We start from the raw sequence: 507,581 nt of genomic DNA on the forward strand, positions 1-507,581 counted from the left end.
GGTAGTGATTTTTGTATTGCACTCCAACCTTGTGAACGAGTTGTTAGACAACTGTTGGGCATTGACCACGAGTCAAGTTTTACTACAAAACTTACCTCCTTGGGGTGACAATGTTGTGATTTGGCCTTGAATGTAAATAGTTCTTCAAAAAAGAAAACTTCATTAAAATCTTTGCAGCTGTATGAGTGTTGCATGGAGATCACCAGGTGTTTGGCATAGAGAGGGCTTCTGTGCCTATTTCTAGACCTAGAAAATAAAATTATACTTTCATCTTGGTAATGGGAATGTTTAACTGCTGGCCAAAGGAATCTTCTTTTTTTTTTTTTTTTGATGGTGTTCAGTGATACTACGTGACCTTCTGATAAGTTCCACAGGAGACACTCAGACAAACATTAGATAGCACTACTAAGCCTTTTTTTTTCCTTTAGTTTGAGAGCTGTAAATTGGATTAACTTGTGTGTTGTTTGCACTGAATATGCTCACCCTTGGAATGAGTGACAGCTCAGAGACTAATCTAAAGAGGTTCACATGTACACTCACACCAAAAAGCAACACCCTGCAAAGCAACTTCTGAAGGGAGTGAACTATAGCTACTGCTTGAGCTTTTAGACTACACTTGAGATTTGTGTATATAAGTTCTTTGGTCTGTGGTTCACTTTTCCAGCATCAAAGTAAAATCCAGACTATTCCAACATCACTCTTCAAAATGCTCTAGAACTGTGTTCTGCACTGGCTGGTACTGTTCTTAAGTTACTCTTAGTCCAGAAGTCTTAACTACAAGAACTAGATTGTACCATACTCCTTGTAGGCCCTAATATTTTTGTCGAACTTATTTTTCCACAAACTTTGTCAGATTGGTGTGAAGGATATTGAAATGTTTGATTAGTGCAGAAAGAATCTGTGCAGTTGTAATGAAAAAGCAGCAGTAGCAGGTAACGGGATAGAGTGTCTGACTCCCAACATCCTGATCTAGCAATACTTAGAAGTAATTATTTAAGTAGTATGGAGCATGGCATGTAACTACCAGATGAATAAAGCCTGTCTACCTAAGGTGTAAAGTGATCTCAATTAACATTATAAGTTTACTTTTGAGTGTTAATTAGGAACAGATCTGCTGTAGGCTGACAGAAGTCCTAATTCACTTTGTTTTTGCCAGTGTTAATAGTTTCTCTTGGCAGCTGCTGTTGTTTTCTCCTTTTTCACATGTTTCTGTATTTATTGTTCGTATTCCATGCATTGTTCTGGATTCCTTGGACCAGTGTTTTTCTGCTTCTTTACTTGGATGTCTTGGGCAGTAAAGCTACCAGTGTCTTTCCGCAGATGCTAGGGAGAGGGAATCTGTGGTGATAATGTTTTTAACCTTGTATTTCTTCTATTTGAAGGAGAGACCCTAAAAATACTTATATTGTATTTGCACATTCTGTACAGATCTTTATATACTAGTTCAGGTACAGAGGGAAGATGGTTTGGGAGAGTTGTGTTTACAGATCATTGAGAATGAAAAAAGGGTATTTAAAAAGGCCCTGTATTATTTGTATACAGGTAAAACAATATTGTTTTGATTTTTACCTATCTTACATTCAGTCTGATTTTCATTTACCTTCATTATCTAGTACTGGGAGAGCTACTCCCATATGAGGATCTTTATTGTGCTTTCTCTCACTTGGTTACAATTGTGCCTCTGTTCACCTCCACTGCATACCTTTTACAGAGATGTGGGGTTTTGTTCATTGTTGTTGGTTCTTACAGTGTGATTTGGGTTTACTAACCATACAGGAGGTTTATCTAAAGCAATAGATTGGTAATAAATCTTGTGAACCAGTGTGTGTTTCAGTCATTGTGCGGTTAAGGTTCCCTGGGTTGCTGTAGGTTATTATGATTTTTAATTTATTAGTTCTCACTCTCTTTTGGAAGTCAGACCCAAGTATCACTCCTGCTTTAATGTGTGCAATTTAAACGAGTTCATGTCCTATGAGAACAACCATCAATTCTCATCTTCAGTCTACAAGTCTACAAGTTTATAGGATGCTTATGAATGTTCTCAAAATTCTACTAAACCCACTTTTGTATTCTCGCTGAATAATGTTTTTGAAAGACCATTAAAAATGTACTTACTAGAGAACAGTAAAATTACTGGCAAGTTGTTTGTTAGTGGTGATACGCTGTTTTGGGCTGGGGGAGGGATGGTGAGCTCTGTGCGATCGAACCAGGAAATGTTTAGATTCAGAGGCTTGCAGTTGATTGAACTGTAGGTCACAGATGGGTCGAGTGTTGGAAGCAGAATGGCGAGCTTCATTTTTCCTGTTCCATAGAAAGGGGAGATGATAGTACTGAAGAAGAATCTTTTTGTCTCTAGGTTCTGATGAAGACCAACTTGACACAGAAAAATCCCCAACAGAAATGTTGATAGCATCCTTTGAAATCATCTCTTCTAATTAGAACAACTGCTTCTCAGATCTTCTTTAAGTGCTACTAATGGGAGCAAAAGGGATCCCTTGTGATACCTGTGCACATTTTAAGTACTATGTAGTATAGTTGGTGATGGTGTCATTTGTTCATGCTTGCTGATAAAATAATGAAATGTAGATATACACCTTCTTTTATCATTGTAGGGATGCTAATTCAAGCAGAAGTAAAGTTGTTGCTTCATGTTTTGTTACCTGTTTTCTTAGTCTGCTAGGAAATCACAAGCTTTGGATATGAAGTTGACTGCCAGAAGTGTCTGCAGATAGCTAAAATTGCACACAGTTTGCTAACGGATGATCTGAAGACTGAAACAATTCTTAAGCATCCATTCTGAAGAGCTTTATTTTTATCTTGAGAGAAATTCAAGATAAATTTACCAATAAACATGGGATGCCTCTACTGAGAAGAGGAGAGAGAATTTCAGGAGAAGCCTGATTTTTAAATGCAGTTGGGCACTCACAAGATAAAATACACTTGTTCTGCAATGTTTTGAAGATAAATAAACCCTAACATTACAGTCTTTGCTTTCAGTGCAGTGATATACAGAAATGCAAAGAAACTGCTTTTCCAGCCCAGTATCTACCGTACTGTGTAGTACCACACAAGAGCTTTACAGCTGTTGCTGGTTGTTTTTCAGTGGTATTTTGTTTGATTTTTGCCTGCTGATTGACTCTGAGCCTGAATTCCTTACCTAGTACTGACTTGTTCGTGTTATAGATGTTAGTCCTTGTGCTTTTATTAATTTTCTTAAATTCTGATCTAGTGACTGACACTAATGACAGGAAATGATTAATGAATGGGACCTAACTGAGAATGTGTCACCAGCTCCACACAAACAGGAGAACGTGACATACTGTGTTACTGGTTTTCATAATTTTAGGCCATTTTCTAATTGTTGAAACACTGAAATTTGTTTTTTGATCTTCTGCTTCAGTTTAAGCTCTTGAATAAAAGCCTCTAGACAAGCCAGTTAGCATCTGTTAATCACAGAATCACATAGAATACTAGGGGTTGAAAGGGACCTCTGGAGATTTGAGTCCAACCCCACAGCCAGAGCAGGTTCACATGAGCAGGTTGCACAGGATGGCATACAGGCAGATTGTGAATGACTCCACAGATGAAAGACTCCACAACCTCTCTGGGCATGTTCCACCGCTCTGTCACCCTCAAAGAAGCTCCACCTCATGTTTAGATGGAACTTGCTATGTTCAGGTTCAATTTCTTATATTAAGGTAATAAACTAATGACTTGCTATAAATCAATTTATTACTGAAGTATTTTTTTTTCAAGGCAGAGTAGACTTGTAAAAAATCTGCCTTATCTGTTGTACAAATTTTTAAAGAACCTTTGGTGTAAGAAGCAAGAGTCTGCTACATGGAAATGAGAATAAAGGGAAATTTGTGCAGGCTGCTCAGTAAAAGGTTGGGCAGTGGTGGTCAATATTTTCTGAGGCATCCTAATGCAGACCAAATTGCATCTCTGTGCAGGTGTCCCTGAAACTTCTCTCAAGTCAATGACAAATTCAGTTCTGCTTCACGCTTGTAAGATGGGAATTTCTTTATAACTGGTTTTCTTAGGGCGTGCCAAAACTCTGGAAAGGGTTTAACACGGCCCAAATTCTAGATCAGGTCGCTAGAACTCTCCCAGTCTAGACTGGAAATTTTCAGGTCGTGGCTTAATCACTGAGCGTGCTTCCTCCTACCCGGGGCTTCCCTGTTTGGTGCTGCTTTGCTGCCCTTGTCTTTCATCAGTATTCGGCAAACCTGCCAGCGAGGCTGTGAACTGCGTTTTGTTTGGCAAGCGCCGGCTCCACCTCCGCTTCTCGCCGTTGGAGCGCAGCCCGGCCCTGCGCGAAACTTCGCGGGCAGGCCGTGGCCAGCAGCCGGCCGTGGCACTGCACTTTCCGCCTTGCCCTGTCAGATTTTCTGCGGAGACGAAGGAACGTTTTTCCCATGTTCCATGAGGTGCTGCGGGTCCCATTCCCACCCAGGGCGCTGCCTCTTCTGGCAGCTGTGCTTTTCCAAAGGAAGGAGAGGAAAGAAACTGGGCTTTATCGCTGGCGGGTAAGACAAACTGTAGCGCTGCCTTTGAGACCGCATGCCTTAGTCGCTGCCTTCGGCACTGACGGGATTCCTGTGACTCCCCGTGTGGGAAGCCAGGACGTCCTGCGCTTCTGCAGGAATTCATCAAAAGGCTTAGTATTAAGGGGTAAGTTTGGGTAACAATAATGCTAATGGAGAATCCAGGTTTTTGTTAAATTCACAACCTGCATGTGGCAATACAGAGCAGGTCTCTTGTTTCCTTAGGTTTCAGGGAACAGAATTAAGAAAATGCCAAGAACTTTGGGGAGAGTCCAGGATATTATGCTTCTCATCAGCAAAGACAAAATAGTGCTTATGTTTTCTTCAAAAATATCCTTGATTACAGTTCTCTTCCTTTCTGCTTTCTACCTCATCCCACAGAGCTTAACAACTTAAAGCAGACAAAGATTAATGATGGCTTCACCCCCTTTTCATAATGCAGCACTACCACAGTGGATAAAGTGGTTTCACTGGCTTTGTCTTTTAATCGTTCGATTGTATAGGAGGATCTGGCCGATAACCTCAACTTTGAATGACACTTAATGGTTTTGAAGGAGCTTTTGCTAGGAGATCTGATTTGTCATCTGATGACTTGTTGCGTCTCCCTCCCCAAATCTAAAAGTTACAATTGAGGTGATTGTTAAGTATCACAGGATGGCTTGCTGCCTCTATGCCTCTCCACACTTTTGCTTGCTTTGTGATTAAAAACTATCTAACAAGATAATTTTTTAATGTTTTTATTTGGTACTTGGGGAAGTTGGAGTAGAAAAGCCTGCTGTGATTGCCCATTAACCCATAAACCACTGGATGTGAAGTTTCCCCTCAGGTGTTCACTATATAAAAGACAAAAATTCAACACAAATTGGAGTGAAGTCATGCTGAATGATAGGGAGAGATTTTTGCATTGACTAGTTAATAGTAGTTGAGCAAGAGGTGGGGCTGCAGGTCATCCTCTTTGCTTTGTAGGTGAATTCAGGATTGATCAGATCTCTTTTATTTTTTAAAGTTTAGCCTTAATTTCATGCATTTAAAGACAAATGTCAGTAAACTGCAGTGTACTGGGTATCGTAGGTGCATGTTTTTGGGGGGAGGAGAGAAAGTGCAAGGGGTGCCTATGAAAGCCAGGAGTTTGCTTTTGGGTATATAAGCAAACTTTTGATATTTTGGTCCCAAGGATGAGAGCTATAGGCACCAGTGTTTGCTTGGGAGCAGGAACAAGATGGGGAGAAGGTGCTCCCTTGGTAAATTGGACATTTGAGCTGCCTGATTTGCCTACTGTGAACACAGAAGAGAATATGGCTTAGAAGTTAAAACTTTTCTTGGGTATTTACAATATTTGCAATGAAACTGGCATGGTTATGGTGAGTCCTCCTCATCTGCCCAGAGATACGGAGTGAATCCCACTGTCTACAGGTAGGTGTTCAGAGCTGGATGGGTGTAAAGACTACTGGACTCTGTAGCTGGCATAACCTGTTCTGCAGTTGCTTGCTGTTGCATCAGCATCTTCAGTTTAGACGAAAGATACTGGCAGGAATGAGGGTTGAGCATGTGGAAATTCAATCTTGTACACTCACTTAAGGATTTCAAGTTCAGTGGGTAGGTTGGTTTGGTTTTAGTTCAGATGTGCTCTCCTGAGCCCTAGTAAAAAAGTATGAAAACTGATTAAAGTACAAATTAGTTGCTTGCATGTGTTGGTATGCTGTCACATGTCCATGTAGAAAGGCCAGTCCTTACTTGTTGTTCACTTCCTATATGGATTTCTTGCCCACCTTTTCCTGATGTGTTCAGGGAAAGCATATCTGATGCTCTCATGCTTCATTACTTTGCAAGTTCACCTTGGAATGTGTTATGACCTTGCTGTGCCTTGGCTAAAAGATAAGTAGAAAAGACACATGGAAGGTTCTGGCGTAATTGCCAGCGCAGACTTTGGGAGCACAGCAAAATGTCTGTTGCATTCTATAGCCTTAAATTACGGTCTAGGTGTGGAAAATGTATCCTCAGCTGTTTTAATAATTAACTGCAAACCAAATATTGTTGAAGACCTTTCAAAAGGGCTTTCTTTTGAGTACATAACCATATGCTGACATATGGCTTATGGTGAAAGAAGGATATGTTATCTTCAGGGTGTTCTGTGCTTCCTCTGCTAATAGTGTATGTGAGTGCTTAGCAACATAGAATCAGAACTCTTTTGGTTAGAGGAGATCTTTAACATCAAGTCCATAGTAGAATGCCATTTATCAGATAAGGAATAGTTAGGGAAGTTTGACACTGAGGTTCATTGGTTTTATTGAGATCCTACTTGGTGATACGTAGTGTTTGTATAGTATTTGGCTTTCTGCAGCATTTTCTTGTAAGCAAAGATCTTTTTGAATTCAGTTGTAGATGAATACTTAGGGTTTGCTTTCAGATGCACTTGTCTCAAGACAACCATATAAAAAATGATGAATGTGAAGTAGTGAACAGCATTTTGAAATGGGATTTAAAGAGACTTTAGCTGGCCAGGATTGTGTCATAACTGATGGAAAAGAGGCAGAATCCCATTTTGTGTGCAGTCTCTGCACTAAATCCCTTCAAACTGTTTCTCTTTACTTTCCCTGCCCTCCCCCCACTTCTCCTTCACGATCTAGGATTCAGCTAGGTTTTTTTTTACCCCTTGTCACATCTGGGCTCTTAGATACTGAGAATACTTTCCAGAAATAGCCTCCCAGAAGCTTTCAAGAGCAAGAATCCTAGTAAAGCGGCATGCTGTTACCATAGAATCATAGAAATCATTAAGGTTGGAAAAGACCCTTGACACCTTCAAGTGCAATCATTAACAGTCCAGAATGAAAAGAACTTTAGGGTTTGACTTTTCTTGCTCAAACTGTCATAAAGTATGTGTTGCTACAAGAAAGTGTTGGGTTGTCATTCCTCATTGTAAACAGCATGCTTTCTGTGTTTTTAGACCATGCAATTAAGATTCTTGCTGTGTCTGCTATTGCTCAAACACGCATATGCCCTTGGCAAGTAGTCTTAAACCAGCCAAGTCATGATTAAAATTATTTGAGCAGCTTCAGTATCTGTTTATCCTTTGGCAGGAATGAACTAATGAAGCAATTCAGGATTGACCTTTAATTAGAGGAAACTTTATTTAGGGGACTTACTTTCTGGAGTTGTGAGGAGTTACCCTATGACATCACTCATTGCAGTGCTGAAAGGGAATTGAGTTTCCTTCTGGACTCCTTTAGGCTTCCTCCTGGACAGTGAAGGTGCTGTGTTATGTTCCCAAATGGATTAAATAATAATTGCTTTGGGGGTGGCTGGTCTGATCCATTTCTCTAAACTGATACTACTGTGGTTACAGAACAAGCATTACAAGTGAGTTGCATACTGAGCTTGTTCCTCTCTTTTCAGTGGGAGAAGCACCCTTACTACAACCTAACAGTAAAAGTCCTCCGAGCCAGAAACATTAAGGGTACAGATCTGTGTAAGTATTTAGTCAAGGTACTATGAAAACAAATGGTTTGTTCAGTGCATACCTGTAACATAGGTAGCATTGTTATGGGCACTTCTTACGTACACACAGCGTATTGCCCTTATCTCTGAACAAAGACTTCTCTTACAAACCATTATGTATGTTTTAAAAGCTTGATGTTGAGTCCAAACTGCAAATTAACCTGGCTACTTTGCAGAACAAGAGTGGGTAAGTTCTGGTAATGTTTTGCTTTTCTAGTCCTTTATATGTCCTGCAGTGACCCAGTCTGTGTTCCTTTATCTCAATTCAGCTCTCTGGTCATGACAAATTTCACCCTTGCTCCTGCTGAACAGTTATGTTGTACCTGAAATTAGCAGTCCTCAGTTCTAGCTTCCAAATGATTATTTTCTGACTTGTAGTGGTGCTGTCTTCAATGTGCCTGATACTTTATGTCATTGAAGTTTTTTAAGGAGGTAGGTGGTAGACTGATTCCAAAACAAACTGCTTTTCACCTGTTCCTGGTTTTGATAGCATGGGGTATATTGCCTTCCTCTTATGCATGTGTGTGGAGCAAAACTCCCAGGGCTGTTTTGGGGAATTTGGATCTTTAAAAATAATTTGAGATTTCATTCCTTCCTACTGAAGAGACTCTAGTGAGGGATCCCTAAGCCTGGAGCATCTCACATGAGAAAAGACAGAGATATGGGACTGCTTAGCCTGCAGAATGAAAGGCTCAGAGGCGTCTTATTGATATGTACAAGCAAAGTGTTAAGAAGTTGGAGCCAAACTTTCAGTGGTTCCCAGTGACAGGACAAGAAGCCATGGGCCTGAGATCCACAATAATCTTTTTTAAAAAGTTGATCTTCCTCATTTTGAATAGTAGGCCTCTTTTATGAAGGGCTTTATGGGTTGGATGAATGGAAAAAAAAAGGAATGCAAATTCCTAATGTTTAGTTTGCTGCTGTTTACTTCTTTAAAGGCTTTTGCTTTACAAGTCCAGTCTTAAATTTGCACATCACTATGATGCAATGAGGTCTAGAAAATGAGGAGCTCATGGGAGAAAGTGTGTTTGGTTAAAGTTGTCCTGATGTCTGTCTCTGCACTTTCTACTGTAGTGTCCAAGGCAGACTGCTACGTGGAAATAAAACTGCCCACTGCATCTCCCATAGTCTCCCGAACTCGAGTTGTTGACAACTCAGATAACCCAGAATGGAATCAGACTTTCCAGTATCGAATCCATAGTGCTGTCAAGGTAAGGAGTGCATTTTATGGAGCTGGTTGGGCTATGGTGCATTTGTGTACTGGCAGGGGACCTTTGTTACTCTCAAAACCAATGTCAGTAGTAAGGTGTCAGTCTTCTTCAGCGGTACTGTACTATGTATGTCCAGTGTTAACCACAGCAGGTTGTAACTCTGCTCTTGTGTAGGATTTTCCATGGATGTCCTTGTGATTCAATTCTGGAAAAGGAAGGAAATCGAGGAAATTCCTTGATAACACAGGTTTTTGTTTGAGGATTGCTTCTGCTTTCACAGAGAAGCTGCTTGCCTTCTTGTAACTCTTACTTGCCTTACCCAGTCAAGGGTTGAGTGAGGATAATGGGAACTAAATTTCAAATAGCTTGGGCACTTAATTCAGTCAAATTTTGCTATCAATACTTGCGATGAAGAAAAGCAAAATTCAAACACTTAAAGACAGTGTCTCTGTCAGTGCAAGACCTAACAGAGTATGGAGCAAAGTCTTCAGCCTGTCAGTGTCTGTTCTCAAAGGAGACACTGATGGTAGAGGGATTAGTTTTAGTACGGCACTGTTGCTTTGAAGGACGTCACAGGCTTTGGAACGAGGTGCTTATTAACAAGAAAGTATCCCTCTCACTAGAGCACCTTTCCATAAGTGACAAAGGTGGAATGGTAATTGACTTAAATGGCAAGAAAACTGCACGCTAAGCTTTAGAGTGTGTGAGCTTTTTCTTTCCCTGCAGGCTGGTGAGGCCTCAGGCTGGCTACTGCTGGGAGGCTGTGCCAGCATAATTCGAAGTTCAGTCTTGTCTCTATGAAAACTAGTTGCTGCAGGGATGCTTCTTTTGGTTGATATGTACTCATTGTGTCTATTTCAATCAGTCTCTGCTGGACTTAGTGCTGAGCAGGAAGTGATAGGTCCTTAAAACATCCTGGACTAGGAGTGCTGAAATAGAGGAAATTGCTGTTGCTTTCTCAGGGTAACCTGTGCCTGCAGCTGCACTGCCACTTGTGTTCAGCTGGGCTCTCTCTCTAGTTTGGAAGCTCAGGAAGTCTTTTAGCTAAACACTGTCAACTAGGAGCTTTTTGCTTAATTATGCTCTAGGTCCTGCTGGATATAGTGAATTCTGCTGAGGAGTGGGGAAAGGGAAAGTTATGGTTTAATTCCTGAAGTGTCTATTGTATAGACGTACTTGGGATTATGGAAATGTTTCTGTCTATTCATCTGGGTCTGTTTGCTTCTGTTTGGTTTTAGAACATTCTGGAGCTGACACTCTATGATAAGGATGTCCTCGCCAGTGATGAGCTCACATCTATTGTCTTTGATGTAGGGGGTATGAAGCCAGGTCAGCCCCTGCTGCGCACTTTCAAATTGAACCCTGAGGTTAGTCCCTGGCTTCTTTCCAAGTCAGCTGTGAATAACTGCAGCTCACCATTACAGCAATCCAGCAGGGCATGCTGGTTGATTTATCTGTCTTGCAGAAGCCAGAAGGGGAAATCATATCAGTAAATGATGACAGCATATATGGGTTTACTGTAATTTCAGAGGTTTCTAAAATCCCTTGTAATTTCTTTTTTTCGTTTGGTTTGGGTTTTTGTGTAGTGAATTCCACAGTTTTTGAGTTGCCCAAATAATGAAACTTGGGATGATTGCTGTCTTTCAGAAAATATTAGAACGCCTATAAAGGGAATTGATTTTTCAGGAGACTAGAGGGGCGGCAGGCTTGAAATGAAAACCATTTGCAGTCAGCGCTGGTTGTGGGGACTGCGGATTGTCTTATTTAGTTAATCATCATCATTCTGCAGTAAAGAATTTTATTGCTGCAAAGGTTCTCTCTAATAAGTTGAGAGCCTAAGAAAATCTTATTTTTTCTGAGCTATGTTCAGTTAATTTAATCTCTGCTTCATGCAAGTGATATTGGGCATATCAGCTGCTTTCAATCCCTTGCACCTGTTTATGGACTTGCAACAAGGCAGCTTGCTTTCACAGGATGATAGGGGTTGGAAGGGACCGTTGGAAATCATCTAGTTCAACCCCCTGCTAAAGCATGCTCACCTAGAGCAGGCTGCACAAGATCATGTCCAGACCATGATCTCCTTCCAGAGAAGGAGACTCTGCAGCCTCTTTTGACAGCTGTTTCAGTGCTTTGTCACCCTCATATAATGAAGTTTTTCCTCTTGTTCAGATGGAACCTCCTGTGTTCCAGTTTGTGGAACATTGCACTCTGTCCTATTGTTAGGCACCTCTGAAAAGAGTCTTAAGAGTCTGCCCCCTATCCTCTTGACACTTGCCCTTTAAGTATTGATAAGCATTGATAAGCTCATAGGATCGTAGGGTGTTAGGGGTTGGAAGGGATCTTTGAAGATCATCGAGTCCAACCCCCCCGCCAGAGCAGGACCATAGAATCCAGCACAGGTTGCACAGGAACACATCCAGATGGGTCTTGAAAGCCTCCGGAGAGGGAGACTCCACAGCCTCTCTGGGCAGCCTGTTCCAGTGCTCTGTGACCCTCACAGTGATGAAGTTCCTCCTCATGTTGAGGTGGAACCTCCTGTGCTGTAGTTTATATCCATTACCCCTGGTCCTATTGCAGGGTGCAACAGAGAAGAGCCTGTCCCCTCCCTCTTGACACCCAGCCCTCAGATATGTATAAACATTTATTAAATCCCCTCTCAGTCCTCTCCAGGCTAAACAGCCCCAGGTGTCTCAGTCTTTCCTTATAAGAGAGATGCTTCAGTCCCCTTATCTTTGTAGCCCTCCTCTGGACTCTCTCCAGTAGCTTCTTGACACTCTGGGGAGCCCAGAAATTTATATGATACTCCAGATGGTTGCCTCACCAGGGCAAAGTAGAGGGGGAGGAAGAACCTCAAGCTGCCACATTACCAGTCTGATCTTTTTTGTCTAAACGCCTCAAATATGTTGCTACAATAGGTCTGGGTGGAGGTGAGCTGATGATGTGTTTTGTGGAGAAATTAAGCGTCAGGGCTGCTGGTGTGGTCAGAAGCAGACTAGCTGGTATGTAGTTAGCAGGGAGGTGTTGGCTGGTGTCACAGGCACTCAAAAATTTTTTGTGATCGCAGAAAGAGGCTTTAGTAATTCTTTGTTCCCACTAATTCTATCCTAGTTTCTGAATGCTTATGTCATCTCGATCTGTGATTATGAAACTGGAAACTTTGACTGCAGTCAATTTGCCCAAATTTTGTCTTCTACTTGGTTATTTTAAAAGCTGTAGAGGTCTGGTATCAAGTGTTTACTGTATGCTGTGGTAGGGGAAGAGGTGGCTGGATCAAAGGCTGTACAAGGCCAAGACAGCAATGAGCTAAGAGTGCAATCATCTGAAACATTAAATGAAGGGAAGCACAAAGCCTCATGAAGAAGCTATTTGCAGAGAAGGTGCTGCAGTGGTACTCAAGTCAGAAGAGGTTTCTTCACATTAGTGGAGTAATGGATCTGAGAACCAACTCTTCCTTATGTGTACTCATGTCTTCAGCATAGATATGTCTGGTCATAGAGGGTAAGTCCAGGAGGAGAGCAATGTTTGAAGAACAACAAAAGTTAGAAATTTAAACCTTCCAAAATTCAACTGGAGCCTTTGTAAAAGCAGGAAGACAGGAAGAGAGCTTACCCTCTTATAAACTTCCTACAAAATTATACTCAAGATCAAATCTCATCTGTATCACTTTTTTTTTTTTTCCCCCCAAAAGGCTAATGAAGAGCTGGATGTAGAGTTTTATTTGGAGAAATGGTGAGTCTTACCAGGAGAGCTGAATGAAGTTGTGCTCTGCAGATGTGTTGTCTTAGTTGTTCTTTCTGTACAGGAACAGTCTTGCTTGCTTGAGTTGATTCGCTGTTGGCTGATTGCAAATATCCTTAAAAGCTTCAGTCACCAAACCTTTTGGGGTACCAAAAAGGGAAAAAGATTTTGCTGGACTTCATGGTAATGGCAGAGCTGCAAAAGCAGTACGGATGAGCTATTCAGGAGTGGAAAGCTTTCACAGTTAACTTTGCAGTGTAAACAATTGATACTTTGTCTTTTATAGACTCTGAGGTCAGCTTTTCTCTGGGTTATCAGAATTAAATGAGATGGGAAGACCTTGTAGCACATGCTTACAGATGCAGGCAAACCTTTTTCTTCAGCAATTTCCCCATGTTGGTCTGTGAAGGAAAACAGCCTTGGTGGTGTTCAAGCTTGTGTAGACCTTTCACACCAGGAGACCCTTATGGCCTATCCAGGCAGTTAGTTTGTAAGGTAGGATGAAGCAAATTGAAAACAAAAATAATTTGTGTTAAATCTCTTTCTTTCACAGCTCGGATGCCCCTACAGAGGTACTGACAAATGGAGTCCTTGTGGTGAGTACAAGGAAGTCAGTTGCATATACGTTGGGATTTACTCCTGAAGGTAGTGGGTTTTTTAGTAGCAAGAGGACAAGAATTGTCAAGAATTCTTTTTTTTTCTAATTTGCTGTTTTGAAAGGCTTCCACAGTTTTACAAAAAAGTTGATAAACACTCACAGAAGTGTGTTTTGTGGTTTTGGAGAGTATGTTTTAAAAGATGTAAACAAATATTTTTTTTTAAGAGGTTAGTGAGTCTTGCAGATTGTACTGAGTGTTCTAACCTAGATGCTGTCCAGATATAACCCCCGTTCTTACCTTAATATCTATTATTGCTAAACTTTTCTCAGTGCCATTAGTAAGCAGATGATGCCTCCCACTCTCAGACTCAAGTTTTCATCTTGAGGGATTTGTCTATTCTCTTGGAGCAATCAGTCTAAGTAAATCAGTGTGTTATACATTCAAAATACAGATGCTACCACCTCTTCTCTCCCTCCAAAGGAAAGGGACTGGAGTGATGGTTTTAGTAATGAGAAAAGGATGGGTAAGAGTTCATCATTATTGAAAGTAGAGTTTTAACATTTTTTTTTCCAGGAAAAATCATTGGCATTTAACAGCACAGTTCTGCAAACTATTTCACAGTTGAGAGTCCTTTGTGTTTGTATTTCCTTTAGCAAATCAAATAGTTTCTTAACATTTACAGCAATTATGGCCAACTAAGTATCTCATCTGCTGTCCTAGAAGAGAGGATAGACTGGTGTGAGAAAATACATTTCGTGAGGACATGGATAATCCAGGATAGAAAATCAGGGCAGAATTTATGAAGTGTTTGCTTGGATGTGAGCAGGTTCTGAAATAGGTACCCACATGTGTTTTTGAATGTAAAATGACAGAAAAACCTCAGGTGTTGAGAACAAGAAAACTCCAGTAACTGGAACAGGAAGGGTGATTTTGCTTTTGGAACAAGAGCAAATAATCCTCTCCTGCTGAAACAAAACTTCACCTTTATTTGAAAGGTCAAAATAACCCTTAATGTTTTTTTGATAGCTTCAGATGTAAACTGACACTTAATACAGTAGGTGAATTAAGCTTTAACAAAGATATGGACTAAAATCTCATAACCAGAGCTGTTTTTCTTCTATTCACAGGTTCATCCTTGCTTGTGTCTGCAAGGCACTATCAACAAAGAGGAAAAAACAAAAGCAAAACAGCGAGGTAGGGCTGCCTGCAGAGCTGAAGTTGGGTCTGCTTTTCACTATGCTTATTCCCCAGGAGAGAGGGGAGATTTGATTCTCTTCCTGTGCAGTGCATTTTTATTTACTGACTACAAAACTGACTTTTAATTTTGCGTTTGTTTTTAGTACTAAATAATACTGGGTCACTTCCACTGGGTGGAAGAGAGTTTTTGCTTGTGTTTTTGTAGTCTCACCTGCACTTTACAAGTATCTGATTTTTAACATGTAATTAAATGGCTCCTGTGGTCTTATTCTTCTTATTCTCATGCACAGGGAGCTGTGAGGTCAAGGTGTCTGTTCCAGGGTCTTATGAGAGGCAGTTGAGTATTCCTTGGAGGCCAGACAATGAGAAGGATTATGAAACCTCATTTGTCTTTCACATGGATAAAGAAATGTGTCCAGAACTCCAAGTGGAGCTGGAGCAAACCATATCTGTCCTACAGGTAAGCAGCTGTGCTGATAGCTACAAAGCTTATAGCCCGTTTTTGAGTAAGTTCACTCTGAAACCAATGCCTTTTGGTCCATAAAAGTGTCCTTAAACATAAACTGAACAGCCTTAATATGATCGTAAGAAGGCCAGGGACTTGTTCAGATATTCAGGAATGTCAATTTTGTGTATATTATTCAGGTTCCTGGGTTGGGATCAAGTTCCTTTTGCAGTACTGTGTGTATGTGGTGCTAGGGTTAAGTAAGTTACTGCCATATACACCTTTTTGATCAAACTTAACTCTGTAATGTTGTAACTGATCAGATCAAAGCTTTCTGGACTAGAAGCCTGTTTTGAGCAGTTGTATTATTTTTCTGGTTGTATATAAGGAATATAAGGGGAGAGTGAAGTTTTTCTCTCTGATTGCTTTTTACACACTACTATTTTTTTATATTAAAAATTGAAGCAAAATGTTGGACTTTGTATTGGATTTTGACATTGTGTAAGGAGGTGAATTTGTCTTAAAATCTTGGAGAGGGTGTATTATAAAAATGTCTTCAAACCTGATTATTAAAAAAATCTGAAACTGCACATGCTTGCTACGTGAAGGTATCTTCCAGCTATTGAGATTCAAACACAAGGATGGAGGTAAACTTTTAATGGAATTAAGTTTAGCCACAGGCATCAAATCATAGAATTATTTTGGGTTGGGAGAGACCTTAAAGATCATCTAGTTCCAGTCTGCGGCCGTGGGAAGGACAACTTCCACTAGAACAGGTGGCTCAAAGCCCCATCCAATCTGTCCTTGAACACTTCAAGGGATGGGGCATCTGCAAATTCTCTGTTCCAGTGTCTCACCACCCTGAAAATAAAGAACTTCTTCCTAATACCTTTCATTTTAAAACTGTTAACTCTCATCCTATCACTACATTCTGTGATAAAGACCCCCACTCTGAGGTCTCCCTGGAGGCATCTCTTCTCCAGGCTGAACAGACACAAATCTCTCAAGCCTGTCCTCATAGGAGAGGTGTTCCAGCCCTGCATCATTTTTGTTGCCCTCCTCTGGACCCACTCCAACAAGTCCATGTCCTTCCTGTGCTGAGTACTCCAGAGCTGGATGCAGTACTCCAGGTGAGGTCTTACCAGAGCAGGGTAAAGGAGGAGAATCATCTCCATTGACCTGCTGGCCATACTTTTTTTTTAATGCAGGCCAGGATGTGACTGGCTTTGTGAGCTGTGAACACATGTTGCTGGCTCATGTTCAGTTTTTCATGCACTGGTACCCCCAAGTCCTTCTCTGCAGGGCTGCTCTCAATCATTGCCCAGCCTGTATTTGTGCAGGGGATTGTCCCAGACCAGGTGCAGGACCTCATACTTGGTCTTGTTGAACTTTGAGGTTTGAAGAGATGGCATCCATAGGGACCTTAAGAGGTTTGAGAGATGAGCCCTTGCAAGTCTCATCAAGTGCAGTGAGGCCAGGTGAAAGGTCCTGTCAGAACACAACTACTTTTAGGGGAAATTTTCTATTTGGAGATAAAGATTTTTTTTTTTGGTGACAGACAACTGTGTTAAAACCCAAATCTAAGAAAAAAACACCAACAAAACAACAAAAGCTGTTTGATGACAGAAGCAATCCCAGCAAAGATCTGTCAAGCAGAGAGCAGGATGATCTTGAAAAGCCTTAGACTTTAGGGAAAGGTTTAGTTATAATGATTTTAGGGATTGTTTGCTGGTTTAGTATGTGAAAGTCATATCATTAACTTCTGGAGAGCTCAAATGACGTTCTGCTTTTTATTAGGATGGTGTGAACCCTGATATTGAAAAGCATACTACAGTTCTGGGACTGGGGACTGTACCAGTTAATTCTCTTCCTGCTGGACAAAAAGTTGATAGAGTCATTTCTCTGGGAGAGGTAATGTCAGCATTTTGCACTTGTTTTAACATGCTTGTGATAACTTTTTCCCCCTTATTGTCTATAGGCATTTGGAAAATCCAGTTGCACATGATTCCTAGGAGTGCTGTTTTCTTGCCTGCCTAGAATGAAACACTGAGATTAGTCAGTGCAGTTCTTCTAAAAATGTTTCCATGGTTGGGTCTTGCAAAGTGTCTATAGTTCACTGTTTTCCAAAGCAAATGTCTGTTAGGATGTGAAAGAAAAAATGTTGGAGGAGGAGAAAGGCAAGAAGCTTGCAGAAGAAATAAGTTGTTTTTTTTTTTTTCACCCTGCTCTTTTAGTACATGTTTTACTTTGAGGATGCTATTGAAAATGTCCAAAATAGGTGGCAGGGAAAGGTGTTCCAGAGATGTAGTGTTGTGGGTGAGAGTGGTCTTCTAATTAGTATGTAGTGACCCCACTGATGCCATAACCTCTAGTTAGTAGTTCCACCTATGTAGTTGCAATCAATTGCAAGATGTGGTCTCTCTTTTCACAGGGACAGAATTTGAATATGAGTTTTAAAACTGAAGAGAGGTGAGTGGGACCCTCAAAGATGTCTAAAAGTCAAGAAAGACCTTTATTCTCATAGTGAAGGAGCTGAGTGACTTTCCTTGCTCTTCTGGGGATGTCTGTTGTCTCCATTGGTCTCTTGGGATTGGTTAAAGAGAAATATCTTTTGTTATGTTTTTGTTAGGGACATACACTAAAACTTAAGAGTTTGAGACGGTGATTCTGATCAGCACCCTGACTGTGTGTTCACAGAAATTGCTTTTCCCTGGGAGTTGCAAATCATCAAAAACGTTTTTGTCTTTTTTTTTTTTTTTTTGGGGGGGGGGGGGGTATGTCTGTCTTAATTTCTATTTCAGCACTTGGGATCTTGATGTACGTCTGGGTTTCGACCTCTGTAAAGAGGAGAGAGAATTTTTGGACAAAAGGAAGAAAATTGTTTCTGAAGTGCTGAGGAAGACTCTTCAGTTAAAGGAATCCCCTCCAAAAGATGAGGTATTGAGCACAGCGTTGTTGTGAGATTTATGAAGTCGTTTGTGCTTGGTCGCTAATTAGGTGCTGTAGGTTTCCATGCCTGTAACCAGCAGAAGAAAACATGGTTTGCATTCACCATGGTGCTGAGATAGGTCCCTGTGACATTTCAGTCCTTAAGTCTCAAATGTCATTGTGTCTCTAAAATTTTGAGGAATGTGTGCTCTGGAACACACACACACACGCAAATAGACATTTCAGAATGTGTGTACTTTCTTTAGCTGAACTCTTGTATCTTGGGATTTGAGGTTGGAATTGTGATGGGAAGTCTGTTTCACAATGGTTAAATTGAAGTTTGGACTGCAGGAAGAGCTTCCTAATTGTTGATCTGAGGACACTTGCATAGCCTGATACCTTGCTTTGTGATCTTCGAGTGCTGTTATAAAAATTATGCCTTTTTTTTTACTTCTTATATGTATGTTGCATGGCATGCATATAAATGTGTGATAACATAAAGAACAATTTCAGTAAGGGACTGTTCCCAAGATGGCACTGCTGTATTTTATAGTAAACAATTCAATTACTAAGAAAGGAGTTCTGGTTGAAATTAGGTCTGTATTTACTTGAAATAGAGATTTTGTCTCTTACTGTTTAAAAAAAAAAGAGACTTAAATGGGAGTATTTCTGTAATTTATTGGCAATTCAAAAGTCTGTGATTGTGACTCCTGAGTTTGCTGTCTGCAGGTTCCAGTGGTGGCAGTACTGGGCTCTGGAGGTGGGATGCGAGCCTTGACATCATTCTATGGCAGTCTTGCCGGGCTCCAGGAGCTGGGCCTTTTGGATGCTACAGTGTACCTGTGTGGCATTTCTGGCTCTACTTGGTAAGTTAAATTGCAGAATTGCAGAATGGTTTAGGTTAGAAGGGACCTTAAAGGTCATCTAGTTCCAAGTCCCCTGATGCAGTGTCGATTCCAGAAACTTCCAGGTGAATATGAAGAGTTCATGAAAAATAAGGGAAATGATGCATTTGTGCCATCTGTAAGCAGGCAATAAAGTAAAATATTTTATCAGCCCTTACCTGTGAGTTCTGATGGGGATCCTACTGAGTCGAAGAGATTCATTGTCACTTCTAACCCATACAGCTACTGACTACTGTTAGGCATCTGCTGCTTTTGAAAACCTGTCAGTCAAATACTGAAGTGTACTGCGTGAATAAAACTTCAGAGCCTTGACTTCAGAAATCTTTCCCCATTTCCTTGCTATTGCCAAGAAGATTTCAGAGGTGATGCAAGCCACTGGAAACGTGTCCACATGGACCACTGTGGCACCACCTTCCAAAAAAAGGTCTGTGTGGCTGACTAGAGGAATAGCACTGGCTTACCCTTTGGTGGACTGCAGCAATGTGCTGAAATGTTAGGTGTGGCTAGACTGTCTCAGTAGCTCAGGTCTTGGAGTTTGTGGTGAAATCATCCCTCATCAGTACACATTGTTATTGTGAAATAATTTCACTGTGGAGCTGTGCAACCTGACAGTGTAGTCTTCCCTTGCAGAGCTTTTTGTGTTGAATTAACTCCTATGTACCTATAGTGTTCTTCCACTTATCGTGGGATCTGGTCTGCCCCTTCTGATTCAGAGAGAGACTTTCAAACAAATGTAGGTATCTGCTCATGTGGGTAGTCAATGCCCAAATGAGTTTCTTGTTAATCAGACCTGTATTCTGATGAAATCTATGGCCTCTATTGCTGAACACAGCACCTGTGCTGTCAGCCAGTCTCTAAGGGTTGTAATGGCCTGGAGTTAACTCCTATTTTTGAACTGGTTCATGTGTGCCAGTGTGTGGTGCTTGGAAGATCCTTGAAAGGAAGGTTAGCAATCAGGATGAAGTTGTCCTTGCAGGTGACAGAATTTTCAGCACGTTTTAGGAGTTCAGAGCTCTGTTGTTATGGCCTCTTTTCGCAATCTTGTATCTTTTTAGCTAAACTTCTCATGCTTTTCATTCAGTGCTGCTGCAGCACTAATTATAGCTAACTGAAATTACTGTTTACATGAAGGTCATTATTAGTGATGGCATTAATATGAGCATTTTCAGGTGTTTATCGACGTTGTATCAAGACCCTGATTGGTCACAGAAAGACCTTCAAGAGGCAATCAGCAGAGCTCAGGTTACTGTGTCCAGCAGCAAAGCAGGGGCGTTTTCCCCAGAACGACTGAAATACTATTTCCAGGAGCTGAATGCAATGGAGATCAGTGGACGGAAAGTTTCCTTCACAGATTTGTGGGGCCTTATTGTGGAATATTTCCTACAACAGAAGGTAAAAGAATTCACATGTGGATGTGTTTTTGCTGGTTGTCTTCCAGGTGTTGTGTGTCAAGAAACCAATTAGTCTCTGCCTTTGTGAGCTGAGATGGTGTTGTGGAATAACTGTAGGGACTTCTCATCTCTCTCTGCCCTGGATTTCCCAGCATCCTCCTTTAGCAAAGAAGTTTCAAGTCGCATAAATCAGCCTGTTGTGGGTTTTTTTTGGAATGACTACTACTAAATTGATAGCTTTTCCTTTATTGAGCAGGTTAAGCCTGAGAGAATGACTTTTTTTTTTTTTTTTTTAAACATGCAATATTTACTACAGTAATTGAAATCAGAAATCAGTGGGCAAAATAATAACACTATGTGGTCTAAACATGCAACTGCAGAAACATACTGGCAAATTCTAACCATATGCATGAGCAGAGGGAGGAAAAAGAACTTAATAATCTTGTTAGTCAGAAATGCTAAGCAACAGCTTCAGCACATGGTACTGAACTTATCTGACTAAGTATGCTTCTCCTTCTTTGCCTGTGACCAGGAAGATCCATCAAAGCTGTCTGATCAGCAAGCAGCTGTGAAATGGGCCCAGAACCCCTATCCTATCTATGCAGCTGTCAATGTGAGACCTAGTATTAGCAGTGTTGACTTTGCAGGTATGAACATGGCAAATTTATTTTTGTTTGCTAAAATCTGTAATTTCCTTTCACCTGTCCCATTCCCTGGGTGGTGAGTAGCTGACAACAGGAAATGCAGCTCAAGCAGCAGGTGGTAGTGCAAGAGGCAGTGGGATTGGCAGAATATTGTCTTGATCACAAATGTCTTCATGGCTGTAACAAAGTGAGATGCAACTCTGCTGGGCACTCCATGTTTTGCTAGGCAGTACCTGGAATTTTCAGGAGATGGGAGGGAAGATTCTTAAAATACATGAGTCTGTCTCTGAACTGCAGAATTGAAGTCCTTGGAAATTAGGTGACCTACTTTCTTCTATGGTTTCAGATAATCAGTTTGTGGAGGGTTCAAGGAAAATTACTGATTGGCAACCTTGTAGCATGCATCATCAAAACTGATATTTATCAGCCTGGATTCTCGCTGGTTGTACAGTTACAGTAAAAAATGAAGAGCAGACCTGTTCCAGGTCACTTGAAACTTTAAATATGATGCAACAAGTGAGGATAGCTACAGAGAAATACAAACATTTGTGTCCACCTGTGTGCCACTATAGGACTTTTGGTTTGGTTTGTTCTGAAGGAGTGTGTGCATTTGACAATCAATTTGATTCATAAATATTTATGAAAAGCTTTCAAGTATGAGTGACTCTGATAAGCAGACAGTGAAGTCTGACCCAGTGGGTCAATTGAGTTTTCAAATCAATACTTTTAACAGTTGTTGAGATATGGTTATTACTGTGAAGAAAGGCTGAGAGAAGGGAAGTAGCTTTCCTTTGTGTTGGAAAAGGGAACAGTCAGAATGGTTTAAAGTGGAAGTAAAATAGGCAGGTTATTTCTGCAGTAACAAAGTCAAGATGGAGCAAGATGGGAAGCCAGGAGAAAAGGAGGTTGTAAAAGCTATAGAAGAGCTTTTATTAATCATGTATAAGACAGAGGCTCACTGAGAAGAATGGCAGGGAAATCTATAGTGATGGTGAAAAGTGAGGGGGGACTCCCTTCCGTCTCTCTTGTGTGAGTAGAAATCAAATTAGTCTTTTCACCTGTGTTTGCTCTGAGATGAGTACATGTGCTGCTGGCTTGTTCTTAGAATGGTGTGAGTTCACTCCCTATGAAGTTGGATTTCGCAAATACGGAGCTTTTGTCCGAACAGAGGACTTTGACAGTGAGTTCTTCATGGGGAGGCTTGTCCAGAAACACCCAGAGCCTAGGATTTGTTTCCTACAAGGTATGGTCTTACAGGAATAAATAAAATGGGGAGGTGGAAAGGAGCAATGCTGATCATCAACCCATGCCTTTTAATCCCTTCCTAAAGATTTGAAGAAGGGAAAAATGTCAGATCTCTCTTCAGAGGTTTAGCTGTGCAGTCTGAAGTCCCAAGCCTACAAGAGGATTCTGTTAGCTGCATGTCAAAAAATTCTGCTTTAGATCTTCCCATTCTCTTCCCATCTTTCCCTTGCTGATAGAAGAGCTTTTCTGCTGGAGGTGTTTCTGCATTATAATATTACAACAGAATTTGTCATGTAATTAACTTAAAGGTTTAAACTTAAACATCACTTTTTAGAATAGTTGGGGCCAAGTGCCAACTCTCTCCCATGACAAATGGCACCTGAATTACTGGCCTTGTGGTTATGCTGTGACAAGCCTTTTGAGTATTAAATTCTTCCACATTTCTCCTGCAGGAATGTGGGGCAGTGCCTTTGCTGCAAGCTTGGATGACATCTGCCTGAAGGTGGTTGGTATAGGGCTGAGCTTTCTAGATTCCTTCAAAGATGTTATCAAAGTTGTAGGTAAGAACATACGTTATGATAGTAGGGATTTTTGAAAGCCTGCTGGGTAGAATTAGCATACAAATTACATGACTCAAAAATCTGCTGTGTGGTTTTCAAGATGAGCATAAAGGATGGATTTGGGTAGATCTCTCTTGTATTGTACATTATTCCCTTCCATCACACACACAGTGAAGAGAGTAATTACAGTTTTCCAATACACTTTCTCTTCCTCCTTTTTTAGAGTATTTTGTATCGACTGACTATAAATTTGAGCTAGTTCTGGGTTTGAGAAGAGGAAGAGCAGAAGCTGGACTGCTAAGCCATAAGTGGAAAATAGGTTTTGAGTTCCCTCCTTGGCCTGATTTTTGCAGTGTTGGATAAGCTGGTGGAGTGTTTATGCATTTGTACAATGCCTCCCTAACAGTGAAAAGGAAGTGTATTGAAGAGTGGGAGTGGCTCAGGTGCAGGGTTATAGCCTTATAGTAAGTAGCAGGGGGAGATATTTGTTCTATTCTGCTTGTGCAGCACTAGTTTTTTCTCCACATGCTTCTTGTGCTGCAGTTATATAAGTGTGTAGATGACTGTTGTTGTCATACAGGACAGAAGTGGTCAGCATTTGATAACAAGGGCCTTGCATGTGGGTTTGAAATTAATCTGGACAATTATTTATGACTAATTTTATTCCCTTTAAACAGGGTGGGTAAATTTCAAACTGTAGATTATGCAACTCATTCAAGTTTCATTGCAATACTTTTTTTTTTTTTGTTGTTGTTAGAGGACAAATTTAACCTTAGGACAACTGCTTAAATATTGTATAAAAAGCCTGATTGGAGCTGAAAAAGCATTTTTCTCTGTGTTCTGCCTCCTGTGGCTTCTGCAGATGACTGCCGAAGATTCCATTTCCGAGATCCAACACGACTGAAGACTCGCTTGGTTATACCTGGGGGACCCTTGCTACAAATTTTTCAGGATTTCTTCAAGTCCAGAGTCACATGTGGAGAAACCTTCAACTTCATGCAGGGATTGTATCTTCATAAAGATTATGTTAATGTCAAGAAATTTGTGGCCTGGAGAGGTAAATGAGTCTGTATGTATCTGGGATATAAAATAGTGTGTTAGTATTCTCTAACAGTTAATTCTACAGAGTATGACTGAGCTTGACTTTGTTCCACTGAAGTCAGGGAATTGAATACTTCTTACATTATGGCAAAAAACCCCCAACTTTACACAAGATCACAGGATGTTAGGGGTTGGAACGGACTTCCAGAGCTTGAGTCCAACCCCGCTCCTGCCGGAGCAGGACCATAGAATCTAGTGCAGGTCACGCAGGAACACATGCAGATGGGTCTTGAAAGTCTCCAGTGAAGGAGACTCCACAGCCTCTCTGGGGAACCTGTTCCAGTGCTCCATGACCCTTACGGTAAAGAAGTTCTTCCTCATGTTGAAGATCTAGTATGTTGTGGTGGGTTGAAAGTTTCCCCTAAAACTACCACATATGTATGTTCTGTCATGGAAGTCAGGCTCACCATCAGAATATACAGGCTCAGCCTCGGATGAAGATGCAGATTGGAATGTCTTTTTGGCTTCTTATAGCTCCAGCATAAACTTTGTTTGTACTGAGAGGTGTGTAATGAATTGTTATAGTAACTTGTGTTACTTGGAGTGTCTTCTAGGCACTCATCTGGATGCATTTCCCAACCAGCTGACCCCCATGGAAGAAAGCTTGTATTTAGTGGATGGTGGCTTTTCTATCAACTCTCCCTTTCCTTTGGTACTTCAACCAGAGAGGGATGTGGATGTTATCTTGTCATTCAACTATTCCTGGGAGGCTCCATTTGAGGTGAGAAATGCCAAGCATTATTACATGGAGATAGAAGCACAGAATCATTCATAGTGGCAGCAGATCAGTTGATATTGAATAAAAAAATTAATGGAAGAATGCATAAAATAAATTCTTTACCTCTTTCAAATATTGTTGTACTGCACTTTTTACTGCGAATGTCATGAGGAGATGGAAGGTGACAACTGTAATAAGATTCAAAACTAAATACCTAAAATAAGGGTATTTGCTTAGCTCATGTGATCCTTGGTACTTAGATGTACCCTTCTAAGGGAAAAGTGGTTTTCTTCCTGCAAAAAAGTTATTCTCTGTATAAACAAGTATTTCTTTTTAAGTGCAGAAAAGTCAAGGTGAGTAACAGGACAAAAAGTTTCATCTGCAAACTGCTGATGTTCAGAAGCAGTGCTTGGTATTGCTGTTCATCCTTTTGTCAGTATCAGAGTCAGAGAAATTGTTTCTGCCAGTTTGAAATTGGATTTATTTTTTTTTATTAATCTAATTTTTAAATTATTACTATTACTGCCTTTTCTGAAAGTCTCTCTCTCTCTTTGAGAATTACAGTTAGATTTTTTTCTAGAGGTGTTGATGGTATTCTCTTGAAATTATTTTTGTTCTTTGACAACAGGTTCTAGAGCTGACTCAGAAATACTGCGAGGAGCAGGAAATTCCTTTTCCAAAAATCAAAATAAGTGAGGAAGATGAAAAGAAACCAAAGGAGTGTTACATGTTTGTGGATGATAATAATCCAAAAGCTCCAATTGTGCTCCACTTCCCACTGGTGAATGACACCTTCCAGAAATACAAAGCTCCAGGTAAGGGAGCCATGTCTTAGAAAGCTATTTTACAATCATTTGGATGTGCTGACAGAAAATTCAGTGGGGTCAGTGTCTCTCCTTTCATTCTTTTTGGTATAACCCTGTAGTTATTACATAATTGTTTTCATTTAAGGCAGAATTAGCTTCCACTAGTGTTTTTTTGAAGGAAGAGTAGGAGAAGGGACTGATAATTAAAAAAAAAAGTCTAAAGGCTGGCAGAATCAAAATTAGGCAATAATTATGCTTCTTTCTGAGTCTTTCTGCCCTGATAGTTGACTTTGTGTCTTCTAGTTACTCTGGGTATATAAAAAAGCACTATAAATCACATTAAATAAAAATTTTGGTTTTTTATTGGATATGAAGAAGCTACTAAGCAGCAGTGTTGGTGACTAGTCTGCATGTCAGATCATGTAACTCAGTGCTAAATGGTCTGTGACCTTGTAGCGTGAGGGGAAGCCACAAATGATGCTTTCTTTATTTAATGTGATTAATGCAAATGGTAAGACCTATCTCAGCCTCCCAAGCAAGAGCACTGGGATGAAACACAGAACTCTGACAAAATTCTATGTCCTATTTCTCACCTGCTGGAAGGAAGCAGCATCCTAAAGAAAACCTTTGGAATGCATAGAAAAGAACGTGCAGGACTGTTGCAGGCAAGGGAGGTGCAAGGCACTCTCTTAATGCTATCTGTATTAATACTTAATGCTTGCCAGGCCCTGGCTGAATTTCCTCATCAATGATGAAGAGTTTTAAAGTATTGGGCTCAAATATGGCTCAGGACTCCTATTGCTTTAATAGCAACAAGTAAAAGATTTTATAGCAAATTTGATGTTCATCTTTTAATGTTCATCTTCATTAATCTTCATCTGGTTTTAAATTTAAGTGGCAGGGTGCTAAAAATGTGAGTTTCCATATTTTGCAGAGTATATACTAACCTCCTAAGACTGAACTCCTGGTGTTAGTGTCTTTTATTTTAGTGTAGAACAGCATTTCCAGGAAGATTTGTATTTTCTATTTTGAACATAGCAACCATGGATACACTTAAGCAATTTATCACAATGAAAATGTATTTTAGTCCTGTGGTTTGGAATTTAGTGGAAGTAGAAAGGGTAGTAAAGCTTTACCTTCAGCTTTTTTTCCAAGCATTTTGGATTCTGAAGGAACTGAGGAGCTTTGGGGGAAAAAAAAGTTCAACAGAATTATTTGTGATATTCTCCTTGCAGAATCCAATTAAAATGAGTCTGCCATTTTGAATTCACTTTTTTTCTTGTGCAGGAGTTAAACGTCAGTCAGAAGAAGAGAAATCCTTTGGTGACTTTGACATTGAGTCAAAAGATTCTCCTTACCGTACACTAAATTTCACCTTTGAGCCATATGATTTCAGCAGGTTAGTGGAAGTGAATCGCTACAATGTTCTGAACAGCAAGGAGACTCTCTTCAGAACCCTAAACTTGGCTCTGCAAAGGAGAAAGTTGAAGAAAGTTATCAATATGTCCAATACATGAGCAGCTTCCATAGCTGAGGATCCATGCAGGCTGCAGCATAGGAAGGCTTGTGTGGCTCAAGACAGAAGACTGGAAGCTAACAGCTAGAAACTGTTGTCTTGGGAAGGGAGTGGCACATGCCACACTGAAAATTCATTCCAGGTAACAGATGCTGCTGTGAAAACTCAAGGGATGTACAGTAGATGCAATAGGGATGTTACGTTATCATGTAGGGAGGAACAGGGAATTATCTATCCAAGTACCTCATCTTACAGTGGCTGATACCGCATGACTATGGAACAAAGACTTCAAGCATCTGGAGAACAATCTTCAAAACTCCACTGAGTGGAGCACCTCTTTTTGTCAAAGGTGTGCTGGTGTTCAAGGAAGCACTGAATTTCTTCTGTACATTTATCCTTCTTGCTTTTTGAACCTCTCTCCCATGAACTTGTACAATTTATATTGTCTGCCAAGGACCCCCACAGATGGTAAATGCTCCCTGAGAGAGGAAATGTGTCCTTTTGCTTTCAACTTGCTGCTGGCTGATGCCCATTTACTATCAACACTGAACAGTCCTTACCTGATTTACATTTGCTGTTCATAGTTTCAAAGATCTTTGATACTTCCTTAGTACTGGTCTCAAGAAGCGTAAGGGGTTTTAGTCTCTCGGAAGTTCAGCACAGAGTACTGTCATGGGTTCATGTGTTAAACTAGAACAAGTACCTTATTTTGGTAACCATTTGTTTTTGAGGAGATAGTAGTTCTTTTTTTCTACTTTAAAATGAAGGACACATCATGGGATTGTGTTGCTTCTTCCTACAGTTTGATCATCACAAGCTGATGAAATCTTAAACATGCTTTCAGTCTCAACTTTCTGTGTAAGAGGAAAGAAGGCTCCTTTGAAAAGTCTGAATTAGATACTTTTTCCTTTACACTTGGGCTTGCAATTCTGCCAGATCTTTGTTCGAGGAATTTTTTTGTGAGTCCATGTATTTTAGAAACCTCAGTATTCAAGATGGCACCTTATAAATGTGAATGAATAAAGTCATGTCAGATACTGCTGTGCTGTGGGGTGGAACTGACCTAATTTTGCAGAAAGACCAGAGAAAAGTACTGAATTAAGTAGTTAGAAATATCTAATACAAAAGGAGGGGCAGACAGAGAGTGTTAACTTCTGTGGCTTTGGCATTGAACTGAACATACTGGTTCTGTATTTGAAAACTGGAGAGAGGAGATTGTCTTTTCTGAAATGATGTGAAGAAATTGATTCTTGATACATCTTAAAATCTTTCTATTTTAATAAACATTGGTTTTGCTAATGTGCTTTCAACATTTTTTCTTGTGAACACTTGATATATATATATTTTTTCCTTATTCCAATAAAAAGTAAATAAGAGAGTCAATGTCATATTACATTGCTTAGTTTCTTTTATTGCATCAGGATATCCAACAGGGGAAAAGTGCCATATCAAGACTTATCTCAGACTGGTGCTGCACTACAGTAGAAAGCTCTTCACTGTGAGACTTCTCTTTGAGGAAGCATGACTCAAACCTGAATTTTTCAGGTGTACTTCAACCACTAACTTCATCTGGGTGATTAATTTCCTTTACTTGGAAGAACACATCTTTTATGTCCTTGGCATTTATTTACTTAACATTGTGTTTGCTGGTTTTGTTTCAGCTTATCGTTTTTCTTTCTAATTGGTGTGACACAGCTACCTGCTTTGTAGGATTTGGACACCTCTTAGTATTTGGTGAATGACTTTTGTATATTTTTCCACATGAAATTTTAAAGTATTCATATTTCATCTGCATTTCAGTCTGCCTTTCTATGTTTGTAGTAGGATGGTAAGTTTTTTTGTTCCTTCTCAGTTGTTCCCTGTCTTTTTTTTTTCCCCTGATGTGAATCTGAGGCAAACTGGTTTGATTTACTTCTGCTTTTGTGTTTTTTGAGGTCCTCTTCTAACCAGAGATGTTTGGAAGCTGTAGAGATGCAGGTATTTAGATGCCAGCATTTGGATGGGAAGGTGGAATGTTTTTCTCCAAAACATGTATCTATCAAAATTTGTTAGGCATATAAAATGGAGTCTTTTAAAGCACAGCTTTTTTTGCAGGTTCTTTCACAGTGGCAAGACTTCTTTGTTGGAACAAGGTACGGGGCCCTAATTGTTACTGCTAAAATACTTCTTGCCTTGTAGGAGAAATGTGGCTTGGATTGTGCTAATTCTTCCTAGAAGTTCAGCATGAATGATCTGTGTGAGTGGTATTTAAATGAACCTGGATTTACACACTTGAAGTAGCTTAATTTATGTGCTTTCCAGGATTGCTCTTTCCTCTCTTCCAGGAAAGGGCCGTTTTTGTAGCTTTCTATAAAATAATTTCTGAAGTAAGGAGAACAAAGAAAGAACAAGGGAGTATAGTTACATTTTTATATGAAAATCCATGATGAACTTGGTAAAATATGGCAGGAAGTTAGTAGTTAAATTGTGGAGTACTAAACTACAGCTTACTGTGTAGGAAATCACAGGTGATGGTTTTGCAGAAGAATAAGGCTTGGCAGCCATTCATAGGATAATGAGCTTCCAAAGGTTAAGGGAGGAACAAAGGGATGATCTGGCTGGAAACATCACAGGTTAGTAAATATAGCTTGTAGAACTTCTTCACACAATCCTTAATAATGGGGAAAAAATAGCCTGATTGCACAAAGCTGTCTTTGAAAAATAGTGATGGGAGAGCTTGTGGGTGGAAACTAGAGGCTGAGCCAATAAAGGAAACCTTACAGTTGGTGTTTGCTACAGGCCACCCAGTCAAGGGGAAGGTGAGAAGATAATACCAGAGTCATTTCCTAAAGAGCCTTAATGTGGAAATCCCCTTTTCACTGACAAAACTGTCAAGGTAAAGAACTGAAATTTTGATTGTTAGTAAGAATTAGAAGCAGTACCAGTGAATTAAATTGACTTGCACTTGTGCCTTTCTTTGCTCTCCCTACAGCTGAATCACTTTAAAAACAGTTTAAAACCACCCCACCTTTTGGTTTGGATTTGAACCAAGTGGATTAACCTTGTACTTTGGACTCTGGCACCTGTGATCACCATTCATTAAGCTGTGTTCCATGGTTGCAAGTATTTTAGTTTTGTGATAAGAGCTCAACAACTGGTAGGAAGAAAAGCTATCAGGTAGGCTGATAGGTCCCTAGACTCTATATAAGCAAAGGAAGCTTATATTGTTTTCTCCATAAAATAAAACTGTTGGAGGAGCTGAAGGAGGTCACAGTTGCCCAACATGAATTCTCAGGGGAGAAGTGCTTTTATTGCTGTATAAAAATAAAAAAAAAAAAACAGGCACAGTGGCTATAGATGTCTGGGGACCTGGAGGATGAGATTATATTCAGACCAGGTCTACGCCTTCCTACATAGTATTGTACATTTAGAAAATTAGATGTTTCACCACACCAGTTTCTTTGTGGTCTTCCTTCTCAGACAGTGTACCTACTAGGATTTCTAGCCTCCACTGGGGTAGGTGGGCTTTGAAATGAAGTCAGTGGAAGCTTGGACATTGGCTTGGGCAGTTGCAATTACAATGAGCTTCTAGGCCTAAATATTTCATAGTGGTAGAGGTAATGATGTTTTACTTTAGGGCAAGTCTCCACTTGCTGCAAAGTTTGTTCAAGAATTTAAATAAATGTTTATTCACAGAAGTTAAGGCACAAACTTTGTTGCTCCAGCATTATTTTGTTCACATGGCCAAGAGGACACTGCAGGCTTTCTGGTGGTGTGAAGACAACTCTCGTTCTTCTTTCAGTCTCTTCCAGCTTTGTCCTGTTTAAGAATTATAACCATTGTAATTTGGTGTATATGCTGCTGATGCAGCCAGATAAGCCTTGAGAGAATCTGTGCTGCACCTGGAGTATTAGATGAGGATAATCTCAGGAGTGCTGTCTTTACAATCAGCTGAGTGTGGTTTTTTTTGGTGAAGGTATTGTGTTCTGAATGAAGGTGAGGAAACCAACTGCGACTTTGTTATCTAGTAATAGTCTAGGCTCTTGATGCAACAGGTTGAGGCATGGTGGGAACCAAAACATGGATGAAAAATCAAATGTCTTCTGTGTCTGTCGCCAACAGATGGCTAGAGCAAGTATAAAAACATATTTGGGCAGTTGCTGTCTGGAAAATCCCTGAGAATAGGAACTGTATATTGAGGTCATCTCTGTATGTCTCTGAAGGGAAAAAAGAAATCCAAGAACTGGATGTGGAGTTTTTCTTGGGTGAAAGGTGGAGAGCCTGCCAAGTCCAGTTGAATGTAAATTTAATTATGGTTTATCTTCTTGCAATCCAAGGCCGTCCTATTAAGCTTGCTTGCTGTCCAAAGGAATGTGGTCATGCATATCCCTCTGCTGCTCCCTCTGAAGTGTAAAAATATAATTAAGGTGCTGGTGTGAGCAATTGTGGTTCTTCTTGTCTAAAGAGCAAATTAGTGCACTTGAAAATGTCTCTTTACCTATTCTAATATTTATGTAGAATATATCTAACAATTCTTCCTTTTCTGACTCCTGGTGAAACAGCAGCAGAGCATGGTGAAATTGTGCAAAAGCATGAGATTCTCCTCTAAGCCATAAAAACATTGTTTATTTCACAAAGGAACTTTAACTCTTTCTCAGTGAGACTGTAGCTTCTGATCCTGCTTTTCCCAAATACCAGGCTGGGGAACATGGGGAAAGATTGCAGCAATGCTATCACATCTCACCTCTGTTGACTCTTCATTTTCACCACTGATGTTCTGGTGGTGAAACTTTGTGCTGAAAGTGACTGGATTGTACAGCCTGTGCTTTAGCACTCACACATTCCTGCATGCTCCTTCACACCCATCACATTTTTCAGATGCCTTTAAGGGTGATGGTGCCTTCTTATATGACAGTGCAATCACTCTCCACCCACTCCTCAACAGGGCTTTGTCTGCTGTATTTATAATCTTAAAATACCATAAGACATTGAGCTACAGGAATAGTAACTTCATTAAGTTGTTGCATTACTAGGCTGTTGAATGTAGTGGACATGTCATAAAATTGTATTTATTACTATCCTATTTTCTGCAAATGTTTGAGCAATTAGCTCTGAAATTAACTATCTGACAGAAAGACCTTTCAATTTCAGGGCAAAATATGTGTCCTGGGTTAACACAGCTTGGTCTCACAAGCCTTCCTCGCCCCGCATGGGAGAGAAGAGCAGCACAAAAAAGCCCTTGGGTTGAGATAAGGAATTTACTGAGATAATGCAATGCATAATTAGCTTAGCCTATTTGCAGAGAAGCACAGCAAAATGCAGAAGCAGCAGCAGAAGCTGGTGACCTTCCCCCTGACCCCCAACCTGCCCAGTCGAAAAGACCAATATCCCAAACCTGGAAAGAAGCAGCAGCATCCAGAACAAGAGGCCTCTTACGTTACAATCTGAACTTCAAGCACCCTGATACACCCAGCCAGCACTTTCATTATGAAACTGGCATGATGACAGCACAGTATTGAATACACATCAGGAGATTCTAACTGCCATGGGTTGACTTGAATTTGGGTTAATAATACAGGAGAAAGCTGGGAAACAATCTGTTACTAACAATAAGCTTTGTAAATTGCTAACTGCAAACTTTGTCACAGACCCCATCTTCCTCACTGTAGTTTTGTGGGTATGTAATCATTATTTTGACTATTGCAACTTTATCCATGGTTGCAGTTAAGCTCAGCAGTGCTATTGGTGTGTGAGGGGGTTTTTTTGGTTGTGGTTGTTTTCGTTTTTTATAGTTGGTTATTGGTTAGTTGTTTTGTGAACTGGTTATTGACCATCACAGTTAAGTCAGCCTAGGTCTGCTAAAAGTTATAGGATATCCTACAAACCAGAAATTGTGATGAGAATTCCACAAAAACTGTGATTCATGCCTCATGTAGTTTCATCCAAGGGTGTTGATGTAAATAACAGGCAGAGTTTACCATTAAGGGTAAACGTGGGGAGTTGAAAAGCTCGATTAACTGGGCGTGATAACTCAGAGGAGAATAAAAGCGGCTCATAAAATTATGGATGCAAGTTCAAATCCTTTTCTCTTAAAAAGAAAACAAACAAACAAACAAAAACCCCGAACAAAGTATTGCAATATCATGGGTAATTAATTTTTCCATGCGACCTTCAGCTTCAAAAATGAACCAAAAATATCATTATGTAACCCCAATGGGGAAACGAAAGTACCTTTATAAAAGGCTAATTATGGTTACTGGCTATGCTAAACCTTGACACCACAAATATTTCCTTCTGCTTTGTGGAAATTAAAGCAGGTTTCTGCAGCATTGCTGTGAGGTTAGCCAGTCTCTGTACCTTTGCAGTACATCCTTCTCCATCTCCAGGGCTAAGAGTTTCTATTGCAAAGCAGCTAGACAAATCTAAACCTAAACTCTAATGCAGCCATTGTACAACTGTAGTACTGTTATGCCCTCATCAGAGTAGTTAGACTGTTTGCAGGCACATCCATGTTTTATATGAAGGGAGTGGGCGTATTTTTCTTTTAGCATTCTACCATGCAAGCCAGTCAGTAACAATGCAGAGCAGTGGAGCTTCTCTGCTGTTAAGATGCTTTCCCAGCTCACCAGAGATTTTTTCCCCCTTTTCTTTTTTAACTAATGGCAAATCAATGAAGTTGAAAAACAGAGTTTGATTTGAGAAGTATGACAGGGGAGTAACATTGCACTGTATGGGACAATATTTTACAAGTGCTTTGTCTGCAGCAGTTAGCCTGCATTTTGCAATGACATGTTCTAGAAAATGACATCCGCATTCATCACTCTGTTGTGAAATAGACAAGTTTAAGCCTGTTCTATCTGCAAAATTCACCTAGGCCTTTACTGGGAACCCATTAGTGGCATGTGCATGATGAAAAGGAAAATACTGCACCATAGGTTCATTTAAAATGTGTCAAAAGGCATTAAAACAGTGTGCCAGGAAGAAATGAGGGAGTGAGAAATCAGAGAAACATGTACTCTGGTTGAACTGATGCCAGATGGCACATATCTGGGGACACCTGCAGAGACCCCTGTCCTGTAGAGTTCACAGTACACATCAAGTCATGGAAGTTAGCTCCATTAAATTAGCAGCTAATTCAGGCTTTTGCTCAGTTGTACTATGTGTTTATGATCTGACAGTTACAGGAGTCTTATTTTCTGGTCAGGTGTTGGTGGCAAAATCCCCTATGTCTCAACTGTCAGAACTAGGTATCTCTTGCTGGTTGAAATGCAATTATTCTGGAGGCATAGTTGTGTTTTGCTTTCATAGATGTGTGTTTCCTGCTTTCAACAGGGGGTGTGTTTTCAGTGGCATCCTGTTCCAATGCTTGACAACTCTTCAGTGAAGAAGTTTTTCTTAATGTCAGTCTAAACCTCCCCTGGTGCAACTTGAGGCCATTTCCTCTTGTCCTATTGCTTGTTAATTGGGAGAATAGACCACCCCTCTCTTTGCTACATCTCCTTTCAGGTGTTGTAGAGGGCGATGAAGTCTCCCCACAGTTCTCTTTTCTCCCAGCTAAACAAACCCAGTTCCCTCTGTCACTCCTCATAAGACTTGTTCTTCAGACCCTTCACCAGCTTCATTCCCTTTCTCTGACCCACTTCAGCACCTCTGTGTCATTCTGGAGTGAGGGGACCAAAACTGAACACAGTATTCAACGTGTGGCCTCACCAGGGCTTGAGTGCTGGGAAACCGTCTCTTCCCTCCTTCTGGCCTCACTCTTTACCGTACTGCCCAGGATGCTGTTGGCCTTTCTCACCACCTGGGGACACTGCTGGCTGTGCATGAATCAGTGTCCAGACAAAGTACATGAGAGTTAGGTCATTGCTAGTGGACTTCTATATGCTCATAGAATCATCTAGATGCAACCCCCCTGCCATGGGCAGGGGCACCTTTCATTAGACCACGTTGCTCAAAGCCTCATCCATCCTGGTCTTGAACACCTTCAGGAATGGGGCATCCATGACCTCCCTGGGCAACCTGTCCCAGTGTCTCACCACCATCATAATAAATACTTCATAAATCCTTCATCACTGCTGCTGCTGCACAACTACTAAATGCCTTCCTTTGCTGTACTGTGTTTTCCAAAATAAAAACAGAGGAAGGAAACAAGCTTCTAGCTGTAGGTAAGTAACTAAAGTGTCATGTAGTGTAGAGTGATAATCACAGTCACCAGATAGAGTGGGGCACTGCTGAAGAACAGTTCAGCCCTTAGGCTCTGCCAGAGAATGTTTTAACCTGTTTCTTTTCATTAACTAGTGATGGTGCCTCAGCTGCGATTATAAACTCATACTCAATATTTCCTTCTGCCCTCCCATGTCTTCGTAGGAAAAGCCCACAGCTGTAGTCAGAAAAGTAACAAAAGTGAGCGTCAGTAAAGAAGTGACACTCAAGCACTGAAGATATCTTCAGGTCTTTTCTTCTTTTGTTTTAGGAGTGTGATAAATTTCAGTGCCCTGTTAGCCCACATACACAATCACAGGTTTGACTGGTAGTGTAGATCCCACTTTACAGCCTCTAGTGTGGGACCACCCTGTCTTCTATGAGTTAGTGATAAAAAGGTGGTGTCTTCTGGTCTGAGCTGAAGATGCAGGTGGATCCTGAATGCTGTGATTTAGCATTCCCTCAGCCATAAATGAGGTGACTCCCAACAGAGCTGTTTGAGAGTAAGGTACTCTTGAGTAATTCAATCCTTGGCAGCTGTCTCCTCGGCAGCAGCACAAACTGTGCATCTGTTGTCATTGCCACCTGTGTCAACTCACCTCAGGTTGTGTTGAAGTATTAACGAAATAACCTGAGAAAATGGATGCAACTCGCTTGTAAAGAAGGCCCAAACTGCCAGTATGAGTGTAAATATTTTTTTTCTGGTTATACTGAATTGTGTTAGATAAGAACTTTAATTCTGACAGGATATGAGCACACTTGTGCAATTATGTGCCACAGACGATATTAAACAGGTTATTCATTATTGTCCCACAAGAATGTTGTTTCCTGTGGTCTCTGTATTATCAAAGCAGGAAACGCAGATTAATGTCTCTTGTTCTTCACTTCACCCAAGTGCTTTAAACAGATGCTTTGAAAAATTGCATGGAGACTTAATTTCTTATGGATTTCAATCACTATCGCTTCATACTTTGTCAAAATCTAGGTCAGCAAAGGATTATGAGTGATTGAGTTTTAGGATGTTTTATTTGTGTCATGTAAATTAAGGCTGATATTTAAAGATGGTGCTCAACAGCTTTTGATTATGGGCTTATTAAGAAGAAAAAAATTAGTACTTTTAGAAATAAAGTTGGACTTTGTGGCTGTATTAGTGTATCAAGATCAGACTGAGGGGTCTTTGACTATTTATCACAGCAGCTTTCTGTCAGAAGTTAGCAGTAGTTAGCAGTTTTGCAAGGCTTGTGAACCAGATTGTGAGGACTTTTTCTTCTATGCCTTACCTTAGATGTCAAATAAAAGCCCTGCAAGAATTTGGAGATATCCCAGATAATCAGTCTCAGATTTCTTGGAGATGAAAGTGATTCTGGGTTTGTGTCAAAACTGATCTAGGTGAGCTTGGTGGCAAATGGGAGTCTGCAGCTTTTGCAGCTGGGGGCTGCAGAGCCTATGCTGGTGCTACTGCAAGTGATCTGCTCCTTTGCCACTTCAGGCACCTGTGGTGCAAGTTATGTGGCCCAGTTTAAGTGTCTGTGTGCCTCCAGGTCTCATGTCACCCTAAACTAGCAGTTCTTAAAGCTTCTGCTGTTATAATGGTATTGGTGAAATACTGTCTTGTCTTCTGGCCTGTGACTGCCTGACGGCTGACTCACCTGTACCACTGTCCATGTGCCAAGGCTTAGGACTGGGCTGGTCACTAGATGAATGACAGACCTCAAATGCATTATCATATAATCAAAGTGAAATAGATCTCTATCATAATAAAACTGCTCCACAAAAAAAAAAAAAAAAAAAAAAAAAAGACAACCCAAAAAACCCAAAACCCCAACAAACAACCTACCAAAAACTCTGCAGCTTGGAACTCACCACACTTTTTATAATAAATGCTATTGCAGCCTAAAGCAGAAACTGTTCTGTATTCAATGTCCAAGCCTATAAAAGACCAGACTAATTATAATGATCATTATAAACTCTTTCCAAGGCTGCTCTCCTCCACAGAACAGTTTGAATTATTTGATTCTTTAATTATTCAAGATTTCATTACTCTTCGGTTCAAGAGAGACAGGGATCTACTGCAGAAAGTCCAACAGAGAGCTATGGGGATGGTTGAGGACCTTGAACATCTCTCCTATGAAAAAAGGCTGAGAGCCTTGAGGCTGTTTAGTCTTGAGAAGAGAAGGCTGAGAGGGGCTCTTATTAATGTCTATAAATATTTGAGGGGTGGGTGTCAAGATGAAGGTGGTGGTCTCTTTTTGGTGGCAGCCAGTGATAGGACAAGGAACAATGAGTATAAGCTGAAACACAGGAGGAAACCTCAATATGAGGAGACACTTCTCTAAAGTGAGGGTGATAGAGCACTGGAACAGGCTGCCCAGAGAGGTTGTGGAGTCTCCTTTGGAGACTTTCAAAACCCACTTGAATGTGTTCCTGTGCAGCCTGCCCTAGGTGATCCTGCTTTGGCAGGGGTGTTGGACTCAATGGTCTCTAGAGGTCCCTTCCAAGCCCTAACATTCTGTGATTGGAAATGATTGAAAGTCAGATTTATCTTTTTCATAAGAAGTCCTGCTGATTCAAAAACCAGGTTTCCTGTCTGACTTAAAAACATGGGAGTTCTAAAAGCTAAACAGGTTTTTAAAAAACTCATTTCAACCATAATTTCTCACTATTGAATATATGGTTTTGGTGACTTTTAGTAGTAGCTGGTTCTAGTAATTAAAAAAAAATATATAATGCAATAGCTGTCTTCTGTCATATTTGTCACTTTGTAGTATTTTTGTAATGGTACTAGGTACTTTTGTTCTTATGTATTGAGTGGTATTACAGGAAAATAACAGTTGCAGTGGCATATTAGCTGGGTGATGTGTGGATTGAGAGCAACCCTAGAGAGAAGGGCTTAGAAGTACTGTTGGATCAAAAACAGTATGAGCCAGCATGGTGTGCTCACAGCCCAGAATGCCAGCCACAACCTGAGCTGCATCAAGAGAAGTGTGGCCATCAGGTTGAGGGAGGTGACTCTGCCTCTCTATTCCACTCTTGCAAGACCCCACCTGGAGTGCTACATTCAGCTCTGGAGTCCTTGGCACAAGAAAGACATGGACCTCTTGAGCTCATCCAGAGGAGGCCCATGGAAGATGATCAGGGAGCTGGAACACCTCTACTGTGGCAATAGACTGAGAGAGTTGGAGTCATTCAGCCTGAAGAGGAGAAGGGCCCAGGGAGACCTTATAGTACCCTTAAGCTATTTAAACAGGGCTACAAGAAAGGTAAGGAAGGGACTCTATCAGAGAGTGTAGTGACAGAATGAGGGATAACAGATTCAAAATCAAAGAGAGTAGATTTAGATGAGCTATTAGGGAAAAAGATCTTCACTGTGAGGTTGGTGAGACACTGGAACAGGTTGCCCAGAGACACTGTGAGTGTCACCTCCCTGGAAATGTTGAGGGTCAGGTCAGATGGGGTTTTGAGCAACCTGATCTAGTGAATGGATGCCCCTGCCCATGCCAAGCAGATTTGGAGCTAGATGATTTTTCAAGTCCCTTCCAACTCAAACCATTTTATGATTCTATGATTAAGTCTTCTGTAATCTGTGAGGGCTGCAACTGCCCCAGGATATCCTCCTGTGTGTGGTTATTCAAACCTCATAGTAATAGGTAACTATTTTGTTTTGTGATTAGCCTATGAATAAATGTTTGAGCTATCTCCTCTTCTCCCATAAATGACTCTGGTGTTAAAAAAAAAAAAAATCTTCATGTGGCACAGAACAAGATCATAATTTGTGCTTTTGAAACCAGTGGGAGGTGGAGCTCTGAATCAATCTATACAGCTCTTCTGCCCTGCCTCAGCTGTTTGGAAGACAGCACGGTCCAGGAGCACCTGCCAGCTGTGAGACATACAGACAAGACCATTATAGTGTTGCCTTTTATGAAATAGAGATACTAATGGGATCATCAGCCTATTCACCCCTGGTAAGAGAAAACCAGCAGTGGGGCAGGAGGATCTGTTTGACTATCATGGTTGAGATTCATTAAAAGAAGCAGCTTGGGAAATTTTGATCCTTAAATGTCAAACAGGTCTGTAGTGGCAGATGTGTTAGTAAGAGAGATTATTTTGGTGGTATGGGAATATGTCTCATCATGAGGAGGAGAACTGGTAGGACACCCTGCTATTGCCATGGTGGATCTGAGTAGAAACTGAAACCTAGGAATTTGTGACTGATGGTTTTCATCACTGACCTCTCTTCTTGGCTCTGTGTCCCCAGGATCGGTTTGTCCGAGCAAACCCATATAGGAAGACTGGAATAAGGAGGAAGAAGCACGAAAGACTGCACAGTGCTGAAGATGAGGTATTGTCCAGGGAGCAGCTTCTGGGTTGCAGAGAGAGGGCTATAAAATGTGAGCAATGGCTCTGTGACCTTCAGTCTTCCACCAGCTGTTCTCATTACTCCTTAAGCTTAACTGTTATTATGAGGGGGATATTTTTTAACGGTCAGTTAAGGGAATATTCTTTTCTTCTCTGAGTGTGCTCTCTAGAGTATAAAACATTTGCTATGATTTAGGGGTTGGGAAGGTGAGGAAGGTGATGAACTTGTGGTTTGGATGCTGGGCAAGGAACTGGGAGAGCTGGATTTTAATCTTGATTTTACTGTGACATCACTATATGATGGTAGTCATATCTCATAAAACCCAAGGCTCAGTCTTCAGATTGTTTTGCCTTTGCTTTTAGGAGGCAGATCCGCAGATAAAATGGATTATTCAGAGTCTGACACTTAAAATTATTCTGAATGCTAATTATTATGAAAGTAAACTGGTAACAAGTGTTGGAAGACACTGAGTCTAGCACACACTGGATATGTAACAAATTATTCCATTTTCTGATTAATGACTACTTGATACTAAACAAGAACTTAAAGAAAATAAATCACTAATTGCATGATATGTATTTGAGTTTTTCTCCCAAATTTCCTGAGTCTGTTCCCTAGCTGTACTCAGCAACGAAGTATGAGCCTAACTCTTTGCTAGATGTGAGAGAGCAGTGAGCTCACTACTTGCTAACACTGTGGAATAATAATAATTAGTTTTGTGTCTGCATGTTTTCATAATACTTCAGCCCATCTCGTAGGTAAGTTTTCTCCAGACTCCTAAATAAATATGAATGGTACTAAAGCTGAGGATGAAATATTAATTCTCTGTGTTTTGGATTAAATTTGGATCATTTACTCCTGTCATTCTCTCTATCACCATAAACATTGCTGCCAAAAATTCTGCTGAGGTTGATGGATCTCTCCCAAACCTGCTGGTTTTGTTCCAGTGCCACTTTCTGTGGAAAAAAACTATTGGGTTGACCATTTTTCCAGGTTGTAAATTACACCTAGCCTGGTGACTTGCTGCTTTTTACCTAGTTAATCTGCTCCTGTGGACACAATGGTGTATCAAAATAAGAGCTACACAAGGGGGTACTGAAGAGACAGTTTCTCACGAATCTTGATGCTTTGAGGATTTAATTGTTCCTTTCAATGTAATTAATGGAGCTACTGCTTCTGTATGTCATATTTTACTTCAAGATTGTCTTGTTTTTCTTGTAGCCAAGTATAGGGTTGTGTGTAGCTGTGATGGGGAGCAGAAGGAGAAAACAGAAAAAAGTTGGAGAGGGTAGTAGAGCCTTCGAGCTATTTCTTATAGGGTCCTGCACCATGGGATGTTACTATATTTCTGTATCTTACTGCTTCTCCATGATATATCAGTCAGGTCAGCCTAGTGCTTATCCAAGCAAACATATTTCTGAATAAGTTTATTATACAAAAGTCAACTTGTCCTTTTGGGTGAGAATTATTTCGTGATCTTTTCTACCTCTCCCTGCATTAAAACTTCACCTCCAAACCTTGTATCTTTAGAACACTTAAACACAGCAGGTTGTGTTTCGTGGAGCAGGAATCTGTCCTTTTTTATTTTTTTCTGGTGTCCAATCAGAAAAATTAGTTTATTCTCAGAAATTGTCTTAAAAAATTAAAATGAAAACATATCCAATATTAATGGGAGAATGGCCTTTGCTGTGCTATAGGGTAGGGTGTGTTAGTTCTATCTGTGCTATAGGATAGGGTGTGTTGATTATATCTGAGTTACTTGCTTTTAATTAAGGTATTTTCTGATTGTTCTGCAGCCAGAAGTGCCTCAGTTGTGCTGGCTTGCTGTAAAAATTATAGGCATGAGAAATCTCCGTAAAGCAGATCTGTGTAAGTACCCCTGGTGGCAAGAAAATCACTGTCACCTGAATTTAATGCTCCTGTACACCTGTTGCTTAGATGCCAGTGATGCATCATCAGGTTTTTTTTTTTTTTGTCTGAGGAAGCTGTATTGTTTTTGTTTAAACTCAAAATAATTTAGAAAAGAGGTAACAATAGAAATTAAGTAGAATGGAAATTCTGTGTTGGGAAAGAAGTTATCCTTCCCTCCACCAGCTGCTCTGGGATATTTCCCTTTCCCCTAATGCTTCAGGGCTCCTTTTATCCACAGGATGCCCATTTCCCTTCTCTTAAAGGGCACCTCTGGAAAAGACACAGGAAAATTTTGTAGTAGTGTTGGGTGCTGCTCTTATGTGCTTACATCGCTGTATCACTGTGGGGTGATTTGTGTGTTACAATTAGAATCAGGTCAAAAAAATCCCTCAAACTAAATTCTTCTTCTTTTTAAATTTTATTTTTAATCAGTGAGGTTTCAGATAGTGAAGTTTTATGAGTTTGCTCGGAGCCTGGCAAATATTTGAAAATAGAAGCTAAAAAATCAAAAGAGTTGGAATAATTCAGTACTGTTGCAACTGAATAGTTTGGGTTTTTATTATTAAGTAGAATTAGTGGTTTATAGTTGCCTTTTGTTTGGAATTGCCATAAATATAGATAACTGTAGGTAAGCTAAAGAACTGTGAGTTCAGAATGTTTTCCTTTAAATTTAATGAAATATTTAGGACTCCTCAAAGGTTACTCTTTCTTCCCCCAACTGTGCAAAGGAAATGATAAGTACTGCTGTACTAACCATGCTGCTTTTTGTTAACACAGTGAGCCACACTGATTGCTATGTCAAGCTCTGGATGCCAACAGCTTCGTGTCAGGAAGCCCAAACAAAAACTGTTAACAACTGCAGAAACCCTGTCTGGAACGAAACTTTCCACTTCATCATACAAAGAGAAGTGAAGGTAGGATCTGTGCCTCTGATAGTGAGCACATACTTTCTAAGGGAACATCACCTACTGCATGCAGACTCTTCATGAAAGCCTCGAGGCTCACATAAAGGCTTGCACACTGCCATACTGAGGAACAGGATGGTAATAGAAAGATGCAAAAGCTTCAGAGACAGCATGAGAGGTGGTGTTTTGTACAGGCAAGTAAATAGTCAAGCTTTGGTATAGGTTCACTGGTGTCCTGATTGGTCTCTCTCACCTTCTAAGCATTAGAACCCCAAGAACTGAGTGGCAGGTTTTATAAATTCTTTAGAGGATTAGTTCTGTTTTCTTATATGCAGCTGTAAAGGCATTTTTTGCTGTGTTGCCATGGGCTTATAATACCTGCTTTACACAGTGACAGCGATGCCATTTGTAAATAAGAGGTACCATTGCTTATTGATGACTTTTGAAAACATGAAAGTATCTTTTGATACTAACCATTCCATCATTAAATAGGCTTATTTTCAAAGGCTGTAAGAAAGCAAACTGAACATCCAGCTTACAGACCTACAATGACACCTTCAAATGGGTGTAAACTCACAGGGTTATGGATCTTCTGAAATAAAGCTGAAAGCTGCTTTCTGTCCCAGAGCAGTTGTAGAAAACTGTTAAAATGTTTGTAGAGGTAGCAGAAATAGACTAGCAGTCAGAGTGGGAGACACACAAGGTCTAGACATGGGGCCACTTCATATGACCTCATGGTCATACAGTTAAATACAAGCTCGAGGCTACCAGCATGTATCAGGACATCTGATAGTCTCCAGCTTGTATTTAACTGGCTGATTCTTGCCTGATGCACCCCAAAAAAGATAAATAATGTGGTCTTTGCAGATTTTTTGGCCGATCTGATAGTGCCAGTTTATGTAAAATTGTTTCATGAGGGTGGTGAGGCACTGGAACAGGTTGCCCAGTGAAGTGGTAGAAGCCCCATCCCTGGAGGTTTTTAAGGCCAGGCTGGATGTGGCTCTGGGCAACATGATCTAGTGTGAGGTGTCCCTGCCCAAGGCCGGTGGGTTGGAACTGGCTGATCCTTGAGGTCCTTTCCAACCCTGATAATTCTATGATTCTATGATTCTGTGGTGCTCCGTCACCTCTTGCTGCTATGGGTTATCTGAGCACTGAGGAATAGCAAAGGAACCACTACAATTTAAATCTTATTTTAAAAGTTTGTTAATGTTTATTACCTTCCATTTGTGAAGAATTTGCCCTCTGTTATTATGTTCTGCTTCTATGCCAACATTTCTCAAGATAGAAAGTTTGAGTCCACAAAGGCTTTGATGAGCAGTGTGTGTTACCTCATTCTGTCCAGGGCATATTACTAGCATGCATGCCACTTATTCTGCCTTTCATCTGAGCTCTTGTTCGTTGCCAAATCTGATGATTTATCTCTTCTAGGCTTAGCCCCTGTGGTAGTTTAGGGCTATGCCTTTAAAAATTTTCACAGATCTTGAGCAGAAAGTAGTAAAAATGTAAATAGATCACTGTTGGGTGTAAAAAAGGAAAATTATGATTATTCTAAACAATTCCATTGGAGGGACAACTCCCATAAGATTTGGTTCACAGAACAATCTTTAGTTCTTCTCTTCTTGCTTCTTCACCAGGAAGATACTATCAGGCTTTGCTGACCTTGACTGCATTGTTTTGACTGCTATTAACCTTTTCTGCTTCTCTCTTTTCCCTTTTGTACAGGGGGTGATGGGGGAGGCAGTGAGGCAGCTGCCCCTGGTCTTTTGGCCAGGGAGGGGTTCTTGTGCTGTTTTGTCAATTGTAAACACTGTATATTTGTACATATTTGTTGCATTCCATTGTAGATCATAGTTTTGCCTGTAAATACAGCTTCCATTTGCTTCCACTGAGTTAGTCTGGCAAAAGTTAATTTTGGGGGGGGGAATTTTCAACCCACCACAGCTCCTGATTTTGCAGTCTGAGCCACAGGGGCTGTGTACTGAGCTCCAGGCTGCTGCAGGACTTGCTCTGCATTGGACAACGCAGGGGCTACATGCTGATTCTTGCTAGGCCTTCCCCTTGGGCTCAGTGATCCATGAATATGGCATTTACATCCTTCCCTGCCTCTCTCCACAGAACATCCTGGAGCTGACAATCTGTGACAAGGATACTTGTACATCAGATGATCAGCTTTTGACTGTTCGCTTTGATGTAGCTAAAATCCAACCTGGAGAAAAAGTTTGCCTGAATTTTGAGTTGAATCCAGAGGTGAGAAATGAAAAGACAAGATCAGAATTTTTTCCCAAGTTACTACTTATAATCAACATCAGATTTCTTCTCGCATGCAGACTTTGTTGAAAGGACTTTATTAAAGCACAGATGCTCAGTGTTTAGGGAAGGTCAGAAACAGTCACTCCTCTGTTGTGATTACAACAATTGGATGCAAAATGGCTTTCCTATTCTGATTTCTTATTTTTTTAGATTAGAAAGATGTCTTTTGCAAAACAAAACAAAACAAACCCCACCAAAAAAAAACCCAAAACCAACAAACCCAACAAAACAACACCAGCAAAAACCCACTAACAAACAAACAAAACAAACCCCAAACCACAGCATGAGTCAAAAAATGAAGAAGCTGATGGTTAGAGATCTCACTGTGGTGGAAAACTGACAGAGCAGGGGTGGAAATAAACTTGTTCCCTTTCCTGGTAGCTGCCCTGGTTCTTTGGCTAGCAGTTCACCAGGGCTCCTTCCTCTCAGATTCACCAGTTTTGTCTCTGTGCTTTCAGGCAATATGCTTGGTAAATGTTTATCTATCCTCATGAAAATCTTTCAGGCTATTTTTATTCTCCTGATAAAGAGCAGCTTTAAAAAAAGTCTCAGCAAGTCTGTTTATGATCTTTTGCTATAGGGTTACAAAGGACATTTAGGGGAGCTGAGTCAGCACAGAATTGAGAGAGATTGATGAATGAGAATATCCCCAGGATTTTATTCTTTTCTTCTAGGTCAGTGTGTGACCTAGGAGTTTTATTAGCTGCATGTGTCTCAAGGAATATTGTGTGTGTGTTTGTGTTAAAGAGGGCATAAAGAGTTTCTTAGGAAATGCTTAGAGGGTGAAGCTGATGAGAGGACAGGTAGAGAAATCACATCCATCTTTTAAGAGAGCAAAATATGTACTCGAATTACTTCCCACAAACCATAACCCCTTCAGTGCTTGGAGGCTGGATAATAACACTTCAGGGCTTTTTCACATTTCTGACATTGTGAACTGTAAATACAGAGTTTACAGTTCCTAGGAAATATGTGCTCTGTTGATTTCTAAACCACTGTGTCAGACAGGCTATCCAGAAAATGCTCTTGCCTGGGTTTTGTGTTACTGTTGCCTTGAAGAGTTTTTAACTACTCTCCTAGAAAGCCAGTCCTTACTAAGGATTTCAGTGCATCTGCTGAAGCTGACTATGGCCTCATGTGACTGAGATCAGTTAAGGTGTGATTCAAGCTGTGACTTTGCTTGGAGGCGTGTGCAGAGTTGGCTTAACTCGTTGGCTTAGCAAGGTGGAAGTTGAGGAGATAAGACAAGGTGAGATGTATCTCAGGAATGTCTTGATCAAGCAGTCGTTATTTGAATCATGACTCCTACTCAGGAACCCATGAGGCATCACAGATTGTAGTCTGTATGTAGATGTTCAGAACAATTAAGGTTTTTTTTTAATTTTTTTTTAAAAGTGAGGTCAAATTCATCTGAAGTATGTTCTCCTACGTCATTCCCCTGTTATACCTCCCTTCCTTGACATTGGTTAACCCATGTCTCATCCTACTAAATTAATAATGGGACCTTCACTCCCCATTCCATGACACTTTCTTCTTCCTTTTGAGGAGACACTGGGTTTTTAAACAAAAGAGTGGTGGAGAGACATGAAATGAAATGGTGGCCAAAGAAATCTCCATTCATTTACATTGTGATGCAGAGGGTGTAGCAATAGTAAAACCTTGCGAGGCAGGGTTAGAGAAAAATCATCAAAGGAAAAGTTTTATTCTTCCATTTTCTTTAATTGAAAAACCAATCTCATTTTCAGAGTCAGGAAGAACTAGAAGTGGAATTTCTGCTGGAAAACATGTGAGTAAAGCAGAAATGTCGCAGAATTTGTCATCAGAAAACTTTGCATTTTGGAGAAAGCAGCACTGGGGAAGTGGATCCATCTACCTGTGCTAAGACATCCCATATCAGCATCTTCTCCATGGTTGCTTTTCTCTCTTCAATCTGGTAAAACACCTTCTTGAATGACAGTCTCACTATAGCTGAGGGTGGGTGTTTCGTTTGTAATTTGGCTTAAGGAGAGATGATGCTGATCAGAGGAGGTCAAAAAAGAGAGTGTCCCTAGGAGCTATGGGATTATGACCTGGCAGTGGTATGAGACAGAGGTGAAAACAGTTCTGATGGCACTTGACAGCTAGAAAAACTGAGCTCAGAGAACTATTGCATTTAAGAGATTGTTGCTCATATACCTGCTCTTAAATAAACCTTTTCCTTTTTTGCTTTTCAGTCCAGGTGTATCTGAGAACATCATTACTAATGGTGTACTAGTGGTAATTGTTTTCTCTCTTTCAATGTTTATGTTCTTAGGGGAGGGTGGACCCGAAGGTTGTAGCTGGAAGAAATATGCACTTAGGCATAGCCTTTACTCTTTTTCAGAAGACACATAGGTGTGGTTGTAAAGTTTTGAATGCCAACATGCTGTAGTGTGTTCTGTGTGGGGAGAAGTTTGGACCAGTGCTCTGCCAGAGTGCAGATGGCATGAATAGTACAGGTCCCCAGCTGTCTTAGCTCCCCTGACCACATGATTTGTAGAAGAGTATCAGTCTCTGCAATTTCTTCATGTGCACAGGATGCCATGGCCAAGCCCAGTGTTTCTATGGGACCCCTAGATCCCCAGTGAGGATCCTGAACTGTTTCTGTGACTGGTGATTTTATTGCTTATCTCTTGCAGTCTCGTGAAGTTTCCTCTTTGGAAGTACATGTGAACGAAACAAATATGAAGAGCCCTTACACAAGTGAGGTTATTGATGCAAAATTGATGCTGCTTTTTCTGCTGTGGGGAGATGTAGCTGAATCTTTTCTGTTTTAGTCTCTGTATCAGGACTGCTTTGGGATTGAGCTATTTCATGAATTACCTACTTGCTAATAGTGAGAGTCCTCTGGCTATGGTGTGTCTGTGTAGCTTAAGGGAAACTGTGGAGGTGACTAAGATACTCTGAAACGTCTCTGCAGTGTGATGGAACCAAAATGCCCATCGTGAGATCAGGAAGTAAAAGAGGGGCAACACAACTACCAGTGATGGAAACTCAGAGTTGTGATTGCTGCTGGTGACATCCACTGGTCTAACACGTATTCTCTGTCATTTGGCAAGGGAGAAGTTGCACTGGCTGCACTGTCTTTTTGCTACTTATTCAGTCTGGCCCGTTGTTATACTGATTTTGGGGGAGGAAAAACGTTGTGGTTGAAATTAATGTTGACTGCACTAAGGTGGATACTTTATTTGTGGGGGGGGTTTCTTATTTTTTAGTTTTTCAGGGCTAGGTGCAGTTAACATTCCTCTGTGATTTTCTTCTTGTTCTTAGGGAGAGATTTCACATTCACGGTGAAAGGATCCTATGAAGAAACCCAAGATGTTTCCATAGACTGCAGACAGGGAAGCAGTGAAACTGCCAGGTTCCACTACGTCAAGCACAGTCAACCCAGACTGCACATGACGCTGCCGAAGGAGTGTTCTTTCTGTGGTGTATGTTTTGCTTGCTGATGGTGGTAACAGTAACTTTTGGGGAGAATTAGCCCTTCTGTGGTAGATTTGTACCTATGGGGTTTAAATAATTATATCTTTATAACAAAATTTCCCTCCCCCCCCTTTAATTCAGCATCATTCTGCTAGGAGGCAAATGGACCTAAGCAGTCCCCTGGCTGTGTCTCTCCATTCTCTGGATCTGAGCAAGAAAGTGACAGTGATGAGAGTGAGTAATTTTTGACAGTGTTTGAATTATTTCAAGAAGTGTAAGCTGTACCTATCTGATACCTAGTCCATTATTCATTTTGTTATTAAAAATGCACTGTCTCAGTTATATGAGTACTCATCTCTGCATACATTTGGAAGTCTAACTATTACTGATGGAAAAAGCATCATATTCAGAAATGCTCATTGTTTTAGAAGTATTTTAAAAACAAGATCCTACTGACACTTGTGTGCAGAAAGCCTGAGAAGGGACCAATGATTTACCATTAGACTTCGTATCTGAATAATTGCTAATACTGTAAAAATTGCTTTTGCAGACTTTCAGTTCTATTTAATATTTATGGTGTTTTTGTTCTTGATTCTCAGGGTGAATCTTATGAGGTGTCTGTGAAGGAAGAAGATGGGTAAATCTTTTCTTTCTTTTGAATCATTGCTTGGACTCTTTCCTATCCTTTTACATTATCATCTTTAGATGAAGGTACAGCTTAAGTTCACCTTGAAAGCAGAATTAGAGATTGTAATTGCTAGACTAAAAATATAATTGCTAGACTAAAATATAATTGCTAGACTAAAATATGGGGAAAGGTTAATAAAATGATACACAGTTTTAAATTTGTTGGTAAGAGTTCAGCATAGGATAGGTGGTAGGTAATCATGGAGTATAAACAGTCACCACGTTTCTCCTAATGTTGAGGCTTCCTAATTCTGATACTTAAGAATCCCACTGTCTTGTAACCTTTACCATTAATAAGTGCACATTTATACGTAGCACATGCTCATAACACTGTTATGCATTTACCAGTCTTCTGCAGGTAATTTTTCAACGAAACAAGCAGGCAGTAATTAGAATCATAGAATTGTTAGGGTTGGAAGGGACCTCAAGGATCAGCCAGTTCCAACCCGCCGGCCATGGGCAGGGACACCTCACCAGGTTGCTCAGAGCCCCATCCAGTCTGGCCTTACAAACCTCCAGGGATGGGGCTTCTACTACCTCCCTGGGCAACCTGTTCCAGTCTCTCACCACTCTCATGGTGAAAACTTAATTTCATAGCCTGGCTTGCTGTGATTTTCTGCAGGGCAACATTGCCCTCTGCTGATTCATTAGCTGCATTGCAAGCACTAACTGCAGACATGATAAACCACAGATTTCTGCTGAGTGTAGTTATGAGTCGCAGAAAGGACAAAAACACATTTTGGCTGACAAAAACATGAAAAAAACATGAAACACTAGCCCTCTGAAAATAGAATTTGTAGCATTAATGGCATACATGATGTTCAGAATCATGTACAGATATGGAGGCTTACGCTGAAGTGACATCTTCTGACTCGCATATTTACAATACAAATTCTTAGTGCAGCCAAACACACTATTGGGGTCATTTTGCCTAAGGTGTGTTAAGTTTAAGTAACTGTTTAGGCTCCTCCTGCTCTTCAGGAAACACCTACATAGCAAAAGAATGTGAAGAGATATCCAATTTCCAGTTCTCAATGTGAAACATCTTGAATTCGCTACATTTCTTATTTTTAATCAGGGTGAAGTAGTTCAGGACATGGTTCTGGTCTAAATCTCAACAGGAAGGCAGGAATACAGGGTCTGTGACATCCATATACTTGCTTTCATTTGCACAGGGGAGCCTACATGTGCATGGAAGCAGCCTTTATTTATATTGAAATGGGTTAACTGTTAGTTTTGTGTCATGTCTCAAGCAGTAGCTCTGGAAATGGCTTGCAGGTAACGTCTTGTTCTCCTCTTGTGCTCTAGTTGTCAGAATTTAGATTTGCGGTTGGGGTTTGATCTGTGTGCAGAGGAGCAGGATTTCATCTCTAAAAGAAAGAAGGTGGTTGCTGCTGCTCTGAAAAGAGTTCTTCATCTAGATGAAGACCTACAGGAAGATGAGGTGTGTGGCACAGCATCTTAGAAACTTGGAAGTATTCTGTCACACTTTGAACAAAGTGGCTGTGATGTACTTGCATGACTACTCATATAGCTCTTCCACACCTTCCAGACTAAAATGTATAGATCAGATTGTTGATTGCACCTAAGACCATATCCAAGAATTTTTTTGGCACAGAGGATGAAAGAGGTCAGGAGATCAGTCAGAATTCCTTTATTCTCTGCCAACCTCCATCCTCGCTCAGGGACACCCAAACAGAGTATTTATTGATATAAATGTATGTATAGCCAAGACAGTGAAATTTGGTTGCTTGGACTGAGACAGTTTTTCCTCAGTTTGACACCTCTGCCCTTCTCTGCTGTTACATAAGGCTCAGGGGGGAAGGCTGTGACTCTCCCTTAGCACACTGGTACAGCAGCATCTGTCTCGTGTGTTTCGGTGTGTTACCTCTTGCTTTCTCCTTTCCTGGGCTTCCCTGGACTCAGCTGCTCTATTACTGGAGGACAGCAATGAACCTGTTACAAGGCTGTGGTGTTTGGAGTAAGAGAGACACTCTTCTGCAACTGGGAGAATGTGTCTGTGTAGGATTTCCTCACTGCTCTTTTCAGCTCCCAGCACACCTATCCCTTAGTGTTGTGTGCAGCACAGCACTTTGCAAACAAGTCAAAGTGCTAATGAACTTAAATAACAGGTAGAATAGGATTTGTTATTATTTAACGAGAATAAAGGGTTATTGAGTCATAGTAATTAAAAAACAAAAAGCAAAAAAGTAAAACACAATTTAAAAAAGATTAAAAGTAATGGCAAAATGTGTTCCTAGTAGAATAACTGCATTGTGAGAAACATAATGCCAAATTGCATACAGCAGTGATATCAGGGGTAGGAGAGGTAATCAAAGATAAAGAGGATGTTAAAATCAATCTGTAAAACTTGGTACTATCTGCCTGGAGAATAGCAAATGCCATATATAAACATAGAAGAATGAAAAACAATGTAGGCAGCTTTTGCTCTGCTCCTCTGACCTCCATTATACCCAGGATTTAAAAATGTGTTTTGAGGGAAAGACATGGGGAAAAGTGAAAACATCTAGAGAAGACTCCTAACAAACCTGAAAATAGGTTTAGCTTTACAAGAGCCATGCTTACAGCTCCTGACTTACCAAGGCATCACTGACCAGGAAGATGTTTTCAGCATACACAAAGTCTCACCGAAGTTTATGCACAACTCAAACACAAGTGCTGCCACAGAGAGGGTGAATTGAATCAAAGCCTGCCTGAATCAAGTTATGTTTTCTGCATGCCCATCACTTCTCTGGTTTGTCTGGTGATGAATGACTCTCTGCCCTTGTGTGTTGAGCAGGTGCCGGTAGTAGCAGTCATGACCACAGCAGGGGGTGTGCGGTCCATGACGGCTATGTGTGGCAGTCTTCTGGCTCTCCAGGAGTTAGGTATTCTGGACTGTGTCTCATACATGACTGGTTTATCTGCCACAACATGGTAAGGAGAGTTGGGCTTGTGCTTGCTCTTTGTATTAGAGTAATAACCTAATGAACCATATGGCCTCGCTAGTGAATTTTACTCAGTGTGATGCTGGGACTTGCCTTCCTTCTGGTGTTTGCCCCTTTCATGGGACTGATAGTGCTGTGGTTCTTATTTCTTCTAGCTGCAAGAAACAATTTGAGTGTGAACTACTGTATTTCTTTAATTGCACTGAAGTGTTTACTGAAACTAGAAAGATCACACACCAAGATGATTTACCAGTATCTCCCTGCAATTCAGTGTAGATGACAAACCTACCCACAGATGTTCTGTGCCTGTTCTGACTTTCAGTCATTTCTAATCACGGAATAATATCAGTCGGGAGGCTCCTCTAGAGACCATCAAATCCAACACCCCTGCCAAAGCAGGATCACCTGGGGCAGGCTGCACAGGAATGCATTCAAGTGGGTTTTGAAAGTTTCCAGAGAAGGAGACTCCACAATCTCTCTGTGCAGCCTGCTCCAGTGCTCCATCACCCTCACCATAAAGACGTGTCTCCTTGTGTTGAGGTGGAACCTCCTGTGTTCTGTGTACCGTTGTTCTTTGTCCTGTCTCTGGGCACCATCAAAAAGAGACCATCACCTTCATCTTGACACCCACTCTTCAGATATTTATAGATATTAATAAGATCCTCTCTCAGCCTTCTCTTCTCCAGACTAAACAGCTCCAATTCTCAGTCTTTCTTCATAGGAGAGATGTTCAAGTCCTGCAATCATCCTTGTAGCTCTCTGTTGGATTCTTTCCAGCAGATCCTTAATTGTCTTGAATTGGGGAGCCCAAAACTGGACACAGTATTCCAGGTGTAGTCTTATCAGGACAGAGTAAAGAGGGAGGAGAACCTCCTTAGACCTTCTGGACACACTTTTCTTAATGCACCCCCAGGATGCTGTTGGCATTCTTGGCCACAAGAGCACATTGCTGTCCCATGGATAACTTGCTGACTCCAGGGTTAAAGGACTCCATGGAACTCCTTTCCAGCAGGATGACCCCTAGTCTGTGCTGGTGCCTGGTGTTATTCTTCCTCAGATTCAGAACTCTGCACTTGTCTTTGTTGAACTTTATAAGCTTCATCTTCACCCAGCTCTCCAGCCTGTCCAGATCTCATTGGATGGCAGCACAGCCTGATGGTCTATCAGCCATCTCCCTGGTTTCATATCATCAGTGAACTTGCTGAGGGTACATTCAATCATTGATAACTAATCCCGAAGCATGCTTGAGAGCAATGAGGAAATGGAAGTAGGGAAATACCATTTTCCTTTCCTGTGTGTATCTCTTGGGTTATCTAATTGCATGTAATGCTTCTGAAATCCTCTTGTAATATTTGTCTGTCTCAACTCCTGTATGGATTTGAAAAGGAAAATTTAAAAGAGAAGCCTGGAGAAACATGGAGTGTCATGCACATGATGGTGATTGCCTTGCGTGGCTGACAAGGCTCTAGGGCTTTAAAACATTTGCCTCAGAAGGGCTGCTCTAGAAAGATGCATGAGACAGAACTAGAAAAAGTGAGGTGGGCTTGAGGATGGATGACTGGAATCTGCCTGAACTCTGGGAACTGAAATTTCAAGCAGACAGGCCAAGAGTGGCCTGTCTGATGGGCCAAGAGTATGAGGTGTGACCTGCTTGCTGCATGCCCAAGGAGAGGAGCTCTTGCTCACGTACAGAGCACCATGTCTGAAACTGCTGGGGGAGCTGGCTTCAGACAGAAGCTGTGGTGCAAACCTGGGCAATCAAAAGGTAAGTCTAGTAAAAATTTGTGTTAAGTTATGGGCTATTACTCTTGATTCTGAGAAGAAATGTTAGGATGATTTCCAATGTATCCTTGCAGCAAAAATATCATTGTATAATCTAAATTCTTCCTGAGCTTTGAACTGCTCTTCCAAGGTATAAGTTGGGGGGATGAGAGCCTTGTGTATCCTGAAACAAGACACTTGTGTGGTGAAAGCCTGTGACTCATCATGTAGCCAGAGATGAACCACAGTGTGTTTCTTTTTGCCAGGACCATGGCCAAGTTGTATGAAGATCCATATTGGTCACAAAACGATCTCAGAGGGCCACTTGGTGATATCAAAGAACATGTGACCAAGAGCAAGCTGCACTGTTTCTCACTGGATCATATGAAGTACTATGAAAAGGAGCTTTGTGAAAGAAAGCAAGAAGGGCACAAGCTGTCCTTTACAGATTTATGGGGACTTTTCATTGATTGTATGCTACATCATCAGGTATTATATATCCATCCCGTATTCTAGAGGACTTCTAACTTTTCATGCCTAAATTTCTGGATTCAGTTATGGGAAAGGCTCTCAAAACTCCTGAGGAGCTTTTCTTTGACTCTTTAGAAGAAACAAAATAACACAGTAAGCCTAAAATGTAAGCATCTAGAGGAAATACCTGGGCATGTAAAAAGTCAAGTGTCATCTTTAATTTCAGATCAAATGAGCATTCTAGTAACATACAGAGAAGAGGTGGCTCTGACAGAGCTATATGTAGCCATACCAGCAAAGCTGTATTGAATGAAATGGACCCTGGTTGACTTTTATCTGCAGCACTTCCAAGGTAGCCAAGTAGTTTTCTCTTTTCTTGAAGCAAAACACAGGCTAGTGACAAGTTGACAAGTTGTGACAGCTGACAAGTTTCTTACACTTTCAGACTATCTTCCATTCCAAAATTCCCAGAAACATCAGTGATAATGCTTTGATGAAGGATGATGACAGATAATACACAAATACATTTGTGTGGTCACACATCTGAAGTACATGGAACAAAATCTGCTGAGGTTTAGGAGATATTTCATTGACATTCCAGGCTTAGATGCCCTATTGAGTCCATGCATCATGCTCATCTTTTACAATGACTGTGTTCCTTAAAAACAGGGAAGTACTCACAAACTCTCTGATCAACAACTGGCAGTAAACCAGGGGCAGAATCCGCTGCCCATGTACCTGTGTCTCAATGTCAAGGATGACTTCAGCACTCTGGATTTTAAAGGTAATGATTATTATAGACACTTCCATAAGTCTAAGGAGTTTCCTTTTAATGCTTTTAATGTCAAAAGCTTTTACTGTAAGTCCATGCTGATAAACCCTTTAAACGACTTCTTTTCTCCCTGTCTTCACATATGGGTTCTGACCTGGATGAAAAACATCCTAATACTGTGGTAGGGAGATGCCTGTGCAAAGATGCTGCCCTCTGATGGGGAGATGCCTTCTGCTCACAGCCTTGAAAAGCGCCACTGCTGCTCTTTCTCTCTTTCATCCCCACCTACTCCTCACAGCCTCTTTCAGCTGATGGGGTTCCTGCCCAGAGAAAGCAGGAATCCAAAAGAAGCGTGAAGAGCTGGGGGAAGATGGCAAGGAAGGGGGGAGAAGGGAAGATGTGGGTGTTAGAGTGGGAGGCAGCTCCCAGCAGCGAGGGAGGGATTTGGGGAGAGGTAGTGCTCTATGTCCTGATCAGTATGTCCTGATCAGTGATGATGATTACCATTTCCATGGTGTTTCCTGGCCCAAATGAAGCAGGAGGTTCTAGGCACATGGTCATCTGCCTCTAGGCTCAATCTGCAGTCCCAGTGTGTTCAGCCAAGATTTGGGTGGGTTTCAGTCAGAGATTTTTTAGCTTCACAAGGCAGTGATTATTGGAGTCTGAGAATGAAGTGTAGCTGGTGTTATTGCTGACTCAGAAGAACTAAAACCACCACATCCTGTGCAGAGACTTAGCAACTGGTGGACTTCCAGACCTGATTTTTGCTTCCTAATACAGAAATGCACCTAAACCCCAAGCTGAATGGTTTTTCATAGTGCTAGTGGAGAATGCTTTGGTATTCACCAATCTAACAGGCAATACATTGAAAGGCATTTGTTTGTTTTAATACATCTTGGCTTGAATTGTCTGTCACCAACATGCTGAAGCTATAGGCCTTGTTCTTCCAGCTTTTGATTTGCTAACCTGTTATTTTTTACTTGTGTTCAGAGACTGTAACAAGCCCTTCTTAATCCCTGTTTGCAGAATGGGTGGAGTTCACACCCTATGAAGTGGGTTTCTTGAAATACGGGGCCTTTGTTCGTTCTGAGGACTTTGGCAGTGAGTTCTTCATGGGTCATCTGATGAAGAAGATCCCAGAGTCTCACATCTGCTTCTTGGAAGGTGATTTACTCACTTAGCAAAAATTTATAACCATGTAGCTGGCTAGACAGGGGTGACATCTAATAGCAGCAAGCAGCAATGCTAGTATAGTATATGCCAGATAGTATATCTGATGCAATTTAAATCTCAAATGAACCAGCCAAAAGTGACAAAAGAGGAATCAAATCCTTGAGACAAACGCAATTTATTTGCTGAATTTCTTAGGTTAGACCAAACCAGAACACACACACACACACACACATGAATGGATCTTTTGGCGTATTTAAAGTCACAGCAAAGTTTCCTAAATGACCTAGTCGTAAGCCAAACATTAAGTGGAATGGCATTTTGTATTCACACTAAAATTCATCATAGTTCATAACTGAATTGGTGCTGACTTAAACTACAGCAGCAGAATCCAAGTAGGCTGCCATAGCTACGCTCTAAAAATTTGAATTAGTAGGAAGTATGGCTTGCTCTTTTTCCCTTTTTTAAAAAAAATATTTTATTTGTTTTTAAAAACACACTTTCAAGGCACATGGAGCAATATATTTTCCCAGAATTTTATGGATGCTGTCTACCTCACGGGTCATTCAGAAGACTTCTGGCACAGATGGACCCGAGGCACTGAGCATGACATTGGTTAGTTATTTGGATTCCTTTCACTTGCATCTGCATTGTCTTCAACACCTCTCTGCCCTGTGAAACCTGGCATTTGGTAAAGGGTTTGATTTTTGTGTCCTCTTTCTGGGTTAGTGGGAATGAAGGAAGAACAGGAGAGAAACAGTTGGGCTGGAAAACAGGAAAAAAAAAATCACACTGCCCACTGTGCATCATCCCTGGGGAGTTTTGTTAATCACAAGAAGGTTGCCATGGGTATTCTGGGGAGGAAGAGGCAAGGCAGAGAACAACAAGGTGATGCTGGGATATTATAACCCCCCTCTGCCCAGAACAGTCTGTGTGCAGCCTGTCAGAGATGGAGCAGTGGTGATTTCACTGCTCACGCTCTTCTTTTTTGTTAGTATCAGAGAAAGAAATGTAGACACATTCCCTCTTCTCAATCTCCCTGCAGAGGAACACCCTGCTCTGCCCAAGAAGCCTCACGAACAGACAACTTGCTTATCCATTCCCAGAGGTTGCCTTTCCAATACTCTTCGAGAAATGCTGACCGAACGGCCAGTGGTTTCAACTTACCATAATTTCCTCAAAGGCTTGCAGCTACACAACAAGTATTTAGAGAATGAGAGCTTCTGCATGTGGAAAGGTAACAGCAAATTGGTTTAGATGCATCTTTGAGGATGATTTGAGTGCTGTGAATTCTTGAGGCCAAACACTTGATGAGTCTTAGCATAAAGGCAAATTTTGATTGATATTATTTGTGAAATTGTTTTTACTGAGCCACAGATGGTTTACTGCTGGTTTTGTTTCTTTCTTGGAGAAATCACAGCAGGCTTTCTTGATTTCTGTTCTTCCTAGGAAATGCTGCTTCCACTGAAGCAAAACATTCACCAACTTGCACCAGTCATAAAAGCAGCTTAATATATCACTTTGGATGAGTCTCAGAACTGGTACCTTTTACTGAGCTCAGTTATCAGTGTTTCAATGGTGTCAACGACTAAAATTTAACTACAGTCTTTGTGTCAAAGACTAATGAAAACATGGGCTGTCTTTTCTCTCTTTTCTTGTTACACTGATTTTGAAAAAAAAAAAAAAGGCCTTTCTACCACAGTAATGAATAGTTAATAGGAGTTTTTGGCTTTCAGACACGGTGCTGGATTCTTCTCCCAACCAGCTGAATGAAATGGGTGACTACCTCAAACTGATAGATACGGCGTTTTTCATCAACACCAGCTGCCCACCCATTGTGAGGCCAGAGAGGAAAGTGGATGTCATTTTACATTTAAATTACAGTGGAGGATCACAGACTCTGGTGAGGTTTTGAAGCAGTGATTCTTTATCTTAGGTCTCCAGCAGCTGAATTAGCACATTTTTCCTCTATTTATTTAAGAACTTCTTCCGAAGATCCAGTCTGAACCTACTCTCCCTCAGGTTAAAACCGTTCCCTCTTGTCCAATTGCTAGACACCCTCATGAAAAGTCCCTCTTTAGCCTTCCTGTAGGATCCTTTCAGGTACTGGAAGGCAGCTGTAAGGTCCCCCTGGAGTCTTCTCTAGGCTGAACAACCTTGGCTCCCTCAGCCTATCCTCATAGCAGAGATACAGATCAATCACAGATTGTCTAGTGCATCAAAATACCAGTTATGAGGTATAGTAACCTTATTTCAATCTCTCTCTGTGTGGCAACTCTCTTCTTCATTAAACCCAGCCACTGGACCTCTTCTCAGATTATTGTTTGGAGCATGGCATCCCATTTCCCAGCACAGAGCTGAGCCAGGAAGACCGGGAACACCTAAAGGAGTGCTATGTGTTTGAGGACAGCTTAGAGGCACCTATCCTGGCCTATTTCCCACTGGTGTGTGATACCTTCCAAAAATACAAGGCACCAAGTAAGTTAACAGTATCAATCAATGTTTTTTTGAGATTGCTGTATCCAGTTATCCATTGAAGTGGTTCCTCTTCTAAAATAAGAGACTGGCAAGTTTCTCAGTTGGCTAAGTTGTTATACTCCCAATCCTGTTATGATGAATATAGTGTTGCTCAACTAATCAGGGACTGAATTAAAAAGCTTAAAAATTAAAAGCATGAATAGGCATAGTTTGAGAGAAACACTCTTACCTGGCACCTGGGGCAGTTTACATTCTGTTGATAATAAAGGACAGGAGGTGGATGCTAACTTCTACCCCCTGGTAGCTGACACTGTCACTTAACAGTCTTGTAATGAGATACTACGTTTACTTTGTTAAGAAAGCTAGAATCCTCTTGGTGCTTCATTTCCATATAAAAACCCTAAGAATCCTAAGTGCTGAAAATATGTAATGAAACAAAAGATTTGCCAGGATAACAAGTTGCTTTGATATCTGCCACTTTTGAAAGGTTGCCAGATTGTTTTCTCTGGATCAGCAATAGAATAACTAATGATTTGTTTATCTCACTTGGCAAATTCAGTTTCAGTTTACAAATACTTTTGCATGCATTAGCTCAAATTTTGTGGTTGCTAATTTAGTATGATCTGGGAAACCTGCCTTAAAAACTGAACAAAAATTCGTGTACCAGCTTAATGGAAAAGACATCATCCTATTTGTCCTGCTGTGTGTGCTTAAGATCTCAGCCACCTGAAAAGCAAAATTCCCAATCCAGGAACTTCCTGATGTCATTTTCTACCATTTGGTTGATAAGGAGCTGTCGTCTCAGTACCCAATGGAAAAATTAAAAGTACAGAATTCTGAATTTTCTGAAGTGAAATACTCTGATGGAAAACTTTACCTTAGAGAGGAAAGCATTTTACATGGAAAAGGTGTTTGCCAGTACATTCTGGATCAGCTGTGGCCGTAGTCATGGAGCAAAGTAGTGGATTTTATTAGTGCAGTGGATGTAGTACCTAGACAGTAATTAAATATCAAATAATTTTCCTTAGAACATTCAGTTTGCTGTGACTGTTAGTGTGTATTTTGCATTGCCTGGCAGGAGTATTCCACCTCAGTAACATTCTGTGTTGAACTTTGTTATGTTCTTACTTCAGATGTGAAGCGTGGTCCCACAGAGATGGAGCAAGGAAGAGTAGATGTGTCCAACTGTGTCGGTCCTTACAGCACTGCTCTGCTTACATATAGTGAAGAGAATTTCAACAAGTTGCTGAACCTGTGCCACTACAACATCCTGAATAATAAAAATCTAATTCTTCAGGCTTTGAGAACTGCAGTGCAACGAAAGAAGCGATCTAAAAACTGTTCGTCAGCTCAGTCCTCTAAGTGCTCTTAAAGTATATTTTAATGAACCTTATCAGAAGGAGATATAGAAATGTTTTGGTGATGAACTAATAAGTATTCAGGGAACATGAATCTATAAAGAATGAAATTCCATTTTAGTTTTTTTAAGGAAAGAAAATTATGTATTTTAGTCAATACTGCATGTGAGAACTAACACCCATTCTGCCATTTGGGTCACTGGTAAATTGCCATTACTTTAGAAAATTCTCTTTGCTGTTTTAGGGGAAAGGCAGTTGTTGAGCTATAAGGTTCTATCTGGATATATAGCCATGTAAGAATGAGATTTCAGCCTCATGAAAGTCTGTGTCAGATTTGGATGTAAATCTTGGTGGCATGTGTTATTTGAACCAGAGACCAAAGCAAAGATCAAACAGAGCCTTGCCTTTCTCACATCTTCACTTGTGACACTGCAGAGTAAACTAGGTACCAGAAATGTTTCCATCAGGAAAAGAGAGTCTGATACAGAACTGCACATATGTCTTCTGTCAGTATCCATCTGATAGGCAGAAATCTAAGCTTCAGTGAATTTTCCTGCCTGTCAATGCACTGAATTGACATGGACTACCCCAGAGTGACTAAAATATAACAACCTGATTTTTCTGCCACCGGTCTGATAAGAGTCATCTGGCGGTATCCATTTTTGCTGAATTTCTCTCTATTTTCTGCTAAATAGATTTAGAGGCTGAGGAGAGCAGTCGAGATTTCAAATTCTGCACTTTGGTAACCCACTTTGGTTGGGTTTGGTAGAACAATTTTAACAGCCTAGCCTTTGTCTTCATTTACTAATCTGGTGTGAGGTTGCGATGGCAACAATTTGCAATCCAAACTCCCTTGACTTCTTTTTGTGGTTTAATGAGTGGACAGATTGCTCCACGGCTCCAACAGGGGCAAAAGAATAATGCTCACAGAAATGGAAGGGATTGGGTAGTAATGGAAAGCTACAGTGTTACAGTTATGTAGTGGTGAGCATAGCAAAGCATGTAAAAGACGAAGAAATCCTTAGCAAGCCAAAGCTTCACACACAGCTCCCCTTACACCAGGCCAACCAAACCAGGCTTTCATGCCCCCTCCTTACCAAGACCTCTGTGCCCTGCATACCACAAAGGCCTCGTGATGCAGCACGAAATTCAGCTTGGCAACTCCAGGCCCCAGTTAAGCTGCCCAGGCGTAACTGGTAGCATTGCCAAGGCCGGCAACCAAGCCTCGCTCCTCCACAGGAGATAAGAACTTGGATGTCTTCCCAGGAGGAGAGGAGGGGGGAAAAGGGGAAAAGAATGACTTTGCAGCCAGTTTTATAGGGATGCAGGATTTATGGGAATAAATACACTATTTCCTGTGTCCACCCACTGGGTTTGACAGTCTGGACACTAGAGGTCTCAACTCTGTGACTTCTTTTCAAAGACACATCGCCTCGAACAGCCACACTTCGGCAATGTTATGATGGTTGTTGCGTAGCTGCTGCTACAGCTTTATTCCCACTGCCATCTGAAACGCTGACAGGGGACTCTTCATGAGACTTTCTTACACATTTTAGAGAAATGGTTGTTTAAGAAAATATATTTAACCGATTGTTCTTAGGTCTTATTTTCTATCACATATGGCAATATAGTTATGGTGTAATAGCTACCTTTCAAAGTACCTATGCATGATCTTATTAAAAGTAAGAGCCTTGCAGATTCAATGGTTGAAGTATGTGATTTATTTTTAATTAGATTCCATGGGCTCAGCCCAGCTAGGGATTTGATCTGGGAAAAGGCACTTCTTGCTTCTGGTACCAAGAAATCAAATATCGAGGGAACGAAGGCATCCATGAGCTTTGCTAGTGACTTTTGAGAAAGGATGAATGAAAAACTTCCACTTCAACAGTGGAAGATGAGAACTGGAAGGAATCACTGCTTTTAAGAGTGCGGATGACTGGGCATGATAATGTGAGGTTTGCAAGCACAAAAGTATTTATTCAGTAATGCAGAGTGCAGCACTTGGCTAGTCCTGCAAATGTGTTGCTATTTTCATCAGTCTTTTCCCCTTTGCAGTTATCTCATTCACTATGCTGCTGTGAATGTAAAAACAGAAACAAAACCCAACTAAGTGTGTATGCTGACAGCATGCCTGCATTACCCTGGGAGCATGGCATCTTGAGTCTCCTCCTCATGTGCCATGGTCAGAAGGTTCTGTCATTCAGTCTTACAGATCTCTGTTTATTAAGCAGGACATAACATCATACTTTTTTACCTCTATGTCCTTTTTCTGTGCATCAGTTCAACTGACAGGAAATAACATTAGCAGGAATCTACTGTCAGACTTGGCTGCAACATGAATCAAACTAATAGTCTCCCTTCATAAGTGGAAACTGTTAGCAGTGACCTATCTACTTTTCATAGATCTAAGTTGATCAAATCCAGCAATTTTTTTCTTTTTCACAGTTACTTAGAAATATTTTTTTCCCCGACTCTGCCCTCTTAATCCTCTTCACCATCTTTTCTTGCCCTTGGTTAGCATAATTTGGTGGTACTTCCTGCTTAGTAAGATGGTAATAATTTCCTGTGGGCAAAGTAGTAAAGGAAGATGTTACTCTTGACAGCTCAGTTTTCTTCATAATATTTTTTAAACAATAATGAAATGGAGTTTTTAAGGCTTGATTGATTTTTTTTTTTCCCCTAAGTATCTTACAAGTATTTTAAAGATTTTCAAGATTTACTTCTACCTCTCCAGGAGGATGTAACAGAGGCAGTGCAGGTTGTGCCTGGTGTATTTCGCCAATTGTTTTTTGGTGGTTGCAACATTTGGCAGTGGGCCTTCTGCTTTACTCACCCAAGGTGTGGTGATGATGTGTTCTTTTTGGCAGCAGACCCAGAAAATTAGGATGATGTAGAATGAGCTGGGGAAAGGGAGTCCGTTTCAAGAAATATGGGCCTGTTGAGCAAGCCACTGAAAAATATCAGGCTGTTCAAGTTGCTTAGCTTCACATCTTGATATTTTGAATTGAAGGAACATCAGACAAATGCTGGTGCTTGTGTTGGGACCTGGCTCCAAGAATCTAATGCTCCATGAGATGGACACTTTCCCTGGACTTACCAAGCTCTGGTGGCCTTATCTTGGTGCCTTTGAAGCTTTCTCCATAATGGATTAATTTGGTTTCTTGTCTGGGGAAGGAAAGAGTTTTTTCCTGCCCTGTTAAAACATTTTCATGTTCATGTTGCAGCAATGCCTCAGAATCCTGTGATGTGATGTGATGGTGGAAGGCAGTGTAAAAGGGCAGAGGTTTGTTTGGGTGGCTTGCCAGACGTGAATCACAAGTACCAAACAAGAGACATTCAGTGTTACTGGTGATATTTTTTAGAGAAGGAGCTGAGACTCAGTGACATATCAGCTGGATTTTTTCAAAGTGATTCAGCACTGGCTTAGTTGTTCTAAGATCCAGGTAGGTCAACAACAATGTTGGGGTTTTTTTGTTGTTGTTTATTTTTTTTTCCCTGAAACACCCATTTGTGACCTGTCACACAAGCTCTGCTAAATGTAGTGGCACAATCATGTTTGCAATTAGCTGTGAATCTTTGTAGTCTGTGTTAGGACTCAAACATCTCTCAGGCTGATGGTAGTTAACTCTCTTAATTAGCTGGTGACATGAGATGACTACCTGATATTCTGAGGATTGGTTCAGATACAAATTGCCTCTAGATGTCCCTGTAAAGGTCCTGGTGTATGTGTTTTGCCACATTTATGCCAAAGGAATTATTGGCTGCTTATCTGACACAGGCTAGTGCTGGCATTCCTTGTGCCTGCGGTCTGATGGGATTAGTAAAGACAAAAGCAGTGTCTGAAGTGTTGAATGTACTTGGAAAGGTCAGGTGACTTCAAACTACCTGCCAAGGTTGAGAATTGCTTCTGGATGCTCAGATCTACAGAGCACAGAGAATGACAGAGATAAAGATTGTGAGCTACTTCTTGTGGAGATAAGGGTTGCATATGAAATTATGTTGCCACAAAACTGAAAGGAGAATTGCATATATTGGGAGCAGTTGGGCTAATACTTTACTGATGAGTTGTGAATGGCAGAACTACCCAGTTGCTTCAGGTGAGTGAGCAGGAGGAGTGAGATTTTATCTCTCCAAAACATATCAAAGGCATGTGGAATCTTTTTAATCAAGTTTCTCAACAGTCTTTTGAAGGCAGATGTCCTCCTTCATATATGTCATAATCAGAATGGAGTGTTAAGCAAAAACGTAATCCCCCTTGCCCTGATCAGCTTGAGTGACCTCCCTCTCCAATGACTGATATTGCAACACTCATTCTCAGGAGTTTAAGTTCAGATTCAGATTGAAGGTCTCTCTGGCTTACAGATGAATGATCCAAAAATGTTCAGACTTTTGTCTTTAACCTGTGTCCACTCCTCCAAGAATGCTTTCTCAGGGAAACATCACATAAGTTTTGCGGGAGGGCAAGTAAGTGATTGCCAGCTGTGACTGCTCCACCTAAATTTGTTTATAAGTCTTTAAGACAGGTGTAAAGTAATAAAGACAAAAGGAAGATACTTTATGTTTGGAGTAGAGATTATTTTTCTGCATCTTAAGCAATTTTTTTAACCTTATGTGATACAAAAAAAAAATCAGGATATTGTATGGCACTGAAGGACAGGTATATTGAAGGTATTGCATGTATAAACATGAAAACCAAATGCCAGCATAATGAAAATTATATATATAAAAAAATGTATATCTATATAATTATATATAATAATATATATTATTATAATATATAAAAAATATATAATATGTATATTATCTATATTATTATATATAATATATATATAAAAATTATATATATACACAGGCTATATTTATTTTATTTTAATTTATGTTTTTCTCAATGCCAGATGGCTGCTTTTACTTAGTGGCAGGCTAAAAGGCATCTAACAAATGATGACCTTTCCAGTGACTGAAATCTGATTGCATGGGGAAGGAAACAATACCTTTCATCCATGGTAAATCTTCTTCTGTGCAGAGATTATTGAGTTTAGGTCCATGGTGTAACTGGAATTTGTTTTGGTCTGCTTCCTGTCATGTTTGATCTACAGGATGACATCTCTGCAGGCTTTGAAGTTTATGGAATTATTAAAAAAAAAATAGAAATAAAGAATGACTGAAAGGCTAGAGCCAGGAAAATCCCCAATTATAGACCTGACACTACATTTGTGTGTTAGTTAATTTGCTTTACTTGTTAATTCTAAGTATTTATGTTCTAATGTGACGTGTGGCTGTCATTTTGTAATGCCTCTAGCACGTTTTAGGATAGTTACCTTTCTTGTTATGTTCAAGGTGTTTAAATGATGACCATCTCCCATTGTCATCCAAAAGGTGGTACAAGAATATTTTTCTCTTGTAGTAATATGAAATCCCCCATTAGTCAGACAATTCTGCAGTCTTGGATTATCAGAAGGTGACAAACTGCTGTGTAAGGTCATTGTGGCATACCAGATACAACAGTTACTGTAACCCACAACCTATTGCACTTAGATATAGCATTAGCTGATTGTCAAGCTGAGGAAACTAGAATTTCCAAGTTAATTTTGACTGCCTCAGATCAGCAAGGTACTTATATTTGCTCTGTTTAGCCTTAATCAAGACACAGACACAAAATCATGTATATGTAAATACTCACTATGAAATAGATGGAGAGTAGAGGAAAATTATAGCTTCCTTTTTACTTTCCCTGTAAGCTCAGCACTTCAAATAGTCTGCTGTGTGTTCCTTCATCAGGAATCAGTCTCTCTAGTCTTTAAGAAGTGAAGTGTGTAGGTAGTATGCATATGACGATCCTTGAAGGACAAAGTCAATTATTCACTCTGGAAGTGTGATTGCTGAGAAAAGCCTGTATATGGCTGTTTAGACTTTGAGTAACTTCACCCACAAGTTTACTTATTGCATGCTCAATTGTTGTCTTTGAAATTCTCCTCGAATTGTGGAAGAACTAAGGCAAAAATCCCCACCTGCTACTTAACCTTTGGAATAGTAGTCTTTTTAAAATCATTATCCTAGGGACATGTTTCTACTTCTGAAATGCTAGTGAGACAAAGTAAAAAAAAAAATCACAAATTATTTTGTTTTGAAGCAGAAAGTGTAGTCCTCAGACTAGTGAATGAAGCATCAACAGTTAAAAATTTCTTAATGATGACAAGGACAGGTTATCACTCGCTAGCAGCTGCAGTTGTTGTGAGCTCTTAGCTCTATCATGAATTTACTGCATGAATGAAAATCTGTTAAAATTGTAATTCCTTACTTGCAGAAATCCTTCAAAGATACTATACTCCAAAGCCTTCTTGGGTGTCTTGGACAAGCAGTGGGTAAGGGAAGACAATGTCAGCTACAAAACCTGGTGGCAGTCATAAGCAGGAAAGGAAGGAATATTTGGGAGCATGTTTTGGGTATGGCAATGATGGCATTATTTTGAGAAAGGGAAAACAATCTGAACATCAGGAAATTATTCAGTGTGCAAGACATGCTGAGTCTGGAATAATGTTCTAAATTGCAAAGTGGTATCTCACGTATGGATCTTGGAAGTGTTGTCAGGGAGTCTGTTATTGACTGTGAAACAGCTGGGACGGTGTCAGTGTGTATAAATCTGCTGCTGGGACAGTTGCTGCATAACCTGCCCTCTTTCCTTTTGTAGACATTGTACAGACATTTAAAATGAAAGTAGATTCCCACTTTACATTTTAATATTGGAATTTTCCAAGGGAAGCATTCTTCTTTCAAAAGCTGGAAAGACTAGTTTGCAAAAGTACAAGTGATTCTCAACTGTGACTGCTCCACCTGTATTTGTTCAGAAGTACGACAGGTGTAAAGTAATAAAGAAAGAGGTTAAGAGAGAGGTTTTGTGTTTGGAGTAGAGATGCTCTATGTATGTTGGAAATATCTTTCTGGCATTTTTTTCCCAGGAGCATTTCAGATGCTGCAGGTTCATGTTTATGAGCCATTTTCCTTTGATTCCCTATCTATGGAGAAGTCTGTGCAAAGTGTGACTAAGGAGTGAGCAGCAGGCTATCAAATGCTTTTAGATGGAAACCCTCACATTATACCACTGCATATTTTGGATAAGACCATCCCAGCAGTCATCACGCAGACATCAACATAAGAGGAGGTGACATGTATAAAAGAGGATTTTATACTAGCAATGTTTCTTGGACAAACCTTCTCTCTTTCTCTGGGCAAAATTACTTTGATGCTGACCTCCGTGGCATATTTAGGTGGCATCCATTGCAGCTTGCAAGGTTACTTTCTTTGCCTACATGAATTGAGTTATTCATCAGTAAGAATGGGATTGATTTAAAAATAATCCCCTTGGATCTTGTGGTGATGCAAGAGTATTAGCCACCTCCTGTCATCAAGCAGAGAGGCTGGAAAAAGCGTGGCAGAGCCAGAGTCTGGTCTTGCATGCTCCAAAACCTACTAGCCTCACATAAATGCTAATTTGTTTCTACCTTAATGCTGTTCTTACAGTGACTCATGGCATACCAGCATGAAGAGGAATTGGGAAGGCTTTTGTGCCCCAGTGTTTCCTGCAGGATGCCTGCCTGGGATCGCTCTGAGAATGAGCACACGCAAGAAGATACTTTTGAAGTAAGCTCGGAGGATGGGTGAACTGCTCTGCTCCCAAGGCCCACGCAGAGGAGCACAACCCTCTCTCCTGCCTCACCCTTCCACCCCCAAGTTCCATCTACCACTTGTAGCTCCTCCCTTCCCTCTCATTGAACTTGCACTACAGGATTTCTGGATGTGGATTATGGATTCACTTTTTGGTTTTTTTTTACCTAGATGTATGCTAAATATTGGGCAAAGAATGCCAAGCATATAGCAAGGTCACTGTGTGGCACAGCAATGCCCAAAGTACCTCCAGGGAAACATGGGTCCTGTGATCACTTACTTGTGTCACTGCAGTGGCATCATTTACCCTGCTGAACTGTGTGCTGCTGTGGGAAGACAGCTACAGGTATTTAGCTCACGGTTTGGAAAGAAGCTGTTGGGATCCCTTTCGGTACCCTGCAGTGTGGTAGGGCAGTGCAGAGGCTCCTCAGAGAGCTGTCCCTCAAAAGCTTGTTACTTGGGTGTTGGAGCTGTTGCACAAATTCAAACCATTTTATTAGCAGCAGTATTTGCCATATAGAGCAATCTCTGGGCAGGAAGGGGTGCCAGTGCCCCCCATAAACATCAAAGCAGGTAAAAAAGAAATCGCTCTTCATTCTGCTGACTCAGTAGAGGTGCTCTAATAGGCTGCAGGAGGCAGGGAGGGGATTGCCTAATGACTGGAAACAACAAAGGGGTGGGGCAGGAGAGACTGGTCATAAAATCCCTATTCCTCCACCTCTAATCTGCATGAGGAGTGCCTGCCAGGTGTACGACTGGGTAGCTTTTAACATTGGACTTTCATGCAACTGGGGCTGCAATGGGATCAAATTTAAGTTCAAATGAGGTAAGAAAAAGGCACCAATAACAAGCATAAAGTGGGTAAAATTGTCTGATATTCCAGTTAAGCTGATGACAGAGAAGAGCAGCTGTTTGAGGTGTATGAGCAAGCCGTGGAAAGCAAGTTTGCTGTTCCTCAGATCTCGTAGTTGCAAGGATGGTTTTCCTAGTCTAGCCTTTTATGGAACCTTGTGGCATGTCTGCATTTTCAAGCTATATTTCAGGGCTAACAACATTGCTTATTGTGCTTCCTTTAAAAGACATATAGCTTCCTGTCAAGGAAGTAAGAACCTGGCACAGAGTTGTGATGGGCTCGGGGGTCAGTAAAGCACCTAATGAATGTCTTTAATGAGTATGCTCTCAGTATGGCTTTGAATGTGAGATGTTTTTAAATGTCAGACTAAAATAAGAGTTTAGCAGGTAGCTTAGTTTGCTTAACTTTGCCTTGTGTTGTTTTTCCTAGACTTTTACGGGCACCTCAGCACCAGCAGTGAATACGGTAGGTGGTAATTAGCTGGCCCTTCATTAAATGCTGTCCAGTGCTGAATGTAGAACAGCAGAAAAAAATGTTAGGAATTCAATGGCTTGGGGGAAAATCATCCTGCAATATTTACTGATCACTGAGAAGCTGAGCTGCAACTTCATCTCTGTAGATGAAATATTGCCCTGGCTTTCAGTAAACGCTCACTTCTCTTGGTGTCTGATGCTCGTGATGCTGTGAGTTATATGTTGCGTTACATCTGGGCTGGTTTGTACTTGACCTACATCGATCTTTAAATTCCTCCCATTTTATGTGTTTTGATTTCTTTGGATAAAATGCTCTCCTGTCTTATACGTTATTCTTCATAAGAAGACTCCATTTAAGTGGGTCTTTGAGTTGTTCTTAGTGCTCTGGTATTCCTTGTAGTCTTTCTTTGCACTGTAATGACCTGTCTGAGAGCTTAAGGGACTGGAACATCTCTCTCATGAGGAAAGGCTGAGAGACAACTGGGGCTGTTTAGTCTGGAGAAGAGAAGACTGAGGGGGGGATCTGATTAATGTTTACAAGTATCTGAAAGGTGCGTGTGAAGGAGAAGGTGACAGTCGCTTTTCAGTGGTGTCCTGTGATAGGATAAGGGGCAATGGACATAAACTGGAATGCAGGAAATTTCACCTCAGCATGAAGAAAAATTTCTTTACTGTAAGGGTGATGGAGCACTGGAACAAGCTGCCTCTGGGGAGGTTATGGAGTCTCCTTCTTTAGAGACTTTTCAAGGCCTGTCTAAATGTGTTCCTGTGTCACCTGCTTTGGCAGGGAGTTGGACTCAATGATCTCCAAAAGCCCCTTACACACCCTACCATTCATAATTTAACAGGCAAAACTGTGAAATAAATGTGTTGTGTTCAGCCTCCCAAGAAGCCCAATCTCATCAGTCCTGTAGGAGTGGAAGCAGTGGCCAAACTTTCCTGACTGTGAGAAAAGAGCAACAGGGTGTTTTTTAATGGCTGAATTGAAGATGAATTCTGTGCATGAGCAACTGAAAACTCCCTGGGCAATTAGCAGATGTTTATGTTAACATGTATTAGCATAAAGGAAAACCTAACTGCTACAAGCCAGTGAATGTTAACAGCAGGAGTGGCAACAACAGTATGGGGCTGTCTTCAGACACTTGCAATGGGTTTGGGGCTACCAGTATCAGCTGCAGCTCTGGGGATCTGTAGTCAGAAAGATGGACTCTTGTCTTTGCTTCAGTGATGTGGGGGTTTCCCATCCTGGTTTGTTTTGGGCTGTGATTCCATATGGGGCATTGCAGTGGAACAGATTCTCCCAGATGATGGTAAATTTGGTCTGCCCCATGAAGACTTGCTCTTATTGTCAGTGTATGATGCCTGATCATGCCCAAGAGCCACCATTTTCTCTGTTCAAAGTGAAATGCTGGGCTGAAACAAAGACGTTGCAGAGTTTCTTCAGACAGTAGCATTTGAAATGATGTTTAAGCCTCTGCGTATAGTTGGCAGCCCTAAGGAAGTATGTTGGGATCACAAAAGTTGTTATTTCTAATCCTGTAAACTTTGGCTCTCTTTAGGGGTTCAAGCTCCTTTTTTACCCTTAGTGCTTTCTACATTGTTAGTAGGTTAATAGGTTTGAGACCTGTACAGTGAAGTAGCTCCAGATTGTGCCTCTTGTGTTTGGGGTGTTGAGGATGGCAGAACTGACCCAAATACAGCACGTGCAGTTTAGAGTAGGACCCAGAGCCCCTTCCATATGCCCTGACTCTTCAAGGCTCACAGATGCAAAAATCAGGAAGGACCTGAGTTTTGGGGTTTATGTTGTTGTTTTTCTCTTTTTCTTTTGCTTTTTTTCCCCCCATGAAAGTTGTTTTTTATGATGACAAATATATAAGCATAGTATATCTGAGTTGGTTTTTCTTACTTAGTGACTCAGTTAAGAAAATCAGCTTTCATTATCAGAATCAGTTTCAAGACAACCTTCAGGGCACATGGGACATGTGTGAATTAAATAGCAGTGGATATTGAAATTAAAAGGAATCTGTAAAATATTTGGTGGGAAAATGTTGGCAGTGCCCTTAAGCTGTAATATTTTCTATATTGCTCATTTTACTGTATTGTATCAAAATAATATAGGCTAACGTGGTCTTGAGAAAAAGCCATGCTGAGCCATGGAAATATCTGATGTGGTTTCTCTTCTATGCTTTGTATTTATTCTAACATGGAGCCCCAGCTATGGAGCTATAAACAGGAAGAGAAGAAAAATCACATGAAAATGGCAGTTTGAAACCATGGTAGTTTTATACAGCTTTTGGAAAGAAACAGGCCTTGCATCACTGATGCTCCATTTGCTTTTATTCCCAAACAATTCCAGTGATCTCTACTGACTTAATACGAGCCAGCTGTAAGGTATTTTTAAATGAATGAAATAAATACAAAACATGTAGTACAAAGTAGAGCATGTCTTATGCATTTGACCTTGCTTGACATGGTAGAAATTGTAATGTCATGAAATCCTGCCTGCCCTTGAGGCTCCGAAACTCTTTGAACTTGAAAGGTGCTACATACCTGAGCCAGATCCAGAAGTAAGGCAATGATCTGTCTTTTAAGATCTTGCCACTCTTCTGACAGGAATGAATGATTTGTTTGTTTGTTTGTTTGCTGTTTTTCATAGTCTTTAAAGTAGTGCTGTGACTTCTCCTTTTTGAAGAGAATGCTAAGCAAAGTGAGGTCTGCTCTGACTAGAGCTGGCACGCTGTTTCACTTTGGCAACTGTCTCTTCTCTCATGATGTAACTTGGCAATGTTGTGTTTCACACTAGTCCTCCCAAGGGAAAAAAAAAATTATAAAATACTTTTAAGACTGGAATTTTACTGAAATAGAGCAGTATTAGAGTCCAGTTATGTAACTCTTACTCATATAGGTGAGCACTCTCATATGTGATTGCTGTATTGGCTTCCCTGGGACAAGCTATGTGAGGATTGCACAAGTGTGCCACAGGATCTAATTGGCCTGTGATGTGACGTAGGATAGTGTGACCAAGTCCTGCATTTGCAATCCCATATATTTAAGTAGTTTCAACAGTGACTATTAAAATTCCTGGCTTGTGTTTCCGGTTTATGAGGTAACAATCATGTCTCAGACAAAATAAATACAGAAGTTGAAAGTCAAAGTGTGTGTAATGACTGGCATGGGAGGCTGGCCTCAGAACTTACCCAGCCCTGTGATATGGCCATCAGCATGGTAAGGGCAAGGATGTGGAAGTCATTGCCTATTAGCAGCTGATTATCCAGTTTAAAATATGCCCTCCAATAGCTTTTCTGTGTGACTAAGTTGCTGACAGCTAAAATTGACAAAACATTCAAGTTCCTAAAAGTTAGGATTTATAAGGTCTGACTGCCGAGTTTCTGATATGGGAAAGGGCTCTATGGCCTAGAGTGAAGCGTTGAGAATTGATTCAATATGTTTGGAGAGTTAGTTGCATCAAAATGGGAATTGTAACAGCTGAGCTCTGTAAATAGGTATATCCAGCTTACAAGGACAAGTGAGCACAGAAACACCTTTCTTAGATTCTATCTCTGTGTGCCACTTAGGGTTGCAGGCAGATACCACTATCCCCTTGAGATGCACAAAGCAGAGGTCTAGATGTTCATTTTCAAAGAGCTGAGCAGAAGTTATTCCTATAAAATGGTATCCAGCCTCATGGGTTCAGCACTTCCCTGGGATGGGGATCTTCTGCTAAGATCGGTTGTTTTCTATTCAAAGGATGAAAGTCTCCTTAAGTAAAGATATGCTCCACCTCTTTTGCTGAAATAGCACTACTGGGGACACAAACATTTTGAATTTATTGGGTGGAAAAGGAGGGACCAAGCATAAACATAGCAAACGTGTGGGTAGTTTTGGCAGGGGTAGACAAGCCTTGCCTGTTGGTCCCCATGTCTAGGAGTGTTTCTGTGTTCTACTCAGTTCTTCTGAATGCATATAAAAAGGTAGTTCTGGCAGTGCAGCTGCATATTCTGGGTATGATGTCTTTTGGTTGCCTTTGATTGGAGCCTATAATCTTTATTTTTCCTCTACAGAACTAGGTTTGTTTGTTTGTTTTCCTCTTTCAAGATGTGTCTGTCTAAATTCTACTTCGTGGCCATGTTTGGGATAATAGATCAGGTAGGAATGTGATATACTCTAAGAAACTGAAATATCCCACAGCTGACAATTCAAATGCTTGCAAACACTCTAGCCCTGTGCTGGAGTCTGGACAGGTTAAGATAATGGAGAACAAATGTGCCCAGGTCTGCGACATGCTCTGACCCTTCTGCTGCTCTCTCATTGACCTTCAACTCTGCATCTTCAGGCCCCTTCCCAACCCAAAGAGGACATGTCAGGGATTACCCTGACTGTTTCTTGGAGGCTGTTCTTCATTTATGCTGTGTTTATAGTGGTGCAGAGCTTTTTGTGGGTGAGAACGTGAAGCTGCTTTGTTACATTGTGCTAATGTCCAATGTCACATCATGGTCCTAGTTGCTTAACACTTTGTCAAAGCATTGTGAAACCCTTCCTGATAAACCTTGTGCTAGAGCTGGAAAGACAAATCATCTGGCAAAATGTAAAGCATGTATGAAAGAAGTAGTAGCCAGCTATATTTTATCAGTTAAGATCAGTACATTTTCACTTCAGCTACTTATGATTGGTACAGACACTACTGTTAAGTAGTTATCTCCAAGGTGAAACGGGGAAAGAGTTAATTTATAGCCTGTGGAATATGAAGACATTAGTATGAGCCATGGAAGTTATGAGCTATTACAGAATTAGTACGTTTGAGCCCAGGGTGTCTGGTATCTAAGAGAGTTATGAGTTAATTCCCAAGATCATAGCTGGAAGGAGTTTCGCAGCTTTATACTGGGGATCAGGTCTGAAAACTCAGAGGGATGAGTCTTCATGAGAAGTATCTCGTCACTGTCAACTGCATTTCTGGCCTTTTGGACTGTGAGCATGAACATGTGCTGGTGCAGGAGCTTTTGCTGGTGCTTGGTGGTTGCTTAGCTCTATCCACACAGCTGCTGGGACAGAGTTTGATGTCCCAGAGACAGCCTGTAATATTGCAAGCTGTGGTAAGAGGCGTAGGACACCCACCTGTGTGCTGTAGGGGTGTTTATTGTGATAATAATGGTGTTAGAAAGAATTGATATTTATCAAACAAAACTCTCAGCACCTATTCGCAGCTCATATGTGGTTTTGAAATCTGTTGCTTCTATTTCAGAGCTGAAAAGGGTTTTGTGACAAAAAATTTAATAAATCTTCCAACTGCTCCAGCTGGTTTGGTGAATGATATCGGCTTGGCCTTAAAATCTTTATTCTATCTATGTCCTTAGAAATTTAGGGTCACAGGATAGTCTGTGACTATAGACTATAATATTAATCTTAATGTTGTGTTTTTTTTTTTTTTTCTTAATTGTTGTGCAGAGACCAGTGTCTCCCTTCAACTTGCTCACTGTAAAAATACTAAGAGTGAGGAATGTCCGGAAGGCAGACTTGCGTGAGTACTTCTACGGTTGTTGGATGTTTCTTAGAATTCTTTAAAGTAAAAAAAAAAAAAATTAAAAAAAAGGGTCAGTGTTGTTGCTCTTAAACTCTGTAGGAAGAGATATGCTGCTCCAAGTTTGCAAGAATTATTTTTGTTGTGACACTGAAGCATTGCTTTCTGTTCTTAAGTGTAAAGAGGCTTACTCAAGCAAGGTGATTCATTTCATCTCTTGCTTTCATACCTCACTGTATGAGATCTATTTCCCACCCTTGTGACATCAGACAATCATTCTTGTACAGAAACCTGAGTATTCCTCACAGAATTGCTGGGCAGGAAAAAGGAGAGGACTGGTGAAGCAAATGCAAAAGCAGTAGTAGTAGGAAAGCCTATGGAAATAACAAAAATACAAGCAAAATGATTCCATCTTCTAAATAAGCAGGAAGATATTATAAAATGTAGTGTGTCTGGGAATCTATTTAACCTAGAGAATGGAGCAATTAAAAAGTCAGAAAAAATTACACAAATCACTACTGAGAGAGTATTGAAGGGGTTTAAGTGAGAGATAGTGAGGGAAAGTGAGAAAAAGATATTTAGAATAGAGACTACAAGAGAAAAATGTCATAAGCAGATCACAGAACATAGTTAATATGCAAAGAGCCCAAGACAGAAGAAATCTCTGCAGCAGGGATATCCAACTGTGGAAGCCCTGAGATGATTCACCTGTTCTGCCTCTACAGACTAGTGGCCATTGGCTTGTTGAACCAGAGTGTGGCAGCACATTTGAAAAGGAAATTCTCAGTGGGAGAATGAGACTTGCAAGAATGGCAAGAATGTCTTGTTCACTGTCCAGATGTGGCACTGACTCACCCAGGGGAGGGACTGTTTTAATTCTGAATTTTCCAATTAATTAAGGAATTCCCTCACAGTTTCTGTTCCACAGATAGGGGTCCTCAATAACCCCACTCCTTGGGTGCACTGAGGCTTTTCCAGGTGCTTTTCAAAACACATTATGCCACTGAGTCACTTTGATGGGAAAATGTGAATGGTTAACCATCTGTTTAAAGTGGTGGGAAAGGCGTGCAAGAACAAGGTGAAACAAAGACAAAGTGAATAAGAAAATTAAAATCTAAATACCACAAGAATAGAATGGAAAGATGTCAACCAAAGGAAAATTCCACAATATGTTGGGTTTGATGTCCTAAGACGTCGTTAAGGGTCCATGCCCAAGTGCCACAACAATGTGTTCCCCAAAATCTTGCTGAACATGGCTCAAGATTAATTTTCTGTTGGTACACTCAGAGTTTCGTGCAGCACACCATAGTTTCTAAAGAAACCAGATGTAAATTATAGTTAATCTACTATAGATTTTGAGATTTTAGTTAATGTAATGGGTCAAGAGTAGAGGGAATATTTATGTGATCTTTGATTTGGTGGTTTCTGGCAGGAAGGATGCGGTTGGAACCTGTGGAAGTTGTGCTTAACAGCAACAATGCTTTTGAATGAATGAGTGCTTCAAGAGGAAAAAAACCCTTGTGCTGCATGCACTTGTATTGTTCTGGGTTGCTTATTGTTGCCTATTTCATATAATAACACCACTGTGCTTATTTATATTTTTTATTTTTATTTTCCAGCTGTAAATAACTGCTGTGATTTACCAAATGTCTCCTGTACTGCTTATGTCTTAGTATTTTTTACTTTAGAAATGGCAGATGACCAAACTGCTTTGTTTTATGATATTTATCTTCTCATCCTGAAAAAGGGATTTAGTTCATTAGATGAAGCGAGAGCATCTTATAAAATGTCAAGTTCTGGGTGTCTTAGAGATTAAAAATGTATTTTTATGTACAGGAGCAGACACTGTGGGTTTATAATTGTATGCACAACTTTTTATTTACCAAAATCCAGATGGTCAAATGCCTAACTGGTGATTTGCACCAACCAAATATGTGATCTGACCAGGAAGCCACTGCAATTGTGTCTGAAAAACTGTGTGCACTGTTTTGTGTGCATCTGTGTAGTCCAGCAGGCATCTGCTTATGCTTCAGTTCATTTTGTTTGTCTTTCTCAGGAACAGTTTGCTCACAGACACTCCTTACCATAGTGAAACACCCTGAATTGAAGATTTAGGTATCCTAAGGATTTATTTAAAGTGTATCTGGCACAGAGGCTTGAAAGCTTTTCAACAGAACTATTTTCTCAGAAGAAATGTAATCTTCTAAAGAAACTCAAATTATTGTGGAAAATCTGTTCTTTTTTTTTTCTTCATCTGCAGTTGGAAGGATATTTCAGGCAGTCTTTCCATTTTCTAAGGCATTGAAAAGGCAAACATTTTATTTAGTTTTCCTCAAATTCTCAGTATTTTTAACTATGGGAAAATATCCCTTTTCTGTTTATAATGGTAACACTATGCTGCTTGTTACAATTCTGAGTTACCACTCATTTTCTCTATTTTTTAGCTTTTCTGATTTTCTGATTAAACCTCAGTGTTCCCCATGTTCCCCATGTTGGAGGTTTTTTCCTCTACTTTCATGTTAGTGAAGTGTTTGCCCTTAATTTATTGAAGCAAATATTTCTTCTTGGTCTTTTTTTTTCTCACGTTCCTATTTACTTCACCAGCAAAAAATAAATATGCTTCTTAATGTACTTATTTGTTTCATCCTTACGTTGCCACAGTGAAGCAATCCATCAGTGTGTCTCAAGCCCTTTGAAAATGGAAGCTGGAGCATTAATTAGCATTAAACATTGACATGTTCATCTGCCTACGCATGTGCCTCTGATGAACACCTGATAAGTCATTTTCCTCTGATTGGTTTGGCTAAGGCTGCTTTCTGGAAATATCTTCCTTCTCACTGTTAGTGTCAAGGATTTGCTGATTGTGATAACATGGATAAATACATGATAAAGGCAAAGATATGGCTGGCAGAAAAAAACCTAAATCTGGAGTAGTTACTGGAAGATAAAGAAAAAATACACAAAGAAAATTGTGCTTAATATGATGTAATAACACTGTTACAGGTAGTGAGCATGATGCAGGGATTGACTGTGGGTTGAATTATTGGACCATTTCTGACTCACAAGGTTGCTGTAAGAACCAAATGACTGGCTGAACATTGTTAATGTGAAATAGGAATAATGAACATGAACCAGATGACTGGTTGAACATTGTTAATGTGAAGTAGGAGTAATGAACATGAACCAGATGACTGGTTGAACATTGTTAATGTGAAGTAGGAGTAATGAACATGAACCAGATGACTGGTTGAACATTGTTAATGTATTGCTTTATGGGTATGAGAGGAAAGCCTTGAGGACCTATATCAAATTTCTTTAAGTCATGCTCCTTTGTGGTTCTCTCTCCAAACATGGAAAGAACTGATGTTTTTGGTGGCACTTACGGCTTTTTTCCCAAGGATGTAAGTGACAGCATGATTTTTCTAGTCTTCACATAGAATAGTAGGAAGAAATAGAATGAGAAGTGTTTAAACTGTGGTGCTGAAACTGATCTTTGTTTTCAAAAGCTTGATGAGAAAACCACAGCTTCTAAAAGCTTTGTCAAATATAAGAATGAATATGAAATTGGCACACTCTGATTTGTGATAAGGAAATCAAACTTCTCAGTTTTGGTGTGCTATCACTTTACTTTTTGACAAAAAATACCTCTTGTTCTTCATATAAAGCGGAACTTCAATAAAATAAACTTTGATAATTAGTTAAGGAACCAAATCTGGGGACGAATTCCTCAACAAGAAGTCTCTCTGCAGCTTAGGTTGAATGTTGTGAGGTGTGTTGCTTGAGTGACAGAGCAGCCATCCTAGACCTGGTATGAGTGCATGTGGCAGTGGGCACATACCAGTAGATATTCTTGTGTTTTGGCAAAGTTGGCAGGGCCCCAGTTACTTGGATAACCATTGATAGAAAGCTAAATGCAGCATGAATAGGTGTGCATGTACTACATGTGTGGAGTACATTGCTATGTCAAATATGAAGTAATGTTTTAAAAGCAAAATAAGTCTCACTAAAAGTGAAAAGGTGAGAATTAGTATGGCAAATGTGTGAGGATGTTTTGTTGGCCTGTGAGTGTATTTGCATTTCTTCCTAACATATCCAGGATGAGATCCCATACAGTGTTCTCTTTGTCTTGTTAGGGTTAAATGTGCACACTGCAGTAATTCTTTCTCTGGGTACATTATCTTTATGCTCTTCTTGTTGTACAGTCACTCTTTCAGATTGTTATGTGACACTGTGGCTGCCTACTGCCTCAAATGAGAAGGTTCGGACCAGAACCATCAGGAACAGCAAAAACCCTGTCTGGAACGAAGCTTTTTGCTATAAGGTTGACCGTCGAGTCAAGGTAGTGAAAAGAAAAGTTTTTCACCATTTGCTGCCTGCAAATAGTCAGCAGATTATGCAAAAGTGCAATATGACAATAAGTATTTAACTAGTTTCCAAACATTGGAGGTATTAGAGTCCTCAGAAACAAACCCAGCCCTCTGTTGCTTACATCCTCCTTGGTTTTGCTGTGCTCCAGCTCTTTGTTAGTTAAACTCCTGCTGTACTGAAGCAGTGAAAAGCAGTTAAAATGCCCTGCAGAGTATAGCCTTCCTGTCCTTGTCCACATCTTGACACATACAAATGAACCCTGAGATAAAGATCACATACAAATAACAGTAAGATCAGTTAGTTCTAGGTATGACCAAAAGGAAATCTTTTAAACATAGTTTATGTATTTAGAACCAAAGGCCATAAAATAAGTGTAGAAAGATTTAATACAGTTATTGATCACAAATTCACGAATGTTCTGAATGATCTGCTTGTCTTGTTTCATTTCTTCAGGCAGACAAGCCTTCTGCTTTGTGTGTGTGCATTTATCAGTAATATGGATTCTAATACTCCCAAGGTTCTTTCCTTTTTCTGCTTCTCATTTTTTTCCCTTCTTCTCCTAAAACTGGAGGGGGGAGGGAGGACAACCTAGTCTTGAGATTTTCCTCTCTTATGGAGCTCTTAGATATCACAAAATTATTTGGGTTGGAAGGGAGTATTAAGGTCATCTAGTCCAACCCCCTGCAGTGAGCAGGGACATCTTCAACCAGATCAGATTGCTCTGAGCCCCATCGATAGATATAGAAAGACATAGAAATGAGATACAGAAATAACTCTGTGATATTGTGATACTCTTAAACTCTTGCAGAATGTGCTAGAACTGAAGGTCTGTGATGAAGACACAGTCACCAGGGATGATGAACTCTGCACAGTTCTCTTTGACATAGATAAACTCACTGTGGGACGGACTGTTCGAGTGAAGTTTCAGCTGAATCCACAGGTGAGAAATGGAATTGCTGAGAACAAAAGCAAACCTTCCTTTCATCTAAATAGATCCTTTGACAGTATTTAATTGAAGGAAAAATCTACTTGAACAGTATTTTGCTGCTGTTATGAGAAAGACTTAAATTCCCTGTATGAGTGCTCCATGCTAGTTTTTATTAAGAACAAATCTGTGCTAAAAAACTAGGCTGGAACCAGCTAGAACTAATTTCCCAGTACCTTAATTTTGATAATTTGTGGCATGTTTATTGGCCTTTGGTATTGTTTCTGAATTTTCAGCCACTTTAAACTGTAATTAAAACAGCTGATTCTTTTTGTGTTGGGAATTAAAATCTGAGAAATGGCTGGTTTAGCAGAATAACAGTTTCTATGTCTGCATGCTTACATGGTGTTTAGAGATAAAAAAAAAAAAACAAACCTCTAGCTTTCACAACCTGCTTTCTTTCAATATCTTAAAATTCATTATCTTCACGTGGAACCCATGGGGCTTTTGTGTCCCATGAATTTGTTCAAAATAGATCTTTTACAAATCATGTGTAACAGGTTTGATGAAAGCTATGAAGAAAAATAAGTAATATGTCTTTCTTGCTTCCTGCCCCTGCCTCTTTAGGCACGTGAAGAGCTGGAGGTGGAGTTCACATTGCAGAACACGTGAGTAGAGTTCTAAATTCTATATAAACTATATAGAATTCTATATAAACTATGTAAAATATATATTCAAATAATATATATTCAAGTATGAAAGTAATCTAGAAAGCTGGTTCGTATGTGACTGCTTCTTGAACCTACAGTCTCTGAAAGCCACATCTGTATGTTTTCATTCAAGTCTAGTAAATTGGAATTTCAAATTATATAGTTTTAGATTAAAAATACCTGAAAATGTCATTTTTGCTGCCTTCTGGGCACCAACTTCCTCTTGTTCTCTTCATGTCTCTGCATCAATACACAAGGAACTCTGAGAACAATTACAATATTCAGGAAAGGTTGACCCTTAGAAAAAGGGGTGCCAAGCATAACTGTCTTCTGTCTCCTCTTCTTTGGAAATCTGGCTTTTCAAATCCACAGCACTATAAAGTGCTCTTCTGTAGCTTGATCTATTCAATTCATCTGGCTACACATGGGAAGCTCTGGTGGACTTGAATATCACCTACAGCAGGGAGGGGAACTAAATACTCTGCCTAAAGTAAGGTGCAAAGATCACTGTGGGAGGCTGAGGACTAAGGAACCAGGAAAACTGGAGGAGCATCACTGGCTTCACTTAGCAGGCTTGAAAGCTCTTGGTATAGTTTGTTTAGAGGATGTGTCTGCTTCAGATAATTCATGGTGTGGAGAAATCTGGGAGCTTGTCACTCTAACTGGAAAGTGAGTCTGGTGCAGGATCACAAGTATTCCAGCCTGTCTTCATCATGTGCTGTATGAACCTACAGAAGTTACTTGAAAGGATTTTTGTTATTAACCTGATCCATGCTATTGGGCTGAAAGTGTTATTATGACAACCTTAGAGGAGGGATGGTATTACTGGGACTTTCTCAAGGCATTCAGAGCACTTCAGGAAATCTAGCAGGATAATATGTTGGTGGAGCCTTTGAGTAACACGTTTATTCTTGACAGAAAGGGGTAACTGGGACTTTTTGGAGAAACAGCAGTAGCTCAATGGCATCAGTGGAGAAGGAAAGGTCTCCTAGTGCTCAAAACCAAAAAACCCATCAGAGACAAAGCAATCTTAGAATCTCCTATTACAACTCACACTCACTAAGGAGGAGTGTTTGTTTTTTATTGTGTGTCAAAACTGTCACAGCTCAGGAGTATCATGGCAGCAGTAATGGCAATGGGGAAAGAAGCTCCAGTAGATATTTCAAATAGCCTGTCTGGGGTCTTCTTTCCTTTGCAGGTTAGAGGATGACTTATGGAGTTGGTACATAGACTAATACTCTTAATCTTGTCTTTTGATGAGGGAGGTCCAAATAGGTTGCCTGGTTGGATGTTGTTGGTTGCCATATGGAGGCTGGAAGTTCTTTCGGAGCACCAGCTCTGTGTTAAACTCTTCTCTTGGACTTTGAAGCCAATTGGATTTTCCTGGAAAAAACAGTCAGAAATTTGGCAATTTCTACAGGTGCTGCTTGAGTAGGAATTCTACTGGATGGAAGATGATGCTTGGGGCTGTACAAATAAAAAGGACTCTTGGCAGTCCTGAGGAAGAGGCTTTAAAAAGAATCACAGTTATGGCTCAGTTGCTACAGCAAGAGTATATCTGATGCCCTTTCTTCGTTCATAGTGTAGTACCTAGGTGACCAATGTAATAGTTGTGGTCTCCACACTCAAAGGGAAGGAATTGCTGCATTTATGTCAGGGAATGCTCATCTGAGGGACTGAGAAAGGACAAGAGTCTTCTCTGGGAATGTGGAAGGTGGATAAACATTTCCCCTGCTATCCTTCATTTGCATTTCTTGCATGTGCTTCATGGGGTCGATGATGTTCTGCCCATCAGCTGAGTCTGCAATAAAAGTGTAAGCACATCTGAAATAATGGAATATTATGGTCTTGGTAGGATATTGAGAGGGGATTTTTCCTCCCTCAGTGTAATGTCAGGAGTAACTAATGAAAGTAATTGTTCACTAGAATTGGAAACAAGAGATTGCATTACCCTTTATAAATTAAAGAGCCCTGCTGATAACCTCTAACAGACTGAAGTAGCTGAGATGGGCCACCAGAAAGCTATGGACCAAACTGGCCTCTCCTCTGTTAAATAAGCTTATCAGGGTTTGACAAAGATTTTTGGCATTGTTGGGTGGGAGAAGTGTTGACAGAGATTAATGTACAGAAGGGGAGAATCAATCATAGAGCTCAGAAGAAGTACAGCTAACCATCACTTTTTGTCTGGCACTACCTATCTGAACTAATTTCTCATTTCTTCTGCATCTTCATTTCAGACTTCACCAGTTGTAAAATTTACTGTATGAGCCTGTTCTTTCTTTCCAGCCTTTCAGATGAATACACCTACAAGGGTGGCTTTGTCACTCCTATTTTTGTTTGCTTGTTGGCCTCACGGCAAAAATTTCTTTGCGTTACTGCTACCAAAAACCATTGTAAACACTCTCTCATGGTACACTGGTAGGCTGCATGAAAGGGGTTCCTGCATTCTTTCACCTTACCTTTTATTTAAAATGGAAGAAACCCTTCATTTTGGTAGCTTGGTTTCCACAACTGCAAGATGTGTACCCCCTCTAGTTTTGACTCACCCATACGCCACTCCTGCAGTACCTTCAAATACTCCACCTCTCTGCTGCCACTGCTCATGGCAGGCACTGAGAGCCAGATGCTTGATCCTAAGGACACAGAGAGGAAGGCATGCTCCTTCCTCCAAGTGCCTTTTCACCAGCAACAGAGCCAAGGGATTGCAAACGTCCGCCCAGTGTTTTATGGGCCCGTAGCACACGCCCAGATGGCTTGAAAGCTGCTGCCCTCAAGCAGCAATGACAGAAAAGGTAAGGTCATTGTACACAGGCTGCTGATTTGCAAACTTTAGTGCCTTTTGTGTTGTTTTCTGGTGATTATCAAAGGTAACGTGGACTCTCCTTTGTGTTTCCAATGGTAGTGTCCAGAATCATCATGAGCCTCTACGAACTGCTACAGGGACTGGCTCCCGCTTGACTAGGTGGCTTCGCTCACTCAACATCCCCCTCCCCTCTGACCTCTTCTGAAGCCAAGATCTGGTATTGGTGGGCCACAAAGAGACTTCTGATGAACTAATAGGTACTTCTAGTTTCCCAGAAGAGGTCTGAGGTCACCAGGATATTTGTCTGGTCTACTGATCTTCTTTTTGGCCTTTTTCTGTTTTTCAGATACCCCTAGTTGAATGAGGCGAATCTCAACCTACTCTTAGAAGAATGAAGGACCTCTATTACACAACCTTTCATCTCAGCTTCCTTTCCCTTTTCTTTTTTTTCAACTGTGAAAGACTATGTTCAAAACAAAGCCCACTTAACGCAAATAAATGTAAATAGGTGTACAAAAAGTTGTATAAAAGTTAAATATTACTTACTGAAAATATGGCATGGTTTTTAAAAAAAATAAAAGTCTTTTTTTCTTTCTGTAGTTCTGCTATGTTATTTTGAGAAATTTACCCCCTCTGTGGGGGGACCAGCAGATCATGCCAGCTATGTGTTTTGGGCACTGCTGAGGAAACTCTCAGAGCAGGCTAAGTCCCCATCTGTCAGAGGCCAAATGTCCTGTTTGTCTTCGTGGCAGGAGTTCACAGAGCCTCAAGGGACACTGAAGGCCAAAGTTTTAGGTTAAGAAACATGACAAACAAGTAATCTATGAGGTGAACACAATTTTCTTTACTAAAATAATGCCCACTCTCATGCTTCTTTGGGTAGTCAGAAAGCTCAGCAAAGCATCTTTCACTGTGTGGAGGTTAAAAGGAGAAGCTGGATCTGATATGAAAGAACTAAAATTTTGAAGATAAGTATCAAAAAATCCAGAATCTCTGTTGAAATGCACAGGAGAGTATTCTAAATGTGAAATGCAATATGAGTTTTGAATGTCTGTAACTTCCCATACAATATTGCCCAGTTCATTAAGAGTCAGGCATGGTTTAAAAAGGAGAAGGCAGGAGTCTGAGGTGTACCAAGTGTTAGGAAGTGATCCCTGGGCTCACAGAGTCTGTTGCAGTCCCATTAGACACTTAGATGTCCCCATACCCATTTAGAGCAGAAGGATGCCTAGGATCCCTGTTCTGCCTTCTCCTGCCACAGGTCACAATATGCCCCCAGTTCTCATAGTAAACCTGAAGCCTGCCTTAAAAGAAGGCCACAAATCACAACCTGTGATGAAGGAGAAGACAGCAGTGTTGGTATGTGTAACAAGGGCTGTCTAAGAGCAGGTTGGTTGTTAAGGAAATTACCAACTAATCCTGAGAAGCTGATGTTATTCAGTGCTCCAAAGATAGGGAAAATATTCAAAGGACCCTTCCAACCTGGATGGTAAGAGCTCTTCTCAGCTGTATTTCTAGTCACAGCTGATCTCTAAAGCTCTGAAGAAAGGTGAGTCCCCTTGTTCTTTGTGAAACAAGCCTGTAGACCACCAGTCTAAAAATAACAATAATAAAAAAGATTAGAAGCATCTTTCTTAGAAGCCTTGAAATGTGGGCTATAAAGGTTGTAAGTGCAGTGTGGAAAGTTGCAGACGTGACACCCCAAAAGGGACATTTCACATGTCAGTGCTTAACACCTGTGGTGTCCTGGTTCTTCCCAGGAGCCTTCCAAGCCATTCTGTCTAACACAGAAGGTTCTTCCACCCTATTTGAAGGCCATGCCTTGGACCTCCTAAGTCTAACTTGCAGATACCCATATCTCAAATAGTACTACAGTCTACTGTGAAGGAATTGGTTTAGGGACCAGCACCCCAGACACATATATATATATATACCTCTGTGATGCATACATTTACCTCTGTGAAGATACATCTTTTCCAATCTTTCTGCTTTCCTCTCACCAGGCTATGCAAGCTGAGGTCTTTTAATATTTACCATGATTTTTCTCTGCTTTCCTTAATTTTTAAAATAAAATGTTTGAGGATAGTGACACCATATGTCATGTAATGTTACAACTATTTGACTAGAAAATAATAATTAAGTGCCAAAGTTTGTGTCTGAAACAAAACCTGAGAGGTGCTTAAACCCATTTGCCTGAGTGTATGTAGAAACAGAGAGTAGTTTTTCCCATTCCTGACTAATATTCCTCAAATTCTTTTGAAATGCACTTAAAAAAATTAAAAATCCTATTAAATTCTGAAGCAAAACTACCTTTTCTGGTGTACAACTGTTTTCTAGCAGTGTTGGTGTTGTTTTGGGGTTTTTTTTGGCGGTAGTGGTTCAGTTTGTTTCACTTGAAAGTTTTTCCTGAGTGTTCTGCACTGTATTTAGCCAATTCATGTTTTCTTCTTAAAGAATAATACTGATCTGGAAATGAAATTTTAAGCTGTTTATGAGCTTTGAAGTTTTGGGTGAATTCTTTGTCACAGGAAATTTTACAAAGCTATTTTCATGGTCTTTTATACTGAAATATAGCAGTTGTGATAAACATTCACTTAAAATGGATTATAGTAATGTAATTAGTCTGGTTTTAAAGTCAGCTTTTATGCCTGGTTTCAGCTGGGATGAAATAGATATCTCAACTATGAAAGTATGTGACACTACAGAGTGTATAATCCATAACTTGTAAAGTCAGAATAAACAGCTCATACTCTCTGAGGCAGGCTGGGGACTTGGTGCTCAATCCTTATTATTTTATGTGTGTGTGTATCTGTGTATTCCCTTTGGACCTACTTGGGCTGTTGAGATACTGCATGAATTTACATCTCCAGTGTAATAAAATAGTAAATTTTAAGATATCCTTAATGCATTGGCTGATTTAGCTGAAAGAAAGAGATGCTAAAATGCAAAAATTGGCTTCTGCTGTGTATGAATCCACTTCTACCTCTAGATGAAAAAGTGGAAACACATCTACACAGACAGTCATCTATTACAGTCTCATGTGTGTTTTGCAAACCCTTTACAAGGGTGAGTACGATTTCTTCCACTGCTAAAGTACTATTTTGAAAACTTTTGATATCTGGACAAGTATATAAGTGTTTCAGCTAAAAATGCTTGTGTCTTCAAACTATCAAAACAATCAAGATGGATGTAACAGCCTCCAGCCTCAGTATGTCACATTTCAGAATTCATTACATGGTTTACTAAAGCAAGCGTAAAGACCCACAGGAGTAAAAGCCCAGTTTTGTGTTCTGGCATGAGTGGATGGGACTTGCTATTTAGCCTGTCACCTTGAACTATGCTTGCTAAAAACTTCCAAGTGCTTTTGAGTGAGAATTTTGAAGTCAGAAATGTCGAAGCTGATGGGGGTAAAACGAGTCATGTGCTAACTCACAGACTTAAATATTTCTTCAAGTTATCCCACCCATGACTTTATATTTTCTGTTTTATTTTCCAGGCTGGACTATCCTGATGCTATTATTACTAATGGAGTACTAGTGGTAATGTATATTTCTTACAATTTTTCCTGTGACTCTGCAACAACTGTTCATATTTTTAACCCTGGAAACCTTGAGCTGTCTCAAAGCAAGCACTACCAGGCACACTGTCTTGCTGAGAGCAAGGATTTCTTGTGTCACTAAGGATCTCTGTTTTACCATCACTTCAGTGCAATGCCACCTTCTGCAAAGACATGCTGTGAGGTTGCTCTCAGCATTCATTTGCCACCTATTTTCTTCTATAAGGTTGAATTACCTACCTATTATTCCCACATTATACCCAGAACAGTCAGAGGTTAATGAAGAAAGTGATAAAAAGCTTATAAGAGTCCAATATGCCTGTTATTTTGAATAGCACCCACCTTGGGGATCTTATCAATATCTAAAGGGCAGGTATCAAGAGGATAGGGCCAGATTCTTTTTGGTGATACTCAGTGACTGGATAGGGAGCAATGGGCACAAACTGGAACACAGGAAATTACATATGAACATGAGGAAAAACTTCTTTATTTTTAAGGTGACAGGAGCACTGGACCACGTCTCCCAGAGAGGTTGTGGAGTCTCCTTCTATGGAGAAATTCAAAACCTTGTGCAACTCACTCTAGGTGAATCTATCTCAGCAGAGGGTTGGACTAGATGATCTCCATATCCAAACCCTACCACTCTGGGATTCTGTTATTCTTTACTTGACTGTCTCTTAATTTCAAGCAACATATGAAGTGTTCCTCTTCACTTTCAAACTTAGAAAATATATCATGTTGCTATTGTCCTCATGTTATCTGAAGACATAGTATTAGACAACAATTGTGTTGCTCATTGATCGTCTGGAGGGGTTGGTTGGGAACAGTATGTACCACTAACAATGACATTTACACTTCTCTCAATCATCATTCATCCTCTCTTGCTACAGGCACGTGAGGTTTCCTGTTTGGAGGTCAGAGTGGATGCGGGGAAGCTGAAGCAGCAATCCACAAGTGAGGTTATTGCTTCATTAACCTATTGTTCTCATGCTGTGATTCAGTTGTTATAACAGATGTTGAAAAACTGATAATCCGTTGTGCATGTGACTCTAGTTGTGTCACATAATGCTTGGTTTCACCATGCCCCACCTTGCAGAAAGATTGTATGTCAAAATTCAGGCTAGTCAGGTATTTAGTTCCAAGGCAAGTCTTAAACCAAGGCAAAATGTAGCCACAGATAATAGAATTAAAACTGGGGTGGGGGGGATAGGGGGGGAAAGAAAGGCAACATTAGTTGGTTTTGTTTATTGCTTGTTCAAAATGAAAATGTTTAACTAAGTTGGACCTTCTCTTAAAATTATCTTATAATTGATACATAGAAATCTTACCCTGTGTGTTTAAGCTGGGCTTGAGCATATAAAAGGTTTCTTCATATTCAGGGTGCTGAAGGAGATTTTGCTTTTTGTCATTACTGTTGTTGCTGAAGGAAAAATTACAAACTTAAGCTCCTAAATTTATATGTAAAAAGGTATCAGAGCAAACCACCATCAAATCAGGACTTTGCCTGTAAATGTAACAGGACTCTTCTTTAGTCTTTAAGTTCATTGAAATAGCCAGTAGCTTATGTGAAGCTGCTCTTCAGGGGGAAAAAAAAAATCTCAATAATTTTGGCTGTTTTGAAATAATGAATAAATGGAAAACTGACCTTTCTGAAGGAAAATTATAGCAGTGGCTTGAGCTTTGTTATAGAAAGTTTCAGCTTGAAGTGTAACGTGGGGAGGAAAGGTTAGCGACCTAAAATTATATGCCTCTTGGCCCTGATCTTACAAGAGAACAGGATATGATCTCTCTTGCTTTACAATACAAGGAACAGAGTCTTTGGGTTGACAGGTTGTTTCAGTGTTGGTGACACGAGGGTACATGTCAAGTAATCTGCTTGAGTGTTGGGTTTGAATCATTTCACTGTTGTAGCAGACACAACATACAACAAAATGTAAATGACATCAAACGAATGCTTCTCTCATTTAACGTGAACAATCTGAAATGCCTTTAAAAACGAATCTTGGTTTTGTTTTATTCATAGAAAGCACCTACAAAATAGCAAGCAACATTATTTTTTTTTTTAAATGTGGTTTCTGTATATTAATATTTACAGAGATCCACCAAGGTGCTTTTATGTCAGTTTTCAAGCTGTTTCAGTCACCCATTGTGTGAAGAAAATCAGAGTAGAAGACGCAGAGTGGAAGCAGGTTTGATTCATCAGTTTTGTGTGTTTGCTTGGAATAGTTGAAATTCTCTTTGTTCTCTCTGTTTAGACCTGGAGCTTACATTTACAGTGAAAGGATCCCATGAAGGAAGCCAGAAGATTTCACTGGACCCTGATGCCAGCCTTAGGATCATCACATTTCACTGCGTCATCAATGACCAGACAAGACTGGATATCACATTACCAGAAGAGGTGCATTCTCATTCTGTATGTTATCATTAACTTCAATGAAATTAGAAGAAGCAATTAATGTAACCAGCAAACCAGCCCTAGTAAGTAGGAGAACATTTAGAGATGACAAATCTTTCATATGCACTTCCCTGCCACTTTTTACACTGTTTCAGGTGGCAGAGAGGAACGAAAGAGAAAAATCTGGGGTCCTCTCATTCCCATTGAAATCACTCCCTTTGCAGAAGGAAATAATAGTAGAAGAGGTAAGTGCTGTGAACTGTTTGGAATAAGTATTTTCAAAACATGCTTAATGTTGTCCTGCTGGAAACAAAGCTGCCAAGCGAAGGACGCCACTGTGTGAAATTGTATGCTGATACAGGCTGGGCAGGGACTGGCTTGAGAGCAGCCCAGAGAAAAGGAACTGGGGGTGCTGGTGGATGAGAAGCTCAACATGAGCCACCAATGTGCACATGCAGCCCAGAAAGTCAGTCACATCCTGGGCTACATCAAGAGCAGCGTGGCCAGCAGGTCGAGGGAGGTGATTCTGCCCCTCTACTCCATTATGGTGAGACCCCACCTGGAGTACCCTGTCCAGTTCTGGAGTCCCTATTACAAGAAAGGTCTGGATGTGCTGCAACATGTCCAGAGAAGGGTCACAAGGATGATCAGAGGGCTGGAGCACCTCTCCTATGAAGATAGACCGAGAGAGTTGGGCGTATTCAGACTGGAGAGGAGAAGGCTCTGAGGAGGCATTCCACTATCTTAAGGGGACCTGCAAGAAAGCTGGGGAGGGACTTTTCAGGGTGTCAGGTAGTGATAGGACTAAGGGGAATGGAGCAAAACTAGAAGTGGGTAGATTCAGATTGGATGTTAGGAAAAAGTTCTTCACCATGAGGGTGGTGAGACACTGGAACAGGTTGCCCAGGGAGGTGGTGGAAGCCACATCCCTGGAGGTTTTTAAGGCCAGGCTGGATGTGGCTCTGAGCAACCTGATCTAGTGTGAGGTGTCCCTGCCCATGGCAGGGGGGTTGGAACTGGACGATCCTTGAGGACCCTTCTAACCCTAACAATTCTATGATTCTATGATTCCATGGTTATTGAAAACATTTTAAAAAATGAAAACCATCATATTCACTTTTAAGGAAGTAGGTATGCCAACAATAATTACATAAAAAACATTGCAAGCCTGAAATCCAAAATAGGAATGAAGTGGTTTCAAGCAACAAAAATGACTGCCATGGGCACATCGTTCAAGGATTTAATTTTTTTGTGTGTGTATTAATAGAATTCCAGAATGGCTAGTAATTAAATACCCAGAATACAAGCTTAATTTAGATCTTAACTTGTCTAGGTATTGATATTGAGAATGCTTTTGTGTGTGTGATTTTTTTTCATCTCTTTTTTCCCCTTTTTCTTTTCTTTTTAATAGGGGAACTTGTCTCATTCTTGTTCCTCTCACATGTACTTGCTGTGAGCTGGTGTAACATGCAAACTTGTGGCACACCAACAGCCCAAGATAGGCTTGTTAGATAACAGAATTTGATTCCAGAGCAGGGAGTGAGACTTAGGTTAATTGTACAAAAATTGTGTCCTTAGCCATGTGAATTCTTACTTAAGAACCTCTTGTCTTACTGAGAGAACACGGCCTGAGTTTGGAGGAAAGAAAGGTTTTAAAATTTGGTGATAATTATCTTTATTTTCTGGATTTCTAGGATGATTCCTTTCACTTGTGCCTGACAGCACGGAAATGGTAAGATAGCCTCTTTTTGTCCTATCATCCAGGATTACTGTAACTAGCTGTCTAGGGGTTTTTCTGTCGTAGGTAGAGAGATGAACACATGCCACGTGAGTGCTTTGTCCTCTACTCATGTGGTGTCTGAGGTAAGTGTGAGTCTACTGTGGTTAGAGGATCATGCAGTTGAAGATGAGTTTATGAACCTTGGTAGGTTTCTTCAGGGTAAATCAGCCTATTTTATGAATACTGTTCCCAGACGTGAGCAAAGCTGCTCATTTATACCACAGTCAGGTCTACATAATGACTGAAATAAAGTCTATCCCTCTTCAGCTTCTCAAAGACACCAAAGCAAACGTAGGGCAGCCTGGCTTCTGCCCTCTCCTGCTTCACTGAGCAGAATGTGGGCTGAGACCTGGCCAGTTCCACCTCCACCAACCCATGCTCAAGAGCAGAATTGCACCAATTATAGGACCTGCAGCTGGCCTGGGGCAATCTTCAGAAGGGCCTGGTGTTACTGGTGGATGAAAAGCTGGATGTGAGCTGGCAATGCCTGCTCCCAGCCCAGAAGGCCAATTGTACGCTGGGCTGCATCAAAAGCAGCATGGCCAGCAGGTTGAGAGAGGTGATTCTCCCCTTCTGCTCCACTCTGATGAGACCCCCCCCATCAGGGTTGGAACACCTCTGGTGTAAAGAAAAGCTGAGGGAATTGGGGCTGTCCAGCCTGGAGAAGATGAAGGTATAGGGATACCTTATTGTGGCATTTCATGAATTAATAGGGGGCCCATATGAAAGATGGGGGCAATCTTTTTAATAAGGCCTGTTGGGACAGGACAAGGCAGGAGTAGTTTTAAACTAAGAGGGTAGGTTTAGATGAGATATAAGAAGAAACTTTTACAATGAAGTTGGTTGAAACACAGGCACAGGTTGTTCAGAGAGATGTTAGCTGCTCTATCCCTTGGAAACACTCAAGGTCAGGTTGGACTGGGCTCTGAGCAACCTGATTTTGGTGAAGACATCCCTGCTCACTGAAGGGGGGTTGAATTAGGTGACCCTTATAGGTCCCTTCCAACTGAAACCATTCCATGATTCTATAAAAATTATGGTACAGCTGAAAACTTTGTAGGGTTTACAGCATTCTTATTGTTGGGTGGTATACAGAATGGAAGCAAGGTTGGTTTTCAGAGCATGTTTCTGTAGGTGAAATTCAGAGCATAGGAAGAAGAGCTACCTATTCAATCTTGGCCCTTAACAAACTAAGTTAAAATGTAAATCTGACAAATAGAGGTCTATAGAGAGAGCAAGAGAGATTTTAAAGTATCACTAAGAAGTTGTTTGTTTTTGTAAGGTGGAACAGTTGACCTTATTCTGTGTTTAAAATTACACTGTGATATACTGAATTTGCTGGAGGACAGAGCTTATTAACAGTAACACTTGAAACTTCCTTATTTGTGAAATACCAGTGAAAGTTCAGGATAGAATCTGCAGCCACCAGAGGGTGATGTGACCCAGATTTGGTCAATATTGAGTGTTCTGCTCAGTAACAAGCATATTTGTGCTGTTAAAGGCACAAAACATTAGCTACCATGTGATTCACTTTGTACCTGCTGTTTTTTTGTGATTCTTTTTGGCTTGTTCTTCACATTTCTCAAGGGAGAAAATTCAGTGTGTCCATCCATGTGGGAAAAATGATGGACGTTCTCATATATTTCAGGATGAAGCTTGTGAATGCTTAACTAGAAATCTGTTCAGCACACAGGTGAAAGTTGGATTTCACAGGACAGGGGCTGAGCAGGGGGAGATCCTTGCCCTGCAGTCCAAGCTCCATCACCGAGATCGTTTAAACACAGTCAGTGATCTGTCAAAACCTGAGAACAGGTGATGGTGACATCACTTGAGGTTTCCAGGATGTCATGGTGATGAAAAGGAATGAGTAGAGAAAAGTTACTCCCTTTTGGTGGTCTTTCCCTGGCTGATGTGTCTTGTCGTTGTACTCATGTTCACAAGAAATTTAAGGCACCTTGAAAAACTTCCTTTCATCCTCACTACTGCTCCTCACTGGCAATAGACATGCTGCTTTTTCTTCTGTTCCTCCCTCTCTCTGTATATATATATACTTGTAAATATCTTAGTTTACAGGTGATTTGTGGAGTTTACTGACTACATGCCATAAAGGTCTTGATATCAGCTGTAAATGACATGTACATTGATTTGTCTCATTGTCTGTTCCAGCTCAGGAAACCTGGATGTGCGCTTGGGATTTGGCCTGTGTGCAGAAGAGAGAGAATTCTTGTGGAAAAGGAAGAAACGTGTTGCTGCTGCTCTGAAAAAGATTCTGAATCTGGAGGAGGATCTGAAAGAGCACGAGGCAAGCCAATATACTCCTTGGTACAACTTTTTTTCTGGGGATCTGGGCCTGGATTGCGATTTGAAACCACAAATGAAAAAAAAAAAAAGAACAACTTACTGAATCTTGCAGTTGTGGGGCAGGCCTGGCCATCTAGGGCAGGAGATGAACAAGGCAAGCAGCAGATGTTTCACACAGCAGAGCATGATAGGCAGGATAATGCCTTTGCAGACCCAAAACCTTCTCAACAGCTCCTCAGTTTAACCCATTCCTGTTTATCCTTTATGTTGCTCAGGAGTCTCAGGAGGAAAACTTTTAGTGTGCAAACATGGAACAGCTGGAGGATGATGTCTGGGCAATAGTGTGCCTTAGCTCAGTAAGGAAGACAAGGTGCTGGTCATGGTATTTGTCGTGGTCATGGATTTTGAGGGGAGGAGACAAAAAATTCCACACAGACATCTGAATAAAAACACTGTGGGTGGTTTCTGCAGCAGAAAAGGTGTGCTGTTGGGAAAACTGACCACTAGAACAAAACCATCCAGCTGGAAGAGAAGAATCTAACAGCATCAGGGAGTTCTATAGATGAAACAGCTGATTTAAAGTGTCACTTTATCACTGTAGCCCCTGCTTCTGCCTTCATAATTCATAATTTGTAACTACTTATGCCTAGTTAGGTTGTTGCAAATGGGAAAAGTACAAGCATACCAACAGGAAGAATCCTCTTTAGCTGACAATGAACAGAAACAGTGCTGTGTAAAATGTACAGATTTTTTTGTTGTGTTGTTTTGTTTTATTTAATCATGTTTCGGATTTCAGAGCAGAGAATAATAGAGAAATAAAAGTTCTTGAGAAATCAGGAATGTTTTTCGTATGTCAAAGAGTAGTTGAGGTGGCAGGACTACAATGATAATTCCAAAGCTGTTTTTTGAAAAGTCTAATGACTCTGACTCTCCTCTACATGCATTTAACTTCAAAACTGTGGCCAAAAAAAAAGTACTAAAAAATTGCTGCTTCCTTGTCAACTGCCTTACATTCGAACTTTTTTTTAAAAAAAATAATAATTATAAGTGGAATTTTAATTCATAATGAAAAATTCAGAAAATGTAAAAATCAAGATGTATTGTAAAAGATATTATTCGAATTTTAGTTAAGATGATTGGATTTTTTTCTCATTATTGTTTTACATTTCCTAGATTTTAAGTTCCTGTTGAGACTAGAGTAGGAAGAACTTCTCTCTAGTGTTTTTTTTTTTTTCCCCTTTTATTTCATAGAATGGGATAAACATTTTCTTTGACCTCTATTCATTGATTTTAGGACAAGAATTGCTTGATGAGATCAGAAGCTAATGCTTGAAAGGTATAAATAGACATTTTTCCAGAAGGCCTGTAAACATCCACACAAGTTGTGATGCTAACGGAAGCAAAGGGTGTACTAGATCAGGAAAAGATTAAGAGAAGAATAGTCTGTCTCTTCAATTACACTTAGACCTTGGAGGGGGGAAGCCCTGTTGATGGTTGTGCTTCAGGACACAAGTAATTAGTGGCCTGAGGCCAGGAAGGCTTTGGCTATTGTGCGGTCTGGCTGATTACAGGGTGCTGTGCATTCTTCTGAGACTCTGGTCATTGTTAGAGGCAGAATCACGGATCCCTAATCTGCTGTGGCACGGCAAATCCTGCATTTTCTGTGAGAGCTTCTAATAATACACTTTGGGAAGAATTCCAGGGTGATGAGGTTGATTTCCAGTTGTGTATTAAGTAAACAACCTGCCACCCACTCAATTTGAGTGGGTAAGACATAAGCCTTCCCTCTCTCATCAGTCAGGTTGAGGTAACAGAAGCATTTTGCAACAATCACATCCTTCTTGCACAAAGTGACGTCACTGCTTGTATCAGTTCCTGTAACCTGTTATCTGATATCTGCATTAAGAAGGATTGCTTGTCTCTAAGATGTGCATGGCTTTTGCTCCTTACTGTTGAACAGGTGCCGGTGGTGGCTATCACAACAACTGGGGGAGGGACGAGATCGCTGACAGCGATGTATGGCAGCCTGCTGGGTCTCCAAAAACTCAATCTGTTGGACTGCATTACCTACATTGGTGGTTTATCGGGTACCACATGGTGAGAATGATCCAAACAAGGTTTATGCTTGTACTCTCAGCTCAGTACTGTTGACTATTCGTGCAGCACCATCAGCTTATATGTCAATTAGCAAAGCAAAAGTGTTCCCATTTTCCCCACAAGCTCCTCTATGTCCACCTAGAGCAAAGAAACAAAGCATGCTGCGTAAAAGACTGTCACATTCAACATCTGTTTTTGTCACTACACTGACACAGTCCATGCCTGATATTTTCATGAAAATGCTCTATTACCTTCTCATATTTTATCAATTATACCTTAGACTGAATGCAACGAATTTGTCTTTAGACTGGAAATTGAAGAAAGATGGGAAGAAGATTTTATGCCTGCCATTTGCTGGTTATTCTCACTTCCATTTTGGAGTTAGAATGCATCTCCCTCTGGTAAAAGATGTACTTGGGGCTAGTGGAATTAATGCTGTGACAGACTGTTCAACAAATGACACGAGGTTACTGACACTGGAGAGACTGCAGCTATGGTTGCTTGTCATAAAGTGCTTTCTTCTTCCAGTGCGCATACAGCAGATGATATCATACTTAAAACAAGTATTTAATCAAATGGGTTCTAGCTAGCTTTACTCCTCTGCACCTGATTGGATGTGGGGAGCTAATCACACTGAATTGTGTGTCAGTCCTTTATATAAATCCAAACTTGAATGGCACATTTGTCTAAGTATTTGCTAAAATTCTTTTAACTTCTCGGTATGTATGTGGAGATCTGAGTGTGCCTGTCTGTGTTACGATTTCAAGAAGACAAATAAGAATGGCCATACTAGGACGTGCCCAAGAGCTGCTGCCCAGTTCCCTCACTGACAAGAGCTGTTACCAGATATTTGGGAACAAATGTAGAACTTCATCAAACTAGTAGTGACTGCTCCCTGGAATATTCCCTACATTTCAAGAAATAGATTTTCTGAGGACTTGTAGAGTCTTTGTATTTAATAGCTTGGACATTTTTTTTTTTTTCCACTTCAGTTTCTCAAATAATTTTTGACCCTACATAAACTTTTATTGCCAAAATCTGAAAAGCTTGGAAGTTTTGTTTGCTCTTGAAATAAGAGTATTTTAGGCGTGTTTATTGCTTAGTTTTGAACCCTGTAAGAATTAAGAAACTGGCAAACAGGAAGCCAAACCACAGCATTATACCTCTCTCACTGTTTTCTTATGATATTTGTTCAGGACAATGGCAAACCTGTATGAAGATGCCAACTGGTCAGAAAAATATCTGGAGGATGCAATAAAGGAGGCTCGCAAGCAAGTAACCAAATCCAAGACCTGCTGTTTCACTTTGGATTGTCTGAAGTACTATTATAATGACCTGATGGAGAGGACTAAAGAAGGACATAACACTTCTTTCATAGATCTCTGGGGGCTTGTCATTGAATCCATGCTACATGATAAGGTATACTCTTTATTTTTTTCCCCCAGATTGTGATGAAATTCTATAGCTATAAAGGAGAAGAAAATAAATCCATTCAGTATTACTAATGTAAATAATTTCTTTTGTGGTTGATTAGATTCTGTCTATTCAGATCCACTGTTAGAACAGTACTCTTTCTTAAAGTAAGGTTGACCTTGAAATGAAGAAGCCGTGGCATTGTACTCAAAGGTATTCTTTCTTCTTAAAGAAAAATCCTGTGAAAAGAATTATTTTGAAATGTAAACTAATCAATTTGCGCATTGGTAACTCTGACTAGAAAAGACACTTAAAAATCTGAAATAATTTAGTTCACTAGCTTAAATTCATGCATGTATGAAGAGAACTGTTTACAGACTGCATAAGGAAATGATTCAAATAGGCTATCAGATTTTAGGAGAGAGAATATGGTACTTCAAAACCAGTGTAATTTCAATAGTTTCCTTCTGGTTTATGCTTATATGAGGAAATTTTAAATTGTCATGTGCAATAGGATATAATTTTACATATGAATATACTTGGAGAACACCTTAAAATATGGTCAGCTCTGCTCACTGAGATCCAGCCAAGGGAAGTACCTTAACTTTCACATAGCCACATAGTTCTTCCTGTGATTTTTTTTTTTTTTTTTTTGTCCTTGTTGAATTTACAGTTGACCTCTCTGCATATCTCAAAATCTGAGAACCCACTCAGGGTGTAGCTGCTTCCTCTGGGATACTTGCCAAGTTTGGAATATCTCATGGCAGATATTTCTGAAAAAATCCAGTGAGCTGAATAGGGGAAGGAGACCCTGGATAGAGCTGATAATTCATATTATATTATTTCATGTGCAAGTTGTTTTTCATCTCTTTCCATAAACCATTTTTAATCAAACCCAGAAAGATGAACATAGACTTTCGGACCAACGGCAGGCAGTGGACAATGGTCAGAACCCGTTGCCCATCTATGTGGCCATCAACCTCAAGTCCAGCTACAGTGCTCAGGCATTCAGAGGTAATGGTTCTGATTTAGATTTCCTAACAACTTTATAATCTGAGTAACCTGAAAAGAAAATCTAAATGCATGTAATCAGCTTTAATAATACAATAGTCCTTCTAGTTCTTCAATCTGAGGGTGGTGGGATGCTGGAATAGGTTTTCCAAGCAGGTTGTGGATGCCTCCTTCCTGGGGATGTTCAAGGCCGGGCTGGATGAGGCCTTGAGCAGCTGAGTCTGGCTGGGAGGTGTCCCTGTGCATGGCAGGGAGGTTTGGAGTCGATGATCTCTAAGGTCTGTTCCAGCCTAGGTCGTTCTATGATTCTTTCATTCTAACAGCAAAAAACCCACCCCTTTTAAAATTCCAGGCAATACTGAGAAATCCTTGAAAACAAAAAAAATCCAGACATGTTTAGTCTTTAGAATTTGATTTCTCTATATTGCTAGAAACAAAAATATAGCCGACACAGAAGATGGCAAACTCACAATTTATCCTAGTCACCAAAACTTTGTAATGAAACTGATTCTTATGTTTCCACGTGGTCTTGTTTTGAACAGTTCAAGAGAAAACACTGAATTTTGGGTTCATTGGCAGGAAGATCACAATTTTGTCTAGGGTTGATTTTTCCCAGTATTTGTTTAATATGAGCAGCCGAGTACAGGCCACTAAGTGAATGCTAAGTTCTCTGTCACTGGTACCCTAAAGGGAGCAAGTCACAGATGAGCAATATGTACTTTTGGGTAAGATTAACTGCAGGGAACTCTTCTGGTTTTATTCAGACCAGGGCATATCTGCTGGAGATTGCTATATTATGGCCTGGTACCACCCTCCCTTGATGTGAAAAGACCTTATGGCGTTAGTACTGCAGTACTGCAGCATAGATACAGATATAGCTGGTGAGCAGCATGTTACCAACTAGCCAGTGTTTTTTGCATGATTTGGTCCTGTTCTGTTCAGCAATAGTTGACATATTTTTGCCTTTTCATGATCTGGTTGCTGTTGCTGTAGAGTGGCTGGAGTTCACTCCTTATGAAGTCAGTCTCCTGAAATACGGAGCATCTATTCGTGCAGAACATTTTGGAAGCGAATTCTTTATGGGAAGGATGGTGAAGAGGCTCTCAGAGACTCGGATCTGCTATATGCAAGGTGACTATTGCCTAGAGGGAAAGGTGGCCTACTCAGGAGGAAGCTGGTGTGAGTGAGCACATGGGCTGTGGTGGACAGCACTGGGGAGACACCAGCAAACAGGTTGAGCAGGTCTGAGTTTGCATTTGCAAGGACATTCTTAGGAAGTATGCCCACAAATAAATCCATTCAGACAGAAAGGAAGTATCCAAGGGGAAGGACTGAATGTATGTACCAATTAAAATTCTTCCAAGACTACTCCATCAATCAATTTCTGTTCTCTCTTTCACACTACAGGCATGTGGAGTAGTATATTTTCCATAGATGCGATGTATGTCTGGAATTTGGCAGTTGATTCAGAAGATTTCTGGTGTAGATGGACCAGAGATAGAGTAAAAGATATTGGTGAGATTATTGGGATTTTTTGTTTTGTTTTGTGGGGCTTTGTTTATTTGTTTTGTTTTGTTATCACTAGTATGTGTTGCTTATATCCAGTGCAGAGATCCAATGCCTAAAGAGATACTGTCAAAGTCAGAGAGAGGCAAAGGAAACGAAAGCAGAGGCGTTAGCTAAGCAATGTTTCTGCTTGATTTAGAGAAATACAGACATAAAAAGAGTCTCCAGCAACATGTAGAAATCATGTTATATTAAGAGCACATCATAAGATTAAGTTAGATATGGTCCTCCTTGGCCACTAATATGACCAGTAGAGAAAACAGCCCTTGCACAGGGCTCTTTTCTCCACTGAACTGCCCATGGAGAAAGCTTTCTTTTGCTGTTAAATTGCACAAGGAACCTGAAGTGACTGGTCTCCTAACTTAGCTCATGTTTGCAGCTGGGTGATATTTCTGAAGGTGTCCTTTTCAAAGGCTAGTATTGTCCTCCTGTACATTTTGGGACTCAGCTCTCACCTCTACCACATGCCACAATAGAGATGGACGTCATCTGAGGAAGCCTAGAAAGGGAGGTGCTGCTTACAGCCTTGCAGCGTGCTGCCTGCAGGTAGCTGTCCTTTAATTCACTGTCTAATGCTGAGTTCTACTCAGTAGCATGGGCCTTAATGGCTTACAAGTATGTTTGATTTACTTTTGGGGTGGGGGCTGCTGACAGCTGTGGTTATTAGTTATTCTATGTTTTAAAATATTGCTCATTTCAGAAAACTGTCCCAAACTCCAAATTTCTTCTTTCCTTCTTGCAGAGGAAGAACCTTTCCTATCAATGAATCCCTATGAGGTGGACACATGTCTTCTCACTCCTTCAAGCGCCCTCTCTTCCACACTGCGAGACGTCTTAACAGGACGCCCGACCATTGCACAGTATCCCAATTTTATCAGAGGCTTCCAGATGCATAACAAGTACCTGGAGAGTGAAGGATTTTCTACCTGGAAAGGCACAGCATGTTTTTCTGTAACATTTTTGGGAAGTTTAGGTTTGAGAATTCATTTAGGATTTCCAACAAGAAGGAGGAGGCATGACTGATTTCTTATGAAATTCTACTTCTCCCTTCCACAAATGGAACAAGTGGAAGCCAGATTTGAAAAGCCTTTATTTTTTTGAGGGGTGAAATTTAATTTGGTTGTCTGGGGATTGTATTCCAGTGGACAAGGTGAATTCAGCCAAGAGGAGGCAGAAAGGATCTCTCCTTTAGGGCCAAAACTACTTGAGGTGTCCAGGAAGGAAGGAAGGAAAAAGCTGTGGTGTGTCTCTCCTGTAAGTCAGTACCATTAGTGATTCAGAGGCAGACAAGGAAAACGGGAGGGGAACTCTCCATTCTTCCCTCCTTAATTTTCTGCAAATGAACAATCTTTGTTTTTATTTGTTGTAATGATAACTGTTTGTTTCAGACACAGTGATAGACTCCTTCCCAAATAAACTGCTGGAAACAGCAAACGATGAGCTCTCCCTGGTTGACACTGGTTTTTTCATCAATACCAGCTACCCACCACTTCTGAGATCGAACAGGGAGGTGGATGTCATCCTGCACTTAAATTACAGTGGAGGATCACAGACACTGGTAAGACAAGTCACAATATCTGAGATGTTTCCCCTTCATGGTCTTTTGGTTGTGGCCTTTGTTAGAGAAACAAACATACTTTCCAGTACTGGAATGGGAACTAGATTAATACTATCTGATTTATTATTTAGATTTCTCAGTAACTAAGAAGGATGTTAGAAGACAGTGACGGATGCAGGCATTTTAAAACAGTCAAGGTGTTCACTGCAGTGGATCTAAGAGTTTTTGAAGAACTGACTGAGGAATGTTCTGGAGCTCTGATCAGGTTTTGGTAAATCAAGTTTGTAAAAAAGTTACAGAGACAATGGAAAATCCTGACAATACTGAAGAGATTAAATGGGAAATCCTATGTGTCTCTGGGCCTTTTTATCTTATATTAGTCTTAGAGATATTTTACATATCACCTAAGGGTGATGTTGGACTTGATTAATATTGAAAAATACTATAATATTTATTATATTATGTTGCATATGTAGTGAGAATAATATACAAATAAACATAGGCTTGTAGGAAATATATCTATTAAAGTGGTTTTTTTCCTGAGGTCATAAGGTATGTTGATAAACGTCTTTGTTAATAGGGAGTGGTTACTAATCATATACAGAAGACAGAAATATTGGGAAAGTGATAAACAATGAAGTCAAGACAACGACACAGAATAATCTGGACTGCTGTGTTCTCTCTTCATTCTTGCATTTTCTTTGTTTTCCTCTTCTGAACCTCTTTCATTTGAATTATAAAATTGGTCCTGTTGCTTTTGGCTCAAAAACGTCACTGCTTTCTTGTTTTGCCTAAAGTGATGCATAAAGTAAGGAAAACTGCAGTATCTGTTGTGGTTATGGCTGTTTTCATCTGAAACATAATATCTTCCCAGAGGAAGAGTCAAGCCTTAGAACATTCATGTTAGCTGCTGGAGTTTAAAGAATCCAGGTCTCTGGAACTTTTTTTGAGTTTTGATCCTTTGTGTTAATTTTATTTTATTCATTTTTCTAGCCTCTGGATCAGATTGCGAAGTACATCTCAGGGCAAGGAATTCCATTTCCCAGAATTGAGATAAGTGAGGAAGACAGGGAAAACTTGAAGGAGTGCTATGTTTTCGAGGATGCTGACAGTCCAAAGGCTCCAACAGTGCTTTTCTTCCCACTAGTAAATGACACTTTCAAGAAATACAAAGCTCCTGGTAAGTCAAGTGTGGCTACCACTTTCAATAAAAAGTCACTTGCCATGTGTGTCCTCTTCATTTCACTTCTCATGTCTCACTGTCATCTCTGACCTTCCTTCCAATGCCAGCATTCAGTCTCATCACTGACAAAGATAAGTGGTCTCTGTCAGTGTATCTGAACTGTGAGAACTCCAGAAGCCTTCCTAATGCATTTGAGATGAAAGCAGGCATTTATTCCACAGGACTTAGTAGCGATTAGCGCAAAGGTAAAACTGTGTGGGTACTAGGTCCTTAATACAAGCTGTTTTACCCTACAAACATGGACTTGTAATGCATTGCTGCTGCAAACAAAGATGGAGGCAAAACCTTGCGGGTTTTTGGTGGTAGCCCATTCATCTCAGTTCTGCTGATATATTTAAAAGTAATCTCCCAGAGTGAGAACTGAACTGGACAAAGATCTTTGGTTTTAATATGAGTCATGTCCTTTGTCTGAGTGCCAGCATTTCTTTCAGTGAGAGCGTTGTTATTTCAACCAGTACAAGACTATTCTTTTCTTTTCCTTTTGCTAGCACTTTTCTAGTTTGAGTAACACAGTGATAAGACAAGGAACAATGGGTTCAAACTTGAACATAGAAGCTTTTATCTCAACATGAGGAGAAACTTCTTTACAGTGAGGGTGACAGAGCACTGGAACAGGCTGCCCAGGGGGGTTGTGGAGTCTCCTTCTCTGGAGACTTTCAAAACCCACCTGGATGCTTTCCTGTGCAGACTACCCTAAGTGATCCTTCTCTGGCAGGGGGGTTGGACCTGATGATCTCTTGAGGTCCCTTCCAACCTCTGATATAACAGATACTGTGACACTTCATATTGCCCAAGGAACGGCCTACAAGTGCTGTTGATAATCAACGTTGCTTTCATTCCCAGATGTTTGGATGTACATAATTTTTGGACAGTCTGAAGACTACAGTGTTACTAGACTTATTTTGCTTCCCTCTGGCAGATCATATCTTTCTCTCCAAGTGTTGCTTTTTTGCCTGTAATAGCTTAAATGACTCGTACGGGCCATATACAGTAATAAAATCTCATAGGTGCATCTCCTTGTGGTTTGTCCCTCAGGTGTAGAAAGGAGTCCTGAAGAGATGTCAGAAGGCAAAGTTGATGTCTCCAGCATCCTCTCCCCATTTACAACAAGGGAGGTGTGTTTCAGCGAACAGAATTTTGACAAACTGGTGAAACTGACTGACTACAATGTCCTAAACAATGAGAAGTTGATTATTCGAGCCCTGCGCTTGGCAGTGGCACGGAGGAAGCAGCGCAATTATTAGCCACTACTCACCAGCTTCAGCCTTCCAGATATTTCTTAAATTGTCTATTTCCTGGTGAAATCAAGATTTTAGATGCTTGCCAGTGATACTTGCAATAGAAATAACATCATCCTGAGGATGTGCTGGACACCAATTCATTTTATTTATATGACTGTTCAACAACGCAGATTGGAAATTATCAGTGTCTTAATCCAGATCAAACTTAAAAGCAGCAAATTTGTGTTTACTTTTGTTACCTTGTTACTTTACCAATTGATATATATATGTATTCCATACAGATTAGTATAGTGTTCTGTAAGATAATGGTGGAATATGTAGCACATCAAAATGTGAATCAAACCAGTATTTATATGTTATTTTTCTGTCTGGCAGAACAGCAATCCCTTGAACTTCTTTGTTGAGATCAAGCACTGTGTTGGTCTTGCTTCCCTTAATTATTGATTGTTGCCATTTCTGATTTGATTGTTGCCATTTCTGATTGGGTTTTATGTCCACTATGAAGTTTGTTTTTCTTTTTAACTGGTTTCCTTCACTAGCCTTTAAAAACAGATTTCTTAAGTTACTATCAGTGTTGTAAAGAACTCTGCAGTTTTCACCATCAATAAAAACATATCCCTGTATTTGGTCATCTTTGGTCATCATCTGCGTCCTCTGAGCTGCTCTTCACAGAACCACATATATTCAGCCCAAGCAGTAGTCCTGTTTCCTTCCAACTTTCCTTTCATTTTCTCTTGGATGTGCCACTGACTGTCCTGTCTTACTCATCCTCACCCTTTTTGACTGCTGTTGAAAGATGGCCTTGCAGTTTTCCCCGGTGTTCCATGACATGGGAAGTGGCTTCTACATATTTGCATAGAATAGGGCAATGCAAGAGGGCCTTCTGCGATGTCTTCCAGACATTCTCTTGCAACTGTTAAGCACTTTCCTGCAAATGGTCTTTTGCAGGAATTGCCCTGGGAGAGTAGTTTCTCATCATCGAAAATCCTAGAGGTCTTCTGGGAGGGAGAAGGTATCTGACAAAAGCTCCTTTCTTGCAGCTCTGCCATAGGCAGATCACAAGCTCAGGCTTTCACAACAGAAGCTCTGCACTGTAGAGCTATGATGCATGAAGAGACTGGCCACAGCAGCTCAGAAAATGCTAGATTATCTTCCAAGTTGATAATAAAAGGCTTCTGCTGTTGCAGTGATCTTCAGACTGAGTCACCAGGGCACAATTGTTGTTGAGATCAGGGGAGTGTTGGTTATGCTCAGAAGTTCCAAATTTGTTTCTACAGAATAAAGTTCTAGGAAATGAATGGTAGAAAATGATTCTCACCTATGGAAAAAAAAAACCAGCTGGTGGTGCATCTCAGACCGGTTTGGGTGCTAGAAGAAGAGGATTGGGTAATATTTTGCTGTATGAGCATGTTCATAGTGTTCATGCACCTGAAACACTTGAAAGGGCACAGTATCACCCTGTTTTCAGATACAGCATTGGATGTTTAAACCTAGATATTAGCCATCTAGGTGTGAGGCAGCTGTAGCTGTGACTCAGCTACAGATCATCTCATGGGATCCCTCTTTTTCAGGGACATTTTTTTGTTGTATTCCCATGGTTTTGAAGACATTTTTGTTGGAAATGAAAAAGAGCAGGATGAAAAAAATCTTTCAGTCTGCTTTACAAGGGAAACTTACTCAAGAGCAGGACAGAAAAAAGCCAGATAGGTGCGTGACAGCCTGAGCCTGACTAACCCTGCTTTTCATCAGGGCAAATTAGCCCATCTTGTAACCATGACTAATTACTCTACTGACATAGGTGTGCTGCATCCCAAGTCAGCCTTGGGGTATCTGCATTGTGTCCCGTTTGATGACATGAAACCCACCTTTCCCTCTCTGATGGAGTTCCTCCTACTCTTGAGATAATTCTTCAGCTCTTTCTTCATCTTCCTCAATATTTGAACATTCTCCTTTTGAAACAGGGCACTAATAGTGACTTTTATTTTTAAATTGCCAGATCATTGACAAAAAAACATTTAATAGGCTTATAAATGAGCTGCTTGCAATCTCTCTGGGAGCATTTTCTTTTGGGCTTACCTTCCTTTGACTACTGATTTTATGATTTTTCTAGTCATCCATCCTTTCTATGTTTAAAGTTTGTCTGGGTGACACTTGTTTGGTCTGGTTGTTAAATTAGGCTTAAAATGCTTTATGACATTCAAATCATATAATTTATGTGAAGTTACTTTTGTCAACTCAATTTGGTGCAAAGTGAAATGATATAACTTAGAATTCAATTTTTCTGTGAAATTTCAAAATAGCAAGGATGATGCCTTTTAAAAAAGAAAATATTCCTTTTTTTTTTTTTTTGCTTATTGTGTACTCCTTCACTGAGACAGGGACCACTGCACGTGATGCGCAGTGCCCGTCACAGTGAATCCTTATAAACGTGAGAACTTAGAGAATATGTGTGAACAAAATAATTAACATTAATTTCAATGTTAATTTCACCCTCCCAAATGTATCTTCTTGGAAATTATTCACTGAAGCACCTTAATTAAAATGCACAAAGTAACAACATTTTTGAGAAAGTGAGTGAGCCTTCAAAGCTTTGCCTTTACAAGGGGAGCTCTCTATCACTTCCAGCAGGTGAGCTGGGAATGGTTTCATGCATTACTTGTCTCAGCAATAGCTGCTTGACTGAAGGACAACTTACTGCCTGAGCTGAGCAAAAATGGAAGGTGAGATGGGGGATGAAAAAGACTTTCAGATGTGTCTTTAGGCAGACCCACCTCCTCCCTATAAGCAATAAAAACCTACAAATCTTTTGTATGCACATCTGTTTCTTCAATGCCTTTGGCCAAAGAAGTCTTTGTTGCCCACTCCTGGGCAGCCAGACGGACCCTGGCTGGTGTAAGTCACCTCTACACAAGTGACTGAAGTTTGACAGTTCTCCAATATGCTAAAGCAGATGGGACCTCCTCAAGAAGAGGGAGAGATGCTTAAAAATATAGAACATTTGCTCAGTGCTTATAACTGTGAAGGCAAGATCTCTTTTAGGTCTGAATATCCCTCTAACTACAGATGCAAAGACCATCCTCCTACCGCGCCCAGAACTGGGTCTGTGCCTCAATACAGGTGTGCAGCATGCACTCACCTGCTGGGCATCGAGGAGGAGGAGGAGCTGGGGATTGCTCAAGTGGAGGTGGAGAGGTGAGGCAGCACTGAGTCAGGCACCAACACACCAGCCTGCCTGCTCCTGGCAGCTTAAAGCACGAGAACCTGCCTGATTGAGACTTTTTCATAACCATCCACTGCTATATCTTGTACCTGGCTTGGACGTGGAAAACATCACAATGGGGCTGTTCTACAGTAAGAGCCAGGTAAGAAAAGGAAAGAGAAAGTTCTGTGAGGAGCTGTGCAGGCAGCTCCTTGGTGGCAGAGGGGACCTGCTGCAAGAAAAGTCATTCCATATCTTCAGCTCTGAGATTTCTTCTTTAACACCATGGTTGAGAGCAAAGCAGGGTTGCTGCCTGCTTAGTGACTGCTTAGTGCCTGCTTTGTGCTTTGGCCTTCAGGAATGAAAGGATTTTAATATTGCAATAATTTAACTATTCTGATAATCCCCAATTAAAAAAAAAAAAAAAGAATACTTTTGGACTTTGCTGTTGTTCTTTACTTGACTAGACTAGACAAAACATCCCACTGAGGAAGAATAAGGAGGTATCACCAATGTCAATGAGTGCATGGAAACTAATATTAGGTGAGGTGTTAAACATAGCTCTCTCTGAAATTGGTGAGGTTTTTGGTCCTAAGGGAATGAATGGTGACACATTGTTATATACTGATCTATGAAGTTGTAGCAGTGATATTCCCTGCTCTACAGGTAGTGTGCATGAACTGCCTTTTCTGTGTTTTTTGCATCACTGCATAGTTTTAAGCTTTCATTTTTGGTCTTCTTGTTGTTTAGTTGAGCTATTTTTGGTTTTATTTTTGTTTGTGGATGTTTCTTTTTGGTTTTGCTGGGGTTTTGGCATTTTTTTTTCAATAATTTCAAGGTTTTTGGTGATTTATTGGTTGCTTTTGGTGGTTTCTTTGTGGTTGCTTTTTTCGTTTGTGTTTTTGTCCATTTGTGTTTCATTTAGAGCAGTAAATGTGCTCGATAAAAGAAAAGGCAATTATCTAGGGAAAAAAGTACCTCACCTGCAGGCCCCATACTTTTGATCAAGTACTATGTATGTCTGATCCTTGCTTAGAATGAGAGAGGATGACAAAATCAAATCAGTTTCCTGGTAGGTTTATTAAATTTCTTTTGATAATGTCAGGAGTTTTTTCATGATTTCCATTGGTACTTTCCTGTGAAATTGCTTAAAGGAAGATTGGATGAGCACAGTTTTTCAGAGGGAAATAATTACAGAGTTGTTGCTTTCATTCTGCCTTTTTGGGAGTATGTCAGACTTAGCAATGGAGTTTATAGCTATAAAGCAGCTGATGAGCAGTGTTGTTACACCATGATATCGTTACTAGTTCCTGCCCTGCTAGATTGTCTGCTGCACGTTGTGAAATGTAGTGGATATAGATGACATCCTTTGAATTTGCAAAGGCCAAGATGTGTGTCAGCACTATTAGTAATGCAGCAGGGCTCCCTATCATGTGTTTCTCTGTGACTGGGTTGTGTCAGACACACCAAGCTGAGGGCTACCACAAGTTTCCTCGTGATGGAAAATGGAGGACATCAGAGATTCAGTCTGTGATAAGAATGTACAAACCTCACTGAAAACCTTCTGGGAAGAAGGAGAAGACAATGTGCAAGGAAGACCCTCAGCTCAGAAATGTTTTGGATGGTTGGAATTGAAATGCTTAATTCAGTGCTGTCTCTGACTGTGCTTCTGTTCTTCCTCTCTGCATGCTCATCTCACGCATTTTGTATGTTGCTCAACAGACAGAACCATCTCCATGCAACTTGCTCACCGTAAAAATCATACGGATGAAAAATGCCAGGAAAGCAGACTTGTGTGAGTATCTGCTGGGCCCCTGGAGCATCCACAGGCATGTAGAACTACTTGGAATACAATCAAGTGTCACAAACACTACAGAGTATTTATAAAAGGAGAGAGAGAGAGAAGATGTGTGACTGTGGTATGCTGAAGATAAGGTAACACAGTTAGAGGGTGTTATTTATTCTTTTATCTTTGCCAGCATAATGCTGAAGTCTAGGCTCTGGTTATAGTTCAGAAGATGATTGCACAGAATGCATAAAATGTTTCACATTGGAATCTGCAAAGAAAGGATTTTATTCACAAGGAAGCCTGCCATAAGAAGTTTAGATGGGACACTTCTTTCTGTGATTCCTTCTTTGCTAGTGTCCACCAGGTGCATCCTTAGGCTTACCATAGAATATTTTACATGGGCTCAGGACTGCATACTTGGCATCTCTCATGGGCTGTCAAATTTGATTCAGCTAGAGGAACAGCCATGTTTCAAAACTTATTTGAGGGCTCACAGTGTTTATGTTCTCTGCTCTTCATTATTTTTACAAAATGTCCTGCAATCATAGATATGTAGAAGTTTATTAATGCTCCATAAATACCTGAACTGCAAAACACTAGAATACAAGGTGTGGATGACAATTATCTCCAGTCTGAAGAGATGGCTGATTGTCTTGCATTCATTCATTCATTCATTTATACAAATAAGAAGGTCTAAATACAGGAAGTTTCTGTAGGAACCAGACCAAACTAATTTGTTCAATGAAAATGATACAAGACAAGGCATTTATTTGAGCCCTTCCAAAATTATTTGTTTTGAGTTCTACTATAGTTTCTCTAGAGACCAAATGAATATGAAGAAGATTTTTAATGAAGAGAAGTAAGATGCTGTTTTGTTGGGGAAGAAGAATCTATGAACCTTCCCACTGGACTAATTCTAAAATGCAGAAAGGAGGTTTGAAGCTCAGTTGATGTCTGGAGAGAAATCCCATGCTACAGCTAAAACCTGTTCAAGGGTACAAACGTGCATTCTCAGCTGAAAGAAAGATGTGAGGAAAACTACAGCCCTTAAATACCTCCTCACATAATCTTCTTCTATTAAACCATCTTCAACATCAAGAGCTCACCAAACTTCCTCTCCACCCTTTTCTCATCTAGATCAATGCTTTTTCTTTTTGTCTTGAAACTACTTTTATCCTGAAGGGAGTTTCCTAAGTTTTGATGCTGTCCTTCCCAATACTAGAAAGTTTCTAGAGCAAAGGAGAGGTATTGAAATGCTTAGGCATTTCTGTTTCCCAGTCCTAGACACATTCTAGCAGCCTGAGAAGCTTCTTAAAGGAGCTTGAATGGCAAAGGTGCTTTTGAAGTGTGACACAGGATTTGGACACTGATAAATCCACATGGGCTTTCCAAGTTGAGGCTGTTTTGCCCTTTGCTGTGAAATATTTGCTGGATGTTGCCTGCAAAATAGAATGAGACATTCACCACCAAGCTATCATGTCTGAAACAGTAGTATTAGTCAAAACATTGAGGGGAAAAAATATGCACAAACTAAACAAAAACAGTACATGAAAAAGGTGAATGTGTTGCTTAGTGGGTACTGCTGTAGAAAAACCAAATCATGCCAGTTATGGCACTGCCTTGCTTATGCATGTTGTTGAACTGGGCTTTGTTTAACAGCTGCTGAATTAGAGCAACATTTGGTTTTGCTGAGCATAGATTTGTCAGTTGTGATTATCAGAAAGCTTGTTGCTAACTGCACGTGACTTTCACTGACGAGCAGTAAAATGGGAGGCTTAGTATAAAAAGATGTGCCACTTGTACAAAACTTTGCTGGTTTGTGTGTAAAACTGGGGCATGGGGGGATATTGTTAAGTTTTTTCAGTCATCTTTACAGTTCCTTAGAAATTAGCTTGATGCTGCCTTAGGAAAACCAGAAGCATGTGGACCTCCATCACCCGCAACAGAGTTCTTTACAGTACCATTTTCCTAACACTGATTATGTTTTCCTCTTTCTTCTTTTTCCCACATCTGTTTTTAGCACTTTCCTTTTCCTATAAGCATTTCTAAATAGAATGAGGTGATAAGTAGCAACTCTTTTTCAGTCATCTTACAGATTTTTAACATTTTAAATCAGCCGCTTCTATCTTGGCAATGGCAGCCATCCTTCTGTTTCCAAAGTGAATCCCATTTTATTCTTTTCTCCTCTCAAGATCCCTTCTTGCACTAGGTTTCTGTGAACTGTTTGAATCACCCTATTTAATATTCATCTGGGGTTTAGAAGTTCTCCCAACCTGGTGCTGTGGGTTAGTTTAATTATTGATGTGTTCTGTTTTTCAAGTAATGGAGATGACAAAATTAATCCGTAACAACAGGCTCAAAACCACACTAACATCTCCTACAGAATAGATAAGACCTTTAATGGATGTTCAGTGCATGAGATAGGTTTTTTTTTTTTAGCTAATTTAAATTGTTCCATGTTGCTTTTTAAACCCTGAATCTTTTTTAATGAACCCTGGACTGTTCTTTCTCTTATTCCCACTGATCCAGCAAGTGTGTAAATGATAACATTAATTTCCATACATGTGTATTGAGGCATAGCTGTTATCATTGATGCCACCTGTGAATTTAGTGCCTTGTTTGCGTTCTCCACATTCCCCCTTCCCACTGAGCACACCCATGTTCCCATCAGGCTCGTTGGGGCTCTTGATATTCCTGGACCTGTGAACACTTGCCAGTTCCCAGATTTGGGTGTGTGTCCCATCTGCAGCCCAATTCCCTAATGGAGTGAGACTTGGATGTGCACCAGTCCAACCCACCCTTAAAAACACAGCTTTCTCTGCACAGATTTTCAAATTTCAAGATCAGCCTCTCACAATCCTTGGTCAACCACTACAGCTCCAGAACTGGGAGAGCTTGGGAGCTCTCCACTGAAGGAGATCACAGATGCCAAAAATTTCTGTTGGCTTCAGATGGGGACTGGACAAGTTCATAGAAGAAAAACCCAGTGAAGGCTGGCTTAGGAAGTCTCTAAGTCTTCAGTTGTGATGGGTGAGAGAGCATTTTATGATGCTTCTCTTTTATACACTTCGCCCACTAAACGTGAGGCATATTATTCTCTGGCACGGATGTCCATCCCCAGAAGACCAATGGAAAAGAGAAAAAGAGAATAAAGAAAAAGGTACTGTAGAGAAATGAAATAATCAAATGGAATTAACAAATGGAAAAGAAAACAAAATAGAGTGTTCTGTAAACTAAAAATAGGCAGCTGGATGGGGACACTGAGATGACTAATTTTAAGCCACCATTCCCTGTTCCCTGAAAACATCCAAGACCCCTTAGTGGACCCTTGTTGTGGCCCTTGGTCTAAGTGGGTGTTAACTACTGTAGAGTTAAAAATATCCTTCAGCATTTTCTTAGTAAGACAATTGTATTTTTGGGCAAGTTTTATGGAATATTATTTCTTTCTTTAAATTAGGCTTGTTAATTTTGGAAACTTCCAAGTTTGGAACTTTTTAAATATAAAACTTATATACTTTTGGATACAATATTTTATAAAATTGTTAAGTATGTTTTAAATTTTTTTATCTAAACCCATGTTTTATGGCATTGCAGTAGCTGTTCTGCCACATGAAAGATCAATCCATGGAAAGGCTCTTGAGACTGTGAATAAAAATACCGTCCATGAGATAATTGTTTGAGGAACTATGGTCCCTTGTGAGACTTACTGCAGGAATCTGCAGTCTTGCTCCAGTGTTTTCACAGAATCATAGAATGGTCTGGGTTGCAAGAGACCTTCAAAGGTCATCTAGTCCCACCTCTTCTGTGGTAAGCAGGGGCATCTTTAACTACATCAGGTTGTCCAGAGCCCTGTTGAGCCTCACCTTGCATATCTCCAGAGTTGGGGCCCCAACCACCTTCCTGGGCAACCTGTTCCAGTGTTCCACTGCCCTCATAGTAAAGAACCTGTTCCTAATATCCAATCTAAATGTGTTCTTTTCTAGTTTGAAGCCATTGCCCCTCATCCTATCACTGCAAGCCTTTGCAAACAGTCTCTCTCCATCCTTCTTGCAGGCCCCCTTCAGGTACTGGAAGGTCACTATAAGGTCTCCCTGGAGCTTCCTCTTTTGTTCTTGCACTGCTGTGATTGTTTCATTGTTATTTATTACTTACTTCATGGTTTAGGCAGTGGCAATTATACACCAACAGCTTATTGTTCTAGGTGCTGCTTGAAATCTTGTTAATACAATGAGGGGATATGGACTGATAAAGCCCCACAAGGGAGAAAAACGGGGGGAAAATAAGGTTATTTAGCAACATCTCAGCAAAGGTGTGTTTTAAGGAGGGGTTTAAGTGAGGCTAGTGATACTGCCGTAGGAATACTTGTAGAATGCTCCATCCAGTGTGAGGAGCTGGGTGAGATAAATGTGAAAGCTTTTTATTGAAGTTTAGCTATTAGGAGATTATTGCTGAATGCTCCTTGGAAGCAGGACCTGGTCTCCCAAGAGTGAATGAATTTTGATAGTCTGACTTTGAAGGGACCTGAAAAGGAAGATGTTAACTTCCACAGAAGTAACCCACATTCCTATTTAAAAAAGAAGGTAAGAAGTTCCAATGATCTAAACTACCTATTGTTCTGCAGTCTAGAAAACAGCAGTGCCTACTTGCCTACCCACTCTCAGCCAGGTCTCTTCTCTGCTTCACAGTGTGGTGAGAGTTCATATTTCATGACATGGGTGTGTCCAAATGTAGGGAGCCATGATCAAGGAGATGATCTGGGCAGACAAAGTTTGAGACCACATTCTTCGTTCAGATCCTTTTAGCACAATAAGAAAAACTACACCTTAACAGTCATGCAAAAATCTAGCCCCTATAAACAGCCTCAATGTGAGCACTAAAAGGCTGGCCAAGAGGAGGAGGATGCCCAGGTCTCTGCCCAGGTTACGGGTGGGCTGGAGCTTGTGTCTGTTAGCATCAAAAAGGGATGCAGAATTACTTTAAATTTTTTTTGGCTTAGCTCTATTTTAATTTGAGCTATGAGGTGGATGGGAATTTAGCCCAAGTCAGAACAGCTGGTGCCATACCATTTGGGATGCAGCATGGTGCTGGGACGACGGTGTTTTTCAGCATGGGTCATGTTCCTGTAATGTTTTCTAATAGTAGAGCACAATTAAAATCTGGTCTTGCTATTAGCCTGGAAGATAATTAGCAACTAGTGTAATAACTGGGGGAAGAGACTATGCTTTCATAAACACCTGCTGCCACACCTGCTTTTGGTAGGATATTGCCCCACAGTGATACCACAGCTGCCACCTCAAGCAGGTTTGCTGGCTGCTCACGTGTGGTGGTGCCGGGGAGGGACACAGCAGGTGGCTGCTGTGAAGCTCTGCTGCGTGTACCATGTGCGAGTGTGGTCGCCATGGTTAGGTGGTGCTAGGCTTCCCTGCCAGGGTAATGATGATTGGCTTGCATGTGGCTGTCAATGGCAGCCTCGTGAAGAGGTGCAAGGCACAAGGCAATAGGATATCGTGCTGTGGCAGACCAGCTTGGGCACAGGCTATGCTGTGCAGTTCCAGTTCTCTTCTCTGCTTGTGCCTCTAGAAGGTCAGGCAGAATGCAGGCCTGAGGTGTCTGAGACGTGTAAAAGAGGTTCCTGGGTGTTGTAAGTGCCTGTCCTATAACACCTGGAAAATACTTCATGAACAAGAGAACACCCCTGAAGTACAAAGGGCATCATCAAACACATTTTGCAGATGGGAAGAGGGAGCTGTTTGTTTAACAGCTGTGTCAGAAGCCCCTCAGAGAAAGTCAGGGATGTGAAATGAGAAGCCAGACCTCTGCTGTTTGATGAGTAGTTATTTGTTAAAGGTGTATCATACAGTGCAGTAGCAGACAGTGAGGACTTGCAGAAAAGAAAAAAAAAATAGTGGACTTTTCAACTGATACATTGTTCTTCACAAACAGACCTAGTCAGAACATGTATTGCTGTTTGGGAAGTGTCAATGAAATAAACTTTGGATTGTTCACAAATTTATGGACTTGGGTCCTCCTGATCTCCTAATAGGGGCGAGAGTTAATGGCAATCTGTGCTGATAACAATCTGGACTTCCTGAAAGCCAAACCCAGGATTTTCACACGGAAATTTCCTGTATACACACAGAAATTTTGGAGTAATTAGGACTGATAGAAGCTCAGGTGGTTCCTGTGTGTTTTGATTAAAAAAAAAAAAAATTCCTGGTATATACCACAACCACCCTCATCAGTCAGTGTCTTTGTTTGTTTGTTCATTTGCTTGGGTTTTCTTGTTCAGTTACTCAAACAAAGATGACTTAAATCTCAAGAGAATCAGCAGAATTAAATAAAAGCTGGTTTTGTTGATTTTTCAGCTCTACATAGAGTGTGATTAAAGGGCCAAGACAAATTTTTCTGTGTTTCCCAGGTCTGCAGATAACACTAAGTGGGACAAGACTAAGTTTAGTCAGATGAAGATGTCTGCTGTGTGATGACAGGAATGCTTGAGTAGGTGGTGTTACAAATAGAAGAAATATAATGTTAATGATGGGATTGGCATGTACGTGCAATCGCCCCATGCTATCTTTGGCACTTGTGTGGGTTGCTGTCCATAACTAACAGATCTTGTTCTGTAGGGTGATCATCTATGACTTCTGAGTGTGGGTCCACAGGATTGTCCATCTCATGATTCACGTTTGCCTTTTATTTCTTAAGAACTATGACAAGACATATTTGCAGGCAGATTATTCTGACCTCAGAACAAAAGTGCTTGTTGATGGTGCAAGCACTGCAGATGGCTGCTGACCACTGTTTCATACTGAGGCTTTGCTCCTGAATGTCTTTCATCTACAGCAGAGCTTAAGTGGGAATCCAAATTTTACAACTGGCCTCTTCATCTGGGAAAGAACAATGAAACTACTAAAGCTGTCCTCCCTACATCTGGAGATACTAATATTCATAGCTGACCTTTAGGACCTAAATAGACCTCTAATTGAAACATCAAAGCTAAGTCAAGGGAATCTTGTGCAAAGAAGCCACGTCACCTTGCTCTGTGCTGGGAAGCACAGACAAGCTTTCACCTGCCCATCAAGTGTTGCAAGTACCCTTGTCCCTCTCTGACTGAGGAACACAGATGCAGGTGAAAATAGTGACATTAAGCAATGTTTTTTATGCAACTTTACCAGTAAAAACTCTCCCTCAGGACATCTGCTTCTCAAATCTAATGTTACACCATTAGAATGTTCAACATTTCGACACTTTTCTTACATGTGCTCATTTTAATTCACTTCCCAGAGGATTAAATGCAATTCATCTTCTCCACAGGTTATTCTTTCTCTTGATTTTTTTTTTTCTTAAAAAAATCTGTTCTTGAGCAATATGGTATGTGTGTGTGTTCCCTTCTTCAGCTTTCCAAAAGGGAGGAAGGCAGACTGAGATCAAGTGTCTTGGTGGAAAACCTGCCTTCTGTGACAGCGGTGAAGCCTTCATGGGAACGTTCAGTGCAATGAGATCCTGTCCCCACCATTGTGTTAGCATCCAGATGTGCTGGAGAAAATAAAGGACGTTCCAAAGAGTAGCTAGAGCTACCATGGAAACATTAAGACATGCCCATGACTACCTTTGGAAGCCCAACATGTATGAACTGGGCTCTGTGTGTCCAGCAGTGACCATCACAGTTGTTAATGTTATCTGCTTTGTCTTCCTGACAGGCAGCTGAACCTTCCGTGGTGCCAAGCCCTGTGAGACACTCATGTGTGTGCCTGGCCCTGTGCATATGGGTGGCTCATCAGTGTTAAAACCTTTGAAGTCCTATATAGATGGGTAGTCTGGCTATGTATGCCTTGTCATAGGAATGCAATGTAACTGCATGTTTTGAATGTTTCTTGAGTTTTTCTAGCAATTAAAAGAAGTAGTTCTCAAGAAGAGCCAACTGAGAGGCTTCCAGAAAGGGTAGAGCAAGCTGGTTGTCCAGCACTAGCTCTATGGGTCTGTGTTCTCTGTGTTTTCCTGTGTACAGAGCTTAAAAATTCATGTTGTGCAACACCTTACAGGGTATTAGATGTGTTTCATTGGTCTCTTGGTTTTATACCTTCCCTGTCTTCAACAGTGACCCAGTCAGACTGCTATGTGAGCCTCAGTCTGCCAACAGCTTCAGTGCAGCAGTTCCGCACTAAGACAGTCCAGAACAGCAAGAACCCGACATGGAACGAAACCTTCCACTTCACCATTCAGAGCCAGGTTAAGGTAGGAACAGCAGATATTCCCAACAGAGAGCAGACTTACTCTGTAGCCCTTCTACACCAGGGATCTCTCTGAGCTCACCTGCTAAATATTCACACCCTCTCATTTGAGGGCTTCAGCTTTCAATGGCTGGACAAGACCTGGATAGTCAATTGTCTGTAGAGTGCAACTGCAAATTTTCTATTTTACTTTTGTCTTTACTTTTATTCTTAAGCTTCTTTACCAAATTCCTTTAGCTAAACCAAAGTACCTGTGGCGTCTGACGAATGTTACACAATCTATAATTTTGTTTTGTGTGTGTTTTTGATTTCAGAATATTCTGGAGCTGAAAGTTTGTGATGAGGACAGAGTAACTGAAGATGACCATCTCCTCACTGTGTTCTTTGATGTTTCCAAAATCCAGCTTGGAGAAAACATTCAGCTGAGTTTCCAGCTGAATCCACAGGTATGAATAAATTTCAAGGGGGGAAATAAGGAGATATGATCAGGTGAGAATGTGGTTATCTCATCTTTTCTCTCACAAGTCCCATCACATATAAGCCTTCCTCACTGATCATTTAGCTGTTTGATTATGTCCATCTCTTTCAGAGGTTGATACCCAGTGTTGCTTCTGTAGATTTTGGGTGATGCTTCTACAGAGAGACTGAGCGTTGTTGGACTTGATTGGCTAATTGGTGGAATGTCAAATTATTGGCAGTTTATCCCAGTGGTTTTGGGTGTCCCTTTGGACCTTGAGCTGGTGGTTCCAAACTGTGCATTATGTTCTGCTAACGTAAAAATACTGATCTGCAGTTGTAAGCTGCAGATCCAATTCTCCTAAGTGAGTTTTCTAGCAGGTCTTGGTTTCATAAGGCTGGGACAACTTTATACTGAAGCTTTAAGGGCAGTGTTTAGGCCTAGAAATACTTTACTGATTCGATAACTCTTTTGGACTGACTGGGTTTCCATGCTGCCTTTTCCTTACTGCTCATACTAGAGACTGACAATGTAAAGGGAACTGCACCAAAAACCTGTGAGGGAGAAAGCTAAGACCAGGGTGAGGAAATTACAAAAGGCAAAGATGAGCACTGAGCATACAACAATGCATGCAAACTCCACCAAAACCAAGTACATCCTCCAGAACACCCTGGACTTTATATGCCTAAGTGTTCCACCATATTAACATGACACTAGGCTCATCTGCACAGCCTGTGGATGAGGGTTGAGATAGGGGCAGGATGATTTGCTTGCACCAGAGAAATCCAGCCTCACTCATGCTGAGGATCAGTGGGGAGCTTTGAAAGTTTGTGGGAGAGGAGGGAAAAGGGGAATTTCAGGTGGCCTGTGAAACAACAAGATGTGACTCTATGGTTGGAGAAAATGGGAGCAGCCACCAAGAGGCCCTGCAGCATGAATGGCATTTGGCCTGCAAGGTCTAAAGCAGGAGTCTGCTAAAATAATGGATATGATGTTACAAGAATATGACACTAGAAGTATAGTGGATAGGATATGAAGAAAATCAAATCTGTTGCATGTGCAGTAACAAAAGATGGGCACTGCCTTATAGAGTCCCCTGAAAAACAGATTCCTGTAGGTATCTCTCTTCACAGGAGAACCAGACTGCAGTGACTGCATTCATTTTCTTTTGCAGGGAAAGGAGGAGCTAGAAGTTGAATTCACAATGGAAAGCAGGTGTGTAAGGTCCAATAGACATGTAAGCCAGAGACAAAATGTTACTGACACAAAACATCAGTGTAGGCTTGCAGCCCCCCAACAGTGAATCAGAATAACACAGAGGGGGAATGTTGGGTGTTTGGGAAATGCTTGTATAAAGCATTTAACAGAGACAGGGTGCATCACAGGGCATGATGTGCATCCATCTACACCAAACATCCAGACACACAGAGAATCTGGCACAGATGCTGATGGGAGCACAGAGATGTCCCTGATGGCTGCTGCTCACCAGGCTGCAAGGGGCTTTTCTCACAAGAGGAAGTTTTAAGGTTCAAATCCCTCTTGCTCCTTATTGTGACATCCCAGATGCTTTGCTTTTTCATAAGAATGTGAGAAAATGATGCTTGGAATTTGTCTGAGTTATGGGAATAGATTAAAAAGTTTTTTTTAACTGTGTTTCTATGCTGACTGAACAGTTAATGGAGAGAATGAGCATGTAAATCAGTCCTAGCACTGCTGTTGATTTTTAAGGTAAATAGTAACATTTTGTCTTTTGTTGTTGTTGTTGTTGTTACGGCGTGTTGGATGAATTCAGCATCTTTTCAGCACTGATTCCTCACTTCTGAACTGAGCAATATGGGGCAATAGTGTAATTTAGTGTAAAGTAAAAACAGTGTGAAGTACATCCCTGTTTAGCTTTGCTTCAGTGGTCAGAAAACAATCCTGCCTGATCCAGTAAGGAGCTCCTCCATCCAGTAATAAATAGTATAAAGTTCAAACTCAAGCCTGTGAAGGGCAAATTGGACTGAATGTCCAAACAGCATTTCTGATGCTGTTTGCTCCTGCTGCCTGTCCAAAGATGGACTTTCAATGATAAAAATAATGAAATAATAATTAAAGAAAAGTTTTTTTAAAACCAACCAAACAGAACAGTGCTGGTTTTGAATCTATTGTTTTCTGTTTGTCTTTCAGCCCAGATCCTCCTGAAAACATTGTTACTAATGGAGTTTTAGTGGTAATTTTTATTTCATAAATGCTCTCCCTGCTACATAGCGATGGTTATTGCGAAGCTGGTGTTAAAGGTACCAGGAAGTTGCTCCATGTGATGGCACAAGGGCATGGGCTGAGAGGCAGGCTAAAGCTGGTCTTGGTGTTGGCTTTCCCACACAGTCCCCACTAGTGACTCATGCTGGGAGAGGCTGAAGCTGGGAAAGCTGTGAGCTGCCACCAGCACTCACCTCTGCGCAAACCAAGCTGGGCCCAGGCAGACTTCCCCTGTGGCTGATCCTCCATCAGGCTCTTGTGGGGCTGCTTCTCCAGAAGGGAGTAAGCAGATTGCTTCTCTTTCCTTCTCTCTACTCAATCTGTTATTTCCCACGTGGAAGCCATCTCCCTAGACCTGGGAGGGACATTACAGGCTGGCACCTTTTCTCCCTCGAGGGGCACAGCCCGAGACCCCACACATGCCTGAGACACCAGCTGGGGCAGAGTACTGCTGACAGCAAGCAGCTATTTTTATTTTCCTGGTTGTTTCTTGCAGTCCCGTGAAGTTTCCTGTTTGGAGGTGCAGGTGAATGGTGGGAGGCTGAAGAAGGACAGTACGGGTGAGCCTTTCACTGATGTACAGAGCAAATCTGGATGCCACTCAATGGCAAAAGTGCTCAGTGTTTCACACTTGAATGTTCTGAAATTATTTAAGCTGCTATGCAAAATCTCAGTGGTGCCAGTGGCCTGCGGAGAGGGGGTTGCAGTTGGTCAAAAATGCACTGATTATTACAGAGTGTGGTGTGAGGAGTATGTGGTCTGGCTTTACCACAAAATACTCTATGATAGCATCTTGTCAGACACTGATAATTTTCCCAAGTATTTGTGCAGGGATTTTTTTTTTTTTTGAGTCCTAAACTGGAGCTAACTCCTGCTGTTTCTAGATGCAGAGATAAAGAAAATGGGCAGAATGAGGACTGGGCCTCTTTTATCATTTAACTTCTTAAAATTTCTTTAGGTATAATGTAAAAAACATGCTGCTGGGTGGAACACAAGGCACACAATATAATTCCACATGTGTAAACTGTTGCACATTGTAAACTGCTTCTCTACCATGTCGAATTCATGCTTGTGGACCTGTGTATCTCCTATGCAGCTTTTGAAACTTCTCACTCTGACATCTCTGATGTCCCCAGTCCAGCAAACTGCTTAAGCATGTGGTTGATCCAGCTGAGCTCAGTTGTCACAGCAAAGAAGTTTGCTAGATGTAGCTGAAAATGTTTGAGTGGGATAACTCTTCTGAAGGCTGATTACATACTTTTGATTTACGGAGTATATTTTCCCCTGAACCAAGGCTGGCTTCATTCTGTATAAAGATCTTTTATCAGTTACTTGAAGAGACATATCTGGGACTTATTAAATGAAGGTCCAAACCCAGACATTATTTTTTGTAAGTGCTAGAAATTATTTCAAAAGGAATATTACAGGTTGAAGTAAAGGAGAACATGATAGTAGGACCGAGATTTTACTGATTCTGAAATGTCTTCTGCTAAAAAACTAAAGAAGTTTCTCCCAGAAGTCTGAAAATCTCAAATTACCTTATGCACCAGAATAATATTTTTGTAATACAAACTATCTTATCACTGTCGTACTTGGAAAATTTCAGACTTTCAGGAGAGAGTGCTTTTTTACCCCCAACCTGTTACCAGCTGTGAATCATGTCACAAACAGAGTGGTAGTCTCAGCAATCACAGTGCTGTGGTACTATAGGAACAGTTACTATATGACATATTCTGCACATGAGCTCTAAAGCTGAAAGTCAAAGGCTCAGACAAGTGAGTCTATTTATTTATCCTACAATTTGGGTACAAAAAAGCAATTGCTTAAGAAAGCTGTGTATTCTATTATTGTACAAACAAGTTCCCCACATTTTTTGGAAGAACTTAAGTTTGAAACTCCTTTGCTTCAGAGAGAAAGTTTGCACTGACTGTGGACGGGTCATATGAAGGAACCAAGACCCACACGCTGAGCTCCTGCCTTTGCCCGACCTCCCCAGCCAGGTTCCACTACATCAAGTACAATCAGTCGGCGCTCACCGTGTCTCTGCCACGGCGGAGGCGGCTCAGCAGGGTACGTGGTCACCCCTAACGTGTAGCTGGCTCTTTGCTCTGCGTTTTCTGGGGAACCTCTGAGTGCTGAGCATGTGTGTAGGTCACAGAATCACAGGATCAGCCAGATTGGAAGAGACCTCCAAGATCATCAACTCCAACTGATCACCCAACCCTAACTAATCAACTAGAGCATAGAACTAAGTGCCTCATCCATTCCTTTCTTAAACACCTCAAGTGATATTGACCCCACCAGCTCCCTGGGCAGCCCGTTCCAATGGGAAGTCTCTCTTTCTGTGAAGAACTTCTTTCTAAGGTCAAGCCTAAACTTTCCCCTGTGCAGCTTGAGACTGTGTCCTCTTGTTCTGTTGCTGGTTGCCTGGAAGAAGAGACCAACCTGCACCTGGTACAACCACCTTCAGGTAGTTGTAGGCAGCAATAAGGTCTCCCCTGAGCCTCCTTTTCTCCAGGCTAAGCAACTCCAGCTCCCTCAGCTGCTCCTCACAGGGCTTGTGCTCCAGAACCCTCACCAGCTTTGTTGTCCTTCTCTGGACATGTTTGAGCAACTCAACATCTTGCTTGAACTGAGGGGCCCAGAACTGGTCACAATACTCAAGGTGTGGTCTAGCCAGTGCTGAGTACAAGGGCAGAATGACCTCCCTGCTCCTGCTGGCCACACTATTCCTGATGCAGGCCAGGATGCCATTGGCCTTCTTGGCCACCTGGGCACACTGCTGGCTCATGTTCAGCCTACTGTCAACCAGTACCCCCAGGTCCCTTTCTTCCAGGCTGCTCTCCAGCCTCTCCGACCCCAGCCTGTAGTGCTGCATGGGGTTGTTGTGGCTGATGTGTAGAACCCAGCACTTAGACTTGTTCAATCTCATGCCATTAGACTCTGCCCATCTATCCAGCCTGTCAAGGTCCCTCTGCAGAGCCCTCCTACCCTCTAACAGATCTAACAGGTCTGTGTATGCAGGGAACTGGGAAGTGGACATATGTGAGGCACAGGAGAGTGCTTTTATCTCATTCCTTACCCCAATTTTTGTATAATAGCTAACTTTTGTGCTTTTTTACTCTCTTTTCCAGTCTATATCAAGTCAAAATGAAAGGAATATGAATGAGTCTGTGACTCTAGCTCTGAACTCCCTTCCTATACAGGAGAAGATAACAATAGCAGAGGTGAGAACAAGCCTTTCTTAACACAAACCAGCCAAACACACATTCAGTTTGGTGGGTGATGAATCTTACAGTTCAGTGATTCAGCTCCCATCAGACATGTGTGCTACAGCATAAGGTTTGAATGACAGTCACTCTGCACCTATGCAATATTTATTTTGTTCCTTTTGTTCTGCACATAGTTCCAGGTATGCCATTCAACCCTGTTCTGAGTTTAAACTCATTTCCTCAGGACATATCTAATGTGTTCATCTACATGGTATGGGAGCTAACAGTTGTGGATATGACAATCAGGACGTTTGCAAAGGGCGAACCTGAAGCAAAAGATAAACCAGAAAACATCCCTATGCCTGTTGCTCAGATGCCCAGCTTTCAGTGACATTCCCAGAAAACAAAGGTTAAACTAAGTGTTCAGCTATGAAAAGATGAAGGGCCCTGAGCTGCCCACCTGGCTTGTGTGAGTGGCCTACCTCTAGTGAGCACAGACTGGAGGCCATTGTCTTTCACACAACCCAGACTGCCTGCAAAGATAAAGAAACAGCCTGTAGATGGAGTGGGGGAGGAAGGCACGGATGAATGACCTGAGCATGCTTACACTGTTTGTATTGTGGTTTTCAGGACAGGACAATTGACCTGTACACAACGTCAAAGGAGTGGTAAGTGAGTCTCCAGGAAGATCTGATCCTCTCACTGAGAGGTGTTTGCACCTATGCGTAGCTCGTTTGAAATCAGCAGGGATCCATGCAGGCTCAGTTGTAAGCAGAGGTGTTCTCATCTTCAGGCTGCAGTCTTTTGTTTACCAGGTTCTCCTTTTTCAGTGATGGAGAATTAAATCATGGGCCCCTTTCCCTCCAAGTTTGCAAGCTATTAGTGCATCTCAGTAAGTAGATTTTGATTTGTGAGCACTATTATGCCCACAGATGGAGAGAGCACCTCCACACAGAAATCATATTTCTGTATTGTACAAATGAAATCACACCAAAGCCTGGTAGCTGTTTTCCTGATCAACTGCAGTGCCTGTTGGCAGCAGTTACCTCATTACAAGTACATATGGCAGGCACTACTGTGACTTGGAAAGTTAATTATACAAGAAAATAAACCCAGAAGTGTGTTGTAGGAGCTTTGTTAGCATAGCAGGACACTACGTCATGTTCTGCTCTGCCTTCCCATTTGCGTTCTTGTTAGCAGCTACAGCAATTAGCAGAGGTCTGTCTGTGGTGATGCTCTTTCTCATTTGTTATGCTATATTGTCCACAAACAGGTCTGTAAACACACACAAACATAACCAGAGTTGATCATGGCAAGCAATAATGTAATAATGTTTGTGCCCTGGTCGCAGGACTCAGGGTCTGTGTTTCAGGCCAAGAAACCTAGACGCCCGCCTGGGGTTTGACCTGTGTGCTGATGAACAGAATTTCCTGCAAAACAGGAGAAAGGTGGTTGCTGCTGCTCTGAAGGAAGTTCTTCATCTGGAGGAAGATCTGCAAGAGCACGAGGTAATCAGGAAAGGCACTGCTAGGTGGTTTTTCTCATTTGTTTCCCTCGTGCCTGCAGATGAGAAGTGATTTCTCACTGCTATCCAGATGGGGAGTGAAGACCTCTGTCAGCAGCTCCTCCTCATGTTTGCAGCCATGGTGATCACAGCTGGAGAGGTCAACTGTCTGTCCAGATGTTTACAAAGGCCTGTAGTGAGGTGTAAGAGTTTCAAACTAGAGAAAAGTAGATTTAGATTGGATGTTAGGAATAAGTTCTTTACCGTGAGGGTAGTGGAACACTGGAACACGTTGCCCAGGGAGGTAGTTGGGGCTCTATCCCTGGAGATATTCCAGGTGAGGCTCGACAGGGCTCTGGGCAACCTGATCTAGTTGAGGATGCCCCTGCTGACTGCAGAGCGAGTTGGACTAGGTGACCTTTGGAGGTCGCTTCCAACCCAGACCATTCTATGATTTCATTAGCAAAGTCTCCATTTCCATTTGACTTTCAAGTGAATTATTTGAAGGAGGCTCAAAACAATGAGTTTGGTCCATGATTCTTAAAAATCCTTCCTGAATTGCAAAGATCTTGTAGCATAGCCTGCAGGGAGGTACAGGAACATATATCAATCACAACTCATAGAGCAATGTTGCTTTATTGATAATTGTTATATTTTACTTGTGTCCGGATATTATTTTTGTATGTCTGTCATACTTTGTCATGGCTGTGCCTTAATATCACTTTTCCACTTTACACTTTTGTGTTGAACAGGTGCCCATAGTGGCTGTGACCACAGCAGGATGTGGGATAAGAGCACTCACTGCCATGTATGGCAGCATTTTGGGACTTCAAAAGCTGCGTGTTCTGGACTGTGTTTCGTACATCAGTGGCTCATCTGGCACAACATGGTGAGGAGTCATTTGGATGACGTTGTTTGGATCTTGTGTTAAGCAAAGCCCATGCTTTGCATGGTTTTGTATCTCTACATGGGTAAAAGGGTTCTATTTTGCTTACATTTTAAGTCTAGGAATGCCAGGGTCACCTGCGAAAGGGCTCTTGTGCATCACATTTTGGTATCACTAAAGAAACTTGCCCCTAACCAGTAAAGAGACTTTACTGGAAATGCAGAAATCCTAAATCTTATGCAAATGAACATTTATGGTTATTCACCATTGGAAAGAAACAGCATAGACAGATGATGTAGCTGCCTGTGTGGGATCCCAGAACAAGTGATTTTTGACTGATTGTCTTAGGCTTGCATTTCTGATTAAAGTAAGCTCGAGGAGAAGAATAACCAAAAGATAAAAGAGTAAGTGCTCATAGCCCTGCAAAGCACATCCTCTGACTTTCAGAAGCATCTGAAGCATCAGATGTTCAGAAGCATCACTTCTTTCTGCTTTCCATCATGTTTCCTGCTTGCAGGACAATGACTAAACTGTATGAAGATGCTGACTGGTCACGTAAAGATCTTGGTGAAATAATTATTGAAGCTCGGAAGCAAGCAGCCAAGTGCAAGATGGGGGCTTTTTGCTTGAGAAGTCTGAGGAACTATTACAGAGAGCTGAGCCAGAGGACCCAAGCAGGACATAAAACATCTTTTATTGATCTGTGGGGGCTCATGATTGAATCCATGTTAAATGATGGGGTAAAGTCTATACATCTTTCTTTTCATAAAGTTGACGACTTGATCTTTATGACCATTACAAGAAATTAAATACCTGGGAAGAGACACCTGGGTGATAAAACTGTGTTTGCTGTGTAGGCAGAACACCACTTATTAAGTATCTTGGAGATGTAGCAGATGTCTACATTGGAGCCTAAATTGTGACTGAATATAGAAATGCTCAGATTAGCTCTGGTACTAGCATGATAATTAATGTTGTAGCTGTCCCATATTTTTTGAGGTTCTTAAGTGTTTAGTTTGGTTGGTTTTTTATGGCCCCATGCTTTTATGTCTTCACTGCTGCAGTACTTACACAAGCTGCAGTCACGGCTTGAGTGCACTGCAGGTGTACACCATATGTTGTTATGCACTTTGAGATTTAGTGCTGAGAAAGTGTATAGATCCAGATCTCCTGAGACAGCTACAGGAACTGTGATTTTTGCAGGTTCCTTTCAGCTACTTTGCATTTGATCTCTCAGGACCTCCCATTCCTAATTTTGTTGTAATGACACAGGCAAAACTTTCCACGTGAACCAGAAGACTGATGACAGCTGGAGAAAAAGCTGTTTGATGTTTTAAATCTTGTAAATTTGGTTTATATTTTATCTAGGTGAAACAAATGCAATGAAATACTCTCATTTCATATCACATTTTACACTGAATTTCTGGCCTCAGTGCTGCATAGCAAAATTTGCAAGAATTTAATTTGGCTGAAATAGACTCAGTCTTCACTTAAAGTATAAATTTTGAGTATTGGACTGCTCAAGGATTTCTCCTCTGTGGATGTTAACTTTCAAAATTAAAAAAAAAAAATTAAAAATTGACTAGAAGGGTCATTAACATGCTGCCTTGAAGAACTCATATGCTTAACAGATAAAGTGTGTGATAACATCTAGCTTACCCTAATCTGCCCTATTTTTTCCGCTTACATTTACCAGTCCAAGGTTAGAATAGCATGTAAAGCAACTCATAACTGATGTTGTATACTGAATGTAGAATGTGGCTAGTTATCGTAACAACATCTATTTCTGTTCCCATGACTTTCTTGCACGCTGTTATTCACACATGAACATGAATTTAGGAGGAAATTCAAGAAACTATAGCCCATATTCAGACTTCATAAACTGACATCTTTAAGGAACTGATTGGGGTTTTTTTGTTGTTGTTTTTTCTTTCTTTTTCCCTAATGCAGAAATGCCACCACAAACTTTCTGATCAACGCCACGCAGTGAATCAGGGTCAGAACCCACTGCCCATCTACCTTGCTCTTAATGTCAAGGACAAAGTTGCCACTAAAGATTTTAGAGGTAATGTTTCAGTTCTGGGAAAGACTTTTTATCTGGGAGAGGGGAGGTGGGAGGAGGGAAGGACACATGGGGCATGACAGGCTGGACACACAGAGAGTGGGGAAACTAAATAATAATGAATTAGTTTAAATTCTCACTTCAAGCCAGGAGAAGTCCTGTTCAGAGATGTAAAGTGTAACTGGGCAGCCACAGGATAGACAGCAACAGTTCAGTATTCTGTATCATCTCCTGGCATCTAAGAGTAATATTCAGACATTAACTTCAGACTAATAACACAGCATAGATCTGTGACACTGTGTCAGAAATGCTATGAATTCCTGAAGTGATTCACAAAAGCTGTGAGTTTGCTTAATGCCTGTTTATCGTGGTTGGCTAAAGGCAATATAGCAACTGAAGTCAATCCATGTTCTGGTCTACCTTTCACGAGAAAACTTCTCCCTTGCTAGATAAAAAGAAAGAACAATTTACATTTTCCCTTAGCCATGGAGTTGCTCTTTCACAAACCCATAGAGAGTGTGGTAGCAAGTACAGTGGTGGCTGTCAGCAGGCTCTGCTCAGGGCATGTGCTTAGCCAGCTTGCCTGTGAAGGCTGACACCTGGCAGGTTTATTCCACACCTGGCAGCCTGACAGTTTGTAGAAGCAGAGCTAAGCTTGTTGGTCTGTGTGTTGGCAGAGTGGGTGGAGTTCACACCTTACGAGGTGGGCTTCCTCAAGTACGGCGCCTTCATTCGTGCCGAGGATTTTGGCAGCGAGTTCTTCATGGGTCGCCTGATGAAGAAGCTTCCTGAGTCCCGGATCTGCTTCATGCAAGGTGACTCACAAGCCTGGGGAGGGTGACAAAATTTTAATACAAATGCTAGTGATTGTGGAAATTAGTTCCCAGAAACCTGTTCTGTGTGTGACTGTAGAGGTGCTGTGTCAGTCACCTGGAATTCAGTATGCCTCCTGAGACTCACTCAACTGCCCTTGCTAGCAAAGGTGGTTTTATCAGCTGGACTAAGATAAAATGAAACTAAACCTTCAACTAAGTTGTTACCTACCCTCAGGACTGCTTTTGAAGCATTGCGATTTCCCATAGTTTTCATTTGAAGCATTGCAATTTTCCATAGTCTCTCAGTGAGACTTTGTTGAAGTTGAGGGAAATGTTGAGAAGAAATAAGCAGGGCAAGAAAGGGGGGAGTCAGGGAAGGAGCTGGCTGAAAAATATTTCTTTATCAAAGGAAAAACGAAATGAAAATAGGAAAACGACAATGTAAAATTTCTAAAAAAGAAAAAGAAGTTCTAGGTAAAGCATGACAGAAGGGAAAAGACCTTGAAATTTCTTCTAAAATGTTTTCATTCTGAGTTAGCTCTACCTCTGAAATACTTTTCTGGACTTAAGCAAAACTGGCTAGAAATATGACAAAGTTGAAGAAGAGCTGTGGAAGTATCAGAAGAGAGTTTTTCAAAGAACTTCCTTGTGTTTACCTCAGCACTGCTTATTATATTATACCTCTCCCCACTTCCTAGGAATGTGGAGTAGCATCTTCTCCAAAAACCTCTTGGATGCCTGGCATGCAGCTGACAATTCAGAGGACTTCTGGCACAGGTGGACCCAAGACAAAGTCACTGAAATAGGTGAATCTTAAGCACATTTTCACTCTGGCTTCCCTCCTCCAGACCTCACTGCTAGGGTAACTGCATTCGTGTTCCTCATTTTCTGAGTTTTTCTGTCATCTTGCTGCTCCCAGCCTTGGGGTTTGGAAGGCACCAGGAGAACCAAATTATTTGATTTTACTTATTAGTCAGTGCTTTGCTTAAATAGTGAGATTGTTATTAGCAGAAAAGGCATCATCAGACTTTAACACAAATGAGATAGGGATAGATAGATAAGGTGGTCCTGACATCCACCTTATGTTTTGAAAGGCCTGGAAAGACAAACTGCTGTCAAAACCTCCTGTCAACTATTTGTTGGTCAGAGAGAAGCCTGAGTGTTTCCTTTCCAATATCTATTTGTCCTGCACAGTACAGCCCTCACTCAACATCTGAAGTGAAATATTTAATAGAGGTTGAGGGAAGTCAGAGTAGTGCAGCTCTGTTATGTGAGCTGACAAGGCCATTCCTTGAAAATACTCACAGAATGACAGAATGACAGAGTCAATAAGGTTGGAAAAGACCTCAAGGATCATCAAAGTCCAGCCTGTCACCCAAGGCCTCATGACTACTAAACCATGCCACCAGGTGGGTTGGAAAAGACCTCTAGAGTGATTCATCAAGTCCAACCCTCCTGCTAAAGCAGATTCACCTGGAGCAGGTTGCACAGGATCATGTCCTGATGGATTTCGAACATGTCTAAATGTACAAGCAAAATGATTTTCTGGGTTTTGTTTGGTTGGAAAAGTGAAATAAAGATGCTTTATGAGAAAAACATTCCTTTGGCCAGATGTTGCCAAACAAGGTTTAGAAAAACAAAAGTAAGTTTATATTTTTGTCAAGAAATTAACCATAACGCTCAGCAGACCATAAGGAAAAAGAACACAATGCTGAGAGCTGTGAACACAACTGCTATTGGTACAGAAGAGTCTGTGAATTCTTCTCCTATTTGTACCTAGCCTCCTCTTAACTGTGGCTATAATTCAGTTGCATGCCATTTATGCTATGTATCTCTAGAGGAGCAGCCAGACTTGCCTGAGAAGCCCTATGAGATGGCTACATGCATGTTCACTCCTACGAGCGGCCTCTCCACCGCTCTCAGGGATATCCTGACTGACCGCCCAGCTGTCTCCAAGTACCACAACTTCCTCAGGGGCTTCCAGATGCACAACGAGTACATCCAGCAGGAGCATTTCACAAGATGGAAAGGTGAGGACAGCACTCCTGCCTCTCTGGTCATTGGCACAGCAGCTGGGAATCAGTGAGGGGTGTTTGTATGTCCTGAAGAGAATTTAGTGAGTTTTGTGATTAGCTGTTGCTGACAGGTAAGGATGGAGAATGAAGTAGCTCCTCACATATTTCACTTCCAGTAACACAAAAGTTCAGTTTTTGGTTTGCTCCATCCCATCACTGGGCTGGGGCTTTGCATATTCTGCCTATATGGTGCAGTTTGTGGGTTTGAACACACCAGCAAAACATGAAGGGAGCTTTAAGATCACCACACGCAATTCTAAAGCAAAGGGAAAACCCTGAATGGGAGAGACACCTTCCTTTTGCTTTCTCTCTTGACAGATTGCTTTCTTCCTTTGATAAATATCTCTGAATCTCTTACTGTTTTAGACACTTTGCTAGACAGCTCTCCTAATGACCTGAGAAACAACTCGGAGCACCTGGAGTTGGTGGATGCAGCTTTCTTCTTTGAAACCAGCTGCCCACCCCTTCTGAGACCAGAGCGGAAAGTGGACGTCATCATACACTTAAATTACACTGGTGGATCACAAACCTTGGTGAGAAGTCTCAAAACTTTGTTTACTGATTCCTTTACTTTCCACAACTGTCAGGCAGGTGTCTGTAAAACACAGAACTTGGTGGAATTTAGTAGCACGATGTTTCCAAAACTTAGAAGAGGAATGAAAATTCCCAGAGAGAAAAATGCCCCTGTTTTCCTCAAACTACTTTTTGGAATAGTTCTAAGTGCTTCACCAGTGAAATACAGTAGCACAGCAAAGCTATGAAAGTTGAGCTGCAACTTCAGTTACAACTATATATATAGCATTTAACAGCACAAATACAGCCAGGAAAACTTTGTCTGTGGTAAAAAATGCTAAATTTAATCCACATTTTCGTTAAGCATATAAGATTTTCTCTTTTTATTTTAATATGTGATATAACCTAGTAAGAGAAACACAGAATCACAGAGTGTTAGAGGTTGGAAGGGACCTGAGAGATCATCAAGTCCAACACCCCTGCCAAAACCAGAATCACTTAGAGTAGTCTGCACAGGAATGCATCCAGGTGGGTTTTGAAAGTCTCCAGAGAAGGAGATTCCACAACCCCCCTGCACAGCCTGTTCCAGTACTCTGTCATCCTCACTGTAAAGAAGTTTCTCATGTTGAGGTGAAGCTTTCTGTGTTCAAGTTTGTATCCATTGTTTCTTGTCTTATTACTGTGTACCACTGAAAAGAGATTGGCACCATCTGTTTGGCACCCAGCCCTCAGATTTTTGTAGACTTTGATCAGATCCCCTCTCAGTCTTCTCTTCTCAAGACTAAACAGCCCCAGGTCTCTCAGTCTTTCTTCATAGGGTAGATGCCCAAGTCCCCTAATCATCCTTGTGGCTCTCCATTGGCCTTTCTCTAGCAGAAGAATTTCTTCTTTTTATCTTTCAAAATAAATAACAGTTTTTCAGCTTGAATAGTGAGCTTGAAGCAAGATATTAAATGCATTTGCTGTTTTTGCAGAAGACACGAAGTTCAATGCTTAAGATTCCATCATCTTTTTTCAAGTGGAAGATACTTTAATGTTGCTCTTACACTGTGGTGCCACATGAAAAATATTTACCTCTCTACTGCAGCTGAAAAAGACCACATGTCATAACTTGCACTTTCTTCTACCCTGAAGTCTTTTAGAAATAATTCAAACAAACAAAGGTGGTACTGGAGTGTTTTGTTAGATAATTTAACAAAGCCAGTCATCACAAATGAGCTTTCTGATGAATGTTTTGATTGCTGTATTTTGTGGTCTAAAATATGCCAGCTTGAAATCTCATGTTATTTTTAAAATGGAAAGTTACAGAAATGGGCAAGTTGGTCTCAAAACCCTGCAAAAAGCCTGTCGAGGTTAACTTGCAACTTACCCTACCATATAAAGAGATAATGTGACTGAATCTTACTGTCTTGGACCACAAATTAAGGTTTCTTTTAATTCTACATCTTTCTGACTTAGTTCTCATTTAATTAATGATGCTCTATGAGATGCTTTGAACTAACCTGTTCTGTTCTTAGATAGTATTTCCATTTTAGAGACATGCTTTGGTGCATAATTAAACCCTGTTTACCATTTTGATATTAGGTATTTTCCTGTAAGACATTTTGCAAATAGTTCCTCAGGCAAGATGAAAACAATCCCTGGGTCTGCAGGTGCTTGTGTTATTGCTGGCTGTCCAGCAATATCACTCTCTTTTGTGCAACTTGGGATGAATTACTGGTCTTTGGCAGCATCCTGACCTCGAATATCTTTTCCATTCCTTATACTGCTGCTGTTGGGCCATGACCAGCCCCTGAAGCAGACTTGCAGATACTTCTCGGAGCAGGGAATTCCATTTCCCAACATTGGGCTGAAGGATGATGAGAAGAACATGAAAGAATGCTACATGTTTGATGGTGCAGACACCCCAGGAGCTCCTTTGCTGCTTTATTTTCCATTAGTGAATGACACCTTCCAAAGATATGTAGCACCTGGTAAGTTAATAGCACCAAGCTAATTTTATCGATGCAATGAACTTTCTCAATCTCTGGGTGTTTTGGTTTTTTTTTTCTCACCCCCAAACAAAAATCCCTTGTTAGTTTGCTCGTTCCTGCTAGTGAATACATTGCAAAATGGGATGACACAAACCGTTTGCAAAATCAGGTGCAATCTTGTGCATAATTTTAGACAAAGTCTTGGTGCAATTCAGTGAAAGAAGAGATGTGTTCCTCAGGTAGAGGAATGGGAACTGGTTGCTTCTTGTGATCTCCAAAGGTTTACTTTAGCATATAGAACAAAGCATGCTTTTCAGATTATGCATTTTTATGACAGTCAGATCCAAGGGAGAATTGCCTGTGCAGTATAAAATGGTTCTATGGAACGCCCTGTGTTTTCTATCTGGACTGTTTAATGGTGTTGGGTGTATATGCTGGAAAATCAAAGCAATAGTACATAAACTAATACAATCACTGTGTCCTTTTGGGCTAGTACTTGAGAGGCAGGCTTTAGTTTTATGATGATTTCCAAGGCTACTAATATTCTGCTTTCTCCTGTCCTATATGTCTCTTTATTCCTTTTACTTTTGCTATGTATTCTACTCAAGAATCCACAGGAAAATACTTGAGAGCTTGTGACCACATAAAATGCTGTGCCAGGAGCTGGCCAGTAGAAGGTGCTGGTTGCAATGCAATAATGTTTAGTCACACAATTTCTTTCTTTTTTTTTTTTTTTACTCCAATAGACTTTGTTCTGATGTTTGTATTTTGGAGATCATAGTACTGCACTTGTCTTCATAGCAATTGCATCCACATTCTTGGTATAGAGTATCAGAGTACTGTAATTCCTTGTGACTATAAAACACCTTCCTTTTTGGCCCTTGACAGGCATGGCACGCAGTGCTTCTGAAATGGAACAGGGCAAGGTTGACATCTCCAGTTTCTCCTCCCCATACTCAACGAGGGAGGTCTCACTGAAAGCAGAAGATTTCAACAAGCTCCTGAAGCTGACCAATTACAACATCATGAACAACGAGAACATGATTCTTCAGGCTTTGCGCACTGCTGTGGCACGGAAGAAGCAAGCTCCAAGCCAGCCAGCATCACAAGCACAGCCCTCTCCCTGAAGAGATTTTTCCCCTCCCTTATTAAGTGTTTGCCATGACAGCAGTACGCAGTAGCTGCTTCACTGTCCTTAGCAGTGCCATCTCTTTCTAACTAAGTCACCTTCTTGTAAAAGAAAGCTTGAAGTATTTGTTACAAAGCCACATGGTTCAGGTTATTAAGCAGTTGTTGGTCTTTGATCTGGAGATGGGATATCAAACACTTTGTTAACACCACCTTGCTGTGATGCTCAAGAGGCAAAGACTCAGTTGTATGTGATAATGAATAGTTTTAACTCTTTCTCTCTGCAATCTTTTATTGTGTTGTTGGCTAGATAGCATTTTTCCATATGCAAAACATTCTGGCATTTCCTTGAGACCACTGACAGCAAATCTGTAAAGCCCTTGTCAGATGCAAAAGGTAGTGACCATACAGTATCAGTTTAAGTAATTTTATCTGGATTGAATAACTTGAATTAAATGGTGTTCTATCTTTTAGGACTAGATTGTTGTGAAATACCTATATAGATCTGATGAAGGATATTTGATTTTTTTAAAATAGTGTTCAATAATGGATGCACGGATGAGTGGCCTTTTAGATCTTTGATGACATCTATCCTTATTAATTAAAACAAACTTACAAATTTGTTTTGAAGGCCCATGGCCATTTCCTCTCACAATCAACTGTGTTGTGCCTCAGCTCATGTGTGTGTGTTGCAGTTGTCTCCCTGAAACACAATCTTGCTTCAGCGTCATCTGGAGGTAGTTCAGCGCAGTGAATTGAAATATTACGGAAAGCGAGAGCATATGAGGGGGATTGCAGGATGTGTGGTAATCCCCCATGCAGAATCACTCTGGAGAAATGGAGTAAGATACTTATATTCTGTTCACTGCATCATAGTTTTTAAACAAGCATAAAATGTAAAATAGAGCTGCTCGATATGGCAGTACAAATTCAGCTGTTATGATTGCCACAGGCTGACTAGCTTTTTGACAAGGAACTTGGAAGCGCTGTGGCTGAGGGGAAAAAGGCTGACTGATACACACATAGCACTCAATTGTAACGGCTCTCAAACACCAGCACAGTTACCAAAGAACAGCAGGAGAAATGCCCATCCTAGGAATGCACTAAAGGATGCAGGTTGCCCAGAGAGGTGGTGGATGCCTCATCCCTGGAAACATTCACGGTCAGGTTGCACGGGGCTCTGAGCAACCTTATCCAGTTGAAGATGTTCCTGCTCACTGCAAGGAGGCTGAACTGGATGACCTTTAAAAGTCCCTTCCAACCCAAAGCATTCTATGTTTCTATGCTTGCACACATCTGATGAAGGACGTCATTCTCAAGAAGCAAAAATCTTTTCCACCAAAACGTGGATCAACCATTACTAAATACATGAATGTGGATATATAACAGAATAAGCATCTTACATTTTTCCCTCTTCAGATAATGAGACATTTCATGTGTAAATTTTCTGTTATGTAAAAATATTAACTGCTATGATAAAAAAAAAAAGAGAAAAAAACCCCAAGGTTTTGAGAAGGGAATCTACTCAAACATGCTAAAGGCTGAGAAAAGCCCAGCAGAGAGAGAGAGGTGGCTTCTGTTGCTACTGTAAATTCTTCCACAGAGGTGAGTTACTGGAGACAGACTTTTCTAGAAGTGGAGCTGGTTAAGGAGCTGGGTTTTGCTGTCTTCTTGGTCATAATCTCACAGAAGCATTACAAAAGATGGCAGCTGGGAGGGTGTCAAAGACCATCCAGGATGAGATGTCCAGGGGTCCCTCACCTACTTGTGTAGCCTAGCCTAAAAGAAGCAGGCCAGAACTATAGTAGCGTCTCTCCTCTCCACAAATATCCCAACAAGGTACATAGACAATGTCAGTCTTACCTTCTAAAATCCTGCTGTTATGAATGTATGGTTATTATTAATATTTAATAGGCAGAACAATTAATAAACATATTAATAATTTTATTAATAATAAAAAAACCCACGGAAAATGTTAATAATACCTATTTACTGCTTCAAAATATTCAGTTGTGGAACAGATACTTCACTAGCAGGAACCCGTAACAATTTAAACAATGTTAGCAAAAACCCAGAAACAACAAACAAAAATTTAAACTGTAAAGAAAAAAGAACATCAGCAACATGCTGGCTTTGCCCACAAAGGGGGGGGGGGAGGGGGGCAACTCTAGAGTTCTCTTGGGCAACAGACCTTTTAACAGGTGCTTATATAAATCAAATTTCATAGATTACTCACTGCAAATCACTTTAGTCCAGTACATTCGGTCGCAGTGTTTATAATCCACAGATCACGGCAGCATGTGGCATGCACGGGGATTTAAACACCACCACAATGGCATCAAACAGGTGAAAGCCACAGGAATACAGTTTCACTTTCTGCTGGCTTCTGCACCTTGTTGCTGTAGCCCATACAGGGTTTATCTCTGAAGGCTTTATAGCTGAAAGCTTTGTAGAGAAGTGGTTGCTGCCAAGGCTCGCAGGGCTTGGCGGCTTTGTAGCTCTGCCTGTTTTGGAGAGGTTCTTCCAGCTGCAATCTTTGCAGTGGTTCTTGTTGCTTCTTCCAATAAAACAAAATTGTCCCGGGGGTCTTGGCTTCTCCAGGGCCTTGTTCTCTCAGCCCAGCAAGATACTGTCTGCTCCTGGGCTTTACAATGCATTACTGCGAGGGGCACTTGCAGTCTTTCTGGATAAAGTGAAGCACAGCTTGGATTCCAAATTGTAAGGTGGGTAAGGCTTGGCTTCTTGGGCTTGCAGGGTTAAGGCTCGTGGCTTCTCCCAGATCTTGGGCAAGGCAAGGCAAGACACTCACTCTTTGGGCTAGTATTTATACATTTCCCGAGACAATGATGGCCAGTGACAACAAAGTTTAAGAGAGAGAATCCTGACACTTTAACCTATAGAACCAGTTTTCTCCAAAGGTGGCCAGAGGCACACACACCTGGCCCACTTGGACCCCAGGGCATGTTCAGACAAGCCTGGACAACGTGGGCAATCTCCCCCAAAAAACAGACCTCCTGGCTCCTGCTCCATTGTCTGATTTAGGGCATTTTTGAGGCTTTTGTCCCTTTAGGACACCTGTCCACTGTTTTATGCCAATGATGAACTCAAAATAAGGTACCCAAACTATCAAAATGGGTATTGTGACTGAATCCTTAATGCCTTCCAGAGAGGGTGTCATCATATTTGTCACAGTCCTGCTGCTGCTGCAAACCTGAGGTACTCTGCCTCAGTCTCATTTTTCAGCTGTTGTCAATTGTGGGGGATTTTTCTGTCAGGATTACTGGGTTTGTGTGGTTAAGGTTTTAATAGTGAGGGTGAGGTTATAGGGGTGGCTTCTGTGAGAAGCTGCTAGAAGTTTCCCCTATGTTTGAAAGAGCCAATGCCACCTGGCTCCAAGGTGTGCTCACCACTGGCCAAGGCTAAGCCCATGAGTACAGCAATAACACCTCTGGGATGATATATATAACAAAGGGGAGGAAAAACTTGCTGCATAATTGCAGCTGGACTGTGCAGATGACAAAGTCAGTGAAGAAGGAGGGAGAGAGATGTTCAAAGATCCAGAGCAGAGAGTCCCCTATAGCCTGTGGTGAATACCATGGTGAATTAGACTGTCCCTTGTTAATCCATGGAGTTTAACAGTGGGATAGGTACCATCTGCAGCCCATCAAGGACCCCATGCCAGTGTAGGTGGATGCTCCAAAGAGGCTGTGACTCCATGGGAAGCCTGTGCTGGACTTAGGCTCCTGACGGATCCTGGGTACCTATTAAGAGAGGAACCTATGCTGGAGCAGGTTTACATCCAGGACTTGTGATCCTATGGAAAGGACCCATGATGGAGCATTTTGTGAAGAACTGTAGCCTGTGGGAAGGATTCATGCTGGAGAGGTTTGTGGAGAACTGTTTCCTGTGGGAGAAAGTCCATGCTGGAACAGGGGAAGAAGGAAGGAGCAGCAGAGATGACATGTAATGAACTGACCACAATCCTCATTTCCAAACCCCCTGCACTGCTGAGGGGAAGGAGGCAGGGAAATTGGGAGTAAAGTTAAGCCTGGGAATGAAGGGAGGGATGAAGAGAAGGTATTTCAATATGTAGTTTTTATTTTTCTTTATTCTGCTTCGCTTCGATCTATGATAAATTAAACTAACTTTCTCAAGTTGATACTTTTTTGTCCATGACAGAAACTGGTGAGTGATCTCTCCCTCTCCTCATCTCATCCCACGAGCATGTCATTGTATTTTCTCTCCCCTGTCTGGTTGAGAAGGGGGAGTGATAGAGTGGCTTGGTGAGCACCTGCTATCCAGCCAAGGTCAAACCACCATACCACCTCACTGTTGTTTAGTTAGAGCTGTCTTTCGGTTTGAGGTTGGTTTTGGTTTTATGGTTGGTTTTTGTTTTGGTTGGTTTATTTTTGTTTTGGTTTGGTTTTTTGTTAGGTTTTTGTTTTGGTTTGGGAGGTTTTTGTTGTTTTTGCTTGGGTTTTTGTTTGTTGTTTTGGTTTGTGTTTGTTTTGGTTTTTTTTTAAACCAGTGGACAGATATCATCTTACATATTCTGTGCTGCTGCCATAGCTCTACATCTCCAACTCAGATTTTCCCAGATGAATGGCTCAGGAAACATCCATTCAGCTGCTGCAGAAGCTAACAAAACAGTCCAGGTTTAGCCACTTTCAGAACAGTTTTCTCTGCTTTGGGATAAATAGGCAAGGGTGCTTGTCTGATTGAGTGTCTTTTTTTGCCAGATACAATGTTAATGGGAATGTTATTTTCTGGCATTTCATGCCTCTTTAATTGGAAGGGTATTGAGGGTGGATTCCTAATCCTAAAATGGTTGATGACTAAAGCAATTTTCACTCAGTGAAAAGTTGCAAGGCCAGAATTGCCTCTCTTTATTATTTGTTTTCCTGATGCATGTATGTAGAAGGGGAAGATGGGTTGCAGGTAGTGTGAGTGTGTAGTATCAACTCCTCAAGCTCTCAAGTGGTCATTTCATATCAGACATCTCTGCATCTTAGTAGCTGGACCTGTGCAAGGGCTGTTCACCTGTGTATCTCCTCGTGTGGTTTTCTGCCAGAAAACTGAGCCGTTGTGTGTCATTTTTATATCATAATTTGATGATCCTGCATCATGTTTAAAGTATTTAGATGCTAGCATTTAAGATGAATCCATGTATGACTTAATTTGGAGGAGAATTTGCTTTTTTTTGACTTGATTTACTCAGAAGTTTTGTGTTTGTGGGAGGGTTCTGAAAGCAGGAAAATGTATATCCACCTGACCACTATATGAATGAACTTGGAGAAACATCTACCAGGAAGCAACTCAACCCCCTCTACCTCTAAGAAAACGAAAAGAAATAAAATTTGTTGAAACAGAAGGTCTTTTAAAGTCATTTCATCTACAATGCTTCTGGTTGTTGACTGGGGTGCTGTAGAGCTCTGTTTTCCTCCAGCCTACAGGTAGCTGCTGTTATCTTCTCTGATTTGTGCATTGCTTAGGCTGCCAGGTCATAGTTATCTATGCTTAACTGTGGTGCATTATCACTCCCTTATCTTCAATTACTAATAACTCTTGGCACCTTGGTGTGAAAAGCCTTCCCCCAACACACATGTGTGGTGTTTAGCTATCAAATAAACTCAGCAAATTCCCTCCCCTTCTCTCTTCATACTTTCCCTTTCACGCAATGAGGAAGGTGGAGCATGGATAAGCCACTTGTTCCTCAGCAGGTACCTCTTAAAGTTTGTAAAGATACTTTGTGAGTCACTGCTAGCTGCTGCCTCTAACAGTGAAGTGATATCTCTACTGTCTTGTATGCAGCTGGGAGCACAATGGGATCATACTGGAGTGTTTATGAGGTAAGAGTGCACAAATTCAACCCATAATTCATTAGAAGCTGAAGGTGGCCTGAAGTGGATTTGTGACTGGGATACCGATGACTAGAAGAGGACTTGGGAGCTCTTAGTCTAAATTCATGTATGTATTTACTTATTTATGTCAGGATGACTGATAGATTTGCTGATCTTGGCTGCCCTATGGAAGCATTTTTGGTAGTGGAGGGAAGTTTAGCCACAGGAGGTAATCCACTTGGAGGCTGGGAAGCAGTCTGAGGTACCTGACAGGAGCTTGCTGTGGATTTGGGCAGAATCTGTGGTTTGATGGAAGCATTATGTAAGCTGGTGTTCTTCCATAACACAGCATCTACCAGCTATGAACGTAGCCATATGCTTGGTCAGGTAATTATGTTAGCAGCCACCTGCTAGGGGTGTATGCAGGAAGGTTGCTGACTAAAGACAATGATTAATCATGGTCGTAACTTGGTATTTGTGCATGACTGACACCAAAGAAAATCTTCATCTGCCTTTGTCCATAATATCTGAGAATGGTTTTTATTATTACTTTTTTTTTTTTTTTTTTTGAGACATAACCAGGAGGGAAAGTCCTAAAACTGCCTTTTGAGATCTAGGGAGTCAACATATTCTGTCCTCTTTGCTCTGAAATTAACCTGCTGTTTGACTATGAACAAGGTATTGAATCATTGAGTCTCTGAGACATAAGAACTAAAAAGCATAAATGTATAACTGAACAGGGTAAAGAAACACTACAGATCTTTTTGAAAAGAGAGCAACGAACTGAATCTGGCAATGGTCTTCGTGTGAAAAGTATGTGTACAAAGCAAGAAATGGGCCTGTCCTATCTGCTCTTCCCTCAGCCCTTAACCACTGAGGCAGCCACATAAGTAAAAGCAGAGGCTTCTTAGTGAGTGCAGGTCAGGGGAATTATTCCATCAAGAAACTGAATCCAAAAGAAGACGCTAAAGCATGCCTTTCTGTTTTGGAGTGAGACATAAAATATGGACTAAGGTCAGTTTATCACAATTCAAGAGTGATAGGGGAGTTTGTATCCAACTTCTCAGCTGGGTCAGTTCCTAACTGGAAAACAAAGAGGAGTTACATAATCCCCTAGGGGGATTGAGTGGTGTCATTGTACTGGCAGAAAGTGAGAGAGGGATTAGGTAATAACTTCCAGTGAAGCAACAGCTGAAGTTTCAGGTGCTAAAATCTGCAAGAATTAATAATTTGTTTGGTTTGTGTCTAGTTATTAGCCTTTCTTTCTGTGCTTGGCATTTCAGCTAATGATACTTTTTACAAATAATCCAGTATCAGGTTTGGGTGGGGAAGTTTAATTAACATCTCTGTCCAAGCTATTTACTCTTGTGCAGGTTCTGGTGGTGCCTTTCTGAACTCTTATTTTCCTCTGGGATCGTGATGCTTTTGAACATAGCTAAGACTATGACATCTACAGCATGGTGGTTACACCTTTTACCATGGGTTGTTTCTGTTTCCTAGCAGTTCTTTCTATCCCCTCATTGTCCTCTTCCTGATCACAGCGGCTAAGCACCTCACAATCTTTCATGTATTTGCTCTTCACCATTTCAGGGAAAAGTTCCTGACAAAGATTTTCAATAGAAAGTTGGAATTTTTGTTGAATAAATTGATCTGAAGAAAACATCTGCTTTCTGTGTGAAATTTCAGCTGTTTAAGAGAATTAAATTAATTTTATCTTTGCCTGCAGATGTTTAACAGAGATGTTTCTCACACGTGCTCATTCTTTGCTGGCTTATTTTTCCAGATTGTTAATCAAGGTTTCTTTTAAAATAAAGCATCCTGTCATATAATGCAAATATTAATTTTATTTAAAACTATTTTACTGTGTTATCCATTTAGCTGTCATTTTCTTCCATCAATGATGTATATACACAGAGGAGTATTTCTGCCTCTTTTTTGACTCTACATAGATATGGCTTTAAGTTTCAAAGCAGTATAAGTAGTTCATCATCCAATTTTGCTGCCCAGCTTTGGAAATTGCAACAGACATTTATGGGATATTTTATGAAGCATAAACCATTTAATAATAACTTTGTTATTTTTTCTGCAGAGTGAAGAATGCCCATGCTGCTTACTCTCTGTGAAAATCATAGGAATGAGAAATGTGAGAAAGGCAGATCTCTGTGAGTATAGCTCAGCCTTTCCTTGCAATTCCCAGTAGCTCAGTTCTGAAAGCAGAGAACATAAACAAGCAGTGCAACTTCTGTCTGTGTATGAAGCATCACCATGGTTTCAAATATTGATGCATATTTGAATTTGGGCTATTCTTAGAATGCAGCTTTGTCTAAACAATAACTTCTTGTTTACAGAATGTTACTATTAGTGGAAATATCAAAGGTCTGCTGCGGTGTACTGTGAAGTGTTTTACCAAAGCCAGTTCTGTTGAACCAAGTCAGCTGTTGATTCTCAGTTGTAGTTTTTGATGCATTAAGATGCAGGCTGCACCTCTGCTTCTTGACGAAAATGCCAGCAGTGATGTTGTGTGGCTGCCAGAGCCTGTGGGGTAACATGGGATCTTTGCCAGTATCTTCTGTACCTGTCTGCTTTTTGCAAACAGCAAAAGACACACAGGCACCTCTGAATTGTTAGTTGCCTAAAACAACCAACCAACCAACCAAAATCCTATTACTTTTTTTTTTTTTTTGGTTAAAAGTTTACTGAAATGTACTTGAAATACCAGACTTTCAAGACAAGAATAGTATCATTGAAATATTTCTGGGACTTGATGGAATGGGTTGAAGTGGAAGTGAAGACATAAAGTTCTCAGCAGTTATTCAGGTAGGAGAAAGTGACCTAAAGGTCACCTCAAATACTTGCCTCAGAGAGAAAGAACAAGGTAGGGATGCAAGGGAAAGGAAGTGACCACCGACCTTTGCATATGAAGTAAAACCAAGTGAACTCAGCAAGAGTATTTGCCTCCATGGAGTTTACTGTTCAATTCTGGCTCTTTTGCTGTTGAACCTAGCATAAGAATGTTGCCTTTTCCTGAGGATTCCTATTCTATGTATTTCATTGCAGATCAATGCAGTAGCTCAAATGTGGCAAAAATGATTGAAGAAGAAAGGAAGGATAACTAGTTAGATCTACATATCTGTATTTCTGTACATGTTTACTTTCCCAGGATTAGCCTTTGCTCTAAAGTGATTATTTTAATGTTTTTTTGGTGAAAACTCATTTGTCATGTAATTCAATGTATTTAATTTTAAATATTTGCAAGTATTTGAAATATATTGACTCAAAAGATACTCTAAGATCATATTTCTCACTCCCATTTATTTGTTTTAATCACGATTTCTGTACAATTTTAATTGGTAATGAGAGACAGAGACAAGGAAAGAGAATTCAATGATGGCACAGAAGTAATTCAAACTGCCAAGAGCCATTGGTGCTTTGCTGGTGTCAGTCTGATTAAACCAAGCTGTGGTTTTTAGAAGACTGCCTGGCAAAGACGAGGCACTTTGCTTTTCTCCAGCTGTGGCACTGTGCAGCTAAAGTGTGTTCCTTGGCAGAGGGACTGCTACCCACAACCCACAGTGTTCATGGCTCCTTAGATCTTCTGCATGCCAGATAATATAGGACTTGGGTTTTTATTACAGGATAGCTGTGGCATCTATAATCATGATCTCCTGACATCTTCCCTTTGTGTCAGACAACAGGTTGTATTTGTACATATGGTGTGAGCATAATAACAAGCATTAGGCTACTACTGTGTGTTGAAATCTGATAGGAATAAGGCTTACTCATGAATCTGAAGGGTTTACTTCCTTGTGGGGGAAACATCAGGCCCAGTTCAGGATGAAGTTCTTTGGGGAGGTCTATATATACTTGCATTGTTAATGAAATACTTACAGACATTTCTATTCTTCTCTTCTTTGTCTTGAATGGGCAACAGAAATACCTGCTTGAGAAAAACTTGTCTTTTTCAGGCTGGCCTGAAAAGCCTTTCCTGCAGATCACTTAGGGTCAGCTCTTATATAAAGACAACTGCCCCTTGTATTTATAACAGAAAATGGCAGAAAACTTACTGTGAACAGCTGAATGACCTCAACACTCTCTTGCCCTAAAACTATGAAAGCTTTGTGGCTGTCCAGACCTTTGTAAATGTACCCATAATTTCTACAAGCTCTGGATTCGCTGCCTGAATGGTGCTATTTCTCTGCAACTATATAGGATAGTATTGGGAGATTTTGAATAGAAGTGTGTTTTGGAGGGAATTGCTCATGGTGTGAACATCAATCGTCCATCTGGGCTAGCTTGAGGCACTATCAAAATAGAGAGCTGTTGGTAGCAGGAGCAGGATTCACAAGCTGAGGTACTTGGGCTCTCCACAATCCCCTCACAGGACCCCAAGAATTATTGTGCTGGATCAGACCAAAGTTCTCTCTTCTGCCCCATATTTGAGAGTGGCAAGAGGCAGGTGGCTGGGGGAAAGTATGACAGAAGAGTGTAACTATATAACTTTCTTTGCAGGATGTGTTCTCCCAGGCTTTGGTCAAGAGTTAGTAACTTCCCAGACAAAAGGCGGTTTTCTGTGAATGCAGCAACACTACCAGTCTGCTCTTGAACCTACATAAACTCTGTGCATCAATAACAGTCTTTGTCCAGACCTTGGTTTCCATGTCACAAAAGCCTTTGCAGTAATCCCAATGTCTCATCCTTGTAGTGGCAGCAAGCAGTTTTGCCTTCACTGCTGAAAGGCTTTAAAATTGTCCTGTCATCCAGTGATTTCCCCTGCTGGCCTTTCAGAAGGATTCCCATGTGTGAGAAGAGATTGGTTGTTACGAAAGTCTCGTTTTCCAAGAGCTGGTCCCCCAGCTAAGACCACTGGAAGAGGGCATAGCTTTCATCTTCAGGCCCCCCCTCCTATGTACTCATAGAAGGCTTGGAAGTCCTCTTGAAGCCACTGTTATGCAAGGCTCTGTGTTTTCATCATTTAACCATGGGACTGTTTCTTTCTGGAGAGACTTCTCTACTGGTCAGGTACCACTGCATTTCATCCCCTGTGTGCCAACTGTAACAAAAACTAGACCCATGCTGTGTAAATTCCCCCAAGTAGATCTTGTTTTCCACATAGCAGTGTGTCAGCCCTTGCTGTGCATGGTCCCATGGGAGCACACCCAGCGCTTGCTGTTCCGAGAGGCTGCCCCTGCAGTCACTGCAGGTCACGAGCTGCCTTGCACAGCTGGCAAAGCTGGTTTAGCATGGCCCTGTTCTCGGTGGCAGCATTCACTGATCTTCCAGGAGGGAAAATAAACACCTTCTACACTGCAAACTGATGCCTATGGCAGAGAAACCTGTTTGTTTCTTAGGCTACAAGAAGCAACATCTTCTACCTATATGTATATCACAGAAATATTCCCTTCAGGAGGCAAAAAATATCTTTAAAAATGTGGGCTTACCCTGCTTGGTATTTAGCAAAGTCCAAGTGTGATGGTTCAAAACTGTCTTTTTAATTTTTCTTTGCAAAGTTCAAGCAGAGAAAGTGAAACAGTGTAAATAAGTCACTATTGGGTGTAAGAAAGCAAAATAATGATTGTTCTAAACACTTCCATTGGATAGATAGAAGTGTTTAAGAACTACTGCTCAAAACAGAGTAGGGGCAGTCGGAGTCTGAGCTCTCGGCTTACTTCCTGGGCTGTCTGGCTGCTGCTTCTTTTTCTCTTCTGGCTGAAGATTACACACTGACCTTGGCAAGCTAAGTCTTTCTGCTTTTAACTAACTCTGCTTTCTGCCAGGGAGGTCTGGGGAGAGGAGGCCCCTGGGAGAGAGGCCCCTCGGGAAAGGTCCCCTTTGGGAGGGAAGCAAAGGGAGCTTGGTTGTGCTTTTCTGTTGATTGTACATATTTGTGAATGTTGTGAATTTTGTATATATGTACATATTCATTGCATTTCATCATAGATTGTAGATCTGCTTGTAAATACAGCTTTCATTTGCTTCCAGACTGAGCTAGCCTGGCTATTGTCGGTGTGGGGGGATTTCTGCTCTCACACTGATACACCAAGGCTACAGAAAGCTTTCACAGAATCACAGAATGCTAGGGATTGGAAGGGATCCTGAAAGATCATCCAGTCCAACCCCCCTACCAGAGCAGGATCTCCTATACCAGGTCACTCTGGAACACATCCAGGAGGGTCTTGAATATCTCCAGATATTTCCCTGGAATGGCCTACAGCTAGGCTTTCTCTTGTTTTGTTTTGTTGTGTTTTGGTTTGATTTGGTTTGTTTTTTTTTTCCTCCTTTAATATGACAAACTAATCTCAGTCAGCATGTCGTTGGACAAAACCTTAGGCTTGTGTTTAACTCTAGTGTCAAATCTGGTTCTTGCTAAACACGGGCCTTGTTGCCATGTAAGTTCCTAGTAAACTGGCAGTACGCTGCCCTTTGGCTGCAGTACCACTGATGCTTTTCCTCCTGTCACCTAAACCCTGTGGAACAGCATCACCGTGCTGGACTCGCTTTCATTGCTGCCTCCTCCAAAGGAAACGATTGTGTGTGAAAGGACTGGCTGAAGGCAAGCTCTCAATGTGCTATGCATGCCTCTTCTTACCTTATTCTCTGACTGTAGCACTGGTGTGAGGGCTGACCAGTACTAAGGGCACACTCACTTTATGGTGACATTGCTTCCCTGGCAAAATGCCCATGGTCACTGACTTTCACCGTCCTTGAGGGAAATCCTGCTTACACGGTCCTATGATAAACAGCATTAGTGCCTTCTCAGGGCACCGAGGTGACCTTATTGTGGCCTTTCAGTATCTGAAGGGAGTCTACAAGAAAGCTGGAGAGGGACTTTTTAGGATATCAGGTAGTGACAGGACTAGGGGGAGTGGAACAAAGCTGGAAGTGGGTGGATTCAGACTGGATAGGAGGAAGAAGTTCTTCACCTTGAGAGCAGTGAGACCCTGGAATGGGTTGTCCAGGGAGGTGGTTCAGACCCCATCCCTGGAGGTGTTTAGACCAGGCTGGATAAGGCTCTGGCCAGCCTGATCTAGTGTGAGGTGTCCCTGCCCATGGCAGGGGGGTTGGAACTAGATGATCCTTGTGGTCCCTTCCAACCCTGACTGATTCTATGATGCTGCCCCTGACGCTGTTGGCTGCTCAAACAAGCTGTCTTTCTTTTAATGGAGAGAAATCCTAAAAGCAGCCCAGGACAAATGCTTGGCAATAGGAATCTGCACAGGGACACAGAACTGGTTATGTGGATAGATGCCAGGTTGCAGCAAGGCCTGTAAACAAGCATTTCCTAACTGGTTAAGAAACTGAAACAAACAGGTATAAAAGCAAATGTTAATCAGCAGAAGCTCCTCCCTGTGATATAATATCCTGAAGTGGGGCTTCTCTTACTGTAATTGCAAACTGATTAGAGCGATATCTGATTGTATAACCAGTAAGGTACCTTCCAAAATGGAACTTAAGTACTGACTGCTGTTTGTAATGACAAAGTCATCACTGCAGTTAATAACTTGAGTAACAAATTAATGTATAATCTCAGTGAGGATTATGTGAATCAGCTTTGCAGCTGCAGTTCTTAACAACCTTGGTTCCTTTCTATTCAGTCTTTATTTTGGTTTCATCTATTAAATTTATCCAAGTCTAATTCCATTCTTCCTTGCTTCACTGCTATCATCTAAACACGTGTAAAAATCTAGTTCCCCTCAGGTTACCTATTTTTTGTTCTCTAGTCTAAGAGATAGTTTCCACATTTTCCCCTTTCTCAGGTCATTGATGGCCCTGATGAAGAGTAATATATAGAGCATGGTTTATATTGTGTTGTATGCAATTGTATTGCATATATGGTAAGAAGTGAGAGGACAAAAAGCCTGCTCTGTGCCTTGATAGCAGGGCAAGCAAGCTGCCACTAAAAAGGACAGCACTATATATAATCAAGGAGCTCATTAATATCTTATTTGGAGTTCTTGGTCAGGGCACTTCCTTACAGCTATGGAAAAAAATGCATCTATAATGCTAGGTATCAATGTATGTAGGTGCACATTCATCTACTTGGAGCTGTGCTGGCTTTTGTGTACTTCTGTGTGCTAGTACAAAAAACTGCTTTGGAAGTTAAAGGTATTGAGTGTGATGTCCTCCCCTTGACTTCATTCAGATTCTTGGTGTAACCTTGGAGAAGATGAGTTTCCTCAAAATGTCAGTTCCTTGTCTCTAAAGCAGAGATTAGGAGGATGAACTGATTGCTGATTGAAGGACTGGTAAAAGAAGTAACCTTAGGTAAATGCTAGGCTCATCTTTGTCTCAAAGATGAAGGTGAGAGCAGCTACCATGCTCTAATATGGTACCAGCGCAGAGGTGATCTTTAAAACCTTTAGTGATAGTACTACGTGTTCCTAATAGATTTGATTATTCTCTTGTTTAGAGGAGGCTTCTAGTTAACAAGTGATTGAGAAAGATTCTGAAGTGTTTTATATGTCTCAAAAATGCCAAGGCCTGTTTTAAAACAGGTTTGAAAAGGGTGGAGGCAATGGAAATGAACATGGGAGAAGCTTGGGTGGAGAAAAGAAGCTGGAATGAATAGGTGACGATGGCAGCAATGCAGAGCCACACAGTGCTTTGAGAGGACACAGATCCACGCAGTGATTCACCTGCCCTCCACCATTTGGCTTGCAGAGTTAAAAGGCAGTGGGAGACTGCTCAGGATTGAACTTCCTAGTTTGCACTCAGAAAGCTCCCACAGACCCGGGTGGATGTTTATGAAACAATGTGGTAATAAACAACACAGCACAAGACTAGCACACGTTTTCTTTCAAATGTGTGTAAGCAACTTCAGCAGCTGTCAACAGGTGAGGATGAAGTGTGTGCTTTGACTTCTGAAGAGGCTTTCTATATTTACAAGTTTGCCTGGGCTGAGCTGTGTAACACCTTCTTATTGCTTAGGAAAGTAGGAATGCCTTTTCCCACTCTTACAGCCTCCCACATCTTCTTAAAAATTATTGTACCTTGGAAGTTTTGATCATCCTTGATAAAGATCATATTTTACTCTTTATGGTTGCTTAACTATGCACTGAGTTTCAGACCAAGGTATCCTCTGCTCGACCATGAACAGTAACCAAAAGCTGAATCATCAGATCTGTGTTTAGAGTAATATTACCTGTTATCTGGACAGTCAAAGAAGTTTGTAAACAATGCAAAGATTGTTAACAGACATTTGCTTATTTCAGGAATTGCTTCGGGACTTTTGAAGTATTCCTTTGATGAAAAGAAGGTACAACTTCTTGTCTTTGGTATTTTACTGTGGAAAATACCTTCAAGTGCATTTCTGTTCGTGGATTTTCAATAGATTTTCTTATAGAGTGTTAAAAAACCTGCAGAATTTGTTCTAGTTTTGTCCTGATTTTTTTTTTTTTTTTTTTGTTTCATCATGACCAAGTGTGGTCACCAAACTACTTTCCATCCGTTATCAGCTGTCCTGGCTAATCAGGGAAGCCCAGTTAACTGGAAATTGGCAAATGTGATGCCCACCTGCAAGAAAAGCTGAAAGCAGGATTATGGGAGCTAGAGACCTGTCAGTCTGACCTTGGTGACAGGGAAGGTCATGGAGTGCCATTACGCAGCATGTGCAGGGCAACCAGGTGATCAGGCCCAGGTGATCAGCATGGGTTCATGAAGGGCAGGTTCTGCTTGATGAATCTGATCTTGTATGACAGGGTGACCCCCTCAGTGGGTGAGAGAGGCTGTGGATGTTGTTTACATGGACTTTATTAAACAATTTAATACTGTCTACCACAGCATTCTCCTGGAGATAGTGGCTGCTTATGGCTTGAATGGGTAGATGCTTCACGGGATAAAAGACTGACTGGATGGTCAGGCCCAGTATTACACTCTCAGAGAAGAGTGGTTGTAAAACTGTCCAGTAGAGGAAGACCTAAGGGTATTGATCCAACAGCAGGCTGAATACAAGCAAACAGGGTGCTTAGGTGTCCAAGAAGTCCAACAGCATCCTGGCCTGTATCAGGAACAGTGTGATGAGCAGGACTATGGTAGTGATTTTCACAGTACTGGTAAGGCTGCACCTTGAGTACTGTGCTTAGTTTTGGAGCCCACACTACAAGAAAGATATTGAGGTGCTGGAGAGTGTCTAGAGAAGCACAGTGAAGCTGGTGAAGGGTCTGGTTGTTTACTTTGGAGAGAAGGAGGCTGACCTTATCACTCTTTACCTGAAAGGTGGGTGTTGGTATCTTCTCACTAGTAACGTGATAGAATGAGAGGAAACAACTTCAAGGTGCACCAGGGGACTTTAGATTGGATATTAGAAGAAACTTCTTCACTGAAAGGGTTGTCAAACACTGGAACAGATTCCCTAGGGAGGTGCTTGAATCACCATCCCTGGAGGTGTTTAAAAGATGCATAGATATGATGCCAGGGGACATGGTTTAGCACCAGACATAGTGCAGTTAGATAATGGTTGGGCTTGATGTTCTTAAAGACCTTTTCCAAACAAAATGATTCTATGATTCTAAGACAGCAGTACCTGTAGTTCATTCAGTTGCATGCAGCATTAAACAGCATGTCTGATGCCTGTAATCAGTAATTCATTCTTTCACATACCCTCTCAGCAGAGCCCTGTTTTGCTTTATGCATCTGTGCTCTCTTAGTGTTCCTTTACACACTATGTCCTAGTCTCTGTGGAGGTTTATTCTGAATGCTCAGAGCAGCGTTGGGGAAAGTCTTACCCACAGGTAAGATCACAGAGCTTGAGGACCTTTATCAGTGATTGCCTCCAGAGAGGAGCTTCAGGCAAACTTTTTGCTGATCTGAGGACATGGATTAATTTGTAGATAAGGACCAACAACATAGATGTGATTTGTTATTATGTGGGAAACCAATGTTTAACATGCCTGTGATAGTCCACATTGCTGAAAAGACACATGGCAGTGTCCACATAAGACTGTGGCTTTTCTCCTGGGCACTGTATCCCCAACAGGAGCCAATGAAGTGGTGCTGCAGAAGTAGCCATTGAAGGTTAGAAGTAAGATTCACCCACAAATGTTGCTGCTGGTACTTGCATTGTATTCTTCTATCAAATTGGAAATCTTTTTTGAATGCCTGCACAGCAAAGGTATTAATCTTTTCCCATTTGTTCAGAACAGTCTTGACAACCTCATTTTAAAGAATTCTATTCCAGTTCAACAATGAAAACTAGACAAAAACGGTCTTGGGTATAAATGTTTCTTGTTAGTCAGATATATCAATTCTTAATGCTTTCATTCATTCCTACTCACAGAGAAGTTGTTGACTCCTAGATAATTTGGAAATCTGGGAGGGCTCCAGCCAGAATATGAGCTCAGTTAATTTCACATCTGAAAATAGGATTAGTTGTAGTCTTCTGATAAAAGATAGTCTGGAGGCTATGTGTTTGTAGCTTTGATGTGAAAGAAACTGCTGGTGACACATTTGTAGAAAAGTTGTCTGAAATGTGAAGGCTGGGCTGCCAAGTGCAAAGTGTGTGTTGGCAACACATCCAAGTGGTAGAATTTATGTCAGGATGAGCCATTGTTGCAATGCAAGCTTTTAATCCAGGCTGAATGAACTCTCTCCTTAACAAATAAACCCAAATAATCAAACTGTAATCTTTACCTCTGCGTTGTGCCCTGTAGGTGCAAAATTTAATTCACAAAATGACATTTACAGACTTCAGGCTGTTTCCTTTGCCAAAAGAGAGCACATATAAGGATGATGTACAAATCTTGCAAGAACAGCTACACATCACATACCCAAAGTGCCACTCAGGAAATACCACCCTGTTGCTTCATGGAGGAGTTGGAACGGGTGGGAGAAGTTGTAGCACAGCTTTCTGTGGGCTTCTTTGCATCACACTGTCTTGCTTTTTGTGTTGGTTTTTTTTTTTTTTTTGACAGCAGATAGAGGCTCTAGGTGTGGGTTTGGGCCTTGTTACTTGGAGACTGTAGTGTTTGGAAGGAAAAGGTGGCAACTTTTCCAATGAACTCACAGTTTAACTTTATACGTGTCAAAGAAGGTTTGGAGTTGTTTTGAAGACAGTGCCCAGATATCTGGGAATCAATCTCTTGGGCTGGTGTACAATATAAGGATGTCCTATCACTTCCTTCCCAGACAGTCAAGCTGGCAGGGAGACTGGTTAGTTGGTTTCCATGGAATATAATTGTCATGACATGATTATCCTGTTTATTGCCTTCCAGCATAAACATGGCTAGCATGTGGCAATAATTCCAAATGACAACTCATAGGTTCACCTGGGTTGGTCTTTTCCTCAAGGAGGATCAAGTTTACCATATCTGTCACCCTTCAATATATATCTGGGTATCAACACCCTCTGAAGTTAGTTGCCTAGATAATTTATAAAATCTCTAGAGTTATCTCTTTTAGAGCTGTACCAGTTGTCTTAATACTTTTGCTGATTTCCTTCTGGCGACACAGAGCCACAGATTATTCACCTCCTTGGACATTACAGAACTGCCCATGTTATTTGACAGTTGACTTTGTTGTTGTTTTTGCATTAGCAAACTCCATTCTTTCAGCCCTTTCTCACAGGCCAGCCTGTCCAAGTCAATTCTCTTCAGTCTGGACATTTTTAACTTTAGTTGCTGATTAAAACTTTTTACAGTGGAGGGAGGAACAGAGTGGAATAGAACAACAACATGGAAGACACTGAGCATTCACTTGTCCCTGTCCAAGACTGGGAGTGTATGCAAAGAACTCTCAATGCTAAATCTCAACACCTGCACTTATATTTAACATTGTGTATTTGGGATCTGATCCAATATTTATCTAAATCTGTGTTTTATATATATGAGTTAGCAAATAAGTCCTGCAAAATTATAGTTGGGGGTGGGGGGGTGGGGGTGTGTGTCCTCTAAATCAGGATTCATAGCTAGTATGCACAGCCCACAGGTATCCCAGACCATAAATTAACAAATTTACTAAGACACACATGTATTAGTAGTCAATAACTGGCAGATATAGTTGCTAAAGAAGCAGGTATTCTCACTCTTATCTGCTTCTCTGGTATTAGTAACTATGCAAAGTTAATACTGTCTTTTTTAAATGTTAGAAATCAATGGGAAAACTGTGGAAAAGATTGTGTGTGGGGGTGTAAGCTAAAGAATTTTTTTATCACTTCCTTTACTGGGAAACTGTTGTCTACAGGTCCATTACACAGATTCTGTATTTTAAAATTGCAGTAATCAGTCTAAAAATATCCTAATATTACTTATGAGAACTGTAGGCATCTACATTTGTGATATTAATTTCTTCCCTGATATGGACAGTAAAGGAGAAACTATCAAATGCATGCAGAAAAACTGGAAGATGTTTCATGTTCAGGCAGTATCTCTGAGAAGACTTGAAAGATAAATCATACACGACCTGGTTGTGCAAATTGAGTTAAGCAACACCTGTTCATTGCCACACGGGTTATACTACAACTTTAAAAGAAAGTGTGGAATGAGAACCAGGAGACTGGTAGAGAAAGAGTAATGCAGTTACTGAGAAGGCAGCCTCTTCTTGTGGATTATGTAGAAATATTTAAAACAGTAGTTATTTTTTGTATAATGCTTTTTAATCACGGGGTGTCAAAGCAGATTACAAAAGAGGAAAGGATCATTATCACTGCTTTATTGACAGTGATATTGCAGATAGAGAAGCAAGATAAATTTAAATTGAAGCAATTGCTCAGAGTGACTTAGCAGCTTGGAGCAGATGTAGGACTGGAGCCAGAGTGTCATGAGACCTTTTCCAGCAGGTTTCTCCACTTAGTCATGCTGCCTCTCAGCATGTATCCCACTGTACCAAATTCCTTGTTACACCCAAATCTGACTGTTACTGTCATTACAAAACAAGGTTTTAGAGCTGCAAACACCAGAGACAGTTATAGTTGCCCAGCAGAAAAAGTAAACGTCAGTTGTCTAAAAATAGGTGTGAAGAGCCTATAGAACTGACAGACAAACAGCAGTTTTGCTCCAAATAGGAGAGTCAGAAAAGATGAACAGCATTGCAGAAAGACTAAGTCCCACTTCCCTTCACTGTATTATCAGAGTTTCAGTTTCTTATCATAGGCTCATGAAACATCAATTCTTCTATGTACATGGGAGCAGATGCCCAGCACTGCTTCCTGCTAAAAATCCCGTCATCGTCTTATCAGTATCAGAAGCCTAACCAGCAAAAACTCTGTACATAGGATTAGCACACAAAAGGAAAGTTAGCTGTGCAGACATACATGTACCAAACCTGCCTCTCACCTCAAACTCTGGCAATCCCCAAGATACAACTCATCAACTCCCTGCAACAATGCCCAGCGTAGCTGTTTGCCCCAGCTTGAGTCTGGGGGCAGTTTGTGGGAGCTCACCATGAAGCAGCCTCCACACATTATAAAGATTTAATGCCGTACTTGTAGTTAACTGTGCAACCTTGTGTTGCATTGATGTCTTTCTCAAAAATCAGCGGTTTCTTCAGTACCAAGGCTGAAAGTTTCAGTCAGTTTTTGCTAATTTTTTGATGGTGAAAGGATGTGCTCATGTGTTGGGTGAGAAAGTTGGCTCATGGCATGGATTGGTTACAGCTTTAGTTCTTCTGTTCACTTCTCAAGAGTGAAGAATAAAGTTACATGCTTGTCTAAATGCTCAAGGAGTTCAGTAAGTATTTTACCCTTTAAAAAGATTCTCTTAAAATCATAGAATGGCTTAGACTGGAAAGGACTTTATAGATCATATACCCCAACCTCGCTGCCACAGGCAGGAAAGCCTTTCAACTTTTTTTTCCTCTGTCATAGAAATCTGTTGATTTGCAACAAACAGGACATACTAAGGATGGGTTTTGTTAACTGTTGACAACTGTTGACAACTGTTGTTGTTGTTATTATGACAGCTTCTTTGAATCTCTGTTAATGACCAGAGTTCCCACCTGCAGGAGGAAACAAATAGTAGTGAGTGCTATTGAATGATGACATTCAAGAAACTAGAAACTGTATCTCCTTTTTGCAGCTTGTTGTCTGCACAGGGCTATAGGGCTAGGCTCCAAGATATTTATGGTGATTTGTTTGTTACAATATCTCTTTTCAAATACAGTCAGTCAAACTGATTGCTATGTAAGCCTGTCCTTGCCCTCTGCTTCCCCTGAGACTGTCCGGACCAAAACCATCAAGAACTGCAAAGATCCAGTATGGAATGAAACGTTTTCCTTCAGGATCCAGAGCCAAGTAAAAGTAAGATGCAGAGTTCATTTGGGGCTTTTTGTTGTTTTGGGTTTTTTGGTCTGTGTGTTAGTTTGGTTGGGGGGTGTGTGTGTGTGTGTGTGTGTTGTTTGTTTGATTTTGGTTTCTTTTCTTTTTCTTTTAGGGCAAAGAGCTCATTGTGTTATTGATATGTAGGATACCACAAAAATAAATATATATGAGAGATGACTAGGCTATGGGTAAAGAGGATTTTCAGCAGCAAAGCCAAATTTTATTTTCTGATATATAAAATATAGACAAGATAATTCACAACTATTCCTATGCTGTTCTATCACTTTTCACTTCTTCTTTTTCCTTCTTTAAAATCACTGCTTTCCAAGAGTAAGATGAGAATTTCAGAATGAATTGAACAGCATGAAAGACACGCATGAGCTAAGTAGTAGAAGCATCACTGTGTTGTACTTTTTACCATTGCTTTGGAACTACCTGCAATTAAAAACAAAATAAATCAGAAAGCATCAGTTAAAGTTTGTGAAAGAAGACTAGCTGGGCTTTTACCATGATGATAATGTTAGAGCTTAAGAAGATTTGGAAGTCCCACTGTCTGCTCCCTCCAAAAGATATCATCAGCGTTAGAATCTAGGAGTCCATGAAGATGAGTGAAAGGCCAAGTAAGCCAAGCTTACTTCACACCTGGGGCAATCAAAGTCTGCTTTACTACTTGAGCCCTTAATTTGCTGGTGCTATGGCAGAGCAGGACAAGAGCATTTTGCCACTTGCAGAATCAGTAGGCCAGTCTCCTGGTTCTCGTGAGCATGATTGAAATCCTCTAAATGAGCACTCAGAATAACTCAAACTGATCCTGCACTACAGGATGTCTATTCAGCAAACACTCTTGACTTTATCTACACAAGTTGCTCATGATACAAGTTCTCAGTTTTCCTTCCACAGAGTTAGGTGGTACTGACCCTGTTTGGTATTGCTCTTGGCTTTAACGTGTCTGCCAATTTGTGGCCTACATCCAGTGCTTTCCTTACAGACATGAAAAAATTCTGGATTCTTTCAAAATACCAGTGAGGCACAGTTTCATTGAGCCCTGTAGATTTATCAGGGAGGCAAAAGACAAGGGACAAGGCAAAAGAGAAGGGACAGGCATTGCAGCATGGGAACAAGCACCCACTGATCTGCCACTCTTGCACTGAAACATCTGATATTTGCAGTGGTTCATGACTGATAGGTCTGTCAAAACTGCAACACCACATATAACAGCTGAAAAAAATACCTTGGCCACAGGAAGCTGCTTGAACTAGTCCTTCACAGAATAATATTTAGGAACCCTTACATTTATTGTGCAGTAAGTTTGCAGCAGGAGACAGGACACGTGGCATTAGCCCAAATGATTTTCAGCGTGTGGGAACAGCAGCATGGTGGTTACTGTGGTTTCAGCAGGGGTTCCACAAAATGTATCCTGAAGATCTGGGACAACCAAAGCATTCTGGCATGTTTGTGTCTCAACAGACTAAGCTAAGGCTCTCAGAGGTATCTCTGCATATACTGCAACTGCTCAGCTCATTACCCTCTGGGTAGAGACAGTCTGCTGATCTGATGATTTTTTTTTTTTTTACCTTGTCTGTCTTATGTATCATTGAAGTATTCATCTTTCTAAAACATGGGAGCCAGAGCTCTGTAGAATTGTATAATACACTATCACCATGGAAGAGAAAAGCTCTTCTGGGTATGTTGGGCTGGTTCCCATCAGGAACAGAAGCATTTACTGAAAGGCATTTGTTTTGCTAAATGTCTGACAACGGTTTGTGAGGGAAGCTTTCCTGTGCTGGTGCTGTGGGTAGAGCTCCCCTAGTTCCAACAGAGCCACACTGCCTGGAGCTGGTGCACACAGCCCCACTGAGGGTTGGCTCTGCTCAGCACCTGGCTCCCAGCAATGCTACCTTCATATCCTCTGTCAGCAGCAGATAGAAATGGTGAACTGCCCAGAGAGCCCCAGCTGCTTCCCACACATTCAGCCCACAGAGAACCTCCTTAGCCAGCCTGCACCCTGTTCATGCTCCTCCTGGCTAGCCAGGTGTAACTGAGGGATGTCAGTCAGTCAGTAAGGAAATAAGTCAGCCATTTTAGCCAAATAAAGACAGTCTGTTGCTGTATCACAGCTAGGAAAGCTGATCTTCTCTTCAGTGTAAGCCTGCCTTCTACAAACTGACCTACAGCTTTTGCTTTTAAGCATATGCCCTCCTTCACCTTCTGTAACCCTTCACAGGATATTTATGACTGGCATGTAAACTAGGCCACTGCCTCTTTACAGTTACACTGTTTCTCTTAACAAGAATGGTGGGCAGGAGCTCACTGCTGACCATCTCAGCCTCAAACAGAATTGTGGTTTTTTTTTTGTCTGAAACAGAGTGTGATGCATTTACCTATATGGCCTTAAAGGGCAGCAGGCCTACTCTATTCTGATAGCAAACTGCAAACTCCAGTTCCCTACAGCTTGCCATCTCTCACTTGCTGGTTTCTTATAGATCTCAAAATGAAATATTTGGATTCAGGATCATCTTAGTTTCTGTATATTTGTATATTCAATCACTTCACCAGGTCTTCTGGACCTTTCTGTGACTCATTGTGAACTTTTAAGGCAACAAAGCTCACGTGCTCACTCTTTTTGTGCAGGAGTTTTTGTGTGAGACCATGTACCTACCTGTGCATCTTTAATAAGCATCATTTAAACCTCTTAGCAAGTTTCACTTAAAGCTGATGGACAAGTAAGAATCTCTGAGAAAAGAGATCCCTGTAACTTACATGAGAATGAGCTACTGAGTATATGGAGAGAGGTCTGAACTATTTCCCCAGTGAGAAAAGAGTTGTTGATGTTAATTTGCTCAGCATTCTGGAAGGCTCCTCTGAGCAAATCAGAACAGGGGCCATTATCCCTCAAGTCCATTCAAAGAAGCAGGTGATGGAGGAGGGAGAGGTGGAGATTTGTGCTGTGGGAGGAAGGAAAAGGAGATTTGGAGGTATAGGATACAGTCTGATGGAAATATGCCTTTGTTCTGCTGCTTTCTGTGCTTTTTTTCCCACCAATTTAACAAAAGCTGTTTATGTAGATTCCATGGTAATTATCTCTATGTGATCTGTTTAACAATTTACAGGATATAATTATGCAACCATGCAGTAATTACATGATGCTTCCTTAACATGTTTTAGTCATTGCTTATATCTAAAGAGTATTTTTTCTTCACCAATAACACCACTAGATGGTTTCCTACAGTTCAGGGAAAAATGGTCACCTCAAACCAAATTAGAGGTCAAACATGTTTTTCAATATGGGAGATACATATTCAATGCTTCTCCTAGACTTTGACATTCAAATTACTCTGCTGGGGAAAAAAAATCAGCAATAAACCCACCTGTGTTACATTCAGAGTACTTTTCTTCAGCTCTGTGTGGATGAAAAGGCTGTGAGTGCTCTCTCACTTCTCCCCATCCTTTCTCTGTCTTCCTTAATGTGCTGAGCATGTCATCTTGTACCTTCATAAGGTGTCAACATAGAGGTGTTCCTAATCCTGCACCTCTGTTCACAGAATATTCTTGAGTTGAAAGTCTATGATGAAAACGAAATCACAGAAGATGACCTCCTCTTCACTGTCCTCTTTGATGTTGCTAAAATCCAGCTTGGAGAAACAGTTCACTTGACTTTTCAGCTAAATCAAAAGGTGAGGAATAAACCTGCTGTGTCAGTGTGAGCTGAAATTCTCCCCCCCCCCCCCCCCTGCCCCGACAATTCCCCCCCCTTCCTTGGCCACAGGAAGGAAATAAATTTCTGATATTCCCTCCTAAATAACATCTTGTAAAAAAAAAAAATGTAGGTGGGAGGGTTTCTTTCTTATTGGCTTGCACTTTTTGTATGTTGTAAAATACCCTCCAAACATTGTTCAGCGAAGTCGACAAGATTTACCTCTCTGCCCTTGATACAATCCTGAAAATTTTTACCAGCTCCTCAAATCTCTTTGGGTTTTCATGACACTAAAGTTCCTTTTTTTTTTTCTTTTAAAATGTTTTTCTTAACTCTGTTGCTCAAATAGCTTTTGTTTGCTGAGGTGCTAAACCCCACTGAGGGACAATTGCTGTAACTGTCTCGTTACTTCAATGTGTGTGAATAGATGCATGGTGACTTCAGCATGGGATCTGGGTGTTCCATTTGGATAATTTTATAGATTTTTCTGGTTTAGTGGCTTTTCTTATAGGGTTTGTGCTAGTGTTCAGCTCTACAATGATATTGTCAGGCAGTCTATATTAACTTGTCTGGTGACTGGTCACTGTGTTGTCCATGTTATAGGAGTTCTTTTGATCAGAAGAATTGAGAATGCATTTTGTTAGCCCACAGTATCAGTCTTCTGATAATGTTACCCAGAAAAAAACAAGGCTTTAGATAGTTTTAAGCCAGCATTTATTGCAGGCTTTTGACTGGGGGTTGTTTATGTGACCATTTAACTTCTGCCTCACCACAGAATGGACAAACGCAGTCAGCCTGGGGACTGATGGTTAATAAAGGAAGGAGAATACTTCCAAATATCACTTTAACTTGATTGATTTCACTTATGTGAGCATACCCTACAGAGGGAAGGAAATTTGATTTTAAGATCTGTTTCAGGAACCAGACTAATAATTGACAACCATAGCCAGTGAGAAATGAAATTAAATGAATCAAAATGCTTACGACGAATGAATCTTTTACAGACACAAGAGATGCTGGAGGTTGAGTTTACATCGGAAAGCATGTGAGTAAAATCCCCAAAGAACTACCCCTTGCAAAAGGAAGCAGTCAAACATATGTTAGCATTGATTGTAATAGAGTTTTAAATTCTCAGCATCACAGGCATAGTTGGTATTTATCAAGTTAGCTGTATATTGGCTAAAGCAATGTTTGATAACTACTAATTTGTTTATTTGCTGGAAGAGGGAGAGAAGGATACTAAAAAAGGCACCCACTGTGCTTATTTATAATTGTTTACCATTATCATTAAAAAAATAAGGAAGACACATTTCAGATGTCTCCTATGCTTATTACCGTTGTTTACTGTTATCATTAAAAAAAGAAGAAAGGCACATTTCATATGTCTCCCAAAATTAAAAATCAGTAACATGTTTGAGACTATGCTGGACAAGGCAACCTGTAAGGAAGGTGTTAGTCCTTGGTGCTCATTTAAAGATGTATTTAGGTCATTTAAATTCAGATTGCAATTTTTTTCCCTGTCTTTCAGACCAGTCCCTCCTGAGAAGCTTGTCACTAATGGTGTATTAGTGGTAATGTTGCACTATTTCTCTCCTATGTTCGTTTTCATGCTAGTGATAGGAGTGGTGAATCTGGCAGGTGCCTTAACACCTCACTGTGGGCAGGGCTGAAGAGGAGGGAGATGTGGGGTCTGACAGTGCATTGAAGAGACTCAGATATAACATGTTTTGTGTAATTAATTCTCTCATCTTTCATCCCTGCTACAGTCTCGTGAAATGTCCTGCTTGGAAGTCCTGGTGGACAATAAATGGACAAAGAAAGAACCTTCAGGTTAGACTTTGAAGTAGAAAACAAAAACCTTATTTCATGATAAATTGAAAATTTCTCAATTTTTTGGGGTCATTTTCTTATCTGGTAGTTTTCCTGCTTTATTCTTAAAACTAGGGCACAGGAACCAGGTAGTTAGGAGTATAGTCAGGGTCAACACTTAACAACAGTATGTCTGTGCTGACTAACTACAAAAATGGGACTGAAATTAGAGTGAAGGACAGGAGTGATAATGAATCTTGTTAGTGATGTAAAATAGATTGTAAGTTATTGAGATAAAAATATATATTTACATTTTGCTACTGCTGTTTTATTAGCTCTTTGTTTTATTTTATTTTTATTCATTTATTTTTTAATCCTCCTTACTCTAATGTTTTAGAGTTGGTTGGATAAGCAGAATCTGTGAGCTTTTAGGCATTGTTGAATGTTTTGTATATAAAAATGACAGTGTTGAATGACTGTTGAATGTTCTCTTTCTGAGAACAAAGACATTAACTTCTCTATGTTTTTTATTAATGTTTTAAATTTATTTATTTATTTATTTATTTTAGAAAAAGACTTCTTATTTTCAGTGAAGGGATCCTATGAAGAGAGCCAGACCCTCTCTCTGGGCTCATCCAGGCAACCCACGCTGTCACTGGACTTCCATTACATCAAGTACAGCCTGTCAGAGCTGCGTGTGGCTCTGGCAGAGAAGAAGCCTTGTTTCTGCTTGGTATGTGATTGGCAGCATGAGTAAACACAGTAAACTCATGGATTTCCATACCTGACTGAGGCACATGAAAAGAACTTGTATTTTGTGATTTCTGCTATGGAAGAGCACTGTACACTTTAAGATCCCTAAATATTAGATGTCAGCTTGGAAGCTGTTGCATAGTGACACCGTTCGAAAAAAATAAGTTGGTGATAGCACATTTTGTAGTGTATACATGAAATATTTTTCTACATACTGTTTTGTTTTTCAGTGTACCTCAAGTGAAGAGAGAAAAGACTCCCATGCATCTCTCACTATTCCTCTGGATTCACTTCCCTTCAAGGAGAAAGTAGCAGTGGCAAAGGTGATTGGTACCAGCTTTTTAGAATAAATATGAAGCTATGGACCAAAGATCAATAGGCAGGAGTTACTCAGGTCATTGTGAAGAAGGCATTTGGGTATGCAACTGCTGGTGCCCTTACATTCTTAGCAGAGAGGGTTATGGACCTGTAGAACCAAAAACCACAGCCAAATGTTTGACAAAGTAATTTCTGTGACCAGCTTGGGCACTCATGTAAATTAGAGCAAACACAAATAATGAGGCAAGATGGGGCACACTGGCAGAGCTGGTGATAGTTTTTATTGTATACTACTCTTTGCATCCTCAGTATAAAACAATTTAAAGAAAACAAAGAGGATTTGGAGTCTTAAAAATCAAATGGATTTTCTGACTGTTATGGCTTTGTGGCTCCAACATGGCTCTTAGGAGAAGTGAAAGGCTTCAGAGCTGACAGGACATAAAATCATCTCCAGTGCTTCTATTGTGGTTTGTTGGTTTTGTTTTGTTTTGGTTTGTTTCTTTTTTTCCTAGGATGAAACAATCAATTTACATGTGAAGTCAAATGACTGGTAAGAAATTCTCTCTTTGAGTTTTGTGGTTGTGAAAAAAAGATGCTGCTCAGCGTTTTGATTTCTTACCTTCTTCTGAAACAGAGACAGGAGGTATTCATTCAGTGATTGTATTTATCCCTGTCTACTCTGTGTTAGTTACCCATGTCCAGAAAGAGAACTGTTAACTGTGCTGGATGAAATTTCCTCTTATACTACTGTCCAGTTTGCACAGGGAGATTAATCTTTCCTGCCAGCAAAATCCATGGAGCTATGAGTTTATACCTTACTTTCCTTACTTGTAAAGGATTCAGAGTATTTGTATTTATAAAACTTTCAGGCAACAAATCCTAAATATCTCACTGTTTATAGTATCTATATATGGATTTATGTTAGACATTTATTAAAAATTAGTGTGGCAATAAACAATATTTCTGGTTTGGGGATTATTCAGGGCCTTTTTGTTTTTATTTTTATTCTCTGTAAGAATTAAACTCTCTTGGCCTTTTCTCCACCTTGTCTATACTGCCTGTGATGTGCTTTTTTGGGGCCTTTTGCTAAGCCTATTAGTACAGTCTGTAACGTGTGAGCATGGGTCCAGACATGGGTTGTAAGTGATTGTGCACATCCTATTTAACCCTGGACTTTGTTTGAGGTCAAGAAACTTAGATGTTCGCTTGGATTTTGATCTGTGTATGGAGGAGAAAAATTTCCTGCAGAAAAGGAGGAAGTTTGTGGCTTCTGCTCTGAAAAAAGCCCTTCATTTAGAGCAAGACCTACAAGACCATGAGGTATGGAGATCACCATGCACCATGCTGTGTAACAGAAACGTGTTTGCTTGTAGCCTTTTGCGTATTGTTCTTTAACCAGCCCTGATGTATTCAGTGCCCCATGTAAAGCACTGAGAAAAGTTTAGATGAAACCATGTGAGAGCATTGGTAGTATCAAACCCAGCTGGCATGCATGTTTGCTCAGAAAACAGGATGTCATAAATCAGAAGATTTTCCCTATCTTTTTTTTTTCTTTTTCATTTGTGAATTATAGATCTGGCTAGTCCTGCTCTCTTAGCTGAACATTCAGTCACCAAGGCCTTACCAGGTATTTTACATTATCAGATTTTGGAAGGGGAAAACCTAACACTAAGTGGCACGTAACACTGATGAGAATGTTTCTTATCACAGACTGCCTCCTCTGGTGCCTATCATCTCAGCTCTGTTGTCAGTCTGACAGCACAAAGGCATTACACATATTTGTTTTCTCATTTGTCTGCCTGGGTTAGGGTTTTGTTTTCTTCATGTCCATACTGGTGTGTGGGGATGATTGGTGCTTTAGGGGGGAAACATGGGCTGTGATCAGGTACTTCAGAAATGAAGTTTTCATTTTGAGAGGTTATTTTTTTTTTTTTTTTCATTTGGGCAGGACAGATGGACCAAAGACATGTGAAACAGTATATGGCAGAATGGTTCTAGGTGTTATAAATGATGTCCCTGCTCACAAACTGATCACATCAGTACATCATTTCTCATTAACACGTCAGTTTCAGTGGGAAAAAAAGCAGTTTCTTAAGTACAAGATTTTTTAGAATTAGTGCTTCTGATGACTAATTTCAGGTTTTTGATTCCAGCAGAATGTTGTTTTTTTTTTTTTTCAGTCACATAAACCCAAATCAGAATATTTTGCTTTGGTGTGAAATCCTTTATTTGAATCAGGCCACTACTGATTTTTTTTCCCTTGATGCAGTTATCTGGAAGTATATATGGGAAATGTCGTCTGGATCCTCTGCTCTCAGTGGTTTTTTTTTCAGAATTTTGTCTTGTAACACAATTTCCATGCAATCAAGCTTTGTTGTTCACTGCAATTATATACTCTAAGTACTTTACAGGAAATGTAATCTAGTCATTATACTTACAAAAGAGGATGAGCTCTGCTTGCTCTTGGAATAGATCTCTTACACAACGATGTTCCGCTAAAGAAAATGCAGTCTGATATTGAAATGCCTGGAAAGAGCAACTTTTGAACTGTTCTGGTAAGGCAGTGTGTAACAACTTGGAATCAAAATTGTTTGATTTTGATCAAAAAAAGGTCAAAATTAGCTAATGACCAAAATTTTTTTCCCCTTTTGAAAACCATCACAACCATTTTTTCCATCTTTTTTTTTTTCCCCATACTTGGGGAAATGGAGAAATGCTGGAATTTCTCGTGGGACAGAATTGCAGCAACTCGCTCAGCTCTGATCACATGTGCATGTAAACTAAGTTGTTGCTTACCACTGCTGTGTTGGTATTTAAACAGGTACCAGTCATAGCAGTCATGACAACAGGAGGTGGCACCCGGGCACTGACATCTTTGTTAGGCAACCTGTTGGGTCTTCAGAAGCTGGATCTCTTAGATGCTATTTCATACATCACTGGATCATCTGGTTCAACATGGTAAGGAGATCCTGAACAAAGGCATTATTTGTCACCTCCATAGTCTGCTGTGTGAGAGATGTATTCATTTTGTTTTGGTAAAGGAAGATGTACTACTTCAGTCTCAAGTTTTTTATGGTTGCATTGGGAGCATATTGCCTGAACCAGTGCACGGCCTAGGCACTGCTTACACAGAATCACAGACTGTTAGGAGCTAGAAGGGACCTCAAAAAATTATTCAGTTGAATGCCCCTGCCAGAGCAGGATCACCTGTACCAGATCACACAGGAATGCATCTAGATGGGTCTTGAATATCTCCAGAGAAGGAGACTCCACAATGCCCCTGGGCAGCCTGTTCTAATGTTCTATTGCCCTCACAGTGAAAAAATTCTTCTTCATGTTCACATGGAACTTCCTATGCCCCTTGTCCTGTCATTAGACATCACCGAGAAGAGCCTGGCTCCATCCTCTTGGCACTTACCCTTTGCATATTTATAAACATTAATGAGGTTACCCCTTACAGGGAACAACATTTTCTTTAAGGCTTTGTTTCACCTCTAGGATCTTTTCTAATGAATGACTCTGATCACAGTTTTGTGCATAAACCTACCTAGCACAGAGAGGGGTTTGCAAGTCTTCAGGTTTCTCCAGTGATTTGAGGGGTTCCTTTTTTCTTTTCTTTTTTTTTTTTTCCCTTCCTTTTCAATAATAACCAAAACCCAAAAGATGTTTTTAACTAACATCAGGATAATTTTATGTGGTCTTTAAATCCAAGTCTAAAGAGTGAAAGCACCTCAAGTATCTGACAATATACTTCCTTTATTTTTTTCCCCAGGACTTTGTCCCATTTGTATCAGAGCCCTGACTGGTCACGCAAAGATCTATCCAAACCAATTAGTGAAGTCCGCAGACATATGACTAAGTGCAAACTGAGCTGCTTTTCCCTGGAGAGCTTGAAGTACTATGACAAGGAGCTAAAACTGCGGAAACAAGAGGGATACCAGATCTCCAGCATTGATTTTTGGGGGCTTCTGCTGGAAAAAGCCTTAAGTGATGGGGTAGTGTGTCTCTGTTTTACCTAACAGCTACTGAATACTGTTGTATGGCAAATGAAGCTCCAGGGATAGATGCTAGCCTAAGAGCATACTACCATAATCCAGCAGATAGTTTCTGCTGGCTACAAAGCGAAGGATTTGTACCCACATGTCTCTCAACACAATATTATCAGCCCAAGGGCTATTCTGTAGAGCAGAAAACCTTCTACCAGTATGAGTATCTGAGCACCTAACAGCAGAGTCCTGCCCTTGGCTTCTTTTGCTCTGTTCCTCCCTGTGAGAACTTAAATAATCCACATAAAGTATATGCATATACTGAGAAGAGTGAGAGACCATTGTCCCACAGTTTACTTGCAATTAATTAAGCTTAAGTGTATGTGTAAATGTTTAGATCATTCCTCGGTTAAAAAAAAATGTCTGGGCACGAAATGAGTGGAGAGAATAAGAAAATTAAGATGGAAGCAGGTTGTTATTTTGTTGTAGTCTTGTAAACCCACACACTATGCCAAGAAGGTCCTTTGGTTTTGCTCTTTTTCTGTTTCTGGTCAATTCACAGAAGAACAACCACAAACTCTCAGATGAGCAACAGGCACTGAGTCAGGGTCAGAACCCCTTACCTATCTACATGGTCCTCAACATCAAACAAGACTACAGCCTTTCAGAGTTCAAAGGTGATGGCAAAACTGAGCTCTATCTGGACTTGGTTGGTGTTCAAATGATCTGCATTATCAGTTTCTGGCATGTCCTGCAATCACTTGCACTTGCTGTGCAAGAGATTCATAAACAGTTCCTTTTTCTCCTTAACTTCCTCTTACATTTCTAGACTGCCTAGGCTCTGGAAGGAGCTCATCTTCCATGGGGCAGGAGAAATCCAGGGGAGGTACTTAAGGACAGCCAAGGTATTCACAACTCAAAGCCTTGGCTCTACATGTAGGGTAACTTAGGCTAACTCCTTTTGGTATAAAGTTCACTTATGTCTTATCTGCAGAGGCTCATTGGACTGTTCTGATTGAACAGGTTTGGGAAGCATTACTGACTGAGCAGCTGAAACCAGCTGAATGATAGCTCCCTACCCTGAGGAAGTCGATTCTGTATTTACCTTGCTGTTGGGGTTTCTCCTGCATCTGCTTTTGTCTCATTTCAGAGCCCTTCCTGCAGGGAGGTAAGGATAGGACTGATGTTTAAAAGTTCCTTTTGTCTTTCTGCAGAATGGGTGGAGTTCACTCCTTATGAGGTTGGGTTCTTAAAATACGGCGCCTCCATTCGTGCTGAGGATTTTGGCAGCGAGTTCTTCATGGGTCGCCTGATGAAGAAGCTTCCTGAGTCCCGCATCTGCTTCATGAAAGGTGAAGTCCTCAATGTGGAAATTATATTACATGAAAACGTCATTTATTTTCAGTGTGTACAGACCCTGCATATTGCAACCAGTGCCCTGCAACATTCATGACTGAAGCAAAGCATACATCGTATTGTTTGCATCTCCGACTGAGCTCCTTAGCTGCTGAAGTTGGGCTAAAAAGTACTTTAAAGGAAGTTTTGTGATGACAGTGGTGTATTGTGTTCATACTCAAGGTGGCCAGGCAGCAAGCACACCCAAAACATCCAGGCTGGGCTGAGCTCTGTGTTCTCAGCTTCAACATCTGAATGAGGCTTGTGACCCTGCAGCCGTAAGCGCACCTTTTGGAAGGATAGAGGGGTGAAGCGATGTTGCCATCTAGTGATACAATGTGCAATGCCCTCCTGGGTTGCAATTAAAATGTACTATTAGTTATAGTGTGATAGCTGAAGAATAGAAGAACGGTGCCATTTGCAGGGCGTGGTAAGGCCTTTTCTCAGAGCATTGACTACAGCTGCAAAGATTGGATAAGCTTATGGGGACGCAAGACACTGAAGGTTCCAGAAGAAAGGCGAGGGTGCATGAAAGCTTGGCTGCTATCTTTCGCTCTGTTTAGTAAGAGATGCAAATACAGGTGCCATGAAAGTTCAGTGCAAGAGGTTAGAGAAACATTGCTATGTAATGAAGACCAAGTTTTGGTGGGACAACAGGCTTTGAAAGGCATTAAAATGCACAAGCAGCTCGTGAATCCTGGGACTCAGAAAACAGAGAAGGGTTACGAAGTGATAAGACACCAAGTGAAGACAGGAGAAACCAGAGGAGATGCCTTGTCACAGCAGGCCTGGACAGAAGCTTCTAAAGCTTCAGTGAGATGAGGATGTGTTGATGGAAACTGGCCATCTGCAAATGAACTCTGGTTGCTGGCTAAGTGTGAGCCAGAGAACCCATGTCTGATTCCTTCATTATGTACTTCTAATATTTCTCAAGTGAGTTCCATTCCTATGGGGACTTCCTGTGAAGCAGAAGACCCTTGGCTTCTTGTCTCACACCACGAAGAAGCCAGGTTTAAAAGGGAATTGTATTTCTGTTACTAACTTATGGAATGCCTAATTGTTGTATCATGCGGTTCAAACTATTGCATCTTTTGTACAGCTTTTGCAGAGCTTTCATTGGTAGGGATCTTAAAGACAAAACTCAGCGCTGCCTTCTCTGGCAGAGTTTCTCTCAGGAAGATCCAAAAGGCTTTTGGAGACTTCTGCACTGGGGAGACATTTTTCCATATTCTTTTAAGTGGGAGGATGAAACTGGAAGAAGGACTATGGGGATGAGAGTAACAAGGAGAGGGAGAGGAGTCTGACTCACAAGAACTTGTGGCGAGAGAAATCTTACAAAGGACAGTGTAAGTGAGGATGTCTTGTATTAGACAACTGCTTTGCAGACTATCCCAGACTCTGCTCTAGCAGCTTCCAAACAACTGAGTATATGGTTGTATATGACACACTTGGTAGACCAAATCCTTATTTCATGGGAAATGGCATGGTTTTACTCTCTGATGATAGTTGCTTATAGGACAGATAATGTTGGTTCACAGCATATTGGCAATAGCACATGGCAACGAATTACAGTGACCCAGGGTCCAAAAGAGTGTTTAAAACAGTAGGTTCCTCTTTGAGGACAGAGTGAGTTGCCACAAAAGAACTTCATACAGCTTTTGTGAGAGTTTGGAATTACTAAGGCTTTCTGATACCCCTTGCAAAGACTAAAGTTTTGTGGTTTGTTTATTTATTTATTATTTATAGATATTTGCAATTAAAATATTTCCAAAGCAATTTCACCTGTTCTCTACCATTGTACAGGCATGTGGAGCAATGTCTTTTCCTACAACCTCTTGGATATCTGGCATTCCTCAGATCCTACTCAAAGGCGCTCACTGAGGTGTACCCAACCCAGGACTGTTGATGTTGGTTGGTTACTTTTCTGTTTCTACTTTACCCACTGCCTTATGAATCTTGTTATGAATGTTACATTTAAATGTGTCTAGAGGGAAATTTTTTAGGCTTTTTACATCTTCAAATTGAAACCAATGCTGCTCACTGGTTTTTTTTTTTTTTTTTTCTTTTCCCCTGAGGTCTCATGTTGCTATGAATATGTAATTAGTTTCCCCCTCTGAATTTATTAATAGCAATATTACTTTTATTAGTCTCCCTTGGGTTGAATTTATACAAGGGATGATTTCCCACCAGATATAAAACTACTGGGTTTTTTAGCAGATCATCTTTGTCAGAGTCCTTTCTGTGAAACTGCATGTTGTAACAAGCATCTCGGTGCTCTCTTCTCTCTCTGCCTTGAGTGATGGTACATTTTATATGTTGTTGTTGACAATTCAGATATACCCATTAAATGGAAATCCATTTCAGTTGTCTTTGATCCTGTTGTAAACTTGTGTTCTCCTTAAAGGTGTTAGCTGTATTCAGATGTGGTTAGTACGTTTTGATTTATGGGATTTTCATCACTTTCTCCATCTCACAACACTGAGATCAATAAATACTTGTGATAGAAAGTCATTAAGTCTCATTGGGTACCATTTGAGACAACTCTTTTTCTCTGCTCATTTCTATCTATATCTCCTGACAGTTCTGTTGTGTTTTCTTTTATTTTTATTTGTTTGTTTGTTTCCAAAGCTGTTTTGAAAGAAACTGGTCCAGATTTTCAGCCTACCTGACCTTCACACAGGGAATCTACCTGTAGCTTCTATCAAGCAGTAGATTGTTTTGTGGTTTTACTGGTTGGTGTGGGTGGGTTTTGTTGTTATTTGTTTGTATGTGTGGGTTTTTTTTTTTTTTTCAATTTTAGGAAGCTTGTTACTGCTCTGTCTTTGTTTTTTATACAATATGCTTTATTGACAATTGATTTTTCTCCTTCCTGCTTTAATTTGATTTTATGTTGCAATTAGGATCTTCTATCTCAGCTGTGTTTTGTCTGGCTAATATTAGGTGCCTTTTAGTGTTTTAAGTATTGCAAAGAACTATATGAAAAAAACCCCAACTTGTTCATTTCCTCTACCCTTCAGAAGGAGATGAGCCTTCCCCACCAGTCAGGAGCAATGAGTTAGACACCTACTTAGTCACCCCTGAATGTGGCATCATGGGCATCATTCGGCAGATCCTGACTGAGCGGGTGATGGTTTCAAAGTTCTACAACTTCCTAAAGGGGTTCCAGATGCACAATGAATACCTTCAGAGCAAAAGCTTCCATATATGGAAAGGTAAACATCCTTGAATTATCACTTTTTGTCTGCTTAGATAGTCGGTATTTTCATTGGTGAAGGCAGAGGATGAACAGGCTTTATTCCTCACTTTGGAAACAAAAATGTCAAGACAGCTAGGCAAATTTTATCCAGTCAGATCAGCTCCAAGAAGTCCCTTGATTCCAGGGGAGGGCAATGACTACTCATCAGAGACAGAAGAGAGGCAGCATAAGAAGTGAAGAAGCTTGGTCTTCTTACCATGGACAGGCTTTTAGTGTCAAGGGCTGAGTTTCCATAATGTGGCAGAGACTAGGAAAGCAAAAGTAGTGGGGAAACAAGAGGTACTTTTCCCTCCCTGATTAGCCAAGCAAAAGATATATTACTTCTCTAGTGAATCACTCATCATAACAAATATTTCCTTTTAGATACTGTACTAGAGAATTTCCCCAGCCAGCTGACAGAAACAGCAGAGTTCATGTGTCTGGCAGACACAGCAGGATACATCGACATCAGCTACCCACCACTCATGAGGCCGCAGAGAAAAGTGGATGTTGTCCTACACTTAAACTACTCTTCTGGATCACAGACATCGGTGCGATGACCACGCTGTGTGCTTTGAAAATGTCTGCTGCCTTTTAGCCTTTTTAGTCCTCTCCACCTCCTCAGGAGTCAGAATAATTTACATAGAAGAAACAGATTCTGGAAGAAATTTTATGTCTCTCAGAGGTGTTGCTAAATATCACGGTAAATCCTCTAAGGAGAAGACAATCTTTTATTAACCTTCTGATAGGTAAACTCCTGGACCTGTGTGTTTCTGGAATCTCAATATGGCTGTTGAGGCTACACTGCATATGGAATATTTCTCTGGAACTAGTACCACTATGCATGAACTCATTTGTCTTGTGATACCCATCTAAAGATATCCAGGTGCAGTTGTATTATAAGTAGCTTATCCAGCTGTCTTTAGAACAGTATGTTCTAAATTTTGGAAGGGAATTGCCCTTTGGCACCCTACCTGGTATTTCAAATAGCAGCTAATAACTTGATCTACAATTCTTGTGACTAGATATGCATAAGACAGAAGTTCTTGAAGACTAAAATTTTCATAGGCACCAACCAGATCCAGGTACCAAAATCTTATTTTCAAAAATTACTTACACACGTAAAAGATTAAATTAAAAGTTGAGTCAAGATCCTATTTGCTCCCAGATGCCTGCATCACATTTCATAATAATTTAAGGCATCTAAGACAGGAGCTTTTAAATATTTCATACCAAGTCAACGAAACGTTTGTACCTCTGTAAACTCATATTTAAAACCTGGTACCTTCTCAGATTCCTGTTCATTCTGCTCATTTCAGGATTTTCTCCAGTAAGGGGCATGTTCCTGTGTCCTATGCAATAAGCCCACCCTTGCCTGCAGCCAGGAACATCTTATTTATCTTGCAGATAAAGACTGAGGAGGAGGAGGTGAAACAAGAATCAGGAGTGAAAGTTGGGGCCTGGGTCATAAATTGTTCTGTTAATAACTAGTACTTAATATCTCACGAAAGACACAAAGGCCAGAAGAAATACTGGCAGTGAATGCTGGCCCCAGAGCTTTGTGAAGAGTCTTCGATGGATGCATTGTGCATTAGAAAAAGGTGGAGGGGGAATGTGGCAGAATTTCTGACCTTTTCTGTTTTTTCTGAACACAGCCTTTGGAAGAAGCCTCCAAATACTTCCTAAAGCAAGGAATCCCATTTCCCAAAATTAACCTGAGTGAAGAAGAAAAGAAAAATCTAAAAGAGTGCTATGTCTTTGAAGACAGAGAAACCCCAGAGGCACCAACTGTGGTGTTTTTCCCACTGGTGAATGACACCTTCAGAAAATACAAAGAACCTGGTAAGCTGTGGGACAGAGATGGTCTTTTCACCACTTGGCTGCCTCTTGGCTGTGTCAGGATGGGAGACATGGTCTAATATGCTCCATTCCATCCTCTGCTGTGGCTTCCATGGGAGAGAAATATGCATGTCTGCATAGTGAGGAGCAACATTGGGCCCCATATTGCGTCATGTGGAAAGTGAGATGTAGGAACAAGTCTGAACCTCATCAATATCCTTTCTTTATTTGGCAGGTGTGGAGCGCAGCCCTTCTGAGATGGCGCAGGGCAATGTGGATGTTTCCAGCGTTTTTTCCCCATACTGCTTACACAGCTTTACCTACACAGGGGAGGAATTCGACAAGCTGGTAGAACTGACCAGCTACAACATTCAGAACAACAAACATCTCATCCTTCAAGCTTTGAATTCAGCCATAGAACAGAAACGACAGCACAAAAAATAAACTACATCCTGAGTTTCAGAAAGATATCCACGTCACTTATTTTCTCCCTGGAGAAGAACCAAGACCTTTCTGGAATTGAACACAATGGACTTGGGAAAGTTCAAAGACTTGTCTCAGCCTGTGGTTCCTCTCCACCACGTGGCAATCAGAGATAAACTGATCAAACAAAATAGCCATTAGTCTTGTGCTTTATATATGTTGGATTTCACTGTGAGTGAACATTTTCCCCATGTACATACATGTGGATATAGTAAATCAAAGGTTAGGAGATATGGGGCTTAATACTGACTTTTTTAAAATGCAGGAATATGAGACAGCAATAAAATTTCTTTCAAAATTTACTACACTAGTAGAAGTTATATGTGAAATGAAGGTAAATGAGTTACAGATATTTAATTTATTGCAAAACTAGTGCAACAGAAAAAAATACATAAAAAATAAAGTGAACAATTTTCAAGAAAAAAAGAGAAACCTTTATTTTCCTACAATGTTAGCAAGAAATTTGGATAAAAATAACATGCAAAACTAAATACAAATGATACAGAAAATCTGAGATTTCACATGGAAAATGCAAATTTTCTATACTTCTGAATTTACAAGTTTTATTATACTGCTGATATTTAAGTTTGGAAAATCCTTGGAGGTGACCATTTCAAACCTTCTTGCAAGACAGAATCAGCTTTTCTGCTGCATGCTTAAGTACCTAACCTAGGGCTGTACCTTTCGCTTGAACACTCATTTATATAGAAGATCCAGCTCAGCATCCAAGTCTCATTAATTTTGACACGTTTAATAGTGTTTCCTGTTATTATAGGATGGGATGCTGTGAGAATAAAAATATTAGAGACTGAGAGACATTCAGATTTGTGTGGTAATAAGGCAAGCCTAGTCCTTTTCCATGATATCCATGGGTAATTCATGGGTAATTACATAACTTTGTCAGTCCCTTGACCACATATAGACAACACAGGCTCTAGGCAACTGCTATCACTAGCACAAAGCAATTTGTTCAAACTGCTTGTTTTTGAAATGAAGACCAAGATAATTATTTGCTTTATGAAAGATTTCAATAATGGAAATACTCTGTAAACCTGTTTCATTATGAAGATACTAATAAAAAAAAAAAAGATATTATTCTTCAGTCAGTATCAGCTGCCCTTAATTACTTCAAACGTAAATGAAATGCAGTAACTTGCCTGTTATGGAGAAATATGTATTGGCAAACAGAGCTATGAAAACGAATCATAATCAAAAGAGAAAATAAATCCCTAATTCAAAACGAAATGTGAACCTCTAAAAGACTGAAAACTTCTCTTCCCTCTTGCTATCATCTGTCTTGCTCCCTTCCTTCAAGCATTCTTTTATGCCTTGTCTTCCTCTAGCCTTTGTCATCTTGAGTCTCCCACACTCACCTCCTCTGACCTCAGCCCCCTTAGGGATGGTGTGTCCTTGCCCAACTGCTTTTCCAGGCCCTCACACCTCCATCCAATTTGCAGTCCTGATTCAAACCTCCAGTGTGCTGAAATGGCTGTTTATTTACTGGTGCTCATCAAGGGCTCCTCTCTTTGTGATCTCTGCTACTGAGTCATGCAGTCCCCTTTGGCATTGCCTCTCTTCTGCCCCAGCACTAGATTCCTCTTGGGCTTCTCTGTTTATCATTATGGCGAACCCATTTGGGGTGACACACATATTTGCTACTTCTCCCACCCACCCATTTTCCAGCTGGGGTTTTGGGCACCTTCAAGAGTTGTAAATGGACTTGTTCCCACCCCTGCCACCCAAGTCCTTTGATGAATCAAATGTCAAGAATTCTGCCTTTCTCTTGCTATCCCTGCTTTTAACCATGCATCTTTGCTTCCCTTGCTCTCTTTTGGGTTGTAGCCTTACCAGAAGTAAGCCCTATTTATTCCCAGCTTGTCACTAAGTCATGTTCTGTTTTACCTTCTGGGGCTGAACCCATCCCATCCCACCTCCCAGCAATTTGGTCAGGCCCACATGATAGCTCCTAGTGGTCCTTTCAGTATGGGTAAAGCTCTTGGACAAGAACTGGATCTTCTTGTCAGTTCTCCCCTTGCAATCCTCAAACTTCCATGACTTTTTTTTTCTTCAGGCACACCCACAGACACAATCCCACAGCAAGGTCTTTGCTGTGACACTGACAATACCTCAGTGTAAGTGTTCTGCACTGTTGAGGATGCTGAAAAAGGCCTGGCTTAAGCTTGCATACAGCCATCCTTTTCCTGGGGCACTGGGGGCATTTGCCAAGATATATGTATCAGCCCCATAGGTAATAAATGTTCCTGGGTTGAGGGGAGGGACAACAGGCCCATGCCGTCTGCAGCTGTTTTCTTCCTTTCTGAGGTAACACTGCGGTGTCTCCAGGTGACTGCTCCTCAGCCTGTTCTCTTGAATCCTCTCTAGCCAGTGCTCCTGGTCCATGCTTAATAGAGGTGCTTTGTTTGTGACTTAGGGGGTTGGTTAATTAATTTGGCTCATCTTATTTTTTATCATTGCATTTATTAATTAACTGTGCAGAACACGTTGCAGAAGGTCATTGGTTCTTGCAGGCCAGTGTGGAGGCTCCCTGTGGCCTTGTCTCCTGGCATTTTTTTTTCTGGTTCTGCTGCTACTGGGGCTTGTTCCCTGTCCTCAGCCTCTGGGCTCTACTGAGGCATTGGAAGAATGCAGGTAACAGCTGCATCTGTGGGCATTTAAAACCTCTTTTGATTTCACAGGTTGGGAGTGTCCCTTTTCACAGGAAATAGGAGTAATTTCGTGGAGTTATCCCTTCAAGGGAGGAAACAAACCCAGCAGGGGAGGAAAGGGAAGCTCTATGGAAAGCCAGGACCGTATTGGATCACACTGTGCGAGCACCCTCAGGAGCTAGCACGGCTTTTTTTATCAAGTATTTAAAAGACACAACTCTTGGTAGCTCTGGTAATAGGAACTACAGACACTAGCATGATGACCTCCTTAATTGTAATTAATATGTTCTGCACCTTTTCTGTGTCTGCCTTTTCTTTCTTACCTATTCATTATCCGTCGGTATGTGAAGGGATTAACGTGCAATTGCGCCTTTGCCCCAGCCCTTCTGATTATCACAAAGGTGCATCCCAGAACTGCTCAGTGAGGTGAGTCAGCCCACAGGAACCTAAGGAAAGCAGCAGTGGGGTTTTTTTAATCCCTCACGAGACACGTGAACACTCAGACAGTCCTGAGTGCAGCTGAGGAACGAGAAGCTGATGAAATGGTTGGCAGCACCGTTTTAAGCTGTTCTGTAGCCCAAAGAGTGGACAAGCAAAAGACTATTGTAAACAGTCTGAAGTGAGCAGTTAGTTTGTGAGACTACGGGTTGTACCACGTGAATGACAGGAAATACATCTGCCACTGCAGAGACAGGAGAACATGGGTGGTAGGGCAGGACTTTTTTCTGAGAAATTGTTTCAGAATCTGTTCATGTGTATAGCTCTGATGTGCATGTGCAACATCCCACCGTCCCCTCTTACCGGGGGATAGTGCTGCAGAGAAGGTCCTTAAGGGGCCTTATAGCAACCTTCCAGTATTTCAAAGGGGCCTATGAGAAAGCTGGAGAGTGATTTTTTTATTGGGAAGTGTAGTGACAGGACAAGGAATAATGGCTTTAAAATGAAAGAGGGTAGACTGTGATTAGATATAAGGAAGAAATTCTTCACTATGAGGATGGCAAGGCAGTGGAAGAGCTCAGAGAAGTAGCAAATGCTCCATCCATAGAACTATTCAAGGACATCTTAGATGGGGCTTTAAGTAACTTGGTCTAGTGGAAGGTGTTCCTGACTATGCAAGAGGTTGGAACTAGGTGATCTTTAGGTCCCTTCTAACCCAAACCATTCTATAATTCACTGATTTGTTTCCAGCAGGGCTGGTTTCCTCATGCCCAGGTCACGGTATGCTGGTAGCAATGGGTGAGAGCTGTGTGTCTTTCATGCCACTGAACTTCCGTACCTTTGAATTCATGCTGAGAACCTGTACTTTGCAGGATTCCCAGTGAAGACCAGCAGATCTGCAGCATTCACAAAACACTTCCCCAGCACTCCTCCCACACCTCCAGCTCTTCACATCGAAACTCTGGGGTGCCCTGTCATATCTCCAGTTTCTCCCTCTTTGAGGGAGTCCTGAGTTCTCCTTTGCATGCCCTTCAACTCACTATTGCTTATCCCCTTTTCTCCATACAGCTGGGTATCTCACTCAGATGTCATGGCCTGATTCCAGATGCCCTGATGGCTTATAGTAATCATGCTTGTTCCAAATATGACCAAACCTCTATTATTCAGACTTGAAGATTCTGGAGATGCTATTCCAGTAGGGAGGAGACATATGAGACAAAGGGGGAAGAATAAGAGAACAAATGATATAAGAAATAAGGTAAAGAAAAGTGAAAAGGGGAATTATAGATATGTGGTACAGAGATTAACAAAAGAAGGAAAAGGGTATTTTGGAAATCAAAGGAATCAATGGGAAGGAAGGAAGAAAAGGAAGAGGAAATTAGAAACAAAAAGGTGTTGGAGATAAACATTTAAAATGGAGATAAAGGTAAATCCCTCCCTATTTTTTTCAAAGTGGTCTTGGTAGGCTCTTCCATTAAAAAGTATGGCACCTATAAAACCCTAATCTGGAACACGTGGTGGCCTTAAATCCTACTGATGAGATTTTTGACTGCTCTGGGTTTACACACACCTGATATGCATAATGTAAGTGCTTAGTATCTCCCAGCTCACTCTTCCTTTCTCTGCCCTTAAACACTGAGAAAAGAGCCCCTCCACTCCCAGCAGTAGAGCTTCTCCTGCCAGCTTCTTCTTATTGCACCCTTTTTTTAGCTCAGCTAATAATCTATAAACTAGTTGTAAATATATGAAATGTTTGCTTCTCTTCTCTTTCCTTTCTTCTGCTGAGGTAATGGAGCATCCTTAGAGGCTGATAATTATCAAGTAAGGAGCTGCAAGTTTCTACATATATTAATAATGCACTTTTAAGTCTTGAGCAATTGGTAGTTGTTTCTTTAATTTTGCAATTTCTGTTTCTTAGCTGGCTGACATCCAAAATTGTTCCAGCCAGTCTCAAAAGCAAGATGTGATCCAAATTTCTCCTTGAACTGTGGTAGTTTTGGTTTGGTATCTACTCCATAAACATATTATGTAGCTTATTTTTGAGATTTAACAGATGATATTATATCCTTGAATTTGTTACAGACTAAATTTTTGGTCCTATGTGCAGATGTATATTCAGAAAATCCTTTGTAAATCTTTAACAAATATCTTCTCTGGTCACTCTTAAGATCTGATCCATGGCTGCTGCTGGTGCAGGAGTTGGTGGTCTGTAACTCAAAGCTGGTTTGGGGCAAGAGAGGAAACACTGTAGTGGTCCTACTGCCCTTGTGCTGGTTTCCACCTCATGAGGAGGTGTTTAATGTGTCTGTAGTCTGCAGGTATGTGGAAACTGAACAGTGATTCAGAAACCTTTGGGAACTGCTCTTCTAGTTTACTGTACTTCTGGGAAACCTTCCCCAGGTACAGAAAGTGTCCCAGACAGCTCCAGGCACAGAGGACTTTCTCAGTGTACAGGTAACCATTCACTGGGATGTAAATCTCCAGTTGAGCTGCTCTGTGACTGATACAGACTAAATGATCTCTGGAGGTCCATTCCAACTATTCTGTGGCTTTCCTCTCCTGCTTCCCATTTCCTTCCTTCACTAGCTGCACAAATGATGGTTTAAGGACATTGCTCCTCCTGTGGGAAGAGGACATAACTAAGCCAGAATGCTCATCTGAGCATGTAGCTGAGCCAGAATTCCTACCTGACTCTCATCTCCAATGCTGGTTTTTGTATAGAAGTATCTGCATGTCACAAAGCAGTGAGGTGGCCATAGTAAGTCCTGGTTGTGTTTCCAGCTTGCCACAATAAACTCAGGTTGATTTTTGCCAGGCCTGTTTGAAGGCTAGGCAAGCACATACTATTGCATGGCATTTAGGGGGACACTGGCTATCAGCAGTTTTGACCCTGTCCAAGACTGTGAAAAAAAACCCCAAACAACAACAAGAAGCATCCCCAAAGGCTCTATTTAAAAAAAGAAAAAAAAATAAGGTTTTTCATGGAACTCCATTTCTCCACATCTGTGCCATCAGATGTAGTACAGATACCTTTGCCAAGTGATTGTGCTTCTTCAAACTGGACTGCAGTGTGAATAAGAAACCTAAGTTTTAGAGGTAGTATGAGGTATAGCAAGTATTAAAGGATGAAACTACTGTACTATTTGCTGCCAAGGCAACTACAGTTAGCTTTTTAGGCAGATAGGTTATTTTGCTTCATCTGTCTTTAAATGGCCTAAATATGAAATTTAAATAAATAAAATCTTTCCTCTTGGAGGCTGTCATTTATGTTGTAAAAATTGAGACCACCCAGCTTTGTACATTTGATTTTAAATTAGATAACACTAGTCCAGTTGTTTAATGAGAGCCTTGGAATTTTCTTTGTGGCATTCAGATGGAAGCAGAATGCTTTGATTTAGCTGAAGGCTATACAGATCATTCCAGATGGGGGATTAAATCTGCAGGTGTGGAAGTCTGTACACATAATCCACTTGTTCTTCTCCCTGAGTTTCCTTGAAGACAGGGAATATCGATTTTCTTAGGATTCATCACTTTAGAGGGGTTTCCAAAATCCATGCTAATGGTTCTCAGAACTAATCAGCCTGGGCAAGCTGGTCTGTCTACTAATGAATATATTGATATATTACTGGTAGGTCTTCTAAGGTCAGGTAGGCCTTCTTTTCTGGTGAGGCTAAAAATGATTGTTCTCTAAATTAAGCTGCAAGAGGAATTCTCCAGGATGCAGCTCAGAGTGTCCACGACCTGAAGACAAGAGATGCTCTTGTACTTCAAGTGTGGTCAGAGCTACTTTTCATGCTGGAAATGCAGATGCTATGACACAGCCTACTGTTACTGGAGCTGCTAGTTTGTTATTCATTTGTTTTTCTGTGTTTGAAGATGGTAATTTCCACTGAGTATGCCTGGAGATGTTCATCTGTTCTTTTGTTCATGCTCTTTGGTTGGACAAAATCTCTGTAAAATAAAACTAGTAAAACTAAACTACTGGATGCCATATTCCATTCATCTCAATAGGAGTTCCCTACAGCTGCCATGTAAAGTTCAATTGTCCTTCTGTGGAAAATGTGTCAAAACATAACCTCTGCCTGTTTGCACAGTTATTATATATTTCCTCAATATATTTTGTTGATTTTAAGGTACTGCTATGTGCAGTAGTAGTCCTAGGTAGTGCTTGTAGCCATAGATATTAACCTCAAGATCTCTGCTAATCCTTGCAAATATCCACTTCCTCTTTCTCTGCTGTCCTAAAGCACAAAATCAGGTACTACTGCTCCATGTCCTTCACTCACCTCCCTTGCCTGCAGCTTATCTCTGCAAACCAAAGACCCAGCCCCATGCCTTGGCCATGCTCCCTTCAGAAGAGGAAATGGGAGCAGCCCAGGAAGAGCTTGGAGCTGCTGGTCCCTGCTGTAACCTGTCAGGTGGTGGGGTGGTTGTTTCCAGGGGAGTTACTGTGTGGGTAGTTCACTTGTAGTTATTTACACGCAGAGGCTTTTTACAGGGCTTAATTTCTCCCACACAGGATCTGCCATCGTTCTTTGCTCACGGTAGTCGTGCTGCAGGTGGGGAAGAGCTGGGTTTGAAGGAGCTGGCTTCAGTGGTGGTGTGTTCTGTGGCTTGAAAGGACGGCCCAGGATCCTGCTCGCTGCAGAGAAAGAGTGACAGCAGCACAGGTGCCAAGCATCAAGGGCAGTCTGGGAGAGGTTCTGCATCCCTTTTGGCTGTTGTAGCTGCCTGGTAAGATCCTTCCCTGGAGCAGTCATCCTTGGTGCTCCACTGTCTTCAGCAATGGGAGGGAAGTCCTTTACTTATAGAGATGAGATGGGTGGAGCCTTAGGTCATTTTATAAAATAACTTGTCGTTGACTCCTACAGGAGTAAGTCCTACAAACATGTCTGAGGAACTGCTGCCTGTGAAGGTATCACTGACTCCTACAGGGGTAAATCCTGAAAACATGTCTGAGGAACTGCTGCCTGTGGTAGTGTCATTGACTCCTGAAAACATGTCTGAGGAACTGCTGCCCGTGGTAGTGTCATTGACTCCTGAAAACATGTCTGAGGAACTGCTGCCCGTGGTGGTGTCATTGACTCCTGAAAACATGTCTGAGGAACTGCTGCCTGTGAAGGTATCATTGACTCCTACAGGAGTAAATCCTGCAGACTTCTCTGAGGAACTGCTGCCCGTGGAGGTGTCACTGACTCCTACAGGAGTAAATCCTGCAGACTTCTCTGAGGAACTGCTGCCCGTGGAGGTGTCACTGACTCCTACAGAAGTAAATTCTGCAGATATATCTCAGGAAGTGCTGCCTGTGGAGGTGCCAGAAATACTCTATTACTTAAAGTCAGGGAAGGGCACAATCCCATCAGGTGCAGGAAGACTACAGGTAAGAAAAAGGCTTTAAAATGTTGCTTAAGGTTGACAGCATTTGACAGAAAGCAAAATCCTGCTTTGTAAGTGTGTTTATAAACAAACTACTGTACAATTGTCTGTCTGATGGGACTAGGTGGCAAAGTCTCTGTCTGAAGGAGTTTAAGGTTCTCTTCACAGCTATCAGTGGCAAAAGTCCTACTGTTTCCATTGCAGCCAAAGATCTCAGCTTCATAGGCAAAATGAGAGAAGTCAGCATATCAAGGGGACAGGAAAACCAGAGAATGTGGAAAAAATTAGCAGGGAAGGAAACAGTTTTTAGAGGACTGAAATAACAGCATGAATCCAGATTTCTGTATCAATAAAGCATTGAAAGGGCGACCTTACTTTTTGCTTTTGAAAAGGGGTAAGGACAGGATAGAGGACAGGGATAAGGAACTGAATTTTATTCTAATTTTTTGTTCTGAATTTTCTGTTTTGCTTTGCATTCTTGAGGTCGTTTCAAGATTTTCATTTCATTTTAACTGATGTATTATACATCGTTCTGTGTGGTCTTTGGCTGGCAGAAGGCACATAAATCACTTCAGGAATTTCTCTGGAAACAGTGGTTTTAAATTTTTTTTTTTTTTATATAGGAACTATCCTTTAATAGTGTTTTCCTACAAAGCATTTCAGAAAGGGACCTTGCACTGTAAAAGTATTTTGGAGCTTCTGTTTCCTGAAGACATTGAAACGTTAGGCTTAAAATTTTGCAGTTGCAGTGTGTTTCATTCTCTGGGTTCATACTAAGGGAAGAGATTCTGAGATATTCTAAATTGAGATTTAATACCCTTGAAAGCAGGACCAGCTTGCCAAAAGATCATACCTGAAATAAAAAGCAATCCTTTATTCACAGAAGACCCTTTTATGTGTCTGACAGCTGACTTTGCTCTTTGACTAGTTGGAAGGATACCCTTGACATGGGTTTTGCACCAGTGTGTGCTGAACCACATGGTGATGTGTTCGTTCTGCTGAGCACTGTAACACAGCTGGGTGTAACCAACAGCTGTTCTAGCTGGGGTTTCAGCATGGGTTATTGCAAGTAGGAATGAATTATCTACGCTGATAATGCTGCTGTTCTTGTTTTAACGTTATCATTTATCATTTCCTCAGGATGGAGACTCAAACATTGATTCTTTGGGAGATGGTGAAGACAATGAAGGAAGAAACGCTCCAGGCGGTGGTGATTTTAAGGTATAATGAGAGAATTTTGAACCCAAGAGCTCTGAGTGTTTTGCTTTGCTCTAAAGGGGAGAAAGCTCAGGTAGATAAATAATGATGGCAGCAGTTTGAGTATTACAATGAAAAACCCCTTAGGTTTATTGTTTGGATCGTTTTGTTCCACTTATGTTGATGATTTTTGGAATTGCTTGCTGCATTTCTCTGTTATTTTTTATTTGGGGCATGCTGAGTATTTACCGTTTTAATCCCTCGCTTACTTGTAAAAGCACCCCATTGGTGATCTTTCTGTTCCATAATGCTTCTCATAACTAAAAGACCAAAAGTAACAGTGATGGATGTTCCATTGCAACATCTTCAACAGTGTCACCTATATCCTAGCAATTTCTGGGAGACTCGTGGATTATTAAATCCTGATTGAGTCTCCACCAATTCTGTGCTTCATTGGAAAAACCAAACCAAACAAAAACCCTACAATGAATGGGATTCTGTGAAAGAAGAGATGATTGAATGTGCTAGAGCTATTTCTTGTGTTTGAAGATCAGTCATAGGTTTGTTTTTGTTAGCTTTAACTGATTTTGATGAACTACTCTGTTATCTGTGCACTAAGTACAGGCATTGTTTCCTGTCTGTCAGGATTAGAGACGTTTAAATGTGACTCACATACCAATGTTGTCTCAAGAACTGTCTGTTTCTGAGACAGATAATTCTATGGAAATTTGTGTTATATACCATGCAGACAAGTTTTACTGATCAAAAAATGAAGTTAAAAAGGAGCTTTATTTGGAAGTTGAAGTGGTACTGTAACCAGGCAGAGGGGTTAGTTTTATGGTAAGGTAGTTTAGTCCTGGTACAATTTACACCCTGAGAAATTAAAACAAATTCTTCACACTTGCAGTGTTTTTACTTTTCCACATACACTTTTCAGACTTCAGCTTTTGTGTTTGCCTACTATTAGGATTTTATTTTAAAAGTAAATAAATCAGTGGCATTAAAATATTATACTGTATTTTCTCAGAGTGTATTCTAGCAGTGGTGAGCCTTTGTGACATTTCACCTTGCAGATATTTAGCTTGCGATGTTTGGTATCTCCAGCCTGTGGAGGTGTTGAAATTCTGGACCAGGTATAGGCTGAAGAATTTTGTAGGTAGTAAAAACAGGCTGAAAACTGATGAACTGATCAGTCTTCGGTGTTACTTCTGCTCCTTAAAAGGCATAAGGAACCTCAAATCATGTTGAGAGAAAGCAAGAGATTTAAACTCTTGGGTTATAATTACCTATGATAATTATACACATGACAGGTAACTTCTTGTCTCCATTTCTTAATCCCACATAGTGATGTGTTTGTTTTTGCATTATCTGCTTGGGATATAGGCTTAGATCAAAAACATTCAAGGGTCATGAGATTTTGAGCTGGCAGGTGTGACAGTAGTGGACCGAAAGAATCATCTTGTGTGTATGGGACCATAACCCTCCTCTAGGCTACTGTATTGCCTCTGTCTCACTGAAGGATTAATTTTCATATTTCAAAATTCCAAAAAATTCATGACAATGCATTGATGATGGAGTGACTTTTGGTTTTGTGTCTGGTTATGTTGTCAATGTTTCTTCTCCTATGATCTGAACATAGCAGTCTGTTCTATGTACTTGCATGATCCCAAGTCGGTTACTGCAGTGTATCATGTGTTTACATGAAGATACAAACATGCTCTAATCTTCTGCTCAGTTTTTCTCAAATGTAAATTCTTCAGTGCTGAAACTACCAGAAAACTTAAATATAAGGGTCTCTGCCTGCTAAGAGAGATCATCTGTTAGACCCATACCACAGCATATCATAGCACCTGTGTGTGCCTTTATGCCAAGATGCTGTTTATCTGCATTAAGAAATCTATATTATGCAGGCCTTGGCTGGTACTTTGCCTTGTGCTAAGGCAACAGGACGAGTCAGCTCTGGTATTTCAGACATCAGTGCTTATGCTAAAATATTTAAGGATTGCAGTAGGTCTCATCCAATAATTAAAGTAAGGGAAGGGGAGGAGAAAATTGGATGCATAGTTCTGAATTCAACATGACCCATGTCTTTAACATGGGTAAGATGCCTCATACCTCAGGTCAAGCAGTATCTCATTTCCTTTCCAGGAAAGGGCTCCTTCTTTCAGGGTTTGTTGAGCTGGGAGAACAGCAGCCCTTTAACAGAAGAGGGATAGGTTAAACCCTTACCCTTGTGCAAAGCAAGAATCCTGGCTTCCACTGGATGTGGGAAGTCAGAAGCAGCTCCTGAGATCGTGGGAATAGTGGGGAGCTGCCACACTGCATGGCAAGGTTAGGAGGAGGTTGCAGCTGCTGCCTCTGTTACAGGTTGCTTTAGATGACATGAACCAGGAGCTGATGCAGAGAGGAGGAGTAGGTCCCCAGCAGTGCCAGAGGTGGGGTCTCTGTCTCCTGAAAAGGCAAGAGCCTGCTGTTAGGAGCATCTCCAGCCCCAGGCTCTGCAGCGACTAGGAAGGCAGGAGGCAACAATTCCTGAGCCAGTCCTGTGATGCCTGTAGGAGCATGACACCTGCAGTGGCTCTGCTCGCCTGCACAAGCTGTTCATAACTCAGGTGCCTCCTCTGCCACCCTGAGTGGTGGTAATGGGGTGCCTAAAACACAGATGGCTGAAGTGATACACTCCATCATGGTTTGCCTTATCTGCATGTGACATAAAAAATATTAAACATCTGTGTCTGAGATAGACCTCTAGATTCCCTTGAGAATCAGTCTGATGCCTGTTGTAATGTCTACCCTAGGATGTGTCTCCAGAAATGCCTAACAGCTGTCAGATGTAAACACCTATTTTACAGCTATTTGGAATTAGGTGTGATGAGGCTCAGTCCCAGATGGTTAATGCTCAGCCTAGTTTATTTCTCCCTAATTTGTTCTGCTTTAAAAGGATAAAGCGTTATAAAAGAAGGCTCAGTCTTTTCACAGATGGACTATCCTGGCTAGATTTCTTCATAAGGAAATAATTTTGAACATGCAGTTGAATACTTTGTATTTTCAGATAGACCTATTTTTCAAAAATCAGAAAAAATCCCAACTGTTAAACATCTGAAAATACTAAAAGATGGGGAACAATATTAACACTACTGCAAGGGTTAGGCAACTAGCCTGAGTTATCAGCCAAATAATAAATCTCTCCCTGTGTTGGGATCACTGTGCACTGAGGGTATCCATGATGTGTTGACCAATATCTTGAAGTTCTACTTTCTGGAAATATGTTTCAAGCATAGTATCATGTGCACAATCTAGGCCTTGCATATACTTCCCATCCTGCTGTGGACAAAGACAAGTTACCCCTGAAAGCAGAGTTACCGTGGCCATATGCATGAAGAGTATTCCCATCTCAGGATGGGCACTTCTGCACACAACCACCAACTCTAGATACATGTCAGCAGCAAAATATTTCAGTTCTTTTGATTTGGTCCCTGGCTACTGTCCAGTTAAATTAACACCTGGGGATGGAGTGCCCTGGTGACATCCTGTGAGTGATTCCATCTCAGCAGAATGCCTCTCCAGGCCAGGAATGCAGAGGAACCTTAGTCAATGTGGGGAAGCTATCCTTGCCAGGAAAGGCTTCTCTGCCAGTAGATGACATAGAAATGGATAGAGGCATTATTATTGGGTGACTGCAGGAAAAATGTGTGGGTGGAGAAGAAGCTCTTTTCAGTGGTTTCATAGATAACACATTTTTTTCCCAGGTTGGTCTGTAGAAATGGCCTTTTTCAACAACAACAGCAACAAAAAAAATGAAAACCATTTACATCTTGTCTGAACTTTGCAAGATAGTTTGTGGAGTATCACACAGTGCAGTTCCACTGAAGTAGATAATGGTACCAGCATGCTGTGGCATACAATTTTCTCTGCTTCCTCGCTACAATTTTTCATCCAGCATGACAAAGGTCACCTCCTCCCAAGACTGGATGGAAGGTACTCCCCATTTAATGTAGAAAAGCAACAGCTGAGCACTTGCTTGGATGACAGCTGCTTTTCAGTGGTGATATAGAATCATAGAATGGTCCAGGCCAGAAGGGACCTACAAAGGTTATGTACTCTGACTTCCCTGCAGTCAGCAGGGACATCTTCAACTAGACCAGGGTGCCCAGGGCCTCGTTGAGGCTTACCTTAAATATCTCCAGGGAAGGGACCTCAGCCAGCTCCCTGGGCAATCTGTTCCAGCGTTCCACCACCCTCATAGTGAAGAACTTCTTCCTGATATCCAATCTAAACCTGCCCTTTTCTAGTTTGAAGCCATTGCCTCTTGTCCTGTCACCTCAGGCCTTTGTAAACAGTCTCTCCCTGTCCTTCCTGTAGGCTCTCTTCAGGTACTGGAATGCTGCTATTAGGTCTCCCCGGAGCCTCCTCTTCTCCAGGCTGAACAACCCCAGCTCCCCCAGCCTGTCCTCATAGCAGAGGTGTTCTAGCCCCCTGATACAGATTTCATCACACACACTGAAGATGAATTTCAGGATCTCTGCATTATTTGTCTCTTAGTTTATGATTGCTTTGGAATAAATACCAATCTATAAAGGGCAACAATCAAGGCTGAGAATGTGTTGGTTGCCCCTGGAGATTCGAGAGTAAATTTTCCCCTCTGGATTAGTGTTTTTGGTTGACCACTCTGTTTTGGGAAGGCATCCGCAGTATTCTGCTACCTGATCAAACATCTGTGGTGAAACAAGGAACTAACATTGAATGCTAAAGTATTGGCCTTGAGCCAGCACACATTTGACAGTACTTTTGTGGAACTGCAAGACTGAGGTAGTCTACAGTAGGCATAACAGAGTGGTGTATGTCTGCATCGTTGATAGGGCAAGCTGGGAAGGCGCTGCTAGCTAGATGACGCTAGCTAGTCCATGATGGAGGAGTTTGTCCAGCTTAGAAGCCTAAAGGCTGAAGAAAGATACTGAGAGGAAACCAAGTGAAAAAGGTAAAGAAGAACAGCCATCCTCAGATCTCATGGGCCCTTTCTCATTAAGGACTACCAGCATTTTGGAGCTCCACTGCCTCTCGTGATGTGACAGCACTTATTACAGAGTTAAACTAGAGGAGTAATTTACAACAGTGCTTCTCAGATGGTGCATGCCACACATACCTACATCTGAATATGCATGACTTCAAAGAGGGCTGGAAGAGACCTACAGAGGCACGAATCTGCCAGAAATGCAGCCAGCCTGCATGGCCAGAATGCTCTGCACTGAGAAACTCTGCTTACAGTTCTTACTCACTTGGAATCATTCACGTGACAGAGGAATCCTTTATATCCACCAGCACAGTAACATAGTGCCAAGTATCATATCATTTTATTCCTTTTTATGGGAAGTGGTGCAGAACTGGAAGAAGAAACAATGTAGTCTGCTCTACATTGATGGAGTTGTTGTTTGGAAAATCACAGTGAAGCTTCATTTCCCCAGGAATACAGAGGAACCAGCATTGTACAGCCTGCTCGTGTACTGGCATTGCAGTGTGCTATATTGCATGCAGCTGTGCCATACACGTGCACATAAAGCACATATAAGCACAATCTGGGAAGCACTGAAGACAAGCGGACAGACTGACAGTCAGTGAAACAGTTACAGTCTTGGGTTCAGCAAAAGCAAAGCTACAATGTGACTAAATGTTTATTGTAGTATGCCTTTGTTAGCCAGGGGGGTGGGACACTGCTTACGGTAGAATCACAGGATGGTTTGGATTGGAAGGGATCTTTAAAGGTCTTCTAGTCCAACCTCTCTCAGTAAGGAGGGAAATCTTCAACTAGATCAGATTGCTCTGAGCCCCATCCAACCTGACCTTGAACGTTTCCAGGGATGGGGGCCTCTACCTTTGGGCAACCTGTTCCATTGTTTCACCACCCTCACTGTAAACAATTTCTTCCTTATATCTAATCTAAATCTCCCCTCTTTTAGTTTAAAAAGTCACCTCCTGTCCTGTCAACAGGCCCTTCTAAAAAGATTGTCCCTGTCTTTTTTATAGGCCCCTTTAAGTACTTAAAGTCTTTCTGGAGCCTTCTCCAGGCTGAACTGGGCACTCCAAGTAGAAACCTCTCTGTATGCAGAATTATCATGACATAGTAACAACTGTTTTTATGCTAAAGAGATCATAATAAGCATTAAGTAAACAGAATAACAGAACTACCCTTTGACTTATGCATGCAGAGCTGCTATTTTCTTTGTGTAACTAGACCCTAATACATCATGTTACAGTTGTCACAGCTGCCATTTAAATAGATTTCTTTTGTTTAATATGTTACTGGAATTAATTAAAATAGCAGATCCTCCTGGGAGCAGTAGAACTAGTGAGGCCTGATCTTCAGGTGATTTTTGCTCTCCCTGTTGCCTTTGTTATCCCCACTGGCAGGTGCCAGAGCTGCCAGGATGGCCAACGCCTGGCTGCTGCCTCTTGCTCTGGTAACTAGCTGGTGGCATCTGCTTCTCCCTAAGTGCAAGTGCAGCCTCTGATTTCTGTAGCTTTTGTGAAGTCACTGATTTTTTTTTTTTTTTTTTGTAAAAGTTGAGTAAGCCTTTATGCGACAGCCACATCTCTGAGCACTGATTTCCTTGTGCCAGATGCGGAAATTTGGCTAGCACCTGAGAAAGTCATTACGTGGGAAACAGGAGATGGCTGATCAGATGGCAGAAACCACATAGTCATAATAATAACAATTTAAAACCCCCAGCCCACTGCACTTCCTTAATATATCCTATCTAAGAATCTCAAGCTGCTTTGCAGATATTGAATCCGTGGGTTCTCATTCAAGCGATGCCATTTGCCTGAGGAAGTGTAGTTGGAGCTGATCCAGGAGCTGGCAGCACCTTGTGCAATCTCCAGAGATAAATGGTTGCAAGAATTGCCCTGTGCTTATGTGAATCCTACTGAGCAATAAGTTTCTACCTTCTAGGGCATATGCTGAGGTGGCTAAGCTCATTCCTAACATGTGAGTGTGGTGATCCACCTTTGCTAATTACCCAGATGAGAAGGGTTAATTAACTGGGTGGAGAACTGTATTAATATATCTGTACTGTTTCTGAGATGGGAACCAATGTCCTTGCATGGGGTAGCTCAGAGGACATACCCCTCTATCAGCAGTTGTTTCCAAGTTTTGCAGCTTCTTTTAGGCTTTTTCTCCTTTGAGAACACTTGAAATAGAAGATGGGTGGATTGTTGAGGGTGAATTTAGTGATGAACTAAGAAAAGGAAGAAAACTTATTCCTAAGGCAGATACAGGAAGGGGGAAAGCAGGAACCCTTCTTAAGGTCTCAGCAAAAATATTTTAACATAACATGGTGTGTAAAGAGAGAGAAAAGAGGATTTTAAATGCACATTGCAAAAGTATTTTTTTGTGACAAAGGAGTCCTAATTGTCTTCCTATCTGAAAACAAGGTCCTCTTTGCTATGTTCTCTTGAAAAAAAAAAATTAAAAAATTAGAAATTGGCAGCATTGCATGTATTGTTTTAAGTAAGGTTCTTCCAGCTTCTCTTTATCTGTCTTAACATCTATTTTGTCTGTTTATAGTCATTCTAGGAAGTCTCTGAAGTGCTATAAAAAATAGAAGGATGCTCCTAAATGAGAGGAAATCAGTTGATAAAATTAGCAGTTGTCAAAAAGAATGATTTGGAGGGCTCTGTTCTAACCACTTAGGTAGGTGGAAATGTTCCTAGGAGTGTGAGGAAATGACCACGTGTTACAGCCACAGGAAATGCTGATTTATTTATTGGCTTTGTCAGAGCAGCCTTTTGCAGATAGAACTGAGCCAGAGACAGCTTTATGGAGTGAGCCAGGAGGAAATCGCCTTCCTTAGAAGAAGGAAATCACATTATCCTCTAATAATAAATAGGAAGAGGACCCTGCAGTCACAAAATCTGGAGAGACTTGTTTTATGGAAGGTTAGGGCTGAGACACTCAAAGGGACCAAAGAAAGTCAAGCACTTTCAGTCTTAAGGTTTAACTGGAGGAGGGTATTGGTCTTTATTGTCCCCCAGAGGCAACCCATACCTAATTCATAGAATGGTTTGGGTTGGAAGGAACTTTAAATTTAATCTAACTCCCCCCCACCCCCCCACCCCCCTCCCCTGCCATGGGCAGGGAAACCTTCCACTAGACCAGGTTGCTCAAGTCCTTGTCCAACCTGTCCTTGAAGATCTCCAGGGAAGCAGGCATCCACAACCTTGCTGGACAACTTTTTCCAGTGCCACACCACCCTTATTGTAAAGAATTTGCTTCTCCAGCCCAAATCTATTCCTACTTCTCCTATCACAGCAAGCCTTTGTAAAAAGTTCCTCCCCAGTTTTGTTGTAGACCCCTTCAAGTGCTGGAAGGCTACTAGAAGGTCTCTCCAGAGCCTTCTCTTCTCCAGGCTGAACAACCCCAAGTCTTGCAGTCTGTCCCCATAAGGGACGTTCTCCAGCCCTCTGATTATCTTTGTGGCCCTTCGCTGGCCCTGCTCCAACAATTCAATGTCTTTGAATTCCTTACCCCCTAAATCCTCTGGAAACAATTTTCAGCTTTTAGCTTATCTCATAGCTGTTATTTACTAAAGCTCAGGTTATTGCTCCTAGTTTTCCCATGCAATTGAAAAGAGAAAAAAAGAGAGAAACCTATGTTTTGGCAGCAGAAGGTGAGAACACCTATGAAAGTAGTATTCTGAGTTTATCTCATGAGAGCCAGCAACCACAGATATTCCTCATGGTACTCTTTCCAACATGATGGGACCCCATGGGTGGTTGCTGAGGGGATTGACTGTAACTTAGAGTAAGACTACTGGTATTTTGACTACTCCACCATGGTGCTCACCAGTGCATTCACTCTGTTCAAGAGACTTAATGTAGCTACATTGCAGAGCTAATCCTTGCAATTTCAGAGCAAGGGGGTTTGCAAGAGTCTCAAAAACGGTATCAGCTGACAGGGATTTATGCCTGTCTTTTCCTCTGTGATGAACAATCCTGACCTAGAGTAACACAGCAAAAAGACACTGAAATATATAAAACATTAAAACGAGACTATTTTAATAGCAGAAGCTTATGCTGCAGATGCTCAACTGTGAAGTAGTGAGATGGTTGACTTGATTTTTATCAGCTGTATTATTAAACTTGGTCAGTTTGTACATTTGATTTTTTTTTCCCACTGAAGACTTATTCATACCTTGTTTTTTTTTTGGTACCATTCTTCTCCAGATAGAATCCTCTCCCTGCTACTTACTGACTGTAAGGATCATTCGGATGAGAAATCTCCAGCGAGTGGATGCCTGTAAGTAGCCCCATTCTTAGTGGCGTCTTAGAGAACAGGCCCCAAATTTCCTTTTATAGTTTTATTGTCACCTTTCCCAAGTATATCTGAAATAACCCTGTGTTCATACAAGCTCATTGTTATAAGCCAGGTCAGTTCTTGCTGCTTGCTGCTGTTTCATTGAACACAGTTCCTGTGCCTTCTGATGGGTTTTAAGATTTGAATGTGGTTTTGGGGAGAAATGCTTTCTCCCAGAGAAAGGGGAGTTTCTGACACAGATGGATGAAAAAGATTGTGCCCTGTGTTTTCAAAAGCAAGCGGTGATTTTGCTGTTGGGTGGTAGAAGTTTTGCGAACCACACCTGGGAAGAGAAAGTCTTTTCACCGAGCCAATTTTGGTTTTGGACAGAAGAGAGAAACAGGAAAAAACTTTCTAAAATCATTACTGCCAGGTTAAGACCGTTATTAATTACCCTGAAATGACTCCAAAACCACACTGAATGCCTTGCCCCTTCTAGTGCCCACATAGCAGTCTTGAGTTGTGCAAGGACTTGAGTCACACAGCAGGAAAATGGTGGGAAGAGAATGAGCAGGAAAGGCAAATACTGCTGTTTACTTAAAGGACAAGGAAGGGAAATGGTGTCACCTTGCCATGTCTCTTGCTTCTCCTGTTTCACTGTCAGTGCCAACAGTCAGCACTATCATCTCTTGCAGAGTATGAGGCAGGGAAGATGCTCAAGGCCTGTGTTTACCATGCAGTACCATTTCCATCTTACCCTGTGGCTGTTCACATGTTTTTTCTGGAAGGTGTATCAGTAGACTTGCCTGTGTCACAGCTCTTAGTGAGGGATGTACTAACCATATCATTGGGCCATATCATGGGTCGCACTCTCTGCACCTGCACCTCCCTCCTGGTCCATGGCTGTGACACACATGTGGTGATGCAATAAACCAGAAAGGTTTCATAAAGGACTCCTCTCAGATCTCCTGCGTGTCAGGCAGCAAGGCAAAATCACAAACAAGTAGGTTGTAAAAAGAGATTGTGAAAGCAGAACTTAGGCAATATTTTGCATTAAATACAGAGCTGACTAGTTTGCCTGCATCTGCTTGTATAATTAAGGATAGTTTGATATGCTTTGTATCTCAAAGTACAGTTAAGATATAAAAATGACATCATCAGGACGGAGTACTTTGCCAGTCAAACAGCCAACAGTCATTTATCTCCAGTAATAAACCTGAAGTCATGCAGTAGTCATACAGAAATATTTATAAAACGTTCTAAAATCAGTATCATTACTTGTAGGATCTCCAAATATATTTGAATACCTATTTTTGCGGTTTCAAAATTCTTCAAAGCATTATTATTTGAAAAGAATTTCAGAAGGAAAAAAAAGAGAAAAAATAAAATAATAGAAAAGAAAAATAAAAGAACAAAGGAAAGAAAAAAGGAAAGAAAAGAGAAAAAAGAAAAAAGTAAAGTAAAAAAAGAAAAAGAAAAGAAAAAAGAAAAGAAAGAAGAAAATAAAAAAGAAAAGGAAGAAAGTCATTCAGAATCAAAAGCAACTGTAGAAAGGCAGCAACGAAGAGGGCAGATCTGAAACAACAGCTGCATCCAGAGGGAATAATAGTCTGCATGTCTTAAGAGTGGAGGGGAAATTATTGAGGAAGACATGGAAGCTGTCTCTGTAAAATGGAACAGGAGGGAGAAGGTGAATAGAAAGTTTAAAATTAATAAAAGGAGTAAACAAGTAAACTGTGGAGCTCATTGTCATGGAAATATATGGATCTGAAAATGCATTTGTCCAGAAAGAAATTATTTATGGAGCATAAATCTAGCAATGCAAACTCTGGTTTGGGAAATCCTTCTACTCTGGAAAAGGTGTAGAAGGACTATTTCCTGGCACTGAAATGATCAAGAATTTATTTTTTGTGTGTGAAAAAGCCTCATATTTTTCCTTCTGTCTCATCCTTGGAAAAACACTTCTCCAGATAAGACTTTCCTGAAATGTCCAGTCCAAGACAGACATGCTTCCTGGAAAAATACAGACTGAATGCTGGAATTTGGCAAGCAATGTGCAATTAGAAGTGGTGCCTTAAGACAGAAGGAAGGCAGTCTTCGGTCTAGTTCTTAAATAAACTCTGCTATAAATGAAATAAACAGAGGCAACTTCCCTTGAAAAAGGTGATGCTTCATTCCTCTTTCAGAGAGATACTGATGTACCAAATTAAGGCAAGTCTTTCAGAGTTCTGAAGTATTCTGCATAACCTTCATGAAGAAACATTGAATTCCTCCAGCACACAATATATTGCAGTTTTAGCTGTAGCCCTTTGAGATATGCTTTAATTTAGGTGCCTCTGAGAAAACAAATGCAATATCCTTCCCTAACTTTCTGCTAGTGCATATCTGGAGAGATACATGGTCCCTGTCTTCCTGAAGGTGCCAATTAGCTAAGATCCAATGTCTAATTCAATGAACTTCTGGAGGAACCCTCTGCCATCTCCTACAACAGGAGCAGTTCCACAGCTGCTCTCCTAAACTCTTACTGAAGTAATCATTGAAGGCAAGGCAGAGATGGAGACAGTTCTCAAAAAATGAAGGCAGCTCCCAGGTCCCTCTTATCAAACAGCAGCTGAGGGTTAATGTGTCTGTCTATGGACAAGTGAGCACAAGAAAACTTGTTGGTTGAGAAACTGAAGAAAGTGGTTGATAAGAAGGGGAAATTCTCACCCTCTTGTACACAACATCACTGTTGTCTGCAATTCACACAAAGAAGAACAGCAACCTCCATTTCTAGGTCATCTTACAGTGTGTATCTCTCTCAGAAGGATATCTTGAAAAGAGTGACATTATATCAGTCATTTCTCCTTTTAAATAACTCATACTTGCTGTTGGTACCATGCAATAACTCTTCTATTGTCATGCAGCACCACTGGCTTTGCCACATGAACAATTGTTTTGCCTTTTTCCCTACCCAGTAAGTGAGGCCGATTGCTACGTGACGCTGTGGCTGCCGACGGCCACATGCGAAAAGTCCCGCACTAAAACTGTGAGAAACTCCAACAATCCCGTGTGGAATGAAACCTTCTACTTCAGGATCCAGAGTAAGGTCAAGGTAAGGAACCAAAGTTATCTGCTTGAAGCAGCCTCAAGAATTTGTGTGTGTATAATCCTATCCCATGAACCGTTCCCATGACAAGGGAAGTTCAAGTCATTTAACAGTAGAGATGACAGAGTTCCCTTACCTGTTGGATGGTGGTGGTCAGGAGGGCCAGAAACTGAGCTCGGTATTGAAGTTTTAAGGAAATAAGAGGCTCAATGCAAGATGGATTCAGGATGTGGGAGTTAACTAAGCTGTTGTGTAGGTTTAGCCAATGTTTTACTCATGTCACAACAATTAAACTGAACTAGGAGGAATGAATATTCAATTAAGAGTGTATTTTTCCAAAGGGGATTGATACTTCATTCCTCCACTTTTTTTTCTTAAGCACATCCCCAAATCTTCTTCCCTAGAGCTGATGATATTCAGCCTATACAAGCTACTAACCCCCCTTCTCCCTTCTGTTTCCAGAATGTGCTGGAGCTGACAGTGTATGATGAGGATTTTGCTACTCCAGATGACCATCTCCTCTGTGCACTCTTTGATACAGCTAAACTGCCAATTGACAGAACAGTGATCCTGTATTTTAAGCCCAGCTCAGAGGTGAGAACAAAAAAATTAAAGCAACTAAGAAACCAGCAGAGAGTTAGGGAGCACTTCAGAAATCATGGGGTGAGCTTTCTGAAACTGTTGTGGATGACTTATTCCAGTAATGGTTACATGAATTGCCATTCAAAATATAAACACAAAAAAGTGGTAAAAAATCTGGATTGGAGAGCCTGAGTCCCTTTTCCCAGTATTTAGAGCATATGACTGAAGCAGCATGGTAGGCAGGGGAGGGATCTGACTGTGAGCTCTCTCTGAGTAGCACCAAGGCTGCACAGCTCTTGCAGGGTGAGCAATCTCCAAGTTTTTTCCCCATGCAATTCATAACCACTACTCCCTGCTCCCTTGAGGTTACCTACTTTTACCCTGAAAGCAAATCCAGAGTAGTCCCTGTGTGCATGCCAGCACTGTCCTCTGCAGTGATACCTCATCTAGGGCTGAGCCTGCTGACTTGTCTCTCAGAATTAGTGTGGTTTTAGAGTCCTGGATGACTGTTTCTCAGTTTCCCAACTATAAATTGGGGAGAAAAAAAGTCTTGATTCCCTTTCAGACATATAGATGAGATCAGTGAAATATCCCATGTGCAACTTCTTGCTGCCACAGGAAGATTGTTTCTGGCATGCAAACTAGGTCACTTACAACCATCTCGTGCACATCAACACTGCCTTACAGGGGGTTGCATAACTCTAACTCTGAATCACTTGATAATACCACTCTCTGGTTATTATGTTAAAGTGGTGGGTGGAAAGTATCTTTAACTTTCCAGCTAATAGCAAGGATGGTAAGTCATGGCAGGACAGTGCCAGGAATGGTTAGGGGGAAAAGGTAGAATTCAGAAGACAAAGCAAGTTGCAAATTGTCCTTCTGCAGCAGCTTCACACTAAGAGGTGAAAGTACAGGCTGTTATGATGGTACCTTGAAGAAGGAAGGAGGTGAGGAAGGAATCCTTAAACTCCCCAGTCGCAAATGTCGTTTCACACCTCCCAGTCTGAAATATTTATCCTAGGCTGTGACTGGTAACCAATTATTTCCATGCTGCATACCAGGGACCTAGGCTTTAGAAAAGGGAGAAAACATTATGTAGCTACTTCATTTAATCTTTTTTTGCTCTTGCTTTCAGTCCAAGGAGGAGCTAGAGGTCGAATTCAAATTGGAGGCTGCGTAAGTGATATGCAGATTATTTTTAAAATGCAAAAGTTATTAAATGCTAAACCAAAGAAATAGCATTAGAACTCGCACTTTGTGGGATTTATGTAAAACAAACAAAAAAACAAAACAAACAAATAAACAAACAACTCCCCCCCCCCCCAAACTGCCAGACGACTTCCCCTACATTATTACTGCAGTCTCAGATGCTCAGCTGATCCCTGAAGTCATCTTGTTCAGTAGATTAGTTGCTTTCAAAAACTCGCTTCCCAGCATTGTCTCTTCTACCCACAATGTTGGATTTGTCTTCCTGGGAACATGTCAGAAGACCTTCTGAGTGTGTGTCCATGAGCTTCTGCGTGCATGCATGCCTATTAATCTGTTTCATCGTGTGCACTAGACACATTTCTAATGCTGAGCCATCCTGGTTAGGATGGCTGGTAGGTTTCCAGTGCACATCTAACTTGTTCAATCTTCCCTTGCAGCACGGTTTTGGTTACAGTAATTCTGTTTCCTTTCTGACCAGCACAATGAAAGTTTGTTGGAAGTTCTAGCACAGGTCAGCCTGCCATCCAATATTTTTGTCTCTGTGTTGCCATATGGCACAACAGAAATAAGATGACCAGCATAAGGTCAGCTTTCATACTAGTGGGGAGCCAAGACCAGAATTCAAGTAATTCTGCAACATCTAAGTTCAACTGAACGATCTAGAAATCTTTTTTTTTTTTTTTTGCCTCCCTCCCCCCCCCCCACTGAATGGTACCCATTGTTCTGTGCCCCTTTGATTGTATTTGCATAGCAGCAAATACACAGAACTGGGCTTCCCAACAGGTATATACTGGTGTATTAGCATTTTACTACTGGAGTACATGTACTTTAGGTGTTATAGTAAGGGGAGGAATATGACTGCCTAACCTTATCTTAGGTGCATTGCATCAAAAATAAGTAAATATGATGCACACCTCTCAGGTCTGGTACAGAGGCCAGTCCCCTCAGAGCAATGCTCAAGCCAAGTAAGCAAGGAAATGGGCTTGTTACATACCTGCTGGAGTCCCTCTGGCCATCATTCTTCTAAATGGGGAGAAAGGACAATAGCCTGGGCAAGGATGAGTGCCATACATTTAATTTTAAAAATCCATGTTGTTTTATTTTTGTTTTCCAGTTCTGGTCCTCATGAATCCATTGCTACCAATGGAGTCCTGGTGGTATGTGTCCTTTCCCCCAAACTTTTCTCTGTTTCATTAATATAAAGGGTAAAGGAGAGTGGGAGTTATAAAAGCCAGTAGACCTGTTCTTTCTCTTTCTTCTCTCTTTTCTATCAAGATACTTTTAGAATGGGATATTTTATTGCCATACTCATTGGTGATATCCCACTCTTTCCCATTTTCCCTATATTCTGACACACCACACACAGAGAGCTTTTGTCTGGTACTCCTTCAAATGATGTATTGCTCTTTATCAAAGCATGGTATTAAAAGCCACTTGCTGATAATCCTCCCCCATGAGATGAGCCATGGTTGGTGGGTAAGCTCAGCACTACGTATTTACATATCATAATTACATTATGTGACAGAAGAGTCAGTGCCATAAAGAAACTCCTTTGGAAATACTCCTGATTTTCTTCCTTTATTTATAGCTTTTTCTTGCTATGCCCAATTGTATGCCCTTGTCACTGGAGAGTCCTCTACAACTTCCTCCAATGCTTTTCCTGTTCCTTAGTCAGTGGCTTACTGCATAAAAGCCCAGAATGCCAGGGAATTAGGCACTTCAGGGAACTAGACATGTCCAAAACTGGGTGATTCGTAGTTCCCCGTAATGAGGTTGGGATGTGACAAACTTTCTGATGGGTTCTTATTCTCTGTCTTTTACAGTGCCGTGAACTTTGCTGCTTGGAAGTTGAAGTGGAAGAGAAGAAGCAGCAAAAATCAAGTAAGGTTATTGCTTTGTTATCTGTTTAGTAATAAGTGCAACCTTACTGATGAGAGGATGCCCCTTTCATATAGTGTGTTAGTGGAATAAACAGTATTTACAGTATTCAGTGCAGTTAACATCTGGTTAACAAATTAGGTTGCTATAGACTTCAATGATTGTGTCTCACACTCTAGATATATGTGAATAAAGTCTAATAGACCTGTATTAAAGTTGAAACTCCAGTTCTGTGTAACAGTGAGCACATTCAGAGTCCCCTTACTATGAAAACTGCACCCACTTTGCTCCTTTCCCATTGCTGCCAGTGCTCCCTTCAGAGTGCCTTCTACCAGACAAACCTGTGGTCTAAACTCTACAGCTCTGTTACCTGCACCCCACCTTTAATCAAGCCACCACAATTTTCAGGTTAAATCGTGGTGACGTTTCTCACAATGTTTGTTTTGGTTTCTTTAGAGAAAGAGCTTTCCCTCACTGTGAAGGGCTCCTTTGAGGGGACTCAGGATATCACGCTGGGCCCCAATGGAGTGGCTAGCCCAGCAGGTCCCACCAAGTTCCACTATATTAAGTACGCAGAGCCAACGCTGGATGTCATGCTGCCGAAGAAGAGGCGCTATCACCCTGTACGTTGGAAGTGGCCTCCATGATGAACTGACCATGAGTGCCCCTTTAGAAAGTGGGAGGAGAGGGAAGAGGGCAAACCCATTACTGATTTTTCTCCAAATCATGTTCTTTTCCCAGTGGTCCTGTAAGTACAGTACAGAGACGGGTTCCCCAGTTGTGATGCTGAATTCGCTGCCCATGGGAAGGAAAACAACCATTGCAGAGGTGAGCATCCCTTCCACCTGTTACAAATAAAAGGTCATTCAAGTGGAAAGTATTCTCCATAGTATTGCCCCAGGGGTATGCTAGGAGCTTCAGAAGTATTCTGATTTTTTTCCTCAGACCTTGAACAAACAGCAACTTTGTTTCTCTACAGAAGCGAGTTGCCTTGTGTTAGTTGCCATTATGTGCCGGTAATGCACACAGAGACTAACAAGGATGTCAGAAAAGGTGGTTCCTTCAGTACATCTCTCCCTGTTTACCCAAAGCACTGACCCCTCCTTTGCTTGGGGTCCAAACTGAATGTTGCTCCTTGGATGCAAGCTAGGAAAAAGTAAATAAAGTAGCCCTTAGTAAACCATGTATTTCAAAGGACAATGTATGAAAATATGTTGAAAACATTAGACATAACACATGGATTTTGAAGAACATAATGTGAATATTGCTTGAAGTAGGTGTATGAGCTGTATAATATTGAATCAAGTTAACAGAAGAAAAAGATTCTTACTATAAAAAGCCTGTTTCTGCTAAGAAACATCTTCAGATGTCCAGATTATTAAGGACAATCTTGTTCAAATATTAGTTATGTTGAGAAGAAAGAGGAGAACATGAGATTTCAGGGCCATAAAAACATCCTTTCAGAACAGAGGACTTTTTGCAGTTAATATGAAGGTTGCAATAATAATTTAAAGACAGGATGAAGTCCTGGCAGAAGCAAACATAGACTCACAGCCTTTTCACTGTGAGACTGTGGCCAGGATGTCAAAGATCTGCTGTGTGTTAGAGCATAAAGAACGGGAAACATCCAGAAAGTGGTTATTTCAGGATGCTGCAGAAAGCTTATGACTAACACAGGAAATGAAACCTGCTGCATGAGTCTCAAGAACCTCCCTTCCCAAGATTGTTAATGGTTTCTGCAGCCTGGAAGCATTTGGGATATGTGCATAGGGATGTTCCACTAAGGATAAATGAATGCTTTTGGAAATACACGCCAAGATCTCAGATATTTAACTTTGCAATTGTCAGGCCGTGCTGGGGTTTAAATCAAGCTTTGGCAGCAAGACAGAAAAGGAAAATAAGAAAATTTAAACTGAGAAAAAAAAGTTATAGTATACATTCTTGTTTTCCAGGAGAAAAGATTTGACTTGAATGTGACAGCACAAAGCTGGTAAGAGATCTCCTTCTGTTCTTAAAGACCTAGGTTATTGATTTTGATATTGTTTAAGCCACATGGAACTGACACAAGCAGGCATATTCAGTCTGAAAATTAGAATGTTTTTAATATAACATGAAATGCATGTACAGTGTATTATGCATCATTAACCTTCAGAAGACTCAGCTTTAATCAAGAAATAAACATAAATGTCTATTTATTTCAGCATGATCCCTTCCATCATGATCACAGAATATAATTTTTGACCTATGTCAGTTCTGAAATTCACAAAAAGAACAGAGCTGACTAAAACCCTTGAATAGACAGGATTAAACATTAGAGTTGATCAGAAACTGTGAACATTTATATTTTTCTTAACTCTCAGTGTTCAGCAGAGATAACCCTTGAATTCTGTTAAACACAATTATACTGCACATTGAGTAGAAATTAAGGTAGACAGTGTGGCTAGTGATTCAGTATCTACAGAGGTGCTTATTAATACTCATCACTAGACATTAAGCTGTTTTGTGTTATCCATATCTATACATAACACACAGAACTGGGGGAACTGTGTCTGTGTGTGTCTGGTAAGGAAATAAAAAACAACTTAATTCTGAATTCAAACAAAGTTTTCTATCATTCATTTTATAAAGGCAAGTAATCAGTGAAAATAGGAAACCAGCATTATTCCAGGACAGGAAAAACTGTTCCCACTTACAAATTTTGGTTTCAGAGAACTTTAAAAGCAGTTTGTTGTATTTTTATTTAGAGTAGAAATTGGCTTTTGCAGCTCCACCTAACTCAATTCCTCTTGTGTGTCTTCATTTACAAATACAGCTGTAATCATTTGGCCGATTTTATCCAAATCTGATGACAGAGAAGTCTCACAAATAAATTTAATTACCAGTTTCATTGAAATTATTGACTCAGTAGAATAGAGAGGTTCTGCCACTGAAAGATAAAGCAAAACCCTGCCATTTTGCAATGCCTGGCAGGGCTAGCTGGCCAGCCAAGGAGTTCATGGGTAGCTCTGGCCAGAAGACATGATGCCAGATATCTTGCTTCTTGATATCTTGTAGGCACAGGGCAGGAAAAGACAGGAGAGAGGTTACTGAGCGGAGAAACACAAATGCCCAGGGAAATATGCTACAACACTGGAGTTTTAAGGACTGACTTACTACTTTTCAAAATTGTACAAATGAAATCTTCCTTTGAGGAATATTATGCTTTACGATTCTGCGGTCAAGGCTGACATGAAATACAACCACCAGCGTTGATGTGGAGACAGCCTGTGCGGTGTGCGGGCAGATCAGAGCAGTGGGGTGAAATCCTGCCCAGCTAAACTGAGTGATCCGTCTTCTTCCATCCGAGGGATGGATGTCTCCGGCGCCATTCCTCCAGTTAAGAGGGTCGTAGAGCCAAGCGTGCCTGTCAGGAGGGTGGATGGGTTCCTCCCCAGGAGATGCACGCCACTAGAGGGAGGTGCGCTCCCACTCCTAGTCCTCCAAACGAATCTTTTCCCTCGTGCTGGAAAGACCGTTTGAAAATTGGGTTTTATTTTGGATTTAGAATGAGGAAAAAAGAAATCCCGTGAAACGGGAACCAATATACTCACTTTTAATCGTTCAGAGGAATTTTCTGAACTTGCGATTCTTTTAGTTTTAGAATATTCATTTAAATCTTTTGTTCCTTTGTAAATGCTGTGCATTTTTTTCTTCATCAATTAGTAACAGAAATGTAGGATATCCTGAACTGGAATGGACCCACAAGGATCATGAGGATCTTCAAGTGCAGCTCCTGACTCCATAGACAGCAACCTAACAGTTAAACCAGATACCTGAGAGTCATCCAAATATGTCTTGAACAGTAAAGAGTTTGGGCCCATGACCGTTTCCCTGGGGAGCTTGTTCCAGTGTCTGACCTCCCTTACAGTGAAGAGCTCTTTCCCAGTATCTGAAACTTCCCTGACACAGCTTTAAGCCTTCCCCTTGCCTCCCATCACCAGACACCAGGGGTATAATAGCACTGGTTAAGTTTACTAATTTCAGGAAGTTCTCTTGCTTTTAAAAATAGAATGTTCTCTCATGCTCCTGTCACATTGCATCACCTTATCTGAAGGGAAAGGTGCTGTAGACTATCTTTAACTGAAGCTCTAATATTGATATGGGTGTGTTGATATGTAAAATATGTGCTTGTTTTCATCTTAGTAATTGCTCATGCCAACGAGACCTGGACATGCGCTTTGGGTTTGACTTATGTTCCGAGGAGATGAATTTCCTGGGGAAAAGAAGGAAATACGTAGCAAGTGCCCTGAAAAATGTTTTTCACCTACAACAGGATCTGCAGGATTTTGAAGTACGTGTGAGTTGGCGGGGGTTGAACTTGAATTTCTCGTGCCTTCATGTACTCTCCCAGATGACTGGTCAACAAAATGGGCCCCATGCTTCTTGTATGAGTACCAGCTCAGAGTCCATGTCTCTTATGTACATTTGCTTCTGCTGCCAAGGTTTGTTATTGCAAGAAACACCAGTGGCAGTAATTGCATCCTTCATGACAGTCAATTTGGAATTTATCACATTTGAGATGTTATTGCAAGAAACACCAGTGGCAGTAATTGCATCCTTCATGACAGTCAATTTGGAATTTATCACATTTATCATTTAACACATTATAGCATCCTGTGCTATAACTGCTTTGGTTCAGAAATACTGTGTGCCTATTAAATATATTAGCAAACATTTCTTCCCTTGTTCAAATTTTGTAACTTTATGAAAGTTTAGGATAAATGTCTCTGAGTGCTTCTTGTAATAACTTCCCCTCCTTGCAATTTTAAAATTACTTAAAATAAGTACAATTTAATTGTATATTAGTGTTAATTATTAGTAACATGCTTTATACATTAATATTTCTCATTAGTATTATTATATATTAAAAACCCCAACTTATTTTAAAGTCACTTCATGATACTGAAGAATAACATCATTAATGAGGGTAACTTAAGAACACTGGTGTGAGCTGAGTGTTTTTCTTCATGGGGATGGCACATGGATTTACATACAGTATTAGCAGATGTGTGAAATAAGGAAAAAGTGGCAAAGCAGTGAGAAATGTAGAGAAAAAACATCATTGTCTCCAAGAAGGGTTTCTTCTTGTTCATCCATGTCTCAGTTTCTCTTAGAGATGGGCAAGAACTCAGGTTCATCTCTGAACCCATGTTTATCCAAAAGGAAACAGAAGTAGCAGTCATGGCTTGGTTTTGGAGCCTTTCCTTCCAAAAAGGGACCTGGACTCTGAGACCACGATCTGGGTGTTGTAGCTCAACCCCATTGCTCTCTGGGGTGCAATGTTGAGTACTGTTGGTGTGAATGTCCCACCCTGCTTTGCCCCAACAGGTCCCCGTTGTGGCTATCATCACAACAGGAGGAGGACTGAAGTCAATGACAGGACTATATGGCAGCCTCAAGGGACTCAAGAAACTAAACCTTCTGGACTGCATAACATACATCAGTGGGCTGTCTGGCACCACGTGGTAAGCCATCTTGTGCAGGAGGCTTGTCTGCTCCTTTTGAGGGTGATGCTCCTGCAGAGAGGAGCTTCTGAAAGCAGTCAAGGTCAGGAGATTACCTTCAACAGGAGAAATAAACTGTCTCAGCAACAGGACATCAAATATTAGCTTGATCTGGTGTGTCCACATTTGCAGCAGTTTGATATGTGTAGGATAATTACACTTGTCAAAATGAGTTCTAAGTGGTTACTGGATGTAAATGTGGATGCCCATAGCATCATCATTCCTTCTTTCTCCATGGATGTCCTAGTTGTTTTGCTTCCCAGTAACTTCTGAGGCTGGCTCTGCTTTCTAACTGGTCACACAGAGAAAAGTGCAGAACAATGCACACTTACTCCTGCACCCTGTCAGTTTGGGAAAGGACTGAATTTCTCTGGGCAGTGTTTATTCCCTGCTTACAGGACCTACAACTACCCAGCACTGATGTAAGGAAGGTTGGTAAAATAGAGGATGGCATTAAAAGAAAGTGCAGTAAGATTAACACTAACTGATACAAAGCCAAGAGACAGCAGCTGGTGTGAACTGATTCATAGTTCTACAAAACAAGCAAGGAAAATTTATTATAATTTTCTGCCTAATTTGTGCTTCATAAATATACCTCTGTTCACACCTGGAAATTTTATCCCTTAAGCTGCTGCCAGTTCTGCTGTTTTGGATTTCTTTAAAGTCAAGAACATTAAAAAAGTACCTTGTCCTTCAGGGCCATCTTTGGAACACTCATAGAAACTCTGGAGTGCTTGTTCTGCTGGCTGGCAGAGCAAAACCAGAGTATGTAAGAACAGAAGTGAATCTAAGGCATAGCATTTAAAGTGGCTTTTTGCTCCTTTTGACATTTTTTTTCCTGTCTATATTATCTTTCTCAGGACTATGGCAAATTTATACAGAGATGCCTACTGGTCACAGAAGGATCTAGACACTCATATTGGTGAAGCCCAGAAACAAGCAACCAAATGCAAGATGAGCTGTTTCTCTATGGATCGCATGAAGTACTACAACAAGCAGCTCTGTCAGCGGAAAGAAGAGGGATACAGGACATCATTTATAGATCTCTGGGGGCTCATGATTGAGTACTTACTAAATGATGGGGTATGATGTATATTCTGTTTCTTAGAGTGCAATGTATTTTCCTCTTAGTGAATAGAGAGGAAACTAGCCCATAGTTCCAGAGAACTTACCTCAAAATAGGCTGGACTTCTCCATGTTAACAAACTCTTAGTTTTTCACATTTTCTTCAACAGTCTGCCTAGGAGGGGCATGCTATACCTTAACCTATAAGGTTATGGATGCAGCCATCTGAACTCTGGATGTTATTTAAATAGAAGTAGAGGTCATCTTGGGTAGTCTACCTAAAATGCTGATTATGCACGCAAAGAGAGTTCAAGACGCAAAGCAGAGTAATCTCCACAGTGTGAGAACAATCCAAAACAAGCATGAAACAGCTAGAATGTTTGCATCCACTGGCAGGTAACCTGATCTGCAAGTACGCTGGAGGCAAATGCATGTTTGAATTTTGCTGGGAAGGACTGCTCAGATAGTAGCTGGCTTAAGTTATGTATATTTTTACAAGTAATAACAAATTTGCTTTTTTTTTTTTTTTTTGAACTGGCTTCTGTCTTTACGATACAGCAGTCCACTCCTCCTTCTCTCCAGCTGGACCACAGTTCAAGGATGCGTGCTTTGACACTTGGGAAGTGGGCAGGGATGAATGGTAGAGGATTGAACAGAAGTGTCCTTCAGTGTGGGTAGAAATGCTGCAGGCATTTGGGTTTAGTTATTTATTTTATATTATATATATAGTCTTATATCTGTGTAAATAAAAAATAAACACATGAGGGAGAAATACTGTATATTAAACCAAGATATAAGATGAACAACTACCTTTCTTTTAACCTTAGCTGGATGAGGTCCTCCTCACAATCTAGCCAAGCATCTTTCCCTTTGTGCAGTGCTTTCTATTACTATCTAATGATTGAGCTCTCTCTAATCCACAAGAACTACCTGCCCTGGAGCAGCTCATAAGATTTTGTTTTCTTACAGATGTCTTCAATGAGAATATCCTTTTCCAGAAAAGAAGCTGTGTGGGATGCAAATATTTTGCTGCCAAATTCCAGTTCCCTTGTTTGGCCGGACTGTGATAGCTGTCATGTACTAACAAAAGAAACTCAATGCCAACGGGCTCAAGGGCTTCCTGCCATGATTCTTTTGGTAGATGCCCCGTCCTGGAAGCATTAAAGGGCAGACTGGATAGGGCTCTGAGCAACTTGATCTAGTTAAAGATGTCCCTGCCCATGGCAGAAGGGTTGAACTAGATGACCTTTAAACGTCCCTTCCAACACAAACTATTCTGTGATTCAGCCCCAGGAGAGCAAGGATTGGTCACGACACTACTTATCCTAAGAGGTAGCTTACTTCACCTGCTTGCCAGGGCAGTACTTTCCAGTATGTAGAAGTAATTTTCCCCTCTTCTTGTCTTTATGTGCACAAACTCTGGCCAGACCCTGGGAGACTGCTCTGTCACCAGCTGGGGGGTGTCTGCAGTGCTCTCTGCAATGGAGCCGCCATGACACCACCTGCATTTTGGTGGAGCCTTCTGGCTCCTCTAGCACTGCGGTCATCAAAGTCACCATGTCCCATTTCCATCTGTTCTCACATAACTGTTTTTCTTCAAAACCAGAAAGACTCCCACAAGCTTTCAGACCAGCAAGAAGCACTGTGCGACGGCCAGAACCCACTGCCCGTCTACGTATCGGTCAGCGTCCGGGACAAATATAGCACCGACGATTTCAAAGGTAAGGATGAGGTTTCAGATCCTGTAGGGCTAAAAAAGCTTTTGGAAATCAGCATTTCAGTGTCTAGACAGATGCAGACAAAATCCTGCCAGAAAGGCCATTTTTGAAATATTATCTGATCCATCTAGAAGTATTGGAATTGCCTGAGAATGAAATATCGTTCAATCTATCAATGCCCAGTTTTATTTTCAATATGAAGAAACACCATGTAGTTCCAATAAAGCTTGGGACAGCATCCAGTCTACTCTCAGCTGAATCTTTGCTTTGCTCATTGTTTTGGTTATTCTTTTCAACAAGGAGAAACAGCTGGAGGAGGCAGAGAAGAAATTCAGACAAATTGTTTAATGATTGAGGTGAAAAAAGGAACCAATTCTGAATGAAAAGGAGATTATGATCCATGACCTTTCTGTCTCAATCCTTACTCACACTTCAGTTACATCAGAGAATTGCATGTATTTGAGGAAGTCAAGGACCTGGAGAGTTGGGTGGAGGGGAACCTACTGAAGTTCATCTAGGGCAAGTGTAGGGTTTTGCAACTAGGAAAGAATAACCTCATGTGCCAGCACAGGTTATGAGTTGACTTACTGGAAAACAGGTCTGTGGGGAAGGATCTGGGAGTTGTGGTGGACAAGCTCACCTTGAGCCAGTAATGTGCCCTTGTGGCCAAAAAGGACATGGGGTACATTAAGAAGAGTGTGTCCAGCAGGTCAAGGGAGATTGTCTTCCCCCTCTGTTTTGTCCTGATGAGGCCACATCGTGAGTATCGTGTCCAGTTCTGGGATCATCACTTCAAGACAGACAAAGAACTACTGGAAGGAGTCCAGTGGGGGCTATAAAGATGCTGAAAGCACTGGAGCATCTCTTGTATGAGAAAAGGTTGAGAGGCCTGAGGCTGCCCAAGAGAAGACTGAGAGGGGATCTTATCAATGCTTTAGATATCAATAGGTTTCAATATCTAAAGGGCAGGTGTCAAGAGAATGGAGACAGAATCTTTTCAGTGGTGCCTAATGACAGGATAAGGGACAGTGGGCACAAACTGGAACACAGGAGGTTCCATCTAAACATGAGGAGGAACTTCTTTATGTTGAGGGTGGTGGAGCACTGGAAAAGGCTGTCCAGAGAGGCTGTCAAGTCTCCTTCTCTGGAAACTTTCAAAACTCACCTGGACATGTTCCTGTGCAACCTGCTTTAGCAGTGGGGTTGGACTAGATATCTCCAGAGGTCCCTTACACCCCCTGCCATTCTGTGATTCTGTGACTAGTTCTGACTTCCTTAGTACCACATATAAAGAGCCTAATTTGCCTCTTACAAAAACCTCATGTCTGAAGAACCGAGTACATAACTGTATTATTCAGGGGGAGTTAAATTAGCTGTATTGATAACACTGGAAGTACCTTCACCTAGATACAGCATATGCAGGGACAGAGTGAAACCTCATGCACAGTGGAGAACCCTGGACTGGTGCATGCCCATAGGGTGTGTAAGAACTGGGGCCTTACCATGCTCCTGGCCACTGCCTTGTGCAGATGTAGTACCATTACGAGTGGCATAACTGCTCCTGCAGCCCCACCCTGACAGCATCTGAGCTCAGCTGCCTGAGCAAGGCTTTGCAAAGGCAGCATAGCAAACAGAAGTCAGACCAACCTATGCCTATTCTCTCTCCACACCTGGCTGAGAGCCCTCTGAGTGTCCTGTTGTGGCTGTGTTGCAGAGTGGGTGGAGTTCACCCCCTTCGAGGTGGGACTGCTGAAGTACGGTGTGTTCATCCGCACAGAGAACTTTGGAAGTGAGTTCTTCATGGGTCGCTTGTTAAAAAAGCTCCCTGAATCCCGGATCTGCTACCTTCAAGGTGATGTATCCAGTTGTTCTGGTGCTTTGGAAGGGTGCAACACTGTTAACCAGAGGGTAGATGTTTCTGATGTAACATACTGAATGCTGCTGTGATACCACCTGCCAGAAAATAAGGGGGGGGTGGGGTGGTATATTGTCCAAAAGAATACAGAAAAAATCCTGCATATTTTCCCAGTTTCTTGTCACTATCTTGGTGTGCCCAAATCTGTTTTAACATAGTGTGTTGTAGATGGAACAGATAAAGCTCCCTAATTTTTTCATTGTAAGAATAGCTCCCACTTCTTCGGTTATTCTTCTGATTCCTCTTTGAATGCACTCCATCTTACGAAAACTTTGTAAGAGCAGGAAACCTGCAGCTGTATTGTGTGTAAAGTAATAATATCCCTTTGCTGAGGAATCAGAATCACTGGCAGATGGACACAGAACAGTGAAAGTCTGGTTCCAGTCATCTCTTCTTACACTTGTGTTGCTTAGAAGCTCCTTGTTTTCAGCAGACATGCTGTGATATTAAACAGTCCATAATCCCAAAGAGTATCTTTAAAATGTTACCACTTGGACTGGCCCTTTTCACCTGGTCTACTGATGACAAATTAATTTTCTACACACTGTGATGCTGTGCAGGTTTCTGTGCCCCACTGATTAAGAAGTCCAATTAGAAGACATATTTAAGTTTGCCACACCAGATGAAATGGTTGCATTGTGCTTTGTAAACAAAGCCACCAGTGCTTCTCTGGGGAGGCAGGGAAGGGCAATCCTGGATGGAACAAAGAGTGAACAGTGGAACAGGACCCCACTGCCTCTATGATCTTTTGCATGCTGTGGTGTGAGATGATCTCTTACAAACCAATGGCTGAAGAGCAAGTTCATCTTGCTGTGAAACATTTCAGGGTGTCTGAAAGCTGACCAGAGCAGGAAAAGATAGGTTGGAGTAAGCAAGGCAGGGATGGAAAGGATGTTTTGGTGATGTCTGTGTTATCTGGGCTCTTATTTCACTTCTCAAGTGAGCATTTTTTCTTCTTTACTTCCCTTTCATTCTCTTCTCCCTTTACTGTGTGGCAGAGCCATGCAGTACTGCAGGTGCAGAACTGACAACAGTTCTGCAACAACCTGAACCAATGCCATAGGAAGTTAAGGGAAATTTAACAGCCCAGAAGTTTAGAAATATTTTAATTAAGCTCATTCAATAATTAATCCATGAGGTCAAAACCGAAGGAAAACAGCAATCCCATGTTAGAACATGTCTTTGTGTTCACTAATTCCTTTTACAGGCATGTGGAGCAGTATATTTTCTGTGAATCTATTACAAATATGGGGACTGTCCCACAGTTCAGAGGATTTCTGGAAGAGATGGACACAAGACAGAATAGAAGAAGTTGGTGAGAAATTATTAAGCCTTTCATTTATGGTCATTTATTCTTCTAGATAACTTTCAGCATCATGTTGTCAAACATGTTGAAACTAGCATCAGAGTATCCCATGGCAGGGGGGTTGGAACTAGATGAAACTTGAGGACCCTTCCAAACCTAACAATTCTATGATTCTGTGATCTTCCTAAGAAGTAGAGACTTCCCTGCCCATTGTAAAGACAAAGAGGAGGAGAGTAATTAGGGGTTTAATCACACATTTCTCTGGAAGTGTTTTGGTTTTGCCTATTCTTACTCAGCCACACAGAACCAAGAACCAATGACAGGGAATAAAGTTATTTTTACTGACTGTACAGAGAATAGACCTGAATATCAATTGGTTAATCAATATATCCTGATGTTTTACTTTATTACTGAGCACAGTAATTACTGCATTGGATTCATCCTGACATAAAGACAAACAAGACCCAGAGGGTATTTTCTGAAGCAATACAGAAATCATGAGTTTATTGCTAAACCACCTAGTAAGATAGTAACTATAATTGCAGTCATCCTGAAAATAAAGAAATGCATCTGTGCAATCATGGAAACCACCAAGTCTCTGCTGCTGTACTGTCAGCTACTTGGTCCAGCAAAGCAGGTTGTGATTTCAGGAAACCACACCTTGTGCCATTTTCACTGCCATGTGCTGCCATGTAGCCACTCTGAAAGTAACTGTGGCCAGCCTGTAGTTTCCAAATATGAATGTATGTATGCCCCAGGTTTTCCTGGGATGCTCTTGTTCTACTGATTAATCATATACTTATGTAACCATGAGTGATTACCAGGTAGAAACTGCCACTGTTGCAGTAGACCCCATGATGCCATGTTGTTGTCCATCTGACTGAATGGGAGCATAGGTTTCCACCCCATTTTCTACATCTTTGCCTGTAATTCATGGTATCTTCCTGTGAGGATATGTAACTTTCTTCCTGGTGGGACATTCTCCAAATTGCTTGGTTCCTTTAAGGTGTCTTCTCTCCAAGACCAAAGACTGCTTCTGGTCTTAGGGCCAAAGCTTAAGACCATCAACTTTGTCAAGCAACCACTCCCATCTCTCAGAACAGGATTTGTGCATTTAGTGAATCATCCCAGAACAACCCTTGAAGATCTCCTGTACATGAGGACAAGCAGAAACAAACATCAACTAATAAACACCAATGTTCACCAATGTTTCATTCCTCTTCTAGATGAAGACCCTGTGCTGCCTACAAGACCCCATGAGCTGAAGACTCGGATGTACACTCCTCCTGGCCCCCTGTCCAATGCCCTTCGGGGAGCACTGACTGACCGCTTCTCCGTAGCCCAGCACCACAATTTCCTGAAAGGCTACCAGCTGCATAACAACTACATGGAGAATGACCACTTCTGTCGATGGAAAGGTGCTGGGGAGTAATACTTTAACAAGCAGCGTTTTCAAGTGGTTTTAGGGTGGGGAATTTAGGAAAGAACCCTGTCAGGGGAAAGGAAAGAACCCTTGGCAGGGGAAAAAAAAATATCTCCTGAAGGAACATTTCTTTTCTGAGTGGAGAGAGGAGACTAAGGTTTCAGTGCTGCCAGTTACTTAAGACTGGTTTTAAATGCAAATACGGGTTTATGTGCTTTAGCTGAGATCGATGGGGTCCAGACTAAAAGGGTAGCTGGGTAGCAGGCAGAAATAAATTAAAAGCATCAAAGAACAGAGAGAACATGGGAGAAAGCTTAATTTGTCAAGATTGTGCTGTCAACTTCAGATGCAACTGCAATATCCCAGACAATAAGACACATAAGAGAAAGCTGGAGAAGAATGGCAGCCTGCAGTGCAGAGGGGACTGAGGGGAGGCATAGATCCAGATGTAAAAAGCGATGGGAGTATTTTGTTCTCCAGGTCAATGATGGACAAAAGGTGAAGCAACAATTGAAAGAGAGCAAGGCAGATTCAAACTAAATATTAGAAATAGCTTACTGATGCTGCTGAGCATAACAAGTAACTGGAATACGTTGCCTGGAATCGCAACCCAGAAGAATTTTCAGAATGGAAACTTAGATTTTGAAGTCTCTCCCACACATATTTGACAATCCAGTCGTGTGGCAATTATGTTAAACCAAGCCTCCGGGATAGTTAGTTCCACCTTGCATTTCTTTTCCCAATACTTACGGAGCTTTTCTTATTCCAAGAAATATTTTTCCTTTCAGACACTGTGTTAGACTCACGTCCCAACCAGCTGATGCAAAACTCTGATCACCTGGGCATGATAGATGCTGGATTTTTCATCAATACCAGCAGTGCACCACTTTTAAGACCACAGAGGAAAGTGGATGTCATCATATATTTAAGTTATACTACTGGATCACACACATTGGTGAGGAGAATCTTGTTACCTTGTGTTGCCTCTACGTTTGCTTGTAAATGTCCAGCCTGTAACACCTAAAACCAACTATTTCAGCTGTTCAGTTTTTAACTACTGCATTCCCCTACGTTTTTCACTGTAATGATTAATACTATTCCTATTTCTTCCTGCTACTCCTGGAATCTCTCTTACTTCTTTACAAACATGTTGAATTATTCAAGAGGACATTAACATGGTCTCTTCCAGAATGATGGGAAGAGCCTCTTCTGCTTTATGCTGAATCAAGCAGGTTTCCCTACCCTGCACAGGAATATGCATAAAGATGAGGAAGCAATCTCTCCCAGCTTAAGATAGAATATAAAAGGGGTTAAGTGGATAGTCAGATGTAGATAAATTCTGGGCTGATAAATAAGATGCTACCAGGAAACTTCAATGACAAGCATCTTCCTGCAGAAACTGCAGTTTCATAAAGTGAATTAATTGCCTATAAAGCCTTGTAGAGGAGAAGTTTGGGTCTTTATATCTCAGAAACTGCGGTTAGTTTGAAACTCACTATTAAGCATCTTGGCTTGTTAAGTTGGGATCATTTTTTTGTGACTGAGAAGAGCTGTGCTATTGTTAATAAGCTGTGTGCTGCATGAGACATACATGTAATGAAGTTTCATATTAGCCTCAAAGATTGTCTAATTTAATGAAGAATACCTGCTGCAGTTTTAAGCACTGTAGTAGAAACTGTTTCCTATTTGTTAGTGTGCACTGTTAGATGGTGTAGAGTAAATAACACAATACCTAGTAGGACATGATATAGCATTAAATATTCCAGGGAAAAGGTACAGCATAGCCTAGTGCTTCAGACCTTCAGAGTAAAATATCAATCTCAGTTAACATCGTGCCATAATGCCTGCACAGGCAGAGACATCATTGCCCAGTCAGACTTAATTTTCTTAACTCTTGGCTTCCAAGCATGGAATAAGTTACCTTAAATGTTTTTTAAACCATGATTTTCTTTTGTGAATAATTTTATACAATATATTAAACACAGGTTCTTTCATTTACTAAAACTACACCCTTTACCCTAAACTTCTGCAAATTGCTTTCATGCCTTTTCTAAAAAGCAGCATCCTGGATGAATTCTCTTACTCTGAGATTGTGTTCACAGCTTGTGATGAGAATTCCAGTTCCTACGTATGGTAGTTATGTGTAGAGTAACCTTTGATAAGAAGGAACTCACCCTATGGATCTGAGTCACTGAAGGTTAATAGTAGATAACAGTCTGGGGGCTCTAAGACAACCAAGTTAAATTCCAATGCTGACCATTTCTGTGATACTCCAGACTCTAGATAAGGCGTGCAAATACTACTCAGAGCAGAAAATCCCATTTCCCAAAATTTCTTTGACTGATGAAGATAAGAAAAACCTGAAGGAATGCTACGTCTTCCAAGATTCAGATATACCAGGATGTCCAATTGTGATTTTTCTTCCCCTTGTGAATGACACCTTCCAAGAGTACAAAGCACCTGGTAAGTTACAAGTCGTGGTAAAACATTAAACAAAAGACCCCACTACCTGTTTCCCTTACTCAGACAGACCCTTTTTCTCTGTTGCTGGTTGTCTTTGCCAGCTGGGTTCATAGAAGAGCACTTCAGCTAATTAAACTTCTTTTCCCCATCACTGCCAAAGCTACTACATTCATTCATGTCATCCTTGTGGCACTAAGGGGACAGACATGGCCTTTGTCCTCTGGATGGTGCTTACCTTCATCTCACTCCCATTTGTAGCACAAAGTGTTGCTAGTTAATTGTAAAAGCTATTTCCTGGGAAAAGTATAGCTCTCACAGATTATTTTCCCCTGCATATATTGTCTGTCGTCCAGGGATTTCGTTTTGTGCTTGAGGAGGCGTAGTGCCATGTATGAATGATGGTGAAGCAAGAACCTAGCTTACAGGATCAACTTCTGCAATGTCAAGATCAGTGCATCTTCTTTTGGTACAGCATCAGCCCAGGAGTTGTTTTGGTCACTGTGCTCTGCTCAGGGCCTGTCATGCTTTTTTCTGCCATGTGGACCTGTTTTGTGTTTCTCTCCTTTACTGCCAGTTGCTAAGATGCATTTGCTTTGCTCCTTGGTAGCAGACCTGCAGTGTACTGGCAGTGACTATTAGAGTGACCTTTCAAGCTGATGTCTTTCACTGATTCATGGCATTAATGAGGCAGATGTTGATGAACAAGCTGTAGATGAGCATTACACCATCCCTCACTTCTTTCTACTTCAGGCACACAATGTTCTCTTGAGTAGGGACGGGGATATATGACCTGCAATATTTGTGCATTTAAACCCTAAGAATTTTCTTCTGAAGCAAAGTGCCTCTTTGGGCTGTTGTGGACAGCTTGTTATCAACTCAGATATATACCAGGTTACAGCATCAACTTCTCTTCTTCTCCAGGTGTCAAGCGTTGCTGCTCAGAGATGGAGGGAGGACAACTCGACCTGACCAGTCGCTGTTCCCCATACTGCATGTTTGCGGTCAGGTACACGGATGAGAACTACCAGCGGCTGCTCAACCTCAGTGAATACAACATCCTGAACAACTCACAGATGATTATGCAGGCTTTGCAGACAGCAATCCAAAGGAGAAGGCAAAACATGTGCTAATCAGGTGCTCAGCTGCACCTATCTTCTCAGAGGAGTTTTTCAAGCTCTAGGATGCATAAGGGACACAGCTTTTGAACACTGGCCATTCTGCACTACAGAAAGAAGCAACCCCAGATTGCTCAGTGTTTGTTGGTTTGTTTTCCATTCACAAGAAGTGGCCTCTACAGGCAAAAACATTGCCTGGGAATTTTTTACCTATATTTGGTTTCCTAAATTAAGGTTGTCTGTAGAAGACTTTTTACCTAAAATCCTTATTAGATTTTAAAAATAGAGTTGTTTTAAACTTAACTTATTCTTATATACGACAGATAGGAAAATAACTTTTTACTACCATAATGCTGCAGTAATACATCCCAAGTAACATAACTTCAGGCCATAAAAAGGGAGTAAAACCTTCTGCTCCCTACAATTCTTCTTTGTGGATGTGGTACATCTAGCCCTGGAAAAAGAAGAAAACCTGAGGCACAAGTGGAAGCTGACATTGGATCCCTGGGTCAACTCTGTTTTGCAAGTGTCCTGAAGAGCAGCTGCAGAGGATGGAAATGTAAGAGGGGAAAGTGTATGCACACAGCCAGCCCCATCAATCTCATCCACCTCCTGGGCTCTCTTGGGCTGTGAATGAATCATCCTTACATGGGAAGGAGCCGCTTAGAAGGAAGTGGCGTAAAATATTTCACCTAATAAAGTCTTCTAAAGTGAAAGGTGTAATTTGGACACATATAAATTTCCTTTGAATTTATGTCACTTTTGATTGTATTGTGTTGAGACAGTATATAAACAACCCAACATTTTATTTTAAGATTTCAAACTAAAACACCCTGAAATTTTTATTCCCCAGATCTCACATTAAATTCTGCTTCTCAAAAATAAAAAAATGCTTGCAATGAAAATATTTTGCTTTCTCGAGAGAATGAAAAAGTCATTGTTTTACTCAGTGCAACTTGTTTAAATAGTTTAGGACATAAGCTCCTCACCAGAAATGATTATTTCAAGGTCAGGTTGGACAGGGTTCTGAGCAATCTAATCTAGTTAAAGATGTCACTGCCTCTGGCAGGGGGGTTGGACTAGGTGGCCTTTAAGGGTCCCTTCCAACCCAAACCATTCCATGATTTGTTTAGTTCTGCCTGTTCAAACCATGCAGATTAGCAGGAGTTAGTAGAAGGCAACAACTAAGACCATCTTAAAGCAATCCGAACAGATCCTTCATGGGATCTAGCACAAAACCACCAATAACGTATGTGTTTGTTTTCTTTTCAGAAAAACAAAAAGAAAGCAAAACAAAAGAAAAAAAACCCTATCAACTAGATATCATAATCTGGGGCTAAAATAAACCAGGGAAAATGGTTGGGCAAGTTGAAACATTTCATGTTAGTATTTTACCAAATGTCTTTGCTTTGAAACATAGCTAATTTTTAACAGACTGCCTACCTCGTCGGCCCAGGGAACCCCACCTGAAAAAACAGGTTTCATTCACAGCCAAACAACCTGTTTGCCTTGATGCAAAATGACACTCTGAAGATTTCCATTTTGGCAAGAAACAACAACAAATTACCTTTACAAATTGATCCACAGTGACATTTTTTGCCAACACTTTGGTCGTTTAATGATGTCAAACCAAATGTTACTTTTTTTTTTAAGTACGACTGTAGCCAAATTTTGAAGCCTAGAGATCAGAGCATAAATATTAGCATTTGAAACTTTGAAGGTTTTTAAGTAGTATGAACTTCCGCTAGTTTTTTTTTTTAATTTTCTATAGTAGGTTCACTAGTCATAATCAGAAATATGGTGCTATGTGCTCTGCATATAACCCCTGGGTATTGCCTCCATTTGAACCTGAAATCCCTGGTGTGAAAGATGAAACAGTTTTTGACCATAAACTCATGCCACCTCCAGCTCCGGAGAAATGTTATTTACATGCAAATATTTCATGTGTAAAAAAAAAATAGACAATAAAGGCTTGTTCACAAAATAGAAATTCTGCCTTTCTCCACATCTTCAGGCATTTCAGTAACATATTCACAGTGTGCTCTTTGTTCCAGGAAAACAAAACTATCGTTATCTTTGCAAAGAGTGTAACAGAGATTTGCTGTGAGCATCATGGATAGAGGAAGGTCTCAGAGAAATGCAGGGGTACAAAGTTGGCCATGGTCCCTCTCTCAAGGGCTGTCTCTAATGTGGGCTGTAAATGTAATTCATGAAAATGAGAGCTTTTTGATCACTGGCACTGTGGGAGTGACAGCCTCAGAGCTCCAGTCCTGGTGGACAGCCTGATTTATAACTTAACCTTTCAAGGAGATGTTGCAATAAAGTATTGCCTTTAACCCTGACTGAAAGGTGCTGATGTTGCCAAGGGCTGTGACCTAATGAAAAGTGCATTTCATCAAGCTACAGTACTGCAGCTGGCACATGGAGGAAGAATGCCATGTGTGTAGACACAACCCTTCACAGAGTTGTGAAATAACATAGCTTATGGCAAAAATTTATTCTACCAAGTTGACCATGGTGACTGTTGATATTATTTTGCACAGGAATGCACAAAGGGTAACTGTGCTGGCTGGTAGCAGTATTGGATGAGTATGATTTCTTGAGGGAATGGGTAATTTTTGCTTATAGACAATGTACCAGAAGAGCAAGAAGGCCAAAGGATTCCCTTCCCTCAGAGATTTTGATGTGTTATGATCTGCTGAAGCTACAGCAGTTTGTGGCTGCCCTTTCTAATCTGTTCAAGTGAGCTGGGATCTGTACCATTTTCAATGGCATAGGGGGCAGCTGGGTGCTTGCAGGGGCAGGTATCCTGCTGTGGCTTCACAGGTCTGCCAAGATCAGTGCAGAAGGAGATGCGTGGTTGGTGCTGAGCTTTGCCTCTGGCTGGAAGGGATCAGACACTAGTCCTTAAATAGATCTAGATTACAGCCAGTCAGTCTGAGCTGGAAAGCGGTGTGGGAATACTCGTGGAGGGTGGAGCTAAGGAAAGTCATGTCTGCAGAATTCTTCATCTAAATGAAAATAATAATGATGAGCGATAGGAAAAGAGGGGAAAAGAATACAATTACTTGAGGAGAGACCCAGCCCTCTGGGACCAAAGCTGTGCAGACACAAACCACAGTAGGAGCGTGTCTGCTCTACACACCAAGACCTAGGATGGCAGGAACGTGGTACAGAAAGCCTTAAAATGATTTGGCAGGAATTGGTGTAGCCTGAGAACAATACTTTTGTCCCTCTTTGATTTTCATCAGCTGCTTTCTCCTGTCTGCTTACTGTCACAGATAACCTAAATCCAGTTAATGTCCTGTCACTGCACCTTATTGCAGAGTATGTATTTCTGCAGGGTTTGAGGTCTTGCTCTGTGAAAAGTTGAGTGCTCAGATAAAAGGGCATCCTTCTCTTTCCATTAGTTATAAACCTGCCTTTGGCCACTATATAGAAAAGTGACTCAAACAGCATACTTCCACCTATAGGCAAAGGTATTTTTTCCTCCTTACTGGACCACAGGATTCAGCTTCCTACTGTAAGAAAATGGGAGGGGAATAGCTGGGTTTAATCAGGCAGAGGTGGGGCTCTGAGTCAGTTTATAAAATACTTGCTCACCTGTATACGAGACATTTAAACTATTGGTGTCTGTGGAAGCTGGGAGATGTGAAATTGCATTGCTGCAGGTAACACTGGACTTCTACATGACAGTGACAGCAATGGAGCAAGGTGGCATTTTATCTCAGGTAAGAAGTCTAGGATCTCAGCTGATTTTGCTGCACATAGTGCAAAGATGATTCTACTTTTCTGACCTACCACTGACTATAAACGACTGCACAGGATGAAGAAGTCAGAGCTTCAAGAGCTCATTATTGAGATTTAAAAAATTATAGCAAACTATAGGAAAGAGGTGAAAACTACTTGGGGAGTAGGAATTTATTTACAAAGGCAACACGTGGTGTATTTTGGCGTTTCTTCATTTTAGAGACAGAACATATGCAACCTCAAACTAAGTATTAAATCATACGGAGGTGTGCTTCAAGTGGATGGTTAATGACAGGGTGTTGTTTACAGGAGACAGGTTTGCTATTCCTTTAACAGCCAGGGCTAGGACCTGCCTTCCCTCCCTGTGTGTCATGCAAAGGGTGGGCCTTACCTGGCTGCTGTGCCTGTGCTCAGGTTTACTGGGGCAAGCACAAGACGGGCAGCAGCACTGGGCACAGCTGGAAACACCTAAACCTGCCACAGCTCCATGGAGGGCACTGACCACAGGCTGCCCTACACAGCTGCTCTGCAGTTCTCAGCTCCTGACGAGGGCTGCTTGTGAGAGACAGGATGTTTCCTCCAGTGGTAACGCTGGCCCTTCTTGTTGCAGGAGCTGATTCCTCAAACCACTCAGCCAGGAGAAGGAATTATGCTGCTGAATCCTGATGGGGAAGAGTGGACTCCTACTACAAAGGTACTGCAAAGGAAAATTTAAAAAGAGAACTGTAAAAGGGACCTTCCTACTGGGTGGAGCCTGGGTGAGGACAGATAGGGTTCAGCATCTGGCAAACAGCCTAATTAGATGCCGTAACCCATCCAGCTCCTTTCCTGAAACATTGCCCTGCTTATCATTTTGATCACTTCACTTACACAGTCTTGCTTCATGGTGAAGTCCTGGTACTGTGTTTTGTCCTTGGCACATGAGAAGTTAATCCTGTTTTAACAAGACTAACATGTTTAAAAGGACGAGTATTAACAGGCTTTCTACCACACATCTCTTGCTAAAACATAAGGGCAAATTTACTGCCAGTGTAGGTAGTAATAGCTGTGAAATTGTGCCACTTACTCCTACAAAGAGTATGACACAATCTTGAAGAGGATTTTCAACACTTGATTTCCTGGATTAGTCCTCTGGCCTCTCCAAAAAACTAACAGTTTTCCAGGAGACTTCAGATACATTGTATGAAACCTTTCTTACAGGAAACAAGAGAACAAGGTATGCAGAAAAAGTGTTTTGTCTTATTTTGTTTTTATTTTGTTCTCTCTAGTTTGAGGCTATTTAACAATAATTAGGAACTTTCCATTGTTCTATTTCAAGCTAAATTAAGCTGTTGAACAAGTGTTGTGATTACAGTTTAAGGAATAGCCAACCCTTTCTGTTGAATAGTTGAACAGAAAACCCAAATATGAGGAAATATGCCCTAAGATGCAACTCTCTGTACTGCAAAGGTCCTGGCAAATTCAAAAGCAAAACACAAACCTCTTAAATTTTTTAGGCAGGACTCACATGGCTGATGGGATTTTGGCCATTTGTAATTTATCTCTCTATGATGTCTAAGCCAAGGCTCCCTAGTTATGGCAGGGCATATCTTCATGCCTGACTACTTTGTTCAGTCTGCACTCTTCCTTTGGTGTTTTGGCATTGCCAGAAGACATGAAGGTGGCTCCAGGGGACCAATCCCTGAAACTGAGTTGAGCCCTTCCAGGGAAGCCTAGCACCAGTTATTGGCTCTGTAATTGATGACCACTTTCTACCTCTACCTGCCTCATTTATGTGTCTTAGGAGTTAGGTTTTAGACATGAATACAAGTGCCTTTGATGGATAAGATATCCTTCACTGCCCTTTGAACTCTAGCTGTGTTTGACATCCTTGGTTTGCACATCCAGTCACCTGCTGAACAGGTGTTGTAGTGCCTTTTCCTAGAACAGGGTGATTTGCTTACTGGGAGGCTAATTTTACCTGCTTCTTCATTAACCTGCTTGCTAATTGCCCCAAATATCAACAATATACATTCATGAACCCTAGCTACACTGGGCTGCACTCAAGTTAAACACTATCAGATGTCACACAGATGTATATTCCTTTTAAATTGTATATTTGCTTTTTATGGAGGGTAAGCACAGCACATTATTAACAAGGAACATTCCAAATTGTTTTGCTCAGACAGGCCAAGCAGAGCAGAAGTCCTGCTCTCCTTTCCCACAGTACCTATGTCACACATCCAATTGATGAGGTCAGTGCCATGCTAATGCCACTTCAGGACTGGCAAAGATCTCTTTATAATAATTTTTCAGTATAGGTAGAGTGAGCAGATGCCATCACTACCTGCCCCTGTCCCTGTAGCTGCACTAAATTTCTTTTGTATTTTAGAACAAAATATTCCTGCTGATTTATATTCAAATGTATTTTGTCTTTTTCCCCTTCCCATGACTGTAGAAATTAAAGGCCAGGTGGAAATTGAGATTAAAGTATTTATTCCTTTATTTAATTTTAAAAGTAGAAGGGATATGGACTCATGTTTAAGTTCTGATGTGAGACCAGAAGAGCGATATCACAGAATCGATAAGGTTGGAAAAGGACCTCAGGGATCATCAAAGTCCAAATCAAGTCAAGCATGAGGCCAAAGGAAAGACAAAGGGGACAAATAAGAGCTTTCTGAACATCTTATGTAAAACAGTGCAAAGATAATCCAGAGATGAAGAGTTTACATGGTTGAAAACTGGAGAAAAACTTCTCACAAGAAAATGCCAGTGGCATGCTCAGCTCGAGGGGGTCAGTTAGGTCCCTGCAAATGAAAACCACACACAGAGTGAGCGGTGTGGTGGCAGGGCAGGGCAGTGATCTCTCCCTCTGGTATTAAAAGCACTGTGGGGATCAGGCCAGCAGTTAACTCAGAAGAGTACTGTACATTTAAAAGAGCAGGAATATGAGAAAATCATATCCCATAGCCCAGGAAACTAAACATGTGCAATGACTGGAGGTGCTTCCTGGAACAGTACTTTTGTCACTTGCAAAAAGCCTAAGGCAGCTTTCCATTTTTGCCTTGGAAATTTAACAAGTAAATCTGCTCCCAAGGTGAGTTTCAATCTTACTGCTTTGTGCAGCTAGAGTTTAGTTAGACAGCAAATAAATTATCTGTGATAGTACAAATGCACATACTGTGCTATAAAAGTAGGGAAGACTTTCAGTCTAGTATTTGATTTGGGTACTAGAAGGAGACTATTCTATTGTCCATTTCATATCCAAATAGAAAAACTCAGCTAAGTTGTTAATGATTTGTATGTTTCTCTGTCTTGATCATTTCTATCTACCTTTACTATTCATCCCTGTCTTCTATGGTTTTTTTTGCATGTCCTGCAGACAGAGTCATCTCTGTGTTACTTACTGACTGTAAGAGTCATAAGAGCAAGAAATATTCACCAGGCAGATGTCTGTAAGTATCTGTAGTGCTCTGTATGGTCCTCTTAACTTTTCATGGGGTTCTAGGTATCCCTGCTCCAAGAAAATAGCTCTCTAGAATTCTTCTGTGAATGAACAAAGTCCTCTCACTGGCTTCGTGGTTCCAGCAATGAACATCATACAGTGCTCCTCTTTGCATTAGCCCTGCTCTGTGCAGAAGTAACTCTATAAGGTCGCAGCTGTACCTGTTGCAAATATTTCTCTACATCTCCCAAGGGAATATGGAGAGCTGCTGTAGTCTGTTGAAAACAAGAAATGCAGACAGATGTCCTGTGTTCTCCTCTGGAGTATATTTATATAAAAAGGACATGGACTGGTTGGGGTACTGGTGCAAATATCACAGAATCACAGAATGCTAGGGGTTGGAAAGGACCTCCAGAGATCAAGTCCAACCCCCCTGCCAAGCAGGACCACTTAGGGTAGGTCACACAGGAATGTGTCCAGGTGGGCTTTGAAGATCTCTAGAGAAGGAGACTCTACAACCTCTTTGGGAAGCCTGTCCCAGTGCTCCAAATATCAAAAAAGGAGTAGCCATGTCTCAGATTTATCTTATGCTCAAAGCTTTCTCAAGGCTAAGTAATCCAAACAATCACATTCAATCAGAGAAAAATCGTGTCCCTCTTCTTTCTCCTTAGTGCCTACTTACTTAACTGTAATGCTTTTGTTAGACTAAACTGTCATTGTGTATCACAGTGTCTGTAAGCAAAGCTTCATGTTCAATTCATTCTTCTAGAGCAAATCCTCATTTTGACGTGTTTGTGTTTCTTAATGTGCAGTAAGCCAGACTGACTGCTACGTGAGCCTGTGGCTTCCAACTGCTTCAGCTGACAGATTTCAGACTAAAACCATCAAGAACTGCAAAGATCCAGTCTGGAATGAAACTTTCTACTTCAGGATCCAGAGTCAGGTTAAGGTACTGAATTGGAACTTCCCTGTTAATGATAGCTTTGGCAACAAATGCCAGGATTTTTCCTTTGGCAAAGAGGACATAAGTAGTTTTTGTCAAGAAGCAGGGAAAGATGAAGAAAGATGTGGGAAATAACACATATCCTTAAGAAGGTTTTTCATGCCATGAAAGACAAATGTATCTTTCAGCCATGTAGAATATGACCTTTGAGATGTTTGAGATTTTCTCTCATTCCTTCTTGTAGGCAGATAACTACACAGAGCTGATTTTCCCTCCACCTCCTTCCCTTCTTGCTCTTATTCTTTATGTCCTCCCACTTCTCACAACAGCTGACGGAAACAGTTGTCCCCCAGGCTGCCCTGCTTTGAATGAAACCTGACACATTCCTAAAGTCCTTTCTTTCCCTTCCCAGAATGTCCTGGAGCTGGCACTCTATGATAAAGACGTGGTTACTCAAGATGACCATCTCTTTACAGTGTACTTTGATATAGCCAAACTTTCCCTGGGAGAGCAAGTCTTCATGCACTTCAAGTGCGATTCACAGGTGAGCTCTGAAATAAGAAAGGGAAGAATGCGTTTGTCTGCTTGTCTAAAACGTTACCTGCAAAGTCTTTCCTCTTTTCCCCCTAGCCTAGCCTCATAAAAGGGTTTTGTCTTTCGCTCTGACTTGGAGAACCCTCTTCACACTAGGATCTGTAGGCATACTGATGGTTTTGGTGTTGGCAATAGAGGCTTCAGATGACTTTAGGTCACATTGCTAAGCCTGCCCCCCTCAAGGATCAAGAAGTGTGTCCAAGCCAGTACCTGATGCTTTTTGTCATAACTTGTTACTAAACCTAGCAATTAGGAAGTAATCGTTTTTAATCAGAACCAAGTATCAGACCAAACTAGTTGCTAATGATGGATTGTGGCACAGGTGTTTAAATAAGGTGTCTAAGTCATGCCACTCTGCTTGGCAACAAAAAATATTCTTGTTTTGAATCCTAAAATCATAGAATGGTTTCTAGATAATCACAGAAGATTATCTAGTTCGAACCCCCCTGCCATGGGGAGGGACAAATGTCCAGGAAGGCTCTGTTAGTTATACATGCCACCACTTGCTATATCCTGTCTGTCCCTGTCCTTTCCAAGTTACCTACCAATCTCTAGCACATCACTGCACCATTCAGTTGATTAATTACCTTATCTACACATGCCTAAACTCCATTCTGCAGTTCTCTATCTTGCAATGCCTTATTTGAACACTTCCTTCTCTGCAAAATACCAGAGGAGCAGTGTGTAGACTTCCTCCGGCCCTTGGTAAAGTAGAGATACTTGGCTAGTTGTAAGCCAGCTCATTACTGTCTGGGTGCTTACAGGTGCCATATCCAAGCCTTTCATCATGGCATTTGCACAGCTACAGTAGTTAGAGCTCATACTCCCCTGACCTTTGTAATCGGTTTTTATCCTATCTTAACAACTTTTTAGTATCTTTAATGGAATAGGTAATTGGAGCAACTAAGCAGCATGCAGCACAGTCTCACTTCTCTGTTCATCACCCTTTTTGTCCTCACCTTTTTCTCTTTCCTATGCTTTCTTCCTCCTATGGATTATACTCTCCTCCACCTCTCAGACCAGGTTTTAAAGCCAGATTTTCCTCTACCCCGGTGCCCTCAACACGTTGCCAAGAAAAGCTGTTGAGCTCTTCCACAGCTGCTTTCCCCTCATTATGTCACCATTTCCTCTCCTTACACCAGCAAGCTTGGGCTGCTCCTCTCAGCAGACCTTCTTTCTCTTTTCAGGCAGACTTGGTATGAAACAGCACCTCTGTCTGGGTCTGTCCCTTGTGTCCTAGCAGGAGCAGACAGCTACTTTCTGTGTTAAAAACTGCTATTGCAGCCATCCAGAATCTTCCTATCCATAAAGGAATCTTGAGGCACAGATGTGAGGTGGGGGATGCTTCTATTTCAAATGCTCTGCCAGTCACAAGTAGTCCATGTCTATATCTATTGTGGGGAGTGAGAACTTGCATTATGAGAACTGACAACAGACTAGTGCCAAAAACCATTTATCTTTTATTATCTTCCAGAGACAAGAGGAGCTAGAGATGGGATTTTCATTGGATAATATGTGAGTAAACACGAAATGCAACATAATCTGCAGCAAAAAGAAACTGCAGTTCAGAGGCATGAAATAAACTAATTGCCAGAGTGAATCATTCCTTGATGATACCAGTGGTATCATCATATGAGATGTGTAACAAAGTGGTTCATGCCAGAATGGCCTCCCATGAACTTCAGGCAGACAGGAAGAACAGCCTAAAACCTTTTCTTTGTGTAAAGAATACTATTTAAGATCAGAATACTGTGACTGCTCTTTGTTATGCACTTCCCTCTAAAGCCAAACATGGAACAGCACATTGGATTTCTGATCTAGAGCCATTTTTGCAGTTTGAAAACCAACCAAACAAAAAAGATTCTGTGCAACCATCTGCAGCCTCAGCTTAGGGCTCAATACAAAATCACTGCACTGTTTTGCCCCACAGTACCTTTTTTTTTTTGTCTGCTAAGCCTCAGGACCAGACAAGCCAGTCGGATGACAATTGCACCTTGTACAGTGAGAAAATTTCTACTGTGTGTCTCCTGGGACTTTTCTTTCAAATTCAATACACAGCTAAAAATAAGCAAGACAAAACAATCAAAAGAAGGATGTGGCTCATTAATCATACTGTAATTACACTGAGTTATTTAAAATGTATTTTTCTTTCTGTTTCCTAGTTCAGGCCCTCCTGAAACCATCATTACTAATGGAGTGCTAGTGGTGAGTGTTATGTTCTGTCATCTGTCTTGTCCTGTTCCCAGACTTGCTTCACTTGACTCACAGTCATCAGGCAGACATACCCTCTGACTGGGCAAAACCAGCACTGAAACACGGAGATTTCCCACTTCACCATTTGCCTCATGATGAGGCTGGCACTGGAGCAGTGGGGAGATCCCCATGCTAGTGTCTATCAGGTGTTGCAAAGACAACACATGGGTGTGGTTTAGGTCTGAGTAATCAGCAGTGAAGTCTCCCTTGGACATTACTCCTCTTGAATTCCTGTACTGCCAAAGTGATAGAGTTTGTTTTGTCCCTGGTCCTCACCATTCCATCTGTTCATAGCTATACTTTTTACACAGGGACTTACTGACCATGCCATTTGCTGTTTTATTAGCTTTAGTTCCTCCTTATTTCTGTTTAAATCATAGAATGGTTTGGGTCGGGAGGAACCTTAAAGATCATCTACTTCCACCCTTGCTCCACCATGGACAGGGACCTCCCACTAGACCAGGATGCTCAAGACCTCATCCAACCTGGCCTTGAACATCTCCAGCAAGGGGGTGTCCATGATCCTCCCTGGGCAACATGTTCCAGTGTCTCATTAGCCTTATTGTAAAGAATTTCTTTCTGATATCTAGTCTAAATCTACCTTCCTCAAACTAAATCCATTCCCTCTTGTCCTGTCACTACAAGCCCTTGTAAAAAGTCCCTTCTCAGCTTTCCTGTAGGCCCTCTTCAGGTACTGGAAGGTCCCTAGAAAGTCTCCTTGGAGTCTTCTCCAGGCTGAACAATCAGTCCTCTGCATCTCTGTCAGGATCCTGGGAGAGCTGTTTTTCACTTTAGCCTCTATTTTCACCCTTCTGCAAGCCCTGCTCATCTGCACTGCACACCCAGCCTTGCCCTAGGTGCATTCAGTTTCTCAGAGAGTCCTATTGTCCCAGCCAGTATCTGAAATTGAGGTCGTGGTTGAGAGAAAACATTTTCATTAGGACAAAGTGCACTGCCTGTATGGAATTCACATCAGCATCAGTAGGAGCTTTGACTAGGAAACTGAATCTCAGACTGGCAAACTCCCTTCCATGAGATAGTTCATCATTTGTGTCTCTCACAGTCTCGCAAAATCTGCTGCTTGGAAGTCCAGGTGGTTGAGAAGAAGAAGAAAAAGGAGAAGAAATCTTTTTCAAGTAAGGTTATTTCTCCATCAGCTGTTTTAAAACCATGATGTGCTAATATTATGAAGGCAATTAGCTTAATGTAAGAATGAAAAAAAACAACAACAACAACAAAAAAACCACAAACCAACAAATACAAAACATGACTAGAGCTTATGATAAACTCTGTAAGAACCTTTGTTTTCAATTTTGATAAGGAAACTGTGTCTGATTTTGTGTCGCTTCCTTAGAGAAAGGATTCTCCTTTAAAGTGCAAGGCTCCTATGAGGGCACCCAAGATGTTATGCTGGGTTCTGACCTGATCTTCAACTCCTCCTCTGCTAAATTCCACTATGCCAGATACAAGCAGCCAGTGCTGGACGTCACACTACCAGGGAAGAAACAGCCTTCCTCCTTTGTACGTAATGGCATGTAAAGTAGCATGGGCCAGATACAGTAGCATACATTTGCATTGTGGAAGCAGAGTAACAGTCCTTTCAACATATTTGTATTTTTTCAGCACTCCCATATGCATGATGCAGGCTCTCCAAATGTAGAACTTCATTCCCTACCAAGTGGAAAAAACATGATCTTAGCAGAGGTGAGTACCTGCTCTTTGGTGGGTGAGGTTGAGAAACCTGAGTGTGAAAGTCTGTAATCCCTTGGTGATTACCAGGGTGCTTTCTAATGACAAAAGCCTGCAGGCACAGTATAACAGTGGCAGGTCTTTAGGTGATAAAGCCAGGCTGGGCCTTATTCTGTTTGAATAGGTAAGGAAATTTGGGGATCTTATTACTCCATCCTGATCCTACTTCATGGAAGCTCTCCCTTTCTCCTTCTCACACACCTGTGGGTCACCTACTAACTGAGATAGCACCAGTCTCTTGCTGATGCTGAGCATGCTTTGCAAAACAATACAACAATAGCATATAGTATGAAAGGATCATGGCTGTTGTGAGACCTAAGCTACAGAAAGGGAGAAGCAAATGCTGCTGTGTAGCATAATAGTTTGGCTGCAGACTGGCTGGTTGCCTGAGGGAGATGAGTAAAGTACACATTATCACTTTCCTGTGTAAACAGCAGTTGTCCTCAGACATTGCACTCACAAGAAAAATTTGGGAATTACTGAACAAGCTCCCTGACAATAAACCACTGCAATTAAGTTCCATTCACTTCTGGATTATTCATTGCTCCTGATTTGTACTCACATTGCTAGGATGGCACAAGCTAAAATTCCCCCCTGGGGCTGCAGGTGAGGAGGAGAGCTAAAACAGGTTGCTATGATAGCAGTGTTTGTGTTCTTGCTTTCCAGGATAAAGGATTTGATTTATACGCAAAGGCAGAAGACTGGTAAGAGACTTACCCATTCTTGGAGACTAACTCATCCTTAGCTGAACTCATCTCACCCTCTTTACTGGAGAGGAGACACTCTCAGTAGACAGTAGGTTGTGTGGCCAAGTGATGTGGAATTCACATGAGCTGGAAGCCAACTATGTGTGTAAAACTAGCAGCATGCATAGATAATTCATATGGAGACAGGAACAATAAGAAAGATGCACAAAAAAAAAAAAGAAATAATGTTACAAGTCAGTTACAGTAGTTAGTGTTATGCTCTGCACAGTCTTTAACCCTTTCTCTCACACCGTGTAAGAGCGCAGCTGATCACCTAGTGCTGCTGTCATGAAGTAGGTGAGCTTGCTGCCTACTTCAGGACAAATGTGGGAAGCTTTTCCCACAGCTCTCAGTGCAGGCTAAAGTAGGAGAGAAAGGCTTAAAAATTATCTGCAGGAGTGTCTTCACCATACATTTTCTTCTGATAATTCCTTAAAAAGTCAGCAGTCCCTCTTTCTATCATTCTTTCCTAGAATCATAGAATCATTTTGGTTATCACTAAACCTTGTCCCTAAGTGCTGCAACTACACATCCTTTAAATACCTCCAGGAATGCTGACTCCACCACTTTGCTGGGAAGCCTGCTCCAGAGCTAGACAACCCTTTCTGTGAAGAAATTTTTCCTACTATCCAAACTAAACGAGCCCTAGCACAGCTCAAGGCCATTTCCTCTTGTCCTATCTGTTGTTACAATGTCATGCAGCATTGTAACAACCTGCTGGGTGTGCAGCAAAAGGTCCTCCTGTAAATGCAGTGCTTTGTGGATCTGTTTTTTTCTTTGTATTGGAAACTCTGGGCTTGTCTATCAATAGTGAAATAGAATATTCTTTTGTCCTGATCTCTGTTCCAGCCCAGACCACCTTGATGTGCGTTTAGGGTTTGACCTCTGCAGGCAGGAGCAAGATTTTCTGCACAAAAGACAGAAGTATGTTGCTCCTGCTCTGAAGAAGGTACTGCAGCTGGACCAGGATCTGCTGGAAAATGAGGTTGGTAGGGCAAACACTCAAAAGCATCTAATGAGTTTGCAACAGTGGGGGCATAACAGCATAATATGAGCTCTCTTTTTCTTCATGGTTAATTTTTCTTCTGGTCTTTCCTTTATCTTTAAAATTATGTACACTTCCAACACTGCCCCGTAGCTCTAATCTCACCCTGCCATTTGTGTCCTTTGCAGCTGCTCTTCTGAGTTTTGACTTTTCTCCTGTTGCACTTTCATTGCTAACCAGGCTAGATATTCCTTATATAGAACTGGTTTCTACCAGAGTCTTTACCCTATGATTTTATTATCCTTGTTGATAAATCTTTACCTTTTCTTTGAGATGTGAGATTTCGTTTTAATTCCTGCCTTTAAAACTGATTGTTTCTCTCTTGGTTTGTCTCTTTTGGTTTGAATTAACAGTTTTTATTTTTTTTCCCCCATTTGTGTGGAACACATTGGAGACTGGTGCCAGTTACCTAAGCAAAAACTGTCATTACTTTTATTTCTAATCTCCTTTAAAAACTATAATGGTAGTTATGTTCCAGCAGAAATCATTTGGAAAGAAGTTTGTGTCCTGGCACATGTCGTGGTGTCAGGCTTTGTCTAGCAGGAAGTCTCTGCTGAGAGCCCCAGTCAGCTGCAATACACTGTCTGACGCCAGCTCTTTCTGTCCTGCATTGCACAGACCCCAGTGGTGGCCATCATGACTACAGGAGGAGGAATGAGATCTTTGACTGCGCTGTATGGCAGTCTGCAGGGGCTCAAGAAACTCAATGTCTTGGACTGTGCCATGTACCTGACTGGCTTGTCTGGTACTACATGGTAGGTTGGACTGGGCAGCTCTTGAGTAGAGTCTTCCTGATGACACCTGTGTGCAGAGTAGGCTGGGCCTGACATGTGGTAGCGTATCTATGATAGCTTCTCAGCAGTCCAGTTTTTTTTGATCTTTTCTCAAAACTGATTGTCTTTTCATGAGGAAAAGTCATGTAATTTGCAACAACACGGGACAGCAATGTGTCCTTGTGGCTAAGAGGGCAAATGGTATCCTGGAATGCATTAAGAGGTGTGTCCAGCAGATCAAGAAAGGTTCTCCTCCCCCTCTACTCTGACCTGGAGTATTGGATCCAGTTTTAGGCTCCCCAGTTCAAGATGGACAGGGATCTACTGGAGAGAGTCCAATGGAGGACTACCAGGATGATTAAGGGACTGAAGCACTGCCTTATGAGGAGAGGCTGAGACACCTGGGGCTTCTTAGTCTGGAGAAGTCTAAGAAGAGAAGAGAGGGGATTTAATAAATGTTTATAAATATCTGGGGGCTGAGTGTCAAGAGGGAGGGGACAGGCTCTGCTCAGTTGCACCCAGTGACAGGACAAGGGGTAATGGATATAAACTACAGCACAGGAGATTCCACCTCAACATGAGGAGGAACTTCGCTGTGAGGGTCACAGAGCACTGGAACAGGCTGCCCAGAGAGGCTGTGGAGTCTTCTTCTCTGGAGACTTTCAAGCCCCATCTGGATGCATTCCTGTGCAACCTGCACTAGATTCTATGGTCTTGTTCTGGCTGGGGTGTTGCACTCGATCTTCAGAGGTCCCTTCCAACACCTAACATCCTCTGATCCTGTGATTCCATGAACATGAAAACAAGTGTTTCTCTAAGAAGAGCTCATGCAAAATCACTCAAGCCATTTTGACAGGGAGAATGTCTGTAACTTCAAAGGGAATGTGATGATTCCTTAGGGAACTGATGGCACAAAACTTTCACTTAATTTCAAATAAAGTTTAAATAGAAGCATGAAACATATCTATTGCTGACTTCAAGCCTTGGTGTGTTTTTTTTTTTTTTTTCCCTCTTCAATATATATTTCTTCTTCCTAGGACCATGTCAAACTTGTACAGAGATGCTGACTGGTCACTAAAGGATCTCGACAAGCAAATCAGTGAGGCTCGAAAACATATGACAAAATGCAAAATAAATTCCCTTTCCTTGGATTATTTGAAGTACTACAAAAAGCAGCTGTGCCAACGGAAAAGAGAGGGCCGCAAAACATCTTTTATAGATCTCTGGGGGCTTGTCCTGGAATCTTTGTTGCATGATGGGGTACAGTATGTCATAAAGCAGCAGCACTTACAGTGGTTTAAAATGTTCTGAAAATTAATTCCTGGAAAATATTTTCCTTTTTGTTCTGAGAAGAAGTAGTTTGTTACCAGATTGTGTGTATGCAACAAACAGCTGTTCCCCAAACGTTTCATGGCAGACTTTTGGATATCCAACCATGGTGGAAAACAGCATTTTTGCTTGTGAGATTTGGGATACCTTTCTCTGAGAAAATTCCAAAATTAACATTTGGGGGCGGGGGAGGGGGGGGAAGAATTAAGATGTCTTTTATTTAGGAATAGCAAAATTACAGACATTATCTTAATGCCCATCAGAGTCCACAAACAAACCTGCAGACTTCTGAAATATGTGAGAGGTCTTACATAAGCTTGCAGCAGAATGCATTAAGCTGGGTTGTACCAGCAGTTTGCTTTCTGCTGTTCATCATTTCCTTTCATTTTCATCCTACTGGGTCAACAAATAATCTGGCATCAGATTGGCTGCCTGCAGATATTTCAGTAACAAAATGATTACAGGAATTTTGGAAAATATGGAACATTAAAGGCAGAAATTTTTTTGCCCTACAAGCTTAGAGAAAATGTGCTTGTGTTACTTTTCATCTCAGTGTAACCATATTTCTGGAATTACAGAAAGACAACCATAGACTTTCTGATCAGCAACAGGCCATTGATCGTGGTCAGAACCCATTGCCTATCTATACTGCAGTCAATGTCAAGAACAACTACAGCACTCTGGATTTCAAAGGTAATTATGAGACTTCTGGGACTCACTTGTCTTTATATTGAAGTTGGTAGATCCTGGGACAGACTTTTCAGATAATCTAAAACAGGCCCTCATTTAAAGACCAGAACCTCAGCTGATATGTGTTCAGATATTGTCCTTGTGGTCAGGTAAGTGTTTAAATATCTGTGCAATAGATTCAGAAATCTTCCAAAGGCTTCTCATATTCATGGGTTTTCATTTGTACCATGCTTATGGCTTGTTACCACTGGTATGAAATATTAGACTTCACTGCAGGAATTATCTTAATTGTTAACTCCTTTCACGCCCCTGATAGCAACATCATTTGTATCTATAGCTAAGGGGTCGTAGTAAAACATTGTTCTCTTCTCTGTATTCCTTTTCACAGAATGGGTGGAGTTCACCCCTTATGAGGTGGGATTGCAAAAATATGGAGTTTTTGTTCGTGCTGAGGATTTTGGCAGTGAGTTCTTCATGGGTCGGTTGATGAAGAAGATCCCTGAATCTCGGATCTGCTTCTTAGAAGGTAAACTCTTAAAGCCATTTGAATGGTATTTGGAATCATAGAATGGTGGGAAAGGTCCTTAAAGATCATCTATTTCCAACCCCCCTGCCATGGGCAGGGGCACATTCTACTAGACTAGGGTGCTCAAGGACCCACCCAACCTGGTTTTGAGCACTTCCAGGGTTGGAATCCTCCCAACTTCTATTATCTCTGATATCAAACAGAACAGCTCTAAAATGAATCTTTATTTAAGTGTGAGCTGTATAAACTAAGCACTAATAAAGCACTGGTGCATGAGTGACAGGGCATTTTCACTAGGAGAGGATAAATATCTCATTGCTGAATGAATGTTCCTACAATGGATTCAGCTTACTGTAAAATAGAAAATTCATAGCGACAGACAAATAGTCACTTTTATTTTAAAAGCTAATTTTGAATAAAATAAAGTATTGCTTCCAGTCTAACAATAAAATTCAGATCCCTGGGAATACACGTTTCTGCTTGGTTTACTCCAGTGTGGTGAACTGCAGAGCCTCTTGCCCCTTTCACAGCTACTCACTAATTTGTGTGCTTCCTACAGAAAACTTACACAAGCCTTCATGCTGATTCTCCACTGCATTGGCATGTGTTTGAGCATGCCAGGTGCCCCCTGACCCAAAGAGTCTGGTTTTGGCCACACACCACTGATTCCAGTTTCTGCAGTGCTTGGACAAGCCTGGTGATGGAACAGTTCAGTCATGTCCAGAAGCATTTTCAAATGGCCACTTCTCTTCAAGTGAGGGAGACACTATTGTAGCCTAAGCCCCTGCTGGGTGTGCATGCATTGGCACATGCTGAACCAAAAAGCAGTGGGAACTTGTGCCCTAAGGGATAACCAAAAAATTGTTTCTCAGACTCATAAATGGAAGGTCAAAACTGATCCCCTGGTGTCCTAACAGGCTTTTTCTCAAGAAGGGAAGCCTGCAAAGGCAGAGGGTGTGAGACTCTGTCATAGCTACATCCTTATCAATATAATTTCCCATCAAATCTCTCATATTACTAACGTTCATCCTTTCTTTATATACAAGCCTTCTGTTACTTGTGGGGATTTTTCTTGCTGAAATCCCAAGCTCCTTAAATCATATTAATTCACACAAATCTCACCATTCGTTAATATATATATATATAAATGGATATATATATATAAATTGCACATATATATATATATATATATATATACACCCCAAGTCCCAAGCACTGTAAGACAAAAACTGGATGCCAAAATAAGGGTTAAAAACCAGCAGCCAACTGAAAATGGCACATCACCAACTGTTTAAACAATCTAAGGAGAAGCATAAACCTCACAAAGTTAATCTAGTAGCAACAGTTTAGCAGTTCATGAAGTGTGTATATCTGAGGTAGAAAGCTCTTTCCTTTTGCAGGCATATGGAGTAGTTTATTTTCATTGAATGTGTTGTACCTCTGGAATTTGTCTCATTCATCAGAAGATTTTTGGCACAGGTGGACCCGGGACAAGATTGACAACATAGGTAAATGATCATGCTTCTTCCTTACTGTGTATTAATTGTTAGATTGAGTTCATTTTATCTAAAACATCCCCACCATTTGCTATGTAAAATGTGCACACTGTATCTGGCATTTTGTTGAGCCACATTGCTTTTCTTGGAAGGAACTGGAATCAAAGCCTTGTACCACAAAGCATTAACTGATAATTGAAAAATCTCCAGTCCTGTGATCCGTGTTCAACTCTGATGTCAGCAGATGATTAAAATTTTCAGTAATAATAGGATTTTGATTGTGTTAAGTCAGAGCTACTGTAATACAAATAAGTAAAGCTATCGCTTTCCAAAGCTTGCATTTTATGTGTTCTGCAAGTATATGTATGTTTGGTGCAGACTTTTATTGTTGCCTGATGCTGGGTCTTGATTTTTATCCAAGTCTGCACTGTGTAAAGAGATGTTATTTGGCTGGTAAGAGTAGAATTTTATTCTCTTCTTCATTTGGTCACTTGTGCTCCTTGAATCTTTTCATTTGATCCCTTTTACATAAAGGGAACACAGAATTGTATTACTTAGCCTTGCCACCTTTAGAGACGACTTTGTTCTAGGCAGGTGGAATTTAATATCCTTTACCTGTGCAGAGGAGGAACCTGTGCTACCACTGAAGCCACATGAGCTAAGGACTCGCCTGTCCACCCCTCCTGGCCCACTCAGTAGTGCTCTTCGTGGTGCTCTCACCGACCGCCTCTGCATTGCCCAGGAGCACAACTTCCTAAAGGGCTTACAGCTGCATAATGACTACCTGGAGAACAAGCACTTCTGCAGATGGAAAGGTAGAGGAAGATTGTTTGCTTGGGTGGGGAGAATAAACAAGCAGAACAAAGAGAAACCCCAGATTTAATAGTGAACCCGTTCTCCAAGGTTAGAGGCCATGTTTGGGCAGAATGGCTCTTAGGTTGATCATTTGTGGCACGCAAAGGAGATGTAGAATGGCACAGGATTGAGGAGAATGTAGGATTGAGCTCTGTGCCAACGCTTCACTGGTGGCACACACCTCCTTATGCAAGAACACCAGGTTCTAGTGGTGGATCTCCCTTTCTCTGTTAGAGAATCAGTGGGGAGGCACAAGTAACCCCCTTCATGAGTGTTAACACTGCAGGCCCAAAACTGCATATGGCTGGAGATGGGAGAGCAGAGGAGAAGAGATACAGTGAATCTTCCCATTCCACATATGGTAACCAGTTAAGGCTCTGTGGTCATGGTGTAAGAGTGGAAAACAAGCTAAACAGTTTTGCACTGTTGTACTTAGAGAAAAAAAAAAATCTTTCCTTTCAGATACTGTGTTAGACACGTTTCCCAACCAGCTGACACAGTCAGATGAATTCCTGTCCCTAGTAGATACTGGATTTTTCATCAACACAAGCATCATGCCACTTTTGAAGCCAGAAAGAAAGGTGGACGTCATCCTGCATTTAAATTACAGTGCAGGATCCCAGACACAGGTGAGAGGAACTGAAGCAGTCTCTATTTCTTTTTCAACAGCTGCATGCCTGGAAGTTTTTAACACTTGGGTGTTTTCTAGATTGGTCCTACTAAAAGTCTTAACCACTAGCATTTTGAGCTTAATGCTACAGTGTGATTCTTCATTTACAGGCTGTACATATTCTCATTGGTTCTTCTTGTTTGATACAGCAGTTCTGTGTGAAGAACTCAGGCAAAACAAAAGCCTTCTCTCCAGTGATGCAGTGTTTTTCAATAGGGCTTTCAGAACTTTCACAGCTAGTTTGGGAAATGACCCATTTGTTACTGGATGCCAAGAAATCTTGAGATTTGAAACTCAATTCAAGTCTTTGTACTGCTCTGTCCATTGATCCAGGCTCTGGACCAAACCTGCAAGTACTGCTCGGAGCAGGGAATCCTTTTTCCCAAGGTGGACTTGAGTGAAGAAGACAGGAAAAACCTGAAGGAGTGTTACCTCTTTGATGGTGCTGAGACTCCAGGGGCACCAGTGCTGCTGTTTTTCCCATTAATTAACGATACCTTCCAAAAATACAAAGCACCAGGTAAGTAATCAAACATGTTAAAAAAAGTTTGACATCATGGCCATCCTGTTAACTCCTGTGCTTCATTGTTGGTTTACTTCAATACATCCAAAGCTCTCTGTTGCTTAAAGTACCAATTTTTACCACATCAGGTTTGATGCCATGGCTGTGGTGTTTAGTTAGTTTGTAAGATAACTTTGATGAATCTACACGAGCTGCAGATACAGCTCAGAACTGCAGTATAGATCCATGTAAGACTGTCTTCCTCCCTGATCATGTGAAGCAGCTGATATCCCCCTGAGCCAGGGACTGAGGCGTCAATTTGAAAAAAGAGTTATTTGTTTAAAAAAAAAAAAATTAAACTCACAAGAGTAATTCAGGTTATGAACTCTCTGTGGAGAGGCATCTCCTTTCCCTACTCCATTAAGAGCTGCTTATGACCAGAGTAACTCCCATCTCTCAGCAGTGACTTGTTGCCCCCTCCTCCTAGGTCTGAAGCGCTCAGAGTCAGAGATGGAAGATGGCAAAGTTGATCTCTATGGCTGCTGTTCCCCCTACTCAACATACTCAATTCAGTACTCTGAGAAGGCATATGACCGCCTGGTTCAGCTGGGTGAATACAACATCCTGAATAATGAAGACCTCATCATGCAGGCCTTGCGCACAGCTGTGGCACGGAAAAGGCAAAAGAAATAATGGCGGACAAGGGAGGAGGCTTTTGTCTCCCTTAACCTGCTGAGAGATAGAAGGTCCCTTACAATCAACAAGCAGGATTCGAAGGATTCCAGCTCAACCCCACCAAATGGCAGTCTCAGATGAACAAAGAAGGGACTGAAGATAAACTTTTTTCTCCAAAGAATTTCACTGCAGCAGTTTGTTGCAATTCAACTACAACAGTGGAGTACAAGTCATTGTATGGTTCAAGGATGAGCAGCTCCAAAGAAGAAGGTGCTAAGATAATAATGAGCATGGTGCTAGTTGCCTTGAGAAACAGTTTGAAATATTTGTCTAACGTGCTCAGGGCAGACCATATTAAAAGCATATTTTATTAACTCTGCTTGTGTTTTATGTTTGCAAACTGGTGGTCAGGCAAGGTGTGGCCTGTGGGACAGGTTTGTGACTGGGATCATGGCATATTTTAGGCAAGTGTTTCAAGAAAGAAAGGTATCCTGAGGACACAAATCACCTTCAAAGAAGGCTTTGGACAGAGGCAGAGGAGGCACAGGCCATGGGTATGAGATCAACTGAGAAAGCAAGATTGTTGATAAAATTCTTCACTGCTTGTCTGCCAAGATCCTCTATATGTTTCTTGGCTACTCATCCCTCTTCCTAGTCATGGTGTGAGTGGTAATAGTGTAGTAACAAGAAATATAAGCTGAACACTGCTGGCTTTAAACCCTCTGAAAAGAAGAACAAGGATGTGCAGGTCCTGGCATTTGGCAGCTCTGCCTGCCCTTGCTGTTGGCTGGGTCTTGCAAGAGCTTGCCGCCTGCAGAATTAGGAGGCAACCATACACAGGTGAAAGGGTTTTATATGGTCTCAGTGCACAAAGAAAGATTTTGTGTTTTGCAGTAGGGCATCTAAGGAGGACATTGTGCCCGATGAATGTAATTTTTCCCTCTTCAGATAGCGGAAATTTATTTTAACTATACTGTTGCTGTGAGCCTTGTGCCAGCTGTGAAGAAGACATGAAAGGTGCTGCCTATAGAGAGCCCTGGAAGCTTTGAGAAAGTTTACTATGGCAAGATGCTGCCTATAGAGAGTCTTGGAAGCTTTGGGAACGTTTACTATGGCGAGATGCTGCCTATAGAGAGCCCTGGAAGCTCTGGGAACGTTTGCTATGGCAAGCACATCCTTCTACAGGGCATGCTGTGAATGGAAGGTCTGTGCCTTCTGGGCTCTAATTTCTTAAATACAGATGGGCTTGGAACACTGACCACCTCTTTAGGAAGCACATTCCAGTGTTTGACCAGCCTCTCAGTAAAGAAATGCTTGCAGTGTCCAGTCTGAACCTCCCCTGCTGCAGCTTTGGACTGTTCCCACACATCCTATCACTGGATTCCAGCATCTCCCTTTCCATTTCACTTCCTTGAGAAGCTGTAGAAAGTGATGAGGTCACCCCTCAGCCTCCTTTCCTCCAAACCTGCATTCAAGGACCTTCACATCCAGGGGTCCCAGAAGGCACACAGCACTCGAGGTGAGGCTGCCCCAATGCTGAATGCAGGGATCATCACCTCTTCTGACTGGCTGGTCGTGCTGTTTGATGCACCCCAGAATGGAGTTTGCCCTTTTGGCCGCCAGGGCAGAAACTGCTGACTCCTATTGAGTGGTTGCAGAGCAGCATTCCCAGATCCCTTCCTGCAGTGCTGCTCTCCAGCCACTGCTCTCCCAGTTTATACATTTGCTCGGTATACAGGATTCTGCACTGGGTTTATGTGGCAAGGTTTTGGTAGGAGGGTAGGGTGCTGCTGGGGTGGCCTCTATGGATTGCAGCCACATTTCAAGGCTTATGCATAGGATTTTATTTCTGCTTTCCAGATGGGTAGGTAAAGGTATCTACAGTGTGCTTGGATGAGTCATGCCACTCTGAAGCTTTAAATAGCATCGTCAGAGCCTGGTAGAGGGAGCAGGACACAAGGTTTCTGTAATGACATGCCAGACAAGGACACAAATGCTCTGTGCAGCAATATGTTTTAAAATACAGGGCAGAAGGAGTGTCAGTGGCTGAGAGGAGTGCCTGTGAAATGTCTGCCTTGCTCCTCTACAGTAGCCCTCTGGATATAGTCATGCTTCTATTTCTCTGCTGCTGAGAAGTTGTACCTTTAACAGTGTGGTTTATCCAGGGTAGAGTCTCAGAAGATATTTATTGTGGATTAAGGGCAGGTTCCAGCTCTCATCTCTTCTTCGTTTTGTATTTATCCTTCCAGAATGAAACTCTGAAAGTTGGTCTTCTTGTAGTCAGCCTTGACTGATTTTCTCCTGACCAGTTAGTTTTCTTTGCACAGTCAGTGTGAACCTCTCAAGGGATGGCTCTTATACCTAGGAACAAGTCAGATGTAATTTCCTCACAGAGCATCATTATTGCTTCTATTAAGGTTGCACCACAGTCTTCTTTATGTCTAACCAGTAGATTCAGCCCTTCAAGTTCTCATTATAAAAAAAACCCAACCCTTTATTTGTTATATCCAGCTGGATCTCTGTTCTTTGCTCTCCCTCCAACTCTTCATTGTCCATCTATCAACTGCAGTCCCCTTCCCACTACTGCTATACACCAAGATGAATGTTGTCTTGTTAATCTTCTGACTTCCTAGTTTCTCTCTGCAGAATCCAGTTGTCCTCATTTGACATTAGTCTTCTGCTGTGATTTTTATCATAAGCTGGTGAGTTAGTGTTTTCCACAATATGCTTCCTTGTCGTAAGGGGGAGTAAATGGCCCCACACATTTGTCATTCCTTTAATCACAGCTTCACAGTTCAGTGTGTTAGAATTAACTGTGGTTAATTGGGCCAGTTTATCAAGCAGGTCAGATTGTTCTGTACAGTTGACATGTCCTCAGTATTACTCAGCACTTGACCAATCTTCTACTGCAAATCTGTCCAGCCAGGATGTCATGGGTATTTCCAAATCACTCACAAAAATGTTGACTAGAGTTTGAGATTGGTAGACTCTTAAAAATTCATCAGAAAAAAACTTTATCCAGTGCTGTGTCTCATTGAGGACTAATTCTGAAATCAGTTAGCTAACAAATTCTTAACCTTAATAATTTACACTTATTTTCAAACTTTCATAACAAAATCTTACTGTTTTTGCACAATGGACTTTAATTAAAAAACCCCAACAAACAAAACCCAACAAACCAAACAAAACCCCAAACAAAACCAAACAAACCAACAAACAAAAGACCCAAGCCAAAACAAAACAAAAAGTAAAAAACAAACCCAAAACCTGCAGTTGCAGGATAGAGCAAAATTCTTCTTATTACAAAGCCCCACTGTTTTATGGTGACTGGCTTCCAGAAAGTAGCTCAGGGTTTATTGAAAACTGTGCATCACCTTATGGGGGGAACCTCTGGCTAATGCTAACCCTAGGGAGATTGCTTTTCCAGGCATCCTTTTTGCATCACCTTTTTGCTATCCTGTGTACCTCCTGTGCATGTGAGTGCTTTGACAGCCTTTACAGTTTTATTGCACTATGGTCACCAAAAGACAGCTCCAGTACCTTGCTTTGCAAGATCAGTGCATCCACAGGAAAAAGCACAATTTGGTTTTGGCCATACAGTTGGCATCACCTTTAGTACATATCTAATTTAAGAAAATCAAAAAAAGAATAATCCAAATATAAGTAAGGTTTTTGTAAAGCTTAAAATAAACAGATTAAAAGATTTTTTTTTAATTGCACAATTATATCTACCTTTATTAAGATAAGCTTCCAACAGCTTTGTCATCTTTTTATTTCCCAGCTACATAGTTCTTAAGCTCTTTACTGAACACAAAAATGATCAGGGGGTTGGAGCACTTCTGCTATAAGGACAGGCTGAGAAAACTGGGGTTGTTGATCCTGGAGAAGAGGATGCACTGGGGAGACCTAATAGCAGCCTTCCAGTACTTGAAGGGGGCCTACAAGGATGGAGAGAGACTGCTTACAAAGGCCTGTGGGGATAGGGCAAGGGGTAATGGCTTCAAACTGGAGAAGAGCAGATTTAGACTGGATGTTAGGAACAGGTTCTTTACTATGAGGGTGGTGGAACACTGGAACAGGTTGCCCAGGGAGGTGATTGGGACCCCATCCCTACAGATATTCAAGGTGAGGCTTGACAGGGCTCTGGGCAGCCTGATCTAGTTGAAGATGCCTCTGCTTACTGGAGAGGTCTAGATGCAGTTGGACTAGATGACCTTCAGAGGTCCCATCCAACCCAGACCATGAATTTGGCTAAGCAGTTCATGTGCAAATCAGGTGAGTCTCTTATTTCTGCCTTCATGGAAAGGGTTTCAGACATCATTTTTGCTCCAGCTCTCCCTGGGTGTTTATGTTTTTATATGTGTATCTAGAGAGTGAGAGAGAGAGAGAGAGATACACACACATACATCTGGAATTTGACTGGGTGGAACCATCTACTGTCCCCACAGTAAACTGTAGTAGTTAATGACCATTCTAAGGCTAACTAATTACACATCAGCAATGTTTTTTTGGGGAGAGAAAACACTCCCTTGTGTGCTGGAGTGTGATTTTCAGTGCAGAGTTGCTTTGCATGCTGAAACTTTAATATAAGCAAGCACTGATTAACAAAGACTGTAGAAAACACATGAGACATAAATGAGAAGAACGTATGGAACATGAAACTAACCCTTGACTTAAAACAGGTGTTGCTACTAGTTGCTTCAGGAATGATGGAACTTTTGGGGTGTATGACTACCAGCCCACATTTTGAGGAATCAACAGTGGTAATAGATGGTAAATGATTTTTAATTACTTAGATATTGAGCCTGCTACTGCAATGGCAGCCAGGATAACCAATCTATCGGCACCCTACCACACCCCTCTGGTTGAAAACTGGCACACCCCTGCTTTTGAAAATTGGCACTATTTTCACTTTCTTTCAGCTTTCTGCGCTCCTGCAGTATCCCAAGAATTAAAGTAGCTGAACCACAGACTGTCAAGAATCCTCCTAGACTATGCTTTTGAATTGATTGGCAAGAGAAGATCTCTCTTCTGCCTTAGTATGTCTCATATGGCTATTGCAGCAAAGCAGTTTGTAACTTTTGTTGATGAATCACATGAAGTTTCTTCTTTGCCAGCATAGAAGACAAGCATTTACTAGCACTCCTGCTTCAGCTGCATCATTAGTAATTACTTTGCTATCTTTGTTAAGTAGTAAGTACAGACCTTTTTAAGGATTTTCCTTTCTCCTCATATGCTTTTCCTTTATCTTTGCATACATACATGTGGTAGGTTGAAAATTCCCCCCAACATTAACTTTGCCAGACCAGATCAGTTGGAAGCAAATGAAAGCTGTATTTACAAGCAAAACTACAATCTACAATGAAATGCAATGAATATGTACAAAATAGACAGTATTCACAAGATTTACAGGTATTTACAAGATTTACAGGTATTTACAATCAATAAACAGCACAAGGACCCCCCTGGTCAAAGACCAGGGGAGCTGCTAATAGATTCTCTCCCCCTGCCTCCCCTTTACCCCCCTGTACAAAAAAAGGACAAGAGAAAGGAGCAGAGAGATGTTAGACAGCCAAAACAATGCAGCCAAGGGCAAGCAGAAGCACAAAGTTGGTATCTCCCAGAGCGAAGAGGAGAGAAGAGAGATTATTTACCAGACTAATTCTTATGGTAGACATCTCTCCAATGGGATTGTTTAGAACTGTCATTCCTTTCCTTTTTACACCCAATGGTGATTTATTTACATTTTACCACTTTCTGCTCAAGATCTGTGAAAAATTTTAAAGGCATAACTTAAAACTACCACAGTACACGTGTATATATGTTTCCTATTGTTGTTCTTGGAAATAATGTGGGTTTTTTTCCCTCCATTCCGTGAGTTTTGATTCATGCTGCAAGTTTTGTGTTTCCCGTTCCCCATGTACTGTGCAATGTTGCTTCTCATCACGCCACTGTCTTTCTTCTCACCTCTGAAAGAGGTAGGGCTTTCAACCAAAACTGTGAAATTGGGATAGTTCATATCACATCACTGAGATTTCCTCAACTGCAGCAGGAGCAATGTTATCTCTCCAGAGGCATCTTTAATCCCACCCTGACCTTTCCTGCTGGTGTTTAGCATGAAGCTGCACTGTTGAGCTTCCAAAGCAATAGGGATTTTTTCTTTGTCAATGACACAAGTTTTTACATCAACATCTTGTCTGACCTTATCATTGCCTTGGACTTGTGGAAATATAGGGAATAACGAACTTTCCTTTTACGTCATATCTCTGCAATGTGGTCTAATTGAGTAGGTTTTAGTCCTTACATCGCATAGGATCAAAACTATGTGAGATTAGCATGCAATAGCTGTTTAGGCAGATCTCCACATGCTTTAGCAACATCTGGCTACCTTACCTTTATCATAATGGATGTTCAGCAATGTTTGCCAGTGCAAATTTGTCTTTCTTTAATCTGTGTGTTCTTGACCTGACCTGAGCGTCATGCTCGTCTTTGATGCCTGTGAGTTTTAGCAGAGTATCGTGTTGCAATGGTGATTTAATTCCACATGTAATAGGATGTACTGACACAGCTGTCTATCTTGATCTCCTGGGGAATGTTTCTTTCCTTACGCATTTCTGGAACACTTCCTTAAGAGGTTTTGCAATTGTTTCTTTAATGTCTTTCCACTTGGAGCTGTTAATATGGCTTAATCTTTGTGATGAGCCCTTTTATGAGTAAGTGGCCACACTAGATTCCTGCAACAGCTTGTATTTTGTTCAGTGGGAGCAGAGACTCTTTCACCTACCAGTCCCAAATTCTTTTACCTACCAGTCCAAAATTTTCCCACGTTTGGCCCCCCTAGACAACTGAAAAGCTTCTTTGGGGCTCCCTGAGAAATGGCTTTGTTTTGTTAGCAGCTGTGTGGAGTCACACACATAACATCACTGCGACTGCATCCCATGGGAAGCTGGCAGGAGGCATGGATTGCAGCTCCATCTCAGATGGCACAAAATGCAGGTGTGTGGGGTGTCCATGTAACTCCAAACACAGGCTGGGTTTGTTGAGCACTGGCTTACATGACCTACCAGGTGCCCTGGAAAGGCTGTCACACTCCATCCTCCCAGTGACAACACACTGTATATAGGGCAAGATATACTACCATGCACACCTTCAGATTGCACAATGGATTACAAGGCTTAAAGTCAAAATGGCAATGGGAACATTGTCTGCTCATGAAGAAAGATACTAGATGAAAGACCTGCAGCAGCTGGGCCTTTCTCACACAAGAAAGGGGCACCAGGAATTTAAGCACTGCAAGATTAGCTGGAGTTGAGTGTATTACCTAACCTTGTACTTCCTCTTCCTCTTCATCCTGCAAGTGGGATGGGAAATGCCCACAGTGCCTGACAGTCTTTCCTTGGATGAGTATGCCTTTCTAAGCATGTCCTTTCTTATAGCTTATGTTTTCTTACCAGGGCACTCATATTGGACTCAGCCACCAGCCCCAGGTTGTGGAAGAGAAGAGAGATCTGTCCTGTAGAGCATAATCTCTTGGCTTTTTCTGTCCCATTCTTGGCTCTTTCTGTCCCTCTCAGTTAATTAGGATGGAAAAACTTCATTCTCTTGCAGAACTGCATTAAATGTGGGCTCTGGTCTCACAATGCACTCTCCTATCCTCATCTGTAACACACAAAATATCACAGAAAAGTTAGACATTTCATCATACCAAAACCTGAGCCATTGCCATGCTGAGAAAAGCAGTCTCCTCACGCCTCCTGAAACACTCTGGCTATGCTGCTCTTAGATGACAAGGCAATGTGCTCAGAAAGGTGTCATGCTCAGAAAGGTGTCATGCTCACCTTTGCACCAAGGAAGTAAAAGGAATTCTGCTTAGCATTGGAGAACTCCCAACATCAGTGACAAACCTGTTACCTACACTGAGCTCCCCTGACTCTGTCTGCAACTCTCAAACAGCAGTCCTCACAGGAACCCATGTATCTCTGTAGTCACCAAACACACTTTAGTGACCCACAGTTTTATGCAGATTCTTGTAATGTACTTTATCCCTTGGAGCTAACTGCAATGAACACTGGAAAAGGAAAGCTGAAGATAGCATACTATGTCCAATATGTCAGACAAGAAAAGGAAACTCAAAGGCATACCTCACCAGCACTTGCCAGTTTGAAGACACCAAGGTACTGTTACTAGAGTTGTAAGGGTTGTAAAGGTTTAGGAGCCAGCTATTTCAGGATAAGCTGCTTTAGCAGTCCCAGTGTCTTTTAGTGTTAATGGGCACTAAGGTGATGCTGGTAAGAATCAGGATCCTACCTAGGGCATTGCCTTGCAGAAAGAAAGACTGATTTAAGGGCTTTATATAAAAGCTCAGTAATAAAAAGATATTGCTCTTATGCACATGCTCAGATGCCCTAACCATGTGTTATTACTTTTCATATGCCAGAAGCATCAAACTGCTATGAGTCACATTATCTTCATCCCTGGGGAGTAGAAGGTGGCTGTTTCTAGTAAAGACACTAATCTGGAGTAAACCAGAAGGGCTTTTAGGAAAGCTGGACCCTCCCTTTCTCTCATGTTAAAACAGGCGATCTGGGAAATCTGAGGGGAAGATGTGCTGAATGAAGCAAGAGGGGCTGATGACTTGCTAGGGCATGTAAGGAAAAATAGTCCAGTCTAGAAGTTCGTCTTCACCATGGAGATAGAGGAGTCCTGTAAAACTTTATTTGAATAATGGGAGAGTCCATGAGGCAGATCCCTGTAGGGTCTCTCAATTTGCTGGAAGATGCAGTTTCCCTTTTATCCTAATTTCCCAGATGCAAATTTCCCTCTCCCTTTCCTCATTGGCTGAGGTACTTGGAATTTGCAGTCTTCCCAGTATGCCTACTACATGTCCCTCTTTACATGTAGCCCCCTGCATCATACAGCGTACGTTCATTTAAATTGGATTCTTCACTTTTCTGGGTGGAGAAGTTAATATTCAGTAGCCTATTAAGCCTGCTCTCTGTCTTAAAAGTTCAGAAGTTCAGGCTGTGTTCAGTGTCTGCTATCTTCAGACAGCACCCTGCTGATTTACAGGAAGACCCCAGGTGAGGTACATAGCAGAGGACCTTTGTGATTTACATATAACATAGATAAAGGTGGACTATTTACATATAACATAGGTAAAGGTGGACTGTCTGGTTCTTTCTTTGATATTTCAATTCTCTCTACCCAACTATTCTTAGTTGTAGAGACACCACCCACCTTAATCCTATCAGGATTAAGCCCACAGCATAGGGATGAGACATAACAGGCTGCAGAGGCACAGGAAAGAATGGGAAAGAGGCTGAAGAGGGTCATCAGTGAAAAGGACTGAGGCAAGTCCAGAGAAAGCACACAGGCTAGATGATATTTGTCTTGTCCTGAGCTGTAACTTAAGAAATCTTTGAATAATTAACTCTGATCCAATCAGAAATTAATGTTAAAACTGGCCTAGCTTAGTCACTGGTTGTAGTTTTAGATCATATTGATAGAGAAAAAAAATGTTGCAGAAAAAACCTCAAATGACAAGCAGTCAAGGGCAGAACAACTTTGGCTGATCTGCATCTCAGCAGTAGCTCATTGGCTGACAGACAGAACCCAAAACCGCATTAAGTGTGGGTATCTAAGGGTGGCCTGGCCATAGTTCTTCTGCCTCTTGAGCTGCACTAAATGTATCATTTGATCTTTGGGGCTCTGCCTCACAAGTTGAGGAGTGCATTACTCTGTGCTTCCCTCTGACATTCCTCATTTGTCCCAAACATGCCTTAAATGCTTTATGAATCACAGAATAATTTTGGTTGGAAGAGACCTTTAAGGTCATCAAGTCCAACTGTTAACCTAGCACTGCTATGCCAAGAAGCAACTGCTGAGCTTCCACAGATTATAAAACCTAAATTTCTCCCTTAATACACCTGGGTATGAGCTGCCACTGCACATTCTGTACTTTATGAACTGCAGTCCCAAGTCAAGCTGTCTTGTTCAGGATCACAGGGGCCTTACATGATCCTGAACTGGAATATTCAGGAAGTTTTGACTGCTACTGGTACATGCAGCATCGTATTTTGTGTTCTTTCCTCCCTGATCGTTTCAAACCCTCTTCTTTGTTACTTGAATGGATCCATGAGAGGGTTTTTAATTTGTATGCTAACAGAACTTTTGCCCGAGGGTGTTTTGCAGCTTCGTGTTTGGGCAGGGTGAATCACGTGTTAACAACACGAGCAAGTTCCTCAATGGCAGGTTCCCTCAGCATCAGTAACTTTGGAAACAAGTGATTAAAGAGGATATACTGATTACTCAGGGTGGGATTCACCTCACCTGTCTTCACCCATTCAGAAGTTAGGTGTCAAGTATGACCTGGACATTTTGGCTTCTCCAGAAGAATCCAGCACAGAGGGGCTTAGTCACCACCTGCAATTGCTGTGCTTGCTTTTTCTCTTCCGCTCAAAACACGGAATGCAGGCAACTGGCTTCAACTACAATGTTACAGCTGCTACAGTTTTTAGATCACAGAATCATAGGATGGCTTGAGTTGGAAGGCACCTTAAAGATCATCTACTTCCACCCATGGGCAGGGACACTTCCCGCTAGACCAGGTTCTCAAAGCCTTATCCAGCCTGGTCTTAAACACTTTCAGGGGTGAGGTGTCCACAACTTCCTGGGGGAAACTGTTTCAGTGCTTCACCACCCTCAGAGTGAAGAACTCCTTCATAGTGTCTAATCTAAATCTACCCTGCTCTAGTTTAAAAACATTGCCCTTTGTCCTATAAATAGTCCTTCTCCAGCTTTCCTATAGGCCCCCTTCTGGTGCTGGAAGGCCACTATAAGGTGTCCCCAGTGCCTTCTTTCCAGGCTGAACAGACCCAACTCCCTCAGCTTATCCTTGTGAGAGATGTGATCCAGCTCTCCTCTGGACCCTTTCCAACAGATCCAAGTCCTTCTTGTGTTAGGAGCTCTAGAGTATGCAGTATTCCAAGTGGGGTCTCCCGAGAGGGGCAGAATCACCTTCCTTGACTTGCTGGCCACACAGGATGACCTAATTTAGGTGAGGTCAAGCCTATCCTAAGCGTGTGCCTTATGAAAAGGCCATGTTTGCCTCAAAAAGAATAGTGTTTCACAGTTAAAAGCAATTTGAACTTTGAACTACTTTAGGAAATCCAATACCAGTGCCAGCTTTGAGTCAAAGGCACCTTTAGCTGCCTCTGACTTGAGCTTAAGGGAAGTCTTGAGTCAGGATAGAAGAGTTAGTTGTTAGGCAACAAGGAACTCTTTGTCATCTTCCTAAGGGATGCTGGAGGCTTCTTCCCCCACCCCATTTCCTTTTGTCTTGAAACCAAAGGTACAATATGACCCATGCAACAGCAAAACAGGTCTCATGCAAAATCTTCACACCCATTAGCGTCCAAACATTGCACAAACAAGGCCTCCAGCTGATAACTTTTGTGGTTATGATTACAAAGACGTTGGAGATAACATTCTCATTCTCCTGTTCTGGTACCTCACTTCTTCTAGGTACTTCAGTCAAGGAGGCAGATAGGCTGTAGCAGAAGAAATAAAAAATATACATGCTTTTGTGTGTACAGTCACTTTTCTCTAGACTGTTTCTGGTCATCATTTTTACAGAAAACCAAAGGCAAGTTTGGGTTGGTTTTATATCAGAAGTACAAGTGCTCATACTCAGGAAAGCATCAGCCAAAGTGTGGGATAAGCTTGTGACTGTCCTTTGGATATTGCTGAAGCTTATCTAATTCTGGTTTCATTTAAGCAGTTCTGTTCCATCAAAAAGTTTAAATACTATGAAGGTGGAAAAGGCAAATCACAGCAGAATTTCCCTTTGCATGACATGATAAAATGAATGTGCTTAGTTGTGATGGTTTGAAACTGTCTTTTTATTTTTTCTTTGCAAAGTTCAAGCAGAGAAAGCAAAAGAGTGTAAATAAGTCACTATTGGGTGTAAGAAAGCAAAATAATGATTGCTCTAAGCACTTCCATTGGAGAGAGAGAAATGTTTAAGAACCACTACTCAGAACAGAGTTGGGGCAGTCAAGATCTGAGTTCGCAACTTGCTGGGCTGTCTGGCTGCTTCTTCTCTTCTGGCTGAAGATTACACACTGACCTTGGCCAGCTAAGTTAACAGCCTCTCTGCTTCTTAACTTCTCTGCTTTCAGCCAGGGGGGTCTGGGGGAGGAGGCCCCTGGGAGAGATGCCCCTTGGGAAAGGTCCCCTTTGGGGGGAATCAAAGGGAGCTTGGTTGTGCTTTTCTGTGGATTGTATATATTTGTAAATGTTGTGAATTATGTATATTTGTACATATTCATTGCGTTTCATCACAGATTGTAGATCTGCTTGTAAACTCAGCTTTCATTTGCTTTCCAGACTGACCTAGCCTGGTTATTGTCGGTGTGGGGGGATTTCAGCTCTCACACTGACACATTAGTTAATTGCAAACATCTCAGCAATCAGAAGATGCAGGTTTGAAGTTAAACCTCAGAAATCAAACTTTTGCAAGAATGGAATACTGCAGGTAAGATGCTCAAACTGTCTTAACTGGTTCTCCTTGTAACACCAGCATTTCACATTGATTCCTCTCTTCATATCAGAAAAATGTGTAATGAGACTGCTAGAAGTCATTGGGTTTGTGTCTAGTTTCTGTCAGTCAGGATCCTTGTACAACACTCATTGCCAGTCACCGTAGCTGTGGTTTCATACTTAAGCAGGTCTCTACTAGGAAGCATCATGCCTTGTCACCCTGTTTGTCTCAGGACCTTTCATAAGCACTGCTTTTAATCATTTTGACTTTCAATACAATTGTCTGCATGCCTAATAAAGCTTGCATAATGGATTAGAAAATTTAATCACCGAACTTCCTAGAGGTGTGCCGAATGCAGACAGAGCCTCATTAGTCTTAAAAAAAAATTAAAAAAATTAAATGCACAGAATCAGCCTGTTAAATTCCAACTATCTGCTACTAATGCCCAGCTGGTTGGTGATTTGAATAAAGTTGCTCAGAAATCTGAGTGGTTTTGGTATCATAAAATGACACAGCTGAGCTGGGGGGGTGGGGAAGAGGAAAGAAAAAAAAAGTCGTGATTTTTTCAAGGTGAAATGTTTGAATATCATTTAAATTTGTTAAAAAGCATCCTGTGTTAAATGTAAAGCCCAGAAATAAGTAAAACATTTCAAATGGGAAAGTGACACGTTGTGGTACAGGGAACACAGCAATGCTGGGTTTTAAATTTCTCCCTTTATTCCTTCTTTTTGAAGTAGAACACTACAATAAACAAACTTATGCACAAATCATGACCCAACAGTGATCTTCAGGGAAAATAATCCTTCAGAAGAATTCTTCATATTTTCATACATAAATGCCTTCCTTGTAATGATCATCCTTATCTCTTATTTACAAATGATTTTTTATTGTGGAGGTAATAGTGCATGGAATTCAGAGCGTTTTCATGGAAACAATAGGTACTTGAGTCTATTAGGCTATCATTATCATCACTTTTATTAGATTATTGCTAGATTATTACCTCTCATAGACCATCTCTATCAGATCATTGATCAGGTTATCACTGCTATTTCCACAAGCTTCCAGGTGGGAACAATTGATTTCAGCAAGCTCTGCTCAGTCAGAAAATCTGCAAATATCCATGTTCACACCTTACAACAGACATGTTCTTTGGACAAGTAATGTGGGTGGGAAATTTTCCTGTTTCAGAAATCATGGAGGGGTGGAGCTGTGACTCAATGTCATAAAACACCTGCTCAGCAGCTTCTGACAGTCTTCAAGGATGTAAATTTGTTTCAGGAGGCACTGGCAACTGTGGAGTCTTATACTCAGGTGCTATTGACAGCACCTGCCTTTAATGCAGCAGCGATCTTGATGGCATCAGCCTCTGCCTTCTCCCAGGTGAGTGGAAAAATTGAAAAACCCTGGCAGGAGTGTCTGAGTATTTGATTCAGATTTGTCCATGGACTCTAAACAAGTCAGGTTCACTGTTGCCTGCAGGACATAAATCTCTAGAAAAAAAAGACTGTCCTTCCTTGGCTGTTAGCAGCTACCAGAACCTGCAGTCAGTATCTTTCCATGTAGCACAGAAACAGCTGCCACTTCCTGGCACTTTCATTTTATCCATCACAAGCAACGAGGAGCTGTGAATTGCCCATTCCACACTGCAATTTCACATTGAAGAGTTGAAGTAAATAGAAAATTTGGTCTTTGCTCTCTCTTTAAATCCCTCATTCTCCCTTCCTCAATAGCATTCAAGCAACAAGTCAAGTCACTTGGAAAATGAAGAAAGAAAATGGATGACAGACTACATAGCCCTGAGCAACGTTGATGCTAAGGTACCAACTTCAGCAAACTAAAATTAGGTGAAAGTAAACAAATATAATTTTTGAGAAGGGTATGAGTTTATTTATCTTTTTTTCTGAATGTGGTCATTAAAGTTTCATGTGCTTATGTAGAAATAGAAACATTTATTGAAAGACAATTTTCTTTGAGTGAAACTTCTGCATGCCATTATGGGTTTTTTTATGCCATTCCTTTATCTATAGCATAGTGTGTTGTTTTCATGGTTTTATTCCTTAAGGAAAACGGTCTCAATTTACTGTTAAAATGGGACTGACCTTGGCCTTCTTTTAGTGCTATCTCTATTGACTTTAATGGAGTTCTGACCCAGCATGGAAAAGATTTCCAGTGTTGGAAAATCAGAGTATGGTTCTCGGTGATCCTTTAGGTTTTGGTCATTGATGCCATCTTCCAGAATAAATGCCCACTCTTACCACTGTGCAGCTCTTCACAAAAGATCATCTCTGACAACCTTTGCAGAGACTGTTACAGAGATGTATTTGCATCAAACATGTACCAGCTATATCAGTGATGATTTTTATCTTCACTCTCAGTTATCTTGCAGCTGACTGTGCACTGTGTCAAGCTGCCTCAAAGTAAAGCTGGGGGGCTCCAAACACTATGATAACTTATTTTTGATGATGACTCAACTGTGATTCAGGTGTTTATAGCCCATAGGAAACCTGTCTGTTTAATTTCTTGTTTGTGAAACCAGACATCCAAACCAATAGAAAACTCATAACATCATTTTGCTTATGGATGTCACAACCTTATCAAACCGATCTCTTGGTAGCAGCATTCTGGCAGCTCCTAGAGATGGAAATTAGTGTACAGAAAGGATGACAAACTTACAAATGGAGTATGAAACTTGATGTGAATGGCAAAGTAGCATAACCAAAGCAGGCATTGCATTCAGGCATTCACAATTGGCTGTGTGTGTGTATGTGTGTTAAAGCTCAGCGAGGAAACGTATTAAAGCAGGAAAATCAGCTACCAGGGAGTGCAGTGGGCCAGTCTCTGTAGTGTTTTTGTAGTGATTTACTGTATTTATCCTGAAACCATGTTGTGGTTTGAAATACCCATGGTTGAAAGCATTCAAGCCTTCTTTAGCACCAAGGTAGTTACATGTATATAAAGATTGTTAGAATCCAGCACACGGTTGGACTCGATGACCTTAGAGATCTTTTCTAACCCAAACAGTTCTATGATTCTATAATATGCAAAAATCCAGTGGCCGTGCACCCCTGCACATAGGGGCTATGGGACCCTTGCCACAGCTTTAATTTGTTGTTCTTGTCATGATTTCTCCTTATCAAATGAACCTCTGAAAGCTCTGGTTGCTATCCACAGATGTTCAACAACCAGGACGTTCTCAGATGCTCTTTATTTACCTCCTGTCTTTTGACTATGTCCTCTCCTCTCTGTAATAAAGCTTGACATTAAAGGCACAGACTTGTGCAAGCTGGCACCAGGCTTCCTTGGCAGCTTTCAGTAATCCCCTTGTTTTTTTGCAAGCCTTAGCTTGCTGTCTCAACAGGAGGATCATCTCTAGTCTCAGAGAGATGTTATAAAGAAAAACATGCTTATAACAGATCTTGAATAAAGTGGTGCAAATCTTTCTTTAATGATGATGCTCAAATACTTGCCCCAGTCCTTGCTTCAGTTTGAGAGCACTCTGCATAGCTGTGTGATAAACTGAATGGTTTAAATAAACATGCCCAGGGGCAGCACATGACATTTAGACTGCCTACAGTGCAAAGCCAAATATGCACCACTGTTCAATTTTCAGGAAAACATAATCTTGTGAAGCCTCCTTCGTATTTTAAAATGGATAGGAGCATTAAGAAAGCATATTTTTAGCTGTTTCAGGAAGTCCTGAGCTAACAGTACCTTCTAGCACCTCTCATGTAAATACAGGAAAGATGAAATATTGTAAAGGAAGATCATAAACAGTTGTAAGTCAGATAGTCCATAATTACAATGCAAGAGGTTTTGCTCAGCTGTGTAATGTGGATTCTCAAATTTTGGTAATTCCCCATTCTAGCTAGCAGGAACTGCTCCTGGCTTAATATGGAATGCAAATTTTCTGATTAAAATGGTTGTTTATGATAATCAGTCACTCATGGATAGCTGATTACATTGCCATTGCCAGCTCCCTGAACTAACCAGTTTTCTAGTGTAACACAAATGACAGTCAGCAGCAGCAACACATTTGCTTTTTTATTGGTGGTGTTCAGAGTATTACTACAATGAAATGATGACTACAGGGAAAAGATGCTTATAGTTGCATGACTTCCATTGATGGCACCAGGGGCCTGAGCTTCAGTTAAAAGATGCTGTTTTGCTTTATGAATTTTCTGGAGTAGTTTTTCATGTCTGGCATGTGGCCATCAACAAAGTATTATATGAAGTAAATTTCCTTTAGCTGCCTTCTCTAAGGAGAGTAAGTCCTGCTTTCATTTGTCTCAGAGATTTTCTGTGTAGTTAATAGTCTGCTTAATATTTAGCAGTTCTCTTCAAAGGCATTGGTGACTCCAGTTATCATTATGATGATAATCACTCGATGTTGTTCCTCCTTTGCCCTAAGGAAGGGATAAAAGCGTTTTCTAGAACAGATTTGGTTTGGTTTTCTGTGTATTACATTGAGAGAAAACAAAAAAGGGTTCAGAGTATGAACTGGTTCTGAGTGCTTTGAGAACCTTTTTCTAGCTGGCAAAAATGTTGAGACTACAGAGATAAAAATAATATTTTCATTATTCCTTCAAATTTAAAGTAATCTTTGTTCTAGGGAGCAGGCTAACACCAGGCTAGTACTACGGTTTATTTCGCTATTAACTGTGCCAACCCTGTGAATAGACCCAGGGGGCAAGACAGGCTGAGGAAAGCTCATCCATGACTTGCTTGGCTGCATGCTCTCTGACATCAAACACACAAATCTCTCAGGTTTACATCAATAGCTTGCACTCTGTTGTTGATTCCTTGAGACTCTTTTCCATTCTTTCTCTTGTGGTCTTCATTCCATGACTGAATGCTGGGTGTAGATGTGGCGCTGAGATGGACACGGTTTAGTGATCTTTAGTGGACTTAGTGATGCTGGCTTAACAGTTGGTCTTGATGAACTTAAAGGTTTTCTTCCAATCTAAATGATTCTGTGATCTGTGTGCTTTGGCTGACATAGCCTGGATCTTGCTGTCTCGCAGGACTCAGATTTCTCAGGTAATGCAGTGAGATTTTCTCCTGGTAGGCAGAGTTTCTGTGCACATCTCACAGACTTTTCTCTTACACAGCCCCTACTGGGAGCTCTCCTCTCCTGGAGGAAATAAATAATTCTTGCTTCTCATTCAAATTTCTGATCTGTGCTTCAAGGCTGATCAGGCACTCTGCTCTACTGTTCCCCTGTCAAGCTCTTCAAATTTAAATAAACTCCTCCACCTTGCCTCAAGTTATCATCCTGAGACCCCAAATATCCTCATCAACTTTTTCACCACAATTCCACATGGAATTAGGTGTTTGAACCCTTGACGTTATCTAATCTGTGTAGCATCTTAATGTTCTTCATGGAAACACTGGGTGTGTTCTATTGTTCTGGGGCAGGTTTTTCCCTCCCTAATAACACCCTCCCATACTCTCTTATCAATTTGTCTTCTTTCACATGCAAAGTATGAGGTTCTTGTGATGCATTCTTCACATAACCTCTAGTCTGCTGAATGGCACTCAGGAATGAGCACACCGCTGGGGCTTGGTGTAAATGCAGCTTGCAGGAGCCGAGCTTGTTTCTGTCTCTGTCATTCTACTTCTTAAAAAGTCCTGGAAGCTCATTCGTCTCTCTGACAATTTGAAAATACACGTTCCAAAACGCTGAGTGAAGGACTGGTGCCATTGAAGAAGTCTTAGAGAGCACCAACATGAAATGCAATCCCTTTTATCTCCTCTCCTGAGATAGGTCTCTGAAGCGTTTATGTATTTTCCTAATTTGAGCAACCTTTTTGAGGTTAGTATAGAAACAAATGGACAAGCCCAATGAGTGCCTTTTTTAAGACCAAACCAGGCTGAGGTAAGAAGACAAAGTTATTCCTTCCTGACAGAAAGAAAGGAATAGTCTAACAATGGTTGAAACAACAGCATGGAGCTAGTTCACCCTGTATTCTGATAATGTTGGAACCTTACCTCCCTTGTTTAGAGCAAACAACCCTATAAAAGCTCCTGTGTCCTACATGCCACTTGAAGCAACAGTGATTAATTTCTTATTCAGTTTTGGATGACACTCACTCAGAAGCTAAGATCTACTTCTTGTATCCTGATAATGAGAAAGCCTTTTTTTTTTTTCCCAGCACTTGTTGTTTTGTGCTTCTGAACCTCACAGCAAAAAACATTAGTGTTGTAATGAGTCGAGTTATTGAATATATTCTGACATTTTGATTCCTGGTTATAAGCTCAAACCAGTGGGCAAAGGTCATTTTAGGCGCTGGTTAACTTTTATTTAATATGCCTTTAAATTACCCAGCGTTTTCTCAAACATTCATTCTTGCCATCTCATTGGATCACTTCACAGCTTGCGAATTGCTGTCTTTTTTTTTTTTTTTTTTTTTTTTTGCAAATTCCTTTTGTGACCTTCATCTTTTTCAACCTCATAGAGGTGGAAATTATTTGGGAGGCTAAGCTAGATTTTGCCTTGATGAATTCCCTGTGGTCTGATACTTTACACACTTCACTGATGTACTGTCTTGTCTCACTGATTTTGTACACTTTGACCTTTTTGTCAATCTTTGACTTTTGTCACAGTAGCAGCACCTGTGAATGTACTTTCTCTTATTTCACTAGAGAGTTTCTTTCTGTTATTTTAATAGAAGTTTCTCAGAAAAATAGATAACATCGAATTATTTCATCATCTTCCAATAGCACTCCTCCATTTTCACTCCAGATAATCTTTTCAAACTTTTCTTCATTAACTTTCACAACAGCTTCTTTCTGTGGCTACATTTTGTTGTTGTTTCATGAGGTGGCTTTAAAAAGAATTACTGATCTGTTTGCCTTCTGCCATTAACTCCTTCAGCTCTTCCTGAATATGAGTGACTACATTCAGATCTCCATGGCTCTGAAGTGGCCACCTATTGCTTGACCCCAATACATACTCTGCCTTCAGTATTCTTTGTCTGAATCTCTTTCTGCAGATCTTCAAGTGTCATCATAATCAGTTTGGTCATTTTATAACTCTTCATAGACCCTTGCTATTACAAGTGCAAACTAACACTTCCCTGTTCCCAAATCTGCCTCATTTTAATACTACATCATTTTGGTTTTGTTGATGTTTTAGTCAGAATTCCTCACAAAACTTATTATTGTTCCATAAACTGATTCTCTCATGGTCACTTTCTAATATATATGTTATGCTTTTTATATCTTCTCATCTTACTGGAGATAAGCAAGCCAGAATCTGCTGATAACACATCTGTATGCAGTCAGCATACAGACTTTGAAAGAGGATTTTCTTTCCTGTGCAGACTTCTATTCTCTAGCACTCACTGCAGTCTTACTGTGCTATCCCAGTTAGCAAACAAGACCTGTTCCTATTGTAATCATACATCAGCTTGGGAATTTATTACTCGATGTAGTCTGAAATTTCTGAAATTCCTCCTTTTTTTTTTCCTGCTTCTGTTCCTGAACTATGATTTAGGTAGCCATCCTTGATGCTGATTCAGCCTTTTCATTCAGTCTGTTATATACAACCATGGTGCAACTCTCTTCCCTTTCTCTAAACTTCAGCTTTTTTGACAATTTTTTCACAAGTGTTTCCACAGCCAGGGAATGCACAGCCACTTCTGCTGCAGCCATTGTAAGCTTTGCACATTTTCTGCATCTCTGCTGATACTCCAGCTGCTCTAGTTGCTTTGGCTGGACATAGATGCATAGAACACTTTGGGTTGGAAGGGACCTCTAAAGGTTATGCCCATCTTGGACATGTTCTCTGAAGATGTGAAATCCCTAAAGCACATGTGATTGGCACAACTTGAGGAGAAACTTCTTTACAGTGAGGGTGATGGAGCACTGGAACAGGATGCCCAGAGAGGTTGTAGAGTCTTCTTCTCTGGAGACTTTCAAAACCCACCTGGATGCATTTCTGCACAGACTACCCTAAATGATCCTGCTTTGGCAGGGGGGTTGGACCTGATGATCTCTTGAGGTCCCTTCCAATGTCTAATATAGTGTGATACTGTGAACTTCTATAGACTCAGTTGGTCAGGCCTGACATTTTCAACAGGGAGTTGGAGATAGCTTTCTTTGAGAGGGATTATAGTCAAACCCATGTAACTTTGTTGTACCACTCCATGTTTATCCATCAGATAACCACACTTCCTAGGGAAAATCTGTGTTCCCACAAGGGAAGCCTGGAGTGTTTTTCCAAAGCTGTGCATTGCCCTGGTGGCCTGAGACATTCCCTGAAGTGCTAAAGTTAATCCTTTGCCACCTCTCTATCATGAAAATTATTCTTTTAAAAACGAGTAAGAGAACCTAAAAGGATCCCTCCATTTTTTTCAACCAAAATTGGAGCATTTCAGATCTGTGATTCACTGAATTTTGTGCTGCTGCCCACATGCCTGATTTAATGCAGCTGGCTAACTGAGCTTTCTCTGCTTATTTACCTCCTCTATCTCTTTTTTTCTGTTCATCCTCTCCTTCTACAATTTCTGTTGGTATGCTTAGGCAACTTCAGACTGTAGAGGCTGATGAAGCTGGTGGAGAAAGTGCATTTTGTTGCTTATTGTATTTTTGCTGCAAGACCAGCTGGAAGCAATGGCTTCAGCAGAACCCGGATTCCTCTCAGTGTTTGGTTATCATTACAATAAATATATGTGCCCAAACTTTAAAGCACATCTCCTTTGTTATTTTTTTCAGCAGGAAGAAATGTCACCTTACTCCCTGCTCACTGTACGAATCATAAAGTTGAGAAATGCTCATCAGGCAGATTTTTGTAAGTACCAGATTTTCTTACTGACATTATGCAGCTTTGAGTTTACTGGGTCAGCCCCTGCTGTGCCAGTCACTGCACACATAGAAAACCAGAGAAATCACACCGGCTAAGCAATTGCAGTCAAAGCCAATTTCTGCCACAAGAGATCTATTTACAATTTCAGAGGTTTTTTTTTTTTTTTTTTTTTTGTTTGGGTTTTAGAATTCAGTAACAGGTCAATGCCAGGTAGGGTATCAACTAAATCTTTAGACTTTAAGACTTTCATCAGGCAGCAAAACACAGACAAGTTGGCTATTTAAGAGGTGTGGAAATATCCTAACCCCAGTTTCAATACCCAGGTGTTCATATCCCATGTCCATAACAAACACACAGAATACAGGGCTGAAATCTTCACACACCTGTGTTGCTCACGTTTCTTTGCTCTAAGGAGCTCCACCACATCTCAGAAGTTCAGTGAGGTACATGTGCATGTGTGATGTGTAAGGTGTGCCTGTCCTGAGTAGCCATATTGTTATGGATGTCTCTGAGTTGCACCCCACTGAAAGATGTATAAGAGAAGCCCTTTGGGGACTGCAGTACACTACAGATTTCATGCAAAGTGTTCTGAAAATGTGTGGTATTTGGCCAGGTTTTACCTGGTGCTACGCTTCCACAGAGGTTTTTCTCTTGAGAATTTTCTTCTGTCATTCCTACATGTGCCTCATGAACATGGCAGGTCAAGAATAACTATAGTTTTTCATATTCCTTTAACATAATGCTTTTCTTCCCTTTTCTGTTCAGTTTCTGTCTGTTTGGGGAGATTGTGCTGAAGTTCACTACCACCACAGCCTCTCCACTGCACAATGTATCACATAACATGTTACTTCACTCTTCTGTATTCCCACTTTTTAATATTTTTAGTACAGCTAGAGGATCCATCAAGGTGAAAAGTCATTTACTGTTTGAACAGACCAAGGGTCAATTCTTTAGCTGTGGTACTCCAAAATGTGGTGGTTTCAGTGCAGTTACCAAAGCTATCAGAGGAAGTGGCTGTACACCACATGTCAAGGACTCTCAGGTTGTCTTGATATATTCCCTGAAGTTAGAAAGTTGAACAATATCTATGACAGGCACAACTTCTCCAAAGAAATAAGGTGAGGCATCCTGTGTTGCCAGTAAACCAGAAGCTCTGCTCCAGACTACTTTGGCCTGAAAACCCCAACAGGTTTTGCTTCAGAAAACTGCTTTGCACTAGTCTCTTTACTAGCTGGCAGGCTAGTTCCATCTTTGCATGAGGCATCAAGTCATCAGCTTCAGGAAGGCCAAGGGCATGGCCGAATGCCTCTTTGTTTTCTCCCAGTGAGCATTACTTGACTTCCACTAAATAATTTGGAGATGACCACATTTTCTCCCTGTTTGTTTTTATTTTCATCTTCTGATAGAGCAATATTCAGCAAAGAAAACTTCTCACCATCTCATTGTATTCCACTCACCTTGGTGTTTCAAGAACAAGGATGTCTACTCTTGTTGATTTTGCAACCGAATGGAGTGAAGTGTCCAGTTCACATGTTCTGGAATAGTAACTGGATTGAAGAGAATAGAAGTATTGTAGGATAGTAAAGAAGGTCAAATTAAATTCTACTATTTTTCATAGCTGTGAAACACTGCACATACCTACAAGACCTCACCTTCATTCCTTCTGAAGTGCTGATTTAATTTCTTTCAGTGTTACCTTTGATCTACAATGGAAATTAAACGACAAGATTAGAACCATGATTCACCTGCTTATGCAAAGGGATTGCACAAAGGAAAATGATGCTGCATTCTCAGAAAATGGTGTTGCTGTTCTGACCTTGTCCTCCCTCCTGAGGACAGTGGGATTTCAGAAGTTTTGCATAATTAGATGCAGACATTTGGGAAGGTCCCGTTGTTACCGAAAGGTACACCTCTGGGGTAGGGATCAAGATACCTGGGCTCAGTTTTTAGCTCTGCCAACAGGCTTGTTGCATAAATGTAGGCAAATCATCCAAAGCCCTATTAATCATGGGTGACAGAATACCTTCTCCCACAAATTTTCTCTCTCTTCTCTGTTTAGGTGATGTGCTCATTTTGAAGGAGGTTATTTCTTATTATGTGTAGAGGGATCCTGATTTAAGATATGAGGTCAGTTCTAGAAGCAGTGAGAAGTATCTCCAGATGCTTTTGTTAATTACCAGTAAACAAGAGTTGGGGACCAGCAGGTGAAGAAAAGGAGGTCTTTCTCTTTTCTGTCAGCAATTGCCCAGGTACTTTGTGACTTTGGGCCTGTTTCTTAAGGATGTCATACCCAAGGGAGTGCTGTAAATGAGCATTGAACAAGAGAGATAAACAACTATTAAGTGGCTCTTTGTTGACTAAGCAGCACCCTGCCTGTGCTCTCAAAGAAGCTGGAATCTCCCAGGAAAAATGGTGTGGTACCATGTGATTTGAATACTTCAGCACAATGCAAAAAGAAACCTTGTAGTTTTTCGGTGCTTGGTTTTGCACTGATAATGATGTCGTTTTCAGCTTAAGGTTTTGGGTTTGACATTTGAAAGTACTTGACCGCAGGTTAATGTGTGCTGATGAGAATTAGAAAATGCTGTTTACCCAGGCTTGTCTCAGCAATGTGATCTCTTGCCCTGGAAAATGGGTTATGAGCAGCTGATACAGGTTCTACCTGACTGTGAGGCATCAGGGGAAGGCTTACAGTTTTGGTGATAACATGTTTCAGATTTCCCTAGATTTTTCTTCTTACAACATCAAATCCAGGAACAAGCTACAACCAACTGCAGCAGCTTCTATGACTTGCTTTTTCTGCCTGTGTGCTGGCTTTCCAAGCTCATGCATCTTTCCAAGCACATGCAGTTATCTGCTTGTTTGAGTTTCTGTCCACCTCCACCTGGCTAAAACCTGCCCGTTTCCCTGTTTTTCTCTGTTGCAAGTGTGGACAGCCAGGTCCTTTGGCCATTCGAGGCTTTATATTTATCCCTTGACTAACTTGTCAAATCCTGGCTTCAGAGAGCACCAATTTCTATGTAGTTCCACTCACATTCCTCACTGCCATGTGCACCCAACTTGGTCGTGGGTGTTTTTCAAAGGTGCACCTCCAGACCTGTGTGCTGTTTGTTTCACAAGCCTGGGATGGAGTCCCAGCTTATTCTGAAATCTGAGGTTACACCTTTGCCTGTAGGCAGCACGTGCTGGTGGAGCTTGGCAAGGATTGCATCTGTTTTCACAAAGAAAAAAACAAACCCAAGACCAAAAGAAAAGCTCTGGGCTCCTCCTCAATGGATCAATTAACCCTTTTCATATGCCTGAAGTCACTCCACCACTTCTATGGGCTCCTCTATACTTAGGTTCAGCTGATTTCTGTCTTATCTTATCATGCAAATGCTCCTGACAGACCTGAGCTAATTAGTTTTCACTATGTTCCTAACTGACTTTTATGCTAGTTTGTAATCATAGTTCAGATTCAAACACATATTTCTTACTGTGGGCACTAGAGAGGTGGGTGCCCAGACAAGATCACTTACACTCCTCCTGAAATCATCAAGCTTTGATGCTCACATGAACTTAGGCTGGGGAGGTGGTGGGCATGCTAGAAAGAAAGCAGTTCTGCTGAAGTTTTGGGACTCTACAGTCTGGCACCTGCTTTGCAGTGGCATTCTCCTCCTCAATCCAAAACCGAAGACAGCTTAGGTAAAAGGTGAATTTGAACTGTGTGTTTCAGTAAGTGGAAATTCATGTGGAGTGAATTTCAGGCTGAGTGGTGATTTCTTCCCAGAGGCAGAAACACCTTTGCTGGATGTTGTCCTGCCAGTTCAAGACACTGTGGGTTGTGGGATCTCCGTGATGCAGCTGTTAGAGCTGAGGTAGGACATGGTGAAATCTTACAGGGTGTGGGGGATGAAATGTGACTGTGCTTACCAGGTACATATTCTGACTGTAGAAATCAGGTGCATGTTGAAGGTGTTTCAGCTGTGAAAGAAAACCTGTTGGTCTTGGCAGGGAGGGCAGAACAGTCATACCCTTTACTCTTCCTTTTATTTTCAGATTTTCCTTTTTTTTCCCCATCTTTGGATGAAGAGGGTCCTTGTATATTTATAAAAAATGAGCTCAGAATTTTTCTTTTCCCCCAGATTATGAAACTATTTTGTAGAAGCTGCTTCTCTCTCCATTCCAAAGATCGAGTCATTTCTGGAGTGATACGCTGGAGACTTTGCAAATCAGAGTGGTCCTCCAAAACCATCAGAGAGTTTTTTTGCTATGGAAAATAAATGTAAGCAAATTAGGGAGAATACAGCTAGTGCAGGTGATACTCATGGTCCAGCCCCAAGAATGCAAGCTGGTGGCACAGAAGAAAGAGGTGACACAGGGTGAGAAAGCTTTGCTCTGTAACTGCAGCAGGTATTGCACCCACTGAGTCTGGGCTTCAGGGAGCAAATCCTGCTTTGCCACCCAGCTGAAATGGTGGAAATGGTCGAGACCTCATTCACATGGGACTGTCCATTCCTGCTGAAGGACTTCATTGAATGAGCACAGTACATCTCTGAGCATTTGTTATTTCCACAAACAATCTACAGAGAGTATTATTGTTACACTTACAGATGAGTGTTTGATATGGATACCTCAGAGAGCAGAGCTCATTTCAAATCAGTTCTCAGACAGCAGCTGGAGGTAATTTCTTCACGTTTCATAGAATCATGGAATTGTTCTGTTTGGAAAAGACCTCTAAGGTCATCAAGTTAAATCACTGACCTGCCCCCAACAAGGCCATTAAACCATGACCATGTCTACGCATTTTTTGAACACCTCCAGAGATGGGAACCCCACCACACAATCACAGAATAAATAAGGTTGGAAAAGACCTCAAGGATCATCAAAGTCCAACCTGTCACCCAAGACCTCATGACCACTAAACCATGTCACCGTGTGCCACGTCCAATCCCCTCTTGAACACCTCCAGGGATGGTGACTCCACCACCTCCCTAGACAACCCATTTCATGACTGATCACTCTTTCAGGGAGGAATTTTTTTCTAATATCTAATCTAAACCTCCCCTGGTAAAATTTGAGGACATTTCCTCTTGTCCTATCACTTGATACTTGGGAAGAAGAGACCAACATCCATTTCATGACAACCTCCTTTTAGAGATTTGTAGAGAGCAGTGAGGTCTTCCCTCTTCTCCAGACTTAATAATCCCAGTTCCCTGAGCCACTCCTCGTAAGACTTGTTCTCCAGGCCTTTCACCATTTTTGTTGGCCTTCTCTGGACATGCTCCAACACCTCAATGACTTTCTTGTTGTAAGGGGACCAAAACTGAGCACAGTATTTGAGGTGTGACTTCACCAGTGCTTAATACTGGGGGCATGATCACTTCCTTTCTCCTGCTGGCCACACTATTCCTGACACAGGCCAGGATGCTGTTGGCCTTCTTGGCCACCTGACCACATTGCTGGCTCATGTTCAGTCAGCTGTCAACCAAGACCACCAGATCCTTTTCTGCCAGATGGCTTTCCGACCACTCTTCCCCAAGCCTGTAGTGTTGCATGGGGCTGTTGTGACCCAAGTGGAGAACTCATCACTTGGCCAGTGTGGTTTGCATCACACTAGGCTGGCAAGGGAAAATTTCCCTGGAGACCATGTCTGATGATTGAGAAATGGGAGTGGCTGTTCTCCTTTTAGTAGTAAACTAGGGTTCAAGAGGAACCTGTCTGTGCAGGTGGAGAGGAATTCACTAGGAGAAATTTATTTTTTCCTTTTGATGTTATGAAATGCAGTAGAAGGACAGATGGGATTTCATAGTTTACATTCATTCTTCTCATGAGACTAGGTTTTCTTATATGCTTTGGTTTTCAGTGCTGCAATTTCCTTCTTGCTTGTGGTGGAGATGAATGATTTTAGCATGGGATGGTTCATTTCAGGTACATATCACAGAACCACACTCTCACAGAGCAGGAACCAGCTGGCTGCAGTTCTGAACTTCGCAGTTCAGTACTGAATTTTAGCCAATTTTTAGCTTGAAGACAGAGGTAAGAAACCAACATGCAAATGTAATTGAACCAGAAGTTGTTGAAAATTGGGTGAGGATATCAGGGTCACCTAGTGCTGAGTAGCAAGGAGACTGTGAGTTCAGATGTCTCAGTATCTACATGGGGTGACATTATGTCACCAGGGCATGAAGTTGCAACACATTCACCAAACTAAGGGCCTGGCCTGGCATGAAATTGCTAATGATACCCAGCAATTGAATTAGAATTAGAGCACAAAGAAGATGCAAATACCATTTTCCTATTAGCTCTCAGGCAGCAATGAATAAACTGGAAGATTATCAGTAGCTGCTTTCTATGCTTTTTTTTCAGGGATAAGAGGGAGCAAAACCAGCTGGTTAGTCATTCCAAGTGCTCCCATGTACCTGAGGGTATCATAGGCTCCTTAGTATGCAGTAGACATCCAACCCTCCTGTTATCACCTGACAGCTTATCCTGGCTTCAAGTGAGCTGCCACTTCTACAAAAAATACACAAGCTCAGTTAAGAGTCACAGTGTGGGGAATACCTGATACTGCCTGTGCAACTCAAGGAAAACATAGAAAACCACTGAAATTTTATGGGGAAAAGCAACCTTTCCTCATCAGTAGGGACATCAGTAGATGAATTGTGGCAAAACCATATAGGACACAGTCCCCTTTTTCCATGGGAAAAGGATGTACTTCATCCTAGTTGTTTCACCTCACCTCATCTTTAAGGTCATGTTCAAAGCCTGTGTTTACACCACAGGATGGATCAGCCCTTCCAGTTGCCTCTGGAAAAGTTCCTGTCCAAAGTCTGAGAATCTATTTGCTTGATTCATGCTCTAAGGGACATGATCCTTTATAGAAAGTGCAGGGTCACTCCCTTCATCCACAAGATCCAAACCCTTTCTGCCACTTAATTTTTCCTGGGAAGAACTGGAGTAGGAAACAGCTTCCAGGTCTTTCAGGTGTCAGTAAACGTGAGGAAGAGGTTCCAGCTACCTACTGACCTCCTGAAGAAGCAACTGTACTGCTGGTAGCCCTCTCCCTTCCTATGATGAATAATAATATAATGAATTTTCCATTGTGAAGGGTTAATAACCAGGTATGCCAGATGTTTATTATCTGAATCAGACTCAAACCTGATTCTTTTAAGATTTCTCACAGCGCTAAATTGCTGCAGAGGCAATTTACACCCAATCCCTCTCAGGAGCTGAGGCTCATTCCCTGCTGCATTAGCTGCAGTTTCTTCCCCTGCCAATTCTGAAAAGAGCTCAAACAATGTTGATAAGGAGCAATGCAAGGGTCCTGGCCATACACATTGTTCTGCCTACTGGCCAGGACTGTATTTTTTCCAAATGTGTCATACTGTGAATAGTTATTTGAATACACTGCTTACTAAAAAGTGTTATGATGAACAGCAAACAAATTTTATCCAGCTGTGTGATTTCTATCATCCGGTTTTGGCTGATGTGTATCAGAAAGAACTGACCATCTCTCATCCATTGTCAAGGTACAGAGCATTTCAATGCCTCCTCTTCTTGTGTTGTGCTTTCACTGTCAAATATTTTGTGCCTGTGTTTCTGTAGTAAGCCAATCAGATTGCTACGTGAGCCTCTGGTTGCCAACTGCTTCAGATGAAAAATTCCACACCAAAACCATCAAAAACTGCAGAAATCCCGTGTGGAATGAAACTTTCTACTTCAGGATACAGAGGCAAGTCAAGGTACACAAACTGAAAACTCTTTTCTTCATCTCCTCTCTATGGAGCTTCTTTCAGTTTAGCCCAAAACCAGATGTCATGGCTTCTAATGGCTTTCTGACTTCACTTAACATTCCCCTAGCAAACTGGAGTAAAACAATTTTGGTTTTTTGCTCAGATTCTCCCTTCCCCTGACAGATAGTTATTATTGATACATTAGCAACGTGAGTCTCACCTCCTTGGAGGAAGCTGATGAGACCAGTGACAAACAACATATAGAAAATACGAAATGGAAATATAAAGCAATATTCAAACATGCAAAAAAAATATCTTTCCCTGAGAGGACATGAAATAATGTCATATCATTGCCAGGAAGCTATTAAATTCTAGTGTGGTTAATATCTTTATTCAATTTGCTGTTGATAATTACACTACACTCAAATACCTATAAACAGGTGTCTGAAAGAGGACATAGAAAGGTGATTATTGCTATGAAGTGACCCCTATGGCCCTGTTCATACAGGGCAATATAGGACTTCTGGCTATCTCTATTCCTTCCCAAAGGATTGTATTTTTTGCAAGAGCACAAAAGGTGAATCAAAAGAAATCTCAGTTTGGCCTTAATTGCTGAGACCTGAAGCACACAGAATCAGAGGATGTTAGCAGGGGAGAGAATGTTGGAAGGGACCTCTGGAGATCACTGAGTTCAAACCCCCTGCCAGAGCTGGACCATAGAATCTAGCACAAGTCACGGAGGAATGCATCCACATGGGTCTTGAAAGTCTCCAGAGAGACTCCACAACCTCTCTGGGCAGCCTGTTCCAGTGCTCTGTGACCCTCACAGTGATGAAGTTCCTCCCTGTGTTGAGGCGGAACCTCCTGTGCTGTAGTTTATATCCATTACCCCTTGCCCTATCCCAGGGGGCGACTGAGCAGACCCTGTCCCCTCCCTCTTGACAGCCAGCCCTCAGATATTTAGAAACATTTATTAAATCCCCTCTCAGTCTTTTCTTCTCTAGACTAAAAAGCTGAAGGTGTTTCAGCCTCTCCTCACAGGGCATGTGCTCCAGTCCCTTAATCATCCTCATAGCAGATTATACTAATTTTCTCGTTCCTCCTTGTGACACTTTGTCATCACTGCTTTTGTATTTCCTTTCTGTAAAGCAAGTGCTGAACCTGAAAGAGCTGCAGAATGTCATAATTCTGAAGTACATGCTACCAAATTGAACATTTTTTATTGCTTTTCCCAGAATATTCTGGAAATTACCGTTTCCGATGATGACATCGTTCGTGATGATGACCATGCAATTGTGCTTTTTGATGTAGCTAAACTTCCCCTTGGGGAAACAGTGTCCACAGCATTCCCACTAAATCCACAGGTAAGAGTTCAGTTAGACTTTTAGTACGTCCTGAAGTCAATTCTCTCCCCCCTGATTAAACAGGTGTGCTGTCGCTTCTGCTTTGTACCACCAGGACCAGCTTGGTGACAAAAATGTAACAAAATTTACTGAAATGTTGGAAATAGCACACCAGGGACAAAATAGATGACCTTCTCAAATTACTGCTGCTCTCCTCTGGCACTCATCATGGCCAGACTCTCAAAGGCCCAGGAGAGTTGCAATTTTAGGAAAGCTTTGCACTTTTAATAACCTGGCAGAAACTGACAGAGTTTATTTGATCCTCACAAAGACACAAGGTCAGGAAAACAGCCTGTTCCCACAACATTTTACTAAACACCAGGTCTTACCATATTGTGTTCAGCATGTGGAAGCTGGCAGGGAAGAAAGTGTGAAAAATAAAGCTTTACTAAGGAGACTTGTAAGTACCAAACACCCTCTGTTCTTCCTTGAGGAAGAAAAAGCTGCCTGTCCTCTAATGCTGACAGCAGCAAGCACAAAAAAGGACATTGTTACTTATTAATGCATAAAGGAAACTCTGCTTGCAAAAATAAAGGTCACTTTGCAAACTTCTCAATATGCTAAATGAGACTGCTTCTTTTTAATTTGCTTCTCTCATTTGCAGAAAAGGGAGGAGCTGGAAGTTGAGTTTGTACTGGAGAGCATGTGAGTAAAACCTCATTATTGTGGGAGTGGTACAGCAGTGCAGGGAAATCTTCTGTACACCCAGTACCATCTCAATAGCCAGAGCCACCCATCTTTCCAAATTTAGTGCCCATTAGCAAATCATTGTAAGAAAGAAAGATGCCATCATGTGGGGAATGAGCTCTGAATTTTTAACTCCTAACATTTATCCATGAATTCCATAGTCAGAGGTTATCTGGGGTTGGTGCATCCCACTGTAGTAAGTCTATAGTTTTCTCTAGAGCATTCATTGGGCAGCTCATGACCAAGAATTGCTATCTAGTCCTTGACATACCTGTACTATTAAGGCTGTAAGAAACACTTTCCAGGTGCCTCAGTACAATTGAATCATTTCTGATAGGTAGTTATGAGCCATCTAGGGAAAAGGAAGAATAGTTCTACATGCAGAAGCAAGAAGCAAATTGGGAAAAAAAAAAGGGGGGGGAGAGAGATGAAAATGTGTCCTGTTCAGGACAATAGCCAGATTATATTCTTTATGAAATACATATTATTTATTCTTATTTTCTAGCTCAGGTCCTCCTGAAGACATCATCACAAACGGGGCAATCGTGGTAAAATATTATTTGTTTTGTTCTTTTTTGTTCTTTCCCACATCATTCCTTACCTTAGCTGGCTATGATGGCAGTGAGGGAAACATTGCAAATCTTTATTCTGTAGTGATACTTCTTCTCTTAGAAGCCTTATCTTTGAGGTCAGCATGATGTTAAAGGAGCCTTCAGACTGCTCACGTTTTTCCTTTTGCCTGCATCCAGTGAAAATTGCACTGTGTTTAGCTTAGCACCATCTTCCCACGTGATGAAGTTAATTGCCACTTTCACTGAGTCTGGCAGAAGTCTCCAGCATGATTGATTCCCTCATTCAAGCAATGACTCTTTCTACAATGACCCTCTCAACATCTGCCAGCACTGCCTGGATGAGTAATCTGTCTCTGTACCCATCACATCTATTCTAGTGTCGTGAAGTAGCCTGCTTGGAGGTTCACTTGGATACCAGGATGAAAAAGAAGCATCGTTCAGGTAAGCTTGTTAATTCTTTAACTGAATAATAGTGACTTTACCCTCTTTAACAATGTCTAGAAATTGCTTCTTCCAAATATTGTGCCCTTAACTGACCACATTTAAGGCAATTTGTAAAACCTTTGCAGTAGGCAATGCCACCAATTCTCCAGCAGGTGTAGGCTCAGAGTTCTAACTTCATGGAGAGCCTTGTGCAAGACCAGAAACTACATCAGATACTCGCACAGAAGGTATCTAAACTGTAGGCTGAGAGCCTGAAAACCTCTTCTGTAGTACTGCTAAACCCTTGAAGAAACTTACTTGCTCAAGCACAATAGTCCATAGTCTTAACTTTCCTCATGATCTCTGAGAGTTTCACTTCTGCATGCACACAGAAACACCTCATTTTTTGCAGGGGTTAGCCACTCAGCAGCTGGCTCCTGCCTGGCCCTGATCAAGATCCAGCATCTAGAAGTTCCTCTGCCCACACCCCCTGAGGGGCTGGATCTGGTAGGCAATCTCAGAGCATGCATAACACACACTGGCAGAGTTAGCTGATCTTGTAGTATAAATAGGGCCATCTGCTGCAGAGTCAGGTCTTATTTTAGGGGACTGAGAACTCTTACTCAGTATTTTCCCTGGGGTGAGGACGATTTACAATGAAAAGTAGGTGGTTGCATTCACTGTGTCATGATGCAACTGCAATAGAAATGCAGCAGTCTAAGATTCAGGGCCACTCACATCACACTCCCATCTGGCTTCGTGCTCAGACCATTATAAGGATACCTGTAATGTTTGGGCCTTGGATCCCTTTCAGAAGACAGCTTTCCAAATACAAAGAAAGAGGAGAAGGGGCTTGTTCAGGGCTACCTTTTAGCTTTTTTATTTTCCTTTATCTCTTTTTTTTTTTTTTGCAATAAGAAATAACATTTTCTGTGCATTTTATCTCATTGTTTTAGATAATGAGCTAACATTTACAGTGAGAGGATCCTTTGAAGAAACCCAGAGAATTTCAGTGGACTATGACTCCTCCTCTGCTCTTCCAGATTCCACTTTCTTCCATTATGCCAAATACAAGCAACCCTCCCTGGATATTGCACTCACAAAGACAAGGAGGCTTCCTGCCTTTGTATGTGTAGACAACACAGACACTTCTGTGATTTGACCTTTATGCATGACTAGGCAGCAAGAGGAGAATGTTTCTGACTGACCAAAAATCCCTCTGTGCTTCTTTTCAGTGTGCTTGTGTGTCATGTGGAGCAAGAAGGAGAAGCATCCCCCTGACTCTCCCTTTGAAGTCACTCCCCTCAGAGCAGGAAGTAGTCGGTGAGGTAAGTGTCTGCTGGCCATGGGGAATCCTTTGCAAGCTTTTAAAGTTGGTGTTGGTTCCCAAGAAACAGAATCTAAAGACAATCTCTTAGTATAGAGGCAGGTATTTTCTAACCTCTCTGGTATCTAGGATAATGCCTCACCTTGGTGAGGCCACATCTGGACTATTGTGTCCAGTTCTGGGCCCCTCAGTTCAGGAAGGACAGGGAGCTAATTGAGAGAGTCCAGTGCAGAGCCACAGAAATGATTAAGGGAGTAGAACATCCTCCATATGAGGAGAGACTGAGGGAGCTGGGGCTCTTTAGTTTGGAGAGGAGGAGACTAAAGGGTGATCTCATACATGTTTATAAATATGTAAAGGGTGAGTGCTGAGAGAATGGAGCCAGGCTCTTCTGGGTGATGCCCCATGACAGGACAAGGGGCAATGGGTAGAAGTTGAGGCATAGGAAGTTCCATGGAAACATGAGGAAAACTTTTTTGACTGTGAAGGTGACTGAACTCTGGAACAGGCTGCCCAAGGGAGTTGTGGAGTCTCTTTCTCTGGATATATTCAAAACCTGCCTGGATGCATTCCTGTGTGATCTGCCCTAGATGATCCTGCTCTGGCAGGAGGGTTGGACTAGACGATCTTTCAAGGTCCCTTCCAGCCCCTAACATTCTGTGATTCTGTGAAGTACATTATTTGGAGCAAAATATAGTGGGTAATGCAGGGGAGAAGGAGGAAGAAGAAAAATGTCTGAGATATTGCTTGTGCTCCTTCTATTGTTCATGTTCTTAGCCAGTCTGGAGGTCAGTGAGTACCACCAGGACAGATGGATGAGGGTACAGCCTGGTACATTGCTAGAGTAGACAAGTCTATGCCACACTTAGCCTCTTTGGCTTCCCTCTGTGTTGTCTGAGAGTCTTTAGTTTCAGGACCTGTGTTTGATGGTGGACCCTTCCAGGGAGATGAGGTGTAACATTGCACATCTTCTGCTATTTATGTGTGCAGCTAAGTTGCACCAGTGCAAGCTACACCTGAGTTTCACAACAGCATGAAGGTAGAGAATAGCTGCTAATATGAAAGACTTCAGTTACTGAATCAGTGCACAACTCTGGGCAGTAATGAAGCATTCAGAGAGGAGTCTTTCTCCTAATCTCAGTTTTCTGACATCCAGAGCTTGGTAGATATAATAATAATCTAAGTAAGCAATGTCTCATTCTGAATAGGGAAAAAGGATTGTAAAAAAAAAAAAAAAAAAAATTAATATTCACAATTTACCCCTTTTAATTTTCAGCACAGAAGATTTGATTTGCACCTTAAGGTGAATAAGTGGTAAGATATTTATCTTCTTTATATGTTTTTCCTCTAAGTTCTTTGAATTTGGAGAGCTGTCAGTCAAGCTGGAATCCCTTTGTTACAGCCTGCATTCTGGATGTTAGCTCATCCTCGTTTCAGACTGTAAAATAGAATGGTCTCAGTACACAATAAAGAGTTGTTTGTTTTTTTTTTAGTGGCTGTGAGTTTATGTAATGGGACTATCCAATGACTAAGGGAAGATTTATTTTTTTAAGAACACACTGATTTTCTATTGGTATTTTGCTAAACTCAAAATTATGTGCTAAGGGCCACTGCAGATACTCTGATATCTCTACAAATTATTGACAGATACTGCTTGCCAGTAAAACCATCATTTCAAAACTAAATGAAGGAAACCTTTCCGTTTTCCAGGGTCAGAGGAAAAAAAAAAATCAGTGCTTGGCCACCCAACAATGTGGGGGGGGAAAAAAAAGGAAATAATACCTGCATTTATTTTTCAAAGTCTACTCAAATAAGTGCAAATTGGCTCAGTCAAGTGATACACATTGTGTATTTTGAGATGTGGTTAAGGCCTTAGAAAAAAATTAAAGGGTGAAAATGTTACCTTATATAGCATATTGTAAGGGAATCTCTCTTCCCTAATAAAAGCAGGGATGTCTTCTGTTGTGCTGTTTATTTTCACTATATATATATTGTGAGGTACAAATGCAATTTGCAGCTGTCATAAAAGAAATTGTTCCTTACTACACCTAAGAAAGATTCTGCACAGCAGCTTCCTAACTGCAACCGTAGTGCTTATAAATATCCATAAATTACCTTATACACACATACACAATGCTTAGGGACATGGTTTAGCTGTAGAGGTGGGACTGTGAGCTCTCAGTGAGCAGTGGGACTTGATCTCAAAGGTCTCTTCCAACCTTAACTGTTCCGTGGTTCCATAACTTCAGTTCACAACGCCTACGAAAAATGGGAAGTTTGCCCAACTTTTAAGAGCCACCTTTATTACAGTGCCCTCTGCAGGCTTTGGGCTTCATGCTGAAAGGAAACAATTCTCTTGTGTGGAGCTATATTTAATTTCAGGCTTCTTCAGCAGGGAGGTTAAAAAAAAAAAAAAAAAAGAAAAAAAGGAGAACCCTTCTCAGTTCAAAGGAAAATGTACTGTTGTCCTCCAAGAACAAACCAAAACATTTTGTCTCTTCCAGCTCTGTTTTTATATAGATCTGATAGTGAAGGCATGCCTATTTGTGAACTAGAAGCAATTAAAATGCTGAATTAGACTAGAAAGATGATGTGAGATACCTGATCCTCTGTTCCAGCCAGGAAGACCTAGATGTACGCCTGGGGTTTGACCTGTGTGCCCAGGAAAAGGACTTCATTCGCAAGAGGAAGAAAGTGGTTGCAGCTGCTCTGAAGAACATTCTACAGCTGGAGGAGGACTTGCAGGAGGATGAGGTATCTGAGACATGATTGCTCTCTACTTTCTCCACATCCAAGTGTTAAAATATAGCATTTGTGTTCAGCTCCTATTTTCCTGGAAGCAATGCAGTTTCATGTGCAAGCCATGGCTGACTGCTGTCTCTATTCTAGGGAAGAAGTGAGCACTCAGGAACCACTAACAAAAACCTTCAGCCCTGCTGCTGCAGGATGTAGCTTTGTGTTGAGTAGCAGTCTGCACAAAAAAGCAGAGAAGGGTGAGGTGGTCTCAGGACCAAAGCCAAACCATCTTACAGGCCTCACAGTCGTCTTAGCCAGATCTAAGCCACTGATTCAGCACTTCTTTCCCTCATGGTTCAAAATGGGGGTTTTGTTGTGCTTTCTGTGCAAGCATTTAGGCTCCCATTGTGTGAGCACAGGCATGCTGCCAGTCTGACTTCATCATCTGATGCAGCTAGAGCGTGAGCTAGCTTGGCAAACGGGAACGATGACAGAGGGTCCAAAGGCAGGGGAAGGATCAGGTTTCTCTTTTTCAATTTTACTTCCACAAGGGCAGTGTGAAGCCTGAGCTCAGATGCAGAGATGACAGATTTTTCTCACTTTGCCCTGAACTGAGCTCAGCAGATTCTTTGCATAGCTAGACCTTCCACATACAAGACCTTGCCTTTAAATACCAGCCACGTGCCATTTCCTTCCTCTCAGATGTAAAGGCACCCTGTCCCTGCAGAACAATGTCCACAGAGTCTCCTGATAATTTGCACAAGCCATGGATTCACCCCAATGCATCAGAGCTATCTTTACTGTTAACAGAGCCAAATCATAGTTATGGATTAATCTGTCTTCTAAACCTCCAAGATACCTGGATTTCTGTATCAACACAGCAAGAAGTAATTGCAGCTCACTTGCATACCTAATATTGTAGGGACATACGTGGTAGGTGGAGCAAGTATGGTTATCCAGCAGCTGTGAAAGGGGATGGTGTCACCAGCTTCTGTTCCCAAGAGATCTGAACTGGTCTGTGCTCTTAAACCCCTCAGTCATGGTACATCCAGTATGGCCTGTGAAATAACTATGCATAGCAGAAAATGGCCTTAGTAATGTTCAGTAACAGAGAGGTTATTACTACTCACATGGAAACTGCAAGACATTACCTATTGCATCTGACAAAAATCTGGTTCAGATGGCAGGAGGTACTGTTCCCTCTAGTTTTTTGCTGGTCTGTTTTCAAACAGAGTGCTGAAAAGAGGATGTCTGAGATGATGGATCTCATGTCCTGCTTGGCAGAGCAAACATGACGTATTTCTTAGTTCTTCTGTGTTCCATTAATTTTTCTTCTTCTTGCAGACTGGTGGCATGCAGCATCTTTATCTCTTTATCAGTGCTGTAACTTTCCCTTTTCTAATCAAATATATCTCACTCCCTTCTCAGACCATAGAACCATGGAATGCTTTAGGTAGGAACGGATCTTTAAAGATCATGTAGTCCAAACTCCCCTACAGTGTGCAGTGATCTTCAACTAGATCAGATTGCTCAAAGACTCGTCCAACCTGACCTTGAATGTTTCCAGGGATGGGAGCATCTACCACCTTACCATCTAGGCAACCTGTTCCAGTGTTTCACCACCCTTACTGGAAAAACAAAACAAACAAACAAAGAAAATCTTCCTTTTATCTTGTATTTTCTATCTCCTTCTAGTGTGAGGTGTCCCTGCCCATGGCAGGGGGGTTGGAACTAGATGATCCTCGTGGTCCCTTCCAACCCTGACTGATTCTATGATTCTATTCTATGTATGTCACTAAATGGACCTCTTTTGGAATCGAGCAGGTACCTGTGGTAGCAATCATGACAACGGGAGGTGGAACCAGAGCTCTAACAGCCATGTATGCTCACCTTCTCAGTGTGCAGGAACTGAATGTCCTGGACTGTGTCTCATACATCACTGGTTTATCTGGCACAACATGGTAAGTCCGAGATAAGCAAAGTCTTTATGGGAATTTTCAATATGTGATGTCAAGAACTCATCTGTGGAGTTGGATCACAATTTCTTTTTCTGCTGTGGCTTTTGGTTGTTTCCTTCAGTGGGTATTTGCCCACATTTTTAATTAATTCAAAATTAGATATGATTAAATATGTGGATAGTGCTACAACAAATGTGCTTTTTCATGTAAATCAAGGCATGATCCATGAACCTTCCCAAAATTCTGCTTCACAGCTCACACTTTTCCTTGTAGATTTTTGTATTTTGGATTTTTTAATTTTAATTTATTTATTATTTTGTTAGGACCATGTCAAACTTATATGAAGATCCTGACTGGTCCCAAAAGGACCTTAAGGAAACCCTCAATGATGCCCGCAAGCATGTGCTCAAGAACAAGTTCTTGGCATGTTTTGCCCCTGATCGTCTGAAATACTATTTGAAAGAGTTGTGCCAGAGGGAGCAGGAAGGGCATCAGATATGTTTCACGGATCTGTGGGGACTCATCATAGAAACCATGTTACATGAAAAGGTACAACAGCATCACCCTTCTCTTTGGATTTGAACAGTTAGTGAATAAAGTGGTGAAGGCAGGCCGTAAATCAAACTATAGCTGAGATTAGAAGGGACCTCTTGAGGCTATCTCCTCTAACAGTTTGCTCGAGCCACTGCCGACTGTCTTGAACCCTGAGCTTTTGAACATCTCCACAGGTGAAGATTTCTCAGCTTCTCTGGCCAACAAATGCCAGTGTTGACCACCCTTGCAGAAAATGGGGCTGCTCCCTGTCTGGTTGTCTTTCAGATGCCTAAAGCATGTGCCTTGGCAGTACCATCCCTCATGTTATGCAGAAATGAACAGCACACCTGGTACAGAAAGGGTGGTAATAAAGAGAAGCAATGGGAAATCTATAGTCTGAACAACACTACAGTAAGGTCACACGTCAATATTTAAAGTCAAGCCCTGGTGTTCTTGCAAAAAAAGTGGCACAGTGTGAGAGGGCACAGAAAAATCACAAACCCAAGCAGTGTCTGAGTTATTACTGGGATTATATCACCCTGTAAATGTTTCTACCAAAAGGCAATATTCAGTCTCTATTTCAGTATTTCTGAATACTTCCTTCCCAACAGGCCATTTACACTTTACAGTCAGGGAAGAGGTTACCCTTTCTGAATGAAATATTCCCTCCTGAAGGTGCTTCTCAAATATTCACAGAGGATTTTCTGAAATAAATAACATGAATAACAACGTTTGCTTTCTTATGTTGAAATCTCAGGGGTTTTTCAGCCTCTGAACTTAACTTAGGAGTGTTTTGTGTGCTGAATGCTGGGACAGGGGAGGGTTTGAGATAGGGATAACAGCACCTCTGTGAACTAAACTGATGGGGAGCATCCTAGCTAGAATGTGGCATTGTTAGAGACCAGGCTTGAAGGAAGTGGAAGGCTCTGTGTGTCATTAACTGTCCTCAGCTACTGTCCTTCTTCAAAACAGGAGGACTCCCATAAACTCACAGATCAGCAGCAGGCACTAAATCAGGGTCAGAATCCCCTGCCTATCTACCTCTCTCTCAATGTGAAGGATAAAATCAGCGACCAGGATTTTAGAGGTAATAATACTCAAAACTGCATGATTTAACATTTCATCCAAATAGGGATCAGTTTAGGGTTAGGTAAAGAAATCAGTTCAATGCACAAGTACTCTAAGAGGCCAAACCACGTTGTTACAAAACCACCTGCTGTGCGTTTTCATAGAAATCTTCAAAAATCTGAAATTTGTAGAGAAATTTAGATTTAAAAGGACAATTCACTCTTCGTGCTCAACACTGTGAAATGCACAGTGAAGAAATTTTGGAGAATGAATCTTATGAAGAGCAACTGAAGGAGCTGGGGCTGTTTAGTTTGGAAAAGAGGAAGCTGAGAGGAGACCTCATTGCTCTCTACAACTACTTGAGTGGATGTTGTAGAGAGGCTGGTGCTGGTCTCTTCTCACAGGTAATTAGTGACAGAACAAGAGGGAATGGCCTCAAGCTACAACTGGGTAGGTTTAGACTGGACATTAGGAAATTTTTTTTCACAGAAAGAGTGGTCAGGCATTGGAATGTGCTGCCCAGGGAGGGGGTTGAGTGACCAACCCTGGGTGTGTTTAAAGGTGGTTTGACTGTGGTGCTTGGGGATATGGTTTAGGGGTGAACCTTATAGTGTAGGGTTATGGGTTGGACTTGGTGATCCTGAGGGTCTTTTCCAACCTGAATACTTCTGTGTGATTCTGTGAAATGTCTGCTTGCAAAGTGTGTGTGTGTGCTAGAAATCAACCTGCCTTAACCTGGCCAATATCGTATGTTTTATTCAACCAATTTGTGCCTCTGCTGCTTTAATCAGTCTCTCTTGTGGGGTTTCTTTCAGAATGGGTGGAATTCACCCCTTATGAAGTCGGATTCCCAAAATACGGTGCCTTCATTCGTGCAGAAGACTTCGGTAGTGAGTTCTTCATGGGTCGGTTGATGAAGAAAATTCCAGAATCCAGAATCTGCTTTCTAGAAGGTGATTTATTGCTCCAGGGAAATGCAACGTAATGTAGTGCAATCTGCTCCTGTGCAAGCCCCTTTTCTGAGATGAAGCAGTTAGTGTGGGGTTTATTTGCCAGGAGCAGTAGATGGTAAAATATTAAAAGATGCAACAGGTCATCATCTGCAGGATTTTTTATTATCTCTGCAGTTTTATTCAGCTGAACAGATTTATTTGATTTCCTACTGGGTTGTTCTCACAGACGTGAGGTCTTCATAATACTTGTATGTCTTTGTCAGTAACAGAAGTTGTGCAGCGTTGCAGTCTTCTCAATCTTTGTGCAGCATTTTCAGTCTTTGCCACAGCTCAGTTCTTTTATCTACAATGTCCCTGCTGCAGCTAACCCTGATTAATCCTCCAGAACAACACTTCCATTTCAGAGTGCAAAGAGGTCATAATACTTGCTTTTTTTTCCTTCTTGCAGAAAAAGAATAACAGCAGTAAGGAAATATTTTTTCCCTTTGTGAAAGCAATCTCTTGCCTCATTGTTCTTCCGGCTTCCACCAGTTGCATAAAGGAAGTTTCAGGGTTTTTTGAGAAGTCATAACTTTTTTACTTATGTGGAAATTTCACTACAGCTGGCAGTGAGGTGTAAGGAAGCAAATCAGAATCTTTTCGTCCCTGGGTCCTCTTCTGTGGTCAGAAATGCCAGCAGGTCACCAGTACCTCCCACTTTGGGACTTTCTTCCTCCCTTCTCTAGAGCAACACTGGCATATTTCTGCCCCTGTTCCCTGCTAAAGATTCAGATTCCCTGCACTCAGACAGTGTTACTTACTCCAGTAATACAGTTATCCACAAGGTTTTCACCCAATTCTTTTACAGCCCAGACCTTGGACTGACTACATTAGGTCCTGCAGCTCTTTTGTCCATGGCCAAGCCCGTTTTTCTGACTGCAGGCTGCCATTGCTGGGCCAGGAGATCACCACCCTGCTCTGGGGCAGCTTCTTGTATCCACCAGTTCCTCCCCAGAGTAGCAGGTTTAGTTCAGCAGTTAGGAGTGTTCAGGAAGGCACTGTTGCACACCTGGCACATCTAACCATAGCAGGTAGTGATGGTTTATCAGTGTGAAAGACAGCAGATCAGTGGCCATATGGACTGCCATCAACTTTGGGACATTCCTTATTAGAAGAACTTGAAAATGTATGCCCTAAAACCTATAAAATCAGAAGGAAAATCAAAAGACACCTACATTTGCACTTTTTATTTTCAAAACTTTTTAAAGTCAGCTTCCTCATTTTAAGGGATACTAGCTGTGAATGTGAAGCTTGACTGTTTTGCCATTGGCAGTTCTGCAGCATAACTGTGTACCTGTAGCAGGATCATGCTAGAAGTAAGTAAATTACCAATTTACTTTAGAATTACAAATGCTGGGAACCAAGGGAATAACAAACATTGAAGACAGGTGGATGAACTTGACAAAATGTTATTTGCCACATAACAAACCCCAATGTGTTAGCAGATACAGTGAAAATGCTATCAGCCCTCTTAATATATGTCAATAAATCACATTTTTTAAATGTACCTTGTGGATTCATATACTGATTTATAAAGACATAAAGATATTTATGCACAATGATGACATAATGAATAAAGCTTGATAGAGAATGTAGAAGTACTGAAAGTCACTATGAATGAAAATGGTTTCAGGTCTTTACTAGCTTACTTTCTGTCAAATATGTCCTATGACACAGGGATCTGGAGCAGTGTGTTTTCCTTGAATCTTATGGATGCTTGGTATTTATCTGTTAATTCAGAAGACTTCTGGCACAAATGGACCAGAGACAAAATTACTGACATAGGTGGGTCATTCTTATGCCATTGTGCTATTTTATTTTTATTTTATCACTTCCTTTTGTTATTTTCTTTTTCACCCTCTGTTGTTATGCTCTCACTGAATTTTTCAAACTCATTTTGGAATTCCCTCTTTGGGGATTCCTGTAATCCACAAGGAAACCATGAGGAAATTCGTGCCATGAATTACAGTATGCAATCATTTCAGTTGTGTGAGAAAAGAATCCATGGGATCTGTCATAGGGAAAAGAAGGAGACAACAGCCCACATATGAACCATTTTCAGAGTACAAGGGGAAAACTGCAGAAAAACATCCCTGTAGAGTAGGAGAGACTGGAAGCTTCCTTTGGCAATCCACAATCTTTCAGTTTCTCTCTTGGAAACTGGAATATGGCATGAAGCTTCACAGAAATGAAAGCAAACACCATCCCTGACACAAGGATGTGTCTACACATGTGTAGACATATTTGTCTATGGAGTCTACAAAACATGGATATCAGAAGTCATTCTGAACTAGTCAAAAGGATGAGATTAGCAAAACATGGAACCAAATTAAGCAAGCAGCGCAGGGTGGGATTTCAGAGACAGACATATTGCAGGAAAAAAAAAAATAAAAACATGGGAAGGAACAGAAATGTAGCCCAAAGGATGATTTATTTTAATTTCTTGCACTTGTGGGTGGTTTCTGGTTGTTGAAACAAGGAGCTTGTATTTGCTAGTAAGGAACATTAATTATCTTTGTGTGGCTGAGAGGTTGTGATTGTGTGGCTGAGGGAGAAACTAACAAGGGGTAACGAAGAAAGACAGGGGAAGTGCAGGACACCATGGTGGATAAAATCACTGAAAAGCAAAGAAATTTGTAGTAGGTGAAATCGAGTCTCTTGCATTAAAAACAAGGCCTTTACCACTGTGGAGTAAGAAGAAGAAATGGGGTATTCAAAGCCTAGATGAAAACCTCTGAGATTCGTGCAGATCCTGGAAATGAAAAGAGAAAGTAGAGCTAGTTTGGCCAGGCATGTTAAAACAAATGATTGCAGATATCAGGTAGTGATAGGACTAGGGGGAATGGAATGAAGCTGGAAGTGGGGAGATTCAGGCTGGACGTGAGGAAGAAGTTCTTCCCCATGAGAGTGGTGAGAGCCTGGAATGGGTTGCCCAGGGAGGTGGTTGAGGCCCCATCCCTGGAGGTGTTTAAGGCCAGGCTGGATGAGGCTCTGGCCAGCCTGATCTAGTGTGAGGTGTCCCTGCCCATGGCAGGGGGTTTGGAGCTGGCTGATCCTTGTAGTCCCTTCCAACCCTGACTGATTCTATGATTGACATTAACAATGAAACTACATAAAAGAATTATTATTCTCCCTTCTGCAGATGATGAAAGCCTATTCCCTCCAAGACCCAATGAGCTGGATACTCGAGTCGTTTGTCCCACTGACAGCTTTTCCAGCATTTTCCGAGATGTTGTCATGTTACGTCCAGCAGCCTCGGAAATCCATAACTTCCTGAAGGGCTTCCAGATGAACAACAACTACCTAGAGAGCCAGTTTTCCAAATGGAAAGGTATAGTATAGAACTTTGCTTTAGTTTTATATTAAACCACCCTTGTGAAAAAAGAAACAATGTCTAAGAAATTATCAAGCTGTCTTTTTGTTCTCTTCCCACCCCCTGATAATATTTGAAACTGTCTGTCACTGAAGGTTAAAATTATGTAGCAGGAGAGGCTTCTGAAAGAAGTTCTTAAAAATTTAATGAAGCCTGATGAGTGATGAAAAGATACTGATTAGTCAACCAGTTTATGTCTGTGGGTGTGCCAGACAACCTGCATGCTTCTGGTACTGCTGCCATCATATGCTCTCTCTTGCCTGGTCAGTCCTCAAAGGATGTGGGAGGGAAACCTGTTTCATGTTACCTGTTTACTTGTAAGTTGTAACCTTTGTAACTGTGCTCCCTGTTACCCAGTTTGGAAATGTGTGTTCAGTCTGGTGCCAGATCCTCTGTGTACCTTAATAGCTGTGCGCCTGTTCTTATAGTGTGGAAGGCATCTTTGGCCTTCAAGAGCGTTGAGACAGTGAGGTACTGTTTTAGTAACTTCTATACGAGAAGAAAAAGGAAAAACAAAGCAAAACCCCAAAAACACCCCAAAGAAAATCAGTCACACACAAAACCAGGAGATGGAATTAACTCTGTTCCCCCGAGCCTCGAGTTAATCCCTCTTAATTAGCAGAAAGCCAAAGAAATTGCAGACTAAATAGTGAAAAGAGGAAGCCAGATGAGAAACTGAGAAATGAGTGAGCTGCAGCTATTAACTGTATAGGTAGGGCTAAGATCCAAGAAGAGCTGGGTTTTGGCTTTTTGTTAACAGCTGACTTTCTCACCACCTCTCTTGCATTGAGCACCTCCTCTGAATAAAAATGCTTCTTTTCTAGACTGTGAGCTTGACTCTCAGCCAAACCAGCTGACAGCAGCAACAGACTACCTCATCCTGATTGATACAGCATTTGCCTTTGCTACCAGTTACCCACCACTTATGAGGCCAGAAAGGAAAGTGGATGTCATTTTGCATTTCAACTACAGTTCAGGTTCCCAGACAGTGGTAAGCCTTCTATATTCTTCTTTACTGATTTCTCCACTCCACTGCTGAGGTCCAAGAATGGTTGACCCTCTACTCATAGAAACGTTTACTCGCAGTGTCTGAGAAGTGTAAATAAGCTAGAAGTTTACCAGGGTACACATATCCTTGTTAACCAGCACAAGAATTCTCAGTAAATAACATAGTATTATCATATAGTAAAACTGAATCTGCCCATTTTAATGTATAAATGTGTTTTAGATTAATTTAAGGCAGTCAGATGTAGAATGGATGAAGCTAAATGCATTTTAAAACTGTCTGAGGCTTCTCAATGCAATAATACATATTTGTATTCATGGAAAATTGTACGTTCAGGACAATACAACTGTAGCAGTAGAAAGTTCTGATGCAGAAGTCTAGACATGCAAATAAATACAAGAAGAGTTTGTATTTAGGAATTTTTAATTCCTTTAGGAATAAAAAGCTGTTTGAAGGCAGAATTTTTAATATCTTAATGTAGAATGTATATTTTCTAAGACAAGCATGTGGACCCAGATCCATCCCACTTAACCCTGAATCTCCAGGTCTTGGCTGCATATACAGTCTACACCTAAGCTGGGTCCTGTAAGAACTTGGCCTTTACCCCATAACAATACCCAGTGAAATTGGGGTTGGGTAAAATTCACAGTGCTTCCCATATTTTGTGATGTTTTCTTTTGTTTTGTTTTCTTGTTGTGGCAACCAGCCCCTGAAAGAAGCTTCTAAATACTTTGCAAAACAGGGAATTCCTTTCCCTACAAAGGTGCCAGATGATCAGGAAACCCCACATCTGAAGGAATGCTACATTGTTGGTGACAAGGAGAGCCCAGAAACGCCTATTGTGATATTTTTCCCTCTAGTAAATGACACCTTCAGGGAGTACAAAGCACCTGGTAAGTTTATTAGACTGGAGAGTTTACAGATGAAAAGCGTATTCTGTTTAGCTGCAGTGGCAGAAATTAGCAGGGGTATTTCCTCGCAGGCTCGTCATCCTTTCCTGTTAGAGAACCCCCTGGGGAAATCTAAAGATTTCATTGTTTAAAATAATTTCCAGGGTTACCGTTAGGCAGATAACATTGTAAACAAAAGCGTGAAGTAGCAAAGTGATGAAAGTATAAGGCTGAGCTGTACTTGAAGCAATGAAAGTAGAACACTGACAGTTTCTGTTCACTCCAGTGAGTCCTACTTTGAAATTCAAGAAGAGTTGCAAGAGCAGCTTTGCTGGTCATTTCAAAACAGATGAATTCTAAGTCCTGGTACTGTGTCCCACAATGCCATACTGTCTCTGTTGGTGGCAAAAGTCTCAGTTACTCCTTCCCCAGATGATAAAATTACTAACTCATATTGCAAGAACACTTATTTTTCAATCACTTCAAAGCCCCACAGTATACTGAAACCCAAACATTCTAGGCTGATACATTAAACTTAATAACAAAACAAATGCAGAAACTACTCTTCCAATTGCATTATTATTTCCTTTTTCTTTTTTTTTTAACAAAGGCATAAAAAATCATATAGTAGATACTGCTTTGTAGATATTGCAAATTGAGTTAATTGCATGTTTGAGGTGTGCAACTGGGGTTTTGAACAGGATTTAAGTAGTCTAAGCGTGCTTATGCAGATGTACACACCTTGCTACACCAGCTCAATACAGATCAGGTAGCTGAAATGTTGGGGTTTGTGCTTGCCCTTTGTAGAAAGAACTAGAGAAAGGAGAAAGGGAGAAAGAACTAGAACAGGGATTTAGAACTAGTTCTGTACTGCTGGGAGGTCAGGCCCCTCCAATAATTTCCAGAACCCATGGGTGTTATTCCTAACTCAGGTATCTAATTTCAGGTGAACATCCAATGACTTGCAGATTCTACATGTCAACATAAATTATCAGGATATCTAAAAAAGGGTGTGAATAGGCTCAGCTCATGCAGATTTTTTGGAGGGCTACTACCTCATAGCTGAGAGCTGACCTCCACAGTGACAGGACAGATGCTGCATGAGGTTATGGATGGGTGTCTGCCCTTTATTAGTGACAGGCAGAGATTAGCTTAATTTACAGCTTTTCAGTACAGTGCCCTAGCCCAGATCTAAGTTGTACAGCATCTGAAGTATTAGTTCAATTAGATGAAAGGACAGGTTTCACACAGCCAGCTCATCCATCAGCTTGTTTAGCAAAGGCAATTAAGAGCCTGAGCACAAAACAAGTAAAGCTGACACATTCAAACTGGGAACTCCTGCACTGGTTAGGATGTTCCATGTTCAGAGCAGAGAGGGAAAATCCTTTGTGTGAGGCAGCTCATACTGCTTCACTTGAGCACTACTGGTTGCTTTACAACTTTGCAAAACTGGAGGAGTACATCTATCAGACTTGGAGAGACACTTGAGGAAAATCAGAACCCTCTGATGTCATTAAACCTTTCCTGCACTCCAGCTATTAGAAAACCAAGGGGTCTATGATGGAGAAGGAAAGAAGATGTGTGAGCCCTCATGGTGAGTGTACAGGTTAGTGTGCAGCAGCAGATCTCCACAACTTCAGGTCTCTGGTCCGGGGATGGGATTCTCAGTTGTCCTTTAGCAGTCAAAGGTGTATAGTGCAGTGCAGGAATATGCAGAATCTAACCAAACTAAATGATCTTTCCACTTCCAAGAAAATATTTATTCTACACACTAGCAGGAATATGGAAGTTCAGCCTGCCCATATGCTGTGTCCCATCAGCGCAGAGTCAAGCTAAAACTAATATGGCCAAGTGGGCTTCTTAAACTGAGTACAGGCAGAGTTCTCACTTTTGGTGACTTCAGGAAGGAGAGGTTTGCCTCCTGTGCATTGAGTATATCACTTAAACATCCCTTCAGCTCAGAGGATGCATGTGGCATCTACTGAGTTTAGTGTACAGGTGTACCTCCACCAACTCAGCAGCTAAATCCAAATCACTCATGGTGTCACTGTCTAGAGCTGAAGGCAATGTCCAAGCTAAGATCAGATATTATTTTGATCACAGGTGATTTATGAAGATCTTAGAAAAACAAGCTAGGAGGTGTGTTTTACATCTTCTGCATCTATGAATTTGTTGCGATTTGTGATTTCCAGGGCCAGCCTTGGGCATTTTTTTGCCCTGTACCAACAATCCACTGCAGAGGTCTTTGTGAATATTTGTTTTGTCATAGCCTGCAACTGAAGTTCTGCATTAGTTTTAGATCTAGTTTCTACTGACAAGTGAATTAAAACTCATAAGTTTATTGACTTTGTCTTCCATCATAAGATATAATGGACCTAATATTTCCAGAGATGACACTTGTGGGACTACCTGCCTAATTATTTTGCCTGGATCTGTGATATATGTGTTGATTATTATGGGATGATGAAATGGGCATGAAAAGATATTTCAGTGTCCCCACTAAATCCTAGTGATTCAGGGAACATCAGATTCACTGTTGAAGTTACATAAAGCTGGTATTTTTTTTTTTACAGTAGTAGGTAGGTCAAGTAAGTTACCATAAATATTTATGATATGTCCAGATAATGGTTCTGTGAAACCTTTCCATCTAGGTAACAGAATCTAGTTGTTTAGATATGTCTTCTATATTTTTTTTTTAGTAATTCTTCCCAGTAGGAAACAAGTGCTGGTGTAGCAGGTTGTGCTAGGGGATGTTCTAGCTTGTGCTGCATGAAAGAATATCCATCAGGTCACTGAGAAGGCAGTTGTGCTTTTGGAAAGCTTGAATCACAGATGGATTTTCAGGAGTCATGAAAGGCTACTAGTGAGGGAAATAACATGACATAGCATCAAAGCTGGAAGGCAAAGAAATAGCAATGTTTTCAGAACCATTGCACAGAAAGAAACTGTGTTCTCATAAGGTCTGTGCTGCTGTTGCCTGCATTGGGAGAAGGGGAGAAAAGAGAGAAAGAGTGCTTGCTATTCCCTTGCACCTTGGCTAGAAGTGAAGTGTGCTGCAATGCCTGAGAGGCAGAAGCTAGGCCAAGGAAAGTGTTAGCTCTGAGGGGCACTTGGGGATCATGCTGAGAACTCACTTCAGATGTAGAGGAGGAGGAGAAGGAAGGGATTCCTACCCTCCTCTGCTCAAAAGAGGAGCTACTCTACTTGTTTTGACCTCTCTAAGAGTACCCAGGAACCCCTACTTGCCTCATCACCACCGGGTTCTCGGCTCCTTGCTGCTAACCAAATATTCCAGCAACAAAATCTGGGTTGTGATCCACTGTGTCCATACCTGAGAAACACCTAATCACTTTTTCCTAATTAACTAAGTCATTGTTTGTCACTTAGGTGTGAAACGTAGTCCCTTGGAGATGGCAGAAGGCGATGTTGATGTTGCCAATACCCATGGTCCGTATTATATAAACAATCTGAGTTATTCAAAAGAGAATTTTGACAAACTGGTGAACCTAAGCTACTACAACGTCCAGAACAATAAAGATTTGATTCTTCAGGCCTTGCGTACCGCTGTGGAGCGGAAAAAGCAGCAAAAGAAAGAGCAACTACCGCAAAAAACACCTGAGGGAGACAGCATGTGTGCGCCTGGCAGAGAGGGAACACAACATTTGGCTGACTGCCCAGCACTAGGGAGTATGAAATAAAGCATCTATGAGTCCTGCTAATGAAGAAAAAAAAAAAAAAAAGGAATTAGATTAGGAAGTGAAGAAAAGCCAAAAAATGCTAATAATAGCACTTGGTTTGTTGTCGAAAATGTGAAAGACTGTCAGTGAAGGGAATAAACACAAAAAACCCCAGAGCTCTTCCTTAATGAATTAATGTGCTTCCCTTGTTGACAACCTCAGGAGCATGGCTTGGTGAGGCTGTGCTCTCTCAGTGTTTGCAGAAAGTGACCTTTCAGGCCAAGAACAAAATGCACAGGCAAGGAAGTGTGAGGAAGTTTACACTGACTGTGTTTGTGCTCTGCTTGTGCTATAAAAAGAGAGGATTGCCAGTCCAGAAAGGCAGCAGAGAACAAAATCCATTGTCTCCAAGGCAAACCCAAGAAGCTCATTTGTGAACTACAGAGTAATTAAGTGAATGTAAATAAATATTAAACTTTATATAATAAATTACCTTATTTTTTTGAGTCAGATTTACAGCTAATAAACATTTTTTTCACAACAAATACATGGAAAGCCTTTTCTTTTAGGTGCTGCTTCCTCTACTAGTAAGAGAATTAAAGATAATATGTAGATTCATTTCACAGCTGCTGAAAAATTCTTGAAGAAGAAATTATGCCTGCTCCAGACCTAGATGTGAACTGAGACCCCTTGACTTTGGGATTACATTTAAGACCTTACAAGAAGTGACTCGTACTAATTTATTTAATTAAGCTGAGTTTAAATGTTATTGATACATACCAAAGACTTACAGGTTTAAAGTTTTTCAGACTGTAACATCCAAAAAGACACAGAAAACAGAGACAAGGCAGATCTAAAACTGTATAACTAATATCATTCATCCAAATGCTATTTTAAAATTGTTGGGTGTTGCAGCTGAACACTAACTTCCAACTTTCTGATGCTTTGTTCATCACATTAACATGGCTCCTTTCAAGTAAGCACTCTGGTTTTTCAGCAGATGGAATCCCAAGTCTCCATTTATTCTTTTTCTAAATTAGCTTTTGTTCAATGCTATTGGTTTATTTATTAGATGTATCTACAAGCCCATGTTTCCTACAGGCTTCCCTGCTCCTCTGTTCTGCTGTAGCATCTTTTGTCAAGAGATCCTGTTATTGTGGGCCATAAATGGAAGACTTACAGAAACCTCTGCCCTGAAGGTCGAGGGTCTCTTCCAAGGTGGTGCACAGCACTGTAATCCTTCTGTTCACCACTTAGGTCAGTTTATGTTTACCTGTGGTACACGCCACAAGAGCCCATACAGCTCCTGCATGGGCTATAAGCCCAGGGTTTACTTCCCATGGAAACAAGAGAGCAAAGATGACAGTCATGCTGATGCATGCTGGATCTCATTGCAGTATGGGACAGTCTGTAGCCAGAGGGCACAGCCAAACCTGGGAATTTGGAAGCACTCCCAGGTTCACATATACAGTTAGAGCTTTATTGTCTGAAGGACAAAAATTATCACACCAACAGCAGGAAGCATCTAGGCAGGAAGTCTGAAGACAAGCAGAAAGAGGTGTGTGAGGGCAAACGCTTCCCTGCCCTTCCTGCAGCTTTCCAGCAACCACAAAGGGGTCACAGAGAACAATGAACACTTTACCCCATTTCATGAAATAATGAAATAATTATTCAGAATCTCTGAGTTCTCCATATTCAACAAGCATACAGAGGAAAATGTGAGGGCTGATCAAAGAGGTGGAGCAGCATCCACATATGTGGTGTATAGATAAGGAATCTGCAACCTAGATGAATGACAGCAGGAGTGAAAGACAGAGAAGAGAGAGATCTATGGAACACCCTGTGGGAGATGAAAGGGGAGTGAATGCCCACCTTTCCTAAGACCTGAAGGATATCAGTCAAAACTAGAAAGCAAAACTAGAAACAGGTTCAAAGTTAACGGAGTAGGGTAGTTCTGCACATAATGTGCATACAAGTTACAGACCTCTTTGACCCTGGACATTGTGGTTGATAAATGTCTGTGTGTTCACAAGAGCTGAGTGATGCATTCAGTGGAACATTTTTAAGGGCTGAGAAATACAAATGCTCTGCAGCTGGCTCAGTCCTGCACTGAATCATCAATTCCCAGAGGCTGGGAGGACAGTCTGGGACAATATGTATCTGCCCTCTTTCTTTGATGTTCTCCAGTCATTAATACTGGTTGAACCAAAGACAAGTTGGAAAGCAGCCTCACCCCAGACTGCAGTACTTAGGTTTTCCACAGCTCAGACATTTCTGCAGGTAATAGATGATCAGGAGTAGTCAGATTTAAAGATGTGATGATGCAAGGCTCACTTAAAAGAAATCACTGGAGTAAGACAGAGAATATATAAGTAACTGCAAGGATAAATTAAATACCTATGGATTAACTTACAGGGAAAAGTCATGAAAATGAGTGGAATACAAAACCAAACTACAAAAAGGGCATTAAAAAAAAATAAGGAAATCAGTCAGCAAGACCCTACAAGAAATGGTATAAAATCTTTAGACTCAGCATGGAAAGTGCAACAAAAGAGTTGCAAAACACATGCACAGCCCTAAATAAAATGTGAAGCAAGGAACCAAGAAAAGACAGAGTGGTCAAATGCTCAGGACTGAGTGTGGTTAAAGCCTAACATCTGTTCTTTGAGGAACAGTACACGGAAGAGGGAGATGGAAAGGGCATATCCAAGCTTGCTGATATATTTAGAAGTGAAGCGTATTGAGAAAAGGTAATATTCACGATGGAAATTAGGAGGAAGAAAGGTGCATAGCAAAAAATGTGAATGGGTAGATGTGCTGGACCAGCCAAAAGGGATTTGAATTGTAAGGGTGTTGCAAAGGAGCCAGGGCCATAAAATACATTTCAAACATAATGGTGACACAGAGATTCAGCTAAAAATCTCCCTCCTCTTTTTTTTTAACTGGAAGTCCAAGATTTCATTTTCTAAGCACAGGCAAACCTGGATGTCAGAGAAAAGGTATATTACTTTTACTGATTTCTTCAATGTTTTGTTGACTGTGGAATTGTATTCCATTTAAATCTGTCATAAAATCAATGGGAAAAGTAGCTTAACACAACGGCAAGAGCTAAGGTTAAAAGTAATGGCTTTATCTGCTACACACACCCCACCCCAAAATTTAAACGGTACATTTAGAATTTTTACTGTGTTTAAAATAGTTGCCTAACGCGGTTGCTAACTCCTACAGCGCTTAGTCACATACTTCCTTGGCATCCAACTCAACACCCATCATCAGAAAAACACGAGAAGCATTTGGGCGATTCTGTGTCAGGGCCAGAGCTGTCACAGGCTTTCCGGATTTCATGTCAAGGGGATGACATTGTAGCATGAAAGAGCAGCAGGTACAAAGCACCTCCAGGGTCGGAGATGGGGCCAAACCCCCTCTGATTCTGGTAAAAAAAATGACACCCTCCTCAATTAAAAAACAAACAAACAAACAAAAACAACAACAACAACAAAAAAAACAAACCCAAACCAACCCCAAGCCCACTCAACGCCAGAGGCAGGCAAGGCAGGCACAAGGGCGCCGGCAGCGCTGGTGGCACCGCCCCCGCGCCGGGGCCGGGCCTGGACCTGGGCTGTGTCCGCCCTCCCTCTCCCCCGGCGGCTGCGTGTGCGGGGAGGCGCTGGCGGCAGCGGCAAGCAGCAGTGCAGCGAGGCGCTGGCGGCAGCGGGATGTTCAGCTGGCTGGGGAAGCAGGGCGGCGGACGGGAGCGCGCCGGCGGCAGCGATGTGGTGCAAACGGTCACCGGGGCTCTGCGGGACCTCTACCTCCGCAAGTTGCTGCCGCTGGAAGAGCACTACCGCTTCCATGACTTCCACTCGCCCGCCCTGGAGGAGGCCGACTTCGAGAACAAGCCTATGGTACTGCTGGTGGGGCAGTACAGCACCGGCAAGACCACCTTCATCCGGTAAGGCCACCCCCGGCGTTGCGCGGGTCCTTTCGCTCGAAGCCACCGTCGCACCCGGGACCGCTTGGGGATCGCGCCCGCCGCCCGCTCCGTAATCCTGGCTCAGGCGCTACACAGGGAGGTTCTGCTGCCCCAGAAACGCCTCCTACGCTCTGACAGTTCACCCTGCAGCGAGCTCTCTCCTGCCGGGCATCGGGCGCCCCCCCTCTGCGGCGTGCTGAGCGCCCGTCCCGGGGAAAGGCGGCTAACGGCTCTGCAGCAGGGCTGACTGCTGGCAGCCGCCGGCAGTCTGGGGCGGTGGGGACACAGCCCGTTGCCTTCCCGAGGAGCAGGGCTTGTCTGAGAGCCTCCCATGCCATGCCGAGGATGTGTGCAGCTCCCGGGGCTATTACATGCTCTGTAAGCCTCCTGCTAGCTTCCTGTGTAAGCATGTTCGATTTCACGTTCTCCTCTACTTCCTCTTTCTCTTTTAAAAATCTTTAATCATTTAAAAACAGCATGACGGGAGTGTCTATCGCATACCATTTAATCTTATCTCCTCCCTATTCCTTCCCATTTTTTTATGGTTTGGCTGTGAAGATGCGAGAGAAACTCGAAAACGGTTTGGGACAAAACCCATGGGGTCGCAACTCCTTTGGTCAATTGTATTGCACCACCAAAGTCACTAATAAGGCATCTTAACAGTGCTGCTGCTATTGTAGTATTTTCTAAACTTTCCTGCCTTCCTTATTGCAAAATTTTTGTTAGTAATTTGAGGAAGCTGAAGTGTGCCTCGGGTGTTAGGAGCTTGTGAATATCTTGCATATATTTGAGCGTGTAATGCCAGTTTATGGATCAGCCTAAGGTTATACCAAACTCTGCAAAAGACGCAGGTCACTTGGATCAAATTTTGACCTACTTACTATACCTGAACCTAGTTATAACCCTTCTGTAAATGTTGCAAATGCTTCTCTTTCCGTTCCAGAGGTTGCAGACGGCCTTGCCCTAACACTTTTCTTTGTAGGGTGCAGATCTCCCCTCTCCACTGAAGAGCAATGTTTGCCTTCACTCACCTGATCGCTTTTTCAGGTGTTTACAGAGCTAATCGTGTTCCTTTTCTGGTTTTTCAACTAGCTAATTGGAAGCTTGAAGTTAGGCTTGGTTCTGTCCTGATTATTACTTAATTCCTGTAAATGCTTAAAGTGGTTTTTGCTCAAAGTAGTATTTAAAAAATATAATTAAAAGAAGAGAAACTTAGTTGCAAGATCTTCAGAGGTAGTCACAACAAAGTATGTGCTTGTGGGGATGGTGATTTGGGTTTTCCAGACATTTCTTTAGCCATGGTGATTGATTTTCTTCTTGAAAATGACAGTTGCTGTGTCAGCCTGTATGTGTTTCCAGATAATTGTTATTATTTGGCCTATGGATTGGGGGTGGTGAGAGCATGGCTAATAGAGACAGAATGGTCCCAAATACATACCAGAACCTGTTCTGTCAGTTGAGTTGCTGTGTCATTCACGATTCATAGAAAACTGCCCCCCTCCCACCTCCCAGAGTTGGCCTTGGATGAGAGAAGATATTCCTAATTCATGAGCATTCAACTTCTCTGTCCTTTACAGTTACCCACATTTGACTCAAGTGCAAGTCAGTATTGCACTTGGAAATGCTGATATTCCTTGCAGTGCCTTAGATGTATTTTTGGTACTGTTGCTTTGTGACTATCTCGTTATCACTTTGGCCATAACATACTGAGCAATAGGGTTGGCTGCTGCTATGTGGAGTCTGAATGAAAAAAGAAGTATCGTTGCAGCGTCTTTCAAGCTTTTTCCAGCATTGGTCACTGCACAAATTTGACAAAGTTTTCAAAGATGTTTTTTCATGTGTTTTATTAAAATGTCTGGCTCAGTGAGGAGGTGACTTCTACTGGGATGTGCCCCTCTCTTCACCCACTTAGCACTTTCTCCTGTCCCCATTTTAGGTAGATTGCAGAGTGCTTTAATTCCCTATTAGGCATTGGAAAAGACAGGAATTGACTGCTGAGCTCCAGTCAGTAATCGAACAGCTGTTCTTGCTTCTAAAGCACCACAATCTGACCTCACCAATTAAATCAGTGATCACTGTAGAACAGATAATAATTGGCTAAATTGGCATGAGAAAATGTGCCATTCAGGATGGGCAGCAACTTAGTAGTGTCACAGTGACTGTTACTCAAAATCCAATTTAGGGAAGAAAAAGAAGAGCCTAATACTGTGAAGTTCTTATATGCTGAAGGCAATGCTTAGGCAAATACAGCCTCCAGATCACCAACAAATTAATTTCCCTTCTAGTAGACTGAATTTCCCTTGGAAAAAAAAAAAGTCATATGCTCTCAAGATTGTTATAATTCTGGTCTTATTACAGATAATTTTTCTTAAAATTAAGTTGGACTATAGTTTTTTTATTGCTAGCCTTTTAACAAGCAAACTTGATTTTAAATCTTAATTAAACCTGCTTTTTGTTCCCCATTTTTTCCATTTCCTAGTCAGAAGGGCATACTAGATAAGTGTTTACTATTAGGTTTATGTGTGAACATAACAATTCCGTTTAGCTGACAGATATTCATTTGGGATTCGCTTTGATTTAGATGTTACTGTGAGAACTTCACATTTTCATACCTCTGACACATCCACGTCCGCCCAGTTCCTTCCACTAAGTCTTCATGGAAAACACTCATCTAGCCATGACTGAATGTCCCCAGGGGTTGAGATATGCAAACAAACACTTCCAGGTTTCTAAAAGCTCTTCTGGTTTTTCACTGGGTGCTGTTTATCCTCTTTGCACTTGGAACAATGCAGTTTTGCAGCATAAGGTGTAGTGTGGCAACACTGTTTTATTCAAGTATCTGACAATGGCAACAATAGAAACAAATATATCCAGGCCCAAATGTTAATACTTGTCTGATTGTTTTTAATAGAGTAGGAGGATGGGTGAGAGCCAAAAGCTTATCTTGCATGCGAGCTGTTTGGTCTTGCAGCTTCTATAGTTCTCCCCATTTGTCTTGTCTGCTTTAGAGAAGGAGAGCAGGAAAGGAGGGACAGGAGGGAACTGTAGCATATGAAAAAGGGTTAGGAGCTGGTCAGTGCAAGTTGGCAGTTGCTGACCTTTTTCTTGCCCTCTAATAATGAATTAAGCTTGTAGGCTAATAAGGTTTGAATTGTTAACATCTTTGCTGTTTTAGAAGTGTAACCGTTTGACTCATTTCTAGAGAACTTATCAAAATGAGCAAAAGCAGAAGTAAATTCCTCAGCTTGCCAGGCTGTGCTTTTACTTTGCTCACAGGTATTACTCAGATATTCAAATGGTAAACTTCCTTCTACTTAACTCAGCCAGAGCAGGGTTTCGTGACAGCACCCTTTTGTCTGCATACTGTCTGCAGTCTGCAAGGAGGGTGCAATTGATGGTACAGCAAGAATGGCCTGCATCTGTTTCTTCTGTGTGGGAAAGATCTTTCTTTATGTCTTTGGGTGAAAGCTGAAACTTCTTCATGAGCTTTACCTTAAAGTTTTGAGTAATTTGGAGCAGAATTCTTACACTAAAGCAATCATCTGCTAGTTTTATTGTGTGTAAAAGAAAAAGAAAAAAAAAAGGTGGAGGTTTTGGTGCAGTATGAAGTATGCAGGTGAGCAGTTTTATGAAGGGAGTCTTGAGCTTGTCTCCCAATCCATCGCACGCTATTCCTGCTCAGTGCTGCTCTGTCCAGCTCACCTCTTTGTAAAGCATTTAGACATCAGATGATTATCAGTAGGTGAAACTGTGAGTAATCTCTGCAATCTCTGGAACTCTGTAAACCAGTTTCCCATAGTCTGGCTATACATCTTGCAAAGGAACATAGATGAATGTTTATTGGCAAAGCAGAAAGGTTATAGCCCAGGTGAAAACAAAGGGAGTAGAGTCAACAGGATGTCTGTTGTTTGATCTAGACTGTCTGTGGGGCATTCACTATTTTTAAGCATTCTTCCTGTGAACCCTTTTGAACTCCCCCTCTGCTGAAAATTCCTGAGGAAGGCATGCAGTTGCGGATGCTAGAAATCCAGGTATTTTCCTGTCTTAATGCAGCATACTGTACAAAAACATTTGCAGCTTTTTCAGTTTACAGAAGAGTGCTCATCCCTATTGTGTGGATAAGTGAAACTGATATTTTCATGCTGAGAGAAAGCATGCCATAGCTTGTCCAGCCAGTGCTCAAGAACTAGGGCTTCTTTAGATCTGTACTGTTTCATGATGTCAAGCTATAGGCCAGTTTTAATGGAAAATACCTGCCTAGCAAAATGTTTCCTGTGTCTGTTAAATAGCTGTATCAGGCTCAGTACTGTGACTGTTGGGTAGGACTCAGTTTTTGGAAGGAGAGTTTGCCTTCCTGGATTGTTACCACTATGAAAGCCTGGGTTTTAAAACTGCCTCTGTGATATGAACTTGGATGTATCATTGCAATTCAGTAACACTTTATTCTTGATCCAGCTAATCTGAATTTGCATTGTTTGAGTTCTGAGCTGAAAATACAAATGTTGGAAATCCTGAAAGGTCTTCCATACTGCCAACTCTGTAAATTCTTCAGATGTCACATGTGTACCAACTTCATGAGCAGGCCATGGTTTGTTTTGTTGGTTTTTTTTTATTTTTTTTCAGTTATCTTAAAGACCATCATCACTGAATGTCCATACCCATGCCTGGTGGGTTCATGAGCTTGTGACATATTGTGACTATCCTATTACCCTGGAGATGTCTTATCCTGCACTCACGTCCCATAATTTAGTTTTCTGTGATCCTGTGACTTCTCTCAAATGCATTTGATTCAGGATGATGATGTTCTTTACTGCTGCTCTCGGAGATTCTTATTGTATGTGTTGCCACCTTATGAATTGGTCCCTCTGTCAACAGAAGTCTGGGAATGACAACTTGTATCAAGAACTTAAGAGTCTCAGAGGTCCTTTCCATTTTGAAAGAAGGGCTATGAGGAAAGGCAGACTTGAGAGACTTTGAAGTAGGACGTTTTATTGTGACAAGTGAAAAAAAAATCTTATTTTAGAAGGTGGAAATATAATTCATCTTTCTAAATCAATGCTGTGGATAAATCTGATCTGGAAAATTGCAGTGGCTCATGTGACTTATCCTTTGCACCTCAGTTGTAGAAGGTCCTAGTCTGCAGTGGTGTTCCATGAAGAGGCAGGAATGCTTTTGTGTTTCGTGTGTTCAGCACTTGAAAGTCCAGGGTTTCTGTGCAAAAAGGGCACAATTTCTGAGCTACCAAAGGAGTTTTATCTTCATTTTGTTTGATTATCTACTTCATAAGACTAGGGATTTTCTCTGTTGTACAGTCCTGCATGGGCAGAGAGGTCTGAGTGTTGGGTTTGTTTTGTTTACCGAGAGGGGTTTGGTTTATTTCCCTGTTAACATGCATCGGGTACAGCTTATTCTGGAAGTAGAACAAATTGACTTTGGCATGTTCTGGCATGATCATTCTTATGGTCTTCCTTTCCCACAGTTTATAGCATTGGATTTTTATTTATATAATTAATTTGTTTGGAAGCAGAAAGCTGCAGGAAATCTCATGTAAATAACTGTTCTGTGCCTTAAGCCTCCCAGATCATAGGTTGAACTAATTGGAGTCAGTTTGCTAAGGCTAGTGGAAAAATCTTTGAAATGTGTACATCTCTTTAGTTCCATAAATTCAGCTTCTGGGCACTGATCTATAAAGTCTGTGAATGTTTGCATACTGAATTTAAAGACAGATTTTTCAGCAAGTACAGATGCTTTATATAATGGTGTGTTTTTTTTCAGCAAAAGCAGCCTAAAAGTCCTCTCAATCAATGTTGGTTTATGAAACATAGCAGAACTGGCATAATGCTGCTGGAATAAGGATGAGGGAATAAATGTTAAAGACCAGTGTTGATGTAGATGTGCTGAAACCTAACCAGTGCTATCACTGGATGTAGGTTTATCACCTGTACCTGAAGAAGAATTCTTATTTAAAGCCACCTTTAATTATGTAAAAAGTTAAAATGTATTTGGTTATTATTGTGAGGGTTGTTTTTTTTTGTTTTTTTTTTTTTTTGCCAGAACTCCAAGGCTTGAGTTGATTGGAAAATTTTAATGCTCCCTATCATCAGGTTGCAACACACTTGAAAACAATTTGGTCTTAGCCTTGAGGTGAACATTGTCAAGATGTTGCTGTGGTGAATGAGGGTGATAGCACTCATGTTTTAAAGTTAAGCAGAGCTGCCTGCTGCTGATTTTGGGAAGTGGCAGTTATCACAGTGTAGGCTGGAGGAATGTTGGAAGCTGGAGGCTAACATCCTCTTGAATGGTTCCTGTGCTGTAGTTGAGGGAATGTTTTCCACCCTGTTTTTGTAAAGGAATTTACTTTATCCCCTTAAAAATCTAGTTGTTGTGAACAACTGGAATTCAGTCCTTTGGTTTTTTTTTCTCTTTCCCTAGTTAATAGAAATCAGGAAATGTAGGAAACATGCAGTTATATTGCTCCAGATTGTGTACATCATTTAGAATTTTCAGGTTATTTGCTTTCGCTATAGTCCCCAGTCATTCATTCTGTTACTTTATGTATTCTCCATCTCCAGGTACTTGCTTGAACAAGACTTTCCAGGCATGCGGATTGGTCCGGAGCCCACCACCGATTCCTTCATTGCTGTGATGTATGGAGATTCAGAAGGAAGCATTCCTGGAAATGCCCTAGTTGTGGATCCGAAGAAACCATTCCGTAAGCTCAGCCGCTTTGGAAACGCTTTCCTGAACAGGTGACATCTGTTTCCTTGCTGTCTTTTGAGTTTTATGTTTAAATTTCTACTAGAGTTTTTTCACTATTTCTACTAGAGGGTTTTTTTCACTATCTTTTTCCTGCTGTATTTGTTTTGAACATCATGGAGTACAAGCAGGAGAGGTGGCAGTTCAAGTTAATTGAAAAAAACAAAAAGCAGTACTAGGTAGGGTAGCAGTAGCACAGTGATATTCAGTTAACTGAACAGAAAATCATTATTAAAACCATTATTGAAACCAGTTTACAGAAGATTTCTGAAATGCTCTACCAGCTCACTTGTTTGGAGAGCATTGCACCAGCTGGAGCTCAGGATAGGTTTGGGCAAAAATTCTCTTGCTTAGTAAAACTGATAGATTGATACTAATACTAACTACCATCAAAAAAAAAAAAAGGAGAAAAACAAACAACAAACTATTTTCCCTTTGGTGCTGTGTTGTTCCTTTTCACTGGTTTCACCATAAGAATTAGTGTAGCTCTTTAAAATTCTGAATTGCTGGGATATGTGAAAAGGTCTCCAAGAATGGAGAGTGTTTGAATATGCCTTCTGGATAAATAACGTAAGCGTTTAAGTGTTTAATTTCGAGTAGCTGGTTGTCAAGCAGTTGCATAGATCACAGCGTTAGCTTCTGGATGGCTGCTGTGTATTTGCAGAAAAAAGGGGACGAGTTCAGGGGCTGTGATTATTGCTGTAGGTAAGGCATGTAGCAGGCTGAATGTTTCCATTCAAAAGTAACTAATAACTTTGTTCAGATTGTGTGAGTTATCACATTGTTTTCTTCCTGTATTTGGTGGTAGCTTGACATGGAGGCCTGGCTTTGCAAGGCAGTTAATCTAAATTGGTTCTCTTTTAACAATAAACTTTCCTGTTTGGCTGATAAACACTGGCATATGTGTTAAAAGTTCGCCATGTACGGTCTTATCTCTCGCTGTGCTTATTCACAGAAGAAAGTTGCTCATAAGTTGGCTTGGCTGTTACTTTGCTGTGAGATAAGGATAATGTGCTGTGGGAAGCTCTAGTCAAGTCCTAGTTTAAATAATAATTTTGTGGTCCAAGACCCCTTTCTGTGAGATTATTTCCTGATTTCCAGATCACTACTGTGTTTTTCTTTCTTCACCATTGTGCTTTCTATGAAAAACAGAAAATGATGATGCTGTAAATAGTATTTTGCACAATATTCAAATATTTACACAAAACATGAAGTAATGCTATGTGTTTGTTTGAATGAATGGTATACACAATTATTTTGCTAAATCATCTGTTTAGCTAGTTGGAGTCTTATGGAAGCAAGATTATTGGCTAGCTAAAAAGATGTACATTCAGAGTAACTGACTATGTTATTCCAGTAATTTTCATGACTGTGGTTATTGTATTGCAGCGCTGTGGGCAACCTTATCTTCCTCAAAAGTCACATTTACTGCTTAGTTTTGCAGCAGAGATCTAGGTGCTTATGTTCTCCTAGCATCACCCTCAGTTTGCCACTCTGATTATATTGCTGCCTTCTCCAAACTTGTCAACTCCTTTCTCTTTCCTATTTCAGTTAGTTGAAAATGTCTCAGGCTTCTTTGCAGTATTTTTTGAGTAACTTCCCCCTGTTCTTTCCTGCAGTCATGCTAGATATTTTACTTTGCCTTTTCTCATTTGCCTTGCTGACAGCCCCTTATACTCAATATCACATTTTCCACTCCAGTCTTAATAGATTTTTCTCTGCTCCCTCCCCTTTGCCCCTACTTTAAAAAAAAAAAAAATTCCCAGTCCTAGTGTATGTACCCTGAAAGGAAACAGTGGCTGAGGTAATGGAGAAACTAAAACCAGGCAGGAACACAGTGCACAATCAAGGATTGTACTTGCTAATCAGCTACATAGTTTATTGATGTTACTTGCCTCTTTTTTTCCCTTCCATGACCCATTCTTATTTCCTTGTGTATCTCACTGTTTGTGGTAGGTGTCTCTGTGAGGCTCCTCAGTGTAGAAACTTGTCTTTTATTTCCCCTGTGTACTTTTAAGACCAGGTGGAGAGGAAGGGATGGGGATGGGACCTAGCATTCTCTTGGATGTTGGTTAAAGTGGGTGAGAAAGCTCATGGTCCTGTTCTATTCTAATGAGTATCTGAATGGCACAAAAAGGAGTACAAATTCTTATTAGAGTCTTTGAGTGATCCAAAGTTAATGTCAAAAAGAAATAAAATGACAGATGATTACAAGTTTGTTGATATGCAAACAATTTAACTTACTTTAGCAAGGATTGTCTAACATTGCTTGTTTTTCTGTTACAATAATAGCTCTATAATAACATGAAAAACATGACAGTATCAAAAGTCTGCTGTGTCATAAGCAGTTACAGTCATCTCAACTATTTTTATAAAGCTCTTTTTGTGGAGATCTGTTGTCATTTAGGTAGATAGAAAGCAAAACTACATACTATGTAGCAAAACTTAAAAATCACACTTCATTACAGGCCATGTAAGAAATAGTGATTCAGAGTCAGATCTCAATGTCAAAAAGAGATATTAATATACAATTGCCATTTCAGTTTTAAGCTATCTGAACTGCTAGTTTGATGTTGAATTTTTAACCCATCTGTTGTCTTTAGATTATGGATATATTCTAAAAGCTACAGCCAATTAGAACTTAGCCTTCTATTTCATATCCTTTTCCTCTAGATTTTCCTCCTCCCTTTGCCACTAATGACTGCTGCAAAGACTGCAAAGTCTTTCCATTTCCAAGACCTGTAGTTCTCCCTTTTCTTGTACAGACTTCTCCAGCTGTCCCAGTTTGGCTGATGTGTAAGTCAAAATGCTTCTGTATTGCTCAGCTGACATAATAGTGCCTTTTGTATTGTAAGACAGGCCTAGAAACATCTCAGTGAGACTAAACAAGTGCTGAGCTTTCTGAAGTGGTATAGTGGTTTTTAAATATTTATTTTTTCAAGAAGAAAACTCAGTCCTTACACTGTTCCAGCTTTGTGAAAGCTACTTCATGCTGTCCATACTAGTGATGTATATTTTTGTCATGTTTGATACAGATGAATGTATTTTCTTTGTCACGACAGCACGGCCCATATGCTTCCACGAAATGTGTTTGCTTTAACGTTATGTCTGCTTTAGGTTTTGGAAAACTCAAAACTGTTATTTTGTTCACTGCTCTTTCAAGTGCATCTCTTAAGCTAGTAGAAAATTAGCCTTAGTGGATGAGTTGACTGCAGTTCTGCAGTATTTTCTATACCTGGTGTTCCACTAGAAACAAACACAGCAACAAAACCAACAAAACAAACAAAAACAACATACAGAACGCCAGCATGACGAAACAAGCAAGCACACACACACACAAAAACCTTAACCAACCTAAAACCAAAACCAAACCAAAACCACCTCCAAACAAAACAAACATCCCTTTTCCCACTAAAACAAAACAGTGTAGTGCTCTTTACCCTAAGGTTTTACCAGGCTGAGATGGCTGTCCTTATCCCCTCTTGGGTTTCAGGGAGAGGTGTAGCTGATCCTGCTGTTTCTGTTATACCCAAGAAAGGATGCTGTGTGCTCTTGTTCCAGAAGGTCACCTGAAAAACTAAGTGAAGTGAGATGCAAGGAGTTGTTTGTTTGTTTTGTTTTTTTTTTTTTTCTTTCTGGTTTTCCTTTGAATCATCTGGATCATTATCTATCTCGCAACAGCTTCCAAAATTTAATATATCTTCTATCTGGTATTTGACTGCCTGAACTCTTCCTAACTCGGATTATCTTTGGTCTTAAAGCTCTTCTTTGACCTTGGTACAGTGAAAATTTGCAGTGGTACCCTACTTCTTGAGGCAGTGTGCCTTCTAAAGTGATGGGTTAACACAGGGTGGCCATCTTACAGCCTCAGTCTGCAGCTTAACCCTGTGCTAGCTTGCTTCCGGGGAGCTTCACAGGAGGAGGGTAGGTTACACTGTGTGCTTCTTAGTACAGTCTTCAGCTGCTGCCCGATAAGAAGATAAAACTCTTATGCAAATCTCTTAAAGGCAGTTTATGATCAAGGGAGATTGCAGTTCTTCAGCAGTGAACTGTCCCATAAGCATCAGGGGAGTTTCAGCGTAACACAAAGTGTTCTTCATGATTCTCGCAGGCCTTGTGAATTATTTAGTTTTCATAATACCCCCATTGAATCTTTCTGCTGTTGAAGAGGCAGGAGGTTATTGTTTAGAGCCTGCTGTGTGTAATTTGAACTCTTGGTTCGGGCAGTGTGAAAGCTTTTGTTCGGTTTGCGGGGGAAATGCTGCTGGTTTCAATGCTCTGCAAGTCCCAGCCAAGGAGTGTGGTGGATCAGGGAGAGCTCAAATGCTGCTGGAGCAGGTGAGGGGGGAGCTTGCCAGTATCTGGGAACATGAAAGTATTATCAGTATAGCTTTTGGCATGCTTCCCTTTTCTTTTGAATCTCTCTGAATTTGGGAAAAAATTGAAGTACATGAAGAGCTTTTTGTTGTGTGTACTAATTTGGGTCACAGCAAAATGTTTGGTTTATGGACATGCATGGCCCATGGTGTCAGCTCTTGCCAAATCTGGAATTTTATCAGCACCTAGATATATGGGTTCAGCAGGTTTTCCTGTTTTCTTATTTGAGAAGCTCTCTGTTGACATTTTATTTTCTTAGACACGTGTGGTTAACATAGGGGTTCATTAGGACTTCAGAAACTTCTGAAAAATCTCACTTGATCCTTTCTAAAAGAAGGTGCATAAAGGGAAGCTCTCAAGGAACAAACTACATGTAAAATAGAGCTATAGTTAATGTTTTTTCTCCCCCTCTTTCCTTCAGGTTCATGTGTTCTCAGTTACCTAACCAGGTACTGAAGAGCATCAGTATCATCGACAGCCCTGGCATTCTCTCTGGAGAGAAGCAGCGCATCAGCAGAGGTGAGGTGCAGGGCTTGCAATTAACTGAGCTCACTGCTTTTGTTGTACTGGACAAGTCATCCTCCTAATCTGTTTGGAGCCTGTTTTAGTGGTATCGAGTGGTGGTGTGTCCCAAACCTTATTACTGCAACTCACACTTTACAGCTGGATGTAGAGTTTGACATTTTTTTTCTCTTGGAAGCTGTCATCCTGCTGCTATGGCTGTAAGTGGCTATGATTGTGTGGTCTACTGACTAATTAGTTATTTGACATTCCTGAGAAAGTAATGATGAATAGACTCTTACATATACTATTGAAGTTTATGAGTGATGTTTCATAATAGCTGTAGCTCTTCAAGCTGGTCACATTTAAAAACTGAGGCACTTGCAGTGTAGACACAGCTGCTAGTTTTGCATCTTAAAGTTGCTCAGTCATGCCATAATATTATTTTCAGTCAAAAGAGTTAAGGTAATAGGAAGAGGAGGGAATGAGAATATTTTTAATAAAACGAAATTTCTGCAAAGAGCTGAACTTTGGTTTTGGCATGCTGTTTTAAGAAATTAGCTTGACTTTGAGAAACTGTTAAACCAGCATAATGATAGTAACTTTCTTCCTTGTTTTCTTCAGCTTTAAGTGCATGTCAGAGATTTCTCCAGAGTTGTAATTGGTAGTGAGTGATCGAGTGCATGGCTTATGCTGCCCTCTGTTTTCAGACCTTTGCTTAGGAAATGGAAACTTGTGTGTTTCATATCTGTGGAAGGGGAAATAATCAATTCTTTAATGTATCACACCTGGGATTTTTCTGAGAAAATTCTGGAAGGAGCACAGTATGTAGCAGCTGTCCAGCCTTGGTCTTGATTTGTCTGCAAACAGTCATTCTTGGACTGTAGTCTAAACTGTGTTTGTTTAGTAAACTGGCCTACTGGATGCTTTTGGATTGTTTGTGCAGTGACAGAATGAGTGGGGTTCATCATAGGAAGATCCTATATGTGATACACTGGGGAACAGCATGAGAGTTCCACATCTATGTAATGAGAGACTTGAATGTTGTGAAACCAGATGAACGAATCAAATGCTGTGTCGTTGCTCATTTCTATGCAGAAATAACAAACTGAGTAACTGATGATCTTTAATTCTGGAAAATCTCATAAGATATCCACAAAATATGTAATTCTCAGTTTGCACAGTCTTAAATCTCCTTCTGCTTCTCCATTGTGGATTCCAGCTCTGTTTTTTTCACCACTAATTAAAACTAGGCCCATCTTCTCTGATTGTTATACCAAGGGAAAAAATGTTAGGAGGCAGAATTCAATTATCTGTTGCCACTTTCTTAACAGTGTGGAAGTGAATATGAAATAAGCAGAAATCTGGAGCATCATATTAATATGCCACTGAAAAAAGGAGCAGTTTTATGATGAAGTTCAACACCATTAGGGATTGCTGTGGAAGTTCCAGACTCCATGTGGGCCATAGCTGTGTTGCTTAAAGGACTATGGCTCTTCACTGTCATCTAGAATTGCTCTTGTGACTTAACAAAACATGCAACTGTTGTTCTTTTTTGTTCAGAAACTCCTTTTCTTGATGGTATGTGCCTTATCAATTGCTTTTATGGCCTACCTGGACTGCCCTTTAGTATGGTGGACTTTCACTTAAGTTGACAGTGCTCGCTGATAACCTCAAACTCTTATCTCTTAAGAGGCTTTCATTTGATGAGTTTGCATTTCATAATTGTTTTTCAGTGTGTTAAGGGTTGTCTCAAATATGTAACTTGGCATAGTTCTGTTATCAGAACTGTAGTTCTCCTGTATGCTGTTTAACTTTAACCCGTGTAGTTGTACCACAAATAGGGTTTTGGGAGACAGCTTTAGAGCCCTGTTCTCTTTGTGCCCCAGGCATGCAGGGCAAGATTTAAGGTTTCATATACTTGAAATGTAGGCAGCAGAATACGTGAAGTATCTGCAGGTCACTCTGTGGACCTATTGCATGCTTTTATGATGAGGCAGTACTGTCTTTGTCCCTGTTCATACTGAGAAGTCAGATACATCCCCTGTATGTGACATTTGGGCTGCATATGCAGTTTTCATCCAGGTGGCTTTATGATTTTTCAAACTTCACTTGTCATTGACTTGACCCAACAAGGCCTATCTGACCTTCTGTCCTGGTTTCAGCTGGGAGAGAGTTAATTTTCCTCCTAGCAGCTGGTGGAGTGCTGTGTTTTGGATTTAGTGTGAGAATAAGGTTGATAACACACTGATGTTGTAGTTGTTGCTAAGTAACGCTTATCCCAAATTAAGGATTTTTCAGTTTCCCATGCTCTGCTGGCACCAGGTCCACCAGAATATGGAAGGAAGCGTAGTCAGGACAGCTGACCTGAACTGACTGGAGGGATATTCCATATGATAGAACATTATGTTCAGTATATAAACTGGGGGTAGTTGGCTGGGGAGGAGTGGATTGCTGCTGGGGCTTTGGTCGGGTGGTGGTGAGCAACTGCACTGTGCATCACTTCTCTGCCTTTGGTTTAGATTCTCTCTCTTTATGTTGCATCCATCTTCATTACTATTATTATAATATTTTATTGATATTATTGCTATTATTGTATTTTATTTTAGTCATTAAGCTGTTCTAATCTCAAATCAAGAGTTTTGGTGGTTTTGGTTTTGGTTTGTTTTTTTTTTTAATTCTTCTCCCCATCCCACTGGGGCAGGAAGGAGTGAGTGAGTAGCAGCAGCATGGTGCTGAGTTGCTGACTAGAGTTAAACCATGACACTTACTTCTCGAAGGACTTCCATGTATTCATGCTGCAAGTCTAATTTAGCACATTTTGAAGTTTGAGTTGCTTAGTTTTCTGTGTGCAAACATAAGCAGGATTCCACAAGATGTTTTCTGCTGGCCCTGAATGTATTTCTGCCAGAGGATTCTGTTTGTACACCTTCAGACCAACAAGGGTTTTTTTCCTACAAACTGTTGTGTTGTTAGTTCTTCAATTCACAGTCTGCTTCTCACTGGAAAAGTTGATTTGTTTCACTATGGGAACTGCTGTTTCCTTTCACTGTGAAGGTAATTACAGTCAAACATAGGGATGCTTTTCTGTACTCGCCAGGAAAGCCCTAAATAAATTCTGATGATTCATCAGAATTTCGTTTCTGATAATTTCACAATGTTGTATTTCAGAGTATTTCATAGTTCACTAATTTTTTTTTTTAAGCTTTCAGTTTCTGTTTCTCAAACTTTTCATGTGAATCTTGCTGCTATTTTCTAACTAATATATAAAATATGATTTTTTTCATAGATCAGTAATGGAACATGACATGTAATAGCATGTGATAAGTATTCTTAGATGCTTTCTGTTCTGCACATTATTGCTGTCTTAGTCATATCCAAGTTATTAAATTACCTTTCTAGAAGTTCAGCTTGTTTCTAACTTTGGTGAGCAGCAACTTTTCTTGTTGGCTGTGTTTTAATGTGTTTGATGGAAGAATAACATTGCAAGACCTCAGTGTCAAACCTTCACTTTTTGCTGTGGTGTCTTTTTTCCATTTTCCCACATGCAACTTTTCAACTATTTGCCTATGAATGGATGTAACACCTGCATAATTTGACAGATATCACTAGGAGTGAAGTGAAGCCTTCTGAGACCAACAAAGCAATTAAATGTTAACTGTCAGTTTTAAAAATGAAGAAAAAGAGACTGTGTAAGAATACAGGATATGCAATAGTTCTTCCTAGCAACCTTTATTTATAACTCTGGAAAGCATCCAGGCTATGGATGGAGATGATGATTGCTTTATGAAGGGTCACAAATATAAGCAGAGTGCAATATTCAAAGCTGTCTCTCTTGACCCACCTTTCCCACTCTTCTTGTCATTAGGAGCATGTACCAGTCTGTCAGGATGTTCCTGTCTGTCAGTTCAGGGGCTGCATAAGTGGCTGGAGGAGAATATGCAGACATTTGCCAGCATTGTCCCTGGACAGACAATGACCTTCCCTGTGCTGCTTCTGCAGCATCCCCAGTGACGTTCACAAAGCCCACGTCAGACAGAAATGTGCGTATGGGCTGCAGGATTTGGAAGGAACAATGAGTGTAGGGACAGGAGGAAGGAGAAGCGATGTCTGGCAGGGTGTGGGGAGGAACTGCTTTTAGAAAGGGGGAGAGGTTTGGCTCATGAAGTGGTATGAAGACAAAAGTTTTGGAAAGTATAGAGATAGCTCAGAGGAAGTGGAGGTTGGCTTGTGTTTTTAGAACTAGGGTTACTTAAAACCAGATAATTTTCTCAGTTCAAACTGGCTTGTGACAATACAGCCATGGATTAAGTAGGGTGATTTATATGGTTGAGCGTTGTGTCAGGCTTTCCCTGACTGTATATTCTCTTTAAGATTAGTCTGGGAGTGCTGGACTGAGACAGACTTTCAGTACAATAACTGGAAGCTTCTACCCTGGACAGCAAAAAGTGCATCTTTCTGTGTGGGACTGATCTCCGTTTGAAAGACTGAAGTTTGGATGCTTACCTGTGGCAAGGCATTAGAAGAACAGCAGACTGGGCAGAACATGCTCTTGTCCTCATCTGAATTGTCTTGTAACATTGGTTGTGTGGTGCTTGGCACTGGCAAGTGAGGTCAGGCCAGCACTCTGCCCCACCTTGATTGATCTGGTATGTGGGTACAGTTCTCTGAGCTTGGAAGCTCCTCACTGCAGCAGTCATCCGAGAGGCACATCCCTTCTGCTGTGCAGGTAGTGCCAGCCCCAGGGGTGGAAGAACTGGACACTCTGGCTGCCTGTGCTTGCAGAGGGTGGGTGGGACCCATCAAGCCTCCCTAATTGTTTTCTGAATTGCAAAAGCTTTGGGAGATGGGCACATTGGAAATTATTTACCTTGGGCCCAGAAAGAAAAGCCTGCTGTTTAAAACTTTATTACTAACTGGCACAGAAAATTGACCCATGCACAACTGCACAGCTCTGTCTTTGAATGTGGCTAATGGCTGTCATGCACTGGTGCTTTGCCCAGTGCCAATGACAGAACAGCTCATGACCATTCCTCACATCAGTGTTTCCAGGGCTGGTAACCACATGCAGTTTTTCTCCAGCTTTTTCATCTCTTCCATGTTGTTCCATGTTGTCATCCTCCGTGGTTTCTGCTCAGCCCCTTACTGATGCCCAGCAGTTATGCCTCTGTTGGAGGCACCAGCTTGCTTCTTCCCTGCAGCTTGAAACCAGCTCGAACTCTGCAGTGCTGCTGGTGAATTACTGCTTCCCTCTGCCCCTTAACTGGCTACAAGGGTGCCTTGTGACTTTGTAATATGCATTTCAAGTAGGTATTATACGTGGTGAGACACAGATTCTCAGGCTGGATATAATTGCATAGTTATTGGATATAAGTTATTGGAATAAACCTTTGAAGACATAGCAACAGTAGAGCAACAAGCAGCTGAGAAGTATCCACACCAAATTTTCTTGGTCATGTTTTCCAAACTGCACAGTGTTGACCTAGTATTGCTTGACTTTGAAAGCCCTAATGCACACACATACTGTATGTGACCTGATCCTGAATGTATTGTGTCTCAGTGCTGCCTTGTGTTTTCTTCCAAGATCATTGCTTTGACCAATGGGTTAGATCTGTGTTTTGTTCTTTGTGGGGACAGGGTGGAGAAATCATTAAATCAACCATGTGTAACCCTTGGCTGAAATACTTAACCATATATCACTTCCCTGTAGTTCAGATGTACTCTAATGTGTAACCACTGAATCTGTATACAAAATAATATAACAGTATATAAAGTAGTCTGTTGTAATAGGGTATAAAATAGCCTAATGGTATATAAAGTTGTCTAATGACATTTTTTCATTAAAAATAATAGCTTTTGCAGTATCACAGTGTACCAGAGGTTGGAAGGGACCTTGAGATCATTGGGCCCAACCCCCCTGCCAGAGCAGGATCACTTAGAGTGCAGGAGTGCATCCAGGTGGGTTTTGAAAGTCTCCAGAGGAGGAGACTCCACAACCCCCCTGGGCAGTCTGTTCCAGTGCTCTGTTACCCTCACTGTAAAGGAGTTTCTCCTCATGTTGAGGTGAAATCTTCTATGTTCTAGTTTGAACTCATTGTTTCTTGTCTTATCACAGAACCACTGAAAAGAGCCTGGCCCCCTCCACTTGACACCCACCCCTCAGCTATTGATAGACATTGATCAGATCCCCTCTCAGTCTTCTCTTCTCAAGACTAAATAGCCCCAGGAATCTCAGTCTGTCTTCACAGGGGAGATGCTCAAGTCCTCTAATCATCCTCATGGCTCTCTTTCTTCATACTTCTTTAATTAAGTCTTTCTCTTACCAAGCTTATAACTTTTTTTCTCTCAAAGCAAGTGCTTCATTAGTATTTAATTAATACTTAAATTTATTGCTAGTTGACATACACTTGTTGACTGTAGAATTGTTTTTTCAGTTCAAACACCACTGATGTGTGGTGGGAATGTATATACTTAACCAGCCTTATAACTCGCCTTCTCACATACTCATTTGTGAGAAAATTTAATAGAATTTAACTTGCTTCATTTTACAATTATGTATTTAATTTCAAGCATATTTCATTCTGCATGAGTGAAATCAGAACAAGTTATTGCATAGCTCAGGTTCATGTGTGGTTGGGACTATACTGTGACATAGAAAATCTCAGTTCTCCCTTTCTTTCCCGCTAAGTTTTTATAAAGATAAATTATTCATACTGGTTTTGATTAGCTTCTTAGTGGAGAGTGAGAAGAGTTTTCTTTCAGTGTATTTTGTGCTGCTTTCTTCCTTGTCCTGCCTTTCATCTTATGTTCAGCCCTTTCAGAACTGGTCACAGATGAGAGTGTCTGTAAGCACTAGAGCAGAGTTACCTGGGATGGGACCGGATTTTGCATTCCTTACAAAATAATCCCCTTAATGGAAAAGATTATGTTGCCTTTTTTCTTATAGTCAGTTAATGAGTCTGACCTGCATCTTTTGGGATCCTACCACTTTTTAACAAAGCCCTCTCCTTTCAGTTTGATGTGTGTATGCTGGATTTTTAGTGAAAGTTTGTGATCTCTTTTTGGGGAAAGCGGTGGGGCCAGGAAAGATGGGTAACTGAATTTCTGGATTTAATTTCATAAGATATCTGTCATTTTTAAACAAAAGATTAAAATCTTGAGTGCTTTCCTTTGTTATTAAATCTACAAAAGTATGCTCCATGACAAATCTGGAATTCACCTTTTTTTTCCTATTACTTTCATGTATGCCTCCTGCTTTTGATGTTGGCCCTAGTCAGGTTCTACTGGGAAGCAAAAAAAAGCTTTGCTTTTGAGTTCCCTCTTAAAGACACAACAATGACTCAACTGAACCAGCACTGTTTTAAGAAAAGCTAAACAACTTCACCATGTCCCCATACCCTTTAATTTCCTCTGTTGAAAAGGTGCTAGGGAGCATGAGGAGTGATGAAGAGTGTTTTACTTGTATCTGGAGTAGGTGTATGAAGGGTTTGGATAATTGGCTCATGTATGAGTGGGCTAAGTATTTTCTCTTTGCTGAGGGATTGGAGGTTAAAAGGTTTATCTTGCACAGCTGAGAAATGAGCAAAGATACCCTATGGAGCTCTCTGGTGATAACCAAGCTTTCTTTGCTCTTGGTGTTTAAATATATGCTGCTGGGGCAAAACTGCTGATTCTATTGGGGTTACTTGCATTTTGACTGCTCCCCCTTTTAGATCCAGTTTCTTTCCAAGAGGAAGAGAAAGAGTGGAATGTTGGCTTCCAGCTGATACCTCACTGTTCCTTACTCAAACAAGATGAGTCACATCCCCGCCAAGCCCAGTGCCACATCACTAGTGGTGACTCTGCGGATTGTGTGTGTCACTCCTGAAGGAGGAGATCCTGAGTACTGCTTGTTGTGGGGATTAGGTGCCAACTGTACTTACAAAACTTGTTCAGTCAGGTGCTATGAATAGGCTTTCCTTTAGAACATCAAAAAGTTTGCTGCAGATGATCAGAAAGGTCGCTGCTCATGCTCTGGAACCTGACATGTCCCCAAAGCAATCAGCAGTGTAGGCGTATTAGTTGTCAATTGTGCACTGTGACAGAAGTCCTAGCAAGTGTTGCAATGCAAGGAGAGGTGAGTTTGGAAGTTATTTTAAAATCCAAGTCTTTTCTGTTACTGACTTACTCTGGAGTGCTGCACCTGAGCTGTTTGCCTTGTCCATACAGGCAGGCAGTGCTACCAAAGTGGACACTGTTAACAGTGATGAAGAGAGCTTACGATAAGAGCCCCACAGACCTACTTATCCTGGGCACTGTGCTGGAGCCAGCATTCCTGGGAAGAGGCAAACGTGGGTGTGAGACAGTAACTCACAGCAGCACGAAAGATAGTGACATTAGGATGGCAAGGTTGAAGGAAGGACAATGATAAAAAGAAAAGTCAGTAATAGTGAGACTGGTCTAAGGAAAGGTAGGGTACAGTTGTCCTGACCTCACTGTCCACAAATACTCTCTTCTAGGTGGTCCATCTCCTCTTTTCCCCCAGGGAGATGCTATGATCCCCTTGTTCTCTAATCCCCGGCTTTAAACCATTGCTGAGTCCCTCTTTTCTGAACATAGAACTGTAATTTTATATTCTTCCTTTAGGCTATGACTTCTGCCAAGTCCTCCAGTGGTTTGCTGAGAGGGTCGACCGCATCATCCTCCTTTTTGATGCCCACAAGCTGGATATATCTGATGAGTTTTCAGAGGCTATTAAGTCATTCCGGGGCCAGGATGACAAGATTCGAGTGGTGCTCAATAAGGCTGACCAAGTGGACACACAGCAGCTGATGAGGGTCTACGGTGCTCTCATGTGGTCCCTGGGAAAGGTGATCAACACTCCAGAGGTGCTGCGGGTCTACATTGGCTCCTTCTGGGCCCATCCGCTCCGAAACACGGATAACCGAAGGCTCTTTGAGGCCGAGGCGCAGGATCTTTTCAAGGATATCCAGAGTCTCCCACAGAAGGCTGCTGTGAGGAAACTCAATGATCTGATTAAGAGGGCAAGACTTGCAAAGGTAAGAAAAGGTAAAACCCCTGAATTAGTGAAATGAGCAGTCTTTTTCTGTCTCTTTCAGTGTGCTCTTTCTCACTCTTCCCTATCTTTCTCTACCTGTGTGGTTTTCAGCAAATGGATTGAATTGGAAGTTTTCCAAGGAAGATGTGTAGCCACTTGGGATGTAGAAGCAGCAAGTGGGAGGAAACTGAAACTTGTACTGGAATGCCCCCCTAACTTTACAGAAGGAATTTGATGCTTTTTTTACCAATAAAGCTATCATTTGCTTGGGAGGGGAGTAATTTTTCTTTATTTTTGACACTATGCAGCAAGGTAATCTTAATGTTACTCTTTGGAGATAAACCACCTTTTTTTGTTGTTGTTGGTATGTAGAGAACATAAGAGCATGGGGGGGCAAAAAAACCCTACCCCAAAACCTATTTTTTTATCTTTTTGCATATTAATGCCTTCATGCATTACTGTGAATCAGCCGCTGTGGAGAAAAACTAACTAAATGCATTTATGTGATACCCTGGAATACAAGACTGATTAAAAGCCTAATTCTTGGTGAAGCACAGATCCTGATGAACTGGAGGGGTGCTTGTCCATTAGATTGAGACTGTTGAGCAACTCAGAATCACTTGGGTGATACAGACTTGGTGTCACCACATCCAGAAGAAGCCATCTCTTGTTACCCATCAGCATGTTGGGTGTCCCACTGTAGGTAGCCCCTCTCACTGTTCCCACTGCTTTTAGCTTTGGAGGAACACAACTTAAGAGTCACCATCCAGTGTGCATGAGCAAGCTGCATAGGATAAGGCTGGTACTGCCTACAGCTGACTGTTGAAACCTGTGCAATTTTTTCCATAGGTCTCTAGTTATCTCTGATGAATGAGTGGATGTCACTTTAAAGCTTGTGAATTGCCACCAAGTTTTAAGTACTTGTTTGCAAAACCTTCTGGTTATATTTTACACTAATCTTCAGAGTCTCTGCTTAACAGTGTTAGCATCGTTTGTCCATTCTTCTCACAGCCTGACTAGAACAAGCTTTGATTGCAGTCTGAAATATTTCTTTCCTGTTTCTCTGACTCTGCAGTGTGTGTTTTGCTGGGTTGTTCTTTGGTTTTGGTGTTGGTTTTGGGGGGCTTTTGTTTGGGTGGGTTTTGTTGAGTTGGTTTTTGTTTGTTTTGTGTGGGTGTTTCTTGGTTTTTGGGGGTCTTTTTTTTTTTTAGTTTAGGACTGTAGCTGCTTTTAGAATAATAGTTAAAAGCACTCTGTAACAGTTGCCTTTTAAAAAATTAATTTTAAAATCACGTTCCTGATGCTGTTGTGTTAAAAGCTGCTTATGATGGCAGTCTGTTTTGTGGGTGTCATTGGCAGCTTTCTGCTTTCAATTGTTGCAATCATTTTGGAAGTAGAAGTGTCAGGTTGCTGTCAGGTGTTTTGATGTAATGTAAAATAAAAACAGAATACAAAATACAATGCCCAGAGGACATGCTACTGAGACAGCTATGGAAGGGAAATAAACTGTTTATCTACAGGGAAGCTGCAATGTAATCTCTCCAGTGTCATCCAGTGTTGTCTGTTTTCCAGACTGAACTAAAAGTACTAACACTCAAAAATGTGAGGTTTTTTTACATCATTGCATGGTATTTGTTTTCCTTTTTCTATGCCACTCTGTTCTTAATCTCATCTCAGACATGCGTGGCAACCAAAAACGAAGGCAAGCTGTTAACTTGCTGCCATATTTGGGCATCAGGCTTTTTTCTTTTTTTTGAGTCCTGTGACTCACCATCCCATATTGAAGATGGGAACTGCTCTTATCTACAAGAAACACATGTGCATACTGGCAGGCCTTAGACTGCCTAGCATACACAGCTGAAGCTTGATGCTTGTGAAATACAAACATACTTCTCTTATGTTGCCTGAAGTATTATTTTAAACATAAGAACCATAAAATTGCTTACCATTATTTATAAACTCTCTTTGAAATATATTTTTGAATCAGTTCCGAAATTCTGGAGAAATGCTCCTAGTTCTCCTATTAGGAGATGTCATGGTTTTATGCAGAGGCAGTTTCTTTAAGCTGTTTTTCTTCTGCTCAGCAGAAATTTTAAATTATCTGCAGTTAAAATGTATGCCTTTTTTTTTTTTTTTTTTTCTGATGTGAGGAAACAACATTGTGTGAAAGTTGTTAAGAGGTGTAAATAGAATCTGGTTACATACTTTAAGAACAAAGAGATACTAATTTTCCAGTTTCCAGTATGCCTCCTAAATAAATAAGGAAAGGAATGGGAGAGCCCTTCCTCTGTACAGATTGTGTAAAGTTTGTACAGAATACTGTAAGGCAGATTCTGTTGTGGTTTGGTAGGTATTAAGTGTTTTTATTTGCACCACATCTGCACGATCACTTTTTACTACTGATGCTTTTTTGTGGTAGTGTCTTCCTTCACTCTTCAAAATTTCAGCTTGTTACTGCTTAACAGTTTTATAGACACCTTTTAATTTTTTTCTTCCCCCTGTGTGTGAAAACTATAACTTCTGATTTGAGAACAGCTGCATCCTTTTTTGATTAAGAGGGACCTGAGTTCTGTAAAGATTTCCCCAGCTATGGAGGTCATTTGGTCTCAGTAAATAGGTGGGGATGCAGTGTCAGTTCAGTTAGATAAGCCCTTAGCATACTTGGATTTAGGGTTAGCATACTTGGATTACTTGAGGCATTATCCCACTGCTTCCTACAATAATTGCAAGGCAAATGGAGTTACAAATCTCCATCAGTGAAATAGGTGGGACAGTATGGCTGGCACTCTCTGTATGATCACTTCATGTGGTGTCAGGACATGGTTTGGGAGCCTACCTTAGTGTCCTACCATACTTCTCCTTAAACTACAAATGTGCATCTGTATTTCTTTTAAATGTGTTTCCTTTGAATGGCAGAGAAAAGTAATGCTGAAATCAGCAAAAGTTAGTTGCTAACTATTCATGTAAACATGAAGTTCCAGAAGCAACTGTTGATAGTATCTTATCCCTGAACTGGCTTATGGAAACTATTATTTCTGTTTCTTTTTATGGTCTGAGTGAAGAACACCAATGTCAAATGTAGATAAGCAGTAGTTTTGATTTAAGTTTGCTTCTTCTTAGGTTCATGCATATATCATCAGCTATCTGAAAAAAGAAATGCCCTCTGTATTTGGTAAAGAGAACAAGAAGAAGGAACTGATCAACAGATTACCAGAGATCTACATCCAGCTGCAAAGGGAATATCATATCTCAGCAGGAGACTTCCCTGAAGTTAAGAAAATGCAGGTAAGAGGATAGTTTATACTTCCACTGAAATAATACTAACTTTCCAATAGGATTGCCAAATTGGAAAAGTTGGGACAGTGTGTCTTAGCATTCTAGTTTAGGGTGAAGTGACAGTCAATCATGTGTCTGTTATGGGGTTAGCATGACTTGTAGTAGTGCAGAGCCAAGAAAACTGCTAACTTCCTTAAGTGTGCATCCACTGATACAGGACTGCAAAAATTGCCATAGGGAGTCAGACCTTCTGTGCCTTTAGTCAATGTGTTCCCTGATGACAGATCGTACTAAATGTTTTGTGCAAATAAAATGTCAGTGGACATGAAAGGGTCCAGTTGGTTCTTGTTTTGTGCCCTAAATGTGTGTATTTATATCACTGGTGTGATGCTATCAAGTACTTGTGTGGGTAAAGTCACATACTTGTGCTTCCTCTAAGTGAAACTGTCTGATAGTGAGTAATAAAGGCAATGTGTTATCTGAGAAGTTGAACTTAAAGCCTCTCTTTTCTGAAAATTATGTCTTTCAGTTTTTTCCTGTCCTTTTGAGCTTGTGTGCTATGAAGGAGAGAGAGAGAAGTTCTCAATTTATACTCTTGATGTTAATTACCTTTTGTCTCTGGTTCCTCTTTTGAATTTAGTACCATTTTTCTGTCAATTTTTCACCTTCTTATTTCTGTCCTCCTGTTTGAGGCAAGTTGTTTAGAAAGTGTCCTAGGGTAGAGCAGCAAATATTGTGTTAGCAATACTTTTCAATTTATTCCTCAAGCCTCATATTGCAGCTTTTGGATGTCAGTTCATAGACTTCTGAAATGGCCTTTGAATTAGAAAATAATTCAACTTGGAAGCTTATGGCTACTACTTGGCTACTCATGAGTGATGGAGGGAGTTTTTCACATTCTGACAATTTATGGGGTACACTTACACTGCTAATCACAAAAAGTCGTGACTGGCTGGTTATCTATAGGGATGCACAAGTTTCTTTTATGAACTAAAATATTTGACTTGAGAATTAATTCCTGGCATGAGACAGTAAATTATAGATGAAGCACAAGATCTCTTTCAGCAAGGTTTTCCCAGGCAGGATTGTTGCAAGAGTTTCATGAGTCAGGCTTTAAAAGGGAGTTGCGTGGAAAAATTTGACTCTTTTTTTTTTTTTTTTCCATTGTCACTTGTTGTCGGTGATGCAAAATGAAAGAATGAGAGGTGATCTCTTGTCAGTTTGCTTATTGAAACAAAATTTGAATGGCACTTTATCAGACTAGTAGTGCATGTCACAAAGCCTCAGCAGCAGATGGCAGCAAATATATACACGAGAGATCAGTCACCTCTGTAACGAGGAGCAAAATGGTGGTAAAACAGATAGCAGGTTTGACCTTTGCTTTCTAAGATTTATTGCATGCCATAGTTTTATACTGATCAGTTGCCATAAGTCAGGTGATTGTGTGCAAATGTCACCTCTGCTGTGATAGCTGTTGGTTGGCATTTTTCCACTGAGAAATCCCAAGTTCTGTGCATGTGAGCAAAGCCACTTGGCTGTGCTTCAGATTTCTTGGGTCCATATCATTATAGCTCTGATATGTTTGGGAGTAGCAACCTGAGGCAATTAGATGTGATTTGTTGAAACAGTTTAACACCATTTTGAGAGGGGTTCGGTGGGGAGGAGACATTGTTTGGTTTGGTTTGGTTTTAGCCAATTCCACTGTAGCTGTTTCTTCCCGGGTATCATTTTGCGTGTAGAAATAATTTAATAATTGCCTAAAGCATTTTTAATTCTCCAGTGCTCTGGTGTAAAACATGCTTGGGCTTGTGTTGGAATAGCACTTATCGCCTAGTTAAAACATCTCACTGAGGTTGGTGGGTGTTAGGTACAGGAAAACCCAGCAAGGACCGTATGACTTCATGATTTCTGGCAGCACTTAAGATAGTACAGCACTATAAAAGCAGTGCTGCTGTTATCCCAGCTCAGTTTTTCTTAATTGGTAAGAGACCCGACCACAAACAAGAAGTTTAATCTACAAAATCAGATCACTCTTGCAAACTCTTGGATCTGTATTTAACTTCAAACGCTTGCGTAAGTGCTCGCAGGCCTGAGGACCCGTTTGCATGCTTGCTTTGATGGTTGGGAGAAAAATCACCACACGGAAAGTTGTTGGGTAACACACATTCACTGCTGTGCTTTTATGCATTGCCGTTTTGAAAATGGTATTGTAGATGTCATTTAATAAATGAGCTCATGCATTGTTGCAAAATCATCTTCATGTGTTGGATCAGTATATTTGGTGTATGGTACATATGTGTCAGCTGTGCTTCTCTTTCAAGAAGAGTTTCAGTTGTGGAAACTGCTTCAAAAGATAACCTTCTTTTAATATGAAGCCCATTCTTTAGTCTCTTCAATGTATTGGGAATGTTTCTAACTGCTGTCACTTTGTTGTTGGCAGGAGCTGTTGGAGACGTGTGACTTCACTAAATTTCATTCTCTGAAACCAAAGCTCATTGAAGCTGTGGATAACATGCTGGCCAATAAAATTGCCTCCCTGATGAACCTGATCACTCAGGAAGAAAGCAATATGCCCACAGAGATTGTACAAGGCGGAGCATTTGATGGCACCATGGCAGGACCTTTTGGCCACGGTTATGGAGAAGGTGCCAAGGAAGGAGCTGATGAAGACGAATGGGTTGTTGCCAAAGATAAACCTGCTTATGATGAGATATTCTACACTCTGTCACCAATCAATGGCAAAATATCTGGGATTAGTGCAAAGAAGGAGATGGTAACTTCTAAACTGCCCAACAGTGTCTTGGGGAAGATCTGGAAACTTTCAGACTGTGATGGTGATGGGATGTTGGATGATGAGGAGTTTGCCTTAGCAAAACATCTCATCAAGATTAAACTGGATGGATATGAACTGCCTGGCACACTCCCTTCCCACCTGGTGCCACCATCTCACAGGAAACCTCTCCAGACAGTAGAGTGAAAAATACATGGAGGAGCTTGGAAATCTTTAAACAAACGTGTTGAAACCACCAACATTTGAGAATTAGGCCTAAGTTTTAAACCTCACAGCACATTTCATGCAAGTTACTGAAATTAGAAGCATGATAGCAGGGAAGCGTTCATGTAGCTGTCCCTGCTGACCTTCACTCAGACATGCTTATCACAAGTGCCTTGTATAGCTCTGTCGTAAGGTGAAAATGTTTTTGTAGTCCTGCTTCTGTGTCTTGCTGCCTTTACAACCATACAGCAGAAAAGACCATGTATAGAAACCACTGACCTTCACCAAACCTAAATACTTAGCAACCATAAAGTTCCTCCAAACTAACTTAAATAGTGCAAGGAAGCTCTGAATGTTAAATTCACCTGCCTATGCAAGTAACATTTTCTATGCTAAAAACATACTGCAGGCATCAAGTGAATGTCAGCATCTCTGGAGTTTTAAGAAAAGCTTGATACAAAAGGGAATTGCTAATTTTCTTTTCCTTATCAAATAGGGAGTTAGAAAAAGAGAGAAGAGTAATGGGGAGAGTCTTTTAAGTGCTGAGAATACGAGCAGGCTTGTCTTAAAACTTTACTGATTATATCTAGAAATGCAAAATATTAAAATGATTCTTTCAGTCTGTCATCATTGTGTCTTGTTATCTGGAGACCTGCCTCCTCAGTGCTGTACAGCACTATATACTCAGAATTAGCACTGGAAGAACTACATCTCCTTCGCTTCTGGATTTGAAGTTTCTTTTGAGGTCTTGGTTTAGGTGCCCTGCAGATTGATAAATTCCTGAGTTGTTCAAAGTGACAGGAAAACATTTTCATAAGCTGAAAAAATAGATAAATCATGTTTCTGTTGAAATCAGGCTTTAAATTCTGTTCAGAAGAGGTGCTCTGCTCAAAGTCAGCCTCTTCAAAGCACATCAAATTGTCTTGGGAAGTTTTCATTGGTATTTGATTTCTGTTTGCAAATAATTTTACAGTTATCTTTCTCTCTTTTTTTTCAATATATAATATTTCTGATAAAAGTTTTAACTTTTCCCCTAAGTGTAGCTGACAGCCATAAAAGAGGAATTCTATTCCTATGGTGTCAGATTTGAAAGATGGGCAAGCTAATGGGAATCTTTACATTAATTCTAATAATTGATATCTGGCTCCCTCCAGCTCCTCTAGATCACAGAATCACAGAATAGTAGGGGTTGGAAGGGAGTTTTGGAGATCATCTAGTCCAACCCTTCTGCCAGAGCAGGTTCACCTAGAGTAGGTTGCTTAGAGTGGCTATTATTCCTGTATTGAAAACAATCTGTGAAAGAAGTGGATGCTTAATAAACATTCATTTTTCTAACAACACAATCAAAGCTGAACATCTTGGCTGCTCACAGCTGATTTTTATCAGTACCTTAAAAGACCACAATTTTTTGGCCCTGTGAGCTTGAATCTTTCAGGGAGGGCCAATTTTTTTCTGAAATCAAACAAGTTTTGCTCTGTGCATGTGAGCAGCATTTGACTTGTGTTCCATGTGCAGTATGAATTTCCCCACATCAAAGATACTGTAGTTTTGAGCACTTTTTTTCTTTGGGTCTCAGTAAGTGGTAGCAGTGTAGTGCCTTCTGAGGCAGAGCAAGCCAAAAGGTTTTTCAGCATCCTTGCAGTAGGGGTGGGAAGGGAAGTAGTTTGGGTATTGTCTCCCAGTTAGGGATTTAATCACATTTATGTGTTCAGATTTGTAGGTCACCAAAGAGCCTCAGCTTCTTATTTCAAATCATTCATTTGTAGGTTGTGATTTTGGTTTAATACTTACGATCTTTCCAGACCTCTTACCATCCTGTATCTGTTCTGATGTGAAATTACCACAGATACTGCCAGGGCTGTACCATGTGGAAAGCAATAAAGCTATTTTAAGTAATAATGGAACACCTTTACTTTGCCAGGCTTACGGGTCTCTAGCAAGGATATCCCGGCATAGTTAAATCTTTCTTGAGGGCTTGCTTGTTGTTCTTTTTCATTCTTAGGTTTTTCTCTTTTCATTCAAGCATACCAACTTAATTTCTGTTAGACCTAATGCAGGAGCCAAGTTAGCCTTGATGCATTTCAGTGTGACTTAGTAGAGCTGTGAAGTTCAACCACGAGTCTGGCAGTGTGACTGTACACCTGCAGAGCAACTGATATTTCTGTGTAATTCTTGATTGAACAAAAAGTCTATAGACCTTGCAGGAGTTGTTTAATACATAAATAAATAAATCAGGCTGCAGAAGTAGTAATGTGTGCTTGTTTGTGTGTGATGTCTGCAGTCAGTAACAAATTCATATACTAATGACCAACCTGATTAGATTAGTAGGGAAAGACACCAGGAGAAAGAAAGCAAGCTTGTGTATCATGACTACTGTAGTGTGGGCAAAGCTGAGAGGATCTGGGGAAGGTGCTGTTGTTCTATCTATGCCTTACCTTGATCTTTAGCAGCACAGGATTCTCAGGGTGGACCTATGTTTGAGTTCCCACTGTGTGTAGTTTCAAGGGGTGATGCTCTAAATGCCTTCGAGCCATATGATCCCCTCCTTCTTCAGTGAGCACAGCAGGATAGTTTCTCAGTGATTTTTATTTTTCTGGCTTTATTGGTGGTAAAGTGGAGAACACAGCCTTTTCTTCAGTCTCCATGACAGTGTGCTGATTTGGGCTTAGGAGAGACAAATTGAAATGCATCAATTTGATAAGTAAAAATATTTGTCTAGGTAGGTTTGAAATGTTTTTCTGGTTTTCCTGTAGAATTTTGGAAGGAGCATGCATGAAGCATATATAGGAGTAGGGGTGTATTACCTGGAGCAGTAGAAGTATTTCAGGATTGGTGTGCAAAGCTACATGCATAGAAGTATTTCCAGATAGTTTTAGTGCAGTGCACTGGCAACATACTTGGTTGGTAGGAATAAAGTACGTGTCATATGGACTTTAAACAGCAGTTTCTTGCATAGCTGAACTGATAGCAGGTTGCTGTTGCTCAGGGGAAGAGGTCTCTCTTCTCACTACCTCCTTGCAGAACTGTGGGCTTACTCCATTTGCCTTGCTGGTTCTTGAGCTTGTCTCAGATCCTGCAAACCCATTCAATGGGTTAAATCAGCCACAGACAAGAGTGTGGCTGATGTTCTGTGGAGTTAGTAAGTTCAAGTGTTAGGAGCATGAGAAGTGAGCAGGATATCCCTTCTCTCATGAAACTGTGTTCCACGTAGTTACCAGGAACAGCAGTATGAGGTAACCTTTAGTGTTCAGTTTGATGTTACTAATGTCTACTGAAGGAAGACTACGAAGTTGAATTTGGCCATTTTATGCCTAGGATTTTGATTACATTTGCTGCGAGAGCATTAAAAACTGTCAGTAATCATTCCTGTAAAATCAGTGCCCACCTGATGCCATAAACCAAAGTAGCGTCTGCTGCTTTTATCTCTTCTCCAGCACTTTTGATTCCCAACCCTAGTTCTGTTCCCACAGAAATTAGAACTTTGTTGGAAATGAAAATCTGGGCCTGCTGCTTACCACACTGTTTTGTCAGCAAGAGTCTTTTAAAGCTGAAAATGGTGAGTTTACAAAGTGGTGGTTTTGGTTTGTTTGTTTTTTTTTTTTTTTTTTTTAGGTCAGAGTGAGGTCTCAGTTTTTAGTTGGATATGGTATAGATTTCTGTAGAACCTGGTCTCAAAGCAGCAGTATCCATTCCTTGAGCCTTTCAACATCATTCTTCCACAGTACTTGAAATGTTTTTCTTTTTACTTCCTTTCCTTCACAACAAGCAGTCCCTTCGGTGGCTCTTTCAATTGCTGGAATTCAAGCAGAGTTTGAAGTGTATGGTTTGATAAGTATTGTGTAACTTAGCACTGAGAGAATGAGCATGAACTTTTTATACTTCACATTTTCACCTTTTGTGGTATTTTTGTTGAATACTGTGTTTCCACTTCAAAGACACTGTTATTTTGGAGGGAAGGCTTGATCTGGACACTGTGTTTCGGTTTGTCCAACTAGGCAAACAAAGTTGTAAGTTCATTACTGTTGCACTTTTATTACACAATAAATTCCTTGCAGATACTGTAATATATTTTAATATGCTTTGTAATCATTTTTAGAAAGTGATGATAAAAATTGCTGATTTAATAAACTAATATTGAACTACCTGATGCTTTATTTTGTAAGCCACTTTCTGGAAGGTAATCTTTCAGACTGAAATTTTGTAATCCTGCTACTTAAAGCTCATAGTTATTTGGCAAGCAGCATTTCCACCTCAGTTTATGTATCCACAATAGATTATGGTTATTTCTCTTCTGTGTCCTTGGACTTGTTGAGATTACTGCCTGTGCCAAGGCTTAATTCCAGAATTAAATTTATATTTAAAAAGGAAAAAAAAAAAAAACCTTCAGCACCTCTCTGTAATTAGCTTTTTGTAGGAGAATGTAATTTTGGAGTTTCTTAATATCCAAACATGGAAATTTCTGCAAGTCCAAGTACAGAAGATAAATTTAAAACTTCCTGTGCGCATTGAAAGCTTGAAACTTGAGGCACTTTTTTTAACTTCAGTGAGGGTATTAACCTTGGGGGAAAAAAGAATAAATTAAATAGCACTTTAGCAAGATGTACTTTGTTGATATGTTTATCCCAAAAGTAGCCCTAGCTACTACTTAAAAATAACCAATTATGTCAGTGGAATATTAATTTTAATGTTGTGCTTAAATTAATGTCCCCCTATCTTTGGCCTTTATACACACAATGTACTTGAAGCATCTCCAAAGATACACCTCTGCCACCAGGATGCTACAGCTAGGCTATTGCTCCTGCTACAGGGAAAGTTAAGTTGCTGCAGAGTTGAAAGGGTTTGTCCACAGCAGTGTTAGCTAGTTAGGCCATTATTGCTCATGATGGTCATGCTATCTGTCACATGAAAGCAAGTGTTTCATGTACAAACAGTAGGTTGTGGCTTCCTGGAGGCTACATTGCTGTTGATCTGCAGCAGCTAGTTTGAACTGTTCCTTATAGAAGTCAGAAATCGTTTGCAGAAGTTAGGTTTTAATGGGTTTTGGAAGTGGAGATTGGATTTATTTATTTTTTTTTAGTAGAACAATGTTTTACATAGTTCACATATGAGGCATTTCAGACTTTGTCAGATTTACAGCACACTTGATTGTTAAATGTTCTGCTCTAATACTCAGTTTATATTTGGACAACAGGAACAATAGATGAATACCCACACTACAGGTTCAACTAAGTTTTGCAGTAATTGTTACATATTTGGCACTCTTAAAACTTTTCTGTTCATGCCTATTGTGCCATTTAGTTTCCCCAAACCTTGTTATTTGATCCCATGTTTGGTGTATTTGTAGGGGTTTGGAGTAGACATTTATTCTCAGCTTCTCTGATCCAATGCTTTATCATGCTACAAGTATTAACTGTGAGTGCAGACGACCTTGGCCCTTGGTCTAGCCTGGCCTGACTTCAGTAGGAAACCCTAGGAGGAGGTGATTGCCTTGCCCTGATTAGACAGATGAACAAACACATCTGCTGAAGGTGCCTCTCTTTGCTTGGGTTGCATGACAGTGAGCTGACTGCTGGAAATAAATGCCCAAACTCAGCAAACACCTTGTCCTGGTTTCAGCTGTGGTTTGGGTTTAGTGTGAGAACAACATTGATAACACGCTGGTGGTTTAGTTGTTGCTCAGTAGCGCTTATTCTAAGATCAGGATTTTTCACTTTCTCATGCTCTCCCAGAAAGCATGAGCACAAGAAACTGGGAGGGAACATGGCCAGGACAGCTGACCCAAACTAGCCAAAGGGATATTCCATACCATAGGACATCATGGCCAGCATATAAACTGGGAAGAGTTGGCTGGGAGGGACAGATGACTGCTGGATCATTGGTCAGCAAGTGGTAAGCAGCTCCAGCGTGCATCGCTTGCCCTTTCTTGGGTTTTACAATCTCACTTTCTGTTTTGTTGTTATATTCCTTTTCATCACTTTTATTATTAGATTTAAATTTTATTTATTAGACTGTTCTTATCTCAAATCATGATTTTTTTTTTTTTTTTTTTTTTTTAGTGTTCCAATTCTCCCCATTCCACTGGGAGGAGCTGGGGGAGTGAGAGAGCTGCTGGCTGGGGTTAAACTGTGACACACCTGTTGTGACCAAAACACAGTCAGGAGTAGCTGTAGGTGTTTTCACAGTTTGTTCTTTCTTGTCTTCTTCCCCCATTCCCTCCCCCCCCACCCCCCCTTATACAGTTACATGTCTGTATCTATACAGGGTTTGTGACACGAAAGGAAAAATACCTTTTCTTGTGGAAACCATGGTATTGAGATGAGTTCCTCTTTCTTTCCCCACAGGATCCTCTTCCTGCTAGTGCAGACTTTTACCTGGTGATAGACTGTGGACTCACTGTTCCTTTATGCTCCAGTAAATACTGGAAACTCTTTAATGTCAAGTCTAACTTGTTCTTCCACCTACTCTTTTCTCTTGAAAGGGAGGTTGCCCATATTCTTTCCAATGTGTTGCTAGCCCAGCCACCCTTATTCCACTTCAGTCTGGAGCTCTGAAGGTTTCATTGCAGTGAAAGTAGCCCATTTTACACGGGTGGTATGTATCTCTCAACAGATGCTGTATTTCAGAGGGACTGTAAGATTTCTCTGATTATCATTTTTTAAAGCATTTTAAGCAAGGTACTAATCATTAGTCATGCTTAGTGATTTCCTTTTCAGATCATTCTGTGGTCCCTTTCTCAAACTACATTCATTTCATGTGTAGTTTGAAAGTAAAATTAACCAACAATATAACTATAACCAGGAAGCTCAGGGCTCAGAAATTTTAACCTGCAATGAAAAAGTAATTGCAAATTTTGCTTCATTTTGCACTACATTTTCTTTTGTCTGCTAAAATTTGCACCCTTAATGTTAACTGTTTTTATGACACTATGCCTTTTGCCAACCAGCTTCAATCTTTCCATATGTCTAGGTGGCCTTCACAATGAAACTGGGATGGTTGGGCTGGAAGAGAGCTGTGATTGTAATCAGATCAGAGCAGTGGAGGACCAGACCCTGAGAACACCTTGTGGTGTACCCTTCCCTGTGGGTAGGGGTGCTCTGGCACCGAGGGTGCTGGGACTCAATGTGCATTTAAGTCTCTCAATTTTGTTTTACTGATAAATAGAGCTAAATGCTCTATAACTCTGATGTACAATCAACCCCCAAAAATACAGCTGTAAAGGGGGAGTTTTGCCCTCATGCAGTGGGCTTCCTTAGCAATAAAGAAAAGTGAAACCATCTGAACCAGATGATAAAAATACACAAAGTTACATCTGGTATTACCAGTGCAGCAATTTCTAAGGCCAATTTTCTGTTCAATGTTCAAAATATTAAGGCTATCCTGTCACTTGAAACCCTTTATCTATGGTTGTATGAAATGGAAAGAGAAGAAAAGTCCTCTGTCCCATGTGTTCATCCCACAAAGCCTTTGAAGCTCTTATGTTAACTATTTGAGGTTCAGAAACAGAAGGAAAATTTCAAGATCATATAAACAGCTCCAAGGAGAAAATGTCTTTAATTCATGACTAAACAAGCAAATGTATATTTTCTGTTTCAAAAAGATGACTGAACTTTGTTGTGCCAGGAAAAATAAATCCATCTGATTTTGCTTTAAGCTGTCTTCTTTTTCAAATGCAGTGAGGGGCTCCAGTTCCTTTGGATGATGTAATTCAACTGTTCTGCTTGAATTCTGCTCCCTGTTGATGTCATGTCGCCGCTAGCCAACTATTCAAAGAGAAAAGTAACTTCTAGTTTAGACTAGAGAATGGGGAGGCTGAGGTTTATAACGACCCAGCATCCCAGGATGCCAGTTTAGACCCTCCCAGGCAGAGCTAAGCGTTAAGAGGAGCTGAGGCTCCATCCGCCGGGAAGCCCCCTGCCCGCGGGTGGGTGGCACCCTGGAGCAGCCAGCCGGTGAGGGCAGCGCTGGGAAGGCAGCAGGTATGTGGTGGGGAAGAGGGAGGGCTGGTCTGTGCCTGAGGGTGGTGAGCTGGAGCCCCTCGGGGAGAGAAGCCGAGAGAAACATTTGGCTGTTCAGGGACACGGTTCAGCTGAGAGGGCTGTGAAAGCAGGGAAGCAGTGCAGACTGACAGCTGGAGGTCTCCATGCTCCTCTGAAGCTGCTTTTGACTAACCCAACTTTTCCTCAGCCTTAGTACCACAAATGAATGAACAGCTTCTACCTGCTGCTCTCTGGTGTTCTCAGCTCCTCTGTGCCAAAATGAGGTCTAAGATCTGCTGTAATTCAAGTTTTTGTTAGGAAATATTCTGGAATCGTGGTTTATCTTGCCTGTGTCCACACTACTGTGATAAGGCTGAACATTTGCTGGATCTGGGAAGGGCTACCTGTGGGACCCAGGCTGGTAGCCCCCCACAGCAGGCTAGTTTCTGTGCTTATTTGGCATGCTGTGGGCAACAAGACCATGGCCCTGAAAGGAGACTGGAGGAGGCTGCCTTCCGACTCCACAGAGTCAAGACCCAGATGTTTGTTGTTTTGACTCTTACATATGGAAGCAACATGGCTGGAGAAACAGTGAGAGGGTAGAGGGCTGAGCTGTCATGCACATGTTTGCAATTAACATGTTTTCCTTGAGATATGGAGAATCTTCTCCTTATCAATGAGCAGGTGGGATTTTCATGTACCTTCATGACCATGTGTAGGGAAAGCATACCTAATGGAGGTTGATGAGCCATGCCAAACCTTTCCCCTGAGCCCTGTGAATAAATGCAATCCCCTGTAAGGGGAGCAGGCATGAGCACGGCCACACAGCTTTTAAATCAGAGCTGGTTTCGTTCAGGGCCAGCTTGGAGCACAGATGTAGTAGCTTGGTGAAGGGCTTATTTAGTTGCAGGGCTGGCAGCTGTGAATGGCCTTATATAGGGGCACTTTGGCATATGAAGGCATCTGCAGCCATCTGTGTGAATGTATTCCCCTCTGGCAGACTCCTCCATCCCAGTGGGCGAGGGCATTGATGAAGGGAAGCCAGTGTGGCTGCCTGGAAAGCAGGGCCAGCAAGGCCTCCACAGCGTTAGGTCTCTGCTCTTCCAGGAAAAGCTCATGGCCATCAGCCCTCAGGACAGGGATGGGAGTGGGAGCAGCAAACTCCACATCAGCAACCTTTTGCCAGTCCTGTGGCTGTCACTTTCTTGCTTTTTATAACAAGGGAAATAAACATTTCTACCCATTTTAGAGAGGAGCTGGGAACTCATGAACATGTTGTGGGAGGAGGATAATTATTAAAAAAAAAAAAAAAAAAACAAAGAGAAAAAAACCTGAAACCACCAACAACAAAAAGACAAACCAACAAACAATCAAAACAAAACAAACCCACCACACAAACACCACCACCACTACCAAAAAAAACCACAAACCAAACAAAACCCACAAAAAAAAAAAACCAAACCACCAAGCAAAGAACCCTCACCAAAACCATGAAAATTTTTGAATAGGTACAAAGGAAAAGTCACATCCCTCTTTGTTTTACCTACTATTGCTAGGAATGAAAAAGCAGTAAAATAAGTGCTGAGAACACAGGAGCTTTGGTATTGCCAGCCAGGCTGCTTGGGTATGAGATCTCTTTGACCTCCAACATCTTCTTTTCTCTCTTAAGTAGAACAAGATAGTGGGCAGATAGGAAATAGTGCTAAAAAAACCCCCAACTCATCTTACCTGACTGCTACTGTGCAGAAGGGAATCCCACATCGGGATCCTTCATGTTAAGAAAACACTATTGCCATGGTAGAAAACCAGTTCAGACTGAAAACAGGGCAAGGGGAGGGTGCTTTTTGGGCCCTTCTTCCTGAGGTTGGTAACAAGGTTCCACTCCTCTGTGAAAGCAGCAAGACAGGGCCCATAATTATCTTGGAGGTGTGATTTCTTCTTTTTTTTTTTTTTTTTTTTTTCCCAGTCTCTCCAGAAAACTGCACACAAATATTTTTGGGCCCTTCCCCTTACCAAAATATCAATAACCGAGGAAGTGGCTTTATCAGTATCACGTGAATGTCCACCATTATAATTTTGAACTGTAGATAGATACTCAGGAGTGAGTGAAATTTCACTCAAATTCTTTTATTGCCTTGTATCCTCATCTAAAGCACAGTCAGTGTTTCACACCTTTAATTGTTTAGATAATAACTAACTGGCAACTTGCAGGAAGAAATGCCTGCACCTGGAGTCAAATCACTTACTGATCCTCTGCCTTCTGTTTGATGGGAGCAAGAATATTTTCTCAACACAAACAAGCTAGCCACCCTGTGTCAGACTTCAGCCAAACAGCCTATAATGTTACCTTTAGAAGAATGTAGGTAAAGTTATAAGCCAGAGAGAAAAGAGTGGAATTATAACCAGGAAAAGAGCTTACAGAAGAGATGTAAACAGTTGCTCAATTTATATTCCTTTTGTCTTGTCATCCTATTCCCATTTACTGACCATTAAGAACTCCATTGTATTAGCTAGCAGACAGGCACTAGTCCAAGAATTTGGAGAGAATATTTTCAGTAATACCTATAACATATGTATTCAGTTTTTTATTTTTGGCTGTCATGTGTGTCAACATGCTTAACGTTTTTCTACTTGTGTTTATGAAGACACTGATTTTGTTGGTCAAGTTTTATCTGAATTGAGTTTTGGGCAGTTTATTAATTTCTTCTTACATATTTCCACTCATCAATTTTGGATGCTAAATAAACTACACTTGCCAGAAGGGAAAAGACTGCTATTCCCTTACCTCATGTCTGAGCTAGGCGTCTTCACTTTGAGCTTCTGATTCAGAAGGCAGATGCCTGCCTGTTTCCTGGCAGTGATACCAAGTCAATGTGTCCTGTGCTTGTAAGTGACAGGAAAGGACTCACTGCTGTGTAAGTTAGCAGAATTATTTTTGCTTTTGTTATTGACAAGAAGTCCATCAATAGTAAACTTTGGAAACAGCTGGCACTGCCAGCAGCAAGTGTCTCTGCACACGAGCTTCCTCAAAGCAATGACTGGCAAATTCCTAACACTCCATGATTTCACCTTCTGATTTGCAGTATCCTGATTTAACCACTCAGGAATTGCTCTGATCTTCGTGCCTTCTGCTGTGCTTTTGTTTTCAGACTCCATTGTCAGGTGAGTATTCCTCCAGAAAAGCAGCCTCTATTCAGCCAGAACCTTCAATACAACTGCAAGAGAAGCTCTGTACCAAAGCATCAGCATAGTGGATGAAATTTTCATTTCTTTGTAGTAATTTTGGTGCCATTCACACATTTTCATTTTTTTTAACCTAAGAATCAGGCAAAGCCTGAAGGTGATAACCTTTACTCATTGTATCCTGATGGGTTATTTCCTTCAGATTGGATGGAAGGTTCATAGGTAGATCATAAATACTTGGTTTCTGTTCCTGAATTCAAAGGTCGCTTTGCATGGAAACAGCAAACTGAACATAGGACCAGGAGTGTATCTACAGCTGAAAGCCATTCTCCAGAAGGAGCAACTGCTGATTGTCAGGAAGGAGTTCCTCCAAACCTGAGTAAGTCCACCTTTCTCCCCCCCCCCCATGTTCTTTGATGGTTTTTCTGTACTGTATCATTATAGCCAGCTTTGGCTTTTGACACTGCCTTTGCATCCTACAAATGCAGATAATCTATTACAAATCTGTCTTCAAGTAATCATCTACCAATGCAAGGAGTATTTATAATTTAATTTAATAAACCAGACAAGCTGTTATGGGAAGCAGTAGTTCAACAAATAAGCTTCCTTTTCATCCAAAATGAAATCAGTTTGGTTATGATTCAGGGTGGCTGCAATGCTTGGATAAAAATCCTTTTACAAAACCAACAAACAAGAAAATGCATCCACAGACATTCTGAGAACCATTTGGCAAAAATCAGAAGTGGCATTATGATATGGGTTTACTCTATGGGTTTATCATCTAGCAGTGAGTTAGTAACACACCTCTGGCAGAGTGCTCTTCAGATGGAGAAAGTGAGCAATGATTAGCTAGCCCAAGAACTAAGAAAATGTCATTAGGATCTTCTTTGTAGTTCTGTTACAATCTTTTCTAAATTTGTCCTTTCCTAAGGCTTTCATCTATGGTCATGATCCTTCCCTATGCTGCTGCTGAGCTGTCAGGCTTCGATGCTGTCCCTGTCTGGCAGAAGTCAAGCACTGCTGGTTAAGAAACATCTGGAAAAAAAAAAAAGCAATAACAAATCAGCATTTCTGCACTTCCTACCTTTTCATCTCTTGTAAAACGACAACATCCTTCATATTTATTAGAGCACAGAAAACTATCAGATAAGCAACCTCCCGTTTGCAGTGGCCGTTGTTGCTAGTTCCTTATTGCTATTTTCTCACACTAGGACAGATAATCTGGTGGGGGTTTTTTTCAGTCTGTTTTATGAATTAGAAGGGCACAGAGCCCAGTTAGCTCAGAACTGGGCCTTCACAAAGTTGACACAGAGTATTTTGAAGGCAGAGCACATGGTTCCACACTTTTGCGTTTTGTCAGAGGCTTTAATTTTTTTATTCTCTTCTCTCTTTGTGGTGGGTTGATGGCAGCAGACATCTTTCTCCTCTTCCAGCACTACAACAGGTATCTTGGTTTCACAGCTAGGCTGATATCCAGGTAATGCTTTTAATTATGGCAGTAGTCCAAGCAGATGTTGTTTGGTCACTAAAGATGTCTGTAGTTATGGATCTTACAGTGAGTTTTTTGTTTGATTTTTTAAAAATATTTTTTAAGTAATTCTTTTACCTTCCTAACAGCAAGGTCACTGCTGCTATAGATTTACACTGTATGCCAAATGACTCCAAAACAGTTTTTCAGACAAGCTGAAATCCAGTTTATTGTGTCACAGATGCCTGGATGTTCAGCTTGTGTGCTGTGATCAATTACAAGCCTGATTTTTCACTGATAGGGATGAAGCAGACAACACTGACAGTGTGGGGAAGAGGAATAACTCTTTCTCCCAGCCTAGAACTTGTCTCTGTGATTGTGGAACTGTGTCACCATCCTTATTGTGATAGATACGCAAAAACTGAACTCATGAGAGGAGAGAATCAAACTGATATCATTTCTATTGGAAATACTGTGGTCTGAAAGTCAACAGCATCAGCTCAACCTGTCCTCAGAAAATACAACACACTTTCAAGTACTGCATTGAAAGTGATTTGCAGATCCTTCTTTCTGACAGGGTCTAAGACTAGCTCTCTGTCATGTGCTTCCAACACTGACGGCTTTCAGATCATGGTGCTTCTCATGGGATGAAGTGACAGGAGAGAAACTGAAAGATGGAAAGTAAAACTGCACAGGTGTATGTCACAGTTTCATCATGAAACTAGAGATGGATTTTGAAAGGGAGAGCTCGAGTTAAAGTTGAGTGAAATTAAAGTGCAAAGTACAAGCAGAAGGAAATTAAGGCATTATGTACTGGGTGTGGTATTGCATCTTGTACCTATCGGGGCTGCATGTTTCCCTACATGTATTGGATTTGTGCTTGGTTCTTTTGTGGCTGGCCAGGCAGCTACCTTCAGCACTAAGCCACCTCCCTGGTGTTTCTGACTTCCTAGGTGACCATGGATAGCGAATTTGAAAAAGATCACATCAAAAAGCTGCAGGAGCAGCGAATGACCATGCAAAAGAAAACCTTCACCAACTGGATGAACAATATCTTCTACAGGGAACATGTAGGTAGCTCATTCAATTTCAGGCTTCTTCCTGGGGTTTATTTGATTTCACCCACTGTATTCTTTTCTTTTTTATGGTTTGTTTTTGTTGGGGGTTTTGTTGTTTGTTTGTTTGTGCTTTGTTGTTGTTTGCTTGTTTAACTTTTGTCCTGAGTGTTGTCATTATACTTATGCAAGCAAGGAAGGCTTTGACTAACCTGAGTGCTCTAGTCTGTGTCTTTTACTTTGCATCTGTCTTCACTGATCCTGTTATGTAGAGTATATAACTCTGTGATATCGTGATGTCTACTGTGATCCATTGGTGATCACCTCAGAAGAAGATCTTCACTTGATCTTCTACTTCCTATAAGTATCTGCAAATGCTTGGATTTCCCCAAACAATGCTCAGTTCATAATTGCCTGGCCAATATTTAGGACTTTCTACTTTGCCTCATCAGTCCACCTTGAGCTGTTGCTCAGTGCCTCTAAAAAGGTTACCTTAAGTCTATCAATTTCAGGCATACTGTCATGCAAGTACAGACCAAGTCCAACTGCAAGTACAGTAGGTTCCAGACTTCTAAAAAGCTTCAGTGCTAAGTTACAGTTGATTTGTGTTTGTGAGTTAACTCCAACTTATTCCAAAAGTCTCCAGACTTACTAACAAGAGAAAGTTATTTCAGACACAAATGATGTAGCTGTGTCACAACAGGGAATTACATCATCCAAAACCAATTCTCTTTTCTGGAGTCTGTAGTTGATATTAATGGAAACGGACCTTGGAAACACTGTCCAGGATCAGGCCTCTTGGTTCTGTTCTAGCTTATCTCTGTTATATGATATTTCAGTGTGAGATAGATTGTTTTCAATGTAATATTTTAAGTTGGTGATTGGTGGAAAGGCATCCTTTTTCTTATTGTGAGAGAAGATCTGCAAAACATATTCTTGTTTTTCCCCTTGCAGAAAGTTAGGGGTTTAGAGTGTAGGAAATCATTTAGCTACAAATGAATTTAGCTACTTTCTCATTCGAAAAACATCTTCAGGTTCAAAGATTAAAATATCAGTCTTTACTTCCTGCACAGTACTTGTTCATGTATCATAAAAGCATGAGGAAAACAGCCTGGGAGTGCTTTCCAAACCATATAGGGTAAGAAATGGTGCAGAGACTGACAGCTTATCTAGTTGTTCTCAGCAGTGTAGACTCAGCTTTTCAGCACACACTTTAGCATGACTGAGTCAACTACAGGATGCTGCAGTATTCTCAGTTACACTGCCGACCGCTCCAAGTCCAGCGCTAAGGATGCTGCTGGATGAGATTTAATGTTAAGCTATCTGTAAGTGGTATTTTTGAGAAGAATGTGATCCAACAAAGCTGTTTAAAACTATTGCTGGGTGAGGCATGAAGCAGATGTACAAAGAATATCTCTACAAATTTAATGGAACTAAGTGTCACAGAATGTAACAACTTTAAGCTTTTTTTTATGGTCATATACCATGAGCAGAATTTTAAGTTTACTTAATATGCAAAAAGAAATAAAACTGGCAACTAAACAGGGAGGTTTTCATGGAGGTAGTCAGTTAAAGATGTACATTTTTGTTCCACACACAGTACAGACTTAAGGTCTCTCTGCCTTGCCTTTACACTTTCTTCTTTCTCTGGAGAAAAGAAATCTGTTAAACTGATTAAGAATTGGTCAGGAATGGAAAAGCTCATGTCTGTTACTTTTCCTCTCCTCCCACCTACATTATTCTCTGAATTATGAAGACTACTACTTAACTTCAGATTTATTTTTTTTCTGAAAATAAAAATAATTTAAAAACTGTGATTTTAGAATCACAGTAAATTGCTGTTGGGTGTGAGCTGTCGTTTTAATGTCACTTCTTGATGCTTAGTGGCAGAAGGCCAGAAGGAAACGCCCAAAGCAAGTTCTTCTTAGGTCAGAGTACACACTGTGTCATGTTCTATCACCTAAGCACTGGGTGACCTCACTGCTGGCAGCAATGAAACACATTTTTGTAAAAGATCTTAATCTTTCACGTAGTGTGAGGCTCTGGCTAAAAATGTGGAGATTTGGGTGGCAGCACAGGTCTAAGCAGGATGTAACAGACTTTGTTGAGACTGTGGAGTAAAAATTGAGTCACTGAACGGGGTTACCACCTCAGTTTTTAAATGAAATGCATTGCTCAAAGAAAAGGTTGAAAATATTGATTCAAGTGGAAATAAAAAATGTCTGTGGTTCCAATGTTTTATTTTTAAAAATATGATATTATTATTGTTGTTATTATTATTAATACTATTATTTATTATTATTGCTATTATTTATTATTGTTGCTATTATTATTGCTATTATTATTATTGTTATTATTATTATTGTTATTATTGTTATTATTATTATTTCTAGAATCTCCTGCTTGTTTTCTTTCTTTGCTCAATTGTGAGTTAATTTACTTTTTACTTCAGCCTACTTTTATAAATAAGGTCGGTCCCCCTCCAGATCCACTTTTTGTGAATTAAGGTTCATCACTTTTGGCATATATGCCCTGACACACAGAAGAACAGCAGTGAAACAGCAAGAAGGTGTTCTGTTTTTTTAGTATTAGAAGTAGAGGGTTCTGTGGCTGATATTTTTGAGAAGAATAGGATGCAACAAAGCTGTTTAAAACTATTGCTGGGTGAGGCATGAAGCGGAGATATGAAGACTGTCTCTACAAATTTGAATGGAACTAACTGTGGCCCAAATGTTCAGCCAGAGTCTGCATTGTCTGACTGGTCTTTGCAGGAAAAGATTGAAATAGAAGACGTTTACACAGACTTGAAGGATGGCATTTCTCTCATGAAACTCCTGGAGCTGCTCTCTGGAGAAGCTTTGCCCAGACCCAACCGGGGAAAGATGAGAGTGCATTTTCTGGAGAACAACAGCAAAGCCATCACATTTCTGAAATCCAAGGTATATTACTGTTGATACTAGAGATCACAACAGCTTACCTATGGTACTAATTACAGTATTATGCTCGACATTCACTATTATTCAACATTATGAGGTTCAACAAGGCCAACTGCAAGGTCCTGCACCTGGGTCAGGGCAATCCTTAGTATCAATACAGGCCAGGGAATGAAGGGATTGAGAAGGAGGAAGACTTGGTGGTACTGATGAATGAAAAACTGCACAAGAGCTGGCAATGTGCACTCACAGCCTGGAAGGCTAATCACACCCTGGGCTCCATGAAAAGAAGTGTAGCCAGCAGGTTGAGAGAGTTGATTTTGCCCCCATACTCTGCTCAGGTGAGACCTCACCTGGACTGATGTACCTGGCTCTGGAGTCCTCAGTACAGCAAAGATATGGACTGCTCAAACAAGTCCAGAGGGTGCCATGAAAAAGTATCAGAGGGATGGAAAACATCTCCTGTGAAGAAAGGCTGACAGAGTTGGAGTCATCCAGACTGGAAAAGGGAAGGCTCCAGTGAGACCTTATTGTGCCTTTCACTGCTTAAAAGGGGCCTATAATAAAGATGGGGTCAATCTTTTTATTAGGCCCTGTTGTGAAAGAGCAAGAGGTGATGGTTTCAAACTGATAGAAGGTGGATTTAGATTAGATGTAAGGAAGAAAATTTTTTAAGTGAGAGTGGTGAAACACTGGCACTGTTTGCCCAGCGAGGTGGTGGAAGCCCCATCCCTGGAAACATTCAAGGTCAGGTTGGATGGGGCTCTATGAAACCCAATCTAGTTAAAGATGGCACATGGCACAGGGGTTGGGCTAGATGGCCTTTAAAGGTCCCTTCCAGCCCAAAATGCTCTCTGATTCTATGCTATGATTATTATTTTCCCCTCTAATACACAATAAGATACTCCTTAATGACATGCTGGAAGTTTTATTAAAAAAAAAAAAAAAAAGTCATTGGATTTGAATTTCTTTATTATTTGAGCATCATGGCTTATGAACAGCTAATGTCCCCCTCAGACAAATCACATCTAAATGTAAATGTACTGCAGTTCTATGTCTTTCTAGATGTTATGTTTTCCTAGATGTTGGGAGAGTAAAAACATCATTAGGCAAAGGTGAAGCTAGATGGTACAGAAACGGAGATTTTTTAGAGCTTGGTTTTTACAGTTCTAGCAAGTTGTGGCAGCAGTTTTGATATTGCAGTTGTGCACCCTCATTTCAGCTAAAAATTAGTGTTGGGGTGTTTTGGGGGTTTTGGTTTGGTTTGGTTTTTCCTGAGCAAACAAATTATCGTAGACCTCTCTGGAAAATTGCTGTACAAAACTCTCTGCTATGAATTCCAAAGGAACAGAAAGGTTTCATAGCAGTAGATGTGGAAAAGTATCTAATGTCTGGAATTTCGCTGATTACAAACCAAATCAACATGGCATAGAGTTCCAGTTAATACATGCCTTGCTAAGGTTATACACAGTTTAAGACCTAGTGGTATGTGCACATCCAGGCTCTTCCAGCTGCACCAGCCAACCATTCCTTGTCACATGAGTCCAGCCTCCAGAGAGGGCATCATGCAGATAACAGGTGCCAGTATGGGATGCTCAGGCTCCCTGATGAGGTACTGCACTTTTGGCGTAAACTACAACCCTGCTTGCTGTACAAATAACAGTGGAGAAAGCAGCTGTAACTTGTTTAGAAGGTTGTTTGTACTGCTTGGTGAGTCCAGGAGCTATATTCTGACCAGCTGGCTGGAGAACAGAGAGAGGAGATGGTCTCTGACATTTCTCTGCTGTCACTCTCTTGGAAGAAAGGAACACTGAATTGTGTTTCTTTCCTCTCCATAACCACCAGTTTTCAGAACCCTTATAAGAACTTCAAATCTTTGAGACCACTATTCTTTTGTAAGGCTTTTGCAGAAATACCATTCTTGGGGCATGGGAGAGCTAGGGTGTGAACATGAGAGCTCACAGGCATGTAGGCAAACAAAGAGGTCATGTAAAATCTCTTTCCTTAAGAAAACAGCCTGAACAGTCTCCTCAAGAACAGCTTGTTACAGATAACTCCTTCAGAGAACTGGATATGATTACTTGCACACTGAATGGATGTGGATTTATTAGCAGGTACAAGTAAAACTGATTGGTCCTGAGAATATTGTGGATGGTGACAGAACCTTAATCCTGGGACTTATCTGGATCATTATACTTCGATTTCAGATTTCATCTATCAAACTTGATGAGGTAAACCAGTGTCTTTTGTCTTTTTGCCTCTTTCAATTTTTGAAAGCAATTGAATCCATTTTTTGTTTTTTTCAAGGAGGTAGAAAGCAGTAACTTGGAGATAGAAGAGATATTCATCTCTCTCTTCCACAAACTTTTAACTCCAGGAAAAATTTCTCTGACAACAGCTCTCTAAATCTGTACTGCATGATGCTCCCTCCTCTTCCTCTGAATAGAAGTATTCTTTTAAAATCATTTAACATGCATTGTAAGTACACGGAAAATAAGATTCTATAAAAGTATTAGAAGTCAAAGTTAATGATTTCTAACATTAGACCTGAATAGTTTATATTTTGTTTCTGAGTTCTGACTTGTTAAGGATGCAAATAAACTGAGCTTTACTTTCCACTTAATTTCTACAAACCTTACAGAAGAGAAACATTTAAAAACATTCTACTACCTGTGTTTCATGGTATAATTTCTGAGTTCATTCAGAACTCACTCACTTCCATAGAAAACTTCTACTTACATGTTACATCATTCTGCTAGTCTTTAAGCCATGAATTTTAGGGGACTTGTGGATAGGACAGGAGTAATACAAAATAGTCCTTGGGAACAACAGCATAAACCCACTGATGCTACTTCCATATATTGTTAACACAGATTTTTCATTTCTCTGTTCTCTTCACAGGAAGAATTTGGAGGCAGAGCTGATATTCTATTTGCCAATGAAGCCTTGCTACTCTGGTGTCAGCATAAAACTGCCAGCTATTCCAACGTGAATGTGAAGGACTTCTCCAAAAGCTGGAGTGATGGACTTGCCTTCAATGCCCTCATACACGCTCACAGGTAAGATCTGATGGATCAGTTCAGGTGGCATTGCTCATTGCTGTTTCTAGCTCTGACAGAAGTTGTTGCAGGGTCTGAATTACAAATATTTGTCAAGAAATTGTCAATTTTTCTCTTTTTACCCTTTGTCATTGAAGACTTGCCTTTCTGAAATGGATATTCTCTCTCTGAGTAAAGATAGGTCAAAACTTCCTACTTGGTAGCTCTTTGAGTTGGGCAAAAACATAGACTTTCCAAGGGACTGTCACACCTCTGAACAATGGTGACTGTTATTTATTTGGTCTTAGTCCCTCAGTCATGTTCCCATTGGTGTTTGTCAAAAGTTTTATTATTTTAGAGGTTGGTTCCATTGTGTGAACTTTGTGACAAGTTATACCTTATGGCTCAATTGTAATAGAGTAAATCAGCCTCTCAGTCTCTTCCTTTCTTCCTTCTCTGGCCCTCTGAAAAAGTGTGAAGAGAACAGTTCAAGGTAGGAGAGAGAAACCACCTTGGAGGACCTTAGCATTTATTCTCTTTACCTTCTATCAGAATACCATGGTGGGATCCTCTAACTACCCATACTGGCTGTCACCTTTTTCAGAATTGCCTTCCTTGTTTTTTCACCCATCAGTAAAGAGGGAAAACAAGTGAAGGACGAAGATTTTTCTGGGAGTGGTATTTCAATTTCATAAGGGACAATTTTCTTCCTGTTATACATGCAAGGGGCAAAGCTCTTGAATGAAGCTCAAGGTCAGAGAGAGCGATTCTGATGTTAATGTCACATTCATTAGACTGATAAATGGTTTATGGTTTATACTCTGAAAGAACACAGGGCAAACATAAATCTTTCTTCACCTTCACACCCTTTTCTTCTCCCAGGCCTGATCTTATCCACTACAGTTCACTGAGGCAGGACCAGCCCATCAAAAACCTGAACAATGCCTTTGATGTTGCTGAGAAAGAGCTGGGAATCAGCAAACTGCTTGATGCTGAGGATGTGGCAGGACCCTACCCAGATGAGAGATCCATCATGACTTATGTGTCACTCTACTACCACTACTTCTCCAGACTGAAGCAAGGCCAGACAATACAAAAGCGACTGAACAAAGTAAGTGCATTGCTACCTTCAGAAAGTGAAAATGAAATATGGAAGGCTGAATTTATGTTGGACATGTGGGGGTGTTTGTGCAAGCTCAACTTCAGGATTATGACTATCATGAAAATGATCAGGGAGCTGGAACACCTCTCCTACAAGGGCAGGCTCAGTGAGGTGGAGACCTTCAGCCTGGAGAAAAGAAGGCTCCAGGGAGACCTAATAGCAACCTTCCAGTACCTGAAGGGGACCTACAGAAAGGCTGAAGAGGAACTACTTACAAAGGTCTGTGGTGATAGGATGAGGGACAATGGTTTTGAATTAGAGAAGAGTAGATCTAGATCCCATGTTAGGAACAAATTCTACCATAAGGTGGGTGGAACACTGAAACTGGTTGCCCAGGGAGGTGGTTGGGGCCCCATCTCTGGAGATATTCAAGATCAGGCTTGACAAGGCTCTGAGCAACCTGATCTAGTTGGGGATGTCCCTGCTCATTGCAAGGGCATTGGACTAGATGACATTTAGTGGTCCCTTTCAACCTAAACCATTCTATGATTATTTGAAGTGAATTAAATGGCACAGTTGTTTGAAAGATCTTTTACCATCACTTGAATCTTGAGAAATATCTGTAAACTCTCTGATCTGTAAAGGGGATTGCATTTATTTCACAGAAAATTAATCTCTTTTTGACCTCACAACTTCTGTTTTACAACTGATGTGGTGCAAAGGCCTTCCATTAATCATGGAAGGATTGCTACTAGGCAAAAGCAGACCTGGTCAACAGTTTTCCTGACTTAATAAGAAAGATGATCCCTTCTTCTCTGAGATTACTGTGGGTTTTTATTTCCTGTGAAAATCCTCATCCTTTCTTTCTAACTCCTTAGTCAGATACAAAATGCAAAATCGCAAAACAAATCTCAGTGTGAAAAATGAGGGAGTGCAAAAGAAGGGGAAAAATTCCTAGGGGGAAAGAACTCCAAAGCTAAAAAGAAATATTTTTTTTTCAGTTTTCAAACGCGTTTTGTCTCATATGATTGTAAGTTATATTAAAAACTACTTGCAACCTGTTGATGGAAAACTGATGGAATTTTGTAGCTGTTTCAGTGAAGACCACTTTCCTGACAGAGAATTTCTTTTCTACCTTTAGAATAATCTATTCTGGTTTTGCCAAAAATACAAAAGAATTAGCCCACAGAAAATCTGCACACTCAGGATGGGCTCTCAATAACAATCTGCATTCAGAGAACTGCCTATGTGATTGAGACGAGGAATATATTGCTTGATGCAAGGCACGGATATCCAAACTAAGACTTCCACCGCTTCACTTGATGGCATTTAACAAGCCTAAGTGCCAGGTGCTGCACTTTGGCTACAACAACCCCATGCAGCACTACAGGCTGGGGTCAGAGTAGCTGGAGAGCAGCCAGGCAGAAAGGGACCTGGGGGTACTGATTGACAGCAGCTGAACATGAGCCAGCAGTGTGCCCAGGTGGCCAAGAGAGCCAATGGCATCCTGGCCTGCATCAGGAATAGTGTGGCCAGCAGGAGCAGGGAAGTCAATGTGCCCCTGTACTCAGCACTGGTTAGGGCCACACATTGAGTACTGTGTCCAGTTCTGGGCCCCTCAGTTTAAGAAGGACTTTGAGGTACTTGAACATGTCCAGAGAAGGGCAACGAGGCTGGGGAGAGGTCTGGAGCACAAGCCCTATGAGGAGAGGCTGAAGGAGCTGGGACTGTTTAGCCTGGAGAAGAGGAGGCTCAGGGGTGACCTTATTGCTCTCTACAACTACCTGAAGGGAGGTTGTAGCCAGGTGGGGGTTGGTCTCTTCTCCCAGGAAAACAGCACCAGAACAAGAGGACACAGTCTCAAGCTGCACCAGGGGAAGCTTAGGCTCCAGGTGAGGAGAAAGTTCTTCATGGAGAGAGCTGTTAGACACTGGGATGTGCTGCCCAGGGAGGTGGTGGAGTCACCATCCCTGGAGGTGTTCAAGAGGGGATTGGATGTGGCACTCAGTGACATGGTTTAGTAGTCATGAGGTCTTGGGTGACAGGTTGGACTTTGGTGATCCTTGAAGTCTTTTCCAACCTCGCTGATTCTGTGATTCTGTGATTGACTTGATGGTGACAATGTGAAAAGCTTTTGTAAAACAGGGTTTGTTTAGCTAACAGAGTGATCTGAGGCAAGAACAACTGATCCTGAGACATGTATCAGTAACAGTAATGTTCCCTGAAGAGAAGCATTAGATGAGAGCAGGACTTGGAATCTGATCAAAGATTAAGTATCAGAAAGGAGAGTGCACAGCAGGATTTTACTGGCCTATTTGTGAGTCATTGGATATTAGCCAGAAGACATTTTTCTTCTTATAAACCTGAAACAGTCCTTGAGTCACCAAGTATATGTTAGTGGAACTGCAAAGACCAAACAGGCCATAACGTCTTTACTACGGGAAAAACCAAAAAGAGCATTTTTTACTCCGTCTTTCTTCAGTTCTTTTTGTGCTCCACTGTTTTCTTCCGTTTTGTATAGGTATATTTATTCTTTCTTTTCCTTCTCTCTTTCCACTTACCTATTTATTTTTCTTTCTCTGCCTCCTTCTCTATTCTTAGCCTATCTCTAATATTGCACTCCTGTCTTCCTGCCTTTCTGACACACACAAACGTTCACAAGGAGAAAGAAACAGATGTTAATCTCTTCGTGTCCTTAGTCCCCTCAGAGAGGCAGCTCTGACCTTACTAATAGGATTGGAGAGGGAAGCCTGAATGTGTCAAGGAAGCCTTTGAGTTCAGACTGAGTGGGTGACCAGGATGGCAGAGAGAATTAGCTCTGGGAGGTAAATCTCCCTTCCCCCCTCCTGCGTGAGGTGACCATGCATTTGCTAGGATCTTTCAGCGAGAATTGGGTACGATGGCAGAAAAAACAGAGGGGAGCCCTGATGTCCTGGGCTGCTTTTCCTGCACTAAAGGTTGGTGTTGCTTTACTCCTCTTCCAACACTGTGACACTTATTCATTGCCCTGTGTGCTTTCTGGTAGATAGAAGCAGATTACCACTTTCAGGGACTGGGTCTTTGCTCAGTGCCGTCTCCCTTGCTAATCTGCCTGGCTGGAGCAAGAGGGCTCAGGGGAATGACAGAGGCAGAAAACTTTGTTCACCATTAAACCTGACATCTGCAGGATGGCTACTAAGCTAGGGAAAGGCAACAAAGTAAAATGACCAAGATGGAAAAAAAATTAAAATTGAAGGAAAGGACGACTCTGTTCTAACACTTTTTTATTTCATTGTGGATTTGATTCTAAATGATTGCTTCAGTGTTATCTGAACTTGAAATAAAGGCATATCAGACCACAAATCAAACTGATGCATGACCTGGACTCGGAAAATTAGTACTGAATCAGAGTTAACATCATTACCAAATCACTGCTGGGTTATGAAACATTCTCTAATGATTTCTGTAAAGCAAAACACCTGCAACAGAAGAGATTGGGAAGGGGCTGTTTGACCACAGTCTACTGTGGGCATGTGAAAGAGCCAGGCTCTTGTCAGATGATCTTCTAGCAGCCTAAGATGGTGAAGCTAAGAGGATGTAAATGCATATTAGTTGAGATAGAATTGCTTAGGTTTAGGAATCAAAAGAGTCTATGTTTTTCCCACCGCGAAACAAAAATCTGAACCTTCAGTTTGGGATTCTTGCTTTCTAGTCAGATCATGCAGACACTGCTGACAGTTTCCAGCTGCATGCTGTTCATTCCAAAATGATTCTTTTCTTAAATAGAAACGGAAGTGCGACATCAAATAATTTTAATTTATCTGTGTTTTATGGTAGGTTGTTCTTTGATTTCACCTGGCCTCAGGTGTGACAGCTAATCACCACATTGGTATAAAAATGTGACAACTTTGATAACCTGCTTATTAAATACTTTTTTACTGACAGACATCCAACTGTTTGAATCCTAAGCTTGGTTTATGAAGATGTTGTTCTCTATTCATCCACTTTGCTTTATTCTGCTTCTTATGTGGCTTGTAACTTCATATTCCCATCACAGATCATATTCTTCCTGAAGGAGATCGATGACTTGAAGCTTCTATACGAGCAGATGGTCTCTGACCTCCTGAAATGGATTAAACAGAAGGTGACGGAGCTGGACGATCGTCATTTCCCCAACTCACTTCAGGAAATGTGGCTACTCATGGCCAACTTCAAGACTTTCCGCACCGTGGAGAAGCCCCCCAAATATCAAGAGAAAGGCATGATTGAAGCTCATCTCTTCAACATCAGGACAAAGCAGAGAGCCAACAACCAACGGCCATACTTGCCCCCAGAGGGGAGGACCCTGCAGGATGTGGAAAAGCACTGGATTATCCTGGAAAAGGCAGAGCACAACCGAGGAAAAGCACTGCAGAAGGAGATGCTGAGGCTAGAAAGGCTGGAACAGCTAGCCCAGAGGTTCATGAAGAAAGCAGCCCTGCGTGAGTCCTACTTGGAAGACATGAAGAAAGTGATTGGGAAGCAGGACTTCTGGCCAGAGAGTGCAGACAGGATGGAGGCTGCCAATAAGAAACTGGAAGCCATTGTGGCAGATGTACTACCCAGGAGGGAACGCTTCACAGCTTTGGATGAAATGGCCACAGTTATCAGCCAGGAGAACTATCATGGCAAAGATCAAATTGTGAAGAAGTGAGTGACACCTGCGACACTGTGTAGTGGTGGAGGTTGAAATTAGTTGAAATTCTGTGCTGTGGTAGAAGGAAGTGAATTGTAGCTAGGAATCGCAGCTCTGTTCCTCATAAGTAGAACTGGCAGGAGTTTCTTCTTCTTGTAAACAATTTCACCATTTAATTCAATATTCATTTAAGTATTTTTCTTGAAGGATCAAACCCTCCAACTGATTTCTGGTGCGAAATAGTTTTAAGCTATATTCATTATATATGAAAATACTTGTTCTGACAAAATTTCTATCTCCTATCAAAAATGTTTAGAGGGATACATTATTTTTTTTTCCCAAAAGCAACACATTTCTTTTTCAATGTGTAGCTTAGAGAGGTACATATTAGTTAAGATGCAAAGTCTTCTCAGGTTGGCTCCAGTTTAGAGTAAGTCTAGAGGAATTATCAAAGTATCCTGATTTGAGAATGGCTAAGAATGACATGCAAAGGAATTATGTTGATAGATTCATAGAATGGTTTGGGTTGAAAGAAACCATAAATATCATCTAGTTCCAGCCCCCCTGCCATGGGCAGGGACATCTTCCACTAGACCAGTCTGCTCAAGGCTTTATCCCACCTGACCTTGAACACCTCCAGGGATGGGACATCCACAACCTCCCTGGGCAACCTGTTCCAGTGTCTCACCACCCTCACTGTAAAGAATTTCTTTCTACAGTCTAGTCTAAATCTGTCCTCCTCAAGCTGAAATCCGTTCTCCCTCATCCTTCACCATGAGCGTGGTGAGACACTGGAACAGGTTGCCCAGGGAGGTGGTAGAAGCCCCATCCCTGGAAGTTTTCAGAGCCAGGCTGGATGTGGCTCTGAGCAACCTGATCTAGTGTGAGGTGTTCCTGCCCATGGCAGGGGGTCTGGAACTAGATGATCCTTGAGGTCCCTTCCAACACTTAAAATTCTATGATTCTATCATAAAAAGCATTCTCTGGTGGTATTTCAGTACTTTCCTAAGTTCTCACAAAATCAGAAACCTGTGGGAAATCTAAGAAAAGCTGTTATAAAAGAGTAAACCAAACTGTTTAGGAGATCAAGTCATGACTCAACTCGGTTTAGATATTTTTTTTTTTTTACTTTAAGCAGTATTCTAAAGATCACTTTTTCCCCACCACCACCAAGCCTTTCCGTTGTATCAGATGAAAACAGTGTAGGATGTCAGATATGAGGATCCATGAAAAAACCCCTAGTGTCTAAATTTGAAAGAATTAATGGCAGTTGATGTTCTAGTCAAAATTCCTCTCTGTGATCACAGTAATTAGGCAACAAAATTGCTTCAACCTGTTTTGTGATTGTGGCCTGTCCTCTTACACTGGTGGCAAGAGTTGTATGTGTTCATTTAGCTCTTCTAACACTGCAAGCACTGAGAATCTCCCAGTGCTGCCCAAAGTCTTTGGTCCAAGTTGATAATTTTCCTGTCTTTCTAGGCAAAACAGCATTTCAAAGCAGTGGGAGGATCTTCTGAATCAGCTTCAGAGACGACAGCGCGCTCTGGGTACCATGCAGGAAATTCTGGGCCTCCTGAGGGATATTGATGCCATTACAGAGGAGCTGAAAGAGCTGCAGGCAAGTCAGGTTTACTTTGGATACATAACTGTACATCCATTCATCATTGTAGATAACTACATGTGAAAAAACAGGTTTGCTACAGTAGGGGCCAGACATGGTACAGAAGGCCAGACATGGTACTACAGGTTCAAATAATGTAGTAAAATAAAGATAGGAAAAAATGAACACCTAAGTTTAGAAGTGTAAAAGCAAAAGTGGAATAAACCAGCCACTTGTTCCTATTCTACATGATTTCTTCTCAATTACCTTCTGGGAGCACCTCCAGTGGTCACACAGATGTGGACTAGCTCAGGCATATACCTGACTTTCAGGTATCCAAACCTGTAAGACAGAAATATTCCACTGTAAATGCACAGTGATTACCTTTTAGCAAGAATTTCCAAGTGTTACCAAAGTGAGAGAGAGCCCAAAATCTTCCCTTTAGCACAGGAAATAGCTGCTTGCATACTGATTTTGTAATATCAGGAAATGTCTTTACATTCCTCGGTCTTGCCTTGTATTATTTGAAGACAGAAAAATACTTATGACTACAGGTTGTCTTGTACCCAAGTTGAGAGTCAACATGTTGTATGAAGTTGTGAATTTCAAATCAAATGTAAGAGCTATCTGTCAGCTATCTCTAAGCTATGAATCTTTTTGTCCTATTGATAATAAGCAAAAAAGACTGAATGGTAATGATGTTATTGGAACCATGATAGCCTTGAGGGTATGGGAGAAGACTGCTAAGGAAAGATAACATCCTACAATGGGATTGAGAATTGCATCCATTGATGCAGAGAAAGGAGAAACTTTTAATCACTTGGTACTTCATCAGCTATCACTTAGATGCTATGAAGTACTGATTTTCAGTATTTAGCTAGCAAAGGCAAGCTCCTCAGACTAATAAAGCATTATAGTCAAAGCATACCAATAAAGTGGATATTGCTAATTTTCCAAATACAGGCTGTGGATCAGTCTGCCTACAGATGAATGCATATCATAGGGCTGTCCCTTTTGCCCACAAATTCTGAGGCCTTGAGTGCTGAGTTAATAGAATTAACCTAGGTGTGAAAACTAATGCTTATTTGAAGAGACCATTACCTGCAGTAGATAGAACCCCTGGATTGTTGTCATTAACTTGTGGGATTGAAAGAAAAGTATGACTCCTCTATTAAGCAGCTTTTCAGCATAGCCTAGCTAACACCATTCTTTTACATTTAGAAACTCTGAGAGTCAACAGGAACCTTTGAACCAATGTCTTTGTACCAAGCCCTTGGACTTACTCTCTGCCAATGCCTTTTGTTTCTCACTTTGCTTGCAGGTGCTAGTGAATTCCCAGGACTATGGGAAGCAGCTCCCTGAAGTAGTAGATTTGCTGCAGAAGCATGACTTGGTTGACTCACAGATCTCTTCCTATGATGATAGACTGACACATATCTCCCAGAGGACAGCAGAAATTGGCAAGGACAGCACAGTTAAACCCGAAGTGCTTTATGCGAAAGTTCAGACACTTCGTCAGCTGTATCAGAACCTTACAGCTCTGAGCAAGTCACGGTAGGGGTGTGCTTTCAGCTCTGTTCTTCCTGATTAGGAAGGCAAATCACTCCTTTAATCAGAAGACACAGCTTCCCAGCATTTTGAAATTTCTTCATTTTTAAAGGCATTCCACAAACAACTTGAATGTGTTGGTTGCAACTGACTGGTCCTAGTGGATGGAAGGTTGACCATGAGCTGAAGAATAACTTCATTCTCAGTATTTATTATGACTTGCTTTATGTGAAGCCTGAATAGCATGTGATTATCTCCTCATCTCCTAGAGGAATCAGGAAATGCAATTTGGTTTCCTTTCTCTTCTTCCACCGATAATTTATGGCAAAGAGGATTTAAAACCATTCAAATTCTGGATTTTCTAAAGTCTTCTTTGACTATTGTCTCCAATAATTTGATTACTGGGGATTCCAGTTCTTACTGAGATGCACTGTTTGTTTCTTTGTTTCAGAAAATCTCAGCTAGAAGAGGCTTTGAAGCTTTTTGAATTCTTCCGTGACTGCAAAGAGGAAGAATCATGGATCTCTGAGAAATGGAAGCTAGCAAGAACAACAACATTAGGGAAAGATGTCAGCCAGATTACAGCCTCTATTCAGAAGCACAAGGTACCTTATTTAGCTGGTGGTGCCTTGTTTTTATTAAGATTTTAAAACATGTGTCCTTCAGTTTAGTCAGTGCAGAACTTGACTTAGCTGTCAAGCCACTCATTGTCTCAAGTGTCACAAGCAGAGTTTGGAATATTTAAAAAATGCATAGAATAGGATTTTTCCCCAAAAGCAGAAAGAAAAGGTAGAAAAGGAATGTGCTTCATACTGGACTAGAAGTGTGGCTTCTAGTGAAGCCACAGGATTCCATATTAGTTCACTTTGGATGGGAAAGAAGAAAAAAATTACTATTTATGTTTTTCCTACTCATGTTGCCTGGCCAGGAGAGATCTGGAGAAAGAAAGAGATGCTGAAAAGGAGGCAGTTATCAGCAGGCAGGATGGATAACATTGTGTGAGCTTACAAATCTCTTAGCCCTTTCCCTAAGAGCTTTCTGTGGGCTAATATGAAAAGTTTAGCTATGTGAGCTACTGCCTTTTTACAACCTAGAATCTGTGAACAAATAAAGAGACCTGTCAGCTTGAGAACTTGCATGAAAAAACTGAAATAAGAGCCTCTCCTGTAGTTCTGATATACATTCGTGCACATCTGTTTTGTCTTTTGGTTGCCCTGGAAAATATAAGGCAGCTGAAATTGGTGGCCAATAAACAAGTATCTACTTCACTGAAGAATGTACAGCAAGCTTCACATCAAAGGCAAAAAGTAGGGCAGTAACTTGTGTGTGTGGAGTCAAGGGGTGATCATCTCAGGGCTCAGAGAAAAGTCATCAATATGAATAAGATATGGGGATCCTGGAAACATGTATTGCAGAGCAGAGAACAGAACTTCACTCTCAGGTGGTGAGCAGTGAGTTGTGCTAACAAGTCTTCTGTCCTTCTGCTAGGCTCTTGAGGCAGAATGCAGTTCCCACAGGGCCTTATGTGCAGAAGTGATGAAGAGGGGCCTGGAGCTGAGCCAGAGGAACCCTGCACACCAGGAGGACATTCTGAAGCAGACAGACAACCTCCAGATGTTGTGGCAGCAGCTCCAAGACGAGGTTGCTGATCGCAAGAGCCGCCTGCAGGCAGCGGCTCTCATCAAGCAGGTCAGCAGGGCTCTGCTGTGGTGTGTGGTATGGAGAACACAGCTGTGGTTCAGTTCTGCCCCATGCCCCTGCATGCAGGCCAAGAATCATAGAATCATAGAATCAAGAAGGCTGGAAGAGACCTCAAACATCATCGAGTCCAACCTGTCACCCTAAACCTCATGAGTCCAACCTGTCACCCTAAGCCTTTAGCTGTTGGTCTTCAAAAAAATCAGTCAGAAGTCTCAACCCTGCAAGCCAGTGAGGCAGGAGATTTGAGCTGCTGGAAGTTGTTCTAAGTTGGAAATGTTGATAGAAATGGCTCACATAACAGTGTTGATGCAGAGGGTATTTTTGTGTGTTGGATCTGGGTGTCTGCGTGGCATTTTCTAACATGAACAAAACAAAAAAACAAGCCAAAAACCAAAAGAAAAAGAAACGTGCCATAAGACTTGGGTAAGCCATGAAGTTTCCAAAGCCTTGGGAAATGTGTGACCCTGCCATTCTGAGCTACACTTTTACACCTACAGACATTCAGACATCTGCAAATAAAGAGCATTCACAAATCACATAACATTACCTCAGATACTCTTATGCCCCCTTTCCTAAAATTTTGGCTCACTCTTTTGTTCCCATAAGGTGCTTGAATAAAACTTCATAGCTTTGTTCTTGACAAAGTCTAAATTCTCTGTTTTATCTAGTAACTTTAACATCATTATGATGTGTTAGTTCTTTCTTTTTTCTTCACAACCATGGGTTCTCTTTTTCTCTGTTGTACCTTTGTTGTACCTCTTATTGCACCTATCTCAGAATCTTGTTTTGTTATTTTACAAACATAGCCAGGCAGAATGCAAACTCTGGGGACAAAAAAAAAAAAAGAAAAAGAAAGAAAGCTTTTGTTGTAAACCAGCTTCACTGTTTGCTATTGGAATCTTCCTTAGACCTTTAGAAAATATCTGTTTGGAATTACGCAGTGTCTACCAGCATTATACATTGTGTGAATTCTTTTTCCTGGAACTATTAAGCACCCCAATTTCCAGTAGTTAGAAGGCTTGAAAGAGTTATATAGGCAAACCTCAAATCTATTTACTGACTGTGATTTTGTGAATTGTCTGTTTCATGTGATTATGAAATATATCACGGATTTAGAGCAACCTTAGTCACAGGATCACAGGATGTTAGGGGTTGGAAGGGACCTCCTGCCAGAGCAGGACTATAGAATCTAGCACAGGTCACACAGGAACACATCCAGATGGGGCTTGAATGTCTCCAGAGAAGGAGACTCCGCAACCTCTCTGGGGAGCTTGTTCCAGTGCTCTGACACCCTCAGAGTGAAGAAGTTCCTCCTCATGTTGAGGTGGAACCTCCTGTGCTGTAGTTTGTATCCATTACCGCTTGTCCTATCACTGGGTGCAACTGGGCAGAGCCTGTCCCCTCCCTCTTGACACTCAGCCCTCAGATATTTAGAAACATTTGTTAAATCCTCTCTCAGTCTTCTCCAGACTAAGAAGCCCCAGGGCTCTCAGCCTCTTCTCACAGGGCATGTGCTCCAGTCCCTTAATCAACCTGGTAGTCCTCCATTGGACTCTCTCCAGTAGATCCCTGTCCCTCTTGAACTGGGGTGCCCAAAACTGAACACAATATTCCAGGTGTGGCCTCACCAGGTCAGAGTAGAGGGGGGAGGAGAACCTCCCTCGATCTGCTGGACACACTCCTCTTAATGCACCCCAGGATTCCATTGGCCTTCAAAGCTTTCATAATAACTGGAGGTAGCCTTATAGCTACAGACCTAGTGGCATTTCTTCTTATTCATCATTTTCAAGAGAGAATAATTTCAAAAGGATTCTTTCAGAATGAAACTGAGAGTTTTCTTCTCTGTATTCCTTCAGTACTTTGCTGATGTCGATGAAGCAAACTCCTGGTTGCGAGAAAAGCAACCCCTTCTGGCTAGCAAGGACTATGGAAAAGATGAATCGAGTGCTGAAGCACTGCTGCATCGTCACTTGCGCCTGGAGAAGGAGATTGCAGCCTACTCCTCTGAGATGAGGCGTCTGAAAGAGCAGGCTGACATTGCAGCACAGCAAGCTCCAGCTGCAGTAAGTAAATGAGAAATGAAGTCGGTTCTAATTATGTGAGGTATTTTGATTTTGCCAGAATGGAATATTCCAAGTTACCCAAACAAGCATTTATTACTTTTTTTTTTTTTTTTAATTTAGAAGAAATTTTTATTTAGAATTGAGGCAGATTTTTAGATTGCAAATGAATTTGTTGGGCACCTGTAGCCCATCTGATTAATGTTCTGTGAAATGCTGAAAATATGCTTGTCTATATTAGATCCCTCTACTGGCCCTCACAGTTACCATCTTGCTCTTTATTCTCATAACATTATTAATTTCAATCAGCTTCAAAAAGCAGATATTTAAGCTAAAAATTTTTACAAATTCTTTCTGTATCCTAGTGTAGTGCTAAACTGTTCCAGGGGCAATTCATGCCATCCTGGGATGGACATTTAAAGCACATGGGATGAAGTCAACCTTTGCAGATGCAGTTAACCTTTGCAGATGCCCCTCTTTGTCATTGAGTGAAAAGGGAACTTTTGACCTGAGACCAGCTCATTCAACAAAAGAATTCAGAGGAGATGAAGGGCACGTTTAGTATTTTACTTCTTTAAGGCTTCTGTGATCCCTCAGTGTTTAGCCAAAACAGTGTGAGAGCTATGAGTACCACTTTGAGCCTTTCTTTTACCTCATCATTCCAATACTAATTTTTATTAGCATAAAAATTGTATTGCTTTGTTATTCAGCATGAAAAGGCATGTGACAAGACGGTGTCAATGTGCAAATAAAAGCATTATCTATGATTCTATTAACTAGAGCACTCACAGGCTTTGAAATTGGAAATGTTCAGGTACTAAAACAAGATCACAAATAGAACTGTGAGCACAAACAATTCCTTCAGTTATTGGCAATTCATTATTTATTATTTTTTTAGAAACTCCTCCAAACAAACAGCAAACAATCTTGATGTGGGCACAAAATGAGAGTTTTTACTGACTCAGTATGTTTTAAAGTGAGCTGAATGAAACCTCTTCTCTAAACAAAAGTAAAATATTTTCCAGTTACTTGGTTACATTTTTTTTTCAAAATAAAACAAAGGAAGCAAATTCAGACAAACACTGGAAAGTCAGAACTCTGTGATTTGAACTAGCCAGTCCAAATTTTCCTCTCATGTAAAATTTTTATTCACTTCAGAAATAGTCATCCATTGACTTTGTTAAATTTTGCTTAACAGATGGTGAAGACAGAAGCCCCAAGTAACCTAAATCAAAAAAATAAGCCATCATTCAGTCGAACCTTGGTAACATCTGAAGCAGCATTCCCTGGAACCTCCAGTCCAGATGTTCATTTTCTTCCAGAGAACATCTGGAAGACCCAAGATGAAATAGACTCACTTTATGAAAATCTCCAGAGCATGGCTGAGGTATGGTATCCCTTCCAGTACTTTGCAATTCTCAAAATTACTTAAGTCCAAAGTGAGGTGAAGTGCTGTGCTAGCTTCTGCTTTTCAGTTTAATAATGTATGTCTCAATCCTGTGAAGTCCTTTAAATCACAAAATCACAGAATGTTAGGGGTTGGAAGAGACCTTGAAAGATCATCTAGTCCAACCCCTCTGCTAGAGCATGATCATCTAGAGCAGATCACATAGGGATGCATCCAGGTGGGTCTTGACTATCGCCAAGAGAGGGAGAGTCCACAAGCTCCCATGGGCAGCCTGTTCCTGTGTTCTGTCATCCTCACAGTGAAAATATTTTTCCTCATGTTTCCATGGAACTTCCTATGCCTCAACTTCCACCCAATGCCCCTTGTGCTGTCATTGGGCATCACTGAGAAGAGGCTGATTCCATCCTCTTGGCAATCACCTTTTAAATATTTATAAACATTAATGAGGTGTAAATATTGAGATTATCATTGAAGTTTTGTATCAAAACACATTTTGTATTGGCAAAATTTGTATTTGCCTTCTAGTTTTTACTTTATGAAGAGCAGGGTTTTGTGTGTAATCTTTTTCCTTCCTAATGCTTGCTTGCTCCAACTCATGCATCTTTGGGGTGCCTTATCTGATACCAAAAAAATAAACAACTGTAATCTACATTCTCCATTTATTACTTTTGCTCCTACCTATCACAGTCCTGCCCTAAATACCAACAAAACCATCTTACTGAGGTAAATCTTCTGTCAGCAGCAGCAAGCAGTCCAGTGGCCTTTGTGCCTTTCAGGGACTGAGCACTCTCCAACTGCTTCTCTTATGTTTTTAAACCACTGTTATTCTGGAAAGAAGTATTGGGATCTTAAGGTAAAGTGTTGTATTCTTTCAGCAGTCTCTGGCAAAACTACTAAGCAACTACCTGTGTGTTGTAGTTAAATGCAAGGATCCTTTTTTATGTATTTATTTATTTGTTTATTCGAACAGCAGAGAGTTATTCCAGCAATACTTAAGCCTCCAAATATTTTACAGGACAGAAAAAAGGCTCTGGAAGAGATGATTGGATATTACCGCTTCTGTAGCTCTTGCAAAGAATTTCAGTCGTGGATGAAAGAAAAAGAGAACATTTTCAGGACTCTTCAGCCTCAAGCAGACAACGTGGAAGTCATGCAGCAGAAATATCAGGTACTCCTTTTCCCCACTTATAGATGACACCTTTTAAATCAGGTTCACCTTGGAAGATCAGATGAAGTTGAGAAATGAAGTTTTGAGAGTCTTTGCATTTGTTTCAACTTCTGGAGTCATGCGTAGATCACATATTTCTTTTGCATAAACTATGCCAAGGTTATTGAAGTTGGTATAACTGTGTCCCTTTAACTTCTCCTGTAAAATATCATGGTACAAAAGGACTCTTTCTGTGGTTTATCTTATGCCACTTGATGAAAAACGCCAGATGAAGAAAAAAGTTCTTCCTGCAGTGGAGTGGGACATGCATGCATAGGTGTGGTGGGTACACCAGGGGTACACCAGGGGCGGTCAGGAGAGTTGTGAACAACATGCACATGTATAGGGGAACTATGTGCACTGGTGTGCATAGCATCAACAGACAGGTAAGTGGAGAAAGTAACTAGGAAAGTGGACATGGTGAACTATTGAGGATTGTGTCCCAGGAAATGGAAAACCTTTAAGTTCTGCATTCTTATATCTTTTCTATTTTAGAGCTTTTTAATGGAACTGGCTGCAGGCAAAGGCCAGCTGGGAGATATTGAAAACTTAGCTGTTAAATATGGAAAGATCAGTCCAAGAAAATATGCTGAGATCCAGATTTGGCTGGAAGAGATCAACGTGAGGTAAAGATGCTACTGATAAAACAGGATTGTCTCAGGGCATCAGTCAGAGAGGAGACCTTTCACACCTGATCTAGACTACACTGTGAGAATAATGGTCTGATAGATTTCTGAGTCACAGAACCAGCCTGAAGGCAGCGGTTTTCCACATGGCTGAGGTTTGCTGTGTTCAGGTGTGGTTTTGGCTACCAGAGAGAGCCTGCGGCAAAGGGACAGGGGTTGTTCTCTGAGGTCTGGCAGTAGGTAGTCTCTGGGGACAGCCCATAGTCTCCACAGCCAGGCTAGTCTGTGGTGAGGTGACAGGACTGCAGCCTGGCTGAGAAAGATTTGTTTGGTGTGAGGCCTGGAAATCACAGAATGGTGGAGGTTGGACGTGACCTCTGGAGATCATCAAGTCCAACACCACTGCTAAAGCAGGTTCACCTAGAGGCTGCCCAGGATTGCATCCAGGTGGTACTGTGGTTTTAAATCTTGCCGGAGGAGGACACTCCACAACCTCTCTGCGCAGCTTAGTCCAGTGCTCTGTCACCCTCAGGGGAAAGAAGGTTTTTCCTTAAGTTTAGGTGGAAATTTCTGTATTTCTGTTTGTGCTCATTGCTCCTTGTCCTGTCTCTGGGCACCACTGAAAAAAGTCTGGCCACATCTTCTTGACACCTGCCCTTTAGATATTGACAAGTATTGATAAGATCCCCTCTCAATTTTCTCCAAGATAAACAGCCCTGTGTCTCTCAGTCTGTGAGTCCTAATCATCAGAGCTACCTAATCATCAGAGCTACCCCTGTCCGCAGTCCCCTTTGTCACCAGTGGGAAGGGGACAGCCCTCAGCTGCCCTGGCTCTAAGCTAGCCCCAAGCCTGGTGTTACTCCTCCAGTGCTGGCAAGTGCTTTTAGGCCCCTTACACTGACATAATTAAAGTGCAGCAATTAGCATGTGTGTAAAGCACAACACAAATCCACCCACAGGTGACAGCGATGGATGCAGAGCAGTTCTGTTTGTATTGCACTGCAGCAGCCAATTTGGTTACTTAAACATCAGGGGGAGGGTGCTATCCACAAATATTGAAAGGAGCATTAAGTGCTCTTTGACTTCATCAAATATGTTTAGTGCATGTTATGTGTGTAAGCCTGGCATGACGCCACCCAGCTCAAAGTGAAACACAGAGCTAGGTCCTGATTTTGTCTACCGTTGCTTATTGGCATGGTGTCCAGTATGTTCTGATCACCTGAGCAGTGTCTTCTTGCTTGAGATGGCACTGAGATGAACTTCTAGTGTTCACTCCCTCAACCCACTTAAGTCCTAATGAAATGTTTATACCAGACTTTTTCTGAATGGAAAAAAAAAGATAGAGCTTATGTATAACAAAGGCTATAAATGGAATCTGCTCTCTAGGTGATGGCAAGTTTTGAAATAGTGGCTGAGGCTAGATGCAAGTAACTGGTTCTCTCTCTCCAAGGTGGGAAAGCATGGAAACTCTGAAGGAGGAAAAGGGCTCTGAGTTGATTGGAGTGGCTGATGTGAAGACGTTTCTTCAGGATTGTCAGAGTGTAGGAGTACTACTGCAAGACAAGATGGTCCAACTCAGGGACCTGGAACCAGGGAACTCACCTGCTGGGCTGGAGTCAGACAAGCGTAAACTCTCTATGATTGAGAGAGAGGTCCTGGTGATCGAGAGAAAAATTGAATACTTGAGGAGTGTTGCAAAATCGTAAGGAATCTGCACTTTGCTTCCATATTCTTTGCTAGGTCTCTAAGACCATGTTGTGAATCATGGCTATAAAGAGAATGAGCAGCTTGTAAAGTTTCTCTTTCTAGCAAGCAACCTGAAGAACTTTACCTGCTGGATTGAAGTAATCTCTCTTGTGTATGGCTGGGTGATTGGTGAAGTCATTGCTTCCAGACTTCAGTGTTACAGGAGGATAAATACCACAGCATTGTTTGTGGCTCTAACAAACTACTTCTCGTACTGGAAATTTCACATTTTGAACTAAGTATCATTTAGGTCCTGAAAAGAAGGTAATTGGAGGAAGCAATGATGGAGAAAGCAGAGAACTGTGCACAGGACCTTGAATTCAAAATCTAAACTTAAAGGTTTTTACCTCTTTAAGCTTTCTGTACATTCACCATGGGAATGAATCATTGAATCCTAATAGCGTTACTAGAGTCTTTCAAAGGGATGCACTTTCTGCAGTAGACCATATTCACAACATTTCTTTCTAGTGTGGAACATTTGTTGCCTTAGTTGACTTTGTTTTTCATGAAAGACTAAATTTCCAAATCCATTCCTTTTAGAGTATTGTTTCAAGCTCTAAATTCCTGAAGTGTTTGTTCAGCTCATTGAATGTATTTTATTTCCTCTTGTAGGATTAAGGACACTAACCCTGCGGAGAGCAGAGCCATCACTGAGCAGGTGGAAAACATGGAGAGGCTTCTGGCAAAGCTCAAGCTGGAGACCCAAAAGAAGCAGGATATTCTGCAGCAGGCCCAAAATCAGCAATCCTTCCTGCAAGACAGTCGCAGACTCCTGCTGTGGGCAGAAGGAATTCGGGAGAAAATGAGCAGCGAGGAAATGGGTGTGGATGTGGCTTCTGCAGAGCAATTGCTGAAGGAACATCAGGACCTGCTGAAAGAAATTAGGTCTCAGAAAGAAAGGTAGAAACATTCTGTCAGGGTGGGCTGAGTGGGGTGGAATGACAATGTAAAGGTGAAACAGGTCTATTGTGCACATAAATAGTGTATAAAAGTAATACAAATGGTCTTGAAACCTAGTGTCATAAGGAGACTGTGGAACACAAAGGTGCAGTTAACTTTTGCATACTTATCTGGGTGACTGATGGGGAGGGAAGGAGAAGCTGTATATTTGGAGTGGTATTCCAGAACCTCTCCTGACACGCAAATAGTGTCATCTGCACTTTGTTCCAGTTTCCCCATTCCCTCCATTCTCAAGCTGTATGCTTCCAGTTGCCATCATCTTCAGCTCTCCTTCTGCACTCTTAGGAAGTTCCAGATACTCTTCCTTGAAAAAGGAAAGGCTGTTTGTATGGGCTTTCAATCCAAATTGGGAAGTATCACCTACTACCTCAAATATGTATCCCAGAACAAATAAACAGCTGCACTTTGTGGTGCACAACCATGGCTAGCAGGAAAAAAAGTGAAAGGAGGGAGGTAAAATCAATATCTGGGCACAGCCAAAAAGGCAAAGAGCTGTGATGAAAGAGAATTCATATTCCCCTGTACAACGAGGTCTCAATTTTCTTTTTTGACTCCGGAAAGATTTGTGCAGCTGGAAGAGCTAGGGCACAAAATAATCCAAAACCAACCCAGTAATGGCAGGACTACAGATGTCCACCAAGCCATGGAGAGGCTTGCCAAGGAGAACAAAGACCTGGAGAAAATGTGGGAACAGCGACAGAAAAAGCTCCAAGATGGCCTGGAACTGCAGAAGTTCAATAGGGAAGGAGACCGTATCAATGCAGCCCTCTCTGGCCATGAGGCATTTCTCCGGGGGGATGACCTTGGGGTACGTGCAGTAGCTGGTTTTGTTTTCTCCCACTTTGTCTCCCTATCCAGGGAGTAGCAACAATTTCCTTAATTAGATCGATTTCCTCATTCTTATGGTCATGGCATTTAAATACTCAGAAACTAGACTTTCAGGTTCTTATTCATGTTCTCTTGTTTATTCATCTTAATGAGAACAAGGCTCTCAAAAAAAACCCAAACCCACAATTCTAGCTGTTTTTAAAATTTGTTGCTGTGTTTGTACACGTCAGATGATTTTTATACAATTGATTTATCTCGTGCCTAATGAATAAAAGATTCCATCTTGTATATAATTTTGGTTTTCTCAGTAACGTACAAACATGACTTTAAAAAAAAAATTAAACTTTTTCTTTTCATTAAGTATTTTAAGAACATTAAAACAAATGGAAGGAAAAACAAATTCAGGCAGTATTCACAAGATCAGTCAAGGAGATTGTGGTATCTCACTGTCTTTTATGTTTTCACCTGAAACTGAAACTTCAATACCTTTGAATCAACTAAGTGGAATAAAGAATTACTTAGTTATGACCTCTTGAATTGCACGCCCCTAGATGTGCCATTCAGAATGCAGATTTCCTTAAAAGGTGAAAATGCAACCACAACAGAAACATAAAGCAGAACAACTAGATATGATTCAAACCTAAACACTTGCTGCTTGTTTGTACCCCTGAACTTCCTTAGGCTCATGCAAAATGTATGCTGTACCTCCTGCCAGAAAGTGAAGGGGAAAAAGAAGGTCCACAGATCATCCTTTTTTTTTTTTTTTTTTTAATTGCTACAGAAACAACATATGACCAAGAAAAAACTTGGTCAAATTTTCTTTCTCAAATGCAGGACCATGTAGATGCTGTTAGAAACCTGCTGAAGCAACATCAGGAATTTGAACAGCTGTTGATGGTGCTGAAGAGACGAGTTGAAGCACTTAATGAAAATGGAATGAGCCTAATAGAGAGCAGGCACTTTGCATCTCATGCGTAAGTCCAAACTTCTTCCTGTTCTACTTAACTTTAACAATGATTGGGGTGAGATGTCAAAGTTTCCTTGAGCCAGGATTTCAGAGAATCATAGAAAATCGCAGAAACATTCAGGTTGGAAAACACCCTTGGGATCATCAAGTCCAACCATTAACCCTACTCTACAAAGTTCACTCCTAAACCATATTCCCAAGCACCACATCTAAATGTACTCTAAACACATCCGGAGTTGGTGACTCAACCACCTCCCTGGGCAGCCTATTCCAATGTTTGACCACTCTTTCTGTGAAAAAAATTTTCCTAATATCCAGTCTAAGCCTACCCTGTTGCAGTCTGAGGCCACTCCCTCTTGTTCTATCCAAAATTACCTGTGAGAAAAGACCTCCAAGCTGTGATCTGCTGAATAAAAGGGGAAAAAAGAAATATTTTTTTAAAAATACAGGCTTCTGTGCTCTCAGGGCAAATAAGCAAGATGCTTTAGGTTAGAAGTTGCATTTGACAGAACACCAGAATAATTTGTCTTGTATGATAAATTACATATAGTGTTAAAATGTATTTGATGTTAGATCATTAACACAAAACAAAATTACCTTCATTTATTGGTGTCACACATTAGAATTAATGTTTGCTGTTAAAAGGTTACAGAAGACTTCACAAGGAAATAACTTCATGTTATAGCTGAAACTGATCTGTCATTGAATTATTTTACCATGCTAGAGTCAGTACAATCTAGTAAGGGGAACTCTACATAAGAAAAGAATTAGAAGCGTGTAGTCAGAATGGACCTCTTGGGTCAAAAAGACCATGTTCTTGTGACCACAAGTCCTGAAAACTTCCTGCACAAATTTATAAAACAGCTCTTAAATTCTGATTTCTTACCTGCTCTGTTACCATTAGAAGGTCATCCCAGAGCTTCATTTTACTTACATCACAGAGAAAATTATTAGCTAACGTGGAATGTTTGGGAAAGAGAAAGGTTTAGGTGTTTCAGTCAAACATAAGTGACTGCAATTCACTCATGTGACACAGCCATACAAAATGAAAATTCAGAGCATTTGGCAAGCTTTCCAGGTGAGCCCAGCTTGGTCATGCATTCATCCTGTCAACAGGGACATGGAACTAGATTCCATTTATGTCGTAGTCATGACTACAGTACAACAAAGGGGAACCAACATGACCTGGACTTCTTTTTTCTTGGTAGTATTCAGGAGAGAATGGCCACCCTGCGGCAAAGGTGGGAGCACCTGATACAAAGCAATGCCAAGAGAAGGCAGCTGTTGATGGATTCCCTACAGCTCCAGGTAAAAGGACTGACACTGCAGACCTGGCTAGGCAATTTTACCCTGTGTCTTACTGTGGGACAAATCTCAAACTGCTGAGCATTCCTACTGCAACTCACTTCCTCTTTGGCTATGAGATAGAACTTCACTTTCCAGGGAGCAAGGGATACATTGATGATAAATCTTACACAGCCACAACCATAACAAATTACCAAAACAAACCCAGAGATATTAACTGGAAAATATCAGCAGAATATTTTGTTTACTGGATAGCTTTAGTCTGCTTACTACTTTTTATTGTTCTGGGCCTTGATAATTTGGCTCAGTTAATAGAAATAACTGTACTTTTGGCACCAAATTTAGCTTCCAGAGCTGAGATACAAAGTTATACTGGAGGGTTAGACCACTTACAGTTAAAAAAATCTAGCAATAGCAAAAAGGGGACTAAGAGACATTACTCCGAGGGCTTAAAAATTCATCAATGTTTCAAGACCATAACTCTTCAATGAAGAGATTAGAACAATTTTTAATAGAAAATATATCACATTTCCTCACTATTAAGAAAAAAAAGAGTAAGGGCTTGATCTTAACAGCAAGAACACGTTGCAGATGCAGGCAGAATGAGAAGTTAATTCAGTTCAATGCTTTTTGTTTCTGCAAGGAGTTTAACCGTGATGCTGCTGAGCTTTTGCTATGGATGGAAGAGAAGTATAAGATTGCATCAGACGAATCCTATCGTGATCCTACAAACGTTCTGCGCAAACTGAAGTGGCATGAGGCTGCTGAGAAGGAAATGATGGCTAATGAGGAGCATTTTGCAACACTGATAAAGGTGAAGCCAGCTTTGGAGCTAAGTCTTCCATCTTGTCCCAGACTGCATAGTTGCTGATCTACTAAAAAAAAAAAAAAATCATGTGCTGTGTTTCTCCAGAAAGGCAATCAAATGATTCAAGACAAGCATTATGCTGCAGCTTCTATCCAGGAGAAGATGTCAGAGCTTCAGAAGAAGTGGAAAGAATTGTATGGCAAGATGATAGAGAGAGGTGACAAGCTGAGACAAGCTGGGCAGCAAGAACAGCTCATGGAACTGCTCCAGGTCAGTAGATGACAGGGAATGAAGCAGGGGAATGGCCTAGGAGCCAGGTTCCTCTATTATGTGGTCCTCATGAAAAAAGAACAGAATACCACCCAGACAAAAGTACATTTTAAGGTGTCCATTTTGTCTACAGTCTCAGGAGAGAAAATACAAGTGTTGACCAAGCTCATTCCAGAATTATGAGCAGAACACCACCACCAGCACAGCATCAAGACACAAAGCTGTTGAACTCAGGCTCAGTAGTGCATCTGTATGGGAAAACAATTAAAATTCTCTGTTTGGGCCAATGCTCTGCAAACCTGGGGGCTGGAGGCATGGCAATCTGCCAAGTACATTGCCACCAAGGCAAATTGTATAAGATGAACAATGTGCTGTGAAGCTCTTTTGATAACACTGTATCACACAACTACAGTTGTGCTGGACCTGCAGTCTGAAGCCATTAGAGGTTGGTTGTTTTGTAATATGTTACTGAAGATAGTTCAAAGAGACTGCTTTTAATGATGTGCTTTAGTGTCTCAGAGAGTCCCAAAATACTCTGTGTGCAAAACAAAGTATTCCTGGGATACCTCTTCGAGAGACCTAGTCTTCATGGTACCAAGAAATGCCATGGATTTAAAAATTGTGTCCAGGAAGCTGTCATGGGAGAGGAAGAGTAAAAGAAAATGATGTTGGAAAGTCAGTACAAGCATGCCATAATTTTTTCCTGGCAGGATGCCAAAAAGAAGATAGAGAAAATTGAGAAAGTTCTTCAGGAATCTGAGACAGGCCATGATTTGCGCTCTAGCCGTGATCTACTCAAGCAGCACAGACAGCTGGAAAATGAGACACATGAGCTGGCAGAGAAAATGAACTCTATTGTATCTCATGCAAAGAAAATGGCCACCAATCACTTTGATTCCCAGAGGATTTTGGATGAGACACAGAAATATCTGAAAAGGTGAGGTGTCACTTTCTTTTTGCCTCCACTCCTTGTGTCAATAGCACTGTTTGCTCTACCTTTCAGAAAACATCTTTCACTTCACTGAGTTTAACCCATATTCAGGAGTGACTTCATATCCCAGCTGCTCCACAACTATGCTTTGATCTGCACCTACAAAGTTGTCTGTTGACTCGCTTTGACATTTATTGCTGAACCTTGCTTCTTGCCAGCTGCACCCCTCCTCTAGTCCTTTGCATACCCATAGGTCATCTACCAGTTTCTAAGAGGTACAGTGGTCCAGCATTCAATAGTGACTAGTTCCTAAAACATCAAAAGTGAAAATCACTTCTCCTCTGCTTACATTTAGTATTATCATGTAAGACTACTGGCCAAAAGTAGCCTTCTGAAGGAGGGATTCTTTTATGTGCAGCCAACACTAACCATTTAAATGTATTTCAAAGTGTTTTCTGATCTTCACAGTGGTATCACAGCCACATTCCCTTGGCAGAATCAGGATACAGCTTTGTCTTAATGTGTTTTTAATGGATGACCCCTAGGTTTGAGTCTTTGCAAGCACCTCTTGGTGAGAGGCGTAAGATGCTGGAAGCTTCAGTGGATCTCTATGAGTTCTACCATGCCCATGATATGGAACTGACCTGGATTAAGGAGCGATTGCCTATTGCCCATTCCACCAACTGTGGGAAGTCCTTGGATGTGGCTCAAAGCCTGTTGCAAAAACACAAGGTAAACCATTTTACCAAGTGAATTATAGCACAATGCATTTAACTTCAGGCTGCAAACCAGCACCTGAGCAGTTATCCTTTAAGAGACAGCCTGTTCTCCTGGCTTTCAGGAAGACTATTGGAAGCAAAATATACTGCCACACGTTCAATAAGTATATTCCCTGATTCCAGCACTAGCCCAGCTAAAATAGTTCCAGTGGATTGAGAGAAATCAGCAATGTAGCCAATGATTTTTAGAACAAACACGAAATTGCTGTGGAAACTGCAAAATTTGTCATATTTTGCATTATTATTCTGAGAAATTTTATAGCTCTTCCCATTACAAGTGGGTAAAAAATTAGCATACTTCACATTAAATTAAAAAAAAAAATCCTTGAGATTTTTCCTTTGTGGATTGACCTGGTTTGAATGTTTTGACTGTTGTGTGCTCAATCCTCTTTTAGTTCTATGCTTATGCCTCAGTATAGAGGCAATTTTGAGTTATGTGCATGTTAGATTCTCTAGGAGAGCATGTAACATCCATTTAATGTGTTGTGGGTTTGGGTTTTTTTTCAGTTCTGTACTTACTGTAAAATGGTTTGGACAAGCCACAATCAATATATTTATAAAGATAAGTTAACACTGATTTCTGAGAGTTCAATTCTTTGCAGCAGTTCCCCCCAGCTAAGAAGACACCTCAGAGCTGTTCTGCACTGCAGGCACCTCTGCAGATATTGCAGCACCTGAGTTGCAATTTACATAAGAAAGGATGTAAGACCAGTGGGGAGGAGGCTTTATGGATCAGGAGTCTAATGGTTTTCATGGTACTCCTGAAAATGTGTCTTCCTGTCACCCTCCAGCCCATTCATTTTCTGGGATATTTTATATTCCCATCAGTAGCTTGACGCTTTTCTGACTTCCCCCAGCTTTGTGTCTCATCCCTTGACCTGCTTCATTTCATAAACCTCCATGACTGCTGGGAAGGAGTAGGTGCATGGTAAGGAGAAGGGGTAGAACCAGGCCAGAGCATCAGGCTGAGGACTTTGGAGAGTAATGCCAAGGGTGTAGGGGGAAGTTAAGAAATGTCTGCTGCCACCGTACTGACTCTTTATCTCCTCCCTCAGTGACAGCACAAGAACAGAGCATTACACAAGTGAGGCTGGGACCAGTGGCTGAAGCTGCAGCTATTGTAGACAGAAGAATCCTTGTGTCCACTAGCTGTACTCTGCCCATCATTACCAGCTGCCAGTTTTGCTTAGGACTAAGAGCACATGGAATTTCTTTGTCCTCACATACCCTTCTTTTATTGCTATTTTTTCTTTTATCTGATTCCCAGGAACTGCAGGCAGAAGTGAATGCCCACAAACAGCAAATCCAGAGAGTCCTGGATAAAGGAAGAACAATGATTGTAGACCAACACCCATCAGCTCAGCAAATAAGTGTGAAATGTCAGGAGCTTGTGACTGCCTGGCAAGGCTTGGAGAAGGCCTGTGAGGAGAGGATGAAGCAGCTGCAGCACTCAGTTGGCTTCCAGGAGGTATGAAGTACAGAAAAATGCTCACACAGTAATTTCTTCAGACAACCAAAGTGTCACAGTAAATAACAAAACACCTTTGCTGGGACTGGTATTCACTTCAGTTGCTTGAGAATGGAGGGCTGGGTTGCAGCTGAATGCAGCCCCCTGTCTAGAGCTGCTGCTCTGGGGGTTTGCCTTGGACTTCATAACCACCCCTTACAGTTGTGTGTAGAACACACTTCTTCTGGTGATAGTTACTCTCACAGTATCATTATACTGTGCCAGGCTTTGACTCAAGTAGTGTAGTGGATGCTGAACTGGCCTTTCATACTGGAGAATTATGACAAGGAAATCAGAAAAGAAAAGATCTCTTGTGCCATCCAGTCTTTACCTCTTCCAGGCAGGAATGGTTCCAGGCAACAAAATGATAATGAGAAACTGATAACACTCTTTTGCTCTCAGAGAGAGTTAGGACTTTTGGTCATATTATTTTCAACAAAATAACAGACCTTTATCTTTGGCCTATTAAAAGGAAAAAGGAAAAATATATTTGCTTGCAAGTATTGGTCTCAATAATCCAATATTTCTGTCATCAGTGGGTCATGTGGGAATGCACTTTTTCAGATAACACATGTAGTTTTCTAAACATAAACAGCATTTGCACAGAGTTCACAAGCCCACCTGAAGTATGTTCCCTGGGGAATTTGATTGTCTGGCTCTTATTTCCTCCACCTATAAAAACAGCTGTCCACACTGTAGGCTTTATGAAGCCTGATTTTATAGGTGATTTGAGCTTCTCAGGAAGGAGAGGAGAAATCTCACACTGATACTATGCAGTTAGTCCCCACCCTAAATGAATAAGGTAAGGGAAGAGTCAAGTAAGGACAGTGATGTGAAGAAAAGAATAGTAAGACAACTTGAAGTGTACTGTCAGGGCTTTAATATCTGGAAAAGGCCTTAATTATCCTGGAAGGAAGTCTGGACTGGAGTCTTTCTTCTATGGCCTCCTTCACCTCCATGTGATTTAACAGAACAAAAGAGTATAGAACAGTTATTTCTTTGAATTTAATGTTCTTGGTCTGTTAACAAAACATCACAGTAAATCTTACAGTGCACCCTCCATTTAGAATTTAGTAGATCCAAAAAATGAGATTGAGTATTTTGAAAGTTGAGGTAGAAACTAATTGCTTTCTCTTTTAACCAATAGTATTTAATGAATACTTCAGACCTGGAGGCTTGGATAGCAGAAAAATATCCACTTGTGACAAGCAAGGACTATGGTAAGGATGAAGATGGAACACTGAAACTCCTCAAGAAACATAAGGTATTTCTCTGCTTAAATTCTGCATGCTGGCATGATCTTCTGGTCTGTCCACAACTGTTAAAATTTCTCTCATTGCTGCTTAAGAGTCCAGCCTCTACAAGATGTTTTGCATTGATGTATGTCTACATGCCAATGGACTGTTACAAGAGAGCAATGCAGCTTAATAAGATTGGGAAAAATTGTAGTTTGGGGGGAAAGGAAGATGGTGAATATTCTCATCCTCTTTTTCTGAGGTCAAAACTGACTGTGATCTGATACCTGCTTTTCAGTTTCAGCAGAGGTGTGCACAACCCTTAATTTTTTTCCTGGAATCAAAGGTACAGATGGAGTATTATTCCAGGGACATGTTTTGCTGCCTAATAATGCATCAGGAATTTCTAATTGTCTTTATTCACCTAATTTATTCAAATTTATGTACATTCCCCCTCCCCTCCCCCCCAAAAAAATGTTGCTACAAAATGATCTAAAACTGATCAAGTGTTAGAAATCTCACACAGTTCCAGAAAGTTTTTCTCCTCTTTTAATACCTCAGTGACTACATCATAGGCTGGGGCAAAAGCCCACACAGTGGGTACATTTGACAGCTGTGTCTCAATTTACTCTTTTCCCTGCCAGATATTAGAGCATGAGATTACTATTTACCAAAATTTGATGAAAGACCTGAGTGAAAGTGCCCAAACTCTTCCTCTCACGGGCTTCATCCACTATGATGACATTGATGCACCAAAGGAACAAGTCCATTCAAGACTTGAGGAGTTGCAGGAGCTAGCAGCAGCAAGGTATAAACTAGAACTGCCTCTTGGACCCTGAGTTTGATTTAAAGCCTACTGAAAGAGATAAAGGATATCTCCAGTTACCTCACTGGAATTTAATTAATATCCACCATAATCTATTCCTTCACTTGTACTTAGAAAATTGCTTGGTTCTGCATTAGAATCCTGTGCACTTAGGAGCTTTTCATTGTTGTGAAGCAAGAACTGTACATTTAGGGAGTTTTGCTATATTAAGGATTTGAAGCCCACAAATTTCCTCTTTATCCTTCATCACCTTCCTACAAAGTGACTTGGGATGCCAGATTCTGTCTTAACTTTGTGGTGTTAGGAACCTGCTACCAAAGGGGGGAAAGAAAAAAAAAAAAGAAAAAGTGGTTTTAGAATATTTCCTTAATGATGCTTGAAAATTACTGGATTCATTACACAGCAAAAGGGAGACAATTAGAGTTACTCTTATTTTCATGGCCAGTGGCTGTTCTAGTATAGGAAGGGGTTTATTCATTTCACCTGCTTTCTGTTGTTGTAGAGTAAGATGTTTACAAAAGGACAGTTTGCCTGTACACAGGGTTTTTAAACACTTCTGTTTTCTTGTCAGGAAGGAACAAGTGTGTGAACACTTTAGGGTTTTCCTCCACAAAAATTTTGCTAAGAAAAGAGGGTGTGCAAGTAGAATAATAGAAAATCAGCCTGAATCATAGAATAACTAAGCCTAAAGAAAATCATGTATTTACCTTTTGTTTTTATTCTTGATTATGATTTAAAATGTAAAAGCATCAATAGAAAATTCTGTGAATGAAAAGTTCAGAAAAAGAAATACTCACTCTAGAAATAGCAAAACACTTCTGTGTGCTGAACACAGAAATATTTTGTGTTTGTTTGTGTTTAATGTTCACCTGAGTCTCATGGTGCATTCTTGCTGACCTCAATGATCAGAAATATGCAGCAGGTTGCAGCAGTTTTGCTGAACAGGCAGCACAAATAGAATTGCCTAAAATGGCTTTCATAGCATTTGCCTTCCTGGTTGCATCATCCACAGAAAGATTTCCTTCATTTCCTTCTCATTTTCACAAGTACTACAGTTATCTTCAGTCATCTTTAGAAAGATAGATTGACGGATCTGCAAAAAAATATGGGCAGTATTTTCAAGGGAAGAAAGAAAAAGCAAAACAAAGCAAATTAAAAAACAAACAAACAAAACAACAAAAAACCCCACACCACAAAAAACCAAACCCAACCCCCAAAAATTAAAATTAAAGAGAAAGCACTGAGCTAGGCACAGTGCTTTTCTAGGAAACCCAGGCAGTGAGTCTGACCTGGCTGACAGCTGTCATCCTAAAATGTAATCTCCAATCTTGAGAAACAAAGTCAAGCCCTTTATTAAAGAGATGAGTCTTGATGGTGAGAGGCTTGGGAGATCAAGAGGAAGAAAGTTGCTGATTTCCCTCCTCTTCTATTTCCTTGGTCTATTTGTATTGCCTTGTCTCCCTTCCCCAATAGAGGGAAGAAGCTGGATGAGACTCTTATCTTGCATGAGTTTCTACGAGAACATGAAGATTTGCAAGACTGGATCCATCAACAGAAACAGGCAGCCAGCTCTGAAGACTATGGGAATGATTATGAACATGTCTTGGTGAGTTTTTCCAGTAACAGATCTTCACTGCTATGTTTACTGCTAGGTCCATGTATAATAATTCAGTGTCTATGGGTCCCCAGTAAGATCAAGGAGACAGGACTCATTGTCTTCATCATCCATGACAATGTCCTGGAAAAGCAGGGTCTTGTCAACAGTTTTGTTTTAGGTTTTTTTGCCAGCGGCTGGAGGTAAAAAAGACAGAGGGAAGGAGAGGAGAGAGTGAGCAAAGGAGAAAGAGAAAGAGAGTGCGAGAAGGGCAGAGAGACTGAAAAGATTCTAAAGTTGTCCTTGAAATAAGACAGAGTGAAAAATAAGAATAAATATATGGGAGATGGAACAGAAAAGGAGGAGCAGTGGATGGGAAGGATTGACTCATTATGACAGGGAAGTTCCATTGCCTAACACACTTACCTCCTGTTACCATGGGGGTGAGCTGCATGGAACAACTTCATGTTAAAAAACCTCTGCCTTCAGAGAGTAACACCTCTGTATTTTTAATAACCAGATATTCCAATGTGGTGTCCATTAAGGATTTTTTTTCATCACAAATGATGATGTCTGGACATCTACTGCATTATCTCTTCACATGGTAGAGGAGATAATCTAATGTCAGCCTGTTAGAAATCAATCATCAAGCAGAATCCTCATTTTTACAATTTATTTCAAAATGCCTTGTGTCTTAAACCTCAAAGTTGGACTACACGATTCAGCTGTAGTACTGAATACACAGTTGTATTCACAAAGTAAAAACACATCATTTAAGAATTGAAATTCATTGTACATGAAATGTTTGCTTCTATCCCCAGTAATAACATTTCTGCCTCCCATCTGCATCACAAACCTTGTGTTCATCTAATAATTTGTAGTTCCTTGTGGATTTTTGAGGTAAAATGCAGTCATTCTCTGCAGTTTCCCCATTTCCAAGTATGATTAGCTTGTCTTTTGCCCATGCTCTAATATCTGAGCTGGGAAAAGAAAGCACTCAAAATGCATTTTTGTTATTGTTTTTCCTTCAAAAGCAACTTTGTGCCAAATATGACACATTCCGACGCCAGCTGGAAGCTGCTGGGAAAAGAGTCGTGGCCTGCCAGCAGCTGGCAGACAACCTGCTGAACCGTGGGCACTCCGAGTCCCGGGAAATTCGGCAGAAGCAGAAAGAGTTAAGGTAGGAAACTTGCCTTAGCTGTCTCCAAGTTTTGTCCTTACAATTCATTCTCAAGGAGGAGGAAGTGAGAAAGATAAGGCGTGTCCTCCCAGTTCTCTAATTGCAAAATATGTGGTTTGCTCACTGATAGAGAGCTGCTGCCATGCTCTGTTTAAAAATAGATTACTATAATGCAGGCATTATCTACTTGCTGATTTGGCTTCTTGTAAATTGCATCAGAGGTACTTTACAAGTAAGGGATGATTGAACTTCCTTTGACCTTTGGAGCAGGATCACCTACTGGAAGGGCAGACATTTAGTTACTTCTTTATTGCTCTTTGAGTTTGAAACCCATGACTGCTCTGCAGAACAAGGTTAATGTATTCTGAGTTTCTTATAGAACTGTAGAATCACAGAATGGTTTGGCTTTCAAGGTCACCTAGTTTAACCCTCCCGCAGTGAACATGGACATCTTCAACTAGATCAGGTCGTTTAGACCTCCATCCAACTTGACCTTGGATGTTTCTAGGGATGAGGCTTCTACCGCCTTCTTGGGCAAACTGGGTCAGTGTTTCATCACCCTCACTCTAAATGCTTTCTTCCTTGCATCTTAATCTCCTCTCTTTTTAATTTAAAAACATTACCTTTTATCCTGTCGCAACAGGTCCTGCTTGAAGCACAGTTCCCATCCCTTTAAGTACTGAAAGGCCACAATAAGTTCTTCTCAGAGCCTTCTCTTCCTCAAACCTCAAAACCTTTCTTCATAAGGGAGGTTCTGATGTAAAGTCCTGCATACAAAAACCTGAAAAACATATCAGAGAGGGGCACATTTATATATGACCATTTTTTAAGTGTCTGGAGCAGACAAGGGGACATGGAGAGAGCAGGATGAGAAACATGCTGCCCCTCAGAGAATTACTCCAACAGAAGCTAGTGGCAGGAATGAAGGACAAAGCAAGAAAAGGTCTTCTTTCCAATCTTTCTTCAGACAGTTAACGTCCTGCACTCCTAGCTTAAATGTTCTGCATGATTCTTTTCCCCATCCTCCCCTGTAGGAACTCCTGGGAGGAGCTGTTGGAAATTACCAGACTACGAGGTGAGCGTCTGAGAGATGCTGAGGCAATTTACAAGTGTTATCAAGATCTGTCAGATGCTCTGGCCCATATTGAGGTAAGAAATTATGGGAAAGTGGAAAAATATCATAAAATGAGAACTCCATTTCAGCTTAATTTGTGGGGTATTCTTATGATTCTCAGCATGCTTACTGCTGACTTGTAAAAAGTCTCAGTAGTGATTACTGAAAGTGCTAAAAAAAAAAAATATCCTGGGTGATACTTAGTTGACTGGTCACCTTATGAGAACCATTGGTGAAACCTGGTACAACTACAGTTGCTGATCTATGGGATAAGAGAAAAAGAGTAGGGCTTTAATTAAATTTTCTTACAGTGCAATGTATATAATAATGTTGTTTGCAGCCATCAGGCTTGACTAAGAAACCATTTACTGCCTCACTGTGGTTCTTCTTTGTATACCATGAAGTGAATACAGAACAGTCTTGTGAACAAGGCATTTGTCTGAATTACAGTGGTCATTAGCCTGGAAGCTTGTCAGGCAATTGTGTGACCTGATGCAAAAAGCTGTGCCAAAAATTCTTTTATTCTTATTTCAGTGCCCAGTACTGGCAATAATTTCTAATAATCCCAATGTGAAAAATGTAGGAGAAGGAGAAAATATTCAGGCTTCTGGTTTATCTGAGCATCCTGAAGGATTTCGCAAATTGACCATGCTGTAATGGAGGGAATGGTTTCCCTGATGCAGATGTATACAAGAGACAGTGATCCAACAGAGCTTCCACTCTTTGCAAAGCAACAGAGCTTTGTTAGGTTGTGTGCAGTAGATTTTCTACTTGCTTGTGCTGGCAAAGGCTGCCTTATTCAACTGTGTTATTCCTGTTTTCTTTTCCTGTCATGAATGGAAAATCAAACATCATAATATTTCACTGTATACCAGTCAGGGTTTTCAGAACCTGTTACATATTTAACTTCAATGATGAAGTAGTTCATTCTGTGACAGTGACAACTGATAGTCCAGAAATGTCTCACAGACTGGCTGTTGGTTTATCCCAATGCTGCAATTGGCCCAGCAAACCAATACACATTTCTTGCATCACATTTTATCCGTAAGCTTCACTACCGAGTGGGAGAGCAACTTAGTCATCTTGCCCATCCCTTTCTTTGTACCCTGGTCAGTTGTCTACTAGAGAAAGCCATTTCTCATAGGAACATAGTACTAGAAGATCTTAAGTCACAATGTCCAGTGTCATTTTATCATAGACAACTTCAACATGTACCTCCTTTCACAGTGCCTTGCCAAGATGCCTTGTTAATGCCCCAAACCAGCCTGTGAACCTGTTACAGAAACGAGCTTTTCCAGTGGTTAGAAACATTCTGATTTTCACTTAAAATGACCTGGAGCAACAGTGTTGTCCTCCAGTTGAAATGCCTTTTCTTTTTTGCTTGCTCTGTCCCCAGTGCATGTCTGTGTATAGACTTAAATCTTCTCAGAAACTTTATTAGGCTACATAAATATTTAGGTGTCCTATTATGTGATGGTCTCTCATTTTCACCTCATTTTTACAAGAGTCTTTTTTTTTTTTTTTTTGCATATGTGACGTTTTTAACTCATATTTCCTGAGCTTGTGTAACTAAATTTTTATCTAAAGGTGGTTCACAGACAGATCACCTGTAGCCCAAAGAATGGCCTGAAACTGTTGGTGTTTAGTGATACTATATGTCACTGTAGTAGATATTCAAGATTGATTCCCAACTCAAAGCCTGTAAGATATTCTCCTATACTTTCTGATCAAGGAAAAAGGAACTTTCATGTCTCACAATCCAGTTGGGTAGCTTAATCACTGAGATAGTTAAAAGTGAGTTAGTAGGATAGATTTTTGCAACTTCCTTTAACCTACCATAGTTCAGTAAATCAGGATGTCCTTAACCTTGCAGTATGAGATACACTACACAAAATGACTGAAGTGGACTTACAGTGTTTTCCTTGGACGTAAAAAGTAATAAAGCTTTCTGTGACTTCTTCCTCTAGGAGAAGTCCAAAAGTATTCCAGATGATGTTGCTAAGGACATGAGAGGTGTGCAAACCCAGCTCCGGAACCATGTGGCCCTGGAGCATGAACTCTCTGGGAATGAGCAGCAGGTAACAAAAGTCATTTGTGGCCTTTGATGAGCAGCCAAAATTCAAGTTTCCAAGACAACTGTAGTAATAATTTGGTATTCTGAACCAAATTGTTACAGGCTTTTTGTGGGAGCCTGGGAATAGCTAAGAATCTTCCTTAGGTCTTTTGCTTTTTAAACATGTTCAGGGTTTGATGGTAAAGATGAAGTAGCTCATTTAAAACCTTAGGAATAAGGGATCTATTTTAACAAGCACCCAAATATTGAAGTGATTCACAGGGATATTTTTGACCACTATTTGAAATGTGTGGGTATGCCAGGCTTTATGGTGTGTCTACCACCTTCTTAAAAGTGTTCAGGTGATTACAAGTGAAAATCCAGCATCTGTTCAATATGCAGGAAACAGAATATTCATTGAGCGCAAAGTGCATTGATTAACTCTAGAGAATTGTGGAAGGAAGGATGAGGCCACAGTATGGAATCTTCAACATGGAATAGAGGGATAGAAATTGGACTATGAGAAAGGAGGATAGAGCTCATTGTAAAAACTTGTGAAAAGTTTCAGCTTGTGGGCACAGCTGCTGTTTGGAAAGCCTCCTTGTATATAGGAGATTTGCTTACTTTCAACAACACCAATAAAACTAGTAATGAGTTTTCTCTTCATCCCTTTGTTTAGTAAATGTAATGGTGTAGCTAACCCAGCATTACTGGTATTACTGAAGTAGTTATCCCAGTGGTCTTATATCTTAGCCTTGCAGTAGGTGACTCTAGAACTGATCTCACCAGCTGCTTGTTACTTTTAAAGGTGAAAGAGCAAAAGACATGCACGAAGATAACATAGTCACAGTTGATCTGTAGAGTCACTGGGGAAAACAAAGCGTGGTTAGCTGCTATTTGTATTACTCATGTAACAAATGGTATAGCAAAGCAGAGAAACAAAATCTGCTTGTCTGTTTCAGACAGAACACGGTTGTGGTGAGCCTTAGCAAACACTGGATGTCACTGTTATTCCATAGAACTGAGGTTAGGGAGGGAAACAAGTTCAGCATTGGAAATGTTGCTCCAGTTGTGGTTTCATGTACGATTAACACAACCCTTACCATAGTTTTGCTGATATTGACTGGATCTCTATGACTATCTTTCCTACCCTCTTCTTTCATCCTTGTATACAGCTGCAGGAGCTCATCCACTCTGCAGATGGTGTGCTGACCCATTGCTCAAAGAAGCAGGTGGAAGACCTGAGAGGAAAGCAGCAGGCAGTAGCAACCAACTGGAAAGCTCTGAAGTCTAAAGTGGAACAACGCAAGAAACTTCTGGAACAAGCATACAAGCTTTACCAGTTCCAGGCACATGTAAGTATATATACATAGGAAGGATAGTAAGAACAAGGCAAAATTCTTCTACTATATTTTCTTCTAATATGTATTAGATTTTCCAAGTCTTCAACCTGGGAGCATCTTCATCAGTATATGGATATTGATGGATTTATCCATTAAAACATAGTCACCCAGAGTTAATTTTGTTATTAATTTATTTCATAACTTGTAATAAATTTAGTTACTGACTTCACATAGAAAATATCCTGTTGGTGGCTGTGCATTTTTTTCTTTTCACTGTTGGAACCATAACAAATACCTTTAGTTTTAATTTTATCTAAAATCCATGATGCATCTTGTGATCTGAATGGCAAATCTATAACCCATTTCTTACTCTGTCAGTGTGTCCTTTTATGTGCATTGGTAAATTTACAAGCAATGAACACCTCAAAATATGTAGATCTGTGAGTGCTTGACAGAAGGCTACACAGTCACTAAGGAACTTTCTTAACATCTTTAGAACAAAATTACACTGCCAGGTGTCTGTATTCTCAGTATTATGCCTACATGGGATTATACCTCAGGAATCTACTTGTCTTGTTGATGTCAGTCTGCTGTCAGGAAGTATTTCTGAACCTCTCAATTTTCGCCTTCTTTCCTGACAACAGTTCTTAAATAAGTGAAGAGCTTACTCCACAAATTTGGTAAGCTAATCTTTCTGCCCAGATGGGACAAGGCAGGGTTATACAGCCATGTTTAATGGCTAGGAGATTCTCAGTAGCTCTAGGGCAGGTTAGAGCATCCTTCCTGCAAAATATCTCCTAGATTCCTGGGTGCAAAGAGGCAGCTTTTCTTCCTTTCCTCTTTCAGCTGTACCAAGAGGTCCACAAACTTAGTCAGAACTGTTCAATGTACTTTTTTCATTAGTATTGTTCATATGTAAGTCCATGGTGCCTTTTCATTATGAAATTATATACAGATTGAGAAGTTAAACAAAAACAAACCAGCTTTTCCATTAAATTAGGATTCTGCACAATCAACTAGTGTATCTTCTTGCATTCCATCAAGTCTAATTTTAGTTTAGGAGCAGAGCTGGCCTTGACTGCCAACACTAATTGACAGCAGAGGGCTCCAAATCTTCCAAGAAACTCTGTCAAGGAAAGGATTTTAGAGACAGATCGAAAGTATTTCTGAACGATCTGAGTTTCTTGTTCCAAAGTTTGTTGCTAGGATGTCCATGGTCTCAGTCAGGCTCTGCTTAGGAGTTTCCTGCAGGCTAATGCTTAGTCTATCCTTAAAAGTTGCTGGCAGTGGCAGTTTAATAATCTCTTATTGCTTCATAACTTGTTCCATTACATTACATATCCTGAAATGTATGTATTTTTTCCTAATGCTTCAATTAGAATCTCAGAGAGTCTTAGACATTTGCAGTGCCAAGTGTAATGTCAGCATCTAGAGTGACATTTGGCTGTGAATTAGTTCTGCAAATCAAAATTACTCCAATGCATGTGCACTATGTGGACCCCTTCAAAAAGTCCACAGCTCTTCTAAACAGTCATTTAGTAGCTGTGGTCATTTGCTTTAAGAAAAGAGCATCTTGGCTTTAAATCCAGATCTCTTAGGACCCCAAATTGGCCAATTTTGCTTTCATGGCACTTCTCTGAACATTTTTTTCCCCCTGGCTAGGTAGTTCTCAAGCCAGCTTTGAGCTGTACAAAATGTTAATGGCAGTGATAAAAGTCCATAGGTAAAATGGAAAAGGCAAGAAGCTATTTCCATTACATAATTTCCTTCAGTGAAAAAGCCAGCAAGCATTCATGAGAGAAAATTTTTAGTTCTCTGAAACAAAAAAGCATTTTTCTTCATCACTTACTATACACTCACTATGCATAAGAGTCTTTTAAAATGTACTTACAAACTAAAAGACTGATTATCACCTCAGAGCTGAATAAACTAAGCCAAACATAATTAGGCTATAATAAAATTTAAAGAATCATCCCATACATTCCTCAGTACAGTCCCTTGTAGCCCTATTTTTAATCAACTAACACATAAAGGCAAAGCAGAGATGCCTTAAGTAAGTGGAATGGTGAAGAAGCAGAATCAAATCCAGAAGACATACAGAAAACATCAAGTTATTTTTACTTGCATGTTTCTTCAGAAATTATTTCTCACTGATTTGTTTGGGAATTTTCTTTCTCGTAATCACCTTAGCCAAATGCTTCAGGCAGTTTAAGATATTGTAAAAGTTATTTTTTAGGTTTTGAAAGTGAACTAGCGTTATGTTCTTGTTCCTTCCAGAATTGTTTCTGTGCCAATCTCAGTGACACAGTTCCACAAATCAGGAGCTGAATTTGCTTACCTAGGAGGTTCAAACAAGTTTGTCTGACCTGTGATTTGCTTTTTCCCCACCTCTTTCAGTGTGAACACATTTGTTTTTCAACTGAAAATTTACACTCATTTTAGAATATGTCAACAACTTAAGTTTACAATAGACTTGTGCTAGGCAACTCTAAGTCACAGGAAAGTAGAGTGATATAGTTTTAGCTTCTGTTGAGGAATAACACCAGAAAACACTTAAGGTATGAAGGGCTAAAGGGCAATGAAGGAAATCACATTGTCAATGATGTGATATGACACATGTGGTTAGATAGGGCTGGGTGATCAGTTGGACTTGATGATCTTGGAGGTCTCTTCCAACCTGGTTGATTCTGTGATTCTGTTATGGTTATGATATTACAAAACATGCGTGATTTAACATAGTAGGTATCTGTTTCTGCACTCATCTGCCCTTGTTAAAATTCAAGCTCTAATGAACTCTTTTTCTTTCTTATTTGTGGTTTTATTACCTATTATTCTCTTAAAGTTGAACAGTCAGCTTATGATTTTCCTAACCTGGTAATGCAAGCTTGAGCTCTAACCTCAGCTTTGTTGTTTTCTTGGGTTTCAGGTGTGGGACTATTTCTCATGGACAGCAGAAATAATAAGGGAAATGAGAGCCAAGGAGACTATTCGGGACATATCTACTAGCAGCCTGAGACTTACTCAGCATCAACAGCTACTGTCAGAGATTGAAGCACGTGAAGAGAAGTACAGTCATGTTGTACAGCTGGGACAGTCACTCTTGAAAGATGAGGAAATGGGATCAAAAGAGGTAATTGAAACTCATTTGAGTTCTGGGCTCCCCTGTTCAAGAAGGACAGGGAACTTCTTGAGGGGGTACCGCAAAGAGCTACAAAGATGATCAGAGGATACGAATATCTATCTTATGAAGAAAGACTGAGGGATTTGGGGCTTTCTAACCTAGAGAAGAGAAGGCTGAGGGGGGAATCTTAATCAATGCTTCTAAGTATTTAAAGAGTGGGCATCAGGAAAATGGGGGAAGTCTTTTTTCAGTAATGACCAATGACAAGACAAGAGGTAACAGGCATAAACTTGAACACAGGAAGCTCTGTCTAGACATGAGGAAGAACTTCTTTACTTTGAGGGCGGTGGGGCACTGGAACAGGAATAATGACATCTGGAGTCGTTCAAAACCTGCCTGGATGCTGTCCTGTGTAACCTGCTCTAGGTGAACCTGCTCTGTCAGTGTGGTTGGACTATATGATTTACAGAAGTCCCTTCCAACCCCTGCAATTCTGTGTGGTTTGCTATGCAATAGAGAGAATTCTACTCAATTCCCAGGCAGAGTTTTCACACAAATACTATGCTTTGCATTACAGTTCTATACCCATACCTGTCCAGGCTGGACAAACACCTGTTAACCAAAGAATGGAAACACTCAAACATAGGAGAGATCTTAAAGATTAATGGAAACATTTTCTGTAGCAGTGAATTATGGTAGTATTTTTAACTCCCTGGAAATGAAAGATGGAAATCAAAATATAAGCTTACTCAAGACAAAGAGTTCCTAAGATTCTCACAGCATAAATTCTTTTTTCCCACCCAATATTTACTATTTCGCTTCTCTGACAATTCATTAACATGTCTTTTTAATATCTTCAGAAAACTGCAGAGTTTGTGCAAATTACTACCTCATCCAAGCAAGCTATTTCCTGAAAACTTCTTGAATATTGCAAAGTATTATTAGAATAACTAGAAATCTTCCTGAGTGTAAAGTCAAGTCCTTTGCTGGTAGAAAAATACAGGGGGGGGGGGGGGGGGGGGGTAGAGAACCACAACACCTATTTATAGAAGACTTGTGGATATAGAAGATTTGGAAGCTGAAATTACATGGTCTAATGCCAAGGCATGCTTTGATTAGGAGAATATCCTGTGCTGATAAGTATCTGTCCTATTCCGTTTTGAAATGATGTTAATTGATAACAGGTGAAGATAACAGAATTAAAATTAGGTTTGAATTTGATTCTAGAATGTACACTTGAGAAGCAGTTACCTTGCACCTAACTTGGAGTGCTTTACATGCAGTAAGAAGCATTCCCCCATCTCTCAAATGAGGCACCTCTGATTATCTCTCTGCCCAAATATAAGTATTGGAACTTGTTCCACTTTTTTTCTGTTGGGTAATTCTATTGCAATTTAAAGATCTTATCCACCACTCCACTTAATCCTTTCTCCTCCCACCTTACCCTGGCCCATGGGGTATAAAGATCAAGATGAGTTATTTATTGGAAATTGTGTTCAGATTCAGCAGAAGCTAGATGCTCTGTTGGAAGAGAAGGAAAATGTATACAATGAGTGGAAACAGAAGAAGGAGTGGCTGGAGAAAACACACCAAGAACAAATGTTCTACAAGGATTGGGATCACCTGGACATGCTTCTGAACTCACAAGAGGTGAGTGAATTATAAACTTGAAATAAGCAATTAAATTCTTCAAGCATTTGAACTGTTCCAGACTTAAAAGGGCACTTCTCCCATAGCTTAAAATCCTGGGGTCTGTGTATAAACAAGACTCTCTTTTTATTGTTATTATGTTCATTGTGGCCTCACCTGGAGACTGTAGAAATCTACAAGATCCTCTTTTCTTATGGGGCTTAGGTGCAGAACTAGAAACAGAAGGATGATCCTTGCCTGAAAAATAATTCATTGCAAATAAACATAAAAGCTAACAGATAAGAGTCACAACAGGAGAGGGAGACAACAGACCAGTATCAATCTGCTTCACAAACAGATCTCAGCAAAGTAACTCCTTAAACACTGGCAATTTTGGGGGTGTGTTTCAGAGAGAAGGGAAGTTGAAAAGAGAGTTTGAAGGGCAGACAAGGGGATTATTGTGCTGGTGTTGCTGGAAACCTCACCCCAGGCTGTGGTTAGCGCTGGGGAAATGCAAGTATGGAAAATGGATGTTGGCAGTGTGAGTTAATTCAGGAAAAGGAATTGATTTCTTAGTTCTGAAAGGGAGTCTATAGTAGTGTGGAGAGCAACTATCAAAGAATTTGATTGTGAGAAATATTTGTTTCTGTTTCACACAGTAAAGAACTGAGAAAATGAAAAAAAAAAAAAGCCCTCTTGTCAGAAGACAAATACACTTAGAGCAAAGAGACAGAAGGACCTTTTTATTATCATCATTTTGCAGCTCTTGAAATAGTTTGGGCTTTTTTTCACCAATATTAAATTATCTTTTGTCTTTCTTGCAGTTTTCTGGACTCATGAAACTATTTAAAATGGTTCCAGTTTGAGGTTTGACATTTGCTGTGACAGAACTGAGTACAGAATTTAGTTGTCATGCTGTGCAAATTCATGAATTGATAGATTGCTGTAGCTGTGCTGAAACTTGGCATGCAAACCTCATCAATCAGCTGAAGGTTGCCAAACTGAAGGGTTGAAGCCAAGCTAAAGGGGGCTGTACCTTTGGGTCATTTCTTATTAAGGAAAAATAATCAATGCTCCAAGACCACTGGCAGCATAATATAGTGACTCTCAGTTTGTGCTGAGCTCTGGTTTCCAACAGCGCTTTGCCGCTGGCACTAAATCTTGCGCAAGACTGACCCTGAGCTGTGCCATGCAGTGAAACTTAGCCCTTGAAGGCTTGAGCTTCTCATTCCTTGAAGGAAATGCATATCTTCATGATGCCAAACAACTGACTTCCCTATTAAGTATGGCCTGCATTCTGAATTGGTACAAAACATGAAACAGAGTTTTGTGTAGGTTCAGGTTTCTGGAGTTAAATATTCCCTAGTTCTGCCCCTTTTTTGGTTTTGTTGGGTTTGTTTTGTTTGTTTGCTTGTTTGTTGGTTGGTTGGTTGGTTTGGTTTGGAGTTTTTGTTTTGTTTGTTGTTATTGCTTAATTAACAAATGACAGAATTTGCATTACATCTATCTCAGTTCCCTACCAAGCAGTCATACATCATGGCTAAGCTCCTGCAAAGGAAGCACCATCATCAGAGAAAGTATAAATTCTGCGAAATCTTGGCCACTGTGTTCTCTTTTCACAAACTGGAGATCAGCCACAGAGAGCACTGTGGCAGTGGCTTTACTTTGTTATACATAGCTCAAAGGTAAATGCATAGGAAGCTAATATGGGTCAGTCTCTCTTCTTGCCCTTCAGTCCTGAGTCCTGGTTGTTAAAGACAACATACTCTTACATGAAAAGGGTTGCACCTGGCATTTTCAGTATGCCCCCAGCACACACTGTACAGGTAAAATGCACTTCGGGTAACTTCTTTACTCAGATAAATTTACCATTGCCATACATTATGAGGTAGAATGCCACAAAAGGGGAGAGTGTTCTTCACAGACTGAATAAATTCTCTTGGTGGTATCAGTCACAGTGCCAGTCACTCCTGCCACAACTTTCTTCAGTCAAAGCAAAGCCTGAGAATAAGATAGTGACCTTGAGAATCATGAGGGTTCTGTAATCAGAATCTTTTTCCCACAGTGTTTTTCTCTCTGAGCTTCCAAGAAGCCTGGTACCCATTGTTCTCACTGTGACTAAGTGTTCAGAAGGTAGAACAGTAAGGTGTGGATACTTGACTGCCCCACATAGCACCCCTTCCCACCAATGGCTTTTTATGATCATGGAGAATTGCAGGAAAATAAGGTAATGTTGACAGGCTGGTCTTGTCCATGCAGGAGCCACAGTTGTCTGTTCCCTCCACCACACTCTGATTTTTTAAATTTTCATTCTTTTAAAAAAGAACACTCAGGTTGGCAAGAACACTCTAGCTATGGAAAGAAGATTCATCCACATTTTGTTTATAATTTTTGCTTATATCTAATCTTCAGAAGATTACAACTGATTGAAGAACTGTTTTGTTTTTGGTTTTGTTTTTGTTTTTGTGAGAGGTCTATGCATGTGTGGTAGTTTTAGGTATGTTCACAGAGTTACTGTTATAAAATAGGAAAAATAACCACATAAGCAAATGTCTACATTGCAGTCAGTGACCTGCCATATGCCAGGGAAATGGCAGAATGCTAATGGATTTATGAATTAGTAATCTGGATATCACAGTCAGACATATGTCTCCTCCTTCACTGACACAGTCCCTGCCATCACCAAGCTCCCACAGTGCCTAGAAGAGACTTTTACAGATTAGTACTCAAATTTAACCAGGAAACATAAAAGTGCTGTTAGATGGGAAGAAGAGATGATGAATTTGTTCATATCCAAGGATGCAAACAATCCATGAGCATTCAGGATGAATTTCAACTCACTACCCCAGATGTACCAATTAGGTGAATTCTGTGAACACCTTTCCTTTCAGAAATTACTCACTTTCCTCCATCATAATATCTCACTTGTGCTTCCGTTCTCATCATCTTGGTTTTTACCCGTAGCTGGCACTGAGCAAAAGCACCATGAATTAAAAAAAACAGGAACATCAGGTGGCCTCAGAGCTAGAGAGTGCTGATGAAACCACATCTCAACTTTACTTCACAAATTTCACTGCTACCTGCTCATATTAAATCAAATGTTGCTGCCTACTCATTTGGCACCTGGCAGTGTTGTCAAACACCTCAATGGAGAAGAAGAGTGTCAGTCCAAATACAGAATGATGCAGGGTTAGGCTATTAGGCTGCTGAGAAGACAGATGAATGTTTCAGGAGTAATTGTGTATGTTTACATACAAAATAAGCAGCATCTTTGAAGAATTTGGGGAATTAAATCAAGAAATAATGAAAATCAATGCAAGAAGATGCTCATTTGCTGCTAGAAGAACAGGAAGGAATTTACCTTCTACTGGATTTTAGTCCTTCCTTAGTATGCAATGCATCAGCCTGGCCCTGAAAAGAAACAGGAACGTTGTTCTGGTCTCTCTACAGCTGGAATTCCTGTGTTCCCAGAGCATGTCCTATTGCTTTTGCTCTCATCTCTGAGTGTGATCATTCATCACACGAGCTGTACTGCAGGACTCCATTTAAACAAGGGAGAAACAGCAAGAGCTATCAAAGCTGTCTTTTGCAGCTACCACCATCTGCCTTATGGATCAGTTTACAGAATTTGACAGTGAAGTGAGATTCCCTAGCCACCATTTGTGTTTCACTTCTCTGCATCTGAAGAACAATTGGAAGAGTAATCTGTTCCTTTTGGATGGAGCTCTGTTACTACTCTCCAGAGTTGAAGTGGGGCTGCAGAGTGACGCAGACTCTGATCCCTAGGGAGACAGGGAGGATGGTAGGAAAGCTGTCCTTTTGAATACGTTTTCAAGCAGTATTCAGCCAAGGCATCAACTGAAGACACTCAAACCACTTTCCCAATGGGAATTTTGCAATTTTCTGCTTTCAGAAAGGACAAAATCAAACAATCCATTCCAAAAGGATTCCTATGAGGCAAACAAATACAAGCCATCTCTCCACCCTGACTTTTGTGTTTCAGGCAAAGCTCAGTCATGTGCATTTCACTTTGCACATCTGCAAAATATGTGCATAAGAAAGCAGCTTCTACCATCCCATAATTTTTGGATCCTATTTTTCCAGTATCTCACATGACTTCGACCACGTCTCTCCCCCAGCAGCAAGGAACAGGGGAAGGAAAAAGGCAACAGAGGAGTGTTTCAAACTAAGAACTGCTACTGAGAACTGCACTCTCATTTGCTGTGCCAGTGTGACAGGTTTGACTTGATGCCAGCATCTTATATTACATCCAAGTTACTTAAACCTTTGAAGGATTTCTGCAGAATTTAGTCTAGGATTGTTCCATATTAAAGCAAATAGAGCACATGTGGAGAAAATTAGGCAAACCTCTATCTTTTATTTATTTTCTTTTTTTTTTTTTTAGTATGAATTCAGTTGTGCCATTGCATGGAACTGTTGTAGGAAACTCTCTTAAGCCCTGCAGACGGAGATCTTGCCATTTGGAGTGCAAACCAGCAACAGCTGAAAAAGAGAAGGAAAAAAAAATCACTTTTGCTTTGAGCAGAAGCAGTGTCCAGTACAGCTTGCTCCGTTCTAACCTTTTCACAGCAGCAGATGCACTGCTCAGGTTAGCTGCTTTCTTTTTTTTTTATTCACAGATGAAATAGCAGCGAGTCTGCAGGCTGTCTCTGGCAGGCATTTTTGGCTCCCTCCTACTCTGTCTGCAGTCTCACTGTCAGAACTCTCAGGGAGAAGAACCTCATGCTCCGTAATTTATCTTTCTGCCCATCCCACACTCATATCACTTTGCAGACGTGACAGGCGGTGGTAGCAGTACTAGAGGAGCTGTGAGATTTATTTTGAACGTGGATTTTTTTTTTTTTTTAGTTTATATTTTTTTTTCCTGGAGAATGTTTATTCATCTCTCGTTCCTTTGCTTCAGAGGAAGAATGGAAATTTCCAGTGCCAAAGGAAAAAGGATTAGGAGTTGGTTTTAAAAAGAGGGGGAAAGGCAAGCTTCTGTGGCTTTGATTTTTGCATCGTTTAGAACTAAGCTTCAGAATGTCATGCAGGGACCATCACTGCAAGCTTTCATCTGCAACCTATGTCTCCACTGCAGAAGTGATGCTGTCTTCCAGCAGGCAGAGCCCTCCTCCACCTTTTGAGTCTGCCATGCAGGACAGGCCTTTTCAAAAGATGCCAGCATCAGCATGGCATCCTCCCAGTGGTCAATCCATTGCAGAGCTTGCTCCAGGAAATGCCAACTCATCATCAAGCAATTCTGCAGCTTACTGTTCAAGGCTAGATGTCGTCCTGGCACACACAGATCAGAAGAAAGGTTTTGGGAGCGCTACTCACTGTGTCAGTCTGTCTGATGAGACATCAAGATGTTCCAGTTCTCCCAGGCACCTTCTGGACCATGGATATGAGGGTTCTGGCACTCAGCCAGCGTCTGCATCTTACAGACACTATTCAAAAAAAGAAAAAAAGGTTCATCACACTTCTGAAAAAAATGATCCCTTGAATCTTGCTGTATCTTTGCCTTCTGATGTCCTCTCCTGCAAAGCTCCACCAAGCTGGACATCACGCCTAGATGTTGATCTGTCTGCTATTCCAGTTGTTTCTACACTCAACAGCAAAAACCTACCTTGTGATTCTCTCCCACCCCAGCAAGGCTGTAGTCAGTGCAATGTCCAAATGACAGACCTCCATGCTTCAATGAAGCTTTATATTTCAACTTGCAGCTTGACAGTAAAGCCTTTTCGAGCAGGTTCCCATGGAAGCAGTCACACTCATTCAAGTCTGCTCATGCCACAGTTTGAGAAGGTGCCTGAAACTCCAGCTGGTCATCCAACAGGATCACAGAAACCAAAACAAGGCTTCCCTTCAGACGGGTCCCCAGCCCTTCAAATCACAAGATTTCATGTGACTTCCACAAAGTATCCTGGCCTTCCCCAGCAGAATGTCTCCAGAGATATATGGCTGTCCCCAGCTGTGCTGACTGGAAGAGAAAATTCACCTAATGGGAATGAGGTCATGAGCAAAGATTTAAATCCAGAGCTGATTGTCTTTCAGAACCACCACAGGCCAGAGTTTAGGGAGACTGCATGTGATGGTCTAACACCTGCTCACCACAAGGTTTCCAAAATCACCCTGATTCTTGCCACCCCATGGACTTCTATGCCTATCCAGGTGGTAAGAGAATTTAGAAGAAGCACAAGTCCAACGGTCTTTATCAAAACACATGATTCAGATGTAGCTGGGCCATCCTTTCACCCTGTAGAGCTTGGGGCCGGCCTCTCTCTGTCAGTCAATCCAGTCTGCTGCTCAGGATTGCTTTCCAGCCACTGGGCAAGATCTGGTTTGAGACCTTCTCAGGAAACATGTGCTTTAAAACGCGTATGCCCTAACAACCTTTTGGCAAACATACCAGCTCACACCACGTCCCCAACTCACAGAGACATGGAGGATGCATGGAGCCCATCTATTGCTGTCAACATTGCCTCCTTTGGATCTGGGAGGAGAGTGGTGAAGATTTCCATTCCATTCTAGCAACATTTGCAAACTGCAGTTTTAAGCTGTGTTGAACAAGCCATGTGGATTTCTTTTTGTATGCTTCCTGCTATGTTCCTGCTCCCTAGAGATGACTTACAGGACAACCAGAAAGCCACTTGTGTTCTGCTGTCACCAAGGCTGCAGCTACTGCTTGATCCATCCCAAACGAAGCCGAGCACTCTGATCTGACCAAGCACTTAATATGTGTTCATTATAACCATTACTGTTGTCATCATGAGTTGCTCTGTGCTCTGCCTGCGCTTAGAGGTTTTGCGTCATCAGGCAAATCAATGCTCTGCTCTTTGAAGGTTCAAGACTTCAGAACCAAGAGCTGTCTTTTTCTTCTCTGCTAGTCAGTCTGGGACTTGGGACAAAACTTCTGTGCAAGTTTTCTTAGTTTATTCCATTTCACTGTTTTCATTTTCTTACTTATCAGATTATACTATATTTCTAAATGGTTAATTCCTGGTTTTGTAACTTTCAAAAGTAATACTTGTTTCAAAACCCCAAAATACTTCAGTGTGTAGGAAGAAATTACTCTTTCTTTCCTCCTAGAAAAAGAGAGGTACCACCCTTTCCTAAGGGAAATAAAGGGAATTTGGTCTCCATAGCATCTCAAACATGGATACCCCAGCAAAATTTCCAGCAGTGAAACTGCAGGGATTTTAAGAGGAATTTAGTCTGCTTTCAGACAAATGTTTCATAAGGAAATATTTTTATGGTGATTTTGCATGAGCATAGGATTCTGACCTAACACCTACTAGCTAAAGGATAGAGGTCAAGCTAGTGAATTTGGAGGAGGAGGAGATTCGTGGGAGGAAGGGATTGTTAAAAATATTGACTTCTCATTGTGGGTGTGGTTCTTTTTTTTTTTTTTTTGCATATACATTTCCAATATCAGATAATTGTATTATTATGCCAATGAGACAACATGCCATGGGAGGGGGGTAAGGAAATGTTAAATAGAATTAACATGAGATTGTCACATCTAGATTGTGAGGTCAGAGGTCAACAATACAGTGATGTCAATATGACAGAGGTGGTGGGTGTATTTTTTTTTATAAACAACTTCAATGTGATTTATGCCACTTATGGTTACAGTATGATATCTTACTATAATTTTTACTGAAATTAAGCATAGTGCAACCTATTTGTGAACCTTATATAATCATGGTATTAGGCACATTTATTTACTTTAGTAAAACAACCTTTTCCCCCCATGGTTCTATTTTCTATTTACTTCTATCAGAAGTCAAATCAAACCTTGTTGTTATCTACCTAGGCAGAGAGCTTAAATTTGTTTACATGCTTTAAGCAAAGGCATTTAAAACCTGGAGCAGTTCTGACTTTTAGTACATGCTTAGAACTAAAGATTTCTCAGTAGAGTTCCAATAATCTCAGCAGCAAACACAGTGCATGCAGTAAGGGGCAAAGTGTGGAGCTTGTTATACTGTAAAGAGCAGAAACAGGAGAAGGGAGTACATTTGCACAAATATTCAAGATAGTTTTTCTTCTAAAGAAATAAAAATGACACTTCTTGGAAGATAAAATTGTTTGGGGGCTGTGTCAGCTTCCAGTGCATATAAATGTGAAGCCACAGCATCCAGAGAGCATAGTTACCCTAATGACTAAAATGTGTCATTTATTATTTCTCCAAAAGCAGCTAGAGCTGGCCTATGCTGTCTCTCTCATGTGTATATAGTCCTGTTTTAGTCAAAATGAACATGGGAGTTTTCTAATTGGACTTGAAATTTAGTTCTGCATTAACTTGTATGTCAGAGGTCTTACAACACGGTGGCTAAGCTATGCAATGAACTCAGAAATAGTGACAAACTCCAGTTGAGTAGGGTTAGAACCTCTGTTTCCATGCTTTGCATTGATAATAATTTGACTATTTGTTACATGCTCCATTTCAAATCTCAGAAAGGGCCAAGTCCATTTTGTGCTTTTGAGTGTCTTTGCCAGTCTTGACCTAAAACCACATCCATTCTGCAGTGAGCAATCAATTCTTGGGGTGCTTTTCATGGCTAAGTATTAAATTCCTAATGAGGGGCCATCACTCAGAACAGAAACAAACTTCAAAGAAAGTTTATACCTGCTGTGTGCAGGGGGGAGACCCTGGTAGGTTACCTGAGGAGAGCTAGGCAGGATTTTGAACTTGAAATCAACACATCTCATTCAAAGCAGGAGTTTGGGGACCTGTCTAAAAATATGCCAAAAGGTGATGTAATTGGCCACAGGCCAGCGCTGTGTTGTGGGAGGAAGTTTCCATTCTGCTTTCAGATTGCATTAATGAATTCTTAAATGAAAAATAAGTTGTGGTTCTGATTCTAGCAGTTGCTGTCTTAAGAGTTTTGTTTAAAAGCCTGATGGAAAGTTTTTACCTCTCCAGTTCTCCAAGCAGTGTTCCTAGTGCTACTGAGGCTCCTTCCTTCTAAGCCTGTTGCCATTCCCTCTCTGTCCTCTATGCGGCCGCTTCTCTTTTGTAACAATTTTCTTTTTGTACACCAATTTTCTTTCTCAATATTAAAACCTGATGGGCTCCCAAGGGCGTTTGCATGGGATTCTACTTGTAGAACCTGGTCCAAAGTTTTCAGAAGTCAGGAGAACTTCTTCCCACTGCCTTAACAGCTGAAGGAATGGAGCTTTGAATGCTCAGTGTTATTTGAGTGTAATAATTTTCAGTGGGAGCGCTCCAGTGGCAGCTGCTTATGACTCACTGTCCCACACCCCTGCTCTCAGATGTCTCTGCTCTTTCTTTCCAAAGTAACCACCTTTTCCACTAGATGTCCCTTGCCTTTTTCTTCCACCAGAAAAAACGATGGCTGGCTATTTCTTCAGCTGTCACAGTTTGCACTTTCATGGCTAGAAGTTACTAAATAAAGGTCCATGGAGTGATATGTGGGGAAAGATGGGAATTTTCTGTTTCCTCAGGTAAATCTTTGACCAAAAAATTGTAGACAATCCACAAAATATGACTGAGTTGCTGCAGGGCTTTTAAAGCAGTGTTTAAATCCCCAGCATGTGGCTTTATGTTTGTGCACCCTGAGCAGGTGTGAGTTAGATTCAGCTGACAACTTTTTACTTCACTGTTAGTGACAGCAGTGTAAATATGGATGGTAATTATAAAGTAGTTTAACAAAGTATTACAGTTGACAGACCTGGAGCCTACATGTGTGGAAATCTTCCTCCATAAGAGCAAACCAAATCCAAAAATACTCTTAAAAAAAAGTATCTGTCATAATTTCATACATTTGATGAGTGGGATAGATCAAAGGATTAAAGTTGGAGTGACAGAATATCTACCTTCTGGTGTGGGTTGTATTCGACATACAGAGGCATAAATGTTAGTGTATTTCTTTAGGCATCCTGATGATTTATGGGCCAAACTTAATAAAAACTTATGCCTGTTTACAGTGGCCTTTCCCTCTTCTTGACAGTGATTGCTGTGTTAGAATTCACTCACCTTTCTTCGATACTTGGTATGGAATATTGCAGAGCAGCTTGAACATCTGGCCTGGCCATGATATTCTGTGCTTTCTTTTTCTGTGAATGTAAAATACTACTCTCATTAACTCTCAAAAAACAAACCAGAAAGTCAGGCTAAGTCTGGATGTCACTCCTCTTAGCCACAGCTGCCAAGGAGGGCTGAGTGGCAGCCACAGCAACAAGGTCCATCACCAAGGCAACAAAGCCAGGTAATGACTGGAATCTAAGGTCTTTCCAGGAAGACCAGGGCTGGGGCCAGAACTGAGCCTCAGAGAGACCCCCAGGTGGGAGCAGGGGGCCTGTCCAGGGAATAGTCAAAGCTGGCAGAGTCATTTGGTGCACTCACACCCTGACAGGTAGGTGTGGATTCCCCAGCACATAACATATGCCTGGGAAGATGCCTTGCGGTGTTTAACAGTCATCCAGTACTTCTGTGCAGACAGTGGGCATTGTGACTGTTTTTTCTAAAGCAGGTGCTGAAGAATATCTTTCTTTTGTCCTGTAAAAAACACTCTGTAAGGCTGCTACAGATCTATAATGTTCTGCAAAGCAAGAGAGGTTCCTACAGATGTAAAGTTTACTGTGCACATCCATGGTTTTAAGGCACAGGTTTGCCTATGTTCTTTACCAGCCCTCTTCTGAAAACTACTAGCAGTTCTGTTGTTCCATTGATTCTATTCTGTTTCTTTCCTGCCTCTTAATGCTTTCTCACCATTATCACTGATCTCAGATATTTCTTCTATCTCTGCTAATTGCACTTTATGCAGGCAGAGTTACTGGTTGGAATTTCTCATCCAAATATTTTTGATTCCATGAGCTCACAGAATAAATTACCTAGGGCTATGTCCCAGCCAATAAATACAGTCCCTTTTAGCAGCCTGAACTCCAAAAGCCTGTCCAGTCATATTTGCTACACTGTGAACCTCATGCACAGGTAATTTTTGCTCATGTCCCATCAGAGCCTCTCTCTGGGCTTTTTGTCCCACTCTTATCTCATCACTGAATAAGGAAATTGTGGACAATCCAGTCTGCTGGAAAAAGAATAACTTCCTACTGGCCTGAGGAATAGCCTGTAGTTGTTGTTGTTGATGATGGGTAAAATACACTGTGTATTCTTTTGCACTTAACAAAACTGAATGTGACAGAATGCATGGGAGAAGTAATTAGGCAGTCAGTTTTCTTAACACCAGAAAAGAGTTTAAAAACACTGTGGAGCCTTAGAGATGTATGTGGATTAGCTGGAAAAGGTACTCACAGTGCTCAGAGCAAATCAGAGGTCAGTTTCCTTAAAAATGCAACTGTTATTTCAGAATAAGGTCTTTCTGCATCAGAGACTGTCAGGGCCGGCAGTAAATAAAATTAATGCAGGCAAGGTGTAGAAATGTCTGGGGGGCGAGGGGGGGAGGGGAATATAGCAGGGTATTACAAAGATCCACTTGGTACAGGTGCAAGCTGTGACATTTTTCAGGAACAATCAGCTGCATTGATACAGGATGGGAAGAGCTGGTCTGAGAGCAGTTCTTCTGAGAAGTTTTTGGAAGCTTATAGCAGATTGCAAGGTGAACTTCAGTTCATGGCATTGTAGAGAAGTTAAGGGCCATCCACAGATACATGCAGGGGATTACAGCTTGAAAGATCCATGTAAACTGTTCACTGTCTTCACTACCTTCATTCTGGCAGCCTTGTTGCTTATCGCAATAAGTGTTAGGAACCTCATTTCAAAATAAGTTGAAATGCAGAAAAAAGCAAAGAAGATCAATAAGAATAATCACAATGAAGATGAGACAGCTTTTGTGGGATGATTGATCAGATTGGGGTAGTTTTAGCCTGGAGAAGACAGAAATCCCAGTATGCAAGAAGCCTACAAACATGTACAAAGCTGAAGCAAGCATAAAAGGAATGATCTCCTTGGTGTGATGAAGAGGGCAGCATGTAATGAGGTGAATGCAATGCATTTTTAGGCTGGAGAGTTGGGAAATCTTGCTAATGTTAAAAGCTATGAGGCACTGAATTAAAGTGCCCAGGGAGGCTTCAAAGGTTCTGCTACTAGAAGTCTTCTAAGAAAGAATCATACAGATGCCTGTCAGACATGACAGTGTTGATGTTGCTTTGGATTACAGGGAGGACTTAGACCTCCAGAGTTTACTGCCAGCCTTGTGACTTAGCAATTAACAGTAATAGGTCACTTTCCTTAGCTGGACCTGTTAATGCTTGTCTTTCTTGCCCAATAGCTTCACTATTTCATTTTCAATTTCAGTTGTCTCATGTTCCTTCTTTTTTTTTTTTTCAATCTCAAGTGTACTCTCAACTGCAGAACTATTACCTCTCCTCATATTTATGAATCAGGTTCATGTGATAATTAATACACTGAGAAAAACATTAACCTTTTTTTTTACAGATTTATTTGAAAAGCAGTGACCTTGGAAGCTCTATAGATGAAGTAGAGCATCTCATAAAGAAACATGAGGCTTTTGAGAAGCTTCTGGCATCACAGGATGAGAAGGTACAAAATTCAACAAATATTCTACCAGTAATCTAGAATAAATTTTTGTATTTTTTTTTTTATATATGGCAACAGACTAAATTGCTGACAGGTGTAATATGCCTGATGTGCTTGACCCAAAGAGAAAACAGAGAAGCTTTGAGAAAGAAGAGGCAGAGCAGTGGAGAATTAGCATTAAACACTCCATGCCCAAGCCCTGCCTCTATTACCTTGCAGTAGACAGAAACGCTGCTTAGTAAGTTGAATAGCAGAACTTAGCAGAAGAAATATTTAAAGCAGGCTATATCATGTGTTCTGGGTATATATTTTCATTAAATCATCAGTGGCTTTTATTAGAAATAAAATGGAGTAGGTCAGAGGGAGTAACTTGTCTAATTACTGAAACGCACATTTGGTCTACAATATCCACACCAAACTGGCTAGTACCTTTGCATCTTTGGAACAGAGGCTGAATTGATTACCCAGGCATCTGCCTGTCTGGTAGCCACTGCTGTAATTCATCCAGTCTAGGGCTAAACTGAAACCTGCTGCTATGCCAGGGTTTCTCAGAAGGAATGAGCTCTCAAAACCTGTGCACACTCCCTGCCAGACTGATTGCTTATGTTCAGATCTGCCTTCCAACACCTGATTGCCACAAAGCAATAAAACCTGAGCACTCGTGGGTGTCAGGCTTGCTCTGTGAATCCTTACACTGCATGGTCAGTGACACAGGGACTGCTGGAGCTACTGCTTTAATTCATTTAAGTAGCCAGGGAGCACTACAGACACCAAAGACAAGGACTTGTTAGAGTTAAATAATGATTAGACTCAATGATCTAAAAGTTCTTTTCCAATTGAAACAACTGCATGATTCTCTGACAAGGAGATAACATAGTACAGGGGTAAAGGGATTCTGGTTAACTTGTCTCTGCTCTTCTTGGTTCATTCCAGAATATAGGAGACTCTTATGTATTGAAAGGAGGCTGGGTTTTTTTTTCTTTTGCATAAAAGTAACTTCTGACTTGTTGCCTCTTCAGATGATGTCTCTTCAAGAACAGGCAAGCAGACTAGAAAAGGTTGGTGGAGTGGAAGGGGCAAAGATCCAGCACAAACTGGATGCCATTCGTGAAAGGAAGCAGCAGATCAAGCATCTGTCCCAGAGCAGGAGAGAGAAGCTGCAGACCACCCTTCTTCTGGCACTTTTCTACCAGAACTTGGAAGAGGTAAGGGGATTTTAGAGCAAGATAAGGGAAAAAAGCAGAAAGGCTGCCTGCGTCTGTTGGATGAAGTGCCTGCCTTTGTCAGATATTAGGCAGAATGATAATCTGCTCTGATATGGAAACTCCTGCCACACACAGGCAAAGGGGTGCTCTAATGGCATTGCTGTTACAGTACCTTCATTGTGGTGTTGTGCCCATCAGAGCTGCTTTACACATCAGGAGCCTTGCTGAAATAAAACTAATACAAGGGAAGCTCCCAGCTACTACCTTATGGTTTCCTTTGGTGGGAAAGAAAGGATAATTCAAATCAGGGTGAATATAAAGTGGAAAGCAGTATGGCAAGGGTGCCAAGCTTTGCTAGTAGACCTTCAAAGTAGTGCTTTTACTTAGCATAGCTCTTCAGCTACTCTAAACTGGTCTCTGCAGAATGTGTTTCTTTCATGTCTCCTGTTCTGGCCATAGTCCTGTAACTGAGTAGCTCTGTTCCTGGCACAACTGTTGGAAAGACATACTGGGTCAGTCTTTCAAAGGGCAGCACAATGTGTCTGACTGAAAACTGTGCTGGCATTCAGTGTTCTGGCATAAACACCAATGCACAGGCCCAGAGGGACATTTAAAAAGCTCTTGCTGGTCTGTTATGCACATTTTCTGCTGCCTCTCATGGTACATCCTTCATGGTTCAAAGAAAAACTGCAGGTGCTTTTCACCTGCCAGCACATGAAAAAGACTTGGCCCAGTGCAGGTCAAGTTTTGACTGTCATCAAAGGAGAATGAATACCTCTAATGTAACTGCTGCTGACAACCAAATTCAGCAATTCCCCCCTGAAATCAACCAAAGTAATCAAACATTTGAATACCTTCCTCTCTGACTACACTGCAGAACCAGAGCTGCATGCTGTTTTTTTTTTTTTTCTAAAGTAAACTTCATCAGAAATTAATTACACAGCCAAATATTAACTTGTGTTATTTGGCTATTCTTATTCTGTGATATGAACCAGTCCACCACTAATGGCCAGACTAGCACAGGGGAGTGGATGGAGTGGAATGTGCATTGCACAGTGCTAATATGTTCAAAAGAGCAATGCACCTCTGATGGAAAAGCTCACAGAACTGCCAACACTCTCTTTGGCAAAGGAACTGTCAATGCTCTCCCACCCATTAGGTAGGAATACTTTTGCACTTCTTCCTCTATTTCTGTAGTTGTCAAATCAGTCCTTGGGCTGGGGCCCCCCTTTGTTCTTGAATTACAGGCTCAGAGCAGAGGATCTGGCACTGTATAGTGAGGAAGGTTTGCTTCATCAACTTTCTCTACATAAATTCAGGCAAGAGTGCTAGAGAGAGTTTTTGCTGTCAAACAACCTGCTCGTTTACTTCATCAATTCATTGCCTACTGCTGTAGAACATGAATTCCACCAAAGAATTAAAAAAAAAATTACAATCTTACAGTAATATATCTCTTCCTCTTTGTTTGGTAGAATGGAATGTTTAATTTGATTTTAATGATGTTCTGGGTGTGGATGAGTTTATATAAGTGAACAGCTGCCAAAGGGAAGTTAAATTGCAGAGATGAGTTTTGAGTTTAGCTGTGAAATCAGTGAGGTCATTGCTTGGTCTTACTAATTATGAGAACAAATCCCACAGCTCAGTTCCCACTCCACTGAAAACTCTCCCTACTGCAATCACCTCAAGTCATTTCGACAGATCAAAGAGAATTCTCTTTGTGTCAGCAGAAAACAGTCATCACTGCCGTTGTTAACAGTCTCCTAGCTGCTCTCTAGAAGCAATCACACAGGGAGATACACACATCAGTACAAAGACAACACAGTCTGTGCTTACTGATGAGAGTGCCCTTTTCAGAACACAGGGCTTTGGGTTTTTTTCTGCACAAAACCCTCAACAACTAATTCAGGAGCTCATGAAGCTCACAAAATAGGGCACCCTCGCCTGCAATAGCAATAGGGTGCTTTTCTAGCACAAAAGTGAGGCAGGCTTACAGACTACCCTAGTGTCACAAAGTCTGTACCTCACTGTTAGCATGGAAGGCAAACGAAAAGATTGCTGCTCAGAAATACGTGTATTTATTTAAATTATTGCAGAGAAAGGTTCACAAAGCTCAAAGTTTTGGCTTCTGAAGCTGGCTCTGAGTTTTAATGCTGACTCTGTATGGTGGGTTGAAATTAACCACGGACATAAAATTGCCAGACCAGCTCAGTTGAAAGAAAACAAAGCTGTATTTACAAGCAAAACTAAAATCTAGAAATATGCAATGCAATGAATATGTACAAAATATACAATATTTACATGTATTTACAATTTATAAACAACACAAGAACCCCCCTGGACAAAACCAGGGGGTTACCAACAGCTTCCTCCTCTTCCCCTCTCTTCCTCCCTGTACACAGGATGAGAGAAAAAAAGGAGAAAAGCAGAGAGAGAGCTTATTAGTTCTTAATCGCCACAAAGAAGTGCTTCCAAGGCCAGCAAGCTAGCAGAAGAAGTAGCTAGTATCTGCCATAGCAAAGAAGCCTGGAAAGAGAGAAAATGAGTTTACACAACTAGCTTTATGTTAGATACCAGGCCAACAGAATTATTGAGACCTTATCATTCTTTTCCCTTTTACATCCAATGGTAATTTATTTACATTCTACTACTTTCTGTTCAAGATCTGCGGAAAATTTTCTAGGCATCAGCCTTAAAACTACCACACTCTGAAACTTGTTCCTTGTATTAATGTCACTTAACTTCCTTTCCCTTTCACCCTTTCTGTAAATGAGAATAAAAAACACTTGTTTCTTTCTCTCAGGTGAGTGAGAGAATTAGTTGTCATTTCTAAATCTCTACAACAGGTACATTCTTTTAAATGTTTTACGTATTTCTGCTATTAAAAATCAGTATAATTTACAATAAGCTTGTGCTCTTGAGGCTGCAGTAACTGATACCTTGAAAATGAAGGTTTCTAAATGGATAGTGTTCACCTTTTTTATGAATCCTTTAGAAGCAAGACTCTGTCTGCACTGAGCATAACACTAGTCTTATTGCTGTCTTCAATAAAGGGTAAATGCCTGTCCAGACAATAAGTCTTTCCATAGAAAGGCTTTAGGACAACAGATCAGCCTTGTTTCACATCTGAACGTGGACATGGGGCCATGAAAAGGATCTCTCATTCTCTAGAGCCATCCTCATTAAGTCTTAAAATAAACCAAGCTACTAAGAGTGCAGATTTGATTTTTTTGTTTGTTTGTTTGCTTTGGTTTTGTTTCGGTTTAATGACTTTGTCCAGTTTGTCAATAAACCATTGGTTATTATTAAAAGCAGGGCAGAATTGTCCCTTTTAGTGGTTGTATACAGAAGATTCGTTTATTATCCTAACCATATGGGTGAACTTCTCCTGTACAAATGAGTGATGTTAAAGCTTTAATGGGTGGCTGAGTAATGGAAGAAGGCCTTAGCTTGTGAGGAAGGTGTCAGAAATGAAAAGAGCAGAAGACAGCGTGCAGCCCTGGGCAACCTTGACATAAGGTTCCTGTTTGAGTCTCTGAGTGTGCCTTGGAGTGGAACAGTTTCTGGAGAGCAGGCTGGAGTGAAAGCTATTTCTGTTATTGTTTATAGAATTTCAACAGCTGAAACAACACTTCAAATCATTAATTAACTGAGAAAATCCTCCAGTTGTCAAGTCTTGTGTGCATGCAGCACAGTTCCACAAGGACAGCCAAGATGCTTTGAAACTGCTAAACCTGGCTTCCATTTGCTGTTCTTGTGTTGTCAAAACATTAGGATACTTGAGTAGTGTGAGGACAACAGAATCAGTTACAACATATATCAAGTGTCCAGTTCTCAGTGTTTGGATGAATAGAAAATATTTCCTTTAGTTTCAAGGCCTAACATTTAGCAGACTTTAAAGAAAATAGTGGAAAACTCCCTATCCTATCTTCATGAATTTAAATCTCCTAAAAAATAATTCCTTAAGAGAAATGCATAACCCTAGCTTTGTTAGTCCTCACAGTCACCTGCTTGTCTAAATCTGAGGTTCCCAAGTAGACCATTTTGAATTCTCTGAAGTGTAAATGTAGGTAGAGTTGTACTACTTTCAAATAATCTGACTATTGCTTGGCCTCATTAGTAAGACTTTATTTGCTTTGAACTTTCTCACAACACTGCTGAGATCAGGAAATGTTGGTCCTGTTTTATAGGTGAGGCATGGAACGCTTAAGAATCTCAATCTATGTTACAGGTAGGGCAATGACAGAGATAGGAGGTGAAGCTCAGAGCCCTAAATCCAAGGCTCAGGTGTCATAATCTCATTTTAATTGTGTCTACCATGTCAAGGCTGCATATCTGCTCAAGGATTCTCTATATCTAGAAGATTGTATAATCTGTTTATATTTTGTGACCAGATTTGGAGCATTCGAGGAATTTTTCCTTATTCTTTGGTCAGGTTCCATTTTATTTCCTAGCAAGTAGGATAGTTCAGAAACTGGAGGCCCATCTAAGCTGACAGCTGGATCTGCCTAGCCTAGGCATAGGAGGTTGCACAGAACAATGACATGCCTTGGGAGGAGACCCCAGGACAGCATGTCAGGCTAACTGAAACTTCACACTGCTGCAGGCAGAAGACTGGATCAGAGAGCGCATGCAGAAGCTAGAGGATCCCTCCATGCAAGACCCCAGCAATCTGCAGGACAAGATGAAGCTGCTGCAGAAACATCAAGTCTTTGAGGCAGAGATTCTAGCAAATGAAGAAATCATCACAGCTGTTAATAAGGTAACACTCTGCTGGTTTTTTGCTGGTTATCCAAAGGAGGACACATAGGTGGGATGAAAAGGAAAGGTAACTTGCTTACCACTTCTATATCAATTATCCTACTTGTGTGACAAGAGCCCAGCTGCTAAGCCACACAAATGTCATGCTCTTCATTTACAACACAGAGATTTGTTAATTGCTCTATTCAGAGAACTTCCATCTTTCCTCATTGCCCAAGCAGGAACGTATCACTAACTTCTTCCTTGCCTGGGGTGGTTAGTCCCATGAAAGTTAAATAGGATTTCATGCCCAATTTGTGAACATTCATGTTGAAACCGGGTGAATTGCATAGCTGAAGGACACAATCATCTGTAATACCTCTCCTGGTGCTTCCACTCCATGAATGTCGTTCTTGGCAGAGAAATAGTCAAACCCTGGTGGTCTTGATTCCCTCCAAATGTAAAAACTTTCCAACTGAGCAGTATCATTCGGGCAGTAAAAATTTGTGTTAGTAATTCCTCGTGCAGTCCAGGTTAGAAAAGTGAGAGTGTTCTTCTAGAAAAGCCACATAATATGATAATCACATTAAAAAATAGTTGCAACTTTCATTTGTAATTTCTTCTTCTAAATGTAAAGAAAGGAGAAGCCTTAATATCAAAAGGCCACCCCAAATCAGGAGAGATCCGTCGCCAAGTCCGCATGCTTCAGGAGCGTTGGGAGAAGTTGAAGAGAGCTGTTGCTGTCCGTGGGAAGATGCTGGAGGACAGCAGGGACTTCCTGGAATTTCTTCAGAAAGTGGACCAGGTGGAAGCCTGGATCAGAGAGAAGGTAAATGAATTCTAGTATTTAACCCAAGCATCACACTAGAAACTTGCTATTTACCAGTGAACTTCTGATAAGTGTGTCATCTTCCAAGATACTTCCATAGTGACTTTTTTCTTAGGAGAGTCATGACATGTTCTACAAACAGTATGAAAGGAATAATTCAGCAAATTCTAACCATTTTTTCAAGTGTGTCCATGCCAGGGTTGGTTGGACAGTATTAGCACATGTTCTCATGTATAAATGTGCACACAGGGAGACTGTGATTACTGGAGGTGGTCTCCCTTGTCTCTGTCGAAACAGAGGAATGAAAAAAGACTGGAATGGCAGACTTGAAGCATTTGGCAACTGGCACTCACTCTCATTCTGTATCATGTGTGAAAGTTTCCCTTTGTAAGAGTGAGGGAAAAGTCACTTCCAGTAAATTTCAATTCAGAGTTTGCTTCCACAGCAATAGACTGGAGGGGGACTTTGGGCTAAGTCTCATAATTGTCTAAAGATTAGAGGATAACTGCTTCAGAAGCTGCAAGTCAGTCATTTACAGACACAGAGCTTACTGCACCAGCCTATCCATTGGGACATGATGTGTTCTTGTATGATTAGCCTGAATGTTGGCCTGTCTGCTGCTTATTTCCCCAGGAAGTCATGATTAATGTAGGAGATGTGGGAAATGACTATGAACACTGTCTGCAGCTCATGAAAAAGCTGAATGAGTTTCGTGGAGCTACATCAGGGGTAAGAGGTCTTTTCCTTGCACGTTCCTTGTGTGGCTGGAAACAGCTGTTAATTTTTCAGCACAGCAGTATATCCAGGTAGCAAATACAGTTCCAGAACTGCGAAGAGGTTGAAAGATCAGGGAGTAGGAAGCTGGCCAGGGAGGGGGTGGAGACAAGGTCCTTGGAGGTGTTAAAAAAATGTGTAGACGCAGCACTGTGGGATGTGCTTTAATGGCCATGGTGGTGTTAAGTCACTGGTTGGACTTGATCATCTTAGAGGTCTTCTCTGACTGAAACAATTCTATGATTACGACTTTATAAGCCGTTAAAAAAAAAAATATTCCCTCATTTTGCCTTCTGCTTTGATGATGTCTAAACAGCCCTATTAGGCTCTCATGACAAAACCTAGAGTTTTGGACTGCATTACATGACTGGAAAGCTGGCTGTGTGAGCCTGAATTGGAGCAGATTTCTAGTTTGGCTTACACTGTCTGCAAAGCCAAAGTGAGTTCCACCCAAAAGTGGATTAAATACGGTTTTTTTCCATCCATGATTTCTTGACTCTGAAAGTTTATATGAACCCTCCATGAACAAGCACATTAAAGAAAAAAAATTAGTCACTTTCTCTGTTTTCCTCCTTTATTCCTCCCTTCATCACCCCCTTTGAATCAGTCGAGCTTCTCATATTCCTTCATCCAAATAAAGCACATCTATCTGGGGGCCTTTGTTGATACAGCACATGTTGTTAGACATGAATCATAACACTAATAATCAGACATTTAGTAAAACAGAGCAATGGTTTACACTTTGGATAGCAGCCATGTGGCATGACAGCTGCACAGTTCAGCTTTCTGTGCTGAGATCTCTGACCCTCTTGTGCGGTGCTGAGTCATGTCAGCTGCCTCTCTTGACTGCAGCAAGATGTGCCAACCTGGGCATCAAGGCTTGGGAATGCTGGGGAACAGGATCAGCACATAACAGGGCCTCCTTGTGATGTGTCTTGTGATGAAAGCAGCGAGGCCATACACTGATGGGGTGCCTTTGCAGCAGCCTCTTATTCTCTGTGTGAACTCCCACAGATGTGAACTAACAGGTCTGAGTGTCACATAGGAAAGATTACTGTGCTGACTTTTTTAGTCTGGAAGCTCTGAGGAAGGTCTGGAAGCAGGTGCATTAGGTCTTTGTTCACTCCTAATATTCTTTATCTTTTGTTTGCCTGCTATCTTGTTGATAATTCCTGTTATAGCAGCTCCTGCCTTTAACTTCTGTTGCCTAATAGCAGAAGGAAATAATCCTCTTCTATGCAAAATAGCAGTAGAGATATGCCTGACACCTGGGAGAAAAGTCAGAGCTTGCTTTTCCAGAGCCCAGCAGAATTTCCTGTAAAATATTCAAGCTTCAGCACCAGGGAATTAGTGAAGAGACCTTCACTGACCCTTCAGTCCCCTCGTTAGCTGACCTGTGACCTAAGAGATGTAACAAGGGCTCTCCTACAGGTTGTACGAGCCAAAAGAAGAATGTTGAAAGAGGCAGAAATAACCCAGTGTTCCAGTCAGCATGATCCTAAGAAAGAAAGTTTTTCCATAACCTAAGTTAGATTTTATATGCACAGGAAGCTCTTGGCCTTTGATACTATCAGCTTGCAGCCACTGCTCTTGTACTACTCTGAACATGATTCCCACAGCAAAAGACTGGGACAATGATAGCTTCATAGCTGGTGGTTAGTGATACAGTACTTCATGGTGTGATACAAGGAAGAACAGGCTGATCCTGGCATAGTATCTGTATCCATCCAGTCTAGGTTTTCTGTTAGACAAACCTGAGATCAGGGTAGGGAGCTTCATCCTGCATTGATGGCTGCCAGATTTTCCACTTGTATTCTATCACGTTCTGCTGTTACTATTTCCCAGGAGAGAATACTGCAGGATTTCTGAGGAATATCTGACTGTCTGCTGGTTTCTCTTGTTTGCTTTATGGCTGTAAAGCACATATGGAAGCATGCACATTGGTATGGATGTAGCATAAATAAAACACAAATGGAATCAATACTTCTATTAACAACGTGCTGGCATTTTGCAGCTGTGCTTCTACTACACCAGTGATTAATATCTCCCTGCTCAGCTTGTGATTTACTGGTCTTAAAAAAATAGGGAATGTTTATGAATCTTGGAGCAGTGTTCAATGCTGGCCATCCTTCATGCTCCAAAAGAACAATTTTTCCACTATAGTCCAGATTTATATGCACTATGTGCAAATATTATCCTTTCTATGGTATGTACACGAGAAGCAAGTTGCCTCAGAGACATAGCATGCCTTTTAAAATGCAGTGATGTTGCTATAGAAGAATGCAATGGCAGGGGTTGTCTGGGTTTCTCAAGGCTATAAGGATTTTAAGTCTGTAGTCCACAGTATAGAAGGCACTTCTGGACAGAAGCTCATCTATTAAAACCAGCAAGTAGGGCTAGGAGACACAAGTCACTAACTGTTTGGCAGAGGACCAATCTGCCACAGCCATCTATTTATCCATCAACTTTCTTCGACAAAAGAGCCCTTGCTGGAATGCATGGCTTAAAAATGAAGATCTGAGCATCTAGACTTAGATCATTGTTCTATCTATAGTCATTAATGTTCTTTCTTGCCTTTACTGTTTTCTCATGAGGGACTGGTAACACCAGCAGTTCTACAAGCAGAGCAAACCCCATGTGTCTGAAATGTTTGGTTGCTGTTATTTTTCACATCTTAGCGGAGACCTCAGTCACAAGCATGTTGAACACACAACTTTGTCCTTTTCATTCTCCTTTATAGGAGACAACAGTGGATGATGCTCACATCAGGTCTATCAATGCCCTGGCCATGAAACTGGAGAGACAGAATAAGGAAGAAACAAAGACGATATACGAGCGCCGGAAGCAGCTCAATGAGAAGTGTGTTTTTAAAGCTTTGTGTGTGAAACAAAATCAAGAAGGGAAGATTAGATGACTTGGGCTGGGATAAACAGATGAATTGCAACTTATACTTTCTTCTCTAATATCATGACTACCAAACATCAAACGATGGAGCTGCCTTTCAAGACTCTCTGACCAGTTAGCCAGAAGGATTTCTAATCCAGCAGGGCCAAAGTTTCTAGCCTTGGAGGCAAATGCGCTTTTCACAACACATTATACACTAGATCCATGAAGTTAAAACAGTTTCTTCTGTTCATATAGTTAGCCTGGTGAAGTGCACATTGCTTTGGCTACTTTACAGCCCATCAGAGAATACCAGAAAGCATGAAAATGGGAATTGAGAGGTTGCTGAGAGTTTAAGGAAATCAGATCAGTAATTTTTTAGATTTTAACCCCCTTGCCATTCTGTAAACTTGAAATAGCTATAACCAGTCTTGTCAGCCTAGTCCTTCATCTATGCAGTGTATCTCCTCTTATGAGGAACTGGGGATCATTACATACTTCAGAAATCTTGCCTTTAGACTTAGATCTGAGCATCCTAAAACTCAGTGGTGGAAATCCTCACCTCTTTTTCTTCTTTTCTACAAAAGGTGGAACAGTTTCCATGGTAACTTGAATGCATATAGGAAAAAGTTAGAGGGAGCTCTGGAGATCCATGCCTTAATCAGAGAAATTGATGACATCACAGAGAGAATTACTGAGAAGGTGAGTTCTCAGATTTTGATTAATAGAAGTGGGAAAATGTATTTTGCCAACAGGGATAAACCCAGGAGTGCCAGTTGCTAGAGAGACACTGAGTCACTGAGACAGTGACCTTTGGTAGTTGTCTACGTATCAGGTTTGTAGGAAGGCGAAAATGTCATCAAATGCTTTGCAGGTTACCAATTCCAGGGCAGTCACAGTGACCAAGGTACATTTGAAATGTATTGTGAGAGATTATTAGTCTGCAAGAAAAGAGGATGCTGTCTTTACCTCATGAGAGGTTACAGAGAAGTGGAAGCTGGAATACCATAGTGAAATGGTCAGTCAGAGGTGCAAACTGCAGTAACAAAAGTTCCAAATAGATGTAAAATGGGAAAAAAAAGATCTTATTTAAAAAGACAGTAAGAACATTCAGGTGGACATAGAAAAGAGTGGAGGAGATTGAAAGAACTAAGATGTGATCCTTTTGCTTTTTGTCATCTTCACCATTTGTACATCCTACTACTTCCTCCAGAGTGTACTGATACAAGCACTGGGTTATGGGAAAGATATGGAAAGTGTGGAAAGCCTGATTCGAAGGCATGAAGAGATGGAGAGAGAAATCAGTGTTATTAAGTCCAAAATAGAGGTAAGAAGTACAGTGGGTAATGTAAAAAAGTTCATTTTTGCTTCTTGGATACATGGTGGAAAGATGAGCCTGACTCTTCAGATTCATTGTATGAACTGCATTGCAGCACAGATTCCCATTCAGTGAAATACCACGGTGCTTAATCTTACCTTATCATATCAAATGTTATTCTTCCTGATGCACCAAGAAGTCCCTTTTTAACATGTAGCTCATTCTTTGATCTTCACCTACCAGCTAGATGAGACTGTCCTGTATCTTTTGGGAAATACGGAAACCAAATTTAACTCTTCATCTTTCCCTCTATTTCTGTACTGGCCTGAACCAAAATCACAATTCTAGTTCTGTTTAGCACTAAAATGAAAAGCCCACAGTGCACACAATTTTCTGACATAGACATCAAAATCTTAAATCTTAGTTTCTAACTGCCTGCCTGATCAGCTCTAGCTTTTGTAAAATGATCAGTTTGCATCATCTAGGACTAATCCTGAGTATTAAATACAGGTCTGAGCTTCTATATAATTGTTTATTTTCACTGAAAAGAAAAGTTTTCAGCTGAACCACAATAGCAGAAATGCTCTGACAACCTCTGTTTTCACTGGTGGCCAGAGTGTTAAACCTTTTCATATTTTTGCCAACTTTCCCTAAACTTTTGCTTCACAGTAGTATGCAAATGGTGACATTCTGTGTGATAACTTCACACATTGTGACTTTGTTAGCTAACTCTCATATGTGACGTGGGTGATGACCAGTCAGCGTTCCACAGATAGCAATAGCAAGGCTGTATGGAGGAGTGCTGCATGGAAACAGAAAGATGAGCTAAGTTTGGGACTTCTTTTGGATGCTTCCACAAATATAATGTACAAAGTATATCTCTACATTTTGTATGGATTAAAGTCAGCCTGGCATATTCTCCTCTCTATGTAATTAAAAATCTTTATTTTAATCAATGTGATGGAGTTTTACAAGGAAGAAACCAGCTTTAAACCTGGGTTAGTGAATGTTCATTACTGTTTTTCAGGCTGTGTTAAGGAAAACAGTATCAACTAGCAGTCCACACTAAAATCAATGGTTTGATGCTGCTGTTAGCTGAAAGAAACAAAAATGATTTTTCAATCTTGCGCTGAAAGAGAAATGTGGTGGCTTCTGCCTGCTGCCATACTTCCGTGGCTTTCATTACCCATCTTAGATTAAGCATTTAGCATTTTGTTTTCCTGCCTATTTGTCCCTCTTCTGCAAAACTCCTTTTGTGTGTGTGAATCACCATGCACATTTCTTTCTTTACATGGACAGTGGTTTGCAATTCCATAGGTATTTTTTTGTGCATGTAATAAGTCTCTTTGTATATTTGGTATTGTGATTTAAGCACCTGCTTTTTAAAACTAAGTTCTTAAAATGAACTATTGCTTCCTGAAAGACAGACTTAGGGATAAATATAAGCATTTGGCGTAAATTCACCCACGATAAATCTCTTCCCAGCCATTGGAACTGGAATCTTTCCGCCTTTCCACAAGGAATCCATCCATAAATGACAAACTGACTACGAAAAAACAAGAGATGAAAAACAACTGGCTACGACTCCAGGGACAGGCCAAACAAAGGTAAAGACTTCTAGTGGTCTGTATATCGCTAAGCAGGAGCAAATCTGCTCCCTGGGGTCTCAAATCCACTTGTGAAGGGGCCTTTTAAAAAGTTCTGAGGATCCTTGAGGAAGTTTATAGAGGCAGCTAAGACACCTGCATTGGAGAAAGTGTGACTTCATTCAAGAAAAGTTCCACTGATGTCACTGTGGAAAAACTGATACAACGAGTTTGTGGTTTATCCCACTAAATAACGTTACCAAAACACCTCCAGGCTATCAGATTAAATCTATAGTGAAGCCTTTGTGAAAGGCTTCATTTTGTATGGTTCTAGAAGATATTTTTTTCCTTGCATCTTTCCAAAACAAGAAAGTCTCAGGCCTGAGCTGCTGCTGGAAGCAACAGCTGTGAAGGATTTTTTACCCTTCTTGTCCTAATGAACTGATGTAGAAAACAAGGTAAGCACATTGTCTCTCAGGCAGTGTGCATCTTCTGTGATTTTGGTTTAACATGAGGACTGTTAGGAGCTGAAGGGAAAGCTCGGAGGCCTGAATTCATTTCATTTGGCTTCCCCTAGGATATGTTCCTCTGCAAATGGGGAGGGAGAGGCAACTAGATAATTCTGTGTGGCATGATGCTAAACTGCATATTGTATGGCAGGAAGGAGAAGCTAGCAGCCTCCTATCAGCTGCAGAAGTTTAACTTGGAGATGAAGGAGATACTTGATTGGACCCAAAACATCAGAGGCTTAATGGAAGCAGGGGGGCTTCCTAAAAGTGCAAATGAAGCAGAAAGCATGATTGAGGAGCATCAAGAGAGAAAGGCAAGTATCATCATTGCTTCCATTGAACATACTGGGAACGTTTCCAGGGGAATTAATTGCTGCAGACACAGCAGCATTTTGCTCCACATGTCCGTCAATTACATGGTGAAAAGGCTATTCTCAGTTACAGGCTAGGGACAGAAGTCACATACCTATTGATAGAACTCTACCCCATGGGCTGTTTGGAAGCAGGTGTCACTGCAAAAGGTCTCAGAAAGCCTCATTAGCTCTCACCAGTACTGCTGTCCAAACCTGTAGGCAAAAACCTGGGTCAGTATCAAAACCTTCTCACTGCCAATATCTGTATTCCAATCACCAAGAACATAATGCCAGCTAATTCCAGCTTTGAGTTGGATTTTTATGTGGCAAAATCCATTTGCCTGGAAGGAAAGAAAAACAAGCACTTTGTCTCACACAGGGCAATAAATTCCCACTGTATGCTTGCACACATTCTGTTCTACAACATATCATATCCCAGTACTTCCGCATATCCCAGTAATTACCACGCAATCTTTTGGTGACTAATGCGGCTAGTATTTTTGGTGTCATTTATAAAAGGAGTGATATTGTTAATTAACCTTAGAAATGAAAGTTAATGTTTTACTTTTTCCAAAGTGTCAAACCTATCTTTCAGCTATTGTGGTACCACTTTCTCGCAGTTGTTACTTTTTCTAAAAATCGTGTTCCCAGAATCATGACTAGAAACAGTGGGTTTGGGGTCCCGTTCCTACCACAAATAGTTTGCACACTCTGATTCATTTATTCATGGCTGGACTTGATGATCTTAGAGGTCTTTTCCAACTGAAACAATTCTATGACTCTTTGACTTTCTAGACTTGAATTTAGCTTGAAATACCTGAAGTACCCTCTTTATTTCAATCTTTAACAATGCTCTCATGTCACAGGCATCACAACATTTGGTCCATAATTCTTTGTCACAATAGGAATACTCCAAACCATTGAGGTAGTGTACTCCAGATTTAGACCAAATGGTAGCAAGATCCAGGTCTTCAATATCTGAACTCAAGTGGCTCTAAGGAGACAGTTGCACAGAGAAAGAGGAATCCAGGCAATGTATTCTTTTGTGTTGGGTTAACTGAAACTATGGACAGGGCAAGAAAAAGGGGAGGTTTTTTTCATTGAGATTTTTTTTCATTTTCATTGAGTGGCTTACACCAAAGGCCTTAGGAGAGACTAGAACTTACCACAAGGTGCTGATCTCAAATTAAAAAAAAAAAAAAAATAAATTGGAATGGTTGTTCTTACAGTAATGTTATCTATGTCTGGGGAACACCACTCCCCACAAAAGCCCTAAATACAACAGTTCTGATTTCAGACATTTAATAATAGTATATGCCATAGTTTCCAAGGTGGTTTATGAGTTAATACATGGTATTATTTCATTGCATAAGGTTATTTTTGTTTGCACGTTGTTTATGTTAGGAATTCCACATTCAGTTTGCTAAGGCCATACTTGCTTGTAATGCCTTCACCTTCAGAGTTCAATATGTAGGCATAACTCATTCCTCAGACCAGGTGAAAAAGTTAAATGTAATTAATTTTAACACCACAAAACAGAGTAAAACTGTGTCATTAATTCAACAATCTAATGCCAGCCTTTTTTTTTTTTTTTTGACAGGAGAGGAAAAATTCTAGGCACTGTTTCTCATAAGAACCATCTTTATGTAGGAAGATTTTGGGGGGATACAGTATTATGGATGTTCAAATCCATGCTCATTTATATCTAGGCATTTTATAAACTGTTTCTAATGTAATCCAAAACTTTGATTTGTAGGACACCAGTTGTTTCTAGAGCAATAAAGTCATTTATTGTCCACATTTATTTTTTCTTAAGACAATCCTATGCTCTTTCAGCTCAAAGATGAATTATTTTCCATAGAGGTATTACTGTTGGAAAGTTACAGCCCATATTCTTCCCCTTAAGACTTGTACTCTGAATAACTGGTGTTCCATAAACCCTTGACATCAACCATAGCAATATATTTTAGGAGGAGATTGAAGCACGAGTGGAAAGATTCAACTCTCTCAGTAACTCTGGTCAAGAACTTGCCAAATCTGGTCACTATGCAACCCCTGAGATTCACCAATCCCTCTCCAGACTCCAGCAAGCCTGGTCTGAGTTGATCCAAGCATGGCAGGAGCAATATAGAAAATTGCTTCAGGCACAAGATTTACAGGTGAGTAGAAAGGTATTCAACAGAGAATGCACATGCCACTTTCCTCAGTGTAAACAGCCAATTTATGAGATGGTAAAATCAAAGATAAGCTAATAACACCTAGTGTTTGATGTGTATTTGGCCAATTTCTGGAAGGCATGCTGAGGGACAGGCACATTCAGGGTGACTGGACATGTAGAAATTGTACTTTTACAAATCAAAGAAATTGCTGTGGAATGTGTACTCATACATCTTTCAAAGGCTATAAAACTTAGCAGAATTTGGTCAGACTCTCATGCAGTTGGCAGAAGGCACATACTGAAAACAGAACATCACTACTCTACCAAAATCTATAACCTCCCTCAGCAAATAATGGAAGGAAGCAAATATATATATATATATATATATATTATTATTATTATTATTATTAATTATCTGAAGAAAAATGTAGCATGGACAAAACACTATTTCCCCCTGGCTTTTTTTTTTTTTTCCTAAGAAAAGAACTGGTTTGGCTGCAGGTTTTCAGAAATATTTCCCTGCAGCAGTCATCTCACTTAGAAAATTTCTGCTCAAATGGCCTGTTGGCAGAAGTTATCAATGAACAAAATGGAGATTTTACAAGGGGGAATGTCAAGTGCCTTAAACATCAGCTGGTGCTACTAGTCCCATCTAAAAAGCTTCATGTGTGTATGAGAATTTAAACCATATGTTAGGGCCTGTCATCACACTTCTTTGTGCATTGCATTCTGTTTCTTTCAGGCCTTTCTTTGGCCAGTTACAAAGCAACCTCTACACTATAAGCAAACAAGCTACAAGTTCTTATATCCCATGTCTTAGACAAAAAGGACTAATCATATTATAAAGGAGAAAGTTGCAATAACAATTTTTACACATGTGGGTATTGTAGCATCTAATGCTATGCAGTTAATTTTTTGGAATAGCCCTGGAAGTTTGGCTGTTTCAGCATATTCTGCCAAAATCAGGTTTCCCTCTCTTTTATGCCATGTTTATGACTCTTTTTTTTTCCCTTTACAGAAATTCTATGGATATGTGGAACAGATTGAGAGCTGGCTCAGCAGCAAAGAGGCTTTTCTAGCAAATGAGGACTTAGGGGTAGGTGCTCCAATAAATTATGATTTTCTCTGCAGTCAGGCCGGAGGAAAGGGAGCTATGAATTATGATGATGTGTTCTGAACCTTCCTGTCATCTTTCTCTTTCTGAAGTTACTGCTCCATCTTGTTGACAGTTTAGGATCAGATTTCCTTCCTTGATACTTTATGCAGGATAGAATTCTCAGCAGCAAGTGTAATGAAATGGTTCAACTGTTCCCATGATAGCAGGAAAATGAAACTACATGTCTCTAAATTGTCATATCTGACCCATATGTGTTTGCTGGCAGTGTGCAGGTCATTACTATTATCACTGGTGACATACCCAGTAGTTTTAAATTACATACTTCAGGTACCAGTAACATTGCAATAACTGAAACCACAGACTGGTTGCACAGGTTGCAATAGCTATGCAGGATGCTGGATGTTTAGCTTACCCTGCCCTTGTATAGGTAGTGCTACCAAATGAGCTGTGTCATCATGAACTACAATTATATCTCAGAGTTTGGTGTGCAGAGATAATTGGTGCCTATGGTATGGAAAACATAATGCTAGTATCTGGTGTCTGTCTCTGTGTCATGGGTTGAGTTGAAATCTGCTGCTGTTATTCAAAACCATCCTGCTGCAATGCCAGCTTCAAAATGAAGTGCTGGCCAGAGCAAAGTACTATGGGGCTTGAAGTTCAGATTGTAACATGAGAGGCTTCCTGTTTTGGAGGTATGCATGTGCAGTCCCTCCATTGAAGAATATGAGACTTAGAAGAAGCCACCCATTTCCCAGTCATATTTAGTGCAGCACTTTACAGAAAATGCTCTGTGAATATTTGCCCTTCCCATGACTCATGTAAGAACCCAGAAGTTTAGACATTTGACCCATTTGATGTGAGCTTGCCTGCTTCAGTTACAATAGTGGGAAAACAAAGTGTTTTGCAGTAGCAACATTTTGACACCAACGATTCTAGAATTAAAAGTGCAGAGGGGTGCTGAAAAGAGAAATCTGAATCATTAAGACTGAGGCTCACAAATGCTACAAGAAGTAAAATTCTGTGTTTCTCTCCAGATTAACTGCAATGTCAGACTACAGTCCTCATATTCAAATCTGGATCTGAGTTCTTCCAAACTCCATGAGTTGAAATCAAGGCTCTAATTTCTAATCTCTTTATGTGACATATTTGTTCACTTAACTTGGATCTTAATTTGGCATCTCATGTGTGCTTCCAAAATGGCATCTGTCTTAAGACTGATTGAGAATTGTTCACAGTTGGTGCTTTATCTCTTGAGAAGTAATACCTCCTATGCAGCACAAAAATATGCAGGACAATCTAAAGATCCAGGAGTTTAGTTTTGACCCTGAAATAATGGCCTCAGACCATGCATGGAACATTATTCATGCCTCAAGTCTTAGATTCAATGCCAATAAATGTCAAAGAGCAATAAATTTTCCTGACAGCTTGCAAATGTGGGGTAAACTGGATTATCAGTGTTGCAGGTGGAAAAACTCTGACTGAAAGCAGCTTTCCCTTGTTGAATTCTATCCAGGACTCGGTGTCTAGTGTGGAGAGCCTGCAGCGGAAACATACACAGTTTGAAAAAGCCTTGGAAGCTCAGATGGAGAAAATTGATGAAATGGCTTCATTTGCTCAGCATCTAATGCAGAACAAGCATTATGACTCAGACAACATCACCAACAGATGCCAGGCTGTCCTGAGGAGGTGAAGTCAAACTCTTCCCATGTCAGCCACCCATCTTCTTTGCAACGAAACTCTCCCTGTGTGACTAACATCTTTAAATGATTTAAGAGCAGCATAAAGTGGTTTGCATTTATTCAGCTTTGTGCTTTGCACTGTGGTCTGGCCAAGCTGGCCTGAGTCTAGTCAATATTTCATTAGGAGGTTTCCAAATTGCAGTTGAGTGAAGGGGGATCCAGGATTCAGAACAAGACAGTCTCACTATATTTCTGAATTCTGCTCTGGCCTTAGGGACAGTGTTGCAAACAAAAGGCAGAGGCCTGCTGTGCTACTAATATTTCATTATCATTAAATACCATCAAGAAAAATCATTTGCTACACAACTGCTTTTTCACTACTCTCTAGTGAGGTTGATCTTAAAGCCCTGCTCAAGTTATTTATTAGGACATTTGCACTTTTCTGATCAGATCTTGCCCTTTCACGTGAATTGCTTTATTTCTCCTAACCCACTGCATATTGTTCATAAATGCTGGCAGTAAAAGCAGTTTTGCTCAGTGCTGTGGTAGATAAAAAGATATGTGTAAAATTTATGAAGAGAGATTAAAGTGAACATATGAATTCTTTACCAGGATCAAACTATCTCGTGGCTGCAGGCCCACGTTTGGAAAAAGATGAAAGAATGGTGTAGCTTTGGTTTATCAATGACAAACACCATCATACTCACAGGCTTTCCATATAAGAAACATGCTGAGTTTGTTCTCTTGTACCCTGAGAGACAATAATGGTGATTTCTAGAGGCAGGCATCATATATACAGAATTTGTGAGTACTTTAAGCACATCTGTCTGCTAGTAATCCTCCTCACATTGTCCTCAGCACCTTCCCTGACAGTCCAAATCATGAGAGGGTGCATATTGTGGACATTTCTCTCCTAGAGAATGGAGGGTCAGATGGCATGTGTGTTAGAGATGAAAACTGAAACCCCCTGTGCTATCTAATTCACTCTGTGGCTTTTACCTCACACATCTGTCTTCATCTCAGAAAAGAGAAACTGTTGGAGAATGCTGCTGCTCGCAAACATCTTCTGGAGGAATCAAGGCTTCTGCAGAAGTTTCTTAGGAATTCCTTTGAGGTACAATTACACAGGATTCATGGTATTCTGGTTTTTTAAAACATACTTAATTCCTGAATGGAATTACTGTGAGAAAACCCAAGGTACTGATTCTGGAATTAGATAATACTGGGAAAGATGAGGAAAACTTGTGGAGGGATATTTTTCAGCTTTCAAGTCACAGCTTTTCTCCAGTCACCAGATGAAAGATGTGTTGTGTGCTGAATGCTAACAAAACCCAAATGAAATAAAATCTATTAGAAGGGAATGTGCCAGTGTTTTAATTTCATAAGAAGAGACAAATTAGTTCTTTTCTTGTGATGCACTGCCAGTGGGTTAGAAATCAGGAGATAACTGCCCTTTTTGCCCCATGCACAGGTCTGTACATGTACACATGTGCCCACGCAGTTTCTCACTGCATAGGGACTATCTCATGGACACAGACCCATTTCCAGGCAACAGTGCTGGTAAACAGATATAGGAGTGACTTCATTATGAAAGACAGAAAGAGCTTAGGGAAGCTGAACCTCAGAAGGACAACTCATTCATGTTCCTGCTCACTAGTCCCATGTTTTATATATATTAGAGGAGACTCTGGCCGGTTGGAAATGAAGAAATACTGAAGGTTTTGTCTATTTCTGTTCTTTCCTCCTCAAAGGTGGCTGCCTGGATCAACGAGAAGAATAGCATTGCCCAGGATGATAGCTGGAAGGATCCAAGCAATCTGCAGACCAAACTGCAGAAGCACCAGACTTTCCAAGCAGAGATCATGGCCAACAGAAATCGCCTGGACTCCATTAAACACGTGAGAGAAGTGGGGTTAATGGCAAGGGTGGGCAACTGGCACAAGAGGCTCTACAGGCAGTCTGAGTTACAGTGATCTCAAACAAGCCAGAAGGACTCACTGTCCCCACTGAGGTCATTCACATTGTCTTTGAGGGGACTGGGAAACTTACTCCCTCAAGACCTTCCTGTGTCCATTGGTTTCTTTCAGCTTCTCTAATTATCTAGTGTGTGCTTGCTATCTATATTTACACTGCATGCAATTGAAAGAGATGGGTGCTTTCAATGAGCAACTCAGTCCACTGACTTCAGGAACTCCTCTCTGGAGTGAATGTCACTTTAGAGGTACAACTGCTTCTCTCCAGCAGGAAATCTAGCTGATGGGATGCATAACTCCAACAAGGCAGATAAAATGTATCCAACAAAAGGATCAAGAAGAGTTTTCAAGTTTTGCCTTTGCAGGGGCATGCTGGTAGGGGAGATGTGAAGGAAATCTGACAAGCTTTGTCAGATTCTTGGCAGATGCTGTGATCAGATGATGAGTTTGGAAGGACAGACTGTTACATGTTTATTTTCTTTGCAGCACAGTGCTTACTGGCTGTACTTTGCCATAGATAACTAAGCATTAAAGATAGAATCCCTCATCAGACTCACCTGATTGCAGTATGCAGAAGACTTCTTTTCTTTCCTTTATGGCTGTTAACCCCTTTGTGTTCAGACACACAAAGGGGGTAAAAGGGTGGGGTTACAAATCTCTCCAAATGAATCTGGTTTTAAAGAATTGTTTGCACAATCTCTTTCTCATTATTTCTTGATGCTATGCCTGTTTCATTGGGAATAACCCAAGTAGTTGCTCTTCAGAAGAACATTAACTTCTACTGTCCTGAGACAGTGTCATTCTCTTGCTGTGCCTCCTGTTCTCTATTGCAAAATGCAGAAATAGTTCAGTTAACTTTCTAAAGCAGAGTTGGTCCCAGCTTAACGATGTATCTACAGACTCTTCCACCTGATTGAGGCTCTCCCTACCTCTTGTTCTGCCAACCTGTTAAGCATCTGCAGCTCAGGGATTAAAAACACAAAGTCATAATACAGTGGTGCAACAGCACACGGTTAAAAGAGGCTTTAATATCTCACATGGTGATTCATTTGAATGAGGATAGTTCTCTCTTAATGTGCAAGGAAGGGAATAGAAAAGGACAGGTGACTGAGCAATCTCTACACTGATCACAGAATGTGGAACATCACAGAAAAAACTAAGTCCTTGCAAACTAGGTTCCCTGCCAGTTTTTAGGCAGTGTAGCTGTTGCATAATGAAGGTTCTCTTTACTCTTTGTCTTCCAATATTGTATTCTAGCATTTCAAATCATTTTAGAGGTCAGAAAAACAGGAAGATCAGTGTCTGCCCTAGTTTCAATCAGCCTGTACCTGTTTGACTCTGCAGCCTCTATCTGTTACATCAGGAAGTGATGGCTGCAGCTGGCCCTTTACATAGCAGTGCCAATAGACTTTGTTCATGGAGGCAAAAGTGACATTCTGCTGCATTCAGCAAAGAAAGAAAACACTGACTTTTCTCTCTGCTACAGGAAGGGGAGAAGATGCTCCGTGAGGGTCACTATGCCCCTGAAGCCATTCTCTCCAGACTACAAGAAATGGAAGAGCTATGGGAGGAACTGCTAACAAGTTGCCAGGATAAACGAGCCAAGCTGCAGGATGCTTGCAAGGTAACACAGGGATGCTGATGGTGGGGTCTTGGTGTCATTTCCAGAGACAACACAGCTGCCTTGCTACACATCTCACCTACAAATACGTGACTTTCATACAGTCAGATTTGGTTCCTCAAGACCCAAAGGTCTTGAGCAAAGAAACTCTTAAGTGTGGACTGTTTGAGTGGAATTGGTGGGAGAATTGAAGATCCCTATGGAAGGAAAAGCATTTATAGGCTGTTTTGTCTCTGCTTTCTACTGCTAATTTAGATCAGTGTTCCAGAGAGGGATAAATAGGGAAAACCTGTTCACTCATATATCAACTCTGCATCTGTCCCAGTGGCATCTTTTCTCCAACACATTGAGAAAGAAGCCCACAGCTGCTTTTCATTTTCCTAGCATGCATGACTTCTCATGACTGTAAGATTTTCATGGACTATCACACACTCTCTAGGTGTAAAACGGAGCTCTGCCTTTAAATGGCTTCCTTTTAAGCTACGCTGTCCATCATTCATCTTTGTGCAACACAAGATTAGCTTCTGATGTTCTCTGCATCTGTTCTTGAAATCCCTCTGACTGAATTTTCATCTTCATTTGGACCACCATCATATAAGGGACATATAAGTGCACATAGCACTGGGAAGGCTCTCTGTGTTTGTGTATAATTCTTACTGAAAGTGGCCTAGATTTTAAATGACCTAAAATTTTAAATGACCTTTTCTTCCTGATTGTCCTCAGGGCCTTCATTTTCAGCGAAGTATAGAGGATATGGAGAAATGGTTGGATGATGTTGAAAATGAGTTGAAAGCTCCATATAGTGACAATGATCTGGTGGTTTTGAACAGTCATCTGAAGAAACAAGAAGAACTGGAGGAAGATATTTCTGGTCATAGGGACCGGCTACAAGAGCTTGTGGTCACCGCTCAGCAATTCCAAAATGAGAAACACTTCCTTGCTGATGAACTAGAAGAGAAAGTGGATCAACTGGTGCAGAGGTGTGCGAGTGCCTGCCCTGTCTCCTGCCATCTTTTTCCTCTTTTTGTCATCCTTTTTCTTTCCTGCATGTTATTTTCTTTCCTTCTGTGCATTATTCTGAATAGAACCTTTTGCTTTCATTCCCTATTAATCTGTGAATCTCATTGGGTTCCCTTCAAACCCGCAGATACAAACGTCTACGTGATCCTCTGCAAGAGAGGCGTGCGAGTCTGGAGGCAAGCAAACTTCAGTACCAGTTCTTCAGAGATGTTGATGAGGTGCTGGCCTGGGTTCGTGAGAAGCTCCCCATGGCTTCTTCCAGGGATTATGGCCAATCCCTGGCAACTGTTCAAAGTCTACAAGAAAAGCACCAGGTAATGTCATGTGAGAACAATTCTCAGCCTTTAGAATCAGAAAGAACAGGGAATTCAATTTGCCTCTGGCAAACTTCATCTGCTGTGCTTTGGCTAACAGGAATCATGACACCGAGGATTACTTTTATCCTTGTCTGATAATACTGACATTTTTTAAAGGATATGTTCATGACTTTGGCAGCATGTGAGATTCCTTGCTGATTATCATTGCAGTAGGGTAGGTATCACACCATATGCTTTTCTGTGGGCACATTGGCTCTTTATGTGAACTGAGTTCAAAACTTGGTCTTTGCAAGCAAAATATATTTTACAAACTGTTATGCAGGCTGTTAAAGCTTCCTTGGGCAACAGATGTCCTAACAAATGCCCTTTGAAACTCAGTAAGTACATCCAAGAAACTTCATTACTTAGATGTCTCAGAATGAGCTCCCAGGGAAACATCTTTCCCCAGAACTTTTCTCTGGAGTAGAGAGTAGGAGTTAACAGGATATTGTGATGGTCCTTAGCTTGACCTTCATTCCAGTGGTAGCTTTCAAGATAGCTGCTGAATTATTTCATAAGATTCATATGGGCCACCAGAGAAAGCAGTGCCTGGAACACTGTCATCTCAAATACCAATAAACCAGCAGCTGCCTTCCTAATATTTTTTGAGTAAGGAGCACTGTCTCTTTGCAAAGACAAGGTGAAAGACAGAAAGAAAAAAATCCTGCTAAAAGTTTCCAGCAGCTATTTGCTAGCAAATGACAGATCATTTAAGTTCCAAGCCAAGTGTCTCTGGGGAAAATCTGTGCAATCTGCAAGAAGGCTGGGAAAGACAGAAGATCTTAGAAAGTAAGACTGTGTGTGATATACACACATAGAAAGAGAGACTAAGCCCAAACATTTGGTGCAATCTGCATGTCTACAAATAAATATCTGAACTTACAAAAAATGTGAAACATCCTTCAGCTAAATACTCAAGACTGCTACAGTCAACATAAAAAGACAGGGATGAAGTATCTTTAAAAGCTGATTTATCCTATGCATACTCAAAATTTAATGAAGAACTGTAAAATGTCTTTAAATGCATCTTCCAAAATATTCCCAATGAAGACTCAAGAGTAGATTCTGAGTAGTTTGTACTCTCTTAGTAGTCAGTGTAATTCTACTGTTTGTAATAAATCTGTATTGAAGCAAGATGCAGTTGGTGACTTTGAGACTAGACAGTAAGAACAAAAAAGTTGTTTCATCATGATTAGAAGCAGAAATGTGATGTGTTCAAGTACTCCTGAAACTTAGGAGCTGATTGACATAGCCTACCATGTATTTCATCATGATTAGAAGCAGAAATGTTATGTGTTCAATTACCTCTGATACTTAGGAGCTGATTGACATAGCCTACTATGTATTTAGGTTCACAGATGAAAGGATTGTTTGAGAGAGTGCTCCAGTGGAGATAGTGCTTGAGGCTGCAATTATCTTTGTGTTAATTTGCCATATTTCAATGAACTGTGAGAAAAGGAGATACAGACCATAATAGCGGTGTATAATACAATGCCAATTCTTCTTGCCATTTTGCTTCTTGTTCTCCTGGAAGCAGGATTAAAATATAGGCTTTGAAGTCTTAATCTTCTAGTAGCTGGAGTCTCTACATCTTTGTTTGCAGTGTTGGCTTACTGACAAACAAATGTCAGTGCTAACATAACAGCCAAGAATTGAACATACTGTCAGTTCCACCCTCTATTGTTTGTTTTAATGAGCCAGATTTGCAAAATTCAGTCCTTGGTTTGTCACTACAAAAGAGATTGTTTGTGAAATGTATCAACCTAAAAAAACCCAAACAATTCGTACTGTCTTGCAAAGCTGCATTTACACACAAGCGTAATATCATAGACTCATAGAACGGTTGGGTTGGAAGGGACCTCAGAGATTATTCACTCCAACCTCCCTGCAATGGGCAGGGATCCTTCTCAACTAGACTTGGCTGCTCAAGGCTTCATCCAACCTGGCCTCTACAATTCCTCTGGACAGCCTATTCCAGAGTCCCACCACCCTCATATTGAAGAATTTCTTCCTAAGATCCAGTCTAAACCTACTCTCTCCCTCTGCTTAAAACCATTCTCTCTTGTCCTGTCACTAGACACACTGATGAAAAGTCCCTCTCCAGCCTTCCTGTAAGATCCCCTATGTACAGCTGCTTGGCTTGGAACAGAGATTCCCCTCACTCCCCTTCCTCCTCATCTTCTTTTTTTTTTTTTTTTTCCTTTTTCATTCCTGTTGTTATAAAGGAAGTACCATGAATACATCTTCCTTCCATGTTCAACTACAAAGTTGTTCTTCATGCTACTAGCTTATTATTAATGCACAGCACAAGATGTTTTATAATCTTTGCCACTGGATTCCATTCTGCTGGTGTCAGATATGGTGTCACTTTTCAACAACCTGGTGGCTGTCTTGAGATTAATAGGGGGAAGTTAAAGGCAAGATTAGAATCAGAGTTCTTTTTCAGCCATGTCTGATACTTCAGTTGAACCTGCCTGTTTCATAGCTATGAAAATAAACAGCACAGTTGTTAAATAGTGGGACTGGTTTATGCTCAAGGTGCTCAGGTGTAGTTAACCACGGAATGCACATCTGCCCACAGACAAATCGATGGTGTGGTCCTTGCCCACCCAGCCAAATACCACACGAAGGGGTATGTGGAGGTATGCCTGCGGGTTTAAAATCTACCAGTCTTCAAAAGTTAATTTTAAGTAAAGTCTTTCTTTGAGAACTGCTCCAAGTAGTTTTCATCTCTCCATTGGCTGTCTGCTAGTATGTGTACCCCCAGAGTCTGCAAATGGCTGTTGTGCCAACTTGCATCTTCTACAAAGGCAAGCGATTATAAGTAGTGATGAACAGGTGACTTCATTGTTCTTACCTAGACACATTTTAATTTGAGGAACACCATGTAATCAAGTGGAAATAGATATATTTCAGAGGAATGCAGAGATAAGAGGTTTGTGGTTAAAGCCTCTTCCCTCCACACTGAGGTGGATATGTACCTAGGTCCAAACTTCCTGACTGTACTGGATTTCTGTAAACCCTCCTTCACCCCAGAAAACTCCTCCACCACACTTTGAGCATTCACACAGACTTTGCACCTCTGACCCATCTGACCAACATTAATGGGATGGGCTTCAACAAGGCCAAATGCCAAGTGCTGCACTTGGGTCACAACAACCCCAAGCAAAGCTACAGGCTTGGGCAAGTGTGGCTGGAAAGCTGTCTGGCAGAAAGGGACCTAGGGGTTCTAATCAACAAGCAATTGAATATGAGCCAGCATATTGCTGGCTCTTCCCCAGGTGGCCAAGAAAGTCACTGGCATCCTGGCCTGTATTAGAAATTATGTGTCCAGCAGGAGTAGGGAGGTGACTGTCCCTTTGTACTCAGCTCTAGTGAGGCCACACCTCAAGTATTGTGTCCAGTTTTGGGCACCTCAATACAAGAGAGATGTGGAGGTGCTGGATCGAATGCAGATGAGGGCAACAAAGCTGGGGAAGGGCCTGGAGAATAAATCTGATGAAGAGTGACTGAAGGAGCTGGGGATGGTTAGTTTGGAAAAGAGGAGGCTGAGGAGAGACCTCATTGCTCTCTACAACTACCTGAAAGGACATTGTAGAGAAGCTGGTGCTGGTCTCTTCTCAAGCTGTGACTGGGTAGGTTTAGGCTTGGACATTAGGAATTTTTTTTTCACAGAAAGAGTGGTCAGGCATTAGAATGTGCTGCCCAGGGAGGTGGTTGAGTCAGCAACCCTGGATGTGTGTAAGGGTCGTCTGGATGTGGTGCTTGGGGCTATGGTTTAGGGGTGAACCTTGTAGAGTAGGGTTATGGGTGGGACTTGGTGATCCTGAGGGTCTTTTCCAACCTGAATGTTTCTGTGATCCTGTGATCTTTGTGTATAGAAAACAAGTTCATATTGGACTATCTGGTATAGAACTCTCCACAGCTTTTATTTTTGGGCCATCCTTTTACTCTCTACTCCTTCCAGAATCTGGAGAACGAGATAAGCAGTCGGGATGCTTTGACCAAAGCAGTGCTCAGTACAGGGCAGAAACTGGTGAGGGGAGGCCACTCAGCTTCTCGCAAGATTACGGAGCACCTGAAGGAGCTTGAGACTTCTGTAGAAACCTTGAAGGCAGAGGCTCAAGAGAGGAGACAAAGGCTTATACAGTCATATGAGGCCCATCTGTTCCTGAATGAGGTAAAGATGGTTCATGGGACTTTTTTTTGATCTTTCTTTGCTTAAAAGAACTGACACCTATACTGTGGGATGGTTGCAAGTGCTGAGATAGCAGCAGAATTTATACAGTCCTGATTTTTCATGTCTAGTAAATACAGATACAGTGGAGGAATGAGTTACTTTCCCAACTAATTGCAGTGAGGGATAAACACATAACCATAACTACTGGGTTCTGGATACACTTTTGGGTTTATTTTAGTAGTGTCTGCTGGATTGCATCAGAGGAAAGCACCTAAACTGCTCTCTGTTTTCAGTGATGCGTCTCTTTGCGCATCACTACTTTCCAGTTTTCTTTGTCTTGACCTAAATCATAGCTGTGCTCAGGCTCATCTCTGTATTTTATACAGCTGCTGGAGGTGGAGGCATGGCTGGCAGAGAGGAGCTTCATTCTGGAAACCTCTGATTATGGGAAGAATGAAGAATCCACACAAGCTTTACTTCGTAAACTGGAAGCTACCAAGCTGGACATGGATGGTTTCAGGCCCCGGATAGAGAAAGCACAGGAGACAGGTTCCAGCTTAATAAACAAGGACAGCCCAGAGAGGTAGGCAAATTAAAAACACCTTCTGCTCCAGATCTGACAGAAATGCCCAGAGAAAGAAAATAGAGAAACATTTACACTTCAGTAGCTGTTTGATGGCTTGTGTAGAAATAAGACTTCAAGGGACATCAATCCCTCGTTCGCCACCATCAAGCACACTCAGTCCCCAAAAAGTTTGATGATTGTTGGAATGTTGTCATGTCTGGGTCTTGGGGGGTTTTCTAACAACAGGCCAATTGGTGCTGATCAGCATCTTTGTAGGTTGTCTATTCCCAGGAGCTGTCATTTGCTTTTCATCTACCATAAAGGTTCAAAAAACACTGTGCTTGGGAAAGGAAGCAAACATTCTTGACAGTTCACTGTTTTGGGGTTTGGGGCTTTTTGTTGATTTTTTGTTTGTTTGTTTGATTTGGGGGTTTGGTTTTTGTTTTTGTTTTGTCAGTTTGTTTTTATATCTGGGGAGAAGGAAGTGAAAAGAGCAGCCAGTCATGTGAGACACTTTAATTTCCTGAACTAGCTGGTTTTAACAACTTGGCATAAGTCACTCCATGATGTTATCTGGGTTCTTCTGTATTCTGAAGGTGTTGCAAATTCAACCTGTCTGATTCTTGTTCTTTACAGTTCAACCATACTTTCAAAGCTTCAGAGGATCCTAGCAGACTATCAGACTCTCCTACAGAAGGCTGAGACACAGAGAAAATCCCTGCAAGAACAATTCCAGCTTCATCAGTTTGAAAGAGAATTCCAGCTGGTGGATGCATGGTTTTCCAGTAAACAGTCTGTAGCAGAATCTGATGACTATGGGCAAGACTTAGACGATGTTGAGGTAAAAGAGAATAAGAAGTATTGTACATATTGTGTGGCAAAGCAGGAATATATTTGCTGCAATTTTTGAGTAGATGCTGACAGTGAAGCATGTTACAGTGGCACAAACTGAGCAAACCAATCATCCCTGCAGCAGGAACTCAGACTGGTTTCTGTCTGTTTATACAGGACTCTCTGAGGTAGCATCCTCCTGCAACAGGAAAAAGTAGGTGCAGCAGAAAAATAGCTTTTTCTTGGGATAAGGTGAGGTCAGGGCATCTCACTGCTGGCCCTGACTATGGATTTGACAGGGCCTAAAAATAATTTGGCATGAACAGGGCTATGGTTTTGTAACAGTTTCAGTGGAAAACATTTGAATGCAGGATTCACACCTGTAGAATAATATTCACACCTGTAGTATTCTAATTTCTCCTCAGGGCACAGAGTACAAAGAGGTATAATTCATAGCATCAACTCCTCAACAAATGCTTAGGATGTGGACAGCCTAACAGGCTAAGTTCCTTAGCTTTTGATCTGAGCAATATCTCTCTGTTAGATGTGGCTGATTTTTCTCTGTGATGTAAAATGTTAAACGATCAAGACAATAGATGCCCCATTCTGACTCCAGGTCCTATGTTTTGCATTTGTAGACTCCAATATGTAACTTTCTTTTTATCCAGTACAGAGAAAGTGATTCCTTCTGCCTGTCTCATAAAGGCAAGCAGAAATTCATTTATCCAAGTCTGTGTTCCCATTTATCCCACAGGTGCTGGAGAAAAAGTTTGAAGATTTTGTGAATGAGGTGAAACCTCTGGGACATTCCAAAGTTGTCTCCTTAAATGAGTTAGCATCTAAACTACAGAAGGAGGGCTACAGCGAGGGGGACGTTATCCAGAAGCGAACAAAGCAAATCAATGAGATGTGGGAGAGGCTATGCCATGCCATCCAGACAAGGACTGAGGTAGGAAGTACGTGGGAAAAAATGGGGTGTTGAATTCTCTGCAGGCTCCCACATCCTTCCTCCTTTCCCAAACCAGTACATGGCTCATGTTGAAACACAAAGATCATAATAGCAATGGGTGTATTCTGGTGTATTTCTTCTTGATCCATTTCCCTTTAGAGCCACTGCTTACCCTGCTGTTCCTGGCAAGGCTTATACTTGGAAGATAGTTATCAGCCTGGAGAAATTCGGGTTTTCTTTAATTTGCTCTTAGCTCTGGTTTCTTGAAAAACTAAACCAATCTAACACTTTACAACCACTAGCAGAAGGCTGGCTCTGGCACTTGTTGAATTCTATCAAACTGCTTCAGCTTATTCAACAAGATGAAAACTCTGCATTTTTTTTTCTGAGTTAGTTACTTGAAGTCAAGGAAGGAGTGTGGGAGAGAAGGTGATAAAGGACAAAGAGCCAAAACCTTTTGGGAGCAGTTAGCTGTTAAATTAGTCCACCCTATCTTGTGAAACTGCAGTCATAGATGTGTTTGGAAAAGCAGAGCAGACATACAGAGCTCAACATTTTTTGTTTTCTTTTGTGAGAATGTAAAATATCAGATCGTTGAGTCCAACCATTATCTAACTCTTCCAAATGTGGTGCTAGACCATGTCCCTTATCACCACACCCATCTTCTAAGTATCTCACTTGTATGTGACTTAATTGGGAAGGTATTTCACTCCCATTCTTGTTCAGTCTGTGCTGCCTTAGGACTTATTCAAGTTACCCTTCTTAGGATTGCAGACAGTATATATTATTACCATTAAATTGTTTCTTTATTCTAGAACCTAAGAGCAGCTCGTGAAGTTCACCAATATGATCATGATGTGGATGAAGTAAAGGGCTGGATGCAGGAGAAAGAGGCAGTGGTGGATATCGAAGATTATGGATATGATCTTCCAGGTGTGCAGACACTTCTCAGCCAGCTTGAAGGAGCAGAGGTAAGGGGAGCTGTCAAGAAGCAGGAGACTGATGCTTGATTTGAAATCCTCTCAAGCGCCTTGTTTGCAGGCCAAGAAAAGATAATCTTATTTCATCCTGAAATATCCTTCGTGCTTCACAGAAAGAGAGATTTCCCTTTTATTTTACTTTTAAATTGTGATATTATAGTATTAATGCTTTTGCTTCTAAAATCTGTTCCAAATCAGTGTTATAATTGCAAAGATGTCATCTGAACTAGAAAAGACTTCATCTCCACACTTACCAAGTAATCAGTGTGTCACATTTAAAGAAACTTCCTTGATATTTGATGATGAATGTTAAAAGGCATTAGGAGGAAACTGGGAGGAAAAATTTCAGAGTCATAATTCCAGCTTCTGTGCAGCCAGTGGATAGAAAATATATGCACCATCTTTAAAATATTATTTTGATAAGTGCAAGCAGTGATGGTCTTACAATGTCTTCCATGTCTGTTCCAGAGAGATCTAGGAGCCATCATGAAGGAGCTGGAACGGATTCGGGGGGAGGCTTGGCACCTCAGCCGCACATACCCTCAAGTCAAGGAAAACATCATGGAGAGACTCACAGATGTGGATCAGTGCTGGGAAAGCCTGGACAAGAAGTTTCAGGAGCGGAAGGCAAGACTGAGCCAGGCAGAACAAGTCCAACTTTACTTCAATGACTGCAGAGAGCTGATGTATGTGTTGGTCCCTTGAGTTTGGCAGGAGGGCTTATTTCATGTCTTTCCTCTCTAGGATGTTCTAAATGACACCTGTTAGTGATTTGATCCCTGCCCAAGGTGCTCTGCAGCTTGCCTGTAAATATCCATAGAACAGTCTGACTTGGAAAGGACCTTTATAGGTTGTTTAGTCCAACCCCCCTGCAGTAAGCAGGGACATCTTCAACTAGATCACATTGCTCAGATGATGTCTTCTCAGCAGCACTTCACAGAATTTATGATATATCAGAGGTGGCCATGCCACTCCACTTCAGCACAGTGTGCATGACAAACCCACATTTTTAGACTATTTCCTAGATAGTCTTGGAGCATTCAGTCACTCTGGGTAGATTTGCTAGTCCCACAATCCCAACAGAAATTACTGTAAATTCTGTAGGAAGATAAGGAAGTCTCTGCTAGTTAGTTGTTATTTCTACAGCTATAGAGACATCAGTGCCCATTTTTCTCAGATCCAAAGCAACTACATTAAAGATAACCCTTTACCAAAGATTAGCACTTCCTCAAGTGCTGAAAATGTGTTGCACACGTTCAGTGCCATTGCCCATATGCACACACTTCTGTCCATTCATAATAGGAGTCAGGTTTTTTGCAAGAATTCAATTGCCAGGAAATTTTTTTTTTTTCCATTTTAAAACTGAATTGGAACTAAATGCTGAATGTTTAAATAATCTACAAAATGTATTTCTTTAAAAATATGTGCTGAGCTAAACATCTCATTTTGTTTAAATCAGTTAAGCCGAAGCATCTATAAGCAGAGGCCTAATGTAAAATTGAAATATGTAATAGAAATGTGCTACACTTAAAGTGGCAGCCAACATTAAAATATTGTATTATAATGTCTTGTTCATCAAAATTGATATAATTTTGATGGAAATTGCTATTTAAACAGAATTTCTCACGGAAGAAATATGAACATTTTTGACACAGTGTAGTTAATGAAAGAGGTAATTCATGACAAGAGTAGAAATGCAAAGACAGTGAAGTGGTTACCACTGACCATTGGACATTTACTATGCTAAGGGATAGGTCAAGATGGCTTGGCTTATACCAGCTGAGGCTCATGAAGTAGAAAATTTTCCTTTCAAGGTATCTGTTAATGTGCTGCTTTGCCTGAGTGCTCTGTGTGCATATGAAGTACTTCCATGTATGGTGATAAGGCTAGATGGACATCTGAAAGCTTGTGACCCTGTACCATGTGTAAGAGTACTGCAGATGTCTGCAGCCTAGGCACTGGCAACTACAGGTCCCCTGAGAATCTGGATCTGCACTGCTGCAGTACGCAGAGATGCAGCAACTGCCTTTCTAAAGATGAAGGGGGCCTACAAGAAAGCTGGTGAGGAGCTTTTTAGGATATCAGGTAGTGATAGGACTAGGGGGAATGGAATGAAGTTGGAAGTGGGGAGGTTCAGGCTGGAAGTGAGGAAGAAGTTCTTCACCACAAGAGCGGTGAGAGCCTGGAATGGGTTGTCCAGGGAGGTGGTTGGGGCCCCATCCCTGGAGGTGTTTAAGGCCAGGCTGGATGAGGCTCTGGCCAGCCTGATCTAGTGTGAGGTGTCCCTGCCCATGGCAGGGGGGTTGGAACTAGATGATCCTTGTGGTCCCTTCCAACCCTGACTGATTCTGTGATTCTATGTTGGTTGAACCAGCACTGGGAATGTTCTATCAGGTTGTAAGAATCCATAGATGTGTGAGTGAACCTCCATCACCGTATCTGTATATCCATATCTTTCATGAGCAAACAGAAGTCCGCATATATGAGCCATAGCTGTGGGATGTGTGCGTTCCAGAGTATCCAACAGACTCAGATTCCATCTCTTTTTACCTTTTCTAGGACCTGGGCCAACGAGATGCATGCACTAGTGATATCTGAGGAGCTGGCTAATGATGTCCTGGGAGCAGAACTGCTCATCAAGCGCCACGAGGGGTACAAGCGTGAGATAGAGAAGCAGTGGCTTAAATATGAAGAAATACAGAGGGCAGGAAGTGACCTGATGAAGAATGGACATTTCATGTCTGTGGAGGTGTGTTAATGGGTTAAATGTTTTACAAAGAGTGAACAAAGAATACATTGACCAGACAGGAGCTGCAGCTTTGTCTCTCTTTCAAAATAGTACTGAACAGGGCAATCAGGTTCTCTACTATTGAAAGCTGCAGACTTCATGTGACATGTAGAAGAAGAAAGCACCTTTTGAAGGTTTTTTTTAAAGGGTTAGTTCCAAGAGGATGGAGTCTGGCTTTTCTCATTGATGCCCAGTGACAGAACAAGGGCAATGGGTGGAAGCTGAGGCATAGGAAGTTCCATGGAAACATAAGGAAAAACTTTCACTGTGAGGACGACAGAACACTGGAACAGGTGGCCCAGGGCAGTTGTGGAGCCTCCCTCTCTGGAGATATTCAGAGCCCACTTGGATGTGTTCCTGTGTGATCTGGTATAGGTGATCCTGCTCTGGCAGGGGGGGGGGACTGGATGATCTTTCGTGGTCCCTTCCAGCCCCTAACGTTCTGTGATTCTTAGTCCTCTAAAAAACTGATTTTGAAGGGGACCATAAAAGAATATTCACTGATTAAGGCTGTGGGTTATTGCTATTCCACGGAAAAGGTGCACCATATAAATGAGAATTTCATATTTAATTGCACAAGGCCTAGGTGAAAATATATCACAATGCTGTCAGGTATGGGATGGAGTGATGTCCCTGAGTACACCAGAAGATACGTAATCCTTCAGAAATGTTACAGAGGCAGAGAGGCAAGAATGTCAAAATTTCTGTGAACTCATTAAATTTATTAAAAATCTCTGTGAATCTACGTGCCTTTGGCCTCTGACCTTTGCAATGGCCCCAAGCTCATCTCGATGCTGCCTGTGGATCCAGACATCATGTTGTCAAAAACATCTCCAGAATTTGTGCAAGATTACATTACTTGTGTTGTAGGAAGTATTAGAAAACTTTCCAGAGTTCAAGGTTCTCCATCATTGCCTTGTCATAAATGGATGTATTTGCTGAATCAGCTTCTGTTTGCTACTTCTAAAATACAAATTCCTAGATATAAAATTTCATCACAGGAAAACATATAGCAGGTCATACAGTATGTAGATTATAACTGTGTGAATATGCACACAATTATAATCTACAGCTAGGCAACACACAGGCTAAATTAATTGAAGTCAAAAAAATGAGGACTTGGACATCCTTCCTAAACTGTTAACTTTTCTCTGCAGGTCATCTTCTGGATTGTGATGGTGGATTACACGCTAGTTGGCTGTCACGTGGAAGTTCAATTGGGTTTTTTCACCTCCTGACATTGCAAATGTTGTTTTTCTAGATAGAAGAAAAACTGCTGGAGCTGTCAGAGCTGATGAAGAAAGTAAAGGAGAGCTGGGATGTGAGGAAAGAGTTATATATAGAAAACTGGGAGATTCAACTGCTCCGCAGAGAGCTAGAACAAGCAGAAGCGTGGCTGGCTGCCAAGGAGAGCTTTCTTTCAGATCCCAACTATGGGGTGAGTAACAACAGTGCAACACAATTGAAATGCCTTTGAGCATACACAGAGTGCTTGGAGCACATATCAGCTCAGGTCTGAAGTTAATTACAATCTAAACAGCAATGCACCCTTGAGATTAGATAGGGCAGGAGCCCTGGCCTCTCATGGAACATGTTTTACACAGTGATGTGCTCCAGGAGGTGGCTTTTGGGGGGTGATAGAAGACTGGAGAGAATTCCAGACCATTTTTTTTCTCGTGTAATAAGATAATTTGCAGAGGGTTTGACTTTCCCTGTCATGCTGAGAGCCTGTTTTTAAAGGCAAAAGGGGGTTTCCCATCTCAGTTGGGCAGTAGAATGTTTTGCACAGATGGCTTGATAGCTAGTTTGTAAATTCCAACTTAAACACCAGCATTCCTGTCTTTTTATTATTTTTTTATTATTATTTCTTATGGTTGACTGTCTTCTGATGGTTTATAAGATGGGAAAACAGTGCCAAAAACTCAAGTATCAAAAACTAAGCAGAGTGCAAGACAGAGGTTTAAAATGCATGTGTTGTAGGGCAGGATTAAACTGTCTTTAGCACAAGCTGGACTCCAAGTACTACATCTGTTTGTGAACAGTTACATTTGGAGGTAATGGTACCACATGGCTACACAGAATAAGGAAGATTATTGAGTCTTTTTTCCATGTACAGTAAACAATCTGTAAGCTACAAACCTTTTTATAAAGTGTAAATTGAGATTTTTTCACACACTACTGATGGCTTAAACATTTAATTACAACAATTTCAGAATCATCATTTGTCTAAATAGAATGGGCATAGGCACAACCTGATCTGCTTAACTTGATTTAGGACTACTGTATCTGGTCATTTTTCCATTCAGGATTCTGTGTCTGAAGTAGAGGAATTACTGAAGAAACATCATGATTTTGAGAAGATGCTTGCAGCTCAGGAGGAGAAATTTGCACAGCTCAGCAGGAAAACTAAGGTGAGAAGTAGTAGAAGGTTGATGAGCTACATATGAGACAGGATGACATGGGTGCTTGAATGTTATGGGGTCAGTTACTCCACATAAGAATGAAAATCCTGTGCTGAGATGGAGTAAATGAGTAAGCAAATCTGAGATAGTGCAGATAGAGCAGCTGAGAACGAGACCTGTGCAAGAATCAAAAGAGTCCAATTACCTTGCCAAAGCTCTAGGCGAGAAGTGGAAGCTTTCTCTTGCCAGGAACAGCAAAAAGGGACTGTAGTGCACATTGCTGTGTGAGAAACAGGGTGATACTTTGCCACAGGGATGGGAGACAGTTCATTCAGGATTTCAGCAGGGAGCTGACAGTGCTGGAGGATAGCAAAGGACTGAAAATAAAGGGAGATGAAGGCAACTTCTGTTCAGTGATTTGCAAATTGGATAACAGAGGTGACAAAGGTCCTCCACTCAATAATTCTCTGTGTGAACACCACTGGATAATCAGTGTTCCTACAGCCAAGTTAAAGAAGCAGTGCCACAGAAGAGGAACTGAGTTTCTCTAGAGCTTATTAAAGATTCAGCCTCTGGAGAACTTTGCAAGGGCAGAATTCAATGTATTTGTGATTAACTACCATCAGCATTCATGGCTGACAAAATAGTGCTCAGCACACGGCAGTCAAGTTCAGTTCTAACTCAAAAATGCCAGCAGAGGTACAGGCCTTAAATTCAGTGCCCTGTGAGGAGAGGCTGAGAGCCTTGGGGCTTTTTAGTCTGGAAAAGAGAAGACTGAGAGGGGATTTAATAAATGTTTCTAAATATCTGAGGGCTGAGTGTCAGGAAGGAAGGGACAGGCTCTTCTCCATTGCACCCTGTGATAGAACAAGGGGTAATGGATATAAACTACAGCACAGGAGGTTCCACCTCGACATGAGGAGGAGCTTCACTGTGAGGGTCACAGAGCACTGGAACAGGCTTCCCAGAGAGGTTGTGGAATCTCCTTCTCTAGAGACTTCCAAGATCCATCTGGATGCATTCCCATGTGAGCTGTGCTAGATTCTATGGTCCTGCTCTGGCAGGGTGTTGGACTCGATGATCTTCATAGGTCCCTTCTAACCCCTAATATCCTGTGACCCTGTGAACTACTCCTGCTTAAAATTAAAAAAAAAAAAATTAAAGTCTTAGGTAAGCCCATTTAAATGCAATGGAGGTGATTTTAAAAAATGTAATGCTTGTGTCCTTCAGAGGGAGATGAATATTCTCAAACAAGTGGACACAGAAGAGAGTGAACAGAAGGATAAAAGCAAAGTTATACAGGTTCCCTCTTTGAAAAGAAAACCATCTGACAAAAGGAGTGCACCACCAAAAGTGACAGAGACAAAGAGCACAACACCACTGCCAGCTGTGCCCTCACCCAGTGTGACCTGGAGGACCCCTCTTGAAACTATTTTCTCCCCTGTTGAAAAGTCTCCATCAGCATCTCAGCAATTCCTTGCTGAGGCAGTTCCAGAAGCGCCGAGCAGCAACAAAAGAGAAATGAAAGCTGAGGGAAGGCCCAGTGAGATTATCACTCCACCTACACTGAAGATGATGAGCCCACAAGCTACATCTTTGGAAAGTCACAGTTCTTTAAGCATTCCTTCATCACCTAGTCCCATAAGCCAGCAACGCAGCAGCAGTTTGTCAGAATCCACAAGCCTTTTATCACCTCGGGAAAAAAGTGCCACAGGCTCTTCTTTCTCCAGCCTGCAGACAGAAGTAATGACAACTCCACCTGAGCCAAGCCAAAGGTCACTAGATAAATCACCAAACTTAGCACCGTCCAACTCCTCTTATGAGCGATTAGAAAATACAGCTTCGGTAAGTCCCAGGGATTCCTGCCTCTCTCCTCCAGAACTGCTGTGCTGTGCTCCTTAAAGTAAGGAAATGTAGGAAGTTCTCTATGAAAGTCGAAAAGGCCACAAAGTGGGCATCTCAGTGGATACTCTCATGGATCCAAATAGCAAGAGGCTCTTTATATGCTTGTGCAGTGGATAAACGTTCCTAAAAGATAAACTTAAAAGCATTTTTAATTTGCTCAGCTTTATAGCCTAGGTCTTGACAACTCTGTTGGTTTCTGGTTTTCATTCTCAATCTAGAGCTAATTCATGTACTGAACACTTAGCAGAGCCAGGAGATGATGTCTCATGAAGACATTTACCCATACCCTCTACATGAGCTGGTGATACTTAGTGTCCTCTGAGTTTAGAAGTCAGAGAGAGGCAGCACTTAGTGGCACCCTTGCCAAAGAGCTGACCTGGTGCAAGAGTAGAACCAGCAACTCCTGTTTGCCCACCCTGGCAGGAAATGCACTGTTAACTTAAGGGCAGGTCAAAATTGTTCCCTTCCCCTCTTGCACTTTGAGAAGAATGTGTTTGCCACGTACCCAAAGTGTGGCAGTACAAAACTATACATATATGGTATGAATAACTTCAGCGATTTCAGTTGTAAGTTGTATTTAATAATATAAAAAATTATATCTATAAATTAATTAATACACCGTGACAGAGCAAATGCCATGAGCAAATTGCTCTAGAAGGACATGGATTCTCCTCATTTAGGAGGAGACCACAACCTAGAAAATTTTTTTTTTAGCCATGCTCTGAAGGCCAGAAGCAGTAGAGATTAGTTTCTCTATGTGGAATTTACCTGCAAAGACCTTCAGAAATTGTAACATAGGATTAATGGCCATTTATAAACTAAAGAACCATGTTCTTTTGTGAATCAGGTTTCTGCAAGTTTCCAACACATGGAGGGATTCCTAGAAAAGAGAGACCAGCTCCTTCCAGGAAGAAAACAGGTAAGAACAAATGGCATTGCTCAGGGTTAACACATTGTTCCTTGAGTTATAGTTCAGATCTGGTTTAACTTCTTCAGGATAAACTCTTGCTGAAGAGGAGCTCAGGACCATGGGTTTAATTCAGTTACAAATAAATTGCTTGAAAAAAATCTCTGCTGACTTTGGCAGTACCTGACCAAGTCCTTAAGAGAAAGACACAATGGAATTTTTGCCTGTCATGGAAATCACACAGAGCAGGGTCTGTCTATATTTAATGAATTTATGAACCAAAGCCTAAGCTATATGAACAAGATAATTATAAGTACAGGTTTCAATCTATCAACTGAATTTAAAATAAAACAAATATTCAAAATAGAAGTAAAAGCTTCAAGACTCTGTATGAGCATGTGATAGTTTGTTGGCTGAGGAAGCCCTCACTCCCATGCTCCCAATGCTTGTAACTTCTAACCATGCTAGAAGAGATTTCAAGTTTCTGTTTGTCTTTGAAGAAGTGGTTTGTTTAATCTAGGGCTGAATGAAACTCAGATGTAACTTGTAACATACTGAGAAAAAATATCACTTCAGGTCAGTTATGATCATTTGATTATTAGATCATAAGAGGGCAGGACATTTTGCAATATTCTTCCCCAGTGTTTAGACATCTGAGTATTTGCTGAGGTATCGCATATAATCAAGTTGTCTTGGATTGTTTGTTCTAGAGAGTATTTCCACTGAAGCTTTCAACTTGAAAGACTTCTTTAAAAAATTGAATCTAGTATAGACTCCCTCTTCTGAAAGAGAAATTCAGATTTTCATCTCTTCTGGATACACTCAGCTTAGTCTGCTGTGATACCGAATTTCCATACTACCAAACAAGAAATACCATGAGTTATCTTCCTCAGGAATTTTTCATTCCTTTTTTCTGAATGTCCAAATTGTCAGCTTGGATCTCTGGCATAATAAAATCAGGATATACACAAGCAATGGATCCTTCATCCAGAAGGGTCTCATGGCACTAACCTTTAGTGATACATAGTTGGGTAGGAAATAACATCTACCTTTGCACAGTTCAGTAGCAGAAATGATGAAGAATTCAGCAACCACATTGGATTGAAACCACTCACTTTATAAAAATAAAATATTACCAGTAGGCAAGGACCAGCATTCCATCTGGGAAAAACAGTGGGAGGGGGGAGTTAGTGGCCAAAAATAGTCATAACTTTGATTGCTCACCTTCTCTTAAAGATGTTGCTGACCACAATATGGTGTAGAGCTTGCTTGCATCAGATTGTGTAATTTGTTCAGTCTTGACTCACAGAGAGACCCTTCATGAATCACCCACCCCAGAAACTGCAGCAGGTTCTGTTTTTCCTAGGAGATAATCATGACTAAGAGAGCTTCTGTGAGCTCCAGGCTTCTTGTGGAAATTGCACATGAAAGATTTCACAACTCCAATAAACCCTATAGCTAATAATTGGATTTTATTACCATTTCTATTCATGTAGCCAGGCTCAAGGTCTTGGACACTCTTCTATGTAAAACTTGATGGATTAAAGCTTGATTTCTACAATGATGAAAAAGAAGCATCTAAGGTAATTTAGTTTTTTTAATCTTTCTAGTAATCTCTGTGTTTTACCTATTTATTTAAAAGAAAATAGAGTTACATTTGCTTTGGTTTGGGGCTGGGGTAATCAGTTCTCTTTCAAGTGTCAGCTGAGTAATAAATCAGCAGTTGTTCAACTGAGACTGACTACAAGACAGAATAAAAAGTTTTCAGAAATTGTCAAACATTTCTTAAAAGAAGTATCTTATTCCAGAATTGCCTTCAAAATATAATGCAGTAGTCCCTTGTTCCTCTGTCGTTCTTCTTATTCATGATCCTAGTTAAAACATTAGAACCAGAAAAAGATAGTATGGGTGTGTAGTCAGCCTGCAGGTTGGAATGGAATTGAATCCTAGCAGAAAAGACACAGAAGATGTTTTGGTTTAATTTCATCCTCCTTCAGAACTCATCCACGCTCCTGTCCATCAGCCTTCCTGGTGCCAAATGTGAGAGGCTAGCAAATTACATCAGGAAAGAGAACACCTTCATGTTGAGGTAAGTCTGATGGAGGAAAGGCACTGATGGAAAACCTGTGCAGCTGAATTTGCCTACAGTCACCTAAAGCTGTATGTTGTTAGAAGGTATAGCTGAAAGGTCTTGTTATAGTGCTTTCCCCACTCACGAGGACAGAAGGTATAAGGATTAACCATAATTCACCTTCCTGGGAAGAAGTTCTTTACTGAAAGAGTGGTGGGACTTTGGAGCAGACTGCCCAGGGAGCTGGTGAGGTCACTATCCCTGAAGGTGTTCAAAAAATGAGTAGATGTGGCACTTCAGGACATGGTCGAGTAGTCATGGAGGTGCTGGGTAAAAGGTTGGAGTTGATGATCTTGGAGGTCTTTCCCAACCTTTGTGATTCTATGATCCTCCTATCCTATTTACAGGTTGGTAGATGGGGCAGAGTATTTCTTCTCTGCACCTTCTCAGACCCTGATGGAGGACTGGCTGCAATCACTACAGAATAACATAGGTATGTTGTCACTTCAAGAATGAGCTGTGTTTTTAGCAAGCAATGGTGAAAGCGAATGAAAAGATCTCCTTATCTCTAGCATTTTGAGCTGTCCTTTTTGCCTGTGCTAGACAGCAGTGTGCAAGTCACCTGCCATCTCAGGATGTAACAAACTGTCAGGAGCATGCCCAGGGTGACTTGCAAAGCAGTTGCACTGCTGCCAGCATCAGGTTGCTGTCAGGGAAGCACCTTTCCTAAAGACTGTATTCATGCTTTTATTAAGGACTTGCTTTGGATCTTGATCAACAGCTTTTTCTTCTGAATGTAGATCTTTCTGTACACCTCACTAAGTGGTGGCTTACTGGCAAGGAAGCCAAGGCACAATTACAACAATGATATTGAGAAAAAATTTTCATGGACCCGTAAGTGGAAAAACATCTGCGGCACTACTTCAGAAGGTTTTTATTTGTGTTCTTTGACTCGCAGGACACAGTAACAGATCACATTCCCCAGTGGTGGTTCAGACTTTAACTCCAAACACAGAGACTTCCCAGACAAGATTGTGGAACTTTCCAGATAGAGACTCTACTGAAAAACTATCAACCAGAAGCTCACTCCTGAGGTAGGGGCTCTCTGCCACAAGAATGAACAGATGTCAGTGCTGTTTGTGCTCACGTAGCAGTCACCTACAAAGGGAGATTGCCCTGAAGTCCTCTGTCACCAGTGTCACAGAAAGAGTGTGGCCAGCAGGAATAGCAAAGTATTTGTCTCCCTGTGCTTGGCACTGACGAGGTCACAGCTTGAATACTGGGTTGAGTCTTGGGCCCCACACTGCAAGAAGGACATTGAGATGCAGGAGTGGGTCCAGAGAAGGGCAATGAAGCTGTGGTGAAGTGTTTAGAGCACAAGACTTCTGAGGAGTGGCTGAGGGAACTGGGGATGCTTAGCCTGGAGAAAAAGAGGCTGAGGGGAGACCTTATCACTCTCTACAACTACCCAAAAGGAGGTTGTATCGAAGTGAGGTGCAGCTTGTTCTCCCAAGTAACAACAATAGGACGAGAGGAAACAGCATCAGGTTGTGCCACAAGAGGTTTAGCCTGGGTGTTGGGGAAAATTCCTTCCCCACGAGAGTTCTCAAGCACTGCAACAGGCTGCCCAGGGAAACAGTGGAGTTGCCATCCCTGAGGTATTAAAAAAATGTATAGATGTGGTGCTGAGGGACAGGGTTTAGTAGTGACTTGGCAGTGCCAGATTACTACTGCCAAGTAGTAGGACTTGATGATCTTAACTGTCTTTTCCAAACTAGATTCTATGAATCTATTCCAGTAAAATATGTTGCTCTTGAGTATGACCCTGCCTCAATTAATATGTGCCGTATTATGATGTGCCACAGGCAGGTTTTAGAACTGGGTCTCACTATAGTCAGCCATATCTTGTCTGTGGTCAATGACTTAAAACTGGGACACCTTCTTGTACCTCCTGTTGTAGGCACCAAAGTTTTGGAAATAAAGTATCTGATCTGAAGTTACTTGTGTGCTCATAGGAGAGAGGCTTGTTCCAAAAAATCAGGGAATCAGAGCAGGAGTCTAAATAGGTCCTTTGGATTTTCCTCTGAACGTTCTATCAACACCTTGAGTACTGTGTCCAGTTTTGGGCTCCTCAATTTAAGAAGGACATTGAGATACTTGAACTTGTCCAGAGAAGGGCAACAAGGCTGGTGAGAGGTCTCGAGTACAAGCCCTGTGAGGAGAGGTTGAGGGAGCTGGGGTTGTTTAGTCTGGAGAAGAGGAGGCTCAGGGGTGACCTTACCTTAGTTGCTCTCTACAACTACCTGAAGGGAGGCTGTAGCCAGGTGGGGGTTGGTCTCTTCTCCCAGGCAACCAGCAAGAGATCAAGAGGACACAGTCTCATGCTGTGCAGGGGGGAAGTTTAGGCTCGAAGTGAGGAGAGAGTTCTTCACAGAAAGAGTAATTGGCCATTTGAATGGACTGCCTGGGGAGGTGGTGGGGGCACCATTCCTGGAGTTGTTCAAAAAGAGATTGGATGTGGCACTTGGAGCTATGGTTTAGTTGTCAGGAGGTGTTAGGTATTAGGCAACAGGTTGGACTTGATGATCTCTCAGGTCTTTTCCAACCTGGTGGATTCTGTGATTCTCCAGCAGGGTCTGAAAGGAACCCACCTTCCTAATTTAAGGAGCCAAAGCTGTTGTCTAAAGTTGCACTGTTTGAATACTTTCCTCAAAGGCTGTTTTGAGAATGCAAACACAAGCATGGAAAACAGAGACAGCCAAATTCAGAACTTTGTCCTGTAGTGTAGGGCAGCTTCTGTTGCATTTGGAGCCTGTGAAAATCTTACAGGCCGTAGTGTGAAATCCTGGTCCCTCTGCCTGCTGATTTTTCCTGTTGAGCTAGATGCCTAACGAGTTCTCACATATACTAAGTGACTAAAGCTCCTCTAGTCCATACCTGATTTTCTGGTAATGCATGTTGTTCATAGGAGAACACCTTCATTCAAAATCAAACCAGAAAGAGAGTCTGCAGAGTCTTCCAGAGACTTTAAGGAAGAGGAGACTGCAGTGACACGAGCCTCCACCACCACCCTAAGCCTTGAACAAAGTGGTAGTAAATCAGAACTGCTTCCATCTCTGCCAGTAGCAGGAAGAGAAAAATGACATTTGCTTCAATGACCTTTTACCAATATATCTTAACCCAGCCTTCTGGAAATGTACTGATGTGGTTTAAGTTAATCACTACCCTTGGAACTTATTTTAATTCTGTATTAAATCTAGTAAAGCCATTAAATGCAAATAAACAGGACTGCAGCTGGTATGCTTTTGTATAGATGACACCTCTGTCATCTAAATGATATCCACTCCAAGTTATCTAATGGAAAAGGAAAGGGACCTTTGAGCCAGATGGCTCAAGTTGAAGTGACTGTGAGACAGAAATGGGGAGCGCTGAGCAGAACACAAGATGCAAACTGTGAGTGAACAGCAGCCACCTGCCAGCAGCTCTGCAGATATCAACTGGTAAGATCTAAGAGGACTGGGTGTTCTGTACTCCACAGAAGCAGAAGCCTCAAGGAGAATGTTTGTATACACTTCTTGCAGTGTTTTGTAGTCATTCATTTTTATAACACAATAACCAACCATTCCTTAACTGTTTGCCAGTTCTTTCTGGATGAAGGTACCAGGGGAAAAGAAGTCCTGTGTGATAACTCATTTTTAATGGAATCTGAAACCAAAATCCTACATGGACAGTCAGTCTTTAGTGTAAAAGGAGAGGAAGAGCAGGGGAGCAAGGAGGAAGCCTGCTCCCCAGGCTGCTGCACTCAGACCAAAAACTAGGTAGGTAAGCAAGAGCCTCTTGGGAAGCTGGATTGAGTAGAAATTATATAATAATTTGGGGGGAAAACATGGGGGAAGGAAAGAAGAGCCATGTGCTATAGGATGTTATCTGTATGGTCTCAACTTGTTCTCATTGCCCAACTGGCCTTTTTCACTTTCCTAAACTCCTGCAGCTGAACAGTCTCAGGCACACACAATTACCATATTGTAATCCCCAGAGTTCATGCAGTGAAGTCCTAACATGATGCTGCAGCAGGAGTGATACCAGGTGACCACATCAGCAGGATTCTCTTCTTTCTAGCAAGTGCTACAAGGCTTACTTTGAAACGACACCACTCCTTGGGCTAAACACAGAACTGTTGGTAGGATAGGACTTCTGGAATCTGTAATTCAGTGTCTTACCCAAAGACAGATAATCATCAACACTAGATCAGACCAGGGCTTGTCCAGATGAACCTTTAAAACCCTCCAGTGATGGCAATTCCACAGTCCCTCAGGGTTACCTCTGTAGTGCTGCTCTAGTCTGAGTAAATATTTTCCTACATTTCTGCATGAACCTTCCAAGCCAGGACTTGTGCCTCTTGTCTCCTGCTACATCCTATACCATTACCAAGAAGAGCCCATCAGCTTTGTACTTGCACTTCAGGAGCTGAAGATGCTGTCATATTGCCTTCTCTTTTGCCAGACTAAGCACATGCAACTTTCCCAGTTTCCTCTCACCATAGGCTGGGTGCCCTCAACCCCCTGACCATCTTGATAGCCCTCCATCACACCACCTTCTGTCTCTCTGCTTCCCCCTTGATCTGGACATCCCCAAACTGTTCTCCACATTATAAGCATGTCTTTGTCACTCCCAACTAAAGGGGGTTATACTGCTGACATAGTCCATTATGTGCTTTGCTTTATTTGCTCTGCCTTCTCATGCTGACCATGACTTCCCCTGTAACTGCCAGATGTTTTCAGCAGAGCTGTTACTCAGGCAGCTGCTGCTCAGTCTCTACTGACCAAGGGGAATATCCTGCACCTGGTGCTGAGTTTTGCCCTTTTCCTTATTCAACCTCATGAGATTTCTCTTGATTCAACCCTCCAATTTCCTCAGTGTCCTTCTGGACTGAAGATTTGTCAACTGTCATGCCAACCACTCTCTGATTTTTTTAGTGTTGTCCCCAAATGTACTGAGGATGTGCTCTACCTAGTCACAGTATTTACCCCAGGATACTCCATTTATCACCAGCGAATGCCTAGAAGTCAAGCCTTAATTGTTGTACAAGGCAGCTCAGCCAGTTTTCAAGCCCTCTATCAGTCTGTTTATCCAGCAAGACAGACAGCATCCAAAGGAGAATGCTCTTACAGAAAAGGACTAAGCCATACTAAAGCTGAAGTGTATTACATCTGCTTTCCTCCATGTGATCACATACCCTGCCTAATAGTTGCTTCACTGTTGGGCATCCATGTGGCCCAAGCTTGATGTCCCTTTAGTAAATCCATGTCTGAATGTTCCTGATTGCCACTTTGTCCTTCATGTGCTTGGAATGAAGTCCAAGAGTATTTGCTGCATGATCTCACCAGTGGCTATGATGAGGCTGATTGGACTCATGTATAGTTTACTAGATCCTCTCTTGCCTTCACACTAGACTGTAGTCCATCATGAGAGATCTGCTCCAGCTACCATAATACTTCACAGGTAATAAAACAGCAGTTTCAGGCTCACACAGCCTGCTAGTGCAGCACTTCACCCTGACCTCTACACCGACCTGTTGCTTTCCCAGTGTTGGATCTCTCAACTCCTTCCCTAACCAATGCTGGCCTGGGACCAGATTTTACCCATGAGTACTGAGAGGAAAAAAAGAAGAAAAGAAGTATGGAATACTTCAGCCTTTTCTATATGGTCCACCATTGGGTTTTATTCATACATTTGTCTCCGTAGTGGCCCCACTGTTACTCTGAACTTCTGTCATTGATATCTCTGTAGTTAAAGAGCAAATTATAGCTAAATGAACTTACAGTGATTCTTGCAACATCACAAGCCTGGATTCTGGACAAGGAGCAAAGGCACCAGGACAAAAGGTCTGACCAGTCGACTGGTGCCTCTGTCCCACACAGGAGACAGTCTCCTGACAGTGCTCTTTGATGCCTCTTCCTATGTCAAGTCAGCAACCTGAATCTACGTAATGAGGACCACTCAGACTTTGTAGACTTTTACCGTAAGTATTCGCTTTCATTTTTCTTATTGGCTAGGCTGGTAGCCTCCAGGCTGCCTCATTGCAGCTTCCAGCAGTCAAAGTAGAGATAAGGAATTGAAACTTTGGACAATAATAGCTATGAACCTGCTGGATTAAGTGGATAGCTATGTTGACCTGAATCTTTCCCTAGAGGGAACTAGACAGAACCTCCTTGATGGACAGAAGTGTGCACACCCACACATGCACTTGCATTAGGACACAGTCATGTTCCAAACTCACCATCCCAACAGCAATGCTCTTTTACTAGTTCCTTTCAGTGGCTAAGACTGAAGATTGAGAGTGTAAAGATCACCAACCCCAGTTAAAGAAGTTCTAGAGCCTAACAGAATGGACTGCAGGGGTTTTCTGGATAAAAAGATCTCCTTGTCTTCACACCACTTTGTTGCATGGGAAACTAGATGGCAAGTCAAAATACTATTCCAAGAGAGGAATGATAATCTAATCATAATGGCAGCAACTGCCAGAAAAGTGTTGCTGCCATTCGTAAACATAAGGACAAACTTCTTCACTTTGAGGGTAGCAGAGCACTGAAACAGTTTGCCCAGAGAGATTGCAAAGTCTCCATTTCTGGAGGCATTTGAAACCAGCCTTCATGTGTTCTTGTGTGATTTACTCTAAGTGATCCTGCTCTAGCAGGGTGGGGGTTGAACTTAGATGATGTTAAGAGATCACTTCCAACCCTCACTGCTCTGTGCTTCTGTGATTCTCAGAAACTGAACTGTTAACAATCCAGGTGGCCCACACTGCAGGCCTGTGGGAGACTTCGGTCTTTAACTTGAGGTTGATATTGACATTAGAAGCTGTCAGGTCTGAGCCTCACTCACAGGGGTTGTCAATCACGCCAAACTGCGTTGCTGTGGTCTTAGATGAGATTAGACTAAGAATAACTGCAAACCTATCCCCAGCCTCCACTGATGAAAGATAATTGCACTTAATGCTTGTCTTATGATGTTTCCATGCTCTATTTTTGCCTTGAGGTGCTGATGTAAAGGACCCATTGAATTGGCCCTGCAGAGTCAGGGCAGCTTCAACACGAGGGATTTGCCTGCAGTCCTCTGAAAGGCGTTCTGCAGAGTCACAGCAGCTGAACTTCAGCAGTAACCTCACTCTGTGATCCATGGCAAAAAAAAAATCTCTTGGCGGCCATCTGAGCATCACTCCTGGGGGGGGTGGGGGGGGAAGGAAAAAGGCGAATAAGAGAGCAGCTATTTCCTAATAAAATGCACTTTCCAGGGTTTGCCAGATTCTTGCAGGAAAGACAGTTGACCTTTCAAAGGCAATTCACACATTAAAAATGCAAGAGGGTAGATTTAGACTGGATATTAGAAATAAATTCTTTACCATAAGGGTGGTGAGACACTTGGAACAGGTTGTTTAGGGAGGCTGTGCACGCCCCCTCTGTGGAGGTGTTCAAGGCCAGGTTGGATGAGGCCTTGAGCAATCTGGTCTAGTGCAGGGTGTCCTTCAGGATGATCTTCAAGGTCTCTTCCAACCTAAACCATTCTATGAATCTATGAAAATTCTATGGGATTAAATTATTGAGTGCAAGCTTGTCCTTCTGCACCTTCCAAGGTATTCATTATTGCACTGTAAACCACTACCAACAATTGAAAAAAAATAATGGCAATGATCACCAGCTCTGGGTGGGCTGTGATTTTGGTGGTTAGAAAGCAAGATTTAATACTAAGAAAAAGGCACATCGAAGTTATAAATAGTTTTCAAAGGCTTTTTCTGTAATTGTTTTAGAGGGGCTGCATCTACAGTGGCAACAGGCAAAAAACAAAGGTAAACCCTTCTCTTGCCATTTCTCAGAGGGATGGGAGGGGATGGACTTGAAAAGAGTAGCTCATGAGGTGGGAGCCTGTCATTATCACCTGCCAGCATTCATTGCAATATTGTCAATCTTAATTGAAGAATAAGCAGGATTTGGGTTTCCAGGTATCCACACCAACAGGTAAGCAGGGGCTCACCAGCCTTTACAGGGTCAATGCCTTAAAGCATTTTATATTGCAGTGTCAGTGTGTCTGTGTTCTTCCTAATAGGACAGCTGACCACCACAATGCTCTAACTCCTGCCCAGGTCCAGCCCCTGCATGACCCAGGAGGACTCCACTTGGGAAAGGTCAGCCCTGAGGCATCTTACCAGAGTTAGTCAATGGACAGCACCCAACCCAGTCTGAAAAGGTGATAGGGATAGTTCAACAGGATGGTTTGTACACTGTAGGTTAGACAGGGTTGTTTGACTTGGGGAAGTGGAAGTTTTCCCCTGAAATGCATGCTACTTTTCCTTCCCTTTTGCCACCACAAAGTCAGTTTGTGGCTACACCAGGGCTGCTCAAGGGCATTTTTCTCCAAAGCAGGTCCCATCTGAACAGTGCGTTAGCAGCATGCTGGACCTGGAAACTTTCAGCAGTTGTGGACAGCTTCCCTCCTCGTTAAGAGGGAAACCAGTGTGGTTTTAGAAACACAGCTGCTCCCCACAACTAGAGGAACAACTGCCAGTGCTCTTCCAGGGAGAAATCCAAGCCTGGAAGAAAAGCATTTAGCTCTGTGTTGACTCCAGTGGGGGTGAAGCAGAGTGCATATCACCAAGTTTATGTAAATACTTTATGGGTAAACACAACACCTAGAGTTTAAATTTGTGTTCAGACTGGTCCAGATCAGCCACTCACATCCAACAAGGTGATCTAATCATTATGCTTTCTGTCTAGTCCAGCTCTCTCATCTGCTGTACCTCTGCCTGTCACAAAACAACACAGAAAGTTAAAGTAATGGGAAACTGATGCATTTTCCTTTATTGATAATAATTTTAACCTACTTTTACAAAAGTCAACTTTGGTGGTTTTAAACCCCTCATTTAATCGATAACAGTGAAGTCCAATGAGAGGCAGACTTTTGTACACATTTAAATCAAATCACCAAGAGGTAAAATCAAGCCTCTGGCTATGGCTCAGTGCAGCAGCCTTCCTACCCTGCCTCGTGCCATTCCACTAAAGAGGACTTCTACATAGGTGGTAGATGTTGTTCCACTTTTTTTCCAGGCTATCAATGCCAGAACAACTTTTTGTGATGATTTTTTTTTCCCACTCACTCTTGAAACCAGTAAATATCTTACAGAGAGCTCAGCAGGCATCTGCAGGAGCAGTGCTAATACCACAGGGGGAAACATAGCCTTGTTCTTAAGTGCATAAAGACTTTCATGGGTCTGGTGTTCCTTTGCAATAATTAATTTTTAATAAATACATATTTAAATGGTTAAAAGGCACAAGCAAGCAGTTTCTATGAAGAGTTAACAGAACAAACTTTTCTTTCCTTGTGTTTGGCAGCAGAGAGCAAACTCTGTACTTGCAGGGGGTCTACAGCAAAACGTTCATCTGAGAGCAGTGATCTGGGGTGCATTGCGGATGAGGTTCCTGCAGGCATGTATCCATCCTCAGTGGTTAAGCAAACATAAGGCCAGACCAGCAAGGCCCTGAGCCTTATCACACAGACCTTTTGATGGCAAGCTGCAGAGAGACAGTGTTCTCCTCACAGTGCCTGCTTTGCTTTCGATGCAGGATGCTCAAACAGCCAGTTGGCATCTTGTGGCACCAGGCCAGGCAAGACTGGGAACACGAAACAAGCACACAGCCTTTGGGCAACAAGCACACAACATTTCAGTGGTCCATTCCTTTGGACTTGGTGTACACACTAAAGGTAACTAGGTCCAAGGAGCAGATCATCTGTCCATCACTGCAGCTCAGCCTTACAGCTTTGGGGGGTTCAGGCTGTGCAAGTTCGCATGGTCTGAACCTGAGCCCAGGTGTGCCTTGGGGGACAGCATGTGCCAGCCACCATGTCCCAACAAGCTGCATGGACAAGACCATGCCAGGTGTGGGTCCCTCCACCCTGCAGAGTTCACCAGCAGCCTTTGGCCTCACAAATATCCTACAGGTCCTTATGCCCCACTATCAGGCCAGCAACATATGCCCTCAAGGTTATGCTACAAAAACAAACAAATAAAATCAAACCAAAAATAAATCCAAACACCCTGAGGGGCAATGATACAGCCCTCAAATAACTTCAGGCTCTTAAATGCAAAAATATATATTAAAAAAACAACTATTATAATTTAAAGCTACAGGGCACCTAAGAAAATGAAGGGTCACATGCTTGTTGTATGTGCCTCGGGGCAGTCCCCAGCCATACTTTAAGCATCAGCACAACCTTGAGTTGTTCTCCCAGCAAAGGGAGAGTCACACCACCTTGCCACCTTTTTCCCTACCCACAGATACCTCTCTCCCTCTGTAACAGGGTTTAACAGTCCCTCAGAAAAGTTATTCTCTATGGGTTAGCTGAAAGCCCTGTGGGAAGTTTTTTGGCTTGTTCCCATTTTAGTGGGCATCTCTGTTGCATCAGCAGGACTCTGAATGCACCAAACACACCTCAACCATCTCTCTGTGGAGCATTTAGAAACACGTGGGTTTTCTCATCCTGGCTGAAAGGCCTCTCTGCTGGGCATGTGCTGCCAAGGTTCAGGAGGATTACAGATGACTCACAGCAGCCCATGGACAAAACAAGGATAGCTTTTCACAGCAGCAGAGCATAACAATCAGGCAGAAGAGGTAAAACCAGCATTCCTATTTACAGTATGGATGATACAGAAACAACAAAAGGCAATGGCACAACAGCACTGCTGGGCTCGTTCCTGACAAATCTGCTCAGCAGAGACTGCCCTGAATTCCTGTTCCTGACGACCAAGTCTTCCAGCTCAGTTAGATGGTACTGGGTTAGTGTCAAAAGAAATCCCAGTCTGCTGTGGAGAACATCAGAGTTCTTGACTGAACTGCACTTCTTAACCACTGCAGGAAAAAAAACCCCACAGTCGGCTGCTACTACTGAGACTCCCTGCAAGCTGTTCAGCCTCCCTGACCTTTCCTCCAGCTCAGCCCTTTGCTGCACCTCCTGTGTAATGGTGTAATGCTGTAAGACATGAGCAAACATTTGATGCCCCAAGCACATCAATATGGTGAGGGCAGCAGGATGGCACCATTCCTTGTCAACCCTTTCTGTTCCCACTGTCTAGCCAAGGTGAGCAGGGGTTCAAACACTGACTGGCTATGGGACCAGATGCTGGAGCCCAGGTGAATCAGGGTGCACCAGACCATAGAACATGAGAGCAAGACCAGCCCTGGGACATGACAGCACACACGCCCTCTCCACAGTCGTACTGGAATCAGTTTTTGTTCCATGCAAGCAAGTTTAGGTAGAGGTTTCTTTACAGGGCCAGCCAGAAGAGCACGAAGACAGAGCACACCCAGCCATGTGTACATATACATACCTGCACCATGGCAACACTCTGCCAGGACGTGCTGCTGCTGCTCTCCTACACAAAGGGAACAGATACTGCTCGTGGGACTCTCTTCTGAGCTACCCCCTTGCTATAATCTCACCTTTAAACTCAAAATGTCTCTTTTTCCTGCAGCCAGTATCTGACTAGTTATCTTCCCATGTTCTGAACTCAGTCATAAGGTTCCATTCCAGCTGTTAAGACTCCTGAGGTTCCACATGGTATTCCTTAGCTCAGTAAATAAGCATTGGACAAGGAATATTGCTGAGGCTTGTTCATTGCCTTTGCTTGCAACATAACACCATTTAGTAAGATGCAGGGTTCAGCAGTGAAGCCTTCTGTAAATCCTCTCCCCCTGAGCTTGAATACTGTCTGCATAGCCTGAAAAGGCAGACCTCTGTTCTTCTTTCTCTGTCTACTTTTGGATTTCAAGTGAAAATAATTCTAAATATCAAGTAAATTTCCCACACAGAAGAAATGTATAAGATTTTCCTTGAAGGTCAAAATTAATATGCTGTGTTTGGATTAAACAAGGCAGAAAAATGTCCAAGTCCTGGTGCCTGGAAGTCAGGAAACTTTGACTTCTGTGGAGCTCTGTTTTGTATTGCTCAGCATCCCTCCCTATCATTTTTAATATAGTGGAGGGCTACAAAGATGTTCCAAGCTCCCAGTTCAAGACAAAGTCTCTCATTGCACTCCAAATGAAAACCAAATATTTTCCTCTAGAAAGAAGGTGTAATAGAAGAATTTCCTTTTTTTTTTTTTTATTTTATTTGTGCTCTGTTTTAGTTTAGCACCTATTAAAAATACCTTGCCTGTGATGTTAGGCATAGAAGGCTGGAAAGGGAAAAACCCATCATCAAAAATGCAATGGCTGTGCACTGTCAGTGAGTTAGGTTAGCCTACATTCAGTTTACATCTGTAAGGAGCACCAGCTTGTGTCTTGGTCATGACTATTAAATTAAATGTACTTGAGTCTATGGCAATTATTCCTCTCTACTCTCTGGTATCAAAAGCTTGCTGTATAAATCAATATCATCACTCAAGCCTTATGCGAAATTTTTCCGCCAGCCAACCCTCAAAGGAACCATACTTGCTCTCTGCAGCTAACATCCTCTCTCCTTGAAATGTAACTGCCCCCCTCATGGCAGTCTGGAGCAGCATTTCTGTGCCAAACTCTTGCAGGGACGTGGAAAAAAAAAGGAATGATTTCTAAATCAGCTAGGGGACAATGCGATTGTCCATGCTGCGGTTTGGCCATTCTTCACAGATATATATATGACTCTTTGGCCTGACTTCAAAGCTGAGCCCACCAATTCAGTGCAAGTTCTAGTAGCTCAGCCTGTCTGAAAATCTGGACATTACTGGATGCAAATGGCCAGGACTGGGTTTGTAACAAAGCATTGAAAAGACACTGACAATGGGCTCAGGATTGAGGGGACAGGCGCATACAAAGAATAGTGCTATCACCACCACCATATTCTATAGGATGTCTACCAGGGAGGTCCTGGATGGTCTCTGCTAACCAGGACCCTAATTTCTTAACAAGTAAGACAACCATGTGAGGCTCTCATGGTCTGATAACTTGGAGGAAGGAGATTAAATAAACCCTTTTGAAAGCTAGGCACTTGGAATGTGGCAAGATGAGAAATGTAGAGGTTTCCTCAGTTTCCTGCAAACAATGAACACTGTGATGTGTAGTAGCATGACTCTGATGTAACATGACTGTGATGTAACATGACTGTGATGTGTTGCAATCTGACTACTGCAGCACCAGAGGTACTGTTCCCAGCCTAGAGGTATCCAGCTCCAGCATAGGTGGGGAAATTCCCAGTCCTGCTGCTTCTCTTCCGTTCTACGGCACTCCGGATTGCCTGGAGGAGCAGGTCTCTGTTATTGAGGATGTTGTATTTGCTCAGATTCACAAGTTTGTCAAAGTTTTCAGAGGAGTAGATTAGCCTGATGAGGTAGTAGGGTGAGCAGTTGTTCTCCAGATTTACTTGGCCTTCTTCCATCTCTGAGTGAGAGCGCCTTACCCCTGCAGAGAAACACAAAAGCCACCAGTCACAGTGAGCCGAATCTGGGCATGAAACACATGGTGCTGGAGGAGACTGGTCTACACAGCAGAAAGTGCTGCTAAAAACAGCTTCCAGGAAAGACTGCACCCACCCACAGCTTGAAAGAGCCATTCTTGCTCACCTTTCCCAGCCAATCCTCCTTTCCTCTCCTCAGATCTGGAAAACTCTAAGCAGGAGTGGCAGGAATTGTTACCTTACCCCTCATCCTATGCCCCTGCAAACAATCATTCCATGGCAGAGTAGCCCTGGGTCCACATCCTTTCCCAAACCCTAGGCAAGTCAGACACCTGAAACACCTTTCAAAATTCATGATCAGACCTTGATTCGTGGTGACAAGAACACATCTGTCAGCTAGAGCAAATGGACAACCAAGAAAGAGGTCTTGTGATACTAACCACACAAGACTGCCTATTAGAGAGCGCAGAGGGAACAGAGCACCTCACATCAGCCTCTGGTCCTTCCAATCCTTCAGCTTAGCCTCAGGTCATCTCTCGGAGATGCCAACATCCATCCTCCCTGTTGGACCAATCTTTTTGCTTGAAAGCACACCAGAGACACCCTCTGCCAGGGACTTCAGCAGCCTCCTATTTATGGTTCTACAAAATGTTTAGAGTTAAGTTTACCATCTGGGTTTTTTCACCCAGCTCCTTGCAGTCTGAAGCAGACATACCCAAACCACAAGTGTGTTGTGAGATGACTACAAACAGACTGCAGATATATTTCTTATCTACCAGAACCACATGAAAATGACATGTGAATTTTGCTTGGCACACAGCAGGTTTTATCTATCGTAGTGGTTTCTTAGCTTGATGATCTTGGACTAGATGATCTGCAGAGGCCCCTTCAAGTCCCTTCCATTCTGTGATCTGAGAGTGCTCAGCACTAGAAGTGGCTGTATTAAAAATGTCCAAGTTTTCCTTTATCAAGCCTCCCATTATTCAGAGAGCTGAATAGTCTGTGCTATCCAGATAGAGCTGCACCTGCTTCAAGCACACAAAAGCACAGTCTACAGTTGCATTCTAAACAAGCACAAGATGATTGTCTTTTCTAGAATTTAAAGAGTTAAAAGCAATAAAAATAAGTACCCACATTCCACAAGGTGTCTCTCAGACATCTAGAAATGAAAAGCTTCACTGTTAAACTTGAAATCCATGCAAGCAGGTTGCCAAGGTCCCTCCTCCCCCAACCACCCACATCAGTTGCTGTCTGTCAGTTTGATTGATGAATCACTGGCCAGTCAGAGACATGCAGGTGAGCATCACAGCCCACAGATTTGAGCCTGGAGCACTGAGAAGCTGCTTTGCTCTGTGTAATCTCATCCATCTTTTGTTCAGAGAGACTCTAAAGTACTCACTTGTTTCACTTGCTAGCCACAGCTCAATGACCACATCTCACCATGCATTGCCATTTGAACCATCTTTGGCCTTTATCTAACAAGCCCAGTACTTTCCACTGGGCATCTCCTCTGTTCCTCCCTAGAGTTTCCAGATGTGATTTTATTGGTGTACCTCTTGCTGCACAAGTATTCTGAGCACTGGTGAACATCACAGCAGAAAAGGAGCTTTACTTAACCTGTTTCGCTTCTGTTCGTAACCTTCCCCAGATGTTCCCTCAGAGACAATCGTTTTGCTGTGGTCCCAGTACCACAATACAACTTTGGGTAAAGCTGGAAGGAGAGTGAATGCTCTGTCTGCTGTGTTGAGCAGCAGGAAGGGAGACAAGAAGTTCCACCTGGCCTGACATCTCAAAGGGTGCTGCACGAGACACTTCAGGGTTTGTTGCTACAAGAGCTCCAGCACAGAGGAAGGTCCCAGCTTAAGTCAGACTGCAGAGACACCAACAAGACCCTGCCTGTCTGATTTTTTGCAGAGTATCCCACAAGCTGTTGGAAAAACCTAGTCCATACTGAGGCTCTCTTGTTCTAACATGGCCTTTGCTGCTTCATGGCTGCATCCAAAGACAACACCTGAGGGCAAACCCCACTGCTCTAAGCCTCCGTGCATAACCAACCCAGCTGCATGTGTCCCCATAGCAAAGTTATGTCTGTTGTTGAATTCCCAGGAGGAGGGATATGAGCTGTGTCACCTGGAAAACTCCAGGTCTTGTTAATTATATGCACAGGGCTGCCAAACTCATGTGCAAAGCTCTTTAGCAAGTACAGGACACTGCCCTGCTCTGTGAGCTGAGGCTTTCCCTTGTGTACACCACAGGCTAAAAGAGCTCTTCTAGCAGATCTTTCTGCTCACTGTCTTTAGTTAAAGGAAGCAACCTGCTTCTCCCACAATGCTTGTACCAGCACCATGTAATATCAAGGCCAAGGTAGGACAGTCAGTATCTTTCATGCTTCTTACCCTTAGGTCAATCAACCACTGCAGCCCCTCCACCTCCTACTATTTATTTTTCTGAACATGTTCATAACAGAATTGTTTGACTCAGCTGTTAGCAGCCACATGCCCATTTCTTCTGCTCTGACTCTTGGGCCCCAAACATCCTTCTTATTATTGCTGGAGAGATTTGCTAATTCTCTCCCTCTAGATGGGAGGATGGCACAAAGGCATGAGAGTATGGGAGAAGCAACCAGTTCTTGGTCTGTCCCAAACTGAGGAGGAATTCTGCCTCTGTCTTTTCCCTACTTACCACTGCAAGTGCTGCTTTCTCCAGTGTGCCCTTCACAGCCTTTTTCTGTCCTGTGTCTCAACCAACATAGAATCATAGAATCATGGAATCAGTCAGGGTTGGAAGGGACCACAAGGATCATCCAGTTCCAACCCCCCTGCCATGGGCAGGGACACCTCACACAGGATCAGGCTGGCCAGAGCCTCATCCAGCCTGGCCTTAAACACCTCCAGGGATGGGGCCTCAACCACCTCCCTGGACAACCCATTCCAGGCTCTCACCACTCTCATGGGGAAGAACTTCTTCCTCACGTCCAGCCCGAATCTCCCCACTTCCAGCTTTATTCCACTCCCCCTAGTCCTATCACTACCTGATGTCCTAAAAAGTCCCTCCCCAGCTTTCTTGCAGGCCCCCTTCAGATACTGCAAAGCCACAATAAGGTCACCTCAGAGCCTTCTCTTTTCTAGACTGAACAACCCCAACTCTTTCAGTCCTCACAGGAGAGGTGCTCCAGCCCTCTGATCATTCTCGTGGCCCTTCTCTGGACACCTTCCAGCATGCATCAGTGAGGCTGCTGTGGCTTGCCAGCTTGCCCTGTGAGCAGCACATGGAGGCTAATCATCAGGGATGTGGACCTGCCACAGCTGTCACATTGTGGTTTACTATGTGAAAGACAGAATTTCACTCTCTGTACGGGGAACATAACCCTGGGTTTGGTGAGAAGGCTAATGTGGCTAGGCTAACAGGAAAAAAATGCATGCCTCCTTCTCCTCTGCCATGGTGGAAACTCATCTACTGTGTGCTGAATGCACACAGCCTGGCTGTGGTAGTTTTAGGCTGGTGCCTAGGAAAATTTTCACACAGATTGAGTAGAAAAGTGGTAGAATGTAAATAAATTACAATTGGATAGAAAGGGAAAATAATGGTAAGGTCTCAATAATCCCATTGGTCTAATAACTAATATAAAATTAGTTGTGTAAACTAACTCTCTCTCTTTTTGGTTTCTTCACTCTAGCAGATACTAGCTGGTGGCTTTTGGTTAGCTGTTGCTGACGTTGGCTGTACTCTTGTTGTAGCTAAGTACTAACAAGCTACTCTCTCTTTTACCTTGTATAGGGTGGGAGAACAGAGCAGGGAAGGGCAAGCTATTAGTATCCCCCTGGTTTTGTCCAGAGGGTGGGGTGGGGGGTTGTGCTGATTATAAATTGTAAATATGGTATATTTTGTACTTATTCATTGCATTTCATATTTTAGATTGTAGTTTTGCTTGTAAATACAGCTTCATTTGCTTCCACCTGAGCTAGTCTGGCAATATTATCTGGGAGGTACTTTCAACCCACCACACTGGCCTAAGAGATGAGTGGGCTTGCTCATTTGTAGCCCAAGGGAAGAGGCAAATATACATGTATGACTGTGATGGGTAGGAGACAGGATGGTCTCACATAAAGGCTGTGTCCTCACTCTAAATTATTGCTACAAAGGACAAATAGGACCCATGCTGTGGCCCTCCCCCCAGAAAAGCCTGAACACAATTAGAAAGTATAGTTTTGTTAGCTGTTCTCACCAGGCTCCTTGTATTCCTTAAAGCTGTCATTCACCAGAGGGAAATGGATGACTATGGGTGCTCTGGGGTCCTCTGCGTCCGAAAACACGTAACATTCCTTTGGGTTCTTCTCATCTTCTTCACTGAGCTCCACTTTGGGGAATGGGATTTTTTGTATCTTGCAGTATTTGTATGTCATCTCTAATTGCTGTGGACACAGAATGTCGTTGCCTTAAAGCCAGCACTAAGACAAGAATCAGGTTTACTGAGGTATAATAGAAACACTACAGCATTTTAACCCAGTCCCTAGAATCCCTGCAATGAATGTGTAGTCCAAAACAGCTACAGTGTAACTCTCCTTTTTGCCACTACTCATCACAAATCAGAAGATGCTTCTTACACCCCCCCCCCTTTTTTCTTTTTTTTTTTTTTTACAGCCAGAGGGTAAAGCAACACTTAGAATTCGTCATGAGGACAGACCAGGAGAGACTGAGGTCATGTCCCCAGCAACTGCAATTCCCTGAGGCTTCTAAGTGTATGTTGCAAACCACTACAGAGAAAAGAGCCTAACAGTTTCTATAATCCTGATCTTAAAGGAAGTTTCTTCTCCAAGATATTGTGACTGGTTTGCTCTTGAGTATATGATCAAAATTCAGAGAGACACTTACTTAATAGTTTTAATAACACAATAAGAGTTTTACCAGGACTGAAGGGAGCAGAGCATGTTAATCTTCTCACCTTGAACACGTTCCCCAAACCATAATCAAGTGAGATAATGACATCCACGTTCCTCTCTGGTTTGAAAAGTGCTGCACCACTGGTGTTGATGAAATAGCCAACATCTATCAGGCAAAGATATTTCTGCAGCGGTGTCAGATCGTTAGGGAAAGCATCCAGCACAGTGTCTGAAAAACATTTTAACACAGTTAGTGTTGTGTTGGCAGGAAAGGAGTCAGTAATTCTCTCTGTGCTACATGTTAAGGGCAACCCCTTCACCTCCTTCTCTATTGTGAGTCCACAAACAGGGCCTCAGGAGCATGCCCTCCAAACTACACATCTGTGCACACATCTGGCCTGTTCCTGTACTCCCCCAGGCACACTCACATGGCAGGCCATAAGGCAGCCAGGCAGAGGGCAAGTGAAGCACAGATTCCACTGGCCTCACAGGCTGCTCTGGGGAGTGGTTTTTCACAGAAGGGAAATTTTGCCAATTTTTCTTTCCCCTAAGAAAAGGGGAAAACATGAACAGAACCAATTTCACAGTGTAGCAACAGATCTAACAAATGCAGTACATCACTGCACATTTGCATTGGGTTATTTTTCCATTCTCAGGATTAGAGTCCTCAAAAGGTGAAATATCACCTTCAGTGATCTCTCACATAAATTATCTTAGCCATGCTGCAAAAAAAAAAAAAATCCAACTCATCATGCATACAGCAGCCCCTACCAACAGCTTAATACATTGCTTGAAGTAATTAAACCTCACATTAACACCAAAAGGAACCAAAAGGGGATTATACCTGCAAGCAAGTTGAGATCTACAGCCAGTTTCTAACAGCTAGACTCTTGTTTCTCTGCTAGCAATCTCTCCACCCTGACCCACAGCCAGCAAGTCCACTGTTTTTCCTCTGGTACCATTTCTAGTCCCATGAAGTAAGAAGCATTTGGCCGTGGTTTTAACTATCAGAAGAGTGATTTAAGAACGTTCCTCAAGTTCACAAAAGGAGGTAGCAAAGCCCAGAGCAGACCCTGTGAGCCCTAAATCATTTGTGCTTAGGTATTGTAAGAAACTGATGATCACATACATACTGGAGGTAAATTCTAGCTTTTCACTTCTTTCAATCTCTGCCTCCCTGGCCTCATTCTGTAGAGTTGATTTAAACCATGCAGAATAAATCTAGCTTGTTCCATAGCCTGGAATGTTTGACAGCAGCTTGAAGTAATAGCTCATTTTTTTTCCATTCCCTCACTGTCAGGTCTTTATAAAAATTATTTATTTCAGCATTCATGGCTGCTTGGAATTCTGCTGCAATGTCAGACATTTGCTTGCAGCCCCTCACAGAAGAAACAGAGCACACATTTTAGTTTTCTATGGCCTAATGAATAATTTTTTTAGTTAAGATTCTGTTACTCATTTTTTTATCACAGAGATGGAACAATGCAGCATTTATCCATGGCTGGATATGTGAACTAGAAGTGGGCACTTCCATGGGGAAGTCTCTTCTGCCATCCAACACCCAAAAGAGGACTCTGCTAAAGGAATTCCCCTGAAAGCATGAACCCTACTGAAAATGCTTTACACTCATTCCAGGCTATGGTTCTCAAATTTCTTACCATGAAAAATCAGGCTTTCCACATGGCATTTAAAATCTTGTTTTAATGTGTCAGGTAACTTGAGCTGCAGGGAAGCTGTTAAAACACAGCTATATTCTGGAGACCTACCACAAAGCTATCATTTTTTACTCACAGAGCTGGCATCTCCTCTCACTCCTAGAGATGGCTCTAGACCTAGTTTTAGACTGATCTCATCCAGGCAGTCAAAAGAGGATACAAAAATCTCCTAATTCTTCCCACTCCAGACTTCCTATTCTCCACTTCTTTTTCTTTATTAGTAGAATATCTACCCTGAGGTAGCCTATGCTCTCTTCCTCCAAATCCTCCTTGAAATCTGCTTCCACCATTTGGCTTTACAAAATTTCTAGTTAGCAAACGTAAGGAAAACTGTTTCATTATTTTTTTTAACATTTACTGATTGACAGTTTCATCCTTCCAAGCTACTTTCTTGCTCCTTCTCTCACCCACCATTTTTATGCTACTTATTTTCTCTTTCTCTCACTTGTTTTCTTACAGCAGACTCTTTCAGGACTTTTTGCCTACCAAACATTTTGAAAGGACTCAGCACACTCTGGGCTCTGCCTTAATCCACAAAAAAGCTCCACCATCTCTTGCTATTGTCACTAAACCACGTAGTAGTGGCAACCAGCAACAAAGTTGTTGTAACTTGTGTGAAACAGCGGAGAGAATAGAAGCTGACAAAGAGAAGGACTCAGAGAGGAGGCAGAGGACACTTTTTCTTGCTGAAGTCAGACTAATCCTAATAAAGTGGGGTCCTCCCAGTCAGCTCATGGAATAAATGAGGATGCTGGGATTACAGGAAGGCTTGTGATGTACAAAATGTCAGCTCCACCACCTTGCTATCATTTCACAGATTGTTTCACAGATTTTTGAAATAAAACTATCATGAGTGTTGTCTCAGCCTACATGCAGAGCACAGGCCATAGAAAACTGCTGTTCAATTCATACATCAAGTCTACACATTCTGTTTGTTTAACATGTGGATTTAACTTGCTGTTGTTGGATCTTGGTATTTGTGTTTCTGAAGGGTTAAAGAGAGGTCTCTGGATAGGTAAAATCCTCAGGCAGAAATATCACACATAGGCAACCACATGCTTGCAGCCAGTCCTTTTCCTCATCTGCTCCACATAATAACCTGCTATTGCATGGTCCCAGTCTCACCTTTGTTTCTGACCTGAAAAGTTTCTACCCTTTCTGAGTAATCTGACTGCTGTTACCTACACAGAGTGACAAAATCCCTGTAGAAAAGCAGACTTTGACACACACTACAGATATCTTCAGGAGGTGAAAGATCGGCACATGAACTACTGAGTTTTAACCCGTTACCCTAGAGAAGCAGACACCATAAACACAGTTCCACCTCAGCAGACATCACAGGATGTTAGGGGTTGGAAGGGACATCTGAAAGTCATCAAGTCCAACCCCCCAAGCCCGGAGAAAATATCTCTAAAGGTGAGATTTCCAAAGTCTAAAACCAAAACAATCTGAGATGTTACCTTCACGCTGCAGCCTACTCTTTGTTGCAGTTACCTTTCCATTCAATAAACTTTTTCTGATGGATATAATCCTTGTGGAATTCTAAGCCTCTCAGGAAGTTATGAGACTTGGCCAGTAGTGGACGCTTGGTCATAATGTCCTGAAACATTTCGTACAGCTTCCCTGACAAGCAAGACGGAGGCTCGATGACAGTGATCTCTTCCTCAGGGGAGTGTTTTTCTGAAACAGAGAAGGGAGTGTGAGGAAAACCATCAGCAATCTCTTCTGCTGGGCACCTTTGCTGCCCAGCTGCCCTCACACTCTTTCTGTGGGTTCCTTCCCTCTCTGTTTCTTGCAGTCTGCCGGGAAACATATGCACATGACCAACCCAGTTTGAACAAGGAGAAAGTTGGCTGTCTTTAAAGCAAGCACAGCTTCTGCCTTTTACTCTCTCAAATTACACAGAGGTTTTGTACTTTTGCCTACAAGTAAAGGTGTCCTTCTCGTTTGCTGCCATGGAAGGAGCTGCCGAACAGACCATGAGTGAATTTTAAACTAAAAACATTCGTAACGTTTGAAGTATGCCTCAAGGTTTAAAAGAAAATAATTTTTAAAATAAAAGAAAATGATAATGTAAAGTAAAATGAAATAGAAAAGGGAAGGGAAGGGAGGGGAAGGGAAGGGAAGGGAGGGGAAGGGAGGGGAAGGGAAGGGAAGGGAAGGGAAGGGAAGGGAAGGGAAGGGAAGGGAAGGGAAGGGAAGGGAAGGTTAGGGAAGGGAAGGGAAGGTAAGGGAAGGGAAGGTTAGGGAAGGGAAGGGACGGGAAGGGAAGGGAAGGGAAGGGAAGGGAAGGGAAGGGAAGGGAAGGGAAGGGAAGGGAAGGGAAGGGAAGGGAAGGGAAGGGAAGGTGGAAGGGAAGGGAAGGGAAGGGAAGGGAAGGTTCGGGAAGGGAAGGGAAGGGAAGGGAAGGGAAGGGAAGGGAAGGGAAGGGAAGGGAAGGGAAGGGAAGGGAAGGGAAGGAAGGGAAGGGAAGGGAAGGGAAGGGAAGGGAAGGGAAGGGAAGGGAAGGGAAGGGAAGGGAAGGGAGGGAAGGGAAGGAGGGAAGGGAAGGAGGGAAGGGAAGGGGGAAGGGAAGGGAAGGGAAGGAGGGAAGGGAAGGGAAGGAGGGAAGGGAAGGTGGGAAGGGAAGGGAAGGGAAGGGAAGGAGGGAAGGGAAGGGAAGGGAAGGGAAGGGAAGGGAAGGGAAGGAGGGAAGGGAAGGGAAGGGAAGGGAAGGGAAGGGAAGGGAAGGGAAGGAAGGGAAGGGAAGGGAAGGGAAGGGAAGGGAAGGGAAGGAGGGAAGGGAAGGAGGGAAGGGAAGGGAAGGGAAGGGAAGGAAGGGAAGGGAAGGGAAGGGAAGGGAAGGGAAGGGAAGGGAAGGGAAGGGAAGGGAAGGGAAGGGAAGGAGGGAAGGGAAGGGAAGGTCGGGAAGGGAAGGGAAGGGGAAGGGAAGGGAAGGGAAGGGAAGGGAAGGGAAGGGAAGGGAAGGGAAGGAAGGGAGGGGAAGGGAGGGGAAGGGAGGGGAAGGGAGGGGAGGGGAGGGAGAGAGGGATAGGGAGGGGGAGGGGAGGGGAGGGAGAGGGGAGGGGAGGGAGAGGAGGAAGGAGGAGGAAGGAGAGGGAGGAGGAGGGAGAGGAGAGGAGGAGGGGAGAGGAGAGGAAGGAGAGAGGAAGGAGAGGAGAGGAGAGGAGAGGGAGAGGAGAGGAGAGGAGAGGAGAGGGAGAGGAGAGGGAGGAGAGGAGAGGAGAGGAGAGGGAGAGGAGAGGAGAGGAGAGGAGAGGGAGAGGAGAGGAGAGGAGAGGAGAGGAGAGGAGAGGGAGAGGAGAGGAGAGGGAGAGGAGAGGAGAGGAGAAGGAGAGGAGAGGAGAGGAGAAGGAGAGGAGAAGGAGAGGAGAAGGAGAGGGAGAAGGAGAGAGGAGAAGGAGAGGAGAAGGAGAGGGAGAGGGAGAGGGAGAGGGAGAGGGAGAGGGAGAGGGAGAGGGAGAGGGAGAGGGAGAAGGAGAAGGAGAAGGAGAAGGAGAAGGAGAAGGAGAAGGAGAAGGAGAAGGAGAAGGAGAAGGAGAAGGAGAGGGAGAAGGAGAGGGAGAAGGAGAGGGAGAGGGAGAGGGAGAGGGAGAGGGAGAAGGAGAGGGAGAAGGAGAAGGAGAAGGAGAAGGAGAAGGAGAAGGAGAAGGAGAAGGAGAAGGAGAAGGAGAAGGAGAAGGAGAAGGAGAAGGAGAAGGAGAAGGAGAGGGAGAGGGAGAGGGAGAGGGAGAGGGAGAGGGAGAAGGAGAGGGAGAAGGAGAGGGAGAAGGAGAAGGAGAAGGAGAAGGAGAAGGAGAAGGAGAAGGAGAAGGAGAAGGAGAAGGAGAAGGAGAAGGAGAAGGAGAAGCAGAAGGAAAAAAAGAAAAAGAGAAAAGAAAAAGAAAAATCATCACATAGTAATCATTCTGACACAGGTGAAAATCATTCTGAAAGATAGATATTGAGGCAACACAACATGCAGCAGTTTAGAAAGAGCAGCAACAGCACATCTGTCTTAATCCTCCCCTGAAGAGGAAATCCTGCCAGGTCAAAAACTCTGGGTTTTAAAACTCTTACCTATATCTACCATATCTTTGGCCCATCGTTCCCAGAATTCATTTGAATTTGAGGACCAGTACAAGCCATCCAGCAAATTCCTAGTGAAGATGTTTGTCCAAAGACCTGCAAGTCAAACCAGATGGGAAAAACACTGCACCACCATACGCTGGTGTTAGAAGTATCCCTGGTAGCTGTTACTGGCCCACGTGAACTGACCCTGCTGTGATGACAGCTTCAGCAATAGGCCTCACAGAGTTCAAACATAATGGTGTCAGTACTTCAGTGCTCTTGCTCACAAGATAACAACACACAGAACAGTCACTGTATAGTACAGAGTAACAAAGTAAGAGGTATCAGTCACCCAGACTCTGCTTTTTCAGTGTTTGCCATGTCCTTAAGAAAGCAAGCAGGCTTTGAAAGCATGGCAAAGCACCATAAGCACAAAGCCTTTCTTTAAACTGATTTATTCTTTAAATTGATCTAAGACACTTTTTTTTTTTTTTTTTTCCTTTCAGTCACGTTTTGTTCCTCTGGAGTTCAACTGGTCCAGGATCAAAAGAGAATTTGCTCCATATGTGAGTCTGCCTTTGGAAAAAAGAGATCTATCCTTCGTCGTTTAAGCCCCATGCCAGGAATAAATTCAATCTCTAGCAGACTTCACAGTGAGAGAAACAATTTCTGTCTCCACTGAACACCCTTGAATTTGGTATCAAAAGATAAAATTCTGACAAGGATTCAAAATCTGCCAGGGGCAGGTAGATTTCTCTGCCTAGCTGCTTTTCCCCTTCACCTTTAGAGGCAGAACAGCAAGTCAAAGCACTTGCTGGGTGTTAAAAGGGCTTGCCTCATCTGTATGGGCAGGGAAGATTAGCACACCATTCTGAACCCATAAAGCTCAGATAGTTCTCACCTTTATGGGTTGCCCTAAATAATTTATATTTTATTTTTAGCTCCTTCCAGTTCTATCCCAGCAATGCACTGCCTAGAAACACAGTTGATGACGTGGAAGAGTCGATGCCTGATCAGGGAAGAAAGGCTTATTATTTCCTCAGCTTGCTTTCTTCACCTTCTTGTTCGGTTCAGAAAATGGGAAGGGGAACCTCCTGCAACTTTCCCAAATCTGCCCAGGTTAAAAGTGAAGATGAGAGGAAACAAGCTTTACAAAGAGCAGAAGTGTACAAAAAGGTAAAACATCCACTGAATCAAGATATAGAGCAGACCTGCTGGCAATGAGTGTTTACAGAACACAGTGGCTAGCTAGTGCCATGCTTTCTACCATGGTGTGATTAACTATATTGCACTGATAGATCACCTTCCAGATAGCAGATCCGAGATTCTGGCAGCTTCTTCACTCTCCTTCCCATGAAGAACTCACTGTCAAAATATTCTGAGGGAATGGAAGTTCCGTATTTTGGTATGGCCACCTCGTAAGGAGAGAACTCTGCCCACTCTACAAAAGAATTGACACACAGCATGTTCACTGCACCAAAACCAACAAAACAAAACCTTCCCTGTGGATAAAGCCACCCACAAGCTCCACAAATTTCACTTGTCTGAGCAGCTCTGTACTCTCAGTAGCTTTGTATTGCAAATCGCACTGTCTAGTTCCACAAAAACTGAGAGGTGATTTGCATACAAAAGGAACTCATTTTTGCTCCTTAGAAAGACTCTAGCATTAGCTTCATGAGTTTATATATATATATATATATTTCTGTATTAAGATTCTGGGATCCCACTTGCCTCTCTAAATCAAGGGCATCAAAGGTACAACATGCAAGCATGATCCAACCCACCAGGTATGACTGGCGTGCAACCTCTGCTAACCCAAACCTGTCAGTCTACATGATATAACAAAGCAGCCTGAAGACACACCAGCTCCTAACTAGAAAGTACCACAGTGTGGGCATGGCCATGGCCACAGGTTCCTGACTCAAACTGTCCTGTAGGGGTACTGCAGTAGAAATAAACCTAGCCAAATACAAGTGCTATCTGGTTTCGCTTTTTTTCCTTTCCAGCACTTGCTTTTTTAAACACCTTTTGTTGAAAATAATCTGTGTGCATTTAAAGGGTGTCATATCACACTCATTTAGCAGTCATACTCCACCTCATTTTTACATCCTCATCAGTGTAGTATTTAAGGAAGTGACAGTTACTTATCACAGCACCTCTGCAAATTAAGGAAGCATCAAAGCCATATTCTAGGTAGAACTTCAGCCCAGATCCTCAGAAATGCCCTGCTCATGCCTCAGCACGTTACCCAGCAGATCTAATCAACACCCAGCAGTTTGCCAAAAAAGGCAAACATTTTTGTTAAAAGATGAATAGTGAGCCAGGGCAAGCAACAGGTGTATGTCCCTTTTATTCTCCACACTCATACACTCTCCCTCCAAATTCTCTTTAGTCTTCATTCAGAAGAGACTCTAGGAATGCTTACCTCTAAATTTGAAAGTACCAAACTTTTCACCTTTCACATTGAGGACTGCATAGAAAGGCAGTGGGTTTTGTCCATGCTCCAAAGCCTTGCGCTGGTCTGTGAGTTTGTACTTTCTTGGCTAATCAAAGAAATTAAAATAGAGCATAGTAAACCTCTGGAAAAACAATAGGCAAAAAATGTGCCACCATCTACCTGGGTACAGAGAGATAACAGATGTTTTACAACTCAGAGGAATTAGTGAGTCACATCTTTATGAGGTCTCTTCCTCCATGTTCCTGCACTTCCTTTCTGGTTGCCTTTTTGATGCCTAATAACCTCTTAATTAATATCTAAGTGCCTCGATTGCCTGCATCCCACAGATCTTCACTAAGGCTGAGACTAATGTTCTCAGGAGGACAAATTACTCTAGCTCTTAAGCGCCCAACTAGAAACAGACTTTTAAAGACCTGAATTTTGGGGAGCATTATACAGTTCTCTCTGATAGTTTGCCTACTGAAGTTGCTAGCTGTTGGGCACCCTAGTACAGAGGCATCTTCAGAGCATTATCCACCCTGGACAATCCTGGCTGCAAGATCTTCTGTCATTGTTTACTAATCACACTGGGATGCCTCCGTCACTTTGGATTTGTTCCACGCATTATGTCATGCCCTCAAAGAGTAAAGCTCTAAAGAAAATGAGTGCATGCTTCTTGAATGTGTGGCAACACCACAGACATACCTTTTCATGTAAGAACATTTCCTGAACAAGTGACCACAAAGTTGTAAAAGATGACACATGTCCTGCTTTTGCCCTTTCAGCGATCTCCTTGTGATAATACTTCAGATGCTCTATAGACATAAGGTTGCGTTTGCATTTTGTCACTTGTTCTTTCACTGCCTTAAGCGGCCCCTCCAGAGACCTCTGTGACCAGTCAGCATGCTCATATAGGTCTGCTAGGGTCCTAAAGAACAGAAACATGAGAAAATCATCCACTTACTCAGGTGGGTTTGGAAATTTACTGTATTTGCCCAACTACTTTCATCAAAGCAGAGAATCAACAAGCCTAAACTGAAGTTCTGATTGAGAGCCAACAGTAATAGCTTTAGCAGGGAATTATGTTTGCTTATGTGATGATTTAGAGGCTAGGTGCCTTTAAGAACCACAAAGTTACAGACCTCCAGGAGGTGGACAGGAATGTACTTCATTCCCATAAGTCTTGTATCCCTATAAAATTGGTTGCAGAGTCAGTTTTCTGCTCTTTTCCCTCCCTCTCTCCTCCTGGGAGGAATACACACAGACTGTGATCTCTTGCCGGGGAGGCCTGGTGTCAGCCCTGGCAACACTGCCAATTAGGTCTGGAGTGGCCTAACTGGGGCTTGGAGCTGCCAAGCTGAATTTAAGCTGCATCACAATGCTGTGGTGTGAGGGGTAGAGAGGCACTGGGGCAGGGGATCGTGGGGGGGCATGAAGGCATGGATTTGTGGGCCTCAGATAGAAGGAGGTTTGTGTGATGCTTCGGCTTAATGAGCTTCTGTGTGAAACCAGACTATGGATTCTGTGTATTTAATATGCTTTGTACTGTTGTATGTAGTTATGAATAGCATGTCCATTTAAACTTCCCACTTCTGTCCAATCCTTTGTGTGAGCGTTTTCCTTTCACCCCTTTTGGAAGAGGTAAAAGAGCACCTGTCTTGCTCTAAACTAAGACAACTTATTAACAATGTAAGGCTCTGAAAGAGGTGCACCTCTCTCACGTTGTGGAAAGGCAGTGTCACAGTCAGCCCAAACACAAATCCCATGATCTATACGCACCATGTGGAGCCAGACGCCCCAGTGACATAGGTGACACAGTCCAACAGATTGAGCTTCTGAAGAGCTATGAGGTGGCCAAACATAGCTGACATTGCTCTGAGGCCGCCACCTGTTGCCATAACAGCTATTACTGGGACCTGTTCAAAACATAAGCATTATCTTCAAAAAGTTACTCACTTGACTACTTGGAAAAGCCTAATTACAGCTCTTAGAATTTCCACAGCAGACTTTGGAGGACAATGAAATTAAATCAACATTCAGTCAGACTTTGCCAGTACCACCTTTAAATCAACCTCCAGATACTCAGTGGGTTTCCCTAAATCCCAATGCTTGGATGAATTTGAATAGGCAGTGATTTCCACTTTCCTTCTTCTCCTTGTTCTTTATAGTTGGAATTGCAATTAATAACAGATAATGGTATGATTTTACTATAAATTTAAAAAAAAAAAAAGGTAATAAATGGAATTAAGAATGGATTCAGTGAAGTCCTGAGTAGAGTTCAGGAAAAAAAAATATATTAAGCAAACAAAATGATTCTTTGGACAGTACCCATTCAGCCAATTCCAGCAAGAAAATAAATGTTCACTTAAAAATTCAGACTGGATCTTGGTAAAAACACATACTACAGCTGGAGCTTGTTAAACTATGGTCTTTCTCCGCTCTAAAGAATTCTGACTTTTTCTGAAAAGTGTTCTGAAAATGAAAAAAAAAAAAATGGGACATCACAATGATTTCATAAATATCTGTGTGAGGTGAATTTCAAATATGTCTGTTTTCCTACTTGTTTGGGGTTTTCTGGCTGGGCTGTGTTTAACACAATGCACCAACACCTCATATCTTGCTCATCCACTGCATCAGTGTTGGAAGTTCTGGCTTTGAAGAGTAGTGTATTATGTCATTGGGAATTTGACCACTGGAAAGAACAGAGACATGAACAGATGAGGATGGGGAATGCCACACTGAGAACTTCTGCTCTGCTGCTATTCAAATCAACAGGTTTGGCATCAACATGCAAAAACGACAAGAAATTTTGTGGGGAGTGGTGCCAGTCCTAATTCAACAGAACCACACCCCATGCTTGGATTCCAGCTCACAGACCTCATGTCCATGTAGATCCCTTCCCAGATGAAGAACTCTTTTCAAGGCATTGGCAACCACTCTCTTCCTTTTCAGGAGGAATTCCTGCTCATCTCGGCACAGGTCATACCCAAAGCGCACATCCAGCTTTTCTGTGCTGAAACATAAACCAATGCAGAGGCACAGGTGTTTAAAACCTATATGAGGCTATTTACAGCAACTACACTCTACCAGACAGCATAAAAAAAAAAAAAATCAGGATTCACTGTTCAGATTTAGAGACAGAATCACAGCTTCCAGTTTCAAAGGCATCAACTGCTTTGCTTCTGCGTAGTTTATTTTCTGATGTTTCAATATAAGTTTTACTGCCAGCTAAGGATAGCTAATATGGAAAAAAAAAAAACAAACCAAACCAAACCAAAACAAAAACCCAGGCTTTTTTGTGTCTTTCAGTAGCTTTGTAAGCTGAATCCTTTCTGTTTCTGGTTCATATTTCTCAGCCAAGGGTGTCTTTTGTGGAGATTTGTACCACTGATTTGTACAGAAACAGTAAGATGAAAAGGATGTTCAGATCATTTGGGGTTATTTGTTGCCCGACTCATTACTTTACAGTGTAACATTTTGTCTTCCCTAGCTTGTTCTTCTTTCCATTGATATCACCAGAGCCATAATCTATTTACTTAAGAATCTCTGAGTGCTTTGAGTAACACATGAATTCTGGATGTTTTCCTTATTTCAAATTCCCTCTGCCTTCTTCCTGCTTCTGTGTCTCTGTTAAAGAAGACTTCAATCTCAGTCTTTTGTTTTCTGCTGTAAAGGACACTCAGTGACTAAGTTCCTCACTGTTTGAAATTCTCATAGTTTATTTCTTTTTGTTGTTACATCTTGGTGTGACTCTTTTGCCCCAAGGACATTCAACTTTGATCTGTTGTGGTGACTCTTTAATAGCAGCTTAACTATTATTATATTTTGCCCCTAGTCCTGTGCATTCCTCATATCTAAATAAAGGATACTCTGTTCTAGAATCCACAGTTCAAAGAGTAATAAAACCTTTAGAGGAAAAAAAAAGTTCTCTTACCAATCATTTAATTGGAGGTACAAGTGCAGTGGCACATTCTGTAAATGAAGAAATGACAGCAGAAATGTGAATGACTGGAGAAAAGAGAAGTTTTGAGATCCAGGTTATCAGTGCCTCCTGGAAAGGCCCAGCACTACCATTCTGGAAAAAAATGTGCCAAGAAAGAGAAGGAAAGCAACTAAACATCAAACATATGCTACAGAGGAAAAAAAAAAAAAAAGAGGTAGGACAAGTGGAAGTGACTAGATGAATGGGCTGTAGAAAAGGCCTTCTTCCTCACTGTGAATATGCCTCTTCCATAAACCATCCTAAACCAGCAGCAGGATCACATTGCCACTCTCCTGTTCTTGAGGATGAAGAACAGCAGCCAGATAAAGAGAGTGACAGAATGATAGAATCATAGAATGGTCTTGGTTGGATGGGACCTCCAAAGGTCATCTAGTCCAACCCCCCTCTGCAGTCAGCAGGGACATCCTCAACTAGATCAGGCTGCCCAGAGCCCTGTCGAGCCTCACTTTGAATCTCTCCAGGGATGGGGCCCCAATCACCTCCCTGGGCAACCTGTTCTGGTGTTCCACCACCTTCACAGTAAAGAACTTGTTCCTGACATCCAATCTAAATCTGCTCTTCTCCAGTTTGAAGCCATTGCCCCTTGTCCTATCAAGGGGATATTCAAGTCACCACGTCCTTTCAAAATGTTACTGAATGTAAAAAAGAGTCCAAACAGAGGGGTGGAGAATCACTAGTGGTGAAACATTCTCCCTCCTCTTCATGGAAAAGGATGCTGAGAAATTCTCCTCCTATTTTTGCCTCCCATTTGCTGCAAGCTCTGGGAAAGAACATCTGCCCCCAAAGCAGTACCACTACTGCTTTTAAAGCATCTTACAGTCCTGTCTCTCCACCAGTTATCATCATGACAGCACACATAGAATAACGTGACAGAATTGTTCTCTGAGGGCAAGATTCGACTCATCTAACTTTACAATCCTAAATTTACATGTATAGACTGAGCTAGTCTGGGCTTGATAAAGAGCAATGGGGCATCCCAAAGCCTTGTTGGGGGTATTGACTGTTTTTCTTTAATTGTGTAAGCACAGCAGAGGTTGGCCTAAGATGCATCTAAAACTGGCCAGGCTGAATTCCCAAGTATTGATTTTCTTGACAGAAAAATGTCTATTTCTCAAGAAAAACCTAAACTTTTTCACAGAAAACTTGTATTTGCACAAAATCCTCACTCAGATTTATTAATCTATTTATTTATTTAATGTTATGGTATTAAATGATGAGGGTTATTCTACTCCTCTCTCAAAAAAAAAAATGTAAATGGTGAAGCACTTACGTGTCTTACAGGGAGGGTTACTTTCACTTTATGTCGGACAGGGAGAAATTTCAGTGGTACTGTCAAGGTGTCACTTAAATTGCTGTTGTCACCTTCCTTATCAGAAACTTTCTACAGAGAACAAAATAAAAGGGGTTTACTCACAGAATAGGAGCAATCCAGCTCTTTACAGTATTGGTGACACTGGAAATAGGGAAGCAGTAGAAGAGTGGTACTGTAGAGTGCCCATTACCTGCAGCCTGACTTTTAGGATTGGCTCCCAAGCCTTCACGCAATGGAAGTAGAAAGTGTCTGTGTCTTCTGTAGTTCTCTGTGTTCCCTCATGAGATGCAGGCACAGAAAGCACGAGATTTTTACCCTCTAGTGAAAACAGATTTGTTTAGAGAATAACACTGCTGTTCAGGCAAAACAGCTAACACAGCTGGCAAACTTTCTGCTGGAGTCATTCCTTCTAGTAACTCCTCTGTAAGCTGCCACATTGGCAACGTTCCCTACAGCACAGGGACTCATACCTCTGCCTTTAACCCAGAGCTTGGAGTGCTCCCCAAGCCAACACCCTCTCTTACTTCCACTGGCAAAGTTCACTGTGTCCAGACTTAATAGCTTCAAGGAAAAGATGCAGAGATGGCCATTATAGCTCGAGGCAGTTCAGGGACTTTCACTGCATAACATTTTATTGTCTTTGTAGCATTCTTAGTTGTCCTAAGTGCCTCCATCTGGGTCTGCATGATAATGATAGGATTGATTTGGTCATAGCCTCCCTTCACAGAGAAATCAGCATACCTTTCAAATATTTCTTGCTTTCATTAATGTCCACTTGCACCTCCAAGCAGCAAACCTCACGGGACTGTAAAAGACAGCAGTGGAAATGTGTGAGGATAGCAAATGCCACATCTGCAGCTACTAATGAAGCATCATGCAGGCAAACGCTGCCTACAACACAGAAACCACTAAACTGGTCTCAGTGCTGGAAGTAATACAACTAAACTGGTCTCAGTGCTGGAAGTAATCCAGCTGCACAAGAGTACATTCAGAGCTCATTATCCCAGGACAGTAGCCCAGTTACACTGGGCTTCAGAATTCTCTTGTGCATTGCCGGAGGTTGTTATACCCATTTGAGTTATGCCAACACCAGGAAACTCTGTGCAACATACTGTTGCCCAAACAGCTACACATATATCTCATTATTATTTAGGAAGGGTGGGGGGAAACACCTGATGATGAGTTTCTGCGTATTGTGGCAGTGATTAGTCTAGAAAGCATCTTCTGGCTGGTCTTGGTGTAGGAAACTCATGGATTTATTCTACCCTTCCCTCTACCTGAGTCATTCCAGTTCACATTTAATAACTTGTGCCAGGACAGTTTTCCAAACCATTTCAGGAACAATGCATGCCAGTCATTACAGCACTTATGCCTCACACAGAAAATGAGGGGGAAAGAACAGAATATGTGTTACTTTGCCTCAGGGGTGTTAAAGGAAATCGTGTGCAGGCTTGGAGTGGTTGGCATGATGTCCTTTGTACTCCTTAGCTGCTGGGCCAGCTAACTAACCACATGCTAACTAACACTAAACAGGGGCTCTATTTTTCAATTATCTGAACAACTTTGTATTAAAAAACTAATGTCCCCAAAAGCTGTTACATTAGATAACCTTCAAGTCATAAGCACCCTGAATACTTACCACTGCCTCATCCCTTTTATAACCTTTGGGGTTCCTGCCAAGTGCCACACTGTGTTACATGAAACACAGGCAGTTTTTGCTTTGAGTACCAACAAATATGGGGTTCTGCAAGATTAACAAACCACAGCTAGGCAAAATATTGACATTAAGAAGAGTGTGTCTAGCAGGTCAAGAGAGGTTTTCTTCACCCTCTACTCTGCCATGGTGAGGCCCCACCTGGAATATTGCATCCAGTTCTGGGCTCCCCCATTCAAAAGGGAGAGGGATCTACTTGAGATAGTCCAACGGAGGGCTACAAGGATGACGAAGGGACTGGAGCACTGCCTTATGAAGAAAGGCTGAGAGCCCTGGGGTGTTTTAGTCTAGAGAGGAGATGACCAAGAGGGGATCTAGTAAATGTATATAAATATCTGAGAGCTGGGTGTCAGGAAAGAAGGGACAGCCTCTGCTCACTCGTGCCCTGTGATAGGACAAGGGGCAATGGATGTAAACTACACAGGAAGTTTCACTTCAACATGAGGAAGAACTTCTTTACTGTAAGGGTCACAGAGCACTGGAACAGGCTGCCCAGAGAGGTTGTGGAGTCTCCTTCTGTGGAGGCTTTCAAGACCCGTCTGGATGTGTTCCTGTGCGACCTGCACTAGATTACATGGTCCTGCTCTGGCAGGGATTTTGGGCTCAAAGATCTCCAGAGGTCCCTTCCAACCCCTGTAATCCTGTGATTTTTTTAACACTGTGTGACTTCAAGTAACACAGCTTCTATTTTTGCATGGGGAGGTCAACAGTTAAGCCATAGCTGGGAATGGGAATTGTCCCACATCTTTCACCTTATAATGCTCTTATCTATCATGGTAGCTCCTGTTGTTTCTATAAAACATCAGATGGCTGAGGGCAAGAGGAGAGAACCAAAATGAAGGAAAAGTCACTCCAAACTAAATTTGCATGTGAAACTTACCACTAGGACATCATTGGTAATGAGCTGCTCTGGAGGGCCAGGACTGAAAAGAGAGAATCAAAATAGAGGGGAAAAAAAAAAAAAAAAAAAAAAAAAGCTGTGTGAGCATCTGGTGTTTTTTAAAAATAGTTTTATGCTCTTTCTTGCTTAAAATTGCATACAGTTATGTTAGTATCACAATCTGTTTTCTAAAAGGCTTATTAATACATTATCACCTGCTAAGCACATGAAGAAGTGTGTAGTAGCCAAACAATAAGAGAGGCAGAAGAGCCCATAGAAATACCAATGCTTAAAACTATATGCTAAGATACAGCAGAACAAAGACATATTGGTCTGCGTGGAGTCATGTCCTGCTATTAACAAATGACTGTGCAACTTGCAGAAAGCAAAGACTGCTATTAGTGTATTCTGCAAATACTTATTAGGAAAGACACTTCTGACTGTTCCAGATTGCAATTTACAATTGATCACAGGTGAATGGTAAAAGAGAATTAGCTCCCAGTGTGCTATACATATGACTGAAAAACACAGAGGCAAGTAATAAAAAGTCTTTGTCCTACACATTTGGAGACCTAGATCTGTCACTGAATGGATGTAGTTATTTAATACTGTGAGTAACCTTTGAGTCTACTAACAGCATCTCTCATTAAGGCCAATACTCAAACATCACTATGTTGCACACATTCCTAGGTGCTTTCATATATCTGAAAGGATCATTGAAGTTATGTAGGATGTAGTCTCAGACTTTCTGCCAAGACCAGGATATTTTACCAAGCACTGCTTCTAGCCTTAAAACTTCTGTTTCAGCTATAGAATGTGTTCAAATGTAAATAATGAGGTCTGATTTCCAAAGAGGATCCCCTACATGCCTTGTAACTTGAATGGTGAAACTACTCAGACTTATTTCAAAGCACTGCATCTTATTCTGTCCTTTTTATATATCTGGCTGTGACAGCTTCCACATTTGCAGGAGATCTTTATACCATCTCTTAAGGCACCTCTCACAGAAAAAAAATTAATAGATTTCCTTGAATTTCCTTGTGGGAGAAATTAACCAAGATCATCAGATTTTATTCTGCAGCTTTTCCATGGTTAAGAATAAGAAGCTTTTTTTACAGTTCCTTCTTCTAACCATGCAGTTATTCAGTTTTGATTGAACTATATTCCTTTTTTTTTTTTTTTTCCTTAATCCTAAACTCAAATATGTCAGAACATGTAACTTAGGTTGTTTGGTTTTTTTTTAACCAAGCACTTGGAAGAGAGATAAAGTTTATCTTATGGGATTTGTACTCTTCCAACCAATATTGACTACCAGTTTAAGGGGGATGGTCTTAACTTTACTGTTTTTTATTATATGTTGACAATACAATGTGACTTTTTCAACACTGTCTATATAACTCTCTCTATGTATATATCTTTATACTAATACAATTTTCTGGCCTTTTAGAAACACCAATGTGTTCTAGGCATTGTTCAATTATTAGGAACAACTTGAAGAGTGTCTCTTCAGTTTTATGTGCATCTTGTGTACAAGTTATCACTTCATGCCAATGTTACTACATTTCCATGATCAGGATACACACCAAGCAAAAGGTAAGTTTGTATGAAATACACTAAAAAGCAGAATTAGCTGGGGAAGTTAAGCTAAAAAAAAAAAAAAAAGGTTTGAAACTGTTGGTTTGGCTGCCTGCTGAAAGGAAGAGCTGGAAGGAGTTTCTCTGAGATATCGTACTCCTTGGCAGGCCTATACTTTACCAGTTTGGAATTGCACTCACATTCTTTCCATCCAGAATTCTACTTCCAAACTTTCCCATTTCTTAGCACACGTCTCTTTCTAAAAAGAAGATGGTAAAATAAATACTGATTATTGGAGGCTGCAAGAATTTGGCAGTATAGACATACTTAAGAAGCACTTCCATGGCTGACGTGTCTTCTGCTAATGCTACCAATAAAGCTGTGTGCTACCTCTTTCCAAGGCTGAGATTTCAATGGAAACCACAGGCTTGCAAAAGGCACACAAGATTAATATCCTTCCCTTGTGGGATATGGAGAAATGTACATATTTCCAAAGACACAATCAGAGAGGGAAAGCTTGACTGAAACAGAAATTTAAGGGCTTTCTGTACAGATGGTGTGCGCGGGGGAAAGGCTTTGAAGCCCAGCAACCAAAACCCTCCTGGATACACTCCTCTGCAGCCTGCCCTAGGTGATCCTGCTTTGGCAGAGGGGTTCAGCTCAGTGATCTCTGGAGGTCCCTTCCAACCCTTACCGTTCTGTGATTTAATTCACATTCATGCTGAAACCAGCAGAGACGAAGCTGGCAAGCGTACTCTGGACTGAGGTGGTTATTGAATCACTTTGATTCCCAGTGACTCACCCACTGGCTGAGATGTGCATGGCACCAGCCTGCAGAGTCACAAGGAGGATCCATGTTAACAGCTTTCAGCATTTGGGAAGTAGCTGTTCTTTTGGGTATGGACTGCCTCCTTCCTGCAATGAGCATGTAGCAGTACCTCAACCACAGCTCAGACAAGCTCAGGAGTTGTTGCAGACCTATCCTAGCTTTAATCCCTGGAAAACTCTCTCTCATGGCCTATTTAATAGAATACCAAAGATGTTAGCAAAGCAGGTGTCCCTTTACTATGAGCTACAGAAACCTGAATCACTTAGAAGGAAATCCAGCATGAACAGCAACAGGAGAAGCCTGAAAGAAAGAATCAATTAATTCAAGTGATGAGTGGATAGTCCTCATGTTTTTAATGAAAAGTTGCCATTTAAGAGGAAATGTCCTCTAAGCATGGCAAAAGTGGAATAAAGCCAAAAGGTAAGGAAGTTCTCTATGTGCATTATAAAAGATAAAAATTACTATTTACAGATGCTCCCTGTTAACATATTTTTTCCCCCACAGAGATGGTGGGCATAAGAGAGCAGCTGCTTCATTTTCTGAATCTGTGAAAAGAGATTAATGAAGTCACAAAAATCCAGCACAACGATACCTGTTTTGATGAGATATTGATAATCATACACAGGGATGTCTGTTTATGCAAACCCAAACCCCACTTTACATGGAAGCCAAGGTGGACAATGCAGTCTTGATGACCTCTCCCTGTATTTTCAGACCTTACCTCTGATTTCAAAGCGAATGTCTCACGGACTGTCTCCCCAGGTCTGATTCTAGCAACATTAAAAAGAACTGTGAACTGCATGTCATCTTTGGTGAGGGGATCTTCATCACACACTGCCAATTCTAAAACGTTCTGGTAGTACAAGAAAATAAATAGGAACTCTTATTGAGCTGCTATTACACAGAAACGAAACATGGTTATAAACTTTTGCAGCTGCTTGATTAGGACAGCAGGAAGAATTAAGAATTAATTAAGAATTAAGAATTAATTAAGAAATAAGAATTCCTTCTGGAGTTTGCTAATGTGGAATGCCACCATTAAACCCAGCTTTTGGAAACTTATCATAAAATAGAGGACAACTACCTATGACAGACAGCTCTTGCTGTCCTGAGACAGAACAGATGTCAGCACTCTGCCACCACACTGATAATCTGCTCAAAGAACACCCTGAGTTTCTTCATCCCTGAAGTCCTCTTACACATCTTAGCATAGGATTAAATTTGCTGTCTACTCCACAGCAACCCTTCATTTTCAACCAGTGTTGGAAACCTCTTTCTAAGTTAACCATCCAAAATAGCCCAAGTAAAACATGCTACAGCAGTACCTATTTTTCCCAGGTGACAATAAAGGGAATCTGGGCTACCTTAGATGTAGGCATTTCTATCACTGATGTCTATACTAGCTCAGGGGAACAACTCCTTCAAAAGTCTCCTTTTTGTGCAAACCAGTGGGTTGTAAATTCAGTTAGACAAGCATTTTCTGAAGTTACTCAGCACAGTTGATCGACACGGTGTCAGCTGAGGATTCCCAGCTATTCAAAATGGTGACATTTCTTTTTTTTTTTTTTTTTTTTTTTTCTTACTACCTCAATTTCTCTCTGGATCCTAAAGTAGAAAGTCTCGTTCCAGATCGGGTTGTCAGAATTCTTGATGGTTTTGGTCTGCAGCTTTCCCTTTGAAGCAGATGGCAGCCACAATCGCACATAGCAGTCTGATGCAGTCACTGTAGCAGAGAAAAATTAAAAACCTGATGCCAATATTATAGAATTAGAACATGGCTATGATTCTGGGGACTAGTAAATATTAATACTTTAAAAAAAAAAAAAATAAGTAAAGAGACCATTGGTTGGAAGCATACAAAGGAAACCACCTAAATTCCTGGGTAACTACAAACTGCAAATGTACTCATGCACATACCAAGTACACCAAGAGCCATGTTTCCCACGTGAAGAGAAAGAGGTATAAAAGACCCCACTGACCTCACTCATTGGCCATATTCCTTACAATTCCAGTCAACAATGTTAAAAAAGTTTAACTGAAGCTAGAGCTAGTTCCAAGAGTAGCTGTTAGGATGCTTATGGGAAAGGAGAGCACATATTACAGAGTGGCGTGCTCAGTCCAGGCACACAAACATGCAGAGGGGATGTGACGACTGTCTGGAGAGGTTAGGTACTAGGACAGAAGATCTATGGCAGCTGAAGGCCAGTCTGGGCCCAGAAACACCAGGGCATGAGCAAGTCAGAAATTTTCCTCTCACTTCCAGCCTAGATCTACTCCTTAGGGTTAGTGCAGCCAGTGCCTCGTGCAGCCATCCTTTGGGAAGAGCCAGGGTGGGAAAGCACATTTACTTTGTGAAGCTGGACAGCGGTGTGAAAGGAAATCTCCAAGGTGATGTCTTTCAGAGCTGGAGTCTGGACTTGACTGAAGATTTCTACTGCAGCCCGAGATGCCTAAATACTTCAGACTGGTATCAAGCAGTGAATAACAATGCCCCGCAAGGTTTTGGCAGGAAAGTGGAACTGTCCCTTCAATAGAGTAGATAGAAGAGATCATTGAAACTGAGAAACACAGGCCTCCTCACACTACCACCTTTCTAGAGTTCACCTCCAGGCGCTGCTACTTGGCGTTTGCCACGGGACTAGGGGAAGTCCTTTGGACTGCAGTCACTCAGCCAAGAGAGGATCTACTCCCTCTGGTCTCCCTCGCATCCAGGCTAGGCCAGGGCTGTGCTCAGCCGGCACAGTGAGACGCAAGCGGTCTCTAATTCACTGCAAAGTAACGCGCTTTTAGCTGAGGGTTTCACTTGAGGAATACACAGACCAGAGGTCTCAAGAGTGAGAAAAGGTAGCTCAAGGTCTCCATCCTAACTGAGGAATCCACAGGAGACCTCTGCCAAAATGGCAGCTAAATGGCTGTCCATAGGACAGCGTGAGAAGGAGCCACAGGAGGCTGTGAAGGTAAGATGAGGGAAGGAAGGTGGAACACAAAAGTAAACAGAAACATCTGGTTTGCCTGCATGTTCAGCACGTGCTTAGGGCTGGATCTGCAGAAGCCCTCCTTCATCAGAAACTACCTATATGATTTACCAAGCCAGGTACAGCAAATACCTGGAATAAGATGATATTTCAGAAGGCTTGAAATTCTCTATTTCTAGAGATTTTTATTATTTTGTACCTCTCATACATTTCCATAAAAGGTCCACCAGTGTGTGGCAAAATTCTGGCCCATTAGATGATTTATGGGTATCTCAGTTATGAATGTCAAAACTTAACAACTCCAAGCAGATTTACAAATTGCAGTGTCCTCACGAGGTCTACCTTCCCTTGTTGGCCTAGGAAATTTCTCTGGGAGTCTTGGGTTTTACCAGTTTCCTGAAATGCCACCAGATGCAACCTTCAATCTCATAACACTTTATGCATCTGATCTAATTTTAGCCCTGCCATTAGTACTTCTGTTGTTGTGCTTTATGTACATTGTTTGGTATACTTTCAAAACTCGTGATCATTGCTCACTGTGTAAACTCTGGAGGTGACTAAAAACACAAACAACTCACGCAGATCTCTTGATTTGATGTTCCTAGCTTGTATGATCCTGACAGAAAGCATGTGGATGGGGCAAAACTTCATCTGCAAGAGAAAACAAGTGAAATTAGTTTCATCAGCTCACAATACCAAAAACAAGGCGTATTTTGAACCATGCAGGGGACAATCTGTCCTTCTGCTGGTCTCTTTGAAGTTAGGGGACCGCCACCCAGTGGAAATACACCATGCCAAAATGATACTTAGAGTGTTTGTTGGGCTATTTGCTAAGTAGCTTGAGCAAGAGAAGACTGAGAAAGAAAACATAGACTCAGACAGTGGTATGGAAAGGTTTTGTAATCACCCTAGAAGTGCCTGTTTTGATGCAACCTGATGTATGCATGGCCATGGTGGTGGTTGCAATGTCAATCTATCACAGGGAGGTCAAAACTGGGCCTTTGAAAGGCAATACTGGGAACTTGCAGCTGCCTGCCTGGGTTCTGTAGCACAGCACTGACACTAAGCCTGGACACGGTAGTTCACCAAAGTGCTCTAAAATCTTATTTGTATCCCAGCTAGGACTAAATTTTCATGACACTTGTAAGCAAGTGGCCAAGCTCACCAAAAGGCATCTAGAGGAATGAACTGACATTGAGTGCAAAAAGGCATCTAGAGGAACGAACTGACTTTGAGTGCAAAAAAGGCATCCAGAGGAACGAACTGACCTTGAGTGCAAAAAGGCATCTGGGGGAACGAACTGACTCTGAGTGCAAAAAGGCATCCAGAGGAACGAACTCACTTTGAGTGCAAAAAGGCATCTAGAAGAACGAACTGACTCTGAGTGCAAAAAGGCATCTAGAGGAACGAACTGACTCTGAGTGCAAAAAGGCATCTAGAGGAATGAACTGACTTTGAGTGCAAAAAGGCATCTAGAAGAACGAACTGACTTTGAGTGCAAAAAGGCATCCAGAGGAACGAACTCACTTTGAGTGCAAAAAGGCATCTAGAGGAACGAACTGACTCTGAGTGCAAAAAGGCATCTAGAGGAACGAACTGACTTTGAGTGCAAAAAGGCATCTAGAGGAACGAACTGACTCTGAGTGCAAAAAGGCATCTAGAGGAACGAACTGACTCTGAGTGCAAAAAGGCATCCAGAGGAACGAACTGACTTTGAGTGCAAAAAGGCATCTAGAAGAACGAACTGACTTTGAGTGCAAAAAGGCATCTAGAGGAACGAACTGACTCTGAGTGCAAAAAGGCATCCAGAGGAACGAACTGACTCTGAGTGCAAAAAGGCATCTAGAGGAATGAACTGACTTTGAGTGCAAAAAGGCATCTAGAAGAACGAACTGACTTTGAGTGCAAAAAGGCATCTAGAGGAACGAACTGACTCTGAGTGCAAAAAGGCATCCAGAGGAACGAACTCACTTTGAGTGCAAAAAGGCATCTAGAGGAACGAACTGACTCTGAGTGCAAAAAGGCATCCAGAGGAACGAACTGACTTTGAGTGCAAAAAGGCATCTAGAGGAACGAACTGACTCTGAGTGCGAAAAGGCATCCAGAGGAACGAACTGACTTTGAGTGCAAAAAGGCATCCAGAGGAACGAACTGACTTTGAGTGCAAAAAGGCATCTGGAGGAACGAACTGACTTTGAGTGCAAAAAGGCATCTAGAGGAACGAACTGACCTTGAGTGCAAAAAGGCATCCAGAGGAACGAACTGACTTTGAGTGCAAAAAGGCATCTAGAGGAACGAACTGACTCTGAGTGCAAAAAGGCATCTAGAGGAACGAACTGACTTTGAGTGCAAAAAGGCATCTGGGGGAACGAACTGACTCTGAGTGCAAAAAGGCATCTAGAGGAACGAACTGACTTTGAGTGCAAAAAGGCATCTAGAGGAACGAACTGACTCTGAGTGCAAAAAGGCATCTGGAGGAACGAACTGACTCTGAGTGCAAAAAGGCATCTAGAGGAATGAACTGACTCTGAGTGCAAAAAGGCATCTAGAAGAACGAACTGACTCTGAGTGCAAAAAGGCATCTGGAGGAACGAACTGACTCTGAGTGCAAAAAGGCATCTGGAGGAACGAACTGACTCTGAGTGCAAAAAGGCATCTGGAGGAACGAACTGACTCTGAGTGCAAAAAGGCATCTGGAGGAACGAACTGACTCTGAGTGCAAAAAGGCATCTGGAGGAACGAACTGACTTTGAGTGCAAAAAGGCATCCAGAGGAACTAACTGACTCTGAGTGCAAAAAGGCATCTGGGGGAACGAACTGACTCTGAGTGCAAAAAGGCATCCAGAGGAACGAACTGACTCTGAGTACAAAAAGGCATCCAAAGGAACGAACTGACTTTGAGTGCAAAAAGGCATCCAGAGGAACGAACTGACTCTGAGTACAAAAAGGCATCTAGAGGAATGAACTGACTCTGAGTGCAAAAAGGCATCTAGAGGAACGAACTGACTCGGAGTGCAAAAAGGCATCCAGAGGAACGAACTGACTCTGAGTGCAAAAAGGCATCCAGAGGAACGAACTGACTCTGAGTGCAAAAAGGCATCCAGAGGAACGAACTGACTCTGAGTGCAAAAAGGCATCTAGAGGAACGAACTGACTCTGAGTGCAAAAAGGCATCCAGAGGAACGAACTGACTTTGAGTGCAAAAAGGCATCTAGAGGAACGAACTGACCTTGAGTGCAAAAAGGCATCCAGAGGAACGAACTGACTCTGAGTGCAAAAAGGCATCTAGAGGAACGAACTGACCTTGAGTGCAAAAAGGCATCTAGAGGAACGAACTGACTTTGAGTGCAAAAAGGCATCTAGAAGAACGAACTGACTTTGAGTGCAAAAAGGCATCTAGAGGAACGAACTGACTCTGAGTGCAAAAAGGCATCCAGAGGAACGAACTCACTTTGAGTGCAAAAAGGCATCTAGAGGAACGAACTGACTCTGAGTGCAAAAAGGCATCTAGAGGAACGAACTGACTTTGAGTGCAAAAAGGCATCTAGAGGAACGAACTGACTCTGAGTGCAAAAAGGCATCTAGAGGAACGAACTGACTCTGAGTGCAAAAAGGCATCCAGAGGAACGAACTGACTTTGAGTGCAAAAAGGCATCTAGAAGAACGAACTGACTTTGAGTGCAAAAAGGCATCTAGAGGAACGAACTGACTCTGAGTGCAAAAAGGCATCCAGAGGAACGAACTGACTCTGAGTGCAAAAAGGCATCCAGAGGAACGAACTGACTTTGAGTGCAAAAAGGCATCTAGAAGAACGAACTGACTTTGAGTGCAAAAAGGCATCTAGAGGAACGAACTGACTCTGAGTGCAAAAAGGCATCCAGAGGAACGAACTGACTCTGAGTGCAAAAAGGCATCTAGAGGAATGAACTGACTTTGAGTGCAAAAAGGCATCTAGAAGAACGAACTGACTTTGAGTGCAAAAAGGCATCTAGAGGAACGAACTGACTCTGAGTGCAAAAAGGCATCCAGAGGAACGAACTCACTTTGAGTGCAAAAAGGCATCTAGAGGAACGAACTGACTCTGAGTGCAAAAAGGCATCCAGAGGAACGAACTGACTTTGAGTGCAAAAAGGCATCTAGAGGAACGAACTGACTCTGAGTGCGAAAAGGCATCCAGAGGAACGAACTGACTTTGAGTGCAAAAAGGCATCCAGAGGAACGAACTGACTTTGAGTGCAAAAAGGCATCTGGAGGAACGAACTGACTTTGAGTGCAAAAAGGCATCTAGAGGAACGAACTGACCTTGAGTGCAAAAAGGCATCCAGAGGAACGAACTGACTTTGAGTGCAAAAAGGCATCTAGAGGAACGAACTGACTCTGAGTGCAAAAAGGCATCTAGAGGAACGAACTGACTCTGAGTGCAAAAAGGCATCCAGAGGAACGAACTGACTTTGAGTGCAAAAAGGCATCTGGGGGAACGAACTGACTCTGAGTGCAAAAAGGCATCTAGAGGAACAAACTGACTCTGAGTGCAAAAAGGCATCTAGAGGAACGAACTGACTCTGAGTGCAAAAAGGCATCTGGAGGAACGAACTGACTCTGAGTGCAAAAAGGCATCTAGAGGAATGAACTGACTCTGAGTGCAAAAAGGCATCTAGAAGAACGAACTGACTCTGAGTGCAAAAAGGCATCTGGAGGAACGAACTGACTCTGAGTGCAAAAAGGCATCTGGAGGAACGAACTGACTCTGAGTGCAAAAAGGCATCTGGAGGAACGAACTGACTCTGAGTGCAAAAAGGCATCTGGAGGAACGAACTGACTCTGAGTGCAAAAAGGCATCTGGAGGAACGAACTGACTTTGAGTGCAAAAAGGCATCCAGAGGAACTAACTGACTCTGAGTGCAAAAAGGCATCTGGGGGAACGAACTGACTCTGAGTGCAAAAAGGCATCCAGAGGAACGAACTGACTCTGAGTACAAAAAGGCATCCAGAGGAACGAACTGACTTTGAGTGCAAAAAGGCATCCAGAGGAACGAACTGACTCTGAGTACAAAAAGGCATCTAGAGGAATGAACTGACTCTGAGTGCAAAAAGGCATCTAGAGGAACGAACTGACTCTGAGTGCAAAAAGGCATCCAGAGGAACGAACTGACTCTGAGTGCAAAAAGGCATCCAGAGGAACGAACTGACTCTGAGTGCAAAAAGGCATCCAGAGGAACGAACTGACTCTGAGTGCAAAAAGGCATCTAGAGGAACGAACTGACTCTGAGTGCAAAAAGGCATCCAGAGGAACGAACTGACTCTGAGTGCAAAAAGGCATCTAGAGGAACGAACTGACCTTGAGTGCAAAAAGGCATCCAGAGGAACGAACTGACTCTGAGTGCAAAAAGGCATCTAGAGGAACGAACTGACCTTGAGTGCAAAAAGGCATCCAGAGGAACGAACTGACCTTGAGTGCAAAAAGGCATCCAGAGGAATGAACTGACTCTGAGTGCAAAAAGGCATCTAGAGGAACGAACTGACCTTGAGTGCAAAAAGGCATCTAGAGGAACGAACGGACCTTGAGTGCAAAAAGGCATCTGGAGGAACGAACTGACTCTGAGTGCAAAAAGGCATCTAGAGGAATTAATTGACTCTGAGTGCAAAAAGGCATCCAGAGGAATGAACTCACTTTGAGTGCAAAAAGGCATCTGGGGGAACGAACTGACTCTGAGTGCAAAAAGGCATCTAGAGGAACGAACTGACTCTGAGTGCAAAAAGACATCTAGAAGAACGAACTGACTCTGAGTGCAAAAAGGCATCTAGAGGAATGAACTGACTCTGAGTGCAAAAAGGCATCTAGAGGAACGAATTCACTTTGAGTGCAAAAAGACATCTAGAGGAATGAACTGACTTTGAGTGCAAAAAGGCATCTAGAGGAACGAACTGACTCTGAGTGCAAAAAGGCATCTAGAAGAACGAACTGACTTTGAGTGCAAAAAGGCATCTAGAGGAACGAACTCACTTTGAGTGCAAAAAGGCATCTAGAGGAATGAACTGACTTTGAGTGCAAAAAGGCATCTGGAGGAACGAACTGACTCTGAGTGCAAAAAGGCATCTAGAAGAACGAACTGACTCTGAGTGCAAAAAGGCATCCAGAGGAACAAACTGACTCTGAGTGCAAAAAGACATCTAGAAGAACGAACTGACTCTGAGTGCAAAAAGGCATCTGGAGGAACGAACTGACTCTGAGTGCAAAAAGGCATCTAGAGGAATGAACTGACTTTGAGTGCAAAAAGGCATCTAGAAGAACGAACTGACTTTGAGTGCAAAAAGGCATCTGGGGGAATGAACTGACTCTGAGTGCAAAAAGGCATCTGGAGGAACGAACTGACTTTGAGCGCATGTGTGACAGGTCCAGCAGACACCCTCCAGATGAAGAAAAATGTGCCCTGCTTTGGAGACATAACATCACCTAATCAAACATCATTAGGCACCTTGAAACTACCTAATGGAATTTAAGGTCAGGTTGAACGAGGCTGTGATCAGCCTGAGCTAGTTGAAGATGTCCCTGCTTGTTGCAGAAGGGTTGGACTAGACGACCTCTAAATATCCCTTCCTAAACCAGTACTTGTTCCAAACTCTAAGAATTAAGCTTCTCAACCTAAGCTGGTCAGAAAATACTTGCCATTTTCAAAAGACCTTCTGATAAGCCTTGAATGAACACACAGGAAACAGACACGTGACAATACTAAATGTGGGGAAACATTTCCCTTTTTTTTTTTTTTTTTTTTTCAAATAGGAACATTTACATTTATTTTTCTTTTTATTTTTCAGATGAGTGTTTTATCTGTTTGTTTGTTTGTTCGTTTGCACAGCTTGTCAGCAATAATAACATACAGTCCTGCTTTTGCTAGTAAATTAAAACAGGGCCACACCATGCTGAAAGTGTTTCATTTTTTGCTAGTAAATTAAAACAGGGCCACACCATGCTGAAAGTGTTTCATTAGTTCAAATGGCAGCTTTAAGGACACGCTGCCTGAAACATCCTGATCTATTTGTCTAAATGAGAGCATCCCAGTAGCACTCTGAATAAATAATTTGACAATTTAATTTTGAAAGTTAACTCCATAATGCTTTTTCCTGGCAATGAAATTATTAACTTTGAAGAGACAAACTGCTGTGCAAGGAGGAACTTCTCTACAGAAGGAGTCACTTGCTAAAGTTAATCTGACATTGTTTTGAAATGGAGTGGGGAGACCACTGGGCATGTTTATTAGAGAAGAGAACATAACTTTGTTCAGTTTCATTCAGTTTTGTTTAGATGTAAACTGCATCAAATGGATGCCATTTGAACTGTGAATTAATGCACTGAAACAAAGGCTTAATATCCAAGAGTCTCCCTGAGCAGAGAAACCTTGTTAAGCCTACTAAATCAGACTACTTTTTCTCCTGGCTGGTTGAAACCTCCTCTGTATAAAAATGCAAGACACACTTGCTTTTGTATGTCAGGAACTGTTTTTATTATGTTTTCCTCCAGTTTGACATATTTCAGATGTTCTGAAGTTAATGCATTTTGGACAAGTTCCAGTTAGGACACTTGCATATTATTCCAGTTGCCCACTGACAGCATTTGACTTTAATTTTCCTGTGCAAATAGTTATTTAACATAGAAGTACCAACTGGAACACTCAGTCAGCATTCCTAGTGGGTTTCATTAACATAAAATATTAGATTATGTAGCCAATTACAGAGCTGACTGGTTTTAATTAATGTGTTAATTCTGTGTTATTTTGTAATCAACTTCTACCTTGCTCAACAGAAACCCAAACCATACTCAGAGTCTGCCTTCAGTGGAGAAACAGCTGCTGGTACACAATCTGCTTTGAATCTTTTGTGATCAGAATTACCCAATTGCTTATAAAAATGGTGCATCTGCAGTTCATCAGCAGAGTAGTTTCTGTTCTAATAAGTGTTGTGTTTTCACCCTCAGCTTCCACTGGAGCCAGAGAGCCTTACTCCTCCTCCCATCCCTTCTCAACAGCAATCACTTCCCTTAAACATGTTGACACCTGCCTACTGATGGAAACATCATCAAAGATGACCACTTGCTACGTCTGATTAGGTGCAGCCTAGTCCTTGTGTTGTCACAGAGTAAAAGATAAACAGGATCAGATGAATAAATGTGGGCATAATGAACCCAGGGGAAGCCAGAAGCCATCTCACTCCTAAGACTGACTGACTTCATCCTGTGATAATCCTTCAGAATTGGGCTAATTTTCTTTTTTTTTTTTTCTTTTTTTTTTTCCCCTCAGAAAAAGGCAGAACTAATTTTCTTCTACAAAGGTCCAGAGCAGACTGTCAGGGTCTGATCTGAGCAATGTAAAATAATGCCCTTGTCCAAAAGTGTTGACACTTCAGAATATCCTTCCAGGAAAAAAAGTATTATGGTTAGAAATACCATTTGATACTTTCATAATACGTAAAGCAAAGTATAATTTCATGATTAATGCAAATTGAGAAACACAGACACCATATCCAGGACAGCTCTTGACAGTCTTGCAACTGTATTGATCTTGTCCTTAATAGTTCACCTCCTTGGGAGAAAGAGTTTCCTGCATAGTCACAAAGAGTGTAACAAAACCTCCTCTGCAGATATACAGAGTCCAAGGTAGCTTTCTTAGAAGCATATCACTCTTTTTTATTTTTTTCTTGGGTAATTAGTAGTGCCACATTGAGGCCAATGACAGAGTGCCAGGCATTCAGCTACCTGTGTCTGTTTGCATCCTAGACAGTAACACTCCAGACCAATAAGTAGCAGCATGTGCAGAGTCCCAAAAAGGAAGCTAAAAAATGGGGGGGGGGGAGGAGGAATGGGAAAAAAAGAAAAAAGATAAACTTCTCATATGACAGCATTTAGCACTAAACTACATTTCTATACTCTCAAAGCAAGTTTTGGGGGAGCCATTTATTTCAAGTCTGAAATATAGAAAAGTCATGGAACAAGAGATAGGACTAGCATGGCAGAATTGTCAAACCTTAACACATCTGTTGCCAGCATCTCATTGATTGCAATAATGCACATTTACTGGTATGTTTGGCTTCCAGAGAAGAGTCATATGCCAGTGTCAGCTTCAGGAGGACACATAATCCTCCTGTTTATAGATGCTTAGTCATGTCAAAGTTTCATCCCTAAAAGGAAAATCTGAGAGTATGACATCTCAAAGCTCATTAATTATGAGGAGCCTACCAAGATAGTCTTTGGATAGCAGTGAAAGAAGAAACACCTACTCATATTTTTTATTAAACTCCTTATTGTCCCCTCACGCTGCTTCTAGAGCAAGATATCATGGCTACCTTCACTAGAAAGTTAATATTCAGGGCTGGGAGGGAGGGGGGAGATTCTGCACAGCCCGGCAATCCTCCTACTATTACCACCTCTTTTTTCTTTTCTTTTTTTGGTAAAGATTGGAATCTCAGCACTTTGCTTCCCCTGCACCAAACCTAAGCAGTTCTCTGAGCAGAAATGTCACCACAGGATAACACATGGATTTTATGAGAAGTTTGCTCTCTGACTTTTGACATTCTGTAAACAGATATAAGATTTATCACTCAGCTTTATCAGTATCCTTCAGACATGAATAATTGCTTCCTTTCATGGATGACTTTTCTTTCTCCAGTGGTGTACTAGAAGCTGTACAGTAGTTTATGTACAAGATCTCACATCCAATATGGTCATTTGCCATATTCTTACAATTTATTTTGCTTTAGATACTGAGGATTTTGTTCAATAACCACATGGAAATACATCAATTAAGGTCAAAGCTATATACTTCTAAAACACCAAAAAAAGCTTAATGACCATCCTGGTTCCAAAGTGTTCTCACAGAATCATCCAGGAGAATACCTCTGAGATCATCAAGTCCAGCCACTTCACCCACTCCACCAAGTTTGTCACTACACTACCCTCTACTACATAGATTCTTTAACACCTGGTATGGGCTGAATTTATTTGCTCCTCTCTCAGTGAGAATAGTGCTAGTGAGGCAGTTTTAGGCTGTGCCTAGGAAATTTTCCACAAATCACGAGAAGAAAGCAGTAGAATGTAAATAAATTACCACTGGATGTAAAAGGGAAAATAATGATAAGGTCTAAATAATCCCATTGGCCTGGTATCTAACATAAAGTTATAGTGTATACATAAAGTTGTGTATCCTAATTCCTTCTCTTCCCAATTTCTTTCCTCTAGCAGATACTACCTGATGCTTCTGCTAGCTTGCTGAGCTTGGCTGCATTCTTCTTGTGGTTAAGCACTAACAGCTACTCTCTGCTCTTCTCTGTCTTTCACTGTGTACAGGGAGGAATGGGGGGAAGAGGAGGAAGCTGTTGGTAACCCCTTGGTTTTGTCCAGGAGGGGGGTTCTTGTGTTGTGTATAAATTGTAAATACATGTAAATATTGTATATTTTGTAGCTATTCATTGCATTCCTTATTTCTAGATTGCAGTTTTCCTTGTAAATATAGCTTCATATGCTTCCAACCGAGCTGGTCTGGCAATTTTATGTTGGGGGGAATTTCGATGCACCACAGCTAGAAATTCATCCTTCCAACCATTTGCCTGTTTTTGTTAGAGGAATACAAAGTTATGGTAGGAAAAGTGACTGGCTGTGGAAATATGCTGACCCAGGAGAGAGGATAGAAGGAAGACATCATGACCATTTTCCTTAGGAATCAAAGATATCAAAATCTTATCACTGGAAGTTGACCAATTAGTGAGTAAATCTGATTTGCCTTACAAATGTTTACTGTCATTTCATGTTATTACTGACAGATTGTTTCAGGAGACATTGTCAATTTGGGATGCATTCCCAAACTCCCATTCTGTTGACAGGACAAGGGGCAATGGGTGGAAGCTGAGGCATAGGAAGTTCCATGTAAACATGAGGAAAAACTTTTTCACTGTGAGGGTGACAGAACACTGGAACAGGCTGCCCAGGTGGGTTGTGGAGTCTCCTTCGCTGGAGATATTCAAAACCCACCTGGACCTGTTCCTGTGTGATCTGTTCAGGGCGCTCCTGCTTTGGCAGGGGGGTTGGACCAGATGATCTTTCAAGGTCCCTTCCAACCTCTAATATTCTGTGATTCTGTCAGTCACCTCTTTACATGCATGAGCAGGTGTCTCCTGGGCTTTGTGTGGAGAGGATTTCTGTGTATTTGACTACATGAAAACGATTCCTTCGTTCACAAAAGTCTCCTTCTCTGGAGACTTTCAAAACCCACCTGGATGCATTCCTGTGCAGACTACCCTAAGTGATCCTGCTTTGGCAGGGGGCTTGGACTCAATGATCTCTTGAGGTTCCTTCCAACCTCTAATATACTGTGATACTGTGAAAATTAAACTGCTAAAGAGCATTTAGTCTTGTCTGAGCAGAAGGAAAGGCCCTGTTAAGAATATCAAAAGCATTCTCAACAAGTTGTAAATCAATGTTGTCCATCACTGCTGTGCCAATTTAGTGGCTTTTTTAAACAGCAAAAGATGAACAAGGAGACTTCTAGTATGTCCTCATAGTTCACAGTACCCACACTTTTCTAGACAACTTGCCTTTATATTAAAACTTGCCTTGATATTAAAATGAATATAAAAGGAGGAAAAACCACCAACACACACATGAGGTACAAAACCACAAACTCACTTTGTTCTCATTCCCATCTACCAGTTTACACATACTGAAAAATGCATCTGCCTGACAGAATTGCAGAGCTACCTGCAGCATTTCCTTCCTTGGGAACAAAACTTTTCTGACCTGAAGCTATACCTGCACTCTTTTTGGCATTGGTGCCTGTAAACCAGGAGTATGTCTACATGGAACATCAGCTGCAGCATCAGCATGAAGTGCAGGAATTTTTTGCTGTAATTGAGACATCGAAGACAAAATTTTATCAAAGCCATTTACTCATCTATTAGATTCAAAATTATCTTATTAGCTAGAACATTGATATTTAAAATTGTTAGATAATATAGACATCTAAGATGGCTACATAGCTCTGGATCTAGCAGGGAGACAGAGTAGACAGAGATTTTATCCAGAAAGCACATTACATTTACAGTATCTATTCTTTTGCCCTCAGAATCAAATCTTTGAATATTTTTCATCTGTCATTGGATCTCTCAGTTCAAGCTACTGATATCTCCCTGAATCTTTAACTTCATCTGCAAGTATTAGCATGACACAAGTACAGTAAATATTCTCTGTTTTTGATGATTAATAACCCTTCATAAGCCACGGCACATATCATTGTACCTCACTACATTTCAAACCATGGACACCCATATTTCTATTTGCTGCAGAATTTGACATGGGGTTTGGTAGACGCAAATAATTCACATCTTGCCTTTCAGACACTGTGTTCTTTACTTTTTTTAAGCCATAAAAGAGAAAATAACTCACAGCTAATAGTTCTGTTGCTTTATACTAAAAACCATCCATTAAAAAACTCTGAATGGAACTTACTATTAGAAAACTCAAGTCCAGACATGAAACAGTTCTACTAGAATCACAGACGCTGTAAACATTACATTAAAAGATAGCTAAATTAGCCAGAGAGCTGATCAGAACTCTCCCCTGCAGCTAAAGGAATGTAAATTATGCTGTGTTGCTAGAAATTCTGATGGGGTTGTCAGCTGGGGCAAGCAACAAACAAGTACTATCCCAAGACAGGCATGCAGTAGGGCTAAAGCAGTTTCATTTTACAGCCAGGTAAATTCACGATGGCCAGAGCCCCTCTCTTCCCTCCCATTGTTTTCTCCAGCATGCACACCTCGTGATCAAAGAAAAGGGCCACGTGTTGGCTGTGGATTTGCTGTAGCTCGCTTGCACGTTCGTTACCATGAGGTGAAACGGGAAAAGCAAAGATTTGCAAAGCTCAAGAGAACCACATCACACCAGCAGCAATTTATCTCTGCACTTCAGCAGATGCCAAGAGGAGAGTTCTCTGATGAGAGATGGAGCAGGGAGGTCCCAACAGCCGGGTGCTGGGCCAGAGCAAAAGCGTGGAGCTGGAGTTCTCTTACCTTGGCGGGTGGGCTCCCCATGACGCGCAAGATGGCGACAGAAAGCCCAGTTTGGGTAACAGATCTGTTGTCAGCTGACAAACACACTCACAGCTTGTTGCTGCTGCTGGAAAAACCTGAAGGACACATATAATTTATACAGGCGCTGAGCTCCACCCTCTGCCTCCTCTGTGTGGGGAAGGCTCTGCCTACAGCTGAGGCAGGAAGATAGGCAATGTCAGAGGCCAGGGGAAAGCTGCAGCTACCACATCTTTGCCTGCTGCTTTAGTTCCTCGCACAATTTGTTGTTGCCCTGACAGGTTTTGGGGTGGATTCTGCCATGTTCAAAAAGTCTTCCTTCATTTCTCATCTCTTCCACTTATCTACTCTGTAGCGAGATTTTCAGTATCTTTTAAGTTCCTCCACAAAATACTCCAGAAAAAAAAAAAATCCAAGGAAAGGAATAGGCAAATCTCATCTATTAACATTTCCGGTAGGAAACCAACCCACTCCTGGATGCTCTTTTCAATTCTCCATTGGTTTAGTATATGATTTGGAATCTTCCTTACCAACCACTAAATCAAATCTCTTTACTTCCAAGTACCTACTGGAAGATTACCTGGTCAATGCAGTGATCACAGAGTCACGGAATCACAGAACACTAGAGGTTGGAAGGGATCTCCAGGGATCATCGAGTCCAACTTCCCTGCCAAAGCAGGATCACCTAGGGTAGTCCGCACAGGAATGCATCCAGGTGGGTTTTGAAAGTCTCCAGAGAAGGAGACTAAGTGCCGGCAGGGAAAGGGAAAGCTGCATATCTTCTGGGCTTTTCTCCTCTACATGCTTTTTATAACAACATGACAACATCACACCTCCCATCTTCCCATCATATTCCCCACTCAGCTTGCCGGTGACAGCAATGGCATCCTCTGGAGATGGCTTCCTCCACTTCTCCCATGCCTGCTGTGGACCACTGATGGACAACCCATACAGTGCTTCTCAGGCATTGTGTTCTGACTGTACCTTAATCCACGCTTGTAATTTCATATTGGATGTCGTGTAGACCCAGATTGAAAAATGCTTGCAGTCAAGTTTGCAGTAAAACAAGTCCTCACTGGGAGACAGTAATACCAGACAGGACCAAGTCTCACCAAAAAGACAAATGTGGACACATTACACAGATGGAAAGGGAGGGTGCCAAGAGTTAGTTTTCATCAAATAGTAGCTATTAGTCTGGCTTTTAGAAAGAGAAGAGAAAAAAATAAATGTAACTGCAGTAATTCTTCAGCAAAACAGGATATTTACCTGAAATCTCTGGCTTTAGATTTTTCCTGAAACTCAGATGCACTCTGTTGATCACCATTAAACCACTTTATAAAGCAGTTTCCATAAAAAAAACTGTCCAAAATCAGCTGTAGTCAGATGTTCCTGGGCTTATACAAGTGACAACCAACAGCTCAAATAGACATTTCAAAAAGATTCTGCTGTGGCTGTCCATGCAGCCACCACGGATGCTGACTTACCCAAGGAGCAGGGTGAGAACTCGAGTGCTTAGTTATGGTGCCATCTTTCAAATATTGAAAGGAAAGATAACTCATATAAAGGCCTGCTGTGTGCTTCCAGCAAATCAAAAGGGCAGCTACAAAACTCCCAGAACAAAAAGAAGCCAAACTCATCAGAAAGCACTCTGGGGATCAGAGCAATTAACCATGCCGGTCTTGTGCTCCTGCAGTAACATTGTTTTGACAGCGTCACTTGGGGCTTTTAACAGGGCCAGTCAAGGCTGTGGTGCAAGCGTCCTTCTCCACGCTTCCTTGAGCCCAGGAGTCTGTATTCCATTTCCAGGGAAAAAGCTGCTGGTGGTGCAGCTTTGATCACAGGTTCTGTTGCTGTAGTGAACTCAAAGATCAAAATAGAAGCCTGAAGACTTTACCGCCTAAGGAGAAGGAAAATGGAAAACCAGCCAGAGACAAAATGAACTTTATTCAAAGAGGGGTATGTCTGCCTGGAAACGGAGCAACACATTAGAAACAGAACAGCTGCAGCAGGGAAACCCAAGTCTTAATGGAACAGGGAAGAAGGAAAAAAGCTCCCAGAATGTCTTCAAATCAAGGTGCAAAAGTTATTTTGGAGAGCTATCAGACAAGTTTTTCCAATAGGCCCTCCAAGAAGTTAATGTTTCCAGCAAAACAGCATGGCCAAAGTACTTGAAACATTTTGTGTTGCTTGTCAACAAGCACACTGACAAGTACCATGTCCATTTCCTCCTGGACACGAGAGAGATGGGCTATGTGATGTCAGGCCTTACTACAGACACGGTACAGTATAGGGAAAGTAAGACAGTCAACTGCATAAAGAAGGAAGGACAAAACTAAAAGGTTGTATCTAAAGCAAAGAAGGCACAGCGCTAGTTAAATAGCAGGAGGTATCTTCAAGGAAGTACAGAAAGACATCTCCCTCCCATTTGTAGAGGAAGGACAGTCACATCAACCTTCTACTAGTGGAGTTAGATTGAAAAAAACATAACAGTGGGTCTGCAGTTTTAAGTTTAGAAAAGACAGTTCAGGAGACAAAGAAAACAGGGGCTCCAGATTTTAAGGGTTAATTCAGCTGGTGTCATTCCACCTTTATGACTGAATCTCATTTCTTTTCTGAACTAATGTTAAGAAAGTACTTGGAAATAAGCTACGAGGAGAGGGGGGGCAAGGAGATAAAAAAACCCCATATCAAATTACACTGTGGTTAAATTGCTTCATACACTACCTGTTGGCACTGGGATACCTCACACAAGGTAACACGTGAAACAGTGTCAGAAGGAATGCAAGTCCATGCTGCTCCCAGTATGCAAGAAATAAAAGATAATTAACACAGTGTTCAGCTTCATGCAACTTACCCAGCAGACTGCTCACTAACAGTCCCTTGCAAGAAGCTATACAGAGTTAGAGCTGAGCTGCCAGAAACCAAGCAATAGAATGGTAGCAACTCTAAATGGTTGTGATTTGGATCGTCCTGCTGGCAGAAACATAGAGCTAACTGGGTCAGAACCTACAGAAGGTACTGAAGACTCATTTAGTGGATTTCATTACTTACCCCAGCAACAGCAAATGCACAGTGAAATTTCATACAAACATGTCTCAGCTTTAGTGTACAAACAAAAAAACAAAAACAGCCCTCAGTGAAGCACTCATTAGTCCTGCCACAAATGATCATAAGAGCATCACAAGCAAGGATGGCAGTTCCTGAAACACTCAAATATAAATATAATCATAAATATAAATATCTTACGAATTTGCTTGACAATACTTGTTTATCCATCCCACGCAAGCTGGGGATCTTCCTAGGGCTAGATGCATCCACACCACTGAGGAGGTAGAGCCTGAAGACCATGCAGCTTTGCAGAGACTTCATGTTGTGTCCAATAGTGGCAGTGGGAGATGCCAGACTCTTCTCTTTTGCCTCATAATCCAGTTAATACCTTGTTTGGGCTCAGTGGCTAGGTTAGAAAATAATTGTCTGTTTTCAAATTCAAACCAAACATCTTCCACATGTTCTCAGAAAATGGGAAAAACAATTTTGGGTGTTTTTAACCCAGCCCATGTCCAACCTTTTTTTCCCCCCATATTTCAGTTATTTAACCACTTGTCATGGGTTGCAGGACATCACTGCAAAGAATAATCAAAACAAAACAAAAAGTGTATTGAAATGTATTTCCATTTTTCAATTCAACATTGCCATGGGAAACAAGAAGCTATAAAGCAAAGCTTCAGAAATGCCAGATTTGGGGATCTTTCAGAACTGAAACATTAACTTTTGAAATAAAAGCTTCCTAATGTTATCACTGTTTCCTTCCCACCCCATCCTTTCTGAGCAAAACAACACAGCCAGTTTGAAATTGTTGGAGGTCCTTGAATGCTTTCCAAACATAGATTTTTTTTTTTTCTGGTACACTTGATGTCAATCAGAACAAAATACCAAGCTGTCTACCTGAGTAGTAGTCAGGCAATAGCAGCATTTGTAAATGACCCATCCTCCTGCCTATCAAGATCTAAACCTGTTTCAGAAAAGTAAAAGGTGCTACATCCTCTTACCTATCTCCCAAACCACCACGATCCGGAACAAAGATAGCACACAGTAAAGCCAGTGTCACTGGCTCTTTTTCCTGGCCAGAGTAAGAGAGCTACTAATTTCCTTAGACACCTGGCAGGTGTGGTTGCAAGTATAGCAAGATAGTGATCTTTGCAGCTTCAAGATGGGAGGAAGCTGCTTATTACTTAGCTGGGCTATCTGAGGACTGGAGCGTTATCTTTCCAAGACACGTCAATGTAAAGCCACAGGTTAAAGCCCACTATGTTTACCTTTAGAACTTGTTCCTTTGTTTCAAACTAAGTGATTGCAGAGTGTCTAATTGAAATAATTAAGATATTTCCATGTCATTCCACTCAAGCCAGTTTCTGAGACCTTTATCTTCAGATCTTACTCAAATAGTCTGACACTGATGTCAGTATGAAATTGCTTGAGTAAAGACCGCAGCAGAGTTAAGTAAGTATCACACTTCACCACTTGGCTGACAGGAAGACTTGACTTATGGTTCTGGTATTTAGCTTCAAGTTATCAAGAGAAGGGTTTCTTCCTTAGTTGCCATCAGCCTCTTGTATTTTTTAACAGCCACTTTTTTAGAATCAAGAGAATCTTGTTTTCTCCTGTTGCTTTTCACTCTCTGTGATTCTAAGGTGCAAGACCTACTAAGGAAATGTTTGCTACTGAAGGTTATTATACAGGGAGAAAGTAATTAAAAAGCAAAGGTTACTGTGACTGTATGGCACACTTATCAGTGTTTCCTTTGGTACTGTGTCAAATCCTCTTTCTGCCCCATTTGTGACTTTATTTAAGGTTTTGCATTTACCTGAGCACAACCAACACCTGTTGGCTAACAACAGGGATAAAAGATGTACAAGGATTTAGTTCAAGGATTTAGGCAAGTCCTTCAGGGTTCAATTTATTCATTCCTGGTAATAACTTATCCTCTAACTAGCCCTCTGTAGTAGCCCCTAGCTGAACCCAGGACACCCTCCAATATTAACCAGACCAAAACCAATAGCAGGTATTCTCACTATGTTATTCCATAGGTTGGTGTATTTGATGGGTTGACTTTTTAATTAAATCAAACTTCTGTCCTAGCTCAAGTAAGCTGGAAGACTTTAGTGACATGCAAATGGAAGAAAATCACTAGAGAGATGGAGCAAAGTAATACAGAAACAGACAATTCAGGGTGAACTGAATACATCCAGGTATATCAGAAGCATCTTGGGAAATACCTGCAAAGTATGCCCTTGTGGCAGGCATACCAATCACAAAGAAGTGAAAACTGGCACAGAATCCTTACCAAATGTTAAAAAAAAATGCTGAAGACTTAAAAATATCTGAGAGTGAAGTTTTGCACTGCAGCAAAACTCATCTACGAGCAAGCTGTCACTGAAAGAGGAGGCCTTGCTCCCATGCCAATCCCGAGCTTCGAGAATTCTGCACAGCGTTGGCACTCTTTTGGCTCATTTGAGGAGCTGAAGCAATAGAAGACCAATTTTTTCTTTTTTCTGAGGAATATCCAAAGCTGCCCTTCTTCAGTGGTTTGTAGCCATTACCTCAGCTTACCAGAACAAATTCACCTTAAGCTCAGCATTGTCCTTAAGAGCTGCCTAAAGCACAAAGATCCATGGGGAAATGAGTATCAGAGGTGGAAATTCAGTGCCTTCATCCTGTGAATGGATCATTGCAACTACCAGAGAGTTGTGGGGCCTTTCAGTACCTTTTTGTATGGTTCTTCCGAGGTTACTGAAAGGTTATCAAAACTGAAAACTCAATTTTTCCCTTCCTTCACTTATGTTCATTATTGTGTCTCTTTTTTCTTCTTTAAATACAAAGTCTCTAGATGAGTTATAGCAACAATTTGAAACAAATAGAGTTTGGCTTAACCATTAGAGCTATTGTGACCTATGAGCCTTGCAAGCTTACATACAGCAATTAAGAACCCTGTGACTCAGACCTGGTGGGTTATAACTTGTAACAGCAGAAGACTACTTCATGAGCACTTCATGGGCTCTACACTTCATAGGCTCTAGAGAGTCATGAGGCTTTTAATACAAAAGCTCCTTCTGCACTGATACTTATCCCTGTGGGAAATATTTCTGATGAGAAAAACTTCCCTTAGGTGTGTGCCTATTCTTCCAGTCCATTCACACAATTCTTGTGGCAAAAGATAGCTAGGGAGGGGAGTTTTGCTAACAGTGTACCTGGGAATTCACCTTGCTGAGAGCGCTCCCAGCTTGGTTCCAGCTGCACGAAAGCAGCTCTCTGTCACCTGCTCCCCTTAGCCCAGTGTGTGAGGCAGCCAGCTCTGAGCAGAGAGCCTTCCACTTAAAACACACTGAGCATCTCAGCTGGTCACAGGAAAGCTTCCCTAACCTGTGCCAAGGCAGAGTCCTCCATGGAGCCTGCCTGCTGCTACCTCTGGGTGTCTCTGTGCACATGTATCAGGTCTGGGTTAATTCTTCTGTTTCAGCAGCACATCAAATATAGCACTTGACTGCAATTTAAAATGCTTTCATTCCAGCAGAAAACTGATGTCTCACAGGCTCAAAACTTTTTTAACCTCTTAATTCGTACAATGCTTTGGGACTGAAGCTCTTGAGATTTTTATACAACGCTTCTTGAAACCTGAGAACCCAGAACAGGAATTCATACCAAAGCCAACAAAAATGTATAACCTTCAGCATATCAAGGAGCTAGGGCTCTTTTCACCTTAGGCCTCCAGCATTCATGGTTTATGTGGCAGGTGAAACATGATATGGCCAACAAGCCAGAAAAATTTTGTGTAGGTCATGAGAGACAGTGAGTCTTTTCAGAGGGAGCATCAAAATAAGCTACCTACACTGTCTTCTTTGCCAGGGGATCCAGATCTATGTGTCAAAGGTCCAAAATAAGATCTCCTGAGTCTAGCCAGGGAGAATCTGGCGAGAAGAGATGCACCCACTCAGAGACTCTATCTTCCAGGGGCAGAGAGATGATAGAAGACTAGATTTCAGGCAGTGACCAATCCCATCAACATCTCCAGGAATCAAGCCTCACCCACAGCCTGCCAACGCAGCAGAGCAGATGCCAGTCATGCTGCCTTCCCTGCAACATGCACAATTTGTACTCTGCAATCTGTCCCCATGCAAGAGATACACTGCCAAGTGGCAGAGACCCTCGTCTTGTATGATTCAAATCCACTAATTGTTGGTCTTCCCCGCTGTGTACTCACACACATACCGCATGCATTTGTCAGCCAAGTACTAGCAGGCAAGCTGTGAACCACAAAAAGGTAAAATGTCCTGTGACTTGCCTGCACCACTGCTGGGAATTGGAATGTTCAGTCCACAGAGGAAATCACGTTGGCACGCTTCCCCTCACCCTTCCCAAAAAGGTGTCATTCACATACATAAGAAAGACTTCAAAACCTTTCTGGGCTGATGCCTCAGTTCACATGGTAGGACTCTGCCTGCCTAGCTGTTTTGCTACCACCTGGGTGGTTGGGCAGTCACCTGGGCAGGCTAGGAACTTTGTAGCTAAGAGATCTAAGAAGCTGGAAGCAAAGGAATTGGCTGAAGTACATCTAATGGGTAGCTTATTCAACTGCTGACCAGCCTAGGGGGTAGCTCCTGGTAATTGGAAGGAGCCAGCAGTGTCATGGCATCATAGAATGGTGGGTAGCCAGTGGAGCAGGTCACAAGGTTCACAACAGCATGACAACTTTCCAAGCAGGTTTCTATGAAGCTGGAGAACCAGCCAACCCAGTAATACACAATCCAATCAACATTTTCAAAAGGAGAAGTGTTGCGTCAGAAAACTTATGATCAGCTCTCTTAATCAGACATCACTTCCTCATGGATGCTAAAACTGTGAATGGGAAGTACCTGACTGCTGTTAGCACACCTCATATTTCTACCTCCTCCTCAAATCTGATACACAAACAGCTGACAACAGGGACAGATATGTGGAGCACAGAATGCCTTGTGCAACAACTGCACTCTCTTGCTTGCAGGAAAAAGAGGAGAGAGGAAATGAGAACTAAAATGATAGTGTAATTCCTGTCCCATCTGAATACTCCTTAGCTCTGTGAAAACTGCCCTGCACATCTTAGGCAAGTTAGTGAACAATGTGTAGTAGGAAATGAAAGTAGCAACACAGCCAGTTCACCTGAGATCAGAGAAACTGGAGCAACTCAAAGACAAACTACAAAGGCAAAGAAAAAATATCATTAATCTATTGTTATAGAATACCACTGGCCCTTCCTCCAAATAATTACTGTTTGTAAACATCCCTTCCATTTATGAACCCAAACTTTGTACACTGTCAGTGTTCAGAGAAATTTAGTGTATTTCCCACTAAGTGTTTCTGTCATGGAAGACATCATTTTACAGACAGTCTAGAGAGCACCAAAATTTCCAGCAGCCAGAGCGTGGGTCAGGATGTGTCCCACCCTCTGAATTCATACTTGAAGATACTTCTTATTCCACATAGGACATTGTCTAGCCTTATGTGGCTCTGAATTAAATTAAATGAATGGTTGCAGTACTTTATTACAGATGCAGCTCAATGCTGTTTGCTTGCCCCCAGCAAAACGTCCTTCAGCTCTGTGGGGAATAACCTGGGAGTCAGAAAGTTAATTAATGGTTTCACCCAGCACCAGGGACAGTCTGCAAGAAGCAGTGAGCAGGATAGCTTTCTTTTCATGTCAATATACTCATGTCCAAGGAAGTCTATATTAATAACTTCAACAGAATATTTTATGGTATTCACTGCAAAACCAAGAAGCAAAGATACTGTAAAGCCATTTGGTGCCTTCCTAAATGGAAACAGAGCTTAATAGCTGTCTATTTATAACTGCTTTCATATCTAACATTTTGAAAGAACTACAGATGAACCCATGGCAATCCATTTTAGCCTCTGGAGACAAGAACACCTATTTGATTTCTTAACTCTAGTTCTGGTGGTTATTATTCCTGCTTCACTTCCTTCCTTCCGACATACGTAGTCATCAGTATTACGTGCTCTGTCCGTGTAAGGACAGTGTCTAACACCAAACAAACTGACAACAGAGCATCTCAAGGCTTTGACTGCTCCCTGTGTGGTGCCAAGCAGGAGTAAAATCCTCATCTCCTACGCTGCACCTCCTGAGGGGTGGTAGGCAAAATTCAGACTGTCAAAAGCCAACCTGCGGTGAAATTCTGAACACTCGAAGTTGTCTCTTTGGTGTTGGAAAACGATGTGCTGAAAAGATTCTGAGACATCTTCCTGGTCTGCAGCTACTGGTAATGGCTTAGCAGGTGCTGTGGTTAGACAATACCAGCTTTTCTGTTACCCATTCCATAGTCATCACCTCATGCATTTAAACACTTGACAGATACAATCCTCTCAAACACTTGCACCTGTTCCTCTCAGGAGCAGTCTGATATTAATAAGATAATTCAGAGGTGAAGTGGACACCTGAGGTGCAGAAGTGTTGGATGAATTGAACAGATAAAGGAGTATGCACAAAGCGGTAGCCCAGGCTTCTCTCTCTGCTCCCCCCCAAAATCAAACATATCACATCTTATCCATGGGCTTAAATATTGCTCTGCTCCTGTCCTTTTACTGCTGTTCTATCATTTCTGTTGGTGTTCATGTCATCTATTTAGATTGCAGGGTTGGGTTTTTTCTGAGCAAGACCTGCAGCTTTTTGCTGCAAGGGAACTTCTTGCACTTTTAACAAAATGGGGCTCACTTCTCTGTTGACTTTCTGTACAGTCTCAGTACCATGAATGATAATAAAGTCTATTTCTGGTCTTTGAAACTTGTGTTATAGCTAAACTATGTATTTTCCCTCCTACAGCTTCCTATCACATTCTGACCCCTGACTTTTCTCAGCCTCCTCACCACATTTCCCTCCCACATGATGGCTAAATTTAAATCAAGACTGGATGATTATCTTTTATGTGGAGCTCAATCAGACATTAGAGACTTGATTTGGGAATTACTGAGAAAAATGCATGCCTTGTGCAGGTCAGACTAAATAACCATAGCTGGCCTTTAAAAATCTCTTTTTCTTCCATGCATCAAGCTTTTCTTTGCGTCTCAAAGATATATTAGGAGCCTGCAGTTGACTAATCTGCATAGAATCATAGACTCATAGAATGGTCTGAGTCAGAAGGGACCTCTGAAGGTCATCTAGTCCCACCCCCTCTGCAGTCAGCAGGGGCATCCTCAACTAGATCAGGTTGTTCAGAGTCCTGTCAAGCCTCACCTTGAATCTCTCCAGGGATGGAGCCCCAATCACCTCCCTGGGCAACCTGTTCCAGTGTGCCACTACCCTCATGGTAAAGAACTTGTTCCTAACATCCAATCTAAATCTATTCTTCTCTAACTGGAAACCATTGCCCCTCATCCTATCACTACAGGACTTTGTAAACAGTCTCTCTCTACCCTTCCTGTAGGCCACCTTCAGGTACTGGAAGGCTGCTATCAGGTCTCCCCAGAGCCTCCTCTTCTCCAGGCTGAACACCCCCAGCTCCCTCACCTTGTCTCTGTAGCAGAGGTACTCCAACTCCCCAATCATTTTCATGGCCCTCCTCTGGACCTGCTCCATCAGGTCCATGTCCTTCCTGTACTGAGGGCTCCAGAGCCCTGCTGTAAGGCTGAATGCATAGGCAGTGGTGGTCTATAAGCTTTGGGAAAAAGGGCCAATGAAGAGACAAGCTGTTTCCATTATTTCAGGGAGACTTGCTCTGAAGTCTAATGGTGTTGGAAACTAAACGCCCTTGGCACTGATCTGTAGTGTACCTCTTCCAACAAACACAGTGTGACTTCCCAGAAAACACCTTGCACAGAGCAACACAGAAAAACTTTCCCAGAAGGAGCCTTGGTTCCAGGGCCTGGGCTTCATAAAACCACAAGGGGAGGAAACTCACATCCTTCCCCTTCTTCACACCTTTCTTCCCTGAGCAAACACTGCAAAGTCAGCTCCTGAAGAAAAATCTTAAGGGATTTCCTCAGCCAGTTCCCATTTCTTGTTCCTATTCCTGTAGCAGAGGCACCAGTTCTTCATTTGCATCTCATCTGTGTCAGTGGGTTTCAGCCTTTCCTGTTTATGTGCCATCATGGCAGCAGCACCATTAGGATAATTACAGTTATGATCAAACTCCCTTGCAGACTACCAAGAGAAGTTCTGTGACTAGATAATGAGGTCAGCAATTTCCAAGATTTGTGGAACAAGGACAAATTGTTTTGGCATGGTGCCTGATTTACTCCCAAGTTTCCTTGTACCACCTTCTCCTGCAGCAGACCCTATCTGCTTTTCCAGATTAATGTTCAATGCTACTTCCTGCTTCAGGCTCTTCTTCCCCTGGGATGAATTGTACACTGTTTTATCCTCTGCAGAAGATCCACCACCAGCACAGAGGTCAGTGGAGAATTCTTCCAGTTAGGATGATTACAGAAGCAATGGTGAATGGAAAAGAGGAGGAATCATAGACCAAAATTATATTCAAGTGTTCCTAAATAAACATCACTGAACATACTTCTAAGCTGTTTCTACTTAGTGAGCAAGAAGAGAAAACACAACATGATCTGCTACTCACAAATGTGTTCTGGTGTTCTGAATCCACCCTGGATGCTGTTGCTGTCTCTTCAAGGAAGACACATACTCCAAGGCACCTCTGCTCCTCTGGTCTAGCTGGAGAGATCTGACAGGTCAGGTTTTATTTAGCACTTAGTCTCCTGTCACTTTCAAGGCAAGACTAACACAACCACTCCCTCAGTCCATACCACTGAACCAAAATTTATGTCAAAGCACCAGAATTTTCACAAAGCCATGCTCTGTAGACCAAATAACTCTAAGCATGACTTGACTGTGCACTGAAAATGAAGATATAGCCATCAAAACTCCTGGCCCAAACCAAATCAGTACCAAAACTATCACTAGAATTATCCACCTTAAAACAGCACTATCATTCTCAGCAGCTATGCAGAGTAAGCTCCTTACAAAGCAAGGCAGCTGACTTAGGAGAAGCACTCCAGCTACCTAATGTCCTAGCAATCAAAACCAAGCACCTTGCACTCTGCAGGGGTGGTAAGTCATTGACAGACATTTATCCTTTCTATAAGATTTCAATCTAACCTATACAGACTACCAGGATGTTAGCATAAGGCCTCTACTCAGTGCTCACCATTTGACAGAGAAGAACCAATGCACACCAACACTTACTCTGCAGTCTTATCCATATGCCCTGAGCCAGGTACTATCTTCCTGGCTAAAGCTCCTACTGTATCTGCATGCAACTGTGTCTCTCAGTGTTGCTATAGCTGTACATTGTGAAACTCCTCAGTCAGCCAATACTTCAGCATTTGGCACAGCTCTCTCGAGCAGGTGTGCTGTACAAAGCATTCCTCAAGACTAGCTGGGATTAAATGGCATTTAGTGGGTCCCTGGAGCTGCAGTTTATGTTGCTTTGAGCTCGATAAGGCCAAGTTTCCTCTGCTCAGCAGAGCCAAAGGGTGTTGTGCATTTAGATATACAAAGGCAATAGGAAAAGAGAATGACTGTAACTAAAGTGTAGGATGAGTTCAGCACCACTGAATTTTTAAAGTTCTGACTTGCAACCATTTAAGATAGAACCTTCCATATGAGCCTGCTTCCAGATGCAGACATCTGGAGAACAGGCACTTTGGGGCTAAAAACATTTCTGATGCATTCCAGGAAAGTAGAAGGAACCAGGAAACAGATGCTTTGTATACAGCATTTTTCTACAACACTCCTACAGCAAAGCTTCCACAACCTTGTTATTTTTGCTGAAGCATCTCCATAGGTAACATCAGAGGGTTGGGATACTTGGACAACTTTGAGTTGCTCAAGGGTTTATTGCTAGAGGTTTTGCTGCCTAAAGTTGCAGTGACACCATGTGGCAAATTGCTTATCCTAGAAGATGTGCTGGTGGGGAGGGTAGTGTACAATTTCCTCATTTTTGTTTTACTTCACTAAATTTAGGTTATGGATTCTCAGACACAACTATATTGACTGGCAAGGGTAAACCTGGGTAGAGCAATTGCCATCTAAACAGGTATGCAGAACTAAAAGGCAGCCACCATTTGGAATTTCACCATATCTCCAGAAGTATAATGTTTTCAAAAGTGTCTTCTGAAAACATACCTGGAAGTGCAGCAAGGGAGTACCTGTAAGCACAGTTTGCATACGTGCCAAAACACCACATTCACCTGGCAGATGCAACCAACTACTAGAATGGCTTCCAGTTCTGGAGCACCTGTTACAAGAAGGATCTGGAGGTGCAGGAATGGCCAGAGAAGGGCCACAAGGATGATCAGAGGGCTGGAGAACCTCTCCTGTGGAGACAGACTGAGAGAGTTGGGACTCTTTAGTCTGGAGAGGATCAGGCTCCAAGGAGACCTTATTGTGGCCTTCCAGTATCTAAAGGGGGCCTACAGGGAAGCTGGGGAAGGAGTTTTGAGGATGTAGGGTAGTGATAGAACTAGGGGGAATGAAGCAAAACTAGAAGTGGATAGATTCAGATTGGATGTTAAGAAGAAGTTCTTCAGCATGAGGGTGGTGAGACATTGGAACAGGCTGCCCAAGGAGGTGGAAGAAGCCACATCCCTGGAGGTTTTTAAGTTTTTTTGGGGCTCTGAGCAACCTGATCTAGCATGAGGTGTCCCTGTCTATGGCAGTGGGGGTGGAACTAGATGATCCTTGAGGTCCCTTTCAGCCCTGATAATTCTATGATTCTATGTTCTTCTCCAAAAAGTGCACCTTACAGATGGTCTTAAATGATCTTAGATGAGGTCTTTTCTGACAGAAACAATTCTATGATCTTAGATGTCTTAGGTGATCATAGAGGTCTTTTCCAGCCAAAACAATTCTATGATTGTGTGATTTTAGATGTCTTAGATGATCCCTGGAGGTATTCAAGCAGCATGTGGACCTGGCACTTAGGGACATTGTTTAGTGCTGGGTCAAAGGCTGGATTTGATGATCCTGAAAGTCTCTTCCAACCATATTCTGTGATTCTGTGATCTTATGTCCTCTCCATCCAAAACAATTCTATGACTCTATGATCTAACTACACATGTTTTAATTCTGATGTAATACCACCAAAAAAAAAAACACAAAACAAAAAAAACCCACCTTGCAATTAGTTTTAAAAATGAATACATTTTTACCTTGATCTCATGGTTTGTTTTCCTTCCAAGTACATGCAGATTTATTTTTACAGACAATCCTGAGGAAAGTATTTAAATTCACAAGTGAGAATACTGCTGCTAGAAATGTTCTCTGTTATCACTCTGCTTATGCAATGTGGTGACTGATGGGATGATTCATCCCTCCCTGTTTCAGTTCTTTCTTTCCAAATCAGGTACTGCACATTTGAAAGGCACAGCTCATGAAGACTGGTAAGAATGGCCAGATTTCTCTAAAGAGACACAGAGGCAGGCAGACAGGCAGATGAAAAACTGAATACAGATTATTTACATCTACCTAAACCAGAAAGAGACTAATAGACTACATAAGCTCTTCACAGATAATATATTCACTATTTAAAAAAAAAATAAAAGAATGAAAATCAATGTTCAGGAAGAAATGTGTGAGGCAAGGGTCAGAATATTGTGCTCTCAAGAGCAGAAAGGAAGGGCATATAGAACAAACATGACTCTCAGCTGCATAGGCTTTGCATGTTCCCTAAATGCTGCTTTTTTTATTGATCAGTTATCTAACATGCTGCTGCTATTTTTTGTCCAGCAGTGCACTCCAAGCACACAATTTATTTCAATACTATCACAGTGCACCTGATTTGATATTACATATGTTAGTCTGAATAGTGATGTAACAGGATTTTTACCTACCTACATCACACATTTTCAGCTCTGTACACAGTAGTTTAGAGCCAGCAAAGCAGCAGCTAGTTAGACACGGGACTTTCTGATTTTTAAAATGGCAGTTTGAGTTCATAAAATCATAGAATTGTCAGGGCTGGAAGGGACCTCAGGGATTATCTTCTTCCAACCCCACTGCCATCCACTAGATCAGGTTGCTCAGAGCCCCATCCAGCCTGGTCTTAAAAACCTCCAGGGATGAGGCTTCCACCACCTCCCTGGGCAACCTGTTCCAGTGTCTCACCACCCTCATGCTGAAGAACTTTTTCCTAACATCGTCTGAATCTACCCATTTCTAGTTTTGCTCCATCCCCCCAAGTCCTATCACTACCTGACACCCTAAAAAGTCCCTGACCAGCTTTCTTCCTGGCCCCTTTCAGATACTGGAAGGCCACAGTAACGTCTCCTTGGAGCCTTCTCCTCTCCAGCTGAAGATCAGTGACCTGCCCCTCAAATGCTGTCACCCCGACTAGTGAGACTGTGCTGCCACCTTGTGACCTGTCAATTTTACTTTGCTACAGTGGCAGCAACTTTTCCCCTAGACAGTGTATAGGTCACCCTGGTAAACACGAGCAGTGATTATGCTTTTTGCAGCTGAGTCCTCTTTTATGTGTAGGTTTGTGAGTTCTCTCCTTACCTTTCTTACCTGTGGCTCACAGGGTGCAGCCTTCACATCACTGCCACTGTAATTTCCAATGGAAATGCTGTCCATGGACAGGCCTGGGCAGGGATTGAAAGCAGCCCTGCAGAGGGGGTGAAAAGGAGAAGGGTTTTGTAGTAACGGCTACAGAACATCCTCCTGCTGCCAAGAGGACACACTGAAAAGCAAAACACACTTAGCCAGCATTTGAAATTGACAATAAACACTGAACAAAGACATACTCTTCACAGCTGGGAAAGAGAATGATTACAAATCATTGTATGCTTTGGCACTTGATGCTGGAATTTTCCTCTCCATCTTCCCAAGTGTAAAGCTTGTATATTTGTGGTAGAGTTTTCCTTGCTTAAACAAAACAGAACAAAACAAACCCCAAAAAACAAACAAACAAAAAAAACCAACAACAAAAAACAAACAGCAAATCTGTGTTATAACTGCTTATATTCTGAATCTAAATAGGGTTGTTCCATTTGGTCAAACTAAACAAAACAGCTGTATGTCAAAGTGGTTATGCTGTTCCCTCGAAACAGTACAGACTTCATTTGCAGTGAATGCTGACACAACATTTTGGACTACCTGGAAGAAGCTTAGTATGGCTGCAATCACATCAAAAAGCAATCGGGAATCTCCCCGCCCCCCCCCCCCCCCCAGTTTCTTCCTTATTCCTCAACAATGTGTTCTTCCACCAGTGTTCACTCCCAAGAAACTTCAGAAGTGAAGACATAGAACCAAGCCTTGAAATGCTGACAATCTGAAATGCATGTGCAAGGAAGGACCAGGGACATACCAGGGAAAGGTAAGCTTGAGAGCTCTGAGCTGACACAGCAGCTGCAGTAACCTGGGATCCAGGCTGGAGAGATCCCACAGAAGGCTTGACTAGCTACAAGGTTCCCTCAAAATATCTGACTGGAGACAAATCATCAGGCCTTCTTCTTCCCTGCCAAAACCACAAGCACCATTATACACTCAAATTACTGAGGTATTTTCTCTCTGATCCTTGTATGCCAAAGTAAATCAAAGCATCCTGCATTAAGGCTCTGATTAGAGTTTCAAGAACAGACTGCATTTTCTTCAGAATATGGCATAGCAGAATGAGAGTTTCCAGCTAGCAACTGAAGGTTATGTTTGCCTGTTCCCTGTTTTTGAGGAGGTTAATTGCATTACATTGACTCTATAAATGGACTCTAAAACCTTGGGACATAGGGGGCTTTATACTTTCTTGTAATTCTAAAATATCCATGGAAATACACAGGCAGCTGAATCATCTCTGTGAGACTGAGCAGTACATTTCAACAGGAATTACAATAACTCTTACTGCTGTGGCAGTGCAAAGCTCTGGGCAGATTTACAGATAATCCATTTGTAAAGTTAAGAATAAAAGAGAAGGCTGTGAAGTCATGTGGTTAGTGTCCCTCAGTCAGTCTGTGATGATAGGTACAGACCTCCATAAAATCAGCATTTGTTCATTCACAGGACGAGGAAGGTGTTTCAGGTTTCCTTCTCTCTTTTCTCTCTTCTCTTTTCTTTCTTCCTTTCTCTCTTCTCTTTCTTTTCTTTCTCTTTTTTCTTTCTCTTTTCTTTCTGTCTCTCTTTTCTTTCTTTCTTCCTTTCTCTTCTCTTTCTTTTCTTTCTCTTTTTTCTTTTCTTTTCTTTCTTCTCTCTTTTCTTTCTTTCTTCTTTCTCTTCTCTTTCTTTTCTTTCTCTCTTTTCTTTTCTTTTCTTTCTTTCTCTCTTTTCTTTTCTTTCTTCCTTTCTCTCTTTTCTTTTCTTTCTTCCTTTTTCTTTTCTTTTCTTTCTTTCTCTCTTTTCTTTTCTTTCTTCCTTTCTCTTCTCTTTTCTTTTCTTTCTCTTTTTTCTTTCTCTTTTCTTTCTTCTCTCTTTTCTTTCTTTCTTCCTTTCTTCTTCTCTTTCTTTTCTTTCTCTTTTTTCTTTCTCTTTTCTTTCTTCTCTCTTTTCTTTCTTTCTTCCTTTCTCTTCTCTTTCTTTTCTTTCTCTTTTTTCTTTCTCTTTCTTCTGTCTCTCTTTTCTTTCTTTCTTCCTTTCTCTTCTCTTTCTTTTCTTTCTCTTTTTTCTTTCTCTTTTCTTTCTGTCTCTCTTTTCTTTCTTTCTTCCTTTCTCTTCTCTTTCTTTTCTTTCTCTTTTTTCTTTTCTTTTCTTTCTTCTCTCTTTTCTTTCTTTCTTCCTTTCTCTTCTTTTCTTTTCTTTCTTCTTTTTTCTTTCTCTTTTCTTTCTTTCTCTCTTTTCTTTCTTTCTTCCTTTCTCTTCTCTTTCTTTTCTTTCTCTTTTTTCTTTCTCTTTTCTTTCTGTCTCTCTTTTCTTACTTTCTTCCTTTCTCTTCTCTTTCTTTTCTTTCTCTTTTTTCTTTCTCTTTTCTTTCTGTCTCTCTTTTCTTTCTTTCTTCCTTTCTCTTCTCTTTCTTTTCTTTCTCTTTTTTCTTTCTCTTTTCTTTCTGTGTCTCTTTTCTTTCTTTCTTCTTTTCTCTTCTCTTTCTTTTCTTTCTCTTTTTTCTTTCTCTTTTCTTTCTTTCTCTCTTTTCTTTCTTTCTTCCTTTCTCTTCTCTTTCTTTTCTTTCTCTTTTTTCTTTTCTTTCTTTCTTTCTCTCTTTTCTTTCTTACTTCCTTTCTCTCTTTTCTTTTCTTTCTTCCTTTCTCTCATTTCTTTTCTTTCTTCCTTTCTCTCTTTTCTTTTCTTTCTTCCTTTCTCTCTTTTCTTTTCTTTCTTCCTTTCTTCTTTCTCTTTTCTTTCTTTCTCTCTTTTCTTTTCTTTTCTTCCTTTCTCTTCTTCTTTCTTTCTTTTCTCTTTTTTCTTTTCTTTCTTTCTTTCTCTCTTTTCTTTTCTTTCTTCCTTTCTCTCTTTTCTCTTTCTTTTCTTTCTTCTTTTCTCTTTTCTTTTCTTTCTTCCTTTTCTTTTTTCTTCTTTCTCTTTCTTTCTTTTCTTTCTCTTTTTTCTTTCTCTTTCTTCTTTCTCTCTTTTCTTTCTTTCTTCCTTTCTTCTTCTCTTTCTTTTCTTTCTCTTTTTCTTTCTCTTTTCTTTCTTCTTCTTTCTCTTTTCTCTTTTTTCTTTCTTCTTTCTCTCTTTTTCTTTCTCTCTTTTCTTTCTTCTTTTCTTCTTTCTCTCTTTTCTCTCTTTTTCTTTTTCTTTCTTCCTTTCTCTCTTTTCTCTTTTCTTTTCTTTCTTCCTTTCTCTCTTTTCTCTCTTTTCTTTCTTCCTTTCTCTCTTTTCTCTCTTTTCTTTTCTTTCTTCCTTTCTCTCTTTTCTTTTCTTTCTTCCTTTCTCTCTTTTCTTTTCTTTCTTCCTTTCTCTCTTTTCTTTTCTTTCTTCCTTTCTCTCTTTTCTCTCTTTTCTTTTCTTTCTTCTTTCTTCTTTTCTCTCTTTTTTCTTTCTTCTTTTTCTTTCTTTTTTCTCTTTCTCTCTTTTCTCTCTTTTCTTTCTTTCTTTCTCTTTTTTCTTTCTCTTTTCTTTCTGTCTCTCTTTTCTTTCTCTTTTTTCTTTCTTTCTTTCTCTCTTTTTTCTTTCTTTTCTTTCTGTATTTTCTCTTTCTCTCTTTTCTTTCTTTTCTTTCTCTCTTTTCTTTATCTTTCTCTCTTTATCTTTCTCTCTTTTCTTTCTCTTTTCTTTCTTTTCCCTCTTCCTCTTCTTTCTTTTCTTTCTTTTTCTCTTTTCTTTCTTTTCTCTCTTTTCTTTCTTTCCAACATACCTGACAGCAAAGCTGTTTGTCAGGAGAGATGTTTGGTATAGTCACATCAGAAGGAGAGTCCTTGACACTGTCCCTCAAGTCAGCAGTGACAGGACTACCTGACAGGGCACAGCACGGTGCTGCAGCCTGCACAGCTGAAGTGCCTGTGACCCAGGAAAATCTAACTGTAAAGGTCTAACCCCACTGTGAGATCCAGCTGGATCCAGTTGAGCCTTCTGAAAGGCTCAGAAAGGACATGTAAACTACTGGTTCTGCAACTGTCAATGTTTTTTACTCTGGAAAGCCATTTTCTGATCTACTCTTTGGAGCTGGAAGGAAATTCTAGCAGCTACTCCTCCTTTGGGAAACCACAATCTACTATTTAAGTAAGCTGTAGAAGAAGAAAACCATCTCACATCAAAGCTTATCTTTAATGTGCTGTGTCTAAGTGAGAGAATGGAAGGTTTTTTTTTTTCCCTCTTGCTTTCCAGCAAGCACCAACTGATCTAATGAAGTGTGCATCATCAACCAGACATCATTTCAAGACTGCAGGAGCTAAAAGCAGATCTTGGCTATTTGGGCAATATATATGCCTTTCACTAGCACATACCTGGAGCTGATGTACTCATATATATATATGTGTGTGTGTGTGTATGTGTGTATATATATATATATATACACATATAAATATGCTTTTATCCAGCTTTGCCTGTCCCTTTGTCTTTCATTGCTGCCTCTTTTACAGCCACCTTCCTCCACAGCCAATAAAGTATTTAACCTTTCTGCTGGGCTTGGATAAAGTGTGTTCTTGTGAAAAAGGTCAGCTGAAGGCAATGCACCAGTGAAACTCCAGAAGAGCCTTTAGACTACAACTAGAATGGAGTTTCAATGGCAAACAATCGTTACATCTAATCTCTGCCCAGAGAAATGCTCTAGCCCCAGTTTATGAGTTTTCATTACTGACTGCTCCATTACTTACTTGTTACCTATGCAGTGAATTATGGTCCTGGAATATGGAAAGAGAAAAAAAAACAATCCCTATACTCACTCAGCATTCATTTCTGTAAGGTGCTGATCTCCTGTCCAGTACTTGTGGATGTGCAAATTCGATTTCATTTGGGAGCCTTCCAGGATGTGTGACATCTGGTCTCACAGTAGTCTTGTGGTCAACAATGCTGGAGACAGGGTCCGGGACTCCATCAAGAAAGCTGAAACAAGAAGCCTTTAGAGCAGGCATATATTGCTAGAGAGCCTTCCTTTCCTGTGAAAGAAGTCCCACTCATGAGGTATTTTGTTGTCAGAAAACCTCTGTGAATCCAGACCAAAGCTCAGGGATTGCTATGTTTCTTGTGGGATGAAAGTAAGCCAAGGATTCATTTGGAGATCTACAGGTGGCAAGGACACAGACTCTCTCCCAGGCAACCCTAACCTCATACATGGACAGTCATGTGTTAATGATAAAGGTAAGAAGGTGACCTATTCCCTAGCAGGAATCCTTGCCAGGGCAGCATTTGCCTCACCATATTCTTAAAGCCCACCTCCAGGCATACAGGTATTTTACTTTTAGATTATAAAAATCTGCTGGGCCTGCCATTTCTTCATCCTTTCACAGGGAGGATTTAAGAGGTGCCATAAGCACTAGGCCCTTCTGCCCTGAAGCAAATACCATCTTTAAATCTTTCTCATATATAATCTCCTAATACTGTAACACCCCTGTGTCATGGCTTAACCCCAGCCAGAAACTAAGCATCAGGGAGCCACTTGCTCACTCCTACCCCTGCCCCCCTCCAGTGGGATGGGGAGGAGAATCAAAAACAAGTAAAACTTGGGGGTTATGACAACAACCCTTTAAGAATTGAAATAAATTTTTTAAAATATATAATAATTATAATATAGTAATTATACTAATTATAATGAAAAGGAAGAAAATAAAAAGAGAGAGAGAAATTAAACCCAAGAAAAGATGAGTTGTTTACCACACACTGGCCAACTCCCCAGCAGCAATCTGCCCCTCCTGGCCAACTCTCCCCAGTTTATATACTGGCCATGACATCCTATGGTATGGAATATCTGTTGGCCAGTTTGGGTCAGCTCTCCTGACCATGTGCCCTCCCAGTTTCTTGTGACCCTGCTTTCTGGCAGAGCATGGAAAGCTGAAAATTCTTTACTTTAAGATGAGCACTACTGAGCACCACCTAAACTACCAGTGTGTTACCAACACTAGACCCAAAGCACAGCACTGCACCAGCTACTAGGAAGAAAAATGACAGTCCCAGCCAGGCTCTTCCTTCTCTGATCCAGTCTGCTCCCAGAATGGATTCAGGATGCAGTAGCAGTCCAAACAGCCAGTGTGCTCACAAAGATCTAAGTCCATACCACTGTCAGCTGAAAAATGATGTAGTTTGAGAGCCTACTAACTGGACTAAAGCCTGAGACCTAATAATATATCTTTCAACCTACTTTATCACAATAATCTGATCACCTGTATTATAATAACAAACACAGAACTTATTTTATGACCTTTCCCAACAATGAGAGCTCAAAACTAAGCTGGCATTCTTCTTATGAGAGACATGAAGAAAGAAAGAAAAAAAAAGAATTCAGAAAACCTAACAGAGGCACGGGCTAAAATAGGAGAATAAAACAAAGGACCAATGGCAAAGGAAAGATTAATAGCAGAAGTTCAAGTTTCTAGCTGCACTACAGGCAACAGCAGAAGAGCATGGTCTGTGGCTCTACCCCAAAAGTGGAGGTAGGTACATGCTGTGTTTGCTCTTTCTGCTGTACCTGCATGAAGCCAGAGCTGAGAGTGCTGCAGAATTTCCACTCAAGCAGGCAATGTCATGAGATCTAAACTCATTGAATCATCTCTTGTTTCAATGAAACATTTACAGATGATGAACAACTTTTGAGAAACCAAATCTTTTCTTTTTCCTCTTTTTCTGCTGAGAAGTCTTTTTGGAGGCACATGCCATGATACTAACACTTTTAGAGGCATGGAAAGTCTGAAAACATGCTTAAACACACTTTCTGTTTTCACACTTCCTTAATGACCACACATGAAGAAAAACCTCACAGAGATAAAAGCATTCCTGAGTGTCTCCACACAGAACCTTCCACCGGAGAACTGAGGACCACAGCAAGGAGGAACCATCCTTACAGTCCATGGACACTCATCTGTTCCCAAAAGAACTACACTTCTTACACTAAGCCACCTTCCAGCTACAACCTCCTTGACTGTGCCCTGTGCATGTGTAGACCCACGGGAAAACCACTGTCTGTTTTTCATGGGTAGCAGAAGGTTCTGTTTTCCAGGAACAACACATCATAAGGAGAATTTTACACCCTTCTACAGACAGAATAACAGGAAAGCAGCTGAGGCGTGCACAGGCATTAGTCAAGTCATGACTGTATGTACAATGATTTAGCCTGAACAGCTGCCTAGGAGGTCATAAAGAAATGTGTTTTACTACACGAGTGCTAGATGAAATTACTCTGCCGCCAGACTTGGCTAAAAGTTGGAACAGGCACAGTCCATACATAGGATTTATAAAAACTAACCTCTGGATTCCTTCCTGAGCCCAGGAAATTGCATTCCTTTGAGGTCTGGATTTATGTTCATTGGTAGTGCAAAATTATGCTCTTCTGCGGAGAGAAGAAAAGAAAAGCACTGGAAAGCCAAATAGCCTTATGTGGAGAGCTGAAAGGAATGAAGAAGGCTAATAAATAACTCTCTTAGAAAATTCTTCTCTCCTCTCAACACAAATGAAGGGAGAACTTGCACATGCAAATGACAGGGACCAAATGACTCCTTCATGTTCTTAACATTTTGTGAACTGAAAGGCAGATTGGTATTACCTGCCTCAGCCCATTATAGTCCTAGGGTACAGCTAATCAGCCAGGCACAAATGATGAAAATACCCAGAAAATGAATGCAATGAAGAGGAGAGAGAAGACAAATGAATGGGATTAACTTTTTCCAAACAGTTTTTTTGCTAGTGTACAGTGGTCCTTAGGCTACACAAAATGCACTTAGTATCCAGAGACAACTGAAAAAAAGAAAAGGAAAAAAAGAAAAAGTTATGTTTATTTCAGGTCCTCCTTCCCCCTTTCTGGGCATAATATTGCAGGTGAACCAAGGGAAGCACAGAGCACAGCATGAGCCATATATCCTGAGGAAGTGAAATTACCAAAAGACTACGGTCATATTATATGATTTGTAAGATAATGGCTGATAGAAGAAAGCCTTCATTTAATGAAAAAAAAAAAAAAAAAAAAAACACACAAGATTTCAAAACTTGTTCATCTAATGTGGAATAAAAATCAAGACTTCCTTCTGAAGCTGCCATAATCCCCTGTGTACCAATAATCAGCATCCTGCTGATCAGAACACTAGACTGGCAAGCAGGAGAACCTCACCAAGCAAAGCCAAGGCACGAATCTCAGCCTCCTAATCCCCACAGAAAGCCCCAGCTTTTACTTTAATGGCTGTTTCAAGGAGACTTTTACCACCTTTCTTTAAGAGGATAAAACAGAGTTATGCAACTAAGTGCTAATCTTTTCCCCAGGGGGAGCAAAAATACTTTTTTTAAAAGCACCTTTCTTCCATCAAGACTCTCTAGAGAAC

General features: G+C 41.3%; 10 protein-coding genes across 10 annotated transcripts; 9 read left to right on the forward strand and 1 right to left on the reverse strand.

The window, feature by feature from the left end:
- Positions 1–4,418: 4,418 nt before the first annotated feature.
- On the forward strand, positions 4,419–27,047 carry PLA2G4F (phospholipase A2 group IVF). The gene is made up of 20 exons (XM_054400228.1): positions 4,419–4,529; positions 7,941–8,013; positions 9,117–9,253; positions 10,492–10,620; positions 12,942–12,982; positions 13,545–13,587; positions 14,718–14,784; positions 15,078–15,247; positions 17,030–17,143; positions 17,664–17,701; positions 18,034–18,169; positions 18,890–19,026; positions 20,235–20,457; positions 20,989–21,103; positions 22,206–22,343; positions 22,798–22,905; positions 23,768–23,962; positions 24,561–24,727; positions 25,353–25,539; positions 26,818–27,047. The coding sequence occupies exons 1-20, from the start codon at positions 4,419–4,421 to the stop codon at positions 27,045–27,047; spliced, it is 2,559 nt and encodes an 852-aa protein (XP_054256203.1).
- A 12,115-nt stretch (positions 27,048–39,162) lies between these two features.
- Positions 39,163–59,813, forward strand: LOC128981697 (cytosolic phospholipase A2 epsilon-like). The gene is made up of 21 exons (XM_054400630.1): positions 39,163–39,189; positions 39,483–39,566; positions 41,381–41,453; positions 42,273–42,409; positions 44,519–44,650; positions 46,459–46,499; positions 46,927–46,969; positions 47,371–47,434; positions 48,002–48,162; positions 48,296–48,388; positions 48,754–48,791; positions 50,150–50,285; positions 51,639–51,778; positions 53,817–54,039; positions 54,691–54,805; positions 55,820–55,957; positions 56,471–56,578; positions 57,009–57,200; positions 57,700–57,866; positions 58,261–58,441; positions 59,575–59,813. The coding sequence occupies exons 1-21, from the start codon at positions 39,163–39,165 to the stop codon at positions 59,811–59,813; spliced, it is 2,532 nt and encodes an 843-aa protein (XP_054256605.1).
- An 8,447-nt stretch (positions 59,814–68,260) lies between these two features.
- Positions 68,261–103,272, forward strand: LOC128981698 (cytosolic phospholipase A2 epsilon-like). The gene is made up of 21 exons (XM_054400631.1): positions 68,261–68,287; positions 68,744–68,779; positions 74,230–74,302; positions 78,505–78,641; positions 79,479–79,610; positions 80,223–80,263; positions 86,605–86,647; positions 87,555–87,618; positions 88,920–89,062; positions 89,215–89,304; positions 90,754–90,791; positions 93,006–93,141; positions 95,101–95,237; positions 96,434–96,656; positions 97,550–97,664; positions 98,655–98,792; positions 99,069–99,176; positions 99,970–100,161; positions 100,616–100,785; positions 101,779–101,965; positions 103,064–103,272. Exons 1-21 carry the CDS (start codon positions 68,261–68,263, stop codon positions 103,270–103,272), a joined length of 2,439 nt encoding a protein of 812 aa, XP_054256606.1.
- A 3,332-nt stretch (positions 103,273–106,604) lies between these two features.
- LOC128981444 (cytosolic phospholipase A2 epsilon-like) lies at positions 106,605–133,353 on the forward strand. The gene is made up of 20 exons (XM_054400232.1): positions 106,605–106,631; positions 108,191–108,263; positions 116,356–116,492; positions 116,803–116,934; positions 118,120–118,160; positions 119,115–119,157; positions 119,683–119,746; positions 121,096–121,256; positions 122,321–122,413; positions 123,029–123,066; positions 123,750–123,906; positions 124,655–124,791; positions 125,306–125,528; positions 126,739–126,853; positions 127,528–127,665; positions 128,364–128,471; positions 129,504–129,695; positions 130,107–130,273; positions 132,043–132,226; positions 133,115–133,353. The coding sequence occupies exons 1-20, from the start codon at positions 106,605–106,607 to the stop codon at positions 133,351–133,353; spliced, it is 2,469 nt and encodes an 822-aa protein (XP_054256207.1).
- A 5,823-nt stretch (positions 133,354–139,176) lies between these two features.
- LOC128981329 (cytosolic phospholipase A2 epsilon-like) lies at positions 139,177–171,914 on the forward strand. The gene is made up of 20 exons (XM_054400057.1): positions 139,177–139,203; positions 141,284–141,356; positions 154,284–154,420; positions 157,984–158,115; positions 159,140–159,180; positions 159,664–159,706; positions 159,902–159,965; positions 160,514–160,677; positions 160,928–161,020; positions 161,528–161,565; positions 162,200–162,335; positions 163,837–163,973; positions 164,788–165,010; positions 165,564–165,678; positions 166,216–166,353; positions 168,200–168,307; positions 169,414–169,608; positions 170,016–170,182; positions 171,287–171,473; positions 171,706–171,914. The coding sequence occupies exons 1-20, from the start codon at positions 139,177–139,179 to the stop codon at positions 171,912–171,914; spliced, it is 2,427 nt and encodes an 808-aa protein (XP_054256032.1).
- An 8,031-nt stretch (positions 171,915–179,945) lies between these two features.
- On the forward strand, positions 179,946–236,262 carry LOC128981445 (uncharacterized). Its single transcript, XM_054400233.1, has 41 exons — positions 179,946–180,437; positions 181,574–181,654; positions 190,850–190,922; positions 193,877–194,013; positions 194,470–194,601; positions 195,725–195,765; positions 196,913–196,955; positions 197,622–197,679; positions 198,133–198,299; positions 198,418–198,504; positions 199,629–199,666; positions 201,859–202,006; positions 203,044–203,180; positions 204,080–204,302; positions 205,891–206,005; positions 207,717–207,854; positions 209,125–209,232; positions 210,450–210,641; positions 211,435–211,601; positions 212,923–213,109; positions 214,031–214,232; positions 215,999–216,170; positions 217,896–217,955; positions 218,585–218,668; positions 221,336–221,408; positions 222,211–222,347; positions 222,754–222,885; positions 226,252–226,324; positions 226,543–226,709; positions 226,812–226,892; positions 227,604–227,641; positions 228,533–228,668; positions 229,347–229,483; positions 230,539–230,761; positions 231,409–231,523; positions 231,909–232,046; positions 233,447–233,554; positions 234,166–234,357; positions 234,860–235,026; positions 235,401–235,587; positions 236,057–236,262. The coding sequence occupies exons 1-41, from the start codon at positions 179,946–179,948 to the stop codon at positions 236,260–236,262; spliced, it is 5,592 nt and encodes a 1,863-aa protein (XP_054256208.1).
- Positions 236,263–237,312: 1,050 nt separating this feature from the next.
- On the forward strand, positions 237,313–289,323 carry LOC128981446 (cytosolic phospholipase A2 epsilon-like). The gene is made up of 24 exons (XM_054400234.1): positions 237,313–237,399; positions 249,974–250,165; positions 250,516–250,602; positions 257,501–257,576; positions 265,179–265,315; positions 266,542–266,670; positions 267,314–267,354; positions 267,902–267,944; positions 268,346–268,409; positions 269,348–269,517; positions 269,627–269,719; positions 270,995–271,032; positions 272,337–272,472; positions 274,279–274,415; positions 274,736–274,961; positions 275,919–276,033; positions 276,830–276,967; positions 278,684–278,791; positions 280,149–280,337; positions 281,204–281,370; positions 282,092–282,278; positions 285,663–285,879; positions 288,628–288,702; positions 289,152–289,323. Exons 1-24 carry the CDS (start codon positions 237,313–237,315, stop codon positions 289,321–289,323), a joined length of 3,024 nt encoding a protein of 1,007 aa, XP_054256209.1.
- Positions 289,324–289,668: 345 nt separating this feature from the next.
- Positions 289,669–320,466, forward strand: EHD4 (EH domain containing 4). The gene is made up of 6 exons (XM_054400068.1): positions 289,669–289,904; positions 296,498–296,674; positions 301,480–301,577; positions 310,185–310,597; positions 313,717–313,881; positions 316,313–320,466. Exons 1-6 carry the CDS (start codon positions 289,669–289,671, stop codon positions 316,847–316,849), a joined length of 1,626 nt encoding a protein of 541 aa, XP_054256043.1. The 3' UTR covers positions 316,850–320,466.
- Positions 320,467–330,453: 9,987 nt separating this feature from the next.
- SPTBN5 (spectrin beta, non-erythrocytic 5) lies at positions 330,454–433,987 on the forward strand. The gene is made up of 67 exons (XM_054400475.1): positions 330,454–330,564; positions 333,321–333,488; positions 335,594–335,713; positions 336,384–336,541; positions 337,403–337,631; positions 341,659–342,290; positions 343,756–343,894; positions 345,198–345,430; positions 345,876–346,029; positions 346,913–347,113; positions 348,982–349,188; positions 350,384–350,572; positions 351,609–351,761; positions 352,296–352,426; positions 353,877–354,128; positions 354,785–355,072; positions 355,694–355,940; positions 356,795–356,934; positions 358,136–358,235; positions 358,876–359,046; positions 359,146–359,310; positions 360,021–360,247; positions 360,787–360,973; positions 362,288–362,488; positions 363,675–363,791; positions 364,407–364,570; positions 366,062–366,194; positions 367,217–367,362; positions 368,397–368,511; positions 370,444–370,554; positions 371,705–371,884; positions 374,799–375,002; positions 376,494–376,643; positions 389,047–389,151; positions 390,168–390,353; positions 394,957–395,112; positions 395,728–395,919; positions 396,553–396,648; positions 399,434–399,552; positions 400,164–400,278; positions 400,790–400,903; positions 402,380–402,501; positions 403,141–403,303; positions 405,313–405,501; positions 406,519–406,596; positions 408,131–408,303; positions 409,320–409,410; positions 410,048–410,194; positions 411,756–411,893; positions 412,614–412,870; positions 413,038–413,224; positions 417,234–417,446; positions 417,833–418,029; positions 418,648–418,852; positions 419,597–419,791; positions 420,607–420,762; positions 421,240–421,457; positions 423,331–423,520; positions 424,821–424,997; positions 425,866–425,970; positions 427,192–427,806; positions 428,714–428,785; positions 430,270–430,356; positions 430,771–430,862; positions 431,252–431,337; positions 431,803–431,938; positions 433,813–433,987. The coding sequence occupies exons 1-67, from the start codon at positions 330,454–330,456 to the stop codon at positions 433,985–433,987; spliced, it is 11,670 nt and encodes a 3,889-aa protein (XP_054256450.1).
- A 10,039-nt stretch (positions 433,988–444,026) lies between these two features.
- Positions 444,027–483,707, reverse strand: LOC128981447 (cytosolic phospholipase A2 beta-like). Its single transcript, XM_054400235.1, has 22 exons — positions 483,687–483,707; positions 482,431–482,523; positions 471,215–471,287; positions 470,010–470,186; positions 469,248–469,384; positions 468,383–468,514; positions 467,033–467,091; positions 465,258–465,300; positions 463,405–463,468; positions 462,854–462,981; positions 462,622–462,732; positions 461,283–461,320; positions 460,226–460,361; positions 459,128–459,264; positions 458,054–458,276; positions 457,337–457,454; positions 456,215–456,352; positions 454,921–455,025; positions 452,356–452,541; positions 449,209–449,375; positions 448,492–448,678; positions 444,027–444,271 (listed from the first exon to the last, which is right to left on the reverse strand). The coding sequence occupies exons 1-22, from the start codon at positions 483,705–483,707 to the stop codon at positions 444,027–444,029; spliced, it is 2,718 nt and encodes a 905-aa protein (XP_054256210.1).
- Between the last annotated feature and the right edge of the window lie 23,874 nt (positions 483,708–507,581).

The sequence above is a fragment of the Indicator indicator genome, chromosome 4 (genome assembly GCF_027791375.1).
Source record: "Indicator indicator isolate 239-I01 chromosome 4, UM_Iind_1.1, whole genome shotgun sequence".
Taxonomy (NCBI): Eukaryota; Metazoa; Chordata; class Aves; order Piciformes; family Indicatoridae; genus Indicator; species Indicator indicator.

Coding starts and splice junctions, on each gene's coding strand:
- PLA2G4F (XM_054400228.1), top strand. CDS start 4,419: ATGTTCCATGAGGTGCTGCGGGTCCCATTCCCACCCAGGGCGCTGCCT. Junction 12,983..13,544: donor GAGTTTTATTTGGAGAAATG/GTGAGTCTTACC, acceptor TTTCTTTCACAG/CTCGGATGCCCCTACAGAGG. Junction 22,344..22,797: donor TAGGATTTGTTTCCTACAAG/GTATGGTCTTAC, acceptor TTTCTCCTGCAG/GAATGTGGGGCAGTGCCTTT.
- LOC128981697 (XM_054400630.1), top strand. CDS start 39,163: ATGGGATCATCAGCCTATTCACCCCTG. Junction 47,435..48,001: donor TATGAAGAGCCCTTACACAA/GTGAGGTTATTG, acceptor TCTTGTTCTTAG/GGAGAGATTTCACATTCACG. Junction 54,806..55,819: donor CAGCACTCTGGATTTTAAAG/GTAATGATTATT, acceptor CCCTGTTTGCAG/AATGGGTGGAGTTCACACCC.
- LOC128981698 (XM_054400631.1), top strand. CDS start 68,261: ATGGGATCAAATTTAAGTTCAAATGAG. Junction 89,305..90,753: donor AGGAAATAATAGTAGAAGAG/GTAAGTGCTGTG, acceptor CTGGATTTCTAG/GATGATTCCTTTCACTTGTG. Junction 100,786..101,778: donor GTGGAGGATCACAGACACTG/GTAAGACAAGTC, acceptor TCATTTTTCTAG/CCTCTGGATCAGATTGCGAA.
- LOC128981444 (XM_054400232.1), top strand. CDS start 106,605: ATGGGGCTGTTCTACAGTAAGAGCCAG. Junction 121,257..122,320: donor GGCGGAGGCGGCTCAGCAGG/GTACGTGGTCAC, acceptor TCTCTTTTCCAG/TCTATATCAAGTCAAAATGA. Junction 124,792..125,305: donor GGCTCATCTGGCACAACATG/GTGAGGAGTCAT, acceptor TCCTGCTTGCAG/GACAATGACTAAACTGTATG.
- LOC128981329 (XM_054400057.1), top strand. CDS start 139,177: ATGGGATCATACTGGAGTGTTTATGAG. Junction 159,966..160,513: donor GACAAAGAAAGAACCTTCAG/GTTAGACTTTGA, acceptor TATTTATTTTAG/AAAAAGACTTCTTATTTTCA. Junction 169,609..170,015: donor AAGCTTCCATATATGGAAAG/GTAAACATCCTT, acceptor ATTTCCTTTTAG/ATACTGTACTAGAGAATTTC.
- LOC128981445 (XM_054400233.1), top strand. CDS start 179,946: ATGTCTGAGGAACTGCTGCCTGTGAAGGTATCACTGACTCCTACAGGG. Junction 210,642..211,434: donor CCACTTCTGTCGATGGAAAG/GTGCTGGGGAGT, acceptor TTTTCCTTTCAG/ACACTGTGTTAGACTCACGT. Junction 221,409..222,210: donor TATTCACCAGGCAGATGTCT/GTAAGTATCTGT, acceptor CTTAATGTGCAG/TAAGCCAGACTGACTGCTAC.
- LOC128981446 (XM_054400234.1), top strand. CDS start 237,313: ATGCTGCCTATAGAGAGTCTTGGAAGCTTTGGGAACGTTTACTATGGC. Junction 267,355..267,901: donor GAGTTTGTACTGGAGAGCAT/GTGAGTAAAACC, acceptor CTTATTTTCTAG/CTCAGGTCCTCCTGAAGACA. Junction 269,518..269,626: donor CAAGGAGGCTTCCTGCCTTT/GTATGTGTAGAC, acceptor GCTTCTTTTCAG/TGTGCTTGTGTGTCATGTGG.
- EHD4 (XM_054400068.1), top strand. CDS start 289,669: ATGTTCAGCTGGCTGGGGAAGCAGGGCGGCGGACGGGAGCGCGCCGGC. Junction 296,675..301,479: donor GGAAACGCTTTCCTGAACAG/GTGACATCTGTT, acceptor TCTTTCCTTCAG/GTTCATGTGTTCTCAGTTAC. Junction 301,578..310,184: donor GAAGCAGCGCATCAGCAGAG/GTGAGGTGCAGG, acceptor TTCTTCCTTTAG/GCTATGACTTCTGCCAAGTC.
- SPTBN5 (XM_054400475.1), top strand. CDS start 330,454: ATGGATAGCGAATTTGAAAAAGATCACATCAAAAAGCTGCAGGAGCAG. Junction 358,236..358,875: donor TGGATTCCCTACAGCTCCAG/GTAAAAGGACTG, acceptor TGTTTCTGCAAG/GAGTTTAACCGTGATGCTGC. Junction 360,248..360,786: donor ACACAGAAATATCTGAAAAG/GTGAGGTGTCAC, acceptor GATGACCCCTAG/GTTTGAGTCTTTGCAAGCAC.
- LOC128981447 (XM_054400235.1), bottom strand. CDS start 483,707: ATGGGGAGCCCACCCGCCAAG. Junction 471,288..482,430: donor CAATGCCAAAAAGAGTGCAG/GTATAGCTTCAG, acceptor TTTCTCTTGCAG/ATGAAGTTTTGCCCCATCCA. Junction 457,455..458,053: donor AAATGTTCTTACATGAAAAG/GTATGTCTGTGG, acceptor TTCTTTGATTAG/CCAAGAAAGTACAAACTCAC.